At 37.7% G+C, this 576,716-nt stretch overlaps 28 protein-coding genes, 6 long non-coding RNA genes and 1 other non-coding gene across 66 annotated transcripts; 18 read left to right on the top strand and 17 right to left on the bottom strand.

Moving 5' to 3' along the window:
- Positions 1 to 2,083: 2,083 nt before the first annotated feature.
- Positions 2,084 to 4,267, bottom strand: LOC120488344 (uncharacterized). Its single transcript, XR_005624594.2, has 2 exons — positions 4,034 to 4,267; positions 2,084 to 2,236 (listed from the first exon to the last, which is right to left on the bottom strand). It is a non-coding gene; the product is annotated as an uncharacterized LOC120488344 (long non-coding RNA).
- A 75,595-nt stretch (positions 4,268 to 79,862) lies between these two features.
- ythdf3 (YTH N6-methyladenosine RNA binding protein F3) lies at positions 79,863 to 88,094 on the bottom strand. 2 transcript variants are annotated; one of them, XM_039685035.2, is made up of 5 exons: positions 87,726 to 88,094; positions 87,315 to 87,339; positions 86,734 to 86,813; positions 84,450 to 86,099; positions 79,863 to 81,480 (listed from the first exon to the last, which is right to left on the bottom strand). In XM_039685035.2, exons 1-5 carry the CDS (start codon positions 87,747 to 87,749, stop codon positions 81,457 to 81,459), a joined length of 1,803 nt encoding a protein of 600 aa, XP_039540969.1. In that variant the 5' UTR covers positions 87,750 to 88,094; the 3' UTR covers positions 79,863 to 81,456. The 2 variants fall into 2 exon arrangements, with proteins under 2 accessions (XP_039540969.1, XP_039540968.1); XM_039685034.2 differs by lacking the exon at positions 79,863 to 81,480 and having other exon boundaries at positions 83,478 to 86,099.
- An 897-nt stretch (positions 88,095 to 88,991) lies between these two features.
- pdha1b (pyruvate dehydrogenase E1 subunit alpha 1b) lies at positions 88,992 to 94,882 on the top strand. Its single transcript, XM_039685036.2, has 12 exons — positions 88,992 to 89,609; positions 90,118 to 90,138; positions 90,916 to 90,984; positions 91,066 to 91,239; positions 91,332 to 91,458; positions 92,024 to 92,115; positions 92,188 to 92,280; positions 92,373 to 92,528; positions 92,646 to 92,717; positions 93,248 to 93,315; positions 93,485 to 93,593; positions 94,512 to 94,882. The coding sequence occupies exons 1-12, from the start codon at positions 89,553 to 89,555 to the stop codon at positions 94,674 to 94,676; spliced, it is 1,203 nt and encodes a 400-aa protein (XP_039540970.2). The 5' UTR covers positions 88,992 to 89,552; the 3' UTR covers positions 94,677 to 94,882.
- On the bottom strand, positions 90,578 to 95,452 carry LOC120488345 (uncharacterized). Its single transcript, XR_016149393.1, has 5 exons — positions 94,935 to 95,452; positions 94,565 to 94,721; positions 91,325 to 92,709; positions 91,119 to 91,190; positions 90,578 to 90,971 (listed from the first exon to the last, which is right to left on the bottom strand). It is a non-coding gene; the product is annotated as an uncharacterized LOC120488345 (long non-coding RNA).
- A 106-nt stretch (positions 95,453 to 95,558) lies between these two features.
- Positions 95,559 to 138,070, top strand: rps6ka3b (ribosomal protein S6 kinase A3b). Of its 5 annotated transcripts, XM_039685028.2 has the most exons (22): positions 95,559 to 95,916; positions 99,494 to 99,553; positions 122,503 to 122,619; positions 123,549 to 123,630; positions 124,602 to 124,682; positions 124,766 to 124,845; positions 125,379 to 125,485; positions 126,331 to 126,368; positions 126,920 to 127,062; positions 127,288 to 127,358; positions 128,332 to 128,420; positions 129,179 to 129,243; positions 129,342 to 129,444; positions 130,459 to 130,580; positions 131,286 to 131,411; positions 132,061 to 132,150; positions 132,607 to 132,765; positions 134,745 to 134,906; positions 134,985 to 135,061; positions 135,134 to 135,251; positions 135,337 to 135,477; positions 136,717 to 138,070. In XM_039685028.2, exons 1-22 carry the CDS (start codon positions 95,854 to 95,856, stop codon positions 136,837 to 136,839), a joined length of 2,217 nt encoding a protein of 738 aa, XP_039540962.1. In that variant the 5' UTR covers positions 95,559 to 95,853; the 3' UTR covers positions 136,840 to 138,070. The 5 variants fall into 5 exon arrangements, with proteins under 5 accessions (XP_039540962.1, XP_088982038.1, XP_039540963.2 ...); XM_089125912.1 differs by lacking the exons at positions 95,559 to 95,916; positions 99,494 to 99,553 and adding an exon at positions 116,034 to 116,381 and having other exon boundaries at positions 131,289 to 131,411; XM_039685029.2 differs by lacking the exons at positions 95,559 to 95,916; positions 99,494 to 99,553 and adding an exon at positions 116,034 to 116,381.
- Positions 138,071 to 138,791: 721 nt separating this feature from the next.
- Positions 138,792 to 140,910, bottom strand: LOC120488154 (uncharacterized). Its single transcript, XM_039684678.2, has 2 exons — positions 140,479 to 140,910; positions 138,792 to 140,190 (listed from the first exon to the last, which is right to left on the bottom strand). Exons 1-2 carry the CDS (start codon positions 140,767 to 140,769, stop codon positions 139,078 to 139,080), a joined length of 1,404 nt encoding a protein of 467 aa, XP_039540612.1. The 5' UTR covers positions 140,770 to 140,910; the 3' UTR covers positions 138,792 to 139,077.
- A 306-nt stretch (positions 140,911 to 141,216) lies between these two features.
- eif1axb (eukaryotic translation initiation factor 1A X-linked b) lies at positions 141,217 to 143,983 on the top strand. The gene is made up of 7 exons (XM_039684679.2): positions 141,217 to 141,366; positions 141,862 to 141,945; positions 142,026 to 142,129; positions 142,424 to 142,474; positions 143,280 to 143,361; positions 143,500 to 143,591; positions 143,722 to 143,983. Exons 1-7 carry the CDS (start codon positions 141,351 to 141,353, stop codon positions 143,725 to 143,727), a joined length of 435 nt encoding a protein of 144 aa, XP_039540613.1. The 5' UTR covers positions 141,217 to 141,350; the 3' UTR covers positions 143,728 to 143,983.
- A 1,362-nt stretch (positions 143,984 to 145,345) lies between these two features.
- map7d2b (MAP7 domain containing 2b) lies at positions 145,346 to 161,314 on the top strand. 7 transcript variants are annotated; one of them, XM_039684674.2, is made up of 17 exons: positions 145,353 to 145,603; positions 146,615 to 146,683; positions 147,057 to 147,220; positions 151,472 to 151,574; positions 152,629 to 152,718; positions 154,384 to 154,479; positions 154,602 to 154,732; positions 155,803 to 155,924; positions 156,015 to 156,238; positions 156,430 to 156,562; positions 156,650 to 156,830; positions 157,454 to 157,558; positions 158,083 to 158,130; positions 158,222 to 158,300; positions 158,642 to 158,768; positions 158,883 to 159,118; positions 160,615 to 161,314. In XM_039684674.2, exons 1-16 carry the CDS (start codon positions 145,576 to 145,578, stop codon positions 159,109 to 159,111), a joined length of 1,929 nt encoding a protein of 642 aa, XP_039540608.1. In that variant the 5' UTR covers positions 145,353 to 145,575; the 3' UTR covers positions 159,112 to 159,118; positions 160,615 to 161,314. The 7 variants fall into 7 exon arrangements, with proteins under 7 accessions (XP_039540611.1, XP_039540608.1, XP_039540607.1 ...); XM_039684673.2 differs by having other exon boundaries at positions 158,639 to 158,768; XM_039684672.2 differs by having other exon boundaries at positions 154,578 to 154,732.
- Positions 161,315 to 163,749: 2,435 nt separating this feature from the next.
- LOC120488187 (uncharacterized) lies at positions 163,750 to 171,800 on the top strand. Of its 2 annotated transcripts, none has more exons than XM_089125613.1 (11): positions 163,750 to 164,004; positions 165,007 to 165,066; positions 165,172 to 165,693; positions 166,037 to 166,723; positions 170,076 to 170,245; positions 170,331 to 170,469; positions 170,671 to 170,728; positions 170,810 to 170,940; positions 171,055 to 171,139; positions 171,235 to 171,340; positions 171,531 to 171,800. In XM_089125613.1, exons 2-10 carry the CDS (start codon positions 165,029 to 165,031, stop codon positions 171,331 to 171,333), a joined length of 1,929 nt encoding a protein of 642 aa, XP_088981739.1. In that variant the 5' UTR covers positions 163,750 to 164,004; positions 165,007 to 165,028; the 3' UTR covers positions 171,334 to 171,340; positions 171,531 to 171,800. The 2 variants fall into 2 exon arrangements, with proteins under 2 accessions (XP_088981739.1, XP_039540691.1); XM_039684757.2 differs by having other exon boundaries at positions 163,751 to 164,004; positions 165,023 to 165,066.
- Positions 171,801 to 172,621: 821 nt separating this feature from the next.
- Positions 172,622 to 178,753, bottom strand: lipib (lipase, member Ib). Its single transcript, XM_039684758.2, has 10 exons — positions 178,629 to 178,753; positions 176,253 to 176,629; positions 176,061 to 176,169; positions 175,848 to 175,949; positions 175,424 to 175,513; positions 175,037 to 175,204; positions 173,777 to 173,866; positions 173,588 to 173,696; positions 173,322 to 173,495; positions 172,622 to 172,756 (listed from the first exon to the last, which is right to left on the bottom strand). Exons 1-10 carry the CDS (start codon positions 178,678 to 178,680, stop codon positions 172,675 to 172,677), a joined length of 1,353 nt encoding a protein of 450 aa, XP_039540692.2. The 5' UTR covers positions 178,681 to 178,753; the 3' UTR covers positions 172,622 to 172,674.
- Positions 178,754 to 180,361: 1,608 nt separating this feature from the next.
- On the bottom strand, positions 180,362 to 183,968 carry LOC120488190 (stomatin). The gene is made up of 7 exons (XM_039684762.2): positions 183,866 to 183,968; positions 183,654 to 183,760; positions 183,469 to 183,538; positions 183,277 to 183,359; positions 182,486 to 182,689; positions 181,524 to 181,658; positions 180,362 to 180,802 (listed from the first exon to the last, which is right to left on the bottom strand). Exons 1-7 carry the CDS (start codon positions 183,954 to 183,956, stop codon positions 180,614 to 180,616), a joined length of 879 nt encoding a protein of 292 aa, XP_039540696.1. The 5' UTR covers positions 183,957 to 183,968; the 3' UTR covers positions 180,362 to 180,613.
- A 145-nt stretch (positions 183,969 to 184,113) lies between these two features.
- abcc13 (ATP binding cassette subfamily C member 13) lies at positions 184,114 to 205,476 on the top strand. 9 transcript variants are annotated; one of them, XM_039684752.2, is made up of 23 exons: positions 184,114 to 185,269; positions 185,642 to 185,699; positions 185,768 to 185,897; positions 186,641 to 186,813; positions 187,115 to 187,292; positions 187,471 to 187,722; positions 187,860 to 187,925; positions 188,985 to 189,122; positions 189,582 to 189,728; positions 189,806 to 189,884; positions 189,993 to 190,041; positions 191,110 to 191,167; positions 191,514 to 191,733; positions 191,814 to 191,965; positions 192,190 to 192,345; positions 192,432 to 192,631; positions 193,378 to 193,498; positions 193,572 to 193,673; positions 193,864 to 194,007; positions 194,815 to 194,973; positions 195,225 to 195,391; positions 195,963 to 196,157; positions 196,260 to 197,511. In XM_039684752.2, the coding sequence occupies exons 3-23, from the start codon at positions 185,778 to 185,780 to the stop codon at positions 196,342 to 196,344; spliced, it is 2,961 nt and encodes a 986-aa protein (XP_039540686.2). In that variant the 5' UTR covers positions 184,114 to 185,269; positions 185,642 to 185,699; positions 185,768 to 185,777; the 3' UTR covers positions 196,345 to 197,511. The 9 variants fall into 9 exon arrangements, with proteins under 9 accessions (XP_039540686.2, XP_039540689.2, XP_039540684.2 ...); XM_039684755.2 differs by having other exon boundaries at positions 187,415 to 187,722; XM_039684750.2 differs by adding an exon at positions 205,362 to 205,476 and having other exon boundaries at positions 184,114 to 185,897; positions 196,260 to 196,376.
- On the top strand, positions 198,608 to 200,085 carry lyz (lysozyme). The gene is made up of 4 exons (XM_039684763.2): positions 198,608 to 198,743; positions 198,873 to 199,028; positions 199,488 to 199,563; positions 199,739 to 200,085. The coding sequence occupies exons 1-4, from the start codon at positions 198,608 to 198,610 to the stop codon at positions 199,800 to 199,802; spliced, it is 432 nt and encodes a 143-aa protein (XP_039540697.1). The 3' UTR covers positions 199,803 to 200,085.
- On the bottom strand, positions 200,979 to 207,783 carry chodl (chondrolectin). Of its 2 annotated transcripts, XM_039684761.2 has the most exons (7): positions 207,335 to 207,783; positions 205,385 to 205,730; positions 205,153 to 205,310; positions 204,998 to 205,048; positions 204,826 to 204,912; positions 203,988 to 204,084; positions 200,979 to 202,208 (listed from the first exon to the last, which is right to left on the bottom strand). In XM_039684761.2, exons 1-7 carry the CDS (start codon positions 207,408 to 207,410, stop codon positions 202,124 to 202,126), a joined length of 900 nt encoding a protein of 299 aa, XP_039540695.2. In that variant the 5' UTR covers positions 207,411 to 207,783; the 3' UTR covers positions 200,979 to 202,123. The 2 variants fall into 2 exon arrangements, with proteins under 2 accessions (XP_039540695.2, XP_039540694.2); XM_039684760.2 differs by lacking the exon at positions 207,335 to 207,783 and having other exon boundaries at positions 205,385 to 205,995.
- Positions 207,784 to 218,483: 10,700 nt separating this feature from the next.
- Positions 218,484 to 220,132, bottom strand: LOC120473305 (uncharacterized). 2 transcript variants are annotated; one of them, XR_016149216.1, is made up of 4 exons: positions 219,734 to 220,132; positions 219,082 to 219,155; positions 218,876 to 218,949; positions 218,484 to 218,794 (listed from the first exon to the last, which is right to left on the bottom strand). It is a non-coding gene; the product is annotated as an uncharacterized LOC120473305 (long non-coding RNA). The 2 variants fall into 2 exon arrangements; XR_005621568.2 differs by having other exon boundaries at positions 219,082 to 219,150; positions 219,734 to 220,129.
- A 53,432-nt stretch (positions 220,133 to 273,564) lies between these two features.
- Positions 273,565 to 282,572, top strand: LOC120488383 (uncharacterized). Its single transcript, XM_039685084.2, has 5 exons — positions 273,565 to 274,316; positions 275,134 to 275,270; positions 275,345 to 275,516; positions 276,813 to 276,864; positions 277,259 to 282,572. Exons 1-5 carry the CDS (start codon positions 274,201 to 274,203, stop codon positions 281,252 to 281,254), a joined length of 4,473 nt encoding a protein of 1,490 aa, XP_039541018.2. The 5' UTR covers positions 273,565 to 274,200; the 3' UTR covers positions 281,255 to 282,572.
- A 1,425-nt stretch (positions 282,573 to 283,997) lies between these two features.
- On the top strand, positions 283,998 to 286,457 carry c22h11orf65 (chromosome 22 C11orf65 homolog). Of its 2 annotated transcripts, none has more exons than XM_089125647.1 (8): positions 283,998 to 284,270; positions 284,377 to 284,469; positions 284,577 to 284,630; positions 284,798 to 285,007; positions 285,607 to 285,740; positions 285,815 to 285,985; positions 286,114 to 286,166; positions 286,266 to 286,457. In XM_089125647.1, the coding sequence occupies exons 1-8, from the start codon at positions 284,100 to 284,102 to the stop codon at positions 286,271 to 286,273; spliced, it is 894 nt and encodes a 297-aa protein (XP_088981773.1). In that variant the 5' UTR covers positions 283,998 to 284,099; the 3' UTR covers positions 286,274 to 286,457. The 2 variants fall into 2 exon arrangements, with proteins under 2 accessions (XP_088981773.1, XP_088981774.1); XM_089125648.1 differs by having other exon boundaries at positions 286,114 to 286,179; positions 286,271 to 286,457.
- A 1,804-nt stretch (positions 286,458 to 288,261) lies between these two features.
- ndufb4 (NADH:ubiquinone oxidoreductase subunit B4) lies at positions 288,262 to 289,260 on the top strand. The gene is made up of 3 exons (XM_039684460.2): positions 288,262 to 288,476; positions 288,888 to 289,034; positions 289,121 to 289,260. The coding sequence occupies exons 1-3, from the start codon at positions 288,300 to 288,302 to the stop codon at positions 289,181 to 289,183; spliced, it is 387 nt and encodes a 128-aa protein (XP_039540394.1). The 5' UTR covers positions 288,262 to 288,299; the 3' UTR covers positions 289,184 to 289,260.
- Positions 289,261 to 289,978: 718 nt separating this feature from the next.
- Positions 289,979 to 297,308, bottom strand: hgd (homogentisate 1,2-dioxygenase). Its single transcript, XM_039685124.2, has 13 exons — positions 297,109 to 297,308; positions 295,897 to 295,968; positions 295,729 to 295,817; positions 295,457 to 295,622; positions 295,286 to 295,377; positions 294,740 to 294,774; positions 294,516 to 294,595; positions 293,785 to 293,884; positions 293,564 to 293,688; positions 292,405 to 292,509; positions 290,562 to 290,688; positions 290,290 to 290,471; positions 289,979 to 290,211 (listed from the first exon to the last, which is right to left on the bottom strand). The coding sequence occupies exons 1-13, from the start codon at positions 297,121 to 297,123 to the stop codon at positions 290,068 to 290,070; spliced, it is 1,332 nt and encodes a 443-aa protein (XP_039541058.2). The 5' UTR covers positions 297,124 to 297,308; the 3' UTR covers positions 289,979 to 290,067.
- Positions 297,309 to 305,530: 8,222 nt separating this feature from the next.
- Positions 305,531 to 313,089, top strand: arxa (aristaless related homeobox a). The gene is made up of 5 exons (XM_039684458.2): positions 305,531 to 306,119; positions 306,819 to 307,368; positions 309,077 to 309,122; positions 310,863 to 311,188; positions 311,894 to 313,089. The coding sequence occupies exons 1-5, from the start codon at positions 305,936 to 305,938 to the stop codon at positions 312,147 to 312,149; spliced, it is 1,362 nt and encodes a 453-aa protein (XP_039540392.2). The 5' UTR covers positions 305,531 to 305,935; the 3' UTR covers positions 312,150 to 313,089.
- A 3,117-nt stretch (positions 313,090 to 316,206) lies between these two features.
- pola1 (polymerase (DNA directed), alpha 1) lies at positions 316,207 to 366,828 on the bottom strand. Of its 2 annotated transcripts, none has more exons than XM_039684939.2 (37): positions 366,669 to 366,828; positions 365,566 to 365,690; positions 365,397 to 365,493; positions 365,239 to 365,319; positions 365,031 to 365,146; positions 364,732 to 364,794; positions 364,492 to 364,587; positions 363,811 to 363,958; positions 363,582 to 363,732; positions 363,324 to 363,499; positions 362,005 to 362,117; positions 361,810 to 361,923; positions 361,647 to 361,721; positions 361,409 to 361,547; positions 361,114 to 361,268; positions 360,888 to 360,972; positions 360,210 to 360,271; positions 360,013 to 360,102; positions 359,801 to 359,917; positions 359,532 to 359,707; positions 359,306 to 359,435; positions 358,833 to 358,952; positions 358,629 to 358,722; positions 358,126 to 358,250; positions 357,905 to 358,051; positions 357,612 to 357,734; positions 346,383 to 346,415; positions 346,185 to 346,277; positions 345,821 to 346,026; positions 345,567 to 345,699; positions 344,865 to 344,996; positions 344,610 to 344,784; positions 342,579 to 342,760; positions 339,517 to 339,648; positions 331,061 to 331,177; positions 327,308 to 327,404; positions 316,207 to 317,130 (listed from the first exon to the last, which is right to left on the bottom strand). In XM_039684939.2, the coding sequence occupies exons 1-37, from the start codon at positions 366,721 to 366,723 to the stop codon at positions 316,988 to 316,990; spliced, it is 4,416 nt and encodes a 1,471-aa protein (XP_039540873.2). In that variant the 5' UTR covers positions 366,724 to 366,828; the 3' UTR covers positions 316,207 to 316,987. The 2 variants fall into 2 exon arrangements, with proteins under 2 accessions (XP_039540873.2, XP_039540874.2); XM_039684940.2 differs by having other exon boundaries at positions 364,492 to 364,584.
- Positions 366,829 to 367,474: 646 nt separating this feature from the next.
- Positions 367,475 to 367,564, bottom strand: trnar-ucu (transfer RNA arginine (anticodon UCU)). Its single transcript is given in 2 exon segments — positions 367,475 to 367,510; positions 367,528 to 367,564. It is a non-coding gene; the product is annotated as a tRNA-Arg (tRNA).
- Positions 367,565 to 367,819: 255 nt separating this feature from the next.
- On the top strand, positions 367,820 to 369,145 carry rrs1 (ribosome biogenesis regulator 1 homolog). The gene has a single exon (XM_039685175.2). It carries the CDS (start codon positions 367,839 to 367,841, stop codon positions 368,883 to 368,885), a length of 1,047 nt encoding a protein of 348 aa, XP_039541109.1. The 5' UTR covers positions 367,820 to 367,838; the 3' UTR covers positions 368,886 to 369,145.
- An 11,307-nt stretch (positions 369,146 to 380,452) lies between these two features.
- mybl1 (MYB proto-oncogene like 1) lies at positions 380,453 to 393,659 on the bottom strand. 2 transcript variants are annotated; one of them, XM_039684608.2, is made up of 16 exons: positions 393,262 to 393,659; positions 390,319 to 390,418; positions 390,048 to 390,119; positions 389,260 to 389,352; positions 388,104 to 388,324; positions 387,816 to 388,002; positions 387,222 to 387,299; positions 386,743 to 386,841; positions 385,864 to 386,094; positions 383,844 to 384,194; positions 383,612 to 383,751; positions 383,406 to 383,520; positions 382,315 to 382,425; positions 382,073 to 382,186; positions 381,799 to 381,978; positions 380,453 to 380,949 (listed from the first exon to the last, which is right to left on the bottom strand). In XM_039684608.2, the coding sequence occupies exons 1-16, from the start codon at positions 393,282 to 393,284 to the stop codon at positions 380,830 to 380,832; spliced, it is 2,235 nt and encodes a 744-aa protein (XP_039540542.2). In that variant the 5' UTR covers positions 393,285 to 393,659; the 3' UTR covers positions 380,453 to 380,829. The 2 variants fall into 2 exon arrangements, with proteins under 2 accessions (XP_039540542.2, XP_039540544.2); XM_039684610.2 differs by lacking the exon at positions 386,743 to 386,841.
- Positions 393,660 to 394,817: 1,158 nt separating this feature from the next.
- Positions 394,818 to 406,010, top strand: sgk3 (serum/glucocorticoid regulated kinase family member 3). The gene is made up of 17 exons (XM_039684695.2): positions 394,818 to 395,071; positions 397,431 to 397,612; positions 397,716 to 397,799; positions 398,085 to 398,157; positions 399,357 to 399,432; positions 399,786 to 399,861; positions 400,306 to 400,355; positions 400,931 to 400,988; positions 401,330 to 401,413; positions 401,520 to 401,651; positions 402,315 to 402,427; positions 402,882 to 402,918; positions 403,313 to 403,399; positions 404,287 to 404,382; positions 404,477 to 404,632; positions 404,932 to 405,021; positions 405,107 to 406,010. The coding sequence occupies exons 2-17, from the start codon at positions 397,535 to 397,537 to the stop codon at positions 405,275 to 405,277; spliced, it is 1,461 nt and encodes a 486-aa protein (XP_039540629.1). The 5' UTR covers positions 394,818 to 395,071; positions 397,431 to 397,534; the 3' UTR covers positions 405,278 to 406,010.
- Positions 406,011 to 406,111: 101 nt separating this feature from the next.
- Positions 406,112 to 413,419, top strand: mcmdc2 (minichromosome maintenance domain containing 2). Its single transcript, XM_089125436.1, has 15 exons — positions 406,112 to 406,357; positions 406,554 to 406,684; positions 406,904 to 406,963; positions 407,427 to 407,622; positions 407,698 to 407,820; positions 408,144 to 408,245; positions 408,775 to 408,903; positions 409,007 to 409,241; positions 409,324 to 409,529; positions 409,630 to 409,796; positions 410,149 to 410,328; positions 410,802 to 410,935; positions 411,281 to 411,390; positions 411,631 to 412,301; positions 412,517 to 413,419. Exons 1-14 carry the CDS (start codon positions 406,207 to 406,209, stop codon positions 411,780 to 411,782), a joined length of 2,076 nt encoding a protein of 691 aa, XP_088981562.1. The 5' UTR covers positions 406,112 to 406,206; the 3' UTR covers positions 411,783 to 412,301; positions 412,517 to 413,419.
- Positions 411,485 to 412,307, bottom strand: LOC120488361 (uncharacterized). The gene is made up of 3 exons (XR_016149107.1): positions 412,227 to 412,307; positions 411,956 to 412,023; positions 411,485 to 411,766 (listed from the first exon to the last, which is right to left on the bottom strand). It is a non-coding gene; the product is annotated as an uncharacterized LOC120488361 (long non-coding RNA).
- LOC148969608 (uncharacterized) lies at positions 412,511 to 414,411 on the bottom strand. The gene is made up of 3 exons (XR_016149108.1): positions 414,278 to 414,411; positions 413,062 to 413,116; positions 412,511 to 412,570 (listed from the first exon to the last, which is right to left on the bottom strand). It is a non-coding gene; the product is annotated as an uncharacterized LOC148969608 (long non-coding RNA).
- Positions 414,412 to 415,194: 783 nt separating this feature from the next.
- On the bottom strand, positions 415,195 to 417,096 carry tcf24 (transcription factor 24). The gene is made up of 2 exons (XM_089125778.1): positions 416,012 to 417,096; positions 415,195 to 415,788 (listed from the first exon to the last, which is right to left on the bottom strand). The coding sequence occupies exons 1-2, from the start codon at positions 416,447 to 416,449 to the stop codon at positions 415,687 to 415,689; spliced, it is 540 nt and encodes a 179-aa protein (XP_088981904.1). The 5' UTR covers positions 416,450 to 417,096; the 3' UTR covers positions 415,195 to 415,686.
- A 1,195-nt stretch (positions 417,097 to 418,291) lies between these two features.
- ppp1r42 (protein phosphatase 1, regulatory subunit 42) lies at positions 418,292 to 425,472 on the bottom strand. 3 transcript variants are annotated; one of them, XM_039684697.2, is made up of 9 exons: positions 425,380 to 425,472; positions 423,630 to 423,768; positions 422,619 to 422,785; positions 422,368 to 422,506; positions 421,771 to 421,887; positions 420,272 to 420,389; positions 419,857 to 419,988; positions 419,291 to 419,423; positions 418,292 to 418,603 (listed from the first exon to the last, which is right to left on the bottom strand). In XM_039684697.2, the coding sequence occupies exons 2-9, from the start codon at positions 423,759 to 423,761 to the stop codon at positions 418,561 to 418,563; spliced, it is 981 nt and encodes a 326-aa protein (XP_039540631.2). In that variant the 5' UTR covers positions 423,762 to 423,768; positions 425,380 to 425,472; the 3' UTR covers positions 418,292 to 418,560. The 3 variants fall into 3 exon arrangements, with proteins under 3 accessions (XP_039540631.2, XP_039540630.2, XP_088981561.1); XM_039684696.2 differs by lacking the exon at positions 425,380 to 425,472 and adding an exon at positions 424,946 to 425,189; XM_089125435.1 differs by lacking the exons at positions 421,771 to 421,887; positions 425,380 to 425,472 and adding an exon at positions 424,946 to 425,191.
- A 1,977-nt stretch (positions 425,473 to 427,449) lies between these two features.
- Positions 427,450 to 432,401, bottom strand: cops5 (COP9 signalosome subunit 5). The gene is made up of 9 exons (XM_039685148.2): positions 432,316 to 432,401; positions 432,023 to 432,193; positions 431,690 to 431,924; positions 430,964 to 431,092; positions 430,494 to 430,559; positions 430,316 to 430,401; positions 430,120 to 430,231; positions 429,260 to 429,408; positions 427,450 to 427,710 (listed from the first exon to the last, which is right to left on the bottom strand). Exons 2-9 carry the CDS (start codon positions 432,157 to 432,159, stop codon positions 427,620 to 427,622), a joined length of 1,005 nt encoding a protein of 334 aa, XP_039541082.1. The 5' UTR covers positions 432,160 to 432,193; positions 432,316 to 432,401; the 3' UTR covers positions 427,450 to 427,619.
- Positions 432,402 to 433,262: 861 nt separating this feature from the next.
- Positions 433,263 to 444,086, top strand: pign (phosphatidylinositol glycan anchor biosynthesis, class N). The gene is made up of 29 exons (XM_089125720.1): positions 433,263 to 433,559; positions 433,796 to 434,047; positions 434,400 to 434,521; positions 434,601 to 434,699; positions 434,779 to 434,885; positions 435,296 to 435,420; positions 435,730 to 435,860; positions 436,051 to 436,170; positions 436,321 to 436,361; positions 436,445 to 436,504; positions 436,594 to 436,686; positions 436,764 to 436,819; positions 437,180 to 437,258; positions 437,353 to 437,535; positions 437,666 to 437,805; positions 439,331 to 439,430; positions 439,564 to 439,656; positions 439,750 to 439,841; positions 439,991 to 440,096; positions 440,192 to 440,300; positions 440,608 to 440,710; positions 441,542 to 441,644; positions 441,857 to 441,943; positions 442,024 to 442,079; positions 442,152 to 442,227; positions 442,331 to 442,404; positions 443,154 to 443,196; positions 443,297 to 443,349; positions 443,452 to 444,086. Exons 2-29 carry the CDS (start codon positions 433,821 to 433,823, stop codon positions 443,573 to 443,575), a joined length of 2,802 nt encoding a protein of 933 aa, XP_088981846.1. The 5' UTR covers positions 433,263 to 433,559; positions 433,796 to 433,820; the 3' UTR covers positions 443,576 to 444,086.
- A 798-nt stretch (positions 444,087 to 444,884) lies between these two features.
- On the top strand, positions 444,885 to 449,688 carry gpr141 (G protein-coupled receptor 141). Of its 2 annotated transcripts, none has more exons than XM_039667070.2 (2): positions 444,885 to 445,180; positions 445,888 to 449,688. In XM_039667070.2, the coding sequence occupies exons 1-2, from the start codon at positions 445,021 to 445,023 to the stop codon at positions 446,805 to 446,807; spliced, it is 1,080 nt and encodes a 359-aa protein (XP_039523004.2). In that variant the 5' UTR covers positions 444,885 to 445,020; the 3' UTR covers positions 446,808 to 449,688. The 2 variants fall into 2 exon arrangements, with proteins under 2 accessions (XP_039523004.2, XP_039523005.2); XM_039667071.2 differs by having other exon boundaries at positions 445,087 to 445,180; positions 445,872 to 449,688.
- hnf4g (hepatocyte nuclear factor 4, gamma) lies at positions 448,283 to 459,829 on the top strand. Of its 4 annotated transcripts, none has more exons than XM_039667069.2 (10): positions 448,283 to 448,369; positions 453,370 to 453,538; positions 454,737 to 454,831; positions 455,739 to 455,845; positions 456,352 to 456,507; positions 457,264 to 457,351; positions 457,460 to 457,612; positions 457,698 to 457,934; positions 458,817 to 458,921; positions 459,100 to 459,829. In XM_039667069.2, exons 1-10 carry the CDS (start codon positions 448,342 to 448,344, stop codon positions 459,231 to 459,233), a joined length of 1,272 nt encoding a protein of 423 aa, XP_039523003.1. In that variant the 5' UTR covers positions 448,283 to 448,341; the 3' UTR covers positions 459,234 to 459,829. The 4 variants fall into 4 exon arrangements, with proteins under 4 accessions (XP_039523003.1, XP_039523002.1, XP_039523001.1 ...); XM_039667068.2 differs by having other exon boundaries at positions 456,349 to 456,507; XM_039667067.2 differs by lacking the exon at positions 448,283 to 448,369 and adding an exon at positions 450,288 to 450,517.
- A 112-nt stretch (positions 459,830 to 459,941) lies between these two features.
- On the top strand, positions 459,942 to 560,455 carry LOC148969607 (uncharacterized). The gene is made up of 3 exons (XR_016149330.1): positions 459,942 to 461,430; positions 490,051 to 490,150; positions 560,297 to 560,455. It is a non-coding gene; the product is annotated as an uncharacterized LOC148969607 (long non-coding RNA).
- Positions 560,456 to 576,716: the final 16,261 nt, after the last annotated feature.

The raw sequence follows: 576,716 nt of genomic DNA, 5'->3' as shown, positions 1-576,716 counted from the left end.
TTGAGCGTCTACGAGTATTTAATGCAAGTTATGTAGTGTACATTTTCCGTTTTATTACGCCTACATTTTTGTAGTAAAGGCCAGGGCCATGGGATTCGATGTGGATACCGGTAGATATATTTCATTCCGCCAACATCTTAAAATGTTATGTCGCCATGTGTTATGTAACTGCTGGAGCAGCACTATGATGCCTTGCTCCTTTAGTACGACTTATTTAATTGTCCAGGTTATTTATTCTCTCTGTTTTTAAATAGATAAAGCATTATAGCTTTTAATATGGTGTTTCTTGAGTAAAGAAAACTTTGTACTTGTTCAAACAACCAGTGCTTTATTTAGCCTACCTTTGCATTGCAAACAAGCAGAGACGGTCCAAGGCGCGTGCGGCACTTCATGGGTGGAGTTATGATGTTTGGCCGGCAGTTTGATGATCCAATGAGTCATGAGGTTTAGTCACACGCTCTTTTTAAATACTTTTCATTGGTTAAATATTTGCAAGAACCCACAGACAGACGTAAATGGTAAACAATAGTAGCCCAATGATTTATAAAGGAATATATATATATATATATATATATATATATATATATACTGTATATATAAGATGGTTTCTGCCTGAAAGCATTGTATGTAGTCAAATGTATAGTCGTCTTATTTAGTCTTACAGAGTTTTGGCATTAGAGTGAAATAATAACAATAATCACACCACAACTTCATGACTGTGTTAATTTGTTCACCCAAAAATAAAAATCATATCATTATTTACTCTGTTTTTTTTTCCATATTAAGTCAATAGTTACCCAAACTGTTTTGTTACTAGCAAAACAAAGTTTCTTCAAAATGTCTTATTTTGTGTTCTGCAAAAGAAAGAATGCCATTCAGGTTTGGAACAACATGAAGATGAGTAAATTATGACAGAATTGTCATTTTTGGATGTACTGTCTCTTTAAGTAGCTTCTCTTCTCTCGTCTTGATAAGACACCACGGTTTTAGCCGTTAGGGGTCGACATCTCCTTAGGGATCATTCAATTGGATTGAAGTTTACTGTAGGTGAAAATCAACTCTAAGCAGGCCATTCCCACCTTTTCTTTCAACAGAGAAGCATTTGTGGACGTATGGCTGTTAATGCCATTCTCTCTTAAGATTCTCGGTTGGTTAAATATTCCTCTCAGGGTCTCAAGAACATTTGTGGTGTAAAATACAAAACAACGTGACCAGTTTGGTTAATACATGTTTAGTTTATATAATTTCAGATTCATAAAACAACAATAGCCTATCGTGATCTCTTTGGCAAATTAATGATCAAATGAATGCTGTTTTATGATTTAAATAAATACCAGCTGTCTTTTGACTCTCAAGCACGCTCGCTTGCACGTGTGCATGTGGTTAGTTGTTAGTTGTTTACTTTTATCGCTTAGCTGTGATGCGGTTTTTCTGCAGAGAGGAATTCAGCACCAGGCGAAGTGGACAGCGCCTCAACTTCAAGCCGCAGCCTGATACTTTTACAGATTGCAGTACACACATACTTTAGCAATTATTTAGCACAATATCCACAACACACAGACCAGGACTATCAAAACAGCTTTTATTGGTAAAATGCAATTTAATCAAATGAAAAGTTCAGTTAGAATTTGCAGGATTTTGGCCTGCTGCTGGCGGAAGGCTCCGCTCTTGGCATTCACCGCGTGCCTTAATTGTAAGACATTAAATCAAGGTCCGCTGTGAACACGGAGAGCCAGAGTCTCAAATCACGCAAAGCTTGTCTAAAATATGCTACAAACCTCTCCATCATTTTAACCATTGCAAAGCAGTTGTATTACCATGAAATCCTTCGTTTATCCAGTCATTCATCGGCCTCTGGTCTTAGTGTCCCGGCGCGTATGACGGATTCACTATTAAATTAAATTAACACTATTAAATCAAACCCCCATCTCAGCGATCTTCTTTGCAACTGAAACCATTCCGTTAAGTGTTTAAACACAGCACAGATTTGATAAAAGCGAAGCGAATGTTCAAAAGGATTACTTAACCAACACATGATGAAATATGGCCATGAAATGTTGACAGCAAAGGGATAAGGCCTTCGTTATTTTTTTTTTGTAGCTGCAAAATGACAGCCAGTCTGGGACAAAGGGGGAACATGGGGGGGTTGACCATTTGATCTGCTTGAAAGGACCTCTGTGAAAAAGGGGGAAAAAAGCTTCAGGGGCTTCGACCACGTCCGTGCGTACTCAAACACCTACAAGAAGAAAACACAAAAAAATACATATTAGACACATGATAGGCTTCCTGTTAAATGTGAAACAAAATAGTCAACCCTCGAATATACGTCAAAATAATTCGGATATATTCCAAGCAAAAATCGAGTTAAGCTAATACGCATGTTCGGGAAAAGATGCATCCAAAATGCGTTCGAAAAAGACGCATAACTGTATTCCATTCGCAAGGAACAAGCGACAAAAGCAACGTACTTCCCACAGCTCCTTCTGGGACTGAAGATGGGCTGAATATTCCCAATGTCCGTGCTGTTAAACGGTACCGGTCTCTCTCTGTCCAGTCTTTTCCCCATACCGACTGACTTTAGGATTAATGGCTCTCCAGCCAAACAAATAAGGCATCTGCTTTTAGCAGAAGAGGATTGCATGGGGGTGGTGACGTCACTGGGCAAACAGATGTTTGCGACCAACGTCCTGACCGTCTCCTTATGTCCTTGAGAGTAAAAGGAGCGCACGTTTGCTCTGACATAACCGCGCTTTTTGTTTCCTTTTAATAATTACTCCTCCTTTAGCCTTCCTCTGCTTACAAGACGCATGTCACCATTGTCAATCGATCAGCATATAGGCCTATAGAACTAAGAGGGAAAATAATTAGCTATTGAGATTTTTAAGTTTGCCATCATCAGCATTTTCAATGCAGAAATCCTTATATGAATTTCTGAACGCTGTATTCGTGTATATAGACTGAGATACGATTACTTTCGAGTTTTATCGGATAGTTTTGCTTGAAATACAAAGGCTTTTTTTACTCGATTAGATACAGGTACAGTTTGCTGCACCGTGTCCAATCTTTCTATGCATACATTAAAAAGAACCTGCATGTCATTAGCAAACTTGCAGAGAATTTTCTCTAATCATATGGTGCAACAAACTCAAAGTCGAATAATCTCAGTCGAATTTGTATGCGCAGTAATCCGCATTCTGTTTACATCAGTGTCAATAGACCTCTAAAAACCTGTGTGCTGTTTTTTGCAAGGATACTTTGTCAGTGGTGTATGATCATGGGAATGATACCAAAAGAATACAGAAAATATTGACAATTAGCCTAAAGAACGCCATCGCTTTCCATACCAAGAGACCTTTAGTACATGGTACTACGTGGGTTTTTATGTTCTATTTCGTGTTTTTTGTGTTGTATGTCACGCAGTTTCCTTTTAGTCATTAGTAGCTAAAAGCTTTAAGCTGTTTATTTATTTATTTTTTTTGCATATGATGGTCGAATGAATGGAATCGAGAAACAAAGGGAAACGCCATTTTTGATCAAAAATCTTTGTGCATTTCATTATAATTCGTGCATGTTTCTCGATCCTGGTCTTAAGCCCACGCGCTTCTGATTTATCAGTGTTTGTACTCTCATAATGAGCAGTAAAATATGACCTAGTTGACCCAGCGTCCATTAATCTATTGTCTGTGGGAATCAAGCGGACAAACAAAGCGAAACCAACACGTAACGAGTCCTCGTGCGTTTTGCGTGAAAAAAACGGATATCGTTTGCTATAAACGATTAATAAACCGTTAGAAGCATTCGCGTGCTTGTATTTTGCATGCGTTTTGTCCATTGGTCTGTAAAAATAATAGCAAGTGCAACGTGGGAAAAAGCTTCCCCGTTATTCCGATGATGCCGATCGCTAGCAAATGCAAACAATAAACTACATTTGGTCTAATATCAGACACGTTTAGCCTTCTCTTTATGCATGTGTTGCTTTATTTTGCATTCGTAATCCAACATATGTATCCTATAGCTGATATTCCACACTTACGCGCTCGCTCGCTCGCTCGCTCCACAGCCTCAGCAGGAGGTCGTTGGTTTTCCTTGCATTCATATCCATCATGTTTCACGAGGCTGTTTTCGCAATATAATGCGCATTTCGCGATTTAAAGACACTTAATTGTATTCCCGGGTTTCTGTCGATGTGTAGTTGGATGCCTCCGCTAAGCGACTTGCCCTATCTTGTAGTGAGTCAGGGGCTGGAGCCCCTGCAAAGCATGGCTGCGTTTTTCTCTTTTTTTCAAAAGAGGGCAGGTCGCTATGCATTATAATGAGTTAAATCTCTCTCCCTCTTTCGCTCTGCCCCTCGCACGCACACACACAGTTGCAAAATTAAAATTGCAATAGTCCTATCAACAAAAACATCAAGATTTTGTATCATTGAAGTGCCAACCCGTTATTATTTCTAATGCATATAGGCTACATATCTACTGATATTACATTCATCAGTGCATTATATAAAACTCAATCTGATGTGTTGCCTGAGCCATAATCTCATTTTAGATTTTCTTGTGCACGTTGAATTGTTTTGTTAGTTTTTTTAACGCAATTTGTCACGTTCAGTCCATTACGACGCCCCAGTTGTCCACGTTATAGCCTATGGAAGAATCGATGCTCAGTCGCATTGTATTTGTTACATTTTGTTGCTTCAAAGAATCATTTGGATAGGCAAATTACGTTTTATTCCACTGGAATCAGTTGCGCAACCGTAAGTTAGATAACTTAACTGGGAACAGCAGGCTCATTTATTTCAGTATTTATATATATATAAATAAATCTAGGCTATAAGAAGGTTAAATTCACAGCCAATCGGGATATTCAGGCTGTAGTGCACTATAGCCTATCCTCTGCTGTAACCTTGCCTACATACCCAAATGATAATTATATAATTTCTTCACGTGCTGTTATCATTATTGCACATAGAAAACCGAATCAGAATTTATCATGGAAATCTTAGCAATGTTTTTGTAAAAATTAAAAACACCAAATTTCGGTGCATATTAAGTATTTGGCTAAGTATAGTATTTTAAAGATCCATTTGGCTTTTCAAGAGATGTTGCATTAATAATTAATCGAAGTATCCTGCCGTTGTCCACCACGTCAGTGGTTGTATTTCTTTTTGCATCGATACGCAATGATTCAAACAGCAACAACGCAGAAATAGGCTATAAAACAGACAAAATGAGAATAACTTTACATAATCATGCCGTTTTGCTTTCGCACAGTAGGCTATTTGTCTCTTGATGCAATAGGTTACGGTTTAATGTAGACTTTATTTTTAGGAGGAGCTACAGAGAGTGTCTAAATTCATTTTTTTTATCACGCTTGCTTTGTGATCATAACGTTTCTGTGTGCAATGGAGAATAGCTGGCAGGTAGATTTAATAACTTGATCAAATGGAACAAATAAAACTAAGAGATGATTAATATTCGATTAATAAGAAATTCATTTGCCTTTCCATTGTCAATCTAATCTTGCTACTGCTGCAACTTTAAAGGGAATTTTAAAGAGATTATTTTCCCTGGGAAAACGCCATTGTTCGTCCTGAAACAATGGGAGCTGCAGGCAACCGCAGTGAGGCGGCATGAATGGCGAAGCTCCGGGTCAGTGCATTGGGTCTCAGGCCCCAAAAGCCTTCTTTCCCCATGCACCACAATGACCCTGCGCGAGGTCGAGGCTCCGCGGGGTCACAGGGCATCACCTATTGTTCTGCACTTCAAAACAGATAAACATTTATAAATCAAGGCTGGCTAGAGGGCCCTGTTTCTCAGGAAAAAGTGGGGTAAAGTTGTACCTATGTGCTTTGGGCCAGAAGGACTTAAGATGTTGTGTATGAATAAGGGTAGCCTATATTAGAAGTCAATGATTATCTTTTCCAGGATGCAAGGACCTCAAATATTCGCTCTCAAGTAAGGCCTAATTTTTAGATGTTTACATACAATGTGCAGCTGATTGTTTCTGTGTTTTAACCGTGAGCACACGATGTTTTGCTGTTGGTTATTTTTCATAGAAGCCAGTGCTATCTGTCGTGTAAGGATACAAAAAAAGAAAAAAGAAAAAGAAAAAAAATAATACAATAGGAAACTAGCTTGACGATATGAATTAAGCCTTAAAGAGTTAAATAATAACTTTCTTTACAGGCCCAAAATCATTCTTAAAAATCGTTTTGTTAATGCTAGTTTTTCGGCTCATGCTAATCTAACTTGTGTTTTGATGTCGCGTCGTTTTGATGTAATTGATGTAGTGTTGGCAATGCACAGACCATGAAACATTTTTGTTAAGATGAGTGGAAACCAGGCATTTAATAAATTAATTAAATTGTCAACTGGACGTCAGAACCACGTGGCTTTTCAACGAAATACGCTGAAATCAAAGTAACATTTAAGTGAACTTATGTTGCAGTGTAAGTGAAATGTACGTACTGTTTTATTGAGCTTGTAAATTAGTTTTCACAAGCACGTATTTCACAGCAATTCAAACCGTGTTCTGAACTCTATTTATACTTCAGTAGCCTACATTCATGCTAAATAATTGTTTGAATGATAATGCAACGTGGTTTGTGCATTCAAAATATTTAGTTGCGTTCATTTTTCTAAGCTTTCCGAAATGCAAATCGCACAATTTGATACCTAATTTAAATGTCTTTATATTTGTGCAAATTTAACATGCATAATTCTTATACGAGAAACAAACTGCATAACAATCAATTTCAAGACTGCGAATAGAAACTGCTGTGCTTCCGTCACAAATCAAACGTATTTTGGTTAGATGACAGGCATCATGGCTCAGCTGCCTGCAGCTATACAGACCGAGCTATCGTCTTATTCTGTGCGATTTAAAATAATAATAATATAGGCTATTTAAAGCGTTTCCCCCCTTTAAATCTCTTACATAGTACAAGGATTTTTATCTTTAAAGGCTCTTCAGATAAACTATCTTGCTATATGGTAATTGATTTTGTGAGCTTGGGTCTTTATAAGCATGTAAATGCATACTTTTGAGGAGATCTGACCTTCTCGTACAATTGCATTTTGCAGTTTCAAATAACAGATATGCTGTCTACATACTATAGTCAATCAAATGTCTACTTTTATTTAAATTAATATGTAGAAAGCTAATCACTTCATGACCTGTATTAGTTACTGCTGTGGAAGTATTATCAATTCAATGCCACATTTGGTTTGATTGTTTGTCATTTGCAATATACTGCATCTAAATCATCATTAGCGAAACTGAATCATTTTGATTTGTTTTAAGAGGAATGCAGTTAGCAGCAATGTTTATGTATATCAGACCTCTTCGACCCTGCTAATGTCCACTATGGATTTTAGTATCAGACCTCAGTGTTTGTATACTGTATCTGTGCTGAGCAAACTGCAGCGGATCAGTGATCGAATGATGTTTATGAAGTTCCTGTTTAGATTTGTGCTCCTCACCATCCACAATATGCTCTCAGCTGGATTGGGAGGGGGTCTTCCTTTTTTCTGAATAACGGAAACGCTCCTCATCTATGTAAAATAATGTAACTAAGGTTTTTCTCTTCTCACCCACTGTGACCTAATTTAGTTGTTAATAAGCTGTTGAAACTCCTGATGAGTGTTGCTTATGCACTGGACCCTTTTAGTGAGAGGAGTTGAGCCAGGTCAGGATGTATGAGCCAATCAGGATGCACTACAGGCCTATGAATTTTTTTTTTTGCCCTTTAAGTATTTTGTACTGTGCACTTAGCACAAATGTCATGGCTGAATCTGCGTTCATTGATAAAGCTCTTTACTTTATATTAAATAATCTTCATTAGCACTTACTCGCATGCTAAGCATATGTGTGCACCATTCATATGCATGAACCATTGTCAGGTTCGAGCATCTAGCACCTTTGTTGTTTTCTTGGCAGGTCGAGAGAGCTCATGACTGTGTTTGGGCCTCTCATGTCTTACATCTTTTAGGGTCAAACATGCATGTTGAGGCATCTGATCTACTAGCCACTCTCACACTGAGCTGTTAAATGTCAGAAAGAACAGAGAATGAAGGCCATTACAGTCTGTTCTCAGGAGCCTCACTACTTTTATTTCCCTGCCAGCTTCAGTTTTTTTTTTTGACCGACAATTAAAGGAGACGAGAAGAAATGAAACAGTAGTGCTCTGACTTGTGTGAACGCCCCCGTTGGTCACCTGTCCACACTTAACTCGCCTTGCAAAAATGAGCCATTGTTTATATTCAAGGGCTCAGTGAGTATGAGAAAATTGTATCAAATAATTTAAGCAATTATTTAAAGTTATGCAAGATTCAACTCATTTAAAGCCCGTTTAATGTAATTTAAGTTGAAATTACTTATCATCTAAGTTGATTGTACTTAAAATGTAGGCGGCACCTTTTTTTTACAGTGCATTTATTATAAAGGGCATACTGCCTACATTTATTGTTAGTAGGTGAAACAGTAGGCATTATTATATGTATATATATATATATATATATATATATATATATATTGCATATTAAAATGTTGGCCTTTTGGCCTCTTTGGCTGGAGATAGTCATTCATCATCTTGTACAGTACTAAGAGTAATACATTTAGATACTTTTGTATGCTATTCTGAACATAGTCTGCTAAAACATCATTAAACTGTATAATGCTCTTATATTTACATAACAATGTGGAATAGCCCTGACTGGTGTTGACCTTCTTAAAGAGATAGTTTCCCCAAAAATGAAAATAGTTATCATCATTGTCTCTGTGCTTTTTATCCAAAGAGTGAAAGTCTGTTGTGTCTAATGGCGTCTGGAATATATTTCAAAGATCTTCAAGCATTGCGTTCCACAGAAGGACAAAGTCCTACAGGTTTTGAACAGTATGAGTGTGAGTGAATGAAGACAGAATTTTTATTTTTGGGTGAACTACACCTTTAAGGTTTCATCCATGTAAGGAACATTTTAAGAATATCTGCAATCTCATCTAATCTCCCTCAGCTCAACTACATCCAGATAAATAAATAAATAAATAAATATCCATGTATCTAGCAAATAATCAAAGATACAAGGCAGCATGGGAATATCTAATAATCTGTCATTTTATTACAATGCATCTCTGTGATGTCACCTGCAAAGTGACAGATAAATCAGCACCCCAAAGAGTTTCTTGTATGGTTTATAAGAAAACAAATGTGTAATGGTAGAGTATTACGACATAAACATGCTTTACAGGGACACTTACTGTAATGGCTTCAAAATCATACAGTGTTTTTGTTTTTAATAAAAAAATGCCAAGGTTTTCTGTGTGTGTGTGTGTATTCTGCATTGCTGCAGTTCATCAAATGCCACAATAAGTTTCCAATAGATTTGCATATAGCTTTGCAACAAACATTTTAATCTTTTGAAAATATCACTTAACCCCCACAGATTTTGAAATGCTGTACAACCAGCTTACGCAGTTCCACTGGAAATAGTCAATTTGTCAGCATAAACAAATAGACAGATAGAACCAAAGGGGCTGGAAATTTCAATTGCTGCTCAAGCTTCGCATTGCACATCCACCCACACGCGCTACTGAATCTTCATGTGCTTTGGTAGGTCCGCTAAAGGATCTAAAGGCTTAAGCTAAATTTAAATGAATTGATGACAGATTTATGCTGTATGTGGTTGTAAAGAAATTTGCATACATTCTGTAAAAGCACAAAATTTAATTGAGAACCGGGTCTGTTGTTAATTAAAATCTGATTGAGGCATTGTTTTTGATTCTTAAAAGCAAAGAGACATTACTACAAGCAGATGCTTTCTTAAGGAGCTAATCTAGTATAGGCTATATATTTATAGTAGTTTTGTTGGTGTAATGTAGTCATATTTTCGACTTCAATAGAACTGGATTTAGATGAAATAACATAAAGCACATTTTAGCATGTTTTGTTTTTACCTGAAAAAAATAAAATAAAATCATATGCAACATTTCACTTTTTTCACTAAGCATAGAGTGTCTTCATATAGCTACAAATGGGTGTAAGCCATAAACCACTTTAACATGGGGCCATCAGACATTAAAGTGAATATTTTATTCTTGCAGGCATTATTTGCACCAAACTTCGGTGATCATTTTGGCTATTTATGATGCTATTAATGCAGCGAATGATGGGTGAACATATGTTTTTGTGCGATTACTATCCTAGTGACTTGCTGTCCTAGTTGCCTGCTATCGCCTGACTGCTGGAATGAGAATATGTGCCTTGAGTTAATGCTGATTGCAGCAGCTGCCAACACGTGAATCTCCATGGCAACAATAATGGTTGCCTAGCAACCACGTTCTTTTAGGGACACTGGAAGTGCCCAAAGGCTTACTAAAAATATATGAGTATAATTCCCCATTAATGCTTCAGCTACCTTTAGTGCTGCTCCTACTGCATTTACTAACAGTGACGGTCAAAAATGCACAAACCAACTCGCTGAGGGTTGGAATAGAAGCGCTTTGAATTTGGATTGTAATTTCAAATACATAAACATTTTAAAGCTACATTTTAAATCAGACTTCAAATAATTGAACATCCACTGTAACTAACACTAGATGTCAGATATGCAATTCGACGTGCCTGTGTTTTTTACAGCGTTCGGATTCATTGCATAAGACTTTGGTGGCTGGTGTAATTGAATAGAGCGTCAGCCATCTTGCAGCACACTCCGCGTGCATCTCGCAGGCTCTTGCTCAGACCCAGGTGGCATGCGCACACGCTGAGGAACAAAGCATTCCATCAGTGCAAGTGACATCACTGCAGTCAGCTCAGCTGTTCCGGCCCACATTCTTCTAGAAATTGTGAAAGAGAGTGAGATGGGCTAATGTAGAAGCCCTTTCAGGCCCATATTGTGAAAGATACCACGAGATGCGTGAAGTATATTCTCTTGTGTGCAGTTCTTAAGTATGGCTTTATTCGGTTTTGTCTCTGAAGCTGTTCTGTGTTTTGATGAAGTGGCCAGATGGATTTAACGTGTTCATGCTCTGTATTTTTCTCTTGCTTTGCACATACTGTACTATAATAATCATTAGTCCACAATCATAAAAGAGCTGAAATTTAATTTTTATTTGACCTAGTTTTCAAGTTAGTTTCAAATTATTGCATTTATAGAAAATAACATCGCTGAAACTACCATGTGTACAAAATTTTAAATATGACATATACATACGTGCGTGTGTGTGTATATATATAATATATATATATATATATATATATATATATATATATTATATACTGTACACTCACCTAAAGGATTATTACGAACACCATACTAAAACTGTGTTTGACCCCCTTTCGCCTTCAGAACTGCCTTAATTCTACGTGGCATTGATTCAACAAGGTGCTGAAAGCATACTTTAGAAATGTTGGCCCATTAGGATAACATCTTGCAGTTGATGGAGATTTGTGGGATGCACATCCAGGGCACGAAGCTCTCGTTGCACCAAAAGATGCTCTATTGGGTTGAGATCTGGTGAATGTGGGGGCCATTTTAGTACTGTAAACTCATTTTAATGTTCAAGAAAACCAATTTGAAATGTTTCGAGCTTTGTGACATGGTGCATTATCCTGCTGGAGGTAGCCATCAGAGGATGGGTACATGGTTGCCATAAAGGGATGGACATGGTCAGAAACAATGCTCAGGTAAGCCGTGGCATTTAAACGATGCCCAATTGGCACTAAGGGGACTAAAGTATGCCAAGAAAACATCCCCCACACTATTACACCACCACCACCACCATGCACAGTGGGAACAAGGCATGATAGATCCATGTTCTAATTCTGTTTACGCCAAATTCTGACTCTACCATCTGAATGTCTCAACAGAAATCGAGACTTATCAGACCAGGCTACATTTTTCCAATCTTCAACTGTCCAATTTTGGTGAGCTCTTGCAAATTGTAGCCTCTTTTTCCTATTTGTAGTGGAGATGAGTGGTACCCGGTGGGGTTTTCTGCTGTTGTAGCCCATCCGCCTCAAGGTTGTGCGTGTTGTGGCTTCATAAATGCTTTGCTGCATACCTCGGTTGTAACGAGTGGTTATTTCAGTCAAAGTTGCTCTTCTATCAGCTTGAATCAGTCGGCCCATTCTCCTCTGACCTCTAGCATCAACAAGGTATTTTCGCCCACTGGACTGCCGCATACTGGATGTTTTTCCCTTTTCACACCATTCTTTGTAAACCCTAGAAATGGTTGTGGGTGAAAATCCCAGTAACTGAGCAGATTGTGAAACACTCAGACCGGCCCGTCTGGCACCAACAACCATGTCACGCTCAAAATCGCTTAAATCCCCTTACTTTCCCATTCTGATATTCAGTTTGGAGTTCAGGAGATTGTGTTGACCAGGACCACACCCCTAAATGCATTGAAGCAACTGCCATATGATTGGTTGATTAGATAATTGCATTAATGAGAAATTGAACTGGTGTTCCTAATAATCCTTTAGGTGAGTGTGTATACTGTGTGTGTGTGTGTGTGTATATATATATATATATATATATATATATACAGTGTGTGTGTGACACATAAACACACATATATATGTTATGTTATGTTATATATGTTTAAAGAGCATTTATTTGAAATATTGCTTTTGTTGCATTATAAATGTCTTTACTGTCACTTGCGATCAATTTAATACAATTTAATAATATTTCTTGCTGAATAAAACTATTCAATTCTTTACAACAAATGTATTGCCCCCAATTTTTTGTACATGTACATTTATTGTTGCAAATTATTTTACATTTTAAAATATATATATATTTTTCCAGTAAAGAAACAAAATTTTCGATTTAAAGACTTAACCACAGGACCTGTCAGATCAGCTTCAGAATATCCACTATTTTCCCAGCATGCCACTATGGAGGCTTTGGTGAAGGGGCGCACCTGCTTGCAGGCTGATAACGCCTCAGCCGTACAGTGGATAGGCCAACTTTCCTATCTTTCACTATTGATCCCCTCTCAGGAGATAATGGCTCTCAGACCTGAGTAACTGACTGATTATAGTCACTTGATTCCTTCCCTAACACACACACACACACCAAGTTCTGCCGTGAACACAATAGCGAACCCTCTCTCTCTGGCACTGAAGGGGGAGTTAATGCACGTGCAGCTTAAGCTGTCACTGCAGCGAACTGGTCTGGTCTGCAGCCGCTGGCACGGTGCCAGTTCTGCCGTGTGCCCGCAATGTTCCCGTGCATCCACTGCTTGGCCAAGCCCCGCCAGGCGCTCTCTCATGCAGAAGAGGGCTGAGGTGGTACTGGCTGAGAGCCAGGACGTGTGCGTGCGGGATGGATGCCATGGGTGCAACGCTACAGGCTGGCAGCAATGGGGAGCATGACGGTATTCAGAGTGGGTGAATGTGCTTTTTGTCTCTGCGCACAGTGCCAGACAGCCTCTAATGAGACGCGTCTTTGTGGCAGGCCTCTCGACATCAAGTGGGCTGGTGGGCTCATTAACCTGACGATGGCAAATAAAAAGCCCCACACAAGAGATGCCATGATAGCATACTTAAGGCTGTTCGAACCCTCTTGCAAGCTTTGTTGCCACAGAATTGATGGAACAGCACGTGTGAGAGTAGTTTCGGGTGTTTTTCTTAGTGTCACATTTCTGCTTTCCCTAAAAATAACTCTGACGCAACATTTCATATGCCCAGTATTACCAACAATGATTTACATATTACTTTTTGAGGACGGTTAAACAAATAGTTCTGCTTTTGTGATCATTCTTGGCACATTCTCCATTCCGAGAAGAACAAAGAGGCAATGGTTTTGCCAAAATGGACTTTTGGATTAAACCTAAAATGCATGCTTTTTTGTTTGTTTGTTTTTTTGAAGAGGGTTTGGCTCAGTTTTCTCTGCTCTTAGCAATATGCTTTTATCGAAGCCTGTGGTTTCAGTTTTTCGTATTATTTGGACTATCCCTAAGCAGTCTGATTGTATATTTTGAGTATTTAAAGAGATAGTTCACCCAAAATTGAAAGTTCTGCCATCATTTACTCAATATTTGTTCATGTTCTTCTGTACAATTCTTCTAAACTATATTCGTCTGTGCATTTGAGTTCATAATTAAGAGATAAGGAGTCATAATTATGAGATAAAATGTCTAAATTATGACAAAAAAAATAAGAGTATGATTTTATAATTATGATATGGCAAAATTTAAAAGTTATGATATGCTAAGCCATAATATGAGATAAAAGTTGAAATGATGATGACACAAATCAAAATCAAATTGTCTCATAATTATGATTACCAAAGCATTTTTTTCTTATGTGGCAGAAATGGGCTTACAATGAACTGTCTCTTTAAGAATATAGATACATAAAGAGCTCTTTTTAGCGGTTTGATGTTTTAAAGCATATTGTGCAGACTCTTTTTTATGATTTCTGAAACATTTGATCGGGTGGCTCGTATATGTTAGCCTTAATTAGATATTCAGCATTTACCTATTTTTCATGTTTCTCTTCCTTTATGATTCTTAATGTGATTTACTTTTTAAATGATTTTCCACCGTTTAGGCCACACAGAAACATGCTGTCTTTTTCAGGCTGGGATGTGGGAGCTCATGCTAAGGATTAGCGTTAGTCAGGGTCGTCCTGCAGAGAGAGAAAAAACTGAATATCGGTATAAATATCAAAGGGATGACTGTGTGTGACACTGACAAATTGCAGTTGAGGCGCCATTAATTAAACGGGATCAGTAATGTGTGTTTAAATGAATTTACTGTTGCATTATTGATTCGCTCGCCGCTCAAATTATCTTTCTAGGTGCATATGGAGGTTGCGGGTCCGGCTCCCCGTGAAGGATTTGTCAGGGTGAGGTCTGTGGATGTGATCTAGGCCTAAGGATGTGCCCGTCCCCATTTATCTGCCGAGGAAAGCCTGGGGGGATAGAGGAGGGGTGGTGGTGGTGCTTGCCGGCTTTGTTTGCATTCAAACTGGAGATAACAAGGAAGCCCGGCTCAGAGAAATCACTGGCGCTGGCCGTGCTGCCAGACTGAATGGTGAATTAGAGAGGTGTGCTTGCGTACTTCACACATGGCTGATTGTTTAGTGCACGTGCTTTTGTTCTTTTCTCGCTTTTTTCTTCTTCTACCAGAAATAAAGTGCTGACAGCATGCTGAAGCTTCCTCGATCGGTGTTTATTTTGCCTGTGAACCATTTGAGCGCAAGATAATGTCTGATTGGCTTTACTTTGTCTGCATGTGGAAAATAGATTTTTTGGAGGGGATGGAATTGAAAGTGCTGCTCTTTTCTCTTTCCTCTTTCTAATGTAAAAAAATAAATGAAAATTGTATAGTTAATCAGCCCATAAAAGCATATAGCTAACAAAGCCCCCTGCTGATCTGAATTATATTCGATTACATCTATACAGGCTCTCCATTGCATTAAACACCAACCCGGCCTGTGACATTTTCTTTGCATTGTTCCCAAGGGCAAGATCGAGTCTGTCCATGCATCCCAGCATGCCCTTGGGCTCTGGGCTGAGTGAGGGAGAGAGTGCGTTAACACACAGCAATTTGTCAGGACAGCAGCATTCTCTGAATTGCAGTTCATTGACAGGTACACAATGCACCAAAGGCAAGAGCTCTGACTCGATAAAAGTGAATGATGCCCTCTCCTAGATGTTCGCTCTTTCTAATTTCCTGTAATGGACTTTTGTATGCTCTGAGATTTGATTTAAGTCAAAGTGGTCAGTTTTAGGAGTCTGTTAGCCAGTTTGCTTCCTCTCTAATTGTTTCAGAGTCATTCAAACGCGGTGTGTGAAATGCTGCTGCCTCTCAGCTGCGTGTGTATAATCAAAGACACAGAGTATATAAATCAACCTAGTTTGCCACCTGGCCTGCCTCAAATATCACTCCATTCATAATAACTCTGATTCTGATTTGCTTGTGTTCATTATTATCTGAAATAAGAGTGTGCAGTAAGTCATCATCTGTTTTGGTTTATAGGTATAGAGAGAAATATTGACATTTCTTTGTCTGCAGCAATTCGCAGTGCTGTATGCACAACAATAAAAGTGATTCAAAGGAGGTGATCTTATTTTTTTTTACAGTGTTTGTATTGACATTTTGTTTGGGTACATGATTGGTGCCCTTAGCTAACCAAATAACTGTCATTATATAGGTTTGACAGCAACTTAGATGCTGCCGCACTGAAAAAAAAAGAAAGAAAAAGAAATGCTGTAATAAAATAAATAAAATAATTAATTAATTTTGTGAGGCTTGTGCTTAAAACAAGTGAAAACAATAATTCTTGTTTATTCAAGATCTATTCTTAGTTTACAAATCAGTTTTTCTTCCTTAATTTTGCTTACATGTAATGTTTTTACTGGAAAGTAAGATAAAGACACTATAATTGTATTTTTCAGCCTTGTTTTCCAATAAAATATCTAAACAAAATTGCTATAACTTAGTGTGTGTGTGTGTGTGTGTGTGTGTGTGTGTGTGTGTGTGTGTGTGTGTGTGTGTGTGTGTGTGTGTGTGTGTATGAAGAGTTCAGATGCAAAAGCCTCTAAATGCCATTTGAAATTTTCTTCTTTAATGATGATTTTTGTCAAACTTGTATATTCAAGTTCAGTAATTTCACTTAAATAACAATTAATAGGTAATTATCATTGCCATTTAAGTGAAATAACTGAACTTAAATATACAAGTTTGATAAAAATCATCATTAAAGAAGAAAATTTCAAATGGGATTTAGAGGCTTTTGCATCTGAACTCTTCATATATATATATATATATATATATATATATATATATATATATATATATATATATATCTTGAATTAAATGTATTGTATTAGTTTAGGCCATTACTAATTTTTTTTTTTGTAACGAAACAAAGATTTTTTTTTAGTAATTTCTTTAACGGGCAAAGAAAACTAACTCAAACAGTTGGATAAATGCATCTGTCAAATGCCCAAATACATATTGCATGTGATGTATACATAATTACTTATGTCATAATAAATACATAACATTATATTATCACAATTTAAGGAATTTGTGTGTTTTTTTCCCCGTGAAATGAGATTTTTTTTTTTTTTGTTAATTAATTTTAGTTTAATTTATTCTTCTTTTTTTATTTAATTTTTTTTTTTTTTTTTTTGCTCTTTAGCTGATATATTTTTGAAAATTTTACACATCTCTAAAACAAATTGTGTCTTGATCAGGTTAATTTTAAATTTTGCATTACTGTCCTCGTCAGCACAGGATAGCTTTGTGTCTGTGGCGAGGTTGGCTAGATTCCCATGGCACACAGAGCAGCTGCCTGAGTTTCAGGGCTCTGGATAAAACTGTTTTTCTTCCCTGCCGAGAGAGCATAATGACAGTTGGGCCCTATGGGCCTTCCAGCCATCTGCAGGTACAGGTACACACTCCACCTCCAGCTCTCTCTCTCTCTTTCCGTGCAGCGCTGCTCCAGCTAACTTCCTCTGCACTTTACACTTGTTGAACGTACCCTTTCCATCTGTCCATCATGGCGCCTGCTCCTAGTCTTGGCATGTATGTGGTGCATCTGCTGCCAAGGGAGGGATAGAGGGAGAAAAAGAGAGATGGTGAGAAGGAGAGCAATAGCAGGCAGTATAGGGCAGATAGCGTATGACATTGTGACAGCAGACAGAGGTCAAACTCAGCAGGCACAGAACCAAGCAATATCATCAGAAGTGGCGCTGTGGGCCTGAACCCCAGAGGCCGACCTCCCTGCCACTGCGTCCAAATCTCTAAATCTGTGCTATAAGTTCAGTTCATGCAATTACGTTGTCAATATGTTACAAATAAGCAGCTTGTTTTTGATCTCTGCTGATTTATTTCATGGTTATGCAAGATTTCGCATGCGTGTGGTTTACCTAAACATTGCCGTGCAGTATGAAAACTCACAAAGCCGTCGTGGGATGACCTAGATAACTGAAGCTGAAACGCTGCTCACCCACATAATATTGCCAGATAATTTATGCAGGATTGGCTCGTTTATCTCTTCTAAATATGGTGGTTATCTGGAGAGGAAAAAAACAGCAAATGTCATTTTCTCTGCCACATAGAATTTAGATATTTTAATACAGATTTATTACAAAAATATTAGAGATGATTTTAGAAGATATTAGAAAAATAAACAAAAAAAAGTGCTACTCTTGCCCAAATGCAGATCATTTTAATCACAGATGAAGGTATCCAATTAAAATGATTAGCATTTGAGGAGTTGAGGAGTTGCGGAGTGTTCATTTATATATACATACTGTATATACAAAGAAACGGCAAGTATTACATTGAATTAAATGTTTGATGGGGAAAAATTAAATTGTATTTTCTTGTAAAATGTACTCCAGTAATCTTTGATTTAATCATTTTTTTTACACTTTAATAAATATGCCACTGTTATAAAAATTATTTATAATTGTTATATATTTATATTTTATTTCATTTTCATACATATGCACACAGATATATTACAATATTTTTTTTCATCCCTCACTCCCACATACCTCTGCACTAAACACACAGTCATTATTTTGTGCTGCCATCATGACCCCTGCACACATGCAGCATATGAGCTGGAGAGACGGAGAGGAGGAGGGGTGGAAGATGATGGCGTCTTGCTTTCTTTCCCTTTCTCTGTCCCTGTCACTCCCTCTTTTTCCTCTTATTTCAATTTTTCATTCGGTTTCACTCCAATTTTCCACCTTTCGTGCTCACTTTGTTATTCATCTCCTGTTCGTTCCATATACACCGGCACACAATGGATAATGAAAGTCAAATAATATCTCTGTTTGGCAAATGGCGTTCACCACCTCAGCCTAAACTGCACTGAAGGTTCAATTAATCTCTTTTTGACCGTGTGTTTATACGCAGGAAAATATCATCTAGTGTAGAAGATGATTTAAAATAGAAAAGATCTAATGTAATTTAACTAATACATTTAAGGTTGTTTACAAATTGCTTTGTACTGGTATGCACACAGTGCTTATGCATGTACGCCTGCATGCTTTCATGAGCATGTGTGTGTGTGCGCTCACTGGCTCTCACAGACAGTTAATAATGTTGCATATTAATCAGGGCCCAGACGCCCTATGGCGGATCAAAGCCTTCAGGTTGAGATTTTCTGCCATTAATTTTCTGAGGATGTGGAAGAGGCATTTAACCCAGCTGGGGCTGCCAAATAGAAGGCAAAACGTTCAATGTCCTTCCCATTACATTCTCCTAAAAACCTTAAATGCTTCTTAAAGGGATAGGTCTCCCAAAAATTGGTCTCCCTCTTCTGTGGAACGCAACATTTTTTAGCAGAATGTCTGAGCTGCTTCCATACAATGAAAGCAAATAGGGAACAGGTGCAAATAGCACTATAAAAGTGCTGTAAAACTTCTTAAGCCATTTTAGCATTGTGTGAGAAACAGACTGAAAGTCTATTCTTTGAGAATCATCGAAATCTTTTCTGGATAGCCTTTGTCACTATTCACTACATTTCATGGAAAAGAGAAAGTAAGTCAGGTTTGCGTAGAAATGATTATCCTTTTTTATCCCTTTAAAATATCCCCTTTATTTAATTCTGTTGGCAAAAACAAAAAAATAAAATGTTTTTTGCTAAACATTATACAGATTTTTTTTTTTAAATCTTGGTTATGGTGCTTAAATGAATTCTGTCTTAAGCAGCTCATTTTGTGTTAAATATACTGTATAATGTATCAATATTTTTGCATCCTTTAGTTATCAAACACATTCATTCATTAAGCTCTTGTTTCTTTTTTGTTGTCTTATATCACCCAGGTCCAAGTCCAGGTTAAGCATGACCAGGTGCAGGAGAAAAGTCTTCTTGCTTCGTCTCAGCTGATTAGTGGAGCTGCTTCATTGGTGCAAATGAGGAAGCTTTTATCCTGCTTGACTATAATCTGCTTGCATCTTTATTGGCTAAAATGCTGGCATGACCCAGGCTGGCCCAGGTACTGTCCTCAAAAAGGATACTGACACTAATGCCTTCTGACACACACATCCCCCCATGCCCTTCCTGTTAAAGGTACACACACACACACACACACACACACACGGTGTGGAAAGAAATCTCCAAAGCCTATGCATGCACTTTTCAATTACGCTATTTGTGCAAAAATATTCTAAAAAATACACACCATATTAAAATACGCAATCGCACTGAAGGCGAAGGCTATAGCTGTCGGATTTTGTGTAATGGCTGCCTGTTTTCTTCTTATCCTCTTTTGTCCTTAAAAGACGCCGCCTTGCCTAGCTGCACAGATCCTTGGAGCTTCTTTCCTATCTGTCCGACCCTCTCTGTGCTGCAACACAGCCTGTTATTTCAAGGAAAGTGCAACCTTTGCCTTGGGCTTTAATTATGTTCAATTTGCCAAGCCGAGCCTGAAAAATTCAGAGGGTAAAAAAGCTCTATGACCTATTTATTAATGCTGCGTTGGGTCTAAAGCTACACTGAGATCAGCACTGAATCACTCAACAATAACACCCATCTCTGGAGAAAAGAATGCATCAATTGCGCTGTACTCCTCTCTTACAGCACGGAAAATCATTATTTTATAATAGATCACTGGCCAGTTAAATTACTTTATCATTATTAAAATAAATGTAACATTTTGTAGTTGTGTGTGATCGTATTTGGCGTATGTTATTTAAAAAAAAAGATGTTTTAAAACCCTAATATATATATATATATATATATATATATATATATATATATATATATAATTTGTTCTTTATTATTATTTTTATTTTTTTAAACAAATTTTTCAAACAAGGCAATCGATTTTTGGTTTGTTTTATATGTTCTTTGTACTGTTTGGTTGAGCTGTGCTCTATCTAAAGCGGTGGAAGAGCGAATTCTTTGTGTCGATACAGAAGGAAAAGCATGAATGATTTATGGGTCAATCTGAAGGTTTCCCCAGCAGTGCAGTCACTTCTTCAGCCCTACAGCAGGCAGAGACCCCCTTCCACACACTGAAGTCATGCAAATGAGAACATTCTCTAGCCAAGGCATTCGACAATTAGTTTTATTTTTAGAGCTTGTCCGATTTAACGATTGAGGCAAGCGTTTGTTCAGGGAGACTCAAAGCGAGCGAGGGAGTGAATGTGTGCCATTCTGATTTAGGTTAAAAATACGGGAGGAATATTATGACATATTTGACGTAATACAAATTTTATGTGATCGATACGTAATGGGAGTCCTTCCCATCTAGGGTGCGTGGAATATTTTACAAACATTAGATTTATCTGAGGTGGGCAACATTAGCATTTTATAAATCAGATTAAAAATGTGTGTGCTCCGTGACAATCATCATTATGTTTATTGAAAATTCCCATAAAACATGGAAACCCAGTGTGTGTGTGGAAAGTCCTCTGCCATTTCACCTTCCTCTCTCTTCTCGATAGCACACACCTCTCCATCTTCACAAATGAACTGCGTGGGAAAGATGTTATCAAGATTGTATTCAGTTCATGTCAACATCATGATTTAGAGAGCAGCCCCTTTAATATTCAAATGCGGAAAAAACGCTTTTGTTATTAGTCACTGTTCATCCACAGTACAAAGAGCATCATGTAAATTTACTGATGACATGTTTGTGGTGTGAAAGTGTTCATTTGTAGTTATAATAGCTAGAAAGCAAAATATCTTCTGAGATCTATGTTTCCATGTTTTTGACACACTGTTACCCTGAAGCCTGCACAGAAATAGAACCCAGATTGCAGTTTTAACTGAAGTGCGTTTGTCCCGCTCACCTTCATCTCTTACCCGGGTTCCCTACTGAAAAACACAGAGGATTCGGAGAGGATTCGATTTTTGATTTTTTTTAAAAAGCATTTTTCTTTGGTATCTTTTGGTTTTAAAATTAGTGTTTGACTCTTGGGATGACCCTGAAAAGAAAATAGAGTCCCAACCATATGACCCTTAATTATCTGAAAACATTGATTTATTAAACGTTGATTTTAATTATAAACTGGCTGATATATTACACTCAAATATTGTCTTATTTTCTCCATTTAGGTGATACACTACCGTTCAAAAGATTGGGCTATTTTATTTTTAAAGAAAGTATTACATTTATTGTGTAATAATGCATTAGATAAAAATAGTCAAATACATTTATAATGTGAAAGAATATTTCGATTTCAAATAAATGCTGTTATTTTGGACTTTCTATTCATTAAAGAATCCTGGGTGGAAAAGTATCATGGTTTCCTAAAAAAATAAGAAACAACTGTTTTAAACATTAATAATAAGAAATATTTCTTATGCACCAAATCAGCATATTAGACTGATTATATGACACTGATGACTGAATTAATGATGCTTAAAATTCAGATTTGCCATGACAGGAATAAAATGATATTTTACAATATATTAAAATAGAAAACAGTTATTTTAAATTATAATAAATTTTCATAATATTGCAGTTTTTACTGTTTTTTTAATCAAACAAATGCAGCTTTAATTGGTGAGCATAAAATATTACTTTCAAAAACATTAAAAATTCTTACAGACTGTAATATATTCCTGCAGCAAATCTGGATCATGTCTGAATGCAATATAAAGATGATGTAAACTGCTAAATTAACCTCAATAGATATGGAGTTGTGAATATTAAGATCAGCTTTCATGGATGCAAATAAACAAATGCTAATATCCCCCAATTATTCGTGGCAATAAAGACTCCTTGCATATAAATAATTTGGTCCAAGACTGCTGCAACTAATATTTTGCATATGCATACAGTTATATAAATTCTAAAAGGTCGTTGAAGATGAAGCTCTTTTAGAAGTTTGTACAATATAATAAATGCATCCATCATCTAATCTTTCCACCCTAGTAAGGATGTCTGACTTCCAAAATCCAGGTGCACATACAAAATATCAAAGTTGTTCAATTTCATCCCATATTAATATGTAGCTTGCAACCCTTCAATGGCTTCATTTATGGTTATTTGTTTACTTTCAATTGATAGAGAGATGCAGCATTGCTATATTTAAGCATCATTACACTGGTGGAGAGTAGCTCCATCTCACTTCACCTACGATTCCAGTTAATCGGTCTGTATTGATCTCCCTGATGACGACGCATTTGATTGTGTTTTGACAGAAAATGTCACAACGCTATAATCTTTGTTGGTGGTGGCAAAGAGCTTTCAGAATAGACTCACAACACATTTAAGGCCTATTGTGTCACAATATAAAGACCAAGTGCATCACTAATGCAATTTGACTAGACCGAGCAATTGTGTGGAAGAAAGTAGTGCTTTTTCATGGGAGGGGAGAAGCTTTTAAACTGTCACCTCAACTGTCTTCCCTTCCAGAGAGGAAACCTTTTAACTGGGAATGTCCTCATGGTGGCCTAAGTTCTCAAATGGTGAAAAAACAGTGTCTCCTCCTCCCATAATAGGGTGACGATCGTTGTTTTTTTCACCCGCTAAGCATTTGTCTCATTCTCTTAAAGGACAGATACTAGATTGAATGGAAGTAATGGTACAAATGTATGCTCAATTGTTGTGGAACACAGTGGGCCCTATCATAAACCAACACATTCTCATCCCAAGAGTCATCTAACTGACGCTTTTGACCATACGTCAACATCCAACATTTTAGGGCACCCTTTAACGTCAGTTAGATGACGATCCTAGGGCGTCATCCAACTGACGCTTTACCTTTAGCGTTGTTAGATGACGCGGGTAGGTTTAGGTCTAGGGTAGGGTTAGGATTAGATAGCGTCATCTAACTGATGTTAAAGGCTACCCTAAAACGTTGGATGTTGACGTATGGTCAAAAGCGTCAGTTTTATGACGTCTTGGGATGAGAATGGGCTGCATAAACCTGGCGCAATGCAGCGCCAAGTGTTTTTTGCTAGTTTCAGCCCGACGCAGTTATCATTTTTACGTCCTGCACCACTTGTTTAAATAGCGAATGCATTTGTGCCTATCTGTGTGCCCATAGCTGTGCTGGTCTGGAAACGATGTGTGTTCAGGGGCATTGTTGGCGTGTTGATATTTTGAGGCAACTGAAATTGACTGTGCCATTGACCAACAAAAACCTGGTCCAAAGTCAATGGCGCAGTAATGTGCGCATATAGGCGGTCTACAATGTGCATACACTCTACTAATTACACACCCAGGGAGCACACAAACATGCCAAATATTTCAAATAAAAGCATTACAATGTAAAAGATTAATATTGTTCAATAAAACGATATGGTGGAATCCGGCTTGTCCCGTAGTAGATGGTGTGCTCGCGCTTTAACCTTGCGCGCGGACAGATACGTTTGCGCTCTGGAAAAGCATTCAGTCTTTCTGCTTAAAAATTCTGTCATGTAAATAGCGAATCCGCCATGTGAGATGAAAACTTAGGCACGTTACGCCCAAAAAATGATTCATTAAGAGAATTGGGACAACCCTCTCAGACTATGCGCTGGGCACGCCTACCATTTTTCCAATCGTTAAACTAGAAAAAGTGGATTTGGACACGCCCTAACGCTTGGTTCAGATGACATGATTTTTTTTGTCTGTTATGATAGTCACTGTGTCAGATTACGCGATTTTGACTCCTAAAATCTTGTCATGTAGTGGATGAGAAACATGTCAGACTACACGTTGCTTCCTTACCAGTCATTGCATGCCGTCTTTAATGGCGCGCGTGATGTCATCGAGAAGGCGAAACTAGTAGCGAGTGACTTCCGGAAACGAACGTAAACAAACAATGGATGAAGCGGTGAGTGTTGTACTGGTTGTCCGTGTTCAGAAAAAAGTAAAAAATGAAAGAAAACCCGACAATGGACACGCTCCTGGATTTCTCGAAGAGAAAAGAACTTGAGGTAAAATATGGTTTTCTTACATAATTTTACTTTTATTTTTAACATTAGCATCATCGTCTCTCTTTCGTTTCGCCGTTTTTGAAAGTTGTGTATGAAAAAGCTTCTGTGCTCCTATTGGTCAACCTCATACGTGTGACGGAACCGTCGTGGACGACCGTTAAAAAAATTAAACATGCTAGTCTTTTTGTCGTGATGTCGTGAAGCATCGCAGACGCGACGTAGGTTGTCGCCCACTATGACACACTATGAGATGCCATCGAATCTTGCGTCCTGACACCCGTTGTCGTTTGCGAATCCCCATGACACCCTACGTCAAACGGATCGTGCAAAAATCGTGCTAAAATCATGTAATCTGAACCAGGCATAAGTGCACTTGCGCCCTGGCTTTAGACTATGCAGTTAGATCGTTAAAATCTCAGCCCGTTCTGAGAGTCTTTTAGCTTACTCATAAAAAAAATTCATTTATTTACCCTCATGTTGTTCCAAACATGCATTTCTTTCTTCTTTTCATGCTCTTTTGCTGTACACTTACAATAAACGGGGAGCTGTTCAAAGCTTTCAAGCTTCAAAAAGGATGCAAATCCACAGTAAGAATGTCATAAAAGTACTCTATATGACTTGCACAGTGTATTTCAAGACTTAAGATAGATTTGTGTGGTGTCAACAAAATTATTCTTTGGAGTCTAGGATTTATTTTTAGAAGTTTCTAACAGCAATTATCTTTGGTTTCCTGGTGTCTGACTCTCTGAATGACCCTGAAAAGACAGAGCCTATTGGAGGAAAATAGTGTTCAATTTATTTCAGTGAATAAGTTGATTCAGTTCACAATTCTGTCTGTGATTCATTTACAAATTACACTGATTCGGTTCTTGAGTTCACTCCACTGATTTTGGAGGTACATTATCAGTTAATAATGACTTGAATTCAAGTCATATAAACTGCTTTATTGATGCATATGATTCTTTTATGGGGTTTTAGCATTCTCTTTCACGATTCAGTCTCCATTTATTGTAATTGCATGGAAAAGACTGCTCAAAATGTTCAAAACTTCACCTTTTGTGTTCCACAGAAGAAAGATAGCGAATAAATGATGAAAGAGTTTTCATTTTGGGTGAATGATTCATTTAAGCCTTAGGGAGATGAGATGTCAGCCATGATTCAGAGTGGCTCCTTTTATCAATTTGTTTATTTCCTCTTCTTGTTTCTTGATCTCACAGGAGAATCGTTGGAAAATATGCAAGTGAAGTCATTCATTTTGATATTTTTCCCCCATACTTAGCAACCCACACAGCTCTGTATCATGTAAATAAAAGCTTTTTTGGACGACTCTGTGTGCTGCGGTGAAACTTTCTAAGTAAATAAATGTACAAAAAGTTCAAAGTTAAAGATTGTTTATTTTGAAAAATGAAATTATCATTAGCCATGACAAAGATGATGCGCCTGTGTTTCGCGCACCAAGCATGAATAATGTATAGTAAGCCCTGGGCTATAGATTAAGTGTGAATATTCATTAATTTGTTTGCCCTTTGGGAGGTTATGCATATTCAAACAAAGGCGTGCTCAAGCCCAATGTTTGCCAACTTGTCTGTCCACAGTTTGTGCGAGTAAATGATGGAATAAGTGCCAGGCTCACTTCAGTTGGGCTCGAGTCACTGTGTCTGTCTCTCTTTAGAAGGACATAATGTCAACTTTGCTAGTGGGTAAATAGTTTAAACTTAGACTACTTATTTCACAGAAGGAACCCACCTAGCTCTTTAAGTGCTAAATCACTAAATCCTATTACTTAGCCAGAAAGAATCCGCTCTGATTGCATTGATAGGATGCAGAAGGCCTGCGCTGCACAGGTCAAGACTAATAAGCCTCAGAATAGCCAATTGGCTTCAAACAGGGACTGTCCCAAACAAACAAGTTCAAACTATAGTCCGTCCAACTGATCTTTCTAGTTTCAAATCCTTCCACAACACTTCTAAACATAGAGAGTATGTTACACCAACAGGCCAGAAATGGATGGAAAGGTGAGGAACTGAATCAAGGGTTCAGGTTTTGGCCGGTGAACATAACGGCCATGAGTCCCTGCTGGTAGATGTCGTAACTACACCATCTGGACCCCCAAAACACTTAGCAGTAGCCCATTTGTTTATTTGTGCGTTTGTTTAATTATAAACAATAATAAAACACTAGTTACTGTCCCTAATTATTACAATTATAAATTATATTACCGGTAATAAACTTTTGTTGTTGTTGTTTAATAAATGAGAATAATTCACTAGCTACTATTCCTAATTATTACAATCGAAAATTATTATTATTTAATAATAACAATAAATTATAATTGACTAATATTCACTATAGCTAATAATTTAATTCCAATTATAAAATAATAATAATTCATAGTTGTGCTAGTAGTATTTATTTTTGTTTGTTAATAATAAATAATAAAAAAATCACTAAATAAAATTGTTATTTTTGAATTAATTTATTTGATGGCTGTTAAATGAGTGATGTACATTTTTTTTAGATTTTTTATATATATATACACATACACAAAAATTATATATATATATATATATATATTTATAATTTTTTTGTATGTACATATATATATATATATATATATATATATATAAATAAAATAATAATATTTAGAATTTTTTTGTATGTATATATATATACAAAAAATTATATATATATATATATATATATATATATATATATAATTTTTTTTGTATATATTTATTTATTTATTTTTGCCTGATGTCAAGGACTTAGTGAAGGACTTGGGACCACATTCTTATGGTGCCATGAGTGATTCATTTTCATGGCGTCATTTTCTTGCTTGTCAAGAGCAATTGGTCACGTTGCATTTACAAATAGCTTTCTCCAGGTATTATAGACCACCTTGATTTGAATGATAGTGGACATGTAGCACATTGTTTAGAATCATGATGGACATGTGAAGGACAATTATTTAAAACATCCTAGCGAAAGCTTGTGAAAATTTGTAAGGTGACGTAAAAATGATCTTGCTCTACTTTAATGAAAAACTGTATTATAAATAATGATTTACCCCCTCCACCTCATCCTGCTCCGCAAACATTGCATTCACACTGGTTACAGCACCACTCAAATACAATGCAGAAATGCTAATGAGGAGAAATAGCTTTTGTTTAGATGTTGATTTGCACAGAGTTCATCAGCGACCTCGAGCTCTTGCTTTGCTCGTAGTGAGGGTGGGGTACCGAATGGACCAAGATGAATGACTCATTAGCTGTAGATTGATCACAGGCTGTAGGCCCACATGGACATTTCAGTCATTAATATTCCAATTTAATTATTCAGCCGGCTCGCCATGCATGTTGACTTTGTAGCCCTAATTGACACGTCACCATGTGATATATGAATTATAATAATGAACGTCATTTTGGTTTTAATAGTTTGTGTGTTATTCGCAACGTGTGTGTGTGTGTGTGTTTGTGTGTGTGTGCAAGTACGTTCATGCACCGAGGATTCATAAACATTCAGACATTTATCAATACAGTCCAATCAGTCTGTTATGTCTCTGACCTAAAAGGTCATCATCATTTCTATATGCAGTGGCTTTGATAAAACCAAAACTTAAAGCTACGAAGGACCTAATTCTGTACGTAGGCAAACTCTCAGTGCGGGATGGCCCAGATAGCCTGTGGGCTTTGGTTTGTTGTGTTCGAGATAAAACCAGTGTGTGTTTTGTCATTGTTAACACTTCCTGTTCTGACGGCTGTATGTTCTCTGTCTGTGGAGTCATTTGTCATTGCAGGGTAGGTGAAGAGACAGTCTTGTTTTGGCTTACCTGTGAACTGAAAGGAAAGAGAAAAGTTAATTTCCTCTTCCAACCTGAGTAACATGATGAATTACGCATGCATTTATACCTATGTCTCTTTTATTTGACTATTCCATACAATCTGATCTGGTAAATAGGTGATTTATCAATGCATAGCAGTTGACATCTCTCGCTATAGTGCGAGAGGTGAATGAAAACCTGTGCATCAGCATGTCTTAATCTCAAAGGCCATAATCTGGGATTATTTCTCATGTGGAAACAGATCAGTTTTGGTGCAATATTGGTGCAACTTGCCATGCTTTTGCATAAAAGTGCGTGCATGTGTGTTATTTGAAAAAAAAAATTGTGTGTGGGTTGAAATGCACTCACGCATGTATACATTTTTATATATGCACGTGTATGGCACCATAGCTGTCATTGGGGTATAGGAGGAGCATGATCAGTCGAGTGGACCGTGATTGGTTGGATTTTGGCTTAAGCCTCTGTGTTGCGGATCTGAGAAACAGCTCAGATAGGGTATAAATGATTATACATGACAGAGCTCAAGACGCAGGTTTGGCAAAGACCTGGCTAATAAATGAGTCAGTTCTAGGAAATTCTATAAAACAGTCATGCTATAAAACAAGTGCTTTTTCAGTTTGGTCAGGTGTTTTTTAGAGAAAATATATAGAGTATACTTCTATTGTTAACTACTACTATGTGCCTAACTCAAAAAATTGTAAGTTAAAGACACTCCAAAAATGATTTCTAAAGGATGCTATTAAAAATATGCTTAAAATATGCAGACTAATACTGATGTCTTATTTCTATATTCTGTTGTCCATATGTATTAACATATTTATTAGCTTCAATAATGTATGTCTTATTTACCAGTGGTTGTGTAACTCTCATTTCGAGTGATGCGGGTTGCATTATCTCCTGCATTATCTGGCTTTTTCCTGTTTTTTTAGCACCTTGGATTACATTTCCAGCAGTGTTTGTTTTAATAAGTTCCTCTCAGACGGACTCAGAGGTTAATGTAGAGCAGAGATAGTTCTCGCCTGTAGGCGCAGCATAAATGAGATTGAACGCTGACTGTCTGTGTGTAGGACTGTTCCCACAGCTCTTAATTTGGACAGGTTTTGCTCCAGGGACTTCAGGTGCTGTGAGACTGCAATTTCTAAACCTGACATAAGCCCCTCGGCTCTTTTGGCTAGTTTCTTTACTGCTGTCATATTTATTTACCAGTGTAGATTATGAACATAAGTCATACTGAAGTAGTGGCTAGTTTTGTACACCTTGTAAAGGGTATTCCATGGTATGATGAAAAATTATGGGATTATTAATCTGCCGTACTCCACAAAAGAAAGGGCTCTCTGTCAGGCACTTCTCATCATTTGTGGATTTATTTTTAATATATTTTTTACTTTAATTAAATTTCATGAATTAAACGTATTTTTATCACTTGAAAACATGAAAGTATCATGCAATCATTTCAGACATTTCTCCTTGTATAGAACCTTTTTGGCATAAAGGGATCATTAAAATTGAGTTTTCTAAATAGTCACATTTAACCTTTTTTTTTAAGAGCGCATATTACAGTCCTTCCAGAAAAACGCAGAAGATTTTTGTGATCGTTGCGGGAAAAAATCCTTGATTATGCGACCCGTTTTCAAAAAAAGCGTGATGGAATATGGAATATTTATGCAATTTTATGCCATAAAATTGCGGGAACTTGCAAAAACGTTACTAACGTAACCTTGGTTCTCTCTAGAAGGAAGAACGAGTACTGCGTAATAGCTTATGCTATGGGAAAACCTCTTTTACACGAGATAGTGAAGCAAAAAATTATCCTGAATTTTGAATTAATGTAAAACACATTGTGGCAGCATGCAGACATAGGCAAGACGTCTCACGTGCCTATTGACTGTCCTGCGGCAACTGCAGCAGCCTATCGAGAGAGTCCCTTGGTGACATCAGGGCTTTGGTAGCCCAGGCCTATAAACACAGCTCGATGGGCTGATATAATCTGGTTTTTCATCGCTAAAGCGAACCAGAGCGTGTTGCATGCACATGCACAGCAAAGATACGCAGTACTCATTCCCTCTTCTAGAGAGAACCGAGGTTACGTTAGTAACTGAGTACGTTCTCCTTCGAGAGGTTCTCTCGTCCTGCGTAATATCTTACGCTTGGGGAACACAGTGTAAAATGCCGTGCATGCTGGAATCCAACACCAAAGTTCCAAAGGCAGGTGCCTGGGGCTCATATCATCATATCATGAAGTGTCATTCCCAATAAGTAGCATCCTAAGGGAGCTAATCACATCAACAATGTTCCACACAGTAAGGGGGGAAATGTTCGGCTTGAGCGGGGTAAACGTGTAGGTCTTACTCATTGCCCATGGAGTTATTTTATCGATCAGTGAGTGGTGCTCAAGCGGTTTCAGTATTCTGAGCCGAAGCAACGGGGAAGACCGTACTGATCTTTAGACCAAAAGTTATAAAACCTTATAAATGTAGACGGGGGAGCCCCAGCCTGCCGCCATACAGATATCCTGCAAGGTAATCTCGCTAGACCAAGCCCACGATGAGGCCACACCTCTTGTAGAGTGCACTCTGACACCCAAAGGACACTGCAAGCCTTTAGAAGTGTAGGCCAGCACTATAGCATCAATGGGGGTACCTTTGATGCTATAAGGTCCCACATGGGGACTGAAGGTGGATCTGGGAGGATTCAGCCTCTTAGCTCCCTTAAGGAAGCAGATGACCAAATCATTCTTCCCCAGTGACTGGCAAGTCGCTGGCTTAGCAAATTCTGCTATTGCCGGCACATAAACTGGGGTGGGGTTCTGCCCTTATCCAGTAGCTCTTGAAGGAAGGAAAGAACTTCCCGTAACCCCACGGTCTTGGGTTGAAAAGCCTTGAGCTTTGCACCAGCCAGAAAACACAAACCATTTTGAGGATTAGAGTCGTCTAGTATTGTGCTTAACACTCCCTCCGGGAGGTTAGCGGGTACCCGTTGATGGCCCATGCATGTAAGGACCACAGCTCCGGGCGAGGATGCCAAATCGAGCCCTTGGCTTGAGAGAGGAGGTCTTTCCTCATCAGTATTTTTCCAGAGCGGAGCCACAAGTAGCACTGAGCATCCGTTTTCCCTGATTATTTCCAATGCTTTAGGTAGGAGTGAGACAGGGAAAAGGCATAGAGAGGGCAGCTGGGCTAGACGTGGACCAGCGCATCCCTGCTCTTGGAGAAAAACTTTGGACAGTGAGCGTTTTCTTGGCACGCAGTTTTCTTGGGTGCTCTGCCGAATGTCTCCCACAGCACTCCCACTCCCTGCTGGAACATTGTTTCTGGACAGTCTGTCTGGTCCCAAATTCAGGTGACCAGGCACATGTTCTGCTCTCAGTGAATGCAAATTTGGTCAGAAGCCCAGACCAGGAAGCGTTCCGTCATCCTGTAAAGGTTTCAGGACCTGATGCCACCCAGGCGATTTATATAGGCCACCACTGACTTATTTTGGCCATGTTGTCCAAGCGGACCAAGACGTGGTAATTTTTTTATCTGGGGACAAAAACGCCTCAGCGAGTTGTCGACTGCCATCATTTCCAGACAGTTTATGGGTAGAAACTTCTCTCGTTCTGACCACTGGCCAAAGAGCAGTCAGCCCTCGAGCAGCATTCCCCATCCCGAGGTGGACCACCTTCACACTCGAGGAAGTCCCCAGGTTTACACCTGTACCAGTCGATTGCTCTCTAAGGTTTCAGAGCTGTGACGCATTTCTAAAACGACCTTGAGGCGAAACAGACCGGAGGCCCATGCCCAAGATGGTTCTTGCGCTTTTTGCCATAACTGCATCGGGCGCATGCAAAGCAGACCCAACTGGAGTACTGATGATGCTGGGGCTATGAAACCCAACATTTTCTGAAACCTTTAGAGCGGGACTACAGTGCCTCAGCGTAAGGATTTCGTGATGTGCTGAATGTTCAGTCTGTGCTCTGGCGACATTCGCCCTGTCATAGACAGCGAGTCCAGTTCTGTGCCCAGAAAAGATATCCTCTGACTGGGAGACAGTGAACTTTTCGCCCGATTGACTTTGAGACCTAGATTTTCGAGATGTTCGAGTAATATGGTCCTGTGTTCTATGAGCTCTGAGTGTAATTGGGCTAGAATCAGTCAATCGTATGTTCAAAACTCGCATACCCATAAATATGTAGGCTGATTATGCAATAATTCATATAATTGCATAATCACATTTTTCTGGAGGGACTGATATTCGAAATGCAGTGTATGAGAATTTACTTTACAAGGACAATGGATTGCATCCATTTTGAGACGGCATTTGCTCTTATAAAGACTCAAAGCACAGATCAACAAACAAAAACATTACGCCAAATAACTGATTTAGTTCAGAGTTGTATTTCTGAAATCAATATTATTTTTTAATACTCTGAAAGCGTAAAATTAGGAATAAATATTTTGCTAAATCGAGCACCACTGGATTTTTAATTAACCTTGTTTTTAATGCATGAATAACTACTTAATTTAATCACGAACATGCCTTTAAAAATAACTTTTATATAACAATTTGCAACAACAAAAAATGCCATTTATGTGTAAGCTACAGTTAATTTCTAATTAGACTAGTAGCTAAACAAATAGTGCCCAATTAATTAGTTTTTCTTTGTTTTGTCAACACTGTGTAGTAAGACTATTCTTTTTATTTTGACTATTTTGATTTTGTGCATGTCTAATCTGAAAGGATTTTTCTGCGTTTCACTTTAGATATACGCTGCAATTATAGCCGTAATCTGGCCGTCATTTCCCACACGACAGTGGTATTAAACTAGGCCCATTCAGAAGAATTTAATGCACTATAATCTGCTTTCCAATCCCAGATTAGATATTCACATCAGAACAAATCATCAGGATGACACAGAGTGCACAAGCCGTAGGCTTTGAGTATATTATTTTCTCTCAGCATTATTCTGGTTGGTTGCAGGAGAGAGAGGTAATGGGCTCTAGTGCTGGATGTTTTAACTCACACACACACACACACACACCAACACACACACAAGATTATTCCGGAGAGCTGCCCAAATGAATATTAAAATATTTTCAGATTGTACACGTCCAATGCCTTATTACTCCCATCCTACGGCGCTAGTCATAAAACTAGCCAAAATGGAAGGTGACATAATACGGAGCTGAAATTGAATAAAATAATGAACACACAATTTAATACATCAGCGACATCGCTGGATCAAAATGGAGGCCAGGCCATGATTTAGGACATGTGTGTGAAATAAGAACAATTTACTTATTTATGACACCGATTTATGAAGGTGATCCATGACATCGTTATAATGACATTGTCAATGGCTGAATATGTGAGTGTTTGTACATGGATGAGTGTGTGTGTATGAGTGTGCAGGCAGGGAGCAGGTGAGAACGGTGATGCTGGGGGGAGAGGGTAACGATCAGGATGGTCTGTTTTTCAGTCAGGCCTGTCAGACCTGCAGCTCAGCAGCCTGTCAATGCCAACACAAAGCTGAGAGACTGGAATACATTTCATCCCTGGCCTCCTACAGGTCAGCAATGACAGGCCTGTTCTTCAATTACCAAGCATCACTGCTTTCTCTCTCTATGTCACACACACAAATACACACACCTGTGCTCATGCGTGTGTCCCAGTAGAGTGGTGTATGTTTGCGGTTTGACTGCATGTATTTTATGTGTGCATATGTATGGACTTTTCACACACTAACTAGTTTATTTCTCTGTTAACAATTTCCAACAGTGCATGACAGAAGAAAAGTATTTTGAGAATTATGTGGTGGGGATGACATTTTAGCTATTTTTGGGATAAAATACCCAATTCCTTTGTCTTACCGAGGCTAAATTCATAACTACATTTACATTACATTTATATTGAGTCCAAGGGTCTCGCAGCCTATGCTGGATAGTGCATATTGCAGCTGCCTATGCGTCAAAAGGTCTGCAATGCCCTTTGGGCATCAGGGCTCATTCCAATATAGTCATGGCCTCGTCGTGGGCATGTCCAGCGGAATTTCTATTCATGACGTGTAGCGGCGGGCTGGGCCTCCCCAACCTATGTTAGGTTCTATAACCTGGAAGTTCCCGCCCTCCAGGCTAAACTTCTCTCAGTATAAGTGAGATGTATGTTCGGTCCAGATCTGATCGTGTGCAGGCCACTCTCACATGACTTGGCTCTCCTGGTTGAGCTGCACTACATTGGGTTAATATGCTATATGTTTATACGGACCAGCAGCGCCACTCTGTATTCCCTAGGAGTGCTTATGTATTTGTGCCTGCCCGCGTTGCTGGCCGCCTTATTCCCCGCTTAATCTGGGATCCCCGGGATTCCCTGGGACTCATGAGTGGATGCTTGGCGCGCACGGCGTTGACAAAAGGGTAGCGTAAGCTAACTTCCGCAATTCGAGAGAACCTCTCGTAAGAGAATGTATCAGTTACCTATCGGCTTCAATATCTCGAAAAGATGAATCTTTCCCGTAGCGCAATACCCGTTCCCTCTTCTAGATAGAACCGAGAACGTTAGGTAACAGATACGTTTTTCATTGTTTGTTCATGTTAGTTCACAATGCATTAACTAACAAATACAACTTTTGATTTTAATAGTGTGTTAGTACATTTTGAAATTAACATTAACTAAGATTAATAAATATTGTAGACGTGCAGTTCATTATTAGTCCATGTTAAAAAAATGTAGTTAACTAAAACTTTATTGTAAGGTGTTACCACTATTTTTTTTCATATTACGCAATATATATATATATATATATATATGAAGAGTTCAGATGCAAAAGCCTCTAAATGCCATTTGAAATTTTCTTCTAAAATGACCATTTTTTTATCAAGCTTGTATATTTAAGTTCAGTAATTTCACTTAAATGACAATTAATAGGTAATCTTCATTGCCATTTAAGTGAAATTACTGAACTTAAATATACAAGCTTGATAAAAATGATCATTTTAGAAGAAAATTTCAAATGGCACTTTTGCATCTGAACTCTTCATATATATATATATATATATATATATATATATATATATATAAATATCAACAGAAAAGATATATATATATTATTTTAAATGATACACAAAAATGTTCTGTTGATATTTATGTTAATTTGTTTTCATGCATCATGTCCCATAACTTTAGCACTTCTTTTGGCAGTGTAAAAAGTACACTGACATATTAAAAAGTCTTCTGTTTATTGGAACCTTCCAATAAAGAAATGTAAAAATCCAATAAAAAGCCTAAGGTTGAAGAAATGCCCTTCTTTGATGCGTGCACATCTCAACACTATCCCCATGCATAATTCTTGACAAAGCATCATCGTCTCGTATAGACAAACTGTAGCTTTGCATCCTCGCCCATGAGTGGGTTATCTAATAATCAAAGCTTGAACCGAAGGCCATGCATTTTAATGGGACCTCTAGGAGAACAGACACATGACCTTACAATAGAATAGATTTAGGATAAGTCAATACAATGGCAGATTGACCAGCTGGAGCCTGTACTCTGTGACCCAGGTCAGCAACCATCATAGATCCGATTCCATGCCCTCTCATTTAATTACATGCTCCTTTTTAATCTGGAAACAGCTCATTTTGGAATAATTTTCACTAATGATTGTCTATTCACCCTCTCTAATCTGATCCATTCTGTTCCATTCATTTTCTTTATAATAATGTTTAAATAACTTGTCATGCACAATAGTCCAAATTCAGTCATGTTCTATGCACTAAGCAAATAAATAAAGCATCAAATGAGATAAACAGTGTTTCGAGGCTTAACAATTCCAATTTAAAGGGCCAGTTCAATATAGTGATGTCATCATTTACTCTCCTTTATGTCTTTCAAGAGACATGATTTATTTATTTATTTTTATCTTATATTACCACTGTGTCATGTCATGTGAAGATACTCAAATGCTCAATTGTTAAAGCCGTGGAGTGATTCAACTCATTAATATTAACTAAGACTTCTGCCTCGATAAACTCCTAATAACTGCTTATTTATACTTAGGGTTAGTAAGTTTAATAGGTAAGGTATTTGTTAATTTTAGGTGTTGGGATAGGATTATGGGATGTAGAATATGGTCATGCAGTATAAGGCATTAATATGTGCTTTAAAAGTACTAATAAACAGTCAATATCCCATAATATGTATGCTAACTAGCAACTGAGAATTATCTCCCCCTCGATCTGAAAACAATTGCATCCATATAGATATATCATCTTTTTGTGAATGTAATTTGTCAAAAGCATAAAAGGTTGGAGGCAAATTGTCAGGCTATACTCTTCAATGTAACTTTTAGTGTGGTAATTTCTGCTTTTGAGATGCTGGTTGAGAAAGTGTTCACTTTGCTCTTTGCTTTCAACCCCCTTTTTTAGAGAAATACATGTAGCCTGAAGCTAACAGTGATGTCAGATATAAAGGACCTTCATGTTTCTCTGTGGCTGAAGTAACCAAACAGTTCTGGACTGACGGTAATGCTTACCATTAATAGAGAGATGGACTCAACAAAACACAGGCCTCGGAGGTTTGAATCTGTGGGCATCTATTGTTAGCTGTGAATGCCTGGCTGCCATCCCATAATTTCTGGAGAGCTCTTTGTTCGCTCAAGCCTGTCACCAGCCGCTTTTCCTCACATTCTCTACAAGCTGCTTTTGCCTGATAGGCAGTTTGTTGTGGATTTCCCTCTGATATCTTCTTAAACGGACCAATTGGTTGAAAATTCCTAACTAAAGCCTACATTTTTCAGTAGTGCGACATTAGCTTTTCAAAGCGGTTACAATAAATGGTAAGGTACGATAAAACATTGTTTTTATTAGTTATTTGTATTTTAGTCTATGAATTGAATTTGTTGCTCGGTTAACTTACATTTCTAATAACTATATGTAAAAAATCCTTTTATGATTTTATGAATAAGTTTTTGGTAGGACAATGCATTTTAAAAGAAGCACGGCTGCATTTATTTGTTCAAAAATACTGTAAAAAATTGTGAAATATTGAAATTTAAAGTAACTTTCCATTTTAATACAATTTTAAATGTATTTTTTTCCTGTGATGCAATGCATAATTTTCAGTCTTTAGTGTCACATGATCCTTCAGAAATCATTCAACACTCTCAGAACATTTTTTTTTTTTTTTTGTAAAAATAGTCCCCTTAGAGGCACAAAAGCTTGTCGCATGGGGCAGTCCCCTTAAAAGGATGTCTTTGTACCTTTTTACCCCTAAAAGCTGCATTCTAGTACCTTAGAATAGCAATATATTCCTTATGGTACTTCTATGAACCTTTTGAGGGTAAATAGGTAGAAAGGTGTCATTTTAAGGTTACTGCCCTAGCAACAAGCTGTTAGGGTATAATACACATTTCTTTCTGAGTGTAATATTCTGATTTGCTGCTCATGAAACATTTATTATTATTGACATCATTTTATATTCTACTATTCTGATTTATATTTGTGTGGAAACTGTAATAATTTTTTGTTCAGGATTCTTTAATAAATAGAAAGTTCAAAATAACAGCATTTAATTGAAATAGAAATCTTTAGTTAAATATTATGAATGTCTTTACTTTTGTCTGTCACTTTTGATCAATTTAATAGGTCCTTGCTAAATTAAAGAATTAATTTCTTAATTCTTAAAAAATAAAATACACGATTATAGTGAACTTTTATTTGAAATTTTATAATTAACTTTGTAGAATTTTTTTAGTTGCAATTGGTCACTTGCTATTTGCCAGCCAAAGAGTTGTATGCAGCTTCCATTTCTCTCAGTATTATGTCCTGTGTCTCAAAGGCTTCAAATCAATAACCGAACTACTGATGGAATTTGCAGCATGACTGCACGCGGAACCCAGGCCCAGTTCTGTCCAGCCCGGCATGCTTTCTTATTCAACACTTTTTATTTGACTTTTCAATGCAAGAGGGATTGTATTTTTCATTAGGATTATTTTTTTTCTTCTTTTTTGCTTGATGTAGTTCCCAGAGGCTGAAAGAGACTGACATATTTTGTACAACCATGACAGACCTTTTTTCAAAGAAGGTTTTATAAGACAGGAATACTGAGCAAGTGAGTTTAGAGACCCTCTGTAAGAGCATTGTGCACCTAATTCATACTGATATATCCAGGTTACCTTAGTGAGGTGGCCTGATGGGTATGTTTCTGATTTTTTATTCACAATCCAGGACTGTAGGAATAAAAATGTTGAATTCTGAGAAATGTGGGTTGGATATTGATTCTTGTGGAGAAAAATTTTATCAGAATTCACCAGATTTAAGGAATAGTTCACTTAAAAATTAAAATTCTGTCAAAATTTACTCACCCTCAAGCTTCAAAACTATAAATTTCTATTTTTTTTTTTTTTTACTGAACCCAACTCTCTCAGAAAAAAGGTACAAAAGCTGTCACTGGGGGCTGTACCCTTTCAAAAGGTACATTTTTGTACCCAAAGGCACCTAAAATGTACATATTAACACCTAAAATGTACATACTAGCATCTAAAATGTACATATTAGGACCTAAAATGTATTAGTACCTAAAATTTACATATTAACACTTAAAATGTACATATTAGCACCTAAAATGTACATATTAGCACCGAAAATGTACATATTAGCACTTAAAATGTACATATTACCACCTGAAATATGCAAACTAGCACCTAAAATGTACATATTAGCACCTAAAATGTACATATTAACACTTAATGTACATATTAGCACTTAAAATGTACATATTACCACCTGAAATATGCAAATTAGCACCTAAAATGTACATATTAGCACCTAAAATGTACATATTAACACTTAAAATGTACATATTAGCACCTGAAACCTTTTGAAAAGGTACAGCCCCAGTGACAGCTTTTGTACCTTTTTTCTGAGAGTGGAAGATACTTTGAAGAATGTCAGTAACCAGAGAGTTGATGAACACCATTGACTGCAAGTCAATGGGCTTTAGTTTCAATCATTCTTCACAATATTTTATTTTGTGTTTATCAAAAGAACGAAATTGATACAGGTTTGAAACAACTTGAGGGCAAGTAATTTTCCTTTAAATTCAATTAATATGGGTCATCAATCATAATTTGCTGCCTTCTTTTGCATCAAACTTTATTTCTATAGGAAACCATTTCTTTGGAAAAATTTGTATTGAATTGATTTTTGCATATCATATACACACAGTGTATCTTGGTCAGCTCAAACTCGTCTTAGTCTCACTATAACTAAAGGAAAACACATTCTTTAAAGTAGCAGTAGAAGAACTGAACTTTTGGGATCACTCCTGCAAAACAAAATTAATCTAGTCTGAGCATCTCTTTATTTTTCTCTGACTGGCACCATGTACGACTGTGAAAGCACTGCACTGTGTGGCATGTTGGAGAAAGACAGCTAGAGAAACAGTGTTTTAATCAGATTAATCTTGGCTACAGTCCCAAGATGAAGTGCAGTACTTGTGTTTTGGGCATGGCTTATCCTAAATCTCATCCATGGAAATAATCTGCTTTTAAAAAGCAGGAAACAAATCAACTAAGGACATTAGTCAGTGTCATTAGAGAGTGATTATGAGAAAATATTATGCTGAAATTTTAAGATTTTGTTGTGCATGTTGTCTATTGGAAGACAAATTAGACTCATGCTCATGCAACTTACTACATCCTACCTGCCTATTTTCTATGTAACTAAATATCAAACGTACAGGCACAAACATAACACACACTCCTAATGTATGCTTATGTAATAATATAGAACAGTGGAGCTGCTATGACTCCAAGGGTCCCCATTGTACAATTTATTCAAATCATTTTTGTTATTCTGCAACCCCCTTGGAAGTCACAGAGCCCCGGACAATAATCCATAATGAGGCCATGGGATAGGAGTCATCATGATTGCAATATATTCACAGATTCTAATATTGTATATTGTCAAATAGTTTTACCTGCAGTAAGGCTATATGCATCCGAATCTCAACAGTTGCACATGCAAATAAATTGCCAGTAAATAGGCCTACTGACATTTTAACCATATTCATCAAATAAAATTGCAAACCAAGGTACCTGTAAAAAAAAAAAATTATTAATAAAAAAACGCATAAAGTTGTGTAAAAGGGTGTTACCCCTTGATCTCTGTGTTTGAGTCCTCGCCTCATCACTGACACCCAAACTTTGTACAAACCTGTTGTACATGATGTAATAATTGGTATGATCATAATAGTTTATGGATAGTTTCATAGTCTTATTAGTGTCTTTTGCATGCATAATGCAGAGCTTTAGGAGTTGCAAATGCTTTTATAAATAATGCTGCTATTTAATAAGCAGGAATACTTTCAGACCATAGCGGTTCACTTACAGTGATGATTCATAGCTTATTAATGAAATGATTTTCCGATAAACACAGAGGTCTCCAAATAAGCCCAATGGTCTTGTGAAGTGTGTGAGATCAGCTGGTGTGGTTTTGCAGAGGGTCTAAGGGCATTGGTACGAGCAGCAGGGATGTAAATAATTTATCAAAGGCCTCAGAGAAGTCACTGCAGTGGATCATTTCTCTCGCCGGCTCTCATTCATTTCCCCTTTCCAGTCGAGCGTAAATATCTAACAAGGCAAAGATGAACATCATCCGACCAGATTTTAATGACACAGACCGATGTCTTTCATTAATTACATCCTGGCGTGGTGAAGAACAGATTGATCGGGCCCTGGTTGGGTTTGTCCGTGTCAGCTGTTGCCACACTTACCTTGATTGGATTCCGATACAGCCTCATTATTGCCTTGGCGTTGACTCCATTTCATTTTCATGCTCTTTAGATTAAATGTAAGAAATGCCATAATGCAATTTTTGCTTATTGCGTGCTGGGGCTTTAATTGCATTAGGCCGGAGCCTTCCCATGTAGATCCATGCATGCATCCGCTGTGGAGCAGCAGGTGTTGTTTTCGCATGTGCCAGCACTCAGTCAGATTAGCTGCAATCCATCTATGCACCTTAGTGCACAATGGCTGCTGTTATGTATAGCATATGCCCTGTCTGGTCTGCTTCGGGAATTTTTCGTTGAAGGTTTCGTCCTTTATATAGCAGAAAGACATGCCTGCTCTTATACGTCTATAAGGACATGATCTTTCACCCTCACACATCTGATTGGAAACTGAAGGATGGAGACCTTGGCAGTGAGATTGGTTCGATGTTCTAAGGCAGGCTATTGAGACGGGAAGTAATTATAGACTACAGGCATGGAGAGCCATTGTAGATCCCTAGCACATGTTTCTTTAGATTGGAAAAATGTATTTGTTTTTTTTTGTTTTTTTTCAAAATGTACAAATGTACAAAATGTTTGACTCATAAATCATTGAGTTTTCACATGTTGAGAATGTATCAAGGTAATACAACCATTTAGATGTAATTTTGATAAGGTGTGACTCACAGGGTTTGAACATGAAGTGTGTCCTGTGAAGCCATCGGTGAAATCTGAAATGGGCCAATCTCTCTTGGTGTGCGATCTTTCTGCCTTCTTCCTGTGGGACGTGATATTCAGCTATGTGTGCAGCCTACTAATGGAGTTGATTTAGAGCTACTGTGTACATGTTTGTTAAAGAATTGTTCAGTGTTGTAGTCGAGACCACCTCACTCGAGTCCGAGTCGACACCGAGTCCATAGAGAGTCGAGTCCGAGTCGAGTCCGAGACCAGAGACGGTCGAGTCCGAGTCGAGACCGAGACCAGTGAGGGTTGATTACCTAATTTACTTTTATTTACTTAGAGAAATCCTTTTTTTACTGAATTTACTTAGAGTTTAAAAAATATGATCAGTTTAGGGTAAAAAAACCACATAGTAGGTGGTGTTAAAAGTAATTTTATTACAATTGGTCATGCGCAGTTGCGCACTAGAAAATCACCAATCACTGGGCGTGTAAATCAATTTAAAGAAATATTTTATTAACATACATTAATAATCATGAAAAATATTTTTTTTAATTGAACTCGAGTGGACTCGGGAATAATTCCGAGTCCTAAAAAAAAAATGTTCGAGTACGAGTCAATTCCGCAATTCCGAGTCCAAATGGACACGAGTCCATGACAAGACCAAGACCATTAAAATATGGTCTCGAGACCGAGTCTCGAGTACTACAACACTGCAATTTTTCATTTCGGTTTCTCAACCAGCCTCTCTGGAGATGTATATACAGTACATGTACTTGTGTATGTGGCCTGGTAAACCCTACATTATGGGGACAAAATGTCCCTACAAAAGATGAAAATATCTAAAATCCTTGTCCTTGTGTGGACATTTTTTGGTCCCCATGAGGATAACGGCTTATAAAGTGACGTTTTTTGAAAATTTAAAAATGCAGAAATTTTGCTGTGATAGGTAGGTTTAGGTGTAGGGTTAGTGTAAAGGGAAAGAATACACAGTTTGTACAGTATAAAAATCATTACGTCTATGGGAAGTCTAAAAGCTCAAGTTCAACAAATATGTTTGAATTTTTTCTTATTTTTAATTTATTATGATAAATATTATATATAATTTTAAATCAGTTGTGGACTGTGGAAAATAAAAGTCTTGCTTCCAATCTGATGCCATAACTTTAAGCAGTTCACAGTACAACAAACGTTTAGGAATTCTGCTGATGAATTCAATCAGTGGGGGTCCAAAAAAAAACGTGTTACAAGCCAACTGTGCTGTGACTCCAGAGTGAGTGAGTGAGTGAATTTGCTCTATGAGTCATGGCATCCACTACTGCAACCCCATTGAATGGCAGAAAGGCAGACCCGAGTATTATACACGGCTCCACGCCGCAAGAATGGTCCTGTCAGGCTGTCGCCAATTACTGGGACAAGTGCCTAAAAGTAAACCAAACACGCCTGTCCTGCTTCCAGCAGACCCTACAAAGAACCAATTGACTAACTGAGTCTCCATTAATTCTCCAGCCAATTTGTAAACATCACGGGCATTAGCTTTGACACCCACAGGCCACTAACATCTTAAGCCTCAGAGTTGTGAGATCTCGCCCGACTGAGTGGAGGGAACGTGGCTGGCACGTGTGCATTAGGCCAACAGTGCATTCTTAATTAAAGCCAAAGGCCACAAACCCACAGACTCCCATCATGCATCATTCATGCAGATGGTGGAATTGAGATGCTTCTTTTTGTTTTGGCCATTAACTGAGCATAAGGACTTTAGGGATTAAGACAATGCATTATATTTGTAATTATTCTAATCCAGTTTAGTGCATGGATAGTGGTTACTGCCAGTGCAAATGTATCTTACCACATGAGATAGGGTCACCCAAATATGAAAATTCTGTCTTCATTTACTTACTTTCATGTTGTTCCAAAATTGGGTTTCTTTCTTCTGCAGGGACTTTTCAATACAAAGTCACTGGGTCCATTGTTCGTCTGGACCCTACTGAGTTTCATTGTGCACAAAATCAGTTGAAACGTTCTTTAAAATATCTTTTTGTGTGCTCTGCAGAAGAATGTTCCTGTACAGCTCAGTACGATTTGAATAGTGGAATAAAACATCCTTAAATAAAGACGACATCAATGGTTAGAAACATAAAAGCTTAAATAGATAGGTGGATAAGATCTAAGAAATATAAGAACAAAGTGGAGTATGAATGGAGAGAATAAAAATAAAGTCAATAGGGCAATGCTTTTTAACACTTTTTCCATTTAAAATACAAATCAGGCCATTTTTTATTCCTCTCTGCTATCTGCAAATGAACAGAATTGCTATAATTGCACAACCTTTAATGAAAAGAAGTAAAATAATTCTTAATCAACATGGGTTTTGTAAAACTGACAAAAAAAGTCCAATGATAAGCCAACTGAATTTTAGAGCAGCTATCAATGTTTAAATAAGGTCCTTTGCGCCTATAATTAATATTTTTGCTCATAATTTTACTATTGAGAAAATGTGTCTAGTGTATGTGCACATGTTCTCTTTTTTCTCTTCTACAGTCATCCTGGTTCTTCTATATTTTAAAATTCGTCTTTCTTTTACTTCCATAATGTTACATATTTTACACTGAAACGGAATATTCAACAACAGAATGGATTCAGAACTAATGATAGTTTGCTAAAACCATGTTTAAATAGCTATTTAGCTTTTGGTTAACATCATCATCCGTTCAAAATAAAAACCTGGAATGTGCAAGAGAAAAAGTAAAAAGTAATCTCTGAACAACTCACTCATATTTACTTTCTTTTCCGCTCTTACACCAAAAAACATTCACACAATCTCTCATGCAGCGTGACATGCTGCTTTCTACTAGGTATTATTACATTTTCATCTTATTGAGTCTGTCTCATAAAGATGTGATCACCTCAGTGTAATGACAAATCTACCTTCCAGCCTCTTAGAGAATATATGAGGAAAGGATTTGGCAATTTTTCCTTCAACAACCAAGAACCTCCGAGAGTAAGGTACGACTTTACCTTACTGTTTTTGCAGCATAGCACGGGTAAGATGTGTTAGACACTTTGTTAGGGATTTTGTGTCCTTGCTGCGTTGCAATTATACTAAACTGTATTTATAAATGTTTCACTTGATTGTAACCTGGAGAGCTGCATTCCTTTTGATGTCTGCTTCTCCAAGGATGTTCTTTGACTCCTTCCCATCACAACCGTGACTTTGCAGCAGGACCCACGTTAAGCTTAATGCTTTAGTTTGCACATTACATGTTCATTTGTGTGATATGACTTTCCTCGCTGAGCGCTGATGACAAACAAAGCTGTTTAATCCACAACAAGCGCCTCGGTTTGATAAATAGCGGGATTAAAAGAATATGAAGACATCAGTTGGATGTGAATCTTCTCGTTATGCCCCCTCTCGTGTGGCACGAGCAGAGGCCCTCATAACAAGTTCATAATTAGTCGCATGCATAACCCACGGTGATTAGCGCAGGCATAAGGTTGTTAACACTACGTTCCCTCATTTCCCTAAAGAGGATCCATTTAATTAGAAAAGCGTATTGTTAGTTTTTCTTCTGCCATCTTTCTCTTTGTACTAAATTAAAATTGCATCTGTTATAATGTACTGCATAATGTATGTGTCAAATTCAGCCATGCACACCGGCAATAGCCTTTCTTTATTATTTACAGCAAAATAACTATTTTACTTTTTTTTACAGAGGCATAAACAGCATCTCGCGGAAGTCTATTGTTCCTTGAAATTGAATTCTTACAATCCACTAACCCTGAAAGGAAATAAACTAAACACAAAGCCATGAGATAACAAGAATGGCATGGCTATAATATTAAGTGTAATGAAGTTTTCCTCATCAATCCTCAGCTCACGTGTTGGTCCACCATGTGTGTGAGGACGACCAACACATTCTGACCGCGTGTAAGGTCCACCAACACAGTCCGACCATGTGTGTAAGGATGACCAACACATTTTGAACATGTGTATCAGGGTGACCAACACATTCCAAAAATGTGTGTGAGGACGGCCAACACATGAGCTGGGATTGATAAGGAAAACATTCTTGTTATCTCATGCCTTTGTGTTTCGTTCATTCAATCTATCTCTCCATCCGTTACTCCATCATCTATCTATCCATCCGTCCATCCATCCATCCATCCATCTATCCATCTGTCCATCTATCCATCCGTCACTCCATCCATCCATCCGTCACCCCATCCATCCATCCGTCACTCCATCCGTCACTCCATCCATCCATCCATCCATCCATCCATTCTTCTATATATTTATCTCTCCGTCCATCATCCATCCATCCATCCATCTAGCCTTTGTATTATAATTATTTATTTAAATAATTTATTTTCTATTTTGCATATTTTATTGGTTGGTGCAAAATTATTTTAATTTCCATAAACTGGAATTTTTACCAAGAAAGTAAGCTGTTATTACAGTTAAATACGAAAACTTCACTCCTATTAAAGCAATTATTGCTTTTTATGTGATGCGTTCCTTCTCCTGTCCACATCGAATTCTAGCCGAATGTATGAAATCTTTTCGAAATTGCAAAATCAATGCAAAAATTCTGTGAAGTGTGTGTGCTCTCCCCCTGTGTCACCATTCATTTGCATGTTCTGTCAGCAGTGGTCAGGAGAGCTTTGATTCAGCAGAAAGAGGCATGCTCTGGTCTATAATATTGATGCCAAAAGAGAAAGAGGGGGAGGTGTGGGGGTGTAAAGGATGCGGAAGGGGTTGTGGGGGTGGGGCCTCTGGATTGATGGGGGGTGGGGCTGAGCCTTAGCTGCAGATTATTCTAGAAATTGCCAGCTGCAGCAGTGTCTGCAATCAGGCTAAAACCGGTTTTGACTGGGGAGGTGGAAGTCACAGTCGATTTTTGTCAAGCCAGCCCGGGTGACTGTTTATCTCCAGGGCTCAATGGGACAACATGCATTACAGTGAATGTGAAAATGTCCCAACACTTCATAGTCAGTTTAATAATTCATTCACCTCCTTCTCCAGCCTGTCATAGATTGGGAGAGAGAGAGAGAGAGAGAGAGAGAGAGAGAGAGCTGTGATACTTCCGTTCAGCTCTGAGAAACCATAACCCATGCATTTACAGTCAAATAACAATAATATACCAAACAAAACAAAGTAAACAGTGTATTTTGGTAGTGCTGGGAGATTAGACACAGTGCAGAGTGTCGGGCCGCAGTCGTTCTTTTTCTCCCTCAGGACGGTGTTCTCATTTCCACTGCACATCTCTATGGAGCCGACAGATGCCGGAGGTCCTGCAGGATCCAGAGCCCTGGGACAGTGCCTGATTAAAACACACTATTAATAACGAAGAGCCGGCCTGCCAGCGACCGCGCCCACGCGGATTTAATCTTAATCTGCATTACGGAGCCCAAAGCTCTGACATCCCCCCCCCCCCAGTCACCTCGATTCCCTATGACATCAGCAAAGGCAGAGCGGCCATTTTCCCGCACACCGCTGAGATTTTGTAATGGAGGGAGATGAGCTTGGTGAAGAGAGAGAAAGAGCAGAGGCGAGACGCATGAACGGCAATGCAGCACATCTAATGCATGCAACTCAAAAAAAAAATAATTGTAGTGACGATTTTTAATACTATTGGCTATACTACCGTTCAAAACAAGTTTTGGGCCTTTAATAGATTTTTTTTAAATGTTTTTGAAATAAGTATCTTATGCTCATCAAGGCTGCATTTATTTGATCAAAAATACAATAAAACAGTGATGTTATGAAATAAATTAATTGTTATATTTTCTGGTGATTTTTCAGCATTATTACTCCAGTCTTCAGTGTCACTCTAACATGCTGATTTGCTGCTAAACAAACATTTCTTGTTATCATTGAAAACAGTTGTTGAGTTGTTGCAACTAGTTACTGAGATATTTGATCAATTTACTGTATCCTAGATGAATAAAAGTATTGATTTCATAAAAAAAAAAAACGTTTGAATGGTAGTATCTACTCTGTATCAAGCTGAGAGATTAGGTATAAATCGTTAACTATGTTGTTAACTGAAATGAAGATAGTCAATTGCTCTGTTCCAAAACTAAATGAGATGTAGGCTGCATTTTAGACAAATAACAAGGCAGAATCTTCCCGGGAAAGGCAATCCTAAAATTAATTGCAAAAAAAAAAACAAAAAACATTTCCCATTTAATAATTAACATCAAAGCAACATTTTTTTTATGTGTTCATTTTTGTTACAGTAAACACTGGCCTTTATTTTGTGCTCCCATGAAAGTGTGAAAAGGTTAGTAGGCCTAATGCTATTTGAGCTTATGCCTATTAGAGGATCACTGTTAGCTTAGCAACATGCTATATCAAACTATTGAAATTGCTCGCTATTCGTGGTCTCTTCCTTTCTGCCTAATTAGAGCATTCTAAATTAGTCACTCACTTATAGACACCAAGGACGCTTGGTAGGTTTTGAAACAGAGCTTATATGACAGCAAATACAAGAGGTTCAATGTCACTCCTCAGTAAACACAGTTTATCATGTTGATCACAGTAGGGATTCAGTTCAGATTAAAACTAGCACTGTTGTGCCTTATCACTCCATTCGTTAACCTAACAAAACTGGCATTTCATACAGAAATCAGTCCAGAGCAGAATACCACAAACACCACAATGAATTCTCATGCTAACTAGCCTAGCTCACCTGTTTGTGTGTGCGTGCATGCGTGTGCTCTCTTCCTCTGCGTTTGTGGAGTGAAGTTGTGATATCTCTGGGCAGAGCAGTAGATGCCCTCTGGCTAGGTATAGTGGGGTAGTCAAATGGACAAATTGAACCTCGCTCCATTTGTGTACAACTGTTTACGTAAGAGATGTAAGAGAGACCCTCGTGACAACCTACCCCTGCTTCTAGGCTATATATTTTTAAATTATGCTATCATTGATTTGAGCAAATACAGACCTCTTTTATTTAAATATTTGATGCTGATTACTTTTGTTTTATATTTGAGGGAATGGGGGCTTGAATGAGGGTGAATCCCAGAAGCAATACAAGGCAGCACCTGATTTTCAGTTTGGCTTCATGTGGAGGCTGATATTTCCTCTGTTGTTCTGCTCTCGTCGTCTCTCTCTCTCTCTCTCTCTCTCTCTCTCTCTCTCTCTCTCTCTCTCTCTCTCTCTCTCTCTCTCTCTAAGGCTCTTGGTTTTGCAGAGCCATAATCCCTTGACATTTGATGTTCTCACGTTTACTGTTTGAAGTTCTCTGTGCTTTGCTGCTCGCTCTCTTCCAAGCAAAGACAAGATCCTTCGCCGTGCCTTTGCAGGCAAAAAAAAAACAGCTTCTACATATTCAGCTGTTGTCACTATCAATCTTTTGATGCATGTGGACAAGAAGCTCAGCATGAACATTCATGATTGAGAGACTGACTACTATAGTGCATGCATTCGTTTGGTTTATTTTATCTGATGTTATAATGTTTATAAATGTTTTTAGATCATGCATTTACACTGATCCGGATCCATTTACGTTTATAAGAAAAAACACTGCAAAAATCATGTACTTGACGAGTTTGTCTAATTTTGCAATGAAATATCAGTACTTTTTGAATCCAAGATACATTTACTTGAGAATCAAAATAATGAAAAATATTAAGAATTGTTTTTGGACAATTTATCCTTAATTAAGTTGATTTTTCTTACATTGCCAAATTGTTTGTAAACTATAAAGTGTGAGATTTAAGCTTAAAGCGAGAAAAATAAAATGCTTATTAGATTTTAAAAATAACATTTTCTCAATATCTCTCTTATGATGTATCTGATTTTATGATGTTTAAATAGGCTAGGCTATTTTACTGAACAAAAAAAATGCTGATTACGAAAACAACTTTGCAGTGTTCACATCCATTTTTATAATCATCACAGTCAAGTTTCATATCAAAGTTACATTTATTGCATGATGTCAAAACATTTTGAATAGATGATGCAGCTGTGTGATGCAAAACATAATTATGTTTCAAATAATAGACTAAATAATATAGTTTTCTGAGAAAAGGCTGGGTTCTTTTGATGTTTTTCTTTTTTCTTCCTTCCAAACATCTGTCCCATGCACAGCAGTATGAATGCCCATAGGTTAAGATATAATTATACACAGGAAAAAAAGGAAAAGCAGTAGTTTGTATTTCAGCAACACTTGAGGAACAGGTGAAATCACTTGGAGTTGTGGTGAAGTGCCTCAAAAGTAAAAAAAAAAAAAAAAAAAGTAATCTTTCTAAAAGAAATGAGTCTGAAGAACCGAGGCAATCGGACACATCTAAAGGCGGGTGTCATAGTACAACTGCCCAGCAGAAAGTGTTTCCCGATGATTCATGAGGTATAGCTTTTAGGACCCTCTGTTTAAATTCCAGTTGAAATGCAAGTGGAACTTGGTCAAAAAAGCCACATGTGGTCATTAGATTGCACATTTGCCAATCTGACTACAATTGCAAAATGAGGATAAATTGCATTTCATGACTTGAAACCTGTGTTTTTATTTTCTGATTCATTTTCAACTGTCAGATGTTCTCTGGAAAACTTTACAAATGCGGTGCCTATTTGTTTGAACTGAAACAATCCATCTCCTTATCTAAATTTAAATCTTAAATACTCAACACATTCATTTGCAAATCGAACAATGGGAACGCATGTGAGATGGACCCCTGTGTCATCACAGCTGTAATTTAAAGCAGTGATCCCCCTGTTCCTGCTTCAATTTGCAATCACTCAGGGGGGTGTATGATGTTCTCCGTTCAAATGAGACTATTTGAATATGAATAACACAAGGTGTGGTGCATTATGATAATAGCTTTCAATTAACCACAGATATCTACATACTCCTTAAAGAAGCTGGAGAGGAATATTAGCCTGATAATGACACTTTGCACAATAGGAAAAGCTGGTTCTCATAACAACATGATATGATGATTTGCAATTTCATTATATCCTTGTATTTGTGTTTGAATCTGTTGCTATTAATGTTAAGGGATTATCTTGTTTTTTCAAGCCCTCCTGAATTTAAAATCGCCTGGTGGCTGTCAATTGTGGAAGTCAATTTTCCAATAGTCACAAAACCATTTTGTTTTCCCCATTGGCTGGTGAAATTGGTTCTTTTGAGTGTCCTTTTTCACATTTTATGTGAAAAGACTATTGATCAGTACGTCAGAGTATTGGCTTAAAATAACCTTTGATCAGTGCCAGAAATAACTATTGAAGACAATTAAACCCAGATATTTTGCAGAGTTTGCCTTTGCAACCGCACACCAAACAATTTTTATTGTTACTTGCAAAATATTTAATTTTCATGTGGTATTCTTGGAGGTAAATAAAATATTAATATTGTGGGAACTTTTCTCAACCCCAAACTGTTTAAATTGAAAACAGGAAAGATTGCTTTTTTACTTTGGTTTTACTTTGTTTTGAATTGGTTGTCAATTTGTTTCAGGACCCAGATTTCCCAATTCAAACCATGTAATTTATTAATATTACCAAAAAGTGCAACGCATACAGTGAGTGTGTGTGTATGTACAGTGTGTATACGTATATACTGTGTATATATATATATATATATATACTGTGTATACACACATACATTATATAAACAAACTTTTATGTTAGAACTGATTAATCACAATTAATCGATTTGACAGCACTAATATATATTATATGATTTTTTTTTTAAATCGGTGTATATATATATATATATATATATATATATATATATATATATATATATATATATATATATATACTGTACACACACACATTATATAAACAAACTTTTATGTTAGAACTAATTAATCACAATTAATCGATTTGACAGCACTAATATATATTATATATATGATAATATTTGTTTTAAATCGGTATATACTGTATATATATATATATATATATATATATATATATATATACACACACACATTATATAAACAAACTTTTATGTTAGAACTGATTAATCGCAATTAATCGATTTGACAGCACTAATATATATTATATATATAATAATATTTTTTAAAATCGGTGTGTGTGTGTGTGTGTGTGTATATATATATACTGTACACACACACATTATATAAACAAACTTTTATGTTAGAACTAATTAATCACAATTAATCGATTTGACAGCACTAATATATATTATATATATGATAATATTTGTTTTAAATCGGTATATACTGTATATATATATATATATATATATATATATATATATATATATATACACACACACACATTATATAAACAAACTTTTATGTTAGAACTGATTAATCGCAATTAATCGATTTGACAGCACTAATATATATTATATATATAATAATATTTTTTAAAATCGGTGTGTGTGTGTGTGTGTGTGTATATATATATACTGTACACACACATTATATAAACAAACTTTTATGTTAGAACTGATTAATCGCAAAATCATGCAATGTGATCTCATAGAGAATACGTATGAGATATATATATATATATATATATATATATATATATATATATATATCCCAATTTAACAAATCGTCATTCGCAATGCTTGAAGGAACAAAGTTGTGCTATGTACTCATTCATCATGTTGATACAAAAAAAACTTTAAATTGCCTTTTTTTCTGTCTTTTTTTTTTTTTTTTTTGATGATGTTGTTTAGACAATCAGTGTAGGTCCTGAATAATGTATTACTCATGATTGGGAGCGTTTGTGATTTGGAGAGGTCAGAACTGTAGACTTTTACTGAGAAAAAAAAAAAGATTTATGGCAGTATAATGGCATGGTTGCATGAATATTCATGAGAGAAAAATTAGAGGAGCCTATGATAATTCTAGGGTCCTTTGTTCTTATAATGGCTGAAAGCAGAAGAGCTTGTGTCTATCAGACAGATTCCATAAACAGGTGAAGCTTCAAGTGTACACTGAAAACGTCAACGAGGATTGTTCTTCTTTATCTGCGTTTGTCTGCATATTTACCTAACTCAGAGAAATTCAACATTCATGGCTGCCTAATTATCATAATTATACATGTTTCTATGGAAACCTACTTGTCCTTTTATTTTTGATTCATTAAGTTTTACCTTCCGGCAGATTTTAATTATTATGTTTTCATGTAAGAGAATGTTTAACTGTTGTGTTTTAAAAAGGCTGGATTAGAGTGGAATTTCAGCTGACTTTAAGTGTCCTTCAAGGGCATTTCACTGTTTCAGTTTGAAGAGAGCATTTTAATGTATACGGGCAGCATTTGATTATTGGCTCATACCTGTTGGATGAACAAAGCTGACCTCTTTCATTACCACATCTTTTCATAAATGTCCTCAGATGACATTACTTTGGATTTGACTTGTCCTATCTGTATTGAATTACCAACCCAGGAAATTTCCTTTACAAACAAGAACACTGGAAGAACTGTTTGGTGCCAATTAACTGCTCAGCTGGGGAAGATGTTCTGCTTTCTATGCTTTTTATAGAAAAGACGATCTTATTTTTAAAATGCTTCTTTTTAGTTTAGACATCACCAAATTGGTTGCAGTTTCTTCTCATAATTGGGGGATATATTTAATAGACCTAAAAAATGAAAACACACAGCTAAACATTTTCTGCACTTTTATTGCATTTTAGTTTTGCTGAATTTTCATTCTGGCTGTGGTCTTGTCAAAATAAGTTTTATTCAGCAGAGAAAGTTTCAAATGTGTGAGATTCTCATTAAGGATGAATTGACTTGGCTTTAGCAAGAACTAATGAAATTAGCGAAGGTTTGTAAAAGTGGATGCTTTTTATAGATTGAAGTGAGGATCTCTTTTTTCAATTGTATTAATGTATTTGTTCATTTATTTAGTGTTTGTTTTATTATTTATATCATGTGTTATTTGTAGAAGTGGTCTCCAAAGGCCCACCAAAGGGAGATACGAGTCATAAAGCAGGATAACCATCTTTTAAACCTGGATATCTCTCTACTGCAGCAGTGTGATCACTTCATTTCAGAGAGACACCCAGATAGCTCTAAACGGATTAGATAGCATCCATTCAGGATCATGCACTTATAAAAGGAGCCGTGAAGGCCTGTTTCTTTTTGGGGTTGTCTTAATCATGCATCAAGGAATTAAGTCCATTTTGCTAAAGGTACACCAACTTTTTTTTTCTTTAAAATGAACCGAATTTAAATAATGACTCAATACATCATTAATCCTTCCTCTAAAACGTGTTTTGTCTTACTCTGAATCACTATGGTAAGTCTGTTGTAAGTATTTATATTTTAGAGCTGACAGGATCGTTTCGCAGGAAATTGTGTACACACATCACTCACGTCTCGTCATATCCATAAATAAAGAAAAGTTTTTGCAAAGTATAGGCTACTTCTTTTTTGACTCGTAACCATACACAGGCATTCCACGCATTCGCAGTTTGAGCAATCTCTCGCCATGAGTTACAACCAAGGGGGTAATCCTTCAGCCAAAATAAGCCGCCATTGTAGCAGAACTTCACCTGCTGTTAGCATTCCATTGACTCCCATTCATTTTGGCGTCACTTTGACAGCGAATAACTATACATCTGAGGCGTCCAAAGACTCCATTTATCCATTATTTATTTCTAAAGAAACACGACAATGTATAAAAGGCTCCATTACCTTGTATCTTACGTTATGTCCCTGTAGAAGCAGTTTTTGTAAAAATAGGCTAACGATTGCGTCATAACGAATCGAATCTTCGTCGCACAGTAGAGAAATTACCGAATTGACTGGAGGAGAAGCTCGCAGGCAATCAGGGGGACGTGGAGGCATAAAGTCCAAAAAAGTCGAGGGAGGCTTTATTATTCAGGTTTCACTCGGCACAGCTAGTAGAAGACCAACACGTTCTCATCCTTTGGCGTCATATAGGTGACGCCCTATGACATTTCCTCGAAATACTACACACATGGCACCCTTTAGCGTCAATATAACATGCACTGTTATAGGTAGTAGGTTTATGGTTTCTAGGGTAGGGTCTGCGTCTCATATTGATGCAAAAGGATGCCACTCAACTGTATGCCGCCTTGGGTTCTGCATGTTATATTGACGCTAAAGGGTGCCATGTGCATAGTATTTAGACGAAATGTCATATGGCGTCACCTATATGACGCCAAAGGATGAGAACGGGCTCTAGAAGACATACTGTACAGGTTGCTCACATTAAAGGCTCAGTTTGAGCCTGTGCATTAGGCCCATAGACTGTAAAAAGAGTATGCTTGGCGATCAGCTTTTAACAGGCTTCAATTTTCTCCATTGAAATCAATGGGGTCGCTCGCTGTGTCCATTTCTTTTACTGTCTATGGTTACAACCCAGGGATGTCAAACCAGTTATCGCTATTAATCGCATCCAAACTAAAAGTTTGTTTACATAATAAATGTGGGTGCACTGTGTATAATTATTTTATATATATATATATATATGAAGAATTCAGATGCAAAAGCCTCTAAATGCCATTTGAAATTTTCTTCTTTAATGATGATTTTTATCAAACTTGTATATTTAAGTTCAGTAATTTCACTTAAATAACAATTAATAGGTAATTATCATTGCCATTTAAGTGAAATTACTGAACTTTAATATACAAGTTTGATAAAAATCATCATTAAAGAAGAAAATTTCAAATGGCATTTAGAGGCTTTTGCATCTGAACTCTTCATATATATTTATATATATATATATATATATATATATATATATATATATATATATATATATATATGTGCATATACTGTATAGTAAATATACATGCATGTGTGTTTATATATATATATATATATATATATATATATATACAAAATAATTATACACAGTGCACCCACATATATTATGTAAACACAAACTTTTATTTTGGATGCGAACTGCTTAGTCGCAGTTAACTATTTAATTAACTGCTTAGTTAACTGCTTAGTTATTTAAGAACTTCTAGAGGGCCAAAATTTGCATATTGTACCTTTAATTATATAATTACAAAGTTATCTTCATGTTGCCTCTGTAGCATGTACTGTCAGTGATCATTTAATATAGATACTATGCGTAACGTAAACATGAAGTAAACATGTTTTAACCTTTATATTATCGTAGTCTATTAAAATAGTCTATTACAAGTCCATTGTCTCGCAACAAGACAACACCTTTATTGAATCGAATATTGTATAAAACGAGACAAATGATACAATAAACATAAAGGTAGTTTAGATTTCAGTTACCCAGATGAGCAAACCGATATACAACTTTTGCTGTGTCCCAAATCTCCACTCAAACCCCTACTCCCTACCCCCTATATATGGGGTAGAGAGCAGAGCACTATATAGTGAGCTCACCAGCATAATAGAACAACACTTTCGGACACTACTCGATCGTCTACTCGCCGTTGATTACATCATCTGTCAGCTGGTGCCGAGCCGGCTCTGGGCTAAATATATTTTTCTAAATAAATACATTACATTTATATTGAGCTTATTTCTCCAAAATTTGAAAACTAAAAGTGATTTCTGGAGGTTTTTGTTATTGTGAGCTACTCCACACATGATTATAACTTATTTTTACGATCAGCGCAATGCATGATGGTATGTAGGGCTTAGGTTAGTGACCATCGATGGTACACTACTTTTCAAAATGCATTCTGGGATATATCGAGTGGACTATATAGGGTATAATAATCATCACCATACATTCGGACAGCACTGCAAAATGGCGAGCTCACTATATAGTCCACTATATAGTGAGTAATGGGTGATTTCGGACACAGCATTTGGCTTTGCAAATATCAGAGTGCTGCGACTGACCAATCAGAATCAAGAATTACAGAGATTTGTGTATTAAGACATATTACTCTGACATTTTATCGTCATTTAAAGGTTGATGCAGTGTCTTTAAATGAGTTGGCTTTTAAAATGATATTGTGAGAGATTTGACAAACACTATTAAACTTTGATAGGAGCTACAGCAGCTGTGTGGACAGATGTCCGAACCTGGGAGAAATACACATCGTTATCCATCAAAGCAACTAGCGAACACACACACACACACACACATGCCATTTTCAGTACATTTAACAAATTTGCATCTGTTACGTTGATAGAGTTTAATGTGTGTGTGTGTGTGTGTGTGTGGGAATGAGAGAGATGTGCCTATAACACTAGTAAGGGGGAGGGAGCTGTCCACCAGCAGGTGCTGAAATCCACAGCCTTTTAAATTCAGGCAAATTCCAGATATCATTCTCATAAATGTGTACACTTAAATATTTATTCACTAAATATCATACTATCTAGGTTAATTTTAGAAACCCTGTCCTTTCCTCCTCCCCAGACATAGTGTATTGATGTGACACAGAAGCAGAGACACTGTTATTCTCCTCTTTCTGCTTTCATGAATTTTACTTGAGATGCAGGGGTCACTGAAACATTAGCCCATCTATTTCTGGGCTTCCCCAGTAGTGCTCTTTCCTTTCTGGCCATCCTGTCTTGACTCAGGGAAACAGTGGTTGTATGTCGCCCATTCTGCACTGTCCTCCTCGCGACCTTGGAAATGAGGCATGCGCCGCGCTGTCACTGTATTCGGCACAGGGCTCCTGTGGATCGTTGGGGCCAAGGCCTCTGCGGGGATCCATCCAGCATGAAGGCTACAGTGTTAGTTGCAGGAATTAACTGAGCGTGGCGTTATCATGTGGAAGGCTAGGACTCTGTCTTTGGGGGAGAATGAGGGTGAGCAGTGCACTACATTCAAAACAAGGCATACGGTAGTTCATCGGGTTGATGATTTTTGAACTGCAATAGTGTGTTCAAAATGTTTAGGTAAATATATGTGTGTGTGTTGTTGCAATAAGTGTTTGTGTGTGTTTGTTCCTGTACTGAAGCAGCGTGTGGGAAATCCTAGTCTAGTCAGGTTAGATAAAACAGCGCCATCACCTGGTACCAGAAGGACATGCCTCCAGCAAATCTCTACATTCTGACCCCCCCCAAAAAATCATCCCAGTCCCAAAATACACATAATTTGAATTCAGACTAACAACAATCAACAAAAAAAAAAATTTCTAATCGAATGCTTTGTTTGTTTTGATTCGTAAAGGGAAAAGGCAAAAAGGCTGAGTGTCACCTATTATCATTATCAAAATTACTAGAAGTCCTCATTTAATTCTTATTAGCATTTCATAAACACTCAGCCTATTTTCCTTTCATTTTTCCGTACCTGTTTATTGAATCCACCCACACATTCTGAAACACAAATGAACCCATTAGAACACTGGCATTAAAAGCATTAAAAGCAGTTTAATTCATAATGAAGTGCTTCATTCTTTTCACTCTAATGTTGCCACAATAATGCTGATGCTTCAGTGATATTTGTGGCAGGCTATTTGCCATTATTACCATGCACAAGTCAAACTAAATGAATGCATTAGTAAGACCGTACCAAATTCTTTTGAGGAACAATGTGACCCAGAGGGGAGCCTTGATATTGTTTGGAATTTCTCCATGGTGACGCCTATACACTTAAAACTAAAGACATTAAGTTAAATTAAGTCAAGCCTTGTATTTTTATCATAATTAATCGTACACTTTCATTTTAAAGTCCCGGGCCCGTATTCATAAAGATTAAGAATTCTCGAAGAAAACTCGTAATTTAGCTTAAAAACGTTTATGTCGGAGTCGATCTGAGAGCAACTCTGAGTAAGGAGAAGACAAACTTTCATCTTAGTGAGGAGGCGGGGTTGACCCCGTTCCTATGTATGACACAATCTTTTGAAGACTGTGATTGGTTGGTTGTCCAAGAAGGAAAAAAAGAGCAATTTTAAATTTGGGGTTTACTCCCACATTATATATATGTATATAAATCTTTTTTTTACCATGATATTAATTTCCTAAGGTAGTGGATTGGCTTTGAATGATAAAAATTGTTCCACTCTTTCCAACACTGATTGCTGTCTATTTAAGTGCTGGTTTTAATATAGCAAACATGTAATAAAAAACGAGAAAGACGAGAAAGCCCAACTGGACATAAGAACCGCGTTTACTGTTAGCCCAATAGTGGATGAACACTAGGCCATCATTAAAGGAAAATTCGGGCCGGGTGTCACAGCACGGAGCAAGAAGCGGACATGAGAGCTTATAGCGCAAATTATTAACAGGCTTGTGCACACCATGCCTGCTATATTCATAAATGCAGTTGTTTGAGCCTGCAAGATGGGAATGTCCAGTGGAAACTAAATGAACTGCGACACAATAAGAGATTCTGAAAGTGCTGTAATTGTTTGTGTGATCACTGCTTACAGAAGGTTGTGACAGACCCAAATCACTGCTGCTTTATTGCATTTTCCCATTTGTCAAATATCTTAATGTAGTGATTACTTTCATTTCTGGCGTTATGGCATTCCTGCGCTGTGTCGGAGATATTAGTTTGTCTCTAATAAGATCAGTCACAAACATGATCTATAGCGTCTTATTAACTCACTGTCATCTATTGTCTTCAACATTTCTTCTCCCTCTTCATCGTTCTGCCATTCACTCCTCTGCTAAAGAAACTCTTAATACTCCTAACAATTTTGGCCAGGGTTGAGATGCTTTCTGAATGACTATAGGATTTTTTTCGTTAATTTTAAGAGTAAACGCCCACATTTTAGGAGCTACTCTTTGCATTGAGATTCTTTATGAATACAGGCCCTTGTTTTTAAGCGTCCTTTTGAAATCAAACACACAGACAGACCCCAACAGTCCAATATTTAGACACAAATGATTCACACAAATGCACACAAGCCTTTCTTTGAGTCGATAACAGGCCTGCAAAGAGTGTAATATACTGTCTGATTGTTGCTTGTGTAATTTTAGGTTGAGGTTCACACACTCTTTTTGTTTACGTTTATACGGCTCATTTTTAAACGCCACAGACTGTGATTTACCTTTCACTACATAATTGAAAAAGAAAATCAATAGAACTCACTTGAGATTGCTGTCTCTCAGGAACTCTGACTCTTGGCTAATGAATCGATCCATTTTTTTTTTCTTTTCGCTGAAAGAGCTGCCCCACCTCTTGCATTCATATCCACATATCTTGAGCTGTCAATCAAACCGCCAGACTCCTGACATTACATATGCATTTGGACACATACAATCACCACATCTCACATGATTGAAACATGACTTGTTAGCACTGCTATCACAAATCGATGGCAGGTGGAATTTGTTTCTGACATACATGGGCGTTTCTGAGTCCTGCTGTAATCTGTCCACTGGCAGAGGGAGCTGGAATCCTTTGTGCATCGCTGCTATCTGCTGCAATGCTGAAACAATCCAGCCTGTTTCCTCCAGATGTGGTGAGCACACATGACTGGGCGGATCAATAGTGGTGGCATGGGAAGCCTATTGATTTGAGTATAATCACAGGAGCAATGGTGGGTTCAAAAAATCACAATCCACAATCAAGGCTTATAGAGGGAGATTTATAACACACCTGACTGGAGACATTGCTGTGTTGGAATAAGAGTGTACTGCAGTGCATACTTTTAAAAATAGTTTAGGGAAAAGCAGGTATTATGTTTCAAATAGTATGTGCTGTATTTTTTTGTCTTATGACCTCATCATACTTTCATATTATTTTCATAATTTTGCATATTCTGAGTGAAACAGAATGAGGAAAATTGATTTATCGCTCTGGAATTTATTTTTATTTTTTAAGAAAAATGTATGTTCTTATGCTACTTTTCCCATTTCTGCTACTTTTCCCACGTTTGCCTCCTGAACACACGCACACATTTTTTTTTTTTTTGACTCAATTCTACAATGTTAAGTGGGTGAAAAAAACTCCTTAATAATGCATTTGGATCAAAAATGGACACCTATAAATGAATAGGAAAAAAATGTAATTTAGTGCATTTTATAACATTTATTTATAAAATTTATTTTATTTTACAAAATAAGCAAAAATAATACACCAGGTGACAGTCACTTCATCTTTAGGTTTTAGCTCTAAGAACTTATTGGAATGATATTTTAATGTAGTTAAAAAAAAATACATTTATACAATATTATTTTTTAACTGTTTGTATTGTTATTTATTTATTTATTTAAATATATGTACTGTGTTGTCTCTATGGACCTTTGTGTCTGGAATAAAGTTGATTGATTGATTGATTGATTGATTGATTGATTGATTGATTGATTGACATAAAAATAAGCACAATTTACATAGAAAATATGGTACTTTTTAAAGTAAATAAATTCAAAAATACCCCCAAAATAAAAAAGCAAATAAAAAAAATAAATGGATAGACAAAACTTTATCAAAGACAGTGATATAACATGTATAATAAATAAAAATTAGGATTAGTCCTCTGTGCCCACATTTGTCCACAATTACAGGATTAAGGGCTATAAAGCGAATACGGTTTGAGGGTTATGCAGCAAAACTGCTTTCATCATTGATAATAATAAGAAATGTTTCTTGAGCACCAAAACAGCATATTAGAATGATTTCTGATGGATCATGTGACACTGAAATCATGGAGTAATTGAGTAAAATTTTATAGAGAAAAATGTGATAATGGCAAATATTTCCTCTGGATTATTCTTTACAAATGGATGGCCGAGTTAATCACAATGCATTTTGGGATATAGTATTCTGTGCTGTAGTAGTTACAACCTGCAGATTCAACCTGAATTTTTTGACCACTTTGAATAACTGCAGAGAACTGAGGCTCATAATATTCATGAAATCAAATAGCAGAAAACATAAATGGATAAATGTTATTTTTGTTAGTATTAGAAGAGATGTGAAGAGTCTGGTTCACTGGATATAATAGAAATGTTACAGTAAAAAATTTGAAATGAACAAAATTAGAGGTTTGATAATAACGTTACCAGATTAGAAAAAGTATTTAAAATTAGGCACCAGCACATGGTTGCAAATTTGTAATTTAGAAGTAAATTTGTGATCAATTTCTGACCAATTACATGCGCGGAGATGTTTGATGATGTTTGTTTCTGCATGAACCACAAGTCGCAGACAGAATGAGAGCAGGTCTCTCTCGCTTAATCCTGACTCTGCATGCTTGGAGTGTGTGAACGGCAGCTGACTGAAAGAGCTGTGCCATTTCTGAAGGTCAGCGCTGGGGGTGGCCTTTATCTCTCTCTAACTTCCCTTATCTCTTAATCACAGCCATTACCACAAAAATGCTGTTTGTTTGTTTGTTTGGGCTGTCGTATTACAATGTTTGTTTCTTTCTGTGTGGCCCTCACAGTGGGAGCTAAGACTGTGGCACACATGCACGCTGCCTGCTAACCCGCAACTTATTACACACACACACACACAAGAAAACCTGCAGTGTTGCACAAGCCGATTGGCCTCGGCGGATCCTGCAGCCAATGAGGTTGCTTGCTCAACATTTAAATAGTCTGGTTCATTGTTAGCTGTAAGCTAATCCTACAGCGTGCTATCAGAGTTCCTCTGAAACCCTCCACCTCCCCCAGCTCCACCTGCCTAGATCTGTTACGGGTTTTATTTATGTCATTGTCTATTCATGCAGCAGTATCATTTCTTGCATGCTCACATTTATTAGCAGTAGCATGGACTGAATAATCAACAGCAGCAGTACATCATATATATATATATATATATATATATATATATATATATATAGTAACACTTTACTTGAAGGTATGTGCAAAAGACTGACATGAGCTCTCTCAGAAAAAAGGTACAAAAGCTGCCACTGGGGCTGTACCTTTTCAAAAGGTACACTTTTGTACCCAAAGGCTGCATATTGGTACCTTAGTGGTACATATTAGCACCTAAAATGTACATATTAGCACCTAAAATGTACATATTAGCACCTAAAATGGACATATTAGGACCTAAAATGGACATATTAGCTCCTGAAATGTATATATTAGTACCTAAAATGTACATATTAGCACCTAAAATGTACATATTAGGACCTAAAATGTACATATTAGCTCATGAAATGTACATATTAGCACCTAAAATGCACATATTAGCACCTAAAATGGACAAAAGTTTACCTTTTGAAAAGGTACAGTACCTTTTTTCTGAGTGTGTGTGTATATATATATATATATATATATATATATATATATATGTGTGTGTGTGTGTATATGTATATATATTGATGAAGAAGCATGTGTTACTTGGCTAAATTATATTGATTTATACATGGCATATTCATGCTCTTTTTGGAGCTGTGTCCCATTGTTTAAAGATTAATGGGTCATCTATGATTCTTGAGCATCTGTGGGCAGGTAATTTCCTCCATCAGCCTTTTCGTAGATGTGACCTCCTTTTATATGGCAGATCTGCTCTCGCCAATCCATGTCACAGAGTGTGTTATTAGACAGCAAACAGGCTGTGTGGTGAATCAGAGAGGGCACCTCTATGAAGATGTTAAGTTCCTCTCACCTTTGCCTCGGGGAGAGACGTCTACACTGTATAATTACCACATAAAACTAGCAGGAAACACCTCCAGCATACTTAGAAAAATATAGAGTCTAGTCTGTCATGCTTACCATCTCTCTCTCTGTCTCTCTTTGCTGATTGCATCCCACCATGAATGAGAGAAGCTAATCATACCGCATTAGTGGTGAGGATTTTTCAGTGACAGTCATTAGTCTTGTTTTAAGCAGCCGTCTTGGGAATGAGTGAAAACTCATAGGGTAAAAACTTGTACAATATTTTAAACACTATTTTATCAAACGAAACAAATGACTGTCTTTATGAGCGAGTCATTGTATCTTTCAACCAACTGATTCGTTCACAAACACTGATTCATTCAAGAATTAAATAAGCAGCTGTTTTTATGAGCGAGTCATTGAATTTAAAGTACGTTCTTATTTAAAGTAGACCGACACTGCACTTTAGGATGCAGGCAGGTGATGAGTCTTTGAATGGATTGCTGGATTGTTTCAGGAATGTATGTTGCACAAAGATTCATTAATTTTTGTTGGCAAATAGCATTCTTGGTTGTGTGGTGGTTAATTATAAATACTTTTTCATTTTAGAGTATTTTTGTTTCATTTTATTTATGGATAGATTTTACATTTGAGGATTTCACGTGTCAGATTCAACTCATATTTTGGATAATTTTTTTAGCTGTACTGTATCTATACAGTATTTACTGTAAATATTGTAGTCACACACACTGCAGACTGTATTTCATTGATTTTATGTCATAATATTTATTTGTTTACATCTTCCTGAATCCCGAAACCCTAAAACTTTCTGTTTATTTCCAAGTTTATAGACTGACAGATGTGTGGCCTCAGATTTTTGGACCCCATTGTATCTCACATAATTTTCTCTCCATCATTCCATCTTGCTTGTTATCTCACCCTCATTTATTCTCTGAAATGTATACATGTCAACCAAACAGTGAGAGGAGAGACAAAGCCACTGAGTTAATTGCCTATCATTTACAGCAGATGGCTGCTGACAATATGTAAATGGTAGTATGTGTTTTGTGTGCTCATGTGCTGTTGAGGCAGAAGTACGTTTGTGTGTATTATATGGTTCAGAGGAGATTTGGTCAATGATTTTATTTCTCTTGATTGATAGTTAATGACTATGAGCTGATATCAGCTGCAATTAGTGGTTGTATTTTTTTTTACTTCCTTTATGCTGAAATATTGAAGCATGTAAAAATAATCACTGGTTATAAAGTAGGATGTTTTTTGTATTATAGGAACACCCAAAAATCAAAATACTGTTATCATGTGGTCAACGTCATTTCAGTGAAAGTGAATGGTGACCATCAAGCAAGGATTATAGTACCTTAAGACATTTTAGTGATTTTTACGCAAAGCTATCATGTGATTTCAGAAGACTTAGATTATTGCGCACAAGTCAAATGGACTACTTTTGTTGCAGCCCAGTCTCATCCCAAGGCATCATCTAACTGATGCTTTTGACCATGCGTCAACATCCGACGCACATGGCACCCTTTAGCGTCGAGATATATGAGAAGCAGATATATATATATATATATATATATATATATATATATATATATATACTGTATATATATATATATATATATATATATATATATACTGTATATATGGGCCAGAAGGCGCCCCCTAGTGGTCTAACCCTTACCCTACCCCAGACCTAAACCTACCCATAACGGAAGCGTCTCATATTGACGCTAAAGGGTGCCATGTGCGTCAGATGTTGACGCATGGTCAAAAGCGTCAGTCGGATGACGCCCTAGGATGAGAATGCGTTGGCTTTTTTGTCCCTTTTTGAGCTCTTTCACTATATTGAAGAGAGCAGCTCGGACATTCTGCTAATCGTATCCTGTGTTTCACAGAGGAAAGTTATACAGATTCGAAACAACATGAATGTGAGTAAATAATGACAGAAATTTCATTTTGGGTTGAATTATTGTACTGTATAACTCGCATATTCATTTTCTTTCCTAAAATATCACACAGATGTACAAACATAACTAACTATTTATCCATCCAACAAAGCTCTCAAATGTTTACGTAATATTTGTACTTTTTAGTTTTATTTAAAGGTGCATTGCGCAAGTCTCTGAGTTTTTGCAGAACTACGCCCCCTCTGGCGACAAGCAAAACTGCAACCAGAGGTCTGCACGCTCATGTTCATAACCAAAGGAGCATCAGCCGCACAAATCTTTTGTTACAGTCATAACGTCTTCAGAAGTAATAAAGTTATATATCTGCAAGTCATTTTAAATATATGAAAGAAAAGGCGTTTGAGTAAATTAAACACTAGGGAAATCGGGGGTAGTAGAAAACTTTGTTTTTGTTTCCATCTATCTCCATGTTGAACTGTTTTATGTGCTTACTGCATCCACTTATGATTGTATTATTATGGAAACACGTTCATGAACAATATAAGTTATTACTTTGTATAGGATCCAGTTTGAGCCCTAGAGCAGATCGGAGATCTCTCCATTTGTTGAAAGCCTTCCCGATCTTGACTCTTGTCTTATTCTGACGCCTGGCACTAGACAAAAGTTTTATTTTCTTTGTCTTACGTGGAGTTTGCGTTGTTTGGAATGAACTCCAAGCCGCTCTCTTTTGAATCCATCTTCTACTGTACTTTTGCCGTAAAGTTTTGTCACTCGAGTTGTCTTCGCTGCAAATTTTTAAGCATGTATGGGTTAGAAAAATGGGCTATTTTAACATGAAATTTTGCACAATGCACATTTAAGGCTCTTGAGGGTCTGCCTTGATTCAAGCACTCTATATAAGAGCATGGACTGTGTTGGTAATTTAAGTTGGGTGGTTTTAATACTTAACATGAATTGAATACGAGGCTGGGATCAATGGACGAGGCAGAGGCTCGGTCCACAGAGCGTGATCTATGTTCCAGTGGGCAGCCCACAGGAAGCTGTGAAACCACAGCCGTGCAGAATCTTCCTGTTGCTGGATCGATGCGGCTTCTGTAAACACTCAGCCTCTTACTCTCTTGCTGTGGCTATAAATCAAGACTAAGCGTATAGTACTTCCACAACAAGCTGAGAGAGTGTGAATGTAAATATGAAGTAGCTCCTTGGATATTAATAGTTGTTTTCCCACATTGGTGATCCAAAATCTTTTAAATGGCTTTGGGCAATAGTAGAGAATTAAATATTGAGCAATAGTGAAGAATGTATTCCTAGAGGACAGTTTTATTGTTTGGAGCCTTGGAGACTTAATGAAGCTCTCGGTTATGCTTCAGTGACATATCAACTTTGACTCGGACATGTTTCTAAATAGCACAGCACAGATTTTGACGAGAAATGTTCGAGGTCATACTTTAATCTCTTCTGACTTCAAATTATTATCATGTCAAATGTTGGACTCTATAGGAGAGATGCATGTGAGTCTACTGGGGTCATTTTCAGGAGAAAAATGTGAGCAGCAAAAGTCTTAAATTGCTCTTAATTTAATCTAATCTAATTCATTGGTATTTAAAACAAATGAACCTTTTGCCCAATTTCTTTCATAATATTTTTCCAGTCTTATTCTTTTTTGAAAGATTTTATTTAGTCTTTTTTTTTTCTAAGCTGTATCTCAAAGGGTCCCTCCATGATAAAAAAAATTACCCTTATTAATGAGCCAAAAAGCAGATGTGGTCATGAAGTACATCAAATCTTGTGTGAAAATATGAAACGAGCAGTCTGTTAAAACATGTCCCTCTCTCACGCTGCATATTTTGATTAGATTAAACATTTGCTATTAAGTGTTATTGGAGCCAGATGGAGTCTTGTTCATTTTACAGTAATTAGGACAAGACGAATCACTAATGAAACACACACACTATGTGGTTCTGCATCTGATGCGTCCCTTCATCTGCTCACACACACGATGCAATTTGATCATGGCAATCGGGTCTGGATGAAACAACATTTTGGTTGTATTTGGTTGTATACCAGTCTCAGTGCTCTACAACAGACAATAGTGTTGCCTCGAAATCCTGGATAAACCTCTAGTGATTGAGCTGCTGCATCACAGCTGGCCTTGAGTGCTTATTGGAGAGCAGAAACCGGCTTCAAAGCAAGGAGGACCTCTGTTGGTCAAGATCCAGCACTTACACCACTACTGCAGAGGGAGGAATAAACTGACACTTATCTGTCAATATTCATTTGAATTGCAAATTATGCGCGCCATGGAAACACAATGACAAATTCTGATTTGTCAGTGTTTAAGTTACAAACACATTCATTTTCCAAGTTAAGAATGATTCCAGCAAAGCTATGAACTAAAAAGGCCTTGATTCACATTGGTGATCTATTCACTCTCAAAAATGAGGGTTCTTTATTAGCATCTGTGGTTCCATCGAGAACCCTTAACATAACTTTTTTATTGCGCGAAAAGGTTCTTTATAGTGGAAAACTTTGTTTTTAGATTATTAAAATGTACTTTAACCCTTATGCTGCATTAGGGACATTTTTGGTCTTTTGCAGTTTAATTTCTTTGACCATTTTGGCTGTTTTAATGCAAATGGTATGAAATTTGGCAAAATTGTGACTTTTTGGATACATGTAAAAAATGGGATCCCATTTTGCTAAATAAACACACACTGTGTAGATCAAATAGTAACACTCAGCACCATAAAGACCAAAAATGGCCCATTGAAACCCATTAAAACGTTGTTTAAATCTGAGGCTGTCAGTAATACATGAAACATGATTTTTGCACAAACATCCTTTCATTTTGAAGCAAAAGCATTATATTTGCATTATATAGTGTATTCCACCAGATGACGTCACTACATATTTATTCCCTATGGGTGGAAATGCACCTTATTTTAGGCAATAGGCAATGTTTAATAGGTGGCCATTTTTGGTCTCTAACTCGCTAAGTGGGATTTTTTGCAAAGTGGGACTGTGATAATCCAAATCTAAAGTTTTCTCTTTGCATTTAGTTTATTGAAAATAATTTAATTTTTGTGTTTTTTCCTCTTATACAAATCGATGGTTTCGCAAACAAAACTGGTAATTAAAGGGTTAAAATCCTGAAATTGAATACATTTTGACTTGCGCAATGCAACTTTAAATAAAACTAAAAAGGACAAATATTACGTAAACATTTGAGAGCTTTGTTGGATGGATAAATAGTTAGTTATGTTTGTACATCTGTGTGATATTTTAGGAAAGAAAATGAATATGCGAGTTATACAGTACAATAATTCAACCCAAAATGAAAATTCTGTCATTATTTACTCAAATTCATGTTGTTTCGAATCTGTATAACTTTCCTCTGTGAAACACAGGATACGATTAGCAGAATGTCCGAGCTGCTCTCTTCAATATAGTGAAAGAGCTCAAAAAGGGACAAAAAAGCCAACGCATTCTCATCCTAGGGCGTCATCCGACTGACGCTTTTGACCATGCGTCAACATCTGACGCACATGGCACCTTTTAGCGTCAATATGAGACGCTTCCGTTATGGGTAGGTTTAGGTCTGGGGTAGGGTAAGGGTTAGACCACTAGGGGGCGCCTTCTGGCCCATATATATATATATATATATATATATATATATATATATATATATATATCTGCGTTTCATATATCTCGACGCTAAAGGGTGCCATGTGCGTCGGATGTTGACGCATTGAAACCCATTAAAACGTTGTTTAAATCTGAGGCTGTCAGTAATACATGAAACATGATTTTTGCACAAACATCCTTTCATTTTGAAGCAAAAGCATTATATTTGCATTATATAGTGTATTCCACCAGATGACGTCACTACATATTTATTCCCTATGGGTGGAAATGCACCTTATTTTAGGCAATAGGCAATGTTTAATAGGTGGCCATTTTTGGTCTCTAACGCGCTAAGTGGGATTTTTTGCAAAGTGGGACTGTGATAATCCAAATCTAAAGTTTTCTCTTTGCATTTAGTTTATTGAAAATAATTGAATTTTTGTGTTTTTTCCTCTTATACAAATCGATGGTTTCGCAAACAAAACTGGTAATTAAAGGGTTAAAATCCTGAAATTGAATACATTTTTGGTAGTTATGATGAGGACTGATGCTGGTTTAAAGATTTAACTTGGTAAAAGTGGAAAATAATAATAATATATAATATTTTAGGCAATGTTTAATATGTGGCCATTTTTGGTCCTTAATGCACTCAACGGTGTTAAAAATCTAATGCAGCACAAGGGTTAAATTAAGCAACAACAACAAAAAAAGTTGAAGAACTGTTCACTGAAAGGGTATTGCTCTATAGCTTTGTTGCAAAACACCATTTTTGGGAGAAAGTAGCCAATACGTATATTTAATTGAGTTCAATTTAGCAGCATTTAAGCTAATAAAACCATGCAGCACATCATCATTAAATACATACTCAACTTAGCCACACATCTTGCATTTACTTTGCTCATTACATGCTAGTAACACCCTCCCCCTCTCTCTTTTCATACAACACTCCACAATCCTCATCCCCATCACTTGCATCACTTTCTGCTTGCTAGCGGTGTGTGTGTGTAGCTCTTTGATCCTTCCCGATTGGAGGATAAACACGGGTCCCGTCCTGAAGCAGAAAGCCATTATATGCACTCTGTGTCTGCAGCCGCCCGTCATGCATCGGGAAGCTCAGATCCCGGCGAATCAAAGGTGTCCATTCTACCTCCAGCCCTGGCATGAATATTTATGAGTGCTGTGCCGGCTGCCCTCCTCTGTGATGTAATTGCAGTGCTGAGTGCCTCCGTGGCACAGAGTTCATCCAATACAAAATAAAACAACCACACCCCTCTGTTTTCGACAAAAGAAAGTGAAATGCACTTTTTCAGTGCTAAAAAAAAACTCCTGAGATTAGCACATGCTCCGCTATTTGGAAAAGATGGTTATATAACGCTTCAGGCTGTGGCTGCTACACGTGTTAGTATTCAGTACAGAACTGCTTCTTTCTTTCACTTGTTATGACTTTCTTTGTCTTTGTGACCATCTGCTCACTACACACATTCACATACTGACTCTTTATCTATATATTTATGATAGACTGTCATTCATTTGTGCAAGATACGTTCTTAGTTAGCACAGTGATGCGATCATAGACATACTGTCCCAAATGGCTTTGCAGAATATATTTAGTAAATATATATTCTGCTTAATTTATTTAAAGGGATAGTTCACTTTGAAATACATTTTTGATATGTATTAGCTTACCGAGTCATTAAATCATGTTTAATTTGGACTTCTCTGTGCATTTAATGACTCGTAAATGTAAGTACACATTGATGGCCTAAGATGCGAAACGAGCGGTTTGTGTGAGAAAACAAACAGTATTTATATCGTTTTTACCTCTTGTAACGGGTGCTTCGGTCTGCGCAAGTGCTGGAAAGCGCCGGAAGTGATTGGTTGTGAAAAAAAAAATCAACGCTGTCTGTTGATATTTTGAAATCGTCTTCCATTGCAATTTCCTGTATGTCTAAATATGTTTAGATCTTCACAGTGAAGGGTAATACTTCTGAAATCTCTGTAAACAATGAGTGACGTACACGCGCGAGAGATCACTTCCGGGGCTTTCCGGCGCTTGCGCAGATAGAAGCGCCCTCGCCCTCAGAGTGCTTGGACGTGACCGTGATTACAAGAGGTAAAAACGATATAAATACAGTTCGTTTTCTCACACAAACCGCTCGTTTCGTGTCTTAGCTATTCAATGTGTTCTTACATTTACGAGTCATTAAATCATGTTTAATTAGGACTTCTCTGTGCATACTCTTTGAGGTGGACCCCATATACCTTCAATATATGACAGAGAAAAACGGTTTGACCTAAAAATATTAAAATTGAAACTACTGCAGAAACAAAGACACCTACATCTTGGATGCCCTTGACGTAAGCTAAAACATATCAAAAATTTATTTCAAAGTGAACTATCCCTTTAAAGTCATCATGAATTCAAAATGGACAATTCTTATTTTTCATTAATTATTGCAGTATTTATTATAAATGATTTATCTGCACAACATTGATCAAAATCAAGTCCCGCACTACATTCGACAAGCCATCTTACTTTGACATACGTCACAGACTTTATTATCTAAATAGCCTATGATGATTATTTCCGTTAACGTGCTTTCATCCACTGATGTTATAACCTACAAAAATGCTGTTGTATGTCGTATTACTGAATGGTTTTGCACATTATGAGATTTGTCATTATTTTATGTCTATGGAATCGTAAAGAGGAATCTGAATTGGAAACGCTAAATAGTTTATGATTCCCATACCCCTAGAGCATGCATGCTAAATGCAACACCGCGGCTCTGAGCTTGATTTTTAAACTTCACACGTTATCTAAGCATCATTGAGTCTCTGTTTCTGATAGATGAAATAAATCTTATTGTGGTGAAACTTGGGAAGCCAATTCTCTGTGGTAAATTCTCTTTCTCTACCACTGTTGAGGATCATGGAACTTCACAAAAAAATTCTGCTGTACTTAAGTTCTGAGAACTTTTTCTCAATCTTTTGGGTTTATTTGAAACGTTGTTTGTTTGTCCTGGATCTGTCAATCATGTGTTATGCGACAGATTAGAGTATAAAAACTAAAAGGATGGGAGAGACAAAGTGCGGTAATAACCAGCACCATCCACTCTGTGGGATAAGACCCAGTTCTGTCACGCTTTTCCTCAGAAAGGCTTATATGAGCACTGTAGAGACTGCTAGAATGAGATCCAACCTTCAGGTCCAGACAGAGAGCAATTCTACTCCTGATGACTGGATAGGAAACATGCACACATTAGGTTACGTTAAGAAGATGTGAAGTGCAGTATTTTAGTGGTGCTTGGCTGCTAAGGGATTTCAACAAACCCTTAACCCCAACTATTAACCTTTGGCATGTCTTGCTACACACTTATGTAGAGTTTTGAATGTCTGATTCATCCTAGAGAATCGGTCCATCCTGACCGGTCTTCTCTCTCATATCTAGTTAAGAATTTCCAATTCATTCCAGTGAATCGTTTTTTGCCTTGAACGCTCCACTTTCTCACATCTAGTTAAGAATGTCCAATTCATTCCAATGAATCGGTTCATCCTGGACAGTCTTAGTTGCAGCAGCTTAGGTTTTATTTCCAAGAACATACAGTAGAGATCAAAATTAAAGAACAACTAAATTTCAAGGTCACTGATTAGTCCTAGTTGGAGTTAAAGGTCCCCTGACATGAAATTTTCAGTTTTCACTTTCTGAGGTTTTTTATGTCTAGAATTTTCAATCAATGTAAACCGAGCTTGGCTATTTTTCTCTTCTCTGCAGCCTCGTTATTGTGTAATAACAAAGAAAGGTTACCTCCCGTTTCTCTGCTTCGCCCACCCGGAGAATTTGGCCCGATCAAAGAACAATCTTTCCACACAGCGCGAGTTTATCTGGAAAACTCGTTCTTGAACCAATGACGCACACTGCACAACAAAGCTCTTACTGTATGTACATCATCGTGTCCGCATTGGTGAAAGCATTAGAGAGAGTGCAGAAACTGCGTTACAATGATAAGATCTTCATTCTCGCGATCAATAGACAACATTTTCAATCATGGCAACATTTTTTGTGATGGGAATAGACCTAAATAATAGACCTAATAAACTTCTCACGATTCGTTATAGTCAGGTCCAAATCTCCAAGATTGTGTAACCCTGTAGGCATTTTTGAGGAAAAGTTGTTATACCACATTTTTAGAAAGTTCAATGTGTCCTGAATAAGGATCCACTGTATAACATTGAAATAAGTGTCCCTTTTACTTGTAATTAATTGTTATCGAAACAATCGGTGCATTATTCACAGCCGAAACACTACCGGTGGATAGGGTAAAATTTTTAAGTTATAGATATAACCATAAAACTTTTCCAGTTTTTCAGTTATATAGAGACAAACATTTTTTGTATTACATGTTTTCTGAAATGGCATGTTTACATATGCAAATGAGGCATTATCTATTAAAATATGTGCTAATTTGCATAATCTAAACTTTTATATCGGAATTAAAATGTTATGGCAGGGAAGTCTTACAACAAAAGAATCTGAGCCCTCAAAATCACTCTGCAGGCCATGTGGAGGATTCTGTTGTTAACAAGCATCACTGAAGGAGAAAATCGGAATTTAAAGTCACCATTAGTAGTAAAAACAGTTCAACACTGCAGCTGGAATTGCTTGCCAGTTCAGAGCTGAACCAACGCATTCTCATCCCGAGGCGTCTTTTTGCCTATGCGTAGACATCCAACGCACATGGCACCCTTTAGCATCAATATAACCCGCACAGAGTATGGGTAGGTTTAGGTCTGGGGTAGGGTTAGGGTTAGACCACAAGGAGGCGCCTTCTGGCCCATACATATCTGCGTCTCATATTGACGCTAAAGGGTGCCATGTGCGTTGGATGTATACGCATTGGCAAAAGCGTCAACATATGATGCCTTGGGATGAGAACGGGCTGGTTGAACACAGTAAAGATCTTTGTACTTTGTACTAAAGATGTAAATTTGGGTATTGCACATACAGAATCTCAATTTACTGCAAGACGAAGGTGTTAATGTGAGTATATACTTGTTCTGGTCTTTAGCATGTATTTTTGTCTATAATAGCTATTTTGTCATCATTCAAGACAGAGACAGAGAAGAACTCTGATACCCGAAAATCCAAACAGATTAATGAGAAGTTATGTCGATATTAATAACTGCAACGATTTGAAAGCTCTGCCCCTCGGGCGTCTTTCAATCCAGCGGTCCTGTCGAACTTCACTTTGTCTGAGCCATTCTCACATCCTCAGCAATCACGGCTGTCTGTTTGCCGGACCACCTGTCGTAATCTAGTTTGGCACAGCTGCAGTCCGGCCTACTTGGCCTGCCTCGGTCTAGGTATGGAGCTTTAGGAAATGCACATGTCAGCATATGGTTCTATGGCACAACAGAGAACTTTAGCAGGGGACAGAAGGAAGAGGGCCAGGGGAGGGGTGACAACAGTTGTAATCGGATCATTGGCTAAAACAAGCTGAGTCGATGGGATCAATAGAAACTGCACATGCAGCAAAGAGCCTTTAATGGCCTTTAATCTCCATTAGGTCTTAGAGGGGAAGTCAGAGGAAAGAAGGTTCAAATCCCTCCGAGTGTCTGCTTTTGTGACAAATCTAAACTTCAAAATGATTATTATTTTCAGTAAGTACATGTAGGCTAACATATGGAACAAGGGCACTGAAAAAGTGTTACCCATGTTTAAAAAAGAAAATAATATACTTTTCTTCGGCAAGGATTCATTAAATCAAAATTAACAGTACATGTTTATAATGTCAAAAAAGATTTTGATTCTTTCTTTCTTCTTGCATTGATAATAAGAAATGTTTCTTGAGCACCAAATCAGGATCTTAGAATGATGTTTTTTTAGGATCATCAAATATATTATATTAAAATGGAAAGCATTTTTTTAAAATGTAATACTTCACAATATTACAGTTTTTCTGTATTTTTGTTCAAATAAATACAGCCTTTAGCATAGACTTCTTACAAAATAATTAAACCAACTCTTATATTATTTGTATATATTATTTATATAATAACTATATTCAAATAATAAAAAAATGGTTACATTTTATTTGGTAACACTTTATTTTACAGTATCCTTGTTAGACATTACATGTAGTTAAAAGTAATAACTATTTTATGCACAATTACATCCTACTAACCCTTAACCCAAAAACCTAAACCAAACCAAACCCTAATCCTAACCCTACTGTAACTGTAAAAAAATATTTTCAAGATTTGTTATCACAACATTTTTTCTTTTGTCAAATCAGCTTAAATAATTTATTTAGTTCAGATAACGTATTATTTTGAGTTTTTAATGATTAAATCAATCTCCTTCATTGTATTAACTCGCTTTTTCTAGTTCAATCAAATTAAAATTTTAAGGCAACCAGCTTACTTATTTTTTTAAGTTAAACCAACAATATCTTTTGAGCAGTTCACTTTTTAAAAAAAAACTTTTGCTAATAATTTACTCACCCCCATGTCATCAATTAAGGTTTTTGATTAAAAAAAAAGCCAGGATTTTCTCCATATAATGGACTTCATTGGGAACCAAACGGTTCAAGGTCAAAATGAGAGTTACAGTGCAGCTTCAAAGGGCTTTAAACGACACCTGACGATGAATAAGGGTCTTAGGACCCTTCGAGTCATGACTCGAAAAAAGGTTTGTTCATTTTGATGAACGAGTTTGAACATTAGAGTCACAAACACTCATCACAGAACAGAGCATGGTGAGCATTTGTGCTTATAAAACTTATTTTTTTAAATGACCGGACGTTTTGCTTGATAAGACCCTTATTCATCGTCTGGTGTCATTTAAAGCCCATTGAAGCTGCACTGAAACTCTCATTTGGACCTTGAACCGTTTGGTTCCCATTGAAGTCCATTATAAGGAGAAAATCATGAAATGTTTTCATCAAAAAACTTAATTTCTTTTCGACTGAAGAAAGAAAGACGCGGACATCTTGGATGACATGGGAGTGAGTAAATTATCAGCAAAAGTTTTTTTAAAAGTGAACTACTCCTTTAAATGTATAATTACAGTGTAATAAAGACACCTTAAAATAAACTGTAACCCTTTATTTTAACGTGTCCGTGTTACAGTGTAATAATAATTAACTACTTAGGATTAGGGTTTGGTTTGGGGTTAGTTGCATGTAATTATCCAAAATTTATGTAACATGTGGACACTGTAAAATACCAAAATTCTATCGCCTGTGGAGAGAGTTCTCCATGGATTCAAATGAAATGCTTTGTAGACCACACTAAACATCGTTATTTGTTTTTTCTTTGCAAAGCCAAATCAGAGGGATAAGCAAAATAATTTTTCAACAGGCACGCATCTTTATAAAGCTTCAGCGTAACCTTGCTCGCAGCCATTTCTCTGCAGTTAAATACGACAGTTGCTTCAAAGAGAGCAGAATCAAAGGCCTTTGGCTGTGGCTCTCATCTCTTCCTAATTGGCTATGCCGAGCCTTCGAAAGGAACATCTGTAGAATAACAGAACACCATTCAAACTGCATCAGAATGAATCAGCTCCTTCTGATAAAAAAAAAAGATTAAAATCTCTCACTCAGTTTGTCCATCATGATAAAATACTTAAGTCTTGACTGCAGCTTTACCAATTAGGATGCATATACAATTAAGCGCTTTATATACCGTATAGTAAAGTATGTTGCGGTACCACTCATTGTTTCACTGTCATAGATGAGCCGATGCACATTACGGCTGTTTAAGAGCATACTTTAATCAGAAGCTACTTGTTGGAAAGGATTGAAACTAAAAGTTGATGGGCACTCTTTGAAAGTTCAATAGCAATCATTTGCAAAGCTAAGATCAAGTTGCACTCATGAAAATTCCCATAATACAATACAAACCGTTCTAGAGATGCATTTACATTTTCACAGTGGTTATAAAAACAACTTTATACGTGCACAGCACAGTTCTGCAGGTCTATTGATTTGCTGTGATTAATCTGAGATACATGTTTAGTTCTAGAGGCCTGCTGTGATCTGCTCCGACTTCTCAAAAACAAGGGCCAGGAAACCCCAAGCCAGCACAAAGGCTGAAATAAAACCCCTCATTTGCATATTCAGCCTTTGTTCTTTTCATGCCTGTGAGCCAAACTGGCAATTAGAGGGAGTGAAGCAAAGGTTATTAATAGCACTGTGTTGTACAAACTCACCTAAAAAAAAGTCAAAGAAAGCATTTAGCAGTTCTATCCAGATGGGTGTACTGATACATATGCGGTGAACATGGTAAAGTCTTAATTCAAAGCCTTCATCTCAGTAATTACAACTTTTTATACAGCAGCACCACACAAAAATAAATTTCCCCTGTCATGCAAAGGGGATTCTCTTGGCAAGCCACCATTAATTGACTTTACCCAAGGTGCAGATTGGACAACAAGTGCTATTCATGTTGTAATTGCCTGATTAAAGATGAAGGGGCTCTGGGCGAGAGGCGAGAGAGAGCTCTGTCGTTTCACCTACATGACATAAGGCCTTGTCATTGTGTTCATGTAGCCGCACATTCTCATTCTCTCCCTTTCCGAAACACCAAGAGCAAGGACTCTTAACAGAATTCTTTTTAATGTAATTTTCTTTTCACTGGCATCTCTCTTATGTAACACACAGGTGTGCAAAAGATGGAGATATGATGTTAGTCACCCTCGCAAATCCCTAAAGGAATAGGACCACTGGCTTTAATTATAGCACATTTTGTTAAATAAATAGTCTCCAAATAACGTATAAAGAAGCATAAACTAGGAGATATATTAATTGCTATATGAATGAACTATAATTCATTTTTTATCCAAAACCCAACTTTTTTTTGGAAATAGGCTCATTTTACAACTCCCCCAGAGTTAAACAGTTGGGTTTTAACGTTTTCGAATCCATTCAGCCAATTTTCTAATATTTGAATATCAGTAAACAGACAGTTTCTGGTCTCATTGACTTCCATAGTAGGAAAAAAATATACTATGGAAGTCAATGAGACCAGAAAACTGTCTGTTTACTGATATTCTTCTAAATTATTGGGGAGTGGTAAAATGAGCCTATTTCCAAAAAAAGTGAAATATTTTTTAAGAACTGTATATTAAAAAAAAAAAGAAGATAATTAAAGGAGAACAATAAAAAGTTTACATCAACAAAATTATTTCAGTTTACATCTTGATTATGTTTTTAAGCATTTTAATTAAGTTATAATATTATATTAATAAAAACATGAACGGTATTAAACTGCATTGTAACACTATACTGTTTATTAAAAACAACTCAAATTATTATTATTATTTAGGATTTGGGGGGGAATTTTCAAATCCCTGATTAATTACTGACTCTGGCATAGACATTTGATTTGATTATATTACAATACAATAGCGCTTTAGCAACTAACTGAAATGGAATGGGCAATAGCGCCACCTAATGTATGATCTATTAAACAACGACTCCAGGCAAAATATAATCAGCCTGATACAATGTTTACGTTTTATCTCAAACGAATTCATGCAGTGAAAATGTTGCATTCCGACTTGTTTGTGAAATCTGTATGCGATTAAGAGTAATATTACAGCACATTTAGGCCTACATATGTTTTGTTTTCCCTAAAATTAAAGTGATGGCACGAAAAAAGCAAAAGTGGCGTATTCTTTTAAATAAATTAATTTCACTCGCATATTACTGTAAGGTATTTCCAAAAAATAAAGTTATGTGAACTGATTATTTTAAGCAGAACTGTGAATCAGTTGCAGCATATTTCTAGTTCCCAGCATGCTTTGCTTAAAAGTTTGCTTAAACTTCGCAAAACGTAAGGAGAGTAAATGTTGGAATTAAACGTTATGTTATATAATTTGCACTATATTGGGAGTGGTATGTTAGTGTTTAATGTTATGTCGGGATTTAACTGGGTTGATGCTATGTCTGCGTTATTAGGCTAACGTCTGTGCTGAGCCTGTTAAGTCTATTTACATATACTGCTTTGAATAGTAGTAAATGCTCTTTCTGATGTGGTGATATTGTTTTAATATAGCACATATGCGCTATATAGCCTGCTAGCTAATAAGCAAATATAGCATCTTTTACTGATCGGCAACTCAAACCCCCGGTTTTATATAGGCTATAAGGCCTAGTCCCACCACATAATACACGTTTGAGCAGATTTAACTGAAAGCAACTTGCATTGACATATCTTAAAATGTCACTGCCATTGTTTTATCTCAAGATGCACCCCAGCAAACACAGAACGTTCCCCTAACGTTCCCGAATGGTCCCATGAGGTTATTTTTTTGGGAACCAAACAAGAACGTTATAGGAACGTTCCATGTAGGTTATTTTTTAAGTTCCATTTTTATAACGTTGGAAGAATGTTCCGGGAACGTTCCCTTAACCTTAAGGGAAAGTTCTAGGAACGTTCTGGGAACCAAAAACTAACGTTCCCAGAACCTAAATTTGTTTGCTGGGACACCAGTAATGTTTCCCCCCCCCCTAAGGTACACGTTTAAAAGCCCTGATCAAGCCCTGTCAAACCAGGCCAAAGTGTTTGTCGTGTATTAGGAAATAATCTTGTAGTGAACTCAAGAGAAATCAAATTTACATTTTTCATTGCTGTTGGTTTCTAAACTTAAAATAATTGAGACAATCAGTTCCCTCAAATGAAATGAGTTATAATAACTCAGGTTAAGTTTGTCTTTCAAGATTAGATCTGGTACGCTGCCATGCCATACATTAAACCGAACCTGCTGCAGTCAAGACAATTTTCAGAATGTTTTCATAAATCTATATTTATTTTTCAAATCAGATTATTCAATCACATCATACCTGTTAGCATCAGCATCATTAAGAAGCATTGATTTACAGTAACCTATACAAGCATGGCCTTAAACCAAAGCACACAGAAGAGGGGCGCGAAAGGTGTCTATTTTGCAGCAGCGTCATCGTCCCGAAACAGTAGAACGTGAACCCAGATGTGATGCCTGGTTCATCACTGGGACCAGTTCTTCTTACCCACATCATCCTGAAGCATGAACAGCCTAAAGTGGCCTGTAGAGAAGGCAGCTTCCAGTGAACAAACATGAAATGGCAGAGACTTTGCATTACTCACAGATGTTTGAGAAGATCATGTCTTATGGTAGGAGTGTGATCTCAAGACACCGGCAGCCTGCGCAGCTGGACCCCAGTGGGGAAACATTTCGGACTGTAACGTCAGTCCATAACAACAATATTACTTTATCATTCAATCAATCAATAGACTCAAGACCTAAATAGATTGTTTCATTTGCATGGCCTCTGAATAATGCTCAGTATATAGTTGCAAACAGCAAAAAACAAAAGTTCTCATGCAATACAAATCTGGACGATATCTTGCGCCCGTTAATTAAAAGAGTAAACGGCACATTCTGAAATGAAAAACTCAAAACGTGGCATCGCTAAACATGTATAATGTTTATTTTTATCTAGCGAGTCACCTATAGGAGAAAACCGTCACATTCTCGCTGAGCTTCGGCAATTCGGACTAAATCCTGATTAGCAGCAGATCAGAATCCTGATCAGTCCAAAAAAAAAAAAAAAAAAGCGTTAAAGAGGCTATCCTGAACACCAGGCCTGGTTACGTCTGAGGATGATGCGCTTCAGAGGAACTTATGGCATTTTTGAGCAGGTTTCTCCTAAGACAAATGCACTTTTGAATTACAAGAAAAATCAACAAACAAAAAAAAAAGAATTGTGCATTGGCTGGTGTCATTTCGCACCAAGCTGCAAAATGATCTTTTGGTACACAGAAAAAGATGCTGATACACAAAGGTGAAAGGGCTACTGTGGAGTCAGTCTATAATGTCAGAAATTGTGATTATTCTGACTTGAGATTCAGTCAGGTGGGACGCAAGCTTCTGCGCCTCCATTACGTTTGTTACAGCTTCACGTAAATTCAAGTAAAGATTTTTCTTTCCTTGGATACATAATTCTAATCTCCTCTGAGGGTGCTCAAGTGTGTAGAGCGCTAAAATGATTTACAAAAAACAAACAAAAAAACACTAAACAATAAGCCTACAAATACATTTGAAATCCTCAGGACCAGCTATACTGGTTAGTCAGTTAATACCAAACAGATGTCCGATGACAGTTAAGGGTACTGGTAGAAGCTTTTAGAAGGTCTGAAAGTGCTTTAAGATACAGTTTACGTGAGTGATTTTCTATCCGTTTCGTGCGAGACTTGAGCGTAAGGGCAGATCCATCAGAAGTTGACTCAGAAAAGTCCACTGTCTTGATTAGGTGTTCGTACATCGTTCTTCCTCTGAGGTTACACAATATTTAAGGTACTACATCATTAGTGTTGATGTTCTACCAAGGAGATCTCTGTAAACCTACTGTTTATTTCTATTTCGCTCCTGTAAAGAAATACAAAAAGAAAGAGACAAAATTAGATGATTGAATACAACATGAAGCCATCAAGAAGATCTTTGTCTTTTACTAAGTCTGTTTGTGTAAACTCGGAAGTGTCTTTAAAAACACTTTTGGTATTTCACTTGCTCAGGAAGTCAATAGAATATTTTCAACACTGCAAGATGCTCTAGAATCTTTCCTGCTTGTTGTCATGCTTCTTGAGATCCCAATTCAATCCAATTAGCCATAGGAATTAACTGATTAAAATTCAAGCTGATTCAAATATAGTTGAGATTTATTTTCACTAAATTGGTGGATATATTCTATAATATTTTGTCAAAATTAAATTAAAATCAACCCTTCTATATGCCAACAAGTATCTACTGCTGACACAGTGGTAGATTTGGTAGATTAAACTTGCAGAGTAAAACTTTTCATCCTTAAATGTGCAGTAAGCAATTGAAACGAAATGAAATCAACACCCGAACAAACAATTTAGTGAATATTTACTAGATATCTGTTCTTTGTGTGTGCAAAAAGATTGTCTGTACATAATCCTGGCTGTGTAAATAGGAGAAAAAGAAACAATTGGACCGATCCACTGAGCACCAAAACACTATTGTAGCCAATCAGCGATAGGGGGCATATACGATTTTCATAAAGATTTTGAGTGCTGGAAAGGCATTAGAGAGCGGAAAGGCCTGAAAGCGGACACTTTGGACTTCAGAGGTTGCTTTGTTTCTACACAATACGTGAGTGAAGGTCACAATATACTGTTGAGAGTGGCTTTTAGATGAATATGTAAATGATTGAATATGTAAATATTCCTCTAGAACCTTTTATAGAACCTTTTCTTCTAAGAGTGTACTCAATTAGAAACCATTTTTGGACATTTCATTGAAAAATAAAAATTAACATGGGATGGGTGACATATGTTTGTGAACAGGGTATTTCTACAATGTCACTGAAAACTTCCGTTTGAATGATGCTGCAACCACATCAATAGGTGTTAGTATAAAGGAGGCAAATCCCATCAAATGTTCATGTTATTATCATGAAGAGCTGAGAAACAACTTAACATATTTCAATGCATAAACCAGTTAAATTTACTTTGCTTGTTTTTGCTAAGTAAGCAGAGGGCACCAAAAAAAATAAAAAGCTAAAAAAAAATGTGGATACCACTGCTTTGCCAGTGAACATGAATGCATGTGAGGGAATGTTAGCTAAATGAGGAGACAAGAAATACATGCTGAATATCCATGAATACAGCTAGACTCGTTAGCATGAAGAAATTTGCAACTAAAGCAAAGGCTTTTTAGTCCTCTTAGCTGGGGCTACTGATAATATTAGACAGCACAATGCTTTGTTTGGGGAAATAAAATTAACAGTTGGTGGATCAGATGTCAAATTGATGAGCTAGTGACTTAAAATCTTTCTTAAATAAACGGCTGACATTTTTGATAATAATACAAATAAATAAATCACAGCTCACACACACACACATATATATATATATATGTATATATATATACTGTATATAGGCTAGATTTCACAATTTAAACCACAGACCTTGGAGACCCTTTTCATTTAAATAATTGATTTTATTATGGCTTTGGCAATCTAAACATGATTGGCAAGATAATGAAATAGACAGAAAATTAGGTTTGGAGAAAAATAATAAATATGAGGTTTTGATAATCTCTCACGAAAAGAAGCTAAATTAGTCCAAGTGCAGCAAGACACCTTGATTAAGCCCTATTGATTGCAATTTTTCCATTTATGTTCTTTACTAACAACCCTGTAGTGGCTTACGTGAAGACAAAATACTCAGAAGTGACAAATACTCAATAAGCTGAATACAACTGACATCCTGATAATAAGGCCAATAGAGTTGCAGTCCTGCATACAGGCCATATGCATGTAGCAGCTAAATTCAGTCAGTTCACTATTTGGTTATTTACAGGAATAAATGCAGCAGCTTGACATTCATTAATCACAGAACTCTGTTCAGTGGGAGTTTATTAACAATTGCCAGACAATTGAAACATTTCTGGTAGCTTTGGTCAAAATATCTAAAAATAAAAAGATTTCAAAAGAGTTAGTTTTTGTTGCTTTTGTTATCATCATGTCAGCCATCACATGTTTGGGAGTCACTCCCAAAACTTTGAAGCGAGTACATGACCAGAGTAGCAAAGTCGTGACCAAAGTCATGCCAATGAGTCATGTAGGTTTTAAACCTAGCGTCAAACATTTCCCAACAACTAATTTAAGCAAATGACTCCATTGGTTCAAATGCAAGACATTCATCCTTAAGGGTCTGACCTAATAAACCCCCAAAATAGTGTGAAATCTAAATGCTGTGTTCACAACTGACATACAAGGATAAAATGCAGCTGGTGCCAAGGTAATGGGCACAGACATCAATTATTTGTGTTGGATAGGCAGGAAATGATATAAGTCCAATCTATTAATGGGACATCTGCCTGCTGTTTGAGCAGAGATACTGATTGGCGTCACCGCTCGACACCAGCCTTTTTGTCAATAGATGAGCAGACACTTCTTAGTTGTTGTTTTCTTAACACCATTTATTTCACAAAACCTAGTTTATGCTGAGACTTTAGCAGTTTGGATAATTGAAATATATGGGAAATGGGTTATGAGCAAGCCATGTTGAGAAATAAAACACAAACAACATATTACATAACTTCCAGTAATTATGTCTGATCTGGTAGCTCGGTACATTTCGTTTCTAATTATGACTGACTGCACTGCTTTTGTCTTTTGTTTTTTTTCCAGAAATAGGCAGTGGAAAGAGAAACAGAAAGACTATTCTGGCTTAGATGGGAGTTGGTATTAAAAAACCTACCTTTGGAAATAGATGGACATGCTGACTAAACATAACAATGATTACGAGATCTACAGGTGCAGTAATTGCCTTCTGCTATTGTGAAGAGTGGCAGAAAGCTGCGCTTACCCTTCGCATCGCTTCCTCTTCCTCCTGCCGCTTTTCGTAATGTGCAAAATCGTCAAAGATTGAGGTGGTATGCTTGAAAGTTGCAATAATTTTAAGCACTTGCTTTGCCTTCTCTAGGGGCACTTCTTGAGTGTCCCTGGAATTGGTGACTGGCTTGTTGTCATTGTTTTCTAAGCGAATGTGCCTCAGTTGGTTATTGGGCACGTCCTTAACAAAGATCCATTTTACCTCAAACTTGCCCTTCCACTTATCCTGGGACCAGACGCCGGCATAGGCGTTATAGTCCACAGTCGACTTCATCTCAGCCACACCGCAGAAGTGTCCGCTGCCGTTGACACTAAAGAGCAGGTACAGTGGACCTTTGGCACCGAGCGAGCGGTAGGCGCCGTCCAGGCGCTTGTTTCCGTGCTCTGTGCTGCACCAGATAGAGTACTTGATGGAGCGGTGGATGTCGTCCTCGGAGTAGCTCTTAATGATGAAGACCCGTCCGTTTTTCAAATTCCAGTCAAAGTCTTTGGGGTTGTAATTGTTGAGGGCCTTGAGCTTCTCCAGCACTGGGTGAACCTCGCCGGACGAAGGTGACGAGCTCATGGGGACTCCCGTCCCAAGGCCAAAGTTCTCCATGCCGCAGTTCTGGTTAAACGTGGTTCCTCGGTTCCGAGGGGCCACCCAGCGATTTTGGGGTGGGGGATTCTGCACCTGAGATGGGTGCAGGGGCTGCGGAGGACCTGGTTGCGAGTGATGGTGAGGGTGGGGAGGACCTGGAGGCAGCTGGTGAGGGTGCTGAGGAGATTGTAGATGGAGCTGCTGGTGTTGGGGTTGAGGAGGCAATGGACTCTGCATCATGGGTTGAGGTTGGGCCATGAGTTGCTGCTGCACCAACGGCTGAGGGGGAAGCATCTGTTGCGCAAGAGGAGGTTTGGTGATTGAGCCTTTGTCCTCCCAGGTACCAATGTTCATGTTATGCTTTATCGGCGGAGGGGGGATCGTTGGGCCGTTTCCCAAACCCATGTTGAGCTTTGGCTTCAGCTTGGGCTGTGGTTTCGCGGGTTTTCTCGCGATGGCCGCCCAAGACGTGGGTTTTGGTGCGGAGGAGCTGACAGGCGGCATGCTGTTGGCAGCCATGCTACTCATACCCGGTGTCCCTCCTAAAGGAGACCCGACCGTTTTCGTTACGGCCGACATGTCGGAGCCAAGCTTGAGCCCGGCCATTCCCTGATCGATACTACTGAGCCCTGGAACTTTACTAAGTTGCGTGTCACTACCAAATCCAGCCTGTCCATCAGCAATGGCCCGGCCCAAAGAGCTCGGGGGATATCCGTAACTGCTGCTGTATGCTGAGCTCTGTGTAGACTGTCCCTGAGAACCACTGGTGCCCCAGGTGGAAAAGTCTGCATTTCCAGGAAAGAAGTTAAATCCGTGTTGGCTGAGAAAAGGGGGCGTGTTCCCTAAAGCACCAGGCTGGCTGAAGACTCCGTCGGGAATGAAGTGATGCTCGCCATTGCTCATCTGTCCATATGTGGTCAGGTACGGCATAGGCGGGTCTCCTGCGGTGGACCATGCAGCCTCTCCCAAAGAGTAAGGGAATCCAATTGAGGGAGCATAATAGCTGGGCATGTAGGGATCAGACATTTGTGGGTAGCTATTACTCTGTAGGGTGTAATTAAAGATAAGTCAGTAATGACTATGTAATGAACAAATGGCTAAATAAAGATGTGACAAAATCATAATAGATGAAAAAAGTGTGAAACTACTAATCAAAAGTTGTTCAAAGTAACAAAATTGTATTCTCCAAGGACACAAATAGTTTGAAAGTGGTAGTAAATAGTCTACATTTGTATTATATTTCAAATAAATGCTTTATTCTTCAAAGAATCCTGATAAAATAAATGCATCACAGGTTCCACCAAAAAAATGTAGAAGTACAACTGATTTCAATATAGATAATAATAAGAAATGTTGCTTGAGCACCCAATCAAAATGTTAGAATGATTTCTAAAGGATCATGTGATACTGAAGACTGGAGTAATGATCACTTTTTAAAAAAAAATTCTCCCCACCCCCAAACTTTTGAACTGTAATATATAAAACAAATTATATGTATCAACAAAAAAAATAAATATGAAAGCGGTCAGGGATTTGTTAGATTTTTCAGAAATTTGTACAAATATAAACTATAGTTTAATGTAATACAACACTGAAATGGAAGGGGGAAATGACAGTAATACTATTTTTAGAGTGCATTACTTACAACTAATATGACAGCATAATCAAAGAAACTCACCTGATTTGTCTGGCTGCTCAGATAATTGTCAAAGTCATCATCATTAACAGCATCCTTCTGATGCATTGAACCGTTTTGCACTAAACAAAATGATATCAAAAAAAGACAGCGTCAGTAAATTTGACTTCAATACACCATGACGTTAATATGAAATAATGAGACAGCAATTGTATAGAAGTAAATTAAATTTTGAAACTATTATCTATAATCTCGAAATATTAAACAGTAAATTGCTTGCTTGTAAGGATTACAAAATCAAAAAGAGAGCTATAGATTAACATTAAGACCGGTCTACTACATAAAATATGATTCACAGAAGGAGTGAAGTGACTATTTATAAATCCACACAAGCAAGACAGTGAGAAACACATCAGTAAAGTAAACTCACTTAAAGGAACAGTTCACCCTCCACATGATCATATGACTTTCTTTGGCTGATTAACATTCACAATCATTTTCATTGCAAGGAAAATGATGTAACGAAAGTGAATGGTGACTGTATTAAGTTCCATAGAAAAAAGAAACAAAGGTCCCTTCAAATGTGGACATTCCTGTTGAAAACGAGTCTTTGCATCACGTACCTTTGTTTCCTTGTCCTTTAGGTCTCTGATTTTGGGTTCAAGGTGTGCGGACAGTGACAAAAAGAGAAAAAACACCATGAACACCAGTTTATCGGAAACAGAACATGTACACAATAATTTGGCCTAGCAGGAACAGCTATCAAATATCAAGGACTCTCAGTTTGTGGAGAAGCGACTTGACAATGATTGATGTCTTTTTCCCCCCTTTTCTTTTTACCGAATGAAGTAACTTACCTTCCTGTGCGTTCATGTGTTTTAGAGCGTTCATTCGTTCAAAGCGCGCCAATGAGACCCAAAATAAATTGCTTTCTAGGTAGGCAGCTCGCTATGGTTTGAGACACAGCCACTACCTGAGCAACACCATCATGTATAGTTCTATAGTATAGATGGAAGCGCATCCGTCTCGCGTACCTGATCGACAGTTGTCGCAGACATCCTCCGGGAGCCCGAACTGATCGCTGTTATGACTGTCCACGGTCTCTCCTGCCACCGCTGCGGGTTCGCGATATCTTTCCTCTCTCCGGGTTGCCCTGTAATCACAGCGTATTCCTCAGGCGTTGATCTCCTCGCCCGGTCTCAAACGGGTCGGCAGCGGTCCTCTCGAGCGGTAGTGACGGCAAATGTCAAACGGTTGGGGGAGCTTGGCGGCTGTGTGGAGTGTTTTAGTTATTCTGAAACATTCACACACTGTGTTAACGTCTGGAGAGAATATTACCCCTGCTCTGCTCCACAATGGCGGATGGGCTCTGACTCTCACTTCCGTTTGAGCGCTGACCTTCCGCCGCTGACGTCAAAGAGGAGACATGCGCCTGCTTTTCACAGTACAAAATATTACCTGAATATTACTACAAATTGAGACTACAGAGGGTGACATTATATTAAAGATTAGCCTTTGTTTTTAATTTTAAAGGCATAAGTTTACCTAACATAAATAGAAATCCTAAAAACAATATTTTGATTGGCGGAAAAAGCAAGCTTTTAAATGTGTTAATATTAGTAAATAAATAAATAAATAATAATAATATTTTTTTATAACATTTTGTAACTTTTTTATCGTTTTATTTATTTCAATGACCATGGGACATAACAATTTAAAAAAAATGCATATTTTTAATTATTAATATTTTGCAGAAATTCCAAATGGCCTACATCAAAAACATTTTATTAATTTTATATGTGACTTCATTTATCACTATATATGACAATATGATGTTTTGTACAACTGTTAAAGCAAAAATAAAACACTTAGAGTAAGAAATAACCATATATAAATAACCACTTAGAGTAAGAAATAACCAATAACCTTTTTTTAATTGTAATTTAACCAGTTATACTTTACAGTTTATGGTTATACTCTGTAAATGTTGTTCATTATTTTAATCATTACAAACATTTTACACAACAATAAAGAAAGCATTTCTATACATATTAATCTAGGGTGTAACCAAACAGAGGTGGGTGAGACTGAGAAATAAAAATATCCCTCTGAAAAGACCAAATTCTGCTATAACCATAGCGCTATAACTGTTCTTTACCGCTTGGTGACACTATTCTATTTCAAGAAAATAACATGACCGTAAATGACGAGCTATACAAGTTTTCAAAATAAAAGTCCTGTTACTGCTTATAACTTAGACCAATTAGAAATATAAGCCTAGTAATCTCTATCTATCTATCTATCTATCTATCTATCTATCTATCTATCTATCTATCTATCTATCTATCTATCTATCTATCTATCTATCTATCTATCTATCTATCTATCTATCTATCTATCTATCTATCTATCTGTCTATCTATCTATCTGTCTATCTGTCTATCTGTCTGTCTGTCTGTCTGTCTGTCTGTCTGTCTGTCTGTCTGTCTGTCTGTCTATCTATATCTATCCATCCATCCATCATATCTATCTATCATTATTTGATTATTCTTTGATTTTGAGCTAACATACAAATGAGCCTTCAAATGAATACAATACAATACATGAATACAATACAAATGAATATGACTTAATACCGTTATATAAAATTAATATGTATTGTTTACATTTTTATCAATTATTGTTCAACTTTATTGTTGCTGTTGCTGTGCAAAGTTAAGTTGAACTTTAATTCTTGAAACAGGGTGTAGTCAAATCCTCAGCCACACTGAGCTAATAGTGTGTGTGTTTCTGGCTTCAGCTCACTGTGTGGTGTTGATCCTCCAGAAACACTCCTACTCACTCAGCCTGGGGTTTGGAGCATGCAGAACATGCTAACAGTAATTGCAAACGTATTCAAGGGCGGTGCCAAAATAAATGTAGGTATCATAAGTCTCTGTTTGCGTATCTGTTTGCTGTTAAAGAGACAGAGACATTGAAAGATTCAAGCTCTGTTTAGCTTAGGGGCATTAAAAGATTTGCAAGAGGCTAAACTAGATCTCAGTAGTCTCATCGACCTTGTAGATGGTCTTCAGTAAATACAAATTCATCCTTACTGTAAATTAAATGGACACTGAACTGATTGTATTTTATTAAAATGGAGAGTCTGCCCTGGTTTGCTCCCTCTATTGTTTGTTATCTTATCATAACAGTTTGTTTTAGTCATTCAGAGCCTGTGGTACAGTCCAACTGTAATATAATTAAATGAGAATTGATGTTTTTTCTGACATGGACATCATTACAAACCATATTGTGGTCTTTTTCCTGATATATAGTCTTTTTGACAAATTATATTATTTTTTTTTATAACATTGTTATTTCAGTAATGTACAAATTACATTGCAGCTAGCCCCATTAATGGTTTCTATCTTTTTGGTTGTTTTATAGGGTGCCCAGACAGTGTCCGAGGTAAGATTTGGACTCTTGATTGACTTAACTTGTCCATCCAGCAACACCAGCTCAACCAACCTATATTAGTGCCACAGGAATACATTATCAATGATAGAAAAGGTGTATTTGTCTTCATTTGGATTATATTTAATCATTCATGCCAGATCTAAAATGTTCATTTCAAAGACTATACGCATTATGGAATGTCTGTGTTATTATATTGTTGACCAGCTGTAACACTACTGTTAAAAATTTTGGGTTCAATTAGGTTCTGCAATATTATTTATGTTTTTGAAAGAGGTCTCTTATTCTCACCAAGGCTGCATTTATTTAATCAACTAAAACTAGTGGGCTAACATTGTCAAATATTATTACAATTTAAAATAACTGTAAAGCAGAATTTTCAGCGTCAGGCCTCAGTGTCACATGATACTTTCTATTATTTTTCTATTATTAATATATAATATATATTATTTTTAGGAATCTTTGATGAAAAAAAGCACTGAAAGAACAGCATTTATTGGATTTTCTTTTTAACAATGTAAAATTCTTTACTGACACTTTTGATCAATTTAATGCATCCTTGAATGAAAATATTAAAAATATTAAATATGAAATATTACCCCTCAAACTTTTGAACAGTAGTGTGTTTATTTATTTTAGGTAGGCCTACATTAGTGTTTCACAGTATTGAATGGCGTTCAATATCTCACATGATGAAATGCATTTTTTCAGTATCTCTGTTTTAAAATGCTTTATAGTTTTATTTCTGCTCTGCACTCCACTCTTCTCCAGGGCTCCAGCGTGGTGGTATCAGCACGTTCTTTTGCAGACTTCACACCTCAGGCCAGCTTTGACATCAAGGTAAAGTTCTCATATTAGCTTAAAGCATACACAGAAAACTTTTTTCATTCAAGAAAAATGTAGAACATGGTTAAATTTTAGAGGTGTGACCTCCATCGCTTGGACGAAGGCCCTTCGGTGCAGACGGTGCTCACCAGAGAGGATGGACTCAGGTACTACCGCACTATGCAGACCATGAGACGCATGGAGCTGAAGGCGGATCAGCTCTACAAGCAAAAGATCATACGAGGCTTCTGTCACCTGTATGATGGCCAGGTAATTCAAAACTGAATACCTTGTAGTCTATAACAGCTGTTTACACACATAACAGTCAATGTCAAACGATTTGTCTTCTCGTTACCTCTCAGGAAGCATGTGCTGTAGGTATTGAGGCTGGTATCAGTCCCATGGATCATGTGATCACGGCATATAGGGCTCATGGTTACACCTACACCAGAGGTGTGCCTGTGAAAGAGATCATGGCAGAGCTCACAGGTGGGAACATCCTCCATAAAACAGCATTAAAGGAATAGTTCACCCAAAAATGTTAATTATGTCATCACTTACTTACACTCGAGTTGTTCCAAACCTGTATGAGTTTCTTTCTTCTATTGAACACAAAAGAAGATGTTTTAAAGAATGTTGGCTCCATAGTATTTTTATTTTACAATGGATCTCATTGGCTACCTTCAACTGTCTAATTACCAACATTCTTCAAAATATCTTATTTTTAGTTCAACATAAGAAAAAAGTGTTAATTTTTGGATAAACTATCCCTTTAAAAATAAAAATAAATCCTGTAGGGCTGAGTAAAATTCAGTTTTTCAAATTTAATGCATTCTGCACATGTACTGTATATATACGTTAAAGATCGTAATAATCATAATAATTATAATAATTAAAGATTTTCATAATTTAAAGAGACTTTCTTACATAAGTAAAATGGACTGAAACTGGAAAATACCCAAATCAAATCCAATTAGGAGCTTGTGAATTGGAATCAAACCAAGAAATGTGTAATAACCAGCCCGAATCTGAACATGTTCACAATCTATTTCAGGCCGAAGGGGTGGTGTTGCCAAAGGGAAGGGTGGCTCTATGCACATGTATGCCAAGAATTTCTATGGCGGGAATGGTATTGTTGGCGCCCAGGTGAGATGCACGCATCATATCTTACTACAACATTACATCAATCGTTTCTTAATCTAAATCTCACTTTGGAAGGTTCCTCTTGGGGCCGGTGTGGCCTTGGCATGCCAGTATCAGGGTAAAAACCAGGTTTGTGTTACTCTGTATGGGGACGGCGCTGCTAACCAGGTGAGAGCTATTTCCTCCATGCATGCGCTCACAGGTTTGTGTACTGTCTGCTGTTGCAAAATAACGCTTTATCTGATTTGTCCCCTTATCAGGGCCAGATCTTTGAGTCATTTAACATGGCAGCTTTGTGGAAACTCCCCTGCATTTTCATCTGTGAGAATAACAAATATGGCATGGGGACATCAGTGGAACGGGCCTCCGCCAGTACAGACTATTACAAGAGAGGAGACTACATTCCTGGCCTGAGGGTGACTGTCTTTCTAGATGCCTCACAATGTTATTATATTCACCAGTGCATGCAACATTTTACAGATGTACAGAAAGGCACATGAGAGCAAATAAGCCTTTTTCTTTGTTTTCTCCAGGTGGATGGTATGGATGTTCTAGGTGTGCGAGAGGCAACCAGGTTTGCAGCTGATTTTTGCAGATCTGGAAAGGTAACAGAAAAGAAAAAATGACATATTTTACTAACTTAAAGGAGTAATTCACTTTAAAAGGAATTTAGTCACCCTCAAGTGTGTCCCTCAAAATTTAGTCACCCTCAACACCCTTCCTAGGTGTATATGACTATATGTTCATTTGGCCGGAAGCTAGTTATTTTACTTTATAAAGTTTTAAATATGAATATTTTTCTTACACAAACTCATGGCTTGTCTTCAGAAGGCCTTTATTTAGAGAGTTCTTTTATGATGGATGGATGCACTTTTTTGAGCTTCATACTGATGGTTGCAATTCACTGCCATTATGAAGCTCAAACGCACCAGGGTGTTTATTAATACAACTCTGATTGTATTTGTCTGAAAGAAGAAAGTCATATACACTTAGGATACTTTGAGGGTGAGTAAATAATGGGCTAAATTTCATTTTTGGGTGAACTATCCCTTTAACAAGTCAAGGAGGGCTTATGGGTTTAAGCAAGGCCTAGTTTGTTACTGGTGGGCAAATGTTTGGCCTGTGCTCTCTATAGGGTCCCATACTAATGGAGCTTCAGACATATCGTTACCATGGCCACAGCATGAGCGATCCTGGGGTCAGGTGATGTTGACCTTCAACCTTTCCCTCTGTGGCAGGCGCTTATTCTTCCTCGTCGTGTTTAAAACCATGTCCTCATCCTCTAACCTCCATAACCACATAGCTAGTTTGCAAATCACGTCAGTGAGCTCACTATTCGCTGTACCTTTAATCAGTGCTTTTCTCCCCTTAGTTATCGCACACGTGAAGAGATCCAGGAAGTTCGCAGTAAGAGTGACCCCATCTCTATGCTGAAGGACCGCATGATTAGTAGCAACATGACTAGGGTGGAGGAGATCAAGGTACTTCATTTTTACATGATTCATTTTTTTTTTTGTCTGTCTATTGCACTCTTTATTTGATCAAGAGATGAGCAGACCTTAATCCTTAGATATATTTTTTTATTTAAATTTAAATTGTAATCTAATGGTGCCAAACTTTGTGACTTTTGTGACATTTGCACAAAAAAGAACACCTCTAATTATGTACAGTCAAAAAAGGAACTTTATAGGAAATTAATTGGAAAGATGAAAAATGAGAAAATACAGAACAATTTTATGGGGTCTCTGATAATGTCTAGAAATATCCAAATTGAAAATACTCTTATAAGAGTTTGGGGAATAAACAGCATTATGATTTTCTTTATTTCTTCAATTACATAGCACCAATCTGACATATTTACTCAAACTGTAATAATTGAAAATAATATGAAATTATATATATTTTTACTAATATTTGATTTTACATAGAAATAAATGGTGCATAATTTAGATGTGAATATTTTTTGTACCATTAAATCCTCTCAAAATATAAAATATTAAAGAATAAATATTATTGAAACAAAAAATATAGGACATTAATTTCATTAAAAAACTGATTCACTTATTGTGTGCATCTCAATCAGCGCCCTAGTTCACTAGTCAGCACATATGAGTAAAAAATAAAGATATAATTTCTGCAGTTGTTCATAAATAATAACAGTAGTGATTTTGTACAAAGAGGACATTGCCATGTCGCTGGAAATAGAGTCACCGGTTTCTTAATGTGTAGTGAGCCAGGGTCCTTACTGTCCTTTCCTTACCAGTGCCATTTATTCATACTGATGGTAATTGAGATACAGCCATTGTCTTCACTACTTTTTAACTGCCGAGGATCACAAGGGTGACCCCTAAGTGAGGAATACCTCACCCTATCACCATATTATGTTGTAATCACAACAGGACATTGATGCAGAGATTCGTAAGGAGATAGAAGAAGCAGCTCAGTTTGCTACCTCTGATCCAGAGCCCCCGCTGGAGGATTTGTGCAACCACATCTACTACAATGATGCACCCTTAGAGGTCAGAGGCACCAACCCCTGGACGAGGCTGAAATCCATGAGCTAAAGAACCTGCTGACGATTCAGCACTTCAGGAGCTCTGTTCCTAAACCTATACGCACAAAAAGATGGATGAAACTTGTGTTATCCATATATTCATAGATACATTCCAAAACAGCTGTTACTTAGCAATTAGTTTTGCAGACTGTTAATTTATTTATATATTTAATTTAACTAAGAATGGAATTAATAAATATGTAATAACTTGACATATATTTGCGTCAGTATTTGAGTCATTTGAGTCAAGTGATCATAATAGACTCACCCAGCAGGTGTCGCACTCTCCAGTTCCGTGAATAAAGTGTCATATTACTGGCAAGGTACAGTAGATGCCAATTCATTGGAGGCACATTCTTACGTACATTACAGAGTCATATGATGCCATCAAAAGATCATGATGGCCGTTTGACGAATCTCACTGACGAACAACACTTATTTAAGAAATTGTGGAAGAATTGTGTCCACAGTGGATTTCTATATAAGAGATATATATTGTCCATTAGAATAAATATTAGAAATAACTATTAAACTGATGATAAACTTATTTTAATTTGGGCTTTCTTGTAGAGAAGAAATAAAGCATTTTGGGTCCATAATTCTGACGTCTGAATAGGTAATTATCTTATTTACAGATCATATTTCTGAGTGACCGTGCTAATTTATTTCCTTCCATACAGTAAAAGTATGATATGAAATAAATGTAAGTATTATATAATACGTGTTTAGTCGGATCACAGGTTAGAACATCAATGCACTGCACTCTCACCTGTCCGTCTGCGATGAGCTGCGTAGATTTAGCCCCTCCCCTCTATCATTGATTGACACGCATATCAGCCAATCAAATGCGTTATACTAGAAGAAGCGGAAGTGAATATCACACGCGTAAACGTATTTTTTTTCTGTCAAACAGGAGAGCGAGCGAGAGAGAGAGAGAAGAGGGCGACTGGCGCGAGATCAGGGCACGGTCATCATTCTATTTCTATGGAAACGCTGCACTGACTGACAGAAGTGAGTGGAGGAAAAGGTGGCGGCGCTTTTGGATACGTTACGCAAGTAACGGATTCCTAGCTTTCTATATCAGTGTCAAGAGCGTGGAAACAAACTGGCATAATCTCTTCAAAGTAGCTCAGTATTGTTGTTTTGGAATCTGATTCATAAAACAAGGGTACCTCCAAAAAGTGAAGATGCCCCTGGCACAACTAGTTGACCCTTGGCGAAAGATGGCAATCGGCAGTGCGGCGAGTGAGGTGAGTCTCCTACGCGTAATGTTTATATCACTGACATGTTAGTTATGAAAGCATTACTTCTGTTTTTTTGTTTTTGTTTTTTTGAGGCCGTTTCTCTGTACCGTTGTTGTACAACCTGTTCCAGATCTTTATCCGATGTTGGAGGATTAGCGGTTATAGAGTATGACCCGTGTAATGTGTGTGCGCGTGCGAAATGCTTTTTAAACGATCCGTTTGCCAAAGGCCCTTTGCATTTTTCCCTTTTTGACTTGTAGTTATTTAAATAGCATATGAGTTCATCTTAGCCACTGTGTTTTGTTAATAGAGAGTTAAGTTTTATGAATGAGACGACGTAATGTTCATGAATCCAAGTCTGATTCATGCCGGTGCAGTGATGATGAATGATGATAAATCGGTTCATCTGTGGGAATCTTTGCCTTATCACTGTGTGTATATATTTATAAGATCACTTTTGAAATGTAAGTTAATAGGTTACAGACTACAAGTTCCCCTATTTCAAATGTTATACTGTAAGTAGTATAGCCTACCTGTTTCAATTACTAATATTAAATTACTAAATTATTATTATTAAATTGTAATATCAGTTACTAAATACTAGTAATGTAACTGATTATATTTGATTACTTTTCTAAATTTCTATCTCTATTATTTTCAAACATTTAAACCAGGCAGGGTTAACCTTACAGTAATAGCCTGCTCAACACAGATTACTTTGAGATCGTTCTTGGGTTAAGTAACGTTACAGGTTTAAAATCATAACAAGAAATATTTTAATCGCTATGAGGCTGTTTTTGAACAGTATAGCGATAACAGGAAAAACTGACATCAAACAATACCTTAAAGGAAAAAAAAAGTTAATCTTAAAAAATAAAGCATTTACATGAACCCAAATATGATATAAAACAGTTACAGAATAAACATAGTAAGTAAAAGTAAGTAAGTAAAAGTTTATTTATATAGCACCTTTCACAGATATAGGGCCACAAAGTGCTTCAAAACAAAAACAATTAATATAATAAAATACACACAATAAAATCATAGACAGTACTGCATTTTTAAGTACAATCAACTTAAATATTTAAGTCATTTCAACTTAAATCACATTAAACTGACTTGAAATCTTGTATAACAAATAAAAGGTTACTTAAAGCCATGTAACAATATAAGTTGTTGTCATAACGTATTTACCTTCCTTTTTTTTACCGTGAGTGTCTAAACCCATTCCTAGATAGGCCTAGAATAGAATAGAATAGAACGAGATCTATCATAACAAATTTTAAATCTGATGAATTTTAGACAGAATTTGTGTGGATAAAGATACATTGGAATGATTCCAAAGGTTACTTTACCCATAACAATGTTTAAGCGTCTACTGTAGTCACAAACCTACATCGCTTTTCTCATTTCCTGAGAATTCAATTCCCCTGACTGTTTTTTATGATGATTTGCAAAAGATAAGGGTTTGCATGAATTCATGCATGCAAATTACTGCAGAAAAAAAACTCAATCCAGCCTGCTCTGTCATCTACTCTGGAATGACACAACAATTTCAGAAATTACAACAACGACCCCATTAATCCACATGTAATAAAGTCAGCCGTAAATCTGCCGTGATGGTGTTGTAGAAGAGAATGAGAAAAGAGTGGCAGGTAACACACTGTTCCCTTCCAGCCAGCAAATGATCACGAGCCTCAGTTCCCTCAGTTTCACTCCCGCGGTGACAGATCGGCCCGTCTGAGGCGCCACCCTGACTAATTAACCCTAAACAGTCAATGACAGCATGTAGTCTAACGAGACGTTCCTCCACTATCATTTGGTGCAGAGGAACAGACGTTCATATTGGCACCAGTGTGTGTCTGCTGTAGTAATCAAGGCTTTGTATCGCTCTTAGAAACTGATCCACACTGCGATTGTTCAATGTAGTACAGACTGCCCACAATCAGTGTCTGATGATTCATATTTCACAAAAAGAAAAGCACTTGTGAAATTCAGATATCTGACAGCAGCACAACATCCGGGAGTGTTGGGGAACAAAATAATTTTCAGGTACCTGGATGATGATGTGGCTATTTGATAAAGTTCTGGTCAGTGATTAATGGCGCATTTTTAATTGACTGATATTAAATATTTTTCAATTTATCAGTAACGGTTGACTTGATATTGGATATTTAATTTTTTTTTAATGCTCATTTAAACTATTTTTATATTTCGATCAGTATTGCGGTGAAGCCCATTTCAATCATTCTTTTAACATAGAAGTTGAAATTATGAGAAACAAATTATGACAAAATTTCAGAATCATGAGATAAAACATTGACATAAAATATGACGTTAAAAAGTGACGTGTATGATAATTAGGATTTTTTTATTATAATTTAGACTTTGTGATCATTTAAACTTTTTATGTCATTATTTTGACTTTTAATTTAATAATTATTATCATTTAGTATTTGATTTATTATGAGATACCAAATCATGATTTAGTTTTTATGTTGCGGAAATAGGCTTTCATAGTCATCTAACGCTGATATGATATGATATAATAATTTAATAACACTGTTATGTAACATACTAAACATTATAATATTTTTGATGCCTAAGTCCTCTTTTAAATTCAGCATTTAAAAAGACTGATTTTGTTTTTTTATTTGTAAATAAATAATAATTAGTATAACATTTTAATATTGCCTGTTTATTGGGTGGTGACCATAACATGAAAATAGTTATAAAAAAATATCAAATTATATTATAGGGATTAAACTGTGTAAAAATGTATATTTTATATATATATATATATATATATATATATATATGGCTGTCAAACGATTAATCGTGATTAATTGCATCCAAAATAAAAGTTTGTGTTTACATAATATATGTGGGTGCACTGTGTATACATGCATATATAAATATATATATATATACTATATATATATACACACACACACACACACACACACACACACATGCTTGTATATATTTTAGAAATATTTTCATGTATATACTGTATATAGATTTATATATAATTTATGTTATTTATAAATATTTTATATATAAATAATATTTTTTCTTAAATATACATGCATGTGTGTGTATTTATATATATACAAAATAATTATACACAGTGCACCCACATATATTATGTAAACACAAACTTTTATTTTGGATGCGATTATTCGCGATTAATCGTTTGACAGCCCTACTATATATATCTGAGGCACACAAACTATATATTCTGTTTTGAGTTATGAAATGAAATAATCAGAGCTTATTACTTTTAGACAAACTGAAAATCTGACCTAAAGTTTATGAAGATTGTTTATGGTATTATCTGGCACATAAAAATCCAGAACTTTGGTTGTTTTGTGCTGGTCAGGTGGTCTTTTCCTGTGTATGTCGGCAGTTCTTAGCCAGAATAAGCAGCAATGTGGATGTGGACCAAGCATTATGCTGTTAGTGAAAGCTCTGACTATGTTCGGTGCAGTTCAGACCTTTAACACATACATATTTTATTTTCTTGCTCGCAATGGTTCGTGAGACACTGATTTACCATATTCACATTTCTCTCACACGACAGACGGAGCCCCATCATGTCTTGGAAGACTCGACAGGAGAAGATGAAAATCTATCATGTCAAGTGAGTGTCATGCTTCCCCCTGCCTCTACACTCTTCTTATATCTATTTCTCTTTTTGCTCTTCTCAAGCTGTCTATCCCTCAAAGTCTTTCTACCTTTTTTTAATCCGTGTCCTTCTCACACCCTCGTGACATGTCCCCTCATGGGCTTTGATCTTCTTATTTTTTAGCTGTTCAGTGTTTTGTAGCACTTGACATTTCTCAAGGAGCCTCTTTTCAAGGATGCAGCATAGATAAGTGGCTCTTCTAAGGTGGACTGAAATGTCCCTCCATGTACATGTGCATCTGTAAGGGGAGCTGGTGCTAAATTACAGCCATTGATCATGTGTTCCCCGTAGAAGGCAATTGTATCGATTAGTCCTTTGATTGCCGTATGATGGGCACAGTTTTACAGTCAAATAGAGTGACACTGTACTGTACTATACTCATTGTGTTGGGCTCAGAATTCCTGTGTCCCCGCTGAAAAGATACCAACCTAGACAACAAAGTACTCATTGTTTTTGTTTGTGGGAGCGTTTCTGTTCAAGCCGGAATGGTTGTTCTAGTTCAGGAAGGATTCTTCCTACACTCAGAGGCCATTAATGAGTTTCCATAACACGCATGTAACGAGTCCATTATGACATCATGCAGTCTGACCTCATACAGGAAACGACGAAGACTTTTTAGGTCTCCTCTCCCACTAAAACACTCCTCCGTCTTCCTCGCTTGCTTGTGCTGAGAATCATTGATTTTTAAATGCAGGGCAGATGGACCTATGGATTTTGTTTGCTAAGAAAGCTGGTCCATCAAAAACATTCTCTAGAGTATTTGCTTTTCCCCCTGAACGTCCCCACACATAAGCACGCACTTAAACCAATAGTGTCTGAAAGCAGCTCCTTTGCAAATGTTGTGATAGACGTAGGTTAAATGCTTTGCACATGGTTTCTTTCTTCGTTCCTTTTGTCTGCACACTTGTGTTTGGCCTTGAATTGGAAGATGTCATGAAAACATCTCCACTTCAACGTCAAAGAATATGTCGCTCTACATATCTTGTTCATACATTACATCGTGTCCTAATCAGATTTGATGCGATAACATTCCAGCGACAAGCAATTTGTTTGACACAATCAATCGGGAAAAAAAAACAGCCAATCAGAAGAGCGTGTGAGCGAAGTCTCTCTGCAAGAGTTCATAACACTTTCAGTATGGCTTTAAAGGAGTAGTTCACTTTAAAAAAAAAAAAAAAACTTTTGCTGATAATTTACTCACCCCCATGCCATCTAAGATATCCATTTCATTCTTTCTTCAGTCGAAAAGAAATTAAGGTTTTTGGCGAAAACATTCCAGGATTTTTTTTCCATATAATGGACTTCAATGGGAACCAAACGGTTCAAGGTCCAAATGAGAGTTTCAGTGCAAACTGTTCAAAGGGCTTTAAATGATTCCAGACGATGAATAAGGGTCTTATTAAGCGAAACGATCACTCATTAAAAAAAAATATCAAAATGTAAGTTTTATAAGCTCAAATGGTCGCCTTGCTCTGTGATGCGCGTTCGTGACTCTCCTGTTCGAACTCGTTCATCAAAATGAACAAATCTTTTTTCGTGTCATTTGGTTCATTCAACCATAGATATCTATATAAAGGCTAGATATGTCGTCCATGCTGCTGGCCAATGGAGGTCGACGTCTGCACCTGGCGGCCATCTTGTCACAGGCAGCTCGCTCACTCGTAACATGGTGTTAATGGTACATGTACTATTTAAATGACCATAACTTGTTAAATTTTCTACCGATTTTCAAATGGTTTGTTTTGTTATAAACGTCAGAGATGTAGTTATGATGACAATGCATACTTATGAATAAAAAGTGTATATATAAATAATCATCTAGATAATTATAGCCACGTTAATAACGTTTGTAAGAAACCAAACCGTTTGTAAATCCGTCAAGATTTCAACTAAATAAGAGTATTTGTGTTCGTGCTGACCACTCATCTTACATCGACAAGATGGCCGCCGGTGATGACGATGGAAACTCCGCCGTTACACATCTAGCCTTTATATACATATCTATGCATTCAACGAACAAAATGAACGAGTTGACTCTGGAAAAGATTCGTTCATTTTGATGAATGAGTCACAAACGCGCATCACAGAACAGAGCAAGGCGAAAATTTGAGCTTATAAAACTTGCACTTTGTTATTGTAATTTTTTTTTAAATGATCGATTGTTTCGCTTGATAAGACCCTTAATCATCGTCTGGAATCGTTTAAAGCCCTTTGAACAGTTTGCACTGAAACTCTCATTTGGACCTTGAACCGTTTGGTTCCCATTGAAGTCCATTATATGGAGAAAAATCCTGGAATGTTTTCGTCAAAAACCATAATTTCGTTTCGACTGAAGAAAGAATGATATGGATATCTTGGATGACATGGGGGTGAGTAAATTATCAGCAAAAGTTTTTTTTAAAGGTGAACTACTCCTTTAAAGCCAAGGTCATGCATTCAAATCTTTTTACATACAAAGTATGACAATGATAAAGTCAGGTACTGATTAAGTTGTTGTTCCAGCCACAACATTGCAGAAATAGAAACAATTTTTAATAGAATTTCCTGTCGCTCAACATCCATTGCTATCATCGCTGGTTAGGAAAAGATACCTTTTAACACGTGTCCCGACATCTCGTCTTCTGGTTGGGATAGGGAGTTACAGTTTTTACCATTATGGTAATCGAAATTGTGGGAGGGAAAATGCTTAATTGTCATGACCATAAAAAAACATTATAATGTAAGCTAAATATAATTTATTTGAAATTTAAATGATCTAACACTGTATCTTTGTCAGATAGAAGAATACAAGTGTAAAGGTCAGCGTTTTTTTTTTTTTTGGGTCTATTTAGTAGACTGCTGTAGTTGTTGTTGTTTTGTCTTTTGGTTACGCGTGTTAAACCTGGACATGTTCCGATCCCTGTGTTTAATGGAGCATATGATGGTAAACAGTATTTCAGTAGCATAATGAGAGTTAATGAGTTGGAGAGTGTGTGAATGCATTAGTCATGTGCTCTGTTAAATGGGCTTAAAGCAGCTCTCTTTCTCAGAACGGCTAATAAAACAGGAAGGAAGGAATGAAAATGTGCTTTTTATATTTAGTTTGCAATCACCCATTTAACTTTATCTGGAAGCCATTTGAGAGTTTATAAACAGGATCATATTTAAATGAATTCCCAAAAAAACAGATGCAAAACAGTGAATCACTCCAATTAGCAGCTCACTGGCTCCCCCTGGTGAGTAAATATAGCTCATTTAAATATAGATGTAAAGTATTTAGTAGACACATTTCCAAAGTGATTAAGAAAAGTAGTAGTAGACTTTTTAATCCATTGCGTACACTTAGTACATATCCCTGGAGTGACCTGGTATTATTTGCACACAGTAATTATGACTCACGAGTCTCCATAGTTCAGAATATTTGGTGGCAAGCTGAAGTGTTTATCCATCTACTGCACTACCCTTCGGTATTTGCTAGAGAAAATCTACTAGAAAAAATGCAATTTGTCCCAATTTGTATGACCAATGCAACTCCATCAGAGAAGAGGAGACAAATCTTTTCTTTATCGCATAATTCAAAATGAGTTGAAACGCTCGGTCAAAGTCTTTGCAACTATGACGGTCCGTCGTCTTCCCAGGTGCCGTGATCAGACCCTGACACTGATGTACTGTATGTGTCTACAATCATCTATGTCTATGTGCGGGGTGTGTGTGGCGTGTCGCTTGTTTGTGCTAATGTTTGGCTATGTCTCCAGATCTCTCTGGCAGATGGTATTTAATCTTCTCTGGCCATCTGGACTGACTTTTTCTCGCTTTGCGGACACCCACTCTTGCCTCTTTTTTACCTCTCTCTCTCTCCCTCTTTCTCTCTCTCTCTCTCTCTCTCTCTCTCTCTCTCTCTCTCTCTCATGTCTGTATTTTTCTGCAGTCATTTGTGTGAGAGAGTGCTGAGACATCATGCTGTCTTTTATCTACTCTGACTCACTCTTCCAACATGGTCCTGCACACCTGATTCACAGAACTTGCCTGACTGTGGTTAAATAACAACCTCAGCTTAAAAATGACTCTTTTATTTTACTGCAGATTCAGTTAATAGCAAGGACCACTATTACTATTGCTTGTAGTTAAGGTTGGGGATTGGAATATTGTACTAAACAGACTTGAATGATACCTCATGCTGTTGCACGGAAGTGTTATTAAAGGGTTAGTTCACACAAAAACCCTTCCAAATCCTTTAGACTTTTATTCATCTCTGATACAAAGTCTGAGATATTTCTGTCCTTCTATTAAATATCTATTCACCCAAAAGTGTGGTGGTTACAAACGTTTATTAAGAGGTTGTAAAACATGAATCGAGCAGTTTAATCCAAATCTCCTGAAGAGATAAGATCGCTTTATTTGTTGAACAGATGCATTGTTGCTTGACGCGAGAGAACAAATGTGCTGACGTGACGCACGCGAATGAACTTCGTTGGATCTTGAGTTTTTGTTTACCAGATTTGAGTGTTCAATATAAATTAAATTTGGCCTTACACTAAATTCATACTGTAAATATGATCACATCTTTTCTTGTTAAGGTGACTGGACATATGATTTCACTTGACAAATCATGCAAACTACTAGCCTGGATAACGTCAGACCACGTCTCATTAACATAGTCGGGGAACCACATGATTATTTTCTCGTATTTATTTGAGGTGTGGTTTACGAATGCCCAGAGCCGTTTATTGGGTGCTACGTACGTAGCTCATAGCCAATCGTTTCAATTATACCAGGTGACGTATGTAGAGCGAAAGAAATTAGACAAGGAAGAAGACTATGGGTCAGAGATTTATTTGCGTTCTAAACTACTTGGGACAATATCTAAGGCTGCATCGAATGGTAACTTCGCGTCTGCTGCCATATTTGATCCATAGGTATGAACAAACTGCTTCGTTGTGTCGCATAGACGTCGTCATCGTCTTGCTGCTCCCTCCCCGCTCTGTGATTGGTCCTCTCGCTGAGGCGAAAATCTGGTCCATGGTATCCAGACTGCCTAGCAGCATGAATAAAATTGCATTGAGCAAAGGCAGTATGCTAGCAAACTACTTATTTTGAGGTGAAATTTGGAATTTTTCCCTTTTCATTATTCCCTTAAATCCATTAATCCATTATTTTTGTGTGTTCAAGACATGGTTACAACCTTGCCCACAACATATTCATCAGAAAATAAAAATATTTTTTGCATCTTTTTGCATCTTTTTTTTTTTTTGATAGTGACAGCAAAGAGGGCAATTGACAATTGTTTTGTCGCATTTTCGGTAAACTAAGCACAAGCTCTGATAACGATTTTTACCATTTTTTTAAAGTAGACCCTTTTTTTTTTTACTTCTTTTTGAATATTGATCTAAATATAAAATGTATTTTTGCTTTCAAGAAAAATTAGATCCCATTAGTTGAGTGCACTGTATATACCAGTTTACAAACACAGTAAACACTTTCACATTAAGATATTTATGTAAACCTTTGTTTTTTTTCAGGTTTACATTTTTTTCCATTGCTGTGTTTCTTCCTGTTTCCCTCCGAAATCAGTCCATCCATTTTCAGAAATAGGCAATATGATCCTGTATCAATTGGTACAAAATAAAATACCCATAAAACCCTTTGAATTGATTAACAACATGGTCCTGTTTACTGACAGATCTATTAAGACCCGTTTGCACATGATGCTGATGGCGTGACCAGGCGATGATTCAGTCGCTATCCCTCCCCAGCCCATCCTCCATTACAGCGGCATCGTGATGGGTCACAGCTGGTGACTTACAGTCCTTTAATGCTTGAGGATCAATAGAGATTGCTGGGAGTGATGGCCCTCTCTGCCTGTTCACCGGGTCTGTGGATCTATGTGCGTTACGTGCACAGACATACACAGAGGTTATGCTGGGTAATGCCATTAATTCTCACTAAAGGTTTCCTGTGGATCTCTCATTGTGAACCTCTTTCCTCTAACGTCCCACATAACCTGGACACAAAAGCGGTGTGACGACACTTTGTATGTGTGAGAGAGCAAGAGTGGGTGTGTGTCGGAGACGTGGCATGTGACTGTGCGTGCAGAGATTCGAGACCCTCGGAATCTGTGTTAAACTCTGCTCTTTGTTCCGTGCTGAATAAGTGTGGGAGAGTTGATTCATCTTCATTCTTTAAGGGTCTCATTAGCACGGCAGACTCAGAACCTTACAAGTGGGGAGGGGGATCGGTCAGGACCCGGAAGGGTATCTCGGGTGATGATGAGGGGGCACCAACAATGATTTGCTCAACCTTTGCCACTTGACCGTATCGAGTTTTAGCAACAAATATTGATGTGTGAAGGGAAAAATATAATTATGTGTGTGTGCGTATTATGTAGAGCCCATTATCGGCCGATATTAGGCATTTTCCGACGGCCAATAAATAAATATTTTTAAAAATGCGGGTGCGGCTGGCGCTGCCAATAAAGCACCCAAAAGCTGTCACAAATAACTGGCATACGTAATGATTATGAATACATCAAATATAGCAAGGAGATATTTTAAATGTTTATTAATAAACAAATGTTTTCAGTAAGTGTCCTGCAAAGATGATCGCTGACTCGCGAACTTCAGTGAACACGCCAGAGAGAAATCCACATTTCATAAGAATTACATAAGCAGAGAGCTGTCTGTCTTTCGTTTTGAATTGTTCTGCTTAAAAGTACACATTTCAATAGAGATATATTTCTCAGGTCTATACGCTGAGTTTCAGTTCATTTATGAGACGAGTTTCACTTCTCGCGTCGAGATTATCCATCTATACATGTTTACTTCTTATTTATTAAATCCAGACAATTAGTTGATGAAACATTGATAAAAATTAAGATTAATACAAAACGAAATTCACTTTAATCAAAGGCCATACTTTCTGTCTGAAAGTTCAGAGCTTGTCACGTCCGTAGGCTAACATTGTTTTTTCTTCATAAATGCGAACACAAAAAATTAAATAAAACAAATATTTTATGTTCTTTTGAGAGTCAACCCTTCTTCATCTGGTGGGTATTAGCCTATTACTTTTGGTTTTCACAGTGTAATTCACAGAATTGATTTCTCGACTACCAGCCTCTGTCACGTATTGTGTGATTTTGTGGCTATTGCATGCGCGCAGCTGAGAAGCAGCTAATTATATTATATTGATTTTTATATATATATATATATATATATATATATATATATATATACGTATATCTCATAGAAATTATCTCATATTATAATATTATTTTTTATTATTTTACTACAGTAATAGTTGGACAGCTCTGATGTAAAAAAAAAAAAACATGGCATATTGTGCCATACATCCCAAACATCTTTTTTACTCTGCTATCTAGATCCCATTACATGATGGATGTAATCAAACAAATGGAAGATAGCTAGAATGCAAGTACTAGTTCAAAAGGGCAATGACAGCTTTGTCAAGTGGTCTAAAACTCTCTGACATTGACTTTAATCCATTGGGCCATTCTTATCATCATTAAGCCCTGGTCTGCACCAAGAGGAGCACATGACAGAGGAATGTGAAAAAAAAAAACAAGGAAAGTAAAGTGGCAGCCAGAGAGGAAATTGAAGGCAGAGGAAGAGAAGCTGTTTTACTAGAGAGATTGTGGAGGGGGGTGGTTGTTGAAATGTTTTTTGAGATCTAGAGAGAGGGATCCATTAATCTTGTCTCTGCTGGCTTTAGTGCAAATGTCTCCTTCACCAGCACTCATTCTGCAGTTAAAACGCCCTCCTTCTCCTATACATCAGTGGCTCAGTGCCACAAAGACAATAATTGTGAATGACTCCAGTGAGTGTTTTGATAAGATGGACACGTCTGAGAAGCAGCAGAAGAGAATCGCTGAGAAAATGCTATTTTCTGCCGAGTGCAGTCTGCTGTCAGGATGAGTAAGTGCTGTTCATTGTGCTGTATGAAGGACATGGTATGTGGAAGTTATTTAGGCATGTCAAAGGCAAGTAAATATACCGTTCAAATGTTTTAGGTCTGTCATTTTTCCAAAAAATATGTTTCTTCTGTTTATCTTTTTTTTGTCTATTCAGCAAAGATGCATTCAATTGATCAAAAGTCAAATGATCAAAAGACATTTTTGCTAAATATCTATATATATATTTGTTTCAGATAAAATCTTTTGCACTTTCTATTAATTAGAGAATCCTGAAAAAATGTATGACAGTTTCCACAAAAATATGGAGCAGCACAACACTTGATAATAATAAGAAATGTTTGCAACAATGGTAATAATGTTACTTGAGCAGCAAATCAGCATATTAGAATGATTCCTGAAGGATCATGTGACACTGAAAATTCAGCTTTGCCATCACAGGAATAAATTTACATTATATAAATGTATGTGTGTGTATGTATGTATGTATATATATATATATATATATATATATATATATATATAACTTTTTATATGAAAATATTGCAGAATGTAGTTTATTGGCCAGTAAGAAATATTCATGGCTGGTGAATTTTTCTCAATCCACCCACCATTGGCAGGTTTGGAAAAACATACATTTTGGACCCTGTTCTTACATTATTTTGTCTGTGGAGCACTAAATCTTTCAGTTAGGCACTCTGTGCTGTTTATCATTCTGTAACTCAAAGAAACAGTAGAGTTGATGTCACATTTCCCTCTGAGAAAAGGAGACGAGGATGATGTTTTTCCACATCTGAACTGAGGGCGTGTTGAGAGGGAATCTTGGCGCGGTTCCACGTGTGAGAGGAGGATTTTTCATCTGAGGTCAGGATCTGAAGGTGATGTAATGCCCTCGTCAGGGTGTCTAACTTCCTGAGAGCTTTCCAAGAACAGGGGGCCGACGGGAGGGTTCCTGCTCTGTCATTCAGCGCAGGAAGTTAGGTGAAGCAGATGAAAAAATAATACACAACTTTGAACTTGATCCGGCACCACGTGACCTGGTTCAGCCCAGGATGACCTGACGTTGACTCAATCTCAGCTGGAAAAGATCTGCTGTTTAAGATCTGTCTTTTGATGTCATTTTAACTCTTTGTCATTTTAACAACACATTTTTGACCTAGACATGAATTTTAGCAACAGCCATCCAAAGCATTATTTTACTGTGAAGGATGTGCACCAGACCCAGCGACAGGAAATGAGGCTCATATTTCACCCTAAAATCCAAATTCATGTATTATGTATTACTATGCTGTTGCTTTTTTGTTAATTCATCTGAATTCATAACTCGTTTTAAAAATATGTATAAATTAAAGGAGTTCTTTAACTTAAAATGTTTAAAATATATTAGTACAAACTATTGTTTGGGAGTGTTTTTTTAATTATTAAAAGAAGTCTCTTATTCTCACCAAGGCTGAATTTATTTGATAAACAACAGAAATATTAAAACATCATTATTCTTTAAAATAAATGTTAGTTTTAGATGTATATATTAAAATGTAGTTTATGTAAGTTTCAAAATAATTTTCTGCATCATTACTCCAGTCTTCAGTGTCACATGATCCTTCAACTTTCATTCAATTTCTCCCACATTTGAAATGCTCTGACATATTTTAACAGTATCTTTTTGTGTTTGGGCACCACACATATTAATTTTTTTTTTACCAACTTTCCTAGCCATTATCATGTGGAGGATGTATGCCAGACCCAGCGACAGGAAACACTCTTTACAGAGTATACACACTCATATACAGCCCCACTTGAGTTTATGAGCATGTATGTTCAAGGCTGATATATTATTGATGCTCTCTTTGGACACATGTGCCTCTTCCTGTTCAGGTGTTGCCTAGGAAACCAGGGCAGGACATGCTCTAATCTCAGTGCTGACCTGCAGCTGTAGGCCCTTCCTGGGCAGGCGTTTCCTTTTGCTTGTTCTTTTGTATGCATGCGGTCAGACCGCCTAAGTGACCACTCCTGCCACGCTGGACAAGGGTTCTGGTTTATCCGTCCAGAGCGTGGAGTGACTGACATGCGGACAGGATCATGCTGAAAATGTTTCCCCTGCGGATCAGGCAGAGAAACACGCGGGTAGGAGCCCTTCGGTATTGTCAGTTTGAAATATCAGCGGGATTAAGGTAAAAGTTGTAGTATTTCTGTGAATATTGCAGCATGTGCAGATATGCAGCTCATATGCTTTCTAAAGGTTAAGCAGGTCTGACATAAACTGTTAGCTTATTTTTAAGGGAGAGACTTTAAGGGGGCATAAAGGAGGAAACTGATGATGTACTGTGTAGACCGAACAATAGAGTTTGAGTCTTTGTGGGGGATTCTTTGCTCATTGGTGCTCTGAGCAGGAAGAACCACATCAAAGGGATGAAACATTCATTTTTCAGAAGAATGCTTTTGGAGTCTATGGCATGAAATGGTCAGGAATCTCCCTCGGCTTTTATCATTGGCCACACTTTCTCGCGATTCTATTTTGTGTTGCCGTGCATGTGTTCTCTTGTTGCATTTTTCTCTAATGAGCAAAGGCTTTGTGCCCTAGAGATTGAGAGTTCAGCAGGGTCTGAACTTCGCAATTAGTGGACTTGGCTCCAGAAAAAGGCCTCAGAGAAGCTAAATTTATAGGGACATTGTCAATGACTTTAGTCAGACCAGCCCTAGTAAATAAAACCTATAGCAAAATCTATTTATAATACATCTATTTCATACTTCAAATCCATTAACGTATTTATATTCGTATCTAGGGGTGTAACGATACTCTCATGTCACGATTCGATACATATCACGATACGATATTATTGCGATACTCCAAGACAAAAAAATTACTGTTGGTTAAAATGCTAAATTTGATATTACATTGTGGGTTTAAATAAATAGGCTTGGACATGGTGCTTGTAATCCAAGGACAATGGTGACACCAGAATATAATGTAAATATTCATGCATGCTTTCACTGACTAGATATATTTAAAATAATGTCGGCCACTTGTTACTGATAACATCAGACATTTGGCATTATCAGCACCCAAAAATATTCCCCCTTTGCATTATTATACATTAAAATCAACATTATAGTAGTTCAATGTAGTACCTACTTACTCTAAAACTCTGAAAACTTTTTCTCACATAGTAATTTTTATTTTGGGGGGGACTATCCACGATACATATTGTCACTATAACACTATACATATTGTTGCATTTTTGTATTGCAATATATTGTGGCACGATATATTGTTACATCCCCATTCGTATCCCTTAAGACTATGTAATATAAAATTATAATTAAACTTTGTCTGGAGTATTTCTTTATTGCACAATGCACATTTCTTAATATTACGCCTAAAATGTGTTTTAATATCACTATTAATAAGGATTGTATGATTTCTGTAAAATAAAAGTAAGTAATTGTAATGTATTTCAACTGTCATTTATCACATAAATGATACTTGTAATAGTTCCACTTTAGCACAAATAAACTTAAATGTATCTTTAGTTGGACCTCGGCACTACTTCCGCACAGTTAAAGTGCATTAAGTAAAAAAAGTAGGTGTTACAATTTAGCAGACTTTAAGTATTCCAGTTTAGTATACAATTGAGGGGTATTTTTAATAAGAAGTTGAACACACATATACATATGTATTTTGTAGTATACTTGGCACAAACAATTTGACTATATTTTATTTTCACGTGTGTTTGTGTTTGTATGCTGCACAGTGTGTATGGCTTAAATGAAACCTGTCAAGAACACATCCAGCTTATATTTCACCTTAAAATCTAAAGATGGTGTAATGTTTAATTTAAATGAATTATTACATTTAATACTTATAACCATAATATATTAAAACAGTTTATATTTAAGTAAAAGTAATTTACTTTTAACATTACTTTAAATGTTGCATCAAATAAAAAATATTCACTTACACTGTTCATAAGATTGAGTAACGTAATATTGTGAAATATTATTACAATTTAAAATAACCGTTTTCTATTTGAATATATATTCAGAAATGCCATTTATTCCTGTAACGATAAAGCTGAATTACTCCAGTCTTCAGTGTCACGTTATCCCTCAGAAATCAGATGTGTTTTTGACATGTTTCATTCAATGCTGACTGTCTGTTTGGTGTTGTGTGTCTGTTCTTTCTGACATCTGTCATAATCAGATGAATCAGATGGACATTTTGAATTCTCTGTCTCATCTAGGAGGACAGAGCCTTCATTTCTTTTTTTGTTTCTTTCTTTTTGTCTTTTTTTTATCTCTTTTTTATGTTTTCTTTGCTCTCCGGGCATTTCGAGTTCACAGGGAGCACAGACATTGGAAATTGTCAGGAAGTTTAGATTGAGTTGGACACAAAGCACAAAGGAAACATTTAAAATAATATTACCCAGTTTGAACTGGTTTTATTGTGACTTGCGAACCACCCAGTGGATCCTGGAAACCAGATAATCCGTAATTCCGTTGTTTTTGATTTGTCATGGCTCAATTCAAACCTCTGACCTTTAAAAACCGCAGAAAGCCAGAATACATGCTTTGATTTTTGTGGGTCCTTAGCCTAGTTATCTTCAGACATCTTTTTGGATTAGTCATTCAGCTCGTAAGTGTTTCTGTCAGGTGAAATATTACAGAATGGGCCAAAGCTTTGAGTTGGACCATGTCGAGGACACTAGCTCACTTATAATTGATTAGCTCTATTGATCTTCCTGTCCCCCGTTCGGAAATGTATGAATAAATTATGCCTCCATCTCCATTCCATTTGCTTCATGTAGAAATCTTTTTTCGTCTCTTAAAAAAAGCACACGCTTCATTTTTATTAAGAATATAGATTGATATTAGATATGTTATTGAAGGAATTTGTTGATGCAGTGGAAGAAAATACTTTTTAATAATTATGTTAAATACTAATATACATATCAATGCATATTGTGTTTAATCTTCATTTATTTGAGAAACTTTTAATTATTTTTTATTTTACAGCCTTTTGCCATTTATATTAAAAATAGTGGAAAATTTAGAAATTAACAAGGGAAAAAGAAATCAGGAAATGTTGCAGGTTTGTTTTATTCCAATTTACAGTAGAGGCTGACATTTTTTCGGGAATCCCACGGGAATCCACGGGAAACAAAATCACTATGTATGACAGGATTGGAACGGGAAAGGAAAAAATGTCAGCGGGAGTGCACTGATAAAAATGATTTTGGTGGTGAAGTAAATACTACAGAAAAAAACAATGTAATTTACATGAAAAAAGTTAGTTCAGGCAAGAATTTAAAAAAATAAGTAAATTCTATAGTAGAACTCAATTCAATTGTGTAGAAATGAAAGCGTAAATATCAACATTATTAAATTAAATAAAATTACTCAACTTTTCTGATACTGGTGTGTTCCCATCATGCACTGGGCCATGAATAATTAATGAGGTTGATTTTTCACTGTTTTCCAGCTGTATTTACACTATTTTTTCATTACTTTTGTTGTTAGGATTAGTAATTTGCCATTTTGTGACATTCTACTTAAAATGACACATTCAAACACAAAAATGGTCTATCAAATGTTCCCGTCATTGTGTATTGTCTACCAAGTATTGAGGTCTGCATTCACACATGCTATATCAATAGTGAAGATGTGATGAGACACACTGTAAGTATTGATTACTTAAACAGTGTTGTCTAATTCAATGTTATATTGTTTGAGTGAAAAGTTGTACTAATGTTGTACTAAAATTCAATTAAATAGAATAGATATTACTTAATCTTTAATTAGCTAAATAAAAATTACTTAATTTCTTATGTTACTTTCACTTAACTTCGTAAAGTATAGTTTACTTAATTATATGTGTGAAATTTACTCAAAAAATATCAGTGCAAAAACGTGCCTTGAAAAAAATAAGTAAATTTTACTTATTGTTTTCTACAGTGTGGGCAGGACCGGGAATCGTAATAAAACTGTGATACCCAACTTAATACACAAATATACAGTTTCTATAAATACATTTTGAGCTTAATTCTATTTTCTCCGTCTCTTTATGCTCTCCTGTTTGCTTTGGTGTGGCTGGTAAAGTGAATGACGTGTAATTTACATCGCTACCAAATTCTCATGCATATTGGCCGTGAGACACCCGCATTTGATTGGTTTCACACGCCACACCCCCGATTTGTCACGCTGAGGTGTCAACCTGGTCAGTCAAATGCCTGGAAGACGAGTTTTTCTATACATCCATATATATCTACCAGTTGAGCCACTCGTGATCGAGTAGTTATACCGCAAAAGTTAAATTCTCCCGGAATCTAGAGCGAGCGTGCACGCGAGACAGAGATTGTGCTTCAAACCGCCTAGCGCGCACACACGGCAGAGAGGGAAAGCGAGCGAGAGACCTTGTGAGTGCACGTGTCATCCAAACCACCCAGTTTTACAGTTTTTTTACTGTGACAGATTCAGGTCAAAAAAAAAAAACACACAACACAGGAGTGGGAGGGAATAGGAGTCATTCTTGGGACGGGATTGGATGTTTTTTTCGTGGGATTGGGATGGGACAGGATTTTTTTTTTTTTGAAAATCCACTCCCACAGCTCAATATGTCAGCATAAAGCTTTTTTTTTAATTTAACATTAACATAAGGCTGTCATGCTTTGATTTATTTAGGTGATTATGTCTTTATATGTTATATATTAGTCTACTATGAGTTCCCACAGTGCACCTGTCTTTGACGACTTTTGAGTTTTAAGATGTTTTATCTCATGTTCTAGAATGGAGCGTCAAACTCACACTTGTGTCATTCACAACGACTGACCATGAGATTCATCAGTATAATGAGAGGAACTGTATCCTCAAAGATTTCACAGCTGCTCTCTGAGGTCAGAAACCTACTCCATTGAGTTACATAACCCATTGTGCCCGCACTCACACACAACCCAAATCCAGAGCACAGTTCAAATCGGGCCGGGTTTGTCACAGTCTGCTTCTGTTTGTTGGCATAGGACTTATCGTAATAGGAAACTCTAATCGTACCATGATAATGTACTCTTTTCGGAGCTGTTGGATGAGCTTGTGTCATCCGAGTGGAAAATGGTGAGTGTGGCGTCCTGTTTATGGAGCATAGAGTTTGCCTTTCTGACTTCAAGGTCCTCAAAGCCAGGCCAGTCGAGCTGTTAATTGTGTTGCGCAAGCGGCTTTAGTGAAACTGACTCCCAGAATTCCATACGTGCAGCTGACAGGATCTACGAGCATGGAGAGGTGGAAAATAGAGTTTGAGTGGATTGTATGTTCCTCTTTCCCATAAGCTGGTATTGTCCCTCTGCAGTGTCCTATTTGGTAACCAATGGTGTAAAGGAAATTGACTTTTTGTATCAGTCAGGGTGATTATTCAGACACTATTTAGTCAATTTTCTGTTGGTTCCAAAATGTATCAAACTTGCCAATGGATAATACTCATTACAATGTAACTCCACAATCTCATAAACCCTTTTTGCTGGGAAAATATGGCACGTGATGTAAAACCATTACTTGTCATTTTCAAGAAAATGTATACACTGCACTGCCCAAAAAATAAGTAGTTGTTTGGATTGAATTAGGTAAATACTTAAGAGTCTATGATTGGATCATTATTGCAGTGATTATTATGGTTCTAGCATCTTATATGTTTGGCAACAGTTCTTCTAACCCTACTTGATGGAGTGTATAGCTTTTCATTTCTTAAACAACCATGTAAGAAGACACATCATGGCTATATTCCAGGATGACAGTGTCAAGATTTATCAGGCTCAAATTGTGAAGGAATGTTTGGGAGGGAGCATGAAGAATCATTTTCATACATGAATCACAAGATCTTGACCAAAAGTTGATGCATCTCTTGATGGAAATAACATTACAACATTTATTTCCATCAAAAGGTGCGTCAATTGTTGGTTAAGATCTTGTATTTAAAATGGAAAAGTCCAGCAATCTGGAAGGCCTACTCCTGCACATCAAGACTTTCAATGAATCTATGGTCTGGACTCTGAGGTGCCAATTCATCTGTGAAAATGATTCTTCATGCTCCCTCCCAACCATTCTTTTACATTCTTTATTTAACATGCTAAAAACATAATAATTACTGCAATAATGATCCAATCATAGACTCTTAAAAGCATTTACCTATTTAAATCCAAGCAGTGACTTTTTCTTGCCGGGCAGATATGAATGTTTATACATCCGTTTAATATTGCTATGGTTTGTGTGTATTTCAAACACTGCAGTGATGGCCATATAATAATGGCCATAACCCACAATAGTCTAGAAATATCAACATTTATTACTTTTGTAACCAGCTGTGTTATTTGTAGGTGTTTGAAAGTTCACTTTGTGTTCTGCAACCCAATGGTCTCTGTTTGAAGGGGACATTTCTTGTATTGCACCACTGGACTTTACAACAGGTGTTGCTAATCTCAGCTTTAGCCGAACATCCTGAAACGTGTGTGTATGTGTCTCTGTGTGACTGGTCAGCTGAGAAAATGTGTTGGGATCTCCAGTACTATGTACTGGAGGGATTGGTGGCTTCGCAGAGGGGAATCTCCCTGTTTGGCTTTAACACTCCCTCCTTCAGGACTGGGCTTTCCCCCCCGCGAGTCAGTGATTGCCATCCAGGCTCTCACTCCTTACAACTTCTTGCATATCTTGGCACACATACTCACTCACTTGGACCGGGTTCCTCCAGACCAGAGGCAGAAGCTGGGCACTAGCGGTATGGCGACCACTAAGCCCTGGACACTTGTTTTTGGTGAGGCGGTGATCCGCCTGCTTCAATGTAGGCTAAAGGCTCTACGGAGGCTGTTTCAGAGACAGCCTGAAAGATTCCCTTGCAGAGCGGTGAGTACTACTACTGTACTGTGGACAGTGATCGGGTTTCTGTTTTGTCCCAAAGCTGACGTGTACCTCCAGGAGGCAGACACTCAAAACAAACTTTATCATGATGTATTCAATTATATAGTGTTTTTTTTATATATATATATATATATATTATGTTTTAATCTGAGTTAGAGGGTGTTTTTCCTCTTAAATACAATTTGTAGGCATTTTGTAAAATTAAAAATTTCAAAATATATATTTAAAAAAACAAGGAACTTGCGCAAACTATTAATACTTGCAAATGAGTATCAAAATTGTATTAGAAACCAATTGATTGCCAAAATATATATTTAAAATTTAAAAAAAAGATTAAATATAAATGATTGAATTATATACCCATACCTTTTTATGTACCATATTTCTGGACTGCAATGTTTTTAATATAAATAGATAACGGTTCTATTCAGACATGTGTTTAACTGATGTATTTATAATATATTTAAATATATTTTTTTGAATTTCTATTTTATATTAACCTGAATTGTTTTTGTTAATTGGATGAATTATTTTGTTTATTCTGTTTTCGCTATGAAAATAGCCTTGTTGCTGACATGGCGTAAAGAAATAAGGAAATACATCTGTGTGAAGAAACCAAGTGAGAAACCAAAATGTGGTCTGTTTTGTGCGGCTTGTTAACAGTCTGTTATGTTATTATAGTCTCTTATTTTTCAACTACATTTTAGTCTCGTCTTTTTTCGTCAATGATATTTCATTTTGATACAATCCCAGTTATCGTTTAATGACGTTGGTGTCGCCTCATCATCGTCTCATCTTGGTCATAGAAAAAAAGCTTGTCAAAATTGTGAACATTTTTCGTAAACGAAATTAACACTAATGCACATCCTGTATTGCCACCATTTGAATCACAGTCTATAAATTATCACCACAAGCACACAACACTTCCACCACAATCCACACACTGGACAGCTCTGGACAAATGCACTAAAGCATGCCTCATGCCTTTAACACTTTTTTGTATATTTTTTTTACCTTTGTTGTACACATGGCTCTGATTGTATTTCTGTCAACTTTCATTTGGACTCTAAGCGTTAGCGACTCATTCTCATTCTGAAGTATCAGTTTCCATTCTTGGCGACATTGTGATGAGGTGTGAATTATGCTCAGCGAGAGTGGAGGAGAGAGGCGGGGAGGTGCTGCTGGTTGGATGCTTGTATGTGCTTAACATGGTGCAGGTGATCCTCCCTCCCTCCCTTTGCTTTTCCTTTCCTCTATCGATTGGTCAGATGATTTTCTCTGTCATATATCAGAAAAAAACGGAGCTTGCATTGATGCTTTGTAGACTTCTGGATGCTTCCAAGGAAGATTACAAGTTCCTTCCCACCCTTTCCCATGCTTTTCAGCAAAACTCTTGCCAAGGCATCAGAAGTGGAGTACAGCTGGTTAAATTAATCTAAACAGACCTTGTTTCAGGAGAACGCATAGTTTAAATGCTCAAGACAAACTCTGCTGACTGGACTAGACTAAGACGGCTACACCATTATACTATTGACTTGCCCACGGGACTTAAGGAAGTGACGGAAAGGTTAGGAAGGCTGTCAGGGCTGGACGGAGATCCGGCACCTCATGGCAGGATGCTGGCTGCTCTGAGGGATCCCAGGCTGACACGATGCCAGAGTGATTTGGGCTGGAACAGGATGGAGGATTCGCTGGCCTCACTTCCACATCGCTCTCCGTGGGACTCTGAGGTATTTATGGTTCCGTGCGCTTTAGCGATAACACTGGAGATGGGAGGAAGAGGGAATTTGGGGATCTTCGTGGAAGTGGACTTACACAACTCATGTGAGCTTTATACAAGGGATTGTTGAAAATTTAGGGTGTGTTAGGAATGGAATACAAACATGCTGCATTCTTTTTCAGCCTTCTTTTCAAAATCATATTGAGAAGAGAATGCAGTAATATGCAACAATAAATGTTAATTTTGGACACATTCTGTTTGAAAATGTCCTGACTTTTGGAAGTTCAATCAAATTACTCATTATGTAGATCACCTCGCTTCATCTCCATTCATAATTCAAGTGTCCATTGAATGTGTCGGCAGAAGTAGTAGGTAATCTGGGGACTTTTCGCCTACTTTTTTTCGAATACTATGTATTCTGACATGGTACTCTTTTGGTATACTATTTTTCGCATACTATATAGTAGAGCTGTCGCGATAGTCAATATATCGACTTATCGCACGATATATGGAAACCAGTGCGATCATTTTTGGTGCCGCGATATATTGCAACAGATAATTTGTTTTACTATTAAGAATAATAATTAGATTCATTTTTACAATAAAATGAATGTCATGAGCATTTTAGTTGATCGCGCTTCCTCTGTCATCTTGTCTGCACGCGTCCACCACATACACACACACACAGGGAGAGAGCGGACACCGGCAGGTGAAGAGTAGGCGTGAACCAAAACTGCATTTTAAAGTGTTCTCGTGACATCTACAGCGAGCCAGACAGTTAGGAAGAACGAGTCCAACATGGAATTAATTGATTTCAAAGCCACAATCTTCAGCTCCGGTGTGGGAACATTTTGCCTTTAAGCCGAACGAGAGAGGAGAGATAAACGTGAACGAGCGGGTATGTCGACTGTGTTTTAAAACAGTCGCAACGCGACGAGGCAACACAACAAACTTAAAATCGCACCTAAAACATAACCATCCCACCCAGTGTTTCAACCTGGGAACAACAACAGCAGCTGGAGTTGGAGAGGGGCCTTCTTCCAGACAGTTATGTTGCAGATGCATTTTCCCGTCCCGACAGTGCAAATATAGCAGTAAACGTGACAGCGCGAAATGGCGCACACTCACGGATAGCGTAACTCTGGTGTTGGTAAATTTCACTTTCTACACGAACTAGTTCAAAGTTCAGTTCACACATTTTAAAATGAATTAGTTCAGTTCATAGCTCATACTTCAAAAAAACTAATTAATTTATAGTTCTTTTTTCCATGCTGTGAGCTTTTTTCATTAGGCTGTTATTGTCACAGCCCATACAACCACAGACAACAATTATTTTAGCGACGGCCAGTTTGCGCAGAAATGTGAGATTTTTTTTTCCCATCCGCACTGACCTCATAAAATCCGTTTAAATGATCATACATCTCCTCACTCGCTGCTTTGTTGACGGTGGCCGCGGCGCGGTTGGTGTTGCCAGATTGGGTGTTTAAGGCTTGTTTACGTGTGTTTTAGCCGGGTTTTCGCCTGGAAGGCTCTATACAAATCGGCACCCTATTGTACGAAGGTAAGAGTTTAAACTGATAGAGCGTGCATTCGCAGACATACACCAGAATGAACGCGTTCATCAGGCAGTAATACAGTACATTCTTCAGTTCACTCAAATATGAACGCGTTCAGGCACTACACTACTATTTAGCCAAAGAGATGCAGCCATTATGCACGGTCGAAAAACCAGCATTTAAAAATATGAAATGTCCTGTTGATGCATCTGTGCCTTTGTGTGAGACACTTTAAAAGTTTAAATTGACATATTTCTTTGTTTTAATCTAGTTTTTGATACCTGAAACTTTTTTGTTAAGAATGTGTATTTATTTAGGCCTACTTGTTTTATTTATTTGGGATATTTTTTGTACACAATGTCTAAATATTGAATAGAATGAGAATAAATGTTCTTTGAAACAGTGTACTTGCATTATAATGCTATTATATTGTCATAGGTAATCAGTGGCATAAAATGGTCTGAAAATGACAATAATATCGTTTATCGCAATTAATTTTGGTGCAATATATCGCACAACAAAAAGTAGTTATCGTGACAGCTCTACTATATAGTTTGAAGTAATCGATATTGGGCGCAGTTTTAGTAATTTGGTTACGTGTTGTTTTGTTTCACTTTTTGTATTTCAGTTTTAGTAATTAAACTTCAACCTATTTTAGTTAGTTGGCAAGGCAACATTTCTAATTCTTTGTTGTTTAAGTTAAGTTTAGGTTATTCAATCTAATATTTATTTATTATTTTAAATTTTATTTCTGCTATGTTTTATATACCAAAAAAAAAAACATTTTTAGTTAAAGCTGCAGTAGGTAACTTTTGTAAACAAATATTTTTTACATATTTGTTAACTGTCATTATGTCCTGACAGTAGACTATGAGACTCCTCTGACTCCTCCCACTGGTCCTATTGCCATTTGTTGAAATACACCGCTCCCGGTCAGAAACAACCAATCAGAGCCAGGAGGAGTGTTTTAGCAGTGTCAATCACGCTCGTGTACGCGCTGATCACACCCCTCTCTTGCACAGCGCGCCGTCATTCAAACCAAACTCAAGATTGCCCTGATTTCACGTTGTGATTTTATGGTCTGTTTTGTGTGTTGTCCGTGAGGGGCTGCTGGCTTATACTTTCATTTTGTATTTGTTTATTTATTACTAAACTTGTTGAACGTTCGCCGGTTCCCGCCTTCTCCTTCACATAACAACTGAACCCCTGTGACAAATACACTAGCTAACTTTATCTAGCATTAGGCCTACATATCGCTAGAATAATTACTTGAATTATATTACATAAGTTACATTACTTACCATTATATTATCTTACTAGCTATTTCTAACTTATAGAAAGGGTGCAACGTTATAAACAAAATACGTAATGATTGGAGGACCAAGTTTGTAGTCAAAGTATGGGCAGGCCTTAGTCAATGTAAAGCATATTGTTGATGTTTCGGCCCCACTGTAAAAAAATATTTTCAAGATTTGTTATCACAACATTTTTTTCTTTTGTCAAATCAACTTAATTTATTTAGTTCAGATAACTTATTATTTTGAGTTTCTGATGATTAAATCAATCTCCTTCATTGCATTAACTCACTTTTTCCTGTTCAATCAACTTAAAATTTTAAGGCAACCAGGTTACTTAATTTTTTAAGTTAAACCAGTACGCTCCGCTGTGGAGGGACGGCTGTAGCGCAGTATAGAGCAAGGGGGCGGGACCTGTAAGTTGTGCTTGTTAAAATTTTCAGGCTAAGTCAACGTTTTCTCAAAAGTTATCTACTGCAGCTTTAATAGTAACAACTCTGTCTCTAAGATACCATATTTAAAAAAAATTGCCTAGTGGAAACTTAAATGGATTTAAAATAGAGACTTGTGATATCTAGTGACCAGAATATCATAAAGACTTGTGGGTGGGCTCTAGCAACCACATAGCCCCACCCACAGCACCTTGATGGCGAGTTTTGCACAGTCAAGCTCCCAAAATATAGCTGTGATGTGTTTAAAATTTTAGTTGAACGTTGTTTAAGGCTACTACTGTATCTGAATGCATCGTAGTGAAGGTTTTCTTATTGTTTGGGTAGTATATCGAGTGATTGAGGACCGTCTGTGCCCATAAACTTTAATCACTTTCCTGAAAGACACTGCTGGTACGCCAACGTAGGATGACATCATCTCACCATGTGGAGACTGGACGCTGATGGATTTAGAGGGGGAGACAAAGAGAAATGGATGGAAAGAGAGAGAGGGAGAGTGGGAGGAAGAGAGTGAGGAAAGAAGAGCTTGAACGTTGTGTCTTTAGTCACCCTTCTCCACGCCCACCGGTACTGTGATGAAGCAGGAGGATTGGGGGCGGTGTCATGGCAACCGTGTGGGAAGCTGTCCGTCACACAAGCTTTCAAGTGAGTGTGGTCTTGCTCTCTCTGAGCATCAGAAGCCCAGCAGCAGGCGCGCGCTGCAGGGGGATTGACGGGGCTCAACCCCTCCTCCCTCGAGTATGGACCAGGGTGCCGAGCCCCAGGTCGGCCTCGGGAACTCGTGGGACACCATGGGGCACTGCTGTGATGTGCGTGGCGTGGGTGAGAGTGATGCGTTTGCGACCGCTTCGCAAACATTCCCGCTTATTCCATCCGTGTATTAATTTCATGCTGCATGTCCAGGTTTATTATTGGATTCGAGTGAATTCACCAGAAGTGTTTTCTGGCTGGCTGGTGACCAACTTTTCTCCGGCTTACTTGTCTGAATTTTTATTTGTACCGTCTGTGGCACTTTGGCATTGTCGAAGTTTTCATATTTCTCGCTGACGTGATTCTCTCTGTGTCTTGTTGTCATCTTTTCTCCAGGAAGAAGTGTCCGTTAAAGAGATCAGCATCACGCATCTCGTCAAAGAGGGCTCGGAAAAGGCCGACCCACAGCAGTTTGAGCTCCGTAAGGTACTTGGACAGGGCTCTTTTGGAAAGGTACGTCATGTCAAATTGGGCTGTTAAGTGTGATTTTTATTTACATTATATGGGTTGGTGGAAATATTTAAACAGGTGGAGCTTCTGTTATAGGGTCTTCAAATGTTTGGAGAGGAGGGACTAGTGTTGTTTTTGCTAACTAAAATTATTATAAATCATCTTCGGTAAATTAAATAAATAAAATATTAGATGAAAAGATGTGAACTTGTTTAATTTAGTTGCCGGGGTAGCATTTCTAATTTCCGTTTAAGTACTAAAACTACTGAAATTGTAATAAAAATATATAAAAATGCTAAAGAAATTTAAAAAGTACATACGAAATTACTAAACTTTATAAAAATAAGAATATAAAATAAAAGCTAATTCAGAATATTAATAAATTCAGTATTGCACATAAATAACATTTAATGGTCTAAATTGTAATTTTGTCATTTTCTAAATGTAATTATTCATTATTTTTTACTTTAAAATTTTCACAAAAACATGAATTAATAATTTTACCTTTTAATATGCATCCATCACGTTCCAAAAAATAGCACAACATTTTTTCAAATGAGATGCAATCGGTAAATTAGTCGTTAGATTTAGTGATAAAACATTTTGGGAACGTGACTATTTTGTGTACATATTGTTTATGTGATTTAAAATTACTCATACAGTGATTCAAGATTTTGGTCATACCGCCCACCTATACGAGTATATTTTTAGTATTTGGTGTGTGCGTGTGCATTGTGCTTTGAGAAATAAATCAGCACAGTTTAAAGCCTAGTGGAAAATTGGAACTAGTCACGTTCACCAGAGTTGCGGTGTCACTGTACAGCACAGAACTAATTGTGTTTTAAAAAAAGATCTGATGAGTACAATAGATGCTATTTTAAAGTGTTTTACTATTGTTTTAATGAAGACTTGATTTCGGTTGTGTGTTGCAGGTGTTTTTGGTGAAGAAGACAACAGGCCCAGATGCAGGACAGCTATACGCAATGAAAGTGCTTAAAAAAGCCACACTAAAAGGTATTAAGTCGACCAATGTGTTTTTTCAGTGGCCAATGCTGACATAATGTTGCTATTTCACTGACATAACTTATGATTTTGGAGTTCATTTTGTAAAAAAAAAAATTTAAATATTTTGTAATTTTGGTTTGAGCGTTCGGATTCAAATCTGTCTCTAATGCGTTTCGGAAGGCATTTACACCTGGTCTTTTCACGATCGGATAGGTATCCGATCACAGAAAACGCATGAAGTGGCCAGGTGTAAACGGCCCCTAAGTATCATCCATTAACATTGGTTCATTTTGATATTAACACAAAGGGCATATTCTGTTACACTTCAACGTCTCTCTAAGTAAGTATTCTCTTCTCTCTAAGTAAGTATTATTGAACACATCCAATGCGCTCTGAATAGTTACATATCGACATGGGTCATATATCATCTATTAGTATAACGTATGAGCTGGCAAATTTCACTCTTTGAAACAAAGGCAATAAAACAAGAAGGGAAGGCTTTTAGTTCCAGTTTCTATAATCCTGTTCGGCAAGTATGACTTAATTGTTTTTGCCCTCGACAGGAAGTCTTGCAGCTGTGAAAGCCAAGATATTAAAGGCAGATCAAAAATCTCATTAACTTCCTATAAGTATCTAACAAAACCTCCTAATCCTAAGTATTTACTCTTTTCACAATAACCTGTTTTAAGTTCTGTTAAAGAACATTGTTCTTGCAAAGGTTCAACTGAAAAAAACAGCCACTCCAGATGATAAACACATCTACATCCACATGAGTAAAACGCTCTCCTCCCCTTACAGCTCTCAGCTTTGCTTGTCTCTCTTGCGCTGCATTTTTCTCCCTCCTTTATTTAATTAGTCATCCGGTGCCATCTGCGTAATTCTGCTGTGCCAGATTTCTTGCATTGTTAAAGGGGAGAGAAAATGTAGTTAGTGAACTCAATAGAAGTAAACAAAAGTGTTGTTATTTATGCTTGTTTCAGTTCGAGATCGGGTCAGGACTAAGATGGAGCGGGACATCCTGGTGGAGGTTAATCATCCCTTCATTGTTAAGCTACACTATGGTAAGTGCAGGTCATCAGCCAATCAATGGTAACCATGAACCCATTCCCTCTTTCTCACACTCTTTCTTGTGTTCTTCATGCAGCATTCCAGACCGAAGGAAAGCTCTATCTGATTCTGGACTTTTTAAGAGGAGGCGATCTCTTTACTCGACTGTCAAAAGAGGTAAATAAATAGTGAATGGTTACCCCAAGCACAGTCTCACATAGCCAAGTCCATTTTCACCACGACTGCCCAATTAAATAGGAAGAGACTGTCTGATTGACATTTAAAGGGATACTCTACCCTTTTTTTTGGAAATTGACTCATTTTACAACTCCCCAGAGTTAAACTGAAAAAGTTTTATCGTTTTTGAATCCATTCAGCCGATCTCCGGTTTTGGCGGTACCACTTTTAGCATAGCTTAGCATACAGTACATCATTGAAGTGGACAAGACCATTAGCATTTCTCAAAAAAAAAAGACCAAAGTGTTTCGATATTTTTCCTACTTAACTTGACTCTTCTGTAGTTACATCGTGCACTAAGACTGACGGAAAATGTAAAGTTGGAACTATACTCTCATTCCTGGGTGATAATCAAGAAACTGCCGTACCATGAGTGCAGCAGGCGCAATGATATGAATCAGCGTCATTGTAAAATGAGCCTATTTCCAAAAAAAGTGGAGTATCTCTTTAAGCATCTGTTCTCTTTTCCTCAGGTGATGTTCACAGAGGAGGATGTGAAGTTTTATCTGGCTGAACTGGCTTTGGCTCTGGATCATCTGCATGGTTTAGGCATCATCTACAGAGATCTGAAACCAGAGAAGTACTGAAGTTTATTAAATAAACCCAGAATAATTCACCCAAATGGATGAAAATCATTTTGTTTATGATTTTTTTTATGTCAATGTCATTATTTATTATTTCATTCTAAAGGTTTTAAAACACAGAAACCAGACTTTTTAAAAGAGCAAAAAAAAAAAAAAAGTAAAGTAAAAAAAAAATTAAAAAGTAAATTTATGGAAAATTAAATCTTTATTTAATCATTGTTTAGGCTTTTTGTCTGAGGGAAGTATGTAAAGAGAATTCTTGTGGGAGAAAAATGTTTTAAAAAAAGGATTCTTTAAGTTGATCCAATCTGACAGTAAATACATTAATAATGTTACAAAAGATTCTTATTTCAAATAAATTCTATTCTTTTGAACTTTCTATTCATCAAAGAATCCTGGAGAAATGTATCAGGGTTTCCACAAAAGTATTAAGCTGCACAACTATTTGCAAGATTGATGGTAATGAGAAGTTTTTTTTGAAAATCAAAATCAGCATATAAGAATGATTTCCGAAGGATCGTGTGACACTGAATACAATAAAATAGAAAACAGTTATTTATAATTGTAATAATATTACAATTGAAGGTCAATCAAAAGACCTTGACTTGTTCTTTTTTTAATCCGACCTCATTGCTGTCTTTGAGGTCGTCCATAAATCACTTTTATGTCTGGAGAGAATAAGGCTATAAAAATAATGGTTGTAGTCTTGTAGCCGTGACACAGAGATATGTCCTTAAGGTGCAGGGTGGGAATGGCGATAGAAAGTAAGGGGACCTTTTGTGCGAGTGTGTTCATGCTCTGTTAAATGGCTTTTTAACACTGTGATTCTGTGTAATTTCAGCATTCTCTTGGATGAGGAAGGCCACATAAAGCTGACAGGTAGGTAATTTCAGATTGCTGGAATGGCTGCATCAGCATGGTGCCACCTTGAGCATTTAGGGCTTTGTGTTGATACCGTTAAACTGCAGCCTTATGGGAGAACAGACAAACGCATTAACCTTCACTCTGTAGAGGTTTATGACCATCTAAACCACACTATATGACAAGGTGAACTGCAGAGAACTAATATAGGGAAAATTCGATTTTGTGGAATGATTGTTGGACTGAGATTGGGACCAATGCTATTTTAGATCGATTTATATACTAAAACAGTATTTGTAAATATTTATAATTAGCTGTTTTTAATATATTTTTTTTCAGTTAGTTTATGCTTTATTCATTTTGTTGTGCTTTTGTTTTTAATATTTCAATTTAGCTTTAATTTAGTTTTAGTCAGTTGTTAAGAAAACATTTCTATTTTTGTTTTTTTTTTGTTTTTCATATAATATTTATATTTTATTTTATTTTAGCTTTACTACGAAAGTTCAAGTTAACAATCCCAACACTGATGTTGTCGTACTGAAAGTGTGTTTGTGTGTGTGTGTCTTCAGATTTTGGACTTAGTAAGGAGTCGATCGATCATGAAAATAAAGCATATTCTTTCTGCGGGACGGTAGAGTACATGGCTCCCGAGGTGGTGAACCGAAGAGGACACACTTATAGTGCTGACTGGTGGTCTTACGGTGTACTCATGGTGAGAAATTGCCACTTCCTGTTTTTATTATTATCAATTGATTATCCATTTTATATACCGTTCATTCCCATTTAACCTAATCTCAGTCATTTTATTCATTATTTTATTTTAACTACAATAATGATGAATTAAATCTTGAACTCTTCTTAAACTGGGCCAGAACAATCTAGAATAGTGTTCCTGCACCTTCAACCATCGGTAACTTGTTTTGCTCTCCATCCTCAGTTTGAAATGCTGACTGGAACGCTGCCTTTCCAAGGCAAGGACCGCAAGGAAACCATGACTATGATCCTAAAGTGAGTGTGACGTCCTCATGCTTCCGCCTTCTTGGTGGAACACTATAATCTAAACACAGTCATCCAGTCTGAGTGGGAAAAGCCAGCGGAATTGGTCTGAATAACATCTGGATGCTAAGTGCTGAAGCGATGAGGATAAGCCTTTGGTTTAGCTGACAGTGATGTTTAGCCTAAAGACTAACCACTTAACCATCGGTAAACATGGAACCGCTCATAACACACGTCACGTCATAAAGCAGCCTGCTGAGGGGTGAATAACGCTCAGACGCGCCACATTAGGACTGCTGTGCTGGATGAATATAATCAGTGGTCTGCGTACAGTTTGATGGCTTTGATAAACTAGTAATGTGGTTATAGTGGAATGACTGCAGACCTTCAGGGTTAAGGCGAGACGAGGGTTTGACAATTACAGTGTTCATTTGAGGCTTCTGCTGTCGACTGATAAGAACAGACAATTGCCACTGATATGAATAGACAAAGTGTTAGCTGTGACATCAGTGCATATGACAGTATCTGACTTTGTCCTCCTTTTTGTAAGTTGACCTCTAGGCTTGTGTAGACAGATATTTTACCATAATTTGACTTTATCTCCACAAGGTCTAATTAGCATTGCAGCACATTCTGGTCAAAAAAATTGCCCACTTAGAACTGGCCAACATGTAAATTAAATTAACTGCTAATTTGCCTACCCTTGCATGACTAGTAAAATGCAAAGTAAAAGCTAGCATGTAGAAAAACACATTAAAATGAGAGTATGTCAATCTGATTGGGGGTGATCCACATCCATCAGAATGAATGCATCAAATTGTATTGCATTTTTTTTTATTATTCATTGTACAGCACTTTGGTCAGTTTTGCCCTGTGTGTAAATGTGCTTTATAAATTAAAATGACTTATTTGCTTGCTAAATGTGAACTTTCCATGCTTGTGTTGACTCTCTGACCTCTATCTTGACTTTGGACCTATTTTGTAGGGCGAAGCTGGGAATGCCTCAGTTTCTGAGCTCAGAAGCTCAGAGTCTCCTCAGGAGTCTTTTCAAACGAAACCCTTCCAATAGATTAGGTAAGCTCACTCGTTTACACTACGGTGCAAAAGTTTGGGGTGAGTGATTTTTTTTATTTTTTTTATTTTGTTATTTTTTAAGAAATGAATACTATTGTTCAGCAATAATGCATTAACTTGATAAAATGTGAGAGTAAAATTTCTATTTCAAATAAGTGCTGTTCTTTCTATTCATCAAAGAATCATGAAAATGATGTTTCACGGTTTCCTCAAAAAATTTTAAGTAGCACAACTGATTTTAACATTAATAATAATAATAATAAATGTTTTGTTGAGTGGCAAATCAGCATATTAGAATGATTTCTGAAGGAACATGTGATACTGAAAATTCAGCTTTGCCATCACAGCAATAAATTACATTTTAAAATATATTAAAATAGAAAACAGTTATTTTAAAGGTTGTATCAGCGATTTCAGGCCCAAACATAAATGATCATAAATGATCAGGCCCGTAAAAAAAAAAAAAAAAAACGTGTCTCTCTAGGCAGCCTCGGCTCTGAGATCTGCACACAAAAACAATTGGGTTCCATCACTCAAAACCAAAATAAATAGTGTTCCAACCAATCACCGACAGGGGGTTGGTGTTGTGAGGTTTTGCGCTCGTGCATGGCTGCACACGAAGGTGGATTGGTTGGAACATTTATTTATTTTGGGATTTTTTTGTCTATGAACAGTAGTCTATTAGACTTACTAGACTGTTCATTTCTGTATATTGAGTTCTGCATATTTGATTTTAACTTGACTATGCTTGTCTGCAGGTGCTGGTGCAGACGGAGTTGAAGAGATAAAGAGACACCCGTTTTATTCTACCATTGACTGGAATGTAAGTATTTACAGGAACATGCATTTACAATGAAGAAGTGACACTCTTATCAATGTGTGGTGATTTTAAAGTTTTTTTCATGCTTTGTTTGTCTTTAGAAACTATTTAGAAGAGAGCTTTACCCGCCCTTCAAACCAGCCTCTGGGAGACCAGACGACACATTCTACTTTGACCCAGAATTTACAGCAAAAACTCCCAAAGGTACATCAGCTTATAATCGACAGTGTCTGACCAGAGCCAATCTGGGGCCCTAAGCAAAATTCTGTTAAGGGTCCCTCCTACCTGACCAGTGAGCCATGTAAACCATTTGCCATTGCCACAGAGTCACACCTGACACCTTTTAAAGTAAAAATTCCTGATATTAGACATAGAAATTGTTCCTAATAAAAATGAATATCAAGAATTCACATTTTAAAAAATACAAATTTAATTATTGATATCAAAAATGCATCGTGTGAATGAATAAAAGCTAAAATTGCTTGCCATAGCATGTCACTGTTTTAAATGAAAAAAGCAATACTTGATACTTGATGACTGAGGGATGTGCATCCATATTGTCCAGTATGCCCAGCCAATCAATATTTTAAATTCAATATAGCCTATAAAACCATAGTCAATGTCAATTGACTATTGACTAAGTAAACCTTGACTTGGAGTCTAGATAATCTAGATTGTCTTGTTTTAAAAGTATGTGCGCCTACTGTATAATGAGGAGTGCCATCACACCCATATATATTGTACTGGTCCCCACAAATGTTTCTGCTGGAAAGTGCGCATTTCAGTTCGTGGATTCGCAAATGAACGCATGTTAGTGCACGACGTGTTTTTCCGCGCTGCAGTTTATAAACAGGAGTATGCAAGTCTACCTGATCACTGTTCCCGCAATTCACTCTCATGGTGTTTTTTTTTTTTCTCTCTTTTCGTGACCAGAAGGATAATTCCGCTTAATTTTCTCATTATTGATGTAAAATTTGATTGACGCGATTCGACGCGAGGGGGATGTGGGGCCTTGAATAACTTGCTTAGTGTGCGTATCGGGCTGCTCGGCTCTGTGTCTGACCCTAGATCAGGTAGACTGTGTTTGCCGTCTTTAATCCCCTTTCAGACAAATACATAACCTATTTAATTAAATGCTTCTAGGCCGATAGAAATCTGTCGGATTATTTGATGGTGTATTTAATGAGTAGATCAAAACCGCTGTGTGTTTTTGTGCAGACTCACCAGGTGTACCCCCTAGTGCCAATGCCAATCAACTCTTCAGAGGTTTTAGTTTTGTGGCCATCAGCTCAGAAGAAGAGTCTCAACCCCTGCAGAACAGTATGAGCTCTATAGTACAGGTAAACACTCTAATGTGGAACACATTTTACTCCAAATGAAGCCTCTTTCCTCATAGTATATGCTGTAATGACTGTGTTTAACCCTAAAACTGTATTCTGGACAAATGTGGGCAAAATAGTTTTGATTTCTTTTTTTTTTTAAATACTTCCCTTGATCTGAGCGGTACAAGACTTGGCTACTTTTCCTAAGTTTGCCTCCTGAACACACACAATTTTTTTTACTCAATTCTACAATGTTAAGTGGGTGAAAAAAAAAACCCTCCTTAATCTTGTATTTGGGTAAAAAATGGGCACCCATAGAAATGAATGGGAAAAATTGTAAGCCAAAATAAGACACCAGGTGACAGCAAAGTCACTTCATCTTTAGGTTTTAGCTCTAAGAACTTATTGGAATGATATTTTAATGTAGTTAAAAAAACATAAAATTTGCATAATTTACATAGAAAATATGGTACTTTTTGAAGTAAATAAATTCAAAAATACCCCCAAAATAAAAAAAAAAACACACCAAAAATGGATAGACAAATCTTTATCGAAGAGAGTGATATAACATTTATAATAAATAAAAATTAGGGTCACACCTAAGTCCTCTGTGTCCACAATTACAGGATTAAGGGCTATAAAGTGAATACGGTTTGAGGGTTAAGGTCTAGTTATGAGTCATATTTAATGTCAGCATTACACCTGGTTGTTTTCTCTCTGTAGCAGCTTCACAGAAACGTGTCACAGTTTAATGACGCATACGAAGTGAAGGAGGATATCGGAGTTGGCTCGTATTCTATCTGCAGACGCTGCATACAGAAAAGCACAGGCATGGAGTATGCCGTGAAGGTGAGAACACACTTTCATTAAGGCAGTAAATCTCAAATAAACCACCCAGGACACATTGGCAAATTGATAGCAACATAAACTGGTACTGGTCAATATTGGGTGTTTAATTGTGCATGTTGATTTCCCATATGGTTACATTTTAGATTAAAAATAAAATACTAATACTAAAACCAGTATAAATGTGAAGAGTGAAAAAGGGATATTTCATATTTGGTTTTGAGATTTGTTAAATATGACAATTTAACAGTGGTATTAGTTTTTTTTTTTTTTTTGTAATATTCATCAAAACTCAAAATGAATATCCATTTTTTTATTCTGTACATTTATAATGCCAAAATTCACTTGTTGCAATTAAAGCGATTAGTTTTACGTTTTATTGTTTTAATTTTTAATTATTTAGACCTTAATAAGACATTTAAACATTAATTTTTAATTATTTAGTCTAGAATGTCTGTTAATCAATTATTAATATATTAAATAATTATGAGCTTATTGGACAGAATTTTAATTTCAGCCCATCCCTACTAAAACTGTTCTTTAAAAGCATTTCTGGCCTTTTCCAAGACAATTTTATACTGCCTGCCCTGGCCCTTTTTATACTGTGTTTCTTGGAGATCGTAATAAATGTCTCTATATGTTTTATGTTTAGATAATCAATAAAGCTAAACGGGATCCAACGGATGAGGTGGAAATTCTGTTACGCTATGGACAACATCCAAATATAATCACCTTGAAAGACGTGAGTGTTTTAAAACAAGGATGCAGTTTTTTTATTTTCATCTATCAGGCTGGCAAACAATAGTCTGCGGGGGCAGACTCTGAGCTTTGTCTTATTGGCCGAATGCAATTATATTTCGATAATGTCTTGTTTTTTTTCGAAGAGCATTGATGTGTTTACCTGAAACCGATTCTGCTCTGACATTTCCGGAATGAGGGAATAGTGTAATGAGTTCCTGCTCTTACCGTCTCTCCTGCAAATTACTCGGAGCAGGTTATCCATTATCGTTTCCAGTATGTTTCCATACATTAGAAATGCATCTGATTCAAGTGTTCCTTGATTGGTTTCAAACACAAAATTAATTTTGCTGCAAATATAAACGTCCTTAATCATATTATGTATTGCAGAACAAATTGCAATAGCATTTAATGAAAAGTGAAGGTTGTAATAACATAGAAGTGATTATCATGTTTGCAGGTGTACGATGATGGCCGCTCGGTGTATCTGGTGACAGAACTGCTAAAGGGAGGGGAATTGCTGGATAAGATCCTCAGACAGAAGTTCTTCTCAGAACGGGAGGCCAGCGCTGTGTTGTACACCATCACGAAGACTGTGGAGTACCTGCATACTCAAGGGGTATGAAACCACTCAAACTATAGGAAAGAACAAACTGTAAAATGAGTGCCACAATTCAATATGCTGAAACTTAAAGCCCAGCTAAAGTACATTAAGATTGTGGACTTGGGAAACAAATGACGCTTTGTGAGACCGTGTCTTTGGTGTCTTACCACATACTGGTTTATAATGGCTAATGCAGAGATACTCAAGAGGGGCACATTCAGACCACAATAGATGCAAAAGCCTGTGATGTACACTACTGTTAGAAAGTTTGGGGTCTGTACGATGTTTTTAAAGCTATCACTAACGCCTACCAATACTTTTTATATTATAATATATATTTTTTAAATATATAATTTATTCCTGTATGAATTTTCAGCATCATTACTCCAGTCTTCAGTGACACATGATTCTTCAGAAATTATTTTAATATGCTGATTGGCTGCTCAAGAATATTTCTTATTATCAATGTTGAAAACAGTTGTGCTGCTTAATAATTTTGTGGAAACCAGGATACATTTTAAGGACTCTTTGATGAATAAGAAGTTCAAAAAACAACCTTTATTTGAAATAGAAATGTTAACATTATAAGTGTTTTAGAGTCACTTTTGATCAATTTAATGTGTCCTTGTTAAATAAAAGTATTAATTTCTTAAAAAAATAGAAACATAGCACTTCATTATAGGGACAAAATGAGCTGTTTTCCTCATGGGGACTAAAAAATGTCCCCACAAAGATGGCAATATCTGAAATTCTTGTGGGGACTTGTTTTGGTCCCCATGAGGAAAACAGGGTATAAATCATTCCAGTGTATAAATCAGCGTATCAATCATAAATCATCAAGTTATCTTTGTTGAAAATGTAAAAATGCAGAAAGTTTTCTGTGATAGGTAGGTTTAGGGGTAGGGTTAGTGTAAAGGAAAAAAACAGTTTTTTATAGTATAAAAATAATAATAAAATAATAATAAAATAATTTTTATTACAGTTATTACAGTATACATATATGTAATATAATTATAATATATAATTATTATTTTTATTATAAATAAATAAAGTGATTATATTCATTTTTACAAAAGCTATAAAAATGTATTTAATTCAGGGATGTGATTTTTCTGTATTTATTTATTTATTATTATCCATGTGGTGATTACTGTATTATGATTGAAATCGAGAAATTACCTTAAAAAATCAGTAAATCAACTCAAAATTCTATTAAAATATATTACTTTTCATGCACGGATTGCTTCTGACGGCCATGCTCGAGCTTGTGGCGCCATCTGCCAGACACGCTAAGCATGTTAGCCAGGTCAATGGGCTAAATGCAAGCATAAGCTGACATTAAAACAGTGTTGCTCACCAGTTCCCCGATAACTTTTTTTATGAATTTTGACAATGCATGGATGTGAGAATGTGATACAGCATAGTGTGATCATCCAATTGCGACGCTTGTGATGCAATTATAAATATATAAAATATATATGTATAATTATATGCCTGGTTTCACAAGACAAGGCTTAAGCCTAGTTCCAGACTAAAATGCATGTTTAAGCTCTTCTAACTGAAAGCAACTTGTACTGATGTATTTTAAAATGACACTGCAACTCTTTTCTCAAGACACAAACCAGTAATGTTTTTATTTTATAAGGCACGTTTATAAAAGCCACTTAAATGAACGCAAAGAAATGAAGACAACCATAAATGTTATTATTGTAATTTTATTGTTGTTCTGTAAAATAAAATAACAATAATTATTCTATAATAATTATTATACATTGTATTACAATATACTGTATTATTGTTTTTATTATTATTAAATTTTTTATTTTATTTTACAGTGCAATAGTATATATTGATGCAATAGTAAAGTAGTAAGAACATATTTTTTATTAATAGTTTTCCCTCTTTTTTTCTTTTTTTATTTAGCTGATCACATGCCTGTTAATTATAAAATGCACATTTGAGCTCCTTGGTTCTAATTTAAGCTTCCTATTCAGGTGGTTCACAGGGATCTAAAGCCCAGTAACATCCTCTATGTTGATGAATCTGGGAATCCCGAATCCATCAGGATCTGCGACTTCGGCTTTGCCAAGCAGCTGAGAGCGGAAAATGGACTGCTGATGACGCCATGTTATACTGCCAACTTTGTGGCCCCTGAGGTACGTTTTTCAGGTGGCTCAATATTTTATCAAATAAATGTGAGTTTCTTGATCGGAGAACATCACTTTGGTCTTCAGGTGCTGAAGAAACAGGGTTATGACGCTGCCTGTGATATCTGGAGTTTAGGTGTCCTTCTGTACACAATGTTAACTGGGTAAGTATTTAAGCTTAGCTCTATAGTTTTCAAAATGTGTTTCTATTCAATTGACACCAAGCTTTTCCTCAGATTTACGCCATTTGCTAATGGCCCCGAGGACACCCCGGAAGAGATTCTGGCTCGAATCGGCAGTGGGAAGTTTTCTCTCACTGGCGGATACTGGAACTCTGTTTCACTCGAGGCAAAGGTGCCCGCCTGAGAAGAGCGTCTGAATATACACTTCAAAACAGGACCACCAGACAAAAATAATCATTCATTGTTGTTCTCTACAGGACTTGGTGTCTAAGATGTTGCATGTAGATCCTCATCAGAGACTAACAGCTGCGCAGGTGTTGAGACATCCCTGGATCGTTCACAAAGACCAGCTCCCCAAATACCAGCTGAACAGACACGACGCCCCCCATCTGGTTAAGGTTTGGTCCTGTCTGCACACTGTGTTTTAGAATAAAACCGAAAATATCTAGTGTTCACATAAATAATTTACTCTGCCCCTGAAATGCTTCACAATGTTCCCAAGGTCATGAAAAATGTGTAAATATCGTTGAATTAAACCAAAAAAAAAATGTATTTTTTTTTTTTTGCTCAGCTGTTGAATCAGCTAGAAATTATGTTCATAAAATATACACTATCGGTCAAAAGTTTGAAAACATTATTATTTTTTGTTTTGTTTTTGTTTTTCTGCATTTATTTGAGGAAAAAAATACAGAAAACAATGTAATATTGTGAAATATTATCACGTTTTAAAATAATATGCTTTAAAATATTAGCTACTTCAGTGTCCTGATCCTGATTTATTATCAATGTTGGAAACAGTTGTGCTGCATAATAATTTTTATGACCTGTGATACTTTTTCCAGGATTCTTTTATGAATAGAAAGTATTCTTTTATAAATAAAAAGAACAGCGTTTATTTAAAATAGAAATATTTTGTAACAATTTACACTACAGTTTAAAAGTTTGGGGTCAATTGTTGTTAGTTTTTTTTTTTTTTTTTTTAAGAAATGAAAAAAAAAATCCCCTCTCCTTCCAAAAGCAAGCCGCTGAAGAATTCAGCAACGATGTGTTAAATTGATTGATTAAATTGTTAATTTTTTTTAATGATAGTAAGGATTTCTATTTTAGAAGAGATTTCTATTTTATATAAATGCTCTTCTTCTTATTTAAAAAAAAAAAAAAGTATCACAGGTTCCAAAAAAATATTAAGCAGCACAATGCTTTTCAACATTGATAATAAATGTATCTATAATAAATGTATGATTGATAATATCAAATAAGCATATTAGAATGATTTCTGAAGGATCATGGGACACTGAAGACTGGATGATGCTGAAAATACAGCTTTTCTATATCTAAAAGTATTTTAAAATAGAAAACCATTATTTTATATATTGTAATTATATTTCACAATATTACAGTTTTTTTCTGTATTTTATCAAATAAATGCAGGCTTGATGAGCACAACAGACTTCTTTCAAAAACAACATATTCAACTTTGACTATATATATAAAAAACATAAAAAACATAAATATCAGTTGTATTAGGGAATTTATTACAAATATTTCATTAAGGTATAGAAAACTTGTATTCAACCTGACACACTACCAGAACAGTTTAATTAAGCAAGTTGTGTGTGAAATCTTTTCTCCTGTAGGGGGCGATGGCTGCTACATACTCTGCCTTGAATAGGAGTGTTCCTCCCGTGCTGGAGCCCGTGGGCTGTTCTATTCTTGCTCAGCGCAGAGGAGTGAAAAAACTGACCTCCACTGCTTTATGAGCTAATACCTTCCTCCTCCAACCCCCATGACCTCTAGCTTGGTTTCAGCACAGCCTGAACTCGGCTTGCTTGCTGCCCACCTTGAGTCGAGGCCTTTAGAATCAAGTGTAGATTCTGAGGACCCCTAATGGACACTCAAAATCTTCCTTTACTAGTTACTTTGAGGGCCAATAAGAACAGTTCGCCCCCTGTACAATCATGCCTCTGCTTCCAAACGCAAACCGTTAAAGAATCTGTGGACTATTTCTGAGGAGCTAATCATGTATGAATATAAGCATACTGTAAAAAAAAAAAAAAAGCTAAGATGTTAATGAAATCAGGGAGGATGGGGATTTTCAAGGATGACAACTAATTACTGCACCAAACCATGAACACAGTTGCGAAAAGCTCCAGTTGTATGGGGATGTCATTTATAGGAAATGTTCCTGTCAGTTCGAAACTGATTATTAAAATTGTATCTAGTTCTGCTCTACTATTTTACATCAGGAACGCCATATAGCATATTTAAACCCCACCAAACCATAACTGCTATGGTGTATCCCAGCAAACCTTGTACTCCTGTCATCTTTTAACAACAAACTAGGACAAAACCCTCTCAGCAGACCCATACAAGACTGTAAGTCAAGTTGAATGTTTGTATGATGGCTGCTGGCGTTAATGTGAACAAGGTCCAAAGCACAAAAATGCGGTGGAAGCCTACATGTAAACGGCACAGAATGTCAAATAGAGAACTCAGGTGAAACGCAATACATTATACAAAAAAAAAAAAAAGAATATTAAAATAAGCTGAGACGGAAATGTATATGGCTGTATCGCCTCACCTAAAACCTGCTGACCTGTGTATTTGTTGGTTTGTAGGGATGTACAGAAATGCTCAGAGATATATGTAGTAACTTTTTTAAGTGACTACTTACAGCCTTGACATATTTTTATAAATGTGCATGGGCAAGATGCTATATTAGCTAGTAGCTCTGTGGAAGTGGTCATGTTTATTAGCATGACTGATTATGTTTTTTCCCCCCTTTTTTTAAAACCACTCGAATTCCTTGCAGGTTTGTGTTTTTTTTTTTTTTTTTCTGAGCAATTTTAAATATGTTGTACATTTTCTTTTCATCTCAGTTGTTTTTTTCCTGTCCTGGAAGAGAGCTAGAAATGTTGCTGTCCATATAAGCTGCTATCCTGTTCTTTCTTTTGTACATGTAGAAAATAAATTTTGCCATTTTTTAATATATCTGTGAATGTTTTTTTGAAACCACATAAAAGGGTTCGTCACACAATACTTGCAAACGTGGGTGAGCCAAAGTGCAAGCAAAGAAAATGATTTTTTTGTCTTGTGCTGCATGTAAAATATTCAGATTTGGTGAACTCTGACATCTAATTTCTGAGTCACATATTGACCTTATGCAAAGAATACAAACTTCAAAGTTACATGGCTGGCAGTGTTGATGGAAACAGTATTTTTTTAACACTATTTCTAATTTAGAATCTAGAAAAATCTATTAATTAATAATTTTGTGTGCTTGAGTGTGACTAAAATCATTAAATATATAATCAATACCATTCAAATTAACATTAATATAGTAAAATATTACAATTTAAAGTAACTGTTCTCTATTTGAATTTTAAAAATGTAATTTATTCCTGCAATAGCAGAAATAAAGCTCTTTCAGAAATCATTCTAATACAAGTATGCTGATTTGGTACTTAAGAAACATTTTTTTATTATTATCAATGTTGATGTGGTGGAAAGTCTCCATCAACTGCAAGATGCTATCCTATCAATAAGGGCCAGCATTTCTAAAGAATATACCTTCAGCACCTTTTGGAATCAATGTCACATAGAATTAAGGCAGTTCTGAGGGTGAACACAGAATAAGTATTATGTTCCTAATAATCATTTAGGTGAGTGTATCTCATCATATCAATTTCTTAAATGAAAGACAAAACAAGTATTTCATTAAAATACATTTTAATTGTGATTTTAAGAAATCCATCTTGCAAAGTACATGTCAGCTAAGCGTTATTACTAATACCACAGAGACACAATACAGAAATCTGCCTACAATATTTAGCTAACAATGTAACTAATATTTAAACATTTTAATTGGATTAGGCTCTTAGATTTAATCATAATCCTGACTATTAAAATAAAAAAAAATAGTTTGCCTCAGGTAAACTAAATGGTTTATACTTAATCTAACTAAATGTATTATACAGTACTAGTTTAAAACTTCGATCTCATTGTGTGCCAGCGCTGTCCTCGCTCTTCTCCTTCTCTTCATGGTTATCTTGAAGTTCATTTTCCAGAACCATTCCAGACTCCACATCCTCCACTGTTGACAGATCCATTGAACTCTCAGCAAGAACTTCCATCTCATCTTCGCTGAGTGGCTCCATTATGGCCCCTTCCTGCCTCACGGTCACAGGCCCAATTCCTTCTTCTGAAATGTTCACATCGATATCGTTCGGTTGGTTCTCGAAGGACTCTTCGGGCTTCGGCTCATGAGTGAGCATGTGTGCCGCGTAGCCTCGCTCCGAGAGATATATTTTGCAGATGTCGCAGTAGAACGGGGTCATCACATTGTGCTTGTCCATGTGTTTGATGTAGCCATTGAGTCTTAGAAAACCCTTGTCGCATGTCTTGCATAAGAGTCTTTCTCCAGCATGAGAGGATTTGAGGTGCTGAATGAGGGAACCTCTGAACTGAAAGGTCTTTTCACAGATGGGGCAGATGCACGTATGTTTGGATGAGTGATGCTTCATGTGAGCAACGAGAGCAACTTTGTAGCCGAAACGTCTGGGACATAAGTGGCAGGTGAACGGCATGGTTGACTCTGCATCCTCGTGTACTTTCTGGTGAGCTTTCAAAAAAGCATGATGGGCAAAGGCTTTTCCACACTGTTGACACCCAAACCTCCCATCGGGATTCTCCCTAGTGTGTATGACTCGATGTCGCAAAAGGACACGCATTTCATTAAACTTCTCCCCACAAATTGAACACACACAACCCATTTCTTTAATTTCAGATTCGGTCTTCTTTTTACAGCGATTAGCACGTTGATGTTTAGCTAGGTTGCGTCTACTACGAAACCTCTGGCCACAAGATGAACAGCTGATACATTTTCTTTTGACATGATCTTCTTTATTCTCAAAGATGGCGGACGAATTACAGTCTTCTGTAACGGCCAGCTCACTCTCCTCATATTTGACACACTCATCCTGCTCTTGTCCAGGTGTCATGTTGGCACTCAGCTCATATTCAAAAGGCTCTTCTTTGACACAAGCAAGGGAAATGGGCTCTGAAATTGTGATTTTGCATGTTTCATCTTCCACACTCTCATCGTCTGCTTCCTGTCAGATAAAACAGAATCCAGTACATGATTACAAAACAGAATTGTTTATATACAGTGTATGTATAGAGAGAGATAATTTTTATATAAAACAAGGATGTTGAATTATATGCAATTACATTTAATGTGTATAGTACATAAAGTGTGTGTGTGCGTGTGTATACATATATACTGTATAAATAAAACTGTATATTAAATAGGACATATATATTTTAATTATATATGTAGTTATAAGAATGGAAATCTAATTGGAAAAAAATTATATTTAAAAAAAAAAAAGCCATCTTACCCGTATCTCTTTTGCCGTCTCAGATAATCGATGAACAGTATGTACTGTAGGGACAGCATCCACGCTTAGTATCATACATGTGGTGTGACCCAGATTTATTCTGAAGTAGTTCTCCTCGGAGAAATGATCCCCACACACCCGGCATGAAGGGCTCGCGCTTTCCTCGTCAGTTTTACTGTCTTCAATAAACTTTAACCAAAGCTTGCGTCTTTTCGGATCCTCGGGTAACATGTAATGAATAATGGTTTCCGAGCGGTTCGGACAACCACCTACCACACATTTATGTACCATTGTGTTTACGATCTAACTGGATTTGGGCTTTAATATGGAATGTTTAGACTATGTAAACAATCTGATATTTGCATTCAGATTGCTTGCTATCTCTTTATCATAGTAGATAATACTACTTTAATAAGTACAGGTAAAAATGTTCAAAACAAACCTCAATGCGGTTTCTTCAGATGTTACTGACGTTAATGATTACATTGTCGCCCCCTACCGGATAGGAGGACGGTACCTTTTGCCCGCCAAAAACATACAGAAAACTTTTAACATCAGACATCGAGGACTCATATAACAGATCTTTTAGCTTTACAGAACAAATAATAAGTTATCATATATTACAATATCAGATCAGATCATAATAAATTATATTTAATCCACTGCAAGCGATTGTGATGTGAATAAAGTTTTGCGCTGTTGAATCTTGAATGAAGCAACTATTCTGCGCATGCGTCATTCTCAGCTTTTCTCGCTAGCGGCGTTGAACAGCCCACTGTAGCATGTTTGAGAAGTAAAATATTTGACATATGGTTATAATTCTCTGACGTTTCGAAACATTATACGAGAGTCGTCGACGTGATTGAAAGAATATGCCGAAAAACAAAGGTAAGGTGGTTTCTTAGGACAATTGTAAGAGATGTTAGCCTTGAATTGAGCAAACAAGGTAACGTGAGCTGTCGCGCGAGTTACTCAGTGTAGTAGCTCATTGTCAGTGTTTGATTTTCCATTTTGCTAAAAAACTGTTTTGACTTCATTTTTGTGCCTTTAAGCTCATAAAACGAAATAAAATATTCTGTCTGATAATGAGAAATATGCTTTCAGCCGCTGTTACGTTTCTCGGATAGATGTAACGTTAGCGTGATCTTTAGCTACCTACTTATTGTATTGTTACTTAATTATCTAACTAATTTCTAAGAAGGCTACTACACGTTTAAGTTTCCCAACAAATAAACACGAAATGACCAATAGATCAAGATCGTCCATGATGAATGTTTGTACTTTGCTCTGTCATTAGGCAACATTTGCAGTGTGGTGTTAACGAAAAGACTTTGTTCCATATGTATGATGGCATCTGATGTCATTTTATATTTCTGTATCCAGGTAAAGGAGGAAAAAATCGGCGGCGTGGTAAGAATGAGAATGAATCTGAGAAAAGGGAGCTGGTGTTTAAAGAGGATGGACAAGGTATGTTGTAATACTCTTTCATTTAATAAACATTCTACCTTTGCTTAATCCTTTTAGTTTTATCATTTGTGGTCTTCTAGAATATGCTCAGGTCATCAAGATGTTGGGAAATGGAAGATTGGAGGCCATGTGTTTTGATGGAGTCAAACGGCTTTGTCACATTCGAGGAAAGCTCCGGAAAAAGGTGCACTTACTTTACTTTTCAGGCTAAATGCTGATTCAGCTTTTTCATTACTGTGTGAATGAGCTAAAAAGTTTAGGCAAATCCGTCAGTTTTGTTTGATTAAATGAAATAATTGATGTTACTAATGTTGTGTATGGAAATAAATGGATGCTGGGAAACTTAAGCATAGAAAAAATAATGTTCTGAAATGAGAATGTATCTGCTTAAAATGTTTATGTTGTTCTTTAACAAGAAATCCAGAGGCACATTTGGCTTGTCATTTATTGTCTCATGCTTTTTGTTTCTTAAATTTAGGTGTGGATTAACACGTCAGACATTATACTCATTGGATTAAGAGACTACCAGGTTTGTTTAAATATTATTTTTTAATTTGATATAATTATACTAATATAATAAATAATATAGCTATAGATATAATCATTTATAGTCATTGGAGTAATGGACTATCAAGGGCCATTGCTAAGACTAGTTTTACAAGTTAGTAATTTTTTTTCTTTAAGACTCTTTTAAATATTTGCATACAAATGTAGATTAGTCTAATTTGAAATCAATCTCCCCCTTGACTATCTTTTAGCTTACCAGGTGTCTTTGTTTCCGCAGTAGTTTAATTTTTGATATTTTTAGGTCAATCTGTTCTTGTCTGTCAGTCTAAATGCAGGTCTATGGTCACCACCCCAAAGAGCATGGACAGAAATTAAACATGATTTAATGACTCGTAAATATAAGTACACATTGATGGCCTAAGACACGAAACGAGTGATTCAGATCACTGTGGTTACAAGAGGTAAACACTATATAAATACTGTTCGTTTTCTCACACAAACCGCTCTTTTCGTGTCTTACGCCATCAATGTGTACTTACTTTTATGAGTCATTAAATCATGTTTAATTAGAACTTCTCTGTGCATGGTCTTTGACGTGGACCCCATAGACCTCCATTATATGACTGACAGACAAAAACAGTTTGACTAAAAATATCAAAATTGAAAATACTGTGGAAACAAAGACACCTACATATATATATAACATTTATTGTAAATATACAACTGTTTAAATAATATATTTTTGTTTGCCAAAGCTTTACTTTTTTTTTTTAATCAAAATTCTGAAATCTCTCATTCTGACATCAAATTCTGAAATCTCTTATCAGGATAACAAAGCAGATGTAATTTTGAAGTATAATGCTGATGAAGCTCGGAGTCTGAAAGCCTATGGAGAGCTTCCAGAACACGGTAAGTATATTCTGAGAAACGTAACCTCTACTAAACAGTTCTTGATGAAAAGAGGTTTTTGGCTTGCAATATGCTGATCTTTTTGCTGCGGTATATTAAATGTCACATCCTTAAATTCAACCTTTTGGTGTCTTGTAGCCAAAATCAACGAGACTGATACCTTCGGGCCTGGTGATGATGATGAGATTCAGTTTGATGATATTGGTGATGATGACGAGGACATTGATGATGTAAGTACTGAAGCAGTCTTGTATTCATCTGAAGATTAGGATTAATTAAAAACTTTTTTTTGATGCAAGTAGTCAGTACATCAGTTTTTATCTGTGTTTATCCTGACAATACTATATATCCATTCTGCAGATCTAAGTGGAAGAAGCGGGCAAGTGAATGTTTTTTTCAGCCTGAAGCGACAATATTCTCACACCTCCCATGAAGTTGCCCCTCCATCAATTATGTACATGGAGGCTCACGTTTTGGGTTTCTCTTACTAAACACATGACTGCATTTTCACTCTCAATCCATTTTGGTATCTTTTAATGTATTTATATTGATTTCACATCAAGTGGAATTTAGTTACAAGTACAGAATCTATGGATTCGCAATAAAAAGATAACCAATTTTATGTTTGGTCTTGCAGTCTGTATCCTAATAGACATGTACACACATTCTGTAAAGGTGAGTAAAACTCTTATGAGCAGAGCTAATGCCTCTAAAATGCCTCTTGCCTTTTTTGAACGTTTTTGAAGTCCCTTAAGATTTACTGGTCACAAAATTGATGCGTTGGACAATGCAGTTATATAAAAAAAAGCCTGTCTCTGATTTGCATCATTTCAATCCATCCTAGTTTTCTTTTTTTGTATGTTTTTGTCTACTTCAAATGATGATAATACTAATTTTACAGGGCTGCTGAATTTATGAAAGTAACTAATCTTGAAGCTCGATGTATTACTTCAGTTGTTACTTGGTTACGGCTTAATACTAAACTACATTAAACATCAGCAACTGAAATATTTGTAAGATGAAAATCTAAAAAAAAAGATTAAACATTTTTTACTTTCTAGAATGATAGTTCACAAAGCAAGTAACCAGAATGAGCGAGTATTTTTGTATGCAAATAGGCTAATCAATACAAGAATAATGAAAGTTTATTGATTGTATTCTGGCAGACCTGGCCCTTTTGTTTCAGCTTGTTGGTTATGATTTGTTGTTTTATGTGTATTGTTTTGACGAGCTAACAATGGTTGATTTTTGTCCTCTGCTGATTTTGATCAGAAAACCTGTGATTTTGAAATAAAATTCAACAACATTCAGTATCCTAGAAATGTTTTTTAAGCTTTTGAAAATATTCACTTTTACCTCCAGTGTTTATAAAATGTACAAAATTACCATATAAGATATTGGCTTTATTGTTGCAGCTATTTTGTTTTATGTGGATATGAAATAGGCAGTATATTTATAGCAAGTGTGTGTCTAGCCACAGGCTTGAATGAAATTAGTCACTGTTTGTTTTCGCCCCGTCACGTGTGTTGCAGTGTGAAAAACGAAGGTAGCCTAATGCACATGCCTATATATTCCATGTATTCTTTATAATGTCATATTTGCCTTGTGGTTTCCCCACACTTAAATTCACACATCTGGGTATGAAATAGGCTGTTGATGATCTGGTTGTGCACATTTTGGATGCATATACAAATGCCTAGATTAGTTGAGCAGTCTTTACAATGTAACTGGTAAATTATAAGACAATGGTCTTATTGTTAGTATTTTAAATGGCATTTTGAATTTGCGTTTTATGTTCTATGAAGTAGGCAATCGGTATTTATTTCTTGGCAGTTTAAATTAAACGTCTCTAGGGGGAAATAAATGGGAAATGTCTCCTGTGCGCAGCTGCCGAGGTTTCCATATATAGCGCAATGTAAACTATGACGTAATGCGTTGTCCCTGGGCGCATTGCTTACGCGCGCGTGCGCTCGGTACTCGGCGATTGGTCGAGCGTGTTGTAATTTATTAGAACCTCGCGCTCTTGTGGCTCTGCTTCACTACTTGTGATATCTGGTCGGAGACCGTGATGAGGTTCGGATGAATAAAACCCCTGGTGAACTGTGTTTTCTGTCGCCTTTTGATTTTTTTCTATTAAATAGTGTTAATTGAGTGTGTGGGGTCGGAATGTCATCTGGATATTAATCATCGAATACACCAAAAGATCAACCAGAAATGGCCACAATTTTGGAAAACCTGACAGGTACGTTATGTTATATTGTCATGCTTTAAATTATATGCCTCACCCATATATGACAGTATTGAGGAACCGATTACAGGGAAAGCGAGCATTTTGAGCAGTTGTCATGGAAACTGCTGAGATGAGAGCTGGATGGGGAACCAAAGACTGACCTGTCCAGGTGAAGAGTGGCAAATAAACGTTTTTGCGCACCTTATAACCTTATTTTAGGCTGTATATAATATATATATAGAGAGAGAGAGAGAGAGAGAGCATAGCTGTGTCATAGAGAAAACCAGGGCTAGTTGTCAATGTTTACGCAAGTAAATACTTTGCAGCATTGGTTACATTTCTGTCTACACATACATTGAAGTCTTGGCTGCAAAAATCAATTGAAGATTTCCACTGTTATTACCCAGTGAAACACATTCATCTTTTGTGACAACATGCCCCAATAGAAGGACATGCTGTCACATTACATGGGGTAAATTGGTACCTGCCCTTAGGCAGGTAGGCTTTACAGCTAAATTTAAACTGTAAAGCAATCATGAAACAGCAAAAATATCAAATCATTGTTTTAGCCAACAAATATTTTAATTAATATATTGCATGTGTTTTAAACAGCCCCAAACAACATACAATATCACTGCTGTAGAAAACAAATTTGCGTAATTGCTCTACAGCCCTTGTGACAACCAGCTCAGGTCTCCACTATAAGCTATTTAGATAACAGACAGGTCAGAAGACATGTGTTTGTTGGGTTTATTGATTTTTTTTTCAGGCATGTGCTAAAAATCATGTTTCTGTTCCCCTTGAGCATTTTGTCTTGGCATATCTTTGCATATTACACAATTAAAGCCAGACCTCTGTTTTAGTGCTTGTAACTGGGCCATAACCACCATAGATATTGAGGGGGGCTTGAATATTTGGTTACATCCTTGGCTTGGGTCATGATTCCAATTTCCAGAGACTCTATACAATGTGTGTTCACTGTTTATGTGCATTTTTACATATAACGTCTTTTTGCACTCAAAGATGGAGGCTCGAAAAAGGACAGAATTCGACTGGCCAAAGAAAGAAGAGAGGAGAAAGATAGAAGCCAAGGTCAGCTGATCAAACAGTCTTCTAGTCTTCTGTCAAACAGTATGTTCTATTGAGATTCAGATACTAACAAAGAAACATGAAATTATATTCGGAATGGTCTATTACATCTTGCCTGCTTTAGAACTACTTTTAATTCCTAATGGATTTTGTGACAATCTGGAGGATAAATTAAAGGAGGGGGTTATTTCAGGGCAATAGACTACTACTCCATTCATCACTGAATCCAATGGCTCTTGAGCAGCGGAAGACTTTTGTAATGCCACTAAGTGCTTAGCAAAATGAATCAGTATTGTCAGCAAGTTGAGAAAGGCTTGGCCTTTCCCGTATGGGCAATCTATAGACTTATCCGTGTCCACCCCCTCCGTTTCTCTAGCTGTGCGGGAGCGAGCTCTCTGGGAGAAGGAACAGCGTGCACAGCAGCAGTATGAACGCTCAGTGGTGGAGCGAGGGAGGCGACTGGAAGAGCAGCGGCAAAAGGAGATTCAACGTCGTTCGGCCGTGGAAGAGAAAAGGAGGCACCGCATAGAGGAGGAAAAGGTCAGGGGTTACACTCTTTGGGGTATCTGCTCATGAGCAAAGGTTTTTCATACGTCTGCATCTTTTTATTTTTGTTTTGATTTTTAAATATATTGTGCATAAATTCTTTCTGTTTATTTTTCTCTTCAGTTGGTTTAATCTTAAAGGTGGAGTGTGTAATTTTGTAGCTATTAAAACAATATTTAACATAGGCCTACAGTATGTGGGATCAAAGGCAGCAGAAAGGGAATGACATAAGTAATATATTCACTAATGCTCAAAATTGAGAAGTCAGTAAAGAAATGAATACATTTATTCAGTAAGGATGCATTATATTGATCAAAAGTGACAGTTGTGACATTCTATTCATCAAAGAATTCTGAATCAGTTTCCACAAATGCATTATGCAGATCAATGTTTTTTAAAATTAATATGAGCACCAAATCAGCATATTAAAATTATTTCTGAGGGTTCGTGTGAGACTTAAGACTGGAAAAATGAAGTCTGGAAAATTCAGCTTAGCCATCACTGGAATAAATTGCATTTTAAAATTGATTAAAATACAAACAGTTATTTTTAAATTGTAATAATATTACACAATTTTACTGATTTTACTGTCTTGGTGAGGATAAGAGATGACTTTCAAAAACATAAAAAAAATGGGGCTAACTGTACCATGCTAACATGCTAAACCTTTATCACAAGACAACAACACACACTCAACCAATGGTGTGAGATTGAGGGTGGGACTGCCATTTTGTCTAATGGAAGATCCAGGAAGCATTTGGGAAATCTGTTCAGATCATACAATTATTATCTTTGCAAATCTGCTGGTGGCACAAAAATTACACACATCATCTTTTAGCCTGAGCCAAAATGTCATTTTCTTAGGTTTGTAGCAAGTCATTTGATTCAAGATGTCGTATTTGTGATGGTGACACCATAAAGGTTGACATTTTTACTGTGCTGAGTGGGCTCTGATTAGATTTTATGAAGGGAATAGTTTTTGTTATCTTTGCATGATTGTGTCTTTATTCATGTTGAATTTAACCTCCTAGAGTTCCCACCTTTTGTGACATTGAGCTTTGTCTTAGCGGGAGAGTGAAGTCTTTGTTATATTGATTGAAAACTAGCCAACCTCAGTCAGATGCTGCAATGATTGGTGACTCTCTGGACTGGAGTGCTCAAATGACCTCACTGTTCTCGATAATCCATCCTTAACTGACATATACAAATCAAATTACCCTAGAAAGACGAGGTGTGATATAGTAAGGGTGTGTTTGAAGAAGCTAAAAGGAAACTCAGATGCAAAATACTGTATGGTGTCATTTTGATGCCTACTAACAGACTGCAGTTAGGCAGTGCATCATTGTGTGCAGGGTGTGGTGCTGTTTCTGTGTTCTGGCATAGTAGGGCTGCACTATAATATCTAGTTTTACCTCAGATGACTCTGATCTGGGCCAGTGTTTGGATTTAAATTCATTTTGGCTCCTCCGTATCTGCAGTGGTATCAAATCTGTAGCAGTAGCTTGGCCTCTTTATGTCCACACAATATGCAGCATGAGGCGCCACCTAGTTTTGTGTACACTCAGTCATTATTCATCATCTTTTGTTGCCGTCTTTTTCATCAGATTAATCAAATTATAAAAAATTTGATTTGTTAATGATTACACTTATTTCATTGCTGATTATGAGGCTCTTTATGATGAAATCAAATTATTATTAAGTTGTTATGCCTTTTTTTTCTTGTTTGTATGTTTTATAATCTGTTAATTGCATTTGGTTTGGGGTTATTTTGCCATTTGCGAATTCATCCCTCAAAAATTGAAGCCTTTTTGGTCATTATTTACTCACCCTCATGTCTTTTCTGTGGAGCACAAAAGGTGGATCTTTGAGAAAAAAAAAACCTGCCTGCACTTTTCCTTATTATAAAAAAGTGAATAGGGACAGGATCTGTAAAGCTACAAAATGTTAAATATTAAATTACAATAAATGTGGTCCATAGTCCATACAATGTGTGCACTATATTTCGAGTCCTCTGAAGTCATACGATAACTTTGTGTGAGGAAAAATGGTGTCTTCTGAGTCAGAAGTTCTGACAAATAGTGTTGTTTTTCATTTATGTATTGGTCATATGACTGAATAATGATTTGAATAATTTCGGTCTTTTCATCACACAAAGCTATATTGTTTGACATCACACAAAGTCATGCAGATTGCTTATATGATACTTTTATGTTGGTCTTTTTTTTTTCGTTTCTTTTTTTATAAATCTTGACTCAGTCCCACACTCTCAGAAAAAAAGGTACAAAAGCTGTCACTGGGACTGTACCTTTTTAAAAAGGTACACTTTTGTACCTAAAGATTGCATATTGGTACCTTATTCGTACATTTTACCACCTAAAATGTACATATTAGCTATTCTAGCACCTAAATGTATATATTAGCACCTAAATGTATATGAAGAGTTCAGATGCAAAAACCTCTAAATGCCATTTGAAATTTTCTTCTTTAATGATGATTTTTATCAAACTTGTATATTTAAGTCCAGTAATTTCACTTAAATAACAATTAATAGGTAATTATCATTGCAATTTAAGTGAAATTACTGAACTTAAATATACAAGTTTGATAAAAATCGTCATTAAAGAAGAAAATATCAAATGGCATTTAGAGGCTTTTGCATCTGAACTCTTCATATATTAGCTATATTAGCACCTAAAATGTACATATTAGTACCTAAAATGTACATATTAGCACATGAAATGAACAAATTAGCACCTAAAATGCAAATATTAGTACCTAAAATGTACACATTAGCACCTAAATGTACATATTAGCACTTAAAATGTACATATTAACACCTAAAATGGACAAAAGTTTACCTTTTGAAAAGGTACAACCCTAGTGACAGCTTTTGTATCTTTTATCTGTGAGTCCTAGTCTCCATTTACTTTCATTATATAGAATAGAATTGCCTGGATGTTCTGAAAAAAATTATCATTTTTACGATCACAAAAGAAAGAACAACATGGGGGATTGGGATGACATGATGAGTGTGAGTAAATGATGACAAAATTTCAATTTTGAGTGAACCATCCATTGTATAAAAGAAGTATACTTTAGCATACTTTTAAAAAGAGTAGCTATTACAAAAATCGTATACTTAAGTGCAAACTGAATGTAATGTTTTCAGGCACTTTCTGCTTGTTAATCACAATTAAATGAAAATGTATTGCAGTTTAATACTATATTACATGCAATTAGTTGAACTTTAGTACTTTTTTAACTTGCATAAATCATTATGGTAATAATTACTTTTGATGTATTAGAAATATGGTTAAAGTATACGGCCAAACTAATGTCATTTCTATTGAAACCTGTAGCCTATGTCTTGTATTTAAATAAATTTACATTAAGTTAAATTCAATAAAAAGTGTTCTTAATTGTTTTGAGAAAGATATTCAAATATTATTTGCAAGTACAGTACTTGAATTACACCACAAGGGTGTAAAGTGTGTTATATCTTTATAATAAACAATGAGGCTGTCGTTTTTAACGATTTTTATACACAAGTATTTGAATTCCATTTGATCAATCAGAAAGAAGTACTCCACATTATTTCACTGTTTTGATTATATTGACAATGTGTTGGGCTCCCCTCAATCTGGAAGGCTGTTTAATTGTGTAAATTTATATGAGTAAATTTCAGTGTTTTGGAAAGGGTTATGCCCATTTATGCAAAATCGATCATAATGTGAAATTTAGATAGAGAAACAAGGTCATTCAGTTTAGAAGAAATGCAGAGAGATGGGGTTGATAGAGAGAGAATTTTGGAAAAATACAAATAGGCTTCCTTATTTTCACTGATGCAACCTGTGTCATTGTAATACTCGGTCCGTGTGTGTCAGCTGCTGAGGGGGGAGGGTGTGGGTGGAGTTATGTATGGCAGTTCTCTCCTCCGTCTGGCTATACGCTCTCTTAGACACACAGTCACCTGGGAGGAGAGAGATACAAAGAGAGAGTCGCTGAGTGCAAGGGAGGGTGAGGGAGAGAAAGGCAGAAACAGAAGGCAAGGCCCTCGTCAGTTTGCTCACACACATACAGGAAGGAAGAACAGGGAGAGAGAGAGAGTCGGAGACGGTGATAGACGGTCGGATAGGAGAGGTGGTCGCCATGGAGCAACCAGCCTTATCCCCATCCTCTCGCCGCCGTAGCGACAGCTCGGTCAGAGAGTCTCTTTTCTTCCCTGTTTTGGAACGCAACGAACAGGAGCGACTAGAGGCCCTGATGCGACGTTCCTTAGAGCGGAACCTGCAGGTGGACCAGAGGCCGAAGCGTTGGACATGGGGCGGACCTCCCGGAGCCTGCGAGGGTGAGTGTGCATTTGCGAGGGCGTGGAGGGTCCCTTGTGTGAACTCTCTGATGGAGAGATAGGAAAACAGGGTGTGGGAACTGCACTGCAGCCCTTTTGTTTTAAAACCGACTGCGATATTGACTGATACGGGAGCTGGATGGAGATCAGACAGACAGATGCAGCTGTTTTATGAGGGAGCTGCAGTGTCACACAGGCTGATCTTAAGGAGTCGCCCCAGTCGCTGAAAAACACTCTGCCTCAAGGTTAGCGCTGTCAGCGACTGATCAGAGACCCATAGGCGTTATAAATCATCCGTGCAAAAGCTCTGCCTGGGGGCAAGGGGCAATTTGGGCTGTTTGGCTGGAGAACAAACACCATAAACTGTGCTGTCACTGTGCCTGCACGGCGCATATTAGACTGCGCAGCTGAAGGCGTTTTGCTCTGTCACTGCCACGTTCTGACTTAAAACAATGCTCCCCCCCTCCCCCCAATGTTTCAATTACACAAACCTAAAACTCTCCTAAGCAGTAGACCTGAGGCTTGGGTAAATCAACTCTACGGAAGAAATGCTGCTTTTAAGACAGACAGACACGAAAGCGCCACCCTAAATCCGTGGTGCATTCATAACTACATCAATTATTTACACTGTCCAAGAGCCGAGCTCTAAGCCTGATCCTGAGTCAGATTGATAATATATCTGGATAACATGCATGTAACGCCTTTTTTGCTTTATGAGAATGAGTTTGGTTGCCCTTGGAGAACATTAGGCTCTTTGATAACCTGATATGATTGCATTAGATGCATGCTCTGGGTTATTTCATCTGGCAGTGGTTCATATTACCATCCTGCTTTATTAGCAAAATCACTTTGCAAAAAAATAAATAAATAAATAAAATGCACTGGTGGAAATTATGCAGCTTTCCGTCAGAGGAAAAGTGCTGACTGGGTATATCAGTATTTCACAGGGACACACTGTTATGACTTCTTATAATATTCACTGTGAGCTTGTGAAATACTCTGTCGTGCTCATGCACCTGTGCTTTCTCTGCTTTGCATCACCTGCGCGGCACAGGTGATCCTAAGATCGCCCCTCCCTCACCTGCTTCAGCCTCCTTAGCCAATGACCCCGCTGTTCCTCCTCCTGCCAGCAAATCCAGGAACGGTACTGACTTCATGCTGCTTTATGTGTCATGCCCGTTCACTTCCATGAAGTTTGAGTCACAGTGATTCAGATGTTGTTTTTGTGACGGTTTGCATGTGCATGAGATTTTACATGGGTGTAAGTTATTTGCGATCTAATATCCACACTATTGTTTAAAAGCTTGGGGTCAGTGAGATTATTTGATGTTTTTTAAAGACAACAGTAAAAAAACAGTATTATTGCAAAAAATTATTACTATTTAAAATAACTTTTCTATTTTAAAATATAATTTTTTTCCTTTGATGGCCATTACTCCAGTGTCACATGATCTTTCAGAACTTGAATAGAATGATTTAAAGAACAGCATTTATTTGTCTTTAATGTAATTTTTGATCAATTTCATTCCTGATTTTACTGACACCGAGCTATTGAACGGAAGTGTATATTGGCCTTGCCCATAGGTGTATTTGATGCTCTGTTTTCTTGTTTATTTCTGTGGTGAGTTTTATTATTGCTGCTTGCTAAGGCAAATATCACTATTGCTATTGTTCTGTATTGTAATGCATTAAATCTGACTTAAAATTGTTGCCTGGCAGATTATAAAGCGGGTGGGAAAAATAGTTTTGACTTTGAGGAATATGAGCGTATCTAGGCATGAGAATAACACAGTGTGTCGGCACTTTGAATTCAAGCCAGTAAGAAACCACTCAAAACACCCTAGAGCGGTATGCTGAAAACTACTCAAACCCCTCAACTTCCACATAGCAATATGCTAAAAATCAACCAAATAGCAATATTCTACTTATATTACCATATAAACATTTGGCTTTTATACTATTTTATATTATATACTGCATATAGTATTTATATCGTCCTAAAGCCAAATTAAATTAAATAAATATCTGGAAAATATTCATGTAATGTTAAAAAAAAAAACTCCAGGGGAGTAAGGTTTACCTTCACAGCTCTCACTAGCTGGCCTCCGTTACACTAGTAGCCACATTAGAGGACCCTGATGTTGACTTCATAAAATGTAAAAGTCTACTTGTAACCATTATAATATTCTTTGTGGTAAATGTGCATTTGTACACTATATTTATGCTGCAGTGCCCTGGAAACACCCTCTCATCAGGTTTTGCATGGTCAGGCACCTCTTTTCTATTTTGTGTTTGTATTTTTGAGTAGTTTTTTTTTTTTACTGTCTGTTTTTTACAGGTAAATGTAATATTAATGAGGAAATGAAAATGTTTGGAATTAGAACCCATCATAGGTCCCATGCATCAGTTATGGAGACCGTTATATCCTTCCCCGCCCAGTAAGGGGTCCAGATGCACAGGAGAGGATGTGTAGTCTGGATCCGCCTTGAGCTGCATCGCACCCCCTAAAGAATACGTAGGGGGTCTAATCTGTTGGCTCATTTTAAATGCAGCATCCGAGTTTAGCAGACATCTTAGTCTAATCTGTCCAGAAATCTACCTCATATGAATATGAGCCTGCTGCTCTCCATGAAAGGCTTTGATCAGTGTAAATATTCATACCCAAATGGCCACTAATTATTAATCAGAAAGAAAGCCTCTGGCGTTTATCTTCAAAATGAACTGTGTTTGAATATCATTATCATTGTGTCTGATTGCTTATGCCTGTTTTCTTTCTCCCTGGAACTATCCCTGATATGTTCCACTGCAGTTCAAGATTTTATTATTCCGCCCGAGTCCCCAGACTCTCTCCTGAGCAGACATCTCTCGTCCTCATCCACTACTTTGCCCAATATGACAGAGAAAGGCAAGTTTTTTTGCATTAAGCTTCACTATTTAATTGTTTTCAATTTCTGCCCTGCCCCTATTTGATCCTTTGTCTTCCTATGACCTCTTGCCCCTCAGTGTCTTGTCTTTGTTCCCGAATAGCCTCCTCCAGCCCTCACAGGTCTCCTTACAGGGCTTCACCCAGTAGAGCTGAGCGGAAGAAGGGTAGCGCATCGTTTTGTGGACCATTGAATGACTCCAGAGGGGCACCCACAACCCCGAAAACCCCTCAGGTCCGATCTGCATGGATGTGAACTACATTTTGTCAGATTGCTCAGAAATGTATATTTGGTGCGCAGCACAGTGGGACACAGCCCACAGAGGAGCTGGTCTCCTAGCAACTACACTACTCAGATCTGTGCATGTCCAGGTCCGGTCGTGGATTTATAGCCATAGATTTTTCAACTAGGGGTCTGTGAATGCCAGCAAGGGGTATGTTGTTAGATATATGAAAGATAAAATAAATACAAATTCCTTAAGGTTCTTAACCCAATCTGATTTCTATTACATCATTCTCTACAGGCACAGCTGATAGGTTCCCACTGTATTAGGAGCCAATGAGCTTTGCTGATCAACATTCAGATTCTTGCCTATATAGTGGTACAGGTATGACGTCACTTTTTTAGGTCAACCGGCAGTTAGCATCACACTGGTTTCCTCAAAAAACACCCAATCGGATTTTCCCAAAGACTTTTGGATTATCGGTACAAACAAGCTCTGTCAACAAAAGAGACTTGATGAGACTTACACGTTTTGTCCATCAAAATAATTATTATAGATGATCACAACTTTAATGAATTTTGAAGCCTAAATGCAGTTGCTAGATGTAAAAAGCTAAAGGTAGGCTATAAACGAACTACACCAGGTCAGTCATTTAACCAAAAACCTATTAAAAAAACCCATTGACTTAGGGACGATGAAACCAGAAGTGCTAAAATGCTAACTCGCTTCTGCGTTTTGGCGTATAAAAGTGATGTCATACCTGCACCACTCTATTGCTTTCTGTAGCAGTTTTCAGCGTGCATTCAGAAACCCCTTTACCTTCCCCAACATATACAAATGCATTTTAATTTAACCATGAATAATAGTATAGTTATAAATGAAATTTAACCTAGTTAAATAAATACTACAAATTGTTGTTGATTTTCAGTGCAGGATACCAAATATTATGAAATTGAAATCTACACTTTTTTTATATTAAGGAGTTTCTGGGTTGGCTGAGAGACTAAACTTATCTTTGTGGTTTTGTTGGAACAGTAAATTGGACAAATATATCATTCTGGTGTCTGTTTTGGGTGTTTAGACTGAGAAAACAGAAAAGAGCATCGCCCAAACCTTAGCCGACTCATCTATGAAAAAACTTGAGTCTCCAACAACACCCACCCGAAGTTCTTCTACCCAAAAGAACCCCAGTACACCGAAAAGGTTTGCTTTTTTGTATCAAATCATTTACTTGTCATTGTTTTTACTGTGTAGACAGAGTGTATATATTTTGCCTTTTCATTTGTAATTCAGATCAAGGTCCTGTAAAAGCCGCATCCAGTCCCCGGCCTCCCCGGGTCAGTACCCCCCTTCCCCGATGAGGCACCGAGCCACCACACCAAGTTTAGAGAGCAAGAGGTGGGAAGGAGAAGAGAAAGGGACCTTAGAGAGTAAAGGCTTCAGCACTCTAGAGAGAAAGACCTCCAAAGCAGAGAGAATCCCAAAATCTACAAGCAAGGAATTTGGACACAATGCAGGTAATATCTTGTTCATGGATTCCAAGAAAACATTTATATTTTATTTTGGCCAAAACAACACACACTCTGTCATCATTTACTCACCCACATCTAGTTACAAATCCACATGTCTTTCTTCTGCTTTAAAAAGCTGTTTTAATGGGATCTCAATCACGTGAGGTGGACTAAGTGCCTCCTGTCTTGTGTTTCAGAGTCTCCAGTGACTCCCACTGGGAAAGCAGGAACCACTGATGCAGAGGAGGCCTCCAGGCTGCTGGCAGAGAGACGACGCCTGGCCAGAGTACAGAAGGAGCAGGATGAAAAGCTACGACTGGAAGAGGAGAGGTAGAGATTTTGTGTGTCTCTAGGGTCTGTGTGTCGTATTGATGTGTTTGCTGCTGTATTATATATTATCTTCTCTATGAATCTCAGGCTCAGGGCTGAGGAGCTGCAGAGGCAGCAGGAAGAGGAGAGACAGCGGCAGGTCCAGGCAGCTCAACAGGCGGAGGAGAAAAGACAGAGACAGGAGGTGGAGCGCTGTCAGAGAGACCAGGAAGACAGACACCAAAAGGAACAACGTTGGAAGGATCTTCAGAATGAGCTGGAGAAACAGGTCAGAGGGATTACGTATATTATATTCATTTAAAAAAATCAAAAAAAAAAAAAAAATCACTATTTGTTTGTTTCAAACAGTGGGGTCCAAAGGTCTGAGACCGCTCATGAAAATTGATTAGAGACATTTTTTATGTAATATTTTTTAAATATTTTTTTAGAATATATTGAATAAAATAAATACATGTAATAGATTTTTTAGTTTTCATTTAATACATTATTTTAAATTAAATATATAGATATTGTTATATTATATTATATTTAGATATTTAAAATGTATTGGAAATTAAAAGAATCTATTATATTTTCTGCACTGGTGTCAGACATTTGAACCTCACTGTTTGAACAAACAAAAAAGTATATTATAATATAAGAAATTTAATAGTTTTTTTTATTTCATGCATTTTTATTAAATTATTTTATTAATAATAATAATAATAAAAATATATAATTTTTACAAAAAAATGTACACAGAAATAAAACTGACTCATCAAGACAGATTTAGCATATTCACCCATCCACTCACTTACTCAGACACGTGCAGCACCAATCTGTCTTCTCTAGCTGTGGATATCTGTAGGGATGAATGTGATATAGTTGGAAATGTGATGATGTGTCTGCCAGAGGGAGGAAGCTGTGCAGCGCGTTCATAGGGAGGCCGAACGGAAGAGGCAGGAGCGAGAGCTTCTGAAAATTCAGGAGGAGCAGGAAAGACTGCAAAGGAAGAAGGTTCTTCTCTTTTCTATTTGTTTACATTAAGAATCAAGAAATCAATGGAAAATGTAATAACACTATTACAATGATAATGCAATGTGAATTACATTATGAGAAGAAAAGTTTAGTGGTAAGTAATTATGAAGTGGTAATCTCCAGGGGCTACTTTTCTACGCAAAAAAAATTATTTCTTAATTAAAGCTTAATTCAAACTTTAGAGAGTGTGCAACAGAGCAGTTGAATCAAGGTCTGCATGTGTAGTCAAAATTAAAGTGTTACCCATTGGAGTTTCGTAATCTGACATATACGTATCTGTCAAAAGGCATATTGAAAGTGTATGGAAAATAGTCACTTTTGATTTCATGTTGACTAGCTCATACTGGATAGTGCTATAACCTTCCACTACTTATTTTGGGTCAATGACAATAATTCACATAACATTTTTATTTATTTATTTATGTTTAGTAATATTTCACATTAAGTTATTTTTGATTTACTATATGACAAATCAATTCAGTTTGCATCTGTGATTTTGACAGCGTATTGAGGAGATTATGAAAAGGACAAGAAAACCAGATGGAGAAAAGGTAAATTAATGATCTGCAGGCCAATTACGTTATCAGATGACACCGATTTACTGACTGTAGCAAATAAAACTGCATGTCATGTTATGGACAGAAAGAAGAGGCGCAGATGGAAGTCCCATCCCCCATTTCTGTTTCCCAGTGCATCTCATCATCTCCCTTGGAAACTGGAGGTATTGACTCATGATATGACCCTTATCACTATACAGATTTACAGTGGGCACGTAGCAACACTTAACTTTCCTTTCCACTGTGTAAAAGCATCAGACCTTGTAATTCACTACTACATACACACTCATTAATCTGTTTCTTGTTGCTGAGTGACTCAGCATGTGGAAAATCTATAATGTTTATTGAAAAAAATGAAAGAGTGCCATCAAGTGGTGTGATTAAGAACTGAAATTAGTGTTTAGCCTCTTCCACAAAAATATAATGTTGATAATCTGGTAAAATAACACATTTATTACTAATTAATTTTTATTGTAGATTAAACTACTTTATTCTTGCACAGCAGGTAATACAGTGATTAACAATCCACCAAAGGCAACGTCTGAATCTCCAATCATATGCCTTCAGCCACTGGAGGCAAAGTGCAGCGGGGTGGATGATCTCTCTGATGGGGTCCAGTCCATGGATGTCAGGTTAGCCTTCAACAAAGTGTTATTACAGAGAAAATAGGTCAGATTATAGCTTGCTTAGCATATTTATAAAATATTGGCAGTCCCTGTAACGAACCATAATACGTTTCCTTGCAGCCCTGTGTCCAGAGATTCCCCCGTCAGCGAGATCTCACAGAACAGCATGAGTTCTGTGGCTTTGGGCGACATCCTTGTTCTGACCGGGCAGGTCTCGCATCCCAAAATGTCTGCTGCTCCAGCTTTTGGTGACTGCAACAAGAACCTGATCCAGGATTGCAGTAGCGCTGCTATTGACTCATCACTTTTCCAGAGTCTTAGACCGACCTCAGACAAGCTCAACATCTAATATAAAGGTGATTGCTGAAAACTACAGATAGAACAGACAATAGCATGATATTAGCATGATTTCCTAATTGATTGGTTCCACTAAAGATTGACAAAAAAATCGGAAATGTATGTTTAAATATGCAAATGATGAATTATCTAATTAAACATGCGCTAATTTGTATACATTTCTAGAACATAAATCTGAACAATGTGTAAAGCTAGGTTTAATTTCTTGTTTCATTTTGTTAACATATTTGACAGTTTGGATATTTTTTATAAATCAAATCAGTAAATTTTATAAATCAGAAAATACGGTCAACAGCCTGAAATGAATTTCACCAATTTTTTTTTAGAAAATAGATTGTTGTATAAAATTAGGCAAATATTTTATGAATAAACCCTCTGTAAAAAAAAAAAAAACTTTCAGAATAAAGATAGGAGTAAAACTGTAAAGTTTGACGTATATATGCTAAAAATTAATTTAGAGAAAACGGCTTTTAACGATACAGATATGTATTATAAGTGAAATCTACAAATAGATAAAGTGTAATAAAATAAACACTTAAAATGTGTATTTTGGATGATTTTATGCACTAGTCTAAAACAACTTGTTATGATAAGCCAAATAGCCCAAAATCACAAAATTGACCAATGCAGTAAATACCAATATGTTTGCCTGTAGTGTCTTAAAGAAATAGTTCACCCAAAAATGGAAGTTCTACCATCATTTACTCATCTCATATCATTCCAAACCTGTATGACTATTTTCCTTCAGTGGAACACAAAATAATACGTCCATGAGATCAGTGGCGATGTTATTAAATTCATTCATTTGATTCATTAACAAGATTCTCTTTCAATTGACCATTTTCATTCTTTAAAGGGACATTATATAGGAATTTCTCCCATCTAGCAGTGAAATTGGGTTTTGCATTCAAGCGAATTGTGCTCTCCAGCGCCTCGCTTTTTCAAATGCTTGTTGCATCTATGGTAGCCGTTATGTACCAAAAAGCTATGACAGGATGTCTTCTAATAGCACTTCGTCGAGTTTTCCTTTGGTCACGTTTCCATTTTGGACTTTTTTTGGCGACTAGGATTTCTTCTCCTGTGGCTTGGCATATGTATTACAATTAAAAACAGTCCAATGCAGCCTTTTAAACTAGCCGGGGCACGGAAACACGGTGTGGAAACTTGTTGGCCTAGTACTTTTTGTACCTCTCTGCTATTATATTTTTTCAACATTGTGGAACTACACGTAAGCCTCCGTGGACCTACCCGTCCCATGTATTTTAAAGATAATAAACTCTTCGTTTACGAGGATAAGTATATTTGGCAGAGTTATTTCTGCACCATTGAGGACATATTTATAGATAAAAATATTGATTTTAGATAATAAAATACCTAAAATTGTCAAATAGTGATCAAATGAGAAACTTAATGAGATGAACAAATGAGAAAGATTATTCATTGTTGTGTAAACTATCCTTGAAACCATCTCATATTGTTGTCTTTTCTGTTTTAGACACTATTGAAGCACGGGGCTGGACTGAACTGATGTACTGAACTGATGTGTGGAGCTGAAAAATGAGACCAGTCCTTTGTGCCTCGGCATCTTCATGAGAGCCTGAATATCCTCTTGAACAGGAGAATAAGGACGGAACGTCAAACCAAGAAAAGACACAATGACGGTTGATTCCCCACACATAAAATAAAGTTTTGCCTGCTCCTCGTAGATATTATATTTCACACCATTTCACCGTAGTGTCACCAGACAAAGCAACTGTATTAGCGCAGTCCTAGTGGTCGTCTTAGTCCTGTTATACACCTGTAGCATTGATGAGTGATACACCGTGACAATTGTAGCAGCTCCATTGTGTAATTTGTTTAATTTTGGGTTGCATAAATGACCGGCAAACCGAGCAGTCATGTGCTGAGTCTGATAATTGTGCTGTATTAAATGGCTGGGGTTTGCAAGCAGTATATTGTGTAAATCCATGACTTCTCTGCAATCCAAGCTTTGTAGTCTGAAAGTGGATCTGAATAGATGTAAAGTGTGAAATTATTCTATCATAACACTGTTATACTGGCATTAATGTATTATTAGTCAGCAGTTAGAAGTTATGGGGATGTATACAGAAAAAAAGTGTACTTCTAATGTCATTTATTGTGTAAAAGCTTAAAAAGGGAATTAAAAGTGCACAATTCCATTGTGTTAAATAGCATAGTGCTTTTAATTCTTCATGGACTTTTTCTGTATTGTTTTATTATATTACATCATTGCACACAGCTCTATTCAGATCAAGAAAACCAAGTAACCACAAAACAGCAACACAAATCAACGTGATTCAGCATCCCACAACTGTACAGAAGTGGCTAAAAAGATCTGAACTTGCTGAATATGTTGCTTAAAACACTGTTTACCATCTTGTATTCTCAGGGTGCTAGTGAGCTTTGCATGTGAGCTCATTATTGATGTTTGGTGGTCATCTCAATGGTGATGCTGTTGTGTAAAACTTCTGAGGCACTGGATTGCTTCAGGACCAATAAGGAGACAATTTCTTGAAGGATGTAAGTTTCTATCTATCTATCTATCTATCTATCTATCTATCTATCTATCTATCTATCTATCTATCTATCTATCATTACAAGACTTGGGATTTGGATTGATCACATTTTCGATTATACAGAGAGTGATGGGTTACTACTGAAATTCAGCACTTCATAATGAAATTTGAGAAAAGGTGCATGAATCCGCTGCTTTGAAGTTGCCGAACCCTGAGATACTGACATAATAAAACATTTATCACACCATGAGCTTTCCTTGTTCACAATTTATATAGTTTTGCTGGTTTAAAGTGTCTATGTGTTTGCATTATTCCTGTGTACAGTAGAACAGACATGGCTTGTTGTCTCGCATGTTATGTCAGAATATTTGGGAATATATGAAGAAATTTGGCACACACACAAAAAAAGATATTTCCAAATTGCTCAGGAAAAATGTACACAGATTATTAAACACTTTTACCACTAGTGTTGTCACAGGTGATAATATAATTAACATATTGTATAAAACAATGGTTTGGTATTTTTGTACATTACCTTTTACATTGTTTCATGAATAATTTTGTTGAATCCTGTTTATATTTATACAAAAATATGATAATATTAAATATACTTTAAAAACAAATATTTGATTTGGAGGACAATATTTCTATAAATATATTTAGAAATATGCATGCGTATAATGTATATACAGTATGTTTTTCATTTAAAGGATAAAATGAAAATACTATTATTTACTATTGCACCCTCAAGTTGTTCCAAACCTGAGTTTCTTTTTTTTAAAGAAGATATTTTGAAGAATGTTTGGTAGAGGTAGACAGTTGATAGTATAAGCCCTACTACAGAAAGCCTGGCCACTACCTATTAAAGCGTAAACCTTAAGAATTTCAGATCTTCGGAACACAAATTAAGATGTTTTTAATGAAATCGGAGAGGTATATGAGTGTGTTTTTAAAAATGAAATAGTAATTCATACATTTTAAATTGCTTTGAGCCATTCCCTAATAATGCTTTGATAGAAAAAAAACTTCCATTTCTCTTAATGCTTGGAATAATTCAAATCTTTCTCTCTCATAAGCCTCACATTTTAATAATACATGTTCTACTGTTTCCATATTTTCGGAACTACATTTGTCACAATACCCAGTCTGGTGCTTCCCAGTCCTGGCCATACTTTGATTTAGTAGACAATGGCCAATAACGCATTCTTGAAATGATAACATCCTTCCTTCTATTACCAAAATTTCTTCTTTCTAAACCAACTGTTCCTTGAATTTTGTATAAATGCCGACCCATATTTCCACTATCCCACTGCTTTCCTTTAGAATTTCTTCCTAATTTGCTAATACTTTTATCTCACAATTTTAATATTAACTTCTTGAAATTGTATGGCCTGTTTGGCTAAACTATCCACCTCTTTATTTCCTGCCACCCCCATATGAGCTGGTATCCAAAGAAAATTAATAACGATTCTCAATTGTCTGATTCTAAAAGACTTTGTAATATTTCATAAATTAAGTCCTGTCTGTGGAAATGCCACTTGCTATACTTTCAATTGCAGGAGTCTGTGCATATAACTGATCTGATTGGTTGAACTTCTTCGACCCACTGTAAAGCTAATATAATTGCTATTATTTCTGATGTAAATTCTGAAATGTGATCTGATGTTCTTTTCAAAATGTTGACTTTAAATTGCGGTATAGGATATTTTGAGCCATTAGTGTTTATCTGGATGGCACTAAAATATATATGATCTGTAATCTTGTACCTTTACGGTATCCAGGATATTTCCCTCATTATAGAAGACATTGGAAAAAAACAAGGAGGAATTGCTGAAAAACCACACAGGTGGCAATATTAAGATCTTTAATTATTTTTCTTGCCTCCTCATTAATAAACCATACTAAACGTGTTAGATTTTTATAGTTATATTCCCGACAGACATTTAAAACATTCTCAACTTCGATATAAACATAGAAGAGGAACGAGACGCTTTTTCGCACATGCGCAGTACAGATCGTGTTTACGGTACTGCAGCGACCATAGATATCTATATAAAGTAGCGACACCTAGCGATACTGCTGGCAAAAATGAGACAAGATTCTCTTCCGGGTCAATCTTCTGTGTGGATAGCAGGGTCAAATAGTCGTGTGATAAAATACTACCAGAGCCCGTCTGGTACTACGTATATCAACAATCCACCCATTTTTGATTCATCGAACTGATTATGAAAGCTTCTCAGTCTGTGATGTAATTCACTGTTTGACAGTTTGTTCTTTTTTTTCCCACGAGAAACTGGTATTTTGGTGGACGCATCGTCTAGCAGTGTGTGGGAGCCATTTCGCGCGGGGTAAGTTATGTGAGGCTAATAACGTTACTGATTACTGTAACATTATTCACATTTTATTCTATATATCACGTTTATATTTCAATATTCATATCTTTCGCCTTTCTTTAAAATGTTGCATTCATTATTCATACTCTAGCATCAGCATTTATCGCATGTCATTTTGTTGTGCAGGCCTTCTAAATAGCCCGTGTCGAGGACCTTTAATTATTAATCTAGTATAAAGCATTAACGTTACTGTTTAATTTTAAGTGCGTTTGAAAACTCAATTCATTAAAATGGCTATGAAGTTTTGGAGTATTGATATTACTCATGTCTTCCGTGGACTTTGTTTGACCCTTTAAAAATAAATGTCAGCATGGTTTTACAGTAGTAACGTTGCTGTGGTATCATTGTGTAAAATCAAATAACTTTATGTATTTAGTTTTCTAATTTTAACAAAACAAGGTTAGCATGAAGGAAAAACGGCTACATGAAACTTTTTGTTTCGATTGTTTTTTTTAAACTTGAATTTTCCTTGAGTTCCAGGTCAAAATTTGCTAATATTATTAAACTTGATAAAACATTATTCATTTCAAGAATTGGTACATGGCATACAAATGGAGAACAGAGAAGTAAATGTGTTGGGAAAGCCATAGGTTAATATTTCTATTTTCAACAGCACTTCAGACCAGTATATCGTTTAAATTTATGATCACATAAAGTGCATATATCTGTTTTAAATATTTAATTATTTAATAAGTATTTAATTTTGTGCTACAGTATTTTGTTGTAAATGTTGTTGAAACATACTAAATATCTGTTGGGAAAGGGAGGAAGAGTTCTGTGAAAACTTTTGATTGTAATGTGTTACGGCAGCTATTTTTTTTTTTTTTTATAACAAAGGCCAATACTTTTGCTGTAACCATTATAACCACAAGTAAAACTATAGTTACTATGCAAAAACGATGATAAATCTTCATAATGGACACCTCGGTTGCATAAATCTGGTCTCATGGCTAACAGTTTCTTGTTTTTTAAGGCGACAATGTCACGTCCGCGTTCGAGATCCCCTATATATTCAAGGTATTTAATCTAAAGTAGATGTTTTGAGTCAGTGTTACACTTTTTTTTTTAAATGTTTGCATTGCTGAGTATTAACAGCTTCTTGAACCTCTCGAATACCAACAGAATTCCAACCCTTCATGGGAGGAGAGCGGAAGGATTATTTGGTGACCCGATGCATTCATCGGTACAATCTGATGCATGGAGAAACCCTGAATATGTCAACAAGGTAGAAAGTAACATGCACTGGAACAAAGATTCCTTTCAAGGAGAACAACATGTCGACCACTGGGCCAAATTTATTGATGCGATAGAGCATGCTCAAAAAAGAGGGCCTTCACCTATGACCAGATACCACATGCAGGGTGATGAAGAAAGACAAGCCCATTCTCCAAGGAGGCTGCCCAGGGAGAGGTTACCTTCCCCTGATAACACACGTTTTGGTGTGGAAGAGAAATACAGGATGCCGTCGCCAGGCTGGAACAGGAATCAAGGCGTTGAAAAGGAGCTCAGTTCACAGCACAATCACAGAGAATCGAGGGACAGATCTTATCCAAGATATCAAGAAGGAAGAAGACACATGGACTATGGACATCACAATGAAGAACATGGCGATCAGTATCATGAAAGAGGCTCCTTCCCAGAGAGGTACAAGAATACAATTCTTTCCCCGCTTCATACGTCTGACGTGGACAGAGAGGAACGAAGAACAGAAGAAAGGATTCAATCACTATTCATCTCATTCAGTGATGGATAAAATTGTTTCTAATTTCATCTGTTACACTATATGCCTTTAATTTTACATTTATTACATTTAATCTTTGTTACTTTTTATTTCGTTCATTCAGATTAGTTTCAGTTAAATGCCATTCTTGTCAGTTCGAATATATAGATTCAGTTAATTGTGTTGTTCACTAAAACGTTGCTAGTAATTAGGTGTTTCTGATTTCGTTCTAATCTTGGACAAATGTTACTTGCTTTTTTAATACAGGTCATCAAAGTCAGATTATAGGGAGCACCACCCTTCTTCTAAAGGATTTTCAGATTTGGGTCTCCAGAATGAGTTCGTTGAGCCTCACAGGGGTTTCAGCCCACGTCGTGCACCTGTCATTGTGGAACATGATCATGGAATCACGAAACAAGAATCGAGGATCCGCGATACCCCGAAAACAAGTGGCTATCCGAGAAGCAAAGCTCCACCTAGGCCAACTGAAACCCAGAGGAACCGGGAACCTCATCGAGATAGAAGAGACCAAGGTCATCAGCCACGTTCCGTACAAGATAGACACGCCGGACGACCAAATATTAACCCCCGAGAGGAGTCGAGGAAGAACTCTTCTTATGCAGGGGAAAGTCAAGGGAGAGAGCGACCAAAACACATGGATCAATCTAGAATGCAGTCACATTCAAGAGACTCAGAAGGACAGAGGGAAATGAATTTGAGGCAAGTAAGTGATATTGATTTGAGGAATAGAGACAGAGGCTCTGTCCATGACTGGGAGGAAGACAGACCACAACGGAATCATGGGAGGATAATGGGACAAGAGGAGGTTCGCCAAAGAGCTCCGTATCAAAGGAATCGAAATGCTAATGTTGGTCCTGCGCCTAGAATGGATTTCAGTGAACAGGAGACCCTCAAGATCAAAGTGGACATGAGTCGCCCCGTTGGGCAAACCAGGTATAGTATCATTGTAATACCACATATGGTTAGAGTCTAAAGTTCATGCCTCTTTTCCTGTCCACTGTTCCCAAACCATGAAGACCTGAAGCACAACCATCTACAGCTTGCAAACAACAAGAAGATTCAATGAAAGTGTGGGGTTGACTCCAGAAAACCCATTGATGAGCCATTGTGTCTATCATCATGCACATGGGGATTGAAGATCATACCAAGATGTGGTTATTTCAGGATGTGCAAATTATCCATTGCTAAAGTCTGACAACCAATGTTCAAGATTCCCAGGATATCCCGTACGGCTCTGAACAGCTTTAAAGGGGGAAGGATTTGCATACCTGGAGATGTCCATAAACCATTATGAATAAACCATTTTTCTCAAACCATGAAGTTTTGGGATGCAGTAAGGATTGATCTGACATTTCTGAAGTATTCAACTCATGCTGTTGTGTTGGTACACAAATATACATGTCTCATTTAAACAAATGTTTGGATGTGAAAGCTATCACCTAATCCTTCAAATACCAGGAACATTGATGACTTCAAGGCTGTGACGTGGCTAAAGCATCATAAAATGGGCCCGGCAGGAGAATGACTGCAGAAGTTAAACTACTTGTGATCATTCACAAGAAAATGTTTCAGAAGATATGTGAAGAAAGTACAAATGCTGTATAAAATCCCAGGTTGCAAAAGAATTTGGTGCAAGTTACAGTGTGCTATTTCTTGGCATAAAATGCCAAAACGCCTGGGTTTGGGTTCTTCTGTCTTACGTCATCTGGAGAGGATGTGATTTGAATTGCCTTTCAGTTTCACTCTTCATTGAAGTGGATGTCGCAGGACAGCAAATACAGCGGGGAAAAAACACATCTTGCCATTGCTGATTCCTGCATGTAAATGGTTCATCAAATGTCTGAAATACTAGACGGATCTCAACTTAATTTGCTAAACCTGAGAACAACGTGCTCCACCAGTTCACCCAGACAAAGGAAAATCAGACCCCCTATTTTCATCCACTTTTTGGCTTTTCAAGATGATGTCTCCACCAAAATACCAGTGCCCCACAGGGTCTGAGCTCTTCTACTTTCAGAGCTGTATTGACTTAAGGTAAGTCAGCAACCATACAATCGAATTGAAGTCCTGTAGGTATCCACACGTTTTCCAGATGTCTACAGCGTTCAGACAGTCATTCGCTACAGGTGGTTCTTCTTGTTGGAAAGATCGAATGTTTTTGAAAGTAAGAAGATGGGACTGAAAGGCCAAATGGCAGTCATTTAATCTGGAACTGGAACAGAAAATGTCACATTCTTGGATGCATTTGACTTTCGCCAAATCGATTTGCTTGTATTTCTTGATGTATTCACCATGGGCAAAAACTGCATATACGAACAAATCTGAAGCAGATCGACAGTCACAGATTTGACTGTCAATAACCTGCATTTATTGATGAAAATCTCATCCATCGATTATCCATCCTGCGTTTAGGGAGTACTCCCAACTTGTGGATGCAGCAAAGAAGCTTGTGCTAAAGAAGATACCTAATTTTGATGTTTCTGTTGTATAGACTCTACAGCCTTCCCTTCGCGATGAGTTATGAAACCAAAGAAGCATACTCAAAGGTATTCTACTCAAATGGACAAAGCAACAGGAATTTGGCAGACACTCCAAAGTGACTTACATTGTACAATTCCTTCAAGACTTGACTGTGTTCCTTCCCAAGCAATCACATGGACTTGGCATTGCTAGCGCCACGCATTACTAGAGGAGCTACAGGGACTCTTTCTGATTTTTGTTTCAGTATTTGGACACAAGACATGTCTTTGGAAGTATTTTACACTCATTTGCCAGACTCTTCAATGCAGTTTTGCCATTTTCCCCAAATGTGCACCTGTTATTTTGAAGTATTTTTTAGAAAGGAGATGTCAGGGAAGAAACTGAAAGAAACAAAGTGTCAATTTTAAATTCCACAAGAATAACTTTTCACAGAGGACAGTGTTTGAAGCATCTACCAATAGACATTTGATTTTATCTGAAAGACAGCGGAGCAGCGAGATTCATCATATCAGATTTGCATACTACAGATTTACCATCTGCCAAGGGAAAGTCCAGGAGCATGGCTGAACCTGAAGGATGTTACTTTATTCAGTCTGGAGGAGAGGGATCTGTGAAGACCCACTGGAGATCCTTAAAACTCGTCTGGAAGTTCAATGCATCCATTGCGTTTCTTAAGCTCACGATCAAGATTTTGCACTACAAGTAAACCACATACCTTACGAACACGTTTGAGATTTGTTGTCTGATCGTCATCGGTCACCGTGTGCTGACAATCTGGAACAATCTGGAGTTTACTGAAGGACCCTCTGATGAATGGAAATGCACAATGACAGTGAGAGGAGAGGCATGAACTTCGACCTGCCATACTTATTATGCATCGTCAAATTTAGTATATGATAGGTAAATTAAGGTTGAGCAGACCAAAATTTTAATCTTGAACACATGACTCGAAGTAATCTGAATACTGTAAACTGCAGTTTTCAGACCAAAATCGGTATGCTGAGTTTTCTAAATGTGTGCCTACTCTGTATTCACTGGGTCACAGTGAATCAACCGTTTACACGACTACACTTTTTATCCATTCTGGCTGTTCTTTTACCGACTTGGCTGTTCTTTGGAGGCCTGAAAATTTTTACTATTTAAAACGTGTTTCAAGGTGCAAGTTTTTGAAAACTACACCATTATCGTCTTCGTGTAAACTAAAAAAAAATGCAAATTTGTGAAAACGGTAATGTCATGCGTAAAACTATATGTGTTCAGTCTATAGGCATAATAGTTGTTTTTTTCTAAAAAGTGATATCGCCAACTACTGGCCTTGCATGAATATTACAGCATTTTTAGCCAGACTCATATGATTGGGGATAATTTTGACAAAGTTGTTGCCTGTACAAGAAAAACGTAAACAAGAAACCTTTTCTCAATTTGTTTGTTTGTTTTTACGTAGTTGTGTAAACACCCTGAGTTTCCAGGTTATAAAGTTGCTTTCCAAAAAAGGAGACCACTTTTGATTTCACTGGACGAGGTGTTGTAGATTAATCTAAGTAGTGCTGGTGAATTTGTAGATAAAAGGCATTATATGACCAGTTGTTTTTCATTAAAATAAACATTGACGTGTTTATGGTTAGTATGGTACTAATACTGAACTTTTGCGAGTTTTGTAGCTGATTTTATTCCAACAGGATTAGAAAGCTGTACCTTTTATAAAACGTGTATTTATTTATAGGTATTATAGTCTGATTCATTTGGAAATGTAAAGCTGTGATGGATCCTTATATCTCTGTATGTCATGTGACCTCTTGTTCAGTCATTTAGGGTATTCTTCAGATAGGCAATTATCATTGGACTTAGTCAATGTGGGTCGACAACGCCTTGATTTCCTGCCCATGCTGGAGCATTCTGGGACTTATAGGGAATCAGCGGTGCATTCTGGGACATTTGCCGACGAGATCATCTCCCTTGTGCATCAAGTTAAAGGTCAGGAACCAGTGGATTAGCCTGATAGCGTATAATGTATCTTAAATAGCACAGAATTGATTTTGGTTAACTGTTTGTTTTACAGAAAGCTACTTTAGGGGCCAAGGCATCACACTCAATCAACGATTTACAAATGAACAGTATTTTTCACTCCAAGATGAGTTTAAACAAGAAGAGGAGGATGAGATGGAGGAGATGGGAAATATGAGACCAGTCATGAATAGGTAGGTACACATGCCAATTATTTTGTTTTTTCTTATTGATTAGTGAAGCTTGCAGAGGTAAGCATCATTGTTTATTTGTATTGTTTTTATATTTAAGGTTAAAGATTGAATCACCACCTGTTTCTAAATTAGTTAGTCCTTAGCTTAACTTGTGCCAAACATTTTTCAGTACAGAAATGAAAATTCTTTCTCTTATTGTAGGCGGCTCGGAATGGCTTCATCGAAAACTCAGATCTTCTGCAACATAGGGGTGGATCCTGTAAGTTGATCTATTTCAGGTCAATCAAAATCAAATCGAACATTTTATGTATGTTGGTTCAAATGTAGATTCTTTTGCTAGCTTCAGAGACGACAGCTTGTCCCTGACCCTAGTGACCTCAGATATGACCTAGAACGAAGAAGACAGCAGCGACTGGAGGGTGTGAAGATCACCATTGCTGGGGGAAGCTTAGCTCAAAGGGCTCCTGACAGGTAATATATCAGATTAAAAATTAACCAATCATGTTTTCTGGATCGAAAAAATACAAAATTTTGTGCTTGGCATTTGCATCTCCCATGATTTAAAATGTTAATATCTTTACAAAGTCATGAGCTTCCCTACATGAGTGATGAGGAGGCAGAAGAGAACTTTATGTGGTCTGAACAAGAACATGAGCATCCAAGGGAGTGGGTGAGTCTTTGTATGCTTTTTGTCGATGTGGAGCACAACTTTTTTTTTTGTTTGTTTTTTTTTTGGTCAAACTATGACAATTTTGGGTCCTCCAGGATGGTCCTCGTCAAAGAATGCCAGCACCTAGCAGACAAAACTTCAATCCAAGGGGGAATTCCAAACGAATTAGTAAACCACGTGGACGAAGGACTTGAAATAGTGGTGAGGAAACAATGTTTATACGTGAAGGTGTTTTTATATATATCGTTTTTATTTACAAATAGACAGAGAGAGAGAGAGAGAATATACTCTGTATGTTGTTATACATTTTTCACTTTCAAGCAAGAATTTTATCTAGTGTTTATTGGCTCTTCATTTTTCTGTTCTCTCTATTTTGTCTTTTCATCTGTAGGTGGCAGTGAGCTAGGAGAAAGTCAGCATTTCAAATCTGAGGTCACTTGTGCACGACACAATGTTTTTTCTGTTTTGATATTAAAACCACTTAGACCTTTAAATTCTGAAGCTTCAGATAACTTTATGTACATGTCACTGATTTTTTTTTATCCATTTTTGATTCACTTACTATTTGTCTGAGACAAGCTGTTGATTTATAGAAATCGCTTGTAAACTTTGTTTGTTTTGAGGATTGTAAAGAATAAAATAGTTTGTTTCCCTGCTATAATCCTAAAACATTGCTATTCTTTATTGTCAGTGCACTAGAGTTTAGGTTTAGATTTATGATATTCCATCATTTACAAGGCACAAATTTCAATTCATTCAATACAGTTCAACAAATGCGGTAAGACTTTACAATAAGGTTATTTTATTAAACATTAGTTAATGTAGTAACCAACATGAATTAACCACGAGCAATACATTTGTTACTGTTTTTGTTCATCTTCGTTAACACTAGTTAATACAAATCCAGCTGTTCATTGTTTGTTCATGTTAGTTCACAGTCCATTAACTAATGTTAACAAGATTTTAATAAAGTATTATTAGTAAATGTCGACATAACATTAACAAATATTGTTCATTCGTAATGTTAACTAATGAACCTTATTGTAAAGTGTTACCACAAATGCAATTACAAATTTTATAACACTATGCAAATACAGACTTTTTTGTTGTACCACTTACATGTATGACGCTAAATATTTTCAGATCCGCTGTATTCTGCTGTGTGAACTCAAAGTAGTAGTTCTTCTGTAAATAAAATCATTTGTTGCCAAAATGTTTACAAATGAAACTTCGGGTGTTTTCAGTCCACATAATTTATTTTATAAAAGAATGCAAAAGCTGTACATGTAAAACATTTTTACAATTATTTTTTTTTTATATTGGTATTGTTTAAAACAAAACTATACAGGAAGGGTTAAAATTTGATATTGTAAAACTGCACTTAAGTTCTACTGGAATATGTGTCTGGTACATCATTTTATACTAGTCCACAAAAGAATCACAGTAGTAATCTCACAGAAAAGGCACTAAAAGTTAAACTTTTTAGACCCTCATTAAAATGTCTGTATTAGTTCAGGCATTTCAATGTGATTTTTTCAAGGTTGATGACAGGGCAGTGGTTTGAAAGACACCTCCGCATTCTCCTCCAATATAATGTCATATCGACACATTTGTGCACTGTTGGGGACAAGAGCAACATGATTAAATGCCTGTTTTTGTTCAGCGTGCATCTCAATTGAATACAACCGTTCAAAATATATATATTTTTAATTAATGAGTACTTCTATTCTGCAAGGATGCATAAGTTGATTAAAAAATGACAGTAAAGATATTTATACTGTTAGAAAAGACTTATGTTTCAAATTAATCCCATTCTTTTGAACTTTCTAACTATCAAGAAATCCAAAAAAAAATGTAGGTATGTATCATGATTTACACAGAAGCAGCACAACTGTCTTTAGCACCAAATTATCAGAATGATTTCTGAAGGATCATGTGACATTAAAGACTGGAATGATGCTGAAAATTCAGCTTTGCCATCACAGGAATAAATTACATTTTTAAATGCATTAAAATTTAAATACATTACATAAAAATACATTAAAATAGTGAATACTTTCTTTTAAATTGTAACAGTATTTTGTAATATCACTATTTTTACTGTTTTTAAATGCACCTATGCTGAGCATAAGAGACTTTATGAGCAGTTACTCAGAAAAGCAAATGCTGTGTGGTTATTCACCTGTTTGGATTTTCCAGTGGAGTTATCCGAATGCGGAGCAGCCTTATCTTGTATCGAGGTCCAATCACATTCCCAGTGACAATCCGTAAAGATATTTTCTGAATTGGACTAAGATCCTCATCAAACTGGGCCAGTAGTCGAGTGGATGTATACTGCTCAAACCTCAACAGCTTACTGAGCAAAACATACAAAAAAAGCATTGCAGAATGCCAAGTCAAAGTTTGAAGGAGCTTTTAATGTTAAACTCATTACTTAAGTTTACATACTTATCCATCTGGGCCTCTATTATGTTTTTTCCGCTGTGCAGTCGGAGTATGACCACCCCCCACCGCAGATACTGGTTCCAGGTTACTAGGTCCACTCTGTAGATTGTCTCTGAAATGAGAAATCAGAATATTGCACAAACTGTCTGAAGTAAACTTCTGCAATAAGCTGTCATAGTGCTGATAACTCACTGCTGTAGGGCAGCTCTGCCGTAGTTGAGAAATATGCTCTTGTTTGCCCTAACCTCAAGAGAGTATCCTTCCACGGGCTCATGTCATAACCTGAGGAAGAAGGTTAGATAACAGTTATGGTCTTCAGATCTGATTGGCTGAGAGAGTTTCCAAGAGTGTTGATAGCCCAACAACAGCACAGTGATTTAGTAAGTTAGTGCATTAGCAGGTATTTGTGAGTGTTGATTTATGAGATGAGGTCATGACTGCTGCAGATGATGAGGCCGAAACCAGTTCAAGTAGACTTTGAGTTAATTTACTTTTTACTTTCATTTTACTTTTTTCATTTACTATTTTATTTATCCATTATATTGAAGAGACCTTTTTGAAGGATATTGGTTTACGTGTGGCTGTTTAAAGTACTTGAGCTTAACTTTTTAATGCTGTTTATATGTAGCATATCATCATCATCGTTACTATGCTGCTAAGCAGCGGAGTCTCAAGAAGCCAGGTTATCCCAGTATATTTATCTGTTGATATTAAAAACATTTAGCTGGTGAATTATGTATATGATATAGGCTATATATTCAATTCAAATTTATTTGAATAGCCCTTTTCACAATACATATTGTTTTAAAGCAGCTTTACAGAAAGTTCATAGGCTATATGAACTATATACTTTAAGTTTCTCCACTTACGTAGAATCATATTAATTACCGTTATGTGTCCAATGTGTTTGAGAGCGATACATAAAACGCATTACCATTCTGATGCATCGACTTGTAGACGAGCCTGTAGGAGAGTAGTGCTCGTTTGCATATTCATTAATACGCGTATGCTAAATGAAGTTGGGAAACGTTTTTGTTGGTAGAAAAAAAGTAACTGGAAATATTGTGTCTAAAATGTAAGTTACTCTGTATATTAATTAGGGCTGTCAAACGATTAATCGCGATGAATCACATCCAAAATAAAAGTTTGTGTTTACTTTACATAATATATGTGGTATAATATATTATATTACAATATATTACATTGTATGCAGTATATTTACAGTATATACAGTATATACATGAAAATATAAATATACATACAAGCATGTGTGGGTTTTTATACACAGTGCACCCACATATATTATGTAAACACAAACTTTTGTTTTGGATGCGATTAATCGTTTGACAACCCTAATATTAATATATTGAACTGTTATATAAAAGCAAAATCGCACTTGAAAACTGTATTCATCTTTTCATTTAATATGGTTAATAGATTTACTGTTTTTACCCAGAACAGGACAGGTCGCAGGCTTAAAGGTCTCACACTGCAAACACTGGCCACCGAGGAAGTCGCTGTACGAGGAACACGGGTATGCTGTAAGTTTACAGGTGTGGTTCAGAGCACACAGGTACAGGAAAACAGACCTCTGGTGATCACACACAAAATAAGATTTCCCTGTGGAGAACAGAATCAGTGAGATTAGATCTTAGCCCTGTTAGCAAAACCTTATAATCAACTCAATCCCATTGGGAGGATTGCATCATTTGACTATGACAGAATCTTAATTTCACAGCCAATATTTTGCATTTTAGGTTTATTTGAAGAGCATTCATCAATTATTTGGATCTCAACCCTGACTTCTCCCAAATGTTAATCTTAACATAGGCTACTGACCTGAGAAGATGGTCTTGGGACATCCAGGCTGATCTAATCCTCCATTGGCATAGAAATCAATATGGCCATGTGTTCCTCTAAGGCCAAAGGCTGCCAACGGAAACAAGGTTTGAGTGTGGGTTTGTTAGGCTATGTTTGGAATAGCATACTGTGTAGTTCTATATTAGTATTTTTTCTATATTAACATTTTCTGTATGCATTTAATAACTGTTTGACCTTAAACATTTGCAAAAGTGTTAAGCTTACAACAAATATTCAATGCATTGATCTGACCTCCCATTTCTAATGTGACAAATGACCCCAGATTTAAAAAATATATATATATTGTCTAATTTAATTGGACTATAATAGATGATATAAACAAATAATAGATCTTTTTTTTAATTCTTTTGTATATTATCAGCCACAAATGTATTATACTTACAATTCATATCTGTGTGCAGCACATCTACAAACTGGGCATCGGTTGGATCCAGGCGGTCCTCAGGGGGAACACCGGCAAACATTGGCCCAGCTGGGTCTAGGCCTAGAGTTGACCAGGTGAAACATTTAGTAAATGTAATTTATTAGGCAAGATTAACTTGCTAAAGATGTTACTGCAGGTTTTGTTTCATTGGCTCATATTCCTGAGTCTCACCTGTGATTCTGCCCACTCGTCCTCCCAGCATAGCACCAATGAACCCGGCAACGTGTGCACCTAGGCTGACCCCAATCAGGTGGATGGAGGCAAGAGATGCTCCCTCTTTCTGATTTGAACACAATATTTTCGCCACATTCAATAATTTGGCAGACATTATTGACCAAAGCAATTTCAGACCACTGGCCCTACCTCCATGCTTTCTATCAAGCCTGTGATGTTCACAGCTGTACCCCGTGTGTTGGCTACAGCCGTGAAGTAGTTGAGGTTGGCCGCCCCTCTGTTCCAGTCCACTACCAGGATATTCATGTCCTTCTGTGCTGCTAATAAGTGCACAATGTGGTTGATCCAGATAGGCGGTGCCCCTGTGGGTCGGTATCCGTGTATGACAAAGGTAGTGGGTCTGGTTACATCAAACAGGGGTTCTTGAGTGAAGTTGTGGTGGGGAAGCTCCTGACCGCACTCGAGGTTTGCGCGAGTGTAGAGCAGCAGCCGCACATCCAGATTGGTCCCGATGAAAGACTCATGGAAATCCAGATCGGTGAAGTTGTCACACTCACTGTCCTCACCTAACGACAAAAGGCAATGGCTTACTGGTCTGTGTTTTGCTTGTGAGAAAGAGATAGCGATGTTAAAGGAGTAGTTCACTTTAAAAAAACTTTTGCTGATAATTTACTCACCATGTCATCCAAGATGTCCATGTCTTTCTTTCTTCAGTCGAAAAGAAATTACGATTTTTGATGAAAACATTCCAGGATTTTCTCCATATAACGACTTCATTGGGAACCAAAGGGTTCAAGATCCAAATGAGACTTTCAGTGCAGCTTCAAAGGGCTTTAAACGACACCAGATGATGAATAGTCTTATCTAATGAAACGATCGATCATTTAAAAAAAATGAAAAAGTTTAAGTTTTATAAGCACAAATGCTCGCCTTGCTCTGTTCCGTGATGAGTGTTCGTGGTTCATCAAAATGAACAAATCTTTTTTCGAGTCATGACTCGAAGGGTCCAAGACTCGAAGACCCAAATTCATCGTCTGGTGTCATTTAAAGCCCTTTGAAGCTGCACTAAAAGTCTTCATTTGGACCTTGAACCGTTTGGTTCCCAATGAAGTCCATTATATGGAGAAAATCCTGGAATGTTTTCATCAAAAACCTTCATTTCTTTTTGATTAAAGAAAGAATGACGTGGACATCTTGGATGACATGGGGGTGAGTAAATTATCAGCAAAAGTTTTTTTTTAAAAAAAGTGAGCTACTCCTTTATTTACTGAACCAATTAATTGATATAATTTATTATACCTTTTTGTTTCCAGCTAATTTTGTGTTTGGGTTGACAGCACAGCACTGTTGACTAAAACTATTAAAAATTGTTGGAATGGAAACACTGTAAAAAATATTTTCATTATTTGTAATCACTACATTTTTTTCTTTTGTCAAATCAACTAATATTACCTAATATATTTTGAGTTTCTGGTGATTAAATCTTTTTCATTGTATTAACTCGATTTTTCCCTTTCAATTTTAATGCAAATGGTCCAGATAAATTAAGTACATTCTGAGAATAACGTTGCATCCTTTCTTTACATAAGCCATTTGTCTTAATATTCTTAACTATTGCATTAAATTCTATCCACGATTCCATTTGTTTCATCATAAAATCTTAGTTGATCATTTAAACATATTCCCAGTCCCAGCTCCTCTGAAAACTGAATAATAATCCATTTTGTTCTGTACATTTGGAATATTCACAAAAGTCAGTCATCGCTGTTCTTTCCCGAAATTGACTCAGACTGATCCTCAAGTGAAGTAAGCCTGGATTTTAGCGACCCACTTTCTGTTCAATCTTGCTGTGCGCCCACCCTCTCCACTCAACATCAAAGTTTCATGCTTCCATGCATCTTCATCAATCTGCACTTGTAGATCATATGATTTGTCCACCACATACTGTATATAAGGCATGTAACCTCTCGCGTTTTCCTTGCAGATTTCCAACCATAGAGGTCATCCGTGCTCTGTAATTAGCCTGCAAGTAAGTCACAATTGGATCATGCTTCTATAAAAAAGCAGATCATCCCACCTCTCCTTCCACATGTTTCTCTGCCTCCTCCCCTTCCCCCAATAGAAAGATCTGAGATTATTACAGGTGTCAGTCACATGAGCTTTCTGGGGGTTTGTTGTATTTAACTCTCTTTCACACTGATCTGCTATTTCTGCCATGTAGAGTTACTAATACACGTCACTGAAATAACATTGATAAATATAGGCTACAAATGAATCCTCAAGTCCTTGGATTCTGCTGTTTTCTGGTCTTAGACATCAGAAACATTACAAATTAATCTCTCGCAGACCCCTTGCACTACATTAAGATTGTTGAAGCACAGTTGAATAAAATAAGACTCACAAAATGTTAAATCAATGAAAAACATCCCAGGTTAAATAAGTTTCAACTGAATGTTTTGTAAAAAAAAAACTTTCTCAAAACTAATTTTCAGACTTCCAAGTCACTGGATCAAACATTTAACCAAATTAAATTGGTGTAATCTATAGTCCAGTCCTGCCTCTTACCTTTACAAAGCATAAAGATGCTCATTAAAGTCAGGAAACTCCACGTTGACATCCTTAACGCAAGATGTGAGAGAGGTAGACTTGAGGACTATCAAGAAGACTAAGAAACAACATTAGAGAAGGTGTATTAAAGAAAAGAGCCCATGGAGGAGGGGCTGTGGGTGGGGCGAATGAGATTGGATGAAATCACACATGCTGACCCTGTGGTTAGTGTCGCAATGTGGTTAAGTCAGCACTCAGCAGACCAGCTTAGGACTTCCAGAACTTTACAACATTTAGTGATGACTAAATTTCCCAAAAAATAACATTTTTGTCATTTACCCACCCATAAAGGTCCGTTCACACTAAAGGCCCATTCACACCAAGAACAATAACTATGAAGATGTTCTTCAAAATATCTCCTTTTGTGTTCCACACTAAGAAAGTCATATAGGTTTGAAATGACATGAGGGCAAAAAAAAAAAAAAATTGTGGGTGAACTATCCTTTTAAATCTTTTTGACACCTCAGTTATATTTTTTTCTCTAAGGTCAGGTTTATTTTGCCCTCCAGTTGTTTTGTTCTGCATCAAATGTCACAATTAGAGGAGTGGTTCTCCTTCCAAACTCTGGTAAAAGGGCCACATCAGCACAGATATTCATAGTACATCAGACACAAGCTGAGGTTTATCAAAATATACCCTGTCACCAACACACACATGTAATTTTCATATTGCACCCATCTAGTTGAGCATCGAGGGCATATAGTTGTGATAGTCCCCAGAGAGAAGCAATGATCCAGGGTACATGTACAGTTCCTCTGCTTCCCTGCTGAGTGCCTTAAAAACTTGTTTCCTTCAAAACTATGTCACGCATGAAATTAGAAACGAGAGCATTATGACAGTGTCTTTGGGGTTCAGGGTCAGAACAGAAGCTGTTTTTGTCTATGAGAGGTTGAAACAGATTAGATGGCAGATTACAGTAACTCTACTAAACTGTTCACCTATTCCCGCATCTGATGCAGTCAATCCTATTATGGTGCTCACTGATCAGGGCTCATTGTACTCATTTTTTTCTGCATCGGGCCGACAGATTAACTGTAAATCTTCTCTCATGACAGCCTTAAAGAGTCATACTGTCATGTCATCCCTTACGAAAAAGAAGTATATTTCAAGTTCATTTTATGTTGTATACTTAAGTAATGTTCAAGTATATTTTTAAGTATACATTATGTAGTAAGTATACTAATGTCACTATGTACTAGTAGTAAACTTGTAAGTGTACTATTTTAATACCGCTTGGGACTAAATTGGCCCACTTTTAGTACATAAAAGTATATGTTTAAGTGTACTATAAGTGTAACAGTAAGTGCACAACTAGTTCATAATTATGTATCTCATGTGTACCGCAAGTGAATTTCTGGGTATACTAGTAGTTTACTTTTTTACTGTAATACTTATACAAGTATACTTTGAATACTTAATTATACTTTTAAGTATTTCTGGATCAAAAGATTGAGTACAAGAACAGGACAAATATACTTGCTTTTCTCTCAGTATAAGTCAAGTACACTTAAGTGTAATTTGAAGTATATTTCTGAGAAGTACAGGAAAAATAAACTGAAAGTATACTTTCTTATTTTTAGTTTAAAAGAAGTATACTAATGGCACACTTGAATAAACTTCTTCTTCACTGTTTATGCGTGTACTTATGTCTTTAAGATTAACAGGCTACAGGCATATCCAATGAGATTTTTTCTTAGAAGATTACTTTAATACATATAAAATAATGAAAGAAGCTACTGTACGAGAGAATAACTAGTTATAATATTTGATAATAATGTAATACAAAAGAACATTTTGAACAATAACATTTTTATCAGAGAGTATAGGACACATGAAATATTTAAAGTTCAAATCATCAACTATATAAACAGAATGTTTTCCTCTAGAGCAATGAGGGCTTTAAGAGATGTCTGTATAGAGATATATTTATTGATATAATCCGGTCATCTTCTCATGAAATTAGAGATGAGGTCTATAGGAAAAGGAAAGACAATAGTTGAGTTCTTTTCCGTGGCGATCTCAGTCAGTGTCTGCATGTAGCGCAGCTGAAGTGCAGCCGGAGACTCTGACATCACGTCCGCCGCCTCCTTCAGAGCACGCGAGGCTTTCATTTCTCCGTCTGCTGCGATCACCTGTTCAGTATAATACAACATACTTAAATATCATAATTCTCACACACGTTTAATTACTCGGAAATTTCCATTGAGCAAATCCAGTTTGTTTTTCCACTGCGCTTGTGGCATAGTGTGAGGACATAAAGGCTCAGGTTTCTAGTCAACAATATGACACCATTATAGTGTTCACAGAAAGGCAAACACTTCTCTTTACTGGTGTATGGTTGGTGAAATTATTGAAAGAAATGGCAGATAAATAAATAAACAATCTTTGAAAAATGTTCTGTCATGTAGATCATTGATTTGCCTAGGGTATTTAAAATGCTGGATGACAATACAGGTTCCCACATGTTTCCTATCCTTTGGCAATTCAATTATGTAGGTATACATACTGTGTATACAAATATTGCAGATTCTGTGAGCGGTCAGTCTTCACAGATAGCAATAAAATCAGGCTAATAGTGCTTTGCTGGTCAGCTGGTTTTGTTTTGGAATTTGATTGGCTTAAGGAGGTCACAGTTCTAGGCCTACACCCCTGACCGAGCGAGTGTGTGAGGGGCTGCAGGTGTTCATCCGCACATCCAATCAGAGAAAACCGGGTTTCTCCAGACAGACTGAACACAAAGCTGCAAAGCTGATAAGACTAAACTTGGCAGGCTCGGCAGAACAGACAGCAGAGCATGTGTTTGTTTGTGTGTGTGTGAAGCATGTAACAGTCTTTCAGTGCTCAGACACCAACCTTGGCCCGGGCATCTCTGGTGGCCTCTGCTTCAGCTGCCATGGCTCTCTGCAAAGAGGTGGGCAGTTTGACGTCTTTAAGCTCGACCCGTTCCACTTTGATACCCCAGTTCTTGGATGCAGCATACAGCACAGCCTGTCAGGCAAAAAATGACGAAAATATAAGGCATTATATGCTTCTGTCCAGAAGAAATGTTGACTCTGGAGGAAATACCCCTAAGATTCCAAAAGGGGACTATTCAGTTGCCCTAATGCCATTTAGAAGAAGCATTTTGGCTCCCCCAAAAAAACCTTTCGGTGAACAGTTCTTAAAAGAACACACTGTAAAAAAAGAATTGAGCTAACTTAAAGGGATACTCCACTTTTTTGGAAATGGGCTCATTTCACCATTCCCCCAGAGTTAAACAGTTGGGTTTTACCGTTTTCGAATGTGTTCAGCCGTTTTTTCTTTATATATTTAGAAGAATATCAGTAACCAGACAGTTTCTGGTCTCATTGACTTCCATAGTATATTTTTGTCCTACTATGGAAGTCAATGAGACCAGAAACTGTCTGGTTACTGATATTCTTCTAAATATAAAAAAAACGGCTGAACACATTCGAAAACGGTAAAACCCAACTGTTTAACTCTGGGGGAATGGTAAAATGAGCCCATTTCCCAAAAAAGTGGAGTATCCCTTTAAAAGATCTGTAGCTAATTAGTTGCGTTAAATGAAAAAGTTGAGTGTAGCTGCCTTACTTTTTCAAGTTTGCTTAACTTTTGTTTACAGTGCATTGTTTTCTTAGTTTGAAGAACATTTTTTATAATCTAAAGAACCCATACTTTCTTTATTAAGAATGGAAAGTTTTCATGCATGTTAAAGGTTCTTCATGGAACCATCAATGCCAAAAACCTTTATTTTTAAGAGTGACCTAAAACAGGGCTACAAGATTCAGAGGTGATTACAAGAAGGTTTCTCTTACCTCCATCTGTTCTGACATATCCTCGCGGTCTTTTAAGATGTCTGTCAAGCTCTTAGTTCCCAGCATGTTTCGTAAAGTAGTCTGTGCAATCATCTGCGTGGCTTGATTAGCATTCTCCACTTTGGTAATGGAGACAGTTGGGTTAAAGATACGATAGTAGACCACCGCATCCACCATGATAGTCACAGAGTCTTTGGTCAGCACCTGAGGAGAAATGTCGAAAATGGAATGCATGTTACATGTACTGATAAAAAAAAGTCGCTGCCTTAAATTTTTACGTACAATCAACTTGGATGTAATTTCAACTTAAAGTACATTAAATTGACTTAAAGAATGAGTTGAATCTTGTATAGGTGAAAATTGCACTGTAAAAAAATATTTTCAAGATTTGTTATCGCAACATTTTTTCTTTTGTCAAATCAACTTAAATAATTTATTTAGTTCAGATAACTTATTATTTTGAGTTTCTGATGATTAAATCAATCTCATTTATTTTCTTAACTCACTTTTTCCAGTTCAATCAACTTAAAGTTTTAAGGCAACCAGGTTACTTAATTTTAATTAAACTAACAATATTTTTTTACAGTTGAAACTTGAACAACTTTCAACTTAAAGTTCAAAATTAGTTAATAATTATTTTGAAAAGTTAAAGCAGTGTAAAAACATATGTAGTCAAAACTTATTGATAATAGCATCTTTTAGTGTAACACCACAATAAAACTCTTCAGATTATATTAAATGCATAATATTGAATAAAATGTTTGCTATTTAGATCATAGGTATTCACTCACCTCTTGAGGAGGGATTTCAAAAGACACTGTCCTCAAGTCAACCTTCCGAAATGTATCCACACATGGAATAATCCAGAACAAACCTTCAAAAATAATCAAGATGAATGAGGCTACTGCTTGTTGCAATGTCACTAAACTATGTTTAACAAATTATTCATGATTTTAATAAAGGTATATAGGCTAATTACTAACCAGGTCCTTTAGCACCGCCAATGAGTCGTCCCAAGCGGAAAATAACTGCTCTTTCATATTCCTGGACAATCTTTTAATAAGATGAAATGCAGATATAGCAATTGAATTGATTTTGTGATTAATATATTTATACAAAATGTTTATTCTTTGATAATAGTAATAATGTGTTTTTTTAATTATCTTACCTTCATACAAAACCACACAGAGACAGGAAAAGTAAGAACGACAAGGAGGAAGGAAAAGAAAGAAAGGAGGTATCCGCAGAACCCAGAGTTCCCGGATTGGTCACCATCTGATTAAACCCAAGGTAAAAGTTAGTCTCACAACGACATTAAAATTATCTGATTAAATATATGATAAAAAAAAAAAAAGATGAAGAAGAAAAAACTCAGCAAACCTGACTGGACATTTGTATCACTCTCTTCATTTGCTTTAGGTTGAATTTTGTTACAGGACATCTCACTTGGAGAAGACATCATTATAGACATGGTTAGCAGTTTTTGTTTTCTGTAGGACTGTTGAAATGTACTTTGAGTGAGATATTTAAGGTGAATTAAATACACTCTCTTTTTCCATTACCGCCCATTTTCACACACAACATGGAACTTTGCGTGGCATGTTGCTAAGCAACAGAACTGAGCTCATGTTAAACCTGAAAGTCAATTACTCGTTTGCTCATTCTTCCTTCTTTGAGGCCTCATCAAATTTCATCATATATTTTCTCTTTGTTTACACATGCAATGGAAAAATGTTTTGTTTTTCTTCTTGTTCAAATGCAGAGAGTATTTGAATTTGTAAGGCCTAAATTAAGTAATCTTTTATCTCTCTCTATGTATTTATTGTAATATCTTAGCTAATACAATTCAATAATTTATTTTCTAATTAATAGAAAATTAATAGAAAATAAGTAATTTTATTTTCTAAATAATTTTCTAATTCAATGTTCTTTAATGTTCTTTTTTACTTGTTTTCTTAATGTTTTCTTTTGGATATGAGTAAAGACCTGCTGTGAAAAATATTATCCTATTGTGTGCAAAATAATCCAAAACAATAAGATTTTGCAGATTGTAGTATTGTTTCAGGTGCAATTTAAACATGCCATAAATGTTTCCCAAGTTATATTATTAAACTTTTTATCATAACTGAATTAATTAACATCTTCTAACTAATATGTTCTCTTGTTATTATAATTGTGTACCACAAAAAAAAGACATCAACACATTTTTTTACCTCAGAAAGGAAGTTTCAAAGTGGAATTTAAAAGTCAGAGACCACATGAAAATCTGGAATTTAAAATTGTATTATACCTGGAGAAAATGTGAAGGCTTTGCAAAAAGATTTACTCAAATTATTGCGCTGAAAATATTATGTTGAAAACAAAGTAGGCCTATATTAAAATAGTAAAATACTCAATTAAAAGCTTTTTCAGTTGTGTTCTCAAAAATGAAATGGTTTGCACAACAAAATGATTGACAGCTGTGAAACATGCCACGCCCCCAGCTGAAATCGCCGCTGTGATTGGACAATGTGCGCACGCTGCACGCTCCACTGTTTATGCTCCAGACGCGGTTTAATTCAGCACAGAAAACGGGCATTAATTATCACAAAACATGTTAGAGGACATTTAAAACCTGGATTTTGGCGTCAAGGGTTAATAACGTAAATTGTGGGTTACTTTATGTGTTTTCCTCTAAGCTTCTATTGTTCTTGCTGCATGAGACACAGATGCAGTCTTGCAGGATGTCATTTACACGCTGCAAGACGATTTGTTTTCAGACGCCGTAAGCTTTTGTGAAATGAGGTAAGCACAACTTTTATTGATGCTTTTTTCACAGTACATGAACTTAATGTTCTATGTTTAGTATGTCAAGCAAAGTTCACATTATTGTAACGTGGACCTTTCACAATTAATTAATTTGCAAAGTAAGACATGTAGCCTAATGGTTTGAAGAAAAGATAAATCATTCAGTAGTAGAATTTTTTTTATTGATTTAAGTTTTCCTTTTTCATTTAAGAACAGACCAGTATATCTATCTGTCTAGCCTTCCATATGCTACTAGTCAGTCAGTCACATATAGATCTGTTAATTCTCTTTGCAATTCATGTATATTTCTCCATCGACTAAGATTTTTTTTTTTTTTTGACACCTGTGTTTTGATATTTCTACTCACAGTGAAAAGGAAGCCTTATCTTTATGAGCCTGTTCAGGTTAAATTGGTAATCTAGTGTAGGTAAGTCTATAACTGGTTAGGTATTCTATAATGCAACCACAGCAGACTTTAACAGTTTTTGTTTTCAGGGTGGTTGTAATGGGTCACAGGGGACCAGGGCATTTGTCTGACCTTATCAAGCTGTATAATGAGGATTCTGTCCACACCCTATGCTCAGTGTTTGAGCGTGAGTGGGAAAAACAACAGAATTACAGTAAGGTAAGGTAACTAAATATTAGGGTGACCAACAGTCCTGTTTTCCCAGGACATGTCCTGTTTTCACGTCCTGTCCTGACGTTTTTTTTTATAAAGTGATGAAAATGTCCTTGTTTTAAAAACTCCTGTAAAAAAAGCTCTACAGCAAAATATTGACGGGCAAACAAGAAGGATGAGGAATAAAAAACGTATAAAGAGGATGAAAACTAAAGATATACATATATTTTTTAATTTGTTTTTATAAATTTGTAATTTTTTCTAAAAGAAATACCTCCAAATTGAACAGAAATAGCTCTTTGTTCAATTTGGAGGTATTTCTTTTTTTTATTTATTATTTATATATATTATATATATATTTTCTAATACAGAAGAGACATTATTTCAATCATTATTTTTGAAACCTGTCATAATAAAACATGTTGAGTAACCTATCTGATAAGCCTATCTGAATTTGTGTCTTGTAATATAACAATTTTCTATCCATAAAGAGGAGGCATAGCCTACTTTAAATGTTTTGAAATTAATAAGGCATCTTTGAGTAAACTTCGAGTATCATTTGACTATCTGTTTACCAGGCTGAGTGTCCTGGTTTTTGGTAATCAAAATATGGTCACGCTACTAAAAATACACAAGGGTTAGGAACAATCCTCCTGGATGGACTTGTTTTTAATTGTTTAATTTCATTGTGAAAAGCATGTTTTGTATGTGATGTAATGCTAATAATGTTAATATCTATATATATACAGAGGTCAAACCTAGAAGAGGATTCTGGAAGAGAGTTACTGCTCATCTCCAGGAAAGCCAATGGTTACTCTCTCCTTTATGCGATATGGATGACATTTCATCCAGCCTTAGTCAAAGTTGTGCTTCTGAGAGTGTCAACTGATCTTTTTAGCATTTTAGGTCTTCTGACACTCAGGTATGACTATATAAAAATGTGTTTGTGAGTGTGTGTATATGTATTTTTTGTATTATACTTTTTTGGAAAGCTGTTTAAATATGCAAATAGAAATAATCAAATTATATATTCATTAATTTGCATGTCAGAAATCTGAACAATGGATAAAGCCTGTTTCAAAAGTCGTGTTACATTTTGTTGACATATTAAAATCAGAGGGGGTTTTGAGAGAGGGGATTTTGGACGCAAACAGATAAAGTACAATAAAATAATTATATATATATATATATAATCTGGTTATGTACATGTCTTTTAACCTCAGGTGGGTGATCTTGTTCTGTGAGAGGCAGGCTGTGTTTAACTGGGCAGGATACACACATTCTCTGGTGGTTTTGGGAGCAGTTTGCTGCTGTGCCGTTTCTCAGCATCAATTTGACAAACATAGTAGGATAATTACAGCCAATGCACAAGCGGTTCTGGCTTGTGCCCTCTACAGGAAGGTAAAGGTCACTGCCTGTCTCACTTGCTCTATTAATGGTTTTTTTTTTTAATGTTTTATTTAAGTCCTAACAAAACCACTGAAAGTAAGCAGTGCATTTCTACTTTTCTTATATCCTAAAAGGTTTCTCTTCTTCCTCCATGGCTTCTTCCATTTCCCCCTCCTCCTTTACATTGAAGACAGTGTCTTTTTCCCATAGTTCTCAGCGACAATACAACACCACTCAGTGGACGGATGTATTAGGCCAAGTTGAATGTGTACCAGAGCTGGTGGTCACATTGACCTGTCTCTGGTCCTGCCCATTGAGAGTCACTCTCTATCTGTGTTTACTTTGGGGAGAATTGGGCCCTGGCGTGCTGGTGGGGGTGCTATTGCTACTAGTCCTCATCCCTGTCAACTCTGCAGTGGAGCACAAAGCCAAACAGCTTCGGGTTAGTAAGAGCATGCAGGCTGCTCAAGCATTTGCTTGCATAAAGCATGTATAAAAAGAAGACGAGATCTCAATACATTTCTGTCCTCTATGTTTCGTTGCTGATATGTTTCATTATCTTTGTTTGTTGTCCCTCAGAAAACTCAGCAGATCATCAGGAAAAGGAGTGAACAGCTCATCAAGGAAATGTTGCATAACTACCAGGTTTTTTCTATTCCTGATCCTTGCATGTGATCATGTCATATATAGTATTTCTTCTCTTGAATTTGTTTAATTCCCGATCGGGTGATAGGATTTTGGTATTAGAATGGCCTGTGTCATGTATCTGAGAATGATTTGGATTGGAGGAATATTGGAGGAATATTTCTTGCCTTAAGTGCAAAAAGGTCAGATTCAGTTTTTTTCATAAATTATTTTTTTTTTAAAGTCACATGAAATCAAAATTAACCAATCCTATTTTTTATGGAACACTGCATTGCTTAATTAATTAATTCATTCATTAAATTGGACCAATCAGCTGTGAGCTAAGGATAAAGTCACATCACCTGTTTCTACTCCAAATTAAAGGTCACTAAATAGCAAATGATTTTTAAAGACAAAATTGTCTGGCTTTTACACTTATTTAGAATAATAATTTTGTATGATTTAGATATTATTCATGTTATTATTAATCAATCACACTTACAATTTGAATTTATCAATTATTTTTACGCACTGTTTAAAGGAATAAATATATAAAGGTAATACAAATAACAATAGGGAAGAAAATAGAATTACAATTTCCCTTTCACTCCAGTTTTCAATAAACAATCAAATATGTTTGACGCTAGATATTTGTTAATATTGAAATTATTTTTGTGATTGCACTTGGTCAGTGCTTCAGTATAAAGTTTGTCCAGAAACACAGCATTTTAATGTGTAATTTATTCAGTGCCTGATTAGTAATGATAGAACATTACTTCTTTGTGTGGATGTCTTTAATCATGAAAACATCTATACCTTTTTTGTGTGATCACGTTATATTACAGAAGCTAAAATGTGTCAAATTAAAATTTTTCCTTTCTTTGTATTTCCAGTTAGCAAGCTAACAGCTGAGTCTTCTATAGCTTTGCATAGTGCTTAATTTTCGAAAGATTTTTTTCTTAAGAATTAAAAGGTAAAAAAAAAAAAAACTAAACGTATGCGTGGATCAATTGTTCAAAATAATGTGCATTCAGAAAATAGGGTGAATTTTAATTTCATGCCAATTCTGCATTTGTGTAGGCCCTGAAGCTTCTTGCATGGGAGTCTTGGTTCCATCAGAGAGTTACAGAATCACGGGCCAGGGAGCTGGAGGTGCTAAGAATTCTGGGATATTTGACAGCCTTCTCTATGCTCGACTCTATCTGTATGCCTTTCCTGGTGAGTGCTTGATATTTTCCCAGGCTGTTTTTTTTTTTTGTTTTTTTTTTTTGCTAGACTAACCAACATGTTTATTTTCTGGTTCTGCTATTTGTCTTGCTGACTAATCTAGTCAATAAACCTTGCTGGTTCTTGTAGATATTCAACATCCTACCTAAAAATCAGATTTTCACTTTTACTACCGATAAACTACCCTCTCTGTGATACTGACTTCAAATTACATTGTCTCTCTTCTCCAGATGCACAGGGGCTTACTAAGTTAACAAATCCACATAGCTCTGAGATTAAAACTCAAATCATCTATTAAAACTCTATCATAGATTAAAACCTTACGTCAGAACATTGAGGTCTGCTCCATGCCCCTCTTTCATCAATGAAAACCTCTGAGTTCTGCTCAGTGTTTTGTTCTAGATATCTCATTTGACCCATATTTCCTACACTCCTTGTCTTTCCATGTAGGTTGGTTTCTCTAGTCTTGGTGTGTTTGTCCTGGTGGATGATGGGAATGTTCTCACACCGTCTCAGATCTTTACATGCCTCTGTTTCTTCAGATTGCTCCGCCCACCTCTGCTGGAGCTCCCTGGGCTCTTGTGTGTTCTCAAGCAGGTAGCATGCATGTGACAACATTAAAACCTTTCATAAAATTCTTTTTAGATTTTTATATTATTGTTCTAATGGATAAGGCACAGCAGTCTCTTTGCCACCTGGAGAAAATATTTCTCACAGAGGACCTGGGCACCTCTCAGTTATTTACTACAAAAGGTAAAGTCATAATATATTACAAGTCGCAGATGCACAAAGCAACTTGTTTTATTATTATAAGTGGAAATGTTTGGCATTGTTGTTAAAACTAAAGTGTCACCCTCTCAGGTGCTACAGAAGACATTCCACCTGGCAGCCCTCAACAGCCATGTGATGGGTAAGTTATTTGTATTTTATAATGGAAAATTATTCTATTGAACGTCCTCGTTTAAAAATATCTTTATATTGAAATAATATGAAATATTATTACAATTTGAAATACCTGTTATTGTTTTTTTTATTTAATTTAATTTATTTATGTGACTTCAGTGTCTTATTTTTCTTCAGAAATCATTCTAAAAAGTTGATTTGGTGCTCAAGAAACATTTAAGATATTATCAATGTTGAAAACAGTTATTCTGCGTAATGTCTGTGGGAACCATAATACGTTTCCCCCCATGATTCTTTATTAAATAAAAGCATTTATTTAAAATGAAAGCCTTTTATAACATTATAAATGTAATTTTCTGGTCAATTTAATGCATCCTTACAGAATGAAAGTATTCATTTCTTAATATAAATGAATTAAAAAAATAATAGTACTGACCCCAAATTTTCCATGTAATATGTATAGAGGATTTTTTAAATTATGTCTCCAGCATGTTTGTGTGCATGTAATCTTATCCTCTGCCATTTGATTTGGCAGAGTCCAGAATCTGAGTCCACTGTGCTTTGGGTAAAGCATAGTTTGTGACCTGACCCATAGGCTTTCATTGTCTAGTACTGATCCTGCATTCATATATTAAATTTGTTTAATCCAAGACAAACATCTGTGCATTTAAGAGCATTAGCAGTGCTTCTGATTTTAATATCTTTCTGGTCCCCGAGATAATTTATCATGCTTTTCTTACACTGTGTTCTCAGCACTAGATTGGCCTTGTGTGGTTTAGTCCTGAGGCTTAGTGCAGGTTAAGAAAGGATGATATGCACAGAATCACAGACAGGGATTGTTGGTCACAGGATGATGGCACCTGATAAAACCTCATGGGAAAGAAAACCTCTAGTCAAACTGAACAGGGCCGCCAACATTCCCTTTTTATTCCAGATTAATGAGCTTCTTGTGCCATCATCAACAAGCTACACCTTATTTCTCCACCCAGCCTGTGGTTTTGTTGTGTTCATGCTTGCAATGCAGACTTACCCTTAATACATTGTATAAATATTCTTGATGTTTTGATTTTTACAGGTATAAAGATGAGCTCAGTAATTCTGATGAGAAACGAGATCACTCTCTATTCCAAAAAGTATGTACCAAAAGTGATTGTTTTTATGGTAATTTGAATTTTTTTTTTAATAAATGCATTATCATTTTTTTTTTTTACTTGATATAATCATTTTATATTTAAAAAAAATCAAAATAAGCTTTGTTGTATTCCTCATTTGTAAGTCATTATAAGTGTCTGTCAAATAAATACAATAAAAATGGTCATTGTTTACTTGTCTACTACATAATGTTTTTATAGCAGTGTCCAAGTGACCATACAATAAAAGCAATATTTTCTTTAAATAATGACTTGATGATACAGTTTATTTTTGAGTGAACTCCTTTTGCTATGAATATTGTGTAGTGATATGGTTTTGTAATTCCAGGGCAGTGGAGAGACCCACAGGGTGTATCTGAGGGCTTTTGGCTGGCACTGGGTGTCAGTTACCTCACTGGTCTACCTGTCTGTGTGTGCTGTTAGTTTAGCACAGGATGCCGTCCTGAGTGTGTGGACGGGTGAAGCCAAAGAAGTTCAAGGCCTGGAGGAGTGGAGAGAGCTCAGAAACTCACGACTGTCTGCGTACGCACTGCTCGGACTCCTGCAAGGTTATTGGCAACCTGTAGTTTCATAGACAAGACAAGAGTTTGTGTTTTTCTTAGCTTATATATGTGCTTTTGTATTGCAGCCTTGCTTGTGTGCTGTGCCGCTTACTGTCTGACCTGCGGTTCTCTCAGGGCTTCTCATACGCTACACTCTGAGCTGCTGTCAGATGTTCTTCACCTCCCTGTACATTCCCAGAAGACAGACGCCAGATGGTCTCTGCAATCATTCACTCATGTGAGTGTCATCCTCCAGAGGCCGGTGTAGAGCAGAGGTCAAAGCATGCGAATGGGAAATATTGATTCCCACAAGTAGCAGGTCATCACTGTTGTGTCCTTGGGGGAATTATATTATATACTGTAACAGACACAAGTAAATATGATGGAAATCCAACATAGATCTGATTTTATCCCATTTCAACGACACCAAACTAGTCTAATTGTGTTCTCATGTTCGCTCAGGATATGCAGGTGGTTGATGAAGGACTGGCCAAACATTTGCACTGCTGGTTGAGGACTCTTTTGGACATATTGAGCACCATCATTTTGATCATCTATATCATGCCAGTTTTCAGCCTAGCTGTGTGCCCGCTGATAATGCTCTTCCTCCGTATTCAGGTACGACAATTTCCCATGAATGTTTTACCTGAAGGTTTGTACAGTACATAAACCACTATCTAACCCCCACTCCCCCCTTTTTCCAGTCTAATTTTTCTTCAGATAACTTACGAATCAGACACATTGAGGCAAACCCTGTTGTTTCAGTTACTTCTCTGGAGTGTGTGAAACATTGTGTTGAAGTTCCACTTTCTGGGCCAAAACACAGGGAGGTGTGTCTGACGCACTGCTTCCAAGCCTCACATCAAAACCTGCTGGTCAAGTACAACAAAACCATCACCGAAAGGTTAAAAAGTTTTTTTACACACATTTTGTGTATACTGGTGATTTGTGAAGGATACCGAAAGGTCTGTGAGTTAAGAATTAGCTGAGTACAAAATATGTATATAAATGTTAAAAAGCATGTTGAATGAAACCATTTAACGTTGTGTTAAATCATCAACAAGAAATTAACTTATGTTAATGTTAATTTTGATTAACTGTTTTTATTGTCCCACTTCAATTATTAAACTGGTGCTGATGCTGATATATTAGCTTTTTAAACTGTTTTTCTTATTGCCTTTTATTGTCGTTAGTTTAAAAAAAGTCTAAAGATTGTGTTTACATAATTTATTTGAGATATACTGACAATAAACATTTATGTACTGAAAATATTACATATTAGAAATATTTAAATCTCATGCTGAACTTTGTGTATTCTTCTGTGGACAGAAAGAGATTTGTGTTTAAGGTGATCTGCAGTTTTTTTTTTGACCTGCCACCTGAAAAAAATGAGAACTACGCTACACTAGGGGGCGCTATTTGAGTGTAATATCGTTTAAAATGCATCTGTGACTGATTAGCTTATGCAACTGTTTTTGTTTTTTGAGTATGTTGTATCAAGCCAATAAAATATTATTTTACATAACTTTGTGGAGTAAAACTAAGTTTTAAATGTAAATGTTCTGTCAAATAACTGTCACGGTTATCGCAGCATAAACAGCTTTGATTAATGTGATTGCTTTATGACCAAAGCAATATTTCTGTGTTCAGTTGGGCTGTGTTGCAGTTTGATGGTGTTGCTGGGATTGTGCTGTTCCTGGTCAGTCTGATTCTGCTTGAGACTCAATCTGACTCAGGGCTCGTGGCTCTGGCTTTGATCTGTGCCTTTAATGTAAGTTTATCTATACTGATACCTAATTTGAGTTTGAGTAATTCATAATGATTATGAAAACATTTTGTTACAGATTAAAGAAGCTCTTCGCCGTTACCCTCAGGCCGCCTCTGATATCAACATCGACATGCTGAGCATGCAAAGATTTTGTGAATTTGCCAAAGTGGAAAAGGAGGTACAGGGTAACGATACTTATTGAACACCTAAAAACTCCTTCCATTGTGTTTGAGCAGTCACACCTTCCACATAACCCTACATGGTCAAATTCATAGTTCCCAAAAGGATGACTCTCAATTTTTAGTATCATTGGAAGTCATATCCTCTGCATGGAATTGAATTTAACCAAATGCCTCCTTTTACCCCAGGTAGAATGGACAGTCACCCACAGACCACCCTTTGACTGGCCCCGCCATGGAGAGGTGAAGTTCAGGAACTATGAGTCTGAAGCCTCCTTTAACTGCACACCAGCTCTTAGAGGAATTAATCTCACCATTTTAAAAGGGGAAAAGGTATTCTGAATTTATTTAACTATGTATTATTTCATATGTATTTATAAATAACAAATGCAAATTTTATATTAATAATAGATTTGTTTGTATTTATTATTCATTGTAATAATAATTTAAGATTAGCTGATGGTACATTTAAATCTATTTATTTTATTTGCATACTGAATATATCAGTTTGTAATTCGGGATGTGGCGATCCAATACTCAACATCGGTATTGGGCCTATATGGACCTGGTCGGGTATCAGTAAGAGGCCGATCCAAATTAATTGGTTAAGTTATTTCACGGAAACGAGCTGTCAGTCATCCTTCATCTTCAAACACCGTGTCGTGTTCAGCTATGACAGGCCGCATGGCAAAACTCTCTCCAGAAAGTTCCAATGTTCCCATTATCTGAAAACAACTACTGTATTTAGCTGGAGTTTATGAGTGATTCTGAATGGTATGGTACTCGCATCTCAAATGAGAGGACTGGAGTAGAGGATATTCTCATAATAACTGAAATTTAATGCAGAAAATGGCTCAGTAAACTGCTAGACAGATGCAGTAGGCTACTCTCAATGTTGTGCTCACACAGTATATCTTTGCTCTCTTTATATACATGTATGAGTATGTGTGTGTGCACAATTTTCTCTTTATTTATAATATAGGATTGTGCAATTAGTGAGGTATAGATATTATAAACTGATCAAGAAAACCAAATAGGCGTCAAGGTTGTGCGATCGATATCTTTCTCAGATGTGAGAAAGTGATGCCATCCCTATTTTAAATCTCAGGTTGATTTTGTTGTGTTGGCGTGTGTACACAGATTGGAGTTATAAGCCGGAGGAAAGCAGACACCGATAGCTTGGTTAGCTGTCTGTTCCGGACCGTGGAGGCCAGGAGTGGTGCTGTGCTGATTGACAATGTAAACATTACCCGCATGAGGCTACATGACCTTCGGAGCCGTCTGCAAATCATTTCTCAGGTTAGACCAGCAATATTATATTTGCAATGCAATGAATGCATAAGAGAATGAGATTAAACTAGTTCGATCCAGCCAGAGCAAAATCAGTCTGGAGGGGAAGGAGTGTTGACAGGTAACAGAACTATTTTACTGGGTGTGGTTGAAGGAATGCTGTCGAATATTGTGTATAATGTAAAAGTTGCTTTACCCAGGCTCCACCAGTAATAGTTATTGTAGTTTTTTAATGAGTTATGGTGTCCCATGTGTTACAGGTTCCTGTACTGTTCTCAGGACCCCTGAGGGCTAATCTGGACCCGTTCGCTCAGCATACTGACGCGCAGGTGTGGCTGGCCTTGGAGATCTGCCATCTCAAGGAACGTGTTCAACAATTGCCTGCTCAGCTGCTGCACCCTGTTCAAAGAACGTCTCTCACTTTCAGGTGTGTGGGAATCATGGCAAATCTTTAGATGACAATTTTACATGTTTATTTAATATTCAGAGTATAACATCATACCAGAATTGGGTGAATACCATAATTCTATAAATGGTTGTTGTAGTATTAATAGTATATTATTTATTTAATCATAATTATAATATTTAATCCAACCCCCCCCCCCCCCCCCCAAAAAAAAAAAAAAGTTTCACAAAAAATTAAATACTGAATTTAAAATTGTTAATAAAATCTATTTAAAAAAACTTTTAGAAGCTTGCCAGTTGAATATTAAAAATCAAATTCCATTAACTGGAATTTGCAGTTTAACTGAGCTAAATAAATGTTTCCCATGATATGTTATAAAGGCTGCTCATTTTGTGAGTAAAAAAAAAATTGCAGTGAGAAAAGATTCACAGTCTGGCTGGACCAATCTTGAGTCCAGATCTAGACTGTGGCTCTGGTTTATTGCTTCATGACACAATATACTGTAGTTTTCTCTATGGCAACCTTTATGCACTGGCACAACAAACAATTGGTTGTTATGAGTTAAATATTTCTGTTTTTTGTGTTATGTAAGCTTTGGCCAGAGGAGGTTACTGTGTTTAGCCAGAGCCTTGCTTGCAAGGGTCAAAATCCTGCTTGTGGAAGAGGCTCTTCCTAGTGTGGACATAGAAACAGAGGGCCTTGTCCGGCAGTTGATCCACACAGCATTTAAAGACTGCACCGTGCTGTGGCTCACTCAGAACCCACTCACCGTCATGCACACTGACAGGTCAGGAGCTACAATCCTTTTTTTAACCTGTGACTCATCTTGTCATTTAAATGTCAAGTATTCATGTAAGGTATTTTTGATCTGTTGTTGTTACTCCATCAGGGTGCTGGTTTTGAATAATGGACAAGCTGTGAAGTTTGACGCCCCTTCCACTGTCTTCCAGCAGGGGCCGCTGTTCAGTCAATAAGATGAGAACTCTTGCTTGATCATTTATAATAGGTAAATAATACAATTATTATTTCATATAATTATAGGTTTCACATACATTTCACATCATACATTAGGTTCCCAAAAGCACAGTTTATTGACTCTAATTAATGTTTTATATGCCTTTGAGCAGAATATACTGAATAAAATGTTTAAATGATATTGTGGAACACAAACAGACTTATTATAGTCAATTGTGGGGTGTTGTATTAAATGTATTTAAATATTTTTTTCTTTATATTTTTCAATTTTTTTGTAATGTATTTATTTTGATAATTGAATGTTTGTTTATTTATTACAGCAATATTTGTAGCTTTTTCTGCCACTTAATTAAAACAAATATTTAAGTACACACATAAGCACACAAACATGCCAGTTTACATTGTTTAATGTTAACTTCTGTTTCACGATTCCTTAGATACCTTAGGGCTGTTTTTACTGAATTTTATATGTTTTATTTCAAAGTTGGTAATTTATAACTAAATTATATATGACACTTTTGATACTTTTATGTCAGTGTTTTACAATGCAGTACAATATACAAATGAAAATTAGGTTACGCTTTATTTTAAGGTGTCCGTGTTAGTAATTATATGTATATAGGTACAGAGTAATAATAATTAACTACATGTACTTACTATAGGGTTAGTTTAGGATTAGTTTTTTTTTTTTTTAGGGTTAGTTGCATGTAATTATGCACAATTTATAGTTATTATTATAGTAACTACATGTAACGTGTATTAAGGAGACTGTAAAATAAAGTGTTACCGAAAATGAATCCAGCAATATGATAAATAACAAGCAACAGCAGGTCTTCTCGTTTTTTCCTTCTAAGGGCTGTTTGAGGTTCTACACAGTGGCTGTTTGAGATGTTTGTTGACACATTCTCCTCGTGTCCATTTCCTTTGCAGTTATTGTCAGTTATTTGTTCATTATGTTGCATTATGGTGCTGGGTTTTTTTCACAACAGTTTTCCACATTGTAACTGCCTCCATATCTTTCTTTTCGTTCTCTGGTCCGGTCAGGCATTTCAGTTGACGGTTGTTTCACCAAGAGTGTAGATTGGCATACATTTTTAGATGATTTTCTTTATAGCATATTACAACCTGTATGGGAATTTCCTGAATAAAATCCAAAACTCAATATATATATATTTGATGTGGTTTTTATTTATGTTTATGTTCCTGAATGCTGCTCTTTTTACATCATGATTACAGCAGGTTTTCCCCTGTATTGAGAATTTCATCTTATGTCCACAGTTGTCTTTATCTAAATCTTTTCCAGTTCCTCTGCTTGACATTTAATTATTTAAAAGATGCTTTTATTCAAAGCGACTTACAAATGAGGAGAGCAATCAAGCCAAAAATAGGGCAACAATATACAAGTGCTGTGTCTAGTCCCTGCTGATGAAACTGCAAACTATATTCAGTAAAACTTTTCTTAATTTTTTTTTTTATAATTCTAACTCCGGGTCTTCCTTCTTCGTGAATGCTCTCCACACGTCTGATAAAAATGTTAATATTAAAGAAAAAAGCTCCACAACAAGATGTTATACAACACTGAGGTACATTTAGGTCTACATAGTACTGTTCACAGAAACAACATTATTATATCTTAGGTTTAATAAAGAGTTAAGTGGTAATAGAATTGGCAAAGCAAGTGCAATTAGCAGTGACCACCTCTTTTATTCTCTGTTTAAAATCATTTAGAGAGATGAGGGATTGTAGTTTGAGTTTAGTCTGCACATCATTCCAAGACCAAGGGCGATAAAAATGTCCTGTTTAAATAATTTGGAAGTTTTCCTAAATAACTTTGTAAATTAAAATATACCAATGTTCGAGCCTGCGCAAATAAAGAGATGACCATCCTACCAAACTGTACAGTATACAATGATTTGTCCTAAGGTATAGTGGTGAAGAGCTTGTGGTTGTTCTGTTAGCAAACATCAGTGCCTTGAATTTGATGCAATTGGCAACCAGTGCAATTTTATGTGTGATGTGTGCTCTTCAGCTCATTAAAGAAAAAAAAAAATGGTTCTAGAAGTAAAAACATCCCAAAGTCAGTTATTGCCTCAGCAACAATAACTGGAGCAACTGCTAACTGCATGCACTTGTGAAAATTGGTTGCGACACAAACCTCTCATTTCACTTATAAATAGTCCCACTCAACCGCTTCCAGCCTCCATCTGAACTCCTCTTCAGATAGCAGATATTGACGGTGAATTTGTGAGCAGCAGTGCAGATATGAGGGTGTCTATTGCAGTCTTGTGTCTGATGTGGCTGTCCTCTTGTGAGAGCCGCACACTGGGGCGTTGTGACGTCGTCCGTATCTTCAAGGCAGAGGGACTTGATGGCTTTGAGGGATTGTCTGTTGGCAATTGTGAGTACTTTGTTCCTTATTTTCATTATCAGCAATGTTTGGCATATCTGATTTTTTTTTGTAGATCCAGCTATTGAAAAACCTTCCATAATATTACTTTGGTTTGAACCTTTCACTTAATTTCAATAGATGTGTGCACGGCCTACTGGGAAAGCAGGTTTAAGACCCACAGAGTGCGTTCGGCCGATACCGGGAAAGACTATGGAATCTTCCAGATAAACAGTTTCAAATGGTGTGATGATGGCACTCAGGGTGGAAAGAACTTGTGCAATGTGCCCTGCTCAGGTACTTTTATTTTCTTTAAACGGATTCCATTTGACCTAAAACATATTGATTACAATCAGAAGTAGGCTAGTTAAAGTGGAATGCTTATTATTTTGTAAAACATACAGTGGGGTCTGAAAGTCTAAATTGGGAATTTAAAATGTTATTCATAGCTTTTCTTTGTTCCCAATATTCTAAAATGTAAAAGTAAAAAATGTAAAATATTGCTCCTGTATTAAATATTGTATTTCGCATGGATTTCTCGCTTTGACCAACAGAAAGCTGTTTGGTTTGAAAGTGACTTCTGTGTGAGCTGTGCTTAATACATCGCTACTATTGATGAGATGTTTGGAGACTTCACTAATGTGATTAGGCAAAATTTTAAGCTTTAACTTGAATTTATTTTGACACATTTTTTTGATCCCAATGTTTTAAAACTTTAGGATAACATTTTGTAAATAAATGTTTCCCATCTGCTAGATTTGCTTAAGGACGACCTGAAAGCTTCAGTTGAATGTGCAAAGCTCATTGTGAAAATGGATGGACTGAAATCATGGCAAGTATTCATTATAAACATCCTTGGGCACAACTGACAGAGTTTATTTGTCACATTGCTTGTTCCTTTAGAGATTTGGCCTCAAGCTCTGCCTCACATTGTATCATATCTAAGTGTATTGATCTATTGTGCATGTGTGTTTTTGACATGTTTATGTTGATCTTTGTGTTTGCAGGGACACCTGGGAAAGTTACTGTAATGGCCGTAACATGAAACGCTGGGTGAAAGGTTGCGAATAGCACTAATAAGGCCTTAATTGCATGTGGGATCTTTAATTACCTTCAATGATAAGTCATCAGTAATATTTGTATCCTTGATCTTAAAGCATCTTCCCAAATTGTAAAGTTGTGTTTGCGCCTCACTTTTGTCTTAAGCTGATGCAGCAGCAAATTATGACAGATGGTTTGTTTGATATTACTAGATAGTTGTGGTGAGCTTTTATTAAAAATGGAATAATCTGTCTCTGAAAACCCATATTGATAGACCAGTACTCTGAATATTAAACATGCCCCTCTAAATGTCTCTGCCGATTACGTCTCTTACATCCATTTTCAGGTGAATTAAATAAAACAATATGAACTGTGATCCATCCATCATCACAAATATGTAAAACCCCACCTGAGTGCAATTGCATACACTGATTATCATTGCCAAACCCCATTGATTAGTATTTGGCATAACTGATTAGTAATAGCAATGTCTTTGACATTTAGATTTGATTTGGAGCATGCAGGATGCACTGTAAAAAAAAACAACTGAGGAGTATTCCAGTTCTAATAGAGCTGGAGAATAAGATGCTTGTGTTTTGTATCTCTAATAGGCTAAAATCACCCCCCTCTCCAGATGGGAAAGGGTTTGTTTCTTTAATTCTACCCTGTGCCTCCAGACTAGTGATTACAGTCATATCTATAATTACCAGATCCTGAGTGTGTGACGTGAGTTCTCCTGTCGAAGCATAGGACTGATTAGTTTAATTGGCTCCGTAATTAGCAGTGTGCTTTAAAGTCTATGCTGGCACTAATTGCAGACCAGGGTAAATCGCATACAAAGTACCACATCTTTTCGGTGTTAATGCGGTCCAGTTCATTTGTCTTATGTCTGGCTCTAACTCTGCCTGCCAGCTGGACCCCCTGAAAGCTTTCTGATCTCCATGTCTATTTAAATTCATGGCCACAACTGTGTTTCTCTAAAACAAATACAAATGGTGCAATTGCCAGTAGTAATCTGTATATTCAGCTTTGATCTGTGTATCTAAGGTATTTTTTTCTTGAGTGTTTGAGGAGCAATTCTTTGAATACGATTCCTAATCATATTTAATATCTGCTAATCACATTAAAAGTTGTTTATCGATAAGAACTTACATACAGCTTTTTAAATCTGTGATGAATCACAAAACATCAAGTAACTCAAAAGACTGGTGTTTTTGTTGGCGATTAAGCATTTACTGTATGTGGTACTACAAACAAATAGCATCATTTTAGAGACATAAAAACATACTAAAACATCTTCACAATTAAATATATTTAATCCGTTTGTACACGTCCAATTCCTGTCTCAAAAATATAAAAAGTATTAACAGCACATTTTAAATCCAAACACACAATATTACCCACACTCACAGAAATGCATCTTCCTGTACAGCCAGACGTCTAACCGACTAACTTCTGATATCTGATCCAATATTTCACAATGATGCAAACCAGTTTAATACTTTATAGCGTTGATATTTTCTATATGCAGTGTTGATCAAATATTCTCATGCAAAATACTGCATATAAGTGTCAGCTTAAAGCAGCTTTGTAACAGCATCATACAAAAAATATGTACATTTCTGATAAATTCATGTTTTTTGATAAGCTGCAGAGCAAAACAGTCGCTATTTAAGCCAGTCATTCCAGTAATTTAAGTAGCGATCATGTATGTTTTAAAATAAATCTCATCATTATCAAATTATCAGTTGTACACGGGTTATTATGCATGATATTATGGCATCATAGGCAATGCATCACTGCTTGAGTAATGTTTTAGATTAAATAGGCCTCTAATTTCTTGAATGGCTCACAAAGTTCTTCTGAACCCTTTTGAAGCAGGCTATTTTATGCTCTTTAAGCGATTCATTTCTTTACTGTGTCACTAGCTTCAGTTTGTGTGACACTATTCGCTGTTAGAAGGGACTCTTAATTCCTCTTTTTATGTGGTTCCCACTTGTACTTGCTTTAATTACAGTAATTTAATTGCTCACTGTGTTTGGTGCCAATTAGCATTCACCCTCCCTAAGCAGCCTTCAGTACCCTCAGGTCACGCTATCTGACATGAAACATGAAATGGAGAAGGTCATGGGAGTGAACAGGAAACTATGTGGTTGTAAGAGGCTGAGGACCAGCTCTGAACACAACATTTGTACAGAAGTGCGATACGTTTGTTACTGCTCTTCTGGTGCTGCACATTTGAGCTTGTTTTACTAAATCACACATTAAACTAATAACCGGACGAGCGTGTTGCTGACCAAGCAACATAGTGGACAGAACCAGGAAGCTGCTTGAATCGTAGAGATGAATCTTTAAACCTCCATGCCACTGTCTGTCTTTGGCGTCTTGGAGATCCAGAGAGTTGATTGGTTAACGCTTGTTTTGGTCCGTGGTTTACTGTTTAAAAAATATATATACAATTATGTTTACAATTTATATACTGTGTAACAGGTTTGTGTATATGGCAGTGTCACTTTTCTTTAAAGCTACACTGTGTAACTCTTTTAGTTTATTCTTAGCTAAAAACACTTAGTTCTTTCAAAAATATATGAGCTCATTAATGTATATTTACTTCGTTCAAGTAATAAAGTATTCTCGTGAGTGTATAATATGCCATTGAAAATACATACGGGTAAGGGGTTCTAATGTCGGTCGCCATGTTGCCCCTCCATCTTGAAAGTACATTAGCCAAAGAGGGACATACTCGTTAATTCAAGCTTCGCCTTTCGCGTTTACATTTGAGTTAACACTCATGGACGAGGTCGAACTGGAAGCCATGTTAATCTTGGACTGCATTGGCCACCGTAGGAGTTAAAACAAAATCGGAATTGAGAGGAACAGAAACTAATATTCATTGGATGGTCATATACATTTTCACCGCTAGATGGGGGTAAAAATCACAGTGTAGCTTTCAAAAAAAGGTGCGCTAATAAATAGTTTACTTATTAAAGTATTCACCCAAAATTGTATATTCATTTGCTCATCATGTATGAATATTCCCTAATGTCTGTCCAAACCTTTTCATGCAATCAAATCCAATATTGTCCAATCCATACATGCAATGTCATTGCATGGACAAAAACAATTTTTCAATATATCTTTTGTTTTGCACAGAAGAAATGCATGCAGTTTTGGAATGATATGAGTAAATAATGAAAGAACTTTTAGTTTTGTACTGTAATCTGTTAATATGGGCACCGAATTAAATGTATTGCTTTTCTGTGCATTGTTAAAGTTCAATTTCCCCAATTAAATCTCCCTTTTGGTTTTGTTAGTTTCATAATTTGTTGCTGAGTTTTACTGGCAAACTTATATGTCACCATGCATGGAAGACATTTAAAGGTATTCGCGATGAGTAGACCGAAGCAAACTCCCGAATTTATGCTCCAAGATGGTTTTTAATCACGAGAACAAGTGGCAAACATCGTAAAACAGAGAAGCATCCTCTGCTAAGGACTTAAGACATTTATCCAAAAGCTTTGAACTCGCTCCAGGAAGCCTTTTACTGAATAAAGCGCACTCAGTCATTGCCAGTGATTTAATGCATTGTCTGAGGATCCTCGTCTGCCGAAGTGATTGGAAATATGTTAAAAAGACATCGCTCTGTGGGAGCGTCAGCGTATAAACATAATAAATTACACAAATAAGCCACTATATAATGCCTTGCCAAGCATGGGCCGAGGGTTAAAGGGAGATGAACTGTGTTTCATGATCTGTGTTGAGGGGCTGAGAGCGGAGGACAGGAATGGCTTGCTTCAGCATTTCTGTATACCCTTTCCCTGCCCATCTGGATATTGATGGGAATAAAAGTCAAGTTGGACTCTGTCTCCAACGCAGTGTGATGTAATGCGGCAGGAAAACCCCTCCCCCTTCAAATATACCAAGTCCGTGCTATAATGAGTATGTTGATGATGATTAGTATTGGCTATGGGTTTAGTATGTGTTTTGCCGGGCACAGTTATAAACAGAAGAATCGAATTAATGACTGTAAAAACTCTGAGTTAGGGAAAGAAATAGAGGATGGTGTCAGATTTTGGCTAGTGAGCAGAAAACCTTGATTAATCAAGACACTGACTTCCTGATGTGTCGCAGTATTTGGATGATACTGTGCATAATAGGACAGCGCATTAGCATTAGTCTGACAGCGTTTACAGTGATTTGATCTTAATGGCTCACCTCTTGCTCAACATCTGGAAACAGCACGTCCCTGAAGCCACCAGGATCAGCAAGAGAAGAGGGATGGTAGGGATAATCACATAGATTAGCAGCATACCTGGGAAAGAAAAAAACACACTTTGATTTCTATTCGCATTTAGGCATTTATTTTGAGTTGAAGGAATATTCTGCGTTCAGTACAAGTGAAAATCAATGAACAGCACATAAAAACATTATTTATTATCAGTCAATCAAGTGTTTGGGTTCGGCAAGATTTTTTAAAATGTTTTTAAGTCGCCTACCTTGAAGGCTACTTTTATGAAATATTATTACAATTTAAAAAAAGAACTGTTTTTGATACATTTTTAAATGTAATTTATTCCTTTGAAGGCAAAGCTGAAACCTGTCACATGAACGATGATTTGGTGATCTTTACTGTCACTTTTGTTCAATGTAATATAACCATACTAAATTAAATAATATTAAATATAAATAATATAAAAATAAAACATACTCTCCTAAAAAATCTCACCCCAAACTTTTGACCAGTAAATTAATTATTTTGTTAAAATGTGTATTATTTGATATATAAAGTGCATATTACTTTAGAAATTATTAGTAACTATTTTTACACTAAAATCATGCTAAATGCTTACTGTTAAGTCTTCTATTGAAATTGAAATTGGCCCCATTCACTTTCATTGCAAATTACTCGTATAATAGATGAATGACTTTTTTTTAAAGAAAGGACAAGTGGAAATTCTTTTTGTGGTAATCAACATTAGACCACAAATGCTGTTGAAGCTTAACTTGTACTGAACACAAAATAGTATTTTCAGAATTTTAAATCTAATGTTACTTGAGGGCCCTGGCATTATAAGTTGAGGGCTCTCGCCCTGGTCGGCGGGAGGTGTTCTCCTCTCCTCTTGTTCTTCTGTTGAAAGATCTGGAGGGCACATTTACAGATTAGTGTCAACACATCTTTAGATCTTTATGTGAAATGAAGATGGATTTGACACCTGGCTGCTTACCAACATCACGCCCTCCAGGCCTGTCGCTCTGCTCTTTTACCAGGTAGCTTTCTGCTCAGAACAACATAACAAACATTGTCAAAAGTAACCTGATTAACCTGAACTCACTGCTTTACAGTCATCTCAAAATGTTCACAGAGCAAATCACCAAGTACCTGGTTCATACTTGCAGATGAAATTGTGCTTCATATTGCACCGGTCATCATTCCACTGGTAGAGATATGGCCCGCCAGGCCCGGCGAGAGCGGTAGGCTGGTGATACATGACCACACAAGCTTCTCCTCCACAGGATGGTTCATCAGCATACCAGTTTCTAGAACACAAGTGCTAATGTTTGACTGTTTTTGAACTCTGTTTTGAACAGGCCCCAGATCAGTCACATCTTACCTGAACTGTGAGACACTTCCATCAGTCCACCTGTACAGGTTGGGGCATGAGGCGAAGCCGCCAGGCTCCTGTACGTTCTCGCCCTCAGCGCGAGTCAGGCCGATCCAGAAGTCTCCGTCTGTGATACCCGACCCGGTGGCAGCACTAGTGGAAGTGGAGATGCTGAGTTCCCGCAGGAGGTGTTCGATGTGCTTCTGCTCTGCCGTGTTCTCAATGCTCAGCAACGAACCGCCGTCCATTTCACATGCGTGCAGAGCCTCCGAGAACGCAACGCGACTCGTCACGTCCCTGAAGTAAGCAATCTTATAGCAAGGGTGCTCAGGACTGCCTTGACATACCGTCTGACCTGAAGACACAAAATCCATGCTGCATTCTAAGAGATTTCTTGTTCTGCATGATTTTCGGGATGGATGGATGGATGGATAGATAGATAGATCAGAGACAAAGAAATCATAAACAAAGCATCTTGCATAGAAAACACTTAAGATACACTGATGGGCCAAATGAAGAACTGTGATTAATACACAGACTGTTAAAAGTCTAATAATAACATTAGCTCCCTGCCCGGGAGGTACTTTAAATAATTGCTTGGTCCAGATCTGCAATATCATCAGTTTGAGCCCATAGTAATAGGGCTGGGTTTAACTGGGGGGGAAACTAGACTCAGCATTTTCTCAACCAGCTTCCTTAGCTATCTTCCTCAATTCCTGTCTGTGTGGCACAGTTTTCCTCCTTCCAGCATGGAATGTTCTTGCAGTTCCGTTCTCCAAAACTGCCACGTTTTTTACCTTTGTTAAACAACTGATTTTAATTTGCCTTGGTGCATCCTTTTAGTTCACACATGACAAACCTGTTGTTGTTGTTGTTTTTTCCTGTTAATTTGTCAGTCTCTACCCATCTCTTTCATTTTCATCTAATATTTTCATTCCATCTCTTCATCAAGACTTGACTTTTAGTGAGGTTTTATTGATGGTTGAAATAGAGAATGATGAATGAATGAATTGATAGATAGTTGTATTTGAGTGACTAATTATAACATTTTATATTGTATATTTTGTATTGTAATTCACCTGCTCGGGGACTGCAGATGGAAATTAGCTTAAGCTAAATTTGGTGCAAAGCATCTTTAAATAATGTTTTTTGCACATTGTCCCTGTTGAAATAAATAAATAAATAAATGAAACGAAATGAAGAGAGAACAGTTTTCAAAAAAAGCTTAGAGATAAGCTTCAAGAATAATGTTCGAGACAAATCATCTTTGGGCAAGAGAATAATATGAGCTGATCTGTTAGATCATATAATACAATTATAATGTTTTTTTTAAGAATGAACACTTAAATACAGATTAAAAATTATGGCATTTTGAATTTTGTGACAGCCTCTAGAGTTCATTCCACATCTAACAGTTCTTTATGACTACCACACCGAAAATCAGTTTGAGCATTTGTTTCATAGTAATTTGTGTCATAGATTTGTTCAAAATTCCTGAAAGCAATATTTTCAGACTATGTTTGACAATGGCTCTAAAGGGACAGCTCATCCAAAATGAAAATCTTGTGATCATTTACTCAATATTACATTGTTCCTAACCTGTATGCCTTTCTTTCTTTCTTTTGTGGAATTTCAGTCACCTTTCACTTTCTTTGTATCATTTTTCCATACAGTGAAAATGAATGGTGACCGAGGATGTCATTCTGCCTAACTTCTCCTTTCTGCCTAACAAAGAAAGCCATACAGTTTTGGAACAACATGGGGATGATTAAATTATGACAATATTTTATTTTTTTTTGGCTAAACGATCTCTTTTAACTTAAATAATTGCGACAGCAAATCCTTTAAGCATCACTTTACCACAAAAAAATCCCTCAATATTACAATTGTCATCGCTGACTGAAATTCTCGAAATGAATTAGATGGGTAAAAAACAGCTTACATAAAGATGAAACTTACCGCTCACAACTCGCGCGCCATAGGTGCACGAGACCAGGAAAGTCAGAGCACAAAGGATACCGAGTTCCGCGCGCATCCTGGCGTCTTTCACTGGAGTAAATGATGGAGTGAACTTCACACAGACTTGTTCCAGTCAGGCGCCTTTTTAACGTTTATTGGCAGAGTCTCTTCTTCATAGTGTTCAAAGACATGATTTCCACTGAGCAGGGCTGACACTTTGCAGAGCGCCTCTGAATTTTGGGGAGAGAGAAAGAGAGAGAGAGAGACTCGCGCCTCCACTTGCGAGCGCGCTGCTGCTCCACTTCAATGATGCATGCGCGTGTCTGGCTGGGCTGCGCTAGAGGCAATCGAACAGGGCGCAGATGTTCATCACCTCCTTTGTTTAGCAAAACACTTCTCAGGCGTTCTTGGGTTATAAGGTGGACGATGAGGAAGGCCACAAACAGGTTTAGTGTAGGAATGATTTATGCAGCATTGGGTCAATGGTTGAGGTGAAAACACTCTTGAATAATAGCCTGCATTCAATTTAAAGAACCAATAAGACGCAGCCCAATTATTATATATGTGATGTATAACATTGTGTAGACAGATTTGTCAGAAGGCTGTAATAGGCTACAGTCATATTGCACTATAAACAGAGGATGCGTGCCAATTTCAGTTATCACCCTGCTATAGGTGGGCAACCTTTTAACCATTTTTTAACAAGTTTAAATTATTTTAATCTTATTTGTTTCTACGTTTAACAAGGCCAATTCAACTGAAATCCTTCCACTATGTTCACTTTCACTTTGCGTTGAGTCTTGATCACCCTGTTGGGGTTTATTTTGCAATAAGGACCATCTGATGGTCTATTATCCTCCTTATTGCACTGGTATTAATCAAATAAATACATAAGACATAAAATATTGATTTTGAAATTGTTTTATTATTTTGAGAAGAAAAAGGCTGCAAAAATTAAACAAAAAATGTGACCACTGAGTGCTGCAATTGACCAGTTAAATCAAGTATTCCAGCTTTTAAATATTAAGTAGCCTAGTGTACTATAAATTAATAGAATTACCCTTTTAGAATTAAAAAAGTCAATATGTATTGACAGAAAAATCACGTAAATAATATATAAACAGACGTAGACTATTTCCTGTCAGACCTCCCATTAACAATACATTGTTCCCATAGGCCAATTAATGTCACGTGACCTCCCCGGAGACGCCATCTTTGATGGCATAAGCAGCTGTGTTTACACAGTTTTACAAGCTAATTTCAAATATTTATTTCTGTTTATAATGTTACGAAAATCTCTATTAACACAAGACAGAGAAAGTTACAATGCGAAATTTCAGTCATAAATGTTGTGGATCCGTATGCGCTAACGAAGGAAGCACTGAGCACTGATTATGCAGCTTTGCCTCAGGTACAGTATTATCATGTGTAACGTTACCATTATTTGGTATTGGTTGCGAGTTTTTACACATGTGAACAATTCTGAGCCTGGAAATCACTGGAAGCGTACAATCAGTTTCCCGAGGATTTGGGTTGGTAACGTTTGCTCAAGTGTAATCAATGGAAAAGTAGTCATCATAGCGAAGGTATGTAGCATGATGCTAGACTATCTGTCTATTAAAAAGCCATAGCCTGCAAAACTTAATTCCTAAATTCCCCTTAAAACAGTCATCGGTGCTTTCTGTAATATGCTTGTACTTATTTGTACACTGAAGAATAGGGGTGGAACCGTGGAACTGTACATCTATTCGTATTGAACCGAAACGGTACGGGCGTCATGGTTCGGTGCATTAATACACGGTATAAAAATAAATAAAACTTGCGGAACTACTTTTTATGCGGCTTCTTTAGGGACATAATCTGAGATTGCAATCCTGGAATGTGTGTGAGTGAGTGCGTGAGAGAGAGGTGCGGGCGCGATCGAACAGTGGAAACAATGTTGTTTTTAATACCTCGTCATTTTGTTCATACAGCACATCATTCAAACTGCAAAGTGTTAAGTTATATTTGTGTACACTTGCAATAAAACACAACATTGTGCTTTTGTCAAAATGTAAACTATAACTGTCACCCAACAAAAATCTCTCTCTCTCTCTCACACACACACGCACACACCGTTTAAAAGCAAAAAAAATTCATCCAACCCGTTTATCTTTGCCAGCCATAACCTCCGTCGTTGTTCTGACAAAAGCTTAGTCTTCTCACATTCATGGAGTCCAATGACGGGTATACTATAAAATACAAATTTAACCGAACCGAATGATTTGAACATCCATTGACCCAGCAGGAGATGACCATTTTCACTTTTTATCATGAAATTAACTCTTTTCAGCTACTTCTTCAAATGTTCTGCCCACAGAAATGGCGTTGGGTCAGCAAATATCCCGTATATTGTGACGTCATGTAGGAACTAAGCATATTATCTCTTCTCAGTTGACACCCTTCATCTCAGACTCAGTTATTCATCTCTCTTCACTTTTAAAAAGTTGTTTTCCTCATAAAAAAAAATCACATGGTTTCCCTGACTGCCTGGTTCGGATCCATGAGCTGAATATCCGAGGGAGGATTTTCATATTGTCCTCAAACACGTTTCTCTGTATGATAACTAATTATGTTGTCAAAGCGAGACGTCAGCTCTGTGTGCGGATTGATCTGTTCATCCTGCAGCGTGGAGCCTTGCCGATCCGAAAGCTGTTAACTGAGCTGTAATATGCATCGACGCAAAAATGCTATTACTTAATTTGCTGTTCCCTATCGATTACTTATTTCCCACTGAAAATGCCATTCTGCTCTACCAGTGTTCGATAACTACACTGAGATATTCTGTGACACATTATCGATAAAAAGGCAGCCGTGTTATTACTAGGACCCTTGTCAGTGGAGGTATAAGGAGATCTGGCTGGAAGCACCAGCAGCAGAGAAGAGAAAAGAAATGTCAGGCAATCATGAAAAAACAGGGAAGCTGAGTGCACTACCGGCCAGCTTGCAAAAAAAAAACCGTCTTAACTGGGCCAGAGGAATGGGGTAGTGCTGATTTTGCAAGGCCGGACAATGGGCCCAGTCTGCAAGCGCTGCCAGAACATCACATAACTCTCCGCTCTCATCGTCTGCTTCTCACAGTTTCTCCCCCTCGCTGTCTTGTCTTCTTTTCAGATCAAGCATTGAAGTCAAACTGAGTTCATTCTATCAGTGAGCTTAATTGCCCAGAAGTAATCAGCGGCATCCGGTTTAGGGGATGCACTGTTCACATTAAATGAATGAACTGTGCTTTCCTGCTAAAAGAGGTGGATCCAAAGGGATCGAATGTTATTGCTTTGTGTTGACAGATGCTGCGACCCTTTTTAAGATATTGGCTTTAAATGCATTCACGTTTTTTTGTGACACTTTTATCAATCGGAGACCTCAGTCTGAGACTCTGTCCAATTTTTAAGATGGTGCTGAGTTGGAACTCTATTGGAAATCTGACGAGCAGTCAAATGCTTCAATAGAACACTTGTACTGTTCATTTGTGCCACCTTAGGATGCCCTGACCTGTGAACTTTGACCCTCATGAACATATTTTCTCATTATTCTTGAGCATAAACAATGTGTCAATGGGTTATTAAGTCTCAGAGCATATATTCAAGCATTACTCTACCTAATTAAAAGCTTGATTTTAATTGAATGAATAATCCCATGAGTGGATTATTTCTGAGCAATCATAAAATGCAGATTGCTTTAGTGTCTTAAAAAAGAAAAATCCATTGATGATGGTACTGACTTATTCCATCACATTTCCTTCCAAGTTCCCCTCAAATGGAGGTCTCTAAAGAGGACATGAGGGAAAACTTGAGCTGTGAAAAATTACATGTAGGGTAAAAGACACCGTCCCGTCATGGCTCTCCCCACCACTGATGTATAATGGTCCCCTCAAGCCTTCTGGGTAAATGAGAACAAGCTCTTTGTTGATTGGATTAAATTCTACGGTTTGGCGATGTGCGATTACGGGAACATTAAAGAGAGGGAGTGCCTGGTATCCATTTAAGAGTTTCTCTGTTCAGATCTATCTATATGTGCTTCCGTCTCCAATAACTCACGACTAAACTGATAATTGACCCGTATCATCTTTTGCCATAATTCACTTCTGGGATATTGTAAGTGTGAGTTTGCCTTGCCTTGCACAATTATTAGTGCTCTATTATGAACGTTTCACATGAGTTGATTGGGATTGATCAATGGTCCATCCATACCACTGCACAAGCCAATTAATGGCTGTCTCCTAGGGAGAGTCTGGTTGGCTGAGCCGCAATAGATGTAAATGAAATTGATTGACTGTAAGAGTTAGTCTAAGTGATTTGGCCCTCTAAATCGGGCAAGCAGAGTGTTGACTACATCTGAGAGGAGTCTCACATCCGTCACAAGAAATGGCTTCTGTTCTTTCATCTTCTAGGGTGTTTGTGTGCAAATTGAGGGGAGGGGAGGGGAGGGGAGGGGGGGGGGGGGAACAGAGTAGGAAAGGGTATAAGAAAAGTGCTGTAAAATCAGCCAAGGAAAAGTACTTCTTTAACAAGCAAATCTCTTTACAACCCCCCTAAGACCCAAATGCTGCAATCTCATGCTCTCCTTCATTACTTAAGAGAGGTCATTGACTTCCCCAACAGCCTTCCTGTCCCAAAATGCATTGGCACTGTGGGCTGACATCAGCTGGTGACTGGGTGCTCGTACCAGAATTAATGTAATCAGTCATTACTGGATGAGCCGGAGGGGCAGCATGTTTGTTGACAGAAAACATGTAAATGCAAAAATGTTTAAAGGTTTGGGATAAATGTTTTCGAAATAGATATTTTATGTTTAAAAAGGCTGAATTTATTTGATTAAAAATACATGTACACTAATATCAGTAATATTGTGAAATATTATTGATATTTAAAATGATTGTTTTCTATTATAATATATTTGAAAATGTCGTTTATTCCTGTGATGGCAAAGCTGAATTTTCAGCATCATTACTCCAGTCTTCAGGGTCACATCATTCTAATATGCTGATTTGGTGCTCAAAAATTATTTCTTGTTAATATAACAAAAACGGGTTTTTTTTTTATAAAATAGAAAGTTCAAAAGAAAAGCATTTATTTGAAATAGAAATCTTTTGTAACATGGTAAATATCTTTGCTGTCACTATTTTACAGTCCTGTTCCCCATTTGCATACTACAGTATGTACTATTTTAGTTATTTCAATAACTGTGTACTAACCCTGAACCTACCCCAAACCTAACCATAACCCGTTACCTAAGAAACTGGTTAATAAGTACACTGTAAGTAATTGCACATCCCGGTACTGAAAAATAAAGTGTAACCAATTATAAATTGTGCATAAATACCGGTACATGCAACTAACCCAAAACCAAAATGCAATCCTAAACTAACCCTATAGTAAGTATATGTTAATTAATATTACTCTGTACTCAGACACCTTAAAATACAGTATAACCAAAAAATCTTACTGACCCCAAATTTATGAATGGTTGTGAATGTCATTTTAAAATGATTTCTTAGAAAGGTAAAACTGCTTCAGAGAGGTTGTTTTCCCACTGTTTTATTTCCTTATTTAACTATGAGAGAGATTTGAGATAAAATTAAAGACCTATGGTAGCATGGGCGAATGACTTCTCTTATATGGCCAAGAACATGGGGTGTATTTTCCTCTAAATTGCCCTATTTCCACAAATGGACTCTTATTGATTCTAAGAATGCATCCCCTCAAAACAGATAATCTGTTACTGCCATTTGCCTCCTCTAGTCACCACTTAAGTATAATTACCCAGAAGTCAATACCGGCTGCCAGGCTGCTGCCACAGTTAACCTCTGAGTCACCAGTCGCAAGCATTCCACTCAAATGTCCTGTCAGCCTGGCAGAATGACAGGGTTCTGGGTTTTTAATTAAACTATTGTCAAGTCAATTAATAGAAATGTTCACAGTGCTTAATGTGCTCAAGGCATCTTAAAGACAGGCTTTGGTCAACTGTAGCTGAGGCCGCAGGGGAATTGCATTAATTACAGATAGTTGCAGTTTAGCTGTAGATAAGGCAACTTTAATTACTGTACTTTATGGCCCTTTATGGACCATGCTTTAATTAGTCGTGGCAATGCCTGGCAAAATATATCTTAATCTGAGTATTTTTGAAGTAATGTGATATTCCTATATTTAACCCGTTCAGACCCTGTCAGCCCCCTTTTTTACATGTCAGCCCCCTTTTTTAACTTCTGGAGCATTTCACCTAGTTTAAAGGATGCAGTCCATGAGATTGGACATTTGTCATCCAATCAAATGCCAGTAAAGCTCTGCATGTAGTTTATAATATAAAAAAAACTCTACATTGAAGAGAAGCATGGCAGCACTTCACTCCAAACACTGAAGCAAGCAACATTTTCTTAGGTGTATTTACATTTTGTATATATTTTTGCCAGTATTTCATAGTTTGTATGTAAAATAGAAAGATTGAACTTATTAATTAAAGTTAAAAATCGACCGTAGAATTGCACGTTTTAAATCAGGATTTTTTTTTATGTGTCTGTCCATTAGAATAAACCCCTTTTGTTTTTTTTTAGTGTGAAAAAACAAGTTTCTCCAATCTTCTTGAAACTCTGGATTCTGATAGAGGGCCATGGGACTTAGACCTGAGTCCGAATTTTTTTTCGGGCCGAATTTTTGAGTTTCGATATCTCAGCTCTGGAAGGGGCTAGAGCCTCCATTTTTGCACTCAGGTCTAAGTCTCATGGCCCTCTATCAGAATCCAGAGTTTTGGGAAGATTGGAGAAACTTAATTTTTCGCCCAAAAAAAAAAACGTAAGGGGTACCACTGTCGTTTTTTTTTTCGGGACGAATTTTTGAGTTTCGATATCTCAGCTCTGGAAGGGGCTAGAGCCTCCATTTTTGCACTCAGGTCTAAGTCTCATGGCCCTCTATCAGAATCCAGAGTTTTGGGAAGATTGGAGAAACTTAATTTTTCGCCCAAAAAAAAAACGTAAGGGGTACCACTGTCGTTTTTTTTTTCGGGCCGAATTTTTGAGTTTCGATATCTCAGCTCTGGAAGGGGCTAGAGCCTCCATTTTTGCACTCAGGTCTAAGTCTCATGGCCCTCTATCAGAATCCAGAGTTTTGGGTAGATTGGAGAAACTTAATTTTTCGCCCAAAAAAAAAAAAACCTAAGGGGTACCACTGTCGTTTTTTTTTTCGGGCCAAATTTTTGAGTTTCGATATCTCAGCTCTGGAAGGGGCTAGAGCCTCCATTTTTGCACTCAGGTCTAAGTCTCATGGCCCTCTATCAGAATCCAGAGTTTTGGGAAGATTGGAGAAACTTAATTTTTCGCCCAAAAAAAAAAAACGTAAGGGGTACCACTGTCGTTTTTTTTTCGGGACGAATTTTTGAGTTTTGATTTCTCAGCTCTGGAAGGGGCTAGAGCCTCCATTTTTGCACTCAGGTCTAAGTCTCATGGCCCTCTATCAGAATCCAGAGTTTTGGGAAGATTGGAGAAACTTAATTTTTTCGCCCAAAAAAAATAAACGTAAGGGGTACCACTGTCGTTTTTTTTTTCGGGACGAATTTTTGAGTTTTGATTTCTCAGCTCTGGAAGGGGCTAGAGCCTCCATTTTTGCACTCAGGTCTAAGTCTCATGGCCCTCTATCAGAATCCAGAGTTTTGGGAAGATTGGAGAAACTTAATTTTTTCGCCCAAAAAAAATAAACGTAAGGGGTACCACTGTCGTTTTTTTTTTCGGGACGAATTTTTGAGTTTTGATTTCTCAGCTCTGGAAGGGGCTAGAGCCTCCATTTTTGCACTCAGGTCTAAGTCTCATGGCCCTCTATCAGAATCCAGAGTTTTGGGAAGATTGGAGAAACTTAATTTTTCGCCCAAAAAAAATAAACGTAAGGGGTACCACTGTCGTTTTTTTTTTCGGGACGAATTTTTGAGTTTTGATTTCTCAGCTCTGGAAGGGGCTAGAGCCTCCATTTTTGCACTCACGTCTAAGTCTCATGGCCCTCTATCAGAATCCAGAGTTTTGGGAAGATTGGAGAAACTTAATTTTTCGCCCGAAAAAAAAAAACGTAAGGGGTACCACTGTCGTTTTTTTTTCGGGACGAATTTTTGAGTTTCGATATCTCAGCTCTGGAAGGGGCTAGAGCCTCCATTTTTGCACTCAGGTCTAAGTCTCATGGCCCTCTATCAGAATCCAGAGTTTTGGGAAGATTGGAGAAACTTAATTTTTCGCCCAAAAAACAAAACGTAAGGGGTACCACTGTCGTTTTTTTTTTCGGGCCGAATTTTTGAGTTTCGATATCTCAGCTCTGGAAGGGGCTAGAGCCTCCATTTTTGCACTCAGGTCTAAGTCTCATGGCCCTCTATCAGAATCCAGAGTTTTGGGAAGATTGGAGAAACTTAATTTTTCGCCCAAAAAAAAAAAACGTAAGGGGTACCACTGTCGTTTTTTTTTTTCGGGCCAAATTTTTGAGTTTCGATATCTCAGCTCTGGAAGGGGCTAGAGCCTCCATTTTTGCACTCAGGTCTAAGTCTCATGGCCCTCTATCAGAATCCAGAGTTTTGGGTAGATTGGAGAAACTTAATTTTTCGCCCAAAAAAAAAAAACGTAAGGGGTACCACTGTCGTTTTTTTTTTCGGGCCGAATTTTTGAGTTTCGATATCTCAGCTCTGGAAGGGGCTAGAGCCTCCATTTTTGCACTCAGGTCTAAGTCTCATGGCCCTCTATCAGAATCCAGAGTTTTGGGAAGATTGGAGAAACTTAATTTTTCGCCCAAAAAACAAAACGTAAGGGGTACCACTGTCGTTTTTTTTTCGCGCCGAATTTTTGAGTTTCGATATCTCAGCTCTGGAAGGGGCTAGAGCCTCCATTTTTGCACTCAGGTCTAAGTCTCATGGCCCTCTATCAGAATCCAGAGTTTTGGGAAGATTGGAGAAACTTAATTTTTCGCCCAAAAAACAAAACGTAAGGGGTACCACTGTCGTTTTTTTTTCGCGCCGAATTTTTGAGTTTCGATATCTCAGCTCTGGAAGGGGCTAGAGCCTCCATTTTTGCACTCAGGTCTAAGTCTCATGGCCCTCTATCAGAATCCAGAGTTTTGGGAAGATTGGAGAAACTTAATTTTTCGCCCAAAAAACAAAACGTAAGGGGTACCACTGTCGTTTTTTTTTTCGGGACGAATTTTTGAGTTTTGATTTCTCAGCTCTGGAAGGGGCTAGAGCCTTCATTTTTGCACTCAGGTCTAAGTCTCATGGCCCTCTATCAGAATCCAGAGTTTTGGGAAGATTGGAGAAACTTAATTTTTCGCCCGAAAAAAAAACCGTAAGGGGTACCACTGTCGTTTTTTTTTCGGGCCGAATTTTTGAGTTTCGATATCTCAGCTCTGGAAGGGGCTAGAGCCTCCATTTTTGCACTCAGGTCTAAGTCTCATGGCCCTCTATCAGAATCCAGAGTTTTGGGAAGATTGGAGAAACTTAATTTTTCGCCCAAAAAACAAAACGTAAGGGGTACCACTGTCGTTTTTTTTTCGGGCCGAATTTTTGAGTTTCGATATCTCAGCTCTGGAAGGGGCTAGAGCCTCCATTTTTGCACTCAGGTCTAAGTCTCATGGCCCTCTATCAGAATCCAGAGTTTTGGGAAGATTGGAGAAACTTAATTTTTCGCCCGAAAAAATAAACGTAAGGGGTACCACTGTCGTTTTTTTTTTCGGGACGAATTTTTGAGTTTTGATTTCTCAGCTCTGGAAGGGGCTAGATCCTTCATTTTTGCACTCAGGTCTAAGTCTCATGGCCCTCTATCAGAATCCAGAGTTTTGGGAAGATTGGAGAAACTTAATTTTTCGCCCGAAAAAAAAACCGTAAGGGGTACCACTGTCGTTTTTTTTTCGGGCCGAATTTTTGAGTTTCGATATCTCAGCTCTGGAAGGGGCTAGAGCCTCCATTTTTGCACTCAGGTCTAAGGCTGCGTCCAAAACCGCATACTCAATGAGTAGGTACTTAATTTCAATAAGTACTTACTCAACGAGCGCTAAAAGAGTAGGTACTTTATAGCCAAATCTCGTTGAGTATGAATGAGAACCGGACATCTGCCATGTTGACGTTATCATGTGACCTACTACGACGTGTTATCATCATATCACAAGCGCAAAGAAATGAACAGCGACACTTTTAATTCTTCTATCTATAAATATATTGACATTGATGAAACTTTCTCATTTTGTTGTGGTATTGTTGAAGAAACAGCTGATATTTTTTTTTATTAAGAAACCCCCAAATCGTCACCTCTTGAATATATGTTGTTAATTTCTTTATTTTATACCCAAAAAGTTTCTCCTTTAAGTTTTCCTCCTTTTCTTGATGAATTTACCTTGATCGTTTCATCCCTCAGACCTATAACAACAAAACAACAACATTTTTCATAAAGATATTTAGCCTTGTTATTGTTCCTTTTTCCTGTATTATGATGTAAACAAACCAATGATCTTTATGTTTTCTGTTTTGTCATTATGACTATTATGGTATCTTTCCATGATCTTGTATGTAATACGTTTATAAGTTTAAATTATGAGTGACAGGTGTACTAACACTTCATACCATCAGTGACTCGACAGCACAACCTAGAACAGTTTTCCTCTGCGTTTGTAATGTCTGTACAAAGGAGACGGGCAGCTGCTCGAAGATCTCTTTTGGAGAAAACTGTTGATTTTATACTCGAAAAATGTAAGTATCACTCCTTAAAAATTAATATTACCTCAGAATGAATTGCATTGTTAGCCCACCCCAAAACTTAAACAAAATAATAATATTAAATGCTGACCAATACTTAATTATATAACTTTTTTATATACTAAAAATATAATTTAATATAACAAGCAAAATGTAATTTGTTTTGTCATATGACCGTTATGCATGAATACATTTATATTCATAAATGCAGTGAAACATCTCAATTATCAGTCAATCGATGAATTAATGGATACATTAATTAAATAATTAAATTTTATATACTGACAACAATAATAAAAATGAATAAATGAGTAAAAGAACAAATAAAAGTAACCATCACAATAAACAAATGAATTATACAAGTCAACAACACATGAAACAAAGCTTTATTCAAACTACAAGCATGTATTTACTGCCGCTGAACACCACATCATGCCGACTCAACACAGCGGTTCCCATTCTGCAGCTTTATTCTGATGAATTCACCAGAGGGGACTGTGCCTTCTTCCCAGAGCTTGTTGTTGTGCTGCGCTTCACAATCTGAGGCAATAAGGGCAGGTGGAGAGATCGAGGGTCTCGTAAAGGCAGATGGACAGATGGAGGGACTCATAAGGGCAGGTGGAGAGATGGAGGGACTCATCCATGGCACCACTTCCAGGATGCACCTCTGGGCTCCTCATCCTCAGTGCTCACACCAGTCTGCAGACATTTCAGATCCTACAAAAATGCACAAACATTATACAAAAGCAGTCATTTTAACACAATGTCATTTGATTAATCTATTAAAAATAACCTTACTTTATATTTGAGTAAAATCCCTAAAACAAATGCTGCCATCATCTTTCCTTGCAGGTCCTGCTCCACCACAAAAGCTATGCAGCAAATGCACAGAAATCAAGAATCAGAAAAGTGTTGTAATGTCTCTACCTGAATTTACAATAATTCAAATAAACTACAAATTAAGATTGAATAGATTTTGATATCCATTTCTGTAGTATACTCACCCAAAGCCTTTGATGACAGCATTCAGCATCATGAGCCTCTCTCCACCGGATAAACACACGCGTGTTCTTCTGTCCTTGTAACATACAGACAAGATTCACAATTCGAGCTCAACACTGAATTTACATGCTGAGGTTGATGTGTTAACTCACATTTAATCCAACTTAAATGTTCCTTAATATATCAACACTAATAAGGGACAAATTAAATATAACATATTTAGTTACTTTATAGATTTGTTTATTTACCGTATTTACAGCACATTTGTCTAATGTAAGTAGTGTTGACAACAGTGAATTATCCTTCATAATAGCACACATAACGTTACATCACTCAGATGTATTTTTCATGTTGGGATGTGCTCATCTGCAATACTTAAACAATATTTTCATTTCAGATGTAAATATACATTTTAAATAAGCGTGTTTAAGATGTAACGTTATATGGTTATGTAAATCCATTTTAGAAACTTACGTGTAACGTTAGCCTACTTACTGGAGCTCCCCTGTTTAACTAACTAATAAAACATGTGTTTACAGCAAAATCACAACTATACTATACTGTCTAAGTCCTTTAGACCTTCAACAGTTAAAACGTTTACTCTATAGTAGTTTAACACATACGATTTAAACACAAGGAACCGTGTTTACTCACATTTGAAAACCCCCTGCTTCGCTGATCTCCGCGATGTTGATAATGACGAATGCTCTCCCGTGGCCTCCTGGGATAGAAGAGTATCCATCGGATGAAAACTCAAAAATCTTGGCGAAAGCAGGAGATCATCCGGGAACTTCTCGCCTACTCTTTTATGAGTACTGAGGTTTCGGACATACTACTCCTTTCAAATACTGTTTTCCCCTACTATATAGTACGAAAGTAGGAATATTCGGACGTACTATAAGTATACGTATGCCCGAACCTCGCGATAATTAGTACGTCACTCTGGTAATTCTCGCCTACTCTTTTTGGATACTAAGGATTCGGACATACTTATTCACTCGCCTACTGCTTTTTCCCTACTATATAGTAGGGAAGTATGCGGTTTCGGACGCAGCCTAAGTCTCATGGCCCTCTATCAGAATCCAGAGTTTTGGGAAGATTGGAGAAACTTAATTTTTCGCCCAAAAAAAAAAAAACGTAAGGGGTACCACTGTCGTTTTTTTTCGGGCCGAATTTTTGAGTTTCGATATCTCAGCTCTGGAAGGAGCTAGAGCCTCCATTTTTGCACTCAGGTCTAAGTCTCATGGCCCTCTATCAGAATCCAGTGTTTTGGGAAGATTGGAGAAACTTAATTTTTCGCCCAAAAAAAAAACCGTAAGGGGTACCACTGTCGTGTTTTTTTTCGGGCCGAATTTTTGAGTTTCGATATCTCAGCTCTGGAAGGGGCTAGAGCCTCCATTTTTGCACTCAGGTCTAAGTCTCATGGCCCTCTATCAGAATCCAGAGTTTTGGGAAGATTGGAGAAACTTAATTTTTCGCCCAAAAAAAAAAAACGTAAGGGGTACCACTGTCGTTTTTTTTTGGGGCCGAATTTTTGAGTTTCGATATCTCAGCTCTGGAAGGGGCTAGAGCCTCCATTTTGCACTCAGGTCTAAGTCTCATGGCCCTCTATCAGAATCCAGAGTTTTGGGAAGATTGGAGAAACTTAATTTTTCGCCCAAAAAAAAAAAAACGTAAGGGGTACCACTGTCATTTTTTTTTCGGGCCGAATTTTTGAGTTTCGATATCTCAGCTCTGGAAGGGGCTAGAGCCTCCATTTTTGCACTCAGGTCTAAGTCTCATGGCCCTCTATCAGAATCCAGAGTTTTGGGAAGATTGGAGAAACTTAATTTTTCGTCAAAAAAAAAAAAAACGTAAGGGGTACCACTGTCGTTTTTTTTTCGGGCCGAATTTTTGAGTTTCGATATCTCAGCTCTGGAAGGGGCTAGAGCCTCCATTTTTACACTCAGGTCTAAGTCTCATGGCCCTCTATCAGAATCCAGAGTTTTGGGAAGATTGGAGAAACTTAATTTTTCGCCCAAAAAAAAAAAACGTAAGGGGTACCACTGTCGTTTTTTTTTCGGGCCGAATTTTTGAGTTTCGATATCTCCGCTCTGGAAGGGGCTAGAGCCTCCATTTTTGCACTCAGGTCTAAGTCTCATGGCCCTCTATCAGAATCCAGAGTTTTGGGAAGATTGGAGAAACTTAATTTTTCGCCCAAAAAAAAAAACGTAAGGGGTACCACTGTCGTTTTTTTTTCGGGCCGAATTTTTGAGTTTCGATATCTCAGCTCTGGAAGGGGCTAGAGCCTCCATTTTTGCACTCAGGTCTAAGTCTCATGGCCCTCTATCAGAATCCAGAGTTTTGGGAAGATTGGAGAAACTTAATTTTTCGCCCAAAAAAAAAAACGTAAGGGGTACCACTGTCGTTTTTTTTTTCGGGCCGAATTTTTGAGTTTCGATATCTCAGCTCTGGAAGGGGCTAGAGCCTCCATTTTTGCACTCAGGTCTAAGTCTCATGGCCCTCTATCAGAATCCAGAGTTTTGGGAAGATTGGAGAAACTTAATTTTTCGTCAAAAAAAAAAAAACGTAAGGGGTACCACTGTCGTTTTTTTTTCGGGCCGAATTTTTGAGTTTCGATATCTCAGCTCTGGAAGGGGCTAGAGCCTCCATTTTTGCACTCAGGTCTAAGTCTCATTGCCCTCTATCAGAATCCAGAGTTTTGGGAAGATTGGAGAAACTTAATTTTTCGCCCAAAAAAAAAAACGTAAGGGGTACCACTGTCGTTTTTTTTTCGGGCCGAATTTTTGAGTTTCGATATCTCAGCTCTGGAAGGGGCTAGAGCCTTCATTTTTGCACTCAGGTCTAAGTCTCATGGCCCTCTATCAGAATCCAGAGTTTGGGGAAGATTGGAGAAACTTAATTTTTCGCCCAAAAAAAAAAAACGTAAGGGGTACCACTGTCGTTTTTTTTTCGGGCCGAATTTTTGAGTTTCGATATCTCAGCTCTGGAAGGGGCTAGAGCCTCCATTTTTGCACTCAGGTCTAAGTCTCATGGCCCTCTATCAGAATCCAGAGTTTTGGGAAGATTGGAGAAACTTAATTTTTCGCCCAAAAAAAAAAACGTAAGGGGTACCACTGTCGTTTTTTTTTTTTCAGGCCGAATTTTTGAGTTTCGATATCTCAGCTCTGGAAGGGGCTAGAGCCTCCATTTTTGCACTCAGGTCTAAGTCTCATGGCCCTCTATCAGAATCCAGAGTTTTGGGAAGATTGGAGAAACTTAATTTTTCGCCCCAAAAAAAAAACCGTAAGGGGTACCACTGTCGTTTTTTTTTTCGGACCGAATTTTTGAGTTTCGATATCTCAGCTCTGGAAGGGGCTAGAGCCTCCATTTTTGCACTCAGGTCTAAGTCTCATGGCCCTCTATCAGAATCCAGAGTTTTGGGAAGATTGGAGAAACTTAATTTTTTGCCCAAAAAAAAAAAACGTAAGGGGTACCACTGTCGTTTTTTTTTCGGGCCGAATTTTTGAGTTTCGATATCTCAGCTCTGGAAGGGGCTAGAGCCTCCATTTTTGCACTCAGGTCTAAGTCTCATGGCCCTCTATCAGAATCCAGGGTTTTGGGAAGATTGGAAAAACTTAATTTTTCGCCCAAAAAAAAAAAACATAAGGGGTACCTCTGTCGTTTTTTTTTCGGGCCGAATTTTTGAGTTTCGATATCTCAGCTCTGGAAGGGGCTAGAGCCTCCATTTTTGCACTCAGGTCTAAGTCTCATGGCCCTCTATCAGAATCCAGGGTTTTGGGAAGATTGGAAAAACTTAATTTTTCGCCCAAAAAAAAAAAACATAAGGGGTACCACTGTCGTTTTTTTTTCGGGCCGAATTTTTGAGTTTCGATATCTCAGCTCTGGAAGGGGCTAGAGCCTCCATTTTTACACTCAGGTCTAAGTCTCATGGCCCTCTATCAGAATCCAGAGTTTTGGGAAGATTGGAGAAACTTAATTTTTCGCCCAAAAAAAAAAAACGTAAGGGGTACCACTGTCGTTTTTTTTTCGGGCCGAATTTTTGAGTTTCGATATCTCAGCTCTGGAAGGGGCTAGAGCCTCCATTTTTGCACTCAGGTCTAAGTCTCATGGCCCTCTATCAGAATCCAGAGTTTTGGGAAGATTGGAGAAACTTAATTTTTCGTCAAAAAAAAAAAAACGTAAGGGGTACCACTGTCGTTTTTTTTTCGGGCCGAATTTTTGAGTTTCGATATCTCAGCTCTGGAAGGGGCTAGAGCCTCCATTTTTGCACTCAGGTCTAAGTCTCATTGCCCTCTATCAGAATCCAGAGTTTTGGGAAGATTGGAGAAACTTAATTTTTCGCCCAAAAAAAAAAAACGTAAGGGGTACCACTGTCGTTTTTTTTTCGGGCCGAATTTTTGAGTTTCGATATCTCAGCTCTGGAAGGGGCTAGAGCCTCCATTTTTGCACTCAGGTCTAAGTCTCATGGCCCTCTATCAGAATCCAGAGTTTTGGGAAGATTGGAGAAACTTAATTTTTCGGCCAAAAAAAAAAAACGTAAGGGGTACCACTGTCGTTTTTTTTTCGGGCCGAATTTTTGAGTTTCGATATCTCAGCTCTGGAAGGGGCTAGAGCCTCCATTTTTGCACTCAGGTCTAAGTCTCATTGCCCTCTATCAGAATCCAGAGTTTTGGGAAGATTGGAGAAACTTAATTTTTCGGCCAAAAAAAAAAACGTAAGGGGTACCACTGTCGTTTTTTTTTTCGGGCCGAATTTTTGAGTTTCGATATCTCAGCTCTGGAAGGGGCTAGAGCCTCCATTTTTGCACTCAGGTCTAAGTCTCATGGCCCTCTATCAGAATCCAGAGTTTTGGGAAGATTGGAGAAACTTAATTTTTCGCCCAAAAAAAAAAAACGTAAGGGGTACCACTGTCGTTTTTTTTTCGGGCCGAATTTTTGAGTTTCGATATCTCAGCTCTGGAAGGGGCTAGAGCCTCCATTTTTGCACTCAGGTCTAAGTCTCATGGCCCTCTATCAGAATCCAGAGTTTTGGGAAGATTGGAGAAACTTAATTTTTCGTCAAAAAAAAAAAACGTAAGGGGTACCACTGTCGTTTTTTTTTCGGGCCGAATTTTTGAGTTTCGATATCTCAGCTCTGGAAGGGGCTAGAGCCTCCATTTTTGCACTCAGGTCTAAGTCTCATTGCCCTCTATCAGAATCCAGAGTTTTGGGAAGATTGGAGAAACTTAATTTTTCGCCCAAAAAAAAAAACATAAGGGGTACCACTGTCGTTTTTTTTTCGGGCCGAATTTTTGAGTTTCGATATCTCAGCTCTGGAAGGGGCTAGAGCCTCCATTTTTGCACTCAGGTCTAAGTCTCATGGCCCTCTATCAGAATCCAGAGTTTTGGGAAGATTGGAGAAACTTAATTTTTCGCCCAAAAAAAAAAAACGTAAGGGGTACCACTGTCGTTTTTTTTTCGGGCCGAATTTTTGAGTTTCGATATCTCAGCTCTGGAAGGGGCTAGAGCCTCCATTTTTGCACTCAGGTCTAAGTCTCATTGCCCTCTATCAGAATCCAGAGTTTTGGGAAGATTGGAGAAACTTAATTTTTCGGCCAAAAAAAAAAACGTAAGGGGTACCACTGTCGTTTTTTTTTCGGGCCGAATTTTTGAGTTTCGATATCTCAGCTCTGGAAGGGGCTAGAGCCTCCATTTTTGCACTCAGGTCTAAGTCTCATGGCCCTCTATCAGAATCCAGAGTTTTGGGAAGATTGGAGAAACTTAATTTTTCGCCCAAAAAAAAAAAACGTAAGGGGTACCACTGTCGTTTTTTTTTTCGGGCCGAATTTTTGAGTTTCGATATCTCAGCTCTGGAAGGGGCTAGAGCCTCCATTTTTGCACTCAGGTCTAAGTCTCATGGCCCTCTATCAGAATCCAGAGTTTTGGGAAGATTGGAGAAACTTAATTTTTCGCCCAAAAAAAAAAACGTAAGGGGTACCACTGTCGTTTTTTTTCCGGGCCGAATTTTTGAGTTTCGATATCTCAGCTCTGGAAGGGGCTAGAGCCTCCATTTTTGCACTCAGGTCTAAGTCTCATGGCCCTCTATCAGAATCCAGAGTTTTGGGAAGATTGGAGAAACTTAATTTTTCGCCCAAAAAAAAAAAACGTAAGGGGTACCACTGTCGTTTTTTTTTCGGGCCGAATTTTTGATTTTCGATATCTCAGCTCTGGAAGGGGCTAGAGCCTCCATTTTTGCACTCAGGTCTAAGTCTCATTGCCCTCTATCAGAATCCAGAGTTTTGGGAAGATTGGAGAAACTTAATTTTTCGCCCAAAAAAAAAAACGTAAGGGGTACCACTGTCGTTTTTTTTTCGGGCCGAATTTTTGAGTTTCGATATCTCAGCTCTGGAAGGGGCTAGAGCCTCCATTTTTGCACTCAGGTCTAAGTCTCATGGCCCTCTATCAGAATCCAGAGTTTTGGGAAGATTGGAGAAACTTAATTTTTCGCCCAAAAAAAAAAAACGTAAGGGGTACCACTGTCGTTTTTTTTTCGGGCCGAATTTTTGAGTTTCGATATCTCAGCTCTGGAAGGGGCTAGAGCCTCCATTTTTGCACTCAGGTCTAAGTCTCATTGCCCTCTATCAGAATCCAGAGTTTTGGGAAGATTGGAGAAACTTAATTTTTCGGCCAAAAAAAAAAACGTAAGGGGTACCACTGTCGTTTTTTTTTCGGGCCGAATTTTTGAGTTTCGATATCTCAGCTCTGGAAGGGGCTAGAGCCTCCATTTTTGCACTCAGGTCTAAGTCTCATGGCCCTCTATCAGAATCCAGAGTTTTGGGAAGATTGGAGAAACTTAATTTTTCGCCCAAAAAAAAAAAACGTAAGGGGTACCACTGTCGTTTTTTTTTCGGGCCGAATTTTTGAGTTTCGATATCTCAGCTCTGGAAGGGGCTAGAGACTCCATTTTTGCACTCAGGTCTAAGTCTCATGGCCCTCTATCAGAATCCAGAGTTTTGGGAAGATTGGAGAAACTTAATTTTTCGCCCAAAAAAAAAAACGTAAGGGGTACCACTGTCGTTTTTTTTTTCAGGCCGAATTTTTGAGTTTCGATATCTCAGCTCTGGAAGGGGCTAGAGCCTCCATTTTTGCACTCAGGTCTAAGTCTCATGGCCCTCTATCAGAATCCAGGGTTTTGGGAAGATTGGAAAAACTTAATTTTTCGCCCAAAAAAAAAAACCGTAAGGGGTACCACTGTCGTTTTTTTTCGGACCGAATTTTTGAGTTTCGATATCTCAGCTCTGGAAGGGGCTAGAGCCTCCATTTTTGCACTCAGGTCTAAGTCTCATGGCCCTCTATCAGAATCCAGAGTTTTGGGAAGATTGGAGAAACTTAATTTTTCGCCCAAAAAAAAAAACGTAAGGGGTACCACTGTCGTTTTTTTTTCGGGCCGAATTTTTGAGTTTCGATATCTCAGCTCTGGAAGGGGCTAGAGCCTCCATTTTTGCACTCAGGTCTAAGTCTCATGGCCCTCTATCAGAATCCAGGGTTTTGGGAAGATTGGAAAAACTTAATTTTTCGCCCAAAAAAAAAAAAATATAAGGGGTACCACTGTCGTTTTTTTTTTCGGGCCGAATTTTTGAGTTTCGATATCTCAGCTCTGGAAGGGGCTAGAGCCTCCATTTTTACACTCAGGTCTAAGTCTCATGGCCCTCTATCAGAATCCAGAGTTTTGGGAAGATTGGAGAAACTTAATTTTTCGCCCAAAAAAAAAAAAACGTAAGGGGTACCACTGTCGTTTTTTTTTTCGGGCCGAATTTTTGAGTTTCGATATCTCAGCTCTGGAAGGGGCTAGAGCCTCCATTTTTTCACTCAGGTCTAAGTCTCATGGCCCTCTATCAGAATCCAGAGTTTTGGGAAGATTGGAGAAACTTAATTTTTCGCCCAAAAAAAAAAAACGTAAGGGGTACCACTGTCGTTTTTTTTTCGGGCCGAATTTTTGAGTTTTGATATCTCAGCTCTGGAAGGGGCTAGAGCCTCCATTTTTGCACTCAGGTCTAAGTCTCATGGCCCTCTATCAGAATCCAGAGTTTTGGGAAGATTGGAGAAACTTAATTTTTCGTCAAAAAAAAAAAACGTAAGGGGTACCACTGTCGTTTTTTTTTCGGGCCGAATTTTTGAGTTTCGATGTCTCAGCTCTGGAAGGAGCTAGAGCCTCCATTTTTGCACTCAGGTCTAAGTCTCATGGCCCTCTATCAGAATCCAGAGTTTTGGGAAGATTGGAGAAACTTAATTTTTCGCCCAAAAAAAAAAAAACGTAAGGGGTACCACTGTCGTTTTTTTTTCGGGCCGAATTTTTGAGTTTCGATATCTCAGCTCTGGAAGGGGCTAGAGCCTCCATTTTTGCACTCAGGTCTAAGTCTCATGGCCCTCTATCAGAATCCAGAGTTTTGGGAAGATTGGAGAAACTTAATTTTTCGCCCAAAAAAAAAAAACGTAAGGGGTACCACTGTCGTTTTTTTTTCGGGCCGAATTTTTGAGTTTCGATATCTCAGCTCTGGAAGGGGCTAGAGCCTCCATTTTTGCACTCAGGTCTAAGTCTCATGGCCCTCTATCAGAATCCAGAGTTTTGGGAAGATTGGAGAAACTTAATTTTTCGTCAAAAAAAAAAAAAAAAACGTAAGGGGTACCACTGTCGTTTTTTTTTTCGGGCCGAATTTTTGAGTTTCGATGTCTCAGCTCTGGAAGGAGCTAGAGCCTCCATTTTTGCACTCAGGTCTAAGTCTCATGGCCCTCTATCAGAATCCAGAGTTTTGGGAAGATTGGAGAAACTTAATTTTTCGCCCAAAAAAAAAAACGTAAGGGGTACCACTGTCGTTTTTTTTTTTCGGGCCGAATTTTTGAGTTTCGATATCTCAGCTCTGGAAGGGGCTAGATCCTCCATTTTTACACTCAGGTCTAAGTCTCATGGCCCTCTATCAGAATCCAGGGTTTTGGGAAGATTGGAGAAACTTAATTTTTCGCCCAAAAAAAAAAAATGTAAGGGGTACCACTGTCGTTTTTTTTTTCGGGCCGAATTTTTGAGTTTCGATATCTCAGCTCTGGAAGGGGCTAGAGCCTCCATTTTTGCACTCAGGTCTAAGTCTCATGGCCCTCTATCAGAATCCAGGGTTTTGGGAAGATTGGAGAAACTTAAATTTTCGCCCAAAAAAAAAAACGTAAGGGGTACCACTGTCGTTTTTTTTTCGGGCCGAATTTTTGAGTTTCGATATCTCAGCTCTGGAAGGGGCTAGAGCCTCCATTTTTGCACTCAGGTCTAAGTCTCATGGCCCTCTATCAGAATCCAGAGTTTTGGGAAGATTGGAGAAACTTAATTTTTCGGCCAAAAAAAAAAACGTAAGGGGTACCACTGTCGTTTTTTTTTTGGGCCGAATTTTTGAGTTTCGATATCTCAGCTCTGGAAGGGGCTAGAGCCTCCATTTTTGCACTCAGGTCTAAGTCTCATGGCCCTCTATCAGAATCCAGAGTTTTGGGAAGATTGGAGAAACTTAATTTTTCGCCCAAAAAAAAAAAACGTAAGGGGTACCACTGTCGTTTTTTTTTTCGGGCCGAATTTTTGAGTTTCGATATCTCAGCTCTGGAAGGGGCTAGAGCCTCCATTTTTGCACTCAGGTCTAAGTCTCATGGCCCTCTATCAGAATCCAGAGTTTTGGGAAGATTGGAGAAACTTAATTTTTCGCCCAAAAAAAAAAAACGTAAGGGGTACAACTGTCGTTTTTTTTTGGGGCCGAATTTTTGAGTTTCGATATCTCAGCTCTGGAAGGGGCTAGAGCCTCCATTTTTGCACTCAGGTCTAAGTCTCATGGCCCTCTATCAGAATCCAGAGTTTTGGGAAGATTGGAGAAACTTAATTTTTCGTCAAAAAAAAAAACGTAAGGGGTACCACTGTCGTTTTTTTTTCGGGCCGAATTTTTGAGTTTCGATATCTCAGCTCTGGAAGGGGCTAGAGCCTCCATTTTTGCACTCAGGTCTAAGTCTCATGGCCCTCTATCAGAATCCAGAGTTTTGGGAAGATTGGAGAAACTTAATTTTTCGCCCAAAAAAAAAAAACCGTAAGGGGTACCACTGTCGTTTTTTTTTCGGGCCGAATTTTTGAGTTTCGATATCTCAGCTCTGGAAGGGGCTAGAGCCTCCATTTTTGCACTCAGGTCTAAGTCTCATGGCCCTCTATCAGAATCCAGAGTTTTGGGAAGATTGGAGAAACTTAATTTTTCGTCAAAAAAAAAAAACGTAAGGGGTTCCACTGTCGTTTTTTTTTCGGGCCGAATTTTTGAGTTTCGATATCTCAGCTCTGGAAGGGGCTAGAGCCTCCATTTTTGCACTCAGGTCTAAGTCTCATTGCCCTCTATCAGAATCCAGAGTTTTGGGAAGATTGGAGAAACTTAATTTTTCGCCCAAAAAAAAAAACGTAAGGGGTACCACTGTCGTTTTTTTTTTCGGGCCGAATTTTTGAGTTTCGATATCTCAGCTCTGGAAGGGGCTAGAGCCTCCATTTTTGCACTCAAGTCTAAGTCTCATGGCCCTCTATCAGAATCCAGAGTTTTGGGAAGATTGGAGAAACTTAATTTTTCGTCAAAAAAAAAAACGTAAGGGGTACCACTGTCGTTTTTTTTTCGGGCCGAATTTTTGAGTTTCGATATCTCAGCTCTGGAAGGGGCTAGAGCCTCCATTTTTGCACTCAGGTCTAAGTCTCATGGCCCTCTATCAGAATCCAGAGTTTTGGGAAGATTGGAGAAACTTAATTTTTCGCCCAAAAAAAAAAAACCGTAAGGGGTACCACTGTCGTTTTTTTTTCGGGCCGAATTTTTGAGTTTCGATATCTCAGCTCTGGAAGGGGCTAGAGCCTCCATTTTTGCACTCAGGTCTAAGTCTCATGGCCCTCTATCAGAATCCAGAGTTTTGGGAAGATTGGAGAAACTTAATTTTTCGTCAAAAAAAAAAAACGTAAGGGGTACCACTGTCGTTTTTTTTTCGGGCCGAATTTTTGAGTTTCGATATCTCAGCTCTGGAAGGGGCTAGAGCCTCCATTTTTGCACTCAGGTCTAAGTCTCATTGCCCTCTATCAGAATCCAGAGTTTTGGGAAGATTGGAGAAACTTAATTTTTCGCCCAAAAAAAAAAACGTAAGGGGTACCACTGTCGTTTTTTTTTTCGGGCCGAATTTTTGAGTTTCGATATCTCAGCTCTGGAAGGGGCTAGAGCCTCCATTTTTGCACTCAGGTCTAAGTCTCATGGCCCTCTATCAGAATCCAGAGTTTTGGGAAGATTGGAGAAACTTAATTTTTCGCCCAAAAAAAAAAAACGTAAGGGGTACCACTGTCGTTTTTTTTTCGGGCCGAATTTTTGAGTTTCGATATCTCAGCTCTGGAAGGGGCTAGAGCCTCCATTTTTGCACTCAGGTCTAAGTCTCATGGCCCTCTATCAGAATCCAGGGTTTTGGGAAGATTGGAAAAACTTAATTTTTCGCCCCAAAAAAAAAACCGTAAGGGGTACCACTGTCGTTTTTTTTTCGGACCGAATTTTTGAGTTTCGATATCTCAGCTCTAGAAGGGGCTAGAGCCTCCATTTTTGCACTCAGGTCTAAGTCTCATGGCCCTCTATCAGAATCCAGAGTTTTGGGAAGATTGGAGAAACTTAATTTTTCGCCCAAAAAAAAAAACGTAAGGGGTACCACTGTCGTTTTTTTTTCGGGCCGAATTTTTGAGTTTCGATATCTCAGCTCTGGAAGGGGCTAGAGCCTCCATTTTTACACTCAGGTCTAAGTCTCATGGCCCTCTATCAGAATCCAGAGTTTTGGGAAGATTGGAGAAACTTAATTTTTCGCCCAAAAAAAAAAAACGTAAGGGGTACCACTGTCGTTTTTTTTTTCGGGCCGAATTTTTGAGTTTCGATATCTCAGCTCTGGAAGGGGCTAGAGCCTCCATTTTTGCACTCAGGTCTAAGTCTCATGGCCCTCTATCAGAATCCAGAGTTTTGGGAAGATTGGAGAAACTTAATTTTTCGTCAAAAAAAAAAAAACGTAAGGGGTACCACTGTCGTTTTTTTTTCGGGCCGAATTTTTGAGTTTCGATATCTCAGCTCTGGAAGGGGCTAGAGCCTCCATTTTTGCACTCAGGTCTAAGTCTCATTGCCCTCTATCAGAATCCAGAGTTTTGGGAAGATTGGAGAAACTTAATTTTTCGCCCAAAAAAAAAAACGTAAGGGGTACCACTGTCGTTTTTTTTTCGGGCCGAATTTTTGAGTTTCGATATCTCAGCTCTGGAAGGGGCTAGAGCCTCCATTTTTGCACTCAGGTCTAAGTCTCATGGCCCTCTATCAGAATCCAGAGTTTTGGGAAGATTGGAGAAACTTAATTTTTCGCCCAAAAAAAAAAAACGTAAGGGGTACCACTGTCGTTTTTTTTTCGGGCCGAATTTTTGAGTTTCGATATCTCAGCTCTGGAAGGGGCTAGAGCCTCCATTTTTGCACTCAGGTCTAAGTCTCATTGCCCTCTATCAGAATCCAGAGTTTTGGGAAGATTGGAGAAACTTAATTTTTCGGCCAAAAAAAAAAACGTAAGGGGTACCACTGTCGTTTTTTTTTCGGGCCGAATTTTTGAGTTTCGATATCTCAGCTCTGGAAGGGGCTAGAGCCTCCATTTTTGCACTCAGGTCTAAGTCTCATGGCCCTCTATCAGAATCCAGAGTTTTGGGAAGATTGGAGAAACTTAATTTTTCGCCCAAAAAAAAAAACGTAAGGGGTACCACTGTCGTTTTTTTTTTCAGGCCGAATTTTTGAGTTTCGATATCTCAGCTCTGGAAGGGTCTAGAGCCTCCATTTTTGCACTCAGGTCTAAGTCTCATGGCCCTCTATCAGAATCCAGGGTTTTGGGAAGATTGGAAAAACTTAATTTTTCGCCCAAAAAAAAAAACCGTAAGGGGTACCACTGTCGTTTTTTTTCGGACCGAATTTTTGAGTTTCGATATCTCAGCTCTGGAAGGGGCTAGAGCCTCCATTTTTGCACTCAGGTCTAAGTCTCATGGCCCTCTATCAGAATCCAGAGTTTTGGGAAGATTGGAGAAACTTAATTTTTCGCCCAAAAAAAAAAACGTAAGGGGTACCACTGTCGTTTTTTTTTCGGGCCGAATTTTTGAGTTTCGATATCTCAGCTCTGGAAGGGGCTAGAGCCTCCATTTTTGCACTCAGGTCTAAGTCTCATGGCCCTCTATCAGAATCCAGGGTTTTGGGAAGATTGGAAAAACTTAATTTTTCGCCCAAAAAAAAAAAAATATAAGGGGTACCACTGTCGTTTTTTTTTTCGGGCCGAATTTTTGAGTTTCGATATCTCAGCTCTGGAAGGGGCTAGAGCCTCCATTTTTACACTCAGGTCTAAGTCTCATGGCCCTCTATCAGAATCCAGAGTTTTGGGAAGATTGGAGAAACTTAATTTTTCGGCCAAAAAAAAAAAAACGTAAGGGGTACCACTGTCGTTTTTTTTTCGGGCCGAATTTTTGAGTTTCGATATCTCAGCTCTGGAAGGGGCTAGAGCCTCCATTTTTGCACTCAGGTCTAAGTCTCATGGCCCTCTATCAGAATCCAGAGTTTTGGGAAGATTGGAGAAACTTAATTTTTCGCCCAAAAAAAAAAACGTAAGGGGTACCACTGTCGTTTTTTTTTTCAGGCCGAATTTTTGAGTTTCGATATCTCAGCTCTGGAAGGGTCTAGAGCCTCCATTTTTGCACTCAGGTCTAAGTCTCATGGCCCTCTATCAGAATCCAGGGTTTTGGGAAGATTGGAAAAACTTAATTTTTCGCCCAAAAAAAAAAACCGTAAGGGGTACCACTGTCGTTTTTTTTCGGACCGAATTTTTGAGTTTCGATATCTCAGCTCTGGAAGGGGCTAGAGCCTCCATTTTTGCACTCAGGTCTAAGTCTCATGGCCCTCTATCAGAATCCAGAGTTTTGGGAAGATTGGAGAAACTTAATTTTTCGCCCAAAAAAAAAAACGTAAGGGGTACCACTGTCGTTTTTTTTTCGGGCCGAATTTTTGAGTTTCGATATCTCAGCTCTGGAAGGGGCTAGAGCCTCCATTTTTGCACTCAGGTCTAAGTCTCATGGCCCTCTATCAGAATCCAGGGTTTTGGGAAGATTGGAAAAACTTAATTTTTCGCCCAAAAAAAAAAAAATATAAGGGGTACCACTGTCGTTTTTTTTTTCGGGCCGAATTTTTGAGTTTCGATATCTCAGCTCTGGAAGGGGCTAGAGCCTCCATTTTTACACTCAGGTCTAAGTCTCATGGCCCTCTATCAGAATCCAGAGTTTTGGGAAGATTGGAGAAACTTAATTTTTCGCCCAAAAAAAAAAAACGTAAGGGGTACCACTGTCGTTTTTTTTTCGGGCCGAATTTTTGAGTTTCGATATCTCAGCTCTGGAAGGGGCTAGAGCCTCCATTTTTGCACTCAGGTCTAAGTCTCATGGCCCTCTATCAGAATCCAGAGTTTTGGGAAGATTGGAGAAACTTAATTTTTCGCCCAAAAAAAAAAAAACGTAAGGGGTACCACTGTCGTTTTTTTTTCGGGCCGAATTTTTGAGTTTCGATATCTCAGCTCTGGAAGGGGCTAGAGCCTCCATTTTTGCACTCAGGTCTAAGTCTCATGGCCCTCTATCAGAATCCAGAGTTTTGGGAAGATTGGAGAAACTTAATTTTTCGTCAAAAAAAAAAAAAACGTAAGGGGTACCACTGTCGTTTTTTTTTCGGGCCGAATTTTTGAGTTTCGATGTCTCAGCTCTGGAAGGAGCTAGAGCCTCCATTTTTGCACTCAGGTCTAAGTCTCATGGCCCTCTATCAGAATCCAGAGTTTTGGGAAGATTGGAGAAACTTAATTTTTCGCCCAAAAAAAAAAAACGTAAGGGGTACCACTGTCGTTTTTTTTTCGGGCCGAATTTTTGAGTTTCGATATCTCAGCTCTGGAAGGGGCTAGAGCCTCCATTTTTGCACTCAGGTCTAAGTCTCATGGCCCTCTATCAGAATCCAGAGTTTTGGGAAGATTGGAGAAACTTAATTTTTCGTCAAAAAAAAAAAAACGTAAGGGGTACCACTGTCGTTTTTTTTTCGGGCCGAATTTTTGAGTTTCGATGTCTCAGCTCTGGAAGGAGCTAGAGCCTCCATTTTTGCACTCAGGTCTAAGTCTCATGGCCCTCTATCAGAATCCAGAGTTTTGGGAAGATTGGAGAAACTTAATTTTTCGCCCAAAAAAAAAAAACGTAAGGGGTACCACTGTCGTTTTTTTTTCGGGCCGAATTTTTGAGTTTCGATATCTCAGCTCTGGAAGGGGCTAGAGCCTCCATTTTTGCACTCAGGTCTAAGTCTCATGGCCCTCTATCAGAATCCAGAGTTTTGGGAAGATTGGAGAAACTTAATTTTTCGCCCAAAAAAAAAAAACGTAAGGGGTACCACTGTCGTTTTTTTTTCGGGCCGAATTTTTGACTTTCGATATCTCAGCTCTGGAAGGGGCTAGAGCCTCCATTTTTGCACTCAGGTCTAAGTCTCATGGCCCTCTATCAGAATCCAGAGTTTTGGGAAGATTGGAGAAACTTAATTTTTCGTCAAAAAAAAAAAAACGTAAGGGGTACCACTGTCGGTTTTTTTTTCGGGCCGAATTTTTGAGTTTCGATTTCTCAGCTCTGGAAGGAGCTAGAGCCTCCATTTTTGCACTCAGGTCTAAGTCTCATGGCCCTCTATCAGAATCCAGAGTTTTGGGAAGATTGGAGAAACTTAATTTTTCGCCCAAAAAAAAAAACGTAAGGGGTACCACTGTCGTTTTTTTTTTTCGGGCCGAATTTTTGAGTTTCGATATCTCAGCTCTGGAAGGGGCTAGAGCCTCCATTTTTACACTCAGGTCTAAGTCTCATGGCCCTCTATCAGAATCCAGGGTTTTGGGAAGATTGGAGAAACTTAATTTTTCGCCCAAAAAAAAAAAATGTAAGGGGTACCACTGTCGTTTTTTTTTTCGGGCCGAATTTTTGAGTTTCGATATCTCAGCTCTGGAAGGGGCTAGAGCCTCCATTTTTGCACTCAGGTCTAAGTCTCATGGCCCTCTATCAGAATCCAGGGTTTTGGGAAGATTGGAGAAACTTAAATTTTCGCCCAAAAAAAAAAACGTAAGGGGTACCACTGTCGTTTTTTTTTCGGGCCGAATTTTTGAGTTTCGATATCTCAGCTCTGGAAGGGGCTAGAGCCTCCATTTTTGCACTCAGGTCTAAGTCTCATGGCCCTCTATCAGAATCCAGAGTTTTGGGAAGATTGGAGAAACTTAATTTTTCGGCCAAAAAAAAAACGTAAGGGGTACCACTGTCGTTTTTTTTTTGGGCCGAATTTTTGAGTTTCGATATCTCAGCTCTGGAAGGGGCTAGAGCCTCCATTTTTGCACTCAGGTCTAAGTCTCATGGCCCTCTATCAGAATCCAGAGTTTTGGGAAGATTGGAGAAACTTAATTTTTCGTCAAAAAAAAAAAACGTAAGGGGTACCACTGTCGTTTTTTTTTCGGGCCGAATTTTTGAGTTTCGATATCTCAGCTCTGGAAGGGGCTAGAGCCTCCATTTTTACACTCAGGTCTAAGTCTCATGGCCCTCTATCAGAATCCAGAGTTTTGGGAAGATTGGAGAAACTTAATTTTTCGCCCAAAAAAAAAAAACGTAAGGGGTACCACTGTCGTTTTTTTTTCGGGCCGAATTTTTGAGTTTCGATATCTCAGCTCTGGAAGGGGCTAGAGCCTCCATTTTTGCACTCAGGTCTAAGTCTCATGGCCCTCTATCAGAATCCAGAGTTTTGGGAAGATTGGAGAAACTTAATTTTTCGCCCAAAAAAAAAAAACGTAAGGGGTACCACTGTCGTTTTTTTTTCGGGCCGAATTTTTGAGTTTCGATGTCTCAGCTCTGGAAGGAGCTAGAGCCTCCATTTTTGCACTCAGGTCTAAGTCTCATGGCCCTCTATCAGAATCCAGAGTTTTGGGAAGATTGGAGAAACTTAATTTTTCGCCCAAAAAAAAAAACGTAAGGGGTACCACTGTCGTTTTTTTTTTTCGGCCCGAATTTTTGAGTTTCGATATCTCAGCTCTGGAAGGGGCTAGAGCCTCCATTTTTGCACTCAGGTCTAAGTCTCATGGCCCTCTATCAGAATCCAGGGTTTTGGGAAGATTGGAGAAACTTAATTTTTCGCCCAAAAAAAAAAAAATGTAAGGGGTACCACTGTCGTTTTTTTTTTTCGGGCCGAATTTTTGAGTTTCGATATCTCAGCTCTGGAAGGGGCTAGAGCCTCCATTTTTGCACTCAGGTCTAAGTCTCATGGCCCTCTATCAGAATCCAGAGTTTTGGGAAGATTGGAGAAACTTAATTTTTCGCCCAAAAAAAAAAAACGTAAGGGGTACCACTGTCGTTTTTTTTTCGGGCCGAATTTTTGAGTTTCGATATCTCAGCTCTGGAAGGGGCTAGAGCCTCCATTTTTGCACTCAGGTCTAAGTCTCATGGCCCTCTATCAGAATCCAGAGTTTTGGGAAGATTGGAGAAACTTAATTTTTCGCCCAAAAAAAAAAAACGTAAGGGGTACCACTGTCGTTTTTTTTTCGGGCCGAATTTTTGAGTTTCGATGTCTCAGCTCTGGAAGGAGCTAGAGCCTCCATTTTTGCACTCAGGTCTAAGTCTCATGGCCCTCTATCAGAATCCAGAGTTTTGGGAAGATTGGAGAAACTTAATTTTTCGCCCAAAAAAAAAAACGTAAGGGGTACCACTGTCGTTTTTTTTTTTCGGCCCGAATTTTTGAGTTTCGATATCTCAGCTCTGGAAGGGGCTAGAGCCTCCATTTTTGCACTCAGGTCTAAGTCTCATGGCCCTCTATCAGAATCCAGGGTTTTGGGAAGATTGGAGAAACTTAATTTTTCGCCCAAAAAAAAAAAAATGTAAGGGGTACCACTGTCGTTTTTTTTTTCGGGCCGAATTTTTGAGTTTCGATATCTCAGCTCTGGAAGGGGCTAGAGCCTCCATTTTTGCACTCAGGTCTAAGTCTCATGGCCCTCTATCAGAATCCAGAGTTTTGGGAAGATTGGAGAAACTTAATTTTTCGCCCAAAAAAAAAAAACGTAAGGGGTACCACTGTCGTTTTTTTTTCGGGCCGAATTTTTGAGTTTCGATATCTCAGCTCTGGAAGGGGCTAGAGCCTCCATTTTTGCACTCAGGTCTAAGTCTCATGGCCCTCTATCAGAATCCAGAGTTTTGGGAAGATTGGAGAAACTTAATTTTTCGCCCCAAAAAAAAAAACGTAAGGGGTACCACTGTCGTTTTTTTTTCGGGCCGAATTTTTGAGTTTCGATATCTCAGCTCTGGAAGGGGCTAGAGCCTCCATTTTTGCACTCAGGTCTAAGTCTCATGGCCCTCTATCAGAATCCAGGGTTTTGGGAAGATTGGAGAAACTTAATTTTTCGCCCAAAAAAAAAACCGTAAGGGGTACCACTGTCGTTTTTTTTTTCGGGCCGAATTTTTGAGTTTCGATATCTCAGCTCTGGATGGGGCTAGAGCCTCCATTTTTGCACTCTGGTCTAAGTCTCATGGCCCTCTATCAGAATCCAGAGTTTTGGGAAGATTGGAGAAACTTAATTTTTCGGCCAAAAAAAAAACGTAAGGGGTACCACTGTCGTTTTTTTTTGGGCCGAATTTTTGAGTTTCGATATCTCAGCTCTGGAAGGGGCTAGAGCCTCCATTTTTGCACTCAGGTCTAAGTCTCATGGCCCTCTATCAGAATCCAGAGTTTTGGGAAGATTGGAGAAACTTAATTTTTCGCCCAAAAAAAAAAACGTAAGGGGTACCACTGTCGTTTTTTTTTCGGGCCAAATTTTTGAGTTTCGATATCTCAGCTCTGGAAGGGGCTAGAGCCTCCATTTTTGCACTCAGGTCTAAGTCTCATGGCCCTCTATCAGAATCCAGAGTTTTGGGAAGATTGGAGAAACTTAATTTTTCGCCCAAAAAAAAAAACCGTAAGGGGTACCACTGTCATTTTTTTTTCGGGACGAATTTTTGAGTTTCGATATCTCAGCTCTGGAAGGGGCTAGAGCCTCCATTTTTGCACTCAGGTCTAAGTCTCATGGCTCTCTATCAGAATCCAGAGTTTTGGGAAGATTGGAGAAACTTAATTTTTCGCCCAAAAAAAAAAAAAACGTAAGGGGTACCACTGTCGTTTTTTTTTCGGGCCGAATTTTTTAGTTTCGATATCTCAGCTCTGGAAGGGGCTAGAGCCTCCATTTTTGCACTCAGGTCTAAGTCTCATAGCCCTCTATCAGAATCCAGAGTTTTGGGAAGATTGGAGAAACTTAATTTTTCGCCCAAAAAAAAAACGTAAGGGGTACCACTGTCGTTTTTTTTTTTGGCCGAATTTTTGAGTTTCGATATCTCAGCTCTGGAAGGGGCTAGAGCCTCCATTTTTGCACTCAGGTCTAAGTCTCATGGCCCTCTATCAGAATCCAGAGTTTTGGGAAGATTGGAGAAACTTAATTTTTCCGCCCAAAAAAAAAAACGTAAGGGGTACCACTGTCGTTTTTTTTTCGGGCCGAATTTTTGAGTTTCGATATCTCAGCTCTGGAAGGGGCTAGAGCCTCCATTTTTGCACTAAGGTCTAAGTCTCATGGCCCTCTATCAGAATCCAGAGTTTTGGGAAGATTGGAGAAACTTAATTTTTCGCCCAAAAAAAAAAACGTAAGGGGTACCACTGTCGTTTTTTTTTCGGGCCGAATTTTTGAGTTTCGATATCTCAGCTCTGGAAGGGGCTAGAGCCTCCATTTTTGCACTCAGGTCTAAGTCTCATGGCCCTCTATCAGAATCCAGAGTTTTGGGAAGATTGGAGAAACTTAATTTTTCGCCCAAAAAAAAAAAACGTAAGGGGTACCACTGTCGTTTTTTTTTCGGGCCGAATTTTTGAGTTTCGATATCTCAGCTCTGGAAGGGGCTAGAGCCTCCATTTTTGCACTCAGGTCTAAGTCTCATGGCCCTCTATCAGAATCCAGAGTTTTGGGAAGATTGGAGAAACTTAATTTTTCGCCAAAAAAAAAAAAACGTAAGGGGTAACACTGTCGGTTTTTTTTTCAGGCCGAATTTTTGAGTTTCGATATCTCAGCTCTGGAAGGGGCTAGAGCCTCCATTTTTGCACTCAGGTCTAAGTCTCATGGCCCTCTATCAGAATCCAGGGTTTTGGGAAGATTGGAAAAACTTAATTTTTCGCCCAAAAAAAAAAAACGTAAGGGGTACCACTGTCGTTTTTTTTTTCGGGCCGAATTTTTGAGTTTCGATATCTCAGCTCTGGAAGGGGCTAGAGCCTCCATTTTTGCACTCAGGTCTAAGTCTCATGGCCCTCTATCAGAATCCAGAGTTTTGGGAAGATTGGAGAAACTTAATTTTTCGCCCAAAAAAAAAAACCGTAAGGGGTACCACTGTCGTTTTTTTTTTCGGACCGAATTTTTGAGTTTCGATATCTCAGCTCTGGAAGGGGCTAGAGCCTCCATTTTTGCACTCAGGTCTAAGTCTCATGGCCCTCTATCAGAATCCAGAGTTTTGGGAAGATTGGAGAAACTTAATTTTTCACCCAAAAAAAAAAACGTAAGGGGTACCACTGTCGTTTTTTTTTCGGGCCGAATTTTTGAGTTTCGATATCTCAGCTCTGGAAGGGGCTAGAGCCTCCATTTTTGCACTCAGGTCTAAGTCTCATGGCCCTCTATCAGAATCCAGGGTTTTGGGAAGATTGGAGAAACTTAATTTTTCGCCCAAAAAAAAAAAATGTAAGGGGTACCACTGTCGTTTTTTTTTCGGGCCGAATTTTTGAGTTTCGATATCTCAGCTCTGGAAGGGGCTAGAGCCTCCATTTTTACACTCAGGTCTAAGTCTCATGGCCCTCTATCAGAATCCAGAGTTTTGGGAAGATTGGAGAAGCTTAATTTTTCGCCCAAAAAAAAAAAACGTAAGGGGTACCACTGTCGTTTTTTTTTCGGGCCGAATTTTTGAGTTTCGATATCTCAGCTCTGGAAGGGGCTAGAGCCTCCATTTTTGCACTCAGGTCTAAGTCTCATGGCCCTCTATCAGAATCCAGAGTTTTGGGAAGATTGGAGAAACTTAATTTTTCACCCAAAAAAAAAAAACGTAAGGGGTACCACTGTCGTTTCTTTTGGGGCCGAATTTTTGAGTTTCGATATCTCAGCTCTGGAAGGGGCTAGAGCCTCCATTTTTGCACTCAGGTCTAAGTCTCATTGCCCTCTATCAGAATCCAGAGTTTTGGGAAGATTGGAGAAACTTAATTTTTCGCCCAAAAAAAAAAAACGTAAGGGGTACCACTGTCGTTTTTTTTTTCGGGCCGAATTTTTGAGTTTCGATATCTCAGCTCTGGAAGGGGCTAGAGCCTCCATTTTTGCACTCAGGTCTAAGTCTCATGGCCCTCTATCAGAATCCAGAGTTTTGGGAAGATTGGAGAAACTTAATTTTTCGCCCAAAAAAAAAAAACGTAAGGGGTACCACTGTCGTTTTTTTTTCGGGCCGAATTTTTGAGTTTCGATATCTCAGCTCTGGAAGGGGCTAGAGCCTCCATTTTTGCACTCAGGTCTAAGTCTCATAGCCCTCTATCAGAATCCAGAGTTTTGGGAAGATTGGAGAAACTTAATTTTTCGGCCAAAAAAAAAAACGTAAGGGGTACCACTGTGGGTTTTTTTTCGGGCCGAATTTTTGAGTTTCGATATCTCAGCTCTGGAAGGGGCTAGAGCCTCCATTTTTGCACTCAGGTCTAAGTCTCATGGCCCTCTATCAGAATCCAGAGTTTTGGGAAGATTGGAGAAACTTAATTTTTCGGCCAAAAAAAAAAACGTAAGGGGTACCACTGTCGTTTTTTTTTTGGGCCGAATTTTTGAGTTTCGATATCTCAGCTCTGGAAGGGGCTAGAGCCTCCATTTTTGCACTCAGGTCTAAGTCTCATGGCCCTCTATCAGAATCCAGAGTTTTGGGAAGATTGGAGAAACTTAATTTTTCGCCCAAAAAAAAAAACGTAAGGGGTACCACTGTCGTTTTTTTTTCGGGCCGAATTTTTGAGTTTCGATATCTCAGCTCTGGAAGGGGCTAGAGCCTCCATTTTTGCACTCAGGTCTAAGTCTCATGGCCCTCTATCAGAATCCAGAGTTTTGGGAAGATTGGAGAAACTTAATTTTTCGTCAAAAAAAAAAAAACGTAAGGGGTACCACTGTCGTTTTTTTTTCGGGCCGAATTTTTGAGTTTCAATATCTCAGCTCTGGAAGGGGCTAGAGCCTCCATTTTTGCACTCAGGTCTAAGTCTCATGGCCCTCTATCAGAATCCAGAGTTTTGGGAAGATTGGAGAAACTTAATTTTTCGCCCAAAAAAAAAAAACGTAAGGGGTACCACTGTCGTTTTTTTTTTCGGGCCGAATTTTTGAGTTTCGATATCTCAGCTCTGGAAGGGGCTAGAGCCTCCATTTTTGCACTCAGGTCTAAGTCTCATGGCCCTCTATCAGAATCCAGAGTTTTGGGAAGATTGGAGAAACTTAATTTTTCGCCCAAAAAAAAAAACGTAAGGGGTACCACTGTCGTTTTTTTTTCGGGCCGAATTTTTGAGTTTCGATATCTCAGCTCTGGAAGGGGCTAGAGCCTCCATTTTTGCACTCAGGTCTAAGTCTCATGGCCCTCTATCAGAATCCAGAGTTTTGGGAAGATTGGAGAAACTTAATTTTTCGCCCAAAAAAAAACAACGTAAGGGGTACCACTGTCGTTTTTTTTTCGGGCCGAATTTTTGAGTTTCGATATCTCAGCTCTGGAAGGGGCTAGAGCCTCCATTTTTGCACTCAGGTCTAAGTCTCATGGCCCTCTATCAGAATCCAGAGTTTTGGGAAGATTGGAGAAACTTAATTTTTCGTCCAAAAAAAAAAACGTAAGGGGTACCACTGTCGTTTTTTTTTTCGGGCCGAATTTTTGAGTTTCGATATCTCAGTTCTGGAAGGGGCTAGAGCCTCCATTTTTGCACTCAGGTCTAAGTCTCATTGCCCTATATCAGAATCCAAAGTTTTGGGAAGATTGGAGTAACTTAATTTTTCGCCGAAAAAAAAAAACGTAAGGGGTACCACTGTCGTTTTTTTTCGGGCCGAATTTTTGAGTTTCGATATCTCAGCTCTGGAAGGGGCTAGAGCCTCCATTTTTGCACTCAGGTCTAAGTCTCATGGCCCTCTATCAGAATCCAGAGTTTTGGGAAGATTGGAGAAACTTAATTTTTCGTCCAAAAAAAAAACCGTAAGGGGTACCACTGTCGTTTTTTTTTCGGGCCGAATTTTTGAGTTTCGATATCTCAGTTCTGGAAGGGGCTAGAGCCTCCATTTTTGCACTCAGGTCTAAGTCTCATGGCCCTCTATCAGAATCCAGAGTTTTGGGAAGATTGGAGAAACTTAATTTTTCGCCCAAAAAAAAAAACGTAAGGGGTACCACTGTCGTTTTTTTTTCGGGCCGAATTTTTGAGTTTCGATATCTCAGCTCTGGAAGGGGCTAGAGCCTCCATTTTTGCACTCAGGTCTAAGTCTCATGGCCCTCTATCAGAATCCAGAGTTTTGGGAAGATTGGAGAAACTTAATTTTTCGTCAAAAAAAAAAAAACGTAAGGGGTACCACTGTCGTTTTTTTTTCGGGCCGAATTTTTGAGTTTCGATATCTCAGCTCTGGAAGGGGCTAGAGCCTCCATTTTTGCACTCAGGTCTAAGTCTCATGGCCCTCTATCAGAATCCAGAGTTTTGGGAAGATTGGAGAAACTTAATTTTTCGCCCAAAAAAAAAAAACGTAAGGGGTACCACTGTCGTTTTTTTTTTCGGGCCGAATTTTTGAGTTTCGATATCTCAGCTCTGGAAGGGGCTAGAGCCTCCATTTTTGCACTCAGGTCTAAGTCTCATGGCCCTCTATCAGAATCCAGAGTTTTGGGAAGATTGGAGAAACTTAATTTTTCGCCCAAAAAAAAAAAACGTAAGGGGTACCACTGTCGTTTTTTTTTCGGGCCGAATTTTTGAGTTTCGATATCTCAGCTCTGGAAGGGGCTAGAGCCTCCATTTTTGCACTCAGGTCTAAGTCTCATGGCCCTCTATCAGAATCCAGAGTTTTGGGAAGATTGGAGAAACTTAATTTTTCGCCCAAAAAAAAACAACGTAAGGGGTACCACTGTCGTTTTTTTTTCGGGCCGAATTTTTGAGTTTCGATATCTCAGCTCTGGAAGGGGCTAGAGCCTCCATTTTTGCACTCAGGTCTAAGTCTCATGGCCCTCTATCAGAATCCAGAGTTTTGGGAAGATTGGAGAAACTTAATTTTTCGTCCAAAAAAAAAAACGTAAGGGGTACCACTGTCGTTTTTTTTTTCGGGCCGAATTTTTGAGTTTCGATATCTCAGTTCTGGAAGGGGCTAGAGCCTCCATTTTTGCACTCAGGTCTAAGTCTCATTGCCCTATATCAGAATCCAAAGTTTTGGGAAGATTGGAGAAACTTAATTTTTCGCCGGAAAAAAAAAAACGTAAGGGGTACCACTGTCGTTTTTTTTCGGGCCGAATTTTTGAGTTTCGATATCTCAGCTCTGGAAGGGGCTAGAGCCTCCATTTTTGCACTCAGGTCTAAGTCTCATGGCCCTCTATCAGAATCCAGAGTTTTGGGAAGATTGGAGAAACTTAATTTTTCGTCCAAAAAAAAAACCGTAAGGGGTACCACTGTCGTTTTTTTTTTCGGGCCGAATTTTTGAGTTTCGATATCTCAGTTCTGGAAGGGGCTAGAGCCTCCATTTTTGCACTCAGGTCTAAGTCTCATTGCCCTCTATCAGAATCCAGAGTTTTGGGAAGATTGGAGAAACTTAATTTTTCGCCCGAAAAAAAAAAACGTAAGGGGTACCACTGTCGTTTTTTTTTCGGGCCGAATTTTTGAGTTTCGATATCTCAGCTCTGGAAGGGGCTAGAGCCTCCATTTTTGCACTCAGGTCTAAGTCTCATGGCCCTCTAGCAGAATCCAGAGTTTTGGGAAGATTGGAGAAACTTAATTTTTCACCCAAAAAAACAACAACAGTGGTACCCCTTACGTTTTTTTTTTTTGGGGCGAAAAATTAAGTTTCTCCAATCTTCCCAAAACTCTGGATTCTGATAGAGGGCCATGAGACTTAGACCTGAGTGCAAAAATGGAGGCTCTAGCCCCTTCCAGAGCTGAGATATCGAAACTAAAAAATTCGGCCCGAAAATAAAACGACAGTGGTACCCCTTAAGTTTTTTTTTTTTGGGCGAAAAATTAAGTTTCTCCAATCTTCCCAAAACTCTGGATTCTGATAGAGGGCCATGAGACTTAGACCTGAGTGCAAAAATTGAGGCTCTAGCCCCTTCCAGAGCTGAGATATCGAAACTCAAAAATTCAGCCCGAAAAAAAAACGACAGTGGTACCCCTTACGTTTTTTTTTTTTGGGCGAAAAATTAAGTTTCTCCAATCTTCCCAAAACTCTGGATTCTGATAGAGGGCCATGAGACTTAGACCTGAGTGCAAAAATGGAGGCTCTAGCCCCTTCCAGAGCTGAGATATCGAAACTCAAAAATTCGGCCCGAAAAAAAAACGACAGTGGTACCCCTTACGTTTTTTTTTTTTTGGGCGAAAAATTAAGATTCTCCAATCTTCCCAAAACTCTGGATTCTGATAGAGGGCGATGAGACTTAGACCTGAGTGCAAAAATTGAGGCTCTAGCCCCTTCCAGAGCTGAGATATCGAAACTCAAAAATTCGGCCCGAAAAAAAAAAACGACAGTGGTACCCCTTACGTTTTTTTTTTTGGGCGAAAAATTAAGATTCTCCAATCTTCCCAAAACTCTAGATTCTGATAGAGGGCCATGAGACTTAGACCTGAGTGCAAAAATGGAGGCTCTAGCCCCTTCCAGAGCTGAGATATCGAAACTCAAAAATTCGGCCCGAAAAAAAAACGACAGTGGTACCCCTTACGTTTTTTTTTTTTTGGGCGAAAAATTAAGTTTCTCCAATCTTCCCAAAACTCTGGATTCTGATAGAGGGCGATGAGACTTAGACCTGAGTGCAAAAAATGAGGCTCTAGCCCCTTCCAGAGCTGAGATATCGAAACTCAAAAATTTGGCCTGAAAAAAAAAACGACAGTGGTACCCCTTACGTTTTTTTTTTTTTTGGGGCGAAAAATTAAGTTTCTCCAATCTTCCCAAAACTCTGGATTCTGGTAGAGGACCATGAGACTTAGACCTGAGTGCAAAAATGGAGGCTCTAGCCCCTTCCAGAGCTGAGATATCGAAACTCAAAAATTTGGCCCGAAAAAAAAACGACAGTGGTACCCCTTACGGTTTTTTTTTTTGGGCGAAAAATTACGTTTCTCCAATCTTCCCAAAACTCTGGATTCTGATAGAGGGTCATGAGACTTAGACCTGAGTGCAAAAATGGAGGCTCTAGCCCCTTCCAGAGCTGAGATATCGAAACTCAAAAATTCGGCCCGAAAATAAAACGACAGTGGTACCCCTTACGTTTTTTTTTTTTGGGCGAAAAATTAAGTTTCTCCAATCTTCCCAAAACTCTGGATTCTGATAGAGGGCCATGAGACTTAGACCTGAGTGCAAAAATGGAGGCTCTAGCCCCTTCCAGAGCTGAGATATCGAAACTCAAAAATTCGGCCCAAAAAAAAAACGACAGTGGTACCCCTTACGTTTTTTTTTTTGGGTGAAAAATTACGTTTCTCCAATCTTCCCAAAACTCTGGATTCTGATAGAGGGCCATGAGACTTAAACGTGAGTGCAAAAATGGAGGCTCTAGCCCCTTCCAGAGCTGAGATATCGAAACTCAAAAATTCGGCCCGAAAAAAAAAACGACAGTGGTACCCCTTACGTTTTTTTTTTTTGGGCGAAAAATTAAGTTTCTCCAATCTTCCCAAAACTCTGGATTCTGATAGAGGGCCATGAGACTTAGACCTGAGTGCAAAAATGGAGGCTCTTGCCCCTTCCAGAGCTGAGAAATCAAAACTCAAAAATTCGGCCCGAAAAAAAAACGACAGTGGTACCCCTTACGTTTTTTTTTTCGGGCGAAAAATTAAGTTTCTCCAATCTTCCCAAAACTCTGGATTCTGATAGAGGGCCATGAGACTTAGACCTGAGTGCAAAAATGGAGGCTCTAGCCCCTTCCAGAGCTGAGATATCGAAACTCAAAAATCCGGCCCGAAAAAAAAACGACAGTGGTACCCCTTACGTTTTTTTTTTTTTTTGGGCGAAAAATTAAGTTTCTCCAATCTTCCCAAAACTCTGGATTCTGATAGAGGGCTCTGAGACTTAGAGCTGAGTGCAAAAATTGAGGCTCTAGCCCCTTCCAGAGCTGAGATATCGAAACTCAAAAATTCGGCCCGAAAAAAAAACGACAGTGGTACCCCTTACGTTTTTTTTTTTTGGGCGAAAAATTAAGTTTCTCCAATCTTCCCAAAACTCTGGATTCTGATAGAGGGCCATGAGACTTAGACCTGAGTGCAAAAATGGAGGCTCTAGCCCCTTCCAGAGCTGAGATATCGAAACTCAAAAATTCGGCCCGAAAATAAAACGACAGTGGTACCCCTTACGTTTTTTTTTTTTGGGCGAAAAATTAAGTTTCTCCAATCTTCCCAAAACTCTGGATTCTGATAGAGGGCCATGAGACTTAGACCTGAGTGCAAAAATGGAGACTCTAGCCCCTTCCAGAGCTGAGATATCGAAACTCAAAAATTTGGCCCGAAAAAAAAACGACAGTGGTACCCCTTACGTTTTTTTTTTTTGGGCGAAAAATTAAGTTTCTCCAATCTTCCCAAAACTCTGGATTCTGATAGAGGGCCATGAGACTTAGACCTGAGTGCAAAAATGGAGACTCTAGCCCCTTCCAGAGCTGAGATATCGAAACTCAAAAATTTGGCCCGAAAAAAAAACGACAGTGGTACCCCTTACGGTTTTTTTTTTTGGGCGAAAAATTACGTTTCTCCAATCTTCCCAAAACTCTGGATTCTGATAGAGGGCCATGAGACTTAGACCTGAGTGCAAAAATGGAGGCTCTAGCCCCTTCCAGAGCTGAGATATCGAAACTCAAAAATTCGGCCCGAAAAAAAAACGACAGTGGTACCCCTTACGTTTTTTTTTTTTTTGGGCGAAAAATTAAGTTTCTCCAATCTTCCCAAAACTCTGGATTCTGGTAGAGGGCTCTGAGACTTAGAGCTGAGTGCAAAAATTGAGGCTCTAGCCCCTTCCAGAGCTGAGATATCGAAACTCAAAAATTCGGCCCGAAAAAAAAACGACAGTGGTACCCCTTACGTTTTTTTTTTTTTTTTTGGGCGAAAAATTAAGTTTCTCCAATCTTCCCAAAACTCTGGATTCTGATAGAGGGCCATGAGACTTAGACCTGAGTGCAAAAATGGAGGCTCTAGCCCCTTCCAGAGCTGAGAAATCAAAACTCAAAAATTCGGCCCGAAAAAAAAAACGACAGTGGTACCCCTTACGTTTTTTTTTTCGGGCGAAAAATTAAGTTTCTCCAATCTTCCCAAAACTCTGGATTCTGATAGAGGGCCATGAGACTTAGACCTGAGTGCAAAAATGGAGGCTCTAGCCCCTTCCAGAGCTGAGATATCGAAACTCAAAAATTCGGCCCGAAAAAAAAACGACAGTGGTACCCCTTACGTTTTTTTTTTTTTGGGCAAAAAATTAAGTTTCTCCAATCTTCCCAAAACTCTGGATTCTGATAGAGGGCGATGAGACTTAGACCTGAGTGCAAAAATTGAGGCTCTATCCCCTTCCAGAGCTGAGATATCGAAACTCAAAAATTCGGCCCGAAAAAAAAAACGACAGTGGTACGTACCCCTTACGTTTTTTTTTTGGGCGAAAAATTAAGATTCTCCAATCTTCCCAAAACTCTGGATTCTGATAGAGGGCCATGAGACTTAGACCTGAGTGTAAAAATGGAGGCTCTAGCCCCTTCCAGAGCTGAGATATCGAAACTCAAAAATTCGGCCCGAAAAAAAAACGACAGTGGTACCCCTTACGTTTTTTTTTTTTGGGCGAAAAATTAAGTTTCTCCAATCTTCCCAAAACTCTGGATTCTGGTAGAGGGCCATGAGACTTAGACCTGAGTGCAAAAATTGAGGCTCTAGCCCCTTCCAGAGCTGAGATATCGAAACTCAAAAATTCGGCCCGAAAAAAAAACGACAGTGGTACCCCTTACGTTTTTTTGTTTTTTTTTGGGCGAAAAATTAAGTTTCTCCAATCTTCCCAAAACTCTGGATTCTGATAGAGGGCCATGAGACTTAGACCTGAGTGCAAAAATGGAGGCTCTAGCCCCTTCCAGAGCTGAGAAATCAAAACTCAAAAATTCGGCCCGAAAAAAAAAACGACAGTGGTACCCCTTACGTTTTTTTTTTCGGGCGAAAAATTAAGTTTCTCCAATCTTCCCAAAACTCTGGATTCTGATAGAGGGCCATGAGACTTAGACCTGAGTGCAAAAATGGAGGCTCTAGCCCCTTCCAGAGCTGAGATATCGAAACTCAAAAATTCGGCCCGAAAAAAAAACGACAGTGGTACCCCTTACGTTTTTTTTTTTTGGGCAAAAAATTAAGTTTCTCCAATCTTCCCAAAACTCTGGATTCTGATAGAGGGCGATGAGACTTAGACCTGAGTGCAAAAATTGAGGCTCTATCCCCTTCCAGAGCTGAGATATCGAAACTCAAAAATTCGGCCCGAAAAAAAAAAACGACAGTGGTACGTACCCCTTACGTTTTTTTTTTTGGGCGAAAAATTAAGATTCTCCAATCTTCCCAAAACTCTGGATTCTGATAGAGGGCCATGAGACTTAGACCTGAGTGTAAAAATGGAGGCTCTAGCCCCTTCCAGAGCTGAGATATCGAAACTCAAAAATTCGGCCCGAAAAAAAAACGAAAGTGGTACCCCTTACGTTTTTTTTTTTTGGGCGAAAAATTAAGTTTCTCCAATCTTCCCAAAACTCTGGATTCTGGTAGAGGGCCATGAGACTTAGACCTGAGTGCAAAAATTGAGGCTCTAGCCCCTTCCAGAGCTGAGATATCGAAACTCAAAAATTCGGCCCGAAAAAAAAACGACAGTGGTACCCCTTACGTTTTTTTGTTTTTTTTTGGGCGAAAAATTAAGTTTCTCCAATCTTCCCAAAACTCTGGATTCTGATAGAGGGCCATGAGACTTAGACCTGAGTGCAAAAATGGAGGCTCTAGCCCCTTCCAGAGCTGAGAAATCAAAACTCAAAAATTCGGCCCGAAAAAAAAAACGACAGTGGTACCCCTTACGTTTTTTTTTTTTTGGGCGAAAAATTAAGTTTCTCCAATCTTCCCAAAACTCTGGATTCTGATAGAGGGCCATGAGACTTAGACCTGAGTGCAAAAATGGAGGCTCTAGCCCCTTCCAGAGCTGAGATATCGAAACTCAAAAATTCGGCCCGAAAAAAAAACGACAGTGGTACCCCTTACGTTTTTTTTTTTTGGGCGAAAAATTAAGTTTCTCCAATCTTCCCAAAACTCTGGATTCTGATAGAGGGCCATGAGACTTAGACCTGAGTGCAAAAATGGAGGCTCTAGCCCCTTCCAGAACTAAGATATCGAAACTCAAAAATTCGGCCCGAAAAAAAAACGACAGTGGTACCCCTTACGTTTTTTTTTTTTGGGCGAAAAATTAAGTTTCTCCAATCTTCCCAAAACTCTGGATTCTGATAGAGGGCCATGAGACTTAGACCTGAGTGCAAAAATGGAGGCTCTAGCCCCTTCCAGAGCTGAGATATCGAAACTCAAAAATTCGGCCCGAAAAAAAAACGACAGTGGTACCCCTTACGTTTTTTTTTTTTGGGCGAAAAATTAAGTTTCTCCAATCTTCCCAAAACTCTGGATTCTGATAGAGGGCCATGAGACTTAGACCTGAGTGCAAAAATGGAGGCTCTAGCCCCTTCCAGAGCTGAGATATCGAAACTCAAAAATTCGGCCCGAAAAAAAAACGACAGTGGTACCCCTTACGTTTTTTTTTTTTGGGCGAAAAATTAAGTTTCTCCAATCTTCCCAAAACTCTGGATTCTGATAGAGGGCCATGAGACTTAGACCTGAGTGCAAAAATGGAGGCTCTAGCCCCTTCCAGAACTAAGATATCGAAACTCAAAAATTCGGCCCGAAAAAAAAACGACAGTGGTACCCCTTACGTTTTTTTTTTTTGGGCGAAAAATTAAGTTTCTCCAATCTTCCCAAAACTCTGGATTCTGATAGAGGGCCATGAGACTTAGACCTGAGTGCAAAAATGGAGGCTCTAGCCCCTTCCAGAGCTGAGATATCGAAACTCCAAAATTTGGCCTGAAAAAAAAACGACAGTGGTACCCCTTACGTTTTTTTTTTTTGGGCGAAAAATTAAGTTTCTCCAATCTTCCCAAAACTCTGGATTCTGATAGAGGGCCATGAGACTTAGACCTGAGTGCAAAAATGGAGGCTCTAGCCCCTTCCAGAGCTGAGATATCGAAACTCAAAAATTCGGCCCGAAAATAAAACGACAGTGGTACCCCTTACGTTTTTTTTTTTGGGGCGAAAAATTACGTTTCTCCAATCTTCCCAAAACTCTGGATTCTGATAGAGTGCCATGAGACTTAGACCTGAGTGCAAAAATGGAGACTCTAGCCCCTTCCAGAGCTGAGATATCGAAACTCAAAAATTTGGCCCGAAAAAAAAAACGACAGTGGTACCCCTTACGGTTTTTTTTTTTGGGCGAAAAATTACGTTTCTCCAATCTTCCCAAAACTCTGGATTCTGATAGAGGGCCATGAGACTTAGACCTGAGTGCAAAAATGGAGGCTCTAGCCCCTTCCAGAGCTGAGATATCGAAACTCAAAAATTCGGCCCGAAAATAAAACGACAGTGGTACCCCTTACGTTTTTTTTTTGGGCGAAAAATTAAGTTTCTCCAATCTTCCCAAAACTCTGGATTCTGATAGAGGGCCATGAGACTTAGACCTGAGTGCAAAAATGGAGGCTCTAGCCCCTTCCAGAGCTGAGATATCGAAACTCAAAAATTCGGCCCAAAAAAAAAACGACAGTGGTACCCCTTACGTTTTTTTTTTTTGGGTGAAAAATTACGTTTCTCCAATCTTCCCAAAACTCTGGATTCTGATAGAGGGCCATGAGACTTAGACCTGAGTGCAAAAATGGAGGCTCTAGCCCCTTCCAGAGCTGAGATATCGAAACTCAAAAATTCGGCCCGAAAAAAAAACGACAGTGGTACCCCTTACGTTTTTTTTTTTTTTGGGCGAAAAATTAAGTTTCTCCAATCTTCCCAAAACTCTGGATTCTGGTAGAGGGCCATGAGACTTAGACCTGAGTGCAAAAATTGAGGCTCTAGCCCCTTCCAGAGCTGAGATATCGAAACTCAAAAATTCGGCCCGAAAAAAAAACGACAGTGGTACCCCTTACGTTTTTGTTTTTTTTTGGGGCAAAAAATTAAGTTTCTCCAATCTTCCCAAAACTCTGGATTCTGATAGAGGGCCATGAGACTTAGACCTGAGTGCAAAAATGGAGACTCTAGCCCCTTCCAGAGCTGAGATATCGAAACTCAAAAATTTGGCCCGAAAAAAAAACGACAGTGGTACCCCTTACGTTTTTTTTTTTTGGGCGAAAAATTACGTTTCTCCAATCTTCCCAAAACTCTGGATTCTGATAGAGGGCCATGAGACTTAGACCTGAGTGCAAAAATGGAGGCTCTAGCCCCTTCCAGAGCTGAGATATCGAAACTCAAAAATTCGGCCCGAAAATAAAACGACAGTGGTACCCCTTACGTTTTTTTTTTTGGGCGAAAAATTAAGTTTCTCCAATCTTCCCAAAACTCTGGATTCTGATAGAGGGCCATGAGACTTAGACCTGAGTGCAAAAATGGAGGCTCTAGCCCCTTCCAGAGCTGAGATATCGAAACTCAAAAATTCGGCCCAAAAAAAAACGACAGTGGTACCCCTTACGTTTTTTTTTTTTGGGTGAAAAATTACGTTTCTCCAATCTTCCCAAAACTCTGGATTCTGATAGAGGGCCATGAGACTTAGACCTGAGTGCAAAAATTGAGGCTCTATCCCCTTCCAGAGCTGAGATATCGAAACTCAAAAATTCGGCCCGAAAAAAAAAACGACAGTGGTACGTACCCCTTACGTTTTTTTTTTGGGGCGAAAAATTAAGATTCTCCAATCTTCCCAAAACTCTGGATTCTGATAGAGGGCCATGAGACTTATACCTGAGTGTAAAAATGGAGGCTCTAGCCCCTTCCAGAGCTGAGATATCGAAACTCAAAAATTCGGCCCGAAAAAAAAACGACAGTGGTACCCCTTACGTTTTTTTTTTTTGGGCGAAAAATTAAGTTTCTCCAATCTTCCCAAAACTCTGGATTCTGATAGAGGGCCATGAGACTTAGACCTGAGTGCAAAAATGGAGGCTCTAGCCCCTTCCAGAGCTGAGATATCGAAACTCAAAAATTCGGCCCGAAAATAAAACGACAGTGGTACCCCTTACGTTTTTTTTTTGGGGCGAAAAATTACGTTTCTCCAATCTTCCCAAAACTCTGGATTCTGATAGAGTGCCATGAGACTTAGACCTGAGTGCAAAAATGGAGACTCTAGCCCCTTCCAGAGCTGAGATATCGAAACTCAAAAATTTGGCCCGAAAAAAAAACGACAGTGGTACCCCTTACGGTTTTTTTTTTTGGGCGAAAAATTACGTTTCTCCAATCTTCCCAAAACTCTGGATTCTGATAGAGGGCCATGAGACTTAGACCTGAGTGCAAAAATGGAGGCTCTAGCCCCTTCCAGAGCTGAGATATCGAAACTCAAAAATTCGGCCCGAAAATAAAACGACAGTGGTACCCCTTACGTTTTTTTTTTGGGCGAAAAATTAAGTTTCTCCAATCTTCCCAAAACTCTGGATTCTGATAGAGGGCCATGAGACTTAGACCTGAGTGCAAAAATGGAGGCTCTAGCCCCTTCCAGAGCTGAGATATCGAAACTCAAAAATTCGGCCCAAAAAAAAAACGACAGTGGTACCCCTTACGTTTTTTTTTTTTGGGTGAAAAATTACGTTTCTCCAATCTTCCCAAAACTCTGGATTCTGATAGAGGGCCATGAGACTTAGACCTGAGTGCAAAAATGGAGGCTCTAGCCCCTTCCAGAGCTGAGATATCGAAACTCAAAAATTCGGCCCGAAAAAAAAACGACAGTGGTACCCCTTACGTTTTTTTTTTTTGGGCGAAAAATTAAGTTTCTCCAATCTTCCCAAAACTCTGGATTCTGGTAGAGGGCCATGAGACTTAGACCTGAGTGCAAAAATTGAGGCTCTAGCCCCTTCCAGAGCTGAGATATCGAAACTCAAAAATTCGGCCCGAAAAAAAAACGACAGTGGTACCCCTTACGTTTTTTTTTTTTTTTGGGGCAAAAAATTAAGTTTCTCCAATCTTCCCAAAACTCTGGATTCTGATAGAGGGCCATGAGACTTAGACCTGAGTGCAAAAATGGAGACTCTAGCCCCTTCCAGAGCTGAGATATCGAAACTCAAAAATTTGGCCCGAAAAAAAAACGACAGTGGTACCCCTTACGTTTTTTTTTTTTGGGCGAAAAATTACGTTTCTCCAATCTTCCCAAAACTCTGGATTCTGATAGAGGGCCATGAGACTTAGACCTGAGTGCAAAAATGGAGGCTCTAGCCCCTTCCAGAGCTGAGATATCGAAACTCAAAAATTCGGCCCGAAAATAAAACGACAGTGGTACCCCTTACGTTTTATTTTTGGGCGAAAAATTAAGTTTCTCCAATCTTCCCAAAACTCTGGATTCTGATAGAGGGCCATGAGACTTAGACCTGAGTGCAAAAATGGAGGCTCTAGCTCCAGAGCTGAGATATCGAAACTCAAAAATTCGGCCCAAAAAAAAAATGACAGTGGTACCCCTTACGTTTTTTTTTTTTGGGTGAAAAATTACGTTTCTCCAATCTTCCCAAAACTCTGGATTCTGATAGAGGGCCATGAGACTTAGACCTGAGTGCAAAAATTGAGGCTCTATCCCCTTCCAGAGCTGAGATATCGAAACTCAAAAATTCGGCCCGAAAAAAAAAAACGACAGTGGTACGTACCCCTTACGTTTTTTTTTTTGGGCGAAAAATTAAGATTCTCCAATCTTCCCAAAACTCTGGATTCTGATAGAGGGCCATGAGACTTAGACCTGAGTGTAAAAATGGAGGCTCTAGCCCCTTCCAGAGCTGAGATATCGAAACTCAAAAATTCGGCCCGAAAAAAAAACGACAGTGGTACCCCTTACGTTTTTTTTTTTTGGGCGAAAAATTAAGTTTCTCCAATCTTCCCAAAACTCTGGATTCTGGTAGAGGGCCATGAGACTTAGACCTGAGTGCAAAAATGGAGGCTCTAGCCCCTTCCAGAGCTGAGATATCGAAACTCAAAAATTCGGCCCGAAAAAAAAACGACAGTGGTACCCCTTACGTTTTTTTTTTTTTTTTGGGCGAAAAATTAAGTTTCTCCAATCTTCCCAAAACTCTGGATTCTGATAGAGGGCCATGAGACTTAGACCTGAGTGCAAAAATGGAGGCTCTAGCCCCTTCCAGAGCTGAGATATCGAAACTCAAAAATTCGGCCCGAAAAAAAAAACGACAGTGGTACCCCTTACGTTTTTTTTTTTTTTGGGGCGAAAAATTAAGTTTCTCCAATCTTCCCAAAACTCTGGATTCTGATAGAGGGCCATGAGACTTAGACCTGAGTGCAAAAATGGAGGCTCTAGCCCCTTCCAGAGCTGAGAAATCAAAACTCAAAAATTCGGCCCGAAAAAAAAAACGACAGTGGTACCCCTTACGTTTTTTTTTTCGGGCGAAAAATTAAGTTTCTCCAATCTTCCCAAAACTCTGGATTCTGATAGAGGGCCATGAGACTTAGACCTGAGTGCAAAAATGGAGGCTCTAGCCCCTTCCAGAGCTGAGATATCGAAACTCAAAAATTCGGCCCGAAAAAAAAACGACAGTGGTACCCCTTACGTTTTTTTTTTTTGGGCGAAAAATTAAGTTTCTCCAATCTTCCCAAAACTCTGGATTCTGATAGAGGGCCATGAGACTTAGACCTGAGTGCAAAAATGGAGGCTCTAGCCCCTTCCAGAGCTGAGATATCGAAACTCAAAAATTCGGCCCGAAAAAAAAACGACAGTGGTACCCCTTACGTTTTTTTTTTTTGGGCGAAAAATTAAGTTTCTCCAATCTTCCCAAAACTCTGGATTCTGATAGAGGGCCATGAGACTTAGACCTGAGTGCAAAAATGGAGGCTCTAGCCCCTTCCAGAGCTGAGATATCGAAACTCAAAAATTCGGCCCGAAAAAAAAACGACAGTGGTACCCCTTACGTTTTTTTTTTTTGGGCGAAAAATTAAGTTTCTCCAATCTTCCCAAAACTCTGGATTCTGATAGAGGGCCATGAGACTTAGACCTGAGTGCAAAAATGGAGGCTCTAGCCCCTTCCAGAACTAAGATATCGAAACTCAAAAATTCGGCCCGAAAAAAAAACGACAGTGGTACGTACCCCTTACGTTTTTTTTTTTTTTGGGCGAAAAATTACGTTTCTCCAATCTTCCCAAAACTCTGGATTCTGATAGAGGGCCATGAGACTTAGACCTGAGTGCAAAAATGGAGGCTCTAGCCCCTTCCAGAGCTGAGATATCGAAACTCAAAAATTCGGCCCGAAAATAAAACGACAGTGGTACCCCTTACGTTTTTTTTTTGGGCGAAAAATTAAGTTTCTCCAATCTTCCCAAAACTCTGGATTCTGATAGAGGGCCATGAGACTTAGACCTGAGTGCAAAAATGGAGGCTCTAGCCCCTTCCAGAGCTGAGATATCGAAACTCAAAAATTCGGCCCAAAAAAAAAACGACAGTGGTACCCCTTACGTTTTTTTTTTTTGGGTGAAAAATTACGTTTCTCCAATCTTCCCAAAACTCTGGATTCTGGTAGAGGGCCATGAGACTTAGACCTGAGTGCAAAAATTGAGGCTCTAGCCCCTTCCAGAGCTGAGATATCGAAACTCAAAAATTCGGCCCGAAAAAAAAACGACAGTGGTACCCCTTACGTTTTTTTTTTTTTTGGGGGCAAAAAATTAAGTTTCTCCAATCTTCCCAAAACTCTGGATTCTGATAGAGGGCCATGAGACTTAGACCTGAGTGCAAAAATGGAGACTCTAGCCCCTTCCAGAGCTGAGATATCGAAACTCAAAAATTTGGCCCGAAAAAAAAACGACAGTGGTACCCCTTACGTTTTTTTTTTTTGGGCGAAAAATTACGTTTCTCCAATCTTCCCAAAACTCTGGATTCTGATAGAGGGCCATGAGACTTAGACCTGAGTGCAAAAATGGAGGCTCTAGCCCCTTCCAGAGCTGAGATATCGAAACTCAAAAATTCGGCCCGAAAATAAAACGACAGTGGTACCCCTTACGTTTTTTTTTTTGGGCGAAAAATTAAGTTTCTCCAATCTTCCCAAAACTCTGGATTCTGATAGAGGGCCATGAGACTTAGACCTGAGTGCAAAAATGGAGGCTCTAGCCCCTTCCAGAGCTGAGATATCGAAACTCAAAAATTCGGCCCAAAAAAAAAAATGACAGTGGTACCCCTTACGTTTTTTTTTTTTGGGTGAAAAATTACGTTTCTCCAATCTTCCCAAAACTCTGGATTCTGATAGAGGGCCATGAGGCTTAGACCTGAGTGCAAAAATTGAGGCTCTATCCCCTTCCAGAGCTGAGATATCGAAACTCAAAAATTCGGCCCGAAAAAAAAAAACGACAGTGGTACGTACCCCTTACTTTTTTTTTTTTGGGCGAAAAATTAAGATTCTCCAATCTTCCCAAAACTCTGGATTCTGATAGAGGGCCATGAGACTTAGACCTGAGTGTAAAAATGGAGGCTCTAGCCCCTTCCAGAGCTGAGATATCGAAACTCAAAAATTCGGCCCGAAAAAAAAACGACAGTGGTACCCCTTACGTTTTTTTTTTTTGGGCGAAAAATTAAGTTTCTCCAATCTTCCCAAAACTCTGGATTCTGGTAGAGGGCCATGAGACTTAGACCTGAGTGCAAAAATTGAGGCTCTAGCCCCTTCCAGAGCTGAGATATCGAAACTCAAAAATTCGGCCCGAAAAAAAAACGACAGTGGTACCCCTTACGTTTTTTTTTTTTTTTTGGGGCGAAAAATTAAGTTTCTCCAATCTTCCCAAAACTCTGGATTCTGATAGAGGGCCATGAGACTTAGACCTGAGTGCAAAAATGGAGGCTCTAGCCCCTTCCAGAGCTGAGATATCGAAACTCAAAAATTCGGCCCGAAAAAAAAAACGACAGTGGTACCCCTTACGTTTTTTTTTTTTTTTGGGCGAAAAATTAAGTTTCTCCAATCTTCCCAAAACTCTGGATTCTGATAGAGGGCCATGAGACTTAGACCTGAGTGCAAAAATGGAGGCTCTAGCCCCTTCCAGAGCTGAGAAATCAAAACTCAAAAATTCGGCCCGAAAAAAAAAACGACAGTGGTACCCCTTACGTTTTTTTTTTCGGGCGAAAAATTAAGTTTCTCCAATCTTCCCAAAACTCTGGATTCTGATAGAGGGCCATGAGACTTAGACCTGAGTGCAAAAATGGAGGCTCTAGCCCCTTCCAGAGCTGAGATATCGAAACTCAAAAATTCGGCCCGAAAAAAAAACGACAGTGGTACCCCTTACGTTTTTTTTTTTTTGGGCGAAAAATTAAGTTTCTCCAATCTTCCCAAAACTCTGGATTCTGATAGAGGGCCATGAGACTTAGACCTGAGTGCAAAAATGGAGGCTCTAGCCCCTTCCAGAGCTGAGATATCGAAACTCAAAAATTCGGCCCGAAAAAAAAACGACAGTGGTACCCCTTACGTTTTTTTTTTTTGGGCGAAAAATTAAGTTTCTCCAATCTTCCCAAAACTCTGGATTCTGATAGAGGGCCATGAGACTTAGACCTGAGTGCAAAAATGGAGGCTCTAGCCCCTTCCAGAACTAAGATATCGAAACTCAAAAATTCGGCCCGAAAAAAAAACGACAGTGGTACCCCTTACGTTTTTTTTTTTTTGGGCGAAAAATTAAGTTTCTCCAATCTTCCCAAAACTCTGGATTCTGATAGAGGGCCATGAGACTTAGACCTGAGTGCAAAAATGGAGGCTCTAGCCCCTTCCAGAGCTGAGATATCGAAACTCCAAAATTTGGCCTGAAAAAAAAACGACAGTGGTACCCCTTACGTTTTTTTTTTTTGGGCGAAAAATTAAGTTTCTCCAATCTTCCCAAAACTCTGGATTCTGATAGAGGGCCATGAGACTTAGACCTGAGTGCAAAAATGGAGGCTCTAGCCCCTTCCAGAGCTGAGATATCGAAACTCAAAAATTCGGCCCGAAAATAAAACGACAGTGGTACCCCTTACGTTTTTTTTTTGGGGGCGAAAAATTACGTTTCTCCAATCTTCCCAAAACTCTGGATTCTGATAGAGTGCCATGAGACTTAGACCTGAGTGCAAAAATGGAGACTCTAGCCCCTTCCAGAGCTGAGATATCGAAACTCAAAAATTTGGCCCGAAAAAAAAACGACAGTGGTACCCCTTACGGTTTTTTTTTTTGGGCGAAAAATTACGTTTCTCCAATCTTCCCAAAACTCTGGATTCTGATAGAGGGCCATGAGACTTAGACCTGAGTGCAAAAATGGAGGCTCTAGCCCCTTCCAGAGCTGAGATATCGAAACTCAAAAATTCGGCCCGAAAATAAAACGACAGTGGTACCCCTTACGTTTTTTTTTTGGGCGAAAAATTAAGTTTCTCCAATCTTCCCAAAACTCTGGATTCTGATAGAGGGCCATGAGACTTAGACCTGAGTGCAAAAATGGAGGCTCTAGCCCCTTCCAGAGCTGAGATATCGAAACTCAAAAATTCGGCCCAAAAAAAAAACGACAGTGGTACCCCTTACGTTTTTTTTTTTTGGGTGAAAAATTACGTTTCTCCAATCTTCCCAAAACTCTGGATTCTGATAGAGGGCCATGAGACTTAGACCTGAGTGCAAAAATGGAGGCTCTAGCCCCTTCCAGAGCTGAGATATCGAAACTCAAAAATTCGGCCCGAAAAAAAAACGACAGTGGTACCCCTTACGTTTTTTTTTTTTGGGCGAAAAATTAAGTTTCTCCAATCTTCCCAAAACTCTGGATTCTGGTAGAGGGCCATGAGACTTAGACCTGAGTGCAAAAATTGAGGCTCTAGCCCCTTCCAGAGCTGAGATATCGAAACTCAAAAATTCGGCCCGAAAAAAAAACGACAGTGGTACCCCTTACGTTTTTTTTTTTTTGGGGCAAAAAATTAAGTTTCTCCAATCTTCCCAAAACTCTGGATTCTGATAGAGGGCCATGAGACTTAGACCTGAGTGCAAAAATGGAGACTCTAGCCCCTTCCAGAGCTGAGATATCGAAACTCAAAAATTTGGCCCGAAAAAAAAACGACAGTGGTACCCCTTACGTTTTTTTTTTTGGGGCGAAAAATTACGTTTCTCCAATCTTCCCAAAACTCTGGATTCTGATAGAGGGCCATGAGACTTAGACCTGAGTGCAAAAATGGAGGCTCTAGCCCCTTCCAGAGCTGAGATATCGAAACTCAAAAATTCGGCCCGAAAATAAAACGACAGTGGTACCCCTTACGTTTTTTTTTTGGGCGAAAAATTAAGTTTCTCCAATCTTCCCAAAACTCTGGATTCTGATAGAGGGCCATGAGACTTAGACCTGAGTGCAAAGATGGAGGCTCTAGCCCCTTCCAGAGCTGAGATATCGAAACTCAAAAATTCGGCCCAAAAAAAAAACGACAGTGGTACCCCTTACGTTTTTTTTTTTTGGGTGAAAAATTACGTTTCTCCAATCTTCCCAAAACTCTGGATTCTGATAGAGGGCCATGAGACTTAGACCTGAGTGCAAAAATGGAGGCTCTAGCCCCTTCCAGAGCTGAGATATCGAAACTCAAAAATTCGGCCCGAAAAAAAAACGACAGTGGTACCCCTTACGTTTTTTTTTTTTGGGCGAAAAATTAAGTTTCTCCAATCTTCCCAAAACTCTGGATTCTGGTAGAGGGCCATGAGACTTAGACCTGAGTGCAAAAATTGAGGCTCTAGCCCCTTCCAGAGCTGAGATATCGAAACTCAAAAATTCGGCCCGAAAAAAAAACGACAGTGGTACCCCTTACGTTTTTTTTTTTTTTGGGGCAAAAAATTAAGTTTCTCCAATCTTCCCAAAACTCTGGATTCTGATAGAGGGCCATGAGACTTAGACCTGAGTGCAAAAATGGAGACTCTAGCCCCTTCCAGAGCTGAGATATCGAAACTCAAAAATTTGGCCCGAAAAAAAAACGACAGTGGTACCCCTTACGTTTTTTTTTTTGGGCGAAAAATTACGTTTCTCCAATCTTCCCAAAACTCTGGATTCTGATAGAAGGCCATGAGACTTAGACCTGAGTGCAAAAATGGAGGCTCTAGCCCCTTCCAGAGCTGAGATATCGAAACTCAAAAATTCGGCCCGAAAATAAAACGACAGTGGTACCCCTTACGTTTTTTTTTTGGGCGAAAAATTAAGTTTCTCCAATCTTCCCAAAACTCTGGATTCTGATAGAGGGCCATGAGACTTAGACCTGAGTGCAAAAATGGAGGCTCTAGCCCCTTCCAGAGCTGAGATATCGAAACTCAAAAATTCGGCCCAAAAAAAAAACGACAGTGGTACCCCTTACGTTTTTTTTTTTTGGGTGAAAAATTACGTTTCTCCAATCTTCCCAAAACTCTGGATTCTGATAGAGGGCCATGAGACTTAGACCTGAGTGCAAAAATGGAGGCTCTAGCCCCTTCCAGAGCTGAGATATCGAAACTCAAAAATTCGGCCCGAAAAAAAAACGACAGTGGTAACCCTTACGTTTTTTTTTTTTGGGCGAAAAATTAAGTTTCTCCAATCTTCCAAAAACTCTGGATTCTGGTAGAGGGCCATGAGACTTAGACCTGAGTGCAAAAATTGAGGCTCTAGCCCCTTCCAGAGCTGAGATATCGAAACTCAAAAATTCGGCCCGAAAAAAAAACACGACAGTGGTACCCCTTACGTTTTTTTTTTTTTTTGGGCGAAAAATTAAGTTTCTCCAATCTTCCCAAAACTCTGGATTCTGATAGAGGGCCATGAGACTTAGACCTGAGTGCAAAAATGGAGGCTCTAGCCCCTTCCAGAGCTGAGATATCGAAACTCAAAAATTCGGCCCGAAAAAAAAACGACAGTGGTACCCCTTACGTTTTTTTTTTTTGGGCGAAAAATTAAGTTTCTCCAATCTTCCCAAAACTCTGGATTCTGGTAGAGGGCCATGAGACTTAGACCTGAGTGCAAAAATTGAGGCTCTAGCCCCTTCCAGAGCTGAGATATCGAAACTCAAAAATTCGGCCCGAAAAAAAAACGACAGTGGTACCCCTTACGTTTTTTTTTTTTTTTTGGACGAAAAATTAAGTTTCTCCAATCTTCCCAAAACTCTGGATTCTGATAGAGGGCCATGAGACTTAGACCTGAGTGCAAAAATGGAGGCTCTAGCCCCTTCCAGAGCTGAGATATCGAAACTCAAAAATTCGGCCCGAAAAAAAAAACGACAGTGGTACCCCTTACGTTTTTTTTTTTTGGGCGAAAAATTAAGTTTCTCCAATCTTCCCAAAACTCTGGATTCTGATAGAGGGCCATGAGACTTAGACCTGAGTGCAAAAATGGAGGCTCTAGCCCCTTCCAGAGCTGAGAAATCAAAACTCAAAAATTCGGCCCGAAAAAAAAAACGACAGTGGTACCCCTTACGTTTTTTTTTTCGGGCGAAAAATTAAGTTTCTCCAATCTTCCCAAAACTCTGGATTCTGATAGAGGGCCATGAGACTTAGACCTGAGTGCAAAAATGGAGGCTCTAGCCCCTTCCAGAGCTGAGATATCGAAACTCAAAAATTCGGCCTGAAAAAAAAACGACAGTGGTACCCCTTACGTTTTTTTTTTTCGGGCGAAAAATTAAGTTTCTCCAATCTTCCCAAAACTCTGGATTCTGATAGAGGGCCATGAGACTTAGACCTGAGTGCAAAAATGGAGGCTCTAGCCCCTTCCAGAGCTGAGATATCGAAACTCAAAAATTCGGCCCGAAAAAAAAACGACAGTGGTACCCCTTACGTTTTTTTTTTTTGGGCGAAAAATTAAGTTTCTCCAATCTTCCCAAAACTCTGGATTCTGGTAGAGGGCCATGAGACTTAGACCTGAGTGCAAAAATTGAGGCTCTAGCCCCTTCCAGAGCTGAGATATCGAAACTCAAAAATTCGGCCCGAAAAAAAAACGACAGTGGTACCCCTTACGTTTTTTTTTTTTTTTGGACGAAAAATTAAGTTTCTCCAATCTTCCCAAAACTCTGGATTCTGATAGAGGGCCATGAGACTTAGACCTGAGTGCAAAAATGGAGGCTCTAGCCCCTTCCAGAGCTGAGATATCGAAACTCAAAAATTCGGCCCGAAAAAAAACGACAGTGGTACCCCTTACGTTTTTTTTTTTTGGGCGAAAAATTAAGTTTCTCCAATCTTCCCAAAACTCTGGATTCTGGTAGAGGGCCATGAGACTTAGACCTGAGTGCAAAAATTGAGGCTCTAGCCCCTTCCAGAGCTGAGATATCGAAACTCAAAAATTCGGCCCGAAAAAAAAACGACAGTGGTACCCCTTACGTTTTTTTTTTTTTTTGGACGAAAAATTAAGTTTCTCCAATCTTCCCAAAACTCTGGATTCTGATAGAGGGCCATGAGACTTAGACCTGAGTGCAAAAATGGAGGCTCTAGCCCCTTCCAGAGCTGAGATATCGAAACTCAAAAATTCGGCCCGAAAAAAAAAACGACAGTGGTACCCCTTACGGTTTTTTTTTTTGGGCGAAAAATTACGTTTCTCCAATCTTCCCAAAACTCTGGATTCTGATAGAGGGCCATGAGACTTAGACCTGAGTGCAAAAATGGAGGCTCTAGCCCCTTCCAGAGCTGAGATATCGAAACTCAAAAATTCGGCCCGAAAATAAAACGACAGTGGTACCCCTTACGTTTTTTTTTTGGGCGAAAAATTAAGTTTCTCCAATCTTCCCAAAACTCTGGATTCTGATAGAGGGCCATGAGACTTAGACCTGAGTGCAAAAATGGAGGCTCTAGCCCCTTCCAGAGCTGAGATATCGAAACTCAAAAATTCGGCCCAAAAAAAAAACGACAGTGGTACCCCTTACGTTTTTTTTTTTTGGGTGAAAAATTACGTTTCTCCAATCTTCCCAAAACTCTGGATTCTGATAGAGGGCCATGAGACTTAGACCTGAGTGCAAAAATGGAGGCTCTAGCCCCTTCCAGAGCTGAGATATCGAAACTCAAAAATTCGGCCCGAAAATAAAACGACAGTGGTACCCCTTACGTTTTTTTTTTGGGCGAAAAATTAAGTTTCTCCAATCTTCCCAAAACTCTGGATTCTGATAGAGGGCCATGAGACTTAGACCTGAGTGCAAAAATGGAGGCTCTAGCCCCTTCCAGAGCTGAGATATCGAAACTCAAAAATTCGGCCCAAAAAAAAAGACAGTGGTACCCCTTACGTTTTTTTTTTTTGGGTGAAAAATTACGTTTCTCCAATCTTCCCAAAACTCTGGATTCTGATAGAGGGCCATGAGACTTAGACCTGAGTGCAAAAATGGAGGCTCTAGCCCCTTCCAGAGCTGAGATATCGAAACTCAAAAATTCGGCCCGAAAAAAAACCGACAGTGGTACCCCTTACGTTTTTTTTTTTTGGGCGAAAAATTAAGTTTCTCCAATCTTCCCAAAACTCTGGATTCTGGTAGAGGGCCATGAGACTTAGACCTGAGTGCAAAAATTGAGGCTCTAGCCCCTTCCAGAGCTGAGATATCGAAACTCAAAAATTCGGCCCGAAAAAAAAACGACAGTGGTACCCCTTACGTTTTTTTTTTTTTTGGGGCAAAAAATTAAGTTTCTCCAATCTTCCCAAAACTCTGGATTCTGATAGAGGGCCATGAGACTTAGACCTGAGTGCAAAAATGGAGACTCTAGCCCCTTCCAGAGCTGAGATATCGAAACTCAAAAATTTGGCCCGAAAAAAAAACGACAGTGGTACCCCTTACGTTTTTTTTTTTTGGGCGAAAAATTACGTTTCTCCAATCTTCCCAAAACTCTGGATTCTGATAGAGGGCCATGAGACTTAGACCTGAGTGCAAAAATGGAGGCTCTAGCCCCTTCCAGAGCTGAGATATCGAAACTCAAAAATTCGGCCCGAAAATAAAACGACAGTGGTACCCCTTACGTTTTTTTTTTGGGCGAAAAATTAAGTTTCTCCAATCTTCCCAAAACTCTGGATTCTGATAGAGGGCCATGAGACTTAGACCTGAGTGCAAAAATGGAGGCTCTAGCCCCTTCCAGAGCTGAGATATCGAAACTCAAAAATTCGGCCCAAAAAAAAAACGACAGTGGTACCCCTTACGTTTTTTTTTTTTGGGTGAAAAATTACGTTTCTCCAATCTTCCCAAAACTCTGGATTCTGATAGAGGGCCATGAGACTTAGACCTGAGTGCAAAAATGGAGGCTCTAGCCCCTTCCAGAGCTGAGATATCGAAACTCAAAAATTCGGCCCGAAAAAAAAACGACAGTGGTACCCCTTACGTTTTTTTTTTTTGGGCGAAAAATTAAGTTTCTCCAATCTTCCCAAAACTCTGGATTCTGGTAGAGGGCCATGAGACTTAGACCTGAGTGCAAAAATTGAGGCTCTAGCCCCTTCCAGAGCTGAGATATCGAAACTCAAAAATTCGGCCCGAAAAAAAAACGACAGTGGTACCCCTTACGTTTTTTTTTTTTGGGCGAAAAATTACGTTTCTCCAATCTTCCCAAAACTCTGGATTCTGATAGAGGGCCATGAGACTTAGACCTGAGTGCAAAAATGGAGGCTCTAGCCCCTTCCAGAGCTGAGATATCGAAACTCAAAAATTCGGCCCGAAAATAAAACGACAGTGGTACCCCTTACGTTTTTTTTTTGGGCGAAAAATTACGTTTCTCCAATCTTCCCAAAACTCTGGATTCTGATAGAGGGCCATGAGACTTAGACCTGAGTGCAAAAATGGAGGCTCTAGCCCCTTCCAGGGCTGAGATATCGAAACTCAAAAATTCGGCCCAAAAAAAAAACGACAGTGGTACCCCTTACGTTTTTTTTTTTTGGGTGAAAAATTACGTTTCTCCAATCTTCCCAAAACTCTGGATTCTGATAGAGGGCCATGAGACTTAGACCTGAGTGCAAAAATGGAGGCTCTAGCCCCTTCCAGAGCTGAGATATCGAAACTCAAAAATTCGGCCCGAAAAAAAAACGACAGTGGTACCCCTTACGTTTTTGTTTTTTTTTGGACGAAAAATTAAGTTTCTCCAATCTTCCCAAAACTCTGGATTCTGGTAGAGGGCCATGAGACTTAGACCTGAGTGCAAAAATTGAGGCTCTAGCCCCTTCCAGAGCTGAGATATCGAAACTCAAAAATTCGGCCCGAAAAAAAAACGACAGTGGTACCCCTTACGTTTTTTTTTTTTGGGCGAAAAATGAAGTTTCTCCAATCTTCCCAAAACTCTGGATTCTGGTAGAGGGCCATGAGACTTAGACCTGAGTGCAAAAATTGAGGCTCTAGCCCCTTCCAGAGCTGAGATATCGAAACTCAAAAATTCGGCCCGAAAAAAAAACGACAGTGGTACCCCTTACGTTTTTTTTTTTTTTTGGACGAAAAATTAAGTTTCTCCAATCTTCCCAAAACTCTGGATTCTGATAGAGGGCCATGAGACTTAGACCTGAGTGCAAAAATGGAGGCTCTAGCCCCTTCCAGAGCTGAGATATCGAAACTCAAAAATTCGGCCCGAAAAAAAAAACGACAGTGGTACCCCTTACGTTTTTTTTTTTTTGGGCGAAAAATTAAGTTTCTCCAATCTTCCCAAAACTCTGGATTCTGATAGAGGGCCATGAGACTTAGACCTGAGTGCAAAAATGGAGGCTCTAGCCCCTTCCAGAGCTGAGAAATCAAAACTCAAAAATTCGGCCCGAAAAAAAAAACGACAGTGGTACCCCTTACGTTTTTTTTTTCGGGCGAAAAATTAAGTTTCTCCAATCTTCCCAAAACTCTGGATTCTGATAGAGGGCCATGAGACTTAGACCTGAGTGCAAAAATGGAGGCTCTAGCCCCTTCCAGAGCTGAGATATCGAAACTCAAAAATTCGGCCCGAAAAAAAAAACGACAGTGGTACCCCTTACGTTTTTTTTTTCGGGCGAAAAATTAAGTTTCTCCAATCTTCCCAAAACTCTGGATTCTGATAGAGGGCCATGAGACTTAGACCTGAGTGCAAAAATGGAGGCTCTAGCCCCTTCCAGAGCTGAGAAATCAAAACTCAAAAATTCGGCCCGAAAAAAAAACGACAGTGGTACCCCTTACGTTTTTTTTTTTCGGGCGAAAAATTAAGTTTCTCCAATCTTCCCAAAACTCTGGATTCTGATAGAGGGCCATGCGACTTAGACCTGAGTGCAAAAATGGAGGCTCTAGCCCCTTCCAGAGCTGAGATATCGAAACTCAAAAATTCGGCCCGAAATAAAAAACGACAGTGGTACCCCTTACGTTTTTTTTTTTTGGGCGAAAAATTAAGTTTCTCCAATCTTCCCAAAACTCTGGATTCTGATAGAGGGTCATGAGACTTAAACCTGAGTGCAAAAATTGAGGCTCTAGCCCATTCCAGAGCTGAGATATCGAAACTCAAAAATTCGGCCCGAAAAAAAAACGACAGTGGTACCCCTTACGTTTTTTTTTTTTTTTGGACGAAAAATTAAGTTTCTCCAATCTTCCCAAAACTCTGGATTCTGATAGAGGGCCATGAGACTTAGACCTGAGTGCAAAAATGGAGGCTCTAGCCCCTTCCAGAGCTGAGATATCGAAACTCAAAAATTCGGCCCGAAAAAAAAAACGACAGTGGTACCCCTTACGTTTTTTTTTTTTGGGCGAAAAATTAAGTTTCTCCAATCTTCCCAAAACTCTGGATTCTGATAGAGGGCCATGAGACTTAGACCTGAGTGCAAAAATGGAGGCTCTAGCCCCTTCCAGAGCTGAGAAATCAAAACTCAAAAATTCGGCCCGAAAAAAAAAACGACAGTGGTACCCCTTACGTTTTTTTTTTCGGGCGAAAAATTAAGTTTCTCCAATCTTCCCAAAACTCTGGATTCTGATAGAGGGCCATGAGACTTAGACCTGAGTGCAAAAATGGAGGCTCTAGCCCCTTCCAGAGCTGAGATATCGAAACTCAAAAATTCGGCCCGAAAAAAAAAACGACAGTGGTACCCCTTACGTTTTTTTTTTCGGGCGAAAAATTAAGTTTCTCCAATCTTCCCAAAACTCTGGATTCTGATAGAGGGCCATGAGACTTAGACCTGAGTGCAAAAATGGAGGCTCTAGCCCCTTCCAGAGCTGAGAAATCAAAACTCAAAAATTCGGCCCGAAAAAAAAACGACAGTGGTACCCCTTACGTTTTTTTTTTCGGGCGAAAAATTAAGTTTCTCCAATCTTCCCAAAACTCTGGATTCTGATAGAGGGCCATGCGACTTAGACCTGAGTGCAAAAATGGAGGCTCTAGCCCCTTCCAGAGCTGAGATATCGAAACTCAAAAATTCGGCCCGAAATAAAAAACGACAGTGGTACCCCTTACGTTTTTTTTTTTTTGGGCGAAAAATTAAGTTTCTCCAATCTTCCCAAAACTCTGGATTCTGATAGAGGGTCATGAGACTTAAACCTGAGTGCAAAAATTGAGGCTCTAGCCCATTCCAGAGCTGAGATATCGAAACTCAAAAATTCGGCCCGAAAAAAAAACGACAGTGGTACCCCTTAAGTTTTTTTTTTTTGGGCGAAAAATTAAGTTTCTCCAATCTTCCCAAAACTCTGGATTCTGATAGAGGGCCATGAGACTTAGACCTGAGTGCAAAAATGGAGGCTCTAGCCCCTTCCAGAGCTGAGATATCGAAACTCAAAAATTCGGCCCGAAAAAAAAAACGACAGTGGTACCCCTTACGTTTTTTTTTTCGGGCGAAAAATTAAGTTTCTCCAATCTTCCCAAAACTCTGGATTCTGATAGAGGGCCATGAGACTTAGACCTGAGTGTAAAAATGGAGGCTCTAGCCCCTTCCAGAGCTGAGATATCGAAACTCAAAAATTCGGCCCGAAAAAAAAACGACAGTGGTACCCCTTACGTTTTTTTTTTTGGGCGAAAAATTAAGTTTCTCCAATCTTCCCAAAACTCTGGATTCTGATAGAGGGCAATGAGACTTAGACCTGAGTGCAAAAATGGAGGCTCTAGCCCCTTCCAGAGCTGATATATCGAAACTCAAAAATTCAGCCCGAAAAAAAAACGACAGTGGTACCCCTTACGTTTTTTTTTTTGGGCGAAAAATTAAGTTTCTTCAATCTTCCCAAAACTCTCGATTCTGATAGAGGGCCATGAGACTTAGACCTGAGTGCAAAAATGGAGGCTCTAGCCCCTTCCAGAGCTGAGATATCGAAACTCAAAAATTCGGCCCAAAAAAAAAACGACAGTGGTACCCCTTACGTTTTTTTTTTCGGGCGAAAAATTAAGTTTCTCCAATCTTCCCAAAACTCTGGATTCTGATAGAGAAACTTAATTTTTCGCCCAAAAAAAAAAAACGAAATGGGTACCACTGTCGTTTTTTTTGGGGGGTCGAATTTTTGAGTTTCGATATCTCAGCTCTGGAAGGGTCTAGAGCCTCCATTTTTGCACTCAGGTTTAAGTCTTATGGCCCTCTATCAGAATCCAGAGTTTTGAGAAGATTGGAGAAACTTAATTTTTCGCCCGAAAAAAAAAAAAACGAAAACTGTCGTTTTTTTTTTGGGTCGAATTTTTGAGTTTCGATATCTCAGCTCTGGAAGGGTCTAGAGCCTCCATTTTTGCACTCAGGTTTAAGTCTCATGGCCCTCTATCAGAATGCAGAGTTTTGAGAAAATTGGAGAAACTTAATTTTTCGCCCAAAAAAAAAAACCGAAAGGGGTACCACTGTCGTTTTTTTTTTTTTGGGTCGAAATTTTGAGTTTCGATATCTCAGCTCTGGACGGGTCTAGAGCCTCCATTTTTGCATTCAGGTTTAAGTCTCATGGCCCTCTATCAGAATCCAGAGTTTTGAGAAGATTGGAGAAACTTAATTTTTCGCCTGAAAAAAAAACGAAAGGGGTACCACTGTCGTTTTTTTTTTCGGGTCGAATTTTTGAGTTTCGATATCTCAGCTCTGGAAGGGTCTAGAGCCTCAATTTTTGCACTCAGGTTTAAGTCTCATGGCCCTCTATCAGAATCCAGAGTTTTGAGAAGATTGGAGAAACTTAATTTTTCCCCCGAGAAAAAAAAAAGAAAGGGGTACCACTGTCGTTTTTTTTGGGGGGGTAGAATTTTTGAGTTTCGATATCTCAGCTCTGGAAGGGGCTAGAGCCTCCATTTTTGCACTCAGGTCTAAGTCTCATCGCCCTCTATCAGAATCCAGAGTTTTGAGAAGATTGGAGAAACTTAATTTTTCGCCTGAAAAAAAAAACTAAAGGGGTACCACTGTCGTTTTTTTTTTCGGGTCGAATTTTTGAGTTTCGATATCTCAGCTCTGGAAGGGTCTAGAGCCTCCATTTTTGCACTCAGGTTTAAGTCTCATGGCCCTCTATCAGAATCCAGAGTTTTTAGAAGATTGGAGAATTTTAATTTTTCGCCCAAAAAAAAAACGAAAGGGGTACCACTGTCGTTTTTTTTTTGGGGGGGGTCGAATTTTTGAGTTTCGATATCTCAGCTCCGGAAGAGTCTAGAGCCTCCATTTTTGCACTCAGGTTTAAGTCTCATGGCCCTCTATCAGAATCCAGAGTTTTGAGAAGATTGGAGAAACTTAATTTTTCGCCCAAAAAAAAAAAACGAAAGGGGTACCACTGTCGTTTTTTTTTGGGGGGACGAATTTTTGAGTTTCGATATCTCAGCTCTGGAAGGGTCTAGAGCCTCCATTTTTGCACTCAGGTTTAAGTCTCATGGCCCTCTATCCGAATCTAGAGTTTTGAGAAGATTGGAGAAACTTAATTTTTCACCCAAAAAAAAAAAACGATTGGGGTCGAATTTTTGAGTTTCGATATCTCAGCTCTGGAAGGGTCTAGAGCCTCCATTTTGCACTCAGGTTTAAGTCTCATGGCCCTCTATCAGAATCCAGAGTTTTGAGAAGATTGGAGAAACTTAATTTTTCGCCCAAAAAACAAAACAAAAGGGGTACCACTGTCGTTTTTTTTGGGGGGGGGGGGGGGTCGAAATTTTGAGTTTCTCTGATCGTCTTGAAACTCTGGATTCTGATAGAGGGCCGTGAGACTTAGACTTGAGTGCAAAAATATAGGCTCTAGACCCCTCCAGAGCTGAGATATTGAGATATATGGCATAAATGCTACGTTGCATCTCAATATCGCCGCTATGGAAGAGTCTAGAGACTCCATTTTGGCACTCAGGTCTACGTCCCATGGCCCTCTATCAGAATCCAGATTTTCAAGAAGATTAGAGGAACTCAAAATTTCGACCCTCCAAAAAAAACCGACAGTGGTACCCCTTTCGGGGTTTTTTTTCGGTGCGAAAAAATAAGTTTGTCCAATCTTCTCAAAACTCTGGATTCTGATGGAGGGCCATGAGACTTAGACCTGAGTGCAAATAAACAAATAAACACTACCCGAATCCCCATTCAATAGATTGCCGGTGGGACCGCGTCCAATTGTAGCATATTGAATGAACTGCGGAAAAACTTTAAAAAATATAGTGGGTCATTGGACAAATAGTGGGTTCGTGGGACGGGGGCGTGGCCCAGGAATGGTCCCGGGACATTTGGTAAATATAGTGGGTTATTGGACAAATAGTGGGTTTGTGGGATGAGGGCGTGTCAGTGGGCGGGGGGCCGGCCCCCTCGTCCACCAACCCACGTCCGTTTGCCTACGGCCCAACGACGGAATGGACCTTTTTTCGGCCTTGGACTAGCTAGAGTTACTGGAAATCGAAATACAGTGACTTGCTGGCAACCGTCCTGCCAGTACTGTAAAAATACAAGAAAACACAGGATGCACACAGGAAATGACTCTAATATGAATGCATTGATTGATTCCTAGGTTTATTTTGTTATGAATAAACAAATGTGCAATATAAAGGAAAAACCTTACGATTAAAGTTGTAATGTTATAATGTTCAAGTTTTTGTTCTAAAAAAAGAAAGATGCACACAGAAAATGACTCTAATACGACCAGATTGATTGATTCGAATATATTTAGTTTGTTACAAACAATGTGCAATCTGTAAAACAAAAACCTCAAAATTATAGTTGAAATGGTATACTGCTGGAATTTTTTTTGACCTTGAGAAAAACCTTAAAGTATAGACCAACAAAATTTATGTTATTAATTTATTTCATGTTGGTACATTTTTGGGAAGTACACCTTTTGACCTGATGTCCATCGCAATGGACAAAAAAAAAATCACAATGAAAGCAAATTATATATATATATATAAAAATAATTTGTTTTCATTTATAGAAACGTCATGAGCTGGGAAAATGTACTTTTATATTTTTCAAAAACTTGAAACAGAATTCAGGTCTGAGGGGGTTAACCTGCAGGTCTATCAGTTTTGCATCAATGCATTTTTATTTGGTTTAAGATTATTTTTTCTGTTGCCATGATGAAGGTTATTTATGCTCTGATTATATATACTCCTCATTCACCTCCTCTAATAGTATTAAAATATAAACAAAATGCATACCACAGATATGCCTTTTTATTGGTATTGTGTGAACCCATTTTGTTAAGCACTGAGTGACTGATTACCTGGAGCAAAATGTGTTCTATTCAGTAGGTCTGTCTGATTTGCTGATTATATTTGTGATTGCTATTTCAGGAACATATAAACCCTTGATTATGCTAACCACCACAATACATGTTCTGAATACACTGTCATATTGCAGCCAGCGTTTAAAAAAATCAATTCACAGTTATGAATTGGCCTCGTCATAATCTTTCCAGGAGATAATGCATTTTCCAGCACTGGCAGTTGATTTATAGAGCAGATGACAAGCTATCCATGAAATATGTAACTCCCTTCAGCTAACGGACTACTACAACCAGCACCATGATAAAACTGAGCTTGTGCCAAAAGCCTGAAAGACATTAGGCTAAAGATGAATTTGTCATACAAGTTATGCCCTTATGCACTATATTGGTTTCTGTTTTAATCAGCAGAGTTAATTAAAACTGTTTAGATTTTATTACAGAACTAAATTGCATTTCTATAATGGATCGAGATAAGCATCACTCCATGACAAGATTTATAACCGCAGTGGCTGACTATTTTGTCTTTCTCTGGAAATACATGTCAAATCTTTATAAAACACCTCCCCCTCCCCTCCCCTCCAAACACACAGATTAGTGATTCATCAATTATTTTATCCATGTCAATATTGTGTATGTGTATCTGCACAGCAAACCCTTAAGCAATGCAACAGACCTCTAGTAGGCTATTTCTACATAAAATAATTAGGAATACTGCTCTCGGCCAATCAATCTTTTCCGAAGAGCTAGAATGCCTGACCAACAATCATTCTTGATTACCATACTGACCAAAAAAAAAAAAATCTTAATTAAGATTGATTTTCCTTTCCATTTTATTTACCACTTATTTTGCTAAACCTCAGCTGCACTTTGACAAACTGATTAAGGGAAATAAACATTTATTTTGTTTACAGAAATGTTCAGTCTAATTTAATGCTGAGAGTAGCCTATAGCCAACTATTTTCCCATCACAATGTTTAATAAGAGGTAGAATCCCAGTTGCAAACACATTTGTTTACATGACTGTTGTTTGAGTGCTCTTGTCCGAATCATGCAGCGAATGTTTCTCCAGTCGGATATTTTCACTGAATAATTTCTCTAAAACGCCAGCGAGTGTCCGAATCAGTCCGAGCCGTTCGCGAATCAACATCTCACTGACTCATTGAACTGAAGTTCAAAGATAAACCGAGAACCAAAGCAGACTAACCTTGAGAGCATTTAGACTGAACTTATGATTTGACTGGGGCAAAAAGTAAGTTGCTTTAATATCATCCAAACAAAAATCATAGACTAATAAAATTGCTAAATTTATAATGTGTTGTGTGATGAAAATCACTGTAGTGGCTAACAACTAGATACAAATTAAGTTGTGTTCTATTGAACTAGCACATGTGTCCACATAGCCTATATATAATTTATTAAAACGTTTGAAAGCATAATGCAACGTATGCCAGCCAGCAGCAGTGACGTAATTACTTGCGCTATTAGGCTAAATGAATCTCTGAATCATTTTAATCGGTTCTTTAAAACGAACTTTTCTAAAGAATCGAATCTCGAAATTTGCACCATTGTTTAGACCACCTATCGGACAATGATGGAAAGACGTTCGTAATATTGTTCAGTTATCGCTATGTTGCTTATCTGTCATCTTAGATAACACGTTTAAGTTTAAGTAGTTTTGAAATTAAGCTCTTGTCGCTTAGCTGGAAGTCCAAAATCCAAATCCACGTTCACATGATTCAGGAAAATAAATCAATTCCCAACGTTGTGTCAAGTTGTCGATGCTTATCACTGTCTTCATATGTCCCGTAATAAACTTGACAATTCAAAGTACGGAGTTTGTTTGCTAAACACATGCTCACTTCCGCGACTCTGCTCTCGAAAACACATGCCTCGGCGGGAAAGAAACATTCGACGGGCGGCGTCTGTTGTGCGCATACGGTTGTGCCACTATGATTGGTCTACCATAAATCGCTCGCTTTTCTCCGTTGGAATGCCGCCTCTGAGGGCACTGGAGGGTACAGCTGATGCCCGACGGGCATAAAGGGAGGTAACCAAACAAGACGAGCCAGATAGAATCAGCCTATAATGTCAACGCATGATGTGAATTTGCAGCAGTCAAGTTGTCAAAGAGGATTGAAAGCCAGCGAGACTTGCGTTCTCTCAGATCAGGAGAGATTTTACACACACACTGACAAATCACGGTAGGCTATAAAGTTTTTACTTGCGCCGTTCTTTTTCTGTTTCTCTCACACAAATGGGCTACTACTTTCCCCCCCCCCTCTCTCTCTCTCTCTCTCTCTCTCTCTCTCTCTCTCTCTCTCTCTCTTAAACGGACTCTTCCTACACAGATAGCAATATGGAAGTTTACTTAAAGTAAAGAGTATCCGCCAGTTTTACCTCAGTAGCCTAATTAATGCTCTACAATCAAAAAAATATAGCAAAATGCCAATGGATTGTATAATTATATAATAATTATATATAATACCTGATTATATAATACCTGCTGTTGCTTGCACATATCAGAAATGCCTATATTTAAATAATCAAGGATTTAAATTAAATATCTTTACCAAGATGTTTGCTTGACTTCCTCTTATTGTTTCAGATGATTTCAAACACGCCTCCATAACATCTAATGAGTTTCCACTTGTATTAATCTTTTGCTGAACATGTCTCACCATGTTTACGGTAATACTTAAGCTCTTGTGTAATTCGTTACACCCATGTTGTCTAATTATCTTTTTTTATTTTTAATCTAAGCAACTAATCATTTTCTTTGCTCATGTAGAGTTGCACATGCACAAAACAAATCATGAAAATTCTCTGTTAGTGTCATGTGTCGATATATACTAAAAAATATCTGTGGGTGTTCCTGTGAAGAATTTTTCTGAAGGGAGTGAACCTTGAAATGTTTTCACTTAGTAGTTGCAAATACAGACATGTGGATTTCATGTGAATCAGTCTCCAGCTCTCTGTAGGTTATGCTGTAGCAGTATTATAATGCCAAAGCTTGATTAGTTTTCAGAATAAAAGTGAACAAGAGAAGTTACATCCTGGACCATCAGCTCAACACATCCACAACAAGAAGGATTTAGAAACAAGAACTACTGCATCTTCACCACCACCAATAACATGCCTACAGAAAAGCAGCAAAAGTGAGTGAGTTATATGGCCAGATTATACATTACATGTGATATTATTCTCTTCATTTGGGGTTGTTGTTGATCAGATTTGCAGATCAAGCAGATAATACAGCTGAGATTTAAGAAAGACTCCGGTAGGACATCTGAGGAACAGAAGGAATCTGACAGATTCACTTCCACCATCTCTATCAGACTTCCCATCAGAAGATGCAAAAAAGACACAGTTGAGAAAAAAACGTTGCAAGCCACAACTAATCTGTGAGTGTGACTTTTTTTTTTTCTTATTTTTTTTTTTAAACCAACAACAACAACACATTTTTACACAGCTGTAGAGGGTTCACATGAATTAAAAAAAGATGTGCAATGTCAGTGTCATTATAAGTATTATATATTAGATCATTAAATAACACTGTTCAATGTAATATTTTAGCAATTATCAAAATGAATTTCCAATTTTCCTTTATCTTTAAAACTATTGATTTTGGTGTTTTATTTTCAATATATTTAGACTAAATTGTAGTGCATTTTAAGCAGCAATATATCAGTTATCGCCCCTAACATGAAAATATTTATTGTTATATTCAATATGTATTGTTTAATATTGTGGCATCCCTGGATTTGAGCAGCTGCTAAAAAATAGTATACAAGTTAAATTAATGCCAAACTTCACTGCATTCACTCCAACGGTTTGTCTTCCTATTAGAAACATTTTTATGAAAATTTGATTCCACTGAGTTCACTCTTACTGGATATAATGATATATTATGTCATGTAAATTATGCCATAGCACATTGCATTCTATGTCTAGCCAGAACAGCAAACGCCCTTTCAACCTATGACTGGCAGTAATAGTCCTTATATAGCAATAAGTCATAATTTAATGACCATGGATGATAGCATGAAAGTGTGTCGCCAAAGGTTTTCTGTTTGGCTGTACTGTATCTAGGTGTGTTCAAATAAAGTGCTTACACCTTTATCTTGGAAACAGTAAATTGACATTTATTGTGCAGTATTACAGTATATTATTTTAAATAGTATGACATCACTGCTCTCTCTTCTTTTAAACAGGTTTTTGTGTGTGTGTGTGTGTGTGTGTGTGTGTGTGTGTGTGTGTGTGTGTGTGTGTGTGTGTGTGTGTGTGTGTATCTGATATATGTATGTGAAACACTCTGTGCTAATTATAAAACAGTTTAACCATGGACCCCTCCCTTCATGTCTGGCCAATGAATTGTTTACCCCTATAATGCTTTAAGTGAGAGAAAGGATGGAATGTTGTTGATCTTGTTTCCCTGCATTGTGTTACATTGAAGATATTGAAGTAAAAAAAGCTTTTAGGGAGTAATAATAACGTGAAAAACATTCAATCGGACAAGTGATTTTGTTTTCGTCACAGTTTTTCATCTTTGTTTATCTGTCTGATAGAACTTATCATTGTGAATTGCTGTAATTTAAAAAAGTGAAATGTAATGTGAAAAGTGATGTTTCAATCAACCTACCTTTTCAATGTTTGCTAAAATCATATGCTTATTAAAAATTATTTTCACAATTTCACAGTTACAGCACACTTGAAGAGGTTAAGAACACAGCTAAGCAATACAAAACAGAGGTAAGCATCCAAACTAAGATGCAGGCATATGAGAATGATATTTTTAGTAAGAGAATAATTTATCTATGACTTGCTACTCAATCATATTTTGCTTAAATATAATAAACTTTCTTTTCTGTACTGGCCTTTGAATACATTTCTGCAGTATGTTTCAGTGGAATGTAAAGCTCAAATGTGAACTTGATCTGTCTGTTTAAAGAGTTATGGAATGGGAGTGGCAATTTGTTCAAATAGTTCAAATGTATGTGAGAAGTATTTCTCACAATTTACCCAAGGAATTCTGAAATGCCTTTTTAGTAGTGTAAAAAGTACAAATGCTACTGTGCTTGAATTAGAGCCTGTGTTTTGTTCTAATTTTAACACTAATCAAAACCTTTATTGCTTGTTCTTACAGCAAAGGGACGTGTTTTCACCAACAGAGCAATGTGGCAAATCAACTGGTGAATTATTTAAGGATGGGGATTGGCCAAAAGCAACCTTTGATGAAGACCACTTTAACACTCTGCATCAACATGTACCTAACACAACTAAGCAGGGACAAAATAAAGGAATACAACACAACATAGGCCTTCATGAGCAAACCCGAATAATCCACGACTCCCAAAGTCATTCTACTCAACCTGTTTGTGAGGTACAAAAAGAAGTCAACAAGGATTTTGGAGCCAACGACTGTAGAGAGAACGCCCCAGCAACTCAACTGTACCACAGTAATCTGACCCCCATTGTCGTGGACAGTGGACTAAAAGCAAGCACCGATTCCCAATTTATTTCGTGCCATGCAGAAGTGCTAAACCAGGTCTTGTCATTAGCCTCTTTTACTGCACTTGATTCTAAAAATACTCTTGATCCAGAACCTAGTCTTTACAATCCTTCATCAGCTATGTTGACGTCTGCCCTGGCCTCTGTTCTTGCTCCACCTTGGAGTAGTCGTCTTCGAAGACCCAAGCAAGACAGCAATGAAGTTGAGTACGTACCCCAAAATTCTGGACAGAATATCAACCCATCTAACTTATTTCGCCAGGATTGGCAGCAACAACTTTTTTTACCTTCCCAGAGGCAACCATCAGAACACGTGTTGGCCAATGATAATGAAATGCAGTTAACTGCTGGAACCAGCTTTAACTCTCCTGACTGGCAAAAAGAGAACAATTCCCCGAATGTCACAACCACAGTACAGACAAAGAGACCCATTTTAAAATCATCCTCTGTGGGCACGATGTACAACAATACAGAATTATATCCTTTTTCCACACCTCTTGACACTTGTCAGGCACCAAATTCAGCCCATTCAGGGTACAGAATATCCAAAACTGGAGAGGAACATGGGCCTTTCAAGTCATTGAGCTCCAAGCCAACAACAAGCAGCCTACTTCTCTCCTTAAGGAGGACACATTTGAGAAGCTCCAGTGATGAGCCCACACAAACACAGACTCCGATAACGAGGTCTGTCAGAACCCTTACATTGCCTAGCAGGACTGCTTTGAAAACTCAATTGTTTGCCCATTCTGTTACCACTGAGGACAAAACCAGCAAAGACCCAGACACTCCTACAAGAACAGAGGAAATACCAGTCAGTCAATTCCCTTTCTCATCGAGAAATAAGAGTAGAGTGCCGTTAAGGACACCGCTGTTACAAAACAAACCAGAGACCGAAATCTCAAGGAGACTGGAAACTTCTGTTGCCAGAGCAGAGGAGGAACATTTACCACAATCCACGACCAAAACGGGACAAATTGGGGTTCTCAAAACCCAACAGAGTTCTTATTTAGTTCTTTTGAGGGAATATTCTAGTACAGAGGACATTGATCCTGTGGAACAAAGTAATGTAAACAATGCCACCCTGCAAACCTTCAATATTACAAAAGAAAAAATAACTCCACACACCACAATTTCTCCCAAAGATTCAACTAATTTTAATGTTCAACAATCCAGCTTTAATGTTCGAAATTTAAAATCACAAAGCACACAAAATTTAATGGCCAGCAATTCTTTGGCCACAAGCACCTTCACAGACAGGCTTAACTACTCCCCTAGGAAAGACTCTTCTGTAGATGGAATAAGCCCAACAACTGTGGGACAGATATATCTGGGCTCTAAGAAACATTCTCAGTCAAGTCAAAGCTCGATGGATCTTTCAAGCCCTCTTTCTCCAAGCAGACCTCCCAGAAGTGTCAGAGTACCAAGCATCTATTCATACCTTCGAGAGTCCAGCCCGGCTGTATCCACTCCCTTCCCTTCCACCCATTCTCCCCCCTTACAGAGAGCTAAAACTTTGCCTTCTATGCAAGATGGAGGCGTAACACTACAGGGTGACCAGAAGATATTTCCCTCAAGATTTTCGTTCGACAACCCATTGGCATTACAAAGTTCTTATGGCTCCAGCTCTCATATAGCCCCAGCTCAATCTCTGCCTCCTGATTTTGGAAGAGGATCAACACCTCGTCTCAGCACTTCTCCATATTCTAGCCTCTTCTCCTCAAGACCTGCACTCAACAACACTTTACAAGGACTGTCCTCTCCACCTGCGTCTAAAACACACACCAGATCTACATCTTATGATATTGTAACAACTCACGCTGACCTTATAAAAGATGACCCAAGCACTTCACTATCGAAATACACAAGGATAACAATGAGACCAAGGGAACAATTAGCTTCACCTAACATAGAACATAGGACAGCTGTTCAAGCTTATACAAGCACCCTAGATAATCACAGACCTGCCCAGCCATGCCTCTCACAACCTGCACAAGATACAAGTTTTGTCATGGAAAGCCAAAGCGCAAATATAAGCCTACACCCAAGGCAGTCCAACACAGGCTCGAACAACTTACCCCATCAGGAACAAGGCTTGATGGCACTTCATCTTGATAAGGGTACTGCTTACCCCAAGCAAAAACTGAGAGAGAAAGAGAAGGATTTACTACTGAATAAGCTCACAGTAAAAAGTGAGACTCAACTTACAGCTGAGAAAGAGACTGCAGCTGTGCATATGCATGAGAGATTGCAGGAAATACAGAGTCCCAATTCAAAGAAAGGCCTCTTTGCTTCACGAGTTAAGAAAGACAATGCCTTCTCTTCTGCGTCTTTGCCAGACAAAGAAGTTGTTAGTCCCCAGTATTTAAAAACCAAAAGACATTCGCCAGTGTTTAAAACAAGCAGCAGGGTAGACCAGATATTAAATCGTTTAAAACTGACATTTGGTGTAAAACGTTCAGACGGCGCACTTGACACAATCACGAAAAAGAACAAGCCCCCCACCCAGCAACACTTAGAATCTGAGACTTTTGAAAAATCCAAGGCCGAGAAGAAAACATATTCTGGAAGCCAAGGGGGGGCCTCCAACTCTTCTTTAACATCCAATAAAGACTTTTTGGGTTCCTTGTCACCACTAACATTTAATAAATATGAGAATACCTTAAATATGGATTTGCAAAACAGGTCTACAACTGAACAAAGTAATTCTGGGTGCACGTGGGAGGCCCCTGACTCATCTTTGAGCACTGATCAAGCATATTTTGCCACTTTTGGGTCCTTGTCACCCTCACCATTAAAAAAATCATCTGAGAATAAATTAAATGTTAATCAGCAAAAGAGGCATAATGATGAAAATGGAAACTGCTCTTATAGCAGGAGCTTTAGTCTGAACAGGCTAAATGCCCATGATATGAACCATTATTCCACCTTGCCACATTACAGAAAATCCTCCCTCAGTCCCCAATCACCCTTTTATTTGTTTGATTTTGATTCAGAAGACACTCAGAGTGACAATGTGTTTTATAGTCCAGTGAGCAAAAAAACGAATTCGCTTTTTGAGTCTGATGACTTCTCTCCATTGAGCTCCGCCAAGAGTTCAGAGCAGAAAAACCTTGTGAAGTCTCGATTGTCCTTGTCGTGTGCTGACTTAAAGTATGGTCTGCATAATGGACGATCTTTCTCAGTCAGCAATATAGTTTCAAGCCGCCCATCGGGTCCTGGACGAATATCAACAAGCAGCGTTAGCGACCTCTCAAGTTTGGATGACTTGGTGCCAAAGGAAAATTATTCAATAGTTGACTCTCCAGTGAGTAGCTATTCCCCAAGCTATGAGTCTAGATCTATCAGTGGTAAACAGTCTCAACCTAGATATACAGATGATCTTGATCATGCTGACCCAACCCCCCCTCCATCACCAACTTCATCCTCTTCACCTCGAAGGATATCCCAGGCTCCTGCTATGTCTTCCATCACGAGGACAACTCCAGAAAATCTTTCTCCTTCTCGGAGTATCCTGCCATCTAGGAGCTACTCAACCAGCTTGGCTGTTTTTGAGGAGTCTGGTTCTGACACCACAACAGATGATGAATATTATGTTGACAGTGGTGATGATGAGGTAGAAACAGAACTTTAGAGGAGAAAATTATCTTCAATTCCATGTTGTTGATGTGTTTACGTACATTTGGAAAAGCTGCAGCAAAATTAGGCCTCTATTAAACCAACAGATCTAAATTGTAAAAACAAGTAGGAATCAGAACATATATTAATAGAAGGAATTATAATTATATCAGAATTATTAGAACCTTTCATTTATCATAAATTTTTTTATGCTGTAAATACTATGGGATTTTTTACTCTACAGTGCTTGAGGATAACCATGTTTGATCTAATTATGAATGTATTTACAATACAGAACAATGCACTGTTGTTTCAATAAGTTGATATTTTCTTGAGGCTCTGAAATGGTGAATTCTTACATCTTTTCTTTTGTTGAGGGCTGCCTCCTGTTTCAGTGTATTTAAAAGCACAGCTTTTCTGTCACAATACATACTTTTACTGACAGACAGTCTATAGTCAGTAGCCTGTCAGCTTAGTAGCTGAACCACAACTGTTAAATGTTTTTGAATGTTTTTTTAACTCATACGGCCTCATTAAAAGAGTCAGAAAACAGTACAGAAAAATAGTCGCCCCTACAACATTAGGGTGCCATCGTGATTCCACCTCAGTTATGACTAACTCTATGCAGATTATGACATTACATGTAATGTTATTGTTAAAAGTAAATGTTATTAAAAAAAACAGTAGTGGACTCTGGCAAATGCAAAATCCACAGTGTGTTCATTTGAGATTTAAAGTGACCTCTCATAAACTTTTCAAAAGACCAATGTTAGAACAATGTTTGCTGTATAATGTAATTATAAATGTTTGTGTGCATACTCGGCTTTGGGAGTGCAATCTTAATGGTTCATTTATTGTAATTTATTATGCTGGGCAGGGGGTCTGGGAATAAATTCTCCCCTAGAGCCTAAGGGACTTCCATAAGACAATTGCAGTACTGATCACAACACAGTACTACTAAAGGCTGTAGAGCTGTAGCTTTAACTTTTTTTTTTTTTGTAAGATTGTTTTTTGAATGTCATCATTATTAACAATATTGTGATATTTATGAAAATGTGAATATATTTACTACATATGTGAAAAATGAACTATGTAAAATAAAATATAACTTGTAAATGTTTAACTTTGTCTGCAAAGTTAAAATGCTAAGCTAATCTTTTAATACTTTGATTAGTACAAAGTACACTCCGTTTTTATCTCAGTAAACATAAAAATATATAATAACACAGAAACGTCTCATTAAAACAACCTTACTCTGTTGTGTCTTGTCAACATGCCATCCCTGAAGACATTGTTCACCCAAAAAAATATAATTTTGGCATAATTTACTCAACCTCACATTGTTCGAAACCTGTAAATGCGTTTCTTTGTTCTGTTGAACACAAAGGTAGACATTTAAAAGAATGTTGCAAGCAGCAGTAGCCATTGACTTCCATATTAGGAAAAAATACTATGGAAGTCAATGGCTGCCGTCAACTGTCTTGCAAGCAGCAGTAGCCATTGACTTCCATAGGAAAAAATACTATGGAAGTCAATAGCTGCCGTCAACTGTCTGGTAGGTTACCATTCTTCGAAATATCTCCTTTTGTGTTCAACAGAAGAGAATATCATATGGGGTTGGAACAACCTTAAATGATGTAAGGGTGAAAAAAAGGTAGGGTAAAGGATGACAGAATTTTAATTTTGGGGTGAAAAAAGATTAAATTTTATGGCACAGTGAACGGTAATGATAGTGATGCACATAATTTGGCCATTTGAAACAGCGCGAGGCGAGCATAGAACAATCATGGGGACTGTGAAAGAAGTGGAACATTTCACGTACAACACGAATGAATCAATAGTTTGAATGTATTGTTTTTTGTTTGTTTGTTTTTTGAACAAAAGTTACTTATTCAGACACTTGTTTTCGCCACCGACTCACGTTACGATGTGGTGCTGAACGGGCCACTGACTGAAAGAATCATTTTTGGTAACGTATTCAAGATCGCGTCACTATGATTACATATCCTGCATTATTGTCATGTTTAAATCAATGTTTTAATAGAAGAACACATAGTCCTCACGTAGTTTTCCATAATAATAATTCGAAAAGACTTAGTTTAAATAATAGAAATCATGTGTTGCTTTTTAGCGTTGTGTTTTCAGTTGCTCTGGTAACGGCTCTTGTAGGTGTGCAGTCACACTTTCAGCTAGCAATATTTTCATTTTGTTTTAACTCTCTTATTGTTTAGCTTACTATTTGGTTGTAGTTTAGCACTCACTACGTTTTAAACTTTAAATTGTCTACACCATTGTGAAAACTCACAATTAGGCCTACTTTAGCTACTCTTTACTTGTCGATGTTCGCATGATGGATTGGCATCATGTTTAACTTTACAGTCCTAGTTACATTGCCTAGGCACCTTTAATAAACCCTTTCATTCGAGTATGCTATATTTGTAAATATAATCTGCTTATTGAAGATGAATAGGACTCCAGAGATCAAGTAAGTAGTATTTTGTGGGCTGAATACAAGTGTTTTATTAGAAGCAATTGTTAATTGAGTATCTGTGTGGAGTCATGTAATAATCCAGATCCTTATAATCCTATCTGAATAAACCAGTTTCCCACTCCTGGGAAAGGCTTAATCAGGGTTCTGAGCTTTAGCCTCAGATGAACAGTTAAATAGCATTATTTATGTATTTTCTAAGCAAAATTATGTGCTCCTTTAGTTTGGTTCATTTAAATGTAAATCCATGTTAACATTTCAATAAATATTTTTTTCTATCTCTTTTTTTATGCTAGTATGAGCAAGAAAATGACTGAACACACAAACATTTTTGACTGGTATTAATACTACAGCAAAACTGACTAATTTCTAAATGAGTGAAGCGATAAAAAAACTGTCAATCATTCTTCCCCCCTTTAGGCATCACCAAACATCTCCAGCTGGGGAAAGTACATCAGAGACTAATGTCATTCTTGTCCCACAGCTGGAAACAGTTTTCAGCCGAGCAGCTAGGATCATCCAGCGAGCATGGAGGACACATGTTGTTAGTGATCACAGTCAACTTTTGTGTTACAGTTTCTCCAGCATGGTTACATAATATGATTGAACGCCCAAATAAAATGAAAGCATACTGTGCTTGTCATGTGTAGGATACTGCTGTTTTCAAGCACCTCAAGAAACTAGTAAACTTCCATAATCAAGGGGATCCACGTCTCCTCCTTAGATTTATTAACCCTGTAGAGGTAAGTTTATGGTACAATGCAAGTTTAATTCAGATGTTTGTTTGTTTGTTGTTGTTTTTTTTTTCTCCTTTTTTTTCAAAATCAAAATGCATGATGCTTTGTTGCAGGCCAATATTCTGGATGCTGCTTCAGGGGCCCTTATTCGATTCAGACTGGGTGGGGTGAGCGCTGATGTTATTCATATTTCCAGCATAAGGTTATTTGTACTCAAAAACATGCTGTAATGTGTAGTTGCTTTCTGCCCTATAAAGTTACATTTTTGGGAAGTTAAACAGTAAACTGTCAAGTTACAACAAACTGCAAATAACTTAAACGCTTAAAATTCCAGCCAACCTATCCTCCAAACATCTACTTTAAAGTATACACTCGTGCACCCATAGTGGACATGGGTGCTTGTAGTCCTAAAGATTACACGCAGCAAAAGAAACCAGCTCCAAGCCAGATCCACAATGGCCGACGGACCATCTGTGATGAGGATGATCACTCTGGGTGGTACCAGCGGGTGGAGAACAATGGCTGGAGGACTTTGTCTGGCAAGGTAATATTAAGTCATATTACTTTAATTTTACCATTTGTATACCGATGCAAGACAATAAACAAAACATACCAGGATTTTTTTTTAATGAATAGAAAGTTAAATAGAACACATAAATTAAATATATATTAGTCTTCAGTGTGACATTATTTCTGGATTTTTTGAATAGAATGTATACATATAAAAAGTTTTATATTTTATGTTTTATACTTACTACAGTTTTTACAAAAATATTAAGCAGCAAAAAAAAAAATTCAACATTATTAATTATCAGAAATATTTATTGAGCATTAAATCATGTGACACTGAAGACTGGAGTAATGAATGACTGCTGAAATTTCTGTTAAAAAATTAAATATATTAGAAAATAGTTATTTTAAATTGTAATCATATTTCACAAAATTGCCGTTTTTACTGTAGGCCTATGTTTGATCAAATAAATGCAGGCTGGGTTAGCGTAAGAGATCTCTTTCAAAAGCACTGAAATTGTAACTATTCCGAACTCTGGACCATTTTATCTTTGAAATACAATCCTTTAAAAAAAGTCAAGTATTGTTCCATGACTGAGCATTGTATGTCTTTTACTGCATTCATGATTATAGATATCCATGTTTGAAGACCCAGTGACTCAAGATACCAATGACAAGAAGATTGAATTCCAACACTGCAAAATCCGTCGGCGACAAGATGTTGCGAGAAAAAAAAAGATTCGAAAAATTGAATGGATGAGGAAAATGTACTTAAAATAACCTTGTTTGTAATGGGTATTATTAAGATAATAATTATACACATAGGCTACCCTGTGCACAGGTATGCTGAGGGTCTCCTGCATGCTCGTACAGAACACAGCGAAACAGCTCTGCTGGTGCACAAATCCACACAAAGAACGATGGATTCACTCCAACAATTTGGACCAGATTCAGTTTTAGAGCAGGAAGTGGATGAACTGCTCGCATGGACCGATGCTCTTGATTTTGATAAGTAGGCTATTTAAGATTATCGTTCTAGATTTTATGTAAAATAGATGTGGGTAACTATAAATTGTGAAAATATCGTTTTTACATTGTTATTTATATCACATTTAAAAATGATATTTTCGTGTCTCTCAGGTATATCAATGAATGGATGAATTTGGGCACCAGCAAATGCTGCATAGTTAAAGGTAAGACTCGTAGGTTTGCCCTCATTCTGCTCTTTGTTGCATTGCAGCTCTCTCTGCTGGTCAAAGTGAGTATCTACGCTTCTCCTTTTCTCCCTGTAGACGAGTGACCAAAGGGACTTTGCTCGTGTCCCTGTGCATGATATTTGTAAGATCGCTCCGATCAGTCAGGATGACCGTCTAGAGGAGGACCAACATCTGGATCACATCTGAGAATGCAATGTATCATGCAACTCTTGTAATATTTAAATTTGCTTTATTAATTTGAAAAAATAAAACAGGCATGAACACTTATGGAGTCATTTTTCAATTGGTCAAAAAATGTTTTAAAATGTTAAATGTATATTAAGAATTTTCTCTAAAAATATATATATTTTAACTGTTAGACCAAGGTTATTATCGTTAACTAAAATCATTTAATGATGCCAAGGAAACATTTTGTTTAAATACTAAAATAACTCAAATTAAAAAAAAAAAAAATAGATATTAGAAGCTTATTACAAAAACAATCAAATTACTAAAAGGGTCATTCTTCAATTGGGGTGGCAAATGAGAGGCAGAAATTGTAAAAATGCTTGTTTGTTTTCTATTAATAAAATGTATTGCTGTGCATTTAAAAGTAGTTTAATACTCTAGATCAATTAAAATTGAAGCTTAATAACATTTAGATTTTTAAATAATTTGAATCAAACACTGGTGAAACAACCACTTATGTCTATGGTGTTACCAATATTTGAAGTAACATTTTGATTTATTCTAAATAAACAGGCATATGCAACTTAAGGTAATAATTAATAAATAAATAAATTACTTTAAGGACTCGGTTTCATTGATAATTTAAATATCATTTTTTGAAATAAATGTTTAATTGTTCATCTTGTCCCCTATTTTCGCCAAAGAAGAGTTGTTTCTTTTTTTATTATTATTGTATATACATAAAAAGGCAGGAAAAATTGTCTGTGCTACCTTTATAGTCTTTCTTCTAAAATATTAAAACCATTTTACAGTCTAAAAACAGTGAATTATAAGATTAAATGGCTCTGAAGGAAAAAATGTCAGATACATTTTGAAGTAACACCACAGATGTAATATAACACCACAGACATATTGCATAAAAGATTTAACAATTAAAAGTTTATTGAGCAAAATAATGAAATTAATCATGAGTAGGATTATGATATGATTACGGATGTCCTGTGTGTTGTATTAAAAATACAACAATATTGGTATATTGTCTGTGGAGTTATAGAGTCTGTGGTGTTACCAGGAAAGACAGTAACACCACAGAGAAATTAGCCTAAATCCAGACTTTTCAAAAATGGAGGCTGCCATCATGATGATTTCAAGATCAGAGGACATTCTAGAAATATTAGTAAGTATGCATTTATAAAAATATTTTATTAAAATATGTAAAATCTCCAAGTTATCAACATAACACCACAGACACAAATAAAGTGCGACACATGAAATTGTCAGGAATTTAGCTAACTTTTAAAAAATTTATAAGAAAAAATGTACTCACCATGCACCCCTCAGATCCATCAACCAGCACCTGCCATGACCTTTACACACAGGAAGTAGTCCAAACAGCCTTCCCCCTTTTCTGACATCCATTGATGTAACACCACAGACATGAATTTGGGGAACACTACTTTTTTCGTGAATAATACAAAATATGTATTTTTAAAACAATTTGTTAAAATTGTACATGTTAAATAAAAAACTAGCCCTATATTCATAATATAACCACTTTTTTTGTTAAAAATGTTATATTGTTGTAATTAAATTCCATGAAATGCAATCTCTCAAACTCAATTAAATATGTATTTTAAAACTAAAAAATTATCTATTAATAGTGCACAAATCGTGTTTATCCAACAGAATACAAAAATGAAAACATTTTATAATTTATTGGTATTTAAACTTAAGTTCATTTCAACTGTTGTAAAGTAGAGGGACACCACTTGCCACCACAAATGAAGAATGACCCAAAACAGAAAATGTAAAAATCTAATTAAAAACATTTACAAAAACTATAAGCGAGATGTTCTGAAATACCGCGAGACTCCTGAATGTGACGGCAGCCAATCAGATTTTTCCTTTTTTGTCGGGGCGTGTTGTTCGCCGTTCGCAGTCATGGCGGACTACAAAGAGGCTCCTTTGGCTACACGGCCAAAAACATTAGATCCAGCCGAATATTACAATCTTTCACCTGAGTACCGGCGGGCTGAGGAGGCTAGACTGGCTCTGCGTTCACGACTGAAGAGGCAGTATCTGTTGCAGCTAAACAATCCTCATCGGCAAGAGCTTATTGTAAGACGAACCCCAGAGCAGTTTAAAAACATTAGCATCGAGTAAAACGGTTACAATGAATCTATATCGATTTGATTGCATATGGTAACAAACGTATCATTTTATTGTGTCATTATAAATATTTATTTAATACACATTCCGGTTTTAGAAGCATCGGTTTTTAAATATTGAACCCTAAGTGAGTGACCTTCAATGCTCCCTGGCTAGTAGTTATTAATGCTGTCAGCTTGTTTTGGTCCTCCAGTTTCACTTGTCTTTACGTAGAAAAATCACATTCGTCATCCTAAGTGTGTTGTTTGCCAAAGTATTATTTAAAATACTGACAATTGCATTATTGAAACGTTCAGCAGACAGCAGGTAACCTGACGTGTTTGAAACCAGGTGATAAACTCCCATGTGTTTTATTCGTAGGAGGATCCTGCTCTTACTAGGTGGATATATGCGCGCGGAAATCACGTCTATTCCAACTTCAGAGCAACTGGTAGAACATCATTGATGGGTGGCTTGTTTGGAGTTTTACCTCTCTTCGTCTTGTACTTTGTCTTTAAGACAGACAGGGTGAGTTGAAATACACATCAATGTATGAATTATGCTTATTGACAATTACAAAGTTTATATTATTTTTTTTCCTCCTATCTTTTCAGGACAAAAGGGAGGCCAAGATAAAGGCAGGAACCTATGAGCGCCCCTATAAGCTGTCATCCTAAAAGAATTTTCTGATTTCACTGCTTATTATAAATAGTACTTGTAATTATATACTAAATAAAATACTTTATTGTTGAAACTTGTTTTATCACCTTTATTGACAAATAATAAGAAATCACACTGTATTTTTGTCATTTAATTTGGTTTTATTGGTTATATTCCAATAGCAGGTTTTATTGTGAAACCTCTTATGTAGTGTTAAAGCCATTGTGAACCACTGATCGACATGTCAGGCAAATAAAATATTATGATGACTGGCATTCCCTCGAGTTTATCCTTCAAATGGTCTTTGTTTCCTGTTTACACTTCTGGGCTTCGGGGTCTATACGACCCCAACAATTGATTATTTGTTCAAAAAATATACATTTTTAATCATACAAATAATATATCATTTTGTTTTGTTTACTTCTCATCTATTCATTAATGCTGTGTTTTTGGAAAAATAAAGTACTTTTGTATCCATATACCACACAATTCCTCAACTACACCATTAGCTTGCATTTGAAATATTATTTTTTTTATGATGCATTGCATTTATGCTCTAGTACTAGGCCTTCATTTTTGTGTAAAAAATGTCAGATTTATTCTGTTTTTTGTTGTTGTTTTTTTTTTTGACATATGTAGAAAATATATTTAGTTGTTTTGTTTTTTTCACATTTCCCATTCATTCAAGTGTGGGGACCCTGAAGACCAGAAGTGTAAACATTTTTTTACATATTTTCAGAACAACTGAATCAAGCCCAGTTTTAGTTTGTGTATAGATAGATAATATATCACAAAATCTTATTCCACTAAGATGAAGGGAACCTTTTTTATTAAGTAAAAGTCGATTGGGCTCGTATAGACCCCATGACCTGATTGAAGGCTACACCATGTACGTCATGTTTTATTTGCTGCTGGGTTTCCAGTTTGGATTGAAGTGACTCTTTAATGTCTCCCAGCATTTATAGTAGTTCTTATCTAGACGTTGACAGGTGTCCAATCCCCACTTGGTCACGGCCATGCTGAAGGATGACTCAAACATGAATGCCTGTTGGATACAGCATTGTTTAAAATCTGATCTGGCCTTTTACATGATGCATTATAAAACAAAACATCTAAACATTACCATAGTGCCCTCAGCAACTCGCTCTGGTTCAAGAAGAGCTGTGCTGTTCTTCTCAAAACAGTCGACATCAGGGCCATGTGGAGTCATTATGCTGTGGAGACTGGCTCCTCCAGGCTGGAAACCCTCTTCCTTTGCTTCATAGTGGCCTTTGATTAATCCCATAAACTCGCTCATGCAGTTCCCTTTTAGCACAGATAGAAGGCGCTCATCAACCGCTTAAAACTTCACTTGGTTCCAATACAAGTAGTACGTGGTCAACAGTGCTGACTTACTATGGTAGTAGGGGGGGCGAAAGGTACGGTCAGCTACACCCCAGCGAGGGGGAAAGATCACAAAATCTGCAATGGCCACACCTGGGCGAGTGGACTTGGCTGTCAAAACGGTAAAAATCGAGGGATCCTGGGAATAAACAGTCAGGTAACGTTAATTTGATTGAGAGTGCAAATGTGTTGATTTTGTAAATGTCATCACTTACTCTCTCTCAGGTTGTTCTAAACCTGTAGGAGTTTATTTTTTATTGTTTATGTTTATATCACAAACGGATATTTTAAATAATGCTGGTAACCAAGCAGTTGATGGTCATTGACTTTGACTCACACGGTATCCCCCCCCCCCCCCTCCCCTCCCTAACGTTACTAGGCTACTATGAATAGGGTGACCAACTGTCCTGTTTTCCCAGGAGGACAAGTCCTCTTTTCAAATAACAATATAACAATTTTCTATCCATACAGAGGAGGCATAACCTACTTTAAATGTATTGAAATTAATAAGGTATCTTTGAGTAAGTTAAACTTCGAGTATCATTTGAGTAGGCCCATCTGTTTGCCGGGCCGAGTGTCCTGGTTTTTGGTAATCAAAATATGGTCACCCTAACTATGAAGTCAGTGGCTAGTTAACTGTCTGGTTACCAACATTCTTTAAAATATCTTGTTTTTGTTCAACAGAAGAAAGAAACTTATACAGCTTTGGAAAAACATGAGGGTGGGTAGCCTAATGCCGAGTTCAAACTGAACGATTTTAGGCCCGAATTTCGAATGCCGACAGGTTACGGTCGATAGCCGACAAATGCCCGAAATCATCAGTAGTAGCACCTCATTGCAGTACACAAGATCCAGTCGGATCCAGATCTAAGGGGTGGAGTTGGGTGGGTTTAGGGATCACCATAGATCACGGATGGAGCTGGGTAGGTTTAGGGGTGGGTTTAGGGATCAGGGGGTGGAGCTGGGTAGGGTTAGGTATATGTAGGGTGGGAGGAGTTGGATCTGGATCCGACTCCTCCCCGTGGATTTCATGTTCTGCAGTGAGGACTATCTCGAAATCATAGGCACATCGGTGCTCGTTCACAATCAGTGACAATCACGCAGTGTGAATTTATCAAAGACACGATTCTGAATCACAGAGTGAGATATTTGGCATGCTAAATATGTGGAGGTGTCGGAGATTTAAAATCCTGCTGTTTGAAAGTGTTTTGGCTGAAAACTACATATCGGTGATGATTACCTGCTGCAGCCAATGAGAGAGCAAGGACAGCGGGATGTTCGAGGAGGAGTTATAGACCACCAGATAGAGATATATTTACAATTATATAACGAACAGAAACAAAGCAAAAACATGTGCTTGACCTGCAGCAAATTGCAAAATTATTTATTTACCCCCAACTCTCTTTGCAGAACACACAATCCTTGCTCCCCGTGAGTCCCCAACCATTTCCTCCTGCATAAGCTGTTTTTTTTCTTTTCTCCTTTTTGCTGCAAATCAACGCAGACAATTTTGATCTCAATCTTCTTTCAGCCTATCATTTTTTAATAACAATTTAGCACGTGTGATCTTGCGTTATTTTGTGTTTGGTTGTGAAACGTAGTTTGCGGACCAGATAGAAGTTGTCTGTGATTCTTTTGTCTTTTGTCATGGAGTGTAAAACCTGTTGCCGACCCATCGTGAAGTGTGCACACACCAGCAACTGAATGTTACCCCAGATAGTCACACAGTGTGAAAAGAACAATGACCGGCTACTTTAAAAATCGTGCAGTGTGAACTCGGTGATGCCAATTTTTTTTTCAAAAATGGGTGAACTATCCCTTTCAGACTTCAAATAAAGCAAATTAGGCTACTCACAGCGTGATCAAACGCTACACAGTTGACGGCCATGAAGTTCTCCAGCTTGTATTTGTACGGTGTGTAGTTTCCATGCCACGCCACCACATTAAATGGTGAAAAGTCCTATTAGAACACAATTAAAATGACAAAAACATGGGTACTGCAAGTAATATTAAACCACATTGTTAATTTATGTTGGCTTTGAGTATTTAATCAATAGGCTACTGATGTCAAACTCAAAATACCGAGACCCTACGATCAATATCCTCAATAAAACGTTGCTCTGCACTTGCACTTGAAATAGTAGGTTACAGGGCGAAACAATGTCTTCGTTAAAAAACGCAATTGTATACACCCTTCGCTTGATAATGTTGCAGCACTGCAGGCAGGTTTTGAATGCTGCTTGCAAAATCAATATAATTCATTAAAGAAAGACTGCCTGCTGTCCTGACCCTCATGGCCCCCCTGTTGTTTCAACCCACCCACATGTACAAACACACGCGTGCACGCATCCAGGTAAAGCATCAGCTGTACACACAAACACAAATCCAGCGACTCAAACAAGAACACGGCTGTTTTTGCTGTTACATTCAGTCACACAAAGACACTCTCTGTGCACCCTGGGGTTTCTGGGACCCCAAGGTTTGTAATCTCACAGGCATAACAGTTCTTGGGATAACTCTACCAGACTCTATTAAAACGAAGAAAAAAACAAACTCATACACACAAAACAAACATATTTTCCCAGTCAAGCAAATAATAAGCTAATTTAAGCAATTTTAGCTCTCAGTTGGAGGACAAAACAACAGGATAAGGCAGTACCTTCTCCTTCAAGACTGTAAACCATTTAAACCAAGTATAGATAATGGGACCTGTCTGTTTCAATGTATAGATGTGCTCTAACTGCATTTTTTTTTTTTTGTTCGATACAATGTTGATACTGCTTTGATGCTACTTTTTCTTTCTCTAATTTGCTCCTGACAGATGTAGAAAGTCAATTATTCACTCGACAGGACACGGGGAAATAAATTCAGTGCAAAATGAATGCTATCTTGATCTTATTAAAAACATATCCACCATGGATTGTAGAGATTGTGTGCAATCCATAAATATTCAGTGCTTTATTGATGCAGCAGTGTGAGTAATGGAAATTACTAATGACACGATAATTTCATACCTGTTGACATGAAAAGAGCTTTCCCTGGTACTTGTTGACAATGGTGTAACCGGTAGCTACAGTACGGTCCTCGTACCAAGCCACAGGCGTTTGGAAGTCCCTGGGGTTAGCCAGTCCATTAGCCCCTGCATTGTAGAACCAAATTAATGGACTTTTCCCAGCAGCCAATGAAATAAATATATTATTCAGACGCATTAAATAAGAAATTGTGTTGTACATACCAATAGGACCCAGGTCAGGCAGCTCAAAATGAGCTCCAAAAACCTCTAGAATGTATCCCCTGGTCTCTCCAGACACATCAACACTAAAACGCATCCCTTGCTAAAAAAAAAAAAAAAAAAAAAAAAACATAAATAATTTGTTGTTCATCAGAATATTGAATGCAAATGAACGCACTCTACCATTCAAATGTCTGGGTTGAGTACGATTTTCTTTTTTTTAAGAAATTACTTTTATTTAGACAATAAAGATTACATTGATACAAAAAAGTATATCTAAAATAAATTCTATTCTTTTCAGATTTCCTTTCAACAATGAATCCTTGAGAAATTTAATATCATATGTAACATGTATATTAGGCAGCACAACTGTTTTGAATATTAATAATGAATGTTTCTTGAGCACTAAATCAGCATATTAAAATGATTTCTAAAGGATCATGTGACACTGAAGACTGGAATAATGATGCTGAAAATTAAGCTTATAGCATCACAAGAATGAATTACATTTAAAATGTTGGCAAAATATAAGTTATTTTAAATTGTAAAATAAGAGAACAAAAACATAAACGGTAGGGTAGTACATTAATACAGTTTTGTTAAACTCTAATAATATTTCACAATATCATTGTTTTCACTTACTTTAGATAAAATAAATGCAGCCTTGGTGAGCATAAAAACATTTAAAAGTTATACCGATTACGAAATATTAGATATAGGTATTCGAGTGGCACCTGAATGACACAAATCTCATTGGGCTCCACCATCATCTTCCCAAACTCTGTAGTAATCAGGATTTCACCTTGTTGAGGTACTGAACACACAGATTGCAGTGTTAATTAAAAGACATTACAACAAAATCACTTTTAAATGCATCGATATAAACTATTAATCCAGAAAGATAAAAAATAATAATAATAATGGGAAAAAATGGCAATGAATAAGACCACAAGCTGACCAATAAGAAGATCCCCATCTGCATTTTGGAAACATCTATGAAAAGAAAAAAGAACCATCTTACAAATAACATAATGAACAAAGAATTAAAGGGATAGTTCACCCAAAAATTAAAGGGTTAAAATTAAATTTAGAAGCTCTAACGTGTTGCATAACATGAGAATGAACCGCATTGGTCCTCGTACGTAAGCGATCATGCTTGAGCTTCCGTTTACCACAACAGATCTGTGAGTTGTGTTTATGTGAATAAAAGCCTTACTTTAATCTGTTCATCATATAAAGCGATCATGTCTCTTTAGAACATTTGGACTAAACCTCTCAATTCCTACAGATTAGTTTTGATCTCTTTGTAAACTTTTTGTTTACAAAGCTGTCTATGGAGGGACAGAAAGCTCTCAGATGTGTTCCAAAGAGGAGCGAAATTCTTACAGGTTTGGAATGACATGAAGGGTGAGTAATTATGACATAATTTTCATTTTGGGGTGAATTATCCCTTTAAGGTCATTCCCTTTAAATCATTGATGAGTTGAATCCAATTCAAACTGACCTGTCAGTCATTGAAGTGTTACAGGTGTACATGTGGATGGCGATTCCATTACGAGATTTTGAGTCTCCAGCTCCACAGACAGTATGTAGACCCTAAAAATATCAAATTAATGTTGGGACCGAAGAGTATTAAAATATGAAGGACAGTATGTGTAAGAATGAAATCTTTTACCGATATAAAATCCACTTTTTTCTCTGAAGTTTTGGGGATGTTAAACGGCTTCCATCGTAGCTGGTTGGGGTCAGGCTCCACTTCATTCCAGTTCTCTGTGAGATCTCCACAGCTCATCGGAGTGAAAGGTTTGTGGCGCACAGACGGTAAAATGCGGTACAGCCAGCTATAAAAAACATTAGTGTGCTATGCTCAGTTCTTACAAATCTTAAGAGTTTAGATTGGACTGTTATGTTACAAACTGACATTTTTCTAAGCTACATAACATATACCTTCGCTTATTGGTCGACCGTGGGCAAGTGAAGGCAGATCCAGAGAGTTGCTCAGCGTATAGGCCATATGGACACACTTGTGGATTGTTCTATAAGACAATAATGTAAACTGAGCATTTGATGTGCAATGTTTATAAGTCAGGCAGGTGATTTTGGTTTTGGTATTACCTGTCCCTCAGGTAGAGATCCTGGACAGCGAGGGTCTTCAGAGGCAAATTCATTGCCAAAACCACTCATGTACTGCAACACAGTTATTTGACTAGGGTAAGTTAATTTTATTTGTAGAATGATCTAGATGGCAAAAGGTGATTAATAAGTATAGTAATGGCAAATAAAGCTGTGTAGAACCATCCCAGTATCTCCTCCATCCTATGACGAGTGAGCGACAACAAATGTGCTTAGTCATGATGCATTTGCAGATGTGTTCAGAGCAGCTCTTAAAGATTTCAAATAAGATTGAATAGGCTAACTGACAACATAACATATTGAGGGGTAAAATATGATGATAAACAATAATTATATAAGATTTCAACTGAAAACACCGGCATTTTTTCTTTATCGGTCAGTTGTTTACATTCTTGCCTACAAGAAGACAATTGACATCATCAAGAGCCCACTTTTGGTAGACTATGCTAAAATCTTGACATTAGGCCTTTGTTCTATAAAACAAATAATCTGAAAAGCATTCATAAACCTGTAGCCTACAGCTTTACAGTGGAGCAGTGATTAACCTCATCTGGGCAGCTGCAGATTCCAGTGATCTGATTGGTCAGGTTGGAACGCCCTCCAGATCCTCCTCATGCAGCAGTGTTATTTGAATCAATTACATTCGAATCGGTTCTCTTCAATTTGCTTCAACTAACCAGTTCATACAACTAGTTGAGCGATATATTTATTCCCAAGTTTTATTAATTATGATGTTTGTTGTAATGAAATGTATTGCAGTTAAGTTTGTTGATTAGTTCTACAATTCAGCTCATAAAACAATAAAGTAACTTTAATATTTCCATTTCCATTAAACAAAACAGAAATTCATGTAGCCTTTTCTTTAGGTTTCTACCGATCTACGTATGGCTAAATGTTAGGAAACGAAGCACAAACCGGGTTTTTGAATCATTTTTAGCGAATCATTGAAAAGATTCGACTCAAAATAAAGATTCGGACATCACCATAGTCAGAGGATGTGCTTGTGAAGTGAGTCTCCAGCAAAACATAAAAACCAAGCAGTTTTATGTTTGGTATATAGACTAGAATATGTGTGTGTAAAAAAAAAAATGTATGAAAAAAAGATCTTAAATTACTGGATAAAGCCGATAAATAAAACTGGATTAGGCGATACTAGGGTATGTAGGCTAAATGTATAATCCAACGTGCACTTACCTTTAGACCAGCCATGTGCGTTATATGCTGATAGCCTAGTAATATTTAAACTTTTCGAAATGAACTGCAACTTTTCACAAATGACACAGAAGATCTTCCGTCCCTTGAATCCGCTCGTACCGAGTCAGCGCTCTCTCCCTGCAGAGGACCGAGGGAGGAACTTCGGTCGTATTTACGTTTTTCTCAATATGGTTTTAATTAGACTCAGACACGACTCGTGACGCAACCCGAGATTTGGGCAACGTTGAAGAGGGAGGCGAGGTTTAATGTACACAAATCGTTCAAAGAATGACCCCTGCCCTGGCATAGGTTCAGCAAATGTCAGGCAGGCAAGATCGTAAAGTCCATTTCTCAGTCCTTTTACAAATGCACGTAGGCCACTGAAACTTGAAACTTTGGCAAAAACATGTCCCATTAAAAAAAGTACTAATTCTGTTGTAAATTAATTAACATTTTCATGAATGAAAAGAATCAAGTTTATAATCAGGGGGTCCTTTGCACATATGTAAGGTTCTTTTATATGTTTATTTTTCATTTTTATTAATTTAATGATTATATGTTGGCCCATTGCCCACAAAATCAGGTGTCCTCGGATAGGAGATAATCATTTCAAATTGATTAAAAAAAACAAAAAGGAATAATTGAATTGAATAATATATTTACCACACGAAAGAGTACATTGTAATATGTATTAAAAACTACAAACAGTGAGTTTTGAACAATATTTACTATTATTTTGTGTTTGTTCAAAATGTGTCCCACATATTCGTCACCACCGTCAGATATTTATAAAAAGCAATAAAACTACAAGGTCAACTACATTTCTGAGGACCCTATTTTCAAACCTTCAGCTTTACTGCATGCTTCAAGATCACTCAAGCTCCCGTAATTTTGCTATTTTCTCTTAAACTTGTTCATATATTTGGGCACTGCTACTGTCACAACCATAACATGTCAACACCGTCTCTTTTGTGTAGAAAATATTAGATTATAACATAAATGTATGCTTTTTTAAGAAGAGGTCACAAGTCTATACTGGAAATCTGTACGTTGTACGTGCTTCGCACTGCACTTTGAGTAGGCCAGAGCTATTCAAATGCTGTAGTTGTTTCCATAATTTAAACATAGCCAACAGGGTTTTGTGTGTAAGTTCCACAGTATGACACCGAACTCGGGCACGGGTCCAATTGTGCATTTCTTTCTGAGAAAATGAATAGGCGTAATAAAAAACAGAAAACAATATCACGTCGAATCAATTTGCCTCTTTCATTCCACACACTATTCCCTTTTCTCTCATCTTTTGGGGAGGTGATGTGTTGGTGGGGTAAATTATGGCAATTCTCATGGTGAGGCGCAAATAAACTCAGAGCGGCAGAAGTAACTGTTCTCCACTGAAGCGTGCAGCTGTGCCGAGACTCCCGCTGGCAGGCCGTTTAGGTGCTGTGCTCAAGTCGAGAAAGACTAATGCCGGAAAATATCTCGACCCAGTCTGCGGAAATTGATCTGCTCCTCAGGGAAAAAATGACTGATTTTAATTTTGTCACGCCTTTTTCTCTCTCTCTCCCCCTAGTCTTTCTTAAAGTAAGCCACGTTCTTCCACAGGCAATAGAGTGACAAAAATGGCCCATGATAGGTGCACAGATGAGCAAGAGTATTTTCTGCAATATAGCCTTGATGTTCTCCCCCCCTGGACAAACTACATGTTGATGGACTTGAAATCAGTCCCCCACACATTCCGTTCAGAGCAATTCACAATCACAGGACGATTTAAGGCGATCCGTAAATCGTGACAATTCAGGATAGATGGTACAGCTAGTGTGTATGAATTTTTTTTTTTTGGAACAACCCCAAACCGAGCCTGATGCATGAGCAAGCGTATGATAAATATGCTTCAAAATGCTGCATCCTGATCTCTCTCACCTCCCGCTGCATTTGCACCGGCAGTAGTTCCACTTACCGCCGAATAGATTTGCTGAGACACCCACTGTCCCCTTTTAAAATGAAGAGCAACTGGCCTTGTTAAGGGAGTCTCTCCAGTGGCTGTAATGTTATGCAAATGGTTTAATATGAAGATAAAGACTGTAGCGGCATGCCACGCTCAACCAGTTCAAGCCCCGGTGGATCCTCAGAGCCTTCACTAATGAGAGAGGGATTATTCTGGAGTCATTAAATGGTGCCCTCCCTGACATCTCTCCCCTCCTCCCCCGGTTATGCCCATTAATGCACTGTACACAGACTTTAGAGATACCTTTTACCACCGGCTTCTGGTTTTTTACACATCAGAATGTCACTGAATAGCAAATTACATTCTCTTCCCACAGAGAAAATTGCTTTTGAATCGCTTAGTTATAAAGATTTTTTTTTTTTTTTTTTAAGGGGGGGTTGGGTATATGCAAAAACATAATTACTTGTGTTGAAAATCACATTGGCAGTTGTTGGAGCTGGTTGCTCAGAAAACTTATTTAAGGAATTATGTGGAAATGCATCTGTGTGTGTTTGTTTGGACAAAAATTCACTTTTATAGATGCATTAAGTATAACATCGCACAAGTTGAGCTAGAGCTGTAATGGTTCAGATGTGGGCCCTAATATCAAAGAACAGCATGGATCCAGGTAATATCTGATTGCAAATGCACCAACAACACCATGCAGCCACGCGAGTTGCCTCAAACTCATCATTCTAAGCTCAAGGAGGAAATCTGCATTTGCGTTTAGAAGAAAACAATGAATTGAGATGAGAATGAAACAAAAAAGTGGATGACCACCATCACATGTCCACTGTGGCTTTTTGACCCTGTTAAATTCCTGTTGTCGCAAACAGGGGTGAGAGCTCTCCATGAGCCCAAGGGACAGACCGAATTTACTGTTACTACTTCCTAACCACAGGGACTCCAAGCACCAAGAAATGGAGAAGTAAGAAATCCAATATAGATTGCATGGCTTCACTCGGCTCCCCATCGTGCGGTTCAGAGCTCAAAAGGTTTTTGTCTCTCCCACTAAATTGGTCTGGAGGGCTTGGAGAGCAGTCGACTTCTACTAATGATGCCCTCTGATAGATTCATATAAAATTCTTGGCCTTTTCACACATACACATCTCTGGCTATCGCAGGCACACAAACACAGCGAAATATCCCCTTTTATCACAGTCAGCCACCCCTGACCACTTCCAATCTGCCAGCTACAGGGGAGCAAAACAAACATAACTATGAGAGCTAGAATTCTGAAGGAGAAAAAGAAAGAGGGGAATAGAATAACTGGCTTCGTGCGGAGGCAGTGACTGGAGACAGGGACGGAGCTGGACTGAGCCAGAGGAGAGTTTGTCACAGCAGCCATTACCATCACAGCTGAACTCCAGAGAAGCCATCTCAACGCCACACAGGAAGCTAATTTCATTTGAGATGAAGTCACTGATGAACTGCTGTGGATTATCCCCCTATAAGTATCCACAGACCTCATTAACTATACCCCAAGACATCATGTTTGGTGCGTTATCAACATCTCATGGGCCTTGATGAATTATAGGCTAGCACATTTTTTTTGCTAAGTTTTAGCCTCGGTGCAAGGCCAGTTTTGGGGTTTTTCCAATTTTCCTCTGATGCTTTACCAGTCCACTAGATGTCAGTAGAACCAATACAACATATTTGGTATTAGCCACTGGCCATTTATCAAAACAGTTGGAACATTTTGGCACTACATTCAATTTTAAGCAAATGTCTCTAAAAATGTCTTGTGGTGTAACCTATCAAATAAAAAGTAAAACGAGTAGGCTACAAAAAAGTGCAAAAGTAAACTGAGTGTACACTTTTTTTCCCTCAAAAATAAAAATAAGTGGAGTCTAAATAGGTCATTTTACATAACAAATTAACTTCTTGCATATGATTCCTCTTTAAATAATTTGGCAGACAAAAAGTTCTTCAAATATAAGTGGTATTTTAAACAAATGGTTGAATAAATTAATGAACTGCCTACTTCTGCCAACATTTCTTTTATGAAGAATGTCTACCTTTTAATAAGACTTTTTTTTTCTTCCGTTTTACAATCTCACATAAGCCTAGCCTACAACATAGCATAGGCTATATATTTTACTTAAAGCTTCACAAAAATAATAATTTTGATTCATAAAATAAAAAGATGTTCGTCATAGCCTACTGAAGATAGGCTATGTAGGCTATAGCAAGAAATGTATATATGAAATTATTTTTATTTCTGAATAACTCAATTGATTGGGATAAAAATAAATTCGTATCATTGACCCATGACCTCATATGTGTCAAGATGGTATGGTACAATATTTTTCCAACTTAGACTACATGACCTTCTGTGATGTTCTCCGGCTCATGATAAAACGAAAGAGATTTTTTCTTCCCGTTGAAAACCTCTTGATTACTTCTTTTATACGAATGTCTAAATGTCATTAATTTCCTTGTGTCGTTTTTACAAAATTTACATAAAACTCAGACAAGGTCAGATAGCAGCTAAGTCTCTAATTCACTCTAATCAACTTTCATTTGCATGGCGATATTTGCGCGCGTTATTGACGCTAACTGAATAAATGGACTTCTTCAAATTCAAGGGGAGAGGTTTTAATAAGCTCATAGGAGAAGAAGAATAATTTGCATGTATTACTTTGATTAACTTAATAAAGGATTGTCATTCTTGAATTTAGACATTCATATTCTTTCCAAGAAGCAATCAATAAAGGGCAAGAGCCTCTTTAGATCATCAAGTCAAGTCAAGTCACATTTATTTTTGTGGACAATTCATCATTGTCGATCATCGATCATCAGCGCACACGAACTCTCTTTTCAGGCAAAAACTAAAAATATAGCCTATATAAAATAAATAATTGCTAAGTGCAGAAGCCCCTGTGAACTTCTTCAGACCTAAACGATAATACGATCGGAGCCGCAAAATTGTTCCAACTCATATTTGTGACCTTTCAACCCAAATGCATTATTAAAGAAGCCATTCCACGCTTCGCGTTCCACAAATCGATAAGAATGCAGAGGAGAACTCACAGTCTCCTGTAATCTACAAAAAAATGCATTCAGATTTATGAAATGATGCGCAAAAATTGAAAACTTGACAAACTACCAAATGGGGACTGATCTCAACTGAATGATCTCTGCACGGTAATATTAGAGGGGAGATGGGGTCTATCCAGCATCAAAAAGGCCTGAATGCATTCTTTACAAGTATAAATATGTTATGTTAAAATCGCGCTTCCACGTGACGTTTTTGTAATAATAAAACTTGGATTAGCTATAGGCTAAATCAGATTGAGCGAAATAACAGCCAGCGAACAGAAGTCACGATCGCCTGAGGAGGTTACTATAGCAACAGTTCGCCGTTCGCCGTAAGATCATGCAAAAATCAAAACAACTTTATTTAGAACTTCTTTATAGGCTATTTGCGTCATAAATAACCACTGAATAGTCAGCTCCTACACTTCGGGTGACCGGTCCGAGAAAAAATTGTAGTATAGTATAGGCCATATGTTTACGAGAAAAGGTGACGATCGAAAACCTGTAACCTAATTGTATTCAATATCAAAACTAGATAAAACTTAAAGTGCACAACAATGACTTATTGTTAGAAGACTGTTGTGATTATTGCCTAATGAATGACTCGCATAATTTTGCAAATTAAATCAATTAAATGTAATTTAATATGGTCATGTATTTTACAGTTCCATTGTTACATGTTACATGCTTACCATAAAATAACCGTAAATTATGCATATTTGCATGCAACGAACTAACCCTCAACCAAATCCAAATCCCAAAATTATAGAATGTAGACTATGTTAATTAATATTAGGCCTACTCGGTTCTAATTACACTGTATAACACCTTAAAATAAAGTGTAACCAAATAAAGTGTAACCGATTGGGATTAGGATTAAAGCGCCCATGCTCACATAATTGAGTACAGTCACAGAATTCGGCACAACACCGGAAAACCTATCAAAATGGATCAATATCAACTTATCGCTCACTCTGCACATAAGCATCTTTCTGGAACCCCACCAAATAGCTAAACAATAATCATTTGGCATGCAAACAATAAAACAATTGTGATCCTATTTACTTGTGACTTCAATGACAGGATAATCTTTGGTTAAAGTGTTTGAGTTGTCTTTCCTCTTCCTCCTTCTCTCCCTATTTTTTAAATAAATTCAAATTATCGAGTCAGATGAACAAAATTAGAGTCCTTTTGTTTTTTATTAGTGCGTATTACTGGTGAAAATTACAGATGATCATTGCGTTCTAGATTGCTATTGTTGTTCCGATCATCGACTGTCATTCTAAACTTAAACTAACAAAGTCATTAAATTGACTCCCTCGCGCTCTCATTATGCGTGGTGTTAATAACCGCTAATTAACTTTGCTTACGCGCGAGTCTGAGAGCACGTCTTTTTGTTCGCCCTTTCAAGCAGAGCAGCATCCAATTAAGTCACAGCAACAGGAATGAAGACACACCACCTCTGGAGCAGAACTGTCATCAGTGTGGCTCCTAAATTCAATACGGAGCCGCTAACCACACAGGAACCACTAGGCAGTAGCCTAACTAATTAATAATCTGAACTTACTTTAGATAGATAGATAGATAGATAGATAGATAGATAGATAGATAGATAGATAGATAGATAGATAGATAGATAGATAGATAGATAGATAGATAGATAGATAGAGATAGATAGATAGATAGATAGATAGATAGATAGATAGATAGATAGATAGATAGATAGATAGATAGATTTAAGAAAACATGTTTTAAATTAATACGCAACTATGTTATCCGTGATTATCCATAATCAAAACGAAATGTGGCAGAAACTTTCCACATGAATTACAACTGATGATTTAAAATAGCGTCAATCATCATCATGCAGTTTTCGTTTAGTTTTTGCTCTACTGACTGGCTTTACCCATGAGCGCTTTTGTTAACACCAGGAGATGGCGCTGCTTGAAAACGTGGGAGTGATAGTCTAGCCTATATTAAGGATTTAGACACAGCTGTTGAGCGGTTGGTATAACATCACCGAAACTATGTAAAGTGTCACCTACTGTTAGGCCTACTTAGTTTGAGAAAATATTCTTGTTATCGGAACAGGGGGTGGTTTGCATGCGTATAGCCAAAACCCAACGGATTATGGGCCATGTAAACCCTTGCAAAACAGAAGACGATTGTAGAAATTATCAAGTTAGGCTGTTGTGAAAATATGACACACTGTGGTATCGGGTAATAGAGGAGCGTGAAACTGACTGGCACCCACTAACAGCTTGCCTGCCCGCACGTAGAGCGCTAAATAGACTCAGGACTGAATATGGGAAAATTGCGCATTTTTTTCAGATGCGTGCGTGTAATTAGTGCATTTAAACAAAGCGCGGATGTCCTGCTGGCGGTAATAGTCCCTGACATTTCTTTTCTTGGGTTAATAACAGAGCGCGTATAAATGAATCAAATTGTGCCCCCAAATTACATAGCGACTTTAAATACCCGTCTGCATTACGCGCCTGTTTGGGAACGAGGGAAATGTCTTATATTGTTATTATTGTCATTACTCAGTTCTGTTGATCTGCTTAGATGATGCTGAAGTTTGAGGGAAAAAAATAATTCGTCCTAACAGTGCATGATTTTACTGTTGTTTTATGAAGAATATTGAAGGGCATTTTTTTTTTTTCAAAGTCCAATTAAAGCCAAACATCATCAGTAGGGTATTCTCATACAGTCTCACGACCCTAATCTCACCAGAGCAGAATCATATAACCTATGAAGAGGAGAGTGTAAATTGCAGCTCCGTTGCAAGTTTGGGATTGAATTGTGAAAATGATCCTTTTAACATTGATGGGTCTGAGCGGCGAGCTGCGGATGGGTCATGCCATCCGCAGCAGGTTAAATAGACTTTCATTTAAAATTACATTCTCAATCTGTCTCTTCAGTCTTCTGGAGTCTAGGTGCCTGTAACAGGGGCCTATTATCACCACCCTCACTTTTTAAGTCAATCATCTATGGCTATCTGATCGCTTCGCTCTGAGAGGAGCAATGAGGCTGCGTATGCGCACAGAGGGTCCAGGTGAGCGATACACACGGTCAGGCCTTGAGTTGCTTTGACTATGGCACAGAGAGTATAAAATAATATTCTACACACACACAGACCAATATTTAGCCTATAAACTCTGTCCATTATTAAAATTCCTAAAAATATATATAATTTTTTTGGAATAGAGAGCACAAGATAATAGAACACTAATAGAAAAAAGTAGGCTAATGTTTTTTAAAAAAATTTTTTTATAGAAACTAATTTTTAAATGACAGTGTATTTTAATAGGCATGTGATTCACATATATATTTTGTATATATTTGATATTTGTAAATAATGATAATAATAATTAATAATAATAATAAATTAGTTATGATTAAAAATCAAAACATCCAGAATCACAATATACAAAACGTGAATGTAAATAGATACATACAACCTCAGGATTTAATCTCCAGCGTTATATTTATTATTTTATATGAATCTAATTTCAGTCTAAATGTGGAGGTGCTTATCCAGTAACTTCAGTAATCCATCACAACATTCGCTGAGTTCATACTGTTTAACTTTAATAGAAAAATATATAAAGATCCCCCTTGTTCCCTTGGGAGCCAATCAGATTTGCGTTACACGTCAATGCAACAGAATGGAGAGCGGAGCTACTGCGGATCAGTGCATATAGCATTAGCGGCCAGGGTGGAATAGGCAAGAGAGACGTTTCAGATACAGTGCGAGAGAGAGTAACAGTCTCCCACTCGAGCACAACCTTGGACGATACAAACATGAGTAGTCAGTACGACGACGAGAGCCGTGACCGAAGCGAATGTAAAAGCAAGTCGCCCACCGTGCTTTCCTCCTACTGTATAGACAGTATACTGGGCAGAAGAAGCCCGTGTAAAGTCAGACAACTCGCAGCGCAAAGTTTGCCAGCACCCGTCAGACAGGACCACGACCAGTCAACCGAAGGTAAGCCCTTTAACGTTATTTCTACTTCTGTTGTGCTGTTTTACGTTTTGTCAGTCAGGAGCATTCATAAAATGTGTACAGAAGTTGGGTCCTGGTCAGAAGCAACAGCTTGGAGCGCCTCTGGGGCGTGAAAATAGAGTCCTGAAAGTTTTAAGAACCTCTCTGATTAAAAAATAAATTCAAAGAAACAGCCTTGAAACGCTTCATTCGTTAAAATACAGGTTTTAAAGGTGGGTTACGCAATTGCTATAAGAAAACGAGCCCTCTGGGCTTCTTAATGGATACTTTTGCCAACCAAGAAGTAAAACCTTTTTTTTTTACTTAAATTAAAAGTTTTTGGCCATGCAATCATTCAGTACCATGGTATATACCAAAATACCATCTGATAGTAACACCATCACTATACAGTCGGGTATTGAAGAAACTATTTTTTTTTATCGTAGCCCTAGCTATATAATAATCTTTAAAAAAAAAAAAAAAAAACCGTATGCAGCAAAATGGTATCAAAAACGTACATTTCTATCATGTGTATAATATGTATACCCCCACAAGCTGAACAGGGGAGTGTGCGTATTATGCTTCTTTTTATATATATATATATATATATATATATATATATATATATATATATATATATATATATATATATATATACTGTTTTGAGTTAACAAAAAATGTGATATTGTTTTATTTTTCTAGTTACCTCGAAAGAGAACTCGTTTGACTCGGACATGAACCTGCCGCCCAAACTGCGCCGGCTATACGGCCCTGGGGGGAAGTACCTGGACTCCGGGAGGGGGTTTCACGAGCACCTAGAGAAGGGTGAGAGGGAGAGACTGCTGGATCAAACCTGTGAGAGTCTCAAAATCAGCCACGCGCCACAAGTTAGCATCAGCCGTAGCAAGTCGTACAGGGAGAACGCGCCCTTCAGCCAGAGTGATGAAGGCCAGAGTCCCGAGCACACGACCCAGGAACTGGTGGAGCTCAGCACTCTGAAGTTTGAAGAGGATGTTGTCAAAGAGGAGGCGTGCGGAGACGCAAATCTGTCTCCGAAGGATGAAGAGAGCATGCACAACGATGGGGATGTAAAAGATGGAGAGGACAGTGTGTGTCTATCGGCCGGCAGCGACTCGGAGGAAGGGATGCTTAAAAGAAAGCAGAGAAGATACAGGACTACCTTCACCAGCTATCAGCTGGAGGAACTGGAGAGGGCCTTCCAAAAAACACACTACCCTGATGTGTTCACCAGGTATACCGCACGCTTTAACACGTAAATTAAGCAAGATGATGTTTAAGCAGAGTGTTAAAATATTTTGACGAAAACAGAATAGGCCTATTCATGTAGCTAATGAATACGATGCGTTAGACTTTTTTTAAAAAATATAAAACATATCTATAAAAAAAAACAACAAATTTATATAGCCTAGTTTAATCTGTATTTACTTTTAATCGAAAAACAAACATCACGAATCGAAATACATAGGCTATATCGAGAGAAACATCACTAATCATTTTTTTTTTAAATCGAATACATAGGCCAACTAAACATTTAAGGTAAATATTTAAATTATATTTTGAACATTTTGAAAATATAAATGTAAAAAATACAAAGCCCAATATATATATATAGCCTATATATATATATTTAGAAAACATTTAATGATGTAAACATTGATAAATTAAAAAAGTGTGGATTCATGAACCAAAACATTTGTGTGTGTGTATATATATATATATATATATATATATATATATATAGTCCGTTTAAAAGATGCATGTATTCTTTATATTCTGAAAATGCTTTGTTATATTTGCTTTGTTAAAATAATATTTACCGGTTAGTAGCCTAACGTTAAATCTGGAATACAATCGGCGTGCAATTCTGTACAATATGAGAGAATAATCACTGAAATGTATACTCGTTTATGTCCTGTACAATTTATTCTTATACGAGAGTTACTCAAATTATTCTCTATGGGTCAGATAGTTAATATGGGCCTTAAAAGAGCATAGGCCACTCTCAAATGTGTAAATAAATATTAAGTTTATTTAAAGTGTGACTGTTGTAAGATGGTAAAGGGGTTTTGGGCCCATTTTGATTTTCATTGGCTTATTTTTGTGTTCATGTAGGCCAAATTGTGGAACAGCATTAGAAAAGTGAGGCACAAAATACCGACAAGACAAACTGAATTATTGGCTAATTAACATGGTTTCAAATAAAATACCATAATAAAAGTAAGTCTAATTTTAATACGAATGTGATGTAGGCCTATTAACTGATATTAATTTATGTTCTAAAGTTATGCATGGGCTATACAATTATTTGAGTTTATTATAAAATATTGCTGTAGCCTACATTTGATGTTTTTATTGATAATGAAAATAATAGTTGACGAAAACTGAACATTGATAAGAATTTAGTTTTTGAATTTTGAAATTTTGCCCCACATTTATTCGTTATTAGTAGTCACTTGCATGAAAGAAAAATAATCAATATGTCTATTAAATATATATATATAGGCCTATATATATATATATATATATATATATATATATATATATATAAAAACATCAGTCTGCCTAACTACAAATTTGCCCGAGGACCGTTGTTCTTTAAACAAAATGTTCGTTGTTGATCTTGAAATATCGATGTTTATATTGACGTGGTAGATAATTGTCATAAATTTAGCCAGGTATATTTTCAGTAAATGCGCAATTGTCATATAATAGTCTAGATGCCATTATTTCCATCATTATGTAGTTACAGTCAGCTTTTCCCAACGAAACAACCCATTATGAAACACGTACAAGTTTTCCGTTCGATTCTCATCAGCCCTAAATTGCTTTCATAGGTTTCCGACAATTTAGGTAAAATCTGTTTTCTTACGTTGTTTGTGGGGTTGAAAAAAATAAAAATCCCTTGCACACATTTTGATGAACTACATTTTCTTTTGCAGAGAGGAGCTCGCGATGAGGCTGGATCTGACAGAAGCGCGCGTGCAAGTAAGTGCTTACTTTTCTTTCTTTTTTAAGCACAAAATAGATCGAATTTAAATGCACAATAATATTAACGTGTAGCCTACTGCTTTAAAACAGATGAGAACCTTAACTTCATTCAGACGTTAAAAGGATTTAAATTGCAGCGATCTGAGAGAAATTACCTAGCCTATAATATGACAACTTCTCGGCATTTTAAAGGTAAAGATTAACTACATGATGTGAGCCTGCGAATTCTTGCGATTTGCTTATTGGCGTTAAGACAATATACCTAATGGTCTATTTTTAATTTCATTTTAAAATGACAATCGTAAACTTGGTTAAATGACCCTGTACGTCATAGCAAGGTCCTTCCTGTTATCGAAAGTTATTATACACAATAGAGCGAACATTTTAGCGGCAATTACACAGACGCCCCTGATTCATAAAAGCGCACTTAGCGAGAGAGCAAACACTGCTATTCCAGGGAGAAAATGGTGTTTGAATTCTCATCGCCGGCGCGGGGGAGAGGGAGGGGTAGGGGGGATAATGCTATTTGATTTCCCATTTTGTGATTGCAATAGACCGGCATTGATCCGATGCTTTGCACTTGGAACGAGTGAGAGACTATTAAGGGTGTTTGCCACCCCTCCTTTCTCTATTCAAAGCGTGGCTCGCATGTTCAAGCCCAACTCTCATAACCAAAGAGACAGTGCAAACACGAGGAAGCTACCAGGGTTATTGGCCATGTAAAACAACAGATGTCAATTTGGAGATGTGGGAGAACAAATCACTTAACAGGCTCGATCAGGAGGTGATAAAGCTAATAAATGCCCCAGGGGCCACGTAATATGGCGAAATGGTTTGGAGCATGTGTGAGGGGCCAAGGTCCCTTTTGGTTCGTCTGTTGACACTTTCCTTCATTATGAAGTCCCTGCCTGCAGGTCATGTTCTTGTGGCACAACCTGGTGGGGTTTAGCAGGATAGGAGGGGGAATCGTGGGAAAGTTAAATAGCCTTTTGGAAGCAACTCACATTTAGAGGAATTTCATTTAAAGTGCATTAATTGTTATTGGATGCTGTTCCGACATCTTTTGTTAACACGGCTCTTAATTACCAAGCTCCACCCTGTTTTTTGCTCTACCCGAACTAGATTTTAATTAGCAAAGTTAGGGTAACAGACCGTAAGTTTAGGGCCATGTAATTACCCTTGACTTCCAGCCTATTTGTCACCTCATTAAAGCGAACCAAATATTGCACATGAACAAGAGCGACAAGCTCATGCTTAAACGACCATGCAGGCTGTCAGGTGGAATATTAATGGCTCTGGATCTGAAATGTGAAGGGACAATTTTCAACTTCTCAAGGCCAACTATTTAAAGGGATACTCCACCCAAAAATGAAAGATCTGTCATCATTTACTCATTTTCAAGTTGTTGCAAACCTGTATGAGTTTCTTTCTTCTGCTGGACACAAAGGAAGATATTTTGAAGAATGATGGGAACCAAACAGTTGTTTGGCACCATTGACTTCCATAGTAGAAAAAAAATACTATAGATCTCAATGGTGATGTCAATAGTTCAAAATATCTCCCTTTGTGTTCTGCGGAAAGAAAGAAACTCATACAGGTTTGCAATAACTTGAGGGTGATGAAGACAGAATTTTCATTTTTGGGAGCTGGTTTGTGATTTCAAATTTAGTAGCATAGTCAAATTAGCTGCATTACAGCAGTCAACAGTAAAGTTTGGACTTCTTTCTCAAATCTCAGGTTTGGTTTCAAAACCGAAGGGCAAAGTGGAGGAAACGTGAAAAGGCAGGAGTTCAGGCTCACCCCTCGGGCCTGCCCTTTCCTGGGCCTCTGGCAGCCGCTCACCCCCTGAGCCACTACCTAGAAGGAGGACCTTTCCCACCTCACCCTCACCCTGCTCTGGAGTCAGCATGGACTGCCGCGGCCGCTGCTGCTGCTGCATTCCCAGGCCTGGCTCCACCCCCAAACAGCTCCGGCCTCTCTCCCGCCACACCCCTCGGCCTAGGAACCTTCCTGGGCACAGCGATGTTTAGGCATCCAGCCTTTATTGGACCCACTTTTGGAAGGTAAAGACAATTCGCAATAAGTCATCATTGTTCTTATACTACACTCTTAAAAAAAAAAGGTTTTGAAAAAATGTGTCATAGAAAAACCAAGAATCTTTTAAAGTTCTAAAACTATTTTTTTTTCTTAGTGTGAAAACATTTTAATAATCTAAACAACTTTTAAAGGGATAGTTCACCCAAAAATGAAAATCCGTCATCATTTACTCTCAAGTTCTTCCAAACCTGTATACATTTCTTTCTTCTGCTGAACACAAAATAAGACATTTTGAAGAATGATTGTGGGCCCAATTGACTTCCATAGTTTGGGGAATACATACCATGGAAGTCAATGGGCCCATCCACTGTTAACTGTTTGGTTACTGTCATTTGGTTACTGTTCAGCATGAAGAAAGAAATGTAAACAGGTTTGGAACAACGTGAGGATGAGTAAATGATGACAGAATTTTCATTTTGGGCGAACTATCCCTTTAAGAAAGAAGCTTTTGAGCAATGGAAAATTTCCATGGAGGCTAAAGGTTCTTCTTGAAAAAATATGCCAATAAAGAACTGTGTATATAGCAATATATAGCAATAATAATCACACATAAAAATGGATATGACTCTTATTTTGTACTCAGGATTAAAATTGTGTTGTATAATCATTGGTGTGAGCATGTTTATGAGTGCAGTACATTGTATCACAGGAACTGGCTCTCTTCTCTTTAGACTCTTCTCAAGTATGGGTCCTCTGACCAGTGCTTCCACAGCCGCCGCTCTCTTGCGCCAAACTGCACCGCCAGTGGAGGGTCCCGTGCAGCCGCCGGCAAACCTGCCAGACCCGCCATCTTCCTCATCCTCTATGGCCGCCGACCGCAGGGCATCCAGCATTGCAGCGCTGCGTCTCAAAGCAAAGGAACATTCGGCCCAGTTGACCCAACTGAACATCCTGCCGTCCGGCACTGCAGGAAAGGAAGTATGCTGATCCTTCTCCTTAAAAACACAACAAAATATTAAAGAAACCATCTCAACAAAAAGCACAACCAAATCCATATAGCACTAGCACACCGGAGACCCATCCGACTCTGGAGTCATCGCCACTTCACAGAACCGCCCACTGGACATCATCACTAAATTTTACACAGTGCATCAAACATGTTTCAAAACCCTGAACATAAAGATTCTGAGTGTATTTTAGGCACCTCAGAGGGTCAGTTAGGAAAGCTGTGCTTGGTAAAGTCATTAAATCAATCCAGTCTTTTGGGTCTGGAGCAAATGTGGCAAAAGACACATTTACACCCACACAGAGAAGAACTACACTGCAATACACCGAGAACTATCATTTCTTCCCAGTCTACTCTCAGTGCTGAAGCAGAGATGGGTCAATATGCCAAAGGGAACTGCCACAACCTGCTACCCATCCTGAACCATATCCGTTCAAGTTTGGCCTCAGTATTGACAAAGTAAATCCAATTTCTGAGAATGAATCCTAAGCTTTACTTTCTGTTTTCAACACTTATGTTAAATATATTTAGGAGGAAAAAATAATGAAAAAGAAATGCTGTTTGTTTTAAGGATGAACAATGTGAAAATTTTAACTTTAGCCTGTTTACTGATCTGTTAAGGGTATCCTGTATATATAGCTCTGTTTTAAAATGAATGAAGGGGGGGCAAAATGACATGAAAAAAAAAATAGTTTATTTCAAAAGATGTTTTGAGAAAACGCTCTCCTTGTAGTGCTGTAGGAATGGTTTCTCGTAGATTCACCCTCTGTTCGTTTGATTCAAATTTTAGATTTTTAGATGATTATTTATGTCTGACCGGTAGAGAACTTGAAATCCAGACCGGGAAGTTTTGCTATTCAGTCAGAGTTTTCCCTGTCACGCGCAGGGACAAGTCGGAATAAAAGAAACTGGTGAAACAAACCCTTCTGTATTATTTACAACTGATCATGCGAATTTAATATAGGCATTTATCGTGTTAAAAATGAAAAGTGTCGATCACAAAAAATAGCATCTGTTATTTATTTTTTTAAATGCTTGAAAAGACAATATTTCACACACACACACACAAAAAAATCAGCTAGTTTTACAACCAAAACCAGCTAGATTTAATGAGTTTCTAGAAATAGCCTATCTTATTCAGTGTTAGTCCGGAGAAAAAAGTTTTTAAGTGGCCACTTTAAAACATGAATCAATTAGTTTCAGTGTAATGCTGTGGCTAACTGCAATCATACAGGCTAAATTATACACATGTTGTGGAAACAGACTTTTTGTTTGTTTCAGTTTGCTATAAATGATTGAGCATAATATATGTCCACAATAATCAAAATAACGTTTTATTTTTATTTAGTCTGATGATGATATTCATGACGGCTCTATTATCCAACCCTTGACAAAAAGCGCCTTGTAATTATTCCGCCATCTCATCCGTTGTAGGCCTTACAACTTGTAGAGGTGCTAAATTGGACGCAACATCTGTACATGCCCAACACAGTTAAGTCCTTTTCTCATTAATGATGTAACAAGCAGTTTATCAAAGTCTTTCTTTCGAATTCCTTATTTAATTCCCCAAATCCCTCTCCGTTGGATCTCACGCGCGAAACGATGCCATTACGGCAATCAATGCGCTCCATTCAAACGAAGTCATTTTCGCCCATTTGACCCGTCCATGGTGTCGAACCAAATCGCGTGAAATTACCTCAAGGATTAATTTTCTCCTTTATCGCGCGCGCCGCTGAAAAGATTTCTCTTTTCCTTGTTTTACCCACGCTAATCCGTTTCATTATGACGCCACAAACAAGCAGGATCAGTGAAGATGGAAACGACCGAAATGAAGACGGGTTGGGAGGCGTGAGGGGATCAGTGCTCCTATAACGCCCAACAAATTGTTCTAAACATCGCGCGTCAAGGACCCCCCTCTTGCAGCAAGTCCGTATTAAACATGTTGGCATGCGAGAATATGTTCAAAGGAGCATTAAGCAAAGGAAACCAATTTTCTCTCCAGTGCTATACCTCCAAGCGAGGTGCATAGACTTTTTTTTTTAACCCCCCCTCTATTTGTAGAAGGGACCACTGGAGCGTGCAACCCACTTATGTTGGGATTTTTATGAGATTTTCTAGAATGCCTTAATCTTATTGTCAACATTATTAATGAATCGCAAACCAATTTGCTCGTAATATCTGGGGGAATGCTCGCCACAATTGTAGAGGCACTGACCTGAAGTGGTTAGGGCGACTTTCTCTTTTCTTACAATGCATGAATGAAGAAACAGACTTTGTAGAGACTAAATGTGCTTCTCTATTTGTGTAGAGTGTGTGTAGATGATTCATTGCCAATGTTCTGACCACAAAGTACACTCTAGAGTGCCAAAACACCTGTTTGGGAACCACTATAAAAATAAATAAAGGTAATTCCAGTAAATAGATGCAATTTCATTTTCGAAAAGCACAATATGAAGCCAAATTTAAACATTTGATTGAACAAAAAGGCTTTGAGTGTTAATAAATTGCATTATATAGCCTATATAAAACGCAATTTATTAACACAAAGCCTTTTTCTATATTTATATCTCTAAATAATACACACATGTTGGGATACATCTGAATCTTCAAAAAAGTAACAGGGTTAATAATTTGATTTGATAATGTATAAGGTTCCATATTTAAGAATGTTGTACTAACTTTTTTTAGGAGAAAAAAGCTGGATTTGTGTGCCTGTTAAAAATGGCAACTTTTTAAGTCATAGTTTACTTGTTAACAAGGAACACAAAAGCTGTTTTTGTGTGTGTGTTTGGAAAGACCCACCAATATATAGCACAAACTACAGCATTTCAAATTAAATATACACTGACAATTCATAAATGCATTCCACATGCATTCCCTTGATTTTAGCTCACTGGGCTGCGCTTCAACAACCAGCGAATAATCACGCTTTTCCATCCCGACAGTTCGAGACACCGGGGGTAGGTGAAAGCACTAAAGGCGCTTTGATGAGCCTCTCGTTTCCTATTGGAGCAGTAGAGTAAGAAATCACGGTGAAAAGGGCTGAATGGCGAGCCACTGGAACCCTGTCCCCTTTTGGTTTGCCTTAATTCCTTCGTCTCTTTTACCCTCATCCAATTAGTCCAGTGTATTAAGCGGTTTATCATCTCATAGCCTGCTATTCAGAGAAACAAGAGGAGCACTTTGCAATAGGGCCGGCTTTCCTTTTGACACCCACGGGTACTTACATATTCCGCGATGCCATGAATAATAGAGAAAGAATAGGGCACTAATTCCCTCATCAAAGAGAACCTTGTCCACCGCTTTGCTCAACACCACCATTCTGGTCAAAAAGACAGGCAATAAAGCTTAGCATAACAAAAACGAATCATTCTTATTAGCTTAGTGGGGTAAATTAATGCAAAGCCTCGTCTGCATTGAGTGGCCCAGTTTGAAAACAGCCTCCGTGGGCACGACAAAAGCACGTTTACGGTTAAAGGAATGTCCTGTTGAAAGCCCCAGATTCATGCGTTGACTTAATCTTGTAAAAGTGCGACATAACGTTCAGGAACTACCTGCTTCTGTTAAGTGTAATTCCAAGCTTGGCTCGCACATTAAGCTAAATGTATATATAGGCCTATACATGTTTAATACATTGGCAGCAAAGGCCTACAATGCTGCCTGTCATGTTGGGGACAGAAAGGAGCTCTTAAGTGTTGCTGCACTCTCCAAGGTCGGTGCCATTAGTCGCAGGCGATTTTTTTCAAGCATGGCATTTATGGAAATTGACATCTGATGAAATGGTTTAAGACATCGTCTAACTGTCATTATAAACACATGGAATGAGCGAGTGAAGCACCACATTCTTAAAACCGACTCGATTTAAGTGGACTAATCTCCTCGCTTTTACACACTCTTGGCTTGCCATTCTCCAGGTCTTGAAAATGAAGCCTTCCATTTGGAGAAGTTAACTGGCCCTCTTCAAATGTGTAAATGTCATCACTCCCTGCGGCATAGTGAAATAAAATAATCAAAGAGATGGAAAAAGGGGAAATGTGAAAGTGTTATGAAATGCTTTTATTGGTGCTTCCGTATCAAAACAATTAAGAATCCTAAGACATTTTCATAGGCAATGAACATTCAAAACACACAACATGAGCTGCCAGGCGCAGACCGAATGATGCGATCCAATGAATTCACAACCTACCAGCCGAGAGTGTGACTTCAATTGTTAGAAACTCCAGAAATCACTGGCTACCTCTGTATCATTGGCTAATTGCTGTGCTGTTAAAGATGAAGGGGGTGGTAGAGAAGTCATTACTGAACTAAGACCCCTTCAAACCGCTACATGCCCCCCACCCCCCCAACGAACTTGCCCGTCATTACCCCTGATTGTTATCTCTAAAAACCCTGTGTGTGGTGCTAACGGGGGAGTGGGGGGCTGGGTTGTGTTGAGAGCGTCTTTAGCCCCTTATCATGGCCATTTTACCACAGATTCATCATCGATTAGACCTGGACAAAGGCTAAATTGGATGGGATACAAGAACACAGATTAGAGTGAGAGACAGGTGCTCAAACATGGAAAGGTTTGTTGATTACATGCAGATTGACTGCGAGCTCGTCACCTTTAACCTTAATTCACGCCTAAGACGTCAGCCACAAAAACTCTGTCGGGGATTACAAATGTAAAGGCAAGTGAGCTGGAAAATAGAATAGATTACAAAATCACAAGGTCTATTTACAGCAGACAGGAATTAAAATGAAAATATAACATTGTACGGCTTCTGCTGGTGGGCAGAAAGGCATAAATATTATGCCATATCTGCTTTGGGGCAGTTGGTCAGTACTTGAGGGATATAAAGGCCTGGAAAAGTTTGGCAAGGTTGACCTCAGAGTATCCGCTGGTGGCGAGGAAGTTGTCTGTTACATCCTTCAGCATTTTGTACACTTCCATTTCTCCTTTCCAGCCATTCTTGAATCTCACTGAGAAGAGAACCAAACAATACATACAAAAATTAAAATAAAAAAACACCAGATTGTTGAAACGTTTTGATGCCAGAGAGCCCCAAATATCATGATCCCCTCACAAAAGAACCCCTTCCCAAAGGCCATCTATAAATGTTCAATGCACAAACATCCATTTATACTGTATACAAATGCTCATAAATGCTAGAAAATGATTAACAGAAAAATAAACTAATAAATATATATTTAAAGGGTTACTCCACTTTTTTTTGGAAATATGCTCATTTTACAACTCCCCCAGAGTTAAACAGTTGAGTTTTACCGTTTTTAAATCCATTCAACTGATTTTCTGATATTTAGAAGAATATCAGTAACCAGACAATTTCTGGTCTCATTGACTTCCATAGTAAGAAAAAAATATACAATGGAAGTCAATGAGACCAGAAACTGTTTGGTTACTGATATTCTTCTAAATATCAAAAAAATCAACTGAATACATTCGAAAATGGTAAAACTCAACTGTTTAACTCTGGGGGAGTGGTAAAATTAGCCTATTTCCAAAAAAGGTGGAGTATCCCTTTAAGCTCCAATTGTGTTTTTATGAGATCATGGTTACAGTTCGCATGGTTAGCATGGTATTGTACAGCCAGTCTTTACAAAGTAGAAAAGGTAAAAAATATTATCACTACAAGTGAGACACGTCCCAAAACATACAGTTGGTCACAAATACATTTTAACCAGATTTTTATTTTCTCCCACCTCCATGCCATAAAAAAACCCTAAAAAAAACCCCTCAGCAGCAGACAGGGCTGGAGTGGATCCATAACGAGTCAAAACTGATTCGAAAAGAAAAATATCAGTCATGATATCGAACTATGCTCACGGACATGTGCTTGGAGAGGTCCATCAAGTATCATTTCAAATGAAAGTCTTTGAGAATCGATAAGGAACCAGCAATCCAGACAGTTTGAGGGTAGAGCGCCGGCGAGAGGGGCTAGGTGTCTGCAGAAGCTAAATAGACTCTTCTGTCAGGGGTCCACGGGGTCACGCAATCGGGTCGATATCCAAGGTCATTTATCCCATCAGGAGGGCCTTCAATACCATAGACACGATAGAGGAGTCACCGGCAGGATGGCAGGACTGAATGAGAATTACAGACTAAATCAAAAGCCTTTAACCAAAGACTTTTGTTAAAAGAGAGTCTTTACTTTGAGAAGAGGAGATCCAGCCAAGAAGAGCATTTACATGAATGTTCCTTGAGAATATGTAAATGCTCGGACTGAAATTCATTTGACAAAACCTGTTTGTGCTTGATAGACGATTGAATCTGTGCCCCTAAATGTTGTTGAGCACCCAACTGGTGGTCTAGGACTCCATCAGTCCATTTCCATTAGCAGGTGCAGTAGAAACAGAGTTAGTGTCAATCGCAGAAAATGGCCAAACCTGAACATCAAAAAAAGAGGAATAGTATTCCAAACGCACCATCTGCAGAGCCGGTTAGCATTATCACTTGTGCATTTTTACCTCCAGCAGAAGAAAGAGATGGTGAAAGAAAACAGAATGCTGGCACATAGAATAGGGAGAGGGGGACTATTTACCTGAGGAAAGAAAGAAAAAAGGGGGGCTGGAGAAAGATGATGATGCATGATCAAGGGAAAGCAATCATGTCATCATTTTTGAAAGGTGGGAGAAAATAATTTTTTTCTCTTTCCCTCATTCTCCTCTCCTCTTCTTCATTCTTTTCCCTCAATCACTGTGTGCAGAATATATAAAAGAAACCTGAAAAGCCACGGAGGTTGTCAGAGACCTCGCGTTCCCTCCCGGCCCGGCAGGGGTCGCATTTAAAATAAATAGCATTTTTAAGAGGGAGAAAAGATGTGAAGAGAGAGTGAGGGAAGACGTGAGAAAAAGAGGTGAGCAGACAGCAAAAGAAAGAGGGGAATACAGAGCAGAAAAAAAGACAGGCGGCGGGTGCGACAGGACGGAGAAGATAGTCCAGAGAGAGAGAGAGAGAGAGAGAGAGAGTGTATCAGCTTCCATGTGCTCTAACAAGGTGTAAATACAATAACAAGCATGTAATTAAGTGAGCATGATGAAGTTAATGGGGATCATACATTCCATTTGGGCTGCTTATGAATATTCTATTAGATGTTATCAGGCAGCTGGAATAGCTTTTAATTTAATCATCATTCCGAGCAGAGAAAAGTTCTTTGTGCGAGTGTAATTGCACAGAATGAATAATTGATTTGACAATCGCACCCGCGGATTTCCAGCAGCTCAAGGCAGGCAGAGCGTGGGGGAGGAGGGCTGGGGGAGGGCACACGCGTCGTGCCCTGAAGAGGTTGCCGAGGAGCTCGCCTGCAAATTGAGCACTATCAGTACACAGATAAAGGACAATTTCTATTTTATCAATGCAGTGAAATTACATTACTGCCTGAACATAATCACACTGCCCACACTTAAGAGGAGACAAGGCAGAGAGGGAGAGCGAATTAGAAAGAGTAAGAGATACAGAGAGCGACGGATGTTGAGCGGGCGAGAGAGAGAGGAGGAAATGGAACGGCGGGAGCAAAAGGGCTTGCCTAAAAGACGTTATGAATTGCTCTTCATGAAAAGAATGAAATCAGAGTTCAACATGATTTGGAAGTCATTGATATGGGATATCTAATTTTTTTTGAAACTGCAGAAAAAACTGTTTTATTATGGAAGGACTCCTGCCGTGCATGAAATTGCCTCCACATTTAACTCAGTAGCTGCAATCAGGCAGAGGACTGTGGTTTACATGTAGATCAGACTCTAAATGTCTCATTTCTCACACGCGTACGAGACGACATACACAAAGAAAAAGCACCCCACGCACGCTGCGTGCAGACACAATACATGTGTGTGATATAATCCACTGGCGGAGCCACTAAGAATGTCCGTGAAGGCGGTTGGACAGGAGGATCATGGGAGTCAAACAAGAGATTTTGATTCATTTTTACTGTCAGAAGGCCAGAGACTCCACTGGGTCTGTAGATGTATGTTCCAGTAGAATTAACCCAAAATAGAAGCGCCCTAAAGGGCTGTTAATGCATTACATCTATTAAAATCATATAAATAAATTACATTCAATGCATGCAAGTCTTAAATTTACTTAAAGCTGCAGTTCTGCGGTTTTTGCTCTGTCGCCATCTCTGTTCGAAATCTGCAATTGCAGTCATTCGCGGAATTATCAACTTTACGCGAGTTGTACTTCAACACCCTCGACACAGCACAGCTCGGATGAACACAATGTTTGAGGAGACTAAGGAGTTTCTTACTTGTTCAGATGATATTTTCCAGTGAAAACTATTATATTGGTCATACTTCCAAAAAGAATAATCTGTGATTCTGAATGCCAGTATACAGTTTAAATAAATGAAATAATTATTTAAAGTATGTTTTATTTCTGATATAAACATTTAGATTAAATATGCCATTCTCATTAATGGAGTTAAACACTTAAAATAGGCTACATGAAATCATTACTGAGAAAAAAAAAATTATATAAATTACATTCAATAAATAGAAATAAATATTTGTTGAGGATGCAATGCTTTTAAACACTTTCCCTCTGGCATGCTGTGTTTTAATGTTTTAACTAGAGATAATTGCTAATCATGATAATAGCAGATTGTCTGAGAAAATAGCTCATGCAAATAATGCACAACCATGTCTATCTGTTTCCATTAAAAATATAAATTAATTAAAAATACTATTTGGCCAGTGGAAGATTGGAAGATTGAGAAAATCTTTCTCTGAAATGTATTTTACACTATTTGACTTATTTATTCAAAAACAAGCCAAGGATAAAGGCTACTGAAAAAAATAATAATAATAATTTATTGCGACACGGCACATCTGTATTTCATATTTCCTAACGTCTTTTACCTTAACATGGTACCACGTGGATGAATAATTATACGCAGATGAGGATAGGCATATTTAAACTAGGCGTTGTAAGCTCCATATATGGTTATTTCTGGGAGGAGACTCGCTTTTGGGCGCACACACACTTAGTTAGGATCCTACGCGCAGTTTTATAAATGAGACCCCTGGTGACTGTGGGAGCCATTTTAGGACAGTGAACTCATTGTCATGTTCAAGAAACCAATTTTAAAATGATTTAAGCTTTGTGACATGGTGCAGTATCCTGCTGGAAGTAGCCATCAGAGGATGGGTACATGGTGGCCATAAAGGGATGGACAGGGTCAGAAACAAAGCTCAGGTAGGCCGTGGCATTTAAACGATGCCCAATCACTAAGGGGCCTAAAGTGTGCCAAGAAAACATGGATCCATGTTCTCATTCTGTTTACGCCAAATTCTGACCATCTGAATGTCTCAACAGAAATCGAGACTCAGACCAGGCAACATTTTTCTAATCTTCCACTGTCCAATTTTGTCAAACCATGCCACGCTCAAAATTGCTTAAATCACCTTTCTTTCCCATTCTGACATTCAGTTTGGAGTTGAGGAGATTGTCTTAACCAGGACCACACCCCTAAATGCATTGAAGCAACTGCCATGTAATTGGATTGATCAGACAATTGCATTAATGAGAAATTGAACAAGTGTTCCTAATAATCCTTTAGGTGAGTGTACTGTATATGTGCTGTCAATCATTTAAAAAAACAACAACAAAGCACATGGCACAATGAAAGCACATGGCCTGTAAAACAAATCACCAGCCATGTGCTCACATAAAACGAGACATGAACACGCAACTAATGAAAACACACAAAAGCCACAAAACAAGTCACGAAAGCACGCGGCCGATGAAAACACAGAACACAACACATGCAGAGAGAAGAGCGTACGGCCAGAGCAAACTCGAAACTGCACGCTCACGTGACAAGACAGAACTCACAGGAACCAGAAGTGTCAGAGCTCTGTCACAAAAACAAGAATTGAACTAGACAGGAGTGACAAAACCCTGACATATAGGGTGTGATTTGCCAGGGGGGAATGTGTGGGATTTCCCCCTTTCTGGTCAATTTATCCCTGCTTCTGCAAAATTTTTATCAAAGTGATCAGTGGTTTGATTAAAGTCAATTTTATTTTAAAATGCGCTACTTTGGGTGGCTCTGATATAGCTGTCGCAGCCTCTCTGTAATCACCACTCAGCAGACTTGCTCAATCTGATTGGTTACACCTCACGAGTAATAGCCTATCAACACTTGCGAGACGGTATCACAATCAGATTATCTGTTTCTATGATGACAAGCAGAGTTAGTGTCCCAGTGACACCACTGAGAATGGCCGAAGTTACACAAACGGTGTTTCACTCAATTGAGGCCAAAGCAAAGGTTTTTTTATTACTCACTCAACTCTTGAGCGTCTTGCGCGAGTGATTTTAATGTTAAGTCAACGTAAAGAAGCTTTTACGCATTTTTAGGCAAATGCAGTGATGAAGTTCTTGTCCGATATATAAAATAAATAACTAATAGCTTAGAAATCCACTGCAGCAACATAAAATGTTTTTAAAATCAAATAAAAGCTTACAATTACAAATATCTAAAATAATACAAATATCAAAGTAAAAGTAAATATAATATAAAAAAGCTAGAGTAATTGTATTAAGGTATCTATCAACACAACCCAACTTTAAAAAATACTGAGATGCAAACAATCAGTTGGAGGGGTTAGAGTGTGTCCAGTGGAGTGAACCTTACATTAGGGGTTGTGGCGAAGGGACAGGTTATGGGCAGAGGAATGGGCATTCTCTAAGTGATTTCCTAGGATATAGATACTCGAGAGAAAGCACTTTCTTTCCTTTACCTCACGCTCTCTCTCTCTCTCTGTGTGTGTGAGTGAGAGAGGGAGAGTGTGTATGAGTGTGTATTTGTGTGATGGGGGTTGGGACGCCAATTTCCATCAGTCTTTCCTCTCTGAAGGAATCAAGTAATCTAGTGAGGAAAAGACTGCAAATGGATAAAGCACTGACCAGCAATTTCACCATCAAGCAACAGAGGGATGAATTCACCACGGCCCTCCTCCATCACATCCCTGCAATGCATCCCACCAGACCCAAACCACAGCACCCCCCCTGGCAAAGACGAAACACTGCAGTCTGTCCACTCCATCAAGGCAGCATGCAATTTTAACACCTCTACGGGCTTAACTTCCCAGACTGACCAAAAAGGTTCATTGTTCACACTGCTTCCAGCGACCGTGGCCGAAGACAGCTGGAGACTTCTAACCTCCAGCCTTGGAGTCCAGCAGAAACAGCTCTCTCTTGCTCAATCTACCAGCAACGTGCGTCTCCAGTTATCTAAAGCTCCACAATAACAGCGGAGCAGACAGAATAGGGGGAAGATTGGTTTTTCTATTGTGCTGCTGGTCTGGCATAATGCCCACTTTAAAAGCAATTCCTCCGTCATCAGAGACAGACAGAAAATCTGGCAGATACGACACTAAATGTCTCATGGTGTGAGGAGGAGGTGGTTGGTAAATTACGAGAAGGTGTGTGCATGTGTGTGTGTGTGTGTGTGTGAGAGAGAGAGAAGAGGGCAGCTAAAAGTTTTCTGAACTGTACTTTATTCCTTTATCGCTCCCAAGCATTTCCATCGCAGTCAATGGTGGCAGACCACAGCTCAACCCTCTACCTTTGTTTGCTGTGCTCTGGTAATCGGTGCAAATGCATCGAAGAAAACACACTTTGGTTGTGGTGTTACAGGCTTTTACAAAAAACTTCAAACACAACCTTCCAAGCCCTTGCGTGGTTTATTGTGTGTTATGGTTATTTTAATTTGACCATTCAATGTTATGCCTTAGGTGTGACTAGCATTACTAACCTACTTTTAAAACAATCTATATTGATTAAAGTAGTGGTATTCAAATGGTGGTATATAATTGCACCATTTTACTACTTCTAGAGTTTAACGTGAGCAGTGCGTCACAACAACGGAGCGGTTCACACCACAAGCTCTCAAGGTTAAGCTAATGATCTTTCAGCACAACATCCTCTAATATTTTTATCTAGAGCCAAATGCGCTTTATTCAACCCTTTTCCACAGCGGAAAGGTGTTGCTTTCTCCAGATAAAGAGACGTAAAGCGATGTATTGAGAGCTGCAGATGATGCGGTTATTTTAACAACAGTAGCAGAATCAGAGTGAGCAGAAAAATTATTACTTTTGCTAAAATACTGCAGAAAACAAGAATGCAGTAAATACAATTATTTTTTATCTGTCATATCTGACCGCTTGAAGTTGCAGTCCATAACTTTTTGTGTTCAAAATTGATATAATAGAAGAGTATATCATGTACAATTCATTTTTCCAAAAAGTGTTTAGTCTTTTCTGAATCACTATGGTACACCTATAATAAGTGTTTATATTTTGACAATGTTAGATTAGTTTGGGTCGTACTGTTGCGGGGTAGTCCAGTGCCTGCGAGACTCATCATATACATAAACAGAGAGTATCTCAGGCTACAATGTTCTTCCACAAGACGCATGCAGTTGTGTTTATTAACGTCTAGAGTGCCACGTTATGGACAGCAGCTTTAACTAAACCAGGTTTGTGAAGTTAACATGTGGCATCTTAATATGTTTTTTTTTTTTTTTTTTTTTTACATATATTTAGCATGCGTAATCAGCATATTAAGAGCATTTCAAAATTATTTAGAGATGGCAAGACAAAAAAAATAATAATTTAAAATTACTAGTTAACTTTATTTTGTGCTCATGATGAGTTTTGTTCGATTATGTACATTGTTCGTTTTTCGTAGTTTATTACTTTGAGCAAAATATAAAAATGGCCCATACTTTTCTTAAGAGGTAAAGCCAGCACCCCCAGTACGTTTTCTCAGTCCCAAGGCCTTCTATGTGCCACAGATGTAGATGACTACATGTAAAAATAAATAAATGGATAAAAACAGCCTGATAAAACATCTGATCTTTTATATTCATGTCCAGTCGGGAGATTTTTTTTTTTTTTTTTTGTAAAAAATCTTAGATATTACTGCTTTGGCTCTCGGGGCCCAAGATTCTTATCTTTGATGGCTATTTGGAGTGTTTAGGACTTTTACAAAGTAAAACCATTTCTCATCATCATTAATGTTAAAAACAGCTGCTCAATATTTTTGTGGAAACTGCAATGTTTTTTTTTTTTTTTTTTTTCATGAATTTAAAAGTTTTAAAGCACAACATTTATTTAAAATAGAATTTTGTATCACTCTAAACTGTCTTTTGTAACATTCTAACATTCTTAACTGTCACTTTTGATCACTTAGTGATCAATGCATCCTTAAAGAACAAAAGTATTAATTTCTTTCAACAAAAAACAAAACATACTGACCCTAAATTTTTGTACGGTAGTGTGTTTATATTTAAATACTGCATATGTTTCATTTTCTTTTCAAATGCACTTATTACAAGCATAGATAAATACAGTATAGCAAAGCTAAAAAATGATTTACTGTAGTGCAATCATGGAACAGACGTAATATATTTATAGTAATTTGTAATATTATTCTTAAATGTCTTTAATAAATTATTAATACCAAGAATAAATTAATCTAATCCATAATTCATTATTTAATTTAACCGATTAGACAGGTTTTTGATTACTGAAATCTGAATAAACAAAACAAATGGTTTCAAGTTTGTAATAATAAAGCATTTTGTTCAACCAAAACAAAATCTGCTTTCATTCAACACATTTAATACCGTATACCGTGGAATTTTGGTTATGGTTACCATTCCGTCAAAATCTCACACCGTTACAACCCAACTAGCATTACTGTCGTAGCTTCATCATGAACTATCCCAGCTAGCTTTTTGTAGCTATACCTACAGTAAGCAAATACACTGATGCTGAAACGGCACTGTTGTCCAGTGCGAGACAGTAAATTCAGAACCCCTATAATGGCAGAGTTACATCCCAGGGTCTAAATAAGAAACTGGATCAGGTAAAAGGAAGTACAAACCATGCAGCCCTGTAATTTCACCCCTAGACCCCTGTAAAACCCTGTGGTCTATAATACAGTAATGTGTAGTATTATAGTGAGAGGGGAGATAACCATTTCAAGGCCATACTTCACAGCCGTGTGTGATGTCCTCCACTAATCCCACAATATACATGTACGTGGTGGAGATGCACATATATATGACATGTTATAGCATAATAAATAAGATCTCTTAATCTGATGCACTAAATGCAACAAGAAACCAAAAAGCCCAAATAATAAATGGAATAAACAAATGGTTTCTGAGAACAATTGCGAAGAAAAAAAAAAGAGGAGGAGGAGGAGGAGGACAGGAGTAGTAACGTCACCTCTCATTCCGCTGGTGAAAATCAGGGCTAGAGGGTTAAAAAAAATCACTCCTTCAGGAATTAGAGCCCCGGCTGCAGTGATGGGCAGTGTGGCTGACAGAATGCCACAGATTGGCCACAATTACTCACAGAAACAACAGTCGAGAAAAAGTAAAGAAATAAAAATTCGCGGAGAAGCCAAGTCTATAATCATGTTAGGCCCCCGCCCCCCGATACACACTCTTCTCGGCCTGCTTCACGTTCTGAGTGGTCATCTATTGATTACACATTATATTTATCTACGGCTCTCGCGCCCGCCTCGGAACCTCATCGGCACATGTAAAAATAAATAAATAAATGTACAAGTCTATTCCAAGAGGTCCTTTTTAATCAAGTGACATCAATCAAAAAGGATTGTGGGTAAGTAGCCACGGCTCGGCTAGCAGCGACCGTGAGCGGTCTGGATCCTCCAACGGCCCGTTGAAAACATATGCTCCATGTCCCATTATTTATGAAGGGCTATCCTTTAGCCTTCTCTCCAATTACTCGCCCTATCATTTTCCAAAATCTAAAAACTGTTTTCAATCAACATAGCCAGCGCTATTACCGAAGGTCTACGGGATGAGAGGAGGCTCTCTCTCACTCACTCCCCTCTTCCTTCCAACTGATTGGACCGCTTTGCATTCCGCACCGCGCCATTCGGTGATTGAATCCGTCGCCTGAATTACGGCTGTCGACTCGAGGAGCTGAGGATTCTTAACCCAACCTAGTGGCCGCCTCCAGCCGCTGTGAGGTGTGCGTGTGTGCGCACATGAGCACGTTGAGCCAGAAATATGTGCCGGACGAGCGCTTATGGGTAATGTTTGGGGGCGAATTTTCAGGCTAATTAGTAATAACTGATGTTAATGCAAAGTCTTACATTTATCCTCAGACGACAGGACCTTGTTGACGGCATATTCCCAGTCAAAGATGTATCTGTAGAAGCTCAGTTGGTTGTAGAGGGCTTTCTCTGAATACTAAAAATGAGGAGAAAAAAAAGACAAAACACAGATTAAATCAGTTATCACAACATATAGGGTCATGACAAAGAGAAAACTCCCAGGTTATGCTTCTGGGAAACTGAAAACAAGGTTAACAAGGTTTGTCTGAAGCTGGCTAAATGAAGGCCAAAACCTATCCCCACCTGGTTCCAGACAAACCTATCTGTTAAACTCTGTGCTATAATTACTACAGGTATAACACAGGGAACATTTAACTGCATTCAGCCATTTCCTCAGGTTCTTGGCTGTTTTTTTTGTGCAGACTTCCAACAAGAACAAATTTCATTGTACTGATGTCCAAGAATTACAATAAAATAAATGAAACAATATTGACAGAACAGGCTAAATTCAATACCCCCATGCAAGCCAGCCACAGTTTAGGCAGTGTTTTAAAAAAAAAACTGGGAAAAAACAAAGTCCTACAGTCTCAGTTGTAGATTATTCCACAAAAATTCAAGAACTGCTTACTTAAAAAAAGGAAAACTATTACTTTAACATTTTTAAAGCTCTTTACCAATTCTTTACTGACACTGCAGTAGCTGATTATTCCTTTGCATATTCAATACATAAAAAAGAGAGAAAAACCAATTAGATAAAATCATACTGATGTAGTTTAGTACTATGTGTTATTGTCCCAGGGAAAATGAAAGGCTGAAGCGTAATGAGATTGGTACGACTCAATCAGGGAAAGCTGGAGAATCACCTGTGTTAATTACAGCTGTGGAGACAGGTAGTGTTTGTCATATTCTCCACTGTCACAGACAAAGACAAAACACACACACGCTCAGTCAAACCCAGAGTTTGGAGTCACAGAACCTGTGAAACTATCTGATTGGCTGAAAACAGCCAGCATACTCCCCATCTTCTCTCCTGACAAAAGCAGGAAACGGTGTTTGGTTTGTAAATTCGGCTGTAATTACCGTTAGCCATGCGTCTAACTGCCAGAGGCGCGCAGGTCGAGCGAGAGAATAAAAGACATTGGGGAGGGAGGGAGAGAGAAAAAGAGAGAGAGACGTTCAGCTCTGAAATTACCTCTTTCATAATAGTTTGTTTTGATAAGGCAGCGTGTGTGGATCTGATGAACAACTGTTGCTGTCAATTTGATTAGCCATTATACTTTTATGTTAATTGCTGTTATTGGGTCACAGTCTTTCTGTGTCACCATAGAATCAGAGCAATGTGGATGCCAGAGGAGTTTAGCAAGGGCTCTCTCGTCAGCGCAACGGCTTTTAATTGCCCTCTACAGCTTCCGATGAGCCCAGCAGCTGTTGACCCATAATGCACTGGCTGGTCAACAGCAGTGCCTGTCGATGCAGCAATGCGGCCATAATGGAGCTCCTATAATCAGAGCCGGGTCACCATGTGCACGCGAATGCACTCCGCTCGGCGAAGGAGATCGTGGACTAAAACCGCAGTCCAAGAAATAAGTGGATGGACATGCGAAGCAGGGCCAGGACGAGCTTCACAGCTGTGCTGACAGGTGTCAAAAGGGGTGTGACCAAGGCGCCGTCAAACGTTATTGAATTTAAACCCCCCCACCCACACCCACCCCGCAAACAGAGGCCCCTCCCTTATGCAGCTTTGCTCGGCTCAATGCTTTGTTCCTGTACTGACACCATTTCAATTTTCTCCACAAATCTGCAGCATTTTCGGCCCGAGTGACTGGGGAGCAAACCAGCTGTGAAATTGCCTCTCTCCTGAGACCCCCGCCTCACCCCCCCCCCCCCCTCCCTCTTGATAGAGACGTACCACCAAACCTTTGCTACAGCCCAAACACAACCTGCCGCAAGAGCTGCATGGAGGGGAACAGAGAAAAGGTGTCAAGAATGAGGCCTTATATACTATGACCAAAGGGGTGTAAAAATGAAGTAGTTGCGTTTAAAAGACACTCAAAGAAGATCATTGGCCACACTTCCGATGGGGGATTATTTAAAGACAGGGAATTGAAATGATTTAGCAGTTTACGGTCACGTTGCTTATATGTAAAGGGAGTATAATGACCGCTGAGCAGAGCAGCAGAGAAAATGGCTACTTTCAATTCGCAGAGATCTGTGCAGCTGCAAAAGAGGACAGGAAAAAAGAAAAATCTCCAAACAGTTTTAATGAGGCTTAACAAAAAAAGCTCCAATCTGAGTTAATTTTAACGGGCTGAGCTGGAAAAGGAAGGCGATCGGCATCACAAGGTTTCATAACGAGTCAATATATGTAAATCTTTACAAGGCAAACACAGTGGGAAACAAAGACATTTAACTGAAGCGCCAGTTGATGTCTCCACTTTTTGTGCACATAATTTCTCCCCATTGAAAGGTATAATTGCCTGCTATTTGAAGATATTCATGCTCAATTTTTGAAATTAATTTCAATTGGGGGGAAATGTAGAAATGTCAGCTCCCGTGAAAGGGATTTGATTTCAATTATCCTTGCTCAAAGGACTGTGATTTCCAAATACACTTAAGCAAAATTATGACAAGAATTTTTGTTCCCAGAAATTCAGTGTTTAAAGAGCGATTAGACGATAAATGGACTGGCTTTGAATTGAAGTGAATGCGCCGGTTACCATCTGAAAGGCACTCAATTATCCCTGATTGCTCCTGTTATAATGTATCAAATAGAGATACCTGCTATTGCTGTAATTTGTGTGAAAATTAACATGCTGCAATTTCCACTAGAGGGAAAAAAGGAAGCCCTAATGGGTGCCTGAACGTACATCAATAAAATGGAGAGGGAGAGAGAGAAAGAGAGAGAGAGAGAGAGAGAGAGAGAGAGAGAGACAGCGGGTGGGGGTGGTTGGAGAGATCTGAGCGAGGGGAAAGCAGCTGAAAAAGAAAAACGGAGAGAGAGAGAGCCAGTGCAAAGAAAAAGAGAGCGTGAGGGAAAAAAATTTAATTTACTGAAAATATTATAAATTGCACCTGTGTACAACTCCTTCAAATTACCGGCCAATCAGCCGAGGGTGCCTATTACGCATCCATTTAATCTGGATACAATAGTAGTCAATGTCTCTGTGTCCGTGGAGACACCAGAGGAGACGCATTGCTGTCAGCCAAGCTGTAAAGCCCAGAACGACAGAGGGATGGTAGAGGGGTGAGGAAGTTAATGTTTTATTCAGCCGGCAGTTTAAACTGCCATCTCACCAGGCAGAGCGGAGGAAAGCTAAGTGGCTATGGTGACAAGAGAAATTGTCCTTTTGGGTTTCAACCTGTCGCCACAGAACTAGACACAGAAATAAAGCACAAAAAGGAAGATAGAATCGTGTGTGTGTGTGTGTGTGTGTGTGGGGGGGGGGGGGTGTCTGTACTGGACGGAATTGATAAAGAAGATGGACAGGGACAAAGACGGACACTAATTTTTGGAAGGGACATCCCGAACTGTGTCTTTTAACCTGGCGAAGATGCTCCCACCACATACATGTCTTTTTGCATTGAGTCCAAGGCCAAGTACATCTGGAGGGAGAGACGGGTCGGACGGGTCAGGTAATATATTATGGTTAGAAATAAGGGTGATGGGATGGATGGAAAAAAGCTACAAGGACAGGGGGGAAAAAGGTCTGGGCAGAGGCAGGGAGAACATTCACAGGCTCCACAGCACCACCATCTGGACAAAATGACTGATTCTGTATGTGTGTGCAGTACCTCAGGCCTCAGTGTGGATCTGAGACAGGCTGGACAGATCGGTCCAGACCTCGAGAACGCAATGGGCAGCCGGCGGGTTCGGTTCCGGCAGGCCTGATCCTCACAGAGCAGCCAACCCTGTAAATAGACAGAAAGAAAACAATTTAAAAAGCTGATTGGTAGAGAGCTACTGTGGCCCCCATGAGTTGGTGCGCTGGTGCTTTTGCCTGTGGTGGGGCAGTGTGAGGCCTCAGCCTGCAGCAGATGCAGCTGCCCCCCCGCTAACACTGCCTTTCCTGCCCCTGTTATTAGAGCGGGGGCCAGGGGGTAATATGGGTAATGCCCTGCTAATGATGGAGCACTAAATAATCCCCTAGTATCCAAGGAGCACCTGTCCCTGAAGAATTACCACCACCTCCTTACTATAGACTGTTATCAACATCACCCTCTTTCTCTCTCTTTTTCAGCCTCCTTCAGAGAAAGGAAAATAGGGCCTGGTAAAATACGCTAAAATAAGAATATATTCCATATAAAATGTTCTATACATGACTCCCTTGTAAAAGAGACTGTGTCTCAATGGGACATTTCCTGTTTAAATAAAGTTTTATATATTTCATAAATGCAGTATCCTAAAAGAAAGAAAAAAATTTCTGCAAAAAATAAAAGTTAAGCAGCATAACTGTTATAATAATACGATAAGATTTTTTTGAAGCACCAAATAAACATATTAGAATCATTTTTGAAGGAACATGTAACACTGAATTTTTCAGCAGCCATTACTACAGTCTTCAGATTTGCCCAGGGAAAAAAATTATTAAAAAATATATTAGTATTTATCATCAAATAAATGCAGCCTTGGTGAACACGAGAATTATTTAAAAACCATTAAACTTTTAAATACCACTTTAACAACTTGTAAATAAGAAAAACAAACTAAAAGTAAACAAGAAAATCGTTCTTTCTTGTACCTTACTTAAAAGAGCAAAAATAAAAAGATGGAAACCAAGAGACTGAAAGAATGATGACCAAAGGAAGGTGAGAAGACAAAAAAAATGCCATCATAGTTATAAGTGTTAGAAAATAGAAGCAAATTATGAGTTATGAGCATTACTGGATGGTTCTACCCCTGTTGGATCTAGAGATGAGGATTCTCATCCCATCTGTGCCGTCGGTAATACCTGGTTACCATGTTCGGAATACCTGGGTTACTGTTCAGACCTCAAAGTATTATCGAATCAACAGGTTGTTTTAATTCTCAATTAATCTCATCTGGGTGGCGTTTTGTGCGGATGTTATTTGGGTAATTAGCGGTAAGCCCTGGGGCTGAGGGGAACCCAGAGTGTGTAATTGAATCTGAACATATGCGAGCTGTTTGGCTTTCATTTTGAAGGGAGCGCCGGTGTTATCACCCCTCTGTTTGCCATAACGGATCTTTTGTGCTTCTGGAGGCCCAAGACTAAACCAACAGTTCAGTTCCCATGGGCTTAGCAAAAGACTGCGTTTACAGGAACACACACACACAGGCCAACTGAAAAACACAAAAGTAAGTCATTGTTTTCACAAAATTCAGCCAGGACAGCCATTTGAGACTTTATGTACAGTGGTCTGATTTGAGGTTAGGGTAGGGTAGCGTAGGATGGAGACTTTTTGCCATTTCACCTGATTTGTGACCTCAGAAAGGTTTGTGGTGGCATTGGGACAGCACATGTGCAGACTTCTGAAGGATTCTTTCTCTCCTCCTTGGGCACAAGAATAAAAACACTGTGGTGGTGACACACACCTTACAAATTACAGAGTTGTAATAATGCACTCGTTTTCTTGATGCATTGATTAAATCATGCTGATTCATAAGTATTAAAATAAGACTTAATATATGTGGGTCCGTATTGGTCTCTTATGCTCACCAAGGCTGCATTTATTGAATCAAAAACACAGCAAAAAAAAAACACAAAAAACTATTTTAATATATTTTAAAATGTCTTATTCCTGTGATGGCAAAACAGAATTTTCATCAGTCATTACTCCCAGTCTTTAGTAATCATTGTAATTTGCTGATTTGGTGCTCAAGAAAATTTCTTATTATTAGAAATGTTGAAAACAGTTGCTTCATATTTTGTGGAGACCATGATGTATACTTGGATGCAAATATACACACATACAGTACATCCTGTTGCACTAAATCACAACTGGCCGCCATGTGGCTGGTCATGTGTCTGACCTATGCATGCTTAAAACAATATAAGAATCTTTTATTTCTATTACTAAGAATCTATTATTTATATTTTTTTTTTCTAAGAATATTTTATAGGCAGATTCTGTTTGCATCTTCATTGTAACAAAGAAATGGAGGATGGGGAAAAAAAGAAGAAAATCAGGGAGCAAAAGAGAGAAAAAACATCTAATTGAAACACTAAGAGCCCGCTCTGTGAGAGAGAGAGGCAAGATAAAGCTTCATAATTGCATAATTATACCAGTCGATACCTGACACTGCGAATACAGCCACTTCTGCAGCCGTCAAATGAGTTCCACATAATTTAACCAAACACTGGGCAAAGACTGGGGCCCACAGATCAGTGCAAGCTACCGGAAAAACGTTCTCGCTCTCCTCCTTTCTTACTCTCTTTCTCAATTTCACAATTCTGCCGTCGCATCTATACCTGTAGGTCTTTTTCTACAGCGGTTTCACCCTGAGTATTTCAGTTCACTTCTGACTACAATCAGAGCTTAGCACTTAAGGTTTCATATCTGTGTCAGGTTTGTAAGAAGATGTGTTGGTTCCAAACTATATTGAATGTGAAATGCAACTCATCCAACTGCTTTAACACCTGATGCCGCAAAGCGATGACACTATGCGGTGGTTGTCAGGGTGTGCCTATACAGCTGCAATGGCATCTAAATGTTTTTAGCGCATTGTCATGTCATTGCTATGGTATTGTGGGGCGTTACTACGGCTTTGCTTACCGGCCCAGCCCCAAGTCTCTATGATGTTCCAATAGGATGCACACTTGATCAAAATAAAACTGAAATCGCAATATGGCTATTGCAAATTAATTAAATAAATACATGCACTGCTAGTTTCAGAGTGAAGCGCAGTATGTTCCTTTACACGTGAGCAGCTCATGATCTGGTGTTTTCAGAGTCTCAGAGCGGCCATCTTGATCTGTTTATTCTGCCATTGAAACATTGATAAAGAGAAGTAACATGAGACATGAATAATCTCAACAAGTTGTGTGGTATCTTTTTAACATACCCTCTGATGTTCATTCATATTTATTTTGTGCTATAAATAGTAGTAAAGAGGAAGTGATTATCAGTTCACATGCTGCTTCAAATGTGTTTTTCACAGCCCACCAGATGGAGCTAAAACCAGATTCCACTGCAGACACAGCTTGAGCCTGTTGCAGATAACGTTTCAACGAGCCCAACGAGCCGTACCCCGCCCCAGAGCCTGAGCCCAACAACGCATCTGACCAGGTGCGCGAGTCGGCAACAACGTCCGTACCCAAGGAGGTACTGTAGAGAAGTAGTACCTGGCCTCTGGACATTCTTTAGAAGAAATTGAGGATATACCCCTGGATCTCCCATTTCCACTGGTCCCACGCAGCTTCAAGTCTCTTGCATCCCCTGTCTTTCCAGAGTTTCTGCCCAGCCTAACTCTACTACCTCATCTACTGAAGCCAGCCAGTTCTTTAGCCCTGCCACCTCTGGTTTTTCTCTGGCCCTCGGGTCATCCTCAGTCTGTTCCATCTGGAGGTATGGATCCACCTGGGTCCTTCCAGTCCCCAGCTCAATCTAGACTCAAGGATCCTGTCTCAGCCTGCAACCACCGAGCCCCGGATTCCACCTTGGTCCTCCGAACTGTCGGTTCCGCCTTGACTCAATGATCCCTCGTCTCCACTGTCGTGCGTCACCCCACCAGCTCAGCCGGGCTCCCTCATCCCTCTGTCCGCCCTGGTCAGTCGTCAACCTGGTTCCGCCACAGGATTCCTGGCTACCGGCTGCACCTCTGCCTTCCATACATTCGTTTACACCGGGTTCCACCATTTCTCCATATCCGCCGTCGTCCTCAGTCCCAAGAGTGGCCAGCTCCACCAAGGCCCTCCAGACCTGTGGTGTCACCCTGGATCCGTGTTTCCTCAGCTCTGTCTGAGTCTCCACCATGATCGTCTCCATCGCAGGAGACCGCATACCTGCTCCCTCCTCTTTGCCGGATCAGGTACCGGTGAGACCAATCCAAATCCGATGTTGTTTTATACTATTCGATGTTATTCTTAAGCCTCACAAAAAGGCACAATAACATTATAAAGAACCATCAACTTTTCACTATAAGTGTTCTAAAGCCATTCCATAGTTTCATGTGGCGTACAGATGAACATTTAAGTTGTTAAATTCAAGTGCTTCCATCCTCGGTGTCTGGCAGTCATTCTCCATTCAGCTCTTAAACAGCGCATCTTGCGGCAAAATTTTAAAAAGTGTTTTAAAAAACTGTTAAAAAGAAAAGGCTCAAACTATTGCATTCATATAATACCGGAACTAGGCATCAATATAAATTAATGCACTGTCTAGATCTTCTATAACAGACGCAATTTTTTGTTGTTGTTGTTTTTCTTTATAATGATGTTTAAGACACAAAAGAGTAATTATCCGTTCAACAAAGAAATTCTACATTAATTTAAAAAAAATAAAAACCTGTGCTGCTGATATCGGATCGGTATCAGCCGTTAGTCAGAATTTTTGGTATCGGATCGGTTCTGAAAAAAATGTGGTATTCCTACCTACGACCCTGCCTTGGATCATCTTAATGGCTATGGCCGGGGTCCTACTACTAGTACTACTACTCCTGCTCCAGGTTGCTCCCAAACTCCACTCCCCCGTGGACTGTTTTGACTGTCTCAGTTTGGTTTTGTCTGTACTGTTACAGTTATATTATATTCTGTTCTGACTGTTTCATTGTGTTTTAGTTCTGTGCCTGTTTGCCTGTGTGACCCAGTTTCCTAGTACCTGTGCCAGTTTGTTCCCTTAATTGACTATTTGTTCACCTGTTGCCCAATGAATTCACTCTTTTGTTCCCCTGTGTATTTAAGTCCCGTCTTCTTGCAGTTCTTTGCTCTGTGTTGTCAGTGTTAAGCAAGTGTGCTGCACAAGCAATGTGCAGAAATGGGATGTAATATAGGTCATAAACCCCACCCTCTCCATGTAATATAATGGAATGTGAGCCAAACTAAATCAAATTACACTTCAAATACATTTACGACAATTTTTTTTCCAAAAGTTTTTTTTTTAAAGTTCAACGTGGTTGTCTTGTTAAAGAACAAGTTTGTATTTTCGCCTGTCATGGCGTGAGCACGCAAGTCTTTTCCATCATTCAAATTTGTGATTATTAACTGGTTCCGATCAGTGGCTGATTTGGAGTTCCCCCAAATCATACAGCTCTACTGGTCCCTAGTTAAGGCAAATGCAAGCCTTCAGGATTTTCTTCAGGTTAAATGTGAAAATCATAAGTACTTGACCTACACAATTTAAGTTTGTCGCTTAAACTGTCAGATGAGTTGCACTCCGAAGTTTAATGAAAAAGAAGTCACTGCTAAATGAAGGAATTTTGCCATCCAAACACCCAGAAATCCACCAGCCCCACTGAATACGCACACAACCACTCTCTGATGCCCTTAATCCAGAGCCGCCCTTTTAGGCAAAAAAAAGAAGCTGCTGCGATTACAGGCGGCTTGGAGCAAAAAAAGCCCCCAAGACAACAGCCTCTCACAGGCTTTGTGCCTCAGTAATCAACAGCTGTACATTCACACAGTGGCTGCGGAGCCCAAGAGCGGCTGAAAGGACGCAAATGCGTCCACTTTGTACATCTCTGCTTTAATCAAGCCTTTTCTATTCAGCAATCTGACCTTTTGTTCAAAACAGGATTATCACTTTTTTTTTTTCACTTACACCCCCCCCCCCCCAAACAACCACCACCACCATCATCACATCCCCAAGCCAGTTACCAAGGGGCAAAGCACATGATGAACATAATAGCAATAATTTGTTAAACGCCATGGCAACCCACATTAGAATGGGGTAAATACGGGGGGTGCCACTTCGTGCCACGCTCTCATTTTGCAGAAGACGCCAGGAGTCAGAACGGATGACAAGGAAGGAGAGAAGTGAGGGGGGGTGAAGAAAGGGGGAAGGGAGGGAGACAAGAGCAAAGCATATTTGCTTTGTCTCTAAAGGGTGGTTTTATTGGTAATGGTGGTGGGCTGAAGGTGAGGTGGCAGTGATTTCTTTCATGATTAATGCCTCGCTGGTGTTCCGTAGGAAACTCAACAAACACCGCTGACTTCCAATCTGTAACCATGTAAGCTGCGAGTCCTCCCTCATACAGGCAGGCTTTCTCCCTCTATCTCTGCGAACAAACAACTCTATTTGAGCTCTCCCCTAAGCTGAAAGGAATCCTTAATTACACAATATCAGCCTCTTCATTGCTCCTAGTGTGGGAGGGGACGGCTGAGCTGTGTCCACTGAAGCTGGGCCTGGGCAAGGAGGGGGGCGCATTCACTACCAGCAGCTGTTTCACACATACTGACAAAAGAGCCTACAGGCACCGTCCCAACAAGGGAGGTGGCAACATTCAGGCTGCTAATTGATTTTTCAGCACGGCCCTGAGAGAGAATATACCCCCACAACTTTCAAGTTGGCTTTCGGATTCGTAAGTTTCCGGCATTCCAGAACTTCCCTGAGTTCCAGAACCTGGCTTGCTCGTCCAAATTGGACGCGGTGTGCAGTGATTATGGCTGTCAATCAAAACCCTCAGCTGGGAAATTAGATACACAGATGTATGCGTGCTCTTAACGTAGGTCCAATATCTGCACACTTGCCACATTGCCAGGGCCTGTATTTCTGCCACGCCGCGAAGACACTGAGAGTGCATACAAAATTAAACCCATTTGTGAAGCAGCGGGAGGGGGCAGTTGCTGTTTTGGAGCTACACTCAGGAGCAAAAAAGCCGAAAAAAAGTCTAAAATTTAATAAAAGACAGGAAATAAACAAACAGCATGAGGAAGGTGAGCTCAAATGAACCCCTGTAAGATGCTCAAGGAGAGCCCAGGTGGTCAAATGTGAATGTAGCCTATTACTGCCATCAGAACATTTCAGATCAATTCAAATAAGTACTCGACTACTATAATTAAGGTAGAAAATGAAACCTCAGACAAGGAACTTGATAATGCGTACCCGTGATGTTACTGTATATAACATGTTTTACAAGGGAGACACACTGGGCAAATGAACAGAGCTTCTGCAAAAGCATATGCAAACAACTTTTGTTTGACTCTAGACACGTTAGACAAATCGAAGATGATTCGCCTGCCAAATAAATAAATAAATAACCTAGTTGCTGCATGGTTTTGGAAAAGTTGGTTTATTTGAACGAAAATTGAGAAACACTAATAAAATAGATATAATAATAGATTATTGCTGTAAATTAAACACTGTAATTATGCAAAGTTGCTGTACTGTACTCTCTTTGTTTTTTTGTCATTATAGATATATACATACATTTATAATTTTGACTTTTATATAACATGAAATATGCTGGTAATTATTAAGATTGTCTACCAATTATATAGATTGATATCAAAAGACAATTATAATATTAGTAATAATAATAAATATTATTGATATTAAAAGGGGCTATGGGTATGTTTTTACTTTAAAAAAAATCAGGTCGTCGCCGGGTTCGAATTGGCGTGAAAATTCACAAAATGTGACATCACGCGTATTCTCGTCTACTTGGGCTTACATCCTTACGGCACCCATTAGTAAGCAGCGGCAATGGCTAGCAGTAGTGTTTCAAATGGACTCTGCGGACGGAAAAAAGCGACCAGCCTCCAGCACAATCCAGATACCCACGGAAACTCCTCGTAAGTTAAAGTACGGCCAACGAACATTATCCACATTTAATTTATTTTTTAAGCAGTAGTCTAGTATTAACGTAGATAATCTGGTGAAAATGAAAAAATATCATAAATAATCATTAAAAATATTAATAATATTACTTGTTAAAGCTGCAGTCCGGTGTTTTTCGTCTTTGTCGCCATTTCTGTTAGAAATCTGCAATTGCAGTCACTCGCGGAATTATCAACTTTATGTAAATTGTACAACACCCTCGACACCATAGTGCGGACGAACACAATGATTGAGGAGACTGTCAGTCACTGTGCCGGTTTTTTTTTTTTGTCATAGGTTAGTGATAATGTAATTATTACTGGTAAAATGCATTAAAAAAAAAACTATTCTAAATTTTATATTTGGTCATTAAAAAACAATTTGGTGGGAATTTACATCAGTGATTTGGCCCATTTCTGGTGCAAAAGGGTCTTTAAAAGTTACACACCTCATTATGCAACACCATATTCACAAAACATGCAGTGGCCAATCTGGAAAACATGGGCAGTGCATTACAGAAAGCATTTATTAATACTCACACTGTAGTATTTCCTGATGTGCCGGCGAATGTCCAATTGCAGTTTGTTGCTAATACGGATGGGATATTCCATCGGGCTACCCCCACAGGGGATGTGGCAGCAATTCTTGAGGCTGGGCTGCAAGGTGCTCCCCTGGAAACAAACAAATTCACTTTCAACACAGCATTGGATCACGATACACAAGCCCACATACAAAAAAACAACAACATAATCAGGGCATTTATCCTGTTGACTGGCATTGCCCAGAGAAGCTTTTAAAGGCTATTAGACCTGACCTATTAGACATTCAAACATACTAAAAGTATAATGTCGGTGCCCCCACACCAAGTCTCTAGGGTATCCAGATAGAAAAAGAAACAAGCAGGAGCAAAAATGGCACTGCATTAAGCGTTCAGCTGTGTATCTGGGTGACAGCAAGTAACAAATGCCATACTGTGCAGATGATTTGCAAGCTTTGCCTGCTTTTCTACACCTAAAAGGCCCCAGACCTCCCATTGAGTAACAGTGGCTTAAATTGTAGTTAAACAGTGAATAAAAACTATTGTACCCTGATATTTCTTCAATCTAACCTCACATAGGCACTAGCGGAGCCATTTATGGTGCTCATTATGCCTCAAATAAGCTGAAGGACCGAGGAAGTGTGTGTGTGCCCGGCTAATGCATCAGCACACTTGCTCGAGCTCACAGTCTCACACAAACAAATTACTCTTTATTTTATGGCACGGTGGTGGTGAAGCGGTAGTCACTGCGATCCATTAGCGTTTTTATGATCTTTACATCTTTCACTGAGCGCCACTTTAAGGGAGAACTGTGTGTCTATGCAAATACCATCTCTAGTATCATCTGTTTGCATTCCTGTTGTCCTCCTCCCTCTCTCAACGGCTAGCTTTGATAAGAGAACGAACTGCAGTGTCTATGAGTCAAGGCTGTTCCTTCAAGTCTTCCTTTCATCAGCCCCCTCCCTATAACCAGAGCTCTGTTATAACCCTGTACTCCTAATTATTAGATATTTTATCAGGTGAATACGGGAGTATATGTAACAAGCCCATTTATTCATCAACGTAACATACACCGAGTACCACATGCATGAAAATGTACACTGGATGTGAAGATGAAAACGCATTTTTGTTTCGGAAACTTAGAGTTCAGCACATCCACGAATCATTATTAAATAAAGTAAAAATCACAATATAAATACAAGATTCAATGTGCAGTGTTGTCAGCTTCATTGATTATAGTACTGGGAGCCCTCTTTGCTCACGTTTTGTAAACAATAAGCATGCGTCATGCTGCTTACAGCTCATTGCAAAGTTTCTGAATTAAAAACCTTAACTAAATGTGGGATTGAATCCGAAACGGACCGACAATGATAACCATAGCAGCAAACGGGACAAAAATCTGTTTGTCAATATAGATCTGTGCATCAAGTCTTGAAATGTAAATGTAAATTAATAGATCTGCCAGTTCTATGTAATGTGTAATATGCTACTTTTTGTAGCAAGATTGCACTTTTTGTATGTTCAATAATAGTTCTATAACAACAAATGCCATTTTAATTGCATCACCTTGTGGCAGTCATGGCCTAATAGATCCTCAGAACCAGCAGGAAATGACTACGGTTTCCTTGAGCAAGGCACACAACCCCAAATTGCTACATAAAAAATGGCTGCCACTGCTCCGGGTGTGTGCATGTTCACTACTCCTAATGTGTGTGCACTAGCTTGGATGTGTTAAATGCAGAGGACAAATTCAGAGTATGGCATACCATACTTTGCCTTCATATGTCATATTTAACACTTACATTTTACAGAGTATGGAGCGCTGAGAAGGGCTATTTATGTTGTTCATATATTTATGCTTGAAAACAAGCAACACATGCGGTGTTCTGTCAAGTCTGTTATCTTTTGAGGCTGGTTATCACTTACGGCATTAATTTAGTATTCGTACCGAGGTATTAGACTCTGGTATAGTAGCAAAGTCAAAATTGTGGTACCGGGCAAACCCTAGATGGGATGCATGTATATTCTGTTCAATGGGTTTCCTGCACTTCTATTCTGGAGTGTCGCCATGTTGCAGATGAAGCAATATGGCACAATATTTGTAAGCAAGCATACATTACTGCCAAGTTTGTAAACAAAGCACTTATTTGCGGTTCTTTGATTCACCAGTCAGTTGAACTGATTTGTTAAACATTGGTCTGATTCAGTCTGACAACTAAAATTCTCACTGGATCAGAAAAGACAACCAGTGTGCTCACTGATCAATCCAATGAACAGAGCAGAGAAATGTTAAAATACTGTGATATGGAGAAAAAAAAAAAAAAAAAAACTGACAACGTTAATTCAATTATTAATTGTAACTGAAGTTAAACATACAGACTGATCAACAAACATTGATCAGTCTGTACAATATTCATAGACTTGTTTTCATGTCACATTAATTTAAATATGGCTTCCACCCTGTTTAAAGTCTATTAGCGCTTGTAAAGCATGAATAAGTTACAATGCATATAAATGTCAAAGTTTTCCCAGAATTCCAAGCCTTCCCTGGCCTGCAGAGTGCAATATCTCCAAACAACTAGGAGGACAGAGATCACCCCATTGGAGGGGTCAATGTCACTTTTTATGAGTCTTGGACAAGAGAAAGCTGTGCATTAGCATGTGTGTGTGTGTGGACCCTTAATTAATGGCAGACTGCACATGCTCCTCTAGCCCCTGCTGACCTCGGCCTGAAGTATGACGGACATCCTGTGTACTGAAGAGCTCCAGGAATACACCCTGACAAAAATCCCCCCCCCCACATCTTTGCCAAGCCTCTATAAATAAAAAAAAGTGTAGCAGCTCTGAAATTAATAGGCCGGTAAAAGCCAGAAGCAGAGGAAGTAATCACCTGCACCACTCAAATTTATTGTTACCCGTCATTACACAATATTTAACAGGAAGTTGAGGTAGGATGCAATTGAATGGTGAGAAATGCATGAATCGAGATGGACTGGTAGGCATTTTGCTGACTGATAAGATCAGGTTTGTTAATGGCTGTGAATATGAGAGCTGATAACTCACCGTCCCCTCAAACACATTGTCGTAGATGTTTTCGGTATTACAGTCAGGGCAAGTGAAAGTAAACCTCTCGCAATCACGGTATCGCTCTTCGTCAGTGAGCTGGGCCGGAGCACCAAGAAAATTGTCCCCTTCTTCCTCACGTTGCTGCTGCTGTTGGGCTCGGAAGTGACTTGGGTCGAGTCCTGGATAAGCAGGTCAAAAAAAAAAAAAAAAGGTTTGTGCTGTCAACACCCTTTTAAAAGGCACTCAAACTAAAAGCTTCATATTTAGATTTAGATTAAACAGCAAAGAATGAAGCAACAATGTAAATATACATTTAAATAAAATCAGCAACGCAAGTTGTAACATTCTCATTCTAGCACTTCATGTGTTGGTGATAATGCCGTGCAGACTCAGACTTCCCCACGGTTGTATTTATGGGCAGTGGAAAGACAGTGATGGAAAGAGAGGCATAGGGAAAGGCTGAAAGAGGAGAGAGGGACAGGAAGAAAGAGAAGATGGCACGGCTGCAGAAGGCAAGAGGAGAGAGACTAGCAAACGATAAGAATAAACTGGAAACATAATAAGGGGAAAAAGGAGGGGTAGAGAAAGCACAGCTATCCGATTTTTCCCAGGCAGCTGAGATCATCAAATCATTAAGAGACAGCAGCTGAATCTCCATTTAATCCCCCCAGGTGACACCGAACACTACTAGAGCATGGAAAAACAGTCTACGTCCCCCTGGGTAATTTGGCTAAGTGAATAAATGAGCACATAAGTAAGTGTTGACTATGAGACTTCGGGGATTAGCCGGCGTCTCTGAGGATCCAAGCCCGCTGACGCCCGGGTGCTGCTGCCATCTACAGGCAAACATGCAGCATGTCACACACTGGCGGCCAAGGGAACGGGGTGGCGCGTGAACTGTAGTTAGGAATGGACACAGAATGTAGTGTGTATTTCGAGACAATTTTGAGACTACATAAGAAGCAAATTCTGGGAGCAAATGTAAATGTGTTGCTAATGGGTAATTAAGGTCACCCGCTATTTTGTTCTAGTAACATGGTGGATAGATTGAATTAATGTCTGAGTTTTGGACCCAACTGCGGGATACCAAACAACCAGGGTCTGTTGTCATGGAGACAGAGTGGCATGGTTCATGCACTTTTTAAAGAAACCAAATTTCCATCTGGGGGAAATGAATTATCAGCTGCTAGGCAAAAGAAAACAACAACAACAACCACATATATATGTATTTGTATGCATGTATGTATGTTATGTATGTATGCATGTATGTGTATATATATATATATTTATTTATTTATTTATTAGGGGTGGGCGCTGTAACCAAAATTGTGACTCACTATATGACTAATTTTATTAAACGGCAATGATATATTTCACGATATAGTTATTTATAAGGCCTAGTTATTCTAAAATAAATAAATAAATAATAAAATAAATGAAATGAAAAGTAGGCTACTTCACCTTGTTTATTTTTTCTTGTTTCTTTTATTTGGTAAATTATTTTGAAACAAATAACAAAACACACTCATGAACTTTTAGAAGAACTTTTGCGAGCGTGCACTCCTCTAAACTGTAGTCTATGGGTCCGGCACTGCTGCTCATTTTCCCCTGAGAATATCATGTTAACAACAACCCTTTAGAAAACGTAATTCCTTTGTGGATCCTCTTGATCTGCTCTCTCCGTGTTTCTTTGACAAATCTCACGCTGCACAGAAGTTAACCACGCCCATTTATTTACATGTCGCGGTATATACGGAATAAAAAAAAATCTGTTATGGTTGACATTTAATGATATATACTGTCATACCACCCAACCCTAATATATATATAGTTCACAAACTATCTAAAAAAAAAAAAAAAAAAAAAGATTTTTAGATTTTTAAAAATTGAAAAATTATTTGTTAAAATATATTTTATATGACATTAAGTTATTACATTTTTATTAAATAAAAGAAAAACAATGAATATAATTAAAATTTTAAGTCCTTTTTGGCAAAATATAATGAATGCTAGCCCAGAGAGTCTCACCTAGCCAAGTAGCAATTAGCACTGCATCAATGCCTTCAATAGGCTCACAGATTCGGCCGACCACAGGGTGCACCTGCTGGGACAGGTAGTACTGCGTGTCCAGGCTGAGTCCCGGCTGTTTCTGAAGCTGTTCCAGGGCATACGCCCTCTGACTGGCTGCCAGGTTTGAACCATCCTAATAGGCAGTGGTAGAAGGTTAGTGTGGGTTTACTGCCAATTTATAGAGTCAGAGATACAAATACACTGGATTCTCACCTGACAGATGACATAAGAAACAGTGTCACCCGCTTTAACCTTCTTCCCACCCTGAGAGTTGATCCAGAGGGCAACATGGACGTGGGGGAGACTCTTCTTGTCAGGGTAGTCCTGAGGTTCCTTTGTAAGGGACTGAAAGGAATAAACACACTACATGAGACTACCGGTCAAAAGTTTAAACACCCATGAAATGATATTCTCATGAGCTTATAAAACAACAACAACAAAAAAGTTATTTAAATCTGTTTAGTACAATTATCTAAATAGTCTGAAATTAGCATTAAATAAAAAATTTTTTGGCCAATAAAAAAAAAAAAAAAAAAAAGATTTTTTTAAATCTGCTGTAAAGAGCAACAACACCAGGTTGTTGGCATCCTCTGCAGGTATTTTTTATAATACATAATTTACATAATAAACAATCATCTTATGTGCATCGTGTATTTTATGTGTTATTTTAAATTTAGATTCCTTAATTTGAACCAAATATTATTGCCTCACTGTTATTTTATATGTATTTTAAGTCATTTAAAGGGTTAGGTCTTTGCTTTGGTCTATTTGTATTACAAAAAAACCCCCCAAAAAAAACAACAGATTAATAGACAAAATAATCAATCGATTACTAAAATAATTGTTAATAACAGCCCTAGTTTGAACTCTCCTAATTTTAAATGAGTTTTTATTGTTTCTAATTCAGTCCTTTACCTTGTGTATCTCAAACATGTTGAGTGGGATACTGCTATTGGCCACCTTCTCTCCAACCTCAATCAGATGTTTCTGAATGTTCTCAACGATGGTGTCACGGTTCTGGTCTGACAGAATCTGACCAATCACATAACTAGATGAAAGGTAAAAAGATCATGTAAAACCACAACCATATTACAAAAGAATATACAGTGGGATAAGAAAACTACTACTACAAAGCACTGATAGGGCTAATGAAAGTTTAGTGCACTGACTTGCCACACTCCTTGGCTAGGTCACACCAGTCTCTGCGCACAATGTCCAGGCCTTTGAGCTCTTGTTTGGTTGTGTATTTGCCATCTCCCTGCGGCTCAACCATCAGTGCTGCGTATTTCTTCTTCTTCAGCAGCAGAAGAGACTTAAACACACCATCGATGTCAATCTCCAGGAGTTTATAGAGTTTATTCACCTCACTTTTCACCTACACAGACACATTTTTTCAACTGGTGCTGGATGCAGAATGGCTGGTTTAATTCTCTCCTGATTGCCAGTGAGGTCTCATTCATGCTTTAAAGATCCGATAGCATTTTTCTATGAGACGTGCAGAAACCCACCTTCCCCACTCCTTCCCAAACTTACCTTGTTTCCCAGTTTGAAGACCTCCTCCAGGTTGGTGCTGTTGGTGTTGATCATGATGGAGTCGGTATCCCCGTATATGACCTCCAGATTCATCTAAGGGAGAATTGTAAACCGTTAAAACCCACGCACAGCTTACAAATAACAAATGCGCCAAGTGCCGCTTAATTATTACTGTAACATACACTAATCATGACTCACCCTCTGCACCATTTCTTTGGTGTGCATCAAAATCTGTGGGAGACAAAAGACCGCATGTCACCCAGGAAACACAATAAACACTAAACACAGCAAGAAGAGAACAATATCAATTTCAAATCAGTCAAACTGGAAAGTCAAACAAACCCACTCACTTTGGTGTATATACATCTATCAGCAAGAAATAGTATGAGGAAAAAAATAAATAAATAATCGCACATGCGTAAACTCCAACACACGAACACGAGGATTCGCACATGCAAAACACACAAAGAATTTAATTAGCAAATCTATTCAGTAATTCAACATTTATCAAAGGGGGAGAGAAAAAGCCTCTGTGATTTGCTTCTAAATGGAGGATAATTGGCTAAGAGGTCTATTAGCTGCACTGAAATGAGGCTCCAAACCCACACACCAGCAGAGTCATTATAAGGCCTAATAGTCTTAATCACCACTGGACTGCATGACGAGAGAGAGAGAGAGAGAGAGAGGGAGAGGGAGGAAGGGGGGGGGGGGGGGGTCTAGGTTGTCCAGCTGCAAAGAGAGACCCATGTAAACCACAGCTGTCAGAGAAAAAATAGAGGCAGACAAAAGGAAAATTGAAAGAGACAGAAGTAGATCGCAAAAAAAAATATATATATATATAAATACGTTGGTTAAGCAAAAGGAATTACTGAAACATTCCTATGATTACATTAACTAAAATTTCGTTCAAAAGTTTAGGGTCAGTATGATTTTTATGTTTTTTAAAGAAGTCTGTTGTGGTCACCAAGTCTGCATTTATTTTATTTATTTTATAAAAAAAAAACTGTAATATTGTGATGTGTTATTACACGTCAAAATAACGTTTCAATTTTTATATATTTAAATATATTATTCCAGTCTTGCATGTGGTCCTTCATATAGTTATATATAATGTTGACAACATCTGTGCAGTTAAATATTTATGAGGAAAGCTTGTACCTTTCCAAATGAGTGTATTTTCTAAATAAGGATTTAATATGACAAAAAAAATTAAGAAATACAGGCATTTACTGTACCTAATGTCGTATTTAGAAATCTCAAAACCGGAAGTTTGCTTACATAAAACATTTAGTTTTACGTTTAGTTCAAATTCTAATTTCTAAAAGAATATTCCACTGCATGAAAACACCTTTAATTATTTTTACATTATTTCCAATCACCGCTTTACTTTCGAACTGATTCAAATTATAGATAGACCAAAGGACGCAATAAAGGAGACAAACCTATCCTACAAACCCACTGCAGACAGTGACAGGTAGACAGAGAGACTGTACATATCTGAAGAGTCATGATAACAGTGACTGTTTACTCAGGGTGTCCAGCCTTAAACATACACCCCACAGCCGCTGTGCCGGCATGCAGGGTGACCTCTATGGGAGAGGGACTCGGACAGGTGGGGGGGTCGGTAGGGGAATAAGGGGCGCTAATCTGAGGCCTCAAAGAGACAGGGACACACTGCAGCCTGTCAACAGCAATCGAGCAAGACACTAGGATTCATGCCCCCCAGAGCACACACACACACACACCGTAGCCAAACCCAAGCCGCTGGAGGGACAAGGACGAGGCTATTTCAGAACACGGGAAGCTCCACTCCTTGAAACTGGAGCAGGACTTAAGGATGCTTTATGAGGTGTAACATGCCTCCCAGAGGGAAGTAGGAGGTCAGGTCTGAGTAATAACAAAATAGCTGTCGGCATTAACCAACATAGCCAAGGTCACCCCAAAACACACAAACATGCACCTAATTAAGGAGGATTAAAAAAAACCTCCTATATGGGGTTTGCTGTTGGTGTCTTCTGTTTTTGCACTCTCAAAACTGCAATAACTTTCATAAAGCAGAACTTTGCAAGAAAATGCAAGTACTTGCCCATCCAAAAGTTATTGCTAAGGTGTTTTGAACAATTTTAAGCGTGTTTTGGGTGGCCTTAGCATTAAGCTTATTACTTAGTGCTAAGGGAAGGGGTTTTTCAAATCGCTAACCTCAAGTATGTGCAAGCGGCAGTAGGGCTGGGTAATAAATATCGATTTTAATCTCGATTTTTTTTTTATATATTTTTTCTCTATACTAATTGATTCAAATTTGAAATTACGTCCATTTTCTTTAGAAATTCAAAAACATAAATAACGTTTTGGCGCTGTGGCGTGAGATCGATCTGGCGCAGCTCAAGAGAAGCAGCAGCGCTGATCTCTCTTCTGGCTTAATAATACCAGTTACAGCGCGATATCCAAAACAATCAATATTGAATCGCATCGGAATCGAAAACAATCGGTTTCCATGGGCACTGTAATGTATGTCGGAGCATTAGGACAACAGACACATGGGGGTTTTTTTTGGGTGGCGGCACATGCAGCTGAAAGACAAGTCATTTGACTATGTGGGGACAGCTCGTCTTAAAAAGCATGCCGACCAACAAGCAACAAGCGTACAGAAGGCGCCGACTGTTCCGTCAGTGTCCTGCCAGCAAAACACAGTTACTCAAACAAAAAAATTATTTTCAAATTGCATCAATTTGCAAAACACACACCCCAACACATGAAAATAAAACCACTCTGGCCTGAACAGTTTTAAAAGATAAATGATACTTAATTACAAGCCGAATTAAAACAATATCTTTATTCAGCCTAAAATCTAATTCAGTCTTTATGCTGATTAAATAAATGTATCATTTCTTTGTTGTGCAGGACTGACTAAACACAAAGACAACACTATCTCATCTGTAAATGTTTTCACCATTCTGTGCTTTTGTCCAGTGGGCAAACAGTGCCCCATATTTAGCCTCTTCTCAGCTCCCTGTCTGACTGCGGGCAGAAGAGACAAAAGTGGACTGTAATTACAAAGCCCAGTGAATTAGCGGCTGTGTTGGAGCAAAAGCAGCTTGTTAGTAAGATGGAAAGGGGACCAGACCCTTTCTTTCACATGCCTGGGGACACATCTGGAGCGTGACATGATAAAGAGTCAGCAGAGGGTCATTATGGAGCCTACCATCAGATCACTAATGCCTCTGTCACACACACCAGGGGCGTGTCTAGAAGGGGGGCACGGGGTGGCACTGGTCAGCTAGAGGCTCCACATCACATCTGACCTGGGTCCTGCTGCATCTGTGCGCCGTGAACGTTATAGTCAAGACCGAGAACATTAAAATATGGTCTCGAGACCGAGGCTAGAGTACACAACACTGGTGGGCATTGCAAAGATTTTTTAAATTGTGCTTAAAGGGTTAGTTCACCCAAAAATGAAAATTAAGTCATTAATTACTCACCCCCATGCTGTACCAACCCCGTAAGACCTTCGTTCATCTTCGGAACACAAATAAAGATATTTTTGATTGAATCTGAGGGCTGGATCACTCTTCCATAGACAGCCTGAGGGACTGCCTCTTGACGGCCCAGAAAGTCATTAAAAGAAAAGGTTTAAATATTCCATGTGCCTACAGTGGCTCAACTATAACTTTATCAAGCGACGAGACTACTTTTTGTGCGAAAAAAAACGTAAATAACGACTTTATTCGACTTTCCATTACTTCCTTATGGGCGCATGCGCGAGAACTGAGACGAGACCGTTCTTCTTCGACTACTTTTTGTTACCGGCTGCTCACCGCTTAGGAGTTTTACCGCCCCCTACCGTATAAGATGACGTACTGATATAGCCGGAGGCGCAAAACGTTCTGTTTACAAGCAGTACGTCATCTTATACGGTAGGGGGCGATAAAACTCCTAAGCGGTGAGCAGCCGGTAACAAAAAGTAGTCGAAGAAGAACGGTCTTGTCTCAGTTCTCGCGCATGCGCCCATAAGGAAGTAATGGAAAGTCGAATAAAGTCGTTATTTACGGGTTTTTTTCGCACAAAAAGTAGTCTCGTCGCTTGATAAAGTTATAGTTGAGCCACTGTAGGCACATGGAATATTTAAACCTTTTCTTTTAATGACTTTCTGGGCCGTCAAGAGGCAGTCCCTCAGGCTGTCTATGGAAGAGTGATCCAGCCCTCAGATTCAATCAAAAATATCTTTATTTGTGTTCCGAAGATGAACGAAGGTCTTACGGGGTTGGTACAGCATGGGGGTGAGTAATTAATGACTTAATTTTCATTTTTGGGTGAACTAACCCTTTAATATTTTCTAAACAAGTATTCATTTCCAGTTGAATTTTTTGATTTCCCATGGGCCCCCCCTGACTGGTTCTTGGTCCCTCCTGTGCCCCCCCTTTTATAAAATCCTGGAATCGTCCCTGACACAAACGTCCAAGCAAAAACGCCTGACTATTTTTTCTTTGATGCATCAGTAAATACTTCACTTAGTTGCTTCTCAAATATTATTATTGAACTGCATTTTCTCTTCATTTAAATGTCCAATAGTGTAACATGTGAATGAAAACATGGCATCAGTAAATAATAACGCCTACTTTTCATACTCTAATGCCGAGTTCAGACTGCACGAATTTAGCCACGATTTTGGCTCGCCGTCGGGTTGAGAAATCGCAAACAAATGCCCGAAAATCACAGGCAAATCGGTGCTCGTTCATGCGAGTGACAATCAATGTGAATGAGCAAAGACATTGCGTTTTGAGAGAATGGCCGATGAGTCACAGACGCCCGTGAGATATTTGACATGCTAAATATCTGGACCTGTTGGTGAATCAAAATCCTGCTGTGTGAAAAGTGTTCTGACTGAAAACTACATCGGCGATTACCGACAGCCAATGAGAGTTTGGGGAGGAGTTATAGATCACATTTCAACAAGCATGGCATTGATTCAGAAAAAGGCTTCTTCTCTGTCTATTTTGGACCCAAGAAATGTAAGAAAAATTAGTAGAAATTTGATCTGAGCTGTACCACAACCGGGTCGAAAAAAAAAAGGTCTCACGTGAGAACTCCAGTTTTGCACGTGTGATGTCGAGTTCCTTGTCGCATATCGCGTGTGTTTGTTGTGAAACATAGTTTGAGCGCAGCATGCTAGACAGAGTTGTCGCCGATTGTTCCTATTGTAAAGTCATGCAGTGTGAAACCTTCTGTTGCCGATCCATCGTGCAGTGTGAACAAAGCAGCGACTGAAAGCTGGGCAAGACAGTCATGCAGTGTGAAAAGAACAGCAACCCGACTACTTTGAAAATCGTGCAGTCTGAACTCGGCCTAAGTCTCAGCCTACTTTAGTACTCAATAAAACTGGAAATGGAAGGTGATATCAAGCAATGGATCCTAAAGTTAAAATGGTGATAAAATGCCACCAATGAACTGAAGCAACTGGCTCAGATTGCAGTGATTGACAGAACAGGAGTGTTTAGCACAGTCTACACAAGGCCCTCCATCTTTTTGGCCCAATTGACAGGTCTGCCATTAACACGTTCATGTATCTCTTCCCAAACATTTCAAGCGGCTGGTGGAATGGTTATAGAGAAAAACCGAAGTCTACGGCTGCTCTCATAAACAGTTCATTCCTCATGCCCTGTGGTGCCATTTGCTTACCCGGGGCATCTGGCCTTCTGTTGGCTTCGGTGCACATCATAGCAGGCATTTTAAGCCCCAGAGCGGTACAGAAACCTTGTAAAAGAAAGTATCTGGTGACGATTGTTTTGAAAAGCATCCTGCTGAAAAGCATTTTGAGGATGACAGTCCTCTGCCTGAAATAGCAACAACCACACAGCACTGTCAGGATGAAATACGTCCGCTGTCATCTCTCTATCCTCTGCCCAGAGGATCTAAAACACACACACAGGCAGGCCACAGTGGGCCGTGCACAAATTAATTGCCCTCATAGCATGCAAACACAACTTTTAGGTAGATGGCCACATAGTCACCTCTATGACAATGTGCAAATCATGATCCAAAGGACCTAACAACAGCAAACACACAAAAACAACATTAAAATGACAGTCCTTTCTAAAGACATTTACACAACAAAGGTGCGCACAGATTCTACATAAACCGTGTGGAAGCAATCGGGGCAGATCACATGGAGTCTGAGCTCTATGGAGTAAAATATCACTGCAAATCCACTCTCTGATTTAATACGACCGCCTGAAATCACTTTAGCGGGCAGCCTGGCATTTATAACTGGAGGTAAAAATACACCACTAAAAAGAACGCCACGTCCCCTTCCCAAACCCCTACATAATACCTCTGATTAATATTTCCCAACAAAATTTATTAGACCTTGTTTCTAAATTAAGAGCTTGAGCTGACACATATTGACACTAATGCACTCTATTTTCTCATACTGTACAAATAATCTCAACACAGGTTGCAAGACCTACATATCCATGGGGGCCTGTGTGAGAACATTTCAGGCTAGTTGTCAGCTTATTATAGTTAACCAATACTGAAACTAAAACCATAAAAAAACACTTTTGTTGATATGCTAAAATAACTCAAACAAGTAAAAAGCATTTTAAGCACTATAAGCATTTTTTAAACAATCACAGCAAATTTACTAAAACTAACTCAGAAATTATTTAAAAACTATAATATATTTCTATACTAAACACTAGATATCAATATTGGCTACTTAACTGTCCCAATACTTCCCTATTTTTACATGCGTTTAATTACCTTATCAGTCTTATCTAATGCTCACTTGAAGTTAATCTTTAAAAATACTAATAACTTAACATGGGTAAATTATATATAATTTAAAATTTTATATTATTTTTTATTTTATTTTTAAATTATTTAGACAATTTTATTATTGGCAATTTATGGGTAACCAATTTTCTAATTCTTAAAATTCTGAATTCACTTAAAACACAAATTCTCAAAATGAAAATAAACAACAATTATTACTGTTGTTATTATTATCATCCTATAAATAGGAGTTTTAGGGGGACAATGGATTCAGTCATTATATTTGTTCTAATTGAGTATGTTGGAAATAAAGCAGAACAGCTTGTTGATTCTAAATGAGGCTGCAGTGTAATTCAACACTATGTTCAACACTTTACTGAACTACATCATTGGAAAATTGAGTAACACCTCAACACATGCAGGATGACATTATTCTTTTCACTTATTCATTAACAACAGTAACACCAGTCTCTAGGATAAAGGTTTCATTAAAGATAAACAGAAGTATTTCAGTGAGCCGAATGGGGAAAATGACATCAATCTTGTCATTAAATTTAAAGACACAACATTAAAAGAGTCCGCAGAAGGTATTAGTTAAGAATAACACATCACTCACGATGCCAGCCTAAATTAAAAGGTGAAAAGCTCTTGAGGGAACTTGTGCGAAGTACACGAAGCTACGTGAGGCCGACTGCATCTCGCGCCCCAATCCAAAAATATTCTTTGGGCCCTGTGACTATTTGTTAAGTCCAGTGATATAAGGAGCAAATCCCCAACCAAAGACCACAAGGTCAAATGGTGCATACAACAATGACGACAGGGGGGAGGAGGGCACTTGGATCTTATTCTGGGTAGGTTAAAAATTACCTTTGTAATTTGGACAACTGGATATGTCGTCTGAGAGAGCAGCAAGGAAACAATGTTTACTCAGATGACAACTAACTCAACCTCTCATCTCACCAACAGCCGCTTAAGATCTGAAGAATTCATGGCACAATGGCATGCCCTCCGTGACAACATAATACGTTTTGTTTTACTCGTGAACTCATCTAAACTAGGTAAAGAGGAGTCCAGGGCCTGGCGGCAAGGTGGGGTGAGAGGTCAGGCTAACTAACGTTCCAGAACCATCAGCAGTCCGTAGCGACAGAAGTTGTAAACATCACTCGATTAACCCCAGACCCAAACCCCCTCCCCAGCTCCACAGCTGAAGCTCCGCTTTTCACACTGGCTGCCGCACAAAGAGCTGAAAATAAAATTTAGGCACATCAATCAGGACGGACCCCTCAGCATGAAACCCTAAACGTCTATTCCATGGCATACATTTCATACCAGAGGAGTACAGGGTTCGCACCAGAACAAATGTTTCCCTGGAAAGGTCAAGGGCCACGGAATGTCACTTTACAAGTGCTAAGGCTAAACGCACATGGCTCTTGCTAACTGGCCAACAGGGGGATTTCCCCAAACCACCATAGAGCGAAATGAGCCAAATTACAGTGGCGAAAGCCAGTTTTGATAAAATAGAGTCAAGTTTTACATATTACCACGCTGATCTTGTTTTGCTTTTATAGATTCCAAGCAGCAAAAGAAAAAGAAAAAAATCCTATATAATTATATAGCTAAAGCGTGGTGCAATGGTTTTGGGGTTTGCAAAAAAGGTTCTTAAGGAAAATCTGCAGAAAACAAAAATATTTTTAAGGTTTGAGTTTTTTTACATAATTAAAATAAAAAAATGAAATAATTGTAATATGCTGATTTGGTCCTCAAGAGACAAAAGAACAGCATTTACTTGAAATATACTTTATGAAACTTACATAAATTATTTAATAGAGAAATGGTAGTTTTAACTTATTATTTTCTGTAATAAGCACAATACAAACGAATTTAAATGAATTTAAAATGTTCCTGTGGGTTTATACACCTAACTTTGAATGTTTAACATATTAGAATAATAAGAAAGGAAAACATACTATACACTTTTCTCACAAAACATAAATTGAGTTTTATAAATGGAAATACATATACAGTAGCTGTCTTTTTATTTTAGGAAGAGAGTCCCTCGCAAGCGGAAAACCAAATTAAAAACAAAAACAGGGCTAATACCACTGCCTTAAAGGGATACTCCACTTTTTTTTGGAAATAGGCTAATTTTACAACTCCCCCAGAGTTAAACAGTCGAGTTTTACCGTTTTTCGAATCCATTCAGCCGATTTTCTGATTTTTAGAATAATATCAGTAACCAGACAGTTTCTGGTCTCATTGACTTCCATAGTAGGAAAAAAATAAATACTATGGAAGTCAATGAGACCAGAAACTGTCTGGTTACTGATATTCTTCTAAATATCAGAAAATCAGCTGAATGGATTCGAAAATGGTAAAACTCAACTGTTTAACTCTGGGGGAGTTGTAAAATGAGCCTATTACCAAAAAAAAGTGGAGTATCCCTTTAAACTCAATTCCTATTCCTTCACTCAAGGCAACCAGCAAATAAAGCTCAAAACTTTCTCTCTTGCGGCACCTCTAGACTTCAACCCACTTAACAACACCTGCTGGCTGAATTTACACACCCGAGGCAGGTTAGCACTAAGCTAGCTTCTCAGAAAGCATTAGTTAGCTCTATTAAAAGCAGAGTGCCTGTAATTCTTATCCCAAAACAATGATGGTGCAGACAGCAGACCATCAATCAGAAGTTGAGGCTGGCGCGCCAACTGACAATTTAGTGTTTGACGATTGTAAAACCCAATTGTCAAATTAGATAACGGTTACGATCTGCGTTCTGCGTGTCTGACACCAATGGAAGAAAATCGCGTATTTGACTTCTTGCCCTCTTAAAAGTTTGAATCGGAATATAGTGCACTAAATCCTTCAGACGCTGGTGCCAAACAGCCGTCATCTCCATCGCGGCTCTGAGAACCTGCATATTTCAACAAGCCGAGAATCACCGGGGGCTTGACCAGATCCCCTTACCGTAGGCAAATCAGGAAAGACGAGAAGCTCAGGAGGCCAAATGGGGGCAAAATCAAGCATCTTTAGCACCATGGAAAAAATGGCATCCTCAACACCAAAGCCTATCGCTAACATGGTTCTCAACAGATAAAGAAGCCACTCAATCAAAATATAAATGGCAACTGAATACATGAGAATCCAAATTTACGCACTAATGTCAGGGTCAACGTAACGCAAGTGTGAGTATTTGGTGCTACCGTCGACGTCCCCCCCCCCCTTCCATTTCCCATTGATCTTAGCACACAGTTCGGCACCACGCTGGTTGACAGTGGAGAATATGTATCACAATAAGACTAATCAAAGTAATTAGGGTTGTTGAGTCAAGCTGGGCTTGCCGACATGAAGAATCGCATACTAATATTGGCGGACTCTAGTGAAGTGGTTTCAGAACTGCAGAATTAAATCCTCCAATGCAGAAATCAATGTCACAAGCTTTCCTTTTTCCTCTCATTGAACTTATTGGTTTTTTTTTTTTGTTGCTCTTGTAACAAACGAGTCACAGGCAGTAAAAAGCTGCATGTTGAATTCTGGGGCTAATGCAAAGAGATTATAATTACTGGTTCCCCCCACATTTCAAACAATGCCCCACAACGTCCAGCGGCAATGTGGAAGAAGGGAGAGGGGCATGAACATGAATATGTCGCCGTTTGTATTGCTACATCCCAGTGGGATTTCAAAAGTCGGGTCTCATTAAACTCAAGAGTAGGTAGCCGGCAATCATGCCAAGGAGGTGGCATAAAAGGAACAAGAGATCAAGGCAAATTGGTTAAAGCACAAAAGAGAACAGCTCATGAGGAAAGAGGGATTTCACAGCCAGAGGCCCGTGGAGCAGCTTGTGCGTGGAAACGAGGATGGCTGAGTTAAGACTGCACTCTAGTGTCAGGAACTGAGCATGGCGCCAATGGTTTATGAATGGTAATGAAACACTTTGTAGTATACTAAATCATTTGTCAGAAAACTATTGTTAAGCTATTGTTACTGCTAAATCAAACAAAACAAAAATTTAATTGTAATTTTAAATTGAAACAAAAAAAAACTAAAAACAAAAAAATAAATATAATAGAAAAATATAAATATTAAAAACGTTGGCTTGGCAACTAAATAACACGAAGTTGAAGAACTAAAAATACTATAACTAAATAATTAATATAAGTTGAATTAAAAAAAGGCATCTAACAACAGACAATATGGTAAATGTGGTAAAACTTTGTGCATATTTCTGGAAATTCCCACCAAAAAAAAATCCTGGTAGGATTGTATAAGCTTTAAAGTAATCTATATTCATAAAATGTATACATTTAAATTTTAGTTTCTTACAGGAATACAGGCTGAGAAAAACTAATGTTAATTAAATAAAACTAAAGTCAGTGATGAAAGATACAAAACAAGTTCCACCTAACATCCCGTTTCAATCAGTGTCAGCTCATTGACGAAAAATCATTATCGAGTATTTCCCTTGATATCAGAACCGTTAAACGAAAGCCTGATTCAATCATTGGCAACTACATTCACGTGCATAACTGTGCAACATCTGCGATTGATCACAATTCTTAATGCTGCAAAAAACATGGTAAACAGAAACCTTTCAATCAGCAGGAGTACAGTAGATCTAAACAGTACGCACTAAATATAGTAATGTGTATTGTTACATACCTCTCTTCCTTTATGAGTGACCAATGCAGCCAAAGGCTTGGCGTAAAAGCGACTGAAGGAAAAGCCAAGGCATCCGTACATGCTGTTAGCTGTCAGCTTAAGGGCCTTCTGCCTGATATCATACTATGAGAGGAGATTCATCAAGGATTGAATGCATTTAAAGTCTTTACTGTGTTTAAAAAAAACAAATGAGAGCTAGGATAAGACTCTTTAGATGCAAGGTGTTCAAATTGCCACAAAAGTTTATTATAAATGCAGAAAGGTATTTAAGTCTTTCCTGGGATTTTATTTACCTGCAAGTACAGGTCAGGGTTGAGGTCCGCTTGCTTCATTAGCTGTTTGACCTGTTTTCGGCGCTCCACCAGTTTTCGAATTTCTTTGGGAAGAATGCCCATCTCCAGACTCTGATCTGGCAGCTCTGGAATTTCATCTTCATCCTCCTGTAATCATGGAAGTTTAGGGCATGCTTAAAATATACTAAGCTACCCATGTAGACACAGCCCCCTTGACACACCTCAGTTTTCTTGCGTGCATTGGTCGCTCCTCTCTCAACGGTAGTAAAGCAGATGTTGAACTCCTGAATGATGGAGGGATACAAGCTGTTGAAGTCCAACAGCAGAATGAACTTATCATAGAAACCTGGTGGCAGAAGATTGAATAGATGATTTGGGAGGCACAAACATAAACGCAACCCATGAGATGAACAAAGACACAATAGTGTTGTCAAAAGTACCAACTTCTGTTCCAAGTTGCTTTGAGCGCAGTTGAGTGGAATTGTAAACACCTGTGATTGGCCACTGTCTCACGCACTCATCAAATATACGTCAATGACGCTGTTCATTAAGCGCTTGCACAGATAAACACGGGAAAGTTTGAAAGCAGGCATCTTTCAAAACACTTCCATGTCCTATCAAACGCTCCAGTGCGTTGATCATTGTAGCCAATCACAGACATATCCGATGAGCTTGTGAACACCGCAGTCAGTACTTTTGACAACCCTAAGACACAATAACTCACCAATTTTTGGGTCCAGCACCAGACCTCCAGCATAAGCTGCCTTCTTCCTTTTGTTGGATTTGGCTTTTCCTGGGTCAACATCCTCATCCTCTGCCTAAGAACAGAATTAAAAGACAAAAGTATTGGAAAAGAATCAATTAAGGCTAAAATGGTCTGACAACTGCAATATGGGGGGGGGGGGGGGGGGGGGTATATATATAATACCAGATTTTGTTGTGGCTTCTTGAAGAACTGCTTGTCTGGAACAATGAAGTTCTTCTCATGGAAAGCATGGAGCAGTAGGTACTCGTTCCTTTCAGAGCGTCCACCCATTAAAGTACGAGACTGTGGGAGAACAAGAGAGTCGATGAAAGAGCAAGCATAAGAAAAGCATGAATTACATGCTTTATTTGATATCGCATAATCGCACTGAATTGGCCTAATAAGACAATAAATATAAAGAATATAAAAAACATGGTGAAGCTAGTGAAAATCTAAACCACTAGAGTGATAAGGCAAGTAGGATGCAGCTCAAAGCGATTGACTCACATGTCGGAATACAAATGCAATTTTTGGCATATAAACCAGAACAAGACATTTATGCGTCTTATACTGATTGTATATCAAATAAGAAACGCCATTCTAGAAAGTGGTTACCGTAGGTCTAGTAAAAATTGACTTATTTAAAGGTATCTTACCATGACGTTACCGGCAATGTTAGTGATCTGCATTGCCAGAGGCAGCACGTTCAGCTCGCACATGATTTGCAGAATCAGCTTAGCATCCATCCAGGTGAGCTCCAAAAGGTAGAGTAAGTGGGGGGAATCACTATTGAAAAATGTATAGAAAAATTCAAACACTGCAGCAATAATAGAAAATATTCTCATGAATGAAGAAGGATTCAAATACAACCCAACAGCAAACCTGTAGAAGTTCCTTATGTTCTCTGGTGGCACCACAATCCTCTCCGTCTTTAAGATCTGGGCAGCCAGCTCAGTCAGGTGATAACTCTTACACCTGATCAGTTCTTTGGCAGAGATCTCAATATCACAGACCAGGCGTCCACAAGTGGCACTCTTCTCAGCAAAGCCACTGCGACCCTGAGATTAAAAAAAAAAGATGCACAAATGGATTAAAGCTTGCTTGACAAAATCATAATCTGATATGACGTCATGTCAAAGAAGACTTCTGACCCCCAGTTTAGGCATGTTGGCTCTTCTTAGACGGCCAATCTTTGACCAGTGAGGCACTTTGCACACACTGATCCTCTGCAGGAGCACTTCAAGGTCAAAACCAAAGATGTCATGGCCCTACAGCATCAGATGGAAGATGTAGTCAAAAGAAATGTTTGTATAAATAAAATGCATCAGCTATGTACGAGCTAACTGAGCACATTTAAACTCACCACTAAGACATCTGGATCAATCTTGTGCAACTTGGCCAAGAAGAAACCCAAAAGTGCACGCTCTGTACCGGCAATCTCCACAATCCCGTTCTGAGTAAAATCAACAAGCAAAAGCAAGAGGGTTTTATTGAACACATAATCATCTTATTCATAAATCCAAAACAACGTAAACTTCATTGGGAGATAAGAACAATTACCTTTTTCCTGACTGCATCTTTAAAATCATATGGGAAGATACAGTCGCTGGGCTTGCTCACCACTGTAACAGAAAATAATTAGTTATATAAGCTTAAACAAGCTGTGATATTTAAAAAATGACTATCAAAATCGAAAAAAAGATTCATTTAAGCCTTATAATGTATTTTTTAAAAATCTGCAAGTACTTTGAACTTTCACTTTATGACTACTCAAAAACAGTCCAAATTTATGAAACCTACATTTTCTAGAATAATAGTTGCCGTTTTGTCTGAAAAATTGTGTTTTGAAACAAAATATAAATTTTACTTGGATTGTTTACAATGGTTTATCTAATAGGTGGCAGTTCCTTTCAATTTCAAATTAAGATTTGGTATTCAATCACTCCTTTGGGTGTAGTATTTTCTGATCACATTGATTTGTTGCCTGTTTATAGCATGTTTATGCATGCATATTCATGTTTATCAACAAAATTCAGCACTTAAAGTGTGTGAGATATGGAAAAGATGTATTTTACACATGTATTTTTGAGAGCAATCTAACTTAGAAGTATGAATTCAGAAGTCTCTTCTGGCTCAAAAATGATCAGAATGCGTTAAAACTAATTTTGATGTTCATTGGAGAGTTTTGGACATTACTCTCACACTCAAGCTATAAAGATGCAGAGTGGAGGAACTTACCACAGAAATTGGTCTGGAAAGGGGGCCGTGGTGGAGCTTTGTCCACAGGAAATTGATGATGTATGAGGGCAGCGAGGGAAACAATCTGCTCAAGGTAAGACAGACAAGGTAAGCGTTTAAAAGATGTACAAGTGAGGCTAAACTACAATCTAACAAATATGATTTAATATTTAGTTATTTTGAATCTCTCGCAGAGAGTGTCAGAGGGTTCAGAGCCAGATTTTACCTCATTCTGGTGGGTCTTTGGGTTCTGCACAGTCTTGAGGCTTATGGACATGACGACCAGAGGAGGTGGTAGCAGGTCTTTAACTACTGAGATCAGGTCACTCTTCTGTGCGACAGCCTCCACCTTAGACCAGCTAATAGGCTGATTGCTCAGCTCTAGAGGTGATGGTGAGAGTGGTGGATAGTAAATTATTACAATATTTGGATGATCATCAAGAGTTACTGAATTCTCATTTGTATAGGAAATCCTGAGAAATGGTTTGTTTGTATGTTTTACACGAGAGATTAAATCTTACGAGGGGTCTTCACATCAAGCCAGCAAGGTCCCCGGATCTTCCTATTAAGGAGGAAGTGTTCCAAACTGGAGGTGTTGGTGCCAAACACATGGGAAAATGTTGAGCCCTTCAGCTCCGATGGCAACGAAGGAAGCTCAGCCTACAGAAAGCGAATGTGCACATTACAAAAAACACTTCAGACTCATTTCAGGAAGTTTCTATAAAATAGCCATGACTGTTTTGAGAGACGTCTACTCACAGAGTATTTGACTTCAAGGTACTCGCTCTGTGAAGGGATATCTGGGATCTCAAAAGCATAATTCTTGGTCACTGGCTGTTGAAACAGGAGAAGCATGTTTTATAAATGCATGTTTGTAGTTTCCAAGGCACAGAAAGTAATTATGATAGATAGCAGCAATTACCTTGGACTTAAACTTCATGATTTTGAACTTCTCAGAGAGACTGTTGAACTCTTGGTACACATCCATCATTCCTACCACACTGTCCATCTGCTCGCCTGTTGCCAGATTCACTTTCTAAACCACAGTAACTCAAAAAAATTAATTAAAGATGCAAATTTTTGTATCTGCATGTAGACTAAATAAGAGCAGTCTTACATGTTCTCGAGGAAGGAGATACACCGTCCTCTCGATGTTCCTTACAGCAACACAACAGCTGACATGTGCTTTAGCCGACTCAATCCAGACCTTTCCAAACAGGTACACCACACCTTGACAGAAAAAAAAGAAAAGAACAACCTTTTAGGGAAATCAAATCATTGCAATTATGTAGAAATAGGAAAGGAAAACATTAAAATTGAAAATCTGAAGTTCAAGCATTTGTGATGCGATCTGGGAAAACCCACTACATGGTGAAATTTAACATTTAACAGGTTTTGAGACAAATCTGTTTTTCCAAATCTGTTTTTATTTTTTTTATCTTTGTCTGTAACAAAAGCTGTGGTTATCTGAAGGCGGCTGATCGCTATGATTTTCAGAAACGGAATTGAGAAAAACAGGTTTAATTAACTGTCACGTCCTGCTAGCGGGACGACTTGTGCTCTTTTTCTATTGCCTTTTTTATATCACATATTTTAGTAATCATCATAGATTAGGTATCATTCGAAAGCTTACAAACTCAAAATTCATTCTGTGAAAACCATTTTGAAATTGGACGATTGAGAGGCGAGCAAGATCTTTTAAGCGAGCAGCTTCAGACTTTGTTGTTCTCTTGTGCTCCGCATCACACCACAAAATAATGCTGGATAAAAACAAATAAATGAAAACTTGCGTGCTGTTGTAGTTTAAACAGCACTGGCGGGACCTTTATTCTGTTATGTGGTTTATTTTATTTTGCGTAACTGTCTTTGTAGTGTTAAGAGAAGAGCTAAATGGGCTGTTTTCAGCTTGCCATTATATAAATCGCTATTTTTCTGCACTAAACTAGTGAATTTTCCCAAGATATAATCAGACATGATAAACAAGATGTTATAGAATAATTTACTGAAAACCCAATTTTGACAAAAACTGACAAAAATCTGTTTTTAAACCTTACTGAAAACGTACCAGCGCGACATCCAAAGAGTTTTCCTAAATAGCATCACATTTGATTACAGAATTATGAGTCAAAAGACCCGAAAACAATGGAAATTAGGATTTGTACAGACCATTTTGCAAGATGTAAAGAAAGCTGGTCCAGAAGCACTTCCTGTTTCAGTTTTTTAACACTACATAAAAGCTGGGATAAAATACAACCAACAGAACATATAAAACTGAATCAAAAAGTTAAACAAACATCTTTAAGATTTTTTCTTTACATGTGAAATAAAGAAAACAGTTACAAACTGAAACAGGAAGTGATTCTGGACCAGTGTGGTTTACATCTCGCAAAATGGTCTATAGACATTATGCAAAATCATGGAGGAGCAGATGCTCACCAGGTTGGTTATACACGTCTTCAAAAGCATCCAACCAGTAAAAGCGAAAAACCATATCTCCATCAGGTCCCTCCACCAACGGGAGCTGGCTTGAGTCCACCTGCACATCCACAGGAGTCTCCATTGGTTCCCCCTCCTCCATCTTCTCCCAGCCCATGCCACCAACCAGTCCAGATCTGAGGAGAGCAAAGAGGAATGTTATGGCATCCTTAGTAGAGTATACTGCTTTAATGTATAGCCTGTGTGTTGCAAACATACATTAACATCTCATCCCGTGGCTCAGTCTTGGGCTCCACTTTAACAGTGGGTGTGATCTCAGGCTCAGCCTTCATTTTCACTGGCTCCTCCTCCAGGATCTCAGCTTCCATGGGCTCATCAAAGTCCATCTCATCAAACTCAATTGCATCTTCTAATTACAAGTTTAAAACATCAATTAAAGGCAACATATTTTCAAGACATTTCACCCAAATATTGAGGTCAGACATACCTTCAGGCTCCTCTGTCTTGGGCTCCTTTATCTGTGTGGTAGCAGGTTTACTAGGTTTAATATGAGCAGAAGGCTTGTGTGAAGGTTCAGCTGGAGGAATCCGCGTCACCACAGGTCTGGGCTTTGACATTTGGACTTCAGGTGAATTCTAAGAGATGGACAAAAGTTTTGTATAGTGACTATTTTATGTAACTTACAATATGTAACATCCTATTTACACTACCATTTAAAAGTTTAAGGTCAGAAAGATGTTTTTTAAAGAAATATTGTGCTTACCAAAGAGATTAGAAAATATTCACCAAAAATACTGTAAAAACTGTGATATTGTGGAATATCATTACAATTTAAAATAACTGTGTTCTGTATATATATATATACTATATTCCTGTGATGGCAAATCTTCAGTGTCTCATGATCATTCAGAAGTCATTTTAATATGTTGGCTTAGTGCTTAAGAAATATTTTTCAACATCCTTATAAAGCTGTGCTGATTATTTTTGTGGAAATCATAATACATTTAGTATTATTTGATGAATAGAAAGCTCAAATAACAGACCTTAAATATTGTGTAACATTATATAAATGTCTTTACTGTCACTTTTGATCACTTTAATGCATCCATTCTGAATAAATGTGACAGAAACCCTTATGCATCTTCATGAAGAAAAAAAACTTTGGCACCTGTGCTTTGACTGAAAATGGATTCATAGGAGATCCCAGTGTTTTCTTCTTCTTCTTCAGAGTAATGACTGGAGGTGGAGTAAGCAAAACCGGCTTCTGTGAAACATTCAAATGATCATGAGGTCATATAGTGGCAATGACTGACATGTAGTATGAACATTGTAGACTGAAAGCGCCTACAGGATGTCTGTATTAAAAGTAGACCGTTATCTATTAATACAAAAGGTCATAAACATTCACCTCAGAGTGCAGGTCCTGCAGAATATCTCCCAGAAGATCGTCTTGAGACAGATCCACGTGTTTCTACAATGCAAATCATGGAAAAAGACAATCCTGTTCAAACTACAGAAAAATGTTTACCTCTTTGACCTCCTTAGCAAATGCCAAATAATGGCAGAACTTTCCTTCTTGGTTGAACTACTCCTTAAATATTGAAGTGCAAATTCATTTAATTAATTTTTTTGATTAAATAGTTACATAAAGGTCAATTACATTGAAAAAAAAACATACAGTGAACAGAGTGGCAAATTGAGTCTTACCTCAGTAGGTTTCTTCACATTGCTATTCATGAACATGCTTTTAATGCTGTTGGGTTTACTGACAGGCATTTTTTTCGCATTTTTTTTTGAATCGCCTCCCTTTCCACCTTGTTTACCTGTTTACGATAATAAACTGGTAAAGACAACTCAAAGAACAATGCTTGGTATTTCCAAAGAAAATGAAAGGCACTGATTTTTCAACACTCACTTTTAGGGCCCTTCTCTAGTGCATCATCATCCAAATCATCATCAAAGATTTCTCGGCCATCCTCGACATAGCCTGTCCCATCTGACAAACACAACATACGTTCAGCTGGTGTGCAAGATCAAACATTGATTGAGTTTAGCTATGAAAATTTAACGGACCGTCATCAATGATCCAATCATCATCCTGTCTCTCCCGCACCATTTTTGAGTACTGCTCTTCATCCACCTCCTCATACACACTGGTGAACTCTTCCACCTGATCACAAGACAATGTCAAAACACTAGAACAGCACAGGAGATGTGTACCAACAGCTGACATGCAATGTACCTCATATTTAACCTTCTCTCCCTTCTTGGCTCGTTTAATTTGCTCTAAAGCTGACTTGCGCCCCACTTTCTCTTTTTTCTCCCGCCTGGAACGTGAGGCTGCAATGCCACATGTGTCGGATGCATCTGTAGGACAATTAAAAGTGGTTCAGTAAAATCATACTCCAACAAGCATAAATCATGCTATATAGCAAACTGAAATGACAAGAATCAGATTAAAAACAAATCACAGTGTTGTTTTTTTTTATCAAACATAGTCACTTACACTGTATGATTTCAGGTTATTATTGAAAATTAAAAAAAATAATAATAATTTGTATACATATTAATTAATGTTTTACTTCAAAGATATGTAATATGAAACCAGTAATAATATATTTGTAGTTATATATATATATATATATATATATATAACTACAAATATATTATTACTGGTTTCATAATGTTATGAAACCAGAAAAAAACATTTTTTTTAAAAAAAGAAAAAATATAAATGTTTATATATATATATATATATATATATATATATATATATATATATATATATATATATATATATATATATATAAAAACATTTATATTTTTTCTGATGGGACTAGTGAAAAATCCATAGTTGAATAGTTGAGTCCAGGGAATCAAACAAGGTATCACTGATATTACTGTTGTTATTACTATAACAAAGACTTAAATGGTCCAAGGAGCCATAATTTTATTAAACATTCTTTATTAAAAATATGTTATTGCAAATGTAAAAAGATATTTTACAATCTATAGTCTATTACACAAAGGAAAGTTGCAAGTTCATCATCGTATGAGTAAGCAATTATGTGTCGGGTTGGAAAGAGTAACGTTAATTTGACAAGTAAACATTGACATTAATGTTCAATTTGCATTTAAATGATGAAACGTCAAAGAAAAGTGCATTACACATAAGAATATTTGCATAAACGCATATTTTAGGGATTGGTAGAAGAAAATAAGTTCATTTGTGTTTATTATTTTAGCGCTGCCGTTGATAGTACAGGCAGCTAACTTTACCGGTCTAACGTTAAATGCTGTACTACTTTGTAAGCTAATAACACTAAGCACTGTAAACACGCTCACCACAATCCCCACCGTCCATGTCTTTATCGGGATTTGATACAGGAGCCATTAACATAAATTAGTGCCTGATGTGAGGTAGAATTCCACCCTTCTTCAGAAGCGCCGAGCCAAAACAACAGATTCCGCGCCAAAGTGTCTTCCCGGGGAAACTCGAGCAGCGGATATGACGTTGTCAGCAGCCGTCCAATCTGATCTGACGTAGTTCAGTGATCCGTTTGACAAACCTGATTCAGTTTGAATCAGATTTTTAAAAGGGTGCAGACTAAAAATGGTGGGCAGTACTAATGTAATTTTTATATAATTTGTAATTTACCAAGGGTTATTTATGTTATTTGTTATTTATGGTTTATCACCATAATTTAGATGGAACATATTGTTTATTTGACTATAATAACCACACAAATACAAATCACAATCAGTTAAACGTTAATTAAATAACATGAAGCATTTTTGACATTCGTTTCCCTTTAAAATTATTGGAAATGACATTTTACAGTATATGTTTGTTATTGTTATATCTTTATTCTAAACTGTAACCATATTCGTCTATTTACTATTTCTATGGTTTGTATTTTATTGTTCCTCAAAATACTCTAAATAATCTGAGCATAGGGGTGATAAAAAATAGATTTAATATAGAACAAAGCTGTTCGGTTAATCTATACGATTCACACACAGAGTGAATCATTGAATTTTGTTTGATTGGATCCGATTCACATCTCCGACTCCGAACCCTATGCTCCGAACACTCACCGTAACTTCTGGCCTATGGCCATGTTATTAATTCTGAATCTGAACACAAAATTCGACTCTGGTGGGACTCGAACCCACAACCTTTGAATGACCCCGTTTTTCAACCTAGAAGTCCAATGCGCTATCCATTGCGCCACAGAGCCGATGGGACGTCCCGCTAGTTAGTCGGTTCTTCCGAAGAGTACAGATTATGAGATTACTATAATAAATAGACACTTTTAAATTACATGTATTATTGTTTTCCAAACCTTTGTGTGCAAAACAAAATTACGTTCATTTTAAATATACATTTAAAAAATATATATCTGATTTTTATTTTTTTAAAAGTGAGTTTTCAAGTCCTTTATTTTGAAATAAAGTCCTTCCGCTTGCAGCAGCACATGTGAGAAAACCACGTTGTGTGTCATTAGAACCAAAATGGCTTCGTGCAGTATAGAAGACGTGCTCGCTAAAGCAGAGAGAGACGAGGCTGAAAAACTAAGAAGTATTACAGTAAACAAAGAGTTAGATGTCGAATTTGACCCGGGTAATTTGCTTGCGTTTGACAAGAACCGGATAGATACTCGGGAATTTAAAGACAACAAAGGAGAGGACTTTCTACGCTCTTTAGCGAGAGATAACGCACAACTTCTCATCAACGAGATATGGAAACTTCCAACAGAAAAGGTTGATGAAGTAATCGTCGCCAAGCTACCAGATCCAACCACACCATTACCCAGGGAAAAGCCTGCACCGAAACCAAAGCCTCCTACAAAATGGGAACAGTTTGCCAAGCTGAAGGGCATTCAGAAGAAAAAGAAGACCAACTTGGTGTGGGATGAAGTTCACAAGGAATGGAAGAGGCGATGGGGTTACAAACGTGCCAATGATGACACCAAGGAATGGCTGATAGAGGTCCCAGTGACTGCAGATCCCAACGAGGACCAGTTTGCAAAAAGGAATAAAGCCAAGAAAGAGAGAGTGGCCAGGAATGAGTACAACAGACTGAAGAACGTCGCCAGAGCTCAGAAGATCAAGGTGCCTGGAATGGGGCTCGCTCCCACCCCTCAGCAGTCCAAATCAGAGCTGGCACAAGCTGTCAATGTTGCCAAGATTTCCACCGCCTCTGTTGGTAAATTCCAGGAGAAACTGCCCAAGGAGAAAACGTCCAAAAATACTGGGAAAAAGAGAAAATTCCAGCCTCTTATTGGTGACTTTGGTAGTGAGAAACAAAAACAGCTGGATTTACTCAAAGTAATGGACAGTAAGAAGCCACGACTTGATGTCACGAAAGCTGTGAATAAGCAAATGAGGGAAGAGGACAGGGAATCGGCTCAAAAGAGCAAGAAAAGCTTTGGAAAGAAGGGGCGAAAAGGAAACATGTCTGGTAAAGGAAAAGGGAAAGGAAAAGGAATGGCTGGTGGAAAGGGAAAGGGTCCCAAAGGCAAAGGACGAAAACCTAACATGAAGCAAGGAAAGCGTTAAAATCTACGGCAATGTGGACTTTTTACTGTAAAATCCTATATATTGTACACATGATGTCATGTGTCAGATAAAAAACATAACTTTGAGTGCCTTGGTGCTGGAGTTTGAATCTGTACAATATGGTTGTATATTGATGTTCAGATTTACCGTCTTTATAAATGAAGATAAGATAATTTGACTTTTTCTTGTTGTATGATGTGATTTAATATTGCCACCTGTTGTTCATTAGTGATTTCACAATAAATTTAAATCTTCTCTGATTTGTCATGGTCTTTTGAATCTTGCAAAATATTCACTAAAAAGTTATATAAAGCAAATAACAAAAGCATGTTATTATGAGTTGAGTGATACAATATGTGCTGTAATATAATAATGAGAATCACTCTGCGGATACATTATTTTTAGAAATTAAACTATAGACAATACTAACATCTAACGCTAATGATTATTAGTACTGTGTATAAATAATTTGTGACTTAAAATGTTTTATTTCAAGAAATAGGATGACATGCTTGATTATAATAAAAAAGTGCTAAACTACTTAATAAAAATCAATTTTCTTTATAAATATGTTGTGTGTGTTTATAGCAACATGTTAATATCCAAATATCGTTCAAATCTTTTATTTCTTGCATTTATTATTTTATTTTTTATAAAGCGTACATATTTGTCGTTCCATTTAGGAATAAATGGAGTTTAATTTTCAAACCACTGATAGTTCTGGAAATGTTATCATAATCTGGTTTGCTGATTACTTCTTAGAACTTTTACATAAATGGGTATGTACTTCTCGCATGCTAGCATACTGACATGGTTGTTTGCCATTTAATGTCAGAAAAATATATTTTTTTATTTATTAAACATTTGAAAGTCAATGCAGCCACCTGGAGGTGCATTCATGTAATGCATCCAAATTCATATTTAGGCTATGTTTATGAGTTGGTTGTACTCATTGTACTGCAATGACCTCACATAAAATTTACACATTTGACCAAGCTAAACTGTAAGTAAACAACATTTATGTCAGAATTTGTTGTAGTTCTTGATTGATCATAGGGAATTATTAGTTGCATGTTACTTTAACGATGTAGTAATTTAATGTGAATTAAATGAGCATAATACCCTCACCCATCCACCAATTGAAAAACAAAATGCCATATGTTCAAAATATTGATGCGTCTACAGAATTGGTGGCTCTTTCTAAGCAGATTAATACCCTGTTCTTGATGAGTTGATGGATGGTGTTTGACCACCAACACCATCTCAGATCAGCTGGGGGGCTTTGGAAGGGGAAGTACCCATCTGTTGACTGCTGTCAAGCTGTAAAGCATCATTAGTCAAACAATAACCATACAAACACCCCACGCCAATGGAAAAAATAGGGCACACCTAATGCCAAATCAATTAGCACTGCTATGCTGAGGATGCATGGTGTGTATTGATACACCATAGAATATAAGCATATATATATATATATATTCATTCAGTTCATTAGTATTGCAGTACTTGTACTACATTGCACTCTACACTCTGACATACCTTCAAACCCCAAAATAAATAATTATGTGTTTGCTTGCTTGAGTGCTTGGAAATATTTGCAGAATATGAATAAATTTTTTTTGTGTCCACAGAATCTTGCAAATACATTTCGGGACTCAAAAATCCATGCAGCATCATCTATAGTATATTATCAAAAGATGTTGTTGCAGAAGATCTGAGTTGATCAAGTAAGCCCTAAATATCAGCAGTGGATTAGTGAGCAGCATTTATTTAGGACAGATACAGAAACAGAGGGATCTCTGTCAGTGGATCTCACAAACAGGCCTCTGGATGCAGCAGCACATTTACATGCAAAGCAAAGGACAGTTTGAGGTTTTCACAACCATTTTCTCAGTTTGTCCTTTGCAATTTGGCATGTGTTTTGCCTATTTGTGCTGATTTATGCATTTTGAGTTGTCTAATGTCTGACTTAATTAGAGTATTATTGCATTTGTTGATATGTTAAACACATTGGAAAACAATTTTTTTTTAACAATGTGGACAATTCAATGCATAAATTACAATTTCATTTTATTTTAAATTATTTGCATTTCTGTCCACTGCTGTTTTAACTAGGGGGTTTATCCAGTAGGCCTAATTCATAATCTGTCCACTAGGTGGTGGTAACACACTGCTACACGCCTCAATGGCCGGACCGGGGGACAGACCATGGATATAATAAACATTTGTATGGGCCAGACGACTTAGAGAGGGTGACGTCATTGAGGTACTCTCAAAGCATGAATCGAGGTTGACCGGGCACGTGCAGAATAGCCAGCAGGGGCCACTTCCCCGTCCCATGTGTCTCAGGTTAGGTAAAACATATCAATGTATGCTAATAACTAAGATCAGTGAAAAAAACCTTATTATATGAACATGCATGATTTCATACACTATATTCCTCCTGCATCATATTTTGTTACATAAATAAGTGAATTTTAGGACATTTCGAGAATGCAGCTACTCTGTTTTCTTTGTGATTGAAAGCTTTTGTTTATGTTATAAAGGCATGAGCTCACTAAGAATGGCTTACGACGGCACACAGTTCAAACCAAGCTGGGACTGTCGTGATCCTAGGGGAGGGCAAGGGGTGAGCATAATGCCACCATATATAATGAGTCTGCAAATTACAGAAGCTGACGCCCGTCGACCCCCACCGACACACACGGGCAGCTGCTCCCCCTCCCAGCATCACACACTCCCCAAACAGGTGGCTCATAGCTCATTAGCAAACAATGCACACAGATAGCACACAGGCCCTGATCGATTCTCGCACAATGAACCCTTGCCGGTGGCTTTTATGCATTTTATAAACACTGGTCAAAAGTTTGTATAAAATGTCTCTTTTGCTCAAAGGCTGCTTTTATTTGATAAAAGAAAATCAGAAAACAGAAATATTGTTAAATATTTATTACAATTGAAAAGGCATCCAAAATAAACGTTTGTGTTTGAACAAATACACACACGCATGTATATATTTAAGACATAGGTATGTATTGACATATTTTAAATAGGCCTATGTAGACATATTTTAAAATGTAAGTTACTCTGTGATGACAGCACAGATTCTCATCAGCCATTACTTATTATTTATTAAGCAACACAAACTGTTCTCAACATTGACACTAAGAAATGTTACTTCAGCATTAAACTGAAGTCAGTATTAAACTGATTTCTGAAGGATCATGTGACACTGAAAAGCTTTTCATCACCGAAATAAATAACACTTTCTAATATATTCAAATAGAAAACATTATATACTGTAATAATATTTCACAATATTACTTTTCCTGTATTTTTCATCAAATAAATGCAGCCTTGGTGAGACTTATTTCATAAAAATTGTAATTATTCCAAACGTTTAACTGAGACTGCATAAAATGAGCAGGAAACATGTTTTCATACTGTTCCGAATTCAATGGAAAGTCTTTTCATGCCATTTCTCAACCAATAAACAACGCTGCCAGTGCAATTACACACTTTTCACAAGCGTGAATTCCTATCTGATGACTCTCTGCGTTTTAGGGACTATGTAGTCTTGTTTTGAGCGGTCAAGGTGTGGCGGATTAAACCTCGCTGGTCTTTTGATTGGTGATGCTCTTGGACCAATACTGAACAGCCTGTCACTTATCTCCCAGCTCGTCAAAGCGCTGGAATCTGGGTCATTGGGAATAAACAGGTCCTTTGTGCTTGTTGTTTCCTCTTTGTGTTCCCCAGCAGAGGCAGGCTACAAGTCCCTTGGGGGAAAGATTGGGAGGAGGGCGCTTTCCTGGCGCTCAGACGTGAGGCCCGCACACAGCTCTTCCAACATGTTCCAGAGAATCTTGTCCTAGCACCGTAGGAAAAGTCACTGCCAGGAGGCCACCAATGGGGCTGAGGCTGATTGAATGACCCCTTTACAGAAGGCTGAGGAGTAATACTGTAGCTGTTTTGTGTGTGTGTGTGTGTGTGTGTGTGTGTGTGTGTGTGTGTGTGTGTGTGTGTGTGTGTGTGTGTGCATTCTTAATAGCTGTTGACTCATTAATAACCCTGTGATACTATACTGAGGGAGACTGGGGGCAATTATTCTGCTTTGTAACTCAGACTAGTGATCTTTTGATGTAAGGAACATGTAGCATGTGCCAAAAGTAACAGCATCATCAACTTATTTGCATTGCATTGCAACCTGCAACATTGCTTGAGGGAAATTGAAACACTATTAAACAACTTTTTTCTTTTTTTACCACACTGTATATTAATAAATGCTCACCTCAAAATAGTAATTTCATGGCTCAATATTTGCCTTATAGTGTTATTTATAAATATTTTTATTAAGGATCTGATGTAATTAACTGCAGTGTGTTTTGCACTGATATAAACTGTTTGTCACCTTTCTCAAATTTAGATTTTTACTTATAATCCCTTTTACTTATAATGCCTGTGTTTTTTTTTTTAAATTAATACATTAATCCTAACAAACATAATTCTATGCATTTGTGGATTTTTTATATGCATGTGTGTTATGCATATTTGGTCACATTTTATATTAGAGTACAATTCTCATTTAACTATTATACAACTTTTGCCTCAAACTCCATTTACTGCATTTAATAGGTAAGCATGTTAAATTTAGGTACTGGGTAGGATTAAGGGATGTAATATGGTCATACAGAATTATAGCATACTAATAAACAGTCAATATGCTAATAAGCAGCAGTTAATTGGACCCTATAACTAAAGTTGTTATTGTATACTTTTTCTTTTTTTATTACTAATACATTCTTGATTGCTGTGAATTAAAGAAAACAACTTTTATTTTGGGTCAAACTTATCAACCTCTAAAATGTAACAACAATTATCTTTCCCTAGACCAGTCTGGCTTCTAAATCAAATCCCTGTACTTCAGTTTGAAATGAAGTGCTCATCATGCACACCATATATTATAAGATTAACTTTTGCTATACTGTTTCCTTTGAATCAGCCCCAGTAAATGACTTCTCTCAGGTTTTATCTTAATAAGACGCCTTGACCATCTGCTGAGCTTGGCTTGGTCACAATGACTTCAGCTTTCTCCTGGACCCTTTTGCAGGGCTCTTACAGAATTTAATTAATCCTAATCCATTGATGCAGTGACTGTTGATGTCATATTGATGTTCAACTGTACTTCAGAAAATTTAAAAAAAAAAATCCAAAATAAAGTAAAGGCATGAATACAGTGAGCTGCTGCAGTGTTCATCTCGCAGCATCTGTCACCTGCAGATCACCTGAGGAACAGCTGCTAGTCTGGAGAAAGACTTAGCGAGACAAATAAAATAATATTTTTGGTTTAACTTAAGTAAGTAGCCCAACCTGGTTGCCTTAAAATTATGAAAATGCCATTATGCCACAACAAATATTATGTTATCTGAACCACATAAATAATCTAAGTTGATTTGACAAAGGAAAAAAAAAATGTGATAACAAATTTTAAAAAATTGTTTTACAGTGTAAACATGCAGGGAATCAAAATTGTGTGATATAAACAAATTGCAAAATGTTAATTCAAAATTTCAATAAATAATGTCAGAATTGAGTGTTATAAACTCAATAAACAAAGAATTGAGTGTAATAAACTCAGAATTGTGAGATGTTAACTCAAAATAACAAGGAAAATATATATTTTAATTTTGTGGCATAAATGGCTTGCTTGCTAAACTGTGTGCACAGCGGAATCATTCATAGGCTACTTACACGAAGCGCAGTACACTATAGGCCTCTGTTGAGTTTAATGGCAAGGGCCCCTTTTGCTCTCGAAACTCAAAAATCACCTATGAGCTTATTTATAGCAAGTCTCTACAGTGTAGCTATGTGCCTGGACAGCTCAGTGTCCAAACTCTCAGCAGTCAGTCTGTCATAAACAGTGGAAAGACTGACCTATATTAATAGGCACCTTTGGCAGCAGAACAGCACGCTTGAGTTTCCCGCCTGAAATGTGGGTGCCTGCCAGATGACTAGGTCTGTCACTGCTGCGATAGCCTACCATCTGCTGTCTACTGCACACAATGGCAGGCAATGTGCACACAGTCCCAAAGGAGGGGCTTCAAGGGATGGCTCTGAACCACATGCTGCACTGGGACACCTCAACACACACACACACACACACAATGTGCATGGTAGTGGTATTCCCTCATGGGCTATATGAAAGCTCAATATTACAGTAAAATAGAAATAATATTAGGAAAAAGAGTGACCAATATTATTGGTTATATGATCAGTCAGTAATGATATTAATGTACGTTTGACAAACCTCACCTATAAATTACATTTCTTTTGTCATTTACTCACCCACATGTGGTTCCAAACATGTAGGCCTATATAGCTTTCTTTTGCTCTATGGAAAATATTTTTTTTTTTTAGAAATATTTTTGTTTGTGTGTCATTGGTTGGTTATAGCCAAAATGGTTTGGTAAGCAACATTCTTCAAAATAATTTGTAAAGAAGGTTAAAGAAAGTCAACAGGTTTGTAACATCAAGAGGGTGAGAAAATAATGATGGAGTTTACATTTTAGGTCTAACCATTTAAATACACAAAAAATGCTTCATTTTGCAATGGACATCACTGAAAACAATAATAAGTAGTTCATTCAATGAGTCAGTCAGATGGAGTAACCTGACGGATTCATTTAGTGAAGGAATAGCTTTTTGAGTGATTCATTAAAAGAACCGACTCAAAAGAATTATTTGTTCGCAATTCAATTTGACTATGATTTTTATTCACTAAAAAGAATTAGTTCATAAGAGTCATTTGCTTTTAAATAGGAACACGTTGTTTGTTTCTGCAAACTAAGCAGCTGGCAATTGGCGAAGTCTTCTCAGTAGTAAGATGTTTTTTGTTGTTGCCATTATGTGATAGTCTCTTTTTTAAGCTAAGCTCATTATATAGGCTGTAGAACTAAGACCGGCAATTTCCAATTAGATCATGTCTATATTAGGTCCATCAGTCCATGACCAATTCTGGACATCTATTTGACGTCCAAACTAAGTCCACTATACGCCTTATTCACGGCAGCGCCATCTTTGATTTTTAATGAGAATGAAAGCGAGGCTGTGAGGGATAGACATGCATCTCTTCAATGGGCTGTACTGTTATTTAATGTGTTTTTGTTTTGTTCTGCTCATGAAACACTGGAAAAATATCTTTCCAAGAAATTTTAGTTGACAAAAAACTCCCGACAATTTAAGCTGTGGAAAATTGTAATTAATCTAGGAGCTTTATTCAGCTTTTTACAGCGGATGCCATTGGAAACATGGTAAGTTTATCCCTCACAGCCACTTTCATACCTGTCATGGCGCTGCTCTGAATAAGGTCTATTTGGATGTCCAACCATGAACCAACATGGATGCCATTTTTAACGTTCAATTTTGACCTTTGAACAGGGTAAATATTTTGGACGTCAGGTGCAGGAAATTTACATGATTAATATGTAATATTTTTTTATTTATTTACAAATATCAACATGAATACAGATTATTTATAATTATTTAAGATCATTTTCCAAAAACTCAGCAGCAGGTGATAACTGAGACGCATACAAAGTTGTAATGCTGTAGCTCAAGAGCGTTGGCACACGCCAAGAGCATGAGTTCCCACTTCCCAGGGAAAGCAAGAAGGAATGTATAAGTGTGTAAGTCACTTTGGATAGAAGCGTCTTACGCCAAGACGCTTCAAAAGTAAATACATGATACAGAAAACATGTCCTCCACCGTTTTGAAGTTGTATAAAACGACGTCAAAAATGAGTCTAAATTAGATGTTGAAAAGATCCCCACAAACGACCACATTTGGAATATAAATAATCCCACGGAAGTCCCACGGACATCAACGTCGAAAAAAGACGTGGCTTGGCGTTACAAAACAACCCCTTCAGTGGTGGACCGAAATAGACTTCCGAAAATTACATAGAAAAGACGTCACTCGTCACATTGCGCAGTGGGCTAGGCAACATGCTGTTATAAATATGATCTCTTCCATAGATTCGTCACTACAGAGTAGTAGCCTACAGTTAGCCAATAAATTTGAGCTTGACTTTTCATTTGTTCATATTTAAAAGGTGTATCCTGGATGCGCATTAAAAAAAAAAAAAAAAAAACCATTAATAATACACACATTTAGAATACATTTTAGACCGTATGAATAGACAAAATTGACTATTCACTATCAGTCTCTATTAAATTCCTTAATCTGTTCCCATTCTTATTCTAAATCTTCTTGTTGCCTACGTCTGAACACATCCAAAATACATAAAAGCATCACAAATAGTCAGCATTTTATAAGCTAACCAACAGAGTAGACTAATTTTACAACTTGTAGACCAATAATCACCTCAATCAAGGTCAAGGCTTGGATTTCAACCTAAAGATTAAAGTGCTTTCTAAATTTACACATCACTGTCAGGGAGTACAACAGGTGTTTGTTTTGCGTTGAGCCAAAATGGCTACAGTAGCCATTAAGAACAGTGCACTTTACAAAAGCCCAAACCAGCCATCCAATTTATCTCCAATGGGCTTTTGACATCTCTCAACCCGCACACTGACCATTTGAAAAATACAATAGTAAAGTGTTCTCTAAATTTGAAAGAAACATTTAAGAGCACATGTGTTATAGACTTGTAATGGCCGTCAACAGCAGAAGGCACGTCAGTGGGGCCTTGCGCCCCTCTATTCAGGGGAAATTGAGTGAATGGGCCTGCAAAACCAACAGACATGCAGAACAATAGAGCCAAAAGACATTATTTCATGGCCGAGTGGGCCTCTTTAGATAGAGCAGCTGACCTGTGGAGAGCTGTGTTGTTCGGGGAGGGTGTGAGTCCACGGACCCCAAAGGGTGGAGATTGTGGCACCCCCAGGTCTGGTGACAGGGGATAGCCGTCAACTCAAAGAGACCTCAACTTCCATTACTGCTGTAAACACCCAGTCTTCAGAAGAGAACAGGTCTCTCTTGAGGTCTTGGGTGACGTGAACATGAAGGTGATTATTAGATGAAAAACTAGGTTCTGGGAAGGATGGAAGAACTGTCAATCAAAAAGTTAAATACTGTTTGAATCAGTTTCAGGGTGCAATTCAGAGAAAAAAAATACAAACGTGGCACATTTGAAGAGCATATTTCTTTTATTTTTAGGCATTTAAATGACAACATAGCTACTTAACAAGTTTGTTGTAATATCAAACAAGCAGGTAATAATTGTTTTACGGAAATGATGTCAAATACGTAACATTGCATGAGAAATGAGTATGTCAGTTAAAGTGTGCTGCTTGTTTTCATGCATGTCAGTTTTGCTACATATACTTGCTTCTCTCAAGTCTACAGAAAAAAAGTAAATACCAACAAAGAAGACAAACATTTAGACAGTAAAATGAAGACAAACAAAGACAAAAAACCAAACAGTTATCTACAATTTTATGTGAGGCAAAATAAATGAATCTCGCCGTAACATAGATACGTTGAGCGACACAATGTGTAGTGTTTTTGCATTTTATTATCTGGGTTACAATTAAGTAAACTTTATACAAAATATCATTCTGTGTCTTATTAAATTATTAAAAAACATGTTAAAACCACAATACATAACGCTAATACAGCCGAATCCTTTAACATCAGGGTCTTTTTTTGCTCAGACAAACTTATCAATATAAATAACCTGGAACTATTATACATGGGTTTTTCTTAGTATAAAATAACAAAACATGACATTTCATCTCATACGAGAGCAAAGCATTAGTCCAACACTTCCTTTAGTCAATTGTGCTTGTATCCATTCCTGTTGTAACTCTCAGTAGCAGCGAGCAAAACCTTCTGAACATTTTTCGAGAGCGAGAAAATAGGAGGAACTACGTTTACATCATTCCCCCTTCGGATGTTATCCTGACCCGTCAGTGTTAATGATATGTTTAAATACATTCAGCCAGCACTACAAATACCCACATTCAACAAAACGTAGATACTAATGACAAACCAACATTTATACAATATTTAAAAGTGCAATTTCCTCACATTTAGAGGCTGAATGCTGGTGCTTTGAAGGTCAACCAATTGGTGTAAAGAGGACGGAACCTTTGAAAGGATGTTAAATTTACTGTACAGGCCAAGAAATTAGTGGCAGTGTTATTGAAATCAGAAGTATGAGATGGAAGGTAGTCAAATCTTTAACAGAACAGAAATATAAGATTTTCTTTATATCTTTGAAATAAATAAATTAGTAAAGATTTAATAAATAGAACCTACAGCTCTAAACAAACAAATCTCACCCATGTATCTGTTCTTGGAACGTGTTATTTATAATGCGACATGCGCATTGATATTGGTACCAAACATAATTTCGGCTAAGAGGAGAACAATTTTATAAGCAGCAACGATGCTAGATTTAGACTTCAGTTGCAAACACAAGTCGGTTTTATGTCTCTTCAGATGTTCGAAGTATAATTCACTTCAACAACCTTCATTTTTTACAGCAAAAAATAATGGAAAACCAAAAACAAAATGATTGGAGTACCTTCCAGTAGACGTTAACTTAGCAAATTCACACTATACAATACATTCAGTGAGTGTCCTACTCGTAAAAATAATAATAAGCGGGGTGGAACATTTGTTACGTTTGGAGCGGAAACGTTTACGTTGCAAGTGCTATCCAGTTACTCCTCAACACTGTCTTTGCTCCTCGCCCTAACAAACAACCACAGTAGTGCAACACTGCCAGTGCTCCCCTATCCTTAAAGGAGTAGTTCACTTTTAAAAAAACTTTTGCTGGTAATTTACTCACCCCCATGTCATCCAAGATGTCCATGTCTTTCTTTCTTCAGTCGAAAAGAAATGAAGGTTTTTGATGAAAACATTCCAGGATTTTTCTCCATTTAATGGACTTCAATGGGAACCAAACGGTTCAAGGTCCAAAAGACAGTTTCAGTGCAAACTGTTCAAAGGGCTTTAAACGATTCCAGACGATGAATAAGGGTCTTATGAAACGATCACTCATTTAAAAAAAAAAATAACAAAGTTTAAGTTTTATAAGCTCAAATGCTCGCCTTGCTCTGTTCTGTGTGACTCACCTGTTCGAACTCGTTTATCAAAATGAACGAATCTTTTTTCGTGTCATTTGGTTCATTCAACGAATGAAATGAACAAATTGACTCGGAAAAAGATTTGTTCATTTTGATGAACGAGTTCGAACAGGAGAGTCACGAACGCGCATCACAGAACAGAGCAAGGAGACTATTTGAGCTTATAAAACTTAAACTTTATTTTTTTTTAAAATGAGCGATCGTTTCGCTTGATAAGACCCTTATTCATCATCTGGAATCGTTTAAAGCCCTTTGAACAGTTTGCACTGAAACTCTCATTTGGACCTTGAACCGTTTGGTTCCCATTGAAGTGCATTATATGGAGAAAAATCCTGGAATGTTTTCATCAAAAACCTTCATTTCTTTTCAACTAAAGAAAGAAAGACATGGACATCTTGGATGACATGGGGGTGAGTAAATTATCAGCAAAAGTTTTTTTTAAAAGTGAACTACTCCTTTAACACTAGTCTCTGAAATCCTCTAAAAAGAGCTTAAAAACTATCTGAAAATGTAATTTATATGATTTAATCCTTCTTAAAAAAGTTCATCGAAAAGCAGCCCTTAAAATCAGCACAATTTTTACGGCTAAAAATGGATGAAAATAATTATGTTAAAATACCGTTAGCTAAATACTGCAACTCTAGGGCTATTTGTATTTTGACTACATTTCCATACAAGTTTTTTTTAATTCTAAGCGATACATTGTTATATCAGTAGGTGTTTAGCAAACATCATAGTGAGTGTTTCTGTTTCCTACACCAGATTGTCGGAGAGGTTAAATGCCGGTGTGATAGAGGAAAAGAGGGAGGGTTGCTGTAGTGCAGAAGTGATGTTTAAAGGATGAGAGCTCTGGAAATGCAGGCGGTGGGGTTTAAGTAACGCCTGGCCTGCTCCGTCATGATCAGCTGATCCTCCGTTTTCCCAAAAACCACTGCCTCCCAATTGCTGTTGGGCTGTTGGATAAGAAAATACGTATTTGAGATTGACCCAGTGTTATTATTGTTTAGTAAAACTATTAATTATTCTTTCGTTAACTGAATAAAGCTGAAATAATGTGAAAAAAAGTTTTCCAACTATCTAAAATAAAATAATTTTAAGTATAAAAACTAAACATAAATGAAAGCTAGCTATATAGAAACAAACAAAAACTAATAAAAATGACATTTGATATTAAGAGTCATTGGCAATTATCTGAAATACAATAGGATTAAATAGTTCTCATAAAAAATAAAAATTAAAGCAATATATAAATATAAAAAAACTTGGAAAATATGACAAAGGCACAAAAATGTAAATTGGCTTAAATTAAAAATATAAAAAAGCTAATTCAAAATATGGATAAAAACTACAATAGTATATAAATAATACTAAAATAACACTGTTTTGTCCACAAGGTTCAAAAGTCTCAAATTTGTGAATAATGAAGAAGAAAAAAAAAAAAAGAAACTGTTGACCCATTGAATAAGAACTGAACTTAACTGAAATTAAGATGAAATAGTACAAAAATTATTAGAAATGTATACATATATATAGAAATAAATATTTATAAAAAAACACAAAAACATATATAAATGGCAATCCAAAATAGTAAATACAATACTAGTGTGTAAATAATACTGAAAAAATTTGATTGGTCCAAACTAAACTATAACTAAAATTTCATTGAATTATACAAATTTCTGAGGTTTATTTGATGTAATGAGGGTTAATTATGAGTTAACTGCAACACACTCAATATAAGAAGATTAATGGCATTTCAGATCGTTTTCTCTTGATGGTCAGGGAACAAAAGAGTAAATTACCGGAGTGGATGTTTGGCAAGGTGGGCTCCTTTGGGTCATGTTTTCTCTCTTGCCCTGTGGGCTAAGGGAACATACTAATGAAAGCGAATTCTTCAGTGATCTAGGAGAGCAACAGTTCTCCTCTCTCTCTGTCAATGGCATCATGAGCATGGATCTGGTCAACAGACCGTCACTGTGAGACTAAATGGAAAAAGAAGGGCGAAGATGTTGGGTGAAGACAGAAAACAAAATGATTGTAAACTCAAAACAGAAATGTTAGAAGAGGTGGTCTTACCACAGCATTGTTGTTAATCTGCTGTTGGGGAAACAGCTGTACATTTAAACAGTCCTTTTCCCAGTTGTCCAATACCAGAGACTTTCTTACTTTCCTTGCAGGAGCTTCCATCTGCTGTGAACACCAAATGACACAGTTTAAAAATAAAAACGAGTGTTAACATAAGATGAAACCTTCTGAATATTTAAACTAAACCTTTTTGCATGACTATGAAAAAAGGTGTGTAAGAAAGTGGCCAGTACCTCGTAAGATCTATAGTGAAGTTGGTTCTGCACTTGTGTGAAGATGTCAGCCCCTGTTTCCTCTTTCAGAACCTCTCTGATGTCCTCCTCAAGAAGTGCCAGAGGCTGGGGCTGAACACACCAATGTAATATATCAAAAGACAAATTAGCGATGGAAGCACTGAATAAACACAAGAAGAGCCTTTACAGGTGAAACTCATGAAACCTTTCAAGTCATATTTAACCTTAAAATAAAGGAAAATAAGATATAATATTAAGATTTTTTTTCATTGTGACATTTTCAGGACAATTAAGCTTCTCATTCATAATTCTAATCAGGGTTGTTATTGTTAAAGAAAACTAATACAACTATTAAAAAACAATCAACTGAAATAAACCTGAAATAAAATCAAATACAACTTAAAAAACTTAGAGCCAACCAACTGAAATATACAGAGCCCCTAAGGGTCCCCTGGTGGTGGAAAAAAATGAGATGCAAGAGAACGCAGAAGCATTGCCAAATTATTTTTACTCACATCTTATATTGTTTTCTTCACCATGTCCCTAGTACTAGAATTACTAAAACTAAAATTGAAATAAAATATACAATAATTTATTCTAATGAAAATTAAAAAGTAATATGAAAAAAAAAATACTTTTAATATATAAAAATATTCAATTATACAAAAAATATGTCAAATTGTATTTATACATGGAAAAAGTATTTGTTGAACTGCCTTTAATTTATGCAGATTTTATAAATAAAGGTGTATTACAGTATAAAGAATCTAATGAAAGTCATCATTCATTACAAAAAAAAACTTAATAGTAAAACACCCTGACACATAGTAATGAGAATTGTGCGGTAAAATGTGCTTAATTGTCATGAAAAATATCACAAAGGTACATATAGGCTTTTTTATGTCTATCTTGCTGTAGCATTTTTAAAAGCAATTTACAGATTTACTAAGAGCTTGCGTCAACGCAAACCCTCTTTTGGTGTTAATAAACTCGTGTCAGAATTTACTAAAGACACACAGTAAAAAAAAAAAAAGTGAAATTGTGCGCTCACTCTAATTTCCTAGTTTAGTAAATCTAGCCCAAGGACTTACCACCATTTTTAATGGGCCATGCATCTTCTCCTGGGCAGCCAAGGCATTTTTGAAAGGGGTGGGTGTTCTTGGAGTGTGGATTATAATATTCTTATGAAGTTTCGGGGTCCTAAAACTGTGAAGACAAAATACAATTAGTTATTTCTTAATTCTAAGTTTGACAGCTCGTTATTCTCAAACAGCAGATGTGAAGATTAGGCCCTGACCCTGCATTCTCCTTCTGGTGTTTTGGTGTGGTTTCTCTCTGGTGGGGTGTGTTGAGGAGGCATTTCTGTCCACATACTGGAGTGGATGTAAGAGCAGGATTGTCGAGGCTCAAGGGCTCACCACCGGACACGTTGAAAAACTAAATGAAAAAAAGGTTTTAACTTCAAGTTTGAATGAATCCACAAATTTCTGTGCTTTAAAAGTTATGTAATGTTACACATTTACCCATACCTGAGAGGGGGAGAATGGCAAGCCTTTGACAGGGGTGTTTTTTGGTGAGTTCCCGCTGTTGTCTATAAAAGAACAGGTGTTCCTTTCATCAGGATCAGGTGACTGATCCTCTCTCTCTCTCCTCTTCTTTCTCATCATGGAAGCTGGTTGAGAGCTGAATCTGTTGGAAAGAGCCACAGACTTGCCCTGGCTAACTGCAGCACACTGCCTGCCCAACACTGGGACAGTTGGAGCATTTATTGAGTAGGCAAGGCTTTCTGTGCACCTCTCCTCAGTGGGGTTGGTGTGTTTTGGGGAGGAGCCTCTCTCAGAGAGATCAAAGCTGGTCACATCACTCCAGGCCAAAGGGTCCTGCAGCATCAACACACACAAATGATTCCATTACTTATAAGGTGGCGAAGAAAAACTTTTACTAAACTAAAGAACTAAATTCACAATGCCTATTGAGTAAATGATATGTAAACAATACCGATATTAGTTACGTTTTTTTGTTTTGTTTTTGTTAGAAATACAGTGAAACATATATACACGAAATCTATAACATATATAACTTCCTACCTAACCAAAGTAAATACTGCCTTTAACATTCTTTAAGAGTGAAGTGTATAATGTACCACTAGCAAGACTAAAATCAATTTCAAAAACAAGTAATTTACCCATCATATCTTACAGGTACTTATTAGGTAGGTTTTACTTATAGGTACAGTGCCGTATCTGTTATCGGACAAAATTATAGTTTTCATACATTGTAATGCAGTGAAAATTAACTTGTATTCTTTATATTATAATACATTTTCAGAATATATATAATATGTGAATGTATATATATATATATATATTTATGAAGAGTTCAGATGCAAAAGCCTCTAAAAGCCATTTGAAATTTTCTTCTAGAATGATCATTTTTATCAAGCTTGTATATTTAAGTTCAGTAATTTCACTTAAATTGCAATGAAGATTACCTATTAATCGTAATTTAAGTGAAATTACTGAACTTAAATATACAAGCTTGATAAAAATGATCATTCTAGAAGAAAATTATATATATATATTAGGGCTGTGCAAAAGTTAATTGCGATTAATCGCATCCAAAATAAAAGTCTGTGTTTACATAATATATTTGTGTGCGCTGTATATAATTATTTTGTATATATAAATACCTATGCATGCATGTATATATTTAAGAATTATTTGCGCTTCAATTCTGTATATATTTATAAATACATAATCTATATTATATAAATATAAATATTTTATATATGAATAACACATTTTCTTAAATATATACATGCATGTGTGTGTATTTATATATACAAAATAATTATATACAGCACACACAAATATATTATGTAAACACAGACTTTTATTTTGGATGCGATTAATCGCAACTAACTTTTGCACAGCCCTAATATATATATATATATATATATATATATATATATATATATATATACTAACCTTTTAAAAAATCTGCAAAAAAAACGTTTTATTGAAGTAAAAGAATTGAAAGTGAGGGGGGGGGGGGGGAAATCACAGTATGAAATAAATTGGGAATGTTGGGAACAATTATTTGCCGTTTGGATTTGGAAGCGCCAACATGGATCTGGGAATATGATGGATCTGGAGAGATTCTGTATGGAGGAATGGTCTCTGATCTCTTCTCCAAACTCATCAGGCATTGTAGGAGAAGACTCGGAAAAAGGAGGTTGCAAAAAGTATTTAATACAAGGGGGCAAATAATTGTTCCCAACTTGTTTTGGAGAAAAACATTTATTTCATAATGTGATTTCCCCCCACTTTCAATTCATTACTTCAGTGAAAGGTTTGATTTTTGCAATTAAAAAAAAAAAAAAAAAAATCAAAAGGATTAACAATGCAGATTTACAGTATCTTTTACAGCCATATTTGATCATATTTACCAAGGGGGCAAATAATTTTGACCAGCACTGTGTGTATATATATATATATATATATATATATATATTATGTGTATAATGTATATATGTAATTCTCTGCTTACTGAGTCAATGAGCTCCATGGTCTCTGCAAACTCTGGAATAGTCTCTAGTGTGGACAGCACAGCACTGGCCTCAGCGGCCAGGAACTTGCTAGGAGAGAGGGGCAAAGGCATCCTAGCAGGCTGACCCTCCTCTAAACGGCACAGCTCCACCCCTCTGTCATCCACACTCTCTGTGGTGGTGACCGTATCATCCGCCAGGGTGTCTGACCAGCTGGAGTAGCTCTCTGGATTCTGTATTGGACCAAACCATTCAATTCAGTAACAGAGTTTATGATAAGAAAAGGCCAAAAGAAAACGATAAACTGCAGTGATGTGGAGGGGAGCGTTAAACTGAAAAATCAAACACACATCTGTGCCAATAAACCTATACTAATAATATCTTTAGTTTATTACTTTTTGACCATAAGCTAAAATCTCTGGTAAACATTCAAGGTATTAAGGTAACGATATTATGGTAATGATAACAGTAGGTTTGCTGACTATTGACAGGGAAACTGTGAATAATTAATTAAATGTTATTAATCTACTAAATGTATTTAGAACAGAATGAACTCACAAGGAAAAACATTTAGAAAATGCAAATATATAATAATACATTAACTGTGCCAATTTATTATATTAATATGATCTTTTAAAGATAAAATTTTATAAAGATGCAGAAAATAATATAAATAATAAATAAGCATAATAAAACTAATATATATTCAAAACATGCTTAGTTTTAGTAAATAAAAGCACACAGGAGGGTGTGAGGCAGGGAGGCAGTGAAGGCGGGCACGATTTACTAAGCACAGCTAGAAATGAAGGTATGTGGGTGTAAGATGGGAATGGAGGGATCAATAGCACACTATTCTACGCGCACACACAAGTGTTTCTTACACGAGGGCCCGACTGTCTTCTGACTTCACTCTCAGCTGACATTAGCAACAGCTCTAGCTCCTTAATTCTTTTCTCTTTGTCTGGGTCGTCATGGCACGGCTGTGAGGAAGAAGAATCAGGAGGAAGAGGCGGAAAGAGAGACCGAGACAAAGTTTACTGACAATTTCACAAGACTTTTATGAGGTCCTGAATTTCACCAAGCAAAACCACCCAGGATGCTGATGTACTTTATATTCAATGTATTATAATAGATTAATGTCAATGCTTTTTAATTTAAATTTGTATTACGGCATTGGTGAAATTCAGATATGGATCAGTTTAAAACACCACACCACACACATGCAGATTAAACAATTACCAACAAACATGAGTCGGTTTTTATTTATTTATAGAAAAGACAAACAGACTTCAGAAGGCAGAAAGTTCAGAGATACAGAGGAGACTGAAGCATGCCGTGAGAACTGCACCATAGGACTTACCGTCATAAAGTTAGAGATCTCGATACTTAAGTTTTCCATACATTGGTCGCTTTGTGAACCATACGGATATCTGGGCGTCTGCCAAACAAAAACAATATGAAAGCTTGTATGTTTACTGAATACCTTTTTATCTAATATTGCTTATATCAAGTATAAAAAAGGATACCGACAACCGATAAATTCAGTCCAATCAAAAAATTAATGGATGACAAATAAAAATTCTCTACTATTTTGTCAAAATAAATGTAAATAAAATCAGTCATTTTAAATTATCAAGTGACTTTAGACATCACAACATTTTAATATACAGTATGAAATTTAACAAAGATTACATTTAACAGTGTTATTAAACTGCAGTGTTTTAAAACATTAACAGGAGAGGTAATCTAAAAGTAAAAAAAAACTAGCAAGCATATTTAATATTGAACACTAGCAAAATACATTAAAATAACTCTAATTTCACCAAATTATTATCTATAAAATCACTGGTAGCATGGTTTAGATAAACATTCTTCTAGAACATCTACAAAAAATAAGTATGCCACACACTTTATGATACTGATGCAAACATAGTATTCTTGTGTGTGTTATCACCTGTGATTGGCTGCTCATGATCAGTTGATTCTGGCCATGTGAATATTCCACAGCTTGGCTGGATTTGGATCGTTTCTTCTGGCCAAGGTCACTTCTGTAGCTCTTGCTGGGCTCCTGCAAGTAACCCTCATGTTCCACCTTCCTGCGCATGGTGGAGTTCCAATGATTCTTAATGGAGTTGTCTGTCCTATAAACGTACAATACGGTAAATGTCATTCTCTGGCCTTCACAAGAACACTGGTTCTTCAATATTCTGTAGAGCTTTAGAGTAAAAAGAGAGCTTTTTACCTTCCAGGCAGCAGCTTTGAGATCTCAGCCCAGCGATTGCCCAGACGTTTATGTGCTTCATAGATAATTCGATCTTCTTCCTGGGTCCAGGAGGATTTCTTCACTTCTGGGTTGAGGTGATTGTGCCAGCGCTCTCGGCACTGTTTGCCAATGCGGCCCTGTAAGTGCTTGGCAATCACTGACCACCGTTTGGGCCCATACTTGTGAACTAACTCAATCACCTGTGGAGAGGTCAAAAACAAAGTACTTGGGTTATAAAATATAATCTTCATTTGGAACTCCATCCATATGAATAGTTTTCTAAAATCTGTAAGGATGAACTCTAAATTATTGAATCTTGGCCAAATAAAAACAGTCAACCCTGGTCGCTGAGCTAACGTAAAATTGGAAAAACTGATATCCCCACTATTTTTCTTTTCAAGAGCTAAACTAAATTCTAAACTATAGATTGCACATCATGATATTCAGTACCTTTAAAAAGTCTGGGGTTTGTTTTATTAAACAAAATGCATTAAATTGATAAAAAATAATGATCTAAATAATGATCTAAATAAATGCTGTTCTTTTGAACTTTGTATTCATCAAAGTATCCTGAAAGCAATTGATCAGTTTTCATAAAACATTAAGCAGCACAAATGTTTTCAACATTGATAAAAAAATAAATAAAAAATGAGCAGCAAATCATCATATACTGTATATTAGAATGATGTCTGAAGGATCATTTGACACTGAAGACTGGATAATGATGCTGAAAATTCAGTTTTGGAATAAAAGGAATAAATTGCATTTTAAAATATACTTAAATGTTATGTTAAATTGTAATAATTTTTCACAATATTACTGCTTTTACTGTATTTTTGATCAACATGCATCTTTTATGAGCATAAGAGACTTTCAAAATCATTTAAAAAAATCAGACAAACCCCAAACCTTTGAATGTTAGTGGTTAGTGTATATACAATATATATATATATATATATATATATATATATATATATACACATATCAGTTCTATGGGTGGTAGAGGAAGACAATGACTTTTGCATTCTAAAACTTAGAGTCAAATCATCACACCCCTCCTAATCCTACATCTATCGCCATTTATCCATCCATCTCTGTCTTGCTCTGAGGACACAGAACACCCAGCTCATCTTACCCTCTGATCCTCCTCTTTTGTCCAGGGTCCTTTCACCAGCTCCGGGTTGAGCACCTTTTGCCAACGGTGCTGACATTGACCATCTGTCCTTGTCTACCAAAGTGCAACAAAATCCCACATCAACACCTGCAGCTAGTACACATACACATATAATAACATCTTCTTTACTAACACAAAGACCTGTCGCTAATAATACAACATAAATTGAACAATTGTTCTGCTGTAATGTTATCTGGTCTTTTCATTTGCAACAGTATTTTAAAGTTAGAACTTGATACGTGGCTCACCTTTTGCCTAATTTGTGTAAAATAGATTTGTTTTAAAGTTACACTATGAGACTTTTAGCAGTTAATAAACAAAAATACATGCATCTTGCAGAAGAACACTGTAGCCGGAACTACTTTCTCTGTTTATGTATATGACGAGAAACACAGGTACTGGGCTACTCTGCAGCGGTTGGCATCCCGCTCAGTCCTGAATAAACACTTATGATATGCGCACTGAATTTTTGGAAGAAGGATTCATGATGTAATCACTTATTATATGCATTTATTATAAAAAATTACATAGTGTTCCTTTAAATGTTTACATTTTATTTTAATTTCAAATATTTCAGAAGACGCTTCTTCAATAGAAAGATAATAAATATGTGAAAAGTAATTTACTTTTTTTTAACTCACTAGTTTTTAACATTCCAGCCACAGGTACACAATTTTAAAAACACTTTCAAAAACACTAAATCATGAAAAAAATTCATGATTTAGCATCTGATTCAGTGAGTTACTTACTGGGAAATAATTGGCAATTAATTTCCAAGCATCGGCTCCGTGTTGCTCAACAAGTTTCTTTAGCTTCTCATCCTGTTTGTGAAACAGAGATCATGAAGTTTTCCATCTCAGAAACAACTAGCCTGCTGTGACAGACAGCACTAAGACCACTGTAGCAATTCCCACCCCTTCCTGTTTCATCATTGACACCCATGGAGTAAGTATGATCTCATTTGAATGTAAAATAGCACATGTGGAATTGGTTGCAAAATAGAATTCATGTATTAGGTACCTCATCCCGGGACCATTTAATTTTGCACAGGGTCTTTTTAGAATTCTTGGAGTCCCTGCTGTCAGGATCTGTAGAATGACGTTCATCATCCTCGTCTTCACTGCAGCCATTAAACACAAACAGAAACACACTGAGTCAAACACTATTAAAAGAAACGATCTATTCTGACACAAACCACTAAACAGACAAGCTTGATCAATCATCTGTAAATACAAAATGCAAACAGTTTAGAAACGCTGCTAGCTGACATGCCTGAGTATAATTAGTCTGCAAGCAAGCAAAACAAGCTACAAAATAAATCCCAGAAGTATTCAAATTATTCAAGTGCATTAGTTTTTGCATTCATAAATAAAGATTTTGGTTTTTATTTGAATATATATTATGTTTTCCATTCTCCTAAAGTTTACCCATTAAAATACATTCCAAAAACACACAAGTAGCTCAAAGTGACAGTTCAGACTTCAGCCTATAGCCTTGTTGCCTGGTAACATTTCACCAATGCAGTGAGGTAGAGTTTTTAATCAACACCATGTACTGGGTAGTTAAGTCTCCCTGGGATACCAGAGCACAAAAACTTAATGGAAAACAATTTATCCAATGCTATAGGTGACTATACACGAAGCTCAAGCCTTAGCCAATTTGTTGTAAAGCTAAAAGATATTCTAGAAGAACACGGAAGGAAGTCTGCTCATTAAAGAAATATGCAACAGCTCATTCAACCAGAATGTCTTGCTGCAAAGTCTAAAGTTGTGAGGAAATGTGTTTAGGCTGAAGTCCAACTTTGACTAAAGTGGTACAAATATGGAAGTCCAAAATCCTTCTTGCTGCCAGTCTGCATGTTTTTCATTGAAACATTGGCTCTCTGTATTACAAGCCACCAGCTGAAAGAAGTGTTTCATCTAAGAAACATTTAAGAAACATGATTTAGTATGACCTCCACCCTTAAGGAAGGGGTGAGGTGATAAACAAGCCCATTTTACTTCAGAGGTGATTTGCTTACATCATTCAGGCAGGAGGCAGACCAAACTGACCAAATCTGTTCAAACGCCAAATCCACTCAGTCAGATTAAAGCCTTCAGCTGGTCTTCTTTTTGAAATTGCATTCATATATCTTCCATTAATGTCTGACACAGAAATGTAAAGAAAAAGAACCGCACTCTCTAGTTAAATCTCATGAAGATTTATTCATTCACCATGACATGGTGAATGAATAAATCTTCATGAGATTTAACTAGAGAGTGCGGTTCTTTTTCTTTACATTGATTACTGTTTTATAACTCGCACCCAAAAAACGTCTTGGTAGTTGAGCGCGCCTAGTTTGAGCATGACACAGAAATGTACACACACTTTCCACAGACATAATGATTTTTATACAGTACAAACTGTATATTCTCTCCCCTTACACTAACCCTCCCCTTAAAGCTACTCATCACAGAAAACATTCTGCTTTTTTACATTTTTTTTTTTAAAGTATGATTTATAAGCTGTTTTCCTCTTGGGGAACAAAAAATGTCCCCACAAGTATATGGATTTCAGATATTGCCATCTTTGTGGGGTCATTGTCCACATAATGTAGGGTTTACCAGAACACACACACATTAACATCTTCATCCATAAATAACATCATGGTCATGATTGTTTAGGTACAGCAAGAGCAAGCTGTATGTCACCGTTCTTCATAAGCATCATCCTTTGGAAAATCTGACTCACATAGTTTTATAAACCAAACTAGATGTGAATAAGTGTGCAGCATTACGCACAAGATGGATATTCTTACTCCTTTATTATTATTCTAATACACATTAATATATAAATTGATATTTATTGTGTATCTTTATAAACACAAATCCATTTTTACAGCTAACCAAATTAATATAAGTTTTTGTATATGAATTTCCAGTTACTGTAACAAAACAAAGTCCTCAAAAGTACCTCTAAATCATGGCAAATTATAAACTTATAATACCTTTTCAGATTTATGTAAGTGTAAAAATATTTCAAATTCAAACATATGCAAATGTTTACAAAGAGTAAGATACAACTGATTAAATATTCTGCTTTAGTAATTTGATATTTTTCTACATAAATGTTATGTTAGTAATATGTGGTTATTATGTAATGCCCTATTAAGGCATCAGTGCCCAACTGTTTCATCTAATACCATATAATCCTCTAAAGCTGGAACACTTCCACCTTCCCCCATTTCTGTTTTGTGACCACTTTTACTTGAAGATTATTTAAAATACATTTAAAGTAAATTAAATCTAAATTAAAAGTTTACAATTTAATTACAATTTAGAATTTAAAGTACATTTTATTTACTTGTGGCCAGTTTCGTTTAATATTTGGACTAAGATTACTTCAGAAATTATAAAATAGCCGGTTAGCATGCTAGTTCACTACTGCTACACTGTTCAGTTCTAGGACAGGCTAACCGCTAGCATTCAGGCTAACACAATACACTTATCTTAAACATTAAGATACGTGTATCGAAACTGTTGCATGAGGAGAAAACATTATGGCAGAACAAGCAATAAGAACTAACGTTATGTTTTTAAAACACGACGTCAGTTTTAACTCATGATCAACCTCGTTGACCAGCAGGTGCAACGTGAGGCGTCATAGGAACCTGTCATTTAATGTTAAAATCACAATTTAATAACGTTTTAGATTATATTGTGCAACTGAATTCTTAATTACTGTTATTTTGAGCTTCAATGTTGCCATAGTGATTTCTGTTGTGATACAAATATCTTAAAAACTCCAGAATAGAAATATAAATACTATGATATACGATCTCATGATGTTTTAAGCTGGACATCAACATACGATCTGTACATTTGTACACAATCCATAAGTAACAATTATTATTCTCATTTAATTTAAGATTGATTTCGCTTTTTATATTTGATTTAGTTTACAAGGCACTGAATAAGATCTCACCTGCGAGACTTCATATTGGGCATGTCAACTGTGTTCAAATCCAGTTCTTTTCAAAAGAAAATGTCTTTAAAATATCCAATGTTGCAATTCTTCTTGAAATCAAAACACACAGATGACTTTTATCCACACATGCCACTGTCACATGGGTATATTTTCCGCAAAAAGGTTCAGATCCGTACAGTCACATCCCCGAGAGCCCTAATGCAATAAATATGAGACAATGAAAAGTGCCCTTCCTAAATTCTTCTTATTAAATAATAAAAGTGCAAAATAGAAAACGTCTAACTTAGTGCGATCTCAAAATGGTAAAGGGAGAAAATCCATAAATATAACTCTGTGTTAGTCTTGCCCGCACTGATCTGAACACACACCCCTCTGTACTGTCACTCTGTACTGTGTTCTCAGCGCGTGTGTTTTTTTCCACTCATTTTGTTTCATTTTTTGTCCATCCCGCCGAATCTCGCGCCCAGCCTTCTTCCGGAAACGGGTTTGAATCTGCGCACGCGGCCTCGCCGCTGATTGGTGTAAAAAGATAGGCGGAGTAGCGCGCTCTTGTTGTTGAACAGCAACTGGACTGTGACACTCGCTGACGCCCTTTTTATTTGCATGCAGCTAGAGTTACTTAGTTTTACTTATTGCTTAGTATGTTTACTGCTGAGGACTTTTTATATTTAAATAAACCAATTTAAACATATAGTCTAGCGCTTTATTGGCAGGGTTTGAATATTACAATGCAAGTTAAAACTGCAAAATAAAACTGATCTCATTGAAAACGTCACAGCGTTTTCTTATTATAAGCCCATGCTGCCCTCTTGCGGATATTTTGTGATATTTTATTATTTTATTTTGCCTTTGCAGAATTAAAAAAATGAATAAATATCTACTTTGTTTGGCATAAAAATAATTTGTTAAAAATAGTATAAACAGGTATACGAAAAACAAAGATATAAAGAACGTTTGCCATGCCATGTTACATGTTTTTTCTATTTTAGATATGATAAATGCCATTATTTTACAAAATATAATATAATATAACAGGACAATATAATAGGACTTTTCAGCAAAATTTGAAACCAAATCTTTCAGAACTATAAAAGGCAAGATATATATATATATATATATAAAAATGTGATTGACACTACAGTGTATATATATATTATATATATATGTATATATATATATATATATATATATATACATATATATATATATATATATATATATATATATATATATATATATATATATATAATATATATATATACACTGTAGTGTCAATCACATTTTTATGTTATGTAGATTTATATATATATAATGTAAATATATATATATATATATATATATATATATATTCATTTACATCTACATTATTATAATGTAAATGTGTATATATATATATATATATATATAGATCCTATATATCCTATATATCCTTGACCTTGTCCCCACAAGTTACCTTGTAAAAAAATCTACATAATATAAAAATGTGATCGACAGTATTCGTGACAGTTTTGCCGCTAGATGGTGCTGTTGTTTATCCTCCTTTACAACATTATTATCCTTCGTTCCTCGCTCGCATTTAGTCGCGTGACTGATTGTTTCGGAACTTCGAAACAAACGTCAATGTCTCTTTCTTTCACTGGCGGTGCATTGGTAACATGCTGAATGTAGGAGACAACAAATTCTTTCCGTTCGGCTGGGTCAGTGTTTAGTACCCAGACACGCCGAGTTTGGTATTTGAATCGTTGGACTTCCTTTGCCTCCCGACACGTCACTGGAGTCAGTTGGATGGAAAAAGTGAGAAAATAAGGCAAGTTGTGTCTTGACTCTCTTTGAACATTATGAACGTCGTGAGTGACTCTAGGAATACGTCGGTGATTGTAGTACAGTTTGGGCTGTAACAGGTCTATTCTCTGCGATAGTACACAATGTACATTACGTAATAAAATGTTTATTTATTTATTTAACAGGCAAGCCAAATGCCAAAAATACAGTGCTCGACAAAAAAAAGGGAAACATGCCAGCCACTGTCTGCCAGAAGCAAATGTCTTCCAGTCGGGGTTTTGTTTTGAAGCTTGATTTCAGTTCAAAATATTGTTTCTAGCCGTCTCAAAATAAAAATCTTAACAAAAATCTTCTTATTTACAATATATATGGCCATCATGAATTAAAGAATTCAGGCCAGGGTCATTATTTTAAGCCATTTATGTCATTTTTTGCATGTTGTGCTGCAGCAGTGCTATTTTTTTAAGGTATATTAGTATTATATTCTTATTAATAAAAATAGCTAGAGACTGATTATCAGTTTTATTGTAACTCTTTACTTAATCAGTAATCAGTTATTCTGTACAAGCTACCATATTGTAGTCGTAATTGTTTAGTTATTTGAAACTGTAAATAAAAAGCAGTTCTGCATACTAATTATTACTTCATAGACAAAAATAATCTGTATTAATATCAGTCAAAATCAAAAAGTATATATTGCTCAATCCCTTGTTTTGTGATATTTCATTAAATTGAACTGATTTCTTGAACCAATTCAACAACAAAAACATGGATGATTTATTTTTTAATTATTCATGGAATAGTTTCTCATTGAGAAATCTATGAAACATATGTGGGCCAGTCTGTGTCATCCAATATTCTTGAGTAATGTTGACCATTGAAATAAAAATGATATGACCAACAAGTGAAATATTCACCAAGCCTTCCGTTAGAAATTTTATTGGAAGTTAAACTGTCCTAAGTTTTTTTATTGCTTTCTCTGACACACATCCAACTTATAGATTCCAGTGTCTTTAAACATGATGTAGGATTACACTCAGTCTGAGATGAGTGCTGTACAAACCTGCACTAATGCATTTTGGCACGACATGAATCTAGATTTGAATGTGTGACATGTCTCTGCTAGTTTATGTTTGTTCATTTGCACTTTCTTTTCGCTGCTCAAACCTGTTTGACAGTTTGAGGTGTTATAGTATGAGGTCAGGTTTACTAAAAGTAACCTTTTGATATCTTCTATGTAGTGATGATGACATTAACTAATTGGCTATAGTTTCCTGAATTTGCATAATAATGAGTTCATTTAAAAATAAGCCTTTGGCAGCGATCTTTCACTTCTCGTATCATGCATAAAGAAACCGGTTTCTACTTTCACTTTCAAGGTGAAGTGTTTCTGTTTGGTTATTTGGTTCTGACACTGGAGCAGACATTTCAATAAGGCTATTCTTCCTGGTGACTGTTTTTAGTTGAAGAAATCTGCAGGTAAATCATTAGCTAATGCAGATGCACTGGGCAGTTCATTTATTTGCATATTTAAAACAATACTAGAGCTCCAATATATCTGACACATTTGAAAATGCATGTGTGTTCAAATCCAAAATGCTTAAATAGTTCAATGGCCACGTAGGCAAATAAACCTGTGACATTCCTCCAAGCTCGCATGAATGTAGAAAATACAGATCTCAGCGATACAGTAAACTATGTCTGCTACAGTGTGTTATCTCATCTGGACACATTTAGTTTGTATTTCATGTCACGCAGTGTGATGAAGAGTGCTTATTGTACTGTTTATTTTAAAAATAATTATAATATGCATAAAGTTGTCTCTCTCTTTTACCTGTCATCAAGCTAAAACTGTTGCTGAAAATGCTGATTTTTTAAAAATTCATAAACTGAGGAATGTCAGTGTTCCCGTGCACAGAAATATTCATTCACTCTCTCCTAAGCTACTCTTCAGAGGCTTTGGCTGACCTTTAAATCAGCATCTTGTAGGTCCAAAGCAGCGTTTTCTAAAAATACCTCATATACAGTACCTCAGAGCGGAAGGGGAATGTCGACCACCTTGAGAGTACTGGTGTGTTGCACTTGACAGAGGGAGTATGTAGAAGTGGCATATGAAAGAAGAATATCCCCGTTTGCTCCCTCCCAGTTGGAGAGAAGCAGAGGGGAGGATGAAAGAATGTGAGGAAAAGAGAGGTGGAGACTCATCGCTTGGCTGGCCAGACTGAGGCTCCTCTCTGTGTTCATGCCACACTTGATTAGTGACTCTGAGTGGCCTTTCTGTCCTGTCATGAAAGGCCCTCTGGAGCTAAATTGAATGCTGGACACTGCTGAAAAGAGCACTTGACGGTGGTAGAACATCTTTCTTATGTTTATGTTCCGCACAGGTCCAAAATGGAGAGTTCCCATCCGAATCAGGTGTGCACAAGAGGCAGGGGAGCGTTCTGAGGACCTGTGAGCCGTTGCTTGTGAGATTCTTAGAGGCCTCAGGATGGAGGAGCAACCCAGCTGCCCCAATGTCAGCATTCCCTGCTACAATGAACAGAGGGACAAGAATAAACGCTATACTGTGAGTCACATTACCTCTGATGCTCTCACACATGCTCTGTCTCACTCTTTTAAATGTTATGTTTGAGCATCGGATGTGAATGTTTTCATCCTTGTGTCATTAGGTGTATAAAGTAATGGTCAGTGTTGGGAGGCATGAGTGGTTTGTGTTCCGGAGATATGCAGAGTTTGATAAACTGTACAACATTGTAAGTAATTTGATTTGTTGTTTTAAAATATAAAGCGTTAATCTGTTTGGAATGTATCTTTTTTTGTAAAATGTCCTGTACAAACCATATACAACCATTTAAAAGTTTGGTGGTCAGTTGGATTTTTTAATGATTTTTAAAAAAGTCTATTATATAAAATACAGTCAAACAGTAATATTGTGAAATATTATTCACAATATAGTATAATTTAAAAGTATTCTATGTCATGATATTAATTTGTAAATTTTTTTTTGCTTTTTAAAAATATAATATATTTTTCCACAGTTGAAAAAACTGTTTCCTGCTCTGAATTTGAAGATTCCTGCTAAAAGAATATTTGGAGACAACTTTGACCCAGGTATTTCACATTTCCTTGATTTCTCATGAATTAAGACATATTGTATAGAGCCCGTAGGAAAATTCTGTCATCTCGTGCGCATACGTTAGTGACTTTGCTTCATTTAGCTTAACAGAGATCATGTGTATTTGACAAATTTAATTATCCAACAGTGTTTCCTACAGAAAATCAGCCATGCTAAATCACTCTGCCTGAGCCTATAAAATCTTTGTCCTTGTTTAATCTCATGTTATGCTCTCAGACAATGTGGCAGCAAAGTTTTGTGCATAAATAACAGAATGAGAATGCACACCCAAGTACCAATTGTATTTTACTCATGTGCGACCAATTATGTGGCCAGTATGTGGTCAAGATTTTTTTCGTAGAGAAATCATCTGGTCATTGGAAACACATGCAACATTTATGCTCATTTTCTGAAGGCTTCTTCACCATGGGTCTTATTCTTTCTCTTCCCCCCTCATTCTCTCTGGATAATTGCTGCCTCACTGGACAATAACAGTCTAATTATTTGGTGCATATTTTTACGGTAACTTCCCATGCTCCACTGAGGGTTTACTTTGTATTCACAATGGACCGGATTGGTTTTGATAAGTTACTGATAAATTAGTTATTTCCTGTCAGAGGTGATTTTAGTCATGAAAGGTTATCAAAATTGGGTCGTAGATCTGATTGGGTCGTGGACAGCAGGATGGATAGCTTTTGACATCAGCAATCATGCTCTCCTTCACATGTCACTTCCTGGAAGCTAGGTAAATAAGCAGATGCCAAGAGGGACAGGCTGCTAGACATCCGCAAAAACCATGAACAAAAATATGCTAGATTAAAATAATGATTCAGACTACATGGATAAATATGGGTTCACTGACAATGAGAATAAACATGGTTTGTGTCTACCACAAAGTGTTTAGTGCTGTGAATTATTGGCTGAAACCAAAATTCAAGAGCCATTTTGAAACCAAAATTGTACATTAGCCTATTTAGCCTTTCTCATGGTTAAAATTTTTATATTTTCACCGATATGCAGTTCATAATAATTGGGATTTTTGTTTCCTTCTTTATGATAAACATTTGTTCTATTGTGTTGGCTCACTACATAATTAATGTAAAATCAGGCAAAACCAGATGAGAACTACTGCTATCAACATTTTATCAAAATTATTCTTTTATGAAGTGCCTATGTTTTTATGTGTAATTCTTAGAGTTTATAAAACAGAGAAGAGCGGGGTTACATGAGTTCATTCAGAAGATTGTGTCCCATCCACAGATCTGCAACCAGTGAGTATATCAGCCAGTTTTTTAATGTTCCTTCAGTTTCTTTCACCACTTAAAGTGTCAATGCATCTACATTTTTGTAAAATTTGAATGGTCGTTGGATGGAAAAGCCAGAATCAGCCACAACTAGATATTAGATATCTCTCTGAACTTTGAGTACAAAGTTGATGTGATTGTATCTTGTGAACTTGTGACAAATAATAGATGCTTCTTTTTGATTCTCGGTCAAATTCACCATGGTTACGGTTTTTGTTACAGAGAGCTGTTGATGTTAGCTTATATTGCTCCTCACAGCTGTGGCTTTGTATCGCCTCAGTCAGACCTCTAACATGTGAAAATTCTTTTCAAATTCGCAGTCCTGATGTCAAAGACTTTCTGCAGATGGACAAATCTAAAAACTTCTCTGATGCCTCAGAGGATGAAGATGACAAGGTTGGTATTTGAACTAATATTATGTTTTTAATATATAAGGGATTGAGTAAACTGTCTTTATACTTTACTAGCTGTCTCGCTTGCTGTGTTCACGCAGGCATTGACTGTTATGTAGTTATATATTAAGCATTTTTGACATGCTATAGTTATTTATAAATTACGGGTTAAAAAAAGAAGGGAAAAAAGCTATACTTTATTCTATTTTGAACAAAACACCCCTTCTTTTTTAACCCTTTCTAGGGACCTTATATGCAAAATAACTTGCACTACAATCTCTTTATGATGTACTTTTAGTAGTTGTTTTTTTTAGATTTTAAATCTAAAATTATATTTATGTACTGTCCATATGCACATAATTTAATAATAAATAAGTAAAATAAATAAAAGTTCATGTTTTTCTACAACTTTGAATTGAGTCATACCTAGTTTTATCATCTCTTACAGGGTAATTCTACCTCTAGAAACATAAACCTGGGACCATCTGCAAACCCACAGTAAGTGTTTTATAATTGTTTATAAATTTGATAGCAAAAAATGGTGGAAATTAAAAGGGATGCACAATATGTCGGCCGCTACATCAGTATCAGCCGATATACGTTCATTTTTAATGTTGTCGTTATCGGTTCGATATATATTAAACCAGATAAATAATGGGTTATTTTCTTCAACTGAGACACTTAAGATGCACACTGTTCGCCATGATGTTTTTGAATTGCTTGAAATATGATTGGAAAAGGAAAAACTATGTCTGAAAAATACCAAAAAGGAAAAATACCGTTAAGTGTAACATACTGACACATATACTTACAGCAAGTCAGTCATATAGGCTACATAAAATTATTTTCAATAATTATTAACAATAAATTATTCTCGTTTTTTGTAATCAGGCTCTCAAAAATTATATCGAAATTTTGATTTAGATTTATCGGCCAATATATCAGCTATCGGCTTTCAAAAATAAATAATTATCGGTTATCGTATCGGCCAAAAGGTTCATATTAGTGCATCCCTGGAAATTAATGACGCAAATGGATTTATTGTAGCCTTAATTTCCATATTTTTTCCATAGAGCAAAGCCTACTGACTTTGACTTTCTTAAAGTCATAGGAAAGGGAAGCTTTGGAAAGGTAAATGTTCTTTTTAAATACTGTATAATACATTTTGATATAAATTTTGTGCAATTATTCTCTGCCACAGTTGTGAGAGAAACTGGGTCAATTCCTTGTTTGTGGCATGTTATGTGTCGGTTACTGAAAGCTCTGAATGTCACTGAGCCTAAATAAATTCTCTGTTTTGTTTGCTGTATGGTTAGACATAGTGTTTGTTTCTAAACCACGGACTCTCCATTCAGGAAGTGAAAGTATCTCAGTTATGAAGTTAGCGCTAAGTTATGAAGTCTTTTGTCCACGAGTGGCCGTACTGGAAGGTGAAACCATTGCTAACCCACCGTGTCCTCTTCCACACAAAGGTTCTCCTTGCAAAGAGGAAGCGGGATGGGAAGTGTTACGCCATCAAAGTCTTGCAAAAAAAGGTCATTTTAAACAGGAGAGAGGTAATGATTTTCTTTGTTATAAAACCAAAACTTTATTAATCCTCTCTCTCTCTTATGTTCTTTGACATTTGATTAATGAATGCCTCTGTTATTCTTTTTACGCCAGCAAAAGCATATTATGGCTGAGCGTAATGTGTTGCTGAAGAATGTTAAACATCCCTTCCTGGTTGGACTGCACTATTCCTTTCAGACAACAGACAAATTATACTTTGTCCTGGATTTTGTCAATGGTGGAGAAGTGAGTATTATTTGTGGTTGTGAAACTCAAGGCTGACATCTGCCTTATCACATCTCAAAAGCCACTGTTTGGGCAGATTAAACCAATTTGTTATAAATAGAGCTATTTGCTGACAGTTACATTTGTCATTGTATGTCTTAAAGTGATAGATCACCCAAAAATTGTCATCACTTACTCATCATTGTGTCATTTCAAACTACCTTCTGCCTTACTCAAAATATATTTTGAAGAACTGTTTTTGTCCGTACAAACAACAAATTGACTGAAAAAGAAAAAAAAAGTCATATAGGTTACTTTGGAATGACAAGTGCAAGTAAATAATGACAGAATCTTTTGGTGAACTATCACTTTAACAACAAGGAAATGTAGGACATTGTCATGTGACATGTGAGATGAATGCCCATGCATGACTGTTGCAAATTATTGGTCATTTTATTTGCATTTTGCATGGTTTCTATTCACATTCTCAGTTAAACCACTGATCTGACTTCCTGTTTTTTAGGTTTTATAAGTCTGATGAACATATTTTTTAATGTCAGCTAGTGAAAAATCATTGTGAGGGAGGCTACAAATAGCCATGACAAGCCATGATGTAATAGGTAGCCTGACTGTTTTCTGCATTTTCTAAGTGAATATTGCAATTTTTGGTTCTTTCCATTACAGCTTTTCTTTCACCTGCAAAAAGAGCGGACCTTTCCTGAACCCAGAGCTAGGTTTTACATCGCAGAGATGGCAAGTGCTCTGGGTTACTTGCACTCTCTTAACATTGTTTACAGGTAAATGCAGCTTTATTAAAGAATCATTCAAGCTATAAATCCACAAGTTTTGTGGTTCTCAGATGATATTTAGCTGTTAAAGTGTGTGACAATTCCCAGGAGCAGAGAGATGTTTAACAGACACATTCTACACCTCCTCAGGTTTTCCCTGTTGTTGCTATAATGTGACTTGGAACTGTACATGAAATATTGATGAACTTACTTGACTAGTCATTTGAAATTACTCTCACGTGTGAAATGGCCATGATGAGAGCATAGTTTGCATTCATAGGGTGTGTTGGGATTGCTATTCATATAAATTAAATGGCTTGTCTTGTCATATTATAATAGCCATAATTCATTGTTGATGGTTTTTCTGTGTAATGTTCTATGTAATAACAATTTTCAGTTGAATTGTTCCTGGCTGGAAACATATAACAAAATGCTAACTAGTTAAGTGTTCTTGTGTTCCCAGGGATTTGAAACCAGAAAATATCCTGCTGGACTCTCAAGTAAGTATCTCTTTTTTCCCCACTTATATCATTGCCAGAGCATAGCTGATCAACGTTGTGAGAGTTCCAGGGGAAACAGAGTAATCTATCCTCACTGTGAAGTATAACAAACTCTTTTGATTTTCCGAGACGAGGTGTACGAAGTGTAGCTTTGGCCAGCCAAATAAAATATAGCAATGAAACCAAAGACTTCATTTTAATTTGTAAGAATGCTAGAGATTAGGTTAAGTTTTATTTGTGCATTTCCTGTCAAATCTGATGAAACTGTGAGGTTTCAAGGCCCTGCCAAATATTCCAGTCAGACTTTAGATTCTTTGGCTCTGTGAAGAATGGGCCTTTTGTGTGGTGACATGCTTTCTGAAAATGTTCCTGTTTCCATCTTTTGTTTGTTAAGGGACATATAGTCTTGACTGACTTTGGACTGTGTAAAGAGGGCATCTCCCAAGCAGACACAACGACCACATTTTGTGGGACACCTGAGGTATTATATAATATAAATACGATGGATGAATGATGCTTACACTACTGTTCAAAAAATTGGTGTCGGTAAGATTTTTTTGTTAGGAAATGAATACCGTTATTCATCAAGGACATATTTAATTGATAAGGATTTTTTTTTAATTTTAAATAGGTGCTATTCTTTTGAACTTCCTATTCATCAAAGAATCCCGATAAATATCACGGTTTCCACAAAAATATTTAACCGCACAACTGTTTTCAACATTATTTTATAATAAGAAATGATGTAATCATCATGATCAATAATGCTGAATTTGGAATTCACAGAAATAAATTACATTTAAAATAAGATTTAAATGGGATTTTTTTTTACAGACCAAAGACTTTTGAAGGGTAATGTATAGCATGTGTCTTGAATTTTATGTTTGAAAAGTGTCTTTTACATGTTACTGTAAGATGTGTCAGTGAATATATAGGTTAATTAGTTGTTGAAAGTAAAAAATACTTATTGTGATTATTTTTTATTAAATTGCAAGATATTTGGTCATCACACTTGCTTAGATAACCCTTGTTTCATTTTCCTCAGAGAAAATCCTGTAGAGTCATGACGTCAAAACCCTGAATACTAATAATAATTCACCAGTGGCTCCCTCAAGATTTTCCTTCTATAACATACACTATAATAAACCTGAGAGCTTCAAAATTCGCCTTTTCGATTTGGGAAGTTGTCATTTAAGTTATGTTTACCACAGACCTTATTTTACTAATAAATATTAAAAACCCATTGGAAAATCTTGAGGGAACCAGCGAATTAGTCTTCTGGGTTCTGACGTCGTGGCTGCTGCACTCAATTAACTATTAACATAACGATTTTAATGCAATAATTGCATTCTTTTGTTGTTTTGATAGTATCTAGCTCCAGAGGTACTCAGGAAACAACCCTATGATAACACTGTGGACTGGTGGTGTCTGGGATCTGTGCTTTATGAAATGATTTATGGGCTGGTAAGGTACAAATACAAATCTGGCTTAGACTGGCTAGTTGTCTGAAATGCATAGGTAGTAAAGCTTAAATCTTGTTTTACCTTTATGCCAACAGCCCCCATTCTACAGCAGGGACACACATGAGATGTATGACAACATTCTTCACAAGGAGCTTGTCATGCGCCCTGGGGCATCCACAGCTGCCTGGTCCATCCTACAGGCCCTGCTGGAGAAAGACCACACCAGGAGGCTTGGCTTTATAGATGACTTTGTGAGATATTTAGTACTTATATATATCACCCCCTGGTGGATGATTGTGTCAAAAAAAATTGTTTTTGCAGTATAGTTTTCTGATTCATGCCTTTTAATCAGGCAATGAAATTATTTTTTCCAAAACAAAATTATAATATTTCTATACATATTATAATATTGTTACTTGCCATGAAAATAGCCAAGGAAGCTGGCATGGTGTTAAAATGCCAACAAAGCAACCAAACAGTCAGGCTATGTTGAATTTAAAATATCTTGGAATATCAAAAAAAAAAAAAACTTGTATGCTATTTGTTACAGAATGAAGTCAAAGAACATGAATTTTTCTCATCCATTAACTGGGATGACCTTGAACAGAAAAAGCTTCCTCCTCCATTCAACCCTAGTGTGGTGAGATTTAACAACATAATTATTTTTCTAAAGTTTCAAACATTTATACATAAGTATATTAAAACTTTCCAATGTTTTCTTGCAGGAATCCCAGTATGACATCTCAAACTTTGATCCCGAGTTTACAGAGGAAACCGTGCCAAACTCGGTGTGCTTCTCTTCAGGGCAGTCAATCATCAATGCTAGTGTCATGGAAGCTGATGATGCCTTCCTGGGATTTTCTTACGCTCCGCCATCAGAAGATTCTTTCCTTTAAGGGTGGTGCTGTTTATGGCGATCCACAGAGAGGTGCATTAAAAGTCTGTGAACACTCTCTCTGATGAAAGGGAAGCATATTGCTGAGCATGATGTCCTGATCAGAAGCAGTGCATAAACCCTTTGGGATGCAGGGTGTTTCAAACTTTATTTTTATGCAGAAATAACATTATATTTTGTTTAACATTGAACGCCTTACTTGAGAGTTTAGCTCAGGAGCTGAACTAATGATGTTGTTTTCCTGAGAATATTTTCAAGGGCTGGTGATATCTGTAAACAAAACATCCAATTTGACACATTCCTTGTTTTTGCCTCAACTCTTACACATGATTCCTTATAATATTGTGCAGTAAATGAACAATAAAGTTTTTGTAGTTTAGTCTTTTATTCAAAATTTACTTTAAGGGGATTTTTCTTTTTCATATAATGTCAACACAAGCAATTAATTTATTGCTTGACATATTAATATATATATTCCCTTTATATTGTGTAATATGTGAGTTAGATAAATAGGCAGACATTTAGGCTGTTTTGAAGTGAATTTCAGTAAACCCTGTAAGTTACGGGTCATTAACAGCCATAGCACTTAAATACTGACAATGACCATGTTATAAACCACTATTTCATTCTCACCACCCTCTGCTTATGAGATGAGACACCATAGTGCCTACTGACCTATGATATGCCCGGCTTTAAATGATGTACTGTACAAGTAAACACGTTTTCTTGAATCACTTGGCTGTCACATGTTACGTCTTTTTTTGCATATATTTGCCTGAATTATGTTCATAGTGCATTTGGGAGGGGTAAATACATTAAATTAAGCAATAATAATACATAAATAGATGCGGTGTGTTTGTTTCTTTGGTTTGTTCGAGGCTATGTTTCTTGAGTCACGTGTGATGCATCTCATTTACATATGTTGTATTGATGTCCAGAGACTCCAGCTTCTCGCCTAACTGCAGAGCGGTATATAGCGGAGATATGGATGGTCTACTTTCTTTAAAAGAAGCAATAGTAATTTATTTAGATAGAAGTGGCGGATTACGTAAACTCATTGAAGACTGTAATGTCTTTAAAGGTTTGTTTATAAAGTTTTGTAGCATTATTAGCGGTTTAAATGCATCTAGTAGTTTCCCTCAGTGGACAGGAGCTCGTGCACGTGACACATACAGTGTCCACATCCGTTTTTATGTGACGTTTTAGATTAATCATTATATTTTATGTTATTATTATATTATATTATAACTGTTGAAAGGGGGGTAAATGTCTTACAGGTGCGCAGCAGATGGGGGCCGTGTATCGGTTCAGTTTTGATGTAAGTCCCTCAGATCTGCTTGAGCTCGACGCCTCACTGGGAGACTGTATACTACACGACCCTCTCAAAGCTGTTTCACTTTTTCAGTCAGTGAGTTGCACGAATGAAATATACAAAATACCCAACTTATTAATCAGTTACCTTACGTTTGCTTATCCAAAGACGCATAGCCATGCATTTTCTACCAGCAAAGTTACAGAAGAAACAAATGTCATGTTTTGTATTGTGCTTAACAGACCACATTGATATTTACATTTTAGAAACTACTCTGTATTTCAAACAAATGAAAATGCAGTGGTTATTTTTCAGGTTTGTTATCTGTCTATAAAAACTCTGTCACTTATTGACCACATTGAAACTGAAAGCCAGGTAAGGAACAGCTTAATTAAATTCACATTTCACTTATATTTGTTTGTTTATGTGTCCACTATTGGTCAAAAGTTTTTAATGTTTTTGAAATATTAATCAGCAGCTGTTTTCAGCATATTTTTGCAAATCAGCATAGAATGATTTCTGAAGGATCATGTGGAATTGAAGCCTGGAGTAATGGCTGCTAATATTCAGTGTTGCCATCACAGGAATAAATAAAAATATTAAATAGAAAGCAGTTCTTTAAATTGTAATACAATTTCACAATATTACATTTTACAGTATTTCTGATCAAAAAAATGCAGCCGTGGTGTGCAAAAACATAAAAAAAAAAAAAAACATTTGACTGATAGTGTATGTTTGAGTACTGACTTGGATATTATTGGAATTCTCTAGACAATCAATTATAGACCACCAGGGTATCAAAATATAAAAAAAAAATTATTATTTTTTTCTTCCATAGGTTAATGTTGTTTTAAAGCCAACTCACTTGCCACCTTTTCCTGACTATTGTTTGGATCTCTCTGAATTTCCTCGTGGATATGGTCCAATGAGACCTTTAGCTTTGGAGGGCCTCGTAATTGCCATGACACGTGTTACCAAATACACACAAGGAGCCAGATTTCTCTGCTCAGAAGAGACATGTCCTTGCTCAAGAGGTAGGTAACCTAATTAACTTTATGGGCATTATTTGTTGTTTTTTTTTACTACACAATTTGTCAATTTGTCCAAAGGGTTTCATCATATCAGAGTTCATGCACCAGGTGCCACAGAGTCTGCCACGGTTAGAAGTGATTTTACCTGCTTTCTCTGCTCTTCACCGCTGAAAGAGGATGTGAAATCTCGTGTTTTAGGGGGTGAGACAACATAAATAAATAAACAACATGAATGAAATATTATATAAAATATAAATTTGATACATGGGAGAAATAATCTGTAAACTTTATACTATTCAGTTTTGTGATCAGTATGATTTTAATAATGATAATACTTTTATTCAGCAACGACACATGCATTGATCAAATGTGAAAGTAAAGATATTTATAATTAAATTAAATGTTACTTTAACTTAAATTCAACAGTTATTTTATAGTCTAAATGTTAAAATGTGTAAAATTTGATATATATATATATATATATATATTTTTTTTTTTTTTTTTTTATTTTTTTCAATTCACAGATAAACAGCTAGTTGAGCTCATGCATGTAAAAGCAGTGGATATTTTGGGAGTTCATGATGCTTCTTCTTTAAGATATCAGTCTGTCACCCTTTTTCTAAGAGGTAAATGTACTTTTTGTTTCCTACATTACCCCCTTTTACTTTCTCATGGTATTGCAAATAAACTTTACTTTTAAACCACGCATTAGGAAATAATCCAGTTAGTTTGTTACTTGTCATGCCCGATTAACCTGGTTTTCATAAGGTTGAATCAGAGCTCTCAAAAACATAAACTGCCGAAACACATCCTCTCACAGTGTCTTTCACTATTAGATTGGGTGTTCATGTCTCCTTCAATAATATTTCTCAGTTAGCCAACTGGAGAGGCCACAGATTCTCTGGACGGTATTAGCATATTGTGTTGACCTAGTATTAGTCTGGAATTCAATACGCCAGGCTCTAGTTACTAAACATACATGTTAATAAATGTAAGGTACACTCATTAGTTGCTACAAGTCATAGTGGAATCATTGTTTAAAAGAGCCTGCAGTGTTTCTTTTGGCAGTCGTGTTGGTGGTGAGCTTGTTTCTCAAAATAATAAGTGAAGACCAGCCCCCAACTGTGATTGTTTTGTTTCTCTTAACGTAATTAGATGAACTGTGTAACTCCATGAGAATCGGCCATCTGTACCGAGTTGTGGGGATTCCAGCTCATGTGCACCAGTGGCCCAATGTAACCTGGAGTGTTGAGGCTTGCAGCGTCCAACCATGGACCTCAAAATGTAAGGTCTTATTTTGACTTTGATGCTGTAAAAACAGCCAGACAAATTCACAGCATGTCAAAGTCATTTGCTCCTGACTGCCTCATTTGCTCAATGCTCACAGGCTCCCCTCTGGTTAGCAACAACTTCCAGAACCTGCAGGAAGCATCGGCCTGTTCCCCGTGGAGGTTCGCTGCCATTGTAGCCAACTCATTTGGTTCCCCGGTGATCCCACCGGGACTCTACAACACATTAAAGTTGGGGCTACTTCTTAGCTTGGTGCAAACTGAAGAGAATCCAGACTCGCCCAACCACCTGGATGTGCTTGCTTTCACCAGTGACAGTCTAATAATTGATAGGTACAGCTTTACCAAATGCACATATCCATTTTGATAATGATCTTCAAAATATGATGCATAGTATGTGTTTATTCGTTGACAGGTTGATGAGATATAGCCTGACATTGGCCTCACGAGGCATTCATCATGAGCTGACAGGAGAGCTGTTGGCATCTCTATCTAGAGATGAACATGGAGCAGGTACGGCCAACATCCATGCAGGTTCAGCTTTGCTGGCATCTGGAGGAGTCTGTCTGCTGGGAGACCTCACATGTTACAAGAAAGACAAGCTGGACGTGCTTCAGTCTGGTGACAATTAATTAACATTATTTATATCGCAGATGACAGCTAGATATGAAAGACTGTACATGCATTAAAGGACAGCACTAAATACATATTTTTCTTTCAGCTCTTGAAAGCAGAACTGTGTCTGTTTTCATTCCTGCCAAGAAGTATGGTGATGATGTGGACCAGCAGCTCTCCTTCCCCATCCAGTGTAACTTTTGGGCCTTAGCTGATGCTGCTTCCCCCTCCAAAAGGACAGCCAGATGTGATAATGTGGTGCTGGGTTCTGTGGTGGGTTCATATCCAATCTTATTATAGTCAAAAGAAGCTTTTCCTCAGGAAATGATAATGTGGGACTTTTACAAGCATGCAGTACATAACAAAAGACTGATTAGGACTGTTGTAATGCTTCACAGATGACCCCACCTTTTTCTGTGTTTGGGAACAGGAACCAGAGACAATGCCATCTATTTTAGGAGAGTTCCTCATTGTGGTCATTTGTAGCAGTTACTGAACCGCACCCCTGCTTACTCCAAAATGTCTAAAAAATGACTTACTGTTATTTTACAGCATTACATCAGTAGTCATGGTTTTACAGCATCTGCTTATTTTATAGTGATTATGATTTATTTTATAAATGCAGGAAATGGGTTCGGTTCCCCTTCAACTCGCAGGGGCATTTGGACTCGTAGTCCAGTGTCGAGAAACAAGCGGCAATCATCCACTTCTGTCCATGACGGTGCATACCCTGAGACAGGCCATGTGTCCAAGAGAACCACTTTACCCAGCATGCATGCAGTTTACCACACAAGACTACAAAGAGGTCTGTCAATAATACACTACCAGTCAAAAGGATCGAAGCCCCTTTAAAATTTTAATAAAGGTGCATTCACATCATAATTATGAGATTTCAACTTGTAACGCATCCACGTCCTCGTTGAGATTGTAATTACAAACTAGTAATTTGAGAGCTCCTACTTGTACCACATGACCACTGCTGATTAATTTAACCATAGTGTTGCAATAGAAACACATTTCCCAGGTCAGAGTTGAAATTTCTGCAATTATGACATGGCATGAACTCAGCATATTATTTAATGTCTGTTTTTATTTCTTTAGTGAACAAAAGGCTTCGTTTAAAAAAATATATATGTTAACGTTTGGCCAGTAGTGCACAGTACAACACTGTATTTGGAATGCTGTCTCTTTTTCAGTTTACTAGTTTGAAATGTTAAGTAATCTATGACTTAATTACTTGAAAAATAGCATGTTTTTCCACACTTGAATATCTTCTAGCTCTTGGCTCATGCAAGGGAGCTGAAAGTCGACATGAGCCCTGAGGCGGAAAGGATGATCCATGGCTATTACATGGGCAGTCGCAGGGTTCGCTCAGACTCCACACAGAGATCCTCGGTCTCTGTCAAACTGCTGTAAGCATTACAAAATTACCAGTTTGAAACAGTTTCCTTTTAAAAGGAAAGTGACATTTGGCATCTCTTCTGTACATAGCCATATTAGACCACTAGATGGAGCAGTTATACTGCAAGTCTGCAAATTAAGGGCTTCCCCATTTCCAACAGATTGTCAGAAAACATGCAATAGTTCATTTTGAAATAGATTGAAGACATTAGTACACCAAACAACTACTTAAAAAGGGATGAGGGAATAAAGCATGAATAATCTAACTATTACTGTAAAACAAGCAGTAACAACTGTAGATTAAAAAAAAAAATACAATTTTATACACAACTAATATTGTTTACTGGTTCTGTTAGGATTTCTCTGGCACAGGCTCATGCTAAACTCAGTCTGAGAAAGCAAGTTCTGGAGGAAGATGCAGTCATTGCAGTACTACTGTGCGAGAGTTCGGTCACCCTAAAACATGGTTAGTTCCTTCATTTTATGTCTTTCTAAAGTCTAACAAACTTTGAAATCCATTCATTCTAAAATGACATTCAGTAAAAAAACAAAATCAGGAATGTCTTTTTTTAAGAATTTATTTCAATGTGCATTTGATCAACCCATTCACTTTTGCAGTTCATTACTAGTTTAAAGTTAGGATCAAGCTCCTGTTACTGCATGTGTCGAGTGTTTGAGAATGACAAAGTTTGTCTTGGGAATGCAGGGGCCTCTGCGCTTGTTTTTCCACCTGATGCAGTGTTTCCCTGTGCTCTTCATGACCTGGACTCCCTACACCAGAGGGACCTTACACTGGAAGAATCCCGCAAGCAGATCTTGAATTTTGTGCACACCTACGCAACCTGTATAGAGGAATGAAGCAAGGTATTACAAGTAGGAACTAAGCTTTTGCCTATTTAAAGTCAGGTCATGTCCTCAGAAAGTCACAGTTTCAGCACCCCAATTTGGTCTGACGGGTAAACGGCAAATGTGAAATCATCATAGCAAATGACATTAATATCAAATATAGAATTAAAATGTATGCAACTTACCAGTATTGCAACTAACCAGTCTTCATTCATCAGCACTTCTGTCCCCATTTTCTAGTTTGTCCTTCGATCTGGTAGGAGAGGTAGAATAAAATCAACACTTTAGTATTTTCAAATGGGATTCTGGGTAGTCAATTCAATTCTGCTGTTGCTTCAGGTTTCAGATAGTCACAGTGTCAACAACCCAGTCTGGTCTGATGGGTAAACGGCGAAAATGTGATATCATCATGGTGAAAGACATCAAGTATAGAATGAATTGTATACAATTATTTACCAGTATAAAAGTAAGTGGTCTTCATTCAGCTACATTTTTCATGTCACCATTTTCTAGATTCAGTCCTTCGATCTGGTAGGGGAGATAGAATAAAATTAATACTGTTGTATTCTCAAATGGGGTTCTGGGTAGTCAATTCAATTCTGCTGTTCCTTTATGCTTCAGATAGTCACAGTGTCAACAACCCAGTCTGGTCAGATGGGTAAACGGCGAAAATGTGATATCATCATGGTGACAAGCAATTTCAAAAACACATATTTATCACTCCAAAAAGAAAAATAACTTGCCAGTCTTCAAGATCTGAACTTCTCAAGTAACCCTCTTTCCTAGTATAATCATTGGACCTGGTGGGGGGAGAAGTAAAGTCAAATTTAATGCTGCGTAAATCTCAAACAGGCTACAGGCTAATCAACTCTGTTGCTTCAGATAGTCACAATATCAGCAATCCATTTTGGTCTGATGGGTAAACGGCAAAACGTGACTCATCATGGCAACAAGCATTCCTCAACATTCATTTCACACAAAAGAAAAACATTAACACATTTATAATGCACATCTAAAAAAAATATTTCTCTTCATCTGCACTTTATCAGTAGCAATGCTTGAACCTAGTGAGGATAAGTGAAGGTGGCTAATATATGTTCTTACTCACATACCAATAGTCAATTGCTATTGCTTCAGAATCAAATCAGCACCCCAATGTGGCATGAACAATAAACTGCAAAAATGTGGAATCACTGCTTTTGGTTTAACGAACCAATCCGACACACTATACATCCCAGTAATCTTGTCGACATGTTTAGTTAAAAACAATTTTGCAAATTCAGTTTCTTACCTTTGCAGTGATCCTTTCCACTGGCTGCAGCCATCTTCATCTGCCTCTTCTGAGACTGAAAAAAGGGATAGATTTAACTTGTAATTCTTCTTAGTAAAGAAACATGACAAAAGCAGCAGAAAGTTATGAATGATATACCAATTACCCATGTTATTTCAGTAATAGATTTAATGCCTCAAATAAGCAGCACTGATGGAAGAGGAACATGAAAAACTCAATTCCACCTCAAAAAGATGACTGATGAGCTAAAGGTCAAAAGGCATTGTAACACAGCTTGAGAGTAGACCCTCACACACAAACACAAAGGCCTAGGCAAGGCTAGCTCAACTCAAGGTCAGGACCTTTACCAAGACCACAGCACCTCCAAGTGAATCAAAGCCCTGATTACCCAATCCAGGTCATGTAAGACCATTCCCAAACCAGTCAGGCCACACAGGGGACAGCAGACCTATGCCGGACAGAGCACAGTCCTGCCGACAGCAGAGCAAATGGCAAAGGAGCAATTTATCACCAGATCTGGGACACGCAGCTGCCAAAATGATTTATAACAGTCCTCATGGGATACTTAAAACCTTTTCAAAGATAGGTCATGATTACAACAAGATTTGACAAAATCATGATGACACCATTATATTGATTATACGGTCCTTGAAGAAACGTAATACAGCAAAACTTCTGTATTCACTTTAAGCTCAAGATAAACCCTTCAAACGAGGTCTAAAGCAAAGTTATTTGTGATCTCTTCACATCATCGCTCAAAAGCTCAGTAATAAGTCATAACGTAAACAGGTATTTACAAAATTTTGAATACTCGTCCAATTTATGACATTTATAGTAAAAGCACAAATTTGGGCTGATCGGTTTTGCAACAGGATGAACAGGCTCATCACCATGAGGTCTTTTATGGATGCGACGCATTATTATGAGAAATCGCGCGAGTCGTCCTGACGATTACTTACTTAATAATATTCGGGACTGATTTGGTTGCTTAAATCCTTCAAATTCAAGTTATTAATGAGAAATGATGCTTCTACTGAACGACGTCGCAAATTCGTATTTTTGTAACACGTGTGTGAACCAACCACGTGGCCAGCCCAGGACGCGAAAATCCCTAAACGAGCGTATGATTTCATGAGCAGGACAAATCACTGCAACAATACTTTCACTTATGTTAGAATGCATCAATACAACTAAGTATTAATTCAAACACATTTACCTTAAGTTATACTGTCTGCAACATGTAGAGCGTGCGACCAGCTCAGTCCACTCTGGGAAGAAAAGGATGTGACGCATGCGTATTAGCTACTTCCCATGTTTTGTACTTCCTAGTAGGACCAGCACATGCGTGCTGATGTGCTAGTCTGTGATGAAATAAAATCGTCTGAAAGTTAAACGTTTTAACTCTGGCATAGCTTACGTTTATGACACGTTTGTATTGATATAATTCCAAGTTTGATTAAAAAAAAACATTTTGGAATTTGATTTCTTTCATGAAAGAAGCTTGCTACTCAAACCCAAAGTAGCCTACACAGTAACATGGGATTAGCATTCACACACACACACACACACACACACACACACACACACACACACACACGCACACGCACACGCACACACACACACACACACACACACACACACACACACACACACACACACACACACACACACACACACTAGGCTAGTAAGGTAAAAGTATGCATTACTATATATTATACCCTATTTTATAATAATATCCACAATTTAGATCAAAATGATCCATTCTGTCAGCCATAGGCTAGCCTACTATTTACATCAATAGTAATCGGGGCTATAAACTTTTCTGTTTTGGGTTTTTTTTTTTTTTTTCAAATTACTTTTCAGTAATTTGTCATGACCAAGCTTTAAAAGGTTTTTCTTTTTAATGTTTGATAAATTGTTGTACAGCATGATATATTGCATGATATGTTATAGCCTAGCCTAATAACTGTAGCCTAAATTAGATAGGCTATATTTAAAATGTTCAGTGTATGGTATACTGTTGGAACACATTATATTGCACATTGTGAATGATTTAGAAAAAACATAGATAAGAATGATATAAACTTGAGATCAGTGTAATTTTAGTTTAAGAATTTTTATTTATTATTTTGCACATACTATTCACGCGAAAAGAAAAAAGGGGATGGTGATGCTATTGTTGCGATTCTGACAGACCACTTCACATGACGAATGTTAAGTTATTCACACAAGCGTTTAGTGCAAATGTTGTAACAGAAAGTGCATATAGCCGACAGCTCAAGCATGACAGCTCATATAACCCAACACACGGAATTTCAGACAAGTACAGAACTGCAAATAGCTAAAGTCTAGCAGAAACCCACAGTTAAAAAACACAAAAGTTTAATATTACAATCTTATTTACATATTTGAAATAATTAGGATATATTAATATGCACAATTATTCAGCTGTCTGTAGCATAATGACTAATCAGTTCAAAGATTTCTGTTCATTTGTAGCGTAAAACAACATTTTACAGGCTGAAACTGGACAATTTGTGCAACAAAATTACTAAAACAACAACATGTTTTAACCTTCATTTTTAAATCATTACCTCCAAAAATCTTTTGTGCAAATAATCTAAGCTATGTTTGAGACGATGATGAAGATGCCCCTTGATTTTCATTCGAGTTACCCAGGAACTGGCCAGTGGCACCGATATACAATCTTGAACGCATTGGCCATTTCTGAAAGACAAAAACAATGAATACAAACACTTAGGCTATTTTAAAACTGTTTCATAATATGAATTGGCACGCGTAAAATGGATATTGGCAAGTAGGCTAGGCTAGAATAAACCTTAATCTTAAAGTAGCCTAATTCAAAACTTGTGAAAAATGTTATGTTTAAATTTCTATTTCATGGTAAAAATAGGCTAATAATTGGACAGCAGATTGTACCAAAACTTACTTTCACAGGATGCAAGTAACCATCGCCTTTAAGTGAATTCAAAGCTTCAGTTTGTTTCGTGTTGTCCTCTTCCATCCCTTCCTCTTGTAAGGTTCTCGTTAAATGCGCTATATATGTGGTTGCCAATATCAAGACGTCGAGTTTGGACAGTTTGGTGTCCGGTGGCACCGACGGTAATGTTCTCTGCAGCTCGAGGAACGCATGCCTGAGCGTCTGCACGCGACTCCTCTCGCGCGCTGCGTTGGCTGCTGCGGGTCTCCCTCGGCCACCGAGCCCACTAGACGGGACCACCCTGGAGTGGGACAGGGCCTCTGCGCGCCGGCTGTCCGCTGAGACAGTTTCGGGACTGGGGCTCGAGTTGGGGCTTGATGCGGGACTGTCATCCATAACTGTTACAGAACCAGTGCCATCCATACGGATCGACTGTCTTCCAACCATTGGAATTACCCCTTAACCTGGTTGAAATAGTGGGCTACGTTAAAAAATACACATTTAAATAGGTAAACGGGCACATTACAAATATTAAAGAATATGTCAAAAACACGTTTAAGCTCAGACACTCGTTAAAAACTTTAATGGGAACATTTGCCTCAAGTGAGCCCCCCAAAAACTCATATCCATGCGAGTGAGTCATTTAATGTGAAAGCTTATGAAGCAGCAGTTATGATTTAGGCTACATTAAATCATATTAGAACATGCAGTTTTAAAACTCTTTAAGGTGCATTTTCATGAGAACATACAATGTTATAACCATACCTGTATTATCGTTTCAAGTGCTGTCCTAAGAAACACACATCAAGGCATGAAAACCTCCACAGCTCGGCAAAAGTAAAGTTGTAAATTATTAGTCCCCTTCTCGTTGGAAAAATACAGTTATGATGCTGCGCGTGAAAGGTCGTCTATATGGGAAGGCTGTACGTCCGCGCACACGAAGCGTCCTCACCTGAATGACTGCGTAAAGTCTCACGAGCCTCTAATTTATCGGGCAACACAAAGAGCTGACAAGTGTTTCACTCCGGTGTAATTAATCAAAAGCCACAAAAACTCTGGCAACTGGAGCCGTTCTCGCATCGGTCGGTAGGAGGTACAGTGCATTATCCGACGCCAGAGGCAGGATTTTTCGGTTACTTTGTAAACCACTTTGTAATCCACAACTTCAGAAAATTATATAACATATTGTTTAGCTATTTAAGAAATAAATAGGCTACTCGTATCCCATTTATTGGCTTTGTTTGGTGCTTATGACTTTTTTTGTTATACAATTCAACAATATTGTAATCAAGCTGGCAGTGCCCAAGACAATTTAATTAGCCTATTCTTTAACATTTTAAAAAGGCATGCCGATATTGTAATTTTGAGCCGCAGACATCAGCTTCATTTTCTGGGACAAAGCCAATAAATAAACTCTAAACACTGCAATCAACTGGCATGCTTGAGGAAATTCTTGTGAGACTCCTAAATTAATCATTCTGTTTTCCGCAAACGGAGATGTGGGAGAATTAATGAATGGAATTATTCATAACATGTATATCTGAGACTGTTCTTAATAAACATTGTTTTCCTAAGGATGAAGTAACAGTATTGCCCGCAGGCCAATAATTATGAAGCAGAGCAAATGAGGTTAAGTAAGCTTCTCTGTCTAATTACTCTACATCTTTCAGAGGGTATACCAGATATACAAATTTCCCAAATACGTAGAAATTATATTCGTGCATCTTACTCACCGCGTATTCTATAGGCCTATATGTCTAAACATTATTATAAAATCAGTTTTATATTTCATATACCGTTCCGGTCCAGAACGCAGTGTCTGACCATGAATAATGTGTAAGTTGAAATAAATCCTTAGTCGGAAAAATAATTATATGAATCTAAAAGATAATATGATTAGCTCTGAATGTAAACTACTATTTAATTAATTAAATTTAAAGCACGATGCAGTGAGACTTGGACCATTTATTTGTAAATCAATTTGATCAGAGAAATATACTACATATATAATTTTATAAAAAACAAAAAACACAACATGCTAAAATTATATTTTATAATGTAAATAACTAAAAGCATTATCAAACGCTAAAAAATAGAAAATTAAACTATAGTATAGATGTATAGTCAGAGAATTTCAAATGGCAAATACAATCTCACTTTGAGATTTTGTCATTAAAATGACCTATTTCAACTAGGATTTTTTTTATTTAATGAACAATAACATTACTAATAGTATTCTTATCCTAAAGAATGATGAACAAACATGATGATATTAAAAATACTCAAACATTTTCCAAAGTAAATTTATTACAAACAAACACATACACAAATATTTAAGAAATAAGAAATTGAAGATGCAAACTATAGGCAGTGCAAAATACTTGTCACGATAGTGCATAATGGTGAACCTGCTCAGAAATTCACATTGTATGTAAGTTGCCGAGCTGAAGACTCGCTGTATTGGAAGTATTTAGGAAAAGGCCTCACACAGGTGACAAATACTTTTTAAAAGCCAAAAGGACACTGATAAAGGGTTTTAAATCAGCAGTTTCAGATTTTCAGAGTCTGCCTCTCCGCATTGGAATATTTAGCCCCCTTGACCTGTGAACATATCAGAACATTCATGAATTAAAGTAAATCAAATGAAATGTGAATTACACTATTAAAACAACATTTAAACAATATTTGTTAATAGTCAAAATAGTAAATAATGCTAAAAAAAGCCAAAAACTATAACATCCTGGCACACAATGTCTAATATATGCTTATATAAATTATCACTAAAATCCTTCTACTGAACCCCTATAATAACATAGAAAATTAGGGCTTTAAACAACTGTCATTCAGCATTATCATTCTTTTTACTTATACTCTGGCTTGTTACATTTTTTTCTTATAAGTACAAAAACATTCAGTTCATATTTATTGTAGCTAACAATGATTTCCACACACTGATAAAGCAACTGATATGATAACCAATAGGATTAACACATCAAAGGGGTATGATTTGTGCAGTAAAAGATGCTATCACATTACACAGCACAGAACTGTGGTTAACCTCAGGCCAGTTCTAAAGGAGAAAGCTGTTTATTTGCATGGGTGGAAAAAATAAGAGTCATACAGCTTGACAAGCAGCAGGCATTTGACTGAAGGCAACAAATGAGTAGCTGCATGCAACTTTACACCGATAGCTTTATCTAAGAATTTCTTCCACTTTTTTAATAGCAGATAAGTAAGTATCGTAAGTTTGATTAATTTAAAAAAAGCAAAAAACTAAATAGTTCATACCTTCTTCCTCTGTTGTCTGCTTGAGCTTGGTCTGTCCGAAATGCAACGCCGGGCTTCCCAAATTCTGACGGCTTTCTCAGAGAGCTACTGCGGTCATGGGCAAAGAGATGTTGAGTGCCCGTCTGAATATCAGCTAAAGCAAAACACGGGTTAGTCACACATTGTCATAGAAACTGACATGGATACTTACTCAACCACATGCTGATGATGTACAATAGTGGAATGTAAAAAAAAAAAATGCCTTGCCCATTAGAAATGCATTATAGCAAAATAAATAAATAAATAAATTACAGCAAATATCAGAGAACAAAGACAATTTCATTACAATGCACTCACCAAAGAAATTTTACGATAATGGTGACATGTTAGTGCCCTATTGTATTTGTAATACAAATTATACAGTGTGTAAAGTCATATTTAAATAATATAACATTTATTTTAATCCTCTATATATATAATGCATTAATCTAAATAATGACACACACACACACACACACACACACACACACACACACACACACACACACACACACACACACACACACACACACACACAATATTTATACTTGTAGGTGGATTTGTGATTTGTCCTCTGACATCTTTTTTGTCCTCTAGTTTCTTCTTTGCATCTTTCGAGGCTTTCCAGTTGATTAGAAACTGCCTAGACAGCTCATTTATTTGTTTTCCATCGAGGTCCTCTAAATATCAAGAAATAAATACAGTTTCTGTATAATTTTGCTGACTAAACAATTATTTAAAATGCCAAGCACACCACCAATAAAAATAACTATTAAAATAATTCAAATGCTTATTTGAAATGTCATTAAAAGTGACAAATTAAATACATAAAATAATAATGATACAAAATAAACAAATAAATAAATGACATAACAAAGGAAACCAATCACTGATTCTTTAACAACAAATAATTGCATTTTTAAATGACTAAATACTCAGCTTCACAAGATAGCTAATTCTCACCTAGAATTTTGCAGACAGTTATTAGTCTGTCCCTGTATTTAGGTTTGTGACACACAGGATTTCTTCTCAGATCCAGTAGCCGCAGTTGAGACCATTGGCTGAACACTGTCTCTAACGCCTGAGAGCATGAATAAAGGCATTACATTTCAAAATCATTGGTAGACAAGAGTAAAATACATCTTTTCCAAATGTTCCAAATGACATTTTGCATCCTGGAAGAATCCTGAACACTAAAAAGATTTTGAAGATTTAAAATCTTCATGGTCAGGGCGACAAAGAGGGCACAAGCCTAAAAAACTAATTTGGAGGGGCAAAAAAGTCTAAACAAAACATCAGCTTGTTTTAATAAATACTGTCACTCGGACTAACAAGTTCCCCTGGGCAGTAGTCCTCAAGCGTGTTGCCTGCAGTGTATGTTTATCTAAGGACACATTAATCCAGGCTGGAAATATGAATACTCTCTGGACACGCTCTGATTGTTCATTGCCTTCCTGTCTCAACTAAAATGCTTCCACTTTTCAGTCCGTGTGCAATCAGCTCTAGCGGGACCCCAGCGAGCCGCGCGCTCTCAGGCTTTGATAAATGATCGTGTCAGGTCTGTCACTCTGAGGGCTTGGCTGGGAACTGCCCAGCGCCAAATTGCCCTCCCATGCACGGGGAGTGCTGAATGCACTCCTGACTGGGCTCTTTCCAGCCCCACACTGGGTTAATGATGGCCAGTTATGAACCTGTATTTGACCAGCGCTTCGATCCCTATCTGCACTGTCTGGCCGTGCGCCACTAACAGCCTCTGCAGTACCCATTTGTCACTCGGCTGACTGCCTGTCATAATCTATTTTAAAAATCCATAATGTTTCCTCTGGAATTGGACCAAACTGCGTAAGGCAGGAATTGATCCTTTGGGTGCTGTCGCCACTGAATCAATAGTGGCAAAGGGGTTGTATAAATTAAAGGAGATATCTGCTAAACATGAAAGCTTCCTCTGACACATGGATCACTATTATCGGTGGCAGTTGCTGAGAGAATTGTCTTTTGTGCTGTTGGACAAAGTTAGCGAGGTGCTTGACAAGGTTTTTTTTTCAAGGAGTTCAGAAAGTGTTCCTTCACCAATCCTTTAGTCACTATTGAATGTGTGATATCGATAGCTTGGAAAATCCCTTTTCCACAAGAGGCTTTTAAATGTTTTTTTTAATACAAGGCTGAAGTTAAACGGGGCACTGAGTGTATTGAGCACTGAGTTTAGTGTGTACTGAAAACTTGTGCTTGTTTAAATTGTCAGCAGAAGCTGTCCCTGGAGACCGGCCCACTGATTTGTTGAATAATTCTGACCCTGTGCACGTCTGGAGATTGCTGGAAGGATTTGTAGGATTAGGTTTTTGTGCTACTCTCCCTCATATCATTTCATCATAGGAACATACAACTTCGTCATATTTAAACAGAAAAATGTATTAAATAAACCATTGCTCATAAGTATCTTATTTTTGGAAAACCATATTAACCTGTATGTCCTGTAGCTGGTTATCAGCAGCAAAAAGATGGGTGAGTTTTCTGAGAGGGGCCAATTCCCATATATCATCAATGTTATTTTTGCAGATATTTAAAATGCACAGGGTTTCCTGAAAGAATATAATATAAATATAATTAGTAATGCACTTTAAATTTGAAACCAGTTCCACTTCAGGCGAATCAATGAAGATTTCACTGTTAGTAAAAGGAGAGCATTTAGGATTTTTTTTTCTTGCAGGGGAAAAATTGGGTGCACTTACACTTGCAATTTCATTAATTATCAAAATAAACAAAATTCTCAACTTTTCGGTTTGTTTTCCCATTGCCTGGGCGGTAAATACTCCCCTGTTGATTTGTCAGACAAGGAGGCAGCCACAGAGACCTCTTTTACCCTCATCAAATTTTGCACAGAACTGCTTTGATACACATCTTGGTCCTTGAGTTGTGCACCTCTCTTCTGATTCTGACAGCAAACGAGATGCTTCAGGACACTGTGCTATATCAGACTAAATATAAGTGCACTAGTCTGAAGATATCATTGAACGACCTGTTATTCACTGAGGTGATTGTTAAAGAAACGAGTTACTCACAGATAGGCTAGAAATGGATCTCGGGTCAAAGACCAGCTTTTCTCCACTGGGTAGTTTCTGACCTTCCACATGCAGCTCCTTTAGGCTTTTCAGCTCCTCTAATCCCTCCACCACAGTGATGCTGTTTCCTCCCAAGAATCTCAAATACAGAAACAATTGTAGGAAATAACACAATATTAATGTCAAACTTCATTTCTATGCAAGCAGGAATGTGATGAGAAATAATAACACTTACACTATCATATACTTACAATTTGGAGAGATTATGCAGAGATGAGAGGTTCTCTATGCAAGCGATATTGTTATTTTGCATATATAAATGTGTAAGTTTTGAGGCAAATCCCAAATTGCAGATTTGTGATATTTGGTTGTCATAAAGGTAAAGGACTGTGAGGTTTCTGCAAATCGATAGATCATCCTATATGTTAAAGAGGAAAATAATCAATAAACATTAACAATATTGCCATTGAAAAGTTTTTGATGTTTTTGAAAGAAGTCTTGTATGCTCACCAAGGCTGCATTTATCATACATACAGTTAAACTGTAATAGTGTGTATATTTTATTTTAATATTAGGGCTGTGCAAAAGTTAATTGCGATTAATCGCATCCAAAATAAAAGTCTGTTTTACATAATATATTTGAGTGTGCTGTATATAATTATTTTGTATATATAAATACCTATGCATGCATGTATATATTTAAGAATTATTTGCACTTAAATTCTGTATATATATAAAAATACATAATCTATATTATATAAATATAAATATTTTATACAGGAATAACACATTTTCTTAAACATATACATGCATGTGTGTGTATTTATATATACAAAATAATTATATACAGCACACACAAATATACTATGTAAACACAGACTTTTATTTTGGATGCGATTAATCGCAATTAACTTTTGCACAGCCCTATTTAATATATGTTTAAATGTAATTTATTCCTGTGATCTCATTAATTTTCCCAGGCTTCAGTGTCACATGATCCTTCAGAAACCATTCTAATATGCTGATTTGGTGCTCAAGAAACATTTTCTTCTTATTATTATTAATTTTAACATTTTATCTGTGCAATTTAAGATTTTTCTGGAAAGAGCTTTTTTTCAATGTAAGTCTTTAATAATGTCACTTAATCAATTTAATTCATCTATGGTGGACAAAATTCTCACTGACCCCAGACTTTTGAATGGTAGTGCAATATTTAATTTATTGGAAACTAGAATTTGAACACATTTGATCTTTAAACTTACAATGTCCTCTATACTTTTGTTTGAAAAGTTGAGATGGGTCAGTTTCTTCAGATACTGCTGGAGAGATACACTTCTGCAGGTTTTTGAGTGATTGCTTGATTTTGCGATCAGATCCACTGTCAGGCGGACCATAATGACTCTGTGTGTAAAAATATCACAGGATAGATTTCTCTTTTGCAGCACAGCATGTCAAGGGAATAAGAAGATTTATGAGAGAGCCAAAAACACAATAAGCAATACAAGAACATATGATCAAAAAGAATTTAGAGTACATGCAATCCTATCTATTTAGTAACCATGGTAAATTTGCTTAAGAAATAGAACATTTTCAAATCTAACAGGTAGTTTAATTATCTTAATAGGTCATTTTTGTTAATTTCGGATGAACATTTTATGGTCCTAAGCCTTCCACAGACTATACATTTAAATATTTTGATCACTTAGTGATTGCTATCAGGATGTAAAGAGACTTTCAACCAGCAAAACAAAAAATGTTTCTGGAACAAATCACCTACTCTGCCTTTAAGTGAGAAATTAAGATCAGAAGTTTCTTTAATACAGCCCCGAATCTCTAAATATTGCGTCTATATTGATTTTAAATAATTTTTTGAAAGGGATAATGTGGTGAGTGACCATTATTTTTTAATGTACTTAAGAGACATATTCAATTGACCCGCAAACCTTTGTCAAAATTACATATTATTTTTGAAAAGTGAGATTGAGGGCAAATGTGAAATAGACATGTGACCTCAAATTATCATAAAGGGAGATCTATTCTCCCAAGGAAAAACAAAATAACCCAATACCATTGAGTTATGCATTGTCTGTATTGACACATCCTGCATGTATCTGCATTAAAAAAAAAAAAAAAAAACTTACCAAAAAGACTTCCTTGGAAAGACCTTAAATTATATTTTATTCCATATAGCCTATTCTGATTCATATCTCTATATTGTCTTTTGGAACTCACTATATTGTCAACCAGAAGATGAACTTTAGGACAGAAGTAAAGGGAATACATACATCAACACATGACAGCAGGTCGGTTTTACACTTGATCTCAGAGCAGCAAACTATGGGGATTTGACATGGAGAGCCTCTTAAAATCAATAACTTTCTGTGGTTACCCTCTAGGGAACGGGATAAAGATGGCAGTTTGCCAATCTTTATACACCGCAGTATATTTAACAATATTGCAATACACATAAATGAGCATTCTTATTTCTAATAAACAATGACAAGCAAGGCCACTGACTGTTGTCATGTAAACAGAAAAGGCACACGCACGCTATAAAATAAGCACCGCATCTTCTTACCTTAATATAAGTATAATACAAATGTTGTGAATTAACTGTCGTCAGATATGAACACAAAGTGTTTCTGCTGCTGTTATGTCCTTCTGTTCTCCTCTTGTCTCGGCTTTGTTTAGGAAGCGAGCTGATGTTCCCATGGTGAAGCGACGCGAGCGCAAGATCACGCGGCTGAGAGGATCAAAATGTTGCATGACGTTCTCAACCGAAATGGAGAAAAGTTTACATTGTGGACTTTAGAACACGACGTTCACCGCTTGTACTCTCGATATATGTGTGAAAGAATGTTTTATGCTGTTGTTAAAAGTTATTTATTCTACTAAGAGCTGTAGTAATTAATAAGATGTTTAATTAATTTAAATTAGAATTAACTTCTATCATTAAAGGTATAGCATAAATGAACGTCTGAGTCAGTCTAATAAAATAACAATAAAACATACCTGTGCCCTTTAGAAAGTTGACATTTGCCCGAGAAGGCACAAATGAAGCAAAAAAAAAAAAGGCCACACAAATAAATGACACAACAATTTACCCTACACGTGTGCAGATGATTACAAGGTGAAAGACAATTGTTTCGGAAGAGAAGAAAGGTTCAAACTAAAACCTGTGGCCAACCATGATGCTTATTAGTGTAGACAAGACCCTTAAAGGGATAGTTCACCCAAAAATGAAAATCCTGTCATAATTTACTCACCCTCAAGTTGTTCCAACTTCCAAACCTGTATGAATGTCTTTCTTCTGATGCACACAAAAGAAGATATTTTGAAGAATGTAAGTACTTTCCATCGTATTTTTTATATGGATATCAAAGGGGCCCATAAACTGTTTGGTTACCCATATTCTTCTAAATATCTTAATTTTTGTTTAACAGAAGAAAGAAATTAATTCGGATTTGGAACAACTTGAGGGTGAGTAAATGATGACAGGATTTTCATTTTTGGGTGAACTATCCCTTTAAGCATTTAAATGTAGAAATCAGAAACCATGTTTATCAGCTTCGGCTGGTAGACCGAATATTTCCCCTTCTTAAAGCCCTAAACTGCTGCCCCTAATAATGCATATCAGTGTGGTGGGCTGGACAGAGGCACTGCAGTGACCCGTGTATTGTTAGGCTATATACTGTGAAGGAATGTGCTTCCTGAGACTGAGTGACCTCTATTTAGCATGCAGCGTACTTGGCAGAAAGGAAATGTAGCTTTGGTTGGTCTAGGGACGCAGAGGGGGAGTTCTCCCCTTTTCAGACTCTCGTCTAGTGCATTAATGTTTCAGGCTCCTTACTGCCATGCTTGTTGAGATTATTATTATAAGGTCCAAAGAAAACATCAGTACTACCAAATATTGAGGTCGTAGGTCCCAAAGGCTAGTTTAACATTGTCCTTGTGATGCTGATTATTTGTGCTCATCGCTCAGATATATTCTCTTAATCACATATTCATCAAAATTATTATTATTTTAAAACATTTTCTTTGGGTTCAGCAAATGAAGTGGAATTCCAAGTAATTTAAGAAGACTTGCTAATGGAAAACATACCGGAAAATTAGTTAATGGATTTGGCTGATGTTCATTTGCTCATGCTTAGGCTACATCATCTCATTTATTCAGTCAACTCTCCTTTCCTTAAAGTATTAAAAATGCTCATCTGGTGATGATTATTAGCATTATTTGTAATTACAATGGGTGAAATACAGAACTTACGAATGGTTTTGATGACTGCGATTTTAATTAATTAAATCCTCTATGGACTAAAAATATTTTGGCCACTTTCAGGCCAAAATATGAGGCATAATTGAACAGACTGTTGCTTTTTCTGGAACATAACAGTACATTTTAAAAATAGGGACAAAAACGTGCTTGACGTCACCGCTGTTGTCTCTAAGAAAATGCAGACAAGTTTGTGTGCATGAAACCACACAGGCGTTGAGTGCACGCCGCGATAAAGAGCAGACACACAGTGCTGAATAGACTCCACTGTATCGAGCTCCTGTTTCTGTGATGCATCAGTGACAGGCCACAGTGTAACACTCAGAATCCTGAAGGATTGTGTACTACGCAGAGACAACCTGCACAGGGTCGTCCTGACAGATGCGCTGTGGCCATGCCAAGCTGTGTTTATCTTTGGGCCGTTGAGTTTGTTATTCCATTATGTAATGCTATGACTGGCAAATATGAAAATGACCTCTTGCGGTTTCTGTTAACATGTTAAATATAATGTTTTTAGGGTGTGTGGATGGAATACTGCTATTACAGATCCCGATCCCAAGCTGTGGGAAATGGGAATGGTGCGGTACCGTGTTACACACTGAACCCAGAGGAGAATACATTTCAAACGTCTGGTAACATGCGGCGCTAAGGAAAACTCATTTGTCTTGATCCATAGGACAGCTTTGACGATGAGCTGTGCGAGTTAGAATTTCAGACAAGACTTTATTTTTCAGACAAACTGAGCCGTTCACAGATCCTAAAAATGACATGTATGTTGAGCGAAGAAAAGATGAAGCAAAAACACAATGTCCATCAACTAATAAAACCGAACAGCAGTTTATTTCTTTGTTTAAACAAATGATGCAAATATTCCTACAGGAGAATTGCTTTGAATCGTTCAAAGCCGAACCATAACGAAAGAACACATAACTAAGCAAACACAGAATGTGAAGTCATCTAATTGCAGTTCCTTCCAAGTTCAGTTGGTAGATGTGTTCACTTGATTGAAGAGTTTGTCTTTGATAACCTGGGACATCAAACCATGAATTGCTTCAATGGTCGTTTTGCAGCTGAGGGGCAAAGAAAATGTTGTTATAATGTGTTAAAATGCATAAAATAACATATTAGGTCACTAGCGGGACTATAGCACAAGTATAAAAAAGGGGACTTTTTAGTTATCCATGATCTCATACAAAATATGTGTACAGAATGTGAAATCAAGATTCAAATAGAAGAATTTACCTAATTTCTAATTTTTCAAAGCTAAGTTACCCCCCCCCCCGCCCAAAAAAAACAACAACAACTAAATTTAAATACATTTTTTAAACTTTTTTTTACAGTTCTGTAAAACTGTTTTTTGTTTTTAACCAAATGTCAGAGACCACATTAAAAGTCGGTACTTTAATTGAGAAAATTAAAAAGATTTAAAAAATTAACCTAGAATGAAGCTTTTTTTTCAGGATTATATCGAAATGAATGTAGATGTTTTTAAATTCTTATAATGCCTCTAAAAAGTATTTTAATTATCATTTTGTCACATTTGAAAATAATAAACTTGCCCTACTCAATTTATTTCACAATTTCACATTAATAATTAATCATTTAGCAGACGTTTTTCCAAAGCGAATTACAAATGAGGAGAGCAATAGAAGCAATAAAGCCAACAACAGTCCCAGTTAGTCTAGCACAGTACACTTACTCCAATTATTTATCATAACTGACACTTCAAATACAGTTTTTTTTACAATCACTTTGCTACTATTGTCAGAAACAGGATGTCATATTCCAAAACTCAAAACGGTTATCACTTGTAACACAGGCTGTCTAATGTTCAAAACATTGCATTGTGCATTCACATCTTGCACTTGCACAATCATGGTTAAAAACAAAAACAAATTTACTGTGAAATACCATTGAAACATAATTATAGATCACACAATCATTAAATATTGTAGAACAAAAAAGGTGACACAAGTTTCATTATGGTTCTACATGTACAGTAAACACATCTCTGTAAAAGCACTGCAGTAGTAGAGAGAATACACACATAGTGGAATCATTGAACAAAGTGTGTGATATATTGATGCAAAACACTACAGTACAATCACAACATAGGTTTATTGGAATCAAAAATAAATATGGATATTGTCGTCTAATTGGTTCATGCTCCACGCTAATTGGCGACAAATGAATCTCGTTATCTTGAAACTTTCATGATTTACTGTAAACATGGAAGTGTAAATACATTAAGCGTAATGCAACAGTTACTTATCATTTTGAGCATTGTATCAATTGATAGTTCGATCATTGTAAAGAAATGAATTGACACTCTTTTGAAATCTAATGTGTGAATTGACTTTTGAAATAGTAGTACTTTGATGTTAAGTTGAGTCAAATTGAACAGGTGATTTTTGTTGAATGAACATGATCTTTAAGTTTTATGTGTTTTGTATCCAAGCAATTAAGAAAAGAGTTAAGAGTTTTGAAAAATGTGCATTTTGAGTTTTGTGTCTAGAGTTGTGAAAAAAAGACATCAAGGTTCTGAAAATAGTAAAAAAAAAAAAAAAAAAACTGTAAAAAGGGAAGCACTTCATATTGAATTAATAGAGATCGTATTACCTGTCACGTGTAGCCTTTGCTAGTTTGTCCTCAGATTTCCTATCATGCGTGTCTAAGCCCAGCATGAAACTGCCTCGTCCTAGCTGGGCTTCAGCCTGCTCGAGCTTCTCCGACAAGTCAAAAACCTGTCCAGTGGTGTACTCTGCATTCTGAAGGAACAAGATCCGTTAACACCACCATTTTGCTCGCTCTAGACTAGAGCCTACGTTAATGCACGATTTCACAACAATACTTAAACATTCACAACACGCCTTTCACTGATGGTCAATTCAAAAGGTTTCTGAATTGTTTACCGAAGCCCCCTGAATGAGGTCTCAAAAGTTTGCTGAAGGTGAGGTTGTACACTGCCCAGATGAGGGTTCACAATAAAGACAGACTCAACGAATTAAGGTGACAACGTAATCACTGACAACACTTCTTCTTCAGCGTAGCAAGACGCTCTTGACAAGTAGTCAATTCATCTCTAACGGCGTGCTGAGGCTGTTGTTTAGATAGTCTACAGCTCATTGAAAGTGTTAAACAAGGCTCATGACAGAATGTCGTGGTCAACTTTGACAGGCTTTCAAAACAAATAGGTAAGGAAACAAAAGCAGCATCTACAAAAATTAATCATGTGCACAGGTTGTCAACAAACCCCTGTCATATTATCAATCTCATCCACATAAAAAACTTGTACCCTCTAATATTTTAACAAAGGCGATTTCGAGGGGAAGGAAAAACGTTTCCGTTTTCTTGTAATAAATGTGCTCTTAGTTCCATATAATTAGGCATAATTTACTGCCATCACTACAGTACGTACATGAAACATGTAAAAAGGACACTGTAAAATAAACTTAACATTAATAAAAGAGAGTGCTTACTGTCAGCAGACTGGAGGAGCTCAAAGTGTTGACCCAATACTTATTCCAAAGCAGCTCTAGGAGTTTGCGATCCAGGGAAGACTTAAAATAAGCCACTTCTAAAGCATAATACCTAAAAGCAGTAAACGGTTTATTGTGAAGTTCATATACAGTCAATTTAAATCATTTACAATGATAAAAACACAGAAAAGCTTACTGTTTGCAGTGCACTCCAAAATCCTCAATCTTGTTAAGAGGTATGGTCTGGTATTCAGATGGACCCTCATCTGGAGGCTTGTAACCCTAACGTTAACATTTAAATATGTGGTGATATAAATGAATAGACACATGAATATGAAAAACTACACGGTTACAAAAAAGAATTTACTGATTACCTTCGGATATGTCCTGAAAGCTCCAAGATTGACCTTCCCTGCGGATATAGTCCTTGTGGGATCAATCTGAGAAGGATGAAAAATTACAAGGACTGTAATAAGCAAAACAGTTCAGTCAAAAATAACAAATAAAAACACTGAGGTGCCAGTTTAGCTGGAGAAAGTTATGAGCGCTCAGCTTGCTATTTGCCCTCGGCACAAAATAAGCAATGGCAATGAAGGGTAAACTGTATAATGTATTCAGTTACAAAGCCAACAGCAATTAATCAGACACCACTACAAATGTCACCAAACTCTTTCGTATTTCGGGGGTCAAATATGGATCACTGATATTGCTGAATTTAAATTGATACTTCGTAGATGAGCTATTTTTTTCATTCTGTCTTTATAGATTGATGGTATAATGGACTTTGCAAAATCAGCCCTAATGCAAAATAAGCAACAAGTTTAACATTTCCAACAGCACTTACCACTACTGCGACAAAGGGCTCTTGAAACTGTTGGTTAAGCATCTGAGTGCTGACATCTATGCCTGAGAGCCAGCAGCCGTATCCAGGATGACTGTGGTACCATCCAATGGCATTCTCCAACCGCCCCACCTAAATGAATTTATAGACGAGCCTCAGAATTAATAATATTTCATCATGTGCTGGGCATGACATTCATGACGAGTTGACACATAATATGCCAATTAATGTACAGTGTAAACTATTAGATTTGTATTATTCTTTTTTAAATCCCTATTTTGCCTTCATGAATTCATATTAAATCTTGTGATTTAATAAATACATTTTTAAAAGTTCAAATATTCCATGTAGTAGTAGATCATGAAAACCAAATGGATACAAGTATAAAAGAATAAATTATATACGTATTTTAGACAATTATATCATATCACACCACACAATGCACACATTTTTACTTCCTCTGACGTGATCCTTTGTTTTTTGGATGTTTACTATTTTTAAATCATCTTTAAAGGGCAAATATCCCATGTAATCTCTCAGTTAATATTAGATCATGAAAACTGTAAAATTTGTAAAATAATATGTTTAAAGGAGCATGTCGCACAGAAATTGAAAACAGAGTAAACAGAACACAGTGGATATTATCATATTTGGAAACAAAATGTGGGCTTATTCTTATTATCTATTTGTCTAATATGAATTTTGGAGAATCTGTTAGGTTCCGTGTACCTGTTTAGCATTCTCTATATATGCAGCCATGTATTCATAGGCTGCAGCCTGAGCGTTGACTCGAGTTTCAGTGCCTTCCACGGGTAGAGCAAAACTGTCCATGATGTTCATGGTCTCTCCATCCACCTTCCCCAGCATGAGTCCCATCACCTCCAGGTTTCCTCCAGAACGGGCATGCATCACCATCTTTAACAGTGCCAAAGCTGATATCTTGCAGTATTTAAAATAATGATGGCTGTAAACAAGAAACGCAGTATGGAGAACTGTGTTATTAATCATTCGAAGACACAATGCTTTGATGAGGAAGAAATTCTTATGGTGAGGTATACTAACTCTTTAGTCCATGGTTTGGCCGCCAGAATCTCTTGTTGTTGTTTTTTATCATACTTATATATTTCATCAATACTCTGAACTTCCTGCATGCTGTTTGACAGCTCCCATGTTTTCATCGCTATGCTACTGCCAGCCATAGCTCGGAATCGGTTTCTATGTCCAGCAGATGAACTATAACGAAGTATGTTAAACACCACAAGCAATATAAGCTCTTTAAAGTACTATATAATAGATAGAGTGATAAAAGGTTTATCTAAACATTTGAACGCACAATTTATATACCATTAACAAACCTTCTGCTGTTTCTCTTTCCTACAACTCTAAAACCTAAGTGAAGCTAGCTAGCATACGCGTAACTAAGGTAATCATGTTTGTGTCAAAATAAAAGTCCCAAAGTAACGCGACTCCGTAGTGAAGCAAGCTAGCACAACCTAAAATCCAGTTTTATATTGTTATCAAAATAAAAGTCTCAAACTAAATGTCCTTGCATACAGCTGAGTCCGAAAATAAATACGACCGTTTAAAAATAAATACGACCTCACGTTATGTCAGTTATCTATCTATCTATCTATCTATCTATCTATCTATCTATCTATCTATCTATCTATCTATCTATCTATCTATCTATCTATCTATCTATCTATCTATCTATCTATCTATCTATCTATCTATCTATCTATCTATCTATCTATCTATCTATCTATCTATCTATCTATCTATCTATCTATCTTGTGTAAGATGATGTGTTACTGTAAAACGGTTCTCGTTTTTTTAGGAAACGATTTTTCTTTACTGTAAGTATTTTACACTCAAAGACACAGCTTGATAGACTACTAATTATGGGGCAAAGAAAATGTGAATTTTTTATTGATTGGAATCAGTATTATATATCTTTACAGCTTATCAAAATGTACAGAGAATTTAGGACTTTTTTTCATTTTATGTTTCTGTAAAGATAAAAGAGACATTGTTTTTAGATGACTTCTATAAAAAGTATAATCAAATGTCAGTATAATCAAATGCATTTCGTTTTATAGTCAGAAAATAACTAATATTATTTCAATGTATTGAATGTTCTATAATTTGTCATCTGAAATCCCATTCCCAGAGAGAGAGAGAGAGAGAGAGAGAGAGAGAGAGAGAGAGAGAGAGAGAGAGAGAGAGAGAGAGAGAGAGAGAGAGAGAGACTCTCTCGTAAACTACATTTCCCAAGATGCATTGTGCATATTTCCAGTTCAAAGGTTACCAATACAAGGAAGTAAAGAAAAGTTCTCTGTTAATCTGCTTACAAACTATTTGGTTTAGCAGGTCAAACGCCAAGTTGCCCGCCACACACATAACAGCACATTAAAACAAGATTATGACGCGTTTTGTTTAGAGGCTGTGTGTTGTCTCAGAATCAGACTCATGGTCACTCATGCTCTGCTCTGCTCTGCCGGGTGCTTTCTTTGACAGTCTACTGATGTGCTCATTTATATTTCTAGATCTTCGATAAAGCGACTTTATGATTGTGTTTCAATCTGATATTTGCATAGAGGTAAGAATAATAATTATTCAGTTCATAGTTCATACTATTAAAACGATTGTATTTTTTTTTCAATGCTAATGTTAGGCTGCTTTTGAGATGGCTATGGATAGTTTGGTCCTTTTGAATATACATGCTAATATGTCAAATCTTTAGGGCAAAACTCTAAAGACGAAAAAATGAAAATAACAGAATGTATTTCAAATGTCTAACTTTTCACTTGTATTCCTTTCCTTCTTCTAAATCAGTGCCACAAGTCTGACAGCAGACAAAATGAAGATGATGACATTCTTCATTGTGGGACTCATCGTCCATGTAGTTTTCTTTCTCTCAATATTTGACATCTATTTCACGTCCCCTCTTGTCCATGGAATGACACCACAACATGTCCCCCTGGCCCCTCCAGCCAAGCGCTTGGTGCTCTTTGTGGCAGATGGTCTGAGAGCCGACAGTCTCTTTAAGCCAGACAACAATGGGACAGGCAGGGCTCCTTACCTAAGGTGATGAACATGGGTTAATCTTTGTCCTGCTTACCAGTGTGAATCGCTTTTTTAAGTAATTAAATTCTTATTTGTCAGAAAAAATATTGCATATAGAAACATTCAGAAAATATGACTTATCTGCTGTTTAATATCTACCTCAACCTTAAATAAGTGTATATATATATGTATATGTGTGTGTGTGTGTATATGTATATGTGTGTGTGTGTTTGTGAAATATAAATCTAATACAACAGCTGTATTATAATAAATATAGTTTATTGCTTTTAAATATAATTGTTTATTTGTTATCGTGTTCTTTATGGTGTATAAATAGATTTAACTTGTGCTTCCTATTGTTCCCTGTTATAAGGACTGTGATTGAAGAGCGCGGCACATGGGGAGTGTCACACACTCGAGTCCCTACAGAATCACGGCCAGGTCATGTGGCTCTAATAGCGGGCTTTTACGAGGACGTTAGTGCTGTTGCCAAGGGTAAAAGCAGCCATACATGTGTTTGTGTATAACACATATGTCTATAAACTTAATGTGTCTCACATTTCTGTGCTTACAGGCTGGAAGGAGAATCCAGTGGAGTTTGATTCTGTTTTTAATGAGAGCAGACATACCTGGTGTTGGGGCAGCCCTGACATATTACCAATGTTTGCTAAAGGTATAACCACACACCTCTGTGTAGATATATGGAAGTTTAATAATCTAATTGGTAGCTTTACTGGCATTGTGTTTTGTAGGAGCCACTGGAGACCATGTGTACACTCACACTTACCCTCCAGAGCGGGAGGATTTCGCCTCCACTGATGCTTCCAGACTTGATACATGGGTATTTAATGAAGTAAAGGTAGGATACTTAATGTGTTTTTATGCAGTTGCTTGAGGCTAAACTTGAAGAAACCCTGCACAACTCTTATTTCAAGTCTTTTATACTTATTAGAGCTGGCCACAATTATTGGCACCCATACTCGTAATTTTTTACGAGTAAAATATCTGAAGTATATTCCCATTAATATTTACCTTTTTAGACAGGAATAATATTTAGAACATGAATTTTGGGTTTTCATGAGCTGTATGCCAAAATCATCAGTATTAAAACAATAAAGACCTGAAATATTTCAGTTGGTGTGCAATGAATATATATATATATATATATATATATATATATATATATATATATATATATATATATATATATAAAGAAAAAGAGAAAATGATTGTTAATTAATTATCTTATATGTTTCCTTTTTTGTTCAGGATTTCTTCAATGTTGCCAAAAGCAATGAAACTCTGCTGAATAAGTTACATGAAGAACAGAATGTGTTTTTCCTTCATCTTTTGGGGATAGACACCAATGGCCATGCTCACCGGCCCATGTCAAAGTAAGAAAAAATAGTTTCACCACATAAAATATTGCAATGTGATTAACAACACCTTTTCCTCATTCATTTGTATTTATTTTTTTATCTTATGTAGCCACTTTCAAACCATGTTTTTGTTGTGAAAAGTGCAAGACAAACTGTTTTCTAGTTTAATGTGTTCAGATACCTTAAACTGTAATTTATAAATATGTCATATATGGAAATGCATATAATAAAATCACCTGGACATCAGTTTTACCATTAGGTGGAGCTGCTACCATTGTTAAAACCTCACATGCACTCTTTTCTTTGGGATTTCTGTGCTTATAGGGAATATCTTGAGAACATTGGCCTGGTTGATGCTGGTGTCGCTGAAATTGTCACTTTGATGGACGACTTTTATGGGCATGATGGAAAAACCGCTTATGTGTTTACATCCGACCATGGCATGACAAATTGGGGTAAAACATCTCTCTGACCTAGTCTTTGAAACTTTAAAGTGTGTTTAACAGTTAAAATATGTGACTTGAGACTGTATTATATTGTGCCTGATATTATATTAAGTTCAAGTCAGCATTTTGGGTAAAAGAATGTTTAATTTATCAATTATAAATGTCTGTAGACTACAGTGTCTGAGTATGTGTTTTATAGGATCTCACGGTGCGGGACACCCATCAGAGACGCTGACCCCACTGGTAGCATGGGGTGCTGGGGTTCACACAGCACGACGGGAGCTGGGCTCTCACAAATATGATGATGATTATTTAAAAGGTTTGTTTAATGGCCCTTGATTGTCTAACATCCCCTCCATCTCCATCCTCTTCAAACTAGTTTTCAGACATCATTTAATAGAGATTCAGGCATCATTAAACAGCAGAATTAATTTTGTCAATATTTCTTCTTACCCTTCTTTTGTTTCAGAATGGGGGCTTGAAACATACAAGAGAGTGGATGTCAATCAAGTGAGATTTTCTGTTTCATTTACTTTTGAAATGTCTATAAATGTTTGAAACATTGCTAATCTGATCTTTTTATGGTTTTCTAGGCTGACATTGCTCCACTAATGTCATCTCTTATAGGAGTTCCCTTCCCTCTGAACTCTGTGGTGAGCATGTATAAAAACATAAAGCAGCTCACTTCTACATACATATGCGGGCAGTGGTTTTATCTTCTGAAGTTTTTGTTGCTTTATAGGGTGTCTTACCACTGAATTACCTGAATAACAGCCAGCACTTTAAGGCTGAGAGCATGTATGCGAATGCCATTCAGATCTTGGAGCAGTTCAGGGTAAAGTACAGGACATTTTGGTTTATTCTTCCCTTTTTTATTTGAAATAACCAGCTATCTTGTGTTTATTTAATCAGGTGAAAATGGCACAGAAGAAAAAAACAACAATATCCTTTCTCTTTACACCCTACCAGTGAGTAAAAGGCTACATATAATGAAAAAAACTGGATTATTCTTGTTTATTTATTTATTTTTAAATAAAAAGGCTTGAATCTTATATTCACCTGCAAAAATCGGTAATTAGCACATTTGTATGATTTCCATTTCTGATAAACGACAATGTGAACTATATTATTAGTTTTGCTATTAGTAACTTGCTGAACAAAAATGGGAAAATAGCCATGTTAAATTAAACATTCACATTTGTTTGGACTGGACAAAAATATTGATGATTCATTATACGATGTTCAGTCCTCGAATTTGATTGGCTGAGCAGTTTTCTGGTATACAGCCAGGTCCGATCAATTTGTGAGATTCTCCTTTTTGCTTCTAGGTCTCTCACAGACTCTAAACAGATGGATTTTGTGCGTCAGGCAAGAGATTTGATCCAGAGAGGCCAGTTTAATGAAGCAGTAAGTGTTGATTGGTTGTCGTCATGTCCAAACTGACTCGTGGATTATCTTTTTCATTTTGATACCTCTCTCTCTCTTCCTTTTTTTCCTCCAGATACGTTATTGTGAAGATCTCATAGCCCAGGCCATGGAAGGCTTGTCATATTATCATACATATGATCGACTCTTCCTGGGTAGCAGTGTGGTTCTGGGTTTTATTGGTTGGACCTCTTATGTGGTTTTGTTCATCCTGAAAACCCATGCTAGCCTACGCAAACCACCATCTAACACACTTCTGGTAAGCAAGAGAAGTTGTATTTTAACATGCAGATCATTATCATTGTACTAATGTGAAGGTTTATTTTTAAAATAGTGTTTTCAAAGGTGTGAGGTGAGTCACATCTTGTTTGTGTTTTGTGGTTTTCTAGGTAACAGAAAGACATCTAGGCCAGGTGTTTCTGTGTATAGGTCTTCTTTTGGCTCTGTTCTTGTTGGTCCAGTCGAGTCCTTGGACCTACTACATCTACTGCTTGCTCCCTGTGCCTGTGTGGTACTCTGTCGTGAGGGAGTAAGTTACTTATCCCTGCTTTGTTAGAACTTACCATTGTTACGGCCGACTCGGGGCCGCAACAATATAGGAAAACCAACACAAACGATCAATATAACCAACGTAGTTTAGTGGTTTTGGCATAAATGTTATGCCATGTGGGATCTTCCAAAGTGCCAACAGATGCCAAATCCCGCTATCACCAGGAGAACAGGAGGTGAACGGTGGATGAGGTCATTTCCCCATACGCGCCCCCACCCCATGCATGAAAAACGGAACCTATATCTCCACCTCTTAATTTAAATCAGATTTTTCTCATCTCCACCGCAACCTACAAAACAAGAGATAAAAGAAAAACAAAACACACACCCGTAACAGCATATTAGTGGTTCTTAACGGGTTTGCTTCGGGACCCAGATTATTATTACCATGATTAAATCTATTACAATTGTTAGGTCGATAATTCTTTTCATGTTGTAATAAATGAGACCTTTTATTTAAATAAATTAAAAATATATCACTAAAAACTCAATTTAATCTAATAAAAATGAATAAATCATTTAAATTCTACAAGCGTTTCTTTTATTTTATTTTATACATCATAATGTACGATATGACAAATGTTTAATCTGTGAGATTTACTATAGATTACATTTAACAGTGTTATTAAATTGTTAGCATTTTTAAAATGAAACATTAGAGGACAACCAAGGTAATCTAAATGTAATAATAGGAGAACTGGGCATTGATAATTAAATATCTAATATCCCATCATTAAAATTAAAATAAATTTTTTTTTTTTCATGTAGGGCTGTCAAACAATTAACCGCGATTAATCACATCCAAAATAAAAGTTTGTGTTTACATAATATATGTGGGTGCACTGTGTATAATTATTTTGTATATATATAAATACACACACATGCATGTATATTTAAGAAAAAAAAAAATATTTATATAATATATTTATATTTATATATAATATAAATGATATATAAATCTATATACAGTATATACATGAAAATATTTCTTAAATATATACATGTATGTGTGTGTATTTTTATATATAAAATAATTACACACAGTGCACCCACATATATTATGTAAACACAAACTTTTATTTTGGATGCGAATAATCGCGATTAATCAATAATATAACCAATAAATGATTGATATTAAAAGTATTTAAAAAATTTCTCTACATAAATAAAACATAAAACATTAAAATCGATCATTTTAAACACTACAAGTGAATTTAGCCATCACAAAACTATTATGTACAGTACGAAAAATGGATATTCTATTAAATAATAATAAGTAAATAATACTTTGATGCCTGTATGGTGTGAGAGTGGCATAATTTAGTTGTCATAACAAGCCAGAAAGGTTTACATGGGGCACACTAAATCTCCAACCTGACTGTTTAGAAAGTCTTCATTTATTAATCACATTCAAATGTGTAAAATATTGGTCTGTCCAGGTCTGTTTCTTTTATTTCTTGTCCCTACTGCATTTTTAGAGTTTGTGTGTTTTCTCTCCGTCACAGATTTGAAACTATTTCTGGTCTGATTCGATCGATCCCCTCATTACCACTCAGCAAATGCTTTGGTTATTTTTTGCTGGTTACATTCGGAGTTGAGTTACTAGTAAGTGCTTGGTAACTTGTTTACTTTGTGCAAGACTGTTATCAGCGTTTTATCTATTTAACGATTAGAACGGTTTAGCACTCTTGTAAAGGGGTGTTAACTATTTCACTTCTCATCTGCTGGTGTTTTTTAGGTCATGAGCTTTTTCTATCGGGCCATGTTAACCTTGGGGCTGGTGGTGCTGGCACTGTGGCCTATGGTTTCCGGCCTCTATATAAAAGCAAAGGTAAGGTGAACGTGACCTTAATGCCTCCTCTGAAATGAGGTTTTTGAAAGGTGTGTTTTTGAGGTCTTGTTTTTGTTCTTTATGCTGCTTTAGTTCAGGTCACTGAGCTGGATGTTTAGCTGTCTCTTTCTTGCCGTGTTTCCACTGTTGCCTGTGGTGGGACGGGAACCCAACATTAACTATGTGTGAGCACTCTTTGTTCACTTACTGTCATACACAATCACAATCATCTTTCTTCTTATACACTGTAAAAAACACATTTGTACTTCCTTATCGGTGATACTGAATGACATCAGAAAAGTTCATCTACTAAATTTGATGTATTGTACTGCAGAATTTGTGCTGGGGTGCTGACCCTCTTCAACTTGTCCTCATACCTCTGTTCATCATGGAGATGCTCTCCTCTGATCCGAAGGGATCGTCAGCTGTTCATCTTCCAGGTCATTTTTGCCTTTCTTTTCATCCTTTTTTACTGTTCAAGGACATTTTCATCATAGAAATTTTGGTGACCATCTAAATATGCATGCATTTCTAGATGGTGCAGGTGGTGCTGTGTGCTTATACCGTGACCAGCACCCACTCCAGTCTGCAGGTGAAGCAAGGCCTGCCACTCTTCAACCAGCTCGTAAGCTGGCTCACACTAGGTAGTTTACCCAAAAATGAATCATGTGAACGTATCATTTACTCACCCTTATTTTTTTCAAACCTCTATGAATATGATCAATGAATATGTGCAAAAATATTATGAGTAGGAAGTAATGCAGGTTTGGAACGCCTTGAAAGTGAGTAATGTGCCAGTAACCTATGAACACTATTTATGTTACCCCAGCTTAATATGCATAGACAACTTTAAATAAACTGTGAAGAGTCTTTAACCAATGAATTGCACTTCTTCTTTTCATCCATCCTGTTTGTACTTCATCCCCTATTCTCTCACACTTTCTTTTTTAGTTTCCTCATTTTTGATACCATTGTTGAGTTCAACCAGGCTCTTTCAGAGATTGCTGAGTATCCTGATGTCCTTGGTGTGTGTCTACCTTCTTCTGAGCACAGGGTAAAATCCACTGACCGAATGCTAATCTTATCAGCAGGTTTTACCTGTCAGGGCTAAATTTAACAGAAGTTCAGCCCATGATACATTTAGTGAAATTCTGCTATTGAGGTTTTCTGTCTCAATGGGATTTGAAAGGAAACCACATAGTGCTTGCAGTAAGCAAATAAATTGCAAGGGGTTTCAATTCAGCCGCTGACTGGTTTAAGATTGTTTATATTCTTTTCTTTTTTTTTCAAGCTTTTGACATTGACAGGGTTTAGACAAAGTTGGCCAGTCTGAGCTAAGACAGATTGCCCAAATGGCTATTCTCCACAGAATACACACAAAAGTAAATTATCACAATATATATCACAAATAATTACCACACAAGAGGAAAAAAGAAATAATAATAATAAAAATAAAAAAAATAAATAAATAGACAATATATTCTAAATAGTTCTAAAACACACTGCCGTTCACAAGGTTGGGGTTGGTAAAAATAAAGTAAAAAACAGTAATATTGTGAAATCTATTTTAAAAAGCTAATACTCTCCAGGCTTCAGTGTCACATGATCCTTCAGAAATTATTATAATATGCTGATTTGGTGCTCAATTTCTTATTATCAGTGTTGAAAATGGCTGTGGTGTGTTATATTTTTGTGAAAACCGATTATTTGATGAATAGAAAAGAACAGAATTTATTTGAAATATAATTTTTTTTGTAACAACATTATGGAAAAGTTAGATTTTTTTTTTTTTAAACAATTTGCTTTTTAAACATTTTTTATTTATAGTAAATGAACATTTTTAATTGAAAGCTCATATTCTAATAGCTCTTTGTGTTCTGTGAAGGTACGAGGCCCTTTTTCCTCCAGTGCTGTCATGGCTCATGTTTGCATGGATCAACATTGAGCAGGAAGCAATGACCACTCAGGAAAGTTCATATCGAACTGAGGTAATACCGTCCCTTCCTCTAACGAGATTCTTGCGGCTCATAACAGAAATAGCCTCATAAATGTGGTTGTAGATTATTGCACTGTGTATCTTGCTCTTGTCTTCTTAACCACTTCCATGGATGAATATATCTGTTCTCTATAAACTTGTGTAACACAAGAGTAGTACAGCTTTGTTTCTCTTTACTGAATGTACCGTCTCCTGTTTTCTCAGCTCTCCAGCATTGATTTTGCTGAAAATATCGACATCACCAAAATCAGGCAGCTGAGACTGGATGACATTAGGAGATCTTACTTTTTTGCATCCTTTGGAACTACAGACTATTTGATTTGTCTTATGATTGCTGATATACAGTATTTAGTCCTTAACTGTTTAAACAGGTGTTTTTCATAATAACTGCATTCTTCGGCTGCGGTAACATTGCGTCCATCAACAGGTAAGCTGCTTGAAGAACTATAGAGCTATAAAATAGACTTGAATATAATTATGCCTTGATCTACCCTCACAGTTTTGACCCAGCCTCAGTTTACTGCTTTCTGACCGTCTTCAACCCGTTCATCATGGGCGGCCTGTTAATGTGGAAGGTAATGGTACTTGCTCAACCTGCAGTTTTAAACTGATACTCCTTTTTTTATTTAGTGCACAACTTTGTTTAATGCATCTTTCCACTGTTTCATCCTCTTTCAGGTTTTAATTCCATTCATAATTGTGATGTGCACATTTGAAAGCATTCAAGTGTCAACGCAGCTCTCATCGCGAAGGTACTTTGCACTGCAGAATAATTGGTAGAGCAGGAAACCAGCAGATCTTGCTCTGTTTGTGTACATTCGCTGCAAACTGACCACTTCTTATAACTGTGCTATATTTAGAGACATTGAAACATTGAGTAATTCTAAAGCTCCATTTCTTTTATAAATGTTGTAAAACAGGGTTTTTTTTTACAGGACAATTTTCATTTGTGAACATGGAATTTCGCCCTAGTGAAAAAAAGTGTTGTTATATTTGAAATATATTCCCTTTTTTCAATAGTACATTGCAAATATACCAACACATTTTTTTTTTTTTACCATATTTAAATATATTAATAGTATATTAGCATCATGCTTCACAATACAACTTTTAACACACTTTAAATATAATTGTACTTTAGTATTTAGTGTAATTGTACTTTTATATTTTCTAATTTTTTTTCTTCACATTTTTTAAAAGTGAATTTGAAGCATTAGCTTCATTGAAACCGTTGTACCCCATTAAAGTCCACTATATGGAGAAAAATCCAAGAAGGTTTTCGTCAAAAACCTTAATGTCTTTTCGAGTGAAGAAAGAAAAACATGAATATCTTCATGGCCACGTTGTACTAAAATGAGAGAACGCATTTTTAAGTCGTGGCCCTAATACAGTATATTGTGCGGGGCTCCAATATGTTTCTGCACAGGCAGAACGAAATTTGTATGTATAAAAAGTTATAAAAAAACTTTATGTTCACATAACATTTGCATTTGTTTTCTAGCCTTTTCCTAGTTGTGCTTGTCATCTCAGACTTGATGGCACTGGTAAGCTTAGCATCGAAAATAAATTAAATCTTTTATTATTGCATAAAATACTTGTGTATATTAACCATTTTATTTTAATATTTCTTTTCTTTTTCACCAGCACTTCTTTTTCTTAGTAAAAGATTATGGAAGCTGGCTTGACATAGGATCTAGGTGGGTTAACTGTATTGTTTTAGCTTCCAACAGAAGCTCACTTTTGGTCATTGCATGTGTATAAATTCACAAATATGATACAAAATTTCTTCTGTTTTGCAGCATTAGTCACTATGTCATCGTAATGTCCATGACCATCTTCCTCATGTTGCTGAGTGTCATGACGCACATTTTAACCTCCAAGAGAATCATCGTTGGACAGAAACGAAAGATGCACTTTAGGTGATGATGACCTCACACCTGGACCTCCCTCATAATGTTTACAAGGTGCAAAAAAACAAACAAATATCCACATTAATATGACTGATTTTCAGCATTGGGTCTTCCTGTTTCTGAGAATTTCTTAATATCAATATTCAGTATATGACTCTGCATTTTAAACTATAAGAAGAGGACTCTGTTTGGTATAACTAATAAGAAAAGTGATCTGTTATTAATAGATTTGTTTAATTTTAGAGGTATTTTAGTTGGAGACTTTAGGGGGGAAGACTCCCCAAGACAGGCATGGGTTAAAGGGAAAGCACTTGATTATGTACTGTATGATTTATGCCAAAGTAGAGGAATGTTACTGTACTGATATGACAGCTGATTTGAACTGGGATCTAATTCTCAGATGGTATTATGGTAAATGTGTAGTTTTATAATACTGTATTTTTGTCTAAATAATTATTTATTTACAATAAACCTTTATATTTAATGTCATGCCATGTGTTAAATAAAATCCACAAAAACACTGACCTTGATTTTCATCAGCACCACGTTCAAATAAAATACATAGGAAGGATACATTACTTTTCAAAATGTGAGGGTCAGTTAGGGTAAAAGACAGATTAAATTGATTTCAATTTAATAGAAATCAATATAAAAATTTTAATTTTTAAATACATGCTGTTCTTTTGAACTTCATATATTGATTAAAGAATCCTGAAAAAAAAATGTATTAAGGTTTCCCACACAAATATTAACCAGCACAACAGTTTTCAACATTGATAATAACAAGAAATGTAGCACCAAATCAGTATATTACATTTTGTTTTTAAGTTTAAAGACACCATGTGCTAAAAATTCAGCTTGGCCGATACAGGAATACATTTACATTTAGTCATTTAGCAGACGCTATTATCCAAAGCGACTTACAACTGAGGATTAAACCAAGGGAGTCATCGTGAAGATGCAAAAACAACGCAAGAAGTGCTCAAAATACAAAGTTCAGACATAGCTCGGAATAGCATAGACCAGATAAAAAAATGTAAAAGCATGTAAAAACAAATCTAATTGACCCTAAACTTTTGAGCAGTAGTGTAGTTTAAACATAACTGCCATTTATAGCATTAACGTGCATTACATTTTTAAATGCAACATTATGGCACATTCATCATTTTATTTACATGTTCTCTTACATAAATAGCCTATTTATATTTTGTTCAAAATTGAAAAATCAATATCCATTAATAACTCAATACTTAAGCACCACCCTAACCCCCCTCCACCTCACCCACCCACTTGCAGCTGTGACAAACATGCAGGGGAAAACCACAAACCTCACTTTTGCAGCTGAAGTCTAGACACAAGAATGGAGTGATATTAAGGCACTATTACAATACATTCAGACTATAAAGAACAGAAATACTAGGTGGCTGTGATCTTGCAGTATTTCATCATAACTTGAATATGAAAACAACAACAGTGCGGTTGGTTAGTAATAGGACTTGCTCTGAAACACCCAGAAGTCCGGCCTCCTCATCGAGAGAATGTGCTAAAATAGTGGTTGCAGTCAGAAGCAACAAGCACATTACCTTACTTCCTCAACTTATCCGGATCTTCAACTTCGGTACGTGTCTTGCTTCATAATCTCTCATTAAGCTGTTCATTTTGATTATGTAAACTCATTTTTACATTTTAAATGCACTGTGTTGTAAAATATAGCTGAAATGTCTAGCTTTCAGTTGTTTTTCTGAAGGAAAAAGAACCCTCAGAAATGTATAGTGGTGTGGCACATTCAAATTGGCTAAAATTATGATTATTTTTTATATGTACACAAAGTATTCAAAATTAAGGTTTAAATGAATGCAATGAGGGATGACAATATATTGACATGTACATTATAGGCCTGTTTCTACAGAACACTGCAAAAACACTGCAGTAAGGTCCTATTGGTTAACATTAATGCATGTTAACTTACAACAATGAGCAATACATTTGTACAGTATTTTTTAATCTTTGTCAATGTTACTTAAAATACAACGATTCATATAATTGATCTTAGCTGCAGGTCAGTAAATAATAAGATTTGGTTTGAATACTGTATAACATTTTGAAAGTAACATTAAGATTAATTCATGCTTTTCATAGGCCAAAGGCTAGACGTTTTTTTTTTAATAGTTAGTTCATGTTAACTAAACGAGTTTGTTAAAAAATGGAACCTTATGGTAATACTGAATAGAAAACAAAACATGTATGGCTTTGCTCTATGTCTTTTCCACGTATTAAATGACTTCATCACACTTGCCTTTGACTTCCAGTATGTTTTCTCTCTAGGGACCATGAACACCACCATGAACACCACCATGAACCCCACCACCACCAGCCTCGCAGTGGCGTCCACCCCTCCAGTCCACTTCGACATGCCCTACAGAATCGCCCTGATAGTCATCTACTCTGTCGTCCTTCTGGTGGGCATCACAGGCTTAGGTTTCATGATCAGCTTGTTAAAAGCCAACATTCGCTCGTTAACCACCATCGCCTTCCTGAACCTGATGGTCGCACACTTTCTGTTCCTGCTCACCGTGCCATTCAGAATCTACTATTTCGCGTTTCTATCATGGAACCTGGGTAAGGGGATGTGTAAACTGGTCAGCGCCATGGTGCATATCCATATATACATGGTGTTTACCATATACGCCATCATACTTACCCTTCGTTTCCTGCAATTCTACAAGAAAACGCAACGGACTGAGTTTTACAGGCGGCTGCACGCGCTGGGCGCGAGCGCTTTAGTGTGGTTCCTACTTCTTCTCATCATGCTACCCCTCGTGTTGCTTCAATACGGACAATCTTCCAAAAGCAATAAAGTCAACACAGAAAACGAGTGCTTCAAATTTCAGAATATGTTAGATGACACATCCGTCTACGCCCTGAACATGATTCTATCTATCTTTATTATCAGTGTGTCGGGTCTTCAGACCTGCATCCAGGCATTCATCTTGCACGTCATGATACGCAAGTACGGATCGGCCAGTCGTTCCCAGCAGGAGTTTTGGGTCCAAATAAAAAACCTTATCTTTGTACTGATCTTGCTCACCTGCTTGGTACCATACCACCTTTTTCGGCTGCATTACTTGAACAACGCTACTGATCTTCATGCGATAAATGAGGTGTTTCTGGCCATCACGGGACTGACATGTTTCGACATGCTAACGTTCACAGGGAAGAACGTGTGTCAGGTGTGCTGGCCCTAAAGATGTGGATATTCTCCACATCATTGGCCATTAATCAGATTCTCTCCACAGCTGTGAAAATGGACTGTTTATACAGAAAACGTGTTATAATAATAATAGCCAGCGGTTACAATAAAGGTAGGCTAAATGAGCACCCCAGCTGAAAAAAAAAGTTTATTTAGGCTATGAAAACGTTATTTATGAATTTCAAACATTAACTTCCAGTTTTAAAACAAAATTTGAAACGAGTTTTTATTGGTTTTGCTAACATTTTGGGAACTGTTTGTTCTATTTTCGTTTGGATATGTTGCAAACATTAATTTCGAATGTTCTCTGAACGTTGTGAAACTATTATCATCTAAAAAACAGACTGTTCAACTAAAGTGTTTCACAAGAAAACCGTGACATTACAGTAGGATGACTATAACAGGGCCTAGGCAATTACTATACGCCTATAGCTGTTATATAAATAAATGGACAGAAAGACAGCTCCTTATATGCACTTTAAAAAAGTACAACTACCGTAAACGTAGGCTAAATTTAATTTTAAATAGGCATAGGGATTGGTCACCACAAAAATAGAAACTCTGTCATCGTTTAGGCCGACTTTTCCTCAGGTTTTTCGAACAAACAGTGATGCGGCCCATGGTCATGGACTTCCAAAGTAAAAAAAAAAAAAAATGCAATGTAAGTCCAACTGTTTTGGACATGTTTTGGACATTCTGTTTTGGACATTTGTTTTGGACATTCTCCATATATCTTCTTTTGTGTTCAGGACAGGAGGTAAAAAAAAATTCATACAGGCTTGGGACATTTTGAGGGAGAGTAAATTTGATTACAGTGTTTTAATTTTTGGGTGAACTGTCCCTTTAAAATACCTCAACGTTTTTGTCCAGTTATTTAGGCCTATAACTTAACCAGCCGTAACAATTCGCGCGTCATACACCGATTTAGACTTGTACAGAAGTCGTATGTATGAGTACACGTGGTTTTGTGTTCATCAATGACTCGACCTATCATTGAAAGACAGAAAAATAGAGATTTGGCGCCCTCTTGTGGTAAACTTGGAGAACGTCGGAGGTTGGCTAGTTAAAAGATAAAATTATAGTTCTGTAAAACAATGATTTCGGCTTTTAGCGTGCAACCTAATTGTTTATAAGCAGGCTTTAAAAAAATGTTTAATGAAAAAATACGAAAATCTCTGTTACATAGGATATGTATTCGTATTAGGCTAAACATTAAAGGCTAAATTCAAATTATTTTTCTTCTAGCCTTCGTAGCTTACTATTGCCAGTGTTCTTGACGTCGTGAACGCACGCAAAGGCAACACGATTCATGTCTTCTGTTTTATTGGGGCTAGTTACTGTTTAACATCTCCACCCAACTTACAGTTTGTTTAGTAAATCGATCTAATGAGAGGCTCCCCCAACACCACCAAAAGTATTATCCAATGACATGTTAAACACTTCATGTAGCCTACTCGAAGTTGCCAACAGCGAAACATATTTATAAGCATAAAAGTTTGACCCATGTTCGTTTGGGTTTTGGTGGATTAATGCAAATCGTTGTTGGACGTGGAGAAGGTAAGACCTGATAGTTTTGAGTCGCGGTCATTGAATTGTGGGTCAGTTAAAGAAAAAAATAATCCGTTAAACCGTTTCTTTCTACATTTTACCTGAGAATGCTAGAGTTTAAAGAAGTCCTTACTACATGGGAAAAGAAAATATCGCTCGAGCGATATTGTCTGAACAGTCAGCCTGTGACGTCGACGTTCGAACTATCGTGTCTTTTTTTATTTATTCTTGTTGATAAAAATGTAAAGAAATTTAATTTGTGTGCACAAATAAGCAGTGTCTATATTCATTACTATTTTTTTATTGCTATAATCAATAAAAAAGTTTTAAAATAGGCTATACATTCGATTTATACATAATTACAACATTCATTTCCTTTCAATCTTTGCTTTGTAAATAATTACTTTGCATTTTTCATGAAAATATTCCTTACTAGGCTTACTGTTATTATACGTAAATATGTATTATACGTAAGTCATATCAATGGACTTTTTAAATACAACTGAACGTAACCAACTACTGCGAGTTTTTCCCCAGTCCTCGGTTGATTTTTTTCTTCTAAGCAGTTCTAGTTTGACCTTGAATGTATTATGCTTTTGAAATGTTAATGTTGAGTATATTGCAATATGATTTTATGTTAAGTATTCGTCTCTGTGCATTGGATATAGTGATGTAATGCAATGTATTGAAAATAGAGGGCAGAGATTAGATGCCCTCGCCTAACAAAACTCTTTATCACGTGAACATTTGAGCACTTCCTCCTTTTATCATTGTTTGTTGGAGTGAAGTTAAAATGTAACCTGTGTTGTGTTTCCTCCGAGTATTCATGTGCTTACTGAATCTAATGTTAAATAGTCTGATTTATTTAATATTTTGTTGTCTCTGTTTTTGTTGTAGGCTATATGTCTGTACAGTAATGGTCTGTTTGACTTTCTATAGTATATTTAAGTCAAGTTTAGTGTACAGAAAAATATAGATAGATATTCTAAAATTAAACAAAATGTTAGGGAAACTGAATGGCAAAGTATTTCACTGAAGTGATGTTTTTAAAATTATATTTTGACCAGAAACACTTGTTTGGTTTCCTTTATGGCTTTGCACATGCATTGTGGCTGTCGGTGCCTATTTTTTGGTGATGTTTTTATTCTAATTTTGTCAGAAACTTTTTTTTTGGTCAAGTAAACTGATATTTGTCCTACAAACGACTGCCATTTCTTTCCAAACCTGTATACAGTTCTTTCTTCTGCAGAACACAAAATTAGATATTTTGAAAACCACTGCGGCCCCATTGACTTTCATTGTACAAATAAAGTCATTTTTTTTCAAAATATATCTTCTTTTGTGTTCCTGGAAAGGTGAGTAAATGATGACCGAATTTAGATTATTGTGTGAACTATCCATTTAAGAAAAAATGCCTCATCAAAATATTACATTCAATTGATTCTCTTAGTCTAGTTTAAATAACATGCAAAACAGAATTTGTATTAGACAAATTTAAATTATGTCTATAATAATCATATTTGCATCAGAGCTGCTGAAACTGAGATATCTAGTTTTTAAAATATTGTGTAAATTTAATTCAACATTAACATAAAAAGCATAACATTTATGCAACTTGCAAGCTGAGAAACCCCCCATCGATTTACAACATCTTGTTTACAAAAGGAAGGTCCTAGTTCTCCTAATGAACATTTATAAATTTATTGTCCTGCAGTATTTGCCATATTTTTGTTAAGGGATGGTGCATTATTTTGTAAGTCATTTTACCTGAAAACAGGGCCTGCACCAATGCAATCTCTGGTTTCTCTCTGGAACAAATGGGGAAAACAGTTATCTCTTCATCCTTCTGATAAGTATAGGATAAGGGGAGAAGATAAGTTCTGTGGAAGGAGGTGAGGAGTCTTGGACAAGGCTCCTCCCTTGTCTTAGAAGATGACAAATCAGCATTCTGAAGAGATGGTCAACCTAAGGCTGCTCTCTCCTAGAGACACGGTCCCAGGACGAATTTAAGTAGAGATAGCAGGGAAGGGATGAAGTTTTCACCAAGTCCTCTCCCTAAATCCTTGTTGGACATGGATGTAGCCAATTACTGCGAGGGCCTAGACCCGACCTATAGCACACTGGGCTTTGAGAATGCAGAGGTGCTTTATTGTGGTGGTGAGTGCTGTGCATTTTGTATAAAAATCCGTTTTTGAAGCAGATGGTGTTGATGCTGCTTGGACTAATCATTCTCGTCCAATAGTGCTGTTACTCTACTGTTAACTGGATTAATGTCAGTTCTAACTGAGGTGGGTGTTAATTTGGCTTGGTATGACTGGAGGGGACAGGCGCCATGTCATGGCTGGTTTAATAGCTGTCTGAACTGTCTGGAATGATTTGTCCCAGCAGAATCATTTACCTCCTAAAGGAGATAACTGTTAGCTAACTATTTTGAAAGTCTTTCCATTCAGTTTAAAATTCAACAGAGGGTTTCACTCAAATCCTGAGAAAAGAGTTCTGAGTCTCAGGATTAGAGACAGGGTTCTCCTTGGGTTGATAGGTTTGGAAAAAAGACAAAACGGGATATACTGTTTTTAAGTTTTAGTTTAAAAAAATTTGTACAACTTCAATGTTAAAGGGATAGTTCACCCAAAAATAATGTCATCACAGCCCCACGTTGTTCCAAACCTGTACATTTCTTTCTTCTGCTGAAGATATTTAGAAGAATATCAGTAACCAAACAGTTGATGGACTTCCATGGAAGTCAATGGGGCCCATAAACTGTTTGGTTACCCATATTCTTCAAAATATCTTATTTTGTGTTCAGCAGAAGAGAGAAATTCATACAGGTTTAGAACAAGTTGAGGGTGAGTAAATGATGACAGAATTGTCATTTTTGGCCAAACTACCCCTTTAATTCAAAGCAGGAACAACTAAGAAAGGCGTGAAAGGATCCCAATTTTTTTTTTTTTTTGCTCTTATTTAAAGAAATGCGTAAAAGTACATTTACTGAAGGGATGACATCATAGGAAATGTCTTTGTCAAGGGTGAAATGTTGCCACTTCTAACTTTTAAACATGTCTCTGGTTATCCATGGTTCAAATCTTTAGCTATTTTGTCATCACAATCTTATGTGGTTTATCCAGTTCAGTTCATTAATCTAATCCTAGAATAAAATTGCTGTAGAGATTTCCCAGTTATCTTTACAGTCCTTTACAGTACATCTAAACACAGAGATAGAGAAAGGTCATAAAATATCGGTTAGAGAAACTATTTAAAGGCAAACACACACTCTCTGATTTTTACACTACTGAATCATCCTCAACCAGTCCAGTCCCATGGAAAGCATGCTGGGAACTGAAACTTGTCTAAAGAATAACAAAGAATAAACTAATGTTTTACAAATAGTGAAATTAAGCATTGTGTTGCATTATTAAAATGCACGAAAAGCAAAACTCACATTTTGAGTTGATATTTTCATGTATTGAGATTGTTTGTCGCATTCGGCATTCGCATATCCTTTTCTTCATCCTATCCTTAAATGGATAGTTTACCCAAAAAAGAAAATACCTTCATTGTTTACTCACTCTCATATTGTTCCAAAACTGTATGATTCTCTTCCTTGTGTGAAACACAAAAACACAAAATAATATATTTTGAAAAATATCTTAAATGTTTTTTTTTTTTTTTTTAAATCCACATTATGAAAGTCAATGGTTGCCAAAAATGTTTGGCTACCAATATTGTTCTGGATATCTTCTTTTGTGTTCTGCAGAAGAAAGAAAGTCATGTTTTAACCAACACAAGGGTGAGTAAATGACAGCATCTTAAAGGGATACTCCATTTTTTTTGGAAATAGGCTTATTTTACCACTCCCCCAGAGTTAAACAGTTGGGTTTTACCGTTTTCGAATCCATTCAGATGATTTTCTGATATTTAGAAGAATATCAGTAACCAGACAGTTTCTGGTCTCATTGACTTCCATAGTATACATTTTTTGTATACATTTTTTCCTACTATGGAAGTCAATGAGACCAGAAACTGTCTGGTAAGTAATATAATTCTAAATATGAGAAAATCATCTGAATGGATTCGAAAACGGTAAAACTCAACTGTTTAACTCTGGGGGAGTGGTAAAATAAAAGTGGAATATCCCTTTAATTTGTGGGCAATCTAACTCTTTAATTAAGCCCATAAAGCCATGAATGCAGTGAAATAGTTTTCCAACCCATTTTTCATTGTTTCATTTTAAGTTCATAGCACCTTACTCTGAAGCGAAATACTTCAAACAGCCGCCAGGATGAAATTGCCTCTCTGCGACCACACATGCCCTTGGCATTCAAATGATGTTTTATCCTGAATGAGAAGGAATCACTTTGGGAATAAACTAAATCAGAAGAGATTGCTTTCAACCCACATTAACATTTATCCATGAGATGTCAATCTCCATTGAGTATCTGTCTATGCGATAAAACAGAGGCTAATCCTAATTAAGTCTGTCCTACAACAGCGGGAGGCTCCAATCAGTCTCAGCTCATAAAAGGCTAAAGTCCCCTGCTGCATTTCTTTTGTTGAAATGTTATGATTTTGGATGCACAAAGGAATGATTGATTTCTCATCCTTGTCTATATGAACAGAAGGGTGCCACTCTCTGTTGCATTAGAAGGTCTTTTAGGATGAGCATCCTTTGTTCACTTATGCAGAACTCTTCCTTATTCTCCTCATTAGTAGTTATGATCGAGAGACCGAATAAAAAGACCTAGATTTGATAGACGTGTCGTGTTGTAGCTTTATGAGACTCACTTGGCTCTGTGTTTGTTAGTCTAGCTTGAATTAGCATGCTTAGCTTAGCATTCAGAAGCTTAGCAGCAGTAGATTTCTACTATTTAGTGTGTTCTGGATGTACAACAGACATGATTCTCTACTTTAAAAGATCCAAAAGCCACCCAAGTGAATCAACCAAAGTGTTCAGGTGGCAATAACAGTTTCAGGATGATCTCAATCCTGATTGTCTGTGTTGTTGTTCACAGAAAACATGCCGACAGAGCCCAGCATCAGTCAAGGAGAAAATGGCGTGAGCTCCAACTGCGCAATCTGTGGCGACAAAGCCACAGGTAAACATTATGGCGCGTCCAGCTGTGATGGCTGCAAAGGCTTCTTCCGCCGGAGCATCAGGAAGAGTCATGTCTACTCCTGCAGGTACATCACGCTCATCATATATATATATATATATATATAATTTATTATTTTCAGTTTTACTAATTATAGTCCTTCAACTTATTTCAATTAGTTGCCAAGTTTTTTTTTTAAGTTGAAGCATTTTAAAGCAGTTTAGCTAATAATAACCAGCCCATTCTCATCCCAAGGCGTCATATGCTGACACTTTTGCCAATGTGTAGACATCCAACGCACATGGCACCCTTTAGCGTCAATATGAGACGCAGATATATATGGGACAGAAGGCGCCTCTTAGTGGTCTAACCCTAACCCTACCCCAGACCTAAACCTACCCATACTCTGTGCATGTTATATTGACTCTAAAGGGTGCCATGTGCGTTGGATGTCTACGCATTGGCAAAAGCGTCAGTATTTGACGCCTTGGAATGAGAATGCGTTGCAATAACAGTATGAGATGAGAATTGAGAGCTGATTTTTTTATTAAGAAATGATTTTTTTTTAAATAAAACTGTTTTTAATGACATTTTGTTGCATTAATGGTTACCACAAACATAAGAAACATGGTAACACTTTACAATAAAGTTCCATTTGTTAGCATTTGTTACTAACAATGAAAATAGGCTTACCTCTGAAGCATTTGTTTATCTCAGTTTATCTCAACATTTACTAACCATAGCACTATACATGTAATTAATTAATACTACTTGTTTAATTAAGTACAATAACTATGTCACCTTAAAATAAAGTGTAACCATATTTTTAGCTAATGTTAGTTAATGCATGAATGGGCACTAATGGAAACTATATAAAGCTTTACTATTGTGAAGAGTATTACCTGATTCACAACTGAGTTCCCCTTATTAGCTGGTTATTTTTAATGAATCAGGCAAAAAGACTCATGAATCAGTCCTGAACTTACGTTGAATTGATCTAATGAATTTCACTAATTCACTGAAACATGTTTCAACTGTCATGTTTATTTAAAAAAAATGAAAATAGAATGGTTTAAGGAATGACTAACTTGGAACTGGAATTATTCAGTGATATTGGAATCAGAAGCACATACATGACATTCCTCACAGTTCCCAGTTCTAACAAATAATTGACCAAAACGCACCAGACTATTTTTATATACATCATATATACACATCAAATTCATTGCTGTAATGTTAACAAGGCGTTTGCAAAATGTTAACAAAATTCTTCTTCTTTTGGGCAGGTTTAATCGTCAATGTGTTGTTGATAAAGACAAACGGAACCAGTGCCGTTTCTGCAGACTTCACAAATGCTTTCGAGCTGGAATGAAAAAAGAAGGTAAACATTTTATATGCATGCATTTCCCCCCCCACAAATGCTCACATTTCCCACAGTCTTGATCAGAAATCTCATGGAGTAACAAGGAAGAGGGAACTCAAATGAGTAAAATAGATGATGCCATAAAACTTGCCCTGATTACACAAGGATGTTTAGTTTATTGGATGTATAACCTTGGCTTAGACTTTTATGATGGGCGATCATGTGCTCTCCACCTCACTTTCCGTGCGTACACGTTGTTCGGGACTGTGGTCAGTTAAAGTTTTACCTCTAGCTTATGCAGGGTTTTGTACGACAGTCATGCATTATTTTTTAATTTTCTCACCATCGTTTCTCATTTCTTCGGAGAAAAAACAGCTTTAACCAGCCTAAGATGGTTTACTGGTCTTCGTTGGCTTAAAGGGATAATTTACCCAAAAATAAAAATTCTGTCATCATTTACTCACCCTCAAGTTGTTCCAAACTTGAATGACTTTCATATATTTTGAAGAATGTCAATAACCCACTGAAAAAGAAAAACCCACTAAAAAAACATCAAAATAAGTATGTTTGCATAGAGAAAACTATTTATAAAATTATTTAAAAATGTAACGCAAAACACAGTTGGAAATATTTCTGGCTGGCAAAATTTCACAATCCATTAATCATTCGTGGCAAAACACAATAGGTGTGGCAAAAAGGTCATTTTTTTGACTCTTTATACATTTAATGACATTCAAATACGTTAGAAAGAATGAACTCTGCCATTGAACCCCTTCTTTCTTGGCTGTTCGTGTGTGTTATTTCGTGGCAGTGTGATTTTCTGCAAATAAGCTTGAGAAACACACCCATCATCTTGGCTAATCAGTAATAACTCCTAACTGTTATTAGCTCACTAATCAGCAAAATTGTTTGTGCTTGTTTTAAGCTGTGCAGAATGAGCGGGACCGTATCAGCTCTAGGAGGAACATGCAAGACTCGCATGATCTGCCACCAATCACAGCCCTCGCTCATGCTGAAGCTCTCTCGCAGCAGGTAAACTGTCCTATCAAGGTTAATCGAAGCGCTCACACGCACACACACAAAAAGAAAGAGAAAGAATATCAGTCGAAAAGGGCAGAGACACGGAAAATGAAAAACATGCATATTACGGTATCTGCGGCAGTAACATTTATTGCTTTTGAGCAATAAATCATTGGCATGATTGTCAATTAAAGCAAAGGTGTATGGTTTTAATGGATTCTGCTAGAGATAAATAGTCGCCAAAAACAAAAATTAACCAGCAACAGGGCTGATTAAAGAAGGAAGAGAGGTTTCATCACAGTAAGTCTGATTAAGTTCTGCTCTGTAGTTAATAATAACAACGAGAGATAAATAACAGCTGTAATTTGCATGAGCGTTAGTTTCTTTGAGTATCAGTCAGTGAGTGTCATCAACATTTCGAATTATTTGCATGAGTACCTGTGTGAATTTACCCTAAGAGAGGCCCATTTTTAGAGGACATTGTAAATTCAGTTCGTCTCTCTTCTGTCTCTCAGCAGATCAACGCTGCCAGCCCAATGGGCCCTGCTGATGTTTCAGAGAAAAAATCAGCCACTATCAGTGACGTCTGCGAATCTATGAAGCAACAGCTGCTTGTTCTGGTAGAGTGGGCTAAATACATCCCAGCCTTCGGCGAATTGCCACTTGATGACCAGGTAATGGCCGTTGGAAAGCAACACTGGCTGTGCTAATTGGGGAGGCCCTTGGGTTAAATTGCAGGGCCGTTCACCGAAGCTCAATATTTGCTATTCACATGGCTGACTTGGTGTAGCCTCCATTTAGCATGCTGTCTGTGTTGCTCTAAATTTAGGACCCCCCCCCCCCCCCCATTGTTATTGAACATGCAGAACCTTCTGTTGTTTACCTGTGAGCTTAAAGGATACAAATGGCATTTAGTTCATGTGTATTAGCATTGAGGTCTACTGTATACTCCCAAAAGTCGACAAAATAATTTTTCAGCAGTTTTTAATGCAGTAAAAATGAGCAGTTTTTGCTCTTCTGGACCAAAATTGATGACTCATTTAGCATGCAAATCAAAGTAAGCAAGATGGCAAATGTTTGGCTGGGGATTGCCCAGTTAGCCCTCTGCTGGTAGACACCATAGCTACACTATGTGTTTCTAAAAATCAAGTTTAAATATATTATTATAATGATTAAAGACATTTATAATATTCAAAAATATTTCTATTTAAATGGATAACAATATTACTGTTTTACTGTATTTTTGATCAAATAAATACAGTCTTTATCAAATGGAGTCTCTTTCAAAAGGAGTCTCTAGTCATACTGACCCCATATATATATATATATATATATATATATATATATATATATATAGTATTTCCTTATAGTATATTTTCATTTCATTGTGGTAGTTACAGAAAACTGTTAAACTAGGCTTTTTTTTACAGGTTAGTTTATTACGCGCTCATGCAGGCGAGCATCTTCTGCTGGGTGTGGCTAAAAGGTCAATGCCATACAAAGACCTCTTGCTTCTAGGTAACTTCTAATAGAAAGTCATTTTCACCATTCAACATATAGATGTTAGACACACACACATACACACACTAACTCGAGCGGATCTTTTGTTTATTATTTTCCTTGCAGGTAATGGCTGTGTTGTCCATCGAAACTGCCCTGAGCCGGAAATAGGTCGCGTATCTAACCGAGTCTTGGATGAACTGGTATTATCCTTCCAGGACATCCAAATTGATGACAATGAATATGCAGCTCTAAAGGCCATTGTGTTCTTTGATCCAGGTATATGCAAATAAAACAGGACATTAATTTAACACTTAATATCTATCTTAAAACACAGCCACACATGTTACTATTTTTCTTCTAGATGCCAAAAGCTTAAGAGACCCCTCTAAGATCAAGGCGATGCGCTATCAGGTTCAAATGAGTCTGGAAGACTACATTAATGACCGGCAGTATGACTCGCGTGGGCGATTCGGGGAGCTTTTGCTGCTCCTTCCTACTCTGCAAAGCATCACCTGGCAGATGATTGAGCAGCTACAGTTTATCAAGCTTTTTAGTCTTGCTAAGATAGATAACCTGCTGCAGGAGATGCTTCTTGGGGGTGAGTATGAGGTGAAGCATTCAATTGCATGGGATTTTGAAGCGGAACAATGCTTCGTGATCATTTTTTAAATTAGGTGAAAGCAGGTACTTTATTCTGAAACAAGTGTGCTTGATCTTTCTCTCATAATATCACATATTACACTGCAAAATGTAAAATGATGAGGCAAAATAATATATGTGCTGTATAGACATTATTCTGCTGCAGCTTCATTTGATTATGGTAGACTGGCTAAAGGAAAGATTACTATTATTATTGCTTATGATTAGCATTACAGATCTGATCAAACACTTAACATCAAGTATACAATTTTGGCACATAAGTTATGCTACAGACATGAATCATGTGGATTCACCATAGCTATCTTCTAAATGTTATTGATCTTATTGAGAACAATTCATCCATGCATAAGGTTCTAAAGGTGCTAAAAACAATTTCATCAAATAGCATCACAATAAAGATTTAGCAGATTTTTAGCAGACAGTCAACTAATACTGTAATGAAAGTTAGAATATGAATAAATTGAAATATGAATTGAAATAAAAAATGTCATGCTGGTATAATATTACCAAAGACTTTAGACTTACAAAAACAGTCAGTGTTCTGAGATGTGCACTTATGACTGCACGCTTATTGGCTGGTCCAGCCTGAAAAAGTGTTTTTTGTCATGATTTGAGCGTTTAGAAACAGTTTTTGTCAGAAATCGTTGGTGATTTCAAATATGAAATGTAGTTGTAGCTTGGTGAACAGCTTTGGAGAATTTGATGTTTCTCCCTATGACAGAGACAGGAGCTAGATTCGCATGGCTGACTTATGTACACTTACTTATCTTTTGAACTTTTTTTTTATATAGTAACTCAATAATCTAATTTATTTTTGCAGGTTTAACCACAGAACAACCTCACTTGTATCACAATGGTCACCCTCAGGTTCCAGGACAGACTATAGTCATTAGCTCCATACCAGGACCTGCACACTCACAGATAGGTAAAAATGTTTATTTGATTTATCCTTTCATAAATATAGTCAGTGTCAGTGACAATACATCATAGATTAGTGAAACTGTGTTATTTTACTTGATTTTATTTTTATATTTGAATTTAAATAATTAGCAAGCTACTTTAAGTGTGTTTTATAGCTTTTCTGATTTTTTTTTTTTTGTCAGCATCCCCAGATACCCCTATTCCATCTCCCACTTCAGTCCAGAACCAGGAGGCCTACAAGACCCCCGACAGCCCGGCTCTCCTGCTAACTCAACAGCCCATGCCAAACAGACTCTCTCCTGAGCCTCCTCTATGAGCCTCCTCTCCAGCGCAGGCCCTGTGTGTTTGTATATGTGTAAATTGTGTGAGTTACACCCCTTCCCCTCCTCCAGTGCAACATGTGATCCAAAGAGAACTTTACAAACACATTCCAAATGTATTGTCAAAGTGGACCACCACAAATTGAAATAATTATATTTGAAAGATTTATTGCTGGCAGACCTGCTGGAAAACTAGTCAATGTAGACATTATTCGTTTATTAATAACAAATTGTCAGTTACAAGATACAACATTTTTTTGTACTATTAAAAAGTCGAGATTTAATTTATTAACAAAATTATACTATGCAACACTTGAAATTTTTGCTTTAAAAATAAATAAATATACTTTGGGTGTAAGTTGTTTTTTATTTATGGGCTAATTTGTAGTTTAAATTATTTTTTAAATACATTTTATAGGCTGTTTTGCATGATAAATGTAGCTCATGCTGTACTTTTGGGAAAGTATCAATATAATACACACTATATTCGAAAACTGTTAATGGACCCTGCATTACAGGGCAGCTGTATACATATGAAGCATTAATAAAAAGAGGTCGTTGGGATATGTTACTTATCCCACCCAATTTGCAACTTTTGTCAGTTTTCTGAAGCAAACCCTGTGTGAGTAAAAAGCCACAGTGAGCTATACAGTACATGGAACCTATACAATTATAACAAAACGATGAAGCTGAGATCAACATCTCATCTGAGCCAGGTGAAACGGTGCCCTCTCTGACATGTCATGAATCTCTGTCACCTCATTGCCTCAGAAAGAGAGACAGACAGAGAAAGAGCAAGAAACGAATGCTCTTTCGAAAACACATCAAATCAGTCAGTTTTCTACACCTAAACAACAGCGTTTGGTGCAGGTGAAGTCCGTGTTGTCAATACCTCCGCATTCATGGGAAGCCGTAATAAGTTTTGGAGTGCGCCCTGTTTGGATGGTTTTCCAGAAAGCAATCTGATATCACTAGGTGTAAGTGCACAAGGCCCGGGGGCAGATGATGCCGTCAATAGTAGCTGTCTATTATACTGCGGGAGAGCTTGGAGGAAGTGGAAATGGAGACCGAGCAAGCTAAGATAAACAATGCGAACCCTCCAATCAACTCCATAATAGAGTGGCTGCTTGCGTGGGGTTAAACGGCAAGCTTGACGGGAGAAAGCTGAGCATCCAGTGATCCTTAATGAACAAGCGCACAAGGCTGAATGCACTTATTTGTATACAAAACATTATCTTGGTATTCAAGGCACACATCTCATCTGAGGCGCTCAGCTTTGTGTGACGGTGTGGTATTAAGCCTCGGTAAGCCTCCTCTGAGCAATGTGGAGTGGATGGAATAAGCATATCTGTTCTTCACCTTTGTGGTGAAGGAAACTCTCACACACTACACCTTGACATTCATGACAGCGAGGATACTCAAAGTGATTGTAATCCACATTGCCGACAAGCTGAATAGGAGGAATTTTCCTCCCTTTTCTTGTGTAGAACTACCATTTGTTTGCATAATGACACTTCCAGACAGCTTCTTCCAGTGCTGCACTTAAACCCCTGTGTTGGCTTCTTTCTTTCTTTCTTTTTTTTTTTTTTAAACTGTTTTAATCTGTTATGAGGGAAATTTAGATTTGGGGTGGGATTAATGTAGGCTATATTTTTCAGTTTTGACATGATTCATTTTCATATTTTGTGGGGTTTTTTTCTTCCATTTTTGTAGCCTAATTAGGCCTACTTTATTTTAAATATTAGAAAAAATGATGTAGGATAGTGGGTCCTCCTGAAATTTCAGTTAATTATTTAAAAAAAGAAAACAAAACGGTGACCTCTGGCTGCTCAGGTGTTAGTTATGGGCGGGGCCTCAGAGGGGCATCAGGCGCCTCTCTGGCCAAATATTTGTTAAAGCAATTCATTTTTATTTTTATTTTTTTAAATGGTAAACGCATAATATAAAAATTTAAAGTTGATGAAAAATTAAATATGTTTTGTTCTTATTATCTGCGCTGGCATATCCCAGTCAATTTCACGCCGGAAGTGGAGGCTGAAGCTGAGGCATAACTGTTAACGTTAAGTTACTTGACTAGCATTTGATACGTTTTTGATATACAAACTAAAAGATAGTCGGATAAATGTTGTAATGAGAAGATGGGATCATCACAAATGAAGCTTTCTTCAACTTTACTGTGGGAAGTCCGTGAAGGTGAGCTAGCCTGTTACTGTTTTAGTATATTTTGAATCCAAGTTAGACCTTCTACGTCAGTAAACATGTCTGACTCTGAACTGATATGTTTTCTACATTTATTTTATTTTATTTTTTATTTTCCCGTTCCTGTTTATCATTGCCTAACTTCTGTTTTGTGCCATTATGTTGTTTGTTATTATTATGTTGTTTACATTGTAAACTGAATGTTTAGCTAAATAAAGCATTTAAAAAATATATGTTTTCTACAGCAACCCCATGAATCTATTTAATATTTACAAATACTAGTATTTTGCAGCTACTATCCCAATTATTCAGTTTTTGGGGGGAAAATGAATCCTGTGGGAGTCTGTGGTTCCAGTTTTACTTTTATTTATTCATCGTACGTAGGCTACTTAGATATATTAGAATCATTCTGTATTTGTTTGTATTTTTCTAGTAATACTTTTAATTGATTTATAAAGTAGTCATTTTGGCTAGACATTGCATATGACAATTAAAAAAGGAACGGTACAACTTGAAAACATGGTTGGTTTTGCTTATTGGCATCTACCATAGACTGGCATCTACCAATTCCCATGAATTCCAATGACAAAAATTGGCCACTAGGTGTCGCTAGAGGCGCATTGTAAATATAGCAGCTGTAGTCATGGTTCTCATTGTGAGGAATTTCTAGTAAGAATCTCCACAAATCTCACTTGATCTTTTATTTTATAACGTATGCAAACGCGGATCAGAATTGCAGCTGCCGTGAAGACCCTTAGCTTAAGTGTTCCATGCTGGGTTATTTTAAAAAGCATCTGTTGATAATGTGTTCTTTATGTGCACAATCAGGGAATATTTTTGATTAACTCTTGCTCTCCATTTAAAATGAATGAATGATTGAATGAATGGTGGTCTATTAGCTGCGGTGGGCTTGAATTCAGGCTACGCTGACATCGCACCGTTTTCAGGATCAAGGTTCAGGCAAAGGAGAGAGAAAAAAAAACCCACCACACACATACACTTGGTAATGTAAGTACAGTTTAAAATTAATGGTGTCTGTCAGGCTGGGGACCGGCTTGCCACTCAATGAGAGATTAAGGGTAAAGATTGCGCCCCATCATTTTTCAGCTGCACATTTTACCCATAATTCCCCTCTAGATCAACTGATTTTTTTTTCTGAAAAGCATGTAGGCTATAGGCGAAGGTGTAGAAACCCTGTGGCTCCCAACATTCAAGGAACGCATTCACATCTTGAATCATTCCCACCCTTTTTCATCGTCTGCGTGTCTCCCCTGATTAAACCGCAGTTTTGCTTTGGAAAAGGGAAGTGGTGAAGCCATTTAAAAAGGGTTGAAATGCTAGTTTCTCTCATCATAAATGCGGGCTTTAGTCTGAGAATAGCCGACTGTTCCTGGCCTCCTGTGACACCTTGCATTCTTACATTTTGTCCGTGCGGCACAGTTGAAAATGCTCGTGAAATGTATTCAATTCAAATCAAATTGATGTAGCGCAGAGTAATCTTTCTCTATTAGATGTGTCACTTTTGCCAATTGTTCCCTAATATCCTTTACTGTGACTATATAAGATTAGTGCTCTCCATGCTGCCAGAGTTTTTCGTGCCTTACTGAATTATTCACCGAGGCGTAACCTTCAGTTATCAGGTTAGAAAGACCTTGATTATAACAGGAAGTCAAGTGTAGAAAATCACTCTCTCCACCGAAGGAAGCGTTTCAGCCCTTTTGGAAATTTGAATAATTATGAAATGTACACACAAATAGTATAAGAAATTAATTACACAGGCACAATGGCTTTCTCTGTAGGAGCAAAGCTTAATTTATAAGTCAAATAATTAGTTTATCTTTTTCTTCTTCATTGTAATGCATGGAACTGTGGCCATTGTTATCTGGAACTTACTCCTATAATTGACACTAAAAAATAAACTCTCTCCTTGATGCTTGTCTGTTAAGTGACAACACTCAAACGCAGCCAAAGTTTTGTGAGTTATTTATTTTTTAAATAATGTACTTACCATCGTATTCTATCATATTTAGTTGTGGAATCGTTAATCAAAAAGAAAATGATGACGACTCCCTGCCGACTAGACTGATGTGTTGCTCTCTGCGGGGCATCGAGGCAAACCGCTCCACAGGTGTCTTCTGGAAATAAGGGAAACGGATAGCCGATCGTTCCGCGCACACCTTGAAATTATAGCCTTGCATTTTTTCTTTCTCTCTCCCTTGAATAGTCATAGTAAATGAATTTAAGTTCATTAGCTTCCACCCTGCTGGAATAATGCAGCTCTCATTACATCTCTGATAGACAACATTTGACAAGGAAATAGCATTATCCATGCGGAATAATACACCCTTCATTATTTATTTGGCGATTAAGGAGATTCCCGGAACAAACTGAGACGTGGTCTAACTCGTATGTGTCCTTTTCTATGCCTTTATAGTATCATTAACTCATGTGGTTACTGCACTTAGCAGTTAGCCTATGTTTTGTTTGTTTGATTTATAGTTGACCCTTATGTCACTGACCATTATGCAGAAATGCACTCTTTTTATTCTTGTTGGTTTCACACATGGTTTTAAAAAGGTTTTATGTCATTTCCAAGAAAAGTTTCAGTTTAATGTCTTGGTGAAACCCTCAATTACAAAGTAATGCTTCCTTTTTACCTTGAATTATGTATTGTAAAAAGTTTTGGTTTTAAGGTTTTGTTTGAACACTTTGCTTCATTTGTTTGATTAAAATCCAGTAAAACAGTAATTTTCTGAAACATAATTATAATTCTAAAATAACTTTTCTATTTGAATATGTTTTTTTTCAAGTGTAATTTATTTCTGTAATGGAAAAAGAATGAATTTTTAGCAGCCAGTCTTCTTCAGAAATCATTCTCAAATTCTGATTTGGTGTTCAAGAAACTTTTTTTTGTTGTTATAAGGATGCACGATATTAGATTTTTGTCATTTTCGTTTCAACTCATTTTGGCCAACACTGATTTACATTTTCCCCCCTTTTTTTGGAAACACCTTCTCTCCTGTACAAGAATTATAAATGAATTAGGTTATTTTTCATTTTTTAGTTAGTTTTGACCAAAATCATTTTTTTTTTCCATTCTGTTTTCAGATATCTCCTCACCAAAATGTTACTTGTTAAGATAGATAAATGTTAAGAAAGTTCTTAATTTTTTAAAATACTCTTATTTTTAATGACAAGAGTTTTAAAAGCTCTGAAAAAGTGACAAAAATAAAGTCAGTCACATTTCCCCCTCCCAAACAAATGCAGTTTAATTTGGATTTAACATTTGTAGATGAAAAATGGAGTCGTCAACACATGAAGTGTGGGAGGCATGTCTTCAGTTGATGCTGTCTTTAGCTTCAGATACAAATTATACTATAATTTTAGAGATCCTTGCATAGATTCAAGCTATTTTCATCATCCATTTGATCATTTTATATAGATTTTATTAATTTATGATAAAATTGTCATGTTTGTCATTTATGACATCAATTACCGCTTTATTTATTCAGAAATGGAAGTAACTTATTTGTGTATTCTATTTTAAATTTATTACAGCGCCTCCATTAAATAAATATAACATTGTTCTGGCCTGGCACTAGGGCCTGAAGGAGGCTGCTGTTGCTGTGAGTGACTGTGAGAGAGTTTATGGGTATCGTACGACGGACGCGTTCCTCTGTGCTCGCATTCACAAACTATAATAACCACATAAGCAAAAATTTACTTAAATAATGACCACACTGGTGACGTCATCTTATGGCTAGCACTCCTTGCGCACTTGCTGGCACGTTATCATATCGGCATAATTCTTTCATATCTGCAGATATTGTAAGAATTCATCGGCTGATTCCGATGTCGTGCCAATAATATCTTGCATCCCTAGTTATCAATGTTGATTACAGTTGCACTGCTTAATATTTTTGTGCAAATCATATTTCAGAATTCTTTCATTTATTTAAAAAACAGAATTTATTTGAAATATAGATTTTTTTTAAAGTCTTTACTTTCCCTTTTAACCAATTTAATGCATCCTACAATTATTAATAAAAAAAACCCCTCAAATTTTTAATGGTAGTGTATAGGGGTGTAACAATATATCATGCCACAATATATTGCAATACAAAAATGCAACAATGCGTATCGTGGATAGTGAAAATATGTATTGTGGATAGTTCCCCCAAATAAAAATTACTGTGTGAGGAAAAAATTTAAGTTTTCAGAGTTTTAGTGTCAGTACTACATTAAATTACTATAAATGTTAATTATAATGTATAATAATGCAATGGGGAAATATTCTGATAATGCCACATGACTTCTGTAACTTGACCAGTAAAAAGTGTCCAACATTATTTTAAATATATGTAAATAAAATTCTAAAATGATTCTGTATTTTCAGCTTCAGAATCATGAATATTTGTATTCTGGTGTCACCATTATGCTTGGGTTACAAGCACCAAGTCCAAGCCTATTCATTTAAACCCACAATGTAATATCAAAGTTAGCATTTTAATCGACAGCACATTTTTTATATACCTTTCACTATATGTCTTGAAGTATCGCAATAATATTGTATTGTGAGTTGAGTTCAGTATCGAATCGTGACATGAGGGTATCGTTACACCCTAGTACTGTAACGTTGTAATTCCCATAAATATAGGCTAATACATTTTTGGCAAGTTTTAAGGAAAAGGTCAAATTATCTGATATGTTACTAAACTTTTTGACTATTATAGACTTTATGACTTGTACTTTCCTGTTTTCTTTTTGTTTTCTGCGTGTTTCCGCATGTTAGTTGGACCACACGACTGAAAAAGCTTTTTCAAATAAGAAGTGAATCAGTTTTGTTAAAATAATTCTCTTGACTAAATAGAAAAAGTCGAGTATTCTGCAGGGAGATTCAAGATCAGGACTGTTGTATCGCCATCATGACATTATGCCTCCACAAATTTTGTTAAGTTTTTTTTTTATTACATTATTTGCTTTAGCACTCCACTTTCCTTTACACCTTGAGATCCTTGAGACTATGCTCTCCACATCATCAGGTGTTTTTCTGTTCATTGAAATTGATCTGCAACACAGTCAGACTAATACAATATTCAGATGCATGCTGAATTTCACCCCTTTAGAAACCACGTGCATGCGTGTGTCTGGGGAAAAAATGCTAGCTGCATTTTAAATGCATTTGTGCATTCAGCACGGTGTTCTGTCAGGCATGTGTCTGGGACAGATAGTCCCGACTGCTTCAATACTGCCGAGTGTGCTCTGGAGGTAAATGACCTGCCTGGCAGAGAGAGAGATTGGTGCCCAGCATGTCTCCTGATAAAGTCAAGCGCTTCTGCGACTTTGCCTGACCGCATCTATTTGCACTCCATATTTCAACACGGCGCAGATGTAACAACTTAATTTGCCACCAGTCATAATTCTGCCCACCCACGCATAATGAGGTGATGCTGGTTATTTTCGACTTCGCTGCATGGACGCCTGAGGTAATTCGAGTTCCGAGGTGCTTGCAGTTCCTATCTCGGGCAAGATCTCCAAATTCTCCCAATATGCACGGAAGTTCCTGGCCGTGTAATTTGACTAATGTTTTTAAAACACAACCCCGATCCCACAATTCATCTTGGCACGTTCTGGAGAAGTCCCACCACATTCTTCACTGTATGTGCCGGCCACCTCCGCGGGAAGCATTTTTTTGGGCTTTTTTTTCTTCTTCGTCTTTCTTCCGCAGATGTACGTTTCTTTGGCCCAAGCTGTAAATTGAAAACACCGGTTGTGTTGTTCTCTCATCGCACACCTCGGAAATGGACTTCATTCGTTCACGTGAACTTCCCATAACCCCTCATGTGCGAGACACTCATCATCTAGCGAAGGCCTCGTGGTGAAGGCCGGTCCATCACGACAATAGCGAGAAGAACCCGGGCGAATGACACCAGCACCCTTCTACCCTCTGAGATCTGATTAGTCGCCTCCATACAATCTAGCACGACACAATGCGCTTTCATTACCCCACATGTTGTCATCTCTCTCTCTCTCACTCTCTCTCTGTCTCTATTTTTCCATCAGCCTCTCTTTTTCTTTTTTTTCCTTCTTTGAACAAGTGTTCATCTCAGAACTCTGATCAGCGGCCTCACTTTCATCAGTCTAATGCATGTGCCTCCCTGGGCCCAATCTTATGGCGGTGCAGCATGGGGCCTGGTCCTTAATCTCATTTCTTTAACCTCCTTCAAAATTGGTTCCCCTCTGCGAGAGGCATCATGAAGATCCAGAACTATTCGTTTCCATATTGTAAATCACCTGCTCCTCCGGTTATGAGGAGAGGCTTGGAGTAGCTGCAGGGGGGATCGTAGCATCTGATTGGGCGGCCGTTGCCCTCTGTCGGAGTGACATCATTGTTCCGATCTCGTCCCATCAACTCGAAAGTGTCCAAAAGTGCATGGATATATAAACATGTCACCTGGCTTTAATCAAATATGTGTGTATAAAATACCAAAATAATGGTTTTGTTTGGTGTCTGGGTGCACCGTAATCATGCAATTACAATAAGAGCCCTGTTAATATTCCGAGCTTCTCGCCTTCACAGTACTCAGGTGAATTAATTCGCTCAAGCAAACTCTGCTGATTCCGCTGCCCCCTCTTCCCCCCGCCTGGGTTTTCATGCTTTTCAACTGCCACACTCTCTCCACAATATCCTTTATACTGCAGGAACCCCTGACTCTGCGTCCAAAATCAAATGCTTCATTCATTATTCATTCTCTGTGGATGACTTCCCCATCATTAAAATTCCCACAAAAGCAGTTTTATGGCAAAGACTCTGGTTTTTAGTTATGGTGGAACAATATGCTGTCATGTTTTGTGTTTTTACTCTGTGGGTCAGCGCATATTCTGTTGTGGAGCAGCCTTTTGTCGCCGTGTCATCATGACTTAGAGTAGATGGGTGTATTTTAGTTCTCATAAATGAATATTAATTCACTGCTGATAACAGTTTCAGATAAGCTTAATTGTTTTTGAATGGGTATAGTTTTGCTTCAGTTCCATAGTGCTCCATTAGAGTTAACTTTTTGTAAAGGCATTCAAATTTTTTATTGTTTGCAGCCTTTGCACAACTTTGTCAGTTTCGAGTGAAAAGCAAAGTTTAAAATTGCATTGTTGCCACTTTTTTTTGCGTTTGTATAAGGTTATTACATACCCTACTCTAGTTTGGGGTCAATGAGAGAAGTTTTATGCTCACCAATGCTGCATTTATTTGACGATAAATACAGTAAAAACAGTAATATTGTGACATAGATTTTAAAATAGATGTTTTCAATGTGTAGCCTATATTTTAAAATTTTATTTATTTCTGTGATGCAAAGCTGAATTATCTGCATCATTATGCCAGTCTTCAGTGTTACAAAAGTCATCAGAAATCATTCTTTCTAATTAGAGCCCGACCGATAAAGGATTTTGAAGGCTGATACCGATACAAATATTTTTGGGTTTTAAAATCCGATATTCCGATATATCGGCCGATATTTTATTTATTTAAACTGGAGATGATTAGTCACAAATTGTATCATGCTTGTTTGAGTTAAGAGAACTGATGGGGATGTTCTTTTAATTGTTATTCAAGCAATGTATGTATCGTGACCAACTCAACGAGTGTTGCCAACAGGAACGGTGTAGAGTGCCCTCTGGTGGACAAACTATACAACTCCAACACTCATGACATTGTTCAAGTGTGTTTCGTCCGTTTTTATTTTATTTTTGAAATATTCATTTATCGGCCATTATAACTGCCGAAACCGATAGTTTGGAAAATGCATAATATCGGCCGATAATATTGGTCTGCCGATATATCGGTCTGGCTCTATTTCTAATACAGTTTGAGGCTCAAGAAAAAAAAATTACTATTTTCAGTGTTACAGTTGTGCTGCTTAATATTTTTGTGGAAACCATTATATTTTTGATGAATAGAAATATTTGAAATCTTTTGATCACTTTTAATCAAATTAATGTCCTTTGTGTCCTGGCAGAATAAAGGTATTAATATCTTTCTAAAAAAAATCTTACCTACAAATCTTACCTACAAAGTTTAAAAATCTAAACTACAACACAGTTTCCACTTTCCACGCCTGCACGTTTATAAATTAAAAAGTTAATCAACAGGAGAACAGAACACATGTTCTAAAAGTTTGAGATCACTTATTATATTATATACTTATTATATTATATATTCATTATTTGATATACATATACATTTATGTAACTGTGAATAATGATCTCTAGCATGATTTGAGATGATCTAAAGAGCATGTTGAGCCTAATGTCAAATTTGCTTACATGATTAGTGACCTAGAAGTAATGAATAATATTAAAATATTTCTTTGTTTTAAACATTTGACATTTTTACAGGTTTAAATGAAAACCTGTAATTCAGTTTTGGGACCGACTTCTATGTCCACTAAGGCAGATTGTGGCACACCTTACCTCACACAGGACGGGTCATCCTGTACAATAACATTTACGAAGTTGGTTTGGTCATGTGTCCACACAGCCCATTCATGACCTTTATAAGAATGTGCTCTGTCTGTCTCTGGCTAACAGCCGCTGATAGTCTTGGTCAACTTCGTTGCGCTTGTGTTTGCTCATGGAGTCCCAGGGCTATCTGTGGCCTCTTCCCAGAGCAGGCAGGATTTCCACCCTAAAACCCTCTCAAAACCTGCGTTTCTAAATGTATGCATCGACACACTTACCCAAACTGATTAAAAAGATTCATTATTCCCCACCCAACCTGGATCTCTTCCCTACATTATACATGAATGAATGCCAGTGTTCCTAGTGAATGGACTCAAATCCAGGCTCATTAATCAGCGCGGGCCCGAGGGGGCGCATTAAAATGTTTGTTAAACAGCGTGTCAGGCACGCACGTTTGACCGAGAGGTAATATAAACAATGGAAGCGGTGTAAAAAGGGGTGTGTAGAGCGGGTTAGCATAATCTACATAATCGTTCCAGCGGTTAAATCGCTCCTTGTTGGTCTTCCCGACGCGAGTGCTCAAAATGCGTGACTTTAAATTACAGCGAGATTCTCGCGAGTGTAAGCCACCTCCATTGTGGTGTGGCCCTCTCCCTGTCTTCATCAGAGCCAGCTGTCCAATGGGATTACTGTAAGCCTGCGGTAGGAGCAGCTGACCCGCCACTGATCAGAAATTCATATCCCTGGATGCTAGATTGCTCCTCTCCCCACTTTGCCCTTGTGACGGCAGAGACCGCTGTCATGGTGTTAGATGAGAGGGGAGGAAGAAAAAAAAATTTGCATTCGCAGCCCCCCAAATTTCTCTGTCCAGCACATAATCAGAAACAAAAGTGAATGAATAGTAATTCAGTCTGTCAGAAAATGAGAATCACCACGGCGCAGGGGAGAAGAATCTCTGGTCGGAGAGAAAAAGAGAGAGACTATTCGTAATGGCTGTGGTTATGGCTTCCCTTCTGCAAACCTCCATTTTGACTGACTGGCTGCTTTGTTTTCCTTCACATTTTTTTTTCCCCAATGCAATTTCCCTCCCATCTATAAATGCACATCCAGTCTACATGTACACATTTGAATGTGTTTGTTTATTGTTTGCTTTGTGTGCCTTTTTGGGGACAATTTTGTGGGCCAGCCGAGCGCAGGGCAAAGGGAATTAATCACACAGAGAGCGGGAGGTCACTGACTGGCTCCCGAAACATCACGGTGGGTCATGCGTCTCGGGGCCACGGCTTCATACACACATCACACTGTCTTATCCCCCGTCTGCTTTTTTCCCCGGTCCAAGAAGAGGCTAGCTCAACCCCAGACACACAGGCACGCTCGCACACTCTCTCAAACACAGTCAAATAGGGCGGTTCAGAGGACGGAAACATTCTGGTAAATATTTTTGAACGTCTCTCTCTCTCTTTCTCACTGAGTTGCCAAAATATTGCATGAACCCTCGTGCCGTGTGGTTGTTTTACTATCTTGTCTCTGTGGTTGCTTGCAGTATGCGTGTAATTTGGGTTAAATGGTGGTTACTGTTGGTACTGCTGTGTCAGAGTTTGGAGCGCTGCTGTAGTAATTCCATGTGCTTGTAATTCTGCGCCGTTCCTGATGAGGGATGTATTGTTCTAGCCCTCCTCCGTTCAGTTCTCAGGGGGTACCAATTGCCCAAGCGACCCTGTTATTTGCTTCAACTTAATCTTCCTGCATTAATTCTCCTTTTATAAGTGAGAGTGAGTCACGTTGGCTGACGTTTAGGGCGAATGGATTTACGGTGGGCAGTCTTTCTGTTTTTTTGTTTTTTTTTTGGTGGTGGTAATCAACCAGGGAGATCCATCATCTTTAATCACGCATGGGGCAGTATTACTTCATCTGCCATTGGCCAGTCAGGGGTGCACATTTGCATGAGCACAGAGTGATGCGTGTGACAATCACAGTCAAACGATCATTAAGGAATGTAATTTGCTGGCAGAGGCGTCATTGGTTTGCTGATGCTCATTCGGGGCAGTGATGTGTATAAGCCGAAATGTTCGGTTGAGGGGGTCTTGTGCCTGTTAGAGCGCACTTCCCCAAGCTGAGTCTTAGCGTGGATGCTACATGGTAATAAGCCAGGCTTGCTCTCACCACTCACAGGGCTTTAACAAACACAATGTCACTCAGCTAGTCGTAGCGGCTTGATCGACACGCACTTTTCCTGTGCTGCGATTCTCTTCATCTTTGCTCCGCTGTTTCTGTTTGCATACTGATGAGGGCACTTGGTAGGGACATGATAATTTGTAATTTGTGACGCTTATTTGCTTTTTTTTAGTGTTTGTTTTTTATTTTTTATGTTCTTAATGCTCCATGAGTTTTTAGAAAAACATCTGCATTTAGAAGGAGGAATTTGTGTTGTTAATTTACTGTATAATATAACGGCTTTAAGGAACAGCCATGAGCGAGTGACACAATCCTTCCATTTCCATATTTATATACACGCACACCTACTCGAGTACTGTGATATATGTTTTATTTAAATGTGTAAATTTTATTCCGTTCCACTCCTTCTCGCTGAAACATCTGGTTTTGTTTTCACAAGCACTGCAAATTCTGAAAATATCTTTTGTTTAGTCATATTTAGAGATGGTTTGCAGATATGTTGAGTGAAAACAGATGAAATGGGGAGATCGGGACTGTAAAAAAAAATATTGTTGGTTTAACTTAAAAAAGTAAGCTGGTTGCCTTAAAATTTTAAGTTCATTGAACTGGAAAAAGTGGTTTAATTATCAGAAACTCAAAATAATAAGTTATCTGAACTAAAGAAATTATGTTGATTTGACAAAAGAAAAAAATGTTGTGATAAAAAATCTTAAAAATATTTTTTTTACAGTGTGTTAATTATGGCCCGGAAAAAAGTTTGTGCTCGAATTTGATCTGATGAGATGCATAAGATAATTGTTCTTTTTTTTCTTCGTGATTAATTTTTTCATTCACATTTATACATAAATTGTATCTATGTCATCTACTTGGCCATCCTATAAAATATGTATAATATTTTATGTATTTATTTTGGATTTGAATCAGAAGTAGGTTTAGATATTTTTTTGCAAGCTTTTAAAACCTTGTTAACACCATTTTAGGGTTCAATTCTCACTATTAACTAGTTGCATGCATATTACTAGGATATTTCGCAGAACTTAAAGCAAATAATATATTAATATTGCCTTTATTCTGCGTGACTTTTTCTATATACCTTAATCCTACCCAATACCTAAACTCAAATGCTACAAAAACTACCTTACTAACTATTAATAAGCAGTAGCCTAAATTAAGATGTTTGAGGCAAAAGTCGTAGTTAATAGTGAATATGTGTTCCCCCATACCAAAGTGTTACCAAAACCCTTTTAATTAAAACCGCTTTTTTTAAGAAAAAAACAAAGAAACACAAAAAGGTCCGGACAAACAAACACAAAAATGTCCTTTCTAGTTTTTGTTCCCTGCATGCAGTATTATGAGGCATAGGTAGAAAGGAAAGAAAATGCATTCTCTCTCTCCTTTCTCTCTCTCTCTCTCTCTCTCTCTCTCTGTGGTTGACATGAGGCTAATGAAAACAGGGTGTGGGTTTCCTTCAGCTCCTTTCATACGCTTCAATAAAAGGTGCGGCAGACATTTTGGCTACTACCTCCATGCTGTCACCCTCCTCGTCTTCCTTTACCTTTGTCTCGGAACGTGTGTGCGAATATGGAAATTCAAAACGCCTAACTACAGGGCTTAAGTATAATCACGCCGCCAGGGCGGAGAGACTTATTTTACAGTTAACTGCTCATTTTTGCAGTAATCCTTTGATTATTCTCACAGTATTACTATACCCTTCATTTGAAGACTACTTCCATGATATGATGTGCCCTGCATGTGGCGTGATTTACACATCAATATTTTTTTTTTAAATCTAACTTTCTGTAGTATGGCTTGAGTCCGTTGATGAATAATTTGCGCTATTAACCATCACTGCTAACTTTGAACACACTCTTCTCACTAGAAGCTCCTGTATTTCTCTCCGAAGGGTTTAGAAAGCAGTACAATTGTGGCTGTTTGGGTCTTAATGCCTCTTTACAGACATAAAACTGTCATTGGTTCCACCGTGCCATGCAGCAAGACCTGCGCTGAGCTGTTTAAAGGCTGAAATGTGCATGCAATATGTGTTGCACACACCCTGAGGAGCTCTGTTACTTAACACGTAGGCTATTTGCATGTTTTCTTATGCATTTTGAAAAGGTAACCCTCTAACATGTCACTTTTGCATCACCAGTAGATGGCAGTGTTTCACCAAGCATTACAATTGTTGGCATGAGGCAAGAAATGAACTTCTTGAACCTTTTTTTTTTCTAATAGGAAATTGTAAACAAGGCATTCTTTAACCACGATTTCTTCAGATCATGAAAGTGACGAGTGCAACTGTTTGAACTATTTGCGTTGTCGAGGGAGCATTTGTGAATTTAAGATTATAAGTGTATTTTCTGATGAATGAAAGAGAAATGTAAATGACTCTGAGAATGATGTTCAGTTGGTTGCTATTTATTCCCTCTCGAAATCTGCTCAGAACAAATTAGGATGTCACAAAATAATTCGAAAATTCTGAGAAAAGGCTGACTGTAGTTTCCAAGCCAGGCTTGGATGATGATGATGATGATGATGATGATGATAATGCTGTTTTTACCCCTCCCTCTTTTTATAGTCTTTAAATCTACAGTTTGCCCTAATCAAATCCATTTCTAATTTCTGTGGATTTCTTCCTGTCTGTAGCAGCTCTGACCCTAAACTTTAGGATATAATGTTCTTAATATCCAGATTAAATTTTCTTTAATCTGTTCTGGAACATGTGAAATTATTTTTGCAATAAAACGCAAAAGTCCCCAGAGCCCTCTGATTGCAGTCTAAGGCCATTAATATAAGGCCATACACTAGCATTTTTTTTTTTTCATACCACCAACCCACAATCAAAGTGGAGGTGGCATTCTGCGGTTATCTCCACTAATGAAAGAGAGATTAAAAAGAGGTTTTAAGATGGATTAACAGTGCCCACACTGAGACAAAAGATCTGAAAGGGCCTTAAAAACAAGCTAAATGAACACACACTTTCCAAAGCTTCATTAGCATAATGCTAAAACACTCAACAGGGGAAGGGGAAGAAAGGCTTTAGAACTGAGCACATGGATGGACATTTGCTTTCTATGCCGTTTCACATGTACCCAAAACAGCTGAGGGTGAAATGTGTGTTTTATATGCACACAAAAAGGACGACACACACCAATGTGAACATTATTCTCACACACACACATTATCCAGTGAACCGTACTGGGCTGTGAGTTAAGGCTGTGCCCTTTCTCCCTGTAGCTTCTGAGTCGGATGAACAGCTGTTTGTAATGTACTCTATAGGAACGGAGCTTTATATATATACCGTAAAAAAAAAAAGTGATTTCCCTTTGAAATGGTTGGAGAGAAATAAGATGCACTGAATGTTTTATTCAAATAATTTAGGTCCGTTTTCCATTTTTTTTCCCACCGGTTCAAGGTGTTTTTGAGGTCCCACGTCACGGAGGGAGTCTTGTGTGTTGGCGCAGGAAACGCGGTGGACAGCTGCTTTTTAAAAGCACTGATAAGAGGCACCCTGATGCTGAACATTGCAAATTGGAAGTGAAGATTGCCTTCCTGTAGACTTTATCTTGAAGCAGTAAAACAAGAAGCTGTGACTACAACTGCGGGTATTGATTTAGCAATTTCAGCAAATTAAGAACAAGACAGAAAACCTATTTAACCTTTCAGTGATTGCCATAGGTACTTTTTGGTGATGTTGAGGCTGACATTTAAATTAGCCCCCTGCCCCGGTTCTAGGGCCGGCACCTGACTCCCAAACCCTCTGTTGATTATTCCGCTGAATAGGGAAAAAGAAGCTGGTTATGAATGAATATGGAGGCCCGAGCATGTTTACCCCCCCCCCATATGCATTACAATATGTCACTAGGCATATATTACAGATGTATAATATTTCCACCTCACACATCAATTCATGCATGTCGCCTCAGCCATATAGTGCAGTAATACTAATAAGGGAAGGTGGCCATCTGTACACCGTAATAACATCTGTGGCAATAGAAGGAATAATGAAAGGAATAAAGGCCATTGGTGAAACAATCAGGGCTCCTTATGTGAAATAATAAGCGGTTCTTTTTAAGTTTTACCCCGCTTTTAAAGTCTAACACTCTGTAGGGAAATAAACCACACATGCAGAGTGAATCTGGCTTCTTATTGTCGATTAGCAAATTCGACTGACGTGATTCTCGGCCGTGTCTGTTTTGAATGTGCAGTGTTAGGCATGCGGCTTGAAGTGTGCCACTTAAGGAGACGTATTTGCGACATGATCGATGGTGCGCTTTCGGATTTGGATTGTTTTTAATATTGTTGATCAAAACGAATGGAACACAATAGGGATGAAGATCAGTCTCAGGGCTGCACCTGCTTCAATAGTTTTGTTCAAATCCAATTGTACAATATTATTCATAATAAATGGCTCTAATATGAGGAGAATGTTGATGGAGGAAAGTCAAATATTCTGAATAATTCCTCGCGGAAACATGGACAAAAAGAAAGCGAGAGGAAATGAAAAAAGCGAGAGGGGGGTAAAAAAAAAATCAACACCACAAAAGGTGTGAAAGGTGCTTCAATTCACCAGGGGATATTAGTAATCTTAATTGGTGCAAGTGCAAATGACTTTTTCTTCTGTGCACAGAAGGTGTCAGTCTGAAGAGCATGCTTTTAAATGAGCAGAACAACACTTAACATGTGGGAGAGTCTCCTAATTCATTGATTGCCCCTTGGAACTGATGGCTGCTAATTGTTAGGTGATTAACATGGAGTCGTAATTATGTCAGCCCAAGGGGGAGATTACTGTTTCAACACGCCATATTATCACTGAACGGAGCTCGCAGGGCCTGGATTTGGAAACAGATGGCATATTGTCAACAGCAAGGCTGTGTTTTGCTCAAGCTGAAAAAGTGCACCAGGGGAACTGTCTCGTTGTTTCAGCCTCATTAATTAAGTGCTAATTGTGTGTAATTATTTACAACACTGCTCTCTGAATAGAGACGTCAAGTGGTCGTGCCATAACTGAGAGTCATATCTTCCTATATGGTAGCTTTAAACATGGTAATGATCAATTAAAATGAGTACAAAATTATTAACTACACTCTAAACAATGCTGGGTTGTTTTAACCCAATTTTGGGTAAAATATGGACTAACCCAGCCATTGGGTTAAACATGTAATTTAAAAATGTTACCCAATGGCTGTGTTTGTCTATATTTTACCCCAAATTGGGTTAAAACAACCCAGAATTTTTTAGAGCGTGTAATTTAAAAATTTAACCCAACTTCAACTTTCACTTTCAACTGTAAATTTTTTAATTACATTTTTAACCCAACATTTGGGTTTGTCCGTATTTGACCCAAAGTTGGGTTAAAACAACCCAGCATTTTTAGAGTTTAAGAAAGGAGAAACTGTTATATTATTATTAGTGCTGTCAAATCGATTGCATCTAACATAAGTTTGTTAACAGAGTGTGTGTGTGTATGAATATACATATACGCACATTATTGAACAATTTGAAAGCACGAATTATTATATTAAATGAATCATATATTTATGCTATTATTGTTATAAGCATTTTATTCCTTTTCCACTATTATAATGCATTTATTTAAAATGTCTTTCAGCCAGTCCCCAGACTGTTAATCTGAGTTTATATAGATATATTCATGAACTGTCTCCCACGTATGTCGTGTATGATACTGATCAGTCTGTGAAATCACGTTGGCAATATTCCAAACATTAACATCTCCATTTAATCGAAATGTCAGAATTTTGACCTGACCTAGAAAACATATTTCCACATGACTGACAAAGCCATGTCCCATGAGCTGGATCTAGAATTGGCTGGTCCATGTGGTCATGACGATTTGCATCTTGTGCTATTTATATTATTAACTTTTTTTTTTCCATGATGAGGTGGTAAGTCACAGGTGGACCAAACTGTGTTGTCATTTTTAAAATGACATATTTAAAAATAAATATGCCATATTTTGGTCCACGTGTAACTTAACAGCTTATCTTGATAATTTGAAATCATTTCAATGTACAAATAAAAAAAAAATCCTCATGTAGTTTGGATGAAAATATTTTTTTTGTAGCCATTAGAAAAAAAAAATTCATTTGATCCATTACTCATTCAAATATATTTCTCCAAAAAATTGTAAAGTTATAAAGCAAAGCTACACATGCGATCAAAGTGGTGCACTTTTGAATCCGCTCCCAAAAACCTTAGATGTCAGGACGCATAGGCAGGAACAATTATTTTATTCTGACCTCTCCAGAATTGCCTCAGAAACACAAAGGCAGCCACAGAGCTCCCAACAAACTTACCTTTTGTAGGACTGAAGCACCACCATTTCTTTAATGGCACTGTGAGGATCTCAACGAAAATATTTTGCTCTGTACATTTCATCAGTAAATGCCGGGGAGTGAATTGTGAACCGCATGTAAAAGATAAGGCTCCCTAAATATTCAAGACTTGTACACTAGGTGCGGCAGACACTGCCTCTGAATCCCCCCTCGAGTCAACTGCCGAATTAATTTCAGCTGGCAGCATCATGCTGTGGTCATTTTGTCTGGAGAGACATGTTGTTATCTTGATTTGGCCATCACAGTTCTAAAATGAACACTCAGCATGCTGGCGAGCGCTTGAATTTAAAACATAACTATAAAAGACTGAGAGTTTCCTTTCAGAATTTATATAAGGGGAGAGAGGGGGAAAAAAAAATCATGCCAAATTACAACTGCCATCAAACAAGATGTCCAGTGCGGGGAGAAGCAAACTGACATAAATGCGGCCCATTTTCATTTCCAAAAGAAAAGGCTGATTCAAAGGTGTGTAGCCTGGAACAGAAAGAGACATTGTTGATATTTTTTGACATTTTATTCAGCTTTGTATTGTATTTGCATAAAAGTGTCTGATATTTAACATGCGCCTATGAAGTTACTGTGAATTTAGTTGTAAATTTCTTGTTACAGATATAAACAGAAACCTGAAATGTAATTGATATTTATAAATGCACATCTCAGATTTTTTTTCTGGATACCAGTGAGTGAAATCTTAAGTTTAAATAACATTTTTCTCTATTCATTTTTTAAGTTGCACCATTAATTTGATTTTGTGAAAAGATTATTCCCCCCCCCCCCCCCAAATGAAAGTCAGAATTGACCTAGTAATTAAAATGTTTCAGAGATTAAAATGAATGTTTTTTTTTCATGATGTCAGAAAGATTGCAAAGGGTTTCCATAGTCAGATGTTACATTTTAATCAGGTGAAAATGGAATATAAATTATAGATTTTAATACAAACGTGTATATGTAATGTGTGTTCACAGAAATCCAATTCTTCGGCATACTAAGGAGCTTAAAGCACAGATGTATTGATTCAGGATGAAAAATGAAAGTGTCTGATATTTAACATGCAGGATTATGACCAGATTTCCCAGAATATAATAGAAAACGCATAAGTTGTCTTTCTGTCCTCCCATAACTTTAATCCATGCAGGAAAACTGCTTTGTAACTACAGATTTCTTTAAAAATCTATACTTCATCACAGTTTAAAGTTTTCTTAACTGTCAGTTTGAAAGTATGAAAATCAGATGAATAAAATTAGTGATTTTTTTTTTTTGCCCTGTGAGCAAGACATAATTTACATAAGATACTATTGCAGCACACACTGTTTTGTGCCTTAATGCTAAGATGTTGTCTACTTTTACATTTGTTCCCAAATTGTTTGTGTATACATTACCATTCAAAAGTTTAGGTTCAGTAAAATATATTAATTTAATCAATTAATGTTTTTTATTCAGCAAGGACGCATTGATTCATTGACAGTAAATACATTTTTTCTCTTTTTTTTTTACAGAACAATTCTATTTCAAATGCTCTTATTTTGAATAAAGCTTCACGGTTTTAAAAAAAAAGTTATAAGCTATTTTTTTTTGTCGTAATATTAGCTTAAATATTTCTTGAGCACCAAATCATCATATTAGAATGTTTTCTGAAGGATCATGTGCCACTGAAGACTGGAAAATTCAGCGTTGCCATCACAGGAATAATAAGTTAATAATAAATAAAATAAATAATAATTTTATATGATTAAATAATAATAGAAGACAGTAATATTTCACAAATATTTCTCTCTAAAAATTGCTGGGTTGTTTTAACCCATCTTTGGGTCAAATATGGACAAACTCAGCAATTGGGTTAAATGTTTAAATTACATTTTCAACCCAACATTTGGGTTTGTCCATATTTGACCCAAATTTGGGTTAAAACAACCCAGCATTTCTTAGAGTGTACACTCTAAAAAATGCTGGGTTGTTTTAACCCAACTTTGGGTCAAATATGGACTAACCCAGCCATTGGGTTAAATTTTTACATTACATTTTTAACCCAACATTTCGGGTTTGTCCATATTTGACCCAAAATTGGGTTAAAACAACCCAGCATTTTTTAGAGTGTAATTTGTAACATTTACTGTATTTTCGATCAAATAAATGCAGCCTTGGCGAGCACAAGCAACTTTCGAAAACATTAAAATGACTCAAACTTTGAATGCGTACGTGTGTGTATATATACAAATATATATTTGTGTTTTCATAATCTGTACTGAAACAAATATAATGCTATTTAACAGAGCTGTGACATTGTATTGTATATCTGTATATGATTACTGCTCTAAAAAGTTTAGAAAAATATATCAGTTAGATATTTAACAACCATCTCCAGACAAATGAAGCCTTTTGTAAAAGCCGTTTAAAGGTCTCTATAGATTTTGCTCCTGTTGTCCTTTGTTGTTTGAAGCATTCAAAATGGAAGTCATGGTCTTTATGTCCTTAAATTGGTTTCACACTTCTCCAACAGTTTGTTCATCCAAATCTGGCCATGATATATCATTATCACTACTTTTGGAGGAAATCCATAGGATCAATACATTTGCCAGCTACTGGGCTTTGGATTGCCTACATGCTGAGCGCTTTGTTGCACCACAAGTCAAGTAGATCGAGCCACAGGCAACCGCAGCCAGACTCACAGCTTCTGTCTGTTTCTGCTCCTCATTCAGAGGAAATAAGCCAAGAAACGTCCGGAGTTAGCGCTTGTCGATTCACAGAGAAATTCTCTGGGTGGCAGAATTTATGTTTTCAGAACTCCATCAAGTGCAATCGTTACAGCAAAGCAATTGTTTCGCTTAAAAATATTTACCTCGTGCTTTTTATGCAAAAGTCATCACTGACTGGTTGAGAGACCGAAAATAACTGTTGTCAATTGAGCATGTTTTCGGCATCAGTCACATCCACCGCAAGCGGGCCAGAGTGACGGATAGATTTTGTAATTAAATATCTTTTTTTTTTTACACGTTTCCTTGTCTGGCTTTAATCATCAGTGACCCCATCATTTAAAATGCAGTGGTCAAGCTCACGGATGGATTGATCGCACAGGCCCTGTGCTTTTTTTTTTTTTTTCCTTCCTTCATTAATGCGCTCTGGTCAGTGAGAGCCAAAAAGCTGGGCACTTCCGAAGTAATTACCATCCCGTAAACAGGTCAGCAGTGTGTTCGGCCACAGCTGCTGCCACTGCGGTGGTAGACACTTCAGCCAGCTAAGCTTCCAGTATTGATTGGGCAGTCTGTGACATCTCCTAAGCCATGTCACCCAACTGAAAGAAGACTCCAAATTGTCCAATAATAAAGTGTTGGAAGTTGTAGCTGCTCCCTCCTGAGACTTGCTCATGTTAGGATGGGGATGGGGAGGGGGACACCTTCAGGACCATCAATCCTCCCTTGAAGGCTCAATATAGTGCTAAATTAGCCAAAGGGAGAACGGAAAGACCACTGGACATCTGCTACAGACCTTTGACATATTTTCCCCTATGCTCACTTATTTAAATGCTGCTGTAAAACAGTCAAAGCCTGGAGGAGTATAATACCAGGATTTACTGTTGAAAAGAGCCAGATTCAGGGAATCTTTTAAATCCCTTATGGCAGCTCTATAAGGGCAAGGACCAGCATCCAGAAAACAAAGCCAGATCCCAAATCAACACAGGAGACTCCTTTTTTGGGGGTCCATTTGTATTTTCACATCGAACAAGCATACATTTAGAATCGGCGGAAAACCGCTTTTTTTTGGTTTCTGTTCATTTATTTAATTCCTTTTTTCATGTATTTTTAATTTTGCAATTTCATTTAATCATTATTTATGCAATCATATACTGTAATAATTAAAATGCAATGAAAGACAAATGAATAGAGACTACAGAGTGACGTTGGTTTTAGGGCAAGTTTTTCTTTCTCATATTACGCAGAGAGATCTAAGCAGACATGATTTTTGAATAATCATTGGTGAAGAGTGGAAATTCCCTAAAAACACCAGTCTTGGCTGTGTGAATTAGGTCTCATAAAGCTCTTGATTGGCATGCCATCGACAGTGGTGTAAACACAAAGTGACAGAACTAGAATGAGTACATAATCATTTAACAGCACAGTTACTTTCCTGCTCCCTCCCCATCTAGAGCAAGTGTTCTACCAGAGTGGCTTGATTTATGCACTTCCCGCTTCCTCTTGCCCATGTAAAATTGGGGGAAAATGCCAGTAATTGTTAGCTATTTCATGTTGATTCTGGTACTTTTCTGATTGCACTGTCCTCCCCGTTATGGGCCAGCGAGCACACAAGCGCCTTAGCTCACTTCATAGCAAAGAGCAACAAGCGTAGAAGTTGTTGGTGTAGGAATGGAGAAAGGCATCCACTATAAATATTTAATCCGCTACGACTGGCTCTGGATTTCAGCTTTGTCTTTCATTGGATTACGCATTTAAGACTTCAAAAGATTAATGGAAGTGCAAATAGAAGAGGGCTTCTCATCTCCCCACCGCATCTCAAAGATAAATGGAAGAATTACCATACAAATATCTATTTCAAGACACTAGGCTTTGTTGAGCGTTTAGAACGATCAAAGGAGTATGTTTACAGATCGATGTGTTTTCATTCAGCGTCGAGAAAGAGAAATTGTATAATTTTGTTACTCTGAAGTCAGCCACATTATTTGGTCTTTAAAACCTAGAGTATTGTATTATCCTTGCAGTGAGGAGGCCTGTTTGTTTGGACTCACTGTCAATTTAATTAGAAATCAGTGAAATGGCAGTTTGCGTTTAAGGAGATGATAGCTCTGTTTCTGCTCATTGATTTTGCATTATTGCTAAAGACAAACCATGGTTCCACTCAACACTAGGGGTCTATTGGGAAAACCAGGTAAAAGGACTGCTGATGTATTTAAAATGATTTGCAAAAATCAATTGTTTTGTCTTGCATAAAATGCAAAGCATGGATGCGTGCTGCCCCTGTGCTTCTCCATCGATGGGCTTACTCAACACAAACATTCTGCTAATAATATATATCAGCTTATAAATGCAATCTGGGATCATTTCGCTTCGTAGGGTGACGTGAAAATATCGATAATTAACAGCTAAGATCAAAAAGACACTGAAACAGTTTTTGGAATTGGCAATATTTATTTTTTGCCCATAGCTTACATGTTGATTCGCATTCAATTTTTAAATTAGTAAATCACTGCAAGATTAGTTAGATGAAGTCATTCTGAATCCACCAAACACTTGTTTTCAATGAAAAGTCTGAATTCGCGTTAATCTGTTGCAGACCCTCACAAAATGTTTAGCGCACTTTAGCGATGCCGTGTTAATCCGTCAGGCTGTTTGATATTAGTCACTGGTGTGCTGCCATGTGTTCTCAAACAAACATATGTCCAATTAACACGGGCGTTAAAATGACCAATCGCTGAGTGAACTCTTTTTTTTTTGACACGTCATTTGCATAACGTGCATTCAGGAACGTTACAATGGCAATGACGACAATTAACATCTTGCCTAGATGTCAATTGCCCCATGCCGCAAGCCACAGCAATTATGTCTATGCTAATTAGACTTTATGCTTTTAGGGAACAATTAAATGAGCATGCCTTCGTTATAAAGCTGGGGGACATTTCCATCCCCCTGAACAACTCGACACACTCCAATGCACATCTTGGCCTCTTGGTTTGTCCCTCCAGAAAACAAGACGGACTTTGTGAAAGACAAAAACAATTTCCATCTGATCTCAAGAGCCTCATTGGTATGACGGGTGCAAATGAAAGTGTGTGTTTAATAATACAGTGGCAGACCATGCCTATTGACGTTAGGATTTGACACTCGTATCAGAGGCTGCTCATGCCTGGGATCAAATTAACCTCATGTTTGGTGCATTTAGATGTACTTATTTGTTGTGATATTGATGTTTTTTGTGTGGATCTTTTGTTTCTGGGTTAGTTGCATTGATTAGCCTACGTTATGATTATAAACAACCAACTTTATTTGATCTTGCTGTGTGTATAGACTATCTTAGTCTACACAGCACTATCTATGTAATCTAATATTAATATAAAAATTTACCTTGAATATTTTGATTTGTAGATTTGTAAATTTAGTGGGTTTTTTTTTTACTTTAACAGTAGTCATTACATTGTTTGGAGCATAAGAAACAAATGGAATAAATACATTTTTGAAAAAAAAAATTATCCCTGTTATTCTATTTGTCTCACTGAGGTCAAAATTGTTACAATTTAGAAATAAATGGCTATTTTCTATCCTGATTTTAGCCGTCCGATTTGAATGCTCTGTTTGTAGGGCCGTTTCTGCTATGAGATTTCAGAGTAAACGCCCACTACTGTGATTGGCTGATACCCTCTCAAGTACTTTTACTACTTTTTTCTATGTACAGCTGTTGAGATTAACAAATCATGAAAAGTGTTGATTATAGCATTATATTTAAATTTATTCCCATCACATGAAGGGTTGCAGTGATGAGCATGTGAACACGTGAATGCAGTGATCTCATCATTGCAATGCCATTTCTGCGCTCTCACAAATGCTTGTTGTGCAGTGTAACAACAGCATCAGAGATGACATAACTGGAGTTTTGGCAAGTATTCTGATAAACTTGTGCTGTGTGACTGACAGCTTCAGCGATTGTAAAGGGAGTGTTCGTTGATCGCTTCCTGTATAGTTTATTTTCCTTCTACTAAGAGAAAGGATGTGAAGTTGATAATTTTGTCACTGGATCGATTTAAGTGTCAAGTGAGCGTTAGATAATGGCAAAGTTTGAATGCACAGTTAAATATTTAACTATTACTGATAAATTAAACCATGTCCGAAAAGGGATATGGTCAGGATTATATTGAACAATTATCTAAAAACACACATAGAACACAGTAGGTGTATATCATCAGAAATCATCTGAAATTTTCATAAAAGGTGTTGTCAATCTAGAGAACACCAGGTCAACTGATCTTTATTTTTATGGCACTTATGTTTATTGCATATCAAATTTGGCATCCTCACACTGCTTTTAAATTGCAGTCTGAAAAGCTGCCCTCCAGAGCAGCGGCAATAAGCTCAGTGAAAGGTTTGCCATTCTGAGAGTCCTGGTTGTAAGTTGAACAACATAATTCTATGTAATCTACCTCAATAAAATCCATAGACATTGTAAAAACATTATAGCACACGTGGCGGTGGCCTCGGACCTCTGGAAAAAAAGGTCTTGTTTTGGCAAATTTGTGAGTGTTGCTACCATTTACGCTGATCGATACCCACATGTCCCTGTATTGATCCTCACATCTGTGAGGGAACTTGAGAGAATGGATCTGTTTGAGTTTTCATTTAGACCACACATCGGGATCAAGAGAGATCAGCACTAAAGAGACTAGTGAAGGTCTCTCTCTGTAATGCCATATTGGACATGACAGTACAAGAAAAGAAAGATAGAAATGGTCAGAGGTCTTTTCTGGCAGGTTTATTTATTTTCTCGATAGTTTATGCATCACACAAAAAAAGCCCTAGTGTTGTTGTGTGCGATAATAGTTATTGCAATTTATTTCAGCGCATCAAGTGTGACTGATGGTGTTTACGTTATTTGGCTTAATTACCAATTTCAATATTTAACTGGTAATTAAAAGCATCCTCAGCCTATGATTACATCATCGAAACAACATAGTCCACAATGCACTCTAACTGCCATGCCATAACGTCAGTCTTTATTTGTCACAGGCCATTTGAAAGCGGTTTGGATTACATCAGGCTTCATTACTGCGCTGTGACAGAGCCCCCGAAGACATTATGGAAACAATCCTTACCACATAATTTCTCTTAATTACTCGATGTCAGATCCAAGACCAATCAGTCCTCTCATTTAGAGTCAATGTGTGTTCATATGTTTTTTTTGGGGGGGATACTGGAGGGCTCTTTTTCACACCCCCATCCCCTCCCGTCACACTGACCTCCCAGACTGCCTAGAGCTTCCTCATTAATCTCTACACGACAGCCCTTGACCATTTGACTGTGCGTGTGACTTCCGCGGAACAAAATCTCCGGCCGACAGACGATGATGGGACTATTCCCAAGTTTCCTTCCTCGCTTTGAAGCGCCACCCTTTTAAATTGACTGACATTATTGCCATGTCAGGGTGTCACTCAGGTGATACCTGTGTGGAATCTGGAGGAAACCAATTAAAATGGCTCTTTCTTGAGTTTTGTGTTTTCTATTCATTCTTTGGGATTTGGTCGTTTTAAGTAATTGTTTTGGATTTTAGGGTTTATGTTTAGTCTCTCGATGAGCGAGGTGAATGTTTTGGGTGAGATGTCTGAGGAAAATCTGAATGCATCTCTCTTCCTTCTTGTTTTTATTATGTCTCTCCTGGCCTCTGATCCTCTCGCAATGTTTTAATCATGATGCCGCTTGTTTGTAATTATAAACACCTACGAGCTACATGTATGAAAAACTGTTTGATGGAATTTGAGCCTATGGGTATCTCCCGTTTGCTTTGAAAACGGGCCTCTCAACATCAAAAGGCGGTCCTCTTTTGAGGTGTCCATGTTGCTTTTTGCATATACCTTTAAGGCCTTGAGTTTTGAACAGCAAGGTCAACATTTGTTGTTGATGCACGGAGTCAAAACGGGCCTCTGAGGCCAGAGGAGAGAGGATTACAACTCTCATCTGCCCATCCCATTTTAAAAGCATAGACATTAAAATGCACCCAGAACATCTGAAGACTTAAACCTTAGAGAATTAATGGCTTTAAAAGCTTTTCCAATCAGAAACTAATCAAGCTCTGCAATGTTATGCTGTTGTGTATTTTTTTACTTTTTTATTTGTTTGGTTTTAATTCTTTTTTTTTTTCATTTTTCTTGTATTAACTATTAAAAACAATTCGTAATAAATTAAAGGCATGTGGAATTACTTATTTCTTTGTTTATAACAACTTTAAAAACTTTTTCCATTCAGAACTATTTACAACTAATCAAGTTTTAGCCTGTTTTTTTCCCTTACTTTTTAAAATTTTGTAAATATCAAATATCAAATATCAAATTATCAAATTAATAGCATATGGGAATACTTATCTAAATTTTATTAACACAACTATTTTAACAATCAAGCTTTTCCAATCAGAAATTAATTAAGTTTAATATTATATTATATTATATTATATTATATTATATTATATTATATTATATTATATTATATTATATTATATTATATTATATTATATTATATTATATTATATTATATTATAAACCATCCATAATAAATTAATGGCATTCTTGGCTAGTAAGAGTAATATATTTTATTGTGGGTGAAATAAACAACAATAGTGGAGTTCAACAGATGCCAAAAACATGACCAACATTGTCTCTCATGAAGGATTAGGAGCTCAGATTTAATCAAGTAAATAGATCTCAGGACCTCCACATAAAAAACGCATTCTAGTGCTTTGCTTCAAATTAGATATGTTTACAGCTGCTCATACTGTCATCACAAGATTGAAATCCATCATTTTACAAAGTAAACTCTCTACGTTTTCTAAGCATTTATTGGCAGAGACTGGAAATATGACCTGTTGACCTATTAACCTCCTCCATGTTGTGTGAAAGAGCGATTTAAAAACATAATCAACTCAAGATCATTTTAATGCAATGGAGTAAAAATATTTGTAAAACCCTGTGCCCTCAGTGAACGGTTACCTAGTAGGTCTCCAATGGCCTAAGAACACGATACTGAAAATGTTTCTTTTTAGCACACAATAAATTTACATTATTTATCAGCATAGTTTCAGAATCTCTTTTTTTCCAGTATTTTGTTTCTCTTATGGCTTTTCCAGGCTTGTGTAAAACCTGATGATTATGATCTCAAGCACGATTTAATTGATTGTGTGCTTCAATGGAAGCAAGACTCTGGGGTGTTTTTGCAAGGTAACTCACAAATTTGCTTATTTGATTAATGACTTAGAAATATTGCAGAATTTAAAATATTTCTTTTCATTTAACATCATAATGTTTCTCTGTTTAAAATTTCTCAAAATCTCCAGGTTCAAATTGGACCCCCAGATTTTACAATGTGATCTCAGACTTTTGGACCTAATGGTTGACAACAAGGGATGTTTGGCATGACTAATTTCATTAACATTTAAATGGGTTATTTTGTAACCGACTAATCATACAGAATTATTTTTGTGTACGCTGTGCATTATGGTCATAAACTTAGGCGTTCACTTAATCAGTTTTAGAAAATATAGCCTGCTGCCTGTTGATTCAGTTGATTTTAAGTACAAACTCGATCATTTAATCATCTAGTCTCGCACATCCCTGATGGTGACATTAGTTGCTTTAAAGGAGTCCTTAAGAGTGAATTGTTACATGGATTGATCATACAAGGCAGTTAATCAAATGATACAAAATGGGAAGTGTTTTTTGTTATATTTTTGTGTCCTGCTATTCAGAAAAGTCATTGCCCAACCTTTGCTTTATTGAGCAAACTGTATTTGTGAGATGAAGAGTTGCAACTAGTCTTGTACCTAGTGCACCTTTTGATTTCAAAAGAGGAAAAAAGACCCACATGCTTCAGGTAGAGTGAATGCTAAAATGGATATCTTTGACTGACCTTGGTTGCATTTTTAAAGCACATGAATGGTGAAAATATGCATTTTTGTCTGAGGCGAAACTTTTCTGTGTCTCCAGAGTAATTCCCATTCACCTGTAAACATGTACTTCTGCTCTGGTAAACAAGATTCAATGTAAGAAAAAAAAAAGAAAAGAAGTGAAACTTACTTGATAGTCATATAGGATTTCATTTCAGTGAGTAAAGATCAAAGCCGTGCTGATTTCTGAAGTAGCACATAGCCTGAAGCACTGAAGCATATATTCACAACAAATCTTGTTGCTCGTGCAAGGTATTACTTTAATTTAACTGCTCTGATTGAAGGACGGGGGCAAAACGATATGCAGAGATCACACGTCTTCTGCGTAACCTTATTTGCTATCAAAATAATGTACCACCTGCTCCTTATTTTTTATTATTATTTTTTTTTTTACTTCAAAATCAGTTTTGCATCAAAATGAAAAATAATTTTCCTTCATCTATAATCCTCTCTAATAGTCAACCACCAGTTTTAATCTTTAGATGCATTTTAAATCCAAGCTGTAATGTCTTAACTCTTTCACAAGGTCAAATATCTTAGCAAATAGAGCTTAAGCTTTGTTTTATATGAACAAAGTACATGATTAATACTGAAGAATTAATCATGCACTATTCATATACAGCAGATTGGGTAGTGATGAGGATTAGATTGATAGTTCCTGGCCTACTTTTTCTCATGACATAAATTGACATTGCGGTCTAGGAAAGTACAGCTAAAAAGAAACTTTTAACTCTTTGTGTAATGTGTCTGACCAGAGACTGTGAAACGAATATCAATAACTACTTGCATAATTAATTGACAAGCAATAGTACTTCGAGTAAGACTTGGCCCATGGGGAGGACAACATACACGTGATCATAGTATCGGGAGCTGTACACAATACATGTACATTTATACGGCAAATATTGTGCATTTTGCTTCCTGTGACTAAAGTTAAACTCGTGAATGTTTTGACAGAAATCTCATCTGATGTATTGTATTTCAGTGAAGTGTGCGCAGTGTGGTTTTCTCTGGATGGCCCGCGTGTCTTCAGTACCGGAAGAATCCTCTAAGGACCTGGCCTGACTCATCTGCGTCTGTGACAGGTAAGAAAAGATACCAAACAACTCACAGTAAGACAAGCAGAGAGCTGCCCTGCACAATGCGCCCTATTTTTTTTCCACCTTTCTTTTTTGCGGTGACTAGATATTCATTTTCACACCTCGCTTCTCCATATTTATGATTGCCCATGAGAACATTTTTTATTTATGTTGACTTCTTTCATAAACTGGACAGCGGGTTCTTTTTTTCTTCATGTGTGTCAAAACAATCTCTGATTTATAATTTATGTGATTTGTGATCGCTATAAGCTATCAAAAAGTATCAAAAGAAAAGTTTTTTTTTGAGTACAGAGTGTTATCAAATGCATTTAAATGGTTTATTTTCACAGTCTGTGATTTGTTAATTAGTCCATGCATCTGAAAGACTTGATGTGTGTTTTGTGGGCCTGCACATTTTGAATTCATACCCACATAAATGTGTGTAAAAAAATAAACTTTTTTAGAGAGAGATGTTGCCTTTAGGGGTTTCTACCTGAATCCTTAATGTGGTGTGTAGTTATTTTATGTTATATAATCTTTGCAGTCTATGCTATGAGCATTGAGTGCCTAGAGAGAGTAAAAGAGAGAGATTTGAGAACATGTACAGCTCTCTGTTTATCATGTCACCTGACCTGCACTTCGAGCATCTCTCACCTGGACTTATACAGTATTCTGCTGCTGTGGGTGGAATCTGTTTTGTGTAAATGTCTTAACATTAGCGCAAGAGCCTTTAACACAACGTGGCACTTGACTGTCATTTTCTGACAACAATACAGTAATGTATGAGTGTGATCTTTTTGGAAGTGGAACGAATTTAAAGCACAACATTAAAATGAAACGTCCAGCTGGTGCATTTTTCCTTTCTTTATGTTTGCACATGATTGGTGATTTGTTAGCCGGTTTGTGCAGCTATTATCATAAAGTATGTCAAAATATTTGAACCGTGCCAATGACAAATGGAGCTTGCTGTACTTTTATGTAAAGCGCTAGTGGTTTTCACTTACTGCGAGTTTCACCCTATGAGGCCGAGTCAAATTGACTTTCATGTCTGCATTGATTGTAGATATTACACAATGCAAATATGCATCTAAACCTGGCTATTTGGCATAATTGAAGCTGTTTAACGATGCGTTGTGTTCTGCAGAATAACCCACCTTTCTGGATCCTTCCTACTGCATTTAATGCTAAAACATATTGGCAAATGACATTTGTGGACTCCATTAAAAGACTGACAATTACTTAAGAAAAAAAACTCCATGTTTGCATTTGATTGTGCTGATAAGCTGCAAATGTGGGTGTTTTTGAGTGCTCCGTTTAAATTACATGTAAAGTGCAGAGCTGTGTTTATTTTGGATAAAATGAATTGATTAGCTGTGGTGTATTATGTTTCTTATCAGCGTTTTGTTGGCAGGTGACTGTCAGACCTTTCCTTTCTACACAATTGTTGTAAAACGTATAATTCACTAATGTCGCTAATATCCACTCAAAAATAAAATAATAACATTCTTAGCTTAAATTGGGCAGTATTTTTTATATTATTTTTTGTAATTTAATTCATTTTATAATTTGTTTCAGCAGATTTGCTTTAATTTGTACAATAATACTAGGAGAACAAATGCATTAATATTTATAGTTTTTTTTCTGCAATAAAGAAAATTACTTTTTATTTAGCATTAAGTATTAAATTAAACTACACTTATGAATCATTTTGGATTTTAAAATAATCTCTTTTAGACTGTATTGCCACACTGTAAAAATATATTTTCATGATTTGTAATCACAACATTTCTTCTTTTGTCAAATCAACTTTATAATGTTAAATTATGTAGTTCAGATGACATAATATTTTGAGTTTCTGGTGATTAAATTAATCTCCTTCATTGTATTAACTATTTTTTTCCATTTCAATGAACTTAAAATTTTAAAGCAACCAGGTTACTTATTTTTTTAAGTTAAACCAACAATATTTTTTTTACAGTGCAAATATCATGTAGTTAGAATACAAATTGATTCGCGGACTTTACTCATTTAAATTGAAAACAATGTTTTACTTTTCCCTCATTTTTATTTAATCAAACTAAATTGAGGGATTTTTTTTTCTTCTGAATTCTGAAATTAGACATTTTAAAATGGTAATATCCCATGTTAGTTAATGAGAAACTGAACAGAGAGATGTTTGAATCCATAGAGAACTGAAGTGGATCATGTTGTAAGCACTGCTTAAACGGACTAAAACTTATTCCAATTCGAGTCAAAATCTTTGGACTAATCTTCCATTCCGGAGCTTTTCTAAGACGTTCAAGTCCAAGGTCTTCAGAGATCGACTCATTAGTTTAGCCGGCGGTAGTCGACTGCTTGGTCTACACAGCTTTCGGTCATGGAACTAGGGCAAATGTTGTGAATCATAACATCTGTCAATCAAATTTCTTTAATGAGTCAGATTTGTTGATAAAATCTGGTTGTCACTCAGGGGTTTTTTCTGCTATAAGTGATTTTCTCAGGACAGATTAGACCCAAGATCTTTTTTTTTTAATGTGAAGCCAAACCTCAATCAGGCCTCGTTGGAGCAATAATATCCTGTTCTGAGAAAAACATAATTTGGTCTGTCAGGAAATGTTCTGGAGAACATTTCAAATTGGAATAATTGTGAATTTGACTAATACAGCACTGTCTGATATAATCCGAACATCCTTCGTTCCATTAACAAGATTAATATCAATCTAAGTCTTGATCTGCCATAAGAGGACAGACATGGAAATCCATTGTTTTTGTACATTTCTCATTTTGGTTAAATCTGAGGTTTCTTTGATTTTCAACTCCCCGCGATGGCACCAAAACGGTAGTCCTGATTGTTGATTTATGACAAAGTAGCTCAACAAGAGGTATTGTAGTCTAGACCACATTGTTTCCATATGATTAAACCGTGTGCCATCGAAGCCTTACGTCATTCGTGGCATTGTGGTATATTCTCACTAGTACCTCTAAATGAATGTCAACTTGTTTTACTTCTGCTGCAGCCGATCGATACTTCATTAGGCTGAATTGTCTTGTGTCCATGCAACCTTGAAGCTGTGGCTTAATTACCTCCAGTATTATGCAGGGGCTCTGGATGTGAGGCAGGCTCAGCTGTGTCCCCCTCCAACAAAGCCCCTCGGCTTCCTAAAGGTTGGGCTCGGGGTGGGGGCGAAGGGGGGCGGGGGATGCGAAGAAGAGGAGGAGGTGGAGATATGAGCCATAGATGCAGCGAAGCTCAGGGGGCTGCCATTCTTTCAAGTCGCCTGGCCGTTTTATTCATTCCAAATGGACGATTGAAATGAGGGGAGATGAACATTTGGAAATGTCACCAAGCTTAGGGTTTGATGGTCTGGCTGTGTGTATTGTGCAGAGTGCAAATCTAATTCCCCGTCTGTCCACAGAAAGGTTTAGGCTTGGTGGAAGGCAAAGGGAGAGGGAAAAAATAGAGAAAGCAAAAGGAAAGCACTGATAAATTTGATTTCCACGCACATGCTAGATGCAGTTAGGCAAATTTGGATAATTTAGAATTAATGGCTATCAATGTATCATTCATCTGTAGGCAGAAAAGCCGGTGGAGGAGGGGGGACTGGGAGTGCAGTCAAATGGCAATCATGACAAATGACATCCCCTGTCTGAGAGCCACTTCTCCTCACTGGGCTGATTTGTCATCTCCACTTTTGACATTTTTCATCCTAGTATCAAATCACAATGACAGTCTGATATTTTCTAATTCTCTGTAGCCAGGAGCGCACCAAAATAATGCCTTATATATGCTTTTCCTGTGCTGGGCTGGAGAAAACTGCACTAAAAATATATCAGACCTTTTCTTTACGCATGTATGTTCTTCAAGGAAAATACACAAGAACCATGTTAGAATTAGTATTTAGTAAAAATACATAAAAGTTGCATGATCTATTATGTTTTTATACAAATTACTAGTTGTATATGTTTTACTATTTTATGAAATTAAGTTACAACATTTATAGTTCATGGCCTAGAGTAATGATCTGATCATGGCCTTGATTTTCTTGATTTTAGTGCAGTGTGTGTGAAGATGAAGATTCGTAATGTTTAATTTATGTGTGATGTAATGCTATGTGACATTTTAATAAAACGTTTCAGTTTTAGGAGAAAATTTAGATAAGCTGTGGATACAATAAAGCTATTCTTTAGAACTAAACCGATTTTAATAATGATAATAATAAAAGTATATTATGAATTGATTGTACATTTTGTGTGTGTGTGTGTGTATATATATATATATATATATATAAATATATATATATAAATAATGTTCAATTGTGTGTGTGTGTGTGTGTGTATATATATATATATATATATTAAGGTGCACTGTAAAGTTTCCCTAATTGAGATTCACCAATGATTTATGTGAATTGTTGATACTAAAATGTTAGACTAATAAATATTTAAATTAAGCTGAAATACCACCTTGGGGTTAAACTAAGCTTTCCATAAGTCTGAAATAAAGACACATTTTCTATAAAATGTACAGTATGCAGTAAGATTACTCAGTAATGCCTGCTGCATCTATAGCACATCTATCTATAGCACGATCAGAGCGAGAACTGTTGGGCTCATTTGAGTAACATGAAATCTTTATGAGTCCTGCTCAGTGAGGGGAGATAAACATTGGCCAGAATTAGTGTCATTCCGAGCTCCTAAAGTCTCACATTATGTGTGATGTCTCTCTGGGGTGGTGGCAGGCCCTCCAGGAAAGGCAGATGGCAACTAATTCCTTTTTTCCTGCAGGTCTCTTTCATTTTCATCTGATCCCGATCGTGCCTAAATGGTGTAATTATGCAGCAAGAGGTTTTTGCTGCTTATTGTTTTATGTAATAAACGTCAAGTATGCATGGCTTCACATGATTCGTTAGCATCTGCCGAGGCTCCACCAGTGTAGGCCACTGCCTGATTTCTGGCATTAATGACAACTGCAATTATTTCAAATCTGTACATGGACTAAAGATGGTATTTGGCTCTGACAAGGGCTGTTAGGTTCTGGTTTTCTTTCTCTCCATCCATCTACAGTAAGAGATATCCGGTATGGAGGTTGACAGGAGCACTGGCTCTGTGGTGCAGGAACACAGTCCCATGGTAAATCAGGTTTCTCTGCGGATCGCCCTTCATGTAATGAAAGCTTCATGTGAGGGATCTCGGGCCCCGAGCGCCCTCTCCCTCGCTCATTCTGCCGTAATCTTTTCCTCTCCCACTCGGGTCATGTCCATGAGTTGGAGTGGATAACCCAAAGCGCCCGAATCGGCCAGCTACCACTGAGATCCATGTTTACAGAGGCTGTCAGGGGTACAATGGTAAGAAAATGCATGAAAAAGTTGCTACCAGGTCATTTCAGTGCAAGAAACATTTTTTTAGAATCAGCTGCAATGATGCGGTGAGGTGGAAATATCTGTATTTTAAGTACACTACTGGTCAAATGTTTGGGGTCTGTAAGATTGAAAGGGATTGTTCACCCCAAAAATTAAATTCTGTCATCATTTACTCACTCTCAAGTTGTTCTAAATTTGTATGAATTTCTTTCCTCTGCTCAACGCAAAAGAAGATGTTTTGAAGAATTTCAGTAACCAAACAGGCCCAAGACCTCATTGACTTCCATCGTATGGAAAAAAAAGAAGGAAGTCAATGGGGTCCATCTTCACTTTGGTTACTGACAATCTTCAAAATATGTTTGTTTTTGGTCACCAGAAGAAAGAGATTCATACAGGGTTGGAGCAACATCAGGATGAATAAATGATGACATAATTTTATTTTTTGGGTCTCATGCTCGCCAAGGCTGCTTTTTTTTTTTTTATTAAATAATGTGAAATACATTGTGAAATATGATTAAAATAACTGTTTTCTATTTCAATATATTTTAAACTGGAATTTATTCCTGTCATGGCAAAGCTATTTTTTTTTAGCAGCCATTTACTTATTAATATCAATGTTTTAAAAAAGTTTTGCTGCTTCAATTTTCTTGTGAAAACCATGATATATTCTTTCAAGTTCAAAAGAACAGCGTTTATTTGAGATGAAACTCTTTTGTAGCATTTAAAAATGTTTTTACTGACACTTTTGCTAAAAACACACAGGACAATAAGTGTCTATATTTAAAGTGTATCACCTAATAAAGATGGTTTGTCCTTTTTCTGTTGTCTCATTGTTGTAAGTAATTAATTCGTGTAATAATAGCATGCTAAATAGCTACCATATTTTCTCGTACACAACTACAGAAAGCACAAGTGAGAAATGAGAACAGGCTGACGGAGAACACAAATAAAAAGCAGGAAGCAGGGGAAAGGAAATATCTATGGCAATTCATTTCGGAGCAGAACAGTTTTGTGTTGCGCAGATGGCAGCCATTGCACTTGTTTTTCATATTACTTTTCTCATCCTGGAGGAGACGTGATTGATTTTTCCTGGCTGTGTGATGACTTTCAGTTGGAAAGTTGAGATAGCATCTAACTCGTGCCCAGAACCTCCCAGGCTAATCCGTTTGAAATTCGCCTTGATTGTTTCTGAACTGCCATTTCCAAATTTCTTCCCGCATCTCCACACGTCTGTGCCATTTTTTTTTTAAAGTCTTTTGGAAAACCCTGATTTGACTGAACGGATAGACAGGGGACGGGGGGCCAGTGGTCACCCTCACCTTGGAGGCCTTAGGGAGGTGTATATGTGTGTCGGTGTGTATAAGTGTACCCCGGCTCACTGCCACCTCCTGGGAGCCAATGTGACTGACTGCTCCTGGCTGCATAGACTTGCACACGCACCATCATTAATGCGTATTATTGCTCTCCCACTGTCAGGCGCTGAGACAAACAGCCACTGCCAGAGTCTTGTTTTGTTTTTTTTCTCCCTCCTCTCCCTCGCTCTATCCCTCCCTCTGATTCAGACTGCAGAGCAGGCAAAGAGAACACAACCGAATTATTCGGGTCGGGAGAAGCTTCATTTTTCTGTTATCTCTGCCGACCGGCTGATAACAAAGCTACACGCTAATATGGTTTGATTTGTTTGTCAGTCATTTATCATGTGACCTTTTCCAGTTTCGCTAATACTGCTGGAGGATTGTGGAGTGGGATGGAGAAATGAAAGAGGGTTGCCAGATTGCTTTTACAAGTACCGGTGGTCAGCTTTAACAAGTCGCGTGCAATACGAAGAGACAGGAGAGGGATTGTTCCTGCAATTTATTGTTGCTTGCATCCCATTTTTGTTTGGTTTCCCCCCAAAGATGTTTTAATGCATTTCAGGCCAAATTATGTTTTTAGAAAAAAAGTAAAATTTTACTAAAGTGCCTGATACTACTAGGAGGAGGATCATATATTATCTAAGAGGATCACATATTATTACATGTATTTTAATTGTCTCGTAGCTGATTCAGAAAGGAGCTAAATTAGAATCAAGAGGTGAACTTGGATGTGTATATATAATATATATTTTTGGACATTTATACAGAAACCAAATGGGAATCCAGAAGTCAATTCATCGTCAGTTCATCTCCTGAATTGATTTAGAAATGGAAGTGATATTGACCTGAACCTGAACAGGGTCAGTATCAATCAAAATGCTAATTCTAGGAGTCTAGGTTGGTAAATAATTATGAATTGCAGCATGATGGCCTAACCAAGCTAAATCCATAGATTTTTTTTTTCTCCCCCAAATTTATCATCATGAAATATTTAATCTGTCCTCTACAATTTTTCAATCAATATATTAATTACAATTTTATGATGTTTTAAAAATATAATTGGAGGCTACAAATTTGCATTTGTACGATATTTGATGACATTTACTTCAAATATTTTGTCACAGTATTTTTTTTTTAAACTTCCTTTTAATTTGTCTCTAAATAATTTAGTTATGTTTTAGCTTACATGTAAACATATAATGCTCAACAAAGACAGCCAGACCTACAACATTTCTCATCAGTGTCAAAACCTGCCATCTACTAGTCAGCACTGCGTTGCCATGGAGACCGGGGTCAGGAATAAGCCTTTACTTCTCAGATGTCCGAGACATGTTGATGTCACTTGAGGAACTATGAAGTTTGAATACAGGTCAGGAGCTGTATATTGGGGAAATAAGCTGGGAAATGGACCATAATGGCAGCCTGCGTTCAGGTCTTTGAAATTCATGATTCAATCTTAAAAACAGCCATTTTCCTTTTTATTGCTTTTAGGTGTACTTTGCGTATAATTTGAGAAACGGACCCATAGAAAGAGGGGAATGAAATGAAACAAGATGAGCATATTTAAGGAATATATGGGAAGGAGAAAAATAATAATACAGTAAAATGGTAAAAACCTTGCAATTGTATTGAGGACTATCTTAATTTCAATGCAATTTAAGCCATCAGCATAAATACTTAGTGTATGCCAGATTTTAATAATGAGGATATTTTGAAATGGACAAAAGAAAGGGTTTATGTGGATAATAGAGATTTGTCATAAACCCTTCAAATAGATCAAGTGCTCCAATCTCGTTGTGTTTCTTCGCCAGATCGGTCTTAAGAATTTAATACTGTAATGTCAACACTAGGATGTTTATTTTCCATTTCATAATTGATTTACAGGATGACGATGAAATAGTATATTTTTTTGTTTATACATGATTTTAAAAAACAACAACAACAACAACAACAAATATAATAGATCACTCAGAGTTTGTCCAGTAAATGTGTGATCTATTTTAACTTTTAATCCGCCACATATCTTTCATAAATGAATGGTTGTTCTCACCTTGAAGCACCCCGTCCTTCATTTAATTGTCATTAAATAATTCAAACAGCGTATTGATTGCACTTCAGATTTGACCCCTATATAAATTTCTCGCCTGATGGCTGACGACGGCTTCCTAATCAGAAATGTTTTATCTAATGGCTTACAGAAATTCATCACTTATTCTCTCAATAACAGCGTTTTATGACAGGATCCCTATCATCCTGTCTCCTCGCTTTCACCCTTTCCTGACCTCTGTGACGCCCAAACGTGTCTGGGTTATATATTTTCCGGCCCGGGCGCAGTCCTCGACCATTAGCCAGTCCCTAAACCGCTAGCGAAAAGGATCAACTCGGAGCATTTCTAGAGTTCATTCATTTTGTTGCTCCCCAGTGATCAGTCGGCCTGCCTTTAAATCCCTCTTTTATTGTACACTGCACTGACAGAGGCAGCCTTGTCTTTCATTTCCTTGATGTGCTTTGTACAGCTGTATGGCCTTTGTTTGTATTGATACTAACATTACCATAAACCACCACCCAGGGGCCAGAAACAATCGACTAACTCTTACCAAATCCAATACACTTTAGCTTCTCAACCTCCAAGTTTGAGTTTGGTTTGGATGGCACACGCTGCATGCGGTCTGAGCTTGAGCTGGCGAGTGGAGAGCCTCTGCGAACGAGTGTCAAGAGGGAATCGAATCGGTCACATAGATCACTGTCTTGATTTCTGATGACTCAGATTACCCAATTTTTTTTTTCTCTTGCCACTTCAGTGCTTCGTTGGCTCTCACCTTCTGTTCAGGTTCAACAATAGCGGGATTACTCTTTATAAAAAAAAAAAAAAGCAGCAGTTCAGTGCAGAAAGAGGGATTTAACAGAGATGAGTATTTAAAATGAACCGCCTTTGAAAAGAGGGACATTAATTATCGCCCCTGCAAAAAGAGTCACAAGCGCTTTACTCATTACCAATGGAAATGTGTGGGGGTTTTGTGGGGGAATTTCAAAAAAGTTTCTTGTATTGGAAATGCGAAAGGGTGCCTGACCCTTTTTTTTGTCTTCTGCCTAATGGGAGGGTCATATTCTTTTTGGAACTTGGTGGGATCCCGGAGTCAAGCTTTGTAAAATGGGGCCATTGAGAGTTCAGTTTCCGATACATGCTTCAAAGGCGTCAGCTGCATCTTTGATGTGGCCTCTTAAGTGAAGTAATGGAGGAATTGTGGCAGGCTGAAAATAATGGAGGTGAATCTAGCGTCATTACATGCTTCATTTCTTCAAACATTCTAATCCCTCTGATTCCACACATTTATGCTGTCATTCTTAGCGTGCATCAATATTTATTACTATACTAATGCATGGTGTTTCGGCCCTAATGCTGAATGTATATGCGTTTGGTGACTTCACACTGATGTGGTGTTCCTCACTGGTCACGTATGAGGCTCAGAATAGTCTCGTGCTTTTGTTTGATCCAAATGTTCCAGATGGAATATGTGCATTTTATGTTGCGAAAGATATAATATAAAAGCTGAAACATGGTGTCTTGTAGTTGTAAATCCAGGCTGGTTCCTCTCATCAGTATAGAAATGTTAAGAACCTTACGATTTTAGAATTGAGATTAAAAGAAATGAAGCGAGGTACTGCCTCACTATTTTTAGTTTTTAGTCAAAACAGTATATTTACATTGTGGCTGACCACGTTAGGAAAGTAATATATACAGTACATTTCAGCGCACACACCCACTAACAGTATCAAGTTTAATATCAATATTTTAGAATTATGAGTAAATTAAATTGAAGAGTTTGTTGTTGTTTTCTAATTTAAATACACTTTTTCTCACCTTGAACTATTAACAGTATTATTTTCCTGTTTACTCATATATTTGTGTACTTACCTACACTGTAAAAAATTTTTTTTCTTTTGTCAAATCAACTTAAATAATGTATGTAGTGCAGATAACATAATATTTTGAGTTTCTGGTGATTAAATTAATGTCCTTCATTGTGTTAACTCAATTTTTCCATTTTAACGAACTTAAAATTTTAAGGCAACCAGGTTACTTATTTTTTTAAGTTAAACCAACAATTTTTTTTTTTTTACAGTACCTATATTTTATAGTAAACTGCATTGAGTCACTTTTTTCTTTCTTTTAATCATGAGACATGTAGAAATTCAGTTTTTAAGAAGACAAACGCTGATGTGAGGGCCATTTAAAATCTATCATGTTTAGCTGTGTTTGGGAGCCATCATTCATTGGACTGTGTGAGACGCAGCAAGCTTGATGATAACTGGGGCTCCTTAATCTGGGTCCGCCATCTCCTCTGATGTGAATGCTTTTAAATGACATTACTGAATCAGACTCCATTCTCCAGGTCTCAGCGGCAAAAGCCTCATTTATTGCACTTAATGTGCAGATTTATGTAGGGAGACAGTGGTCAACATTCATAAGATATCATTCCTTCTCTTTTTCTCTCTTAACCTCACCCCCCCCACCACTTCAGCCTCCCACCCACCTCTATTTCTCACTGTCTTTCTGCTCTCTTAGATTGAGCTCAGCATGCAGTGTAGGGTGACTGAATGAAACAGGCCAATAGGAGGCATAGGTAGACCGTGGAAATTAGAAATGCTTTAGGACCAGCCTTTAACAAGACAATGACTTTCAGAATGCAGTGCAGCAAACCAGAGAGAACAGCGGATCATGCATGCGTTGTATAAATATTAAAAATTGATTAAACAAATATAATATAATGTGCTGTGTACATATGTAGTACATGTATTCATTTTTTCCATGTTGGTTCAGTGGACAGGTTCATTTTTTTTGCTAATATTTTCATGTATTTTATATAAAAATATATTATTTATTTATATGGGCTGTCAAACGATTAATCGCAATTAATCGCATCCAAAATAAAAGTTTGTGTTTGCATAATATATGTGGGTGCACTGTGTATATTTTTTTTGTATATAAATACACACACATGCATGTGTATTTAAGAAAAAAATATGATTTATATATAAAATATTGATATTTATATATAATATAAATTATATATAAATCTATATACAGTATATACATACATATACAACACAAACTTTTATTTTGGATGCGATTTATCGTTTGACAGCCCTATTATTTATTCATTAAAACATCTAATGTTTATATTTAAAAACACTTAAAATATTACATTTTCATTTACATTTAATATTTTTGCATTTCCATTATTGTTATTATCATTATTAATATCATATATATTTGTGATAAACATTTAAAATAATTGTTTTAGTGGGTCCTTGCCAACATTTTTATTATTCGGCTATATTTCCTAGAATTGAGATCATGTTTAGATTTTTCCTTTGTGAGAATACTGGCAGTGCCACTAACACAACACATATTTTGTTCGTATGATGAACGGTGTGAATTTTTTTTCTTCTGATTTATGTAAAGTATTATACACAATAAATGGCCAGACGAGAGAAAAATCCTAAATGAAACTCGGTACAACTGCTTCCCATGATGCTTCTTTGACAGAGGGTTCGTATTATCATATCTTACATGCTTAAAATATGGTGAGCTTGTCACAGCATTTATGAAGGATAAGATTCACTCCCATTTAGATGGCTCATGACTAAAAGGGAAGCTTAGATGCTCGGTTGGAGAACAAAGAGAAGCCTTGTAGGAGAAGTGTGAAGACGACATGCTTAATTACATCAGCTGCTGTGAAGACCAGTGCCGGTCTTTAATTTATGATGGTGGTGGGAGAGGAAGACTGGGAGGCCAGAGACAGAACTGAGAGGAAATGATTCAAAATGCAGAGGAAGAATCAAAGAGGTTTGAAATGATGGAACAAAAAGAAAAATGCTGCACTGCCTCTAACTACCTTTAGAACCAGAGCAAGTCACTGTATTAAATTCAAGATGGTTATTAATAAGTAGACTGCATTTCCTGAAGTAAATACCAGTGCTTGTATGGCAACAAAATGAGAGTTTGATCAGGTTTAGGTTTCAGGCTTTTATTTCCAGTCGGGCAAGAATCATCCTCACACAATGTAACGCCATCTTTACAATCTAAAGACAGCCAAGAAAGAGAAGACAGAATACAAATACAGGTAGATGTGAAAATGAATACTAATTAGAATTCAATATGCAAATTTTACAATGAGGTCATCACTGTAGATTATATTTGGAATGCCGAACATTTAATTAATTCTTTGCAAGCTTTGTTAAATTATATAGTTTAACAAAATAAATCTGGAATTATATACAAATTACATTTAAATGAAGTCTTTTTGTTTGAATAAATTAAAATAGACGCATTAAAATAGTGGTTTAATATTGAGGGTTAAGGGATTTGGATATTATATGGAAAAATAAATGCACTATCTTGTCAATTTGTTTCATAAAACCTCTTTTTCTGATTTCAGATATGGCTAAAATGTATTTATATGGGTCTCAGACATTATTTATAACGTAGGTGGCTGCTGGGTATTCATCTAAGAGCCTGTATCTTCCTGAGCTTAGCATGCTGGGATAGAAAGACGTGCTAGAGCCTCGCACCTTTAGCCCGGGTATCAGTATGACTGCGGAGTCTCCATGCGACGTGCTTTAAAGATGAACTGTTTGGTGTGATCCGAGCCTGTACGGGGTGGAAGGCCTCGGGCGAGGAATAAGACATGCTCTGCTTCAGGTGCTGTGTGGAAAGCAGAAGATGAGCTCCATTGTCTTCTCGTCTCCTTTGCAGAGGTAAAGAGCAGAGGAGCATAATGGCCTGTGTTAGCTTTTCTCGCGCAGCTAGCCGGCCCTGGCGTAATGCTCGTAGGTTAGACGCTTAAAACCAGAGGGCATTTAGATCAGAGGACATTTGTTCCCCCAGCTGTCTTGCTGTGGCCTAGCGGGGCCCCTACGTCATTTGTTTCCCATTTCTGTGTCAAAAATTTTGCATCTGGGGAGGAGTACTTTACCCTCAGATTTCATTTATTTCCCTAAACATACGTTCAGCCATTGTTTTTCCTCTCCCTCTCTCATTTTTTCGCAGTAGACTCCATTGCTTCAGTAAGATGGATGGCGAGTGTGTAAAGGAGCTGACATCACAACACTTACTGGGAGGCAGCGCAAGCAGCCCCCCGGTGACCTGCAATTCAAGCTCCAGATTATGGTTGTTCATTGTTTGTTTCTCCTCCTCGTTCAGGCTCGGCGACAGACCGCTGTCCTAACGGCGCACACAAATTAAAGCCTCGTAACTAAACCTGCGAGTCTAGTGACCTAAAGATTGGTTTATTCTTAACCCATTCGGTCAGTTTTTATGATTGCGGTTGAATTGTGGCGCAACGCTAAACGTCTTTAATGCACAAACCATCTGCGATATCAGACAGCTGTTTATGTTTGCGCAATTCCTGCGTTTATGCATGTGTTAATGTATTATTAAAGCAAACACTAAAGATAGAGCAAATGAATCGAATCTCTTGAGTTCTTCAGCTTGGCAATGTACAAATTCAAAGCAGCATTTCATCACCCATTTCTGCTTGTATAACTTAGCATCTACAGTATTATGGTTTTTTTGAATTTCGCTTGAACTGAAGCTGAAGTCCGCTGTGTGTTTTTGCCAGACGCGGTTGCAAGATTGACTCGTATCAATGATTTATAGTCCCTGTGTGATTGGATACTCATGCTTTTCACATGGCCAACAATCTGTTGTGGTGTGTTATATATAACTGATAATTTCAGTTTCCACTACAGCACAGAATAATGTAGATTACTAGTTTGGTTCTGTCGTTCAGCTCTTGTGAAGTGGGAACATTGACTAAATGAGCCAAATCAGACAGAATGATGCATTTGCACTCACTCAGAAATTATATCTAATGCACAGATATATTCTTAACCAGTGGCTTCTCAATCTCAAAAGAATGGGCTGTAAGTGTGTCCTTTTCTAACATCAGGGGAAAGAAACTGTGGAAAACGCAAAGAATTAAAATGCAACATAACAGTCTCATGCATAGGGATGCATAATATTAGTACTATGTCGGTAATCATCAGTATTTTTCTTTTTTTAGGGCTGGGCAACGATTAATCGCATCCAAAATTTGTGTTTACATAAAAAAAAAAGTTTGTGTTTACATAATGTGTGTGTACTGTGTGCAGTTATTTTGTATATAAAAAAATCACAAATGCATGTATATACTGTATTTAAGAAAAATGTGTTATTAACATAAAATATTAATATTTATATGTAATATAAATTATATACAGTATACAGTATATACATGCAAATATTTCTTAAATCTATACATGAATGTGTTTGTATTTATATATACAAAATAATTATACACACCACACAAATATATTATGTAAACACAAACTTTTAATCGTTGCCCAGTTCTAATTTAAGTGTTTATTTCGACTTAAAAATAAAATGGTATTTTAATTTTTAAAACATGAATTTAAATAATGGTCATTTATTGTAATTGGCCATGACATTAAAATAATTTTTGTAAATGTATATTGTTGCATCCCTAATCATGCATTTATCTTTGTTTTAGTTGACGACTTGACGTCAAAGGCCTCGAGTCTAATCAGACTCTTGTTTTTTTTAAATTAAGTAGAAAAATAAAATGCAACTAAATATATTATCATGCACAGGGATATACAGTACTGTATATAACATGTTACAGACGATATTGTATTGGATCAGTTGATTTTTGGATATTTGTTTTATTTTTACATGTATATTACTCTTTAATTGACATCTAATTTTTATCTTTAAAAATAAAAACACTAAACAATTTAACAAATCTTTAGCAAGATTAGTGTTTGATTTTGGTTCACATTTGTGTGATACAAATTTTAGTACTGTTGGGTGCCATTTGAGTTGAGAACAATACAGTATATTGCTGCAAATCCATCTTTCACAGGGCAAATTGGGTAGAACCTCACATGGACAGGTTGCTTGACATTTCGGTTTTCTCTTTTATGATAAACAATTTTGGTAGTGTGTTGCGGTGCAACTTGATGTCCAATGTCCTGAAGCAAAACCAGTTGAGAAACACTGCTCTAAACAACACGTTTCTTTCTAGTGTTGATGAGAACACCCAGGATTTGACTAGTTCCACCTGACAAATGATAAGGTGAATCTTTCATCAGAATATATCCCCCGCTCTGGCTGTCCTGCTGCTGTTGATCTGATCTGGGCCAGTCGGTACTTGAGCAAAGAGGCTTTGGACTTCACATGAACAGCAGGTGTGCTGCCCTCTGAGTCAATTTCCCACCTATGGCTACATCCCACGGCGACTTCTCAGCATTGCAATATCTAGCACTGATATTCCTTCCTCCTCTGAGGTCACGCTATATATTATTGTAGTGCTGTTTGGGAGATTGCACTTTTTTTTTTTTTACATTTGAACCATATTTTGTCTGATTGTGCTTTCTGACTTTTTTTCTCTGCTTGTTTTGTCTTGTTTCTGTTCCAGATCCTCCCACTGAAGCTTTAGCTAAGGGATTTAACATGTTGTGTTTCTTATGTAAGCCATTATGAAAATAACGCCCACTGACATACTTTTCTGACTGGTTTGTTGTGGATGAAATATGATTAATTATCAGATCTGATTCTGTTTCCATTGCGTTTATGGAGTGAGAAAAACAGAATCGAAAAGCAGTAGGCCGAGTAGGTATCCATCGCTGAGCCTCAGTCTTCAGTTGCCCTGAGATCTCAATGGTACCTCTTCATCTTACACTCTTAATGACTTAACTCATCTAATTTTGGTGACAAGACCTAAGATTCCCAAGGTCTTGAGCAACTGCTGATGTGAATGGAAGGTGTAGACTAGCACATAAGAGGAATGAAATGTCTCAAAATGACCCTTAGAATTACTGTGATATTACCACAATGGTATTTAATTTGTGATGGAATGAACTGATTCATAATTTTAATGGGAACAATATGAAACCGCTGCAACAGTGTCATTTACAATCATGTTCAGTCCGTCTTTGTTGTTTCTCTTCAGTTGTTTTTAAAAATGCACTGGAATTAGTTGAAAAACGAGGCCAGAAATTATTGTTCATTTTCATGAGCTAAACTGAGCATCAATTTGAATCCAGCCTCACATTCAGTATTAATTTCTCATCAGCTTATAAATAATCTCTATTAGTTTGGATTTACTGACCCATTAAAGCTGATTTTTTGCTTGTACCATATGTAGATTTAACATTAGCAAGTAATCCCGAGCTTGTCTGCTACCGAACGCACATGTCTTGTCAAAACATAATCTCACATGTGCGATTGTATCTTTTTTTTTTCTTTTTCGGGCAAATAAACAAGTCGTGACAAAAACAAAAGCATCTTTGCCTCGGGTTCACCGTGTTCACAATGCCGAACAAAGCTAATTGTTTACATGCTGAAAACAAAGATTTTTCTCATTATCATCAAAGCAAATGTTCTCATTTGCGTTTAATTAAAAGTGAAAGCCTGTTAAATCTAGGCAATGCATGGGTAGTGTTTAAAATAAGCAGACTCACTAAGGTCACGCTATGAAAGAAAGTCTCATCTGTAATGATCAGTCGTTCAGAGAAATAAGAGAGCGAGGGAGATAGAAAAGTGTGTTTGTGGGGAGCAGCCTCACAAATTTTGTAATGTGTGTAGCCACATGGCTCAACTTTCAAAGGGACTAATTAATAAAACAGCATTGGCCTCCTCATGTTGCTTGTCAGTGTTGACAAAAGCAGCCCTGTTAAGCTCCGGACGCCCTATTCCCCTGCCAACTAACTCAAGCCGGCCAAATGATGGGAGGCCCTATTTTGCCACGGGCAAGGCAATCGCTAATCAGCTATTAATGAGCTTAATTAGACGTTAAAATATCTCAGAGTATCAAACAGGTCTTATTTGACATGTGTCTGATGTGCTGTCAAGCTTGCTTTGAAAACGAGCTTCTTTCAAATTAGTATAATTAGTAGATGTATCTATCTGTATATGTTTGCTTAGTACATACCGTACATTAACAAATAATTTTGAATTATGTCTGAAGTCTTAACCAACTTGTTTTTCTGTGCGGAAGTAAGCTATTTCTTACGGGCTCATCGGAAAAACGAGCAGGTTGTGACTTTTTTGCGAAATATTACAGTTCTTCTTGTGTATTTCGAGACACTTTCAAAGTGAAAGCATGTTTATGGAAGTAAAATAATGCCACATTTTTTAAACAAAAAAGCTTGTAGATTTGCACTACTTTTTAGGGCACTACTTTTTCTGTTTAAAAATCCAACCTATAGTATTCGACAGGCAATTTTCATTCCATTTTATTTCGCTTTACAAATTCGCTTGGACAAATTCAGTGGTTCAAATTCGACAGAAAAAGTCAACATTTCACATCCGGGAACTGAAGGAATATCAGAAGATTACTGATTCATAATCTCTATCTGCTGTTAGTTTTTGTAAATCTGTTTTTATGAATGGAGCAAGCAGTATTTGTGATGATTATCAGGGCCAGTATATATATATATATATATGGAAAAGCTAATAAAGGCATAAAAGCTGTTTACTATACATTTAAGTCTTCACAGTTACTTTCTCTACAGTGAACGAAATTATAATATTATTCCCCGATGCTGTCGAATAGATCAAACATTACGTCTGAGGTTGACATATTAGGGCTCTGCCGCTAAACTTGACAACCGCACCACCGCGCTTATAAAGTGCCACAGTGGTGGCTGAGTAGCACCGGCGGTGGTGCTACTCAGCCACCACAAAAAACCCATTTTTTGTTTTTGAATGCTGTTTTACATGAATATTATGACACGGGTGAAGCACAAAGCTTTGTTTACAAAGTAAATAATAGGTTAGCAATTAAATATTACATCGCAGCCATGGAAACATTTGGATGCATGATGAAGAGAGAGTTGTGTGTGACCCCCTAAAATTTAAGCTTGGTCGGCTTTGAATTCTGGTTACCCAATTATCAGCGAATTTACCAATATTGCATGTAGAAATCTTGAATTGTCTACTTCAAAACAATTCAAAATGAAAAGAAACCGACTAGCCTAGCTAGTCTTTGCATGGCTTAATCCAAGTGTGCATTTCTCTATAGGCGCGTTCACTGCGAAAATGCCAAATCCGCATCGTCAACTTAATCTTTGCAGCCGATACTGACACAGAAAACATTAGTGTATTGATAAATGATTCAAATGTCTCCTTGCTATATTTGACACATTCATAATCATTACGTTTGCCGGTTCTTTGTGACACTTGTGACGTTATGTATATTATTGACAGCGTCCCCCTTTGGTTACATGAGCGCGCCACCATCAGTACTGAAAACACAAAGATTTTAATTTAAAGAATTATCGCACAACCTATTTGATATTTTATAATTATATCAACTAATCGAATATTCAAAAATCGTACTCATCTCTGCATGGAATCTCTTATTTCTGTTCCCAAATCTTCACTAACGTCTCACCCATTTTCGAAGGGGATTTTAAACGTTTCTTCCTTGGTTCGATTTTAATTAGACCTATTATATTCGTATTCTTTACTTTGGGTAAAGTAGAAAAAAGCTGTAGGACAGATAGCCTACATTTTTACTTGCACGTCAAATTCTTTTTAACACAGTTTGTGCTTGTTATTCGACATAGTAAGGCGCGTCGAGTTTATTTGTAAAGTGCGTTTCACGCACGCGGGTGATTTTTAGTTTTGGTTTCTCTATCAGCACAAAATCAAACATAGCCTAAATGCCTTGCCCCTGTGGAAGATAAAATGAGCTCTTTATACTTTTTATAACAAGTAACAAACATGAAGATATCAGAAAAGAGATCGATGGTCTCTTTCCTGCTCGTGTCCCACATGCCACATCCCTGATCCCTTGCTGGAGCTCGCCGCCGGCTCACATTGAAAATGAATGACTTCTGGCCACTTTGACGCTCTCGCCGGTGGCGGTGTCAACGTAAAGTTGGCTTGACATTGGGCGTTTGATATTTGCAAATTTAGGGACTGTCTCTAAAGTTACATACGACATATAACATCTATGATGAGATACAACCAACTGTGATGTGTTCATGTAGGTTTCAGGCATGATGCACACCTTTTAGATTGTTAATATTAAAATAATTATGAAAAATAGTAATAAATTGCAGTATTTACACGACATTTGACAGTTTAGTATTATTATTAAATATTAAAATTCTAAAAGGTGTGCAAAATAACCTTTTCATGTTCGTTTTGCCATCGTTTTTTTTTTTCAACAAATTGTACCACAAATTCAGCTCCATATTCAAGATTGTTAAAAGTGCCCACTATGTTATAAACTAATTTTTCTTGCCTTAATTGCAAGCTGTGTAGCTTGTACCCGTCAGTACATTGCCAATTTGGCCCTGACCTGGGACTGACCTCTCCAAGTGCCTGTGCTGGAGGGGACATCATCTTCGCCCAAAACTCAGACGTGCACACACACAAAAAATCTAATAAAGCTTATTATGGAAATAGAACGTGTGCAAGTGAAAAGAAAGCAGATTTATTCCCCCTCTCCGCCTGCTAATATGTTTATACATGATGCCGTATAATGGCTCACTTTGAACAGATGCTCAATGGCAACAGGGATAGAAAATACAGCTCTGTGTTTGTAGGCCAGACTCGCATTGATTGCCATAACAGTGCCGTACAGTCGTTGACAGGGATCTCATGAGGAAATTGAACCAAGAGAGCGCTGTTCCGTAGTGGCAAACCACTCTGTAGAAACGTCAATATTTTAATCCACCACGTTAATCATTTTCATCAGTCTGCTTACATCTTAATGTGTTACATCTTAAGTTTAGAATTTTTTTGTCCCTCAAATTTGATTAATGAGCTTCATTTTATCAATTGATAATCCGTGAAGACTGTGGGATGCTGCTGGTAACCGCTGTCCGTTTCTCTCTGAATACGCATGAAGGGCCGGTCTGGATAAAGTCACGTGTTCTTCACTGATAATGCTGGTTTCGTTTGGAGTGATGATTTACTTTAGGGTTGTTATGCAGTGACTGAAAGCAGCAGCTGTCAGAAAGATAGGCAGATGTATCAGAGATGCCGTGACTTTAATTGTGTTGATTATTGGAGATCTTTCATAGCCGTATTGACTTGCTGTCTTGCTGCTGTTACTCACCTGATAGTTTCATTGTTTAAATGTAGATGTAGATGTATATGGATATTGAACACTGCCACTGTTATGCAAGATGAGAAACAATCCAGTCCAACTGGACATAAGAGTGATGGGGCAATTTGCAAACACTGTAAGGCATGATTCAGTTATGCATTTGTATGCAAGAGTATTATTATGTGCTGAAAAAAAGATAAAATGCCTTGTGGAGGCTTCTTATTTTATCATATATTTGGTCTGTTCCAACTTGTGTGTTATTTTTCTGTTTGCTGGTGTTCTAGCTTTTTTTTTTTGTGGTTTTAATTGATATTTTATTCATTGTTGTCCATTTTAAAATCTCTCCAATTCTGGCTGATACAATAATCATGCAGATGTTATATTGATAAATGGCCAAATATTTCGAATCTTTAATATCTGTTTTTTTTATTAAAACATTAAATTTCACTGAATACTTAAATTAATAGTGAATAAAGTGAATTTAGTTCATTATAATGTATAATGTGTTTTTTTTTGAGTCCTTATCACCTGTCATAGATAGGTGTACGGTTTGAATAAGAAATCTGTTTACAATTAGTTACAATTATGGATTTAAATGAGAGAATTTGTGCTCTCATGCTTACCAAGGCTGCAGTTATATGATCAAAAATACATTAAAAATGTTAATATTGTGAAAAATTATTAGAATTTTCTATTTTAATCTATTTTAAAATGTAAATTGTTCTGCAAAACTGAATTTCAGAATCATTACTCCAGTCATCAGTGTCACATGATCCTTCTGAAATCATTCTAACATGCTGATTTGGTGCTCAGAAAACATTTCTTTTTTATTATCATCAATGTTGAAATGAAAACAGGTTGCTTATTGCTTAATTTTTTCAAACCTTGATAATTTTTTTAGGTGTCTTTGATGAATGAAACATATAAAAGAACAGCATTTATATGAAATATATATATATTTTTTGCTTTTATCTAATGTATGCTTACTGAATAAAAGTACAATTTCTTTTAAAAAATCTTTTAATGATCCCAAAACAACCTGTAATAATGTGATAGGATACCAAAAACATTGCGTTGTTTTTCCCCCAGTATTATTTGATATTTTTGATATTTACTATAAAATAGATTTGTGAATCATTCTGCAACCATGTCATCAGGTTTTTTTTTTCTCTCCCAGTTTCGGTATTTTATAACCACTCACTCCTTTTTTTCACACAGGTGTAAAATGCAATTTCTGAAGCAGCATGGCTGCCGGTGTTGATGTATTACGGATTCATGCGGTGTGAATCTCCTCTGCTGATTCCTGTCTGGGCCTCATTTGCTTTTGGGGGTGAAGATAGACAGGGTGGGCGGTAGTGAAAACGTGCAATTTTGCTTCAGTCTCCCTGTGAGCAGTGAGACCGAGTCCAAACCTTATGTTGCAGAGAAAAAAAGAATCCTTTGCAAGTTGATTTTTGGTCAAAAGATGAGCTCCCTTCCAATAATTCCCTTCAAATAATGTCCCCCTAGATTGATCTGACCCCCATTAAAACGAATGTAATGTTTTGTGCAAGGCATAGAGGCTATAAAAGAACTGCGTTGCTTATGATGCTGAATGCAGTTCTGCAGTTTTTAATGCTCTTTCTACATTTACACACACATTCTCTTTGCACAAGAGACTGAAGATAGCCAAGCTCTCGACCTTTACACCACAACATCAAAAAGTCAAGGTCATTTTTGTTGGGGTATTTTAATAGTATTCACCCTGACCTGCAAATAAAGTTTCCGCCTTGCCTGTGCTGAATTCTGATTTGATCAGCGAGCCCCTCAAAGGTCAGTCTAAGCATTATTTCATTTTTTTGTCCTTGCTTGATTCCTTGTGTGAGATCTCAAATGTTAGATTAAGACGTATTGATTTGTGTTTACTGTTAGGGTTATTTGGGAGTGAATGCACATTTATTATACTTAAATCAGAATTAGACCAGATAACAGAAAAAAATAATAAAATATTATTGTACCATTTTTGATTTGTTTGTTGAAATCCAGTGAGGTCCATGACTCAACATTTAATTTGTAGTATTTATTTAGAGATTAATTTCTAAGTCTGCTAGTCTGTTCAATAAAACCCACTTGAGACAGTTGTCATGGTTGTAATACGTTGGATGATTGCTAGACTTAAATTAAGTTTAGTTTTACTAAGAAATTCAAAAACCAATCTGGTCAAGAGTGATTGGATTGGACGGATAGCGAAGATAGTTGTTAGGACCAATTATTGGATACAGTATCACTGCATTAAACATTTACGCTTTTCATACTGCATACAAATGTTCATTCATTCAAACAAATGTTTGTACATTCATACAAATGTTTGTTCGTTCATACCAACGTTCATTAATTCGTACAAATGTTTGTTCGTTCGTTCATTCACTCAAATGTTCATTCATTCAGTCAAATGTTCGTTCATTCATTCAAATGTTCATTCATTCACTCAAATGTTGGTTCATTCATTCACTCAAATGTTCATTCATTAATACAAATATTCGTTCGTTCGTTCATTTATTCAAATGTTCATTCATTCACTCAAATTTCCGTTCACTCATTCACTCAAATGTTCATTCATTCATTCACCCAAATGTTCGTTCATTCATTCATACAAATGTTCGTTCGTTCGTCATTCATTCAAATGTTCATTCATTCACTCAAATGTTCGTTCACTCATTCACTCAAATGTTCGTTCATTCATTCACAAAAATGTTCGTTCATTCATTCATACAAATGTTCGTTCATTCACTCAAAAGTTCATTCATTCATACATACAAATGTACGTTCGTTCGTTCATTTATTCAAATGTTCATTCATTCACTCAAATGTTCGTTCATTCATTCACCCAAATGTTCGTTCATTCACTCAAATGTTCATTTATACAAATGTTCATTCATTCATGCACACATTCGTTTGTTCATCTGTTCGTTCATTCATTCAACTTCATTCATTCGTTCAACTGTATATTCATTCATCTGTTTGTTCATTCATTCATTCATTCATACAAATGTTTATTCATTCATTCATTCATTTATACAAATGTTTATTTTATCAAATATTTTTTTATTTTTATTTTTTTCACCGGTCTTAAAGTTGTTTAAGTCTATAGCCATACAAATCATCTTGTATCAAATCTGTATTCATTTAACAAAACAACAAATATTAAAAAAGAAGCCAGCCAACTTAATTGAGATATAAAAGTGTACTGTATGCATGCATCAGTATGCATTCAAATGTTTAGAAAAGCATTCGTTTTTTTTTATAATAATTAGAAAAGTATTAAATTATTACAAAGCATTTAGATAAATAATACAATTATTTAAAATAGCACATTTAGATAAAATAAAAATTAGCTTATGAGCAAATGCTCAGTGGTGCAAAACTTAAAATCAACCCAGTTTTGAGGATGTTTATTTTAATTTTAAGTTTTCAGAAATTGAAGGATGAGCACATGCTAAAAGACCACATGCATCCGCAAGCTATTATGGCAAAGAAAATGTTACTACTTACTGTAGCTAAAGATGCAAATCTGACAATAGATTTATTGCTTGGTTTGTTTGTAGCGGCTTTTTAAACGGACAATACTGTGGTCCGTTTCTGGGAAGCAAACCAAAAAAAGAGGCAAAAATATATATTAGTGAGAGGTTATGCTTTGTGCACTAATGTGGCTTTGACATTGAAGTTGATTTTGCAGATGGGTGACTTTAAGATCCATGATAGTTAAGGTTGCATGAAGCATGATGCAAGCTCGTTTTTTGGTTATGACAGATATGCAGACAAAGTTTCAGCACAAAAAACAAGTTGAAGTGTATTTTACAACTTATTGTGCTTACAATGCAGTTCTGTCCTGAGTAATTTCCATGAAGTTTTAGCACATAATCACAATCATGAGCCATCAATCCATTTAGTTTAGTTTGTTGGTGATATTTTATTTCGCATTAGACCCTAGATATCTATCGTATTATACGGAATATTCCCTGGAAATCGGGATTCCTATTGCTTCGGCCTATCTCTAAATTCAGACGAGTTGCCGGGGATTAGACCGCATGGGGAGGATTATCTGCATGTCCTCCTACGTTCAGTTTTTTACTGCTTGGAAGTAAAAAAAAAAAAAAAAAAATCACGGGCAAAAAAACAAAAGTCCAGCTGTTCCTTTTTAACTTGACCAAACAGTGTCCTCTGCACATTTGCCCCTGTTCCAAAGTCCTACCGTATTTAACATACGCAACAGACTGTGTTAAATGCTTTTAAAGGCTAAGCCAATTAAAACCGAGCCAAGAATTAATTCTCAGGACTGTTGTGACTATATGCTAGGGCTGCTGGGAGGTGATGAGACATTGAGTTTGTCCCATCTGACTCGTCACGATGTAGAGTGAATCAGGACGAAAAACCGTAACATGGCCCAGAGAGGATTAGATGGGCCTCACGGCCCTGCATCCAGAAATCAAACCCCATTGTCTCGATGGCATTTGAATAACAATGCGTGATGTAAGCTGACATTCTTTGATTGTACACCAGCAGGCACAGCATGGAAATTTTGCTGTTTGGAACATGGATGTAGTCTATGAAGCAGACGCCGGCGTCAGGAGATAAGGGCTTGCTGAGCTAGGACAAAACGGCCCCTGAATGGTCTGGCGTGTGCAGGATGAACACATATCAATGGAGTACATATCATTTGTTAATTGATTTGTTGAGGGTGATGCCGTGCAGACACCCTGTAATCCTGATTAGAGGTCCAACCCGGACCCCTTAAATGCATATTGATATATTGATCGTGTATGTTGCTTTGAGCTCTCCCATCCGATGGGGATCTTTACACCTCATCCCTCGGCTACTAATCAGCCAATGCAGAATTATGCTTTTACATAACAGCTGTTTTCTTTTAGTCTTAGGATGATTTCATCCAGTCGCCCAGTGTCTTTTTTTTTTTTTTTTTTTTTTGCGCTATTGACAGATTTTGATGTGGGCCAGTGATGGGTGTGCACGCCAAAGATGTTTATGACCCACTCCAGCTGAGCAAAGGTGGATCTGGGTCAGTAAAACACATCATTTTGTCACCTTCAGAGTATGTTATATCTAATTTATGCTAGTCGTGGCCTCTGAGACAAACCTTGATGTTCTAGGATGCTTCTTGGCTGCTTAGATGTGAGTAGAGCAAACCTTTTTCTCCTCCCCCCAACACGATAGTGTTTGATATTTAAAAAGGCCCTGTGAAATTAAACTTTTGTACATGCCTGTTTGATTAAACCTTAATCAAAAATTAAGGTTTTTGATGAAAACATTCCAGCATTTTTCTCCATACAATGCACTTCAATGGGAACCAAACGGTTCAAGGTCCAAAAGACATTTTCAGTGCAAACTGCAAACTGTTCAAAGGGCTTTAAACCATTCCAGACGTTGAATAAGGGTCTTATCAAACGAAACTATCGCTCATTTAATAAAAAAAATAACAAAGTTCAAGTTTTATAAACTCAAATGCTCGCCTTGCTCTGTACTGTGATGCACGTTCGTGACTCTCCTGTTCAAACTCATTCATCAAAATGAACAAATCTTTTTCCGAGTCATTTGGTTAATTCAACAAACGAAACGAACGAATTGACTCGGAAAAAGATTCGTTCATTTTGATGAATTCGTTCAATTCTTATATAAAGCAAGTGTAAAAGAACAGCATTTATTTGGTATATAAATCTTTTGTAACATTATACAGTAAATGTCTTGACTATCACTTCAGATCAATTTATTGTATTCTTTCTTAATAAAAGTACTAATTTCTTTTAAAAAAATCTTACGGATCTCAATTACATTTTTAATGTGTCCTCATAACAATCTTTATCTTTCTTTTCTGAAAAAAATATTGACTCATCTTGCACTACAGAGCTTTTAGTCCAATCAAATGTTCTGAGAATCTACTGTACTTCTAGCATAGCAAATCTTAAATAATAGATGTGATGTAATTAAAGCTAATTGGCTGTTTAAAACAAAATGACAACCCTTTTGATATGTCCCGTTTCAAAAGGCAAGAAAACTGCCTTTTATGGAAATCAAATACTGTAATTTCAGCTGTAATTAAAACGCATCTATGCATAAAATAAACATCTTCAGATCTTGCGATATCTGTTTCCAAGCAGTGTGAGATGAGAAAAAACAAGGAAACAAATTCATCAACCTTTAGGTCAGTCGTGCACAAAAGGTCTGTTCCTCTCCCTGTAGAAGGTGTCTGCCATTTTCACTTTGCCGTGAGACGCACAACCTTTACGCTGATGGAAGTATAGCAGTACATTTCTCTTGATCGGTCACTTTCAGATACATTTATAACCGTTGCCAGCCCGGCCTTGCAATCAGGTTCCGGGATCAATGAACTTTAATATGATCAAGAAAGATAAATTATAAGAGTGCATTAGTCATACACAGTAAAAAGCAGTTTGATAAGGCCACGAAGTGCTGCATAGATGCCAAGAATTGGTAATGACTCTCTCATTTACATTTTATCATCCCTCCGGCAGCTGAAAAACAGAGAGAGCAATTAGTTAATTTGTTTAAATAAACTCCTTAGTCTTTGCAATTAGCGAGTAGCAGATAATGGGGAATAATTCATCAGTTAGCGATTAATCGGGTCAGTAATCTCAGTTGTTAGATCTCAAACTACTCTTCACACAATGTCACTGAGTTTTTTTGCGCGCTAATTACGAAAGACAGCTTGGCTTATGATACAGAGAATATTGTATGAGCAAGCCATTAAGGAATTAGACATTTCACTTTTGTTCACAATTAATGTCCAATCAAAGAGTTAATTACAGCTCTGCTCTGAACGAAGTAGCTAAACCGAACAAAAGTGTTCATTTCCCGTGTGGGTGACATGAGCGTGTTGATTTTGTATGGTGAAGTACATTTTCCTCTCAGCGCTAGTGTCTTTGCTGCTATCGAGGTTGAGAAATCTGTTCCTGTTTTACGTTCTGTATGTGTCAAGCAGGCCGAGCAACCTCAGAAATATACATCGGAGACCATTTTGATGGCACTTTGGGGGATTTTTACGGGGTGGAGTAATTGAAAACAAGTCCAGACCTCAAGAAAGGGCTTTAAATGTCAAGTCAAGGTCAAGTTTACAAACTCTTGTATGGGCTGATAACACAAGTGTATTACTGGGGAATGACACCGTGCAATGGCCACAATAGTGCAACTCCCTCAAAGTGGAAACAATGTTTTCAAGAGCTGGAACAGTAGGGGAGAGTTGGGTAAGATGTGTCACCCGCTTAATCTAGTAAACAGTGCACGATTTTTGACAAGTTTCTTCATTATTATAAAGGCCTTGTTGTGCGCAGCTGCACATGAAAAGTCTTTTTTTTATGCAAATATTGTCAAATTGTCAAAAAAAAGTTCTACATGATGACATAACTTTCGCAATGCAACTTTATTTAAATTTAAAAATATTTAGAATGTTGGTGGAATATAAATTTTATAAAAAATGATATAAATTATTTGGCCTAATATGAATCATGAATTATTAAATTAAGCCCCCCCCCCTTATAAATTAAGTTATTTATGTTCAAATATACTGAGTATTAACTTTTATTGTCTATGTGTTGAAAATATGATATAAGAATATCAATTTTTAAATATGCCAGCATGAAAGACATTGAATTGATAAAAAGTAACAGTAAAGACTACATTTTATTACAGAAAAATTCTATTTCAAATAAATGTTGTTCTTTTGAACTTTCTTAATATTTTTGTGGAAACAGCACAATTGATTTCAACATTGATAATAAGTTTCTTGAGCACCAAATCAGCATATTTAAATTAATTTCTGAAGCATCATGTGACAATGAAGACTTGAGTAATGATGCTGAAAATTCAGCTTCGGAATAAAATCCATTTTAAAATATATATTTAAATAAAAATGTGACTTTTTTTGTCATGTATTTATTTTTCTTCTAATTTCAGTTGATGGCAGACATCCTGAAATATAATTCAACATAAACTATCACCTCCATCTAATTAATCCGTTCTTAGAGAATAGGAACTTGAATAAATCTAGCACAGCTTACTTTATTCCCCGCCAAAGTCGCCTGCAAACTTAACTTGAATAAAACAAAGAGCTGCTGAGATATTAATAAGCATATGTGGACACACTGCACTCTTAATTACAAAGTCTGAGTGAAAGAAATAATTACATCTTGTGTGGATGCCTTTAAAAGACACATTCTCATCGAAGGTGATTTAAATTTCATCCTTAAAAAAAAAAAAAAAAAAAAAAAAGGCTGGTGGTGTTTCTGGAGATGAAGCTGCAGGCAGACGGGGCACTTGCCCCCAGACCAAAGGAGATGTTAACCTAGAGGGAGATCGCCGGCAGTGAACTCGCATGCTAAAGCGGCATGAAAGTTACAGCCCTCATGTGGGACAAACTGCAGAGAAGGGCTTCACACAAGGCAACACATGCATGAGGATGTGGGGGAAAAAAGGGGTTGGATGAGGATGAATAAAACAAATCATGGTGCTTGACTGGAGGTGATTTGAAAAATTCTTTGTCTTCATTTACGCTTGAGAATAATATAACGTCCCGACATGAGACCAGGCTAGCGAGGGGCTGCAGTCGCACGCAGGGGATAAAAAATTAATTAAAAGATGAGAGAAAGAAGAAAGGATGGATTGAAAATAAATATGGGCTGCAATGCCAAACAGTAGGGTCGTTGTTTCATTGCGAACGCGGTGAGCCCACTGTAAAAAATGGATCATACCCTGCCTCAGAGAATTAAACTTTTTTTTTTTTTTTTTTGTATTTCTAGAGAAACTTTGTCAGGGGAGATGAAAGCCACATCTGCTCCATTTCTTTCCAACTATACATACGTGTGAAAACTGTTGGTCTGGCAGACCAGTATGGACAAGTAGACCCACCGCCATGATGAAAGACAATGGGCTCGGGCTTAAGCCTATTAACAGTTGGCAATGTGGGTCCTTTACCCAGGGCGCTGAGCGGGCTCCACGCCACACCTCGAATGTCTGTTAGATGAAGCCGCTGCTGCTCTAAACTGTGAGGTGATGCTTTCGTGAGTTGATTCATTTCCACCCTTCGCTAAGTGGACGGGGGTTTAACTGGAAACACATTACCTGTCATGGAAAAGTGTTTTCACGTGCTGTGACACACCGCAGACGTGGTCAGACAGGCAGCGGGGTGTTTAGGGTGTACGCTATGGACATGTACACTGTGCTGATAGACCCTGGGTGCTTGCTTTCTGTCTGATAAGGCAGTTTACACTGAACTTGTGTGGGCTGAGCTGGACAGCACTTGGTGTGTTTCATTTGTTTGTGTGGTGACTGATATTATACAGTGTGTCTAGGTATGTATGTGTGAATGCATTTGAAGTTTAGGAATGGTAGATTAGAAGCACCATATGAATTGCCCACTGTTGTAGATATGCAGTCATGCAAGCAGTAACTTTAAAAAAAAAAATGAAGTAGGCTACTACTTTTTAAAAAAAGTTGTGGCATGTGGACATTTTCATGTATTTTAAATGAATACTGTATGTTTTTAAGAACAAGCTTTTAATTTATAATTTATTTATTTTAATTGATAAAACTTTTGATTCACTATACGTTTGTGTTTTTTACATTATATGCCCTTACGTGTCAATTGCCAACAAAACACAGACATTTGATGTTACTTATCGCCTGCAATTCCGTCTCATGACCGGGATATTTTTGCGCTGGGACCGCTCCATCTTTCAGTTTCAAGCGCAGAATCCAGCGTTGAATTCACCTTTGGCTAAGCCCTGCCCACCTTAGTTACTGTTGCTACATCCGTCAAACTTCATCTGCGCTCTGCATGGCTTATGCTGTGACAGCTCTTCCTGCTGAAATGTTATCAAACTTTTATGAAGCAGCAAATAAAGTGTCCGATAGAAGTAGGCAAAATGCGTTCGAAGGCTATATTCAAGACATACAGGTGAAACGCAAGAAACAACAAGGCATCCAAAATGGAGGCAAAAGCATAACGTTACTGGTCACAGTCAGTGATGCGCGGGTTGATCCGAAATGAGCGGGTGCCTGCGGTCACCCGCGGTTACCCGCAGTTACGGGTCATCCAAAAATGTTTTTAATGATATTCGGGTCGCGGTCGGTCGGGTCGTTTGAAAAAAGATGCCAATTAAACATTTGTATTAATATAGTACTAGACACAATTTTTGATGAAATATACAGCCCTACACATTATTCTCTGAATACTGGCACGAAGATGACACACAAGCTCAGTCTAAACAGTTCTCGGTTCTGGTGATTCGAGAACCGCTGTCCCTGTGCGTTCGGTAGTAGCCTACGCAGTATCTATGCGCAGTATCAGCTGCTCGTGCTCATCACTTCTCTCAACAGTGGCACCAACATGTCTCGGTTCAGTGAACTTTTCGAGTTACTGGAGTAGGGAAATTCAGGATATTGATTTATTTCGATTCGGATGGACTGTCAGGCATGTCCGAAAGTGAGTAACTTTAGTAATTTGTGGTTTAGCGCTGACGCAAGACGCGAACTGTTTCGAACGATTCAGTTCGATTTAGTGTACTGGTTCGACCGGTTCACTAAAAAGAACCGGTTCAAAAGAACGATTCGTTCACGAACCGGCCATGTCTATGATCACTACAGTCTGCAGAGAGATGGAGGCGGCAAGAGAAAAGGTGAAGACTGGGGAGTGGAAGCTCCGCAAATACACAAATAGAAAGAGTAAAAGTGTGGGAGACATTTGCTGAAATAATGAAAGATGATGACTGGCTTTGCCTTTGTTATGTGTATGCCTACGTCTTCTTGCGATGCTGTGTTGTTACACGTCTATGGCCCAATAACGCTCCGATGAGCATTTGCTACTTTTAAAAAATGCGGTCAGGAAGCGGGTCGGGTACAATATTTTTTTAATTTTTTTTTTTTTTTTTTGCGGTCCGAGTTGCGGGCGGGTAGTTGAAAATGTCGGTCGGTTGCGGGTTGTTTATACATTGACCCGCGCATCACTGGTCACAGTCAAAAAATGAACCACCGCATATCCTTTAGCTTTAGCTTTATTCTTTTATTCTTTTCATGAAAATGCATTATTTATACCAATCTCATACAATTCATTTGAAATTTCCTTTACATTTCCATGATCAGAAAGGAGCAGATGGAAGAATAATATTCGTATATTTATCTGCCCCCTTAACATTGTTAACATCATAATCGAGACGGAGGCTGGGACTAACAATATCAGGGAGCAACACTGTTCATGCAAAGCTGGGTAGGTCTCTATTCACTTCTATAATCGTTATTACAAAGCAAACGGATTGCACGGGTATAACGTTGTATTTATTAGCAGTGTGTGCTAGCGTATCAACAACCGGTATGAAAACCGAAATCATAACCTAAAACATTATAAAACGGTCTAACTAGTATAACTTCACAGTAAGGTTAGAAGTAAAAAAGATGTGCTTGTTGATGTTTGAGGGGTTTAGCTGACTGAGGACGTCCATACAGTTTAATCCAAAGACGACACTTGTCAGGATTTGACGTCGGTTTTGGGAAGGGAAAAAACGGACACCCCCCTCCAACCTCTCTGGGAAACGCGTGTCTGTGTTACAAATGCCCGAGGCACAACGTTTAACCATATTTTTTGATAAAACTACGACGGTAATAGCCTGCCGAGACCACAAATATTTGACGCGTGTGTTGAAAGTCAATGGAGCGCTGTGAAAAAGTGTCGGACCTCTTTGGGAGCTCGTTCTTGGCTGCGCTGTGATTGGTCAATCTACATTCTAGGGCGTGGTTTAGCCAAAGGCGAATCGGGCCTTGTTTATAAAACATTCAGAAACTTTTACGAATCCTAAAGGAGTGTATTTGGCACATAAATACTCTGTCATACTAATTTTAAACTAATTTTTTGAAACTTTGGCCATGTTTAGCATGAGAATCATTCGACATTCCCTTTAAGTAAAGGTTTTTACATTGTACCAAGATTTTAAGTTTAGTTTCTCTGTCTTTTTACAACCCCAAACGTGTATCTAGACCCTTTCGACAGACCGATATTCAACAAATGCGCAAGCTAAATAACTATAATCTTTAGTAGTAAGTTACAATAGTAGTTTTTGAGGCTGACTGCACGGTGAAACCACAGCGGTCTGACAAACTACTCAATAGCAGAAATCCAGCTATTAGTTATTTTACCAGCGGCCAGTGAGTCACTTCTTGCATGATGAATGAAGGTGTGAGGTTTTTTTAAAAAGTCACAAGACACTAGGCTGTTTTTATTTTTTTATTTTGAAGAGCATGTGGACCTGTTCAGTATCAAATTGGGTAATGTATTGCAATCCACATCGGTCACACCAATATAAATTGTTTGGAAGCTCAGGCTGCCATCTGAAAAGACAGGAGAGCTATGAGGTCATTAACTCCGTCCTCACGGTAGGGAGCAATTTTAGGCAAAACCCACTCTCTGGCCCATCTTTAGAAACCAGACCACGATATACAGTTTTGTCAAAATGTCCACAAATTTACCTTCTCTAACTGGAATTTCTCCATGACTTATTTGACCTAATGATCTAGAACATTGCAATTGCTCCACCCCAAAGGCAATTTCGGAGGCTCACTGGGCCGATTTAAATGGTCTGTGGTTACTCTTCCACCCCCATCAACACCTCCACTTCCCCAAACAGAGGCTGGTAAGATGCACCTTCCTGTTGTGGATGCTGCGGCTTCTCTCTTAGTGAGCACATGAATGCACGAGGGTCTATAGAGGCCACATCCAGGGCTGAGGTGGGAGAAGCTTGAAATGGTGCTCAGAGCAACACTGTGAAGGATGACTATGCGGGGTTCATTGAAATGACCGTGCGCCAGCTCACTGACGGCTATGGTGAACTTGTGTGCATCAGTAGTGGTAGTGAGAAAGCAAGGGTCAGCGGCATAGTCCGTTTCTTACTGCTAAAGCAATTTTACTCAGTGTTTTGATGAGTTTGATGGGCCTTACTCCTGATTCGATGCCCTGACTTGATGCAGAACCCAAAAAAGTGTCATTTTACTGAAGCTGAACATTTTCAAAGCATTTATTGAGGTAAATGTGGAATGTAACTGGGGCATCATGCACTAGTTTTTCAGAGGGAGCACCCACTAAGTTGGATGAAAACATTTAACTAACATTGTGGTTCTTAATGTAAGATGTTAGTTTAGTGGTGCAGTTTTTTGACCTGGGCTCAAATACCAACCTGATGTACTGTATCTTTTACATATATTAAATATACTGTGTGTATATTATAAACCAAGCAAGATTGTAGCTTAACTTGGCAGCCAGTGATCACTGTTTAGAAAAATATTAGCATTGACATTTTCATAATGTATTTTATAGGAGAAAGTGACAGTGAGTAATGAGGGTGCATAGATGATGAAAGAACATAGTGTTATGCAAATATATATTTTTTTCAATATATATATATATTTTTTAAGATTGCAAATAGAAATAGAAATCATGAAATAACTTAAATAATAAAGCAGAATAAACTGGTCATAATGTGAAATTCTGTCTATAATACTTTTTTACTTTGTGTTTTTCTCACATTATATAGAGTATTTCGGTCATCCATTTATTTTTGAAATTTTTTATTTCTGTGACAATGTTTAGCCTGCTGAGATGTACCACATCAAATTCTAGACGGGTGCCTGCACCGATCCTTTTCTTTTCTTTTAGCAAAAACTAAATGGTTTAAATATCCTTAAATCTTGACTGGATTTGGTTTAGCATGCAAACATTCTGTCAAGAGCCACTGTCCTTCCCCATTATATGTTAGAAATTGCCAGTGAACTAGTTAAATCTGAGCTTAGCATGGCAGCTTTCAAACCGAGCCATGGCATGTCATTATCTATTAAAGGCTCATGTTTCAGATGTGTTTGCACTTCAGTGAAAGCGAATTGTTTACCCTCATCGCTGAAAGACTGCCTCTAGGTACATACAGCCACACAAAGGTTGCATTTTTTTTTTTTTTTTTTACAAAAGCCAAAGGTTAAAAGCCAGGTTAGTCTCATTCTAATTTGGTCTCTAAAATAATTAACGGGAAGACTGCAGGCAAGTTCTTAAAAGAGCTCTGGCGCTGTTAATTTTATTTTCATTTATTAGCACATTTTTTTCCTGGAGGTATTTAATGTACACTAATGAGGTCTCTGCAAGCGTGGATGGGTGATCTTTATACAATTTGTCAGTAAATTATTGATTTTTGGAATATACTTTTCAGGGAAGACAATGGCACACTCAGCCTCTTCACAGTGGAACAAGGCGATCTGTCTGCCACGGCTACGTTTATTTGTAGCTCAGACTGCTATTTTGCTAAACCCAGACTCCATTGTTTGTGGGAAGGCCATGTGTGACTACACGAGCACGCTGGTGATACATTTTCCTCCGTATAAGCGCTCAAATTTGGCTTTGTGCTGTAAGCAACTGTTTTCATTACGCCACTTTGGTTTGTAATGAAAGAGGGGGGAAAGCCACAATATACTGCAAAATATAACTAAACAAGATTTCATTGAAAATGGGTTTAATTCATAAATCACACTGGCATCTCTGTGATTCCCCTCTGAGTGAACCAGAGGGCCTCTCTTTTGCTTAAGTTCTCATTATGGTTTGTTGATTGTGCAGAATTGGAGAACTCCACAACAGTTACGGGAAAGAACCCTAATCGGTCAAAACCCAGTTGGCAGTGATGATTGTCCAATAAAATTTGAGGCCAAGAGCCTCTGTTTTTCAGTAACCCTTGATTTACACCTCCCCATAAGGACAATAATAGAAAGGAAAAATATGACTGCTTTCATGACTATGCAGAAAGAATATTTATTTTTTAATACATTTTTTTTTTGCAAGTATTTTAATGGATTTTTTAAATTCATATGCAAATATGCTCAAGGCTGCATTTATTTAAATGCAGATTTAGTGCTTACTTATCAGTTATTATTGGTTCTCAATTATCAGAAATAGAATCTTATCAAATATTTTTGTGGAAACTGTATTTTTTTCAGGATTCTTTGATGAATAGAAAGTTAAAAAGAACAACATTTATATGAAATAGGAATCTTTTGTAACATTAAAATGTCTTTACTCTCAGTTGAATAAATTTAATGAAGGAATCAATTACATTTTAAAATGTATTCAAACAGAAAACAGTTGTTTTAAATTGTAATAATATTTCAGAACCTGAATTATTCTAACCTTTTGACCCTGCATAATGTTTCTTTTTCAATGTTGAATATCCACTGTTAATGATTGTATGAGCATGTCTCTCAAGTATGTTTGAATTGTAAACAGATTTTTACCAGTACAGTCTATATATCCACCTGTTTCTTCAATGCTTCATGCTGCTGCACAAATTATGTGAGTAACTTCTGTCAAACTTTAACAATTAGCAAAAGTTCACTCTATAAACGCAAATAAGCATTTTCATAAACTGGGTATAATGAGGTGCCATTATTCTCACCCTTCAACCATCGAACATTAAAAGGACATTTCAAAGTCTAAAAGCTTTAACAAGTTACTACCAGAGATCATGAATAACCCTTGATGGATGTTAAATATTAATTACCTGGAACACTGAGTGATGATAATTCAAATTGAATTCCATCAATGTATATTATATTTACCTGCTTTGGCAACATTCCTGTAAACATGCTTGTAGGGATTAGAAGTGAAAAGGGGAGACAAGTTGTAAACAAATCTGAAAATAGGTGTGAGGATTTGAGAAGAAAACGAGAGATTCTTAGTGCATTCCAGTGAATTATTAATAGGATAGATTGTAGATTAAATTTGGAGAGCGGAGCACAAGTCTTTTTTTTTATAGCGGAATACAAAGGGGAAAAAAAAGATCAGGAGGAAACGAATGCAGCGACTGAAAAGAGCCATAGATCTTCTTGTTACCACGTCACATTGAAATACCAAGTCTGAACATGAAGGACATTTTACAGCTCATTCAGGATTATTTGTAGTGCAACCGCATGATTTGTTTTAAGTCTTTTTGAGAGGAACTTTCCCAAACTGGTGCAGCCCATAATCTAAAACGCAGTATCATTACGCAAAAAGTGGATAAAGTCAGAGCTTCAGTACATCTGTGTTTTGAATGCCCTACAAGTCTCCTTTAACGACTGCATCAATAAAGCTATTCCTGTTTTAATCCCTCCTTTTTTCTCCCATGGATTTGAAATGAACTCTTAGTCAGACAAAGGCAGTGGAAGGCAGAGTCTCTGTGGCTCTGTGCTTTGACCCTGGATCTGTGACAGTGACAAAGGAAGATAGATTGCACTTAGACTGCATAGAGGTGACCTAAACAGCATTTAACACCAGACTTCCAAGGTGTTTGTAATGAAATAAGAAGGGACACCTTTTTCTGAGAAATCGAATTACATCTGCTTTACATCTCAAACATCAGGCAGGGTAGACATTTGTTTGTGGGTGCCATTCATTTGCTCGTGATATGTAGGCTGTCTGTCTATAGGCAGTGCCAAAGTTGACGAAGTCGCTTGCCTGACGTCCTTGTGAAGAGCATGTTTTATCTACTATACAAATCTCTTTTGCTTCTATGTTCGAGAGCTATGCCCCTTGAAAACAGAAAAGCACACTCTTAACAAAAAACCTTCAGGTTTTGATTAACTGATTGTTAACCGAAGTCTTTATCCACCCATACTGAATTAGCTCTCAAGGCAAAATGTTTACAACTGCCATGTTTGTGTTTTCAAAATGAGCAATGTTTATCCCAATGATGCTTAACATTTAGAGGCCATGGCGTTTTTTTTTTGTCTGTATGTGTTGTGTGGCTTTAGTGACACGGGGCACTATATTTTAACTACAGTATCCTTTTTAGCAAGGGTCATCATTGACGGAAGGTTTACTGCAATATTGGCGTACTACTGCAATATTGGCGTGTAATTGCAAACTGTAAAAGTTTGCTCTACATTTAAAAAATATTTTAACAAAAAGGTTAATAGAAAACAATGACAGGACCACTGTGGGTGACTGCTGGAACCAACTCCAGAGGAAAGCACATTGATGAACTGTAGAGGACGTGACCAGGCCAGGCAGACGGTTGTGGTGAAGACAGGGCAAGGAACCATGAAGTAGAGATCTGATACTTGCTGCACACAGACACTGAACCAGCAGGCAGGGAATCTCAGGGAGCAGACATGAACCAACACAAAAGACAAAACTCAAGATATACAAAAACACCAGAAAACATTAAGAAACTAAATATAACTGGAGAAAAAGCAAAGGAAAAATAAAATACATTATATAAATTAATATCTGGAAGTAGTAAACAAATAAATAAAACAAGACTGCAACCTTGAAGACAAGCTAAAGAGAAAAATAAATAAAAGATTAGTTAACAAAAGAAAAAAAACAGCAGGTGAACCAAAAAATAAAGCTCGGAAGAACTAGAGCAAAAGGATTTGACTAGACTAAAAATCAGGAACAAAGACAAGACTGAAAAAAGAAAGCTAGAACCGACCGACACACTAACTGACTGACAAGCTGAGCAATAACACGCACATAATGAACCAGCAAAGATATGAGGGATAGAGGCACAATATAAAGGGACCAGCACATCCCTTTATCAGGATCAGGTGAAAACAACCAAGCAAACGAGCAGTAGACTAGGACTAAACAAGGGGGCGTGGTAATGGGAAACAAGGAGGCGGAGCAAGAGCAGGACATGGCAAACAAAGACAAAGCTGACACACAAAACAAACAGAGGCATGAAACAAAGGCTACGTCCACATTAATCTGGATAAATTTAAACACGGGGTTTTCATTTAAAAACGCTCCCCGTCCACACTAGCGTTTTCAGGCATTTTCTGACGTTTCGAAACTTCTAAATTCATCTTATTGCGCATGTGTGAAACCTCACAAAAGCTCACAGAGATGATACAGATGGAAAATTAAAATGATAAAGTTATCGCTCAATTCTTCAAACAGGATAATTTTATTTAGCAAAATATCTCGCCATTACTGATGCGTCCAGGTCGCACTCAGTCACCATATGTTTTGTCTAAATTGTAACTGCTCTCCTGTATTGTCGCATGACAGCAAATGTGTACATTTTGTGCAGGATTTTGATATTAAGAGTGTACATAGTAACATATTTTAGCATCAGTGTAAAAGTGAATAGCACATAACAGGCACAATACCGGTAAACATGAATATCTATTGGTATAACATGTATCACATGAGTAAACTTACGTCATCGTTTTCAAATACCTCCGGCTTCACAGTCCACACTACAACGCAAAAACCGCGTTTTCAAATTTATCCGCGTTTTCCAAAAGCTACGTTTTCATTGACTTAAAACGCCGTCTCAGTGTGGACGGAAGGCCAAACCTGAGAGAAAAATATACGTTTTCAATACAAACGAAAATGTATTAGTGTGGACATGGCCAAAGACAACACCGACAAGGCTGTAAATCTAAATACAGGTAACGCCTGTTTTAAAAAAAAAATATTCTTCATATTTATACAGTACATTTTGCACTATTTCTACTGCATTTTTAAAGTTTTTAAATAGAGCAGGGGTGCAAAACTTCCTGAAGGGCCACAGCTCGACAGAGTTTAGCTCCTAGTTAAATGCACCTGATTCTTCGGGTCCTTCAGGGTTATTTGAAAACTATAAACTCTGTAAAGCTGTGGCCCTCCAGGAACTGAGTTTGGCACCCCTGTTATAGAGGAACAATACATCTGCCACAGTACATGCTTGGGAATCTTGTATCTGTTAATTTATCTTTTTAAATAGATTTTTGTTAAGGACTTGCCTGCGTCCTGACCAGAACTGGTTTTCTTACAATGATCTATACATGAGATACATTTTATGTAGGATCTTGTAATATGAACTTTGATATGATATACGAAAATATATATTTGAGCTACTGTGTTGCGTTCATTTTATGTTCGGTAATAGTTTAGCGAACACATCTAGTAGTTTAGATGAGACAAAAAAGCATTTGTTCTTCAAAAGCTTTAAAGAAAGTAATGTGATGGATGGGCTGATTGATATGACATCAGATAGCTCATGATTTGTAGGTGTTGTTCTGTCACTTCTGGACTATATCGTTCTTTTGCTTGCATTCAGCTCATTTTTTTGTTTTTGTTTGACTAAGTGTATTATTTTAGCTGGATGTCTCTGGGCGACACAAACAATGCATCCTCCCGTGTCCTGTCAGCCAGAATAATGCATTCAACAGTTTTTTTTTAGTTTTTTAGCTAGGAGCAATGATTAGAGCAGAAATCCTTTCATTATCAATCAGTGCAGATTTGAGTTTGTCTCCAACTGCTTCTCAAGGCCCCATGTCTGATGGTTTCGTAATGATAATCTTATCTAACACATTTGCCAGAATATTCTGTTACATATCAAATTCAGCCATTTTCTCATCATTCCAGTGGCCCCAAGAAAATAGAATCATTTGTGCTTTCAGCAATTATTGATTGGCCCTGAGCTGAAAAAGTACTGCCCATTAGAGTTATGCTATCCTGGTGTTAAATTGAGTTTTAAACATATACATAAATATCACTTCACTGTTGAATACTTAAGCATTTGTTTGATCAAGGGCCTGGCTGCTGCCACCAGTTCCATTAACATGCTTTTAATTTGCAGATTGTTTTTGCCCCCGCTGTTTTTAGGGTGTTTGAGGAACTGGGCTTACAAGCAAAACAATGTATAAACTTGGATTCAAACATTTGTGTTTTTTTTTCTTTTATTAAAAGAAATTAATTATTCAGCAAGGATGCCTTAAAGGACAACTCCGGTGCAAAATGAACCTTTGGTCTAATAACACATCGGTACCTAGTCAACCGGTCTCTGAGATTTGTTTCCATGATAATCGAATATAAAGAGTTTTATCTCTAAAAACTAGTAGTTAATAGTTAATACCACTAACAAGGCTCAAAATATCCCCACACTAACACAGTAACATAATAACGGTCCCTACATGCAAACCAAAGCATTAAGAACGTTGTAAGTGTACAGACAGTTTAGAAGATATTTTATAAAGACAGTCCACTTCGCGTATACAGGCAGGAGCCATCTTTAGAAAACAGTCTCGACCAGTCGAACAACGAACGCCGTGCCAAATGAGCTGAACTGTGACTTGTATTCTCAAATGGTCCGTTGTTTTCAGAAGAAAGCACTGAGCGCATAAGAGAAGCACTGAACGCAACAGAGAAAATAATAAATAAATAAATAAAAATAATAAAAAAAGAGACTTAGTGATTCCACAAGATACACACTGAGATGGCGGATTATTCAACCAACGAACTGTTTATGTTTGAAACTAGTGGTGTAAATACTTGCGGACATTGTGAAGCTATGGACACCGAACAGGAGTGACTGTGTTGCACAGAGCGGGACCTGTTGAGTCGCGACACCCAAGAGACGTACAGTCTGAAGATTTCCCCGCTCTGATAAACAAGGCTGTACTTTTTTCCATGTCCCAAAAATAAATTGGAGGCGATGAACCATAGCGGAGGGACGAGATTGATAGTTTAGTACACTAAGTTATGTTTTAAATTGGTGCAATTATTTCTGGTATATAGAGCAACTATTGGGTGATTTTAGTTTGCATCGCCAGCTAGAAGTCTTGCTCATTGATTTCCATGTAATTAGATTTTACAAATGAAATTTCGATCGAAATTTGCTTTCGTGGTTCGACTGGTCGAGACTGTTTTCTAAAGATGGCTCACGTGAAGTGGACTGTCTTTATAAAATATCTTCTTATTAAATGGTCTGTACACTTACAAAGGTTCATTTTGCACCGAAATTGTCCTTAAAGTTGATTAGAAGTGTTTGTAAAGTCTTTCATATTGTAAGAAATGATTTTAATATAAAATAAATGCTGTACTTTTGAACTTTCTATTCTTCAAAGAATCCTGAAACTAACCTGAACCCTGAAATATATCACGGTTTCCACAAAAACGTTAAGCAGCAGAAATGTTTTGAACCATGATGATAATAAGGAATGTTTTTATCAGATTAGAAAAAATTCTGAAGGATCATGTGACACTGAAAACTGGAGTAATCACAGGAATAATTGATATTTTTAAATATATTAAAATAGAACATGGTTATTTTAAATTGCATTAACTGTTTTTATTGATTAAATAAGTGCAGCCTTAGTGAACATAAAATTAAAATTCTCAAACTTTCAAACAGTTCTGTACATATTTTCCATTATTAAAAAAGGGCCTATAAGCAAAACAATTTAACACGTTTCCTATAGCTGAAAATATCCAAATGTTTTCTTCAACATAGTGATGGGGAAAAACTGCTGTAATTTATAGAAGTCCACTTGCTCTCCTGCAAGAAGTGTATTACTCTGTGATTCACAAACAAGCTGGCTATGACTTTGAAAGTGCTTTGAAAAATCAATATGGCCTGATCACAGCTCATTCTGTAAGTCCACTTCATCACTAGCCAACCTTTAGCCCTGGGCCGTTGGATCGTGGAATGGGTTCCTTTTGCTCCTTTGCGTTGGTCTGAGTGTACAGACACTGCAAAATATAAATCAGGTCAGAGGCGAACAACTGCGGCTCGTAAGCGTGAATCTGGTCACTTATGATCAGAAGAAGCCTAGGGATGACAGGCCACAGCGGAGCTGGTGTCTCAGGTGGAAGCCTGGTTGAATGGTGGCGTGGCGCCCAGGGGAACGTGTCTCGTCTTGGACTACAGAGAAAGGGGGCAGTACAGTGCCTGGGGCTGGTGTTCATCCACAGAGAGGGTCCTCTTTGGACAGAGTGCCAAACACACCGGGCAGCACCATCCCTGGGCTAATAAATAATACGAGTTTTTAATAATGAATTAATAATTACTCTCTTTCTTTCATCCATGTTGACTGAAGTGGACAAATTAGCACAATCTTCACGGGCTCTTGTGCCTCCAGTGGTGTGGGAGCCATGGTTTTGGGTTCTTCAAGCCTGACTTGGCACCAAAAGCCTGGCACATGGGTAGAATGGTAGAATGGATGTTATAAGCACATGATGGGGCAGGAATTTCAGAAGGTACACTGGACGTGTTGCCTTTGCTTATAGCAGATGGGATAAATCCCCACAAACCTTAAGGCTTAAAGTAACACAACTTTTCTAGCTGTGACTTGTCTCAATTATTTATAATGTTTTGCTTATAACAGCTGACCTTCAAAAGCCAAGGCACAGATTTGAAGTTTTATTATTATATATAAGTATGTGTATTATTATTAGTATGTGTCAATCAAACTGGTACTACCGGTACCAGTCTACACAAAATTAAAAAGTTGATGGTACCAGCATTTCTGTAGTACCGATAGACGCTGCTTTCAAGCAATATCGTTTGTGTTTGTATGAGCGCCTTCTGAGCATCAAAGGTTTCTATTTACAGTACGTTTTTACAAGCGTTGAGCATTGTAGTCAATCAAGCGTCAGGCCAATCAGAGGTTGCTAGTCAGTAAATTAGTAACATATCATATACAAAACATTATAAATAATCACAAAATGAAAACCAGTTGTTATTATTATAAAAATTGTTTATATTATTTTTATTGTTGTTGTTTCTGTTATGATTTTATTTGCAATTCTGTTTTAATTCTGATTAATTAGTTATGCAATCCACTACCACTACTTGTATAATATCAATATTATATTATTAGTAGGTTAATTAAGGAATAATTGCCTTATTGAAATGAAAAAAGAATTGGAATCATAATAAATATTGATTTTTAATATCAGTTGCCAAACTCTTACTCTGTCTGCCATTGGTCAACCAAACTCATAGTCCTAACCAACAATCATGCATGCTATTGGTTAAGCCAATTGTGTTTTGGTGCTAGTCTCTGCATATAGTAAGGCTATTAACTTTAGCGGTTCTCTGCATTCATTTTTCCAATGTCTAAAATATTCATATATCAAGCTATTTACAAGCAAATGATTTTCAAGTAATGTTTATCGTCTAATTTCATTCTTGCTTGTAGAATTGTCCCACAGCTAATATAACTGTAAACCAATCCATGTCCTTTGTCTGTTGAAACTACTAATATGAGTGGGACACTGGAATTTAAGCATGTGCAGGCGAAGGCAAGGCGAGACAGTGTGGCAGTATAAAGGTTACTGCCATGTTTAGTTGTTGACTAGGAGATCTGGAATGCCACTGTCTTAATGAATTCTCCAGAGAGCCTGATTCTGAGGCAGCAGGTTGAGTCCGTGCTGGGAGAAAGACTGAAATTAGTTATTTCTCCAAATAACCTCTGATGAAAGCTTGCCTCTGACTGCCTGACTTGTCACTAGCTTCTCAAGACAATAAACCAATTAGATAAAGCTGCATTCTGGGCCATATCTTCCCTTGGTGTTCGGGAGAGTGAAGAAAGAAAGCGAGGGCAAGTGGTAATGAGAGTTGCATTTCACTTAGATGTTATTTAGCGGATTTTAAAATGATGGATGATTTAAGATGGTCTCTGGCATTTGGTCTGTTTACAAATAAGTTATCTATATCCAGTTTCCACTTTTTTTTGCCATTTAAGACACAAATTGTCATTCTATATAAAGCTTAAAAACATATATGATATTATTAGAGGTTAAAAAGGGGAGAAAATTAAGCAGGAGAATGATGACAGTTAGATAAGAAGTGATATTGTTTATTAAATCAGGAATTTCTAGAGCATAAAAAAAGGTTTTGCCAAGTGATATTTTGCTGACGATTAAAAAAATAGCATGGTTCACACAATTTACAACCCAAGGTCATCATCTTCAAAGCGACGGATGGATGATTATCAGCAGCCTCTGATTCCACTATTTGCTATTTTGATAAATGTATCCTTGTATATTTAATGAATGTAAAGCATTCATCTGTTGAAAAGGCCTCAAATATGAAAGGAATGTAATTTCATCTGTGTGTTTAAGAACACCCTTCAATTAGCTCCAGTCCTATAAATCGCTCCTCCGCTCTTTTTGTGTGTCTCCACGCTAAAGCATCAGAGAAACGGCAGCCAAATGTCATTTTTTAAATGTTACGTGACATTTCTAACCCAATCTTGGCGCTCATCACGAAGGAGGTAGCATCATGTTTAATTCCATTTAACTTACGGCTGCATGAGACGCTCAAATAATTGCATATATTTGTCTCTTGATGGGAGTGTACCATGAGTAATCAAGCATATTTATTCACCTCGCTTACCCTTGGGACAAGAGGAGAACAAAGGTGAGGGGCCCAGTTGAAATAGAAGCCCTGAACCCAATCTACACAGGTCCGAGGAACCACGGCATTAGCCTGGCCTTTCCAACCCCCAATATTAATGACACAGAGGCAGTTTACATATTAATGAATCAATGTAGATTTTAATATGCTGGGTAGTAAATCAAGCAGGCTGTGAATGCTTTTATCTTGCTTGTATTACACTTTGAAATATGGTACTGATGAAAGAAACCTCATCTTGTGGGGAAATCATCTTCAGCTCGAGATCTTCATTAAAGGCAGGGTTGGTTTATGGTTTAGGAAAATCCTTTTAATTCACGGACAAACAAAAAGCACGCCGCTGTGCCGATTCCGGTCATATATGGCATCTTCGGAAGTTCTGCTTTTTTAATCACTCAGACTCAGTCTTGATGGGTACAATAATTAGGAAAATTCCCTTCGGCCTCCGTGCAGCTCGCCCCCGGCGGAATTTGCTTTAATTAAAACAAAGGAGGGACGTCCAACAGGGGAAATAAATCAAGGTTTGTTGGGAGGATTTGAACCCCTCTCTCTTTGAAGGATAGTGTAATGGTGGAAAAAAGTTCTTTTAGGATTTAAAAGGTAAATTGGTCTTGAGGCAAGGCATCAGCTGCTGGGATCAAACCGTATATATTTCCTCATTACGCTGATTGAGAGATTATCCCCTGCTGTGTCCAGGAGCACACCACCTTCACTATATTGGGTGGATTCTGGTTTGGTCTAGGCCTACTTGTTAGGGGCGCTATTACTATTGCTCACATTTAGTGTTAAAGGTTTGATTGGAAAAATTCAACTTTGGCAAGTAACTTGTTTATGCTACAGAGAAGGGTGATCATGCCTCAAATCATGTTTTATTTTTTTGAGGAGAGTGATATTCATTTGCACTTTGAGTCACATTTTTGCATCCACCCTAGTAACAGCATAGCAACATGCTTAAAAACACTCAAAGCAACCTAGCAAATGGATTGCAACATCCTGGCTTCATTAAGGTGTATGTTTTGCCATAAATCATGTAATTGACGTGGGAAGCAGAAGAGAACAATTTGGGATATATGTTACCATTTTTTTAATTCAATACCAATTACTACCAATGCTAATATCACTGATAGCAGTAACAATATCGATATCCATATTAAATAAAAAGTTGTTTGTGTTTCCTAAGGTTAAAATGGGTAATTGTAGCCATTTAACATTATCTTTGAAAGTCATCATTTACCATATTTTTTTTTTTTTACGTTAGTCATATATTAGCAATGATTACTGATTTGGATTTATATTTCACCATATTTTAATTTACAGTCATCTCAAAAACCCATTAAAACAAATATAATTTTTAGCTTTGCCATTTATTATAGTGTGAAAGCTCGGATGACATTTTTACTTTTCTCTTTCTGTGTGAATGTTTTATTTTATTTTATTTTATTTTATTTTATTTTATTTTATTTTATTTTATTTTATTTTATTTTATTTTATTTTATTTTATTTTATTTTATTTTATTTTATTTTATTTTATTTTATTTTATATAAGCCCCAATTATTATTTATATTATATCTGAAGGTGAGTTGTCATATTTAAAGATGTAGGTATCGATAATTCAAGATGGATCTATCCATTGCTATAGTGAAAATTGTCCTCCCCATTTTACATTCCCTCTCCCCTTCCTCATTTCTCCCTCATCCTCTCTTCTCTAATCTCTCAGAGTCTATATCTTTGCATTCCTCCACCATTGTTTATCCAAATGCTTCATTTTATGGGCTGTGTTTTATCAAGCCCTAAATAATAAACGTTATCTGCTGGTATAAGTATGTATACTGCTGTCTGAAGGCGACGTTTCGTCTGCCATTTCACAGAGCAGTTTCTCCTCCTGACCTACAGCAGCCATTTCCTATGCTCACTGCCTCCTGTAATTGAAGGTACTTGTGGTGATTTCACACAATCAGAGTCTCACATTCAATGGGATGAAAGTGATTCAAAGATGGGAGACCCATTTGAAAAGCTTCATAGGAAATCGTCAATTATCTATACAATAGGTTACTAATACCTGCCCTCCTCCTCGTGCGCTGCCTATTTCCACATTATAGATTTATGGCATATTTTCAATCTATAAGAGCTGTATCTGCAATGATCGGACTGAGGCCCTCATCTTTAAAATCTTTTGTAATGAACCTATAGAAAATGCCTTTTGATGGGTTGATTCTGTGCTCTTCCTGCACTCTGATACTGTAAATGGTATAGATAACCTCTGCTTCCCTGATATATTGATAGCACACCACAATCTACCCTGAAAGAAGTTCCAAGATAGCTTGAGAGGAGAGAAAGCAGACATTACCACACAGATAGAACTTAGGCTAGTCACCAGTTTAATATGTGTATTTTTGTTCTTGTTAACATGGATTTAATAGGGTTTATGACTTTTGTTTGCCACATTGCATTTAAATGTAAAGAGATACATATATAATGTATAAAAATATATTTAAAATATTTAATTCTGATTCTGAATTCTGATTTATTGCAAACATGTATCGACTGACTGACTTCAGTGGAACACAGTCTAAATATGTAGAAAATTGTCTCTGTGTTTTGATTTTGTCTTTTCAATGAAACTTCAATTGTATGGAAAAAAAGTCAAGAGTGAATTATAATAGAACTTAATTTAGCAAAAATTGTATTAACTGAAAGGTTTCTTTTACCTACAGTGTCGATTACTGGGCAAAATCTGAGTAAAAACTGTTCTTAATCCAATCGCTAATGTATGTAATCAAAAGTCAGATTTTGATTATAAACCAACATTTTTGTCAAAACTGAATCATCCTTGGAATACAATAATTTTCATGCTAATTAAATAATTCACAAATCTGTCTGACTTTTCTTTCTTTTCCCCAATCTTCTTTAGGTGTAAGGTTTGGGTTATGTGTATAGTTTTAATATACAATTTCTTACGATTTGGTACCTTCTCGTATGAATGATATTACTGTTCATATCCATGCTATCTATCTATCTATCTATCTATATAAATCTCTAGTTTTTGTCCTGTTTATATTTCAGGAGAAACATCTGCAACAAAGTTCATACTTAAATGAAACATAACTGGGAACTCCATTAAGTCTTGTGAGCTATGAAAGTGCAACCTCTGAGCAATAAAAGTTTCCTCTGGGGAATCCATTAATTGCTTCATTTGCACACAACAACATATGAGAGTTGGGATGGGAGGGGGGTTTTAGGAGCTTTAGGATATAATTCACGACAGAGTTATTTTGATGTATCTGCTCTGATGCTGCCTGAGCTCTGGATTCCGCCTTGGGAAGCATTGGGATCATGGGACGGAGTTTTTGAAGTATAAACCTCTATTTGAAATCCTGTTATTGGCTGGTATTGGCTGCACACTTGAAAACAGCATCTTATTTGAACACATACATAACATACCTTAACTCACCATGCTACAAATAGGTGTATAAAATGCTGTTTTTCTTTTTTTAATCTCATGATGTTGAATATTGTTTTTGGTGAAAAGTCTCTTTTTTCATATGAAGGGTCTATTGGGAAATTATGTGTTATAATGAAAAGCCCTCTTCTTCTTGGATAATATTAGCACAGCGTAACACACTTTAAATTATTCACATCAAAAACTCATTGTTTGTTACTTGACAGGGGTGGAGAGGGATGACGGCAGAGTGATGAATTATACATCAGGCACAAAGTGTCTTTGAATGAATCATTGAAATGGGCTGTTTAAAATGTAACTGTGTACTTTTTTGCAGTGTGTCCTGTTTGTTGTGAGGTGACGGAGTCTTTGTGTCACCTCGTTCTGATGTGATGTTATTCACAGCTAAGTAGGCGACCTCGCACGTAAGCGAATATCATCACACCTCTGAATCCAGAAAAGAGAAGGTAGAAACCGGAAGATGAATGTGGAATCACTCAGAGACACAAACAACTCGCTGTGTGTTAGTTACATCATTGATTTACCAGAGGCTTTACTTTATCTTTTTTTTAATCATTTCTGGTACATTATCATCATGTACAAAACAAGTTTTATCTGGATAAAATCATTCGTGTAATCAAAAACCAATTAAATCAAGAACCACACAGTTAGTAATTTTAGTTAGAGATTGGCAGTCAGTTTATTTCTAGCCACCTTTTGAGATGTATAATATAGATCGCAAACTCTTTAATATTTTGTGCAATGTTGAGGCATTTATGATAGCATATAAAAATGTACTGCAAATTTGGGATGACACTGCTTCATTTTGATGGTGAGTTCTTGTTGTGGAGTGGCAGGAAATGATGAAACGCCTCATGGCCTTGCTGATCACATTTCCTGCTCTGCAAGCCTGCGGCATTAATGTGGAAGATTTAAGCATGAGGAGTAAACAGAGGTACAACAAGAATACCAAATGAATGTTCCATTAGATCAGCGTAAAATATGCATCATGCTTAACTTTATAAAGCAGAATGGTAATTACCGCTCACGCTGTGTGGTAGGGTAGTTCCACACAAAGTCTGTTAATTAATTCATTAAGTTGTTTTATGTTAATCCCTGATTGTGAAATTACCACCAAGTGTATCACTTTAACTAAATGGAGAAAATGAAAAATGCATTAAAAAACACAAGCGGTTACTGCAGGGTGATTTAAGTTTAGGGCCAATGATTCACTAAATATTTAACAGCTTTGCCTGGTACAAAGTATATCATGAATTATAGATTAGGAGAATTAGAATATCTTGATGTAGAACACTGTTTAAAGAATTAACCTGCAATAGGGAGGAGCAATTACCATTGTAATAAATGATTTTGCGAGCGAAGAAGGAGCCACCATTCTTTATTTTTAATTAATTTCTCCATATTATCACAAAGGAAGAGATTCTCTCCCCTCATTACTCTCTGCCACTTTTGGGGTCCTTTGTTCCTGATAAATGGGAGTCCATTTGTGGAGAAGCTTGTCGGTACGCAAACCTTTAGCAAATGCTCCTCCCATAGCAAATGCTTAGTAATGCTTTATTTTAAACTTAGTCATATCAATACCATCATTTATAAAAATACACCATTAATGACTACCAGCCTTGCAGTGGGCATATGCTATTTTTGTCAGGGGATCACTGTGGCCTCCCTTTGGAGTCCATAATGGGGGCTGTATTTAAATGAAGGTCAGTCCCCTGTGGCGAGTAAGAAATAATGGGGGAGCTTCTTAAACAAACGGTCTGTCCAGAAGATCCTTGCTCAGAGGATAACTGTCTGACCCTGCTTGGGATGTGAATGGAGTTAGCTAATTGGATTTCCATAGATGCAGGTTTGAGTCGGGCCCAGACGGCTCTTTTGTAATAGACCCCGCCCTTCTCTCGCTCACCTATGCACCCTCCCCTCTGCTCGAGTGCTGCACCACTGCTATATACCGCCAGCTATATCTGACCTGAGTCCACCATCTGGGCCTGTTTAAATGGAGATAGTGTTTGACTAGAAAGTGTTGTTTCAGACAGGCCAAACTAAGTGGCCTATGTCATCTGAAATGAGAGTCCAAATGTATTTAGATACAAATTTACCATGTTACATAGGTGGTGAATGTAGAAAATGAGGATCACATGGTGCCCTTGATAAGATGAGGCAGAGGGAATGTTTTCTTAAAAGCATTAGTTTGATATTTAAAGGGGTTCTTCACCTTTGGTAAAATTGTCTTTCAATAAAACATGGCTGCCTATATGAAGTATTTTTGAAATTGGGGCTACCGGACTATAGAAAACTGAGATAAAAGTCAAATAGGTAGGATAACTTCAACACCCATAATGCACTGTGCATGTCGCAGTCCAAGGCCACTCCCACCAGTCTGCTATGGATCTGCTTACCAGAGTCAAATACCATCTTACTTATGTAGGAAATACTTAGCAAGCTTTTAGTCATAATGGTGTCAACTTGTATTGTTCCCAGGTGCAAGAAATCAAAGAGCAAACGTTAGATGGGAGTGAGGCTGCAAAGAATTGTAAATACAGAGAGAATGCCGCGATAGAAAATGGGATAAACCACAATGTTAACCCACCATTTATACCACCATGCTGTTTAAAGAGTAGACAAAGTATGATACAATTTTCAGTGATAAAACTACTCTTACAATAACTGTTCTGTTAATAACCCTCTTTCGATCCAACTGTTCGTGGTTTAACACAACCATATTTAATCCAAAGTGCTTTACAATACAATAAATAATAAAGAGAAAAGGAGTAGAGAAAAAAACAAAACAGAACTGAAGATAACAAATCGAGGATACACGGCTTCGAAGATGGAGTGATGCTGATGTTTAAAGTGAATTATAGTTCAACTTTGAATTTAAGGAAGCAAAATTCAAATTAATTACAAATTCAAATGAGTTCATTTAAGTTATTTAACTAGAAAAGCAAAGTTTGTCAAGCCAAACTGAGCCTTATTCTAACATTTGAAGTTTGAGGCTTGACAGACAGACATATAGATACCACCCCCCCCCCCCCACACACACACACACAGACACACAGATAGGTATATAGGTTTCATATATTTCATGTTCATCGTTTATTTCATCTGTATTTCAACACTTAATTCAACAATTCACTCTTGCTAAGCAAGTCTGACGTGAATGGCAGTTTTTTTATTGCAGTGACAACTAACACCTCTGTTGGTTGCTAAATTAGTCATCAGACCTTTATAATGCTACTTTTAGTCTGTTCTACTTGTTTTAAATGCACAGGTTTTAACTGCCTCTGATATAAAAAAATAACAGTAAGATCACATATCAAGATATCAAACATCCTTCCAATTGTTTTGATTTCCCTAGAGAATATTGAGGTGTACAGAAACACAACACCCAATAGATAAAGCCTCAACATCACATAAAAAGGAAAAAAAAAAATAGCATGAAAACACTTTAAATATGACACGAGACAGAAAGTCAAGATTTGGATAAAGCTCATTAAAAATTTGTGGTGTGTGCTGATCTCTGTGTCAAGCATGGAGCTGTTTTTTTTTGTAGTTTAATTATAAAACTGTCAAAAAAAAAACATGTCCCATTGTGTCTCTGACATACATATCTGGGCCAAGTTCCATTATCTCCCATAGGTCATTATGATAGCAATAGCGTATTAGCATTTAAGCATCTTAAGGTAGTGTAAAGAGAAACAACATGACCAGTCCAGGCCTTCACCTTCACATATAACTGAACTTCAGAGCAAAATAGAGCAGTTCATCTGTAGATCCTTTAAAGATTCATGAGTTAGCAAATATGCATTCAGGGCTGTCATTCAAAAAGGTTTAGGCTAATGCATTGTGGGAAATTACATTATTATTTATGTTGAAAACTGCTTGGTTACTCACATAACCTCAGTTCCCTGAGTTAGGGAAGAAAGTATTGCATAGCTATACAGCGGGGAAAACTCCTTTTTCTTTATTTACTGAAACCTATATGTAAAACACATTTGCAGCTTCACGGCTAGCCACCAAAATGCTGTTTTGATTGTCCAAATGACACAGAATGCTAACAGAGCAGAGATGATTAACCTTCCCATCCTCTGTAGAAGGGGGAATAGCCAATAACGTCACCGATAGCCAATAACGAACAGTGTTGAGAGCATTTTGGGCACATACCTATGCCTGGGCTTAGAGTTAGAGTTAGCAAACTCCAGACATGCCGGGTTCACACAGACGGTCAGTATGATATGGAAGGTGTTTGGCAGAGCCGAAATCGACCTGTTCACCTTGGAAAACAACACCGCTCTGAATGAGAGTGCACGCTCTGGTGTGAGCCGTGCTTTCATTGTCACTGAGTCTAGAACCATACCCAGCAAGATCGCATTCTGGCTGGGGGACAGTTTGCTCTTGTAACCTTGATTGTGAAACCCAGGCATTTTAAATGGCCGAGAATGAAATCCGATTGCGCTAGGGTACATGCACACTCACACATTGGGTTTTATAGTGACTTTCCATAGATAGACTTTCCACAAACTGTATATTCTATCCCTAATACTAAACCTACCCATCACAGAAAACTTTATTTAGTATGATCTACAAGCTGTTTTCTTCATGTGGATCAAAAATTGTCACCACAACTTATTGTATTACTGATGTTTAGTCCCCATCACATACACTCTCAGAAAAAAAAGGTACAAAAGCTGTCACTGGGGCTGTACCTTTTAAAAAGGTACACTTTTGTACCCAAAGGCTGCATATTGGTACCTTAGTGGTACATATTAGCACCTAAAATGTACATATTAACAATTAAATGTGCATATTAGTACCTAAAATGGACATATTAGCACCTAAAATATACATATTAGGACCTAAAATAGACATAGTAGCTCCTGAAATGTACATATTAACACTAAAAATGTACATATTAGCACCTAAAATTTACATATTAGCACCTAAAATTGACATATTAGCTCCTGAAATGTACATATTAACAATAAAAATGTACATATTAGCACCTAAAATGCACATATTAGCACCTAAAATGCACATATCAGCACCTAAAATGTACTTATTAGCACCTAAAATTTACTTATTAGCACCTAAAATGTACATATTAACACCTAAAATGTACATAATAGCACCTAAAATGTACTTATTAGCACCTAAAATGTACTTATTAGCACCTAAAATGTACATAATAGCACCTGAAATGTACATATCAGCACCTAAAATGTACATATTAGCACATAAAATGTCCATATCAGCACCTGAAATGTACATATTAGCACTTAAAATGTACATATTAGCACCTAGAATGGACAAAAGTTTACTTTTTGAAAAGGTACAGGCTAGCCCCAGTAACCGCTTTTGTACCTTTTTTTTCTGAGAGTGTAGGCAATACCTGAAGAGACACAGGTATATATTGCAGTCATTATACATTCCCTTTATTATTTTTTAGTAGTGAATGTGATATCAGCGTTTTTCAGCAGTGAATTTGAGATAAGTGTCATTTTCATATTTCGATAGAATATATGTGCATTGTGAATGTGCCTTCATGGTTTTGTGAAATGATCAGATTCCATTTTTTTTTTATTGATAATTTCTCTATACTTTATTTGATTAGACTTAAAAGATTTAAAAAAATGATGTGGAGGAGCATAGTTGATGTTAGATCCTATTTTAGATGTGAGCTGAGAGCCTGGCAAGCTTTCGCTGTCTCGTCCAACTGACCACCCTCCATGCTTTGTTTCTGTTTGACCTTTGGTCAAATGCCGTGCTAAACCCAGCCAACCTTTTATGTGAAATGTGTAGGGTATATCATCACGTTCCCGGAAAACTGATTCCTTCCGTCGGAAGTCCCCCTGAAGGCTTATTAAACCCGCGAAGAAAGGAAATAAATAAATTCTCAATGTGTTTCTTAGTTGAATGATAATGTTGTGTGAATGATATATTTCTTGAAAGGAAAAAAGAGAAGGATACTTGAATATCATTATAGTTCAATGTGGAATCCTTTGACACCAATGAACATCTCCAGCTAAGGCAATCTCAGAGGCCACACCAGCGGGATGGAAAACACTGCTGTTTGATGTTTTCAATCATTCTCCAGCCTTTGTGTCTCTCAGCCAGTCCCTGCAGGTTGACTCTCTCTGAATAACATGTTTTTCACTTTTTGAAAAAAAAAAAAACTTCATTTGAAAGGAAAGCCTACTGTTGAGTCTCTGCATGTTTACTTTCATTAGCTTTGGTCCTCTCTCCCTACAGAGAGTCACATGGTCCTACCTCTGTTGCCAAAGGGGCGGAGCGGAGGAGAAGCCAAACGTTACCCTTTAACTGCGGTAAAGCCCGGGCGGATGGGATCGTGTGATGTTCCGCCACACGGTTGCGTTTGGAAACGGCGACCAGCTGGCCGCCGAGGTCATCCGTGTTGCCTAGCAGGCAGATCCTTGCCTACAGCCAAAGAACAGGCTCTCGTTTATGAGCTAACGGCTAATCCTGACACCCCCTGTAAATGCACCGTTGAGTGCTAAACTAGGGACTGAGAGGGAACACATGGGATGAGGCTAATAAAAAGGCAAAACCGAACAAGGGTAGCTGATATTCCTCTAACCTCCGACCTTCAGGGTGTCCCGTAGAGTATGATTGATGCCGTCATATCCGAACAAATGCTGCCTGACAGTTTTGGGGCGATTACCCAGTTTTTTTTTTAGACGGCGGAAAAACGTATTACGTGTCTGAAGCTTTCACATCCAGATAGCATTAGAAATATAATGATGATTTGTGTGCAGCGCTGCAAAAAGAAGCCCACTTATTGTACGTAAGTGTTATAATTGGAACTTTATTGCATTACCGGGGCTGCAGAGTGTAACTTCCTGCTATTTGTCTAATGCATCCTTAAGAATAGTAATCTAATAAAAATCATTAGTTTTTCCTGGGCTTTTAGACATGATTTAAAGGAAAGTCATTTGCAAAATGTGTCTAGTGTGAATTAATACCTTACCTTGTACGAAAAAAAAAAAGGTGCATGAAAAAAAAAAAACGCTATCGAACAATGCAATTTCATAACAAAAGATGTACATGCTTTCAAGATTGCCACAAGCTTGGATCATCTTTTATAAGTGGCTCCTCTCAAACGCAAATGTGGTTTTGTTCAGATACGCTGTTTTTCCTAATACTCAAAGCTTCTTTATTAGATTTATCATCGAGCCTCTATTCTTCACGCGCTTTGACGCATTCGACATGTGACCTCAGATGGATTCATAAGGTTCATCCGCTGGTAGCTGAAATGTAAATGCTCGGCTTTCTTTTTCTTTTTACCCATGGAGCCCCAGCGGCCGGCTGATCCTCCGGTTCTGACAAGGTGGAGGAATGCCTGATTGTGGTGTGATCTGATGGCCGATGGCTTGTGTGTGTGAAAGGGTTTCAGCCTTAGAAACACCCCCCCCCCAGCCTGCCCTCTCTCCCCTGGGGAAAGAATAGAGCGTCTTGCGCTTGCCACCCCTATGAAGAAATGAATAAAATAGAAATGAGACATTCAAGTGACAGCCCTAGCTTTAAATGATGCTGGCCAAAGCCATGAATTGTCAGTGGGTCTCTGCTTTGTTGATGAAATGAAAAATGGATCGTCGGGAGGAAGGATAGTTTTTCTTTTCTTATCTTTTCTGAGAATAATACGCCGTAATGAGGGCCCATCTTGAATTTTGGGAATATGCTACATGGCACATTCAGGGGTTCTGGTGGTGCTGGTCAATATAATGTAATTCAGGTAATGCCTGTTAATTCATATAAATCTTGTGTTGCGGCTGTTTGGCCTCACCTGCCAGGGTTGACCAATGGCTGCCCTGTGATCTACCTCTGTCAAGCTCCGTAATTGAGTGCTTCCTTAATTTATGAGGCAGGTTCCTCCATTAACAACAAAATCTTGGGAATTAAAGAAGAAACAGACCTTCGCACGCCCGCGCTGCTTTAAGGATAAGGAACAATCCGTGATAAATGGCCGAGCGCATCTGCAGCCTTGACTTTGAAAAATACTGTCTCTGAATTTCAGGTCAGACTCTGACAACAATTAGGAGGAGAAGAATAAATAGACAATGACCCTATTTTCGGTTGTTTTTCCCTCTGCTGTAAGATGCAGGCGAACATGATCTGCCATTGACAGGATGTGCATATGCAAGGGAAAGCAGTCAGGGTCGCTTGTTGAGTGATCATATCATTAAACTGCTAATTTTGCAGTACGAGGCACAAGGGAGCTGTTTCGGGCATTAGCCTTGCTTCTCACTGTCTCTTCTGTACAGTAAATCTTATCCTAAGCATATGAACCCATTCACTGCTACTAGTGGCTGTTGTATCTTAGTACATTTTAAAGTCAACATTATGAGATGCACCGATATTACATTTCTCAGCTGATACCGATAGCCGTTTATTCAGAGTGAAATCGGCCGATACCAATAGTTTGGTTTTTCTTACCGAAAAAAAAAAAATCTCATTTGGAATTGGTTGCAATTAACAACAGAGTAATGTTGTTAATTGCAACCGTTTTTACCAATACTAAAAATAATGTTTAGTATTGGTAAAAACTGCAGACCTGGCAACCCTGACTTGATCCACGGGTAATTCATAGGGTCAAATAGAGCCTGCATTTATGAAGCTGTTTTTAGCTGTTTAATGCGTTTATTGTCGTTTTAACTTGCCCTAAGTTGAAGACAAGAGTGTGAGTTGCAGTTGGACACGTTTTTCTGCACCCTTTTGATTGAAAGGATATAATCGGCCCTGATCTTCGGCTGATTTTAAACAATTGGCTGATGGATGGCGATAGTGACAATAATAGCTATGCTATTATATGTATCTATGTAATATAGCTAAATGATGCCATTTTATTTGGCCGATTCCGATTATTGGCCAATATATTGATGCATCTCTAGTCAACATCAAACCAAAATGTACTTTTTAATTGCACACTCCTGGTCTTATTGTGAATGATTTATCACTGTGTGTTATTCCAAAGAACTTTATAATCTCATCAAAATAAAAGTAATAACTTGCCCCTCTGAAATATCGATTCTTTTATGATGATGCTAACCAAGTTCTCGCACATTTATTCGGAACACCGTACTACATGGTTTTCCAAGTGAGCAACTACATAGTATCACCTCAACAATAATCTACAGCGTGAAGCAGACAGCAGTCTTCATGTAGTCCAATTTACAATGAATTACTGTAGGGGTCATTTACACAGAACGTGTTTGTATTCCTCTGCACTACTTTTCTGTTACATTTGTATGTAAGCATACACTACACAGATGTCTTTGACTGTTGCACTCTCGTCTTGCGTCTTTTGAAGCACCTCAAACGAGAAGGCTCTCCAAAAAATGCAGCGCTCTAGTCAAGTTCAACTTTTAAAAAAGTATATTGAGACCCTTTTTTCATTCCTCTGTCCTGTCTTGCTATTTTTTTATTTATTTACACAAAATGCATTCTATGTGAATGGCCCCTTACTCTTATAAAACGGTTCTTGTTAGTAAGTCAAAAACATGCGTGACCAGTGCAACCCGATTCCCGAATGAAGCTTGCAAGTGAGTCGGTTCTTTTTAGTGAATCAAAATAATAATGGTAGTTACTGACTGGTTGTTTACATGGCAATATGTGGTTAACTTTAAAGGTGCAGAAAAAACTTTCACAGCAAACTTTTAGCCAATCATCTGTAGGGGGCGTGTCCACTCATGATGGGAGAGAGAGTGATGCGCTGTAGTTGAGTGTGACGAAAAAAGAGCCGAGGGTCTAACTTTAAGGCTTTTTTCACATTTTATTATTCTTTTTTTGTGTGATATAACATACATGCCCTCACACATACAGCAGTCCATAGAAAAACCTCATCTTCATGGTTATAGGTTATGAGGCCTATCTCTTTTCTTCTTCTTTTTTTTTTTTTTTTTTTTTTTTTTGATGAGAGCATATTGATTTGGGCATTTCTTGTGGGCTGCAACTTAATTCTCTCTCTCATTTCAGAAAATCCTCAAATTCACTGCTTACAGCAGCCTTTTAGCAGCCACAATCCTCTGCCTGAATAAATGACATGACTATAAGCTTCCCTAGATGCCATGGTGTAAATGTATTAGCTGCACTAAGAGACCTACTCCTAGTATAATTATGTTAGGAACCAATAAGACAGCTTGGAAATCAATATGCTAAGACAGACAGAGAACAGGGCATGGGCAGTGAACTGGGGATAGATTAGGCTTGCAGGTCCCTGGCTGTGCATTGCTAGCATTTAAGCTAAGTTAGACTTATCGTCTCGTGCAAGGAAATCATCGGGGCTTTTCCCTTACAATACTCGGGGTGCTGGATTAGGTCCTGCAAGCAATTATCTTCCTATTTTCTAATTACATGATTTTAACCATAAATCCTGCTCATTTTAATTTGACTGATTTTTAACTCCCACCCCCCCCCCTGTAATTTCAGTCAATATGCAGTGTCAGTTCCCTGTAAGTAGTAAAATGTTCTGCTCTGGTAATTAATGCATGCTCTTCAATTACTTAAATTTAAGCCGCGATTCAAGTGCCACTTTTTTCGCCGTCTCAAAAAATGAGCCAAAACGCATAAATGTGATAAAAACAGATATTTTAATCAGTCGTGTTATGATTTTTTTTTCTTTTACCGGCATGTTTGAAATAAGGAGTATGATGTCTTTAAAAGGCTCTCTGTGTAAACAGAGACAGAGCTGTAATTTATATTCAACTAGAACTAAAATAAAAAGCAGTAGCCGAGGAAACAAAAGCTGTCCTTCCCTTTCGTAGTCACTTCGAGTTACGTCAGAAGTGACGGAGATTGGGGGTTTCGCATAGAAAGCCAATCCTCTTCGAGTATTAAAACACGAGCCAATGGCATGCAATGCCTTGGGGCTGCGGAAATTTGCATAGCGTACTCCGCCCTACTCCGTGAGTATAAAAGGAGGAAGTGAACGCAACCGCAGTATGTTTTCGCTTCGGAGCCAAGAGAACCTCTTCACTCCTAAAAGCTGATTCAAGACTCTTCGAGAACGAGCGTCCTCTTCAGTGTTGGTGTGACGGCGGTACCCAGCGAGATTTTGCATTGCCTGCGATCTGAGCAGTGGTCTGCCAGACTTTGCACTTCTCCCTGGTAGCTTCAGCGCTGAAAGAGTGAATTTCTCCTTTCTCTAAAAGTGAAAGTGAAAGAGCTGCACGCGGCACGTCTTTTTAAAGATGGTTCGCCCGTGCCCTTCTGGATGTGGTAGATTTCTGTCATCATCTGATGGTCACGAACGCTGCTTTGTATGCCTGGGCATTCAGCATGCAGCAGCAGCGTTCGTGGATGACTCATGTTCCTTCTGTGGGAGCATGACCATCTCCACACTGAGGTCGAGGCTCAATGATCTCACTAGAGTGAGAGCCCCGGTCCCCCCTACTCGATCGGCTTCCTTCACGAAAGGGGGCCCGTCGACCCGGGGACCCGGCGATCTAACGGTGACGGTGTGGGATAGAGCCCCGACGATTCCTCGGGCCACACCTCCCGCCTCAGTGCGTGAGCCAGCGAGCGCCAGCTCGATTCAGTCGGCTGTCTCTTCGGCGGCGCCGGCTGCTTCTAGCAGCGCTCCAGATGATGATGTGATGTCTATCACTGCATCACTAGGCGGGCTTGAGTCCTCGGGAGAGGAAGATGCGGCTGCGTTGCCCCCTTCGGGAGTGCCAGCGTTGCCCGTGTCAGATCCCGAGCTGACGGCCATGCTGTCTCGAGCCGCTGGGAGTATCGGGCTAGAATGGAAACCTCCATCCTGCCCCGATCTCTCGCGGATGGATAACTGGTATCTGGACAAAGCTGCCGCCGCAAGGCCACGGCCAACTCCGATACCTTTTTTCCCCGAGCTGCATGCGGAGGTATCGCGCTCTTGGGGGGCTCCTTTGTCCACTCGAGAGCGCGATCTCTCCCCCGCCTTTCCCCCCCTCGACGGTGGGGCCGCCCGTGGGTACACTGGGATGCCCCCGGTGGAGCGCTCTGTTGCGATGCAGCTGTGTCCACAGAGCGCCTCCACCCGTGGTCCTCCTAAGCACCCATCCAAAGCCTGTGGGTTCTCGTCTGCTATGGCGGCGCGAGCCTATAGAGCGGCGGGACAGGCGGCCTCCGCTTTGCATGCCATGAGCACTTTGCAGGTCTTCCAAGCGAAGGTGCTCAGAGACATGCACGAGGGCGGGACTGACTCGACGGCATTTAAGGAATTGCGATCCGCCACTGACCTTGCTCTCCGGGCAACGAAAGTGGCCGCTCGCGCCGTCGGTCAGGTGATGGCCACTTCGGTGGTTCAGGAGCGCCATCTCTGGCTCAACCTGGCAGATACGCGGAGCGCTGAGCGGACTCGTCTGCTCGACGCTCCGCTCTCCCAGGTTGGCCTTTTCGGCGGTGCGGTCGAGGACTTCGCCCAGCAGTTCTCCACCGCTCAGAAGCAGACGGAGGCCATCAAACACATCCTGCCCCGGCGACCAGCTGCTGCCTCCACCCAGTCATCGGCGCAGGTGCCTCCCTCTGCTCGCCGCCGAGGACGCCCCCCTGCGGCTCCCCTCCCTCCCGCCCGGCCCCAGCAGCAGCCTTCACCCGGGCCCCGGCGTCGAGGAGGCCGCAGGCCGGCGTCACAGCCCCCTCAGGCCGCTCGCCCCGCTAAACGCCAGGCCAAGCGAAGATCCTGACACGGGCCGCTCAGTGACGATCTCGAGTCTTTCCCAGGAGGCGGTAGCAGGCCCCCTCCTTCCCCCGGTGGAGGGCCGGGGGAGAATCTTTTGTTCTCAGCTCCCCGCTGCTCACCCACGGGTGGGCAGCACCCTGAACTGGTTAAAGAAAGACTTGACATCCTCACTGAGCTCACAGACTGGAGTGGGTGCGCTCGATGCCCCCGTGCGTCAGCCCACACACTCCTCTCTGTCTCTGAGGGCGCGGAAGGGTGCGTGTGTCGTCCCAGGGCTACACCAATCCCTTCCCCCTCTGTCGCCAGACCCCCGGCAGAACAGACCCCCGTGGAACGCTCCGCTTTCCCTGGTCCCTTCTGTCGGGGAGCGGGCTTCGACGCATCCGAGCGGGGTAACTCCTGCACACGTGCCAGTCGACCCGCACCGCTGCCCCTCCGGGGGGACGTCTGTGGTTCGCATGACCCCGTTGGCTCATTTCCTGGAAGCCTGGCTAGCGCTTCCTGGGATATCCCGCTGGGTCATCAGAACGATCAGACTCGGCTACGCGATTCAGTTCGCACGGTCTCCTCCCCGCTTCACGGGAGTTCGCTCCACGATGGTCGGTGGCAATGCCCCAGTCTTGAGAGCGGAGATTGCGACCCTGCTGGCGAAGGGTGCAATCGAGACGGTCCCTCCAGCCGAAGTGAGGTCCGGGTTTTACAGCCCCTACTTCATTGTCCCCAAAAAGACCGGTGGGTTACGACCGATCCTGGACCTGCGCATTTTGAACCGTTCTCTCCATCGACTACCGTTCAAAATGCTCACGGCCAAACGCATTTTCGAATGTGTTCGGTATCAGGATTGGTTTGCAGCGATCGACCTGAAGGACGCGTACTTCCATGTGTCCATTTTACCTCGACACAGACCGTTTCTTCGGTTTGCCTTCGAGGGCCAGGCATATCAGTACGCCGTTCTCCCATTCGGGTTAGCTCTGTCCCCTCGCGTCTTCACGAAGATCGTCGAGGCAGCCCTTGTTCCCCTTCGCGAACACGGGGTTCGCATCCTGAACTATCTCGACGACTGGCTGATACTAGCACACTCTCGAGCTCAGCTTTGCGAACACAGAGACCTGGTGCTCCGGCACCTAGCCCGTCTGGGCCTTCGGGTCAACCGGGAAAAGAGCAAACTTTGCCCCGTGCAGAGGATCTCTTTTCTCGGCGTGGAGATAGACTCGGTCGCCATGTCCGCGCAGCTCACGAACGAGCGCGCGCACTCACTGCTGACTTGTCTTCGACAGTTCGAGGGCAAGAGTGCGGTTCCACTGAAACTATTTCAGAGGCTCCTGGGGCATATGGCATCCGCGGCCGCGGCAACGCCGCTCGGTTTGCTTCATATGAGACCGCTTCAGCTGTGGCTTCGCGATCGAGTCCCGAGGTGGGCATGGCATCGCGGCTCGCTCCGAGTCCCAGTGACTCCGGCATGCCGGCGAACCTTCTTCCCGTGGTCGAACCTCAGCTTCTTACGGACCGGCGTCCCTATTCAGCGAGTTTCCAGGCATCTCGTTGTCTCCACGGATGCATCTACCACGGGTTGGGGTGCCATGTGCAATGGGCATGCGGCCGCCGGTTCCTGGACAGGAGCCCAGCGCCTCATGCACATCAATTGCCTCGAGCTGTTGGCAGTACGGCTCGCCCTACACCGCTTCCGAGCGTTACTCAAGGGCCAGCATGTGCTTGTCCGCTCAGACAACACTACGGCAGTAGCGTACATCAACCACCAGGGGGGTCTACGCTCACGCCAGTTGTCGCAGCTCGCCCGCCACCTCTTGATATGGAGTCAGAAGCACCTGAGGTCCCTTCGTGCAGTGTACATTCCTGGAGACCGGAACTGGGCGGCCGACGAGCTGTCCCGGGTCCGTCCCCTCTCCGGCGAGTGGCGACTCCATCCCCAGTCGGTCCAGCTGATTTGGGACGAGTTCGGGGAGGCACAGATAGACCTGTTCGCCTCTCGGGACTCGTCCCACTGCGCCCAGTTTTATTCTCTGACCCGCGGCTCTCTCGGCTCGGATGCGCTGGCGCACAGCTGGCCACGGGGCCCACGCAAGTATGCGTTTCCCCCGGTGAGCCTCCTTGCACGGGTGTTGTGCAAGATCAAGGAGGACGAGGAGCAGGTCTTGCTGGTAGCCCCCTACTGGCCCACCAAGATGTGGTTCTCCGATCTCATGCTCCTCGCGACAGCACCTCCTTGGCCTATTCCTCTGAGACAAGACCTACTCTCTCAGAGACGGGGCACTCTGTGGCACCCTCGTCCCGATCTTTGGAGGCTGCACGTGTGGCTCCTGGACGGGACGAGGCAGGTTTGAGTTCGCTGCCACCTGCGGTGGCGGCAACCATCACTTCCGCAAGAGCGTCGTCCACGAGACACCTTTATGCGTTGAAGTGGAACCTCTTCGTCAATTGGTGCTCTTCTCGCGGAGAAGACCCCCGGAGATGTTCGATCAGTGTCGTGCTTTCCTTCCTGCAAGAAGGGTTGGAGCGCAGGCTGTCGCCCTCCACCCTTAAGGTTTACGTCGCGGCCATTGCCGCTTCTCATGAAGCAGTGGAAGGTAAGTCCTTAGGGAAGCACGACCTGGTCATCAGGTTCCTGAGGGGAGCGAGGAGGCTGCATCCGCCTCGTCCTCCCCTCGTACCCTCTTGGGACCTCTCGGTAGTTTTAAATGCTCTGCAGAGGCATCCCTTTGAGCCTTTGCAATCGGTAGAGTTAAAGTTTCTGTCCATGAAGACAGCACTCCTGGTTGCATTGGCCTCCATCAAGAGGGTGGGGGACCTGCACGCATTCTCCGTTGACGAAGCGTGCCTGGAGTTCGGGCCGGCTTACTCTCACGTGATCCTGAGACCCCGGCCTGGTTATGTGCCCAAGGTTCCCACCACTCCCTTCCGGGACCAGGTGGTGAACCTGCAAGCGCTGCCCCCGGAGGAGGCAGACCCAGCCTTGGCACTGCTCTGTCCGGTACGTGCTCTCCGCACCTATGTCGACAGAACGCAGTGTTTCAGGACCTCAGACCAGCTCTTTGTCTGTCATGGAGGGAGCCAGAAGGGAAGGGCTCTCTCAAAGCAACGGCTGTCCCACTGGATTGTGGATGCCATTGCTTTGTCTTACCAGCAGCAAGGCCTTCCGTGCCCCCTTGGTGTGACGGCCCATTCCACTCGGAGTGTGGCCTCCTCTTGGGCTTTAGCGCACGGTGCCTCGCTAACAGACATCTGCAGAGCTGCAGGCTGGGCGACACCCAACACCTTCGCCAGATTCTATAATCTGCGAATTGAGCCGGTATCCTCTCACGTACTCGTTTCGGCCAGTTCTGGATCCGCTCAGGTGTCTTCGCTTGCTCGCCACTCCACTCCCCGGACTGGATAAGTGCGATATTCCTCAGTTCTTCCATTGAAGCCTTGAGTCCTCCAGCACCGACGATGCGGGCACCACTGCTGTGGCTCTGGATGCTGGCTAGGTGCCTCCATGCGTACGGTTCCCCCTTGGTAACCGTCTCATGTGTATTATCCGCTGTAAGCCTCTCTGAGCATGTGTCTTCCCTTGGCAAGCCATCTGCCACCCCTGGAGCTGAAATTAGTAGCCACCTGCGGTTGGTGCTCCAGTGATTCCATATGTGTTCCTATGTGGCCATATGCGTATTCGTAAGTCCTCCCTTCGGTAGGCAGCTGGTAGCATGTCCCCTTCGGGATATGTTTCCCAGTGTACCTTGGTAATCCTGTGTCTAGTCGGATCCCCTAAGGAAGACAGGTAAGGCTCGGGGGTTAGACTTTCGCGGGGCACTGGAAGACAGCCTGAAGTTGGCGTGATGGCACAGACCCCCAATCTCCGTCACTTCTGACGTAACTCGAAGTGACTACGAAAGGGAACGTCTCGGTTACGTATGTAACCCTCGTTCCCTGAGTAGGGAACGGAGACGTTACGTCTCCCTGCCACTTCTGCTGTATCGCTGGGTAGAGGCCGAGTTCAGTCTTGGCTCCTCAGCGAAGACATACTGCGGTTGCGTTCACTTCCTCCTTTTATACTCACGGAGTAGGGCGGAGTACGCTATGCAAATTTCCGCAGCCCCAAGGCATTGCATGCCATTGGCTCGTGTTTTAATACTCGAAGAGGATTGGCTTTCTATGCGAAACCCCCAATCTCCGTCACTTCTGACGTAACGTCTCCGTTCCCTACTCAGGGAACGAGGGTTACATACGTAACCGAGACGTTTTCTGGTACAGTACATCTGCTCAAACCCAATCAAGCTTTCAAAGACATGGCAGCGAACAATAGCCCCCATCATCCAGGAACAAAGTCACAGACATAAGTGGTCCGAATAAGTGTGCAATTTCTGCCCATATGACTGTCCTGACACAATTGCCCTAATTTTCTTCCTTTGAAATGACTGATAAAAGACTTAGGTAATTGCTATAGAGACAGCATTTCTTCTATCAAGGAAGGAGGGAGGGGGGTTGCAAGTAATATTGCCTCAGGGCTTAGGGACAGAGTGTCAGTTTCTCCACAGTCTTATATTAATACTTGTGTCCTCTTCAGCCCCACTTCCCAAAGATCGTATTAAGTGATTGTGATTCGCCCTGACGCTGTATCGGAAATCACTCCATCAAGCAAGTCGCAGACATGGCGGAAAATATACAAAAACATGCCGGTTTAATTTTCCGCCGGTCATGTGACTGGCCACTGCGGTGCCCTAATGTGTCGCTTTCACGCGGCAGATGAAGCAAATGACTTGTGAATTAAAAGGGGGTCGACCCATCCATGCGGCGTGGTCTGCGGCGCTTGTGAGGAGATGGCTCACCCTGATGCTAGTTTTTTGACCTGTGTCCATTCAGCGCCTGACCTTGTCCCCTGAAATCAAACTTCATTTATCGGCCTGATCTCTGATTATCTCGATATCGCACAACGAGCTTTGGCTCGCTGGCAAGCAGACCGCTAATGGGGAGGCTGAAACCAGTGCAGAGCATCATGGGAGCATTGACATACAAACTAATTGCTGCCATGACCTCAGATTACATCTTTTTATTGAAAGCAAAACCTTCCTCTCAATTATGTGCTTTCTGTAAAAACACAAACACCCTTATTATGAGTCGTTTTTGTACAGTCTCTTTTATTCTTCGCTGGATTTAGAATTCAGTGAATAGTTTTTTTGAATACAAAGGTTTAACTATGCATTTATTGTACAGTATATTATATAGTGTATTATATATTGTATGTGTGTGTACATATACAAGTGTTGCATGGGCAACGATTAATCACACCCAAAATAAAGGTTTGTTTACATAATATATGTTTGGGTACTGTGTATAATTATTTTGTATATATAAATAAACACACATGCATGTATACATATACAGTATATAGATGCAAATATTTCTTAAATATATATACATGCATGTTATTTTGCGTAAATTTGCATGAATAAGTTTGCATTAATTATTTTGTGTATATAAATACGCACACATCCATTTATATATTTAAGAAAACATTTTATTTGTTTATATATATAATACATTAGATATACATGCAAATATTTCTTAAATGTATACATACATGTGTGTATATTTTATTTTATTGCAAATATTTTAGGCACAAATTTTTAGCAGCCTTTAACGCAGAAAAAAAACCTGTCTTGATTTGTAGTCCTTCAGTAAATTCCTAGTTACTGTGAATAAGCAACACCATTTCACACTAGTGCAGGAAATGGGACCTCTTCTGTCCTACACATTTTACCCCCCTCCTTGCCTTGCAGGTGTCCAGAAACCCTCCCTCCTTGGCCACCTCAAACTGACAGGTCCTAAGGTGCTGACTTTAAGCACAGTCCAAGCCCAAAGCAAGTGAATAATGCACTATAATGAGTTAATCAATACGTATTATGGTTTGGTTGGTACTAAAGTGAGAACAGAACCTGGAGAGCACAGGAGCAGCGAGCAGTGAAGGGTTAGGAAAAAATCAACACTGCGTCTGATCCAGATAGCATCAACCCTACCCCTGGGATTTCCCTATTCAAGAATCCAATTTACCATGGCTGATTGACGTGGACTGGATCCTAGAGAATCGCATAACTCTTTTAAGGCACTAATAAAAATCAAATGGATTTGTGCGCATCTTGGACTGATTTCTAAACTTTTAATAAACTACACTGGCCGTCCGCAATTAGCGTTTGCTGGCTTTGTGGATGATGTGGTTTGGTTATCGCTCAAAGAGTCGAGTGCATGTTGGAGAGTGCTTTTTTCTGATTAAACCTACATGAAGACACAGTGTTATTCTTAAGTGCACCTTAATGCTCTGGATGCACTTTGAAAAACACCAGTCTTTCCTCTTGAGTCACAACTGGTACTAATTGCAAGGAAAGAGAAATGCCTTACCATATACCAATTAGAAGAAAGAGTTTAGCCCGTTGTCTCTTGATGCATACCATCTGATGCACAGAAATTTGGCAAGTACTTTCTCAGTGTGGCATAGACCTTTATGCCATTAGTCAACAGCCTGGTTACGTGACATCAGGGGGGATTTTGTCACACTAAATTGGCTAAAAAGTCACAATGGGAATTGGGAACCTGCCATTAAACAGCACAAAATGTAAACCGTATAAAAGTGTGCACTCTAAATGTTTAGGCCTAAATTTAAGTTTATTTATATAGAACATTTCTTTACATAAAGAAGATGGCTATATTTACATGGGCATAGAAATATACATACAATATAAATTACATATAGCCTACATTTAGTAGTATGTATTTACATATACTCTACATGTATGTATTTGAATTCCTCATAAGATGTCCATTCATTTGGATTACCGAGTTTTAACATTAACTAATACATTCAATGTGATGCATATTTGTCATAAAGCTACCCAATTGCCTTATTCTTACATGCTCATACCTTTTAACTAATTTATGCTGATTCGAAGGATAGTTTTTAATCTGCGATTCAAATACATCTTAAATTTAAGCATCATTTTTTTGAATGATGTGCCGAAAATCTGTTGTTTTGGCCAACAGAATATGTAACTAATCAATAAACGTGACCTGCCCAATATAAATGTAACGTTTATACAAATTCTCTTGTATTACAATACTCAAAACCTTTGTAGTTTCTGTATTAGTCTTTGAGACAACTTGCCCATGTGACAAATACTGTAGCCCTGGTGCCACTTTAAGTTATTTAGCTGTTATTTTTGACCTGCTTAGTGCCTGTGTCCTGATTTAATGTTACAATGGTATTTGGATTCTGTGCTAGGGCGATGCCTGCTGATTATGCCATTGAAATTGTTTTTTGTTTATTCGCTCCTGTTGTTTACCACATTGGAAAAAGCGTATCTTGGATTCAAAATATAGCACATTTTACATCAGATTCATGAGATACTTGCCCTTTGCGTGGACGTTAGTGCATTGTTTATTGTTTCTCGGTGTTCTGTGACAAGGAGGCGGGAAAGATGGCATTGTGTTTTTTTTTTTTTGTGTGTGTGTCTGATTTGAACCTGCTTTGAAAATAGCAGTAATCATTGTATTTATGGTGAAATGGCCCGCCATGGGGACATAAGAGAGGGAAGCACAGTCTGGGGTAGAGATGTAAAATAGGCTCCAACAAGTAATTTTATGTGCTACGTTTTAGCTTGTCATCATATTACTGGCTGCTGTAGTGGGAACGCTGGAGCTGGAAGAGTAGAATGCAGAGCCTATCATTCCGCACGCTGAGCTGGGGAGGCAATTGGGAGGGAACACAGCGGGAAGCTTTGATGTAGATTGACAGATTAATCATTTCCAGCGTCCTGTGTTCCTTCCGACCTTGACAGTACCAGAGCCTCTCAGAAAAAAAGAACCCAAAAAGGAAGAGAGAGAGAGGCAGAATGGTACAATAAATTCAGGCATTTTCATCCTATAATGTCCAGGAATTAAAAGCAATAGAAGTCACGATAAGCCGTTCTCAAAGACTCTTTCCAATTACTGGTCTTTTTTGGTGTAACGGCTTTCAGTCCGTATCTGTCAGAGGAGAGACACAATTCATGTTTAATGCGATTTGATATGTTTTAAGGTGCAGTTTTTTTATTGTCAACGAACATTTTAATCTTGAAAAGTAGTTTTTTTTCCACCGTATTAACACAGATGTTTGGTTCATCAAAGACTTCCATTCAGTTGTAACTAAATTTGATCCAAAATTAAATCTTTTCCATCCTTACTAACATTTATTGGTAATAGAAGTTTCTTACTGGCCAAGAAATTGCATTATTTTTCTTAAAGTATATGTGTCTCTATCATATTGGCTTTTGTGAAATCTGTTCCAAAAAGTAAGAGATTGTTCAACCATTCAACATTTTTTGTGCCCTTTTTGTGTGTGGAGAAAAATCCATCCATATTGATAATGTGCTAATAATGAAATCCAATCACAAGTGGTTATATCAACTTGTCACAGTTAAAAAAAAATGATATGATCAGTAAGTTATGACAATATGTGTTTTTGCATTACTTTAACTCATCAAAATAACTTTAAAAAATGTTGAATCTTGTATAACATTTAAAGTCCCTGTGAACCGGAAGTTGCAAAGTGTTGTGCTGTGACGTATTTCCAAGTGAAACAGAATATTGAACAGAAGGCAGGGTTTTACTCTAGCGCTCCTCCTCTCCATCTCTCACTCATAGACTAAAGGTTTGAGGGGAGTGGTTAAGCGTTTTTCCAACCTAAGCCGTCAAACCTACGTCATCAGAAAAAGACACCATTCCAGACCAGAAGTAACTTTTCAAATTTTGATTAAAGATTACATTGGTAAAAAAAATTTGATATACATTTACTAGTAATAGACTAGTAATATGAACTAACAAAGTAAATGGGTTCAATTTTAATTTCACGGGGACTTTAAAGTCAGTTAAATGTAATTTAAGTTTAAATGACTTAAACATCCAATTTGATTGTACTTAAATTTAAGGCAACAATTTCTTTTTTTTTTTTTTACAGGCAAGAAATCGAATACTTCCCTACCATATAGTAAGCGAAAAGTCCCCGGATGACTTACTACTTCCGCCATGCTTATGAAGTGCAATGGACACTTTACCCTCCCATGAGGCCACTGGAGATGATTCATGAATGAAACTGAAGGGATGCAACTGACACTGGTAGGCCACATGACAATAAAATAATGCTGGCAGTAGTACGTCCATCTTACGGACAAAGAATATGTCTTCAACCCTGCTCCTGGGGACCCACTGTCCTGCAAAGTCGATTTCCATCCTACCTCAGCACACCTGAACTATGACTTTTGAAGCGATCCTAAAGACCTTGGTTTGCTGGTTCAGGTATGTTTGATTTCAGGAGTGTTTTAGCTAAACTCTGCAGGACAGTGGATCCCCAGGAGCAGGGTGGAAGACCTAGACCTCACCCATAAAATCCACTGGATCCGTCTACGGCGCGGATCGTCAGCGTCGCGGATGCCGGAGCTAATCGCGGCCATTATAGTCAATGCTCTTAATCGTCTCTCCGCTCCGCAGATAATAGGTAGCAGGTCTATTTCCGCCACTTGCCACATCAAGCACATCGTACCGGGCAGGAAGTCAGACATACAACGGCATAGAGGATCCAATTAGATTTTCAAAATAAAACACACTGTGGAGACTGAAGAAGTCACCAACTGAGACGCTTCCAGTGGACTTTGACACTGAGCTAGGGACGCATCAAAAACGTGGCCATGACATTCCGCGCCGTAGACGGATCCAGTGGATTTTAGGGGTTACATGGATTGTAATACCTTATTTACTCACTTGGCAAGGCTAATTTTTGTGAGGCACACACAATATGCTTGATTTTGCGGGGCTAATTTCAGTGACCCCATTGCACCTTTTTTCTCATGGCAGGGCAACCTCGGGCACCATAACCTTTGACAGGTATTCAATAGCAATCTTTGAGATAACAAGCCCAGGGGCACTACGCTATAGGTGGGTGCTGGGCAGCTCTGGGCGAGGAAGTCATGTTTAGTTTGTGTTTAAGTAACCGCATACTCTCCTGTTGTTGATAGATGGCTCTTTGGGATGTAGACACATGCCAATATTAATGGAAAGCAGATCAAGACCCTTCAATATGTTGGATATGTAAAGCTCCCGCTCAGGGCGAACTCATCAAGGTTATGGATTTTGGGTGAAGTGCGATGCTCATGTCCCCGATTGAGATTTGGTACGATTAAACGCAGCCCATGTTAGACGCGTTGAGACGGATCTTTATGCGGGCCATTGATTTGGGGAAGTCAAACAGTATTGAATCATACACAAGTCCTTGTGAGCCTTGTGAATGTTATAATAGCGCAGCGACAGTTGAAGGAGAAATAAAGCCAGAGAAAGAATAAGCACGAGAGAGGGAGGATGAAGCATAATTGACTATTGCATTTGTCCTGGCCCCGGGTCCTCGCTCTATCATTAAGAATCAGTGCATGTTAGTGTCATTATGCAAAAAGCTGGCAGATGGTGGTGATCACTGCCTGGTGTGTTTGCCCAAACAAAGAGTCTATTAAAGCAGACTAAATCACTCACTCACTCACTCTCACTTGCGCACATACACACACACACACACACACACACACACATACACACTCATGTCTGGTCTACTATCTTTATGAGGACTCTCCATAGATGTAATGTTTTTATACTGTACAAACTGTATATTCTATGCTCTTACACTAACCCTACTCCTAAACCCATCACAAGAAACATTCTGCATTTTTACAGTTAAAAAAAATAATTCTGTATGATCTATAAACGTGTTTACCCATGGGGACCTCACTTTAGGTCCCCACAGTGACACTATTCCCCATGAGTCTGTGTGCATTCAGGTTTAAGTCTCCACCGGGATAGAAAAACATGAACACATACACATGCGCACACACACAGAGCTCCTCTGAGCTGCCAGCAACAGGCATCACCCACTACTTCCTAGCTGTGATTCATAATCTATATTGATGCCTCAGAGACAGCAAGCTATTGATCTAGCCCTGTCTATAATCCTGTACCATATCCACAGCTTGTTAGACATCTGTGGGAATATAAACCGGGTTTTCCATGCAACTTAGAGAGCCCGGGCAAGGAAGAGCGGCACGGTCTGGTGTGAGAGATGCCCACCCCATCCAGTTCAACACCTCTGCCATAGCAGAAAAATTTATCCTCTGTTGAGTGTTTCAGGAAAATAGTATATCCTCCAAAACTCTTAATTCCCACTGAGGGAGAAGTTTTAGTTTAAAACTACTTCCAGAGATATATACTGCAGATTGGCTGTGCTGAAACTGTAATGAATGTGGCAGTGTTGAAGAACTGTACAGTCTTACTGGCTCAGAGAGATAGGCTTTCATACGGTCATAATAAATGATTCAACTGAACTGTGAATTTGCAGGAGAAAAGTAATTTGTGAATGGAAAATGATTAGAAACCAACTTTATGAATGAATTATTCGTTATTTGCATATTTTGTATCTGTATATATATATATATTTTTAGAGATATATAACTTATTTCCCAGCTTTTCAGATGAAATCCATAATATACATAATGGCATTTTCTATATTGAAAATTTTAATATTTGTTAAAGCTACAACATACTGTAGATACAACTAGGTACAACTAGCTAAAGCTACAACAAAAACAATTAAAATTTGAGAATAAAAATAGATATTAGAAAACTTAAAGGGACAATGTGTACGCATATATTTATTATTAATATAATAACGTTTGAAATAACTACATGCATTTATAATTATTATAATAAAGTTTGAAATTCATGGATTGTCATATTTGTATATTTGACTGTTCTATTGATCTGTTTATGATTATATGATGCATTATGGTGTCTGTGAAAGGCTAAAGAATATTATTTTATAGTATCAGCAATTTATTTTCGTTTATCAGATATTTATGGGTTGTCAGACAAGGCTGCTGTTGATTCAACTAGCATTACATCTTTCCTATAGTTTCATGTAAGACTTCATTATTTTGAGTCTGTTATGCCATGTCGTCTTCTAAGCCTAAGGAATAAGGAATTGAAGCACAGTGCAATCAAAATACAAGTATTTGTCCTATGGTTGCAAACAGGGTAAAAACAAGGCCATTGTTCTACTGTCAGAATGTAATTTCCTCAGTCCACTACAGTCTAAAGACAAACAATGAAACGGGTCGAACAAGGGTGCTTAACCCAATCACATATAGAGCTCTGAGTGAAGAGTGACTACAATAGTGACCTTCGTTAAGCGTACAAATAATTAGTTGACCTTAGCTAATAAGCATTTCCCAAAATAACACAGGCTGTAAAGACTGACGTGAAAAACAGCCTGACACACTACATCATCAATGTAAATGACTGCTGAAACAGGGCTTGTATGGGTCTCTTTATGAGATGCTAAGCGATTCTGCAGAAAATCAAATAGTCTTATAGGGAAAATTCAGACAAAAATGAGAAATCACATTTTTAACTGTTGTTGTTTTTAACTAAAACTACACCAAAAACTATTCAAATTGTTTTCGTTAATTGAAATAAAATTAAATAAATATTAGATAGCTTAAACTTAAAAAACTTAAATTTGAATGGAAATTTGCTCAAATAAATAAGTTTAAGTACTAAAATTACTACTACAATTTTTTTTATTATTATTGCCGATTGGAAATATTAAATGCATTGCCTTATTTCCCGTAAGAGTAGCATCTGTCTCTTTTGAGTTTGTTCTGTTTTCATGGTTCTTAACTAACCAGACCTTCTTTTCCGAAGATAGGAAAAGGTCTGAAAACAATTATATGAAATCGCTGCTTTTGGTCCACATTTGCTTGTCGCTACTTCTCCAACATGCCGATCCAGTCTAAGACCATCTGAGTAAATAAAATGATATTTATCTCATCTTCTGTTACAAGCTTTCAAAATTACATGGCTTCAGGAAAAATCAATACGAAATAGCAGCTTAGCTGCTGATATATACTTAGGGAGCATGCTAACTTTTCCTCCGATTGTTCTCAGTCTCCCGACTTCGCCCCGCCTCTGAAGAGAACGAAAAAAGGATTTACACCATGAAAAGTCTCTCAATGACATGCCGAGGAGATGCTCATAAACTGCCCACGCTCGCTAGCGTAAACCGGGGCGCTTGTCCAAGCGGCTAACCTTTAGCATGGGAATGCTGCACTACACGTCTCTCAAAGTTCAGCCAGAGGAAGGGCTGCCGACCCGTCGGATGATTTGAAGACTCAAATACCACTTTCATTTATTATTTATCCCCGGCAGGACGAGGGGGAGGGATGGGATGCGGTTGGAGCATCATACCTGAGTTGGTAATGTAAAGAAATGGCCATTTCTGGGAGGATTGACCTCAGGGAATCAAATCCCGTTAAAGGCCTAGGAAAATTGCTTAATATCCAGGGCTTAAATAAGTTGTGGATCAAAACATTTGGACATGATGAAGGGGAAAGGGGCGCTGGGCATCGAAACGAGCCATACTTTTTTCCAGACTTTTTTTTTTTAACGCTCAAAAAGTCATAGGTTGGTAGGTACGTTAAGGCTGAATATCATATTTCATAGAATCTGTTCAATTTTCAAGGATATGAAATGTAAAAACCAGCCATTGTTTTGTTTCACATCGTACCTTCAGCCCACAGGCACCTCTGGGTGTCATAAGATGCAATTATCTTCTCTCTTTCCCCCCTCTCTTTCTCTCTGTTGATGCTCTTGGGAAGGTAATGAACCTGTGTAATTGCGGCAGAGTGTAATGATGCATGTATGTATGAGCCATGGCTTTGTGTTCGCTGTTGAATTTTTATCAATAAGGGAGATTGGATTAATATTTCAAAGTTAATGTTTTTGTTCAAGACTTTGCGTGAAAATAAACATGATTAAGTTTCACAGACGCTTGTGCAAAAATAACAGATCTTTTTAATTATACCCTTAATAGCTTTATAGATTTTTGAAAGATAAATTCTTATTGGCATTTTTGTAATTATAGGTCTTTATTGCTTTTATGAAAATAATGGTCAAGGCTCATTCACTCTTTGTTAAGACCATGGGCAAGAAATATTTCCATATGTCCTGAGCAGAAACAATTTCAGATTTTTTTTTTAACTCGCCATGTGTGTGTGCGTGCAATAATGCAAAACAAAAAAGACCATTTTAAAGCATTCTGTCAAAAAACAATACTATATTTCAGTCAATCCTTCCTTACAGTGAAAAAACAAAGCAAAAAAACAAAAACAATTAAACTGAATTGCTGGAATGAATGTGATTGAGGAAAGTATGCATTGATTTAGCCCTGAACTCCCTTATGAACTTGGTTTGGCATGACCGTACACGTATGTGCGGTTTTCTAGCACGTTTCCAACCCTGCTGCTTCATTCAGCTGGAATCCCAATATAGACAATCACCAGGAAATGTGTTAGACCATTATAAATAAATAAATGCAAATTCCATACTCTCTAAGAGACCATCTGTTTTATCTACATTTTTAACTGCTGAGATCTGCAGTCACGAAATAGGCCGGGTTTCCGTCGTCTTTCCACTCCAAATTGGTAAATCCAGTGGTCGGCCGGCCCTTAAAGCAATGTAGGACTCATCGTCAGTTCTTATTAGTCCACAAAAACCATTTATACTCTTCCCTTCCCTTCAGACTAAAAGAAATGTTTTCCTCATAAAGAGTTCTGATCACCTAGAATACTCTATTTAATGCTCCCATGAGATGTTTTCCCTCATGTAATCCAGAACCATCCTTCCTGAAAACCACCAGCATGCTTAGTTTGTTGTCTTTTGCGTGCCCTGTGTATCCATGCGACCCGACGCTCCACATGTATAGCCTATAATGTATATTACAGGTCTGTTTTTTGCCCAAACATGTCTGGCAGATGTTTGCTGGCTTCCACTGAATCGTCCGGATTTCTCTGGCCTCCAGAGGGAAGTCTGTGCCATACAGTAGCGGCTACAGCCAGTGCGGTTCCGCACGGGTCACGGGAAGGTTGAGGAACTGAAAGCCTGGCTTCAGTGTTGTTTAAATGCACATTCTGTGTTTTGCTTCACAACAACTTTATTTCTTAAAGAGATTTTCTAGAGTGGTGACACGAATGCATCACAGGCGGTCGTAGTTTTTCTCCATCGCTGTCCAAAACTCGCTGGAATATGGAGTGAACTGTTAAGACTATAGTGTAAATACTGCTTTAGAGGACAAATCCATCCAAACCGCAGATTGTAATGAAAGAAATATGCTTGAAAACGTTCTATAAATGAGACGTACGGCTACACGTAAACCGCGGGACTGTGTGGTTTGTTATTTTATTTCTCTCAAGAATTTAGAGTAGGAGGAGGGCAGTTTGAAAACGCATGAAATGTAATTGTTCTTTTAGCCTGTGCTGTTTTCAGATTGGACTACTTGACTGACACACATGTTCTTGTGTAACTTGGGTTCATATTCAATTTAAGCCTGTTATAATCAGGAACATTCAGGGGTGATGTTGAAAAAGGAAAATGTACCATGTGGGTAAAGCCTGGATTTAAACTTGAACTTAAAACTGAAGTATGTCATTTTTTGCCACTAGAGTATGACGACCCGACTTCCTTTTTTTTTTTTTTTTTTTTTTTTTAAAACATGTACATGTGTACATTTGAATGTGTAGCTTTTCAATATAGACTCCTTTTGATAGTTTGCATGAATGCAGGCGGTTGACACATGGGCTCTAGGAAGTTTAATATTTGTCCAATGTCTGTGCTATTTTTAAGTTATGACAGAAAAAATCTCTTTGTATTATTAAAAATGTAAAATACCTGGCAGCGCACATACAGTACATTCGTACTATGGAGTGGTGCAGGTATGACTTCAGAAACCATAAGTCTAATTCACCACTGGATCCTTCGAGATTTTCTTATAGGGCTTTATCAGGAGTTTTTCAATACACGATTAAAATAAAGCCTGTGGTAAACCTAACTTTACTGTATATATGAATATATGAAGAGTTCAGATGCAAAAGCCTCTAAGTGCCATTTTAAATTTTCTTCTAGAATGATCATTTTTATCAAGCTTGTATATTTAAGTTCAGTGATTTCACTTAAATGGCAATGATAATTACCTATTAATTGTTATTTAAGTGAAATTACTGAACTTAAATATACAAGTTTGATAAAAATCATCATTAAAGAAGAAAATTTCAAATGGCATTTAGAGGCTTTTGCATCTGAACTCTTCATATATAAAATGCATGTATATGTGTATGTGTGTGTGTGTATTTATAGTTTAAGGGAGGCAGGAGTATGTGGATTTGTTTGTATATTTTTTTAATCATAAATTTAAATACATTTCAGTGTGGACTTATTAATTAATCATGATTTATGTGAAAACATTTGTACACAGTTTATTTGCACAGTTGGAGAGTAAGAACCACTGTTTTGAAAGCGCCAATGGTTTTAGACGTTTCGCGGAAATCAACCTGCAAATGGCTTACTTCTAGTTGTCTCTGCAAATTAAGTCAAGTTAGGAGAAAGTATTAGCACATACATGAGCTTTAAATTCCTCCAGAAGCCATTTGAGTGAACTCATTGGTGTTGAATACATCTCTTGAAGAGTGAAAATCAGTGTGTTTTTCTTTTTCCATCACTCAGAGTTAAAATGTCAGAGGCTCATTCAAAAAAACACGCCTGAAATCACTGTTTGCTTTGTGCAGGTTAAGTCTTGGACGAGCACAATCACAAAATTTTTGTTAAATATTGACATTAGCACACATGTGCCATATGGATTTGCTTAGAGTGAGTCAGACTAACTAAATAAAATGTTCCATGATTTTTTCTCCCGTCCTTTTTAGGAGAGTATAACAACTTGGATTGGGCTGCATTGTAATTGCTCCATTTCAAATATATATCTGAATGCTATAAGGAGGCTTTGATCAGACACTGGGGATCATTTGTGCCTTTTGCTTTTATGCAGTAGTCACACAGTGTAAAGTGCAGTCCCTTTATGTCTCGGGCTTTGCTTTTCAGATGGATCTCTATATAAAAGTCATTCTCAACATGAAAGCCTCTGTTACCTGCCAATTGCACCCATAAGGAATTAAAACAGTATTGCTCCCTCAATGTATTCTGGCAGAGGCTCGGCCTGGTTATTTAGATTCCATTCTTGTCTCGGGTATAATGAATACTCCCTTGTTAGCCTCTCTTTGAGTCCAGAGCTATAGGGAGTAGATTGTGCAAGAGAAGTACTTGCTATTTTTGTAAAGCTGCAGTAACTTGCTGCACTTTTGTATTATTGTGTGTAATCCCATCTTGGGAAAAGTTAATAAAAAAAAAAAGAAAATTATTCCCTCCTCCAATCTGTGGTATTGCTTAAAGCAATTTGCTTAACCTCGCGCATTGATGTTCATTCATTCAATCTGCCTGGACAATTTGTCCGTCCAGGTCTCATTTGTTTGAGATCCATAATTCATTTGTATTAGCTTTGGACATGTTCTTTAATGAAACCTCCATGGCCTTGAGGCCAGAGGGACTCCTCGGAGTCTCCCAGAAAGGCAAAGATGCATTGACACTCAGCAGTCTCCGGTGTGCGAGCTCCTAATTGGCTGTCGTGCCTGGATCTATTTTGTCATTTAAATAACTTGCTTTCGTAAGCTTTCAATTAGCCAGGAGATTGGCACAGCGCTTTTGTCAGAGATAAATGAGCTGATATATTAAAGCGTATCCTTGGATGACAGAGGCTTCCCGTGCCACACCTCAAGACCTGCTGCCCATTGATTCTTGTCCTGGTAATTCACTAGGATCATATATCTGGCGGATCACTTCCTCTTAGGAGTAAATTTTTTTTCTCTCAGTTGTTTGTAAATTTTACTGACCCTTGTAATCAAATTCCTATTTTTTTCCTTTTCATGTATGTTTTTATATATCATTCATTGACTATAATATGAATGTTCACATATGATAAATGTCTATACTAGTGAAGTACTGTATATTAGGCTATAGGAAACAACTTTAAATACCCATTTTAAAAATGGGTTTTTGACTGTCATTTATATTTTGATATATATATATATATATATATATATATATATATATATATATGTATGTATGTATGTATATGTATGTTGTCCTTTCAATTTTTTCTTGTCTGACTCACCTGAATGAAAGGCTCATTTTTTCTCTCTCTAATTATACATGATGAGGGCTGACCTGTTCACACCCATTCGCATATTGCCTTGGCAAACAAAAAATGTTTTTCACAATATAACCCAATTCACAGATTTATGTGAAAGATTAGGCAGGATGATTTTCAGATCATTGTGAAGAAAAAACTCTAGGCCACAACATCCATTAGTCAAAAGTAATGTCGACGCATATTTCGTATGTGTTTTGTGGCCTTATTTCAGAAACTTTGATTTTTAGTTTTTTCAATAACTATGCATAAACAATATTCTCTCAAAAATACAAACATGTACATACATGTTGCTCACATATTATGGTTGCCCTGTTTGTGCTAAATATAGTGTAATTTCACCTGTGCCATTAATATGTTTATAAGCAACTGAAAAAAGCACAAATGTCAGAAAAAAAAACAAGTTGCAGTTTAACTAACTTACTTGCATAGAGATATTATACGAATCTCGCTGAGATTTTTGACAGTATGTGAAATGAAAATGTTGTGTGATGTCACTACAATGGTTGTTTTGTTACTGCTAATTAATTTGCAAAGGCTTTTCGTCAATGTTGCCTTACTTTCACCCAGTAAATAAAGTTACAGAGGCCCGTCAGGAAGTTTGCAGGGGTTATAGGTCTAGGTGAAGGTGGTAATGTATTTAGGGACAACCTTATATTGAATGACGGGTAAACAGGTCATGGACTGGTCAAAAGCAAATGAGCAGCATTGCCTTTTAAAATGTCTTCTTACCTAACCTGCCCCATTTCCACTCTATTAAACCATCAACAAATAAAACTTAATTTTGGCCGAGCCTTCCGAGTTTGGAACTTAATAGGTTCAACAACGCAAGGTAACTTTGCAGGGACCTTAAAAGATCACACTTTTTCTTTTCTCTAGCAGAGTAGCAAAATTAGATGGCAGTTCAAGTTTTGTTGACTTTTCCATTGACTCTATGGCATAAAGGCCAATAGAATCATGTAGTGTCGACTGTAGTAAGAGGAAAGCATCAGCTCAGTGGGATGTTAAGATGAGAAGCGAGTGATGTGATATCAGACACCATTTCATTACCCACAATTCCTTAAGACATAGAACTGTTTGGTATAAACACATAGATATTTGCATGATAACACTTGATAACAACATGTCTCAGTGTGTACATTGGTGAAAGTTGTCCATATCTCAAAGAGCAGATTATTTGCAGACAACCTTAAACTTTAAAAACTTGGTCGGATGAGATTTCGTCGTTTCTGTGCGGCTGAAAGCCAGTACTCCAAAATGTAATTTTCCAACAAAGAAAATAAGCCACAAGTAATCTGCTCTGTAATACCTTCCAGTCCTTAAACAAAATCCCTGCTTTTATGACATCAGCTAGACTTTTTCACCTTTCTAATGGGATTTCGAAGGAAAATGACTTTCTGGATCACCTCTTTCAGTCTTGCTTACAAATAATGTACGTTTTTTTATTTTTTATTGGGAAGCACTTAATTGGTTTGAATGACTGATGATACATGGGTGGAACCTCGAGCCAGGTAACATGGTGGAGAATGCGGGCAAGCCGCTGTAGGTGGATGGTGATGCATGAGGTCCACTGGTCAATTTCTCCCTCAGTGACACTTCCCTGACTGACTAGATTTTACCCTTGATGAATTACACTTGTCAAACAGCAGAGAGAAGATAGACCTGGAGTCTCATCCCTGATTAAAAATGAATTGAATTATTCAGAGCTACCATACGAAACGTCCCTGCCGGATTTGTCTTTGTCAATCAGATTTTTGTTGGATTTAATGTACGATAAACATTGTCTGTTAGCATTTTGTTCTGAGAAAATGCCTTTTATACTTCATTTTACTAGAGGAAAGCAGAGTAAATCATGCTTGTTTGTTTCACGCCTCAAACCTGTGGGCCTAAATTGAGGGCCTCTCTAGGAAAACAAAGCCTCGGCTCGAAACGAGGCAGAACATATAGATTTTAAATTCCATTTCAAACAGGTTACTGACACCAGCTAACAGCTGACATGAGCTTGTGGTCTTATGTTCCACATGCAATAAGCCTGTAGACTGTGGACCCCTAGGATGTGTGGAAAGTAAACCTTCATAAACAAGCTCGCTGAAAGCATAGAGGAGCCTTTGGGAATGCCGTTAGCCTGTCCAGGAGTCTCTTTCAGCATGTTGCTCACTCTTCCCATGCTAAGCCAGTGTCTTGATGCAGGGCTCTCGGTACTGGAAGCAGGTGAGATGCTGAATCTTTGTTCTTTTATAAAAGCTTTACATTTACTGGTGTCCACAAGGCCTCTTTTTCTCATCAGCACTGAATATTTGATAAATCCTTCCGCAGGTGCAGAATTTTGCAGATGAAACAAAATAAACAAATGCATTTATTCCCATGACATCAGAGGGGGAAGTACTAAGGGTAAAGGAAAATTTGCATTAATTCAGACAAATGTGTCTGTGTGGGGTTTATTTTGTGTGTGTTTGTAGAAACAGCTCGGTAAAGCACTTTTAAAATGCTTGCATGTTTTATTAAAGCAGCACCTTTTAAGAGGGACAAAAAAGAGGCAGATTTCGAGTTCCCCGCAGGTATGTTACTCATGAGATTTGTCAATGTTACCGCAATGCCTTTGAGATGCGCTATTGAGTGTCTGAATCTATCTGTGTGAGTGTTTGGATTCCGTTTATTCTTTTTGGTCCCTTTTCAGGGAAATGAAGTATGAAGCTTAGAATCAGACCCACTCATCCAGATATTCTCTCCTCAGAAAGGGCAGTAGGAAAAAAAAAGATCAAAGAACACTGCCTGAAAACCTCTCTACAAAGTAAGGAGCTTCAGAAACAAAATGTTCTGCTATAAAAAAGGTATACCAACGTATCTCAGATAAGTCAGAAATGGTGCATTTACATTTCAGGTGCAAATTGTGCAATAGATACTCATTTTCAAAAGGACCTAACACACGGAGGCTATCTGAGTGTACATAAATGTAAAAGTTGATATAAATACATAACATTTAGATTTTCACAAAACATTTTAAAGCTTTTTTTAAAATACATTTACCATTTTATAATTCACAAAAAAACCTAAATGTTTTGGTTAATATTAAATCACCCTCATGGCATTTTAAGAATACATGCTTTTGTTTTTTTACATGAACCACAAATAGAGACTTTTGGAGGAATTATAATACATAAGTGTCAGTAAAGCAGTCCATACTACTTGTGCACTTGTGACAAATCAGTTTTGTTGTTCCATATCGTATTACTTCAGAAGACTTGGATTATAGTCTTGGACCACTTTTTTTGGTACTTTTATGCTATATTTATGTCTTTTTGGAAGCTTGAGAGCCATGATTGCTAAAAACTGCAGTAGAATGGCAAGAACTACACTATCTTTCAAAAGTTGTCGTCGTAATTTCATGACAAAATTAGGTTGGAACTTGGAAATGAGGTCTTGGTCAATACTTTAGGGTCCAATTCTCACTATTAACTACGACTTTTGCCTCAATAAACTAATAATTACATTTTTAATGTAAGGCAGTTGTTAAGTTTAGGTATTGGGTAGGATTATGGGATGTAGAATATGGTTATGCAGAATAAGGCATTAATATGTGGTTTATAAGTACTAATAAACAGCCAATATCCCAGTAATGTGCATGCTAATAAGCAACTATATGATAGTGTAACTTTAGAAATGTCTTTTACTGTCACTTTAAATCAGATCAATGCATTACTGCTGAATAAAAGTATTAATTTCTTTAAAAAAAAAAATTGTGATCACCCCATACTTATGGAGACTCTTCAAAAATTGTCCTAAACCTACCTTTTGCTTTGACCTTGAATGAACAAACTACCTATAAACTGAAATGCTTATTGTGTTATGAAGAGCAAGGTCACCTCAGGTCTTTGTTTTACTCCTCAGAGGCATGACCTGCCAGGTCAAAAAGACCACAGATTTTTTTTTTTTTTTTTTTTTTTGTATGGACACTTTTTATAGACCATTTTGCATGGTATTATTAATATTTGTGTGGTTTGCTCATGTGTTTCATTACCTGAGCTGTCAGAGTAGAGCTTATACCACACATGTGAGTGCTCGGTTTATATTTAATATCTGTTTTTTTTTTTATTCACTACATCATCTAACAATTGCTGAATAAATCTGATGTTTACATATTTTCCATTCAACGGTTCCTGAATGGCCATCTCTGAAATTCTCTGTGTATGTTGGTGACTCCAGAAATGCATTTCTATGTATGAAATGTAATTGTGAGGAACAAATACCTCTGAACTATCAGAGAAAATCAAAAGTAAAGAAATAAGAAGCCCATTTTTCACAGTTAGGATTGTCACAGGCTGGAATTGGCTTTGCCCCGTTTCCAGGATGGAAAGGAGATCTGTCAGACATTTATTAATCCAGCAATATCTATTGGTGTGTGTGCGTGCGTGTGTGTATATGTGTGGACTCAATCAGTGTGACGTCTGTTACCATGGTGCTTGGTTGCAGAAAAAAAACTTAATTCCAGATCACCTGGAGTCCTGATTGCTGTGAAAGTGTTGTGGCTTCTTACAAAGACGTTTGTGGGGTGAAACATTTTTCATGTTTTCAGGTATGGCACAGTGTTGTGTGTATTTTAGATTCAAGACCTGCCATTCTCAATGCTACAGGCCTGCTTCCTTCATTTATATATACCCATTTTTATATTTGGCAAAGGAAAAAATATCCATCTCAAAAAAGTATGCATATACAAACATTTAAAGCGAGAATTTGCTTATATCCTCAGACCTTTCAAAGCCACGGCATTCCAGGATTAGGGAATCTAAACAAGCCTCAAGCAGCATGATTAATTCTCAATGTTTCTCTTTGTTTTAATAACCTTAACAATAGCCAGGCTCCTTCTGAGCAGCGCAATAGACAGTGCGAGATGTTTCCCTCCCCCTCAGTTTTCTCTTATTCCACCTCTTTGTGCCATTTTTTAATTTTCTCTCATGTTAGATTCAGCTGCTTTAAGCTATTTTGTTTTCCAGGAAGATCCGTCGTGCTAGTCTCTCCAGCTCTAGTGGCTCTAGCCGCCATCCATTTTCCCTTTTTGCTCGACTCTCATTTTCTGGGTGCTTCATTTTGAATCTCACCCCAGGCACGCCGCTGTGCCCTGAAGCACTGTCATTGCCGTTGCTTTATGTCCAGCACTTTCTATTAGATCCCGCCATGCTGCCAGAACCCCCTTTTTTATTCACTGGTCCCCTCATTTACATTTTATTTAATGAGGAGCCTGATCACCTGAGCACATTCATCATTCCTTCCTGCACATGGGACGTGCTCCCAGAACTGGTGCATCCCCTCCATAACTCACACTCTCTCTTACACACACACAGACACCGACACACACCTCATCCCTGTTTTATTTTGTAGGACTGTTCAGCACCAAGGCTTTTATTGGAATGAACTGCACTTCCTAATAATGTTCTTTTATGTGCATCTTTCAGCCTCTGGGAGCATGATGAACTACACAAACCATGTTTGTAACCAGACATTTATTAAAAAGATTTTTTCCCTTTTCCCAATTTCATTCATATCCTCTATGGTATGTGTCTGTGTGTGTGTTTTTGTATATTTAAGTATAATTTTGCTGAATTTATTTTCCTTTGAGGTAAAATTGAAGTAAAAACACTTTCTCTTCTACAAATTTTTTTACACTTCTTTTTTCTATTTTTCTTTTTTTTACTTCTTTTATTTTCTGGTATTGTGTATTTTGGTACCATAAATGCTGTTATACAGTTATTGGTGCTTTTCTCCAATTTTTTCCCTCTCGTTCTTACCCTTCTCAATTCATCTCCCATATGGTATTATATTGTCTGAGTTCTTTTGGCTTGGTCTTATAGAAGATATATAATATTTATGAATATAGCTGGCTTATATATTCACTTACAGGGGCGATAGTTACGCGTGTCTGTCTCCATTTACCTCGTGTTGGATTCACATCAGTCCTCAGAGTCTGTAAAGTCCAACGCCCCATCTCTAGACACATAGCCAAAGCATTGTATTGTAAATTTATGACTACGTATTGCACAAAAATTCTCATGAGAAACTGCAATGCTGTAAAATAGTTTTCCTTGGATGCCTTTCCATCATTTTCAGTTTTTTTCTCACATTTTTCTTGGCCCACCTGTACCTGTTTTTATAAACCACTTATTTATGTTATTTCAGACAGTCTACTTCGCTCCATGGACATTGTATTTCATGTCATAATGAAAGACCGCAAAAAATTTAAGCCGCATGCTGCAAAGAAAGAAAGAAAGAAAGACTGATTCACAAACAAACTAACTATGCATAATTAGGCAATGGATACTTGTTTTTTTTCATGCTGTGGATAAAAGTGTTCCGGACAAGACTCAATTGCATTTGTAAATATAATCAGGTTGGGTAGTAATTAGCATTGGCTTTACATTAGTAACCCTTAACAAGTTCAAATTAGTTTAATGGAGGGGTCTCTTTTCCTTTCTAAACTCCAGACATATTTTGCTTGTATATATTGTTTTATCTGTGACCTGTGTCTTGTTTACCTGATGTAAGTATAGTCTCGGTGTTGAAGATCCTTAAAAGTAGAGACAGTGGGAATGTTTGGAGGAACGCATCTAAACTTATTCCACATGTTATCGTCTGTTCCTGGTGAGGGGCGCCATGGTTACCTTGGAACTTTAACTTTAAACAGCTGGAGTATTTGGATTGTGAAATTGCATTGCACTGCCTAAATTCACTTAAGATGAAAGCCCTCGCTTGAACACGGCAGCTCTGTTTTCTGGCCTCGAGTCAAACAATAATTTGAACTTTTTGTCCGTTTATGAGAAATGGCTTTGTAGATAGTCTGTCAGAGCCCTATCAGATGATATTGTGTAGCTCTTAAGTGATCATGCACAGAGGCGGGAAAACAAGACGAATGCTAGTTTTCAAAAAATATTCGGTACCATAAGGCCTATCCAGAAATGTAATTCTGCCGCCATTTATATTGTTCATCAAACTTCAGAAAATATCTATTAAAAGTGTTTCTATTAAATAGTACAGCTCCATTCTTCATATATGCAACTTAAATAACTATAAATAAAAGTAAACTCAGTTTGTTTTTATATGCTTTGTTTGCTGTTATTCATCCAAGTGGTCTCAAACATTATACTGACACCTAGAGGCGTGGATGCAAAAAGTTTGTTTGCTGTCATTTCACAGATACAACTACATAATGAGAAAATGGAAATTCTTTAATTGAATTTAGTATCCATCTAATTTTTGCTCA

This window comes from Pimephales promelas, chromosome 22 (assembly GCF_988280905.1).
Source record: "Pimephales promelas chromosome 22, fPimPro1.hap1.1, whole genome shotgun sequence".
NCBI classification, from domain to species: domain Eukaryota; kingdom Metazoa; phylum Chordata; class Actinopteri; order Cypriniformes; family Leuciscidae; genus Pimephales; species Pimephales promelas.
Note: the sequence above shows the minus strand (reverse complement) of the source record. Positions and strands in the feature narration are given on the sequence as shown.

Excerpts from the sequence above, each read along its gene's own strand:
- pola1 (XM_039684939.2), bottom strand. The coding sequence starts at position 366,723 with ATGTTAATGGCTCCTGTATCAAATCCCGATAAAGACATGGACGGTGGG. Across the intron at positions 365,147-365,238 it reads ACTAGAGAAGGGCCCTAAAA|GTAAACAAGGTGGAAAGGGA; the intron begins GTGAGTGTTGAA and ends TATCGTAAACAG. Across the intron at positions 358,052-358,125 it reads ATGCACGCAAGAAAACTGAG|GAGGATGAAGATGAAATTCC; the intron begins GTGTGTCAAGGG and ends CCATGATTACAG.
- eif1axb (XM_039684679.2), top strand. Across the intron at positions 141,946-142,025 it reads GTTTAAAGAGGATGGACAAG|AATATGCTCAGGTCATCAAG; the intron begins GTATGTTGTAAT and ends GTGGTCTTCTAG. Across the intron at positions 142,130-142,423 it reads GAGGAAAGCTCCGGAAAAAG|GTGTGGATTAACACGTCAGA; the intron begins GTGCACTTACTT and ends TCTTAAATTTAG.
- lipib (XM_039684758.2), bottom strand. The coding sequence starts at position 178,680 with ATGTCAACGTGGAGTTTCCTGACTTTAATGAGCATCTTTATGCTTTGT. Across the intron at positions 176,630-178,628 it reads CATCTTTATGCTTTGTAAAG|GTGAGGACAGTGAGTGTGAC; the intron begins GTAAGAGGCAGG and ends TTTTGTCGTTAG. Across the intron at positions 175,205-175,423 it reads TCCCAAGACCATCTTCTCAG|GGAAATCTTATTTTGTGTGT; the intron begins GTCAGTAGCCTA and ends TGTTCTCCACAG.
- LOC120488383 (XM_039685084.2), top strand. The coding sequence starts at position 274,201 with ATGTCAACGCATGATGTGAATTTGCAGCAGTCAAGTTGTCAAAGAGGA. Across the intron at positions 274,317-275,133 it reads ACACACACTGACAAATCACG|TTTTCAGAATAAAAGTGAAC; the intron begins GTAGGCTATAAA and ends AAGCTTGATTAG. Across the intron at positions 275,517-276,812 it reads TTGCAAGCCACAACTAATCT|TTACAGCACACTTGAAGAGG; the intron begins GTGAGTGTGACT and ends ACAATTTCACAG.
- c22h11orf65 (XM_089125648.1), top strand. The coding sequence starts at position 284,100 with ATGAGTGAAGCGATAAAAAAACTGTCAATCATTCTTCCCCCCTTTAGG. Across the intron at positions 284,470-284,576 it reads GATTTATTAACCCTGTAGAG|GCCAATATTCTGGATGCTGC; the intron begins GTAAGTTTATGG and ends GCTTTGTTGCAG. Across the intron at positions 285,986-286,113 it reads GATGCTCTTGATTTTGATAA|GTATATCAATGAATGGATGA; the intron begins GTAGGCTATTTA and ends CGTGTCTCTCAG.
- rps6ka3b (XM_039685029.2), top strand. The coding sequence starts at position 116,049 with ATGTACTGGAGGGATTGGTGGCTTCGCAGAGGGGAATCTCCCTGTTTG. Across the intron at positions 116,382-122,502 it reads AAAGATTCCCTTGCAGAGCG|GAAGAAGTGTCCGTTAAAGA; the intron begins GTGAGTACTACT and ends TCTTTTCTCCAG. Across the intron at positions 128,421-129,178 it reads AAACCCTTCCAATAGATTAG|GTGCTGGTGCAGACGGAGTT; the intron begins GTAAGCTCACTC and ends GCTTGTCTGCAG.
- mybl1 (XM_039684608.2), bottom strand. The coding sequence starts at position 393,284 with ATGCCCAATATGAAGTCTCGCAG. Across the intron at positions 386,095-386,742 it reads GAAGACAGTCGGGCCCTCGT|AATCCAGAGAGCTACTCCAG; the intron begins GTAAGAAACACT and ends GGTCCAATACAG. Across the intron at positions 383,521-383,611 it reads CACCAGAAGGAGAATGCAGG|TTTTAGGACCCCGAAACTTC; the intron begins GTCAGGGCCTAA and ends TTGTCTTCACAG.
- hnf4g (XM_039667066.2), top strand. The coding sequence starts at position 450,391 with ATGAAGTTTTCACCAAGTCCTCTCCCTAAATCCTTGTTGGACATGGAT. Across the intron at positions 453,539-454,736 it reads AGTCATGTCTACTCCTGCAG|GTTTAATCGTCAATGTGTTG; the intron begins GTACATCACGCT and ends TCTTTTGGGCAG. Across the intron at positions 455,846-456,348 it reads CTGAAGCTCTCTCGCAGCAG|CAGATCAACGCTGCCAGCCC; the intron begins GTAAACTGTCCT and ends TCTGTCTCTCAG.
- tcf24 (XM_089125778.1), bottom strand. The coding sequence starts at position 416,449 with ATGGTTGGAAGACAGTCGATCCGTATGGATGGCACTGGTTCTGTAACA. Across the intron at positions 415,789-416,011 it reads GTTACTTGCATCCTGTGAAA|AAATGGCCAATGCGTTCAAG; the intron begins GTAAGTTTTGGT and ends TTTGTCTTTCAG.
- rrs1 (XM_039685175.2), top strand. The coding sequence starts at position 367,839 with ATGGCTTCGTGCAGTATAGAAGACGTGCTCGCTAAAGCAGAGAGAGAC.
- pdha1b (XM_039685036.2), top strand. The coding sequence starts at position 89,553 with ATGCAGAACATGCTAACAGTAATTGCAAACGTATTCAAGGGCGGTGCC. Across the intron at positions 92,281-92,372 it reads GGGACGGCGCTGCTAACCAG|GGCCAGATCTTTGAGTCATT; the intron begins GTGAGAGCTATT and ends TCCCCTTATCAG. Across the intron at positions 92,529-92,645 it reads ACTACATTCCTGGCCTGAGG|GTGGATGGTATGGATGTTCT; the intron begins GTGACTGTCTTT and ends TGTTTTCTCCAG.
- ppp1r42 (XM_039684697.2), bottom strand. The coding sequence starts at position 423,761 with ATGGTCCGCCTGACAGTGGATCTGATCGCAAAATCAAGCAATCACTCA. Across the intron at positions 422,507-422,618 it reads CTGCATAATCTCTCCAAATT|ATTCTTGGGAGGAAACAGCA; the intron begins GTAAGTATATGA and ends TCTGTATTTGAG. Across the intron at positions 418,604-419,290 it reads GCAGACAACAGAGGAAGAAG|GTCAAGGGGGCTAAATATTC; the intron begins GTATGAACTATT and ends ATATGTTCACAG.
- pign (XM_089125720.1), top strand. The coding sequence starts at position 433,821 with ATGAAGATGATGACATTCTTCATTGTGGGACTCATCGTCCATGTAGTT. Across the intron at positions 436,171-436,320 it reads TGATGATGATTATTTAAAAG|AATGGGGGCTTGAAACATAC; the intron begins GTTTGTTTAATG and ends CTTTTGTTTCAG. Across the intron at positions 436,362-436,444 it reads AGAGAGTGGATGTCAATCAA|GCTGACATTGCTCCACTAAT; the intron begins GTGAGATTTTCT and ends ATGGTTTTCTAG.
- chodl (XM_039684760.2), bottom strand. The coding sequence starts at position 205,995 with ATGATATTGCAGATCTGGACCAAGCAATTATTTAAAGTACCTCCCGGG. Across the intron at positions 205,311-205,384 it reads GGAAGTGTCTCACAGTTCAG|AAACTGGTATGCTGATGAAC; the intron begins GTAAGATGTGAC and ends CTTGTGTTCTAG. Across the intron at positions 204,913-204,997 it reads GCCTGGAGGGCGTGATGTTG|ATCTTTCAACAGAAGAACAA; the intron begins GTAAGCAGCCAG and ends TGTGCCCTCCAG.
- hgd (XM_039685124.2), bottom strand. Across the intron at positions 294,775-295,285 it reads AACACTTCAATGACTGACAG|ATGTTTCCAAAATGCAGATG; the intron begins GTCAGTTTGAAT and ends TTCTTTTCATAG. Across the intron at positions 290,472-290,561 it reads TCGCCCCCCCTACTACCATA|GGAACTGCATGAGCGAGTTT; the intron begins GTAAGTCAGCAC and ends CTGTGCTAAAAG.
- sgk3 (XM_039684695.2), top strand. The coding sequence starts at position 397,535 with ATGGAGGAGCAACCCAGCTGCCCCAATGTCAGCATTCCCTGCTACAAT. Across the intron at positions 397,800-398,084 it reads TTGATAAACTGTACAACATT|TTGAAAAAACTGTTTCCTGC; the intron begins GTAAGTAATTTG and ends ATTTTTCCACAG. Across the intron at positions 404,383-404,476 it reads ATGAAATGATTTATGGGCTG|CCCCCATTCTACAGCAGGGA; the intron begins GTAAGGTACAAA and ends TTATGCCAACAG.
- mcmdc2 (XM_089125436.1), top strand. The coding sequence starts at position 406,207 with ATGTCCAGAGACTCCAGCTTCTCGCCTAACTGCAGAGCGGTATATAGC. Across the intron at positions 408,904-409,006 it reads CCAACCATGGACCTCAAAAT|GCTCCCCTCTGGTTAGCAAC; the intron begins GTAAGGTCTTAT and ends CAATGCTCACAG. Across the intron at positions 410,936-411,280 it reads TCGGTCTCTGTCAAACTGCT|GATTTCTCTGGCACAGGCTC; the intron begins GTAAGCATTACA and ends TGGTTCTGTTAG.
- arxa (XM_039684458.2), top strand. The coding sequence starts at position 305,936 with ATGAGTAGTCAGTACGACGACGAGAGCCGTGACCGAAGCGAATGTAAA. Across the intron at positions 306,120-306,818 it reads CCACGACCAGTCAACCGAAG|TTACCTCGAAAGAGAACTCG; the intron begins GTAAGCCCTTTA and ends TTATTTTTCTAG. Across the intron at positions 311,189-311,893 it reads ATTGGACCCACTTTTGGAAG|ACTCTTCTCAAGTATGGGTC; the intron begins GTAAAGACAATT and ends TCTTCTCTTTAG.
- cops5 (XM_039685148.2), bottom strand. The coding sequence starts at position 432,159 with ATGGCTGGCAGTAGCATAGCGATGAAAACATGGGAGCTGTCAAACAGC. Across the intron at positions 430,560-430,963 it reads AGCCCTTTGTCGCAGTAGTG|ATTGATCCCACAAGGACTAT; the intron begins GTAAGTGCTGTT and ends CATCCTTCTCAG. Across the intron at positions 430,402-430,493 it reads CTTTCAGGACATATCCGAAG|GGTTACAAGCCTCCAGATGA; the intron begins GTAATCAGTAAA and ends TGTTAACGTTAG.
- map7d2b (XM_039684671.2), top strand. The coding sequence starts at position 145,576 with ATGGCCACAATTTTGGAAAACCTGACAG. Across the intron at positions 152,719-154,383 it reads TGCCAGCAAATCCAGGAACG|TTCAAGATTTTATTATTCCG; the intron begins GTACTGACTTCA and ends GTTCCACTGCAG. Across the intron at positions 158,301-158,638 it reads ATCTCCCTTGGAAACTGGAG|CAGGTAATACAGTGATTAAC; the intron begins GTATTGACTCAT and ends ATTCTTGCACAG.
- LOC120488190 (XM_039684762.2), bottom strand. The coding sequence starts at position 183,956 with ATGTCTATAATGATGTCTTCTCCAAGTGAGATGTCCTGTAACAAAATT. Across the intron at positions 183,539-183,653 it reads CTGTGTGGTTTTGTATGAAG|ATTGTCCAGGAATATGAAAG; the intron begins GTAAGATAATTA and ends TCTTATTAAAAG. Across the intron at positions 182,690-183,276 it reads TTGAAATCCCTCCTCAAGAG|GTGCTGACCAAAGACTCTGT; the intron begins GTGAGTGAATAC and ends ATTTCTCCTCAG.
- LOC120488154 (XM_039684678.2), bottom strand. The coding sequence starts at position 140,769 with ATGGTACATAAATGTGTGGTAGGTGGTTGTCCGAACCGCTCGGAAACC. Across the intron at positions 140,191-140,478 it reads AGACGGCAAAAGAGATACGG|GAAGCAGACGATGAGAGTGT; the intron begins GTAAGATGGCTT and ends TTTATCTGACAG.
- gpr141 (XM_039667070.2), top strand. The coding sequence starts at position 445,021 with ATGAAAACAACAACAGTGCGGTTGGTTAGTAATAGGACTTGCTCTGAA. Across the intron at positions 445,181-445,887 it reads TATCCGGATCTTCAACTTCG|GGACCATGAACACCACCATG; the intron begins GTACGTGTCTTG and ends TTTTCTCTCTAG.
- LOC120488187 (XM_089125613.1), top strand. The coding sequence starts at position 165,029 with ATGTCACGTCCGCGTTCGAGATCCCCTATATATTCAAG. Across the intron at positions 165,694-166,036 it reads AGAGGCTCCTTCCCAGAGAG|GTCATCAAAGTCAGATTATA; the intron begins GTACAAGAATAC and ends TTTTTAATACAG. Across the intron at positions 170,246-170,330 it reads CCTTGTGCATCAAGTTAAAG|AAAGCTACTTTAGGGGCCAA; the intron begins GTCAGGAACCAG and ends TTTGTTTTACAG.
- lyz (XM_039684763.2), top strand. The coding sequence starts at position 198,608 with ATGAGGGTGTCTATTGCAGTCTTGTGTCTGATGTGGCTGTCCTCTTGT. Across the intron at positions 198,744-198,872 it reads GGGATTGTCTGTTGGCAATT|ATGTGTGCACGGCCTACTGG; the intron begins GTGAGTACTTTG and ends TAATTTCAATAG. Across the intron at positions 199,029-199,487 it reads GTGCAATGTGCCCTGCTCAG|ATTTGCTTAAGGACGACCTG; the intron begins GTACTTTTATTT and ends CCCATCTGCTAG.
- abcc13 (XM_039684750.2), top strand. The coding sequence starts at position 185,730 with ATGCAACCACAGCAGACTTTAACAGTTTTTGTTTTCAGGGTGGTTGTA. Across the intron at positions 194,008-194,814 it reads CCATTTTAAAAGGGGAAAAG|ATTGGAGTTATAAGCCGGAG; the intron begins GTATTCTGAATT and ends GTGTGTACACAG. Across the intron at positions 196,158-196,259 it reads ACCGTCATGCACACTGACAG|GGTGCTGGTTTTGAATAATG; the intron begins GTCAGGAGCTAC and ends TTACTCCATCAG.
- ythdf3 (XM_039685034.2), bottom strand. The coding sequence starts at position 87,749 with ATGTCTGCGACAACTGTCGATCAG. Across the intron at positions 87,340-87,725 it reads CTGCGACAACTGTCGATCAG|AGACCTAAAGGACAAGGAAA; the intron begins GTACGCGAGACG and ends ACCCAAAATCAG. Across the intron at positions 86,100-86,733 it reads TGAGCAGCCAGACAAATCAG|AGTAATAGCTACCCACAAAT; the intron begins GTGAGTTTCTTT and ends TACACCCTACAG.
- ndufb4 (XM_039684460.2), top strand. The coding sequence starts at position 288,300 with ATGGCGGACTACAAAGAGGCTCCTTTGGCTACACGGCCAAAAACATTA. Across the intron at positions 288,477-288,887 it reads CTCATCGGCAAGAGCTTATT|GAGGATCCTGCTCTTACTAG; the intron begins GTAAGACGAACC and ends TTTTATTCGTAG. Across the intron at positions 289,035-289,120 it reads TTGTCTTTAAGACAGACAGG|GACAAAAGGGAGGCCAAGAT; the intron begins GTGAGTTGAAAT and ends CTATCTTTTCAG.